At 29.8% G+C, this 501,934-nt stretch overlaps 5 protein-coding genes across 21 annotated transcripts; 4 read left to right on the top strand and 1 right to left on the bottom strand.

Annotated features, from left to right (window-relative positions):
* The first annotated feature begins 23,369 nt into the window (after positions 1–23,369).
* On the top strand, positions 23,370–26,036 carry LOC129956576 (uncharacterized). The gene has a single exon (XM_056068504.1). The coding sequence runs from the start codon at positions 23,370–23,372 to the stop codon at positions 26,034–26,036; it is 2,667 nt and encodes an 888-aa protein (XP_055924479.1).
* A 9,164-nt stretch (positions 26,037–35,200) lies between these two features.
* Positions 35,201–51,165, top strand: LOC129957263 (protein NATD1-like). 3 transcript variants are annotated; one of them, XR_008782750.1, is made up of 6 exons: positions 35,327–35,696; positions 39,758–39,895; positions 41,744–41,853; positions 47,049–47,166; positions 47,572–47,680; positions 50,865–51,165. XR_008782750.1 is itself a non-coding variant. In XM_056069517.1 (5 exons), the coding sequence occupies exons 1-4, from the start codon at positions 35,693–35,695 to the stop codon at positions 47,163–47,165; spliced, it is 369 nt and encodes a 122-aa protein (XP_055925492.1). In that variant the 5' UTR covers positions 35,327–35,692; the 3' UTR covers position 47,166; positions 47,572–47,777. The 3 variants fall into 3 exon arrangements, 2 of the variants coding, with proteins under 2 accessions (XP_055925493.1, XP_055925492.1); XM_056069517.1 differs by lacking the exon at positions 50,865–51,165 and having other exon boundaries at positions 47,572–47,777; XM_056069518.1 differs by lacking the exons at positions 35,327–35,696; positions 47,572–47,680; positions 50,865–51,165 and adding an exon at positions 35,201–35,268 and having other exon boundaries at positions 47,049–47,282.
* A 21,032-nt stretch (positions 51,166–72,197) lies between these two features.
* On the top strand, positions 72,198–276,554 carry LOC129956914 (feline leukemia virus subgroup C receptor-related protein 2-like). 8 transcript variants are annotated; one of them, XM_056068941.1, is made up of 11 exons: positions 72,198–72,527; positions 219,847–220,144; positions 241,512–241,690; positions 253,607–253,748; positions 253,838–253,975; positions 262,481–262,548; positions 263,095–263,198; positions 264,105–264,215; positions 269,503–269,608; positions 269,691–269,802; positions 271,772–276,554. In XM_056068941.1, exons 1-11 carry the CDS (start codon positions 72,237–72,239, stop codon positions 271,849–271,851), a joined length of 1,629 nt encoding a protein of 542 aa, XP_055924916.1. In that variant the 5' UTR covers positions 72,198–72,236; the 3' UTR covers positions 271,852–276,554. The 8 variants fall into 8 exon arrangements, with proteins under 8 accessions (XP_055924916.1, XP_055924921.1, XP_055924918.1 ...); XM_056068946.1 differs by lacking the exon at positions 72,198–72,527 and adding an exon at positions 118,759–118,911; XM_056068943.1 differs by lacking the exon at positions 72,198–72,527 and adding an exon at positions 138,049–138,177.
* Positions 276,555–281,714: 5,160 nt separating this feature from the next.
* On the top strand, positions 281,715–313,316 carry LOC129957050 (uncharacterized). 5 transcript variants are annotated; one of them, XR_008782725.1, is made up of 8 exons: positions 281,718–281,975; positions 284,721–284,803; positions 286,599–286,655; positions 288,119–288,178; positions 289,611–291,685; positions 295,141–298,106; positions 305,629–305,746; positions 313,179–313,316. XR_008782725.1 is itself a non-coding variant. In XM_056069178.1 (6 exons), exons 2-5 carry the CDS (start codon positions 284,768–284,770, stop codon positions 291,681–291,683), a joined length of 2,226 nt encoding a protein of 741 aa, XP_055925153.1. In that variant the 5' UTR covers positions 281,715–281,975; positions 284,721–284,767; the 3' UTR covers positions 291,684–291,701; positions 295,141–298,658. The 5 variants fall into 5 exon arrangements, 2 of the variants coding, with proteins under 2 accessions (XP_055925153.1, XP_055925152.1); XR_008782724.1 differs by lacking the exon at positions 313,179–313,316 and having other exon boundaries at positions 305,629–305,939; XR_008782723.1 differs by lacking the exons at positions 305,629–305,746; positions 313,179–313,316 and adding an exon at positions 304,925–305,598.
* On the bottom strand, positions 311,779–481,267 carry LOC129957049 (MDS1 and EVI1 complex locus protein EVI1-A-like). Of its 4 annotated transcripts, none has more exons than XM_056069173.1 (7): positions 481,180–481,267; positions 377,983–378,024; positions 319,269–322,329; positions 317,938–318,127; positions 315,657–315,808; positions 314,925–315,008; positions 311,779–313,579 (listed from the first exon to the last, which is right to left on the bottom strand). In XM_056069173.1, exons 3-7 carry the CDS (start codon positions 322,273–322,275, stop codon positions 313,167–313,169), a joined length of 3,846 nt encoding a protein of 1,281 aa, XP_055925148.1. In that variant the 5' UTR covers positions 322,276–322,329; positions 377,983–378,024; positions 481,180–481,267; the 3' UTR covers positions 311,779–313,166. The 4 variants fall into 4 exon arrangements, with proteins under 4 accessions (XP_055925148.1, XP_055925151.1, XP_055925150.1 ...); XM_056069176.1 differs by lacking the exons at positions 377,983–378,024; positions 481,180–481,267 and adding exons at positions 329,208–329,348; positions 330,574–330,631; XM_056069175.1 differs by lacking the exons at positions 377,983–378,024; positions 481,180–481,267 and adding an exon at positions 356,933–357,012.
* Between the last annotated feature and the right edge of the window lie 20,667 nt (positions 481,268–501,934).

Here is a 501,934-nt window from a genome sequence, read left to right as displayed (position 1 = left end):
ACTCGAAGATTTTCAGCACATTATGCCAAACAAAGTCATATTTTCTAAAATTGATCTTTTTAAGGCCTATTTTCATATTCCTGTTGCAGAGGAGGACAAGAAAAAAACAGCTATTATTACTCCGTTTGGACTTTACGAATTTAACAGAATGAGTTTTGGTTTGCGGAATGCTCCGGCAACATTCCAAAGATTTATTCACGAAGTATTTCGAAATTTAGACTTTGTGTTTCCTTATTTAGATGATGTATTGATTGCCTCTTCTAGTCCAGAAGAACATCGTTCACATCTCAAAATAGTTTTTCAACGCTTAAATGATTACGGGCTTCGCATAAATGTCAGCAAATCAGTTTTCGGAGTTGATTCACTAGAATTTTTGGGCTATAAAATTTCGGCTAAAGGATCAAGGCCTCTGGCTGAAAAAGTAAAGGCCATATTAGAGTATCCATTGCCAAACACCCTTCAAAAATTGCGTACATTTTTAGGTATGCTAAACTTCTATCGTCCATACATAAAAAATGCTGCGGCAACTCAAACCCCTCTTCATGAATTTTTAAAAGGTGCCAAAAAGAAAGATCAGAGAAAAGTGCCTTGGAGTGAGGCAACTGTAAAATTATTTGAAAAATGCAAAATGGATATAGCAGAAGTTGCAATGTTGACATATCCAAATTCCGATTATCCTCTGTCTCTTCACACAGACGCATCGGATTTGGCTATAGGAGCAGTTTTGCAACAACACGAACCTGATGGGTTGAAACCTATCGCATTTTTTTCAAAAAAGTTAAATGAGGCACAAACCAATTATTCGACGTACGATCGTGAACTTTTGGCAATTTATTTGTCCGTAAAACATTTTAAGCATTATTTGGAAGGTAGAGATTTCCAAATCTTCACTGATCATAAACCTTTAGTTTTTGCTTTTAAGCAAAAGAACGACAAAGCGTCGCCAAGACAGTTGAGACATTTACAGTATATTTCTCAATTTACCACAAATATATGTCATGTAAAGGGTCAGGAAAATATTGTCGCAGATACATTATCGAGAATTGCTAATGTTAACCTGCCAACTATAGACTGTGATCAAATTGCTGAAGCCCAAACTGATGATGACGAACTGAAACAACTGCGACTTTACAGTAAATCCTTGAAATTTAAGCAGTGTCAACTTCCATCCGGAAAATCTTTATGGTGCGACACATCTACATCAAAGTTTAGACCTTTTATTCCAAAGCCTTTCCGTATGCGGATGTTTCAACAAATCCATTGTTTATCTCACCCTGGAATTCGTACAACAGTTAAAGAAATGTCATCACGATTCATTTGGTCTTCACTGAAACAGGAAGTTCGTAACTGGACACGAGCATGTCTCCATTGCCAAAAAAATAAAATTTCGCGGCATACAAAATCCGAATTTGGAACTTTTAAACCGCCAGATGATCGTTTTAGTGTAATTCATATTGATTTGATTGGGCCGTATTCTCCATCGGATGGATACATCTATTGTTTGACATGCATCGATAGACACACATCTTGGATGGAAGTGGTTCCTTTACGACAGATCACTGCTGAAGTTGTTGCACAAGCTTTTTACGAATGCTGGATAACACGATTTGGAGTACCTTCTCTCGTGGTTACGGATCGAGGAACTCAGTTTACTTCAGAATTATTCAAAAAATTAGCAATCATTTGTGGTGTAAAATTACGGCATACGACGTCTTATCATCCCCAAAGCAATGGAAAGATAGAACGCCTACATCGCACGCTAAAAGCAGCCATTAGATGCCACAACTGTATTCGATGGACTGAGTCGTTGCCTACGGTTCTCATGGGTTTACGAGCTTCTCTTCGAGCTTCTCTAATTTTACAATAGCCGAAATGGTATTTGGTAAATCTATCAAATTACCTGGTGAGTTTTTTGAAGATTCGAAAACTGTGTCCATTACAGATTCTTTTGTTGATAATCTGCGAAAACAGATGCAGTTAGTAAAACCAAGAATACCCAAGCAAAAATGCAAACAACACATTTTTGTCCCACAAGATTTAAATACAGCTACTCACGTATTTCTTAGGATTGATCGCGTAAAAAAACCCTTAGAACCGCCATATGAAGGACCATTTTTAGTATTACAACGAACGCAAAAATTTTTCACGTTATTAATCAAAGGTGAACATGTAAATATTTCTATTGATCGAATTAAACCAGCCTATAAGTTAACACATTTTGACACTTCTGATGCTCCATTGCCATCAACTGTTAACAGTCCTGCATCTTGTGAACCCAAAAGAAGTGGCTCAACTGAAAGGATGCAACATAAGAATGCATTAAGTGATTCAATAAAGGACGAGAAACTGCCTGCTTTAACCACACAAACACGTTGTGGAAGGAAAATAAAACGACCTGTGCGTTTTACAGACGATGCATAAAATGTGGTTCTAGTGCATTCTATTCATATTAAATTTAAATGTCATTTTCAATTTTTTTTCTAATTAACGTAACTTCGTTACTGGCAAGGGAGTGATGTAGGAACAGGTTGTGAGTAACGCAACTCATCATCGCAAGTTATTGTGGTTCACACGTAACTAAATATTATAAATAATTATTAATGTTTTGTATTTGTTTAATTGTTATAATTGTTCATGTTTGTTTTTGAAGTAATTGCATCAAAAATATTTTATATATTATTTTTGTGTTAAATGAAACTATTTTTCTGCTGTTGCATCTGGCAACGAGATTTATATTGTAAAAAATAAATAGAACGAGTGAGATGCTCGCCGTTGCTTGGATTTGACGTAGTTTGTGTTTTTATTTTAATTTCTTTAAAATACTTTAAATCGTTGGTCGTAATATCCTAAAATAAGAAATGTTTATTTTATGTATCGAGCGTTTACAATCTGCACATTAAAACGCAGAGTCATACGCCGATAGTACTAAATACGAAAAAAAAAAAAAAATGCCGAGAATTTTAAAATTGCTCACTATTATTATAAATACAGATATATACAAGATTTGAAAATTCTATCACATCAAGTAAAAAAGTAAAAATGTATTTCAAGCTTCAATTTTCAAAACGTAAAAATCAATTAAAAATTATTTAAATAAAAATGGAACATTCATTTTCTTTCCCATATATTGCTTAAAGCATATATATTTTTTTATATACGTATATATATTTACTTCTGTAATTATTACAGATTTTACTTCTGTAATTTGCTTTCTCTTAGAGATTTTCTAAGGGTAAAAATCACATCGGAAACAAATTAAAGTTGTCTGGCATTGGGAAAACGAATATAGAGCTTCATCGTAAGAAAGAAAATTGACACTATTTGCACTATTCTTGTGTTTTTTCTCTGTTTGTCAAAATCAAATGAAAACTCTTCCAAGTTGACTTGTCAAGCATATATTGACAATTTATTTTTATATTAGTCGTTTTCACGTTCATGTATATGAAAAGAGATATTCTAATTATTTGTTGACTAAATATTAATCACTTCACAATCACGCATATATTTTTTTCCGTAAGCTAATTCTTACATTATGAGTTCTTTAAAACTGTATATAAAATTATTTTTGCTTGAATTTACAAGAGCTATTGTAGAAAAAAAGCTAACATGTATTGGAAAGAAGAATACAAACATTTAGATTTGCTTCAATAAGAATTTTTTGTGGATTAATCGGACCTAGAAGAAAGTTCATCGCAACTCTTCAAGATGGTAGTGATTGGATGCAGGGACCGACTTAGTCTAATTTGGGTCCGGGCTAAAAATTTCTTTTGCCCCCCCCCCCCTCTGCTTCACTACTTCAGTAATGAAGAACCGAACTTTATGGAGGTATTTAAACTTTTTACCTCATTATAGATATATAACAAGAAAATTGACTAGAACCTAAAATAGCTATAAAGTCCTCCCCCCTCGAATGGTCAGACGAAATATCGTTCTGTCCATTTTTTCTGATTCTCTGGCAATTCTATGTCCATTATTAAAAGGATATAGCACATCTAAGGAGCGAAAATTTGACAAAAATGCTATTTAAATTTATAATTAGGAAATGTAAAGACTTTTTTAGCAATTTGAATTAATTAACGAAAAATGCCATAGACAAGTCCTGGTGGATATATATTTATATTCAATTAATTATTGCATGCAAAACTTAAAGGAAAAGGTGGGAGGGGAATGCCCCTTACTTTTTATTTTTTCGTCTTTGAAAAGCAATGTTATTTTAACTAATTCATTGGTACATTTCCATTAAATGAATTAAAGATGCAGAAGAGATTTCTGATTCTTCTGCACGTGCAGGAAGGAATTTTAAGAGGCTCCCTGTAGGCTTTGTAGCTTGAAGCTCTCGAGCCTTTTTAAGTTGCCTTTTTTGGCTCCCAGACATGTAAAACCACTCCATTTATTTTATTTGTAGTTTTAATAAGAAACTAGTCAAAATAAATGAATCCCAATAAATTTTCCAATAATAATAAAACTGCTATGCGTACAACATGCAATAAATACCACGCGCAAGAGAAATAACAAAGGAACAGCAAACAGTTGAGATACAGGTTGCAGCCATCACTATGCGTTATCACTCGATATTTCTGGAAGGGATCCAGGTAGATTTTCACAATCTTGCAAATGAAATTAATTAATCAAAAGAATATTTGACATTTTGTGAGAATTTTGAGTTGACTATTGACTAAGTTCCGTTGATATTAAAATAATGTATTGTTATTATTAATTAAGAATTGAGCAAAATATAAAAAATTCTTAAGTTAAAATTTATTTCAAATTTCAGTCTTTTCAGAACCATTTTAAATAAAATTGTTTAAACATTCATATAATTCTTCATATGCTGCATCAAATATATGAAATGGATTGTTCACCGTGAAATAAAGGTAATTTAAATAACATATTTTTTCATAATTGTTAAAGTGGGAATTTTGAGTGGGGTTTATACAAAAATTACATCATTTGATCCTAATTAATTTTTTTTAGGTTCTGAATTACTCTTTTGTAGCTGCCTTGAGTTTCCAACTGCTAAAAGTTAAGAACGTTGGACATTTTCACCACAAATTTTATATGTAAATATAAAAATCTGAGTATATATGATTTTAATTATTAATAATAAAATACTACAGAATCAGACACATGGACTTCACAAAGGATTTCGCATTATAGAATATGTTTATTCATTTTCATTATTTTGTCAATAGCTGTTCAATAAAATTATTTGACATTTTATTATTATTATTATTATTATGATTTCAAGTGAGTGTTGGTATTATTTTGAGTACCAGCGTCTCAATCGCAACATTTATCTCTATGGGATAAACGAATCCATCATAAACAGCACTTTTCACAGGTAGGTACGTTTGAGTGAGAGGGGCACGAGAGATAAGTGTTGTCATTTAAATGTTGAGTTGCAGCTCAACACATTTCCCGGTTTAGTTCAATCATTTTTCGATGAGAACGAAGGAAAACGTTGTCATTGCTTTTGTATGTGAGTGCGGAAATCGTTTTTTTTTTTCCCCGTTAAAAATAGTTTTGTTATCTAGAGAGTGTGAATAATTACTCTTAAATTTCCCTTTAATTAATGTATTTTTAAATCGCCATTTCTTATCTTTGTAATTGATGTTTTTGAAGTTAACAAATTTGCTCTTCTTATGCATTTCATAAACAGATCATATAAAATCTTTAGAAATGTTTAAATGATACTGTGAATGAAGAGATCGTTTGATATTGATATTCATAATCGCATTATAAGATCTGATTACATCCATATATCTAATATGAAAATAAAACAAATTATTATCCATTCCATAGATGTTGCTTTTTATTTGGACATTATATTACTCTTATGCTTTATAATTTTAAGCAAATGCATGTTAAATTCTCCTAACTTATCATTTTAAAATAACTTAAGGGGATAAACTAACAGAAATTCATATCTGTTGTCATAATTAAATATTTTTTGAGTAGAAGACATAACTAAAACTTAATGATCTAAGTCATCTTTATTTTTAAAAAATGGAATAAAATGACAACATAAATTTAGAAAAATAATTTTTTTATGTGCTCACTGTAAAAACAACTTGATATCGCAATTCACTTCTCAGAGAAAGTATTTAGATCTTTTTCTCTCTTTATTTTCAACTAGCCGCCTTTGGCGACCAGCCGGTTCGCCAATCTTAATGTTCGTTAAAATTTTAATAATTAAATATTTTATGCAATTTATACTTTAATAGCTTCTTCATAAAAATATTTTAAAGCTTCAAATTTTGATTATCATATAATTCATTCATAATATTATAAAGGCCTTCAGTCATAACGTAATATGTATCTCTCTCATTTTCTGTTAGCACCCGTAGAATTTATGCTTTAAATTAAAGTGGAAAGAATTTATCTTCAATTAATATAATAATATTTTTTACTGAAACAAAGCATTTTTTTATAATCTGATTACTGAAAATAGAGTCACTTAGCGTTTAAACTTTATGGGCACTAAAAAATATCTTTTTAAATTTATGTAATATCTCAAGAGTTGGTCAACAAAATTTTCTTAGATTCATTATGAGCAGATCGATTAATTAACAATGTTTAAATTTAAATGCATCAAACACTAAGAAAATAAAACGAATCGTTTAAAATAAACGGTTGAAAACAGGTTTTAAAAAAACTACTTAAAAAACGAAGTACTTAAAACTATAAGCATATACAAAAAATATATAACTAACATAAATACAATTTACTTACAAAAGCATGCAACTAACCCAAAAATAATTTAAATCATCCATTGATAACGTTGTCATGGCATCAATCAGAACAGAATGCGCATGCGTGAATTTTCTTCTCCGGTTACGTAACGCAAATACGTGATTTTTTCTACGCCAGTTGGGGTAACGCTATGCGGATTAGAAATTTTTAATTTCCTTTATTCTGTTTTATTTTAATTCAAAAGTACTTCAGAATGAATCTGAAAGATTGATTCATTAACAATGTTTAATTTTAAATGCATCAAACATTAAGAAAATAAACATAACCGATTGAAATAATCCGCCGAAAATTTTTAACCCTAGCCTCATTACTGTTGGGAGAAAAAAAAACTGAAGCCTTTCTCGTTTGGCGCTGGGGATAATGGAAGATTTTTTTGGCGGGAAAGTTAGTTTTTAATTAATAATTAAAATTCTAATTAAAAATTCGAAAAAAGAAACCCCAGGTGCACATTCCCAACCTCCAAGGTATACATGTATCAAATTTGGTAGCTGTATGTCAAACGGTCTGGCCTGTAGAGCGCCAACACACACACACACACACACACACACACACACACACACACACACACACACACACACACACATTGAGCTTTATTATAAGTATAGATTATTCATTTATTTCTAACTTAATTCAAGCTGACTAAACAAAATACAAAAAGCAATAGCATTCATATAATAAGCATGACATGTTGAGTAAGTAAGTATATATTGTAATTTTCATTGTATATCAAGGCAAGTTTTTATCCAAGAATCAGTTTTTTATGCGTATTCAGATTTTATTAAGAGTATTTTGAATTTTTTTTTTTTTTTTAATTCCTTCAGAATGAATGTTTGATTGAGATTTAGCTTACTGTATTCCAATATAGGGTAATATATTATAAATTTCTAAAGTTTTTGAATAAATTTTTTGTTACTGCAAGTTATTCCCCACATCTAGACAAATAAAACAAACTGTTTTTTTTTTTAACTTAATATATAAATATCAGTAAATGAGCTATAAAAATAGGACGATTCTTTTTAATGCATGAAATAAAATTATATTTCAATTCATGTTTTATTGGTAATTTAAGTTTTTTGTGACAAATTAATCTTTTATAAATTATACCACAATTGTAAATATACTTAAAATTTTTCATTTGATAAAGTTATTTATCAGCCCAGTGAGTGTTATTTGAAAATAAGCTGCAACTGTTAATGATTTAAAGTTGCAAAGAATTCTATTTTATAGTTATTTTTTCCAAACATAGAACTATTTAAATCCAATTTTCTAGTGACAATTCATTCAAGGCCATATTCAGTTACACAAAATTATTTAAATGTAATTTCCTGCTAACGTATTTTAGGATATAAGTTTTTTTAATACTATTTTTCTAACTGTTAAGTCATATTATGAAGAGTTTCATGTCCATACTTGAAGCTTTCTCTGTATGTTTCCAAATGTAAAAAATATTACTACATTTTTCAATTAATAATTGGCAATAATTAAAATAAAATGTTAGAAGTTGAACTAATATATTATACAAATATAGAAAGCTTGACTGTTCAGCATGTTTATAATTTATATATATATATAGATAGATATAAGAACTGCCATTTTTCAATTGAATAATAGCCAAGCAAGATAGCTAAACATGACTGTTGAATCAATTAATTCTAAACAATTCATAGGAATCGATTAATAAAGCATAGATTGTTATGTCTGTTTATCGATAATTTATTGAAATACAGAAAGGCAATAAAGTAAATTTCTTCGTTTAGAGACAACTGCAAACTAATGAACAGAATGGAACTAAAGTGCATATATAGACTGTGGATGACACAGGGAATTAAATTTCACACACACACACACACACACAAAAAAAAAATGGTTAACAGTACAATATATTGTATAAATGAAAGAGTGCCATATTGAAAATGTTCCACATGAACCTTGGGATGCTAATGTTTTGGTTCCAGTAGCACCAATATGTCTCCATATGGTTTTTAATAAATTTTTTTGCCTTTAGAGAGTGTTAATGGAATTTGGCTTAATTCTATTTATTAGTTTTAGTTGTAAATGCCTCCAAATAGGCAATGTTATTTTATGGTTACCCTATAGTTTCATTATACAAATTTTTTGAAATGTCATGAAATGAAGTTGTAAGAGTTTATATAAGAAAAATAAAAATTGGAGCAAATAAACTATTGTTAGGGAAGAATTAATTTTACTTGCTAAATCATGCACCATTTATTTTTTTCATGTTAAGGAGAATGAATATAATACCCTGATAAGTCTATAATTAAATAACTGGATTTTGAATGAAGCAATAACATTTGGGGAAAATAGAAATGTAGTCAAATGTCGAGCACCAAATTCTTATTGGTTTGACAGTGTAATATAAATAATTAAACGAAGATTTATGCATTTTATAATTTATATTTCAACAATAGTGTAAATATAAGAATTAAAGTATCAACAATAGATAATGAATCAATGAATATTTATTCAGTTTTTAATTATGTTCTACTAAAAATTCTTGCATGATTAGTAAAAAAAAATGTTTAAAGACATCTGTGCATTAGCAATCACATAAAAAATTAAGTATAATTACTGAATAGATAATTTTAGTGAGTGAAAGAACTTTTCTTTCCAAATTAATGCATATTTCTCTTAATTTGGGCTCCAGTTAAATACAGAAATTGCTAAAAAATTATATGCAAGTAATATAATAAATGAGTTTTTTTATTGTCCTGTTTTATGGATTAGATAATGTAAACAAAGATATTTACATAAATACTACTGATGACTTACAACTCTACGCATTATATGGTTAAGAAACTATCAATCCATAAATAAACATTGTGCAAAAACACCTATATAAATTTTCTGAATCTATATAATAAAATATACATTGTAATTAGAGAGCGCTAATGCTGCTACAACTAAAACACAAATGAACTTAACCAAAATTAGAAATAAATAAATATTAAGTTAACAGCCAAAGAATCAAAAAGAAAGATTAAATGAATCCGGCCCGAAGACTTTCTCAAGGGTCACCCTCAGGCAAGGATTCAAACCAGGGATTTTTTCTGTGAGGGGTCTGACTTTCGTCCAACAAACTGACCCCTCGTGACCCGAAAATCCCAGAAAATTGAGGTTTTGGAGATAAATTAGTATCACAAGATTAAAACAAGTAAAAACATTTGCAAAAAAAACAATCCAAATAAAATCACAGCAAATCAAACCACAAAATACATGAAAATAGAACCAAAAAAGTATTATAAACAAAAGGCAAAATACTTACAAATTGAAAGTACAATTCTGAAGAAAACTACTTGAGGTTAAAACTTTCTATTGTAGATGCACTTCGTTAAGCTAAACTAAATTTTAAATTTTTCACGTTTAAAGCTATATCCGCCTACTACGTTTCGTCATAATGCATCGCCATCAAACTTGAAGCGCCATCTATTGAGTTAAAACTCAAAGCTAACAAACTGGAGGAAGTCAGAAATTAAACAGACCCTCTCTTATCGAAACTTCTATATTGCAAAAGTTTTTGGGAAATTCGTTAATAGTTAAATTTTTAATGAGATTGTTATTTGCTAAAATGCTACATACCATATTTTGGCTTATGTATTAAGACTATACCAAACAATCTAGTGAATCTGTAGAACTTCATCTTTCAAGAATTGCGAATTTGGTTAATCGCTCGATGTTAGTTAATAGATATTTTATAGAAATTTTTAATTTAATAAAATTTAATACTAATGATGTTCTATAAAATATCTATTGCAATCAACTTCATTTGTTATCATTATTGTATATAACATAAGAAATGAAATTCTTTTTAAACTTAATTTACACACAAATCTTAATTTTTTAGGGAAATTTTTTTTATTCGATAGCAATTTAATTTTACTATTAGTTTTATTGTATCTAATTATTAAAAAATTTAGCCTTGCAGCTTTATTAGAAACAAAGCATTTTGCAAAAGCATATAATATAGTTCAGAATTTCATAAATTTAATTTGTGTTATTTCACTTTTTGAGGCAAATAAAGATATGTAATAAAATGTATTAAAAGAATACAATGGAAATAGTTATTTCCATTTTTTATTAGTACTTATACAAAATTATGTTCTTTTGGGGATACTTACTTTACTGTGGATGGACGCCAAATGTTATCGCCAAGTAGTAAACAAAGCGGGCGATAGCTCAGCGACGTCAGTTACCCATTCGTTTCTTCCCTGTGAGTGTTATGATCCGTTGATCTGTTTGGTGTGAAGCGGTTCTTTTACATTCGCTTTGGCAAATAGATCCTAATTTTTTTTAATTTTTTTTCTGTTTGCCTTCGTTGAAATCCGTTTTGTATCCATTCATAATTCTCCCTAATAAAGTGCTTATGATGGTTTTAAAAAATTCAATTTTAATTTCAAAACCAAAGAGATTTTAGTTTAAACTATTTACAACGAATATGAATTTTCTCCGCATGTCATATTTAAGCAATTACATAGTATTTCTTTCACTCAGAATGATTTTTTTGTTTAATCATGCTTCTTTTCGATATTTATATATTGTATTTATATTATAAAATCATTATTTGGAATTTCTGTTTAAAAAAACGCATCCTCCTCAATTTTTTTCTTGTCTCTCTTCAATATTTAGTTAGTTCAGAATTTTCCGTCATCTAAAAAAAAAAAGTTGGGAAAGAATGTTGGGAACTTTTCATACATTAAATACAGTTAAAGAAATGAAGAATTATGCAATAAATGAACATGTAAGCCATTGCAAAAGCTTGAAAGAACCGGCAATAAGTTATGTTTATCCTACCACTAAAATAAATATCCGTAATTCTGGTCAAATAAAATAACCCATCTCGCTTAAATTTGTACTGAAAGCGTCAGGTGCTTGAAGTTCTGAATTTAGTCCGCATATATACTGCAATTGTATTAGACTATCCTCAGAGAGAAACCGGCAATCTTTAAACCAGAAGATGTACAGAATCGGTTTAATTTTCTGATAAACAGTAAAGCATCTACAGCACTTTAGAACATTTGATAACAACAGAAAATGTTAAAAAAAATAAAAATCTTGATTGGCATCTCACAAGTCTTCTATCTTCCGCTTTTTGTGTTCTGAAAGAAAGTTTGAAGTGGATGTCGTGATGAGTGTCAGAAAAATATTAACTCAAATGTCCGATGATCACATTTTATTCTTTACGCACTTTTATAATTAAAAATCTGCCAAAAGAGTCATAGCCCAGATGATGATATCTCAAATGCATTGCAAGATTGTCAACAATAGATAGTACCAGGACGGTTTTTTTCCCTCTATATACAATATTATGTAAATGCCTCTACAAAGAACAAAGCTTCTTTTTTACACGAATAAATGGTGCAATCAACACTATTCAGTAGATTGTTCAAAAGATAACAGCGTGGGATTTATTTCATGTAAGGAATTAATAAAAATATATTCTTTATGCATAATCATGAGGCGTAGTGTTGGAATTATACAAAGTATGCAGAATTCAGTTGCTACAAATTTTAGTATCAAAATTCCGGAACCCACGTCTTTTCTCGCTCCCTCTCCATTTCTTTATCCAAATTAAAATAGGAAGTTGAACTCCTTCGTAACTCCAATAGATGGCGCTGGTCGTTACAAATCTCTTCTGAGCAAATCAGCAGAATTCATGGTTTCTGTTTCTGGTATATACTGTTGCATATGTTATCTAGTAGATATGGAGTTATAATTTACCTTTCCAATTATTTATTTACTTAAATTATGTACATATTCAAAGTAATTTCATTTTGGGATAGGATACTCCGGCGCCTTCCATTTTTCTCCATTCGGTTGCTTGCCACACAAATAACATATTGAGATGTAAAGCGATACTCAACAGCGCCTTCTGGAGAAACACAAATATGTAACTTACGCCTCCAATCTTTGATAGCTGTCAATTGCTTTGCTTCCTTAGTTATGTTGTGTGTGTATATATATATATTTACTTCTGCAATAGGTGCCTGTAATGTAGCCTGTGAAGTCGAACCAAATGTTGCAATTAATCTTTTCCAATTGATCAACTTAATTTAATTGGTTCCATTTTTAACACCGAGAAATAAATAAAAAATGGTTAAAATTATAGACTTGTTTTTTTGAAGTTTTCTGTGCTCTTGCTATCAAGAAGAAACATTGGACGTTGAGGTATTTCTTTGCAATTTTCATTTGGAAATTCTTTCTACTTTAAATTATTGCTTTTCAGTTTCTCTCCTGTTTTTTTAATCTACTTTTTCTATACAGAGGCAGTCCTTTTAGAACTATTTAAGAATTATAAATAAATTCTTTAAATATATTTAATAAGTTTATAAATTAACTATTTAATCAACAATCAATAGTTATGAATCGTTGAAATTATTTGTTTGCATATGGATGTGAAATAACAACAAAATACATTTTCGATCAAAAAATTATACTAAAAGTGACGTAAAGTAATATTTAGACGCCTCAAGTTATTTTCATTTACAATAATAGACAATGTTAAAATAGTTACAATTACAGCAAATTAATTTTATGAAAATTAGGACTCGCTAGAAATTCCGGACATACAAAAATCAAAGAATAATAGAATAACTATTGAATTAAAAAATGGTTCTTGCCTTTTCAAAAAATATAACTTTTTTTTACATATTAATTATCAGTAGAAATAATTTCGAACAAAAAATTTGTAAAAATAAATGGTAAAAAGGTATTAAAAGGCTCTAAAAAGGTATTTATTTAGAAAGCCAGAAGAAATTCCCATTTCCCAGCAATTTCATATATCTTGTTAGTAATATATTATATGCCTGCGAGTAAACAATTCTAGCTTGCCGCAAAGCCAGACACCATTCGGTAGTTCTCTCTACCTTTTCACGTATCATAAACTTGGAATTGTCACTGATTCAGGCTTAAATTTAGAAGTAATAATATTTTTAAATTTTCAAACTCATCTTTAGCATTATTGATTGGCATTTTAAAAACCATATTTTAATAATAAATCTTTGTGCAAACGAATAGCAGATTCCCAAAACTAAAAACTATACGTATGTATGCACTCTTACTTTAATTTACTTTCTACTGCCTATATTTATCATGTGCAATGAGACGATTTTTTTTCTATTTATGACATATTTTGTTTAAATAAACCGGTTAAAAAAGTAATGAGGTTTGATTTCATATATTAAGATCTCCTCTGTAAGCGATGAAGCAAAATACCAAAAACGAAATACTGCAAATGTTTGACACTAATCGAAAATGACTCCACCATTTCTGCATTTTATTATCTACCACTATTATTAAAAAAATATATATATATAAATAGCAAATACCGCAGTAACCCATAAACAACTTGAAACTGAAATCCAAAAACTAATGTCCGACTTTACTGACGCGTATAATAACAGTTCAAGGCTTCTAAAGCTCCATGAGCAATTATATCTACCTCCCAGCATCAGGGAACTTAAAAAATTACGAAACCGAGCCAAAAAGAACTGGCAAAATAATAGGGATCCAGTCTTTAAAAATATATACAACAGGGCTCAAGAAAAATTTAGAACTGCCATAACCTTATACAATAGCAATATTTATCTGAAACAAAACAAAACTCTAAATGCACAGGACAATTCACTTTGGAGAGCAACGAAGAGGCTCAAACAAAAGCGGTCCCCAATCCCCCAGTTAATTGACCCAATATCTAAACTTCCCGCACATACTGATATCCAGAAGGCTGAGATAATTGCAGACCATTTTGAAGATCAATTCAAGCCAAACAAATGGAGAATATGGTTCAAAATACAATAGAAAACTATCTAAAACAGAGCCCTAATTACAACTACGATCAAGTAAAACCATCAGAAATTGTTGAATACATCAAGAAAACTAAAATAAACAAAACTCCTGGAATTGATGCTATAACTAACAAAATGATTAAAAAACTCCCAATCAAAATATTAATTAAAATTGCAAATCTAATGAACAAAATTTTCGAACACAGGCACTTCCCTGACTGCTGGAAAATAGCAAGAATTATACCCATACTCAAACCAGGTAAAGATCCCTCCCTTCCTGTAAGCTATAGACCTATATCTCTTTTCCCTACACTCAGCAAAATCTGTGAAAAATTAATTCTAAATAGATACCTTAATTACAGTAAAAGCACAGGCATTTCAATACCCCAACAATTTGGGTTCACCGAAAAATTATCAACAACCCACCAGCTGCTCAGAATGATTGAGTATATTCACGAGGGTAGAAAAGTTCAGAAACAAACGGTAGCAGTCTTCCATAGCCAAAGCCTTTGACAAGGTATGGATCCCTGGACTAATCTACAAACTAATAGCCTATAAATTCCCCAGAACAATAGTTGAACTCATTATATCATACCTATCCAATAGATACTTCACAGTCCTAGTCAAACAGCACGACTCCTCCAAAAGACAACTAAAAGTTGGCGTCCCACAAGGTGGCATTCTCGCCCCAGTAATATTCCTACTCTATTTAAATGATATTCCCCAACAAAAAGACATCATGATTAGTCTCTACGCGGATGACACTGCCATTCTTTCACAAGGGAGGAAACCAGCTGAAGCAATAGTACCTCTACAGAACTATCTAAACAATCTAGAAAAATGGCTAATTAATTGGAAAATTAAACTAAACATTGAAAAAACTGAAGCAATAATCTTCTTCAAAAATACAATGAATTGGACTAAAATTAAACTCTATAACAAGGAAATAAACTGGAAGAAGGAAGTAAAATACTTAGGCATCACCCTTGATAAGTTCTTAAACTATAGAACCCATATCGAAAAGACTAGGGAGAAATTGAATAAAGCCCTAAGAGCTCAATATCCCCTAATATGTAGAAACTCTGGCCTCACTCTTGATAGTAAACTACTAATTTATCTTGCATACCTCAGACCTATCCTAACATATGCTTGCCCGGTTTGGGCTGCCAACGCCAAAACAAACCTAAACAAAATCATAGTACTGGAAAACAAAACCATCAGAATGATTACTGCAGCCAGATGGTTCCATAGAAATGTTGACATTTCTCATGCAATAGGAATTCCCCCAATCAAAGAATTCATAGTGAAACTTGCCAAAAAATTTTACGATAACATACCTGAAATTGAAAACCTGACCCTACAAGAACTCCCAATATACAACACAGAGGACAAACAAAATAAGAAAAGGCCCCGCTGCTCTCTTAAAATCCTATAATAGCTACTACTACCTTAGTATGCTCCTTATCTTGCTATTTTACTCTATTTTATTTATTTACCGTATTTCCCTTTTTTTTTTTTTTTTTTTTCTTTCTCCCCACAAAACAATGAACATATACAAATCCCCCAATAATTAAATAAATGATGCACACATTAACCTAACAAGTTAGTTCCATTTGCGCTAAGTCTTAATATTACCAGATTTGCAGATGGTGGGGCCTGCTGCCCCAATGAGCTGCAACTCCCATACAACAATGTTGGTTTTTTGTCCTCACTAAGTTTTCATTAGTATCATGATAGCTTTTGAAAGAAAAAGCTAATTTCGAAAGAAAAGGAATGAATAATTTGTTGCTATGGGGATGGGGAACGAAATTACCGTCAACTTCGGTGAGATAAGAGGTAATAAAATAAATTTGAAGACGGCATCGAACACTCTCTGGGATTTTTAAGCGATCGCAGCGCCTCTGCCTTAGAAGGAATTATACACCAACATCAATTCCGGTATTGAACGGAGGGAAACTTACACCGACAGTGTTTAAGAATTCTCTAGTTGAAGTCGGGTACATGCTAAAAATATTAATTTCGATGAAAGAAATTTTCGAATAAGCTAATTTATAAAATGACTCATAATTCTGCACAGAAATTATATAGTTTTCTTTTGTGCGCAGAAAAATTGTGGTATTTTTATGGTAAATTATTATTACTTATTTTTAGTACTGTAATTTTTATCATAGGAATGGTACCTCTTGCATTGATTTTTTTTTAAATTTTTTTATAATCAAATCCCTCCGTTTAATAAATATAAAAATGAACTACTTTATCGCCAATCAATATTTATGAATCATTGAAATTGTTTTTTTTTTTTTCCCCTAAGGATAGGAAAAGATGCAAAATACATTTCCGATTGAAAAAAATTATACTAAATGTGACATATAGTAATGTTTTGATGGCTCAAATTATTTCTGTTTCTAATTATAACAATATTAAAATAGTCGCAATTACAACAGATTAATTTTATGAAAACTAGAACTCGCTAAAAATTCCGGATATACAAAAATCAAAGAATAATAAACATTAAATTAAAAAATGGCAATTGCCTTTTTAAAAAATATAACCTTTGTTATGTATTAAACATAAACAGAAAAATATAACCTTTGTTATGTATTAATCATAAACAGAAAAATATAACCTTTGTTATGTATTAATCATAAACAGAAATAATTTCGATCAGAAAGTTTGTAAAAATAAATGGATACAGTTCTAAAAAGTATTTATTTAGAAAGCCTGAAGAAATTCCCATTTCCCAGTAATTTATATTGTAAGTGACATATTATATGGCAGTCAGTAAAAAATTCTAGCTTGCCACAAAGCCAGGCAGTATTCGGCAAATTTAAAAGTCCGTCATTTACTACACCTTTTCATATCACAAGGTTCAAAATAATATTATCGAAGAATATTACTATTCAATATTGTATAATCGGAAGAAGAAATTCATGGTCAGTCATTTCAGAATGTCAAATAAAAATTTTAAATTTGTGAATGAACATATATGCATTATATTAGAAGCAATGTAACGAAAAAAATTATTCATGTAAGCCGTCATTTTTGTATGCTGAGCTTGAAATTGCCATTGTTTCATGCACAAGCTAAGATGTGATGATGTTTTAAAAATTTTAAACTCTTCTTTTGTAATATTTTATCGCGTGTAAAAAACCACATTTAATAATAAATATTTGTGCAAAACATATAGCTAATCCCTATATTTCCAAAACAAAACAAAAAAAAAATTAATGCATACACCCTCTAAATTTTATGTGATTTCTCTTGCCTGTATTTATCTTTTCCGATGATACGATTTTTTTTTTCCATTTAGCACATATTGTGTATAATTAACCTGTTTAAAAAGTAAAGAGGTTCTATCTCATATAGAAAGATCTATGTACGATCAACCAAAATAGAGAAAGCGAAGTGCTGCAAATAATTGATCAGTAATCTAAAATAATTCCTCCATTTCTACATTTCATTTCATTACCACTATTATTAAATACGATGGTTTTATATATAAAATGCCATACAGATATTTCTTTTGATACCTTCATTAATTCTTGAATATTATTAAAGCTTTTGTTTCAAAAGCTAAATTCAAAAGAAAGGTCTTGCTTCAGCCGTAAGTGTAGGAAAACGGAACTACAGCTTACATCAGTTATTAATGCTGATTCCGTTAAGAGAATGACCAATTTTCGGTATATGCATGAGAATATATGTGTACGATAAAATAAAAAAAATACTATGATTTGATGAATGATATTTCAATCAATGCAGTCTTAAGATCAGAACTAGAGATATACAATCAAAATTTCAATTGGTAGAAAGATAACACAGGACTTGGTAAAACACATTAACCGGGCAGAGCCGGCCTTCTCTATGAAGAATACCGGGTGTAAAAAATCATTAAGGGCCCTAAATTTTTTTCAAATAAAAAAAAAACATATTCCTATTGCATGTTTACTTAATGTTTTTTTTTTTTTGCTCTTAATTACTTCAGGAAAATGACAAATTTTTGCAATTTTTTTTCAATGCTTAGTATCGGAAAATGCATTTAAGCGTTATGCACACATGCTTGACCGAAGATGATTCTTTGTTAATTTTATTTTGCTGAAAGAGCGTCCTAATATGTTATAGGACGCTCTTTAAATTAGCAATGTAAGGAAGTTTTAACACCGTTAATACATTTAGAAATAAATCATTATAATTATTAATCAGTAGATATTGCAATATGTGCTGAGCATTATTGACATCCCTTTCATTCAAAAGCAACTTCAGTAGCGAAACAATAATTTGGATTAGGTTTTCATCTACATCGTTATTATAAAGCATTACAAAGTTTTTTGGAACATTTTTCTAATTCATGCTTTTCTAAAGTTTTTATGTCAATAATTAATTTGAAATATTTTCAAATCTATTTTCTATGTGTACAATAACAGTATCAGTCACTGAGTTAAAAAAATAACATCTAAATTCCACAAACCGGTGTGCTGTTTCGAAATATATTTTTTCTCTTCCGAATTCGTTTTTCAGGAAAATGTTCTGAAAAATTCAAATTCGTCTAAAAATGAGCTAAATTTTATTCTTAAATTTTGGCTTACAGTTTTAATTTTACTGACTAAATTAAAAAACCAATCGAGAACAATTTTTTTTCCTTGAAATAGTTTATTGGTAGTGCTGATTTTGGACAATACTCTAAGCCACTTTCTAGGCCATTACAAGTTTGTTCATATTGTATATACATTGCTTTATCAGTATTTATTTTGGCTCCCCAGCGAGCGCCGCATAATGGCTTAAGAGTAATGTTTAAATGCTTTTGTAGAATTTCCCATTTTTTGTAGACGCAGAAAATAAACAATATAAACTTTGCAATATCCGAAAAATAAATTACAATATATACTGCTTGAAGCGGCATCACAAATTAATAAATTAAAAAAAGTATTATATACAAGGCAGATAAATTGCATGAAGATTCAGAGCAATTGATCTAGATTGTATATCTTTATATTTTCCTTTCATGTTGCTACCGTTGTCGTATGCTTGCCCTCTACAATCCATAATATTTAAATCAAGCTCACTTAATATTTCCAATAGAGCTTTTGCTAATCCTTCTCCAGTTACTTCAATAAATCCTATAAATGATACATCAATACTTAACCTTTTCTCTTCAAAATTTACGTACCCAATAAAGATGGAAGTTTGTTTTTTATGGGAAATATCTGAAGTAGAATCCATTTAGATTCTGTAATACGTGGCTACTTTTGTAACGTCTTTGATTTTGTTAGGAATTTCATTTCCTAACGCAGGACTAATTTGTACTTGTGATGAATGCGCTAAGTAATGCCCAATTCTATTTTTGGAATAAGTATTTTTTACCTTTGTTCAGCTTTCAGAAAAGAAAAAAAAAAAAAAATGTTATTTCGAAAACTACTGAAAATGTAGACAGATAATACATATTTAAATATTGACACCAAAAGTAATATTACTATTTTTTTTTCAAATATAACATATTGTGGAAATATAATACATATTGCTAAAATAATATATATTGAAAGCTTATACATATTGTAGAAGTTTAAAACTTATTTGTTTACAAATAAATGCTGAAAGTCAAAGAGAAATTTGTAATATATGTTATAAATTCATACAAACAATTATATGGGATTGTCAGAAATATCACTGCTTTTAATTGCAATTAAAATATCCTTTGGAAATTTAAATGTTTTGCGTAAATGAAAATAATTTACTAATATGAAAGTCATAATACTTTGTAAGCAAGAATTTATACACTACATTTCCTCCGCCCTTTATTATATTAAAAATTCAGGATACTAATCCATTGCTCATTAAAATGCACTCTAACAAAATAAACTCTTTAAACAAAAATGTTATATGTAAACATTTTGTGAATTTCTTGCTAAAGGCAAGGGAGTTGCTTTGTTTTAACAATTTGTATGATTATAATTCATTAAAATATATATTAAAGAACATGGAAAGATAAAGAAAGAATAAGAACAAAGATCAATATTAGGATTTTCTGGTTATACCATTCAACTAATAAAATTTTGATGTTAACAAATCAAAAAATAAATAAATGCCATATTTTGTAAAAAAAATGCTGAAGTCTGAAAAAAAAAATCTACTAGGTTTCAAATTTTTCACTAGTTTATAATTGATAAATGAAGTAATGATTTTTTTTTTAACTTGTTCAAATATTTGTCACTTTTCTCAGAAATATAATTTACAGTTAATGATAATTTACTCGAAATTCAGATTTTGTTAAATTTATTGTTTAGAAGAAACTTTAGTGAACTCCTCACTTTCAAAATCAGTTTGCAGCAGTTTGTTATTTTTATTGTTTATGTATATATATTATTATTATATATAAAATATTTCCATATGTAAATGAACTCATTTTGGTTAATCTGCATTTCTTTTAGAAATTTAATTTTCAGATAGACATTTTGTAAAAGTTCAATTCATTGGACAACTATTCGAAACACAGCTAATATGCATATTCTCAATTCAAAAGACAGCAAATGCTCAAATGTTTAGTTACATAATACAGTGGAAATTTAAAATATGCTTGCTTAATAATGTAAATTCAGAGAAACAATTCCACGAAAAGCTTAATAATATCATGTAAACAAATCGATGAGATATCACTAGACAACATCCCATTGTTTTCTTGTTTGATCGTCCCACATTTCTTGTACACATCTCGGAAAGAAACAAAATAACTATAAAAACATGAAAAAGAGCCAACCATCAGTTGATAATCATGTGATATATCTGGACCAATGAAAATCCATTTCCGGGTGAAAAAAGTAGGAAAAGCTGCCTTGATGCTTAGTCGTAAAACTAACGTTCGTGCATACCAGTGATCATTGGTTGAATGATTCGTTGTTTAGCAACCGGTTTGTTGAATACGGCCATAAAACTATAAACGAAATTTCATCAATCAAGAAATTTTCGTTCCTGATTTATCGCGTTCAAATGCACATGCAATGACAGCCAGACTCCACTAAGGAGCATTATACCCAAAATCTCTATATATAAAATATTAACGTACGTGGCCCAAACTCTCTCTTATTATATACTAACTGCCTTTGGTCCTTTTATCCTGTAAACATTAAATTATGTTTGTTTTAAGTAAAATTGAAATAGTGAATTAATAATACAGATAACAATATATCACAGATAACTTTTTCCATTTTATTTTTCTGAAACTATCACATTTTTTTTTTTTTATTTCATACAGAAACGTACTGAAAATTACAGTTTTCTAAGTTTAGCTTACAATAAGGATTAATTTAAATATTTAATTTGAGCCTTTGTAAACGTAATGGCAACACGTTGATTAAAAACTAATTTTCCCATATACGGGTCAGATGTTCGTGCAGGTTAAATTTTATTTTTATTTTGCACTATATGAACTATTAGAAAATATAATCAATATTTCTTTTAAAAAAAATATTAAAAATAGTTATTTCATTTATATGTTGAATTATTATTCTTATTGAATAGATAATCTTTTCAACTTTAATTTGATGTAAAAATCATTTTTTTTTTGCTGTGATAATTTTGTAAGTTAAAACTAGAAAACGCCAAAAATTAGTTTAATTTTTAATTAATTAAAACTTTAATTAAAAATTAAAAAATTGCACCAAGATGCCCATTTTTCTCCAAAGTGTTAAATTAGCTACCTGTAAGTCAAACAATTTGGTCTATAGAGCACCAACACACACACACACACACACACACACACACACACACACACACACACACACACACACACACACACACACACACACACACACACAAACACACACATTCATTTTTATTATGAGTATAGATTTTCAAATAAAGAAATTACTGAATTTTTTTCACAGCTATGTTTTATCCAAAGCTTCGCTAATTAATGGAACTGCAAAATTTTATTAACAATATTTTAGATAGGATTCACCAAAATCTCTATTGATTCAGAGAAAAGAAATAAAAAAAATAGGCGTCAAATAGATTTATCGGAAGTGAAAATAGGCTTAACCATTGCGTTAACCATTAATCATTGTAATTCTGTTATTTGGAATTATTATTTTGTATAATTATTCGTATGCTAAATTGGTTAATCAGTGCTGTTAATAGATAGCGCTGCAAGTGCACTCTAAATTGTTCAGTTTGAGAGAGAGTGATGAGCATAGTGAGCACTTTTACTCACTTCCGTGTTTATTCTGAAGTATGCTGCGCAATCAGGCGCAGCTCGCTCTTTGTTAGCGACTATGTTGAATATGAAATGCTCCATGTTATCATAAATGTTATATGATTTTCCGTTTCTATTTTTTTTTTTGTGTGATGTCGAATTGCAAAAATAAATGAGCACAAAATACCAAGGAATTGTTCATTATATTAAATCCCACACAGTCTGTAGCGTGAATCCGCAATCTTCGACGAAGCGAGTAACAACTCAACTCCGGATTAAAACAACAACAACTTGGAATCAAACTTGAAAAACGGAACAGCGTTGTGATCAGCAGCTGAAAAGATTCTGAACTGTTTACTTTCGGAAATGCAGTCATTTTAACTTAATATGTATATAGAATAGCTTGTCTTGTCGTAGAAATAAATGTTATAGTTATTTTTTCAAGGAGAGTAGTTTTTTTCAATCACAGTAAAAGAACCCGTGTACCATAGGCGAGTACACGACATGGCGTCCGCGACAGGACTGTGATTTGAAATCAACGATTCGAAAGGCAAGTGAATTTTTTTGACGATAAATTATTTGTTATTAGAAATTTGTCGATACTTTGAAGAATAACTGTTTCAGAAAAAATTATGGAAGCTTTAAAGCTTAAACGAAAAACAGTTAGATCTGCATTTACTAGATTGTTTAATCATTTAGATGAGTCAGCGAAAACGGAAGTAAACATTGCAGATGATTTAGATTGTTTGGCAACTTTCCAGCTGCTTGGCGAGAAAAATAATGAACTTTTGCAATTAAATGAAGATATTTTGAATCGTTTGTTGATGTCTGAAGAAATAAATGAAGACGATATTGAAAAGGAATCTCGTTCAGCAGATGAGTATTCACTCAATTTTAAAAGAATGAGTTTATTAGTGGATCGAAAAACTAATCCCGCTGTTAACGCTGATACATCATCTTCAGTTGGCGGTGAAAAGCGGAAATTCAAGCTGCCTCGTTTGGAACTGAAGAAATTTGGCGGGGAAATTAAAGATTGGCTGCCGTTTTGGGGACAATTCAGAAAAATTGATGAAGACAACGATATCGATGAAACCGACAAGTTTCAATATTTAGTCCAAGCAACTATCCCGAATTCCAGAGCGAGGGAATTAGTTGAAAGTTTTCCCCCTACCTCCGGAAATTATTGCAAGGCGATTGATTGTCTGAAATCTAGATTCGGCAGAGATGATTTATTGGTTGAATATTACGTTAGAGAATTGTTAAAATTGACACTCGCATTTAATCTTAAAGAGAAACATGTTGAATTATCAACTGTTTATGATAGACTTGAAACCCAGCTGAGATCATTAGAAACTCTTGGCGTTACTACAGCAAAGTATGCGGCCATGTTGTTTCCCTTGGTTGAGTCTTGTTTAAGTGAAGAAGTTTTAAGAGCCTGGCGGAGAAATGATAGAGGATTGGATAGAAAAGATGACACAAAAGAATCTCGATTGGAAAGTTTGATGAAATTTTTGAAGAACGAAGTTGAGAATGAGGACAGGATAGCTCTCGCTATGGAAGGCTTCTCTTTGAAAGAAAATAACAAAAATATCAAGATTAAAAGAGACTTGCCAATAGCTGCGGGACTTTTTTCAGGAAACCAAAAATCTGTTTTGAAGTGTGTATTTTGTGACAAGAACAATCATGAATCCAAAGAATGTCATGTTGCTCGAAATTTGGATTTAAATGAGAAAATGAACCGATTGAAGAAAAGAGGTTGCTGTTTCAGATGTCTAAGTAACGGTCACGTGTCAAAGCTATGTAGGGTCCAAGTGAATTGTGGGAGCTGTGGTCAAAGACATCATGCTGTGATGTGCCCAGATAGAAAGACCGTTGAGTCTTCTAACTCTCAAGAAGCAACGGAGAGTTCAATCAATTTTGGACAGTTCAATACATTGACCAATCCCACATGTTCTACAAGTGTGTTTCTACAAACCCTGGTCGTGGTTCTTCGAGGAGAAACACAGGATTTTGCTGTGAGGGCCCTCATAGACACTGGAAGCCAGAAATCTTATATTACGAAAGAAGCTGCTAAGAAAATGAAGTATCCTGCATTAAAAGAAACAACTCTTATTCATACGTTGTTTGGAGGGATGCAAAATCCCCAGAAACATTCAGAATACAAGATTTTTGTAAGTGATTTTAACAAAAATTATCATTGCACTTTTAACGCATTTGATCAAGAGAAAATCTGTGCCGAAATTTGTCAGATACCAACCGGATTCTGGTCAAAGGAATTAGAGGATAATAAAATTCATCTAACAGATCAAGAATGTTTAGCATCTTGTTCTTCATCCACAATCCATTTGCTTATTGGTGCTGACATAGCAGGAAAATTGATGACTGGAAAAATCCTCAATTTAACTTGTGGATTAACTGCCACTGAGACTTTGCTTGGTTGGACACTTATGGGAAGAGCACCAAGCAGTTCAGACTCTATAAGCATGACAGTGACAAACTTACTTATAAAAGATTGTAATATAAGTGACTTATGTAAGTTCGAAGCCATTGGAATTACTGATCCTACTGAATCGAAAAAGAAGACTGAAATGCATCAAGGTACTTCAGATTATTTTCGAAACACTCTGACGATTGATGAGGAAGGGAGGTACGAAGTCGCCTTACCTTGGGTGTTAGAATCATCCCGGCTCCCTGACAACAGACAAATGGCCGAGAAACAACTTTCTTCTGTTTATAAAATACTTGTAGAATCCGAGAGAGTTGGAGTATATGCAGATATCTTTAAAAAATGGATTGCTGACGGTGTCATTGAAGAAATCGAAGATAAAAAGGAATTGAATGTATACTATCTCCCGCACAGGCCTGTATTTAAAGAGAGCAGCATTACTAAGAAAGTGAGGCCAGTTTTCGATGCATCCGCACTTATAAAGGGTACACCCTCACTGAATGCCTACTTAGAAAGCGGTCCTAATTTAATTGAACTTGTTCCTTCCCTACTGAATCGTCTCCGGAAATTTCCTGCTGGAATAGCATCAGACATTGAGAAGGCATTTCTTCAGATCGGAATCAGAGAGAGGTACAAGGATTATCTGCGATTTTTATGGAAAACCAAAGACAAGGGAATGAAAATCTACAGACATCGTAGAGTTGTGTTTGGTGTCACCTGCAGTCCATCCCTTTTAGCGGCAACTTTGAATTGCCATCTGGAGTTGAAGAGGAAAAAGAAGAGGCAGTACAACAGCAATATGTTGAACATCCTGAGCTACCAGAATCGGACGAAACGTCTCTGTCAAATCTAAATACCATGAAAACCCGTTTCAGCCGAAAGATTCAAGTTCTCAATCGGCTGGACCTGTGAACTGTTTGGACTAAAGAACATTTTGAGTTTTCTTGAAAAGAAAAACCCAAAAGGTGGGAGTGTAGCGTGAATCCGCAATCTTCGACGAAGCGAGTAACAACTCAACTCCGGATTAAAGCAACAACAACTTGGAATCAAACTTGAAAAACGGAACAGCGTTGTGATCAGCAGCTGAAAAGATTCTGAACTGTTTACTTTCGGAAATGCAGTCATTTAAACTTAATATGTATATAGAATAGCTTGTCTTGTCGTAGAAATAAATGTCATAGTTTATTTTTTGAAGGAGAGTAGTTTTTTTCAATCACAGTAAAAGAACCCGTGTACCATAGGCGAGTACACGACACAGTCAACTACACATAGACTGGTGGGTAATCCATATGGCTAACTTATGAAATCTGATGACCATACGTTCCAAAACTATTATTCCCCAAAAATGGGTTTCGCATTATTTTAAAACTGAAAAAAAAAAAATTACACTTTTAATGATATTATAGTTTTGTATATTTTTTATTTGTAATAAATTTTTAAAGTATAATACACAATTTCTAACAATTTTTAAAATTATCATGAAATTCAAACTCAATCATTCACTCAATCGCCAATGTTAAAATTAAGATTCAAAAATACTTTTCTTGGACATTGATTCCAAAATAAGATTTGGATTTCCATTTTTATATTGTAACATATATACTGTTTAAGTGTTTTCATTTATTCAGCTAAATTTACGTTTTTTCTTAGTTTTTATTATATAAGAAGCCAAAATATTTTTTTTTTTTTTTAAATATGCATTCCATGTTAACATTTAACTATCTATTATGTCAATAACTTGGGCGAAAGAGCTGGTCGCCAAAGGCAGCTAGTTTTTTTATTAGTTTATAGTTTTATCGGCAATTTCAGTGTTAAGATCACCTACAAAATTTCATCCTTCTACGTCAATGCATTTGCCTATTTTCAGATTTTGTCACCAATTAATTGCCGGAATTTTTCACACTTTTAAATGAATTAAATTTACAAAATTCATATTTCATTATGAATAACGTAAATAATTCGTTTACATACTTGTTAATATGCTGATATGTAATATACCAATTTTTTAAATCAGATATTTGAAAAAAAAAATATTTCTGATCAGCGTAATAATGATTAGTTTGCTTAATTATTCAATATTTTACATTTACGTATGAAAGTAAATGCCCTTATATGGAAGACAATGAAAAATTAAAAACCTTACCATGTAATTAATTATAATTAAGAAAGAAATTTACTAAAATTAAAACTGTATTAAAAAAATAATAATTCAACAACATTGAATCTATTTTTTTTTTCTAAACGTATTTCTAATATACATATAGAATTCGATTTATTTATATCAGCTGAAATACTTTAAGCACTTTATTTCATCTACTAATCATATTCAGACCTCTGAATAAGCTAAGAATCATTTGCGTAGCTCGCATTGTTTTCCAAAAAGGGCGGAATGGAGATTAGATTAGATTAATCTGCATTTTAAAGAAATATTTTTCTTTTTAATTAAATTTGTTTAATGTTTTTCCTGTTTATTTCTATAAATATTCTTCAGCGAATTGAGTTAAATGAGTTCATGAATGCAGTTAAATTTTTTTAAAGAGCTTTCTATTCTTTAACAGTTGGCTGAATTCTACATAGTGCTGGCAATATAATGCTAAGTGCAAGGCAGATGGCGCTGCAGTCGCAATCTTTGTGGAATTTCGGCAGTTGATAGCGCATTGCAAATTACTCATGATTTTTTTCCCCTTTTTATTTGGGGATTTGACATTGCTGTTAAATTTGATTCCAGTCAGAATCATATAAAAAAAGAATATATTAGTGAAAGTATTTTTTAAAAGACATAATGCCGAAATTTCACGTGCGAGTTCGGAAAAGGAATGAGCTGTCTAGCTAAATAATAACCATGTCTTCTCAAATTCCAATGCTTTATCGTCATAATTAAAGCAACTCTTAATTCTTCTGTTAGAATCAGAATACATTTGCTTTAAAATACATCAATGCATAAAATAGATACGGCATTGTATAGGACTGGAAGTTACATCCATTTTTAATATTTATAATAAGCTTTGGTTTCAAGATTTTACAGCAAAGGTGAAAAAAATTATACTAATAAAATTATACTCAGATCTTTTTCTCTTTCGTCCGACATGGATTTGTCACTTGGCAAAATTAGGATATAATACAGTTTTTAGAGTAAAACTTGCAGGGTGAAAGAAAAAAGAAAGAAACATAGAGCTCTTTTCATAGAGGCTGTGGATTATTTTTCTTATTCAATGAGCGGGTTGACGTCACTTTTTTTTCTTCTATTTTCGCATTAAAAATACTGCTACGCGTTCTATTTAAATTAGTGGTTCTCTTTTAGTAGAATGTAAGTTGACATTACAAACGGCAAACGCATTTTTTATTTAATAAGGATTAAATAATAGCATGTACAATTTGTTCATTTTTTTAATATATATTTCAAAACTGCAAGAACATTTTGATTATTTCAAGAGATATTGAAAATTTAACCTTCGCGTTGTAAAAGAGAACAGGTTTATTCAATAACCGCTATTCGTTAATTTTTACAATTTCTTTTTTTGTATTTTTCTTGTTTTCGGGTATAACCATCTATTATAATCCACATAAGCCTATTCAGCATGATTACCGCACATTTCTATGGCGGGTAAGAAGAATTGCCGAGATTTTACCTCGGTCAACACGCAGTTACAAATAAACCTATTCTCACTCAGATATATGGATTTAGAAAGCTTATATAATAGCACAAATACTTAATTTAAAAATAGTGGTACGCTAATAATTTCGTTCATAACAAGCAATACTTTTTTAATCGCTGGTATTAAAATTTGATTATAATTTTGAAATACTTTTCTTTTTTTAAAGTTATACATGCATTAGAAATCGAAAGTGTAATGTCTTTCAGTAAAATGCATAACGTTTTTGGGGATAACTGCATACAAGGGATAAAAAAACTTTAAAAAGAGAAAAAAATTAGAATACAGTGAGAATTTTCTAAATACTACCAGAAGCTTTCGATAAACGTATATTCTAGATCTAAATATCTAATTTTCAAACACAAATTTTCCGGGAAATTTGGGGAAGAATTTATAAAATTACCAATGTATTAGTATTATTATTTTACACAGATATTGGTTTCATTTGGTGCAAAAGATGGCGCCACAAAAAATGACAAACAACGATGCGCAAGCCAGTTGAAATAGGTACCATTATATTTTGATTAAGTTATTTGTGTTTGTATGTGTTTTACTAATTATTTACGGCGGATTAAACATGAATTATGACACACAATTTCCACAATTCTTCAACTAAACTACATTCGCTTGGTTTTAGTTATAGGTAATTTATTTGCTCCAATTTCTTAAATAAATTAAGCACTCATTCTGTATCCTCTGGTTTCTCTTCAAAATCGTGCTAATCACTCCTTCTGTATAGATGCACATTCGTGCTGATACTACTCATTAAGACATGTTAAATCTGTGGACATCTTAATTTACGCTCATGCTTGGGAATTTTGTCAATTAAAATTTTTTTTAAAGAGATTTCAGTGTACAATTCAGATGTTTAAGTATTTTGTTTTTCTAAAATGCTATATAATTTGCTGCAAAAAAAAATTATATTATATTAATAATCAATTTTAACAAAAAAAGATAGGTTTTTACTTTTTAAGGTTGTGAATTAAGTCACTAAAATGTTTATTTATGACGGATGTTTTGAACGGAGCTCACGCCTTAAGACACAAGACTATTGTAGTGATCGTAGCGACATCTATATTTCTTGTAAATCCATCAATCAAAAAGTGCAATCTTTATACTTTACATATTCTACTCTCTGCTGATACCCTGCCGGGGAAATTCCCGCCTTGATGTAATCGTACTAAAGAGCTTGCCTCAATGAACGGGAGAATATGATATTATGTGTTAATAAAAGATTTATTTCTCTAATGACTGTTTCTTCAATATTTATGCAAACTCCTCAAACAGCTATACTATCTCCGAGCCATGGCATAGCTTTGAGACCCTCGCGACGTAATTGTCTAGGACTGGCAGGGAGGATGAGTAGATGTTGGTTTATTCATCTGAGAGTGCAATATATATATATATATATAATTTGATGGACTACTTTTACAATATAAAATACTTAAAAACTAGCGTGAATGAGCTATAGTCTGTATGGATTGCCATTTTAAATGAGTTTTCTTTTGTGTCTATAAGAGTGATTCTCTATTCTTCTCTGGTCCGATTGCACTTAGAAACCTTTGTACTGAACATATTTTTTCTTTGTATCTACAAAAATTAACGTTATAAACCACTTTATTACCTTACAATATAAAAAACAGCCCTATCCAAAATTGATTTCTTAAAATCAAAATAATCTAAACATTTTATAAAGTCACTTATGAAAACCAAATGGTACGACGCGATCTGAGGTGATAAAAAAACTGAGTTATTGATGCAGGATAATTTTGATTATGCAGAAGCGACGATAGTACTGTCTATAATAGGAAATCTTATACAGGGTGTTCATTAATTATTGTCGGGGTTTCCGTACCTCATAACTTTCGAATAGAAAATATTACGCAAAAACCGATTACGTATTCGTAAATTACAACTCAAAGGATTTTATTAATGATATTAAAGTATAAAGCTTGCACAATTTGCACTTTGTAGGCATTCAGCTGAAGGCGATTATGTATTCGTAAATTACAACTCAAAGAATTTTTATTAATGATATTAAAAAGATTAATGAATTTGCACATGACTGCCCTTCGGGGCTCGTAACATATCTAGACGAAAGTCGATTTCCCTCCAAGTTTTCTCCAGCATTTGTGGGGTAACATTTTGGATCGCAGTAACAATTATGCGCTTCAGTTCATCAAGAGAGGGCACAGGGGTCTTGTACACAATTTTATTGACAAACCCCCATAGAAAGAAGTCCAGCGGTGTTATATCTGATGATCTGGGAGGCCATAGGATTGGTCCACCTCTTCCACACCATCTGTCGGGAAAGTTCTCGTCTAAAAAATCACGTACAATCATGCCCCGATGTGGGGGGTGCACCATCTTGTTGAAATATCACATCTGACTTATGTTGCTGCATCTGAGGAACCACATACATCTCCAGCATGTCAAGGCATGTCACGGAGTTTATTGTTGTTTCAGCAAAGAAGAAAGGTCCAATAACTTCAGTATGTGATAAAGCGCACCTAACATTCACCTTTGGGCTATCTCTTTCCAATTCTCGATAATCGTGCGGGTTCTCCGAGCCCCATATTCTACAGTTATGTTTATTCACTTTTTCTGATACATGAAAAGTGGATTCCTGACTAAAGAACCATTTCCGAGGGTAATTTTCATCAACCTCAATTCGAGTCAAAATTTGTTCAGCGAATTTACGAATACATAATCGCCTTCAGCTGAATGCCTACAAAGTGCAAATTGTGCAAACTTTACACTTTAATATCATTAATAAAATTCTTTGAGTTGTAATTTACGAATACGTAATCGGTTTTTGCGTAATATTTTTTATTCGAAAGTTATGAGGTAAGGAAACCCCGACAATAATTAATGAACACCCTGTATTAATCACTACAATATGATTATGAATGCATTATTTATAATTTTCAGTGTTTTTTTATATTATTTTTGAATCGCGTTCTATTCTTATTTTTACGAATAAAATAATTATGACATATTAATTCTTATCACAATTCACAATAAATAACACAATAATAATAATGACAATTAATATTTTGACAATAATAACTAAAGATATTAATATATCTGATATAAGTTAAAAGTAATCATAATCCTCAAAAATTTTGCTGTATATTATCACGTAATATTTTAAGCAAAAAAAAAAAAAAAAAAAAAAAAAAAAACAATACTGGATCACGGGAAGTAAGAATATGCATTAAAAATTGGGCATATTGTTTCAAAATTATTCCGTGTGCTAATCATTTTAAAATTAATTAAGAATTGCATAAAAATTAGAACGGAATTTCATTATTTCATTTAAAGAAAAGAAAATATATTTTATTCAATTAAATCATGTTGGATAAAATTTTGAAATTTCCTTTCCTAGCCAGAAGAATTTTAGTTAGCAGCAAATCATCAATCTTATTTTCGAAAGCATCAGATTTCACCCTAGTTTACAAATTTATTCTTTAACATCATTTTAGATTAAATAAATATATGTACCACATAATATGTCTAATATATATATTTCTTTATAAAATTAATATCCATTACGGCCTATCAAATGTATTTCGGTAAGATTACACTCGAAGTTGCGGTTTCGTAGTTAGTTCAAATTACTATGGTTGGGGTGCTACAATCAGTAAACAATAGCTTCCAATTTCGCTTTGGAGTTGGTGCATTAATTTCACAGTGACAGGAATCAAGCATTGGACATCATAAACACAGAGTGGCCGGATTTGCATAAAATTGTTCTGGTATATTCAATTGCAAATCAGGTATGCATAGGGATTTTAAAAGAATTCATACAATAAGTTATATTTAAAAAAAAAGTACATTTCAAAAATGTGGCTTGATCCTTGAAGGATTATCATAAAGTCTGATAAAGATATTCTTGGAAATATTTATAAATAAAAAATAAGCACCGAAACCTCCGAGTTAGAATGTAATAGATTAAGTGTTTAACCCAATAAAGAGTTTCTGAAATTCATTTTGGACATTTCATTAAATACTAAATATGCCGCCTCTGACAACAATTTTCTCTTCTTAACAAATCAATAGTGTATGATATACATGAGTAACAATAAAGTGTATGATATACATGAGTATTATACAGTCCCGTGTAACAGGCAAGGAAATTTGGAATATTGGTGGGAAATGCGATTTGGAGGTGATGTTGTCATCAAACTTGTGGTGAAAAGCATGAATTTCGCCGCTTATGCCCATCAAGTGTCACTTTATTGTGACCGAATTTTTGTAAATTTCTACTTTTACGAATATTCTGTGAAACGATTTTGGTTTATATATAGACTTTCGTATCTGTGCTTACGCACACTGACCAAACTTTTCCTCTATTGGATTACCTGACTGGACGTGTAATGGATAAAATAGCATCTGAAAGGGTAAGTGCCTCTGAAAACTTCTCTCCTTTTGAGTGTAGCTTAGAAGATATTTATAAATGCACCAACTACGATGAGTTAGACATTTTACAAAGTAAATGTGATAGGGCCCTTGACTACTTTGAAAATGTGCTTGATAGTACTCTCGATGTTATGTATAAAATTTATTAAAATTGATAAAATTGTCTTAAAAGTTGCACTTGGAAAAAAATCTATTTTTTATTGCTACGATTAAATTTCCAAATCCATTACAAATAATTCCTCTCGGCAAGCTCGAAGGGAAAAGTAGATTCCTTTTCGTCTAATTTACTATTTTCAAATTTCTTTTCACTCCTTATATTAAAACCAATGGGAATGGTCTTTCCTAAACATTCTTGTGTACTATGCAATTATTTTTCTCCCGTCTCTCCGCAATAAATTGTAGACCTTGGATAAGGACATGAATACCTTGCATGGCGTTGAACACCATGCAAAGTACTTACAAATTACAGATCTGGTTGCAGTTACAAAATAAATGGTCTTTGGCATGCAGATTTGGTCAGGAAGGCTCATGAATGACCTTTCCTTGAATATAGTTCTGACCAGGATAGCCTGGTTGGTAATGCGTTGGATTCGCGTCCCTTGGGATGCGAGTTCGATCCCCACCGGCCGAAGACTCTCTGTGTGGGCAAGGTGGCTGGCACACGTATAAATCTGTCGTGGTCACAAAGTCCACCATGTCGAGAGTAATACCACTGGGGGCACAGGATAAGGGGTGCTCGTTCCCTGAATCAGGTCTAAATTACGATCTGTGAATGAAATGCATGAATGAAATCCGTTCCGTAAAAAGGAATGTGACGTGTATGTAGCTAAGTCGTACTCTTGGTACTAGATGGCGCTACTGAAGAACAAGAGACGCACCCTTGGCTATAAATCACCGACTTCTAAAGTCAGTGGATTTGTCTATGACAAGTGCCATTAGAAATAACAACAACACAACAGAATACAGTTTTTCATCATTTTTACTGAATCTATATGGAGAATACATGTTTTGAATGCTTTTTGTGCAGACCGATTCATACTGAAATTTGACACGAAACTACAATTGTAGCGGCAAATAACACACCGAATTTCATTTATTTAAGTCATTGTGTTTATGAGTTATCGCGTTTACATGCGTGAGAATGTACGAAGCGAAAGATGGTCAAACGGTTGTCAGATTTGGTTCCAAAATTTGATACAAATCTATTTGTATACAAAACTTGTGTACCAAATTTCATTTCCATAGTTCTTGGCGGTTTATAATTATTGAGTCCTTTTGTGCTCAAACAGCCGGAAAATGCTTTTTTTTTTTTTTTTTTTTTTTTTTGTAGTGCATTTAAGAAAGGCACTCTGTCATTTTCTGTAGGGATAGTTTGCACATTATAAATGAATTATCATTCTTCGACATTGGCTCGTTCTCATATTTCGAAACTAATAAAAATCTCTGTACTATTTTGGGTTTTGTAATCTATCCTAAACAGCTTTCATGCGGGAAGGAGGGGGTGATATTAGGAATTATGAAGAACGTTTTGTGAAAATTCTCCCCTTGAGTACAGACAAGAAACGAAAATATCAAATTCCTTTGCAAAACAATGTCATCATCTTAATAAAGGGAATGATTTCTTTTTTTTTTTTTCATTCCACAACTTTCTTCGCTAAATTCTTTCATTTCAGTTGTTCAGTCAAAATTTTTGAAAATGTTAAAAAAATATATATATATTAACGATTGGATTGATAAATTTAATATTGTTGCTTAAGATACCACATTACTGCTGCTTTACCACAAATAATAGATGAAATGAAATATTTGTTCAGAAAGTTGACCGTGAATAAAATAGTGACAATCTAATTTATTTTGCTCATTGATTTTCTGATCACCATTTTAACGTCGCAATAATTTAAAATGCGATTGTAAAAATTCTTTAACCGTAACTTGACAATACATTTGTAAACATCTGCTATTGCATCACTTGCGAAGAGTTGGGTAGAAGGGTGACAATTTTGATACAATGTATGTCATAATATGCTGTCGTAGACCTATTCTTTTTTTATGTGAAATTTAATCTCTTTTTCCATTTATTGGTTTCTCCATTCAGGACTAAAATTTTCTTAACTCAATTTTGGAAATGACATTTAACACATCTCGGATTTTAAGATAAAGAAGAATCTTCTGTCTTGACACTTTATTTGTGATGCGAACGTTTATCTACGTATTATATGTATTTATTTATGAAAATAGTAGCATTAAATTAATAAAATTAGTTTTTTTAGAACTAATGTTGATAAGCTTAATTGTGGATTAAATTTTTTATTAGATAATTAAAAGAATTAAAGACATTAAAAGATAACGTGATTACACATGCTAGTTGACGCAGAAAATTTCTCCAAAATAAAATGAGTTTTATAGATATGAGAGGAATCGGGAAATTAATATAATGGGTAACATTCTTATATTATTTTTAAATTTGACTGACATTTATTTAAATGCATTCTGTTATCAATTATATATATATGTATATATGAGTTTTATTGATTAAATAAGTGGAATAAGAATATCTTTAAATTTTAATTTAATTTTGGACAGTGAAAACTACAAAAATTAGATCCTGAGAAGTATCAGAAAATTATGGGTTTAGGTTTGAATTTAAATCATTAATTTGTGGAATTATTTGAATATATATATAATCATGGTATCTCTAAATCTAAATTAAATCCTACTTAATTTCCAAAGTTTTGTCTAATTCAGCCCATATTAAATTCATTCTAAAATGTTCTCTTATTTCTTGATCCAATTCCACTTTTTTTATTTAATTAATTGAATATAAGCTCTTTTAAATTACTTAAATCAGCGATTCACACACTCCAAGTGAAGGATAAAAATTCGACCATCAAAACAAATTCTTTTAAAAGATACCTAGATTTCCCTATCCTAAATTGATACGTGTAAAGAAATCCCTATCAGGATCTTATGGTATATAAGGACTGAGGATAAATATTTTTGTCCTTTTCGTTCTTTTTATGTTTTTATGCTCTTTTATTGCTTGTGAATGGACACAAGTTTGTCCACACTTCCACATAAATTATGCCACGGATGGAATAAAGCAAAGTTTAAAAAGTCGAAGTGTCTCTTTTGTCTTCAGCCATGAAACTGTCCAAAAATATGTGTTTATATATATAATGTTTATAAGCTATAAAATTATGCAATTAAAATTGAATTAATTTCTTGGGATAAAGGATCACAGTAATGGCAAATTACATATTTAATCTGTGTTTTTTTTTATATTTAATGAAAATTTGTTTTTTGTTCATACAAAAAGAATATACTCTAATTAATTTGATTTTTTTTTTTTTTTCAATACTGGCTGATTTTATATGCAGTAGTTCGAAAATGAAATAACTTAGAAATATTGTAATTGAATTTTGTCTTTACACCAGAATTGTAGATTTCTTTCAAAATGAGGACTAAATCTGTCTATGGAGAGTTTATTAATAAATTCATATGCATATGGAGGTAACTCAAAGAAAAATATATTTTAGGAAATTATTTTATTTTCAAAATTCTGTATTTTTATTAAGATTTGGGTAAACAGACTGTTGATTTGCATATTCCCATATGTCTAAATATAACAATTCTAGTGACTTAAAAAAAGTAAAAACTATCATGTTGTTTTGTTATCTGAATTAGAAATATATGCCAAATTTTGGATCCATCCATCAAGGAGAGGATATTTAAAACTTAAAACACATGCTTTGTTTTCTTTACTATGCTTCGAACCATAAAACATATCATGTTGAATTCATTTATAAAAAGGCTAAAGTTAGAACAATCCATCTAGTTTTTAGTAAGGTAAAAGATTTGACATTGAAAAAAACAATCATGATCTTGTTATAAATTTTATCCTGGCTGAAGCATGATTTTAATTCTTATATTTATTCTGTAGGTAAGACTGATTCTGTATGAGGAAATTGAGTTTTTGTTCTTTTAAATTAACTTGATTTTCTCATTGTAATTATTGACATATATAAATTGTATAATCGATGAAATCATACTTTTTAATTAGCACAACTGTTGTGCGTTATAATCCCACAAATACAGCAATCTTATGCCAGAAAGTATATGAAAAACTTTACTTTTAGTTACTTAAAATTACTATAAGCAAATCTGGCTTGCATTTAATTGCTGTCATGCTAATGGGAAGAACTTTTTAATGATTTAAATAGTCGAGCAGTGAATTGTTGTCTTGTTTTTAATTTTTGAAGTTTTGGTTGTTTAACTAAAAAATTGTAAATGATATATTGAAAAATCTCTCTTTGTCATTATAATTAATTTTCATTGATAAGAATAAATAATGTTTTCAACATTGTTTTTTCTTATCTTTCATTATTTGTTATTATATTGTTGAAATCTAAGTAGTCAGTCTCTTCCCTTTTTTTAATCATAATGCACAGTTTTTTACAGTACAGTACAGGTATTTTAAAAATATTTCTCTGTATATCACATTCTATATGATTTATACATAATTGTAAAAAAAAAAAAAGGTTATAATTATCAATAATAAAAAAAAAGTCCTTATAGCAGGGCTTATTGACTACGAGGTCATAATTCTGGAACAGTTAAGAAAAATGTTTACACTCAACAGAGTAGCAATGAAAAGTGTCTTGTGAAAAATTAGTGACAAGAAGTATAGTACACATGCATAGAGAAATTCCAAGAACCTAAATCCTCAAAATAGGTGTTGTATGGAAAGGAATGTTTAACAACAATAGGGCCCTTACAAGTATTTTGTTGAAATGGCAAGCATGATCGAAAATTGCCCATAAATTCTTGGGTATCTTAAAGTGAAGTTTTGGGACTGAAAAAAACAAATGGAGTAGAAAGATGTGTTTGACCATTTCTGAGAATAAGTTATTGTAGTAGAATTAAATTTAATGACATTATTGTGTCATTTACATTATTGTGTATGAGGCATTGTTGGAACCAAAGGAAAGCAATAACTTAAACAGAGTGATGAATTATTGTAGTTTCATTGTAATTCAGAATATAAATTTGATGTATCATACATTCATACATATGTATGCTATTGTTTTCTTCCTACATACATTTCATGAAGAAGGCAAAAATTAAACATATTTATTGAAAAGTAATTTCTGTTGAAGTGCATAATTTTATCACTTTTTGGTTTCTCAGCATAAAAAAAGGATAAAAAAATATAAAAGAAAAATATAATTAACAATCCTTTTTTGCCTTACTTATGCCAACTAAATTTTAGGATAAAAAACTATTAATAATTTTATTAAGATATCTTGTTTGTTAATATTTTGCCAGAATTTCAGCAAAATATGGATTGCAATCACACTTGCATTTTTTATTTTGTCAAAAAATTAAAACAAATAAAAAGCATTTTTTTATCTGTTTTATGTATCTGCTACTAATGATAATTAAATTTTAATCAATAATTTTTGTTGTAATAAAAGTATTTGCTGATAAATGTATGGATAATCAATTCAAATATGAATATCTCAATATTTTGTGTAAATTGGGTGCAATTGCATTTTCTACCATTTAGATTGCAGGTTCTTGAAAACTCAATTATCCCTGCTGATAAAGAAATAGAAAAGTTTTTTGTCAAAAAATACATTTTTTCTTCCTTTTTTGAGTAGTTTGAAAACAATATCTATAGTTAACTTTCCATCACTGACCAAATTTTTATTCTTATCTTCCTCTATTAAGAGTCAATCTACTCATCATTCATTTGTAACTGGATAGACATTGAAATAATCAGACAGTTAAAAAGAAAAGAAATATATTAGTGAAATGGGGGAACTAAAAGTTTTGTATCTTACATGATTCTGCGGTTGCATTAACTGATAAATTTTGGTCCAAAATGTGTTGGTATTAGGAAATGTAGAGTTACTAATATTATCTGTAATATATTCACACAATGTGAATAATAGGAATTCTTTAAATCATAAATATAAATTAAAAGCTCATAAAAATGAGACATTTTACTTAATTCTTATATACGTAACAAATGTATAGGAGAATAAATTGTATTAAAAATATAAATAAGGTAAAGCAAAAACATATTCAATAATTACTTATACATAAATAATTTTCATACTGAAATAATAATTAAATATGTGACCAATTTATCAATATGTTTTCAAAAATAAATGTGTAATAAACATGACTGATCAACATTTTTTTTTTTTCTTACTGTGATCTAATATTTATAAAAAATAATTCTACTATTTGAAAACTTCTAACTCTGTACTTGTTGGTTTAATTAATATTGAAGATATTTGTCTTTATAATATGCAGCTTTTAATATTGTAACCATATGCCATGCAGTAGGCAGAAAAGTGTTCATTCCTCATTTTAAAATTGTTGTGCGATACACATTTTAACTGAAATGAAAAAAAAAACAACATATATTTAATGTATAGTATTTTCTTGTTACATTCCACCTTGTAAAAAATTAATTTATTACTTTTTTCAGAGTCTTTTGACACTTCTCTAAAAAAAATGCTGAGGAATTTAAGGAAGCTGGAAGGACCTCTACTGCGAATGTATTCTACACAATACAAAGTTGAACATGATCAGAACCTAAAAGAATTCTCTTTAGGAACTGGAACAGGTTTTCCCTCTCTCTCTCTGTCGCAAGATTTTTATTCATCTAAAATTAAAGATTTACCTTTAAGTTTTATGACAAGAAATGAAACTTCAAATGCTCTATACCCTAAAATATTACAATACTCTTCCGATTTTACATAAATATGAGAAACCTTTTAATCATTATGGTAGAAACTATAGGCCTGAACTTTTTGAAATAGTTTCCAAAGCCATCCAAAATCTCATATTTCTTTTGTTCTTTTTTATTGCTATGTGACATTACCCATTTAAAGAATAATTCCAGATTTTGAAAGAGGGGTGCACCTAGTATATATAAATGTATCTTCTGGTTAGTAATTTTAATTTCATACTTTCACAAAATGTTTAATTTTGTTAAATTAGCATTCTGTTTAGTAGCTTTCTCTTGAACTCTTGTGCACAAAGCATTTTAAATACATAAAAAGAGTCAATGGGCATTGGCAAATTGTAGCTCTTTATCATATGAATCTGAAATAAAACTACTTTTCTGTTTGAATTTTATTTTAAAAAATATGTATAAAATTTTGGCTATTATTTTTGTTTTTTATATCTTTTTCTAAAACCAATGCCTATTTTACTGCAATGTTTTTTTAACAGGTATTGCCGAAATGCATGAGTCAAGTTAAAGTACCACTTATTAAAATTATGATAAAACTATATGTTCAGTTTTTACTCGTGTTATTTTTGTGTATGCGTATTTAAGAAAATAATATTTTCTAGTGTACTTTCATTAAATGCTAAGCCATACGCCAAATTGCTGTTGCTAATTTTAACCCCTGAATTAAACTGAAAACAACAAATTTCAAACTACACATGCTTGTCACCATTCAAAATTACAGATATTAATCTGTGTATTTTTCCCCTATATCTTAATAAAATAATTCCATGCTTTTATTTGTTTTAATATTATTTTGAATTTTTCTTATTTATGAGAATACATTCATACTTTTAAAATAATTTTTTAATTGTAGTGAGAGACAGATCTGGTTGTTTTATCTTAAAAGTGTATTATTCTTTAGATTGTGAAGATAAGTCATTTTCTAAAGAACCTAATGTATATATGTTTTACTTTTGAGAATTTGGATAACAAAATCTCCTTTATAAAAATTAACTGATTTAATAGTTATTAAGAATATTAAAAAATTTGATTTGAATAAAATCTTGATAATCAAAATAAATAGCAATAAAGTACATAAATTATATGTTATAAAAATTTAAATTATCTGTAGATTTTATTCCAATTTTGGTTACAAATACTATGAGTCATTAAAAAGATTTTACTGTAAATTTAATGACAATTAATTAAAAACTTTTCTTATTAATCTATGAATGCAAAAAAGATAGATGGATTGTTTGAAGATATTAGGTCACTTCAAAGTAGAAAAATTGAAGTTTTCTTCAAAATCTATTAGTTTTTGCTGCAAGAATTTTTTTAAATAAAATAAAATGTTTTTTATAAAATATTTCCTTTTTTTGTTTTTTAAAAATTAATGTTAGAAATCTTACTTAGTATCATTTTCTTTCTAACTGAGCTTAGTGTAATTATAAATCAAAGTTAAATTTCTAAAAAATGAGCTGCATTGTCATCCCATGAAATTTTGACTAATTGCAAATAAAAATTGGTTAATTAATTAATTATGGATGTTTTCATCAATTAACAGACAAAGCATATTTCAAATTTTTGTCCACAAAAAAAAAAAAAAAAAATGTAGCATATATTTTGTAGAATGTATCTGATAGTTTTTGTTATCATCTGCTTTAATCTGCTTTGAAATTCTTTTCTATTAAAAATGCATATTATTTTATTGTACTGATAGTTCTGTAATTAATTCAGAGAAAGCTGTTCTTCAATATCGAGTATTGTCTCCTTCAAAAATTGAGTTGGAGCATACAATTGTACCTGAAAGCTTGCAAGGAAAAGGATTAGGAAAATTGCTTGCTGAGGTGTGTAAAACAAATTGTGTTTCATTTGATGATTTTTAAAAAAAGTGATTAAATTTTTAAAAATAATACTAAATAATAGTTCTGGCAATATTATATTTCAGTAACTTTTAATGTTCTTTACTTCCATATAATTCATGTTTTTTTTGTATTTATCAGCATTGATTCTGATACCCTAGCATTATTATGATCATGATAGGAACCACAAAAAAAGTTTTAAATAACTGGAAGAATATTACTTCTAATATTTTTTGATGTAATCATACTGAAATGTTTTGTAAGATAATTGTTAAGGTTTCATGGAATTTTTCATTTCAAAATTGTTATACATGTACATTATGCTTTAAAAATAGTTTGTGTTTAATAAATAATAAGTTATTATACAAATCTTCTATAATACTAAATTATTATATAAATGTTATGTTAAAAAAATAGGGAAAAATGTCATTTTATTTGTACACAAGAGAAGATTCTTTTATTATCGGTCTTGAAATTAATCATTATGCTACATGCCTTTTACAAATAGTTCTAATGTTTTTAGTTCAGGGAAATACAAGTGATAGAGAATATTATATCATGCTTGGCTTTCCCCCTCTCTATATATTTATAATATGCCAAATTTAAAGTAAGTAGATAATGAAAAAAAAAAATGTGTAAATTTACTTAAAAATATGAAAGCAATATGGAATTATTAGTGATAATTATCTCCATGAAAGAAGTAAAATTATTCTGTATATGAAAATATTTGTGATTAAATTAGGAAGAATTTATCAAACAAAAAGTGCATTTCTCAAATTAGTTTTAAAAATATTATTAATAATTCCAATAACTATTGTTAAATCCACAACCAGCTTTTAAATACTTAATAATAAAATTATTTGCCACTTGACTTTAAACAAATATCTAACCTCTGCAAAAGTAAAGATGATCTAATTTTGATTGACAAACAGGCAATTCTTAATATATGGAGTGAACATTTCGATGAAATACTCAGTAAACATGATCGACCCTGCATTTCTGAAATTGTTTTTCAAAACCAAAATAGTGAAGAAGCACCTCCACCTGAACTTGAGGAATTGAAACTGCTATAAAAAAATAAATAATAATTATAAAAAAATAAAAAAAACTAAGTAACTGGACATGACCACATTGCAGCTGAGCAGTTAAAATGTCATGGACCAGTACTTCTAAAGTTAATCTATAATCTTATTACTGATATCTGCAATGCTGAAATACTGCTTCTGATTGGAATGCAAGCATTATATGTCCAGTATATAAGAAAGGTGATACAATGGATTGTTCTAATTATAAAAACATCAGTTTGTTATGTACGACTTATAAAATTTTGTCTAACATCTTATACAAAAGACTTACACAATATATAGATCCTCAAATTGGAAGTTATCAATCTGGTTTTATCAAGGGAAAGTTTACAAAAGATAAGATTTTTGCACTTAAGCAAATTCTGGAAAAGACCAGAGAATTTGATGATATGTAGGTACTACTACACATCATCTTTTTATAGACTTCAAAGAAGCTTTTGATAGTATTAATAGAAATTTCTTGTATGAAGCTCCGGTTGAATTTCAAATACCACCTAAACTAATTAGACTTGTAGTTGCAAGTATGTCCAATACCACTTGCAGGGTCAAATTCTTAAGATCTTTATCAGAAGAAATTAGTATTACTAATGGAATTAGGCAGGGTGATTCTTTATCCTGTCTTCTTTTTAACGTTTAAAGTCATAAGAGATTCAAGTATTAATATCAAAGGCAATATATTCTAAAAATCAACACAAATTTTGGTCTATGCGTAGAATATTGACGTCATTTCAAGAACTGTTTCTGCATTAAAAGATGCTTTTCTTTCTTTAGAGCATGTTGCTAATAGCATGAGACTTATCATGAACAGTTAAAAGACCAAACATTTGCCTGCACTAAGTAATAGAACCTCCCATGAATTCCATCTATAAATTGGTACTCACAAATTTCAGGTTGTCCAAAGTTTTACTTATCTTGGTTCTATAGTTACTGATGACAATAGCATAGTCAAGGAGATTCAAGATCGTCTAATGAATGCAAATAAAGCCTTTTATGGATTAAAATGATTTTTTAAATCCTTCAAGAAATACTACTATCAAGAAATACAAAGTCTTTACTATATAAAACATTAATTAGACCAATACTTACCTATGGCTCAGAGACCTGAATCCTGACCAAAGCTGGAGAACATAAAATAGCCATTTTTGAAAGAAAAATTCTTTGATCCATTCTTGGTGGGATAGAAATTAACAATGTTTGAAGGAGAAGGTATAACTTTGAACTATATAAAATCTATAAAGAGCCAGATATTATAAAATTCATAAAAATAAATAGGATGAACTGGGCGGCTCATATATTTAGAATGGATGATGATTCTATATTAACAAAAAAATTCTTTTACATAAACCTCTAACAAGTAGGAGAAGGGGTAAACCCAAAATGAGATGGATGGAGTCATTGGAGACAGACTTCCTGGCTATCCAGGAAAGAAACTGGCTCACAAGTGTCAAAAATAGAATGCGGTGGAACATAATTCAGAGGAAGGCACTGGATCATCTTGTGCTGTCTAGCCGAATATGATGATGATGATGAAGCAGTCAACTCCAATTGCAGGTGTTTGATGCAATAACATTACTTTGGAAATTTATTAATTATAATTAAAGAAATTAAATGGCTTTTGAACTACTTGTAACATTTTAAAATCTATTAATCAAATTTCAAATATTGTATCTTGTAATAAGACTTCTGTCTAACCTATTTTTGTCAAAATTGAAAAATGGCACTTGCCATGGATTGAACATAGAATCTCACCAAATGATAATACGAGAATTGTGCTGACATGGGAAATGGAGGGAAAGAGAATCATATGGTGCCATATGATTATAATGAATTTTTATTTATTATTATTGCTATTATTATTATTTTGGATTGCCAAGCTGCTAGACATCATTAAATGAGGTTGAGTGGTGTGCAGCCATTGTGGTCTGAAGCATTAACTTGGTGTTAAGAGAAATGATAGTGATGATGACATTTTTGTATTGATATATCTTTTGTGTTTTGTAGAATATTTTGTATTGTATCTTGTATTTTTGTAATAAGTTGGTATTTTATCAACAAATGTGGAATATTTATAATATACTAAAAAAAGCTTTTAAAATAAATAATTCAGCTGTAAACTGAAATCCTAAATGCATTCCTCTAACTATTGTTCCTCTTACACTCCAGAGGGTAGTAGTGGACAGATAACCCAATTTTGGCTTTAGGATGAATTGTTAAAAACAAAACTCAGTTTTACCAAAAATCATCCATGTGCATGGGTCTAATTCATATTAAACTGACTAAATTCAAATGTCCTCTTATTGATATTTTATGCTTGTCTCTGATGTTTTGTCAATTGTCACCTTCAACCTCAGATGTCACCTTCAAATCCATTTACTGAGAAGAAGGGGTGTATGAAAGAAAGTGAAAGTGGCAGAGGAATAATAGAGTTATAATAAATGAAACTGTGATGAATTTTACATATTTCTCCCCTGTTTCTCATTATTGATATATTTTCAGTTGCATTTTGAAAGAAATACGTAAGTTAAACTTTGATTCATGTCTTTCTCCTATCTTACCAAAATAAAATTGTCTAATAATATTCAAACTTTATGTAATTAACTCCAGCTTGACTGAAATAGGCTATACTTAAATTTGGAGAGAAAAGCATTTGATGAAGGCATCTGACCATAGCAGCTTTAGCCATTTTATAGCTATAAACAGTGCAGTTTATTACGTTCTACTTTTAATAATGGTCATTTTATTTTCACATTTAATTCCCATTATTAATTGAATTGACATGGGTATTAGCTAATTAATTTTTAATTTTTTTATATTAATAACTTTGTGAAAATTTATTTATTCATTTTTGTAATATTTATGTATCACGGAAAAAATTATTAAGGTAATATAATTTTTAGAAAATTAAATACAATTATCAATTAATGATTTCCTTATTTTCAAATAAAACATTTGAATATTATAATAGATTATAAAAAAATAATAAACTGCAAATAAATATACCACTCAAGTGAAATATTATATAATAAATGTTCCGATATATTTTAAGTAAGTAATTAATTATGCCTTAATTTGCTTAATTCTGTTTAATATAATTCCCTATGAAAACATTTATTGTAATCAAAATATTGCATAATTTGTGGTAATTTTGTGAGTATTTTTTACTAAATTATTTATTTGATAATTAGGCTTATTTTCTTTATTAATTTATCCTTATCCTGCGCCCCCCCCTCCCTCCAACAATCCATTGGCCTTAATCAATTGCCTAATCTGATGAATTTTAAATCTGCACCTGTATCTGACCAAAGATCAAAATTACAAAATATTATGCTTGCATCAGGGTATATGGCTATGGCATAGTTGAAATTATATCAAAATTAGTATTAAGTCGCTTCCAAACCATGCCAATAATCAAACTAAATTAAATTCTGTGACAATTTTCAATTATTTTTTTATTATTATTAACCACTTTGATATTTGGTGCTCAGATTGTAGTGTTAATCATACAGTTTTACATATTTTAATTCAATATTCTAAATTTCATTCTCATCACATGCGGTTTTTTAATTCATTAACATTAGAGATGTGTGAATTGATGAGACAACACCCTCAGAGAAATATCTTTGAAGTTTAAGAGTTATAAATTTTGTATAAATATCATTTGGTTTTTAACAAGCATTTTCTTGGCATTTTTTTCAATAATTAGAGTCACAATTTTAAGATCTTGGTTTTTAAGCATATTTTACTTTGTTTTTACTAGTTTAAAACATTTTATGTATTATAACTTTAAAGGAAGTATTTTTTTAAAATAATAGGTCTTATATACATACCACTGGTATTGCCGCTGCATGGCCAATTTTGGCTCTTGCACCATAAAAGTTCAAATTCCAATTCCATTCCATTCTTCTAAATTTGGAACCTCTACAATAAGATATGTGTATACATAAACAAGCTTTTAAAGCATATTTTTTAATTTAATAAAACACAGATAAAAGAAATTCTAAAACGAGGATTGACAAATTACAAGAACTTTTGTTATAGAATTTTTAGAAAAATATATTATTGCTATAATTAAGTTAATTTTTTTCTTTCTTCTAGGCTGCATTAGAGTATGCTCTTGATAAGAAATTGACGGTAAAAGTGACTTGTGTTTTTGTCCAGAAGTATATAGAGAAAAACCCAAAACCTGAATTCAATGCTGTACTAGATCACTGAGGTAAGAGTTAGTGCCTTTCACCACTCCCAGTGCTTCCACCTGAACTACCATAAATTTAATCCTACTCTATCCCAACTGTCAAGGTTGTGTATAATATATATTGTATGTTTATAAATAATATAATCTAATAAGATAATAAATAATATATATCTGTAATATCTAATTTGTAAATAAAAAAATGTACAATTTGAAATTATTTTTGATATTCACTTTTAAAAACATTTGTACATAAAAAAAAATGTTTACTTAGGTGTTTAAATTTTGTTATGTTGACCTTCCTATGTATATCTCTCATTTATTAAAAAAAAAAAAAAAAAAAAAAAAAATTAAGAATTAATTTCTTATTTTTTTTATTGTTGTTGAACTTTAAATTTTCATGTAAATTAATAGTAAAAATTTTATTAGAACACTTCTACTCTTTCAAGAACGGATGTATAATTGTGTAAATGCGGGGGAAAAAAAGAAGAGTAAATTTTGTGAAATCACAAATGTAAAGATACTCAAGAAAACAAAGGTAAATATTTCAGAAATGTACATCAATAATATGGAAACTTTTGCTCTTATTTCTTATACTTACCTCAAATAAAATATGAATGCAATTTAATTGCCAACTCTATTCTGTCTTTGAACTTGTGCTAATTGCTTGGCTAAAGAAGTATTGTGTAATATGTAATTTTAATGTGTTTGTCTCATAGTACGGAAAAAGAATTTAAATGATTAATATGAGATGCATTTTTTAAAAATTCACCTTGTTATTTGATATAACTGAAAAACATGAATTCATTTAAATTAGTTTATTAAAAGTTAGTTGAATTAGTTTGGCAAAAACATGCAATTGAATGTTTTGATGGATGACTTTGACATCCATCATAATATTTAAAAACATTGTTATATATAGTGAATCAAATTGAATTAAAAATATTATTAAAATTAAGGGGTGAATTGTAGGAAATGAAACTGATATTATTAGAAAGAAAATTGTTGAGGCTTAATATGATAAAAAAATAAAAATTTGTAAGGTAATTGTTTTGAAAGATATAATTACATCAGTTTCCATAAACAAATCAGTGATTGCCCATCTGGCAATAGTTAAGCATTTTTTTGTTGTTGCATTGATTAAATTTTCTGTTTGAAACCTGTTTATTGATTTCTTTTATATCTCCCTTCTTCTGATGGAATAAACTTTTCATTCACAGAAAACACTATCCAAAACATTTTTAATCATATGAAACTTCATCCTCAATCATTTTTTCAGATTGTAAGAAAGATGGTAATTTGTCTATGCCACCTCTATGTAATAATTGGTCGTATGGCCTATTACAAAAGGTTACCACATCAATCTGTGAAAAAACAAACAAACAAATAAACATTGTAATTGCGGAAAGATAAATATGTTTTGAAAATCCAAAGTAAATTTTCTTTATTTCTCTGTGGATTGGAAATTTACACTTGAAAGAAAGATTAAGTAAAATATTTCTAAGTTTGAAACATGTTTCAATTTGTAATTTGATATATGTTATTGGCAACATCTAAATTCTAAGGGGTTTAATCTTTCGATTACTTTTGATTTACAATATTTTTCTTATGATACAACTTTGTGACTTTTAGATTCGATTTGTAGATTACTTAACAATGCTACTTTTCTTGAACTATTTAAATACTTTATTGATAATATCTAACCAATTCCTGAAAACTCTGACCTATGACAATCACAAAACTCAATAATTATTTCTGTTATCGAGATAACAAGAAAATGGTATGATCATCATGATCTTTCAATATCATGAAAATAATCGAATTCATCTGTTTGGCAAGGATGTTTTTGACCCATTCAAAACTTATTACAATCATGCAATGATCAATTGGATAATGCTAAATAACATTGATAAACTTGTTATCATATATGATGTGGCTAAATTGATTTTTAAAGTCAAATTTCAAATAATATCATGGAAAGGTTCAGTGTTATAAATTTCGTTCCCTTTAATAAGAATATATTTATTGATGATGAGTTTTCAGCTTCATCTGTAACTTACATGACAATGATTCATCCAGATGTATGCTTCAGCCATTGTAGGTTAATCAATGCAGGTTTTGATTCAAAGTTTTTTTCACTCAGAATATACCATTGATTCCCTCAGTAATATCTCTTTATAATATAATGCCCGTTTTAAAAGTTCAATGAAAAAATAAGAAAAAATAAAGAAAAACGATAAGTTAAATCAAAGATTATCACAGATTGTCCTGAAAAACTGACTTTGTCGGCATATAATGTTCCCCAAACTATAATAATAATAATAAACATTAAAAGGAACTAAAAAAAAAAACTGTGCTAATTTTACAAAAGTTTTATAAAAAAATCAAAGAATTGAAATTTTAAATATTATATCAAATTATAAAGTTTAGTTAAGATTTTTTTGCATTCTTTAAATAATAACATTATGAATACATGAACAGAATAATGAACATTTGAACAACTATAAACTGTTGTAAGTAACTTATTTTCATGTATAAAAATTTGGGATTTAATAAAAATAATTATCTTATCATTTTACGCGAAGGAAATACATTTTCTAGTTTTTATTATTTCTTTATAATAAATTCAGGTTAAAGACACAACACTCCATCCTATGTTCAAAATTGTTACAGCATTATATTCAATTTCTAATCACTGTGTAAGGCTTAAAAAATGTTTAAAAAGTTGGAAATTATTGTTTAAAAAAATATTTAACAAATGGAAAACTAAGTAGTGTTATGATCAGCATTTGCAACAGAATGTGAACTTAATATATGTAGCCAATAAAAAATTTATTAATGAAAATATGAAAGATACAATTACCTAATAACCATGCCATTTACAAAAAAAGGCAAATTCCACGCATAAAGATGCAATTACTTCTTGAAATATGTATAAGAAATTAATTTTTGTTTGCATTTCTTATTCTTTATGTCACCTACATATCTTTAAAAATCATAAAGATTATAGAAATTATTTTCTCAGTTCGCCATAAAAAAAAGCTATAATTTAATCAAAGCATTTCTGGTAGGTTATGATGGCATTTCACTTCGATTTTTTTTTTCTTGGTTGAATTGCCTAACATAGAGTAAATCATTGGAAGTATAACATTTATAAGCATGAACTTGATTATTTTAATGCATCATGAACATCTGAGGGACCAATAAAAATGTAACAAATGAAACATAAAAGTTGAATAATAAAATAAAAGTCAAATTATAAAGTAATTAAAAGTAGATAAATCAGAGCCATCATTAGAGAAAATGGAAAATAATTTATTACTTTTTAAATTCATCTCTCTACATAAAAGTTGAATAATAAAGTGAAAGCCAAATTATAATGTAATTAAAGTAAATAAATCAGTGTCATCATTAGAAAAAATGGAAAATAATTCATTACTTTTGAAATTCATCTCTCTGCTTTAAAACTAAATAACTTTGATGTTTTTATTTTACTGAAATATCAAACTGTAGTTACTTATATGCTAGAATTTATTATTAGCATCAACTAATTTAAACTCGCAATATTTTTACAATAACAGATATTAAAGATTTTTAAAAATATAGAAATTTTAATTTCTTTATTAATTGGTAGGTTGTTAATTTTGTTAGTTCTTAATTTAGTTTTGGTATTGAATTTTTTCACATTAAATTTTTTTTTTTTTTTTTTTTTACTTTTCTAGTATGAATCTGGAATGTTTTATTGTTCCTTTTGCATCTGCTTGGTTTCCTTTTCTTAATACAGCCATTTGTTGTTTTTATTGCTTTAATTTACCTTGCATGATTAAACTTGACATTGTTCTGTTTTTTTCCTTCAACTTTTCTTTGAAGCTATGTTTAAATCTTGTACATCCAACTAACGTTTCCTATTTTTACACACTGTTTAATGAAATATGCCTGAAAAAGTTGCATAAATTGTTGTTGTTTGGTCAATATTTAGTCCCCTCCCCCTTCAGTGATTATTGGACATTCAAGACAATTTTATTTTTTTATAGTAATCATATACTTCTTACTATAAAATTTATTTCTAAGTTTGTTTTAAATTGCTGTGTTTTTAATTTTAAAATATGTTAATAAAATGATTGCATCAGTAATTAAAAAATAACAATGATTGTTTTGGGAAGCTCCGGTGACAGTGCATTATTATTTTCTAGTTCCAATAAAGAATGTAAATAAAATATTTTGTTATATTTCATTAAAATCAAATGAAAACTATTTTAATTATATTTGTTCATCTTTTCATTGCGTTATATTATTATTGTTATAGTTCTCTTTATCTTATGAAACTGTATGTGAAATTTACGTCTGTATTGCATAACCCTTTATATATTACATCTATTGAATATGTCATCACACCTACTTCTATAATTTCATTACTGCACAGAAAGAACACAGTTATTAAATCTATTGTAAATATAATTCAATAAAATATCCATATACATTATATCATTAATAATGAAATAATTTAAAGCAATATATATAGTTGAGATAAAAAGGTTTGAAACAATAAAACGCTGTTCAACCAAAAGGCAAAATACAACATTCAGTATCAAATCTCAATACTAGCATACTACAAGATTAGTTTTAACACTGAAAAGTCTCTAAATACTCTAAACTTTTAGGTAAACAGAAAAAATTTCCATGAACTTGTCAGAATGTAGCTGTTTTGATTAAAAAAAAAAAAAACATTGCACAGTTTGAGTAACTATTGGATTAAAAGCACAAAACACTACATTTTTGTTTGCTTTAGATATCAGTATCCATGCTTTAATTGTTTATATGGTATAAAAAGACATGTATGGTGTTAGAAAATATGCTGTACATATTAAATGTTGTTCTGAAATATATTATTTTCTATCATGCAAACATTTTGTTGCATTTCAAAGTGATCAATATATTTTAAAATTTAAATGTCAGTTCTTAAGTATATATATGAATGAGAATAATTTATACTGTGTTCACCTTTTTAATCCTTTAAATCATTAAGATATAATTGTTGCAACTTTCATCTTATAAGATTGTACATAATATTCATTTCTATATTACATAACATTCAATGTATATCTATTGAACTTAACATTACATCTGTTTCTACAATCATATCTTCACACAGAGTGCAATTATCACATCTGTTGTAAACACAGCTCAATATAACATACATATACATACAATAATGTAGTAATTAAAAGTACTTTTAATTTAAGCAAAATTTTTTCAAATAACAAAAAAGGATTTACCAACTAAAGGCAAAATAAATTTTGAACATTAAAAAAAATAGATACCATTTAATTGTAACAGTAATTTCAGCACTGAAAAGCTCTAAGTGTATTTTAAGCAAATAAATAAAATTCAATGAACTTGGACAAAATCCAGCTGTATTGCTAAAATGTTACTATGGGATTAAAAGCAAAAACACCACATTATTGTTTTTGTCTTTAGTTCTCATTTTTTTATGCTCTATAATTGTTTTCTAAAAAAGAAAAGTTTTCAAAGTGATGGAGAAAACTACATATGTGTAAAGAAACATGTAAAAAAAGATATATCTATAACTACATGTAAACTCAGACATTATATACATGTGAAAAAAGAATCCATAAAGTTTTTTTCTAAAATGTATTATCAATATATCTTTTAATTTAAATGTCAGTACTTAAGTATAATTTCGTACCTCTTCCCAATATTTTAATGCAATATTGCTAAAGGGGAGGTAAATTTAGTTACAATGTATGTAATACTTCCATTACAAGTATTAATTTGAATTATTATTATTTTTAAAGAAAAGAAAATTTCATACATTTTTCATCAAAAATACTACTTTTTACAATAGGTCTTGACAAAATATTCAAAAATGCAAGTTTATGATTTTAATTCAAATGCATAAGAAATTTACTGGAAGATATTTGTGTTTCTCAGAATGAAAAGGAACTGTCAAACCTAATCGATATCATATTATGACACTATTATAATTTCTTGCTTTTTCACTCTTTTGATTCGGCCTTTACAGCAAACATATGAAGCTTAAAACAGTAAAATAAATAAAACTGAAATTTAAATGTACCAATACATATGCATCAAAATTATGAAAATACTCTTTATTCTGAAATAATTATGAAAAGAAATTATAGTTAGAGATGCCTCCTTCTCCCCAACATTTACTTTTTCTTTGCAATCATGTTTTAATATTTAAGGGGAGTTTTTTTTATTATTTCTTTTAAAAGTGTTAATGAGGCTAAACATTTATAAACTCTTTCAAACAAAGACAAATCTCATATTCAATCTTTCAAATTTTCCATACTGGCAAATAACTAAAAAATTCAGGGACTGAAATTTGCATTTATATTAGAATAATACAAGATCTCCATCATCACCAACTACATTTGATGAAATATTGAAAATATATTTGTTGTGAAAGAGGAAGAAAACAAAAATAATTTATTTCATATATTTTCCTGTAGATGATTTTTTAAAATCCGAATTTAATTAATAATTATACATACCTTGATATTTAAAAAATTAATTAAAGCAGTACAAATTTTAGTGTAAGTTACATTTTATACTGATGATCGCAGAAACTTTTAAAGCAGTTTACTAATTTTACATATTTGCATCTTGGTCACATTTAATTGAATTTGAAAAAAAAAAAAAAAAAAAAAATCATTTATTGGTGGATTTCTGACTAGGCAGTTCCCTATAGTCTCTAGCCTGTGAAGAGTTGCCGGCAGGTCATTTAAAAAATGTTATTAACCCATTTGCCAAATAAATAAGCATTTAAAAGATACGAATTCTATGAATTATAAAATTTTAAGACCATATAGTATGTTTATATTGGATTATTAAAATAATTATTAAATGTATTAAAGCATAACTGATTATTTATTAATGATATATTGGAATATTAATTATTCTTTTAATTACTTTTGTCATGTGCAATTCTTAGGTCTCATTAAATAATATTTTTTATTGTTATATTAATTGAAATTTATCACTTTCATATAATGCATTATGCTAATTAACTGCTTTTATTTTAGTCAAGCCTATTAATTAATAATTGTGATTAATTTTACAAAAAAATATCATTTTAGCCATTTCTTCCCATATTATGTATAGTTAAAAAATAAATTAAGAAAATATTTTTATAAAGTAAATAAAAAAAACCTAAAATAAATCATTGGCCTGTTTATAAAGTTAAAAATTTGTTGAAATTTAAAATTATATTTACCAGATATTTCAAATAGGTCATTTAATAGGCACTTCTTGGAGATGTAAAATGGTTAAATCTGTTACTGTTTGCACATATTAAAAATAACTGTGATGGGAAAGAAAAAAATACCTTGCAATTTTATTCAACATATATAAGTAAATTTTTAAATTAGCATATTTCTTGCCATAAGATTTATATCCGATTCCTAAATACTTTAAATTCTCAATAATCTAATAATTTATTAATCCAGCCTGCTCCAGTAGTTTTCAACAGGGCAAGTGGGAAATTTTAAAGGAAATGCAAGTCGCTAATATGTCATTATCAGTTAACATTGATTCAGAATAAACATTAGGCTGCTTTTCAGATTCTGAATTATATTTTACAATATACCTTTTAAATAGTTTGATTTTCTGTTTAATTTTGCATACTTTTTGCAATAAGCACAGATTTTGCAATTAAAATTGTTTTTTTTTTAAATTAATTTTTACAATTTGACAGTCTACTGATTTTATATGTCAGATTATCGAAAGTCTACAATGCATTCTTATTCTAAATAGACTAAAGAATGAACATTTTTATTTGTACAATTACTCTTTCTCCTATTTTATCACAACAATACATTTGCTATTTTTCTTTCTATTAAAATATATATATTATATTATTTATATATATGTGGTTAACAGATAATGATACTACCTTTTGCTGGTCAAAAAGTGATAGCAAAGCATGATACAAACTTGAAGAGACATTAAATATTATAATGATGGTACTTTTATTTTCTTATTTATAAACCCTTAAAATTTGAAACTGGTGAAAACTCTTAACTCTTACAACTTATAAATCTATTGTTTCAAATCAGAATATTAGTACACTGATAAAAACATTTGAAAAATCTTTTTTCTTCTTATAATCTGTGCACTTAACAAGTAAATTGATTGCTACTAACAAATGAATATTCAAGTTCCAAGTTCTATAATAACTGAGGTATTTAGAATTAAATATACAAAGGCACTATATATGTTACAAAAGCAACTTATAAATTTGTGAGAGAAATTTTTAATTCAAAATTAGCTTTTATGAATCTTTTTAGGAAATGATTATTTTATAAAATAGAATATTCATAAAAAATATTGCATTTTTATAAAGAATCTTCTAATATCACAACTGTTTAACTTTATTTCATTTAGAATATTTTGTAAATCTTATATAAGAAATAATCAAATAAAAACATTGCTTTTAATGTATGTTTTGATGTCTTCTGTTTGCCACAAATCTTCTGCAAAATTTCTGTACTGAAGCAATTTAATAACTTTTAAAGGAATCTGGTCTAAAATATTTATGGATTACTATTATTTTGTAAAATATTTGTTAAGGCCAACAATACATCAAAATTTTGTTAATCCAAAGAAGTTGAAACAAAACCATGATCAGAAACGTAAATTTGACAAATTTCATTTTTAAATGGTTGCCATAAATGACTATCACTTTCTATTGTATTCAACAAAATGAATAATTGTCTGTAAGTATTGCATCATTTTCTAAACAAATCCCATTATATAGCCTTATAGATATAATGATCGATTTTGTAACGGAAAATAATGTCAATGGTAAATTATTATATATGAAATAAACATGTAACATACATTTTATTCGATATATAATTGTTGATTTGGTTTCTATTTGAATTTTTGCCCACACTAACAGGATTCTGATGTAACTGAAAAATTGTTTTTAGCATAAACTTAAAAAAGAGTTCAAGATTAAGATTAAGATACAAGATAAGAAAATTAAGAGTCTTAACATTTAGAAAGAAGATTAAAAGACTTCTTTTAATCATTATTTAAAAAAATTATTACATTATATCAAATGTATCTTATCTTATGCATAAAAAATGGCTCCAAAGATTTTGGTCATTCTTTTAATATTAAAGATTAGGATTGAGCTTATACTCAGTTTAGCTGTATCAGGTACAGGTTAAGTAACCATAGGCCATCGAACACTCAAACAGGAAAAATAAGTGAAGTAAGCTAGATAAAATAAGTAAATAAAAACGAAAATACAACTTTTAAAAACAATTAATTCTGGGAGGGGAAAGGGAGTGCTGCCACAGCAACGAAGTGAACATCGCTCGCAAAATAAGATACATACTATCATTTGTGAGAAACAGTCAATGGTGTAATGGAATTAAGTAGCACCCAGGGTGGTATTATTTTTACGCTTTATCATTGCATTTGACTTTAAAATTTTGGGGCATAAACTCCCAAATGTTATATTTTCATGGCACTCGGGGCATAGGCTCTCTTCCTGGTCGCTATATTACGCAAAACAATCCAGAGCGGATACAAGGTGATATGCGACATTCATATTGGCCATATGAATTTCACCTGTCAACTTACATTCATATACACTATAGATGAGCAATTTGAACACCGAAAATAAAAATATTGTTACTTTTCCACAGCCCGCAAAATCTCGCTACAATCGACGAATCCACTGTAATGGGTATATGGTGACACAGTTAAAAAGACCAATAAGAAATCAGAACATTTATTAAACACGAAGACACAAATACGTACAGATGACAAATATATAGTAGTTCATAGAACAAACATTAGCTCACAAGTAGTATTCCTTAGTAAAAAACAACAATAGCACACAAAGCGGTGAGACAAAACTTATCAAGAAAGCTATACAAGTCTCTCCAAACGCGGGCTATTCTTCACTTATCCTCACATTAGCTGTACTCAGATGCCGCCTTAATACTATACGACTGGCTACTCCACACACGACTTAATGCTGCTTCAAAACTTGTCTCCAAGACTCGGCACATGGCTCAGTTCTCAATCAACTACCCGTTTGCGTTTCGCTTTACTAATCCATCTTTTTTTTTTTTTTTTTTTAATAATTCACCTTAAGCTAACTCCGGCTTGGTCTGGCCTTTTACATCTTCTGGAACAGACATAGAAGGTTCTCGAAGAATCAGCATAATTTGCCTCCTTCTTCTTGTGTACAGCCGCCCACCTTTCCAAATGATCGCCAAGTCCATGAATCATTGATCCGACAACCATTCCGCATCTAATTGAGCTCTATGTGTCGTATGTCGTACATCTTACGATGAAATATATTCGTAACAATATATTGTGATGAATTTTGTCTTTTTGATACGTAATTGACGTCGCAATTTTGGGCATCGCGATCAAACAGATGCGCGTTTTACATATTTTGTTCTATTATTTTGCTCAAGTTGTCTTTTCGTACTAAATCAAAGACGCTTGTCTCGTGTTTTCTCTAGTCTCGTATTATTTTCGAGAAAGGGTCGCTAATTCCATTATTTGCCGCTTGGAGTCGCTGTAATCGATATCGCCGTGTAGAATATAAAAGAGCATAGTCACTCTTTTATAGAAAAAACACCAAGTTTGTGGCAATAGTTGTCGCCATTCCCAAGTTAAAGTAGACATCTTGCATGTATTACTAGGAATGCATCTCCTGCAAGTATCAGATTTTATAGCTTCACTAATATTTCACTTCAATATTCTGTCAATTTTTCTCATGTTTCTCATTAGATCATTCATATAAGTGACATAATATTTTTATCTCAACAATTTTAAACTCATTGTTCTACTGAATTTATATTTGATATAAACGCATAAGTTTTTTTGTCTGTAACAATAGCGGTAACGGTGTATGGCAAATTATATGTAATAGAGGAATTCGTTCTATCAGGATTTCAGTGTATATTGCACAGTAGCTGAAATACATTTATGAAAATTCGGCCTAAATGCAAGCTACAGTAATGTTTTATATTTATTCAAAGTATTTTAAATAAATTTGAAATTTGTTTTAAAGTTCAATTTATTTTTTAATTTCCGGAATATATTTGTCCCAAAATTGACTTATCAACTTTTCGCCGTTGGATGACAGGAAAATGGTTATTGTGCATAGTTCAATATTCCCTGTATTTAATAGTGTATATTCATGGACAGTACAACTTGAATTCTTTGCTACAGATAATCTGTTCTCAGATATGGAAATCGTCTGCGCTTTTGCGCATGCGCCAGAAAACGTCGATTTCTACAAACCACAGATTAAATATGGGAAAAGGAGATGCTAACATTCCATTTAGCAATGCAAACTCTGATTTCGCAGGAATTCGCTTGGTAATCTCAAATTATCCAGAAAATTGATAGACCATATTAAAAAATAGCTATACAAGTTTCGAATTAAGATAAAATGGTGCTGTTCTAAATGGCAAGTGTGTGTGTGTGTAGGGGGAGGGGAGACTGAAAGAAAACACATAGAACGGGAGGAAGATCAGCACTTAGCTGCTTCGCATACAATTACGTGTTTTACACGCGCATCGAATTACCGAATATTTAGTTTTTAAATCTGCAATCAAGCGACAGAATTATAATGCAAAAATCATTAAGAAACGCTTTGATATCTAAAATGCTCCTTCTAGTATTATAAGAATCAAAATAACAATGAGTGTACAAAATAGAATGTGCCATCTAATTAGAAAGTTAAATAAATTCTTACGTCAAGGAGTAAACAAAAAAATTTGGAAATGACCTTATCTTATAGCGTGTCACCCCTTTTTGGGATAAAATCGCCCAAGTTTTTTATAAAATGGATGACAATAGTCAATGGATATGCTGTTATATTATATAGGACTGAGTTTGCGCTAAAGTCTGTGAATTTTCAATAGATATAAATATCAAGATTTAAAAGTCTATAGACAAAATTTTAAGATAGATCTAGCATACACATTTGAATAATTTTTACAATTGAATATAAAGTTGCAAGAGAAAGAAGCGACAACTATAAGGACTCTCCTACCAAATGAATTGGTTAATAATAATAATAATAGTAATAATAAAAGGAATTTTGAACCGATTAGTATTAGAATTCCAATATGAGGCCATAGTCTTCCCACGGATAGAGGGAAGCATAATCTGCCTGGCGAAAGACGCAATTTGTTGTACGGGGGGGGGACGAGTGTACTGATGACCCTTTTAACTTTTTCCCAGAACATTATTTAATTTCTTGTATAGCTTTTTGCATAAATGTGATATTTGTTGTTTAAATCTGATGAAAATTTGCAAAACATTTAAATATTCACGGACATATAATGCAGTTTCGCCACCATTTCCAGATTTAAAATGATGCATTTCACATTACTAAAACAAAGTATTTTTTCAGTTGTAATAAATAAGTAAGATATTACAAATTGGACATAACCACAAATGGGCAAACTTATGTTTTATTGGAAAATGCGATAAACCAGCTCAAAATGAGTACTAAGCTCCAATAGCATTAGTACAGTTAAACTTGGCTTTTTGGATATGTTTTATCAAGCATTCCTATTGTATGATGCAAATCTAATTTTCTTGACCTGCTGCTTCAAAGATCATGTCTTAAAGTCTGTTTTAAATCATGGTAATGTGGGCATAATTTTAGGTAGATTCCTTATTGAAGAGACTACTTTTATTGCAAGGACTTTGGGAAAATTTCTGCAGATCCTCACCGATCATAGCTCCCAGACCCCCCTCCCCCACATATATATATAATATGCGTATAACGCTTTTCCCATGTTATCTTGTGAACGAGATGCCTATCGTAATTTTATTTGGATTTTAACCGACTTGGAATATGTTGTTAGAAATGTAGAAACTTTAGATGTGTTCGTAGATGGGTCGTCTACGTAGTCCAAAGGGAGTGACAATGGTGGGGGTATTAACATTTTTATTTCGCTATAATTTTCATAATATTCAACATAGAAAAATAAACCAAAATAAGCAAAATTAGCGTCTCATTAAGAGCGTCTCATAGCGCCATAATTTTAACTATTTTTAACATCAACAATTTAATGTAGCCAGTTTTGAAAAAAAAAAGTGAAATAAAATATCAACTTATTTTTTTATTTTTATAATTTGAAATTGTTTAAATACATATGTGGTAAATATTATTTAATTAATTAAATTATCTATATTAATAAAATAAAAATAAGCAGAAAGATTTAATGGCAACATTAAGTAAAAACGATCAGCTTAAAAATTTCTGAAAGCATTTTTTTTATTTCATTATATATTTTTTTAAATGAACTTTGTAATTCTGGAGCTTTTGTTAATTCGACAGTATTTTGGTTTGATGTTTGTCGAATTATTGAGAGTATACTGTATTGAAATATATTGTAATTATAAAGGATAATCATCATGGCTTTAATTCATATATGGATTCTTTTATTAACCGCGTAATTGAGCCTAATTGACAAAAAAGATCGCCAAATATATCATAGTAATCTAGTGATTATGTTTGCTAAAGACATGCGATTTAACCTAAAGTTTACAATGGCATGCAATCAATACACAAATACCGAAGAATATTTTTAAAAGAATTTATGATAAATTTCCTTTCATTCCTATTAATAATTATAATTGAAACATTTAAATGCGCTAAAGATAACATCCAATATTAATTAAGAAAAACAGACGATTTTTTCCCCTCCAATATAAATGAAAAATTAAACGATGAATTTGTAATTTCTATCATGAAAAGTTATTTTTTGCATTTAATTGAAAGAAAAACATTTGCAAACGATATTGTTTAAATGGTATTGTTATTCAAATATGTTTAAATGCTGAGTTAAAATTCAAGTTCTTGCCGAATAATACAATCTTTTGGCATTTGTTAAAAAATTCAAAGCTTTTCAATAACATGACATTTGTAACAAGTCTAGATTTGTATATTATTTATATAATATTTATATTTTGATATTATTTATTTTTCAATAAATACTGAATTGTATGATAGTAATATAAGCGTAACCTAAAATTACTTCAATATGTAATATTTCATTTTTACTTTATCGTAAACGAAGCAAAATCTATTAAGAAATCTGTCTTTCTGGTTGTTTGAGTACAAATGGACTCAATAATTACAAAACGCAAAGAGCTATGTAAATATAATTTGGCGCCAGGTGTTAAATAGAGATTAAATTTTCAACCAAATCTGTCGAGTGGTTGATCATCTGTCTGTCTGTACTTTCTCAATCATGTAAATATGATCATTCATAAACGCAATGATTTAAATCAATGAAGTTCATTATATCGTCTTTTGATTACAATTGTAGTTAAATTTTATGTGAATCGGTTTGCAAAAAAAAAAAAAAAAAAAAAAAAAAAAAACATGTATTCTCAATATGGATTCAGTAAAAATGGAAGATTCTTGCCAAAGATCTGAACTTTGTAATTATCACTAGATTTGTAATTTGTAACTACTTTGCATGGCGTTAGTAAACATCATTCAAGATATTCGTGGCCTTCTTCAAGATTCACATTTTTAAGTTGGCGAGGAGGGATTAATCTGAAGGAAATGCGAGAAAGTTTTGGAAAGACCATACGCGTTTGATTTTGTCTAAGGATCGGAAGGGATTTGAAAATAATAACTTAGATGAAAAGGAATCTACCTTTGCCTTCCAGCTTGCCGAGAGGAATTCTGTAAAATGCTTCAGCCGTTTAAAAAATGTATTGTTGCAATTGTAATGACATTTTCGGTTTAGATGCATCTTTCAAACAAGCGGGAGTAGTCTCCTCAAACCTTTCTCGTATATTCTCTAATAAAAGTTGTTTTCTCAGTGAACGCATTGCATAGTATTGGCGCATTACCGAATCTGTCGTGCGATCTTTGGCGATTAATCCCTGATATGCGGTTAATAGTATCTGAAAATTGAATTTGTGCTTTAGACTCGTTTTTACCAATCGACTAAAACAAAATTTGAAACAAAACTACTTTTGTAGACAAAAATTCTCATATCAAATTTCATAAATTTAAGTTGTAATGTCTTGATCTAGACTGATCAAATAACGAAGCAGAATTTCCAGACAATTCTTTATTTTACAGTCCTATAAATACAAAAGAACAACTTGTTCTAATCTTGGTTAAATAAAAAGTTATTTATACCTGTAGTAGGAGATACAACGGTCGAAGGCTTTCGGCTTTCTTGAAATTCTGTTGGTTCTCGGACTCCGAACTCGTGGGCGTAGTCCAACAGTCTCCTGCAATTCGTTTCTTTTCTCCCCTCAAATAATAATAATAATAATAATAATAATAATAAAATCTCCCCACTTTATTTCGGCGACAATCTCCGACTCTTAATTTACATTGGTCATTTGAGCTCTCTTTCGGCCAATCGGGGTTCAGCAATATGCTCGCTCAGCTGCGCCAGTGGGTCGTGGGAAGGTCCTTTCACAAAGAGAAATATCTAGCATCCAGATATTTGGACACCCCTTTCTCTGAAGGTACTATCTATACCTCTTAGACGAGGAATTCCACATGTGGTCTTTCACTGTAGTCGCTAATAAACAGATGCGAGACCACCCAGGTGAAAAGATCCACCATCTGGCTATCTAGAGGAGTTTAGTAAGTAACAGCGACGGCACAACTGGCTGTAAATGTCTTATCAGTACTGGGAAACGGGGAATGTCACAAAGTAAATGTATTTTTGAGTTATTGCGTTTTCATGTTTCAAAAAGAATAAATTGACAGATGGTCAACCCCTCGCTGGATTGGCTCAAAATTTGATAGATGTCTACATTATAAATGTTGATTCCTTCTACGGAATTTTATTTTCATTTTGTAGTGATGGTGTTAATTTAGATTCTAAAAACTAGACAGAACGAATTTCTGTAAACTGTTTTGCTCAAAATTTGATACATATCTACAAATTTGGTGCAAAGACCGTATACCATATTTCAATCATCTAGCTCCAAGCATTTTTGAATTATCTTTATCACAGGCAGACGGATATTTTCCAAAAGTGTGTTTTTCGAACTCAGAAAGGTCTAAAACATCAAAATCTCGATTTGGAAGTTTATGACGATCACTATACTTTCTCTATACTACGTATACAAGAAAGTAAAAAAGTTGAACTGAAATATGATAGTTATATAACGTGATTTCTCGCAAGGACAAAAGCACTGAATATTTCATATTATTGCTGATTCATCATCGAAATGAAGTTGAAATATTTCTGATAACAATGCACATGATGGTTTGGGTTTTTCGAACGACGCGGTCTTGTTAATACTGCAATTTTTGACATCATCATGTTTCCTAATGTTTTATTAACATTGTAGTAGTATTTGATTTATTTTTGATGCTGTGGTGTATAGATTTCAAGAGAAAAGGAAACAGACCAAGGAATGATCTGGGATTGAAAACAAGCATTAAACCTAGGTATGTACGATCAGTTTCATTTTGACCTACATAGGTGACCCATATGGTGCATATCGTTTTGTAACACCATTTGCAGAACACTAGCTTTGTCTTACAATCTGAACTGTGTTCGTGGAACGATGATATTTTCGAAACTGTGCGTGTGCCACTGCCAGAGACATGGCGAGCATCTTATTTATAAAGTGATAGCAACACCAGATTAAGCCCTTGTGGGGCCCTTCGGTAAATTTCAAGACCTCCTTTACCTTCCTAACTTCCCAAGACAAATGTTTTGTTTTGAATTTTAATTTAATCTCTGTAAAAGGCAGTTTTATGCAGTAAATTTTGAGAATTTAAAATAAGGAAAAATTTAATTGTCTCTTATTTTCATGAGAGTTATAAATTTAATAAATAATTCCCAAATAAAGAATTCAAATTTAAAAGTTATTTTAAGCAAAACAGTGAAAAATTTACAATTTCTTTAAAAGAAAAGCTAAATACTATTTAATTATAGGATTGGAAATTTTATTTTTAAATAATAAAGCAGTATATTTTCTTAGAGCAATAAAAATATATAAAATTAATTAGAATGCTGTTAGAATAATGTTCTAGAATTTAAATAGGGCTCGGTAAAACCAGAGGGTTTCAGGTACGAGACCCGAATTCACCAAAGAACCGTCGTTTAAGCGAGTCTTGGTAACATTAAATCCACCCGGGACCAAATGTTCTCCCGCGGAAGTTCGGAGAGGTGGAGTGCCAGCTCAGGTGTCGTCCTCGTCATCTAACCGCGATTCAAAATTTCTCTAGTGTTGCTTAAAAACGGACGTTAATATAACTAATATAAACTAATTCTTTAATTTAAATAATATTTTATATAAATTTGAATGAATTCCAGTGCACAGCTTTTCTAGATTAAATGAAAGTACAAAAATTAAATTACTCTGAAAATACCTCCAAAATATGTCGGGACTCTCTAAAGCAGCTGGGCCTCCAGGCAGCTGCCTATTATTTGTATTTAACAATCCAATCCAGTTGGAGGGAGAGTCGCTATGAAATATAAAATGTGTTTGTGTAATATAAAACACTCTAATGCTAAATGTTACCGTCATAAAAGTCAAATGTTTCCATAGTGTTTACAAAGTTGTTATTAGTTACGAATTTATGAACAGTTGTTACAAAGATATGTCCATTCCTGGATTCGGAAACTTTCCACGCTTTTGCACACGTATCAAGAGGCGTTTATTTTGTCAAAAAAAAATTGTGAGAGAGAAAAAGAAAGGAGAAGTTTATATTTAGCAATAGAGTGCATCCAGATTAATTTTGGAATTAGGAGGCGTAATAACTGCTAATTTTTCTTCCTTTCACCCCTTAGCGAAGTACAATCGTCGAAAAGTGCTAGTTTGGAGATCATGGAAACGAATAGTGTATATAATTTCCGATTAACTTTATTTTGAATTAAAAATTGGAAGATTATTTTGAGAGCAAAATATTTTGTTATGCCACTTACTATCAAAGAGCATAGAAAATAATGGACAATGAGAATAAAGAAATAATTGAAATGAATTCAGATTATTTAATAATGTAAAACTAAAATAATTTAAAAATCGTAATAATCACAAATTCTATCAAAATACAATTTGTTTTTATAGAATAATAAATAATTTTTCTTTAAGACAAATTATGGCCCTCAAAACTTGCTTTAAAGAAAAATTACTCAATTACTGTCAATCCTCATGCAAGGACAATTCTTCGCGTCTGAGGTTTTGTGCATAAGACAAGAACCGTTTATTTTGTCAAAATAGGGGTGAGACGAGAGAAAATTACTTCTAAAGGGACGAAATTCAAGGCCTAACGAAGATCCGATCTTACTAAATATTGCCCTTTTGAGAAGTACGGAGTAATATTTAAGGGGATAAGGTACCCCCCCCCTGCCCCTATGAGTTTATGATCCTTTAGAGTCTCAGGGTTATGAAGAAGAATTTCTTTTTTCTTTTTTCCCCTTTCTTTCTTTCTTTTCTTTTTTTTTAGGATCATGTATTTTACAGAAATTCGATTGAGACCATTTATCTACAACGTTATGAATATCGAATCTAACGCAGTGTCTTCAAAGAAAAGTGCAACATTAACTAACCCATACGTTCATCACTTATATTCATTTGAATAAGGATGAAAAACAACTTCAATGCTCAAAATCTATTTTTCACAAGTTTCTAAAGACGAAGACAAATTTAGAAGGATTCAAGCGATTTTGAAAACTCAAAGTGGAAACATTTTGTAATTTAAACGACACTTTTGAATGATCCAAAATTTAAACACATCTTAGAAAATTTACAATCATTTTTAATTCTACATGTAAATGTTTTTATTCTTTAGAAACAAGTTTTTTATTGGATTGAATTCAGAAAATTTTCATAGTCGGTTTTTCCGATTGAATTGAATACTATTTTCTTTTTGTTAGGAATAAAGAGTTCAACACACTGAAGGCGTAGAATAATTTTTTTTTCGAATCATTGTAAATATTCTAACTAATCCATCCCTATTTTGCTGTCACATTTATATATGTATTTAATTTAAATACATTCAGTATACAGAGGTAATAAAGATTTTATGGGACTATCAAATGAAGAATGTTTTCATACAGCACGAAAAATTTTACGACTCTTTCTCAAATACAGTAAAGGTAAAAATAGATTTTCCAGATTAACATGCAATTTTTACGATTATGAAAATGTTTTTTTTAACTTTTAAGATAAGTATTTAAAAAAAATTAAATCTTATCCGAGAAGGTGGTAAATAATTTCTTTGCTAATGGCCAACAAAACTAAAGTGGAAGTTCGGAGCTCGGATCAAGAGTGGAGAAGTTTCTTTTGAGTATCAATATAATATAAATTCTTGATTTTATTGGGTTGAAAATCGTACCTAGTAAACAAGGTACTTAAAAAAATGTTTTATTTGCGTAAATTTGCTTGAAAATGTATGTAGTTAGTTAGTTAACTATACAGACAAGACAAAGCTGAGCTAACTGATTTTCTTTACAATCGGCATTTATATACATATTATTTGCATAAATTTGCTAGTTATGTTAGCTAGTTTGCTAAGATGTATTTAGTTAGTAGTAACTATATCAACATTATTTGCATAAATTTGCTTGAAAATGTAGTTTGTTAGTTAATTAGTTAACTATACACACAAAACACGTCTGAGCTAACTAATTTTATTTACAATCGGCATTTATATACACATTATTTGCATAAATTTACTTGAAAATGTAGTAAGTTAGTTAGTTAATTAGTTAACTATACAGACAAGACAAGTTTGAGCTAACTAATTTTATTTACAATCGGCATTTATATACACATTATTTGCATAAATTTGCTTGAAAATGTAGTTAGTTAGTTAGTTAATTAGTTAACTATACAGACAAGACAAGTCTGAGCTAACTAATTTTATTTACAATCGGCATTTATATACACATTATTTGCATAAATTTACTTGAAAATGTAGTAAGTTAGTTAGTTAATTAGTTAACTATACAGAAAAGACAAGTCTGAGCTAACTAATTTTATTTACAATCGGCATTTATATAAACACTAGCCGCCTTTGGCGACCAGCCGGTTCGCCAATCTTAATGTTCGTTAAAATTTTAATAATTAAATATTTTATGCAATTCCTACTTTAATAGCTTCGTCATCAAAATATTTTAAAACTTCAAATTTTGATAGTCATGTAATTCACTCATAATATTATAAAGGCCTTCAATCATAACGTAATCTGTATCTGTCTAATTTTCTGTTAGCTCCTGGAGAGTTTATGCTTTAAATTAAAGTGGAAATGATTAATCTGCAATTAATAATGATATTCTTTACTGAAACAAATCATTTTTTTTTAATAATATGGTTACTGAAAACACAGTCACTGAGCATTTAAACCTTATGGGCACTAAAGAATAACTTTCTTAATTTATGTAATATCTCAAGAATTTTCATTAAAATTTTCTCATATTCATCATGAGCAGATCGATTAATTAACAATGTTTAATTTTAAATGCATCAAACATTAAGAAAATAAACAGAATCGTTTAAAATAATCGGTCGAAAACAGGTTTAAAAAGAATACTTAAAAAAAAACTATAAGATTATACAAAAAAATATATAACTAACATGAATACAATTTAATTACAAAAAGCATACAACTAATCTTAAAATAATTTAAATCAAATCCGCATCCGTTGAAAATAGTTGTCAACAATCAGAACACAATGCGGATGCGTGAATTTTCAACGCCTGTTATGGTAATGCAAATGCGGGAATTTTTCTACTCCAGTTGGGGTAACGTTATGCAGACAAGAAATTTTTAATTTCCTTTATTCTGTTTTATTTTAATTCAAAAGTACTTCAGAATGAATCTGAAAGATCGATTAATTAGCAATGTTTAATTTTAAATGCATCAAACATTAAGAAAATAAACAGAATCGTTTGAAATAATGGGCCGAAAAATGTTAAGCCTAGCCTCATTAGCGAGGGGGAAAAAAAACTGAAGCCTTACTCATTTGGCGTTGGAGAAAATGAAGATTTTTTTGGCGGGAAAATTAGTTTTTAATTAATAATTAAAATTTTAATTAAAAATTAAAAAAAAGGGACCTTAGGTACACATTTTCGATCTCCAAGGTATGCATGTACCAAATTTGGTAGCTGTAAGTCAAACGGTCTGGCCTGTAGAGCGCCAACACATACACACACATTGAGCTTTATATAAGTATATATAGATTATTTACATAAATTTGCTTGAAAATGTAGTTAGTTAATTAGTTAACTATACAGAGAAGACAAATCTGAGCTAACTAATTTTATTTACAAACGGCATTTATATAAACATTATTTGCATAAATTTGCTTGAAAATGTAGTTTAGCTAGTTAGTTAGCTCAGACTGGTCTTGTCTGTATAGTTAACTAATTTTATGTAAAATGTAGTTAGTTAATTAGTTAACTATACAGAGAAGACAAATCTGAGCTAACTAATTTTATTTACAAACGGCATTTATATAAACATTATTTGCATAAATTTGCTTGAAAATGTAGTTTAGCTAGTTAGTTAGCTCAGACTGGTCTTGTCTGTATAGTTAACTAATTTTATTTACAAACGGCATTTATATAAACATTATTTGAATAAATTTGCTTGAAAATGTAGGTTAGTTAGTTAACTATACAGACAAGACAAGTTTGAGCTAAGTAACTTTATTTACAATAGGCATCTATATACACAACATAAATAATTAAAAATATTGGTAATACACAAAGTATAAAAAAATACGATTTTCTTATAAATAGTGGTAAGAATGATGCGAATTTAAAATAGTGGTCAGAATGTTGTGCAGCCACATGTAAAAAAATATCAACCATAACAGGAAAGCTCAGTTAAAAAATGCAGAAGTTTCTTTTGCTTTTTTTTTTTTTTTTCGATATCAATATATTGTTTGCCAACAAATTCTAAAACCCTCTACGCTTTTGCACATGCGTTAAGATGGGTTTATTTCGGCAAAATAGGGGTGAGAGAAAATATGAAAGGAGCAGATGTTTGATGTCGTGTCCGCGTTACGACGGAAAGGGGGTGCAGTAGCTTCTGAGGGTCATGACCCTTAAGCACCCGAGGGCAGAAGTCTGACTTCTAGCTCATATGAAGATGAAACTCACACATTCGCTTGCACAACCCCTTTTTACAAGGGAGCACATTCACACATCTCACAGATAGAACACAGATGAAGAACAACCATGCCCAGATCACGGGGTAGATGCGCTACCCCTATGCAAGGACGCCGGCGAACAGATGTTTAAATTTAGCAATAAAGTTAATTCCGGAAATGCGCCGAAAAGGCGTCGTGTCAAAGTATTGAAACGAACAGTTATATAAATATAATTCTAGAATTTATTGGGTTGAAAGCCATGCCTTCATTTCACATTTTAATTAAATTTTCCCGATTTTGAAAAAAAATGTTTTATTTGTATATATTTGAAATGCATTTTATTATTTAATCATTTTATTATTTAAATTTCAAATCTTATTTTTTATTCTTGTTATTTGTTGTGGCATAATTTTAAACTAAAATTCCGATTGGAAATGTTCCTACATTTTAAAAAAAGTTAATTAAAAAATATGCTTTTCAAAATAATTTTACGATTTTGTTTCACAGAAATTAATTCGATAAAGATGGAACTCGGACCAGTTACAAAATAATTACAAAATACACCAAAAAATTTTTGTTTCAGAAATATTGCAGAACAAGTATTGTAATATTCTGAAGTGTAGCAAACGTTGAATGTAGGAACAATATAATAAAATAACTGCCATAAGTATGCGACAGTTTTAATTTAACTGTTATACTGATTACGCTAACTCAAATTCCAAACTTAAAAGTTCATAAATGATAATAGGAAAATGTAAGATGAACTGAAAGAACTTTGAATTTTGACAGAAATTAGATTTCCAATTAATTAATTTTTATTCCCAACTTATCGTTTAAAAAACTTTTTACCATTTTTTGAACGAATTAACACTTTCTAGGGCCGTGGGAAGTATGCTTCCCACCAAATGTATCAATCTTTGTATGAAATTATGTAGGTTGGCATAAGTTCTGACAAATTTTTTTAGTAAGTCAGAAACTTGGATGCTTCAGTTCTTTATCTCAGACAAAATGATGTGTCTTGATTTGTTACTTAATTATTAATTAACCAAATTAATTAATGAATCAAATTAAATTTATCTAATAAGCTAAATGAAACCCTTTTCTTATTCTAATTTCAAGCTTAAAATTTTTTTAATATAATATGACTAGAAAAAAATGGCCCTTTAAAGGGTTAAATTATTTAAAAGTTCTCTTACGATCACTGCTTGCACAATGAACAAACATATTTAAATAATAAAAATTTTCGCAGATTGTAAAAAATGAATAAAGATTGTAGTTTACATATAGAATTAACTAAAAATATATTCGAATTACAGATAATGTAATAATATAATTTCAACAAAAAATTCAAGGGATCAGAGAAAAAAATTGAATTACTTACGAATTTAGATTAAAAATATTCAAATCAACCAAGTATTACAGTAAATTGAATCCTTTGAATAATTTCTAGGAATTGCCTAGACAGTTTTTAAGAATCTGAAGAAGTTAGTATCGACAGTAATTTAGTTTTCTGTCAAAAACACTAAATAAGCGTTTCTATTGCGTTTTTTTTTTTCTTTTTTTCCCCCAAAACTGTCGACCAAGGTACCAATAACAGAGACTCAATTTAAAGTACTGTACAAACATCTTCTGTTCTAGCATTACCAGTTTCATTGTATCGTACTGTGCACTTTTATTATTTCTTTTATCCTCCAAACAAAAATTTTATAACGAAAATTCGTGTCTTGTTCTTATTTTGATGCAAAGAGTTGTGCATATACAAAAAGTTGTTGTTTAAAGGCACTAAAAACGACTTTCGTTGCCGAAAATTTATATTTAATATATTTTAAAAATTATCGTCTGAAATTTTCAATCGACTTTTTTTTTCCTGCCAAAACTACGAATTTTCATGCATTTTGTTTTTTAATTAATTAATCGTCTGCAGCATTATCATCATTTGCTCATTTACGGCATTCATTAATGATCTGATAAAAGCCGATTCTAGAGAATCGATTGATACTTCAAACAATATTTATTTTTGTAATATAATTTATACAAAAATAAAGTTTTTTTTTATTTTTTATTTGTGAGTAACAAGTGGATTTTGGCGAATTTGAGTAATACATTCAAATAAATTTGAATCTATTTTCTCGGCACAGCAAACATAATATTGTCGCTTTCACAGATGCAACAAATTCGGTGCTTAAATTATTGCAACAAAATAACAGTGAATATTCCGAAAAAAAAAAACCGAATTGAAAATAACATTTTATTCAACACTGTATTCTTATTTATTCAAATGCAGTCTACGTGCAGAATAAAATATCACATTCCATTGTCCCTTCAAATATTGCAACAGTTAATCAGAATGCCGACTCGGCAAAAAATCTGTAGAGAAGGGGGGGGGAAGGGGTATGAATTTCCCTCTCCCTCACCCCCGTCCCATTGCATATCACTTGTTGCTTGTTAGTCTCGCGTATCACTTCTAAAGCTATTTTGTTCGTGACTTTCCTTTACGAACAACGCGCACGGAGGTTCTATCGAGGCGAGCGTATGCGCCTGCCGAGATGCGGGCACATAAAGAGCCCCTTTTGTCCTCATTTAATGAATTACCTAATTTAAAAGGTAATCGATGCGGCTTTCTTATTTTATTTATTTATTTTTTGATCAACTAACGTGTTAGTAACATGCGGGATTCAGCTGGATTCATTTTACCAAACAAGTAATTGTATCTCATTGTATGCGCTTGAATCTAACACAGTGCAGGAATAGTGCTTCAATTAACTGCAAAAATTCATTTGATATAATTAATTCGATTCCTTCTCCAGAGTCCGCATGGATAGCTCATGCCCAGAAGATCCTCCGTTTACGGAAAAGGAGTTAATTCCTCTCAATGACATCGAGGGAATTGGTGAAACTAATCCCTTTCAAGTATGTTGCGGAAAGGGTGATTCACAAGAAGTCCATTCGAATGATGTTTACATGAGGGATATCCAGAACGATTTACCAGCTATCCTGCCTGTTTCAGCACCCGAGGAATTAATTTTGAAGGAAACATTACGATGCCCCACCTCGGATCAAGTCACTAAGTCCTACTTGTGCGTGCCCAACATGCCCAAATCATCTGTTACAATCGATTGCAACTCCAGAAACATACCCACCATTAGCCAGGCCATCTGCTTGCGTGATACTGCGGTTGATGGGTCGACTGCCTCGAAGCAATATGCAGAAGCATCAAATGAATTCAGGCAAGGCACGAAGAAGAATGCTCAGGTAAGCAGGACTTTGAAAAAAAAAACCATATAAAGTTTAAGCCATTACCCTTTTAAGTTGCCCACTTCGGCTACGCAATTAGATTAAATTTATAATACGTTTATGCTGGATATAATTGTAAGCAGAAAACGGGTTAAAATTATCAAAACTGATAGTGTTAAAATTAGCGAAAACCTAGTTAGTAGAAAAAAAAGAAAAGAAAATTAATTCAGAGGTAAAACAGGTGAAAAGTTTAATGATGCTAAAATACAAGTAAACCAGAAAAGAGATTACTGTAAAAATAATTAATTAAATTAATAGAAATAATTCCAATGCTAGTCTTATTAAAAACCCGTTCACCCTATACGAGTGGTTAACGTCAAATTGACTCGCCACCATATAGGACATACTCACTATACGCATAAACATCTCTTTTTTAGCGAGGTGGCATCGAAGTGCCCTGCATGTCGTGTAGGTTTTACCATTAATCATATTTTTATCGAATATCCATCTTTTAATTTAGCTCGTTTTCACCTTTTTAAGTCATTGTCATTAACTTCACAGGACGTGGTTGATGAGAAATTCCACCCAAACCGTTTTTAATTTTTAAAAACCATTGGCTTTTATAGTTATATTTAGTAATTTTTCTCTTCTGTTCATGTTTGATCTTTTACATTGCTTCAACGTAACGCTTTTTACACATCTTTGCTTTATTTAAACTTCTTAATATTATACATTCTGGAACTGTCATTCTTTGCATTTTTATATTGATACCTTGCGCTTTTATATTTTAACACGTATGTTTTTATAGTTTGTTCTATGATTTTACGATCCGTTTGGCGCAGCATGGCCAAATATAGCTCTTGCGTAAAAAAAAAAAAATCAACCAACCTGCTAAAAAAAATGAATAAGGGAATTGTTTTAGATACTTTTAAAATTGCCTTTTTTTGCATTCTATTCACTAAGGGGAGCTAAAACATATGAGATTTTCTAAATTTATGCTTTTTTTTCCTTGTTAACTTATCCCAATTTTTTTAAATATTTGAAATGACTTTTATTTAATAACGTACAGAGATAATTACTTCATATAAGAATTTTTAAACTTAAAATAAAATTAAAAAATATATATTGTTTACAAGAACTTCTGTTATGAATCAATTTATTCAAATTAGAGAGAAAAATTTGTGTAATAACTTGTTGACATTATAGAACAAATGGCAATTTCTTTCATTATTAGTATAGATTTTTCTAGTAGTTTATTCATTGAAATTGGAAGAGTATTAGCTTCAATTTATACCTAAAAAAGTGCTTGTAATTTAAAGTAAAAGTATTTGTGCAAGAAAAATGTACATTTTTCATCAATGATTTATTTAAAAGTAATGTCATATTTAATAAAAATCAGTTACACAATATTTTATTTTTCTTTACAAATTACTAGCATACATTTTCTTCAGCAACATTAGTCCTGACAAAAGGTAATTTGCTATTTTTTGCGAAATGCTCAGTAAAAGGGATGAACTTCTTTGTTTCCTTTTTCAAGAATTGGCCATTTAACAGCACATGAGCTACTTCAATATAGACTGTTTTCTCGTCACTATCCGAAGCATGCACTTCATTCCTCCTTTTGTGAAAATTATTTCCAAAAAAATATAAAAAAATTGGAAAAAGGTGAATATTAATCTTTTGGAGAACGTCTGATAATAATGTGTGATGAGAAGTGATTCCCAACAGATTACGCGCCATGGGAACGAGGCCATGTTTCGAATTTCAGATAACTACAAATGTGAGGGGAAAGAGGGCAAAATGGGCCTGACACAAGGAGCACATGCGCCATGGGAACGGACTTAAGATGAATATCAGAAGCTATCACACCCTTTAAATATTCAAAAGGCTGAATTAAAAAATTTCATGCAGAAAGAAAAGTGATTTAATAATTATATTTAATAAATGACTCTCATATTAGTATCAGTGTGCAGCTATACATTTAATAAATAATGTATTTAATTACGCATATTACATTCCCTCTTTAGAATTTCCTCATTGATTATTTCAATCAGTATGAATATTTTTTTACTGATACATTAGCTGACTTTGGAGACCAGTTGGTTTGCCTTGATTAATTGTTGATAAGCATTTCATTAAGTTTTAAATATTTTTTGTAACTTGGTACTTATTAATAAAAACTGTTTAGCATAGTATACATCTCTCTAATTTCTATCTATATTTTTATACATTCGATTATATTACAGAAAAGAGTGATAATATTTAAAAATGGATGCATTTAAAGAATTTTCATCAGTGGTTGATTCTGAAGTTAACTTTAATTGTAGATACAATAATGCTTCAAAATTTTTATTAAAACGTCATTTTATAACGAAATCTATTTAACAATGAAAAGAAAACCAAATCGTTAAATATTGATAATCAAAAATAGAAAAAAAGTCAGGATAAAATACTACTGTGATCAAAAAGTCACCGAAATACTTTATTTGAAATATATCCATAGAAGATATCGTGTGCAAAATTTTATCAAACATTTTTGCGTCTTCAGTAAACGTATGACAACAATCAGAAGTTAATTTCCCTTTGTCGTCTCAAAATAAATTTATTTTTAACGAGAAAAGAATTTTCACAGTGTTCATTTTCTGAAATAAAGAGTGCTATTAAGTAAGGAACATGCATTCAATTTTATTTTTGTTACAAAAGCATTTGAAATGTTGCAAAAAATTTTCATAGATGACTGGGTAGAAACCATAGTATCTGATTGGTATAAAAACTTTAAAGATGGTAGAGAAAAGAATCCGTCGCAGATACTCCGGGATCTGGTTGGTCATCCACATTGATAATAATCAAGATGCTCATAAGGTCAGAGAATCGGTATTTGGTGGTCATTTTTTGACAATAAGATATATTATTGATAAAGTTATTATATTATTGTTTCATATCAAGCAATTTAAGGATTGCAATGCGTCGTTTCTCGAGTTGTTCCATGAGCTCTTAATTTCTTGCAAAACAACAACCGATTTTTCAAACCGATTCCTATTTAAAACTCATTGATGATGAAACTTGGATATGTGAATTTGATACAGAAAAAAACAACAACAACTCAAAATCATATTGTTACGAATCTGTGATGCGGCTTTCCAGCATAGTCGGTTCCATGGGAGGTCCCAGAGCTTGGCGACAGATTTGGCGACGAATTTGGCGACAGATTTGGCGCCAAAATAGATTATACCCGAAACATCGAGAATTTTCCCGACCCGTCCAGTAGGAACCGAGTTACGCCTCGAACGTTCCTGATTGGTTGAGAGGCTTCTAGCCCCTCCTCCTGATGCCTATAAAAGGAAGCAGTCCTGCCGCTGCCGAGAGTGTGAATCAGTGGTGAATTAAGTAGTTGGAAGCGACAGAGAAAAGTAGTGGTGGACCAGTGGAGTCGAAGAGCAGTCGGAACCGACGATAAAGAACTGGCCTTCCAGAGATAAGCGAAGCAGCGACGGAGTGAAGCTAGTGCTGAACTAAGCTGTGTGCTACTGTCTGCAATAGAGTCTGTTGTATGTTGCACGTCTCGGCTGAAGATAATCGTCTTCTGTGCTGTATATAGTTGTCGTCTTTGTGCTGTCCTGTGTGTCTTCGTGTAAATAAACGTCGTTATTTTATTTTCTACTGCCGCCTGGTGATTGAGCGTTCTTCACACCATATAACCCCCACTATCTAAACGAACCCCGGTAAAATTTTGTAACAATATTAATGGCACTTGAAAGATGCAGCAAGTCCAAATGAACCATGTCAAAGTCGCTCAGAAATCAAGGTAATGTTGATTATTTTTTGTGATTGTCGTGATATGAATAGATACCTGTCAAATGGCCAGATAGTGAATAAAGATTATTATTTAATATTTTGCATCGGTTTCATGAATGTCGAAAATGGCTTGAATATTGAATTGAACACTGAATTTTGCACCAAGGGTAATGAGTTTTATCATAGTCAATAATTATTAGTGACATTTTGACGAAACCGTAAAAAAAATGCGGTTTTTCAAGCTCCATATTCATCTGATACGACACCGCCAGACTTTTCTTATCTTCATGTTTGAAATTGTCACTTAATAGTCACCGTTTTGAATCCATTAATTTGATTAAAAAAAATCGCTGTAAACATTAAAGAAGTTTCACAAAAACAACTTCAAGGCATGTTTTGAAGATTGGAAAAAACATTCGCAGTGGAAGAAGGTTACTTTGTAGAAGAGGCAATAAATTTTGACCAATAATTTGATACCTTTGTATTTTCTGGTATATGTAGTATAGAGAAAGTATTGTGATTGTAAAAAAATTCGAACTCGAGATTTTGACGTATCTCTACGTTTCAGACCTCCTGAATGTGTTTTGAAACGTTTTTCAAAACACATTTTTTTAAAACGTTGGTCTATCTATTTGTCAAAAAGGTAATTAAAAAAGCTTTGAGCTAGGTAGATTAAATTTGGTACACAGTGTTTTCATTAAATTTGTAGTTTTTATAAAATTATGTGCAAACTCTACCAAAAGGAAGTCTGTCTGTCTCGCAGTTCGAATATAAGTTAACATCATAACTCCAAAACGAAAAGAGCTAGACAGATAAAATTCGGGACACAAATTTACCATTTATAGTGTAGACGTATATCAAATTTCGAGCCACATCTAACAAGAGAGGGACAATCTGTCTGTCTGTACTTTGAGAATACTCAAAAATGTAATGACTTAGATTCATCAGATTTGGTATATGAATTTTTGACTACAAGTGTGGTTTTCTATCATATTTTTGTTTTAATCTGTTGGGAAAAACGTATCAAAAACACAATTTCGATTTTCATATCCTATTAACCTCCCCCCCCCCATGTCAGGAATTAATCGCCAAAAAACTCGCCAAGGATCGCATGATAAGTTTAATAAAAATGCTAAATTCACGCCAAAGGCTAATATTTCTAACTATTGTACGTCAGTGCCTTGCAAGGGGTTTTCTGAGATACACGTTTATTATACACGTTTATTTTTGGGGAGGGAGTTCCCGGATGCCACTTATCCAGGTATTTTTTGATCAAAGTACTAATAGTATTAACAATGAAAACGATTTGAGTTTTGGTTCAGCAATGAATGTAATTAATAGCTCTAGTCTAACAAATGAATTCGTATGAAAAGCGCCAACAAGCATGAACACACGTACGAATACTCATCTTTATTATTAAGAGATTATGAAATCGATGGCTGACTAACTAAAGTCCTAATAATATTTTTCTATCATATTTAAAATCGGAAATAAATGTATTAATTTTGTTTATCAAATTCATTATTAAATATATTTAATTAAAATTGTAAAATTAAAGTAAAATCAGTAAGTAAATATTTAGGCACCTTTGGGTCCATGGTGATCCTGATTTACAAATCAATTAACCTAAGTGAATACTACATGAATTGATCATTGGGTTATTCAATTGGATGACGACATTCTATCCATAATCAGGATCATGGTGGCGTGGTGGTAAGGTCTCAGCTTCGGAACTGGAAGGTTTTACGTTCGAGACCTGATTACACCGAAGAATCATCGTGTAAGCGGGTCTGGTGCATGTTAAATACGTCGGGCCAAACGTCCTCCCGCTGGTGTGGGGCGGAAATTTGGAGATGGGGTTCTAGTTCAGGGGTCCCTCGTCATCTGACCGAGTTCAAAATTACGAGGTATGTCCTAAAATCCCATGGGAAATTTTCGTTCAAATTAGAATTTTTTCTTCTAATTTACCTGTTTTAAAAACTGGTTCCTGGCATAATTAAACTGTTTTAAGTTCAACGCTTCATTTTATTAGTCACTTTAAAATGCCTTTAATTCTCAAATTTAAATTATTCTTCTCGCATTAATAGATTCTTTTTTCTTTTCTTTTCATTTTTTTTTATTTTATTTAAGAGCCGAAAATTGACGTTTATTCCTTCCCAATCTTCTCTTTCCCTTGTCACGTCCGATTTTCGGGAGAATTTTTTTGTCTGTTTCTGAAGGCCAACCTAACATATAAAACAATAAAACTGCTCTTATGAATTTTTTCTGCATTTTGATTCTTTTTATTGCTAGTCGGCTGGACAGTAGGTACTTAATTTAAATGCGTGATCGTTCGAGACAATTCATTTCATAACTGAATGAAACTTTGAGAGGTTTATTACAAATGTTGTCTTGATTGAAATTTTTATTCCTTTAATTTATGCATACTATATGTACAGGATAATTAATTATAAGAAAACTATCCCGATATATAAGACCTTAACTATCATACCGTTCACTGGAATGGAATAAAACTCTGATGCAAGGTGTTTTGACGCATGCGCTCAAGAACCATATGAAAAACAACAGTTAAGCTCTAACAATTAAGGTTATAATGAAAAAATTCCAAAATTTTCAAATGGAAACACCAACTTTTTGTTATTGGAATGTATTCTCCATAACAAAAACTAATAAACAGCGTTGGAACGGTATCTATAGCAATGAAAATCACCAGCTCTAGAGAGATTAAGAAGAAAATAGAAAATAATTAATAACAGCAGAGAAGCAACAGAAGAAACATTTTATTATATTTCAAAAATTTTACTTTACCAATTTCAACCACAATGACACTTTGCCTGCGGCAGATGGTACCTAGAACCAAAGCACGTGTTATGCCGAAAGAAATCTGTTAAAATTCACGTCTCTATTAAGCATACTACAGTTGTTATCTCTTTTCTTCTTAGTCTGTCAAGCGCTGATGATTTTACTGCTATAAATACCGTTCCAACGCTGCTTATTGTTTTTTGCAGTGGATAACACATTCCAATAAAAAAAGTTGGTGTTGCAATTTGAAAAATTTGGAATTTTGTCACTGTAATTGTAACTGTTAGAGATTAACTGTTGTTTTTCATATGGTTCGTGAGCACATACCTCAAAATACCTTGAACCAAAATTTAATTCCGTTAATTCATTCCTGTGAACGGTATGATAATTACGGTTGTGGCAGTTGCATTACTCTACCTTCTCTTTTGGATAATAGATGGCGTTGCCTGATTATTTACGCATCCCATAGTGCATTGCGATTGGTATTATAATGAGATGAGATGCTGTTCTGTTAAGGTGTGCGCGCGTTAATGTTTTGTCTTGTCTTTCGTTTTTTTTTTTTTTTTTTTGCGTGAATTGTGATCATTAAAGACAGGTTTCCGAAAACATATGTCCTTTTGCTTCCACTTCAAGGATCATAATGATCTTCATTCCACCACATGGTCTCATATATCGCGATAGCATTTTTATAATCACCCTGCAATTAATAACAAAGAAAACACTATAATTTACAAGGAATGTGTATTAAAATTAAAAAGCATCGTATATCAAATAGGTCATAGTCGCATTTAATCTTGATCTAAATTCAACAAAAATATTAGAAACAAACCGCCTAATTGTTGCCAGACTGTTTAACAGATAAAAACAAAAGATAAAACATAAAGAAATAAATTTAAACAGGAAGCGAATAATACAATAAGAGTGGCAACACAGTTTTTTTATTTGTAATCTACTTGTAAGAAATCTATCAAACATGTGTCTTTTGTGAAGCGATAAGATACTAATAAATATCTTCATCAAGCGAAATAAAAATATGTAAGCGATAATGATATCGTTGTTATTGATTCTTACTTTTAAAAGGAAAAAAAAGCGGCATAGATTGTTGCAGATTATAGTGTAAAGGAATAATTTGAATGGAGAAAATAACAGTTGAGATAAGAATTGAATTTTAAAGAATTATTGCTGAATTTAGGAGAAATACAATACAAGCTGCTATCTTTAAAAAAACAAAAGGTATGTTTTATTGTAAGCAAAATAAAACAATGAAAAATGGGATTCCGCACCTTGAAACTAGATTTCAATAATTTCCTTTGAAATAAAGGTGAGAAATATTCAAACATTAAATTTGCACTTCCAAGTGATTCGAAAATCAGCCTATAAACAACTGCAAAAAGTTGACTCTTTCTAGAAATCATACCCTCCCACCCCTACTTTAGATTTATGGTAAGATTAGAAACCAAATTTGGAAAAACTCGGTTTAGATTGTTTATTATGTATGCTATAAGGTTAGCTTCCTCTGAATAGCCATGTTTTTTTTTTATTGAAAATGGCAGATTAGGTTGTTAAATTCGATTTTGTTTTTTGTGATATTTAGTCACATATTTTCTAATCAAGGCAAGAAATTATTTGTCTCGTTTTCTACTTCAAAAAAATTTGATTTGATTTTCTTGTTTCTCGATTGATTATATATATATATATATATATATATATATATATATATATATATATATATATATATATATATATATATATATAAAGACTTCGAATCCTGTCAACTAAATAATATGTAATATTTTTTGGAATCCTGTCGGCTAAATAATATGTAACATATTTTGGTTTAAGTAGAATGCAGGTTCGAAGCAGTGAAGAGACTTGGTATTTTTAATTTCGTTTTAATAAAGTTTAAACTAAGATAAAATCCTGGAAATTAACTTGGACTAAACCAAGAGTTTAAAACATCATTATATATATATATATATATATATATATATATATATATATATATATATATATATATATATATATATATACAAAAGTATTAGAATCAAGTTAATAGGAAAAACAAAAATCAAATAAAAATTAAACCAAAAAAAAATTATTAAAAAAATATTAAAAAAAGAATCCGGCCTGAAGACTTTTTCAAGGGTCATCCTCAGGCTGGGATTCAAATAAAGGGATTTTTTCTGTGAGGACATACAGACTTTGTCTAATAATGATTCCTCGTGACCCGAAAATCCCCTGAAATTATGCTCAAGAGATATACCATTTTAACAGAAAGGAAATACAAAATAACAAATTAGAAAAAAAGAACCACAACAAAGTAAAAATACAATAAAAACAATAACAAAAAAACAAAAACAGCATTAAAATTAAAATTAAAAACGAAAAAGCCAGAACATACCATCCAACAGTCAAGGAAGCTTTAAACAATCGATTGCGATTTCCTGTTTTTAAAAAAGGTAACGGTAAATTATGTAAACAGAGGTAGGCACCCAGCGCCATCTATTGAGTGATCCTATATATATATATATATATATATATATATATATATAATGTTGGACTAACGTAAACTTGTACTAAACTGCCTAATTGAAAAAAGAAAAGTAGGTTGCTGCATTCAGTTTCATTTTCTCATATTTCTTGAGATATATATTTTTTTAGATAGAGGTCCATGCATCTTATAATATCATACGTGATAAATTACTATTGTTCTATTTGTAGATGGCAAATTAGGTGGCTAAATTCGGCTTTGTTTTCTTTTTTCTCAACAGATAGTTTTTTTAGATATTTGATAACACATCCTTTAATCTAGAAATGAGTCAAACTCCCCCGTTTTCTACTTGAATAAAATTAGATTGCTAATTTTTATGCATTTTCTTGTTTCTCGACATATATGTGTAAAACATATATTTTTGAGCAGTTTCGTGGCTGAAGAGTGAAGACACTTTCGAATTGTTTATACTTCGCTTTATTCCATCCCGGAAGGCATAATTTATATGCAAGGAAGAAACGACGAAATGCGTCAATCTACAGTTCAACACAAAAGCGAAAAAAGAAAACAGCAAACGAAATATTTATCAGCATGATTATAAAATGTGAGATTCTGATAGGGATTTCTTTACACGTGTCGATTTAGGTAAGGGGAAAAATAGGTATATTTTAAAAGAATATACCTATTAGGTATATTTTAAAAGCGCAGCTTGATAGCTTTTTATCCCTTCACTCTGAGTATGGGAACTTGCCGATTTTATTATTTTAGAGCTCGTGTAGCATTAATTAAATAAAAGGAGGTGGAATTGGATCAGGAAATAAGGGCACATTTTAAAATTAAGTTAATTCAGGTTAAATCAAGATAAAACTTTGGAAATTAATTAGAATAATTAAAAATTGAATTTTGAAATATGATTGCATATACTCTATAGATTCAGTAAAAAAGCTAGATTCACGCCAAAAGTCAGTATTTCGTAACTATTGCTCGCCAATGCCATGAAAAGCATTTGCGACTTCACTCAAAGTTGGCAATCTGATGCGAGAGAAAGAGATAACACCCTTATTAGAGAATATACGAGAAAGTTTTGAGAACGCCGCTCCCGCTAATGAAACCTGTTGTCCCCGAAATTCTAGAAAATTACAATAGTTACAATAAAACGCCAGAAAACATGAAAAATGAAATATTTTTTACAACCTGAAAATCAATTTAGTTACGTTAGATGAAAGCTCAAAATACAATAACAAAATTTTTTCATGTTTCAGAGATCTGATGATGAAAAATCTCATCTGCAAAAGTGAAAGCTCTCTAAGATTATTTTGTCAGATTCTATGCGCGTGTAGGGGGAAGGGAGGATGATACATCTGACCATCAATTGATCTATTTAGGAAAGAGGAGATAATATTTCGAATAACTTCGGTAAATGGGTTTTCAGTCGGGATACAGCGTGCTTTAGCATCAAATTTAAAACACTTTTAGGGATAAGGTACACTTAGACTCACGAAAACACTTAAAAATTCTGGGTCGGAAATGACTGTAGTAGTGTATGCAGAAAACACAAGAATGGAAAGGACACCAAGTAAGTGAATATGCGACTTAATGTTCAATATGTACATCAACAAAAATAATATGATTAACACGTTAAGTGCTATATTAATCCCTTAACACAGCACTTTCCTTTCGGACCGCGTCAGTCAGGTGACAGTATACTTTTCGTTTAGGACACATTAGTCATTGTTGACTGGCAACATAATTATCGTTCAATTTTTTTTCGTTTGCGCTTCGTTATAATTGACTGAAGCGATCCGAATGGAAAGTTCTGTATTAAGTTATTAATATAGCACTTAACATATTAACCATACTATTTTTATTGATGTACATATTGAACATTAAGTCGCATATTCACTTACTTGGTGTCCTTTCCTTTCTTGTGTTTTCTGCATACACTACTACAATCAAATGTCAACATGCTGCTAATATTTTAACATATAAATTAAACATCTATTTTAATGAATTTTTTTAAAAGAATAATTTAATCAGATTTTTTAACAATATATTTCGCACAAAATAAAAATAAAATTCAAAATGCACGAGAAATTTACTCTAGCATGGGAGAAAATAGCTTTTATCAACGTGTTGCCATCGCATTGATAAAAGCTCAAATTAAAAAAATTAGTTAATTGTTACTGGAAATTACATCAAGAAAAAGTGTAATATTCAGCACGTGTCTGGATAAAAAAATAAATATAAAAATAAACTGGAGAAAAATTAAAATGAAATCTACGATCGCAAATTTCAAGTTATCATGTGAGAACATTATTATTTTTAAGTCATTATTTGTCTTAATTAATTTAAGTCATTAACCAGTTTAAGCCGGTTTGAAACAATCACGAGACTCTATCGGTCTCTATACCTCTATATGTAATGATAATTTTTTTAAACTTTCATTTTTAATTTTTCTACCCGGTAAACAAAGTTTTGGAGCTCGGCCGATTTTGAGATGAAATAACAGCTATGATATCATAGTTCTACGTCAATCTTTTAAAAACGCATCTGCTGTCAAAGAAGCATACGTAATAATAATAAAGCAATACGTAATATTTAAGCAGGTTAATCTTTTAAAAACGCGTCTGCTTTAAAAAAAAGCATGCATAATAATAATGCAATGCTGGTAAAAGCAAGTAAAAAAATGTATGCGATTGTCATTTATGCTTTGTTCATTGCCTAAGCGATTTCGAACTTCAAAACCCCCTAACCAAAACAGCATTATGTTCTCACATGATAATATCATATTTTCTAAAAAATAAATATGAAAAAAGATTTCTATGATCTTTTACGATATCTACATTATTAATTCAATAAATCAGCTTTATTTAAGGCAATCGTGGTTTAACACATTTCTTTTTAATTCAGGACCCAAAGGCTAATTTGTAAACCTTTAATAATAGAAATACATGCATTAAAATGGTCTAAATGAGGTAAATAATTATATTTTATGTAAATTGAGTCAGAAAATGCTCTAGTAAAATACGAATGTTTAGCTTTTATCTAAATCCTCTGCTCTGAGAATTATAATTAACAAAATCTTCTTGAGACACTAACATTTTAAGTAAAAAGTGTTGCATTCCAATCAACCAAATCAGTCAATAACACGGACTGATTTATGAAAATTGAATCTCAGTCTTCAATAAAAACGGGCTATTTTAGATCACTTCTTCGACCGTCTCAAAGATGATACCCCAATCAGGGCCCAGGGTTTCTCAAGATTATGAAAATGTTGTTCTAAACCATTCTATAAAAACTTCATAAATCTATCTGGTCTGATAGCAGAAGATAGAAAAATTAATAAATTCACATAATTCATATCCTTTTGAAAGTAAAACTAAAAAATGAATTTTATGATGAATCTGTAGAAAAGCTTGTGAAATTACATAAATTATGAAAATTATGTGTAGTGCATATAAAACTTAAATGCTGAACGACTCTGTTTTCATTAATCATATTTAAAAAAAAATGCTTGTTTATATTAATTGCAGTTTAATCATTTCCACTTTAATTTAAAGTAGAAATTTTACTGGAGCTAACAGGAAACTAGAGAGTTACATTACTTAGAGAGTATTATGGCTTAATACATAGTGCATTTATAATAGTATGAGTGAATTATATGACTATTAAAAATTGAAACTTAAAAATAATTTGATGAAGAAGCTATTAAAAGGTAAATAAAATATTTAATTTAAAGTTCTAATGAGCATTAAGATTGGCGAACCGGCTGGTCGCCAAAGGCAGCTAGTACATATAATAAAGCTCAATGTGTGTGGTTGTTGCGCTCTACAGGACAGACCGTTTGAAATACAACTACCAAACATTAATAAAATATTTAATTTAATGTTCTAATGGGCATTAAGATTGGCGAACCGGCTGGTCGCCAAAGGCAGCTAGTACATATAATAAAGCTCAATGTGTGTGGTTGTTGCGCTCTACAGGACAGACCGTTGGAAATGCAACTACCAAATTTGGCATGTGTATACCTTGGAGGTTGGAAATGTGCACCTCGGAGTGATTTTGGTGAACCTCGGATTGAAACAGGTGTTTATCAAAGTCTCGATATCGAATTTTTTGATGATTGTCATACTTTATCTTTGTATGCTTTATATAAGAAAAAATTATTTAAAAAAAAGAATCAACTCATTTTAACAAAATTTAAAAATTCATCTATGTCATAAGACGATTACATTCAGAAAATGTGCTCCGAAATCAGCTCATAATTCGCTCTACCGAAGTCCCGGAAGCGTTAATTGATAAACGTTTTAATCTTTGGCCTTCAATAAAATGTTTCTAGATTTGCATCTCTGCCAGTCAGTTGTTAATTCAGAACCGATGTGCGATTTTAACCATTGCGAATGTTTCCCTTTCGACTTCCTCATTTACGCACATAAACTGAAAAACTTCGTACGTTGCAATGAATCATCGAGAACCAAATGATTATTTTGGATTTCTCCCGGGGTCAAAAATTTGGTACTTATCTCCAGCTTTCGTATCAATATCAGATTTTCCAAATTCCGTTCATACTTATATCCATCTTTCGTATCAAGATCAGATACCAGATTCCATTCATACTTATCTCCAGCTTTCGTATCAAGATCAGATACCAAATTCCATCCATATTTATCTCCATCTTTCGTATCAAGATCAAATACCAGATTCCATTCATACTTATCTCCAGCTTTCGTATCAAGATTAGACACCAAATTCCATTCATATTTATCTCCAGCTTTCATATCAATATGAGATACCAAATTCCATTTATACTTATCTCCAGCTTTCGTATCGGATACCAAATTTCATTCATCTAAGTTGTTGTGTTTTATCGTGTTCACATTCACTGATATACTGACTGATAGTCGGCCATACCATTGACTGATTACATCCTAAATTTAATAGAAATTTTATAAATCAGTATGTATAATTGTCTATTGCCGTCTGTAATACTGGGGAGGGGACGGGGGTTAAACGTTTGGGATGGATTAAAAAAAACATCGTAAATAGTTATATTTTTTAATATTTGCATTAAAAAGGAATTGAAATGAATTGAATTATGCATGTGAATCTGCAATGATGGGAAAAGTGGTTGCAAACTTCCAAAGGTCATGACAAAGTATCTATTCCTTATGACCACCAACTTTAGCATATACCAAAGCTAACAAAGAAAATCATATATATATATGACTCCGGTCAGTAACGTCCGAAAATCGGATTTGTGCTTCAGACACGTTTTTCTCAATCAATTGAAACAAAAATTTAACACAAAACAGCGCTTGTAGTCCCAAAGTTTATATATTTAAGTCATTGCGTTTTTGAATTATCGCGTTGACATATTTCTGAAAATACAGATCGACAGACAATAAATTGTTTGTTAGATTTCTCTCAAAATTTGGCAGGTGCCTACACTAAAGATGTTAAATCGTTATACCGAATCTTATCTAGCTAGCTCTCTTCGTTGCTTAGTCTCGTGTTAATTTATATTCAAATAGCCGGACTTTCTCCAAACAAATTTACTCAAAATGTGACTGAAATCTGTACACTTGGTATAAAGACCGTGTACCAAATTTCATTCGTCCAGCTCAAAGTATTTATGAGTTATCTTTGTCACAGATAGACAGACGAGCGGATAATTTTCAAAAATATGTTTCTCGAACTCAGGAAGGCCTGAATCACGGAGATTCGTCAAAATCTCGCTTTCAGATTTTTCGACCATTACTATACTTTCTCTATACAGCGTATACGAGAAAGCAAAAATTGCTATTGCAGTACTTAATGTATGTAATATTACAAGGTGTCCCAAAAAGTGGTATAAGTGTTTATTTCCCAAAATATTGCATCCAGTCAAACAATTTCAGTTACAAAGTTTCATTAAGTAATGTCGGTACTTATATTAAAACTCTTTGAATTCTGTAGAAATTGATAACGAAAATGTTTTAATAAATAAATTTTTTTATATGCCCTCCGTAGAGCAAAATCGATAATTAATAAAATGTTTTCTCTTACATTCATCTACGAGCACACAAATTTACAATCATTTATTCATAAAAAATATATATAGATATGGTTATTTCTGTGTTTAGTTAGGTTTCTTTTAGACAGGCGTTTAAATGGAAATATTTGCTTTAGAAATTTAAATTTGTTCAATATATAAAAAAAAACTTTCGTGAATAAATATTTGCCTTTTAATGCCTCGCTCAATCATCGTGACTTGAAAGAACTTTGCGAATCACGCACAATGTTTGTTAATAAGGAAGAAAGAAACTTAAGAAATTGAACAAGAGAGAAGTACTGCAGCTCTAAACAAGACAAAAAGAATTCTTTGCTAGCAAATATGTTCGTGATATTCAGATTTCCTAAAAAAATGATGTAATTCAGTGTCGAGGAATATTTTGAAATTCTAATGATATTCTAATGATACATCGAAAGGCAGCTGCTTGTGCAAGTAAGCATTATTTGAATAATGCAACACTGAAGAGGTACTCGAATTCTATCAAAATTTTATGGGTATCAATTTAAACAGATAATCTAAATGTCTTATAAGCATTTTAAATGTATGTATTATTCAACTATTTTTTTAATTAATGAGAATTTATAATTGTATTATTATTTGCTGATTCTGTCTTTTTAATAATCTATTTTGAGATGTATATTATCACCGAAAGATACAACGAAAAACTCGTTCAACATCAGTCAGAAGTATAAACAAGTGAGAATAGTCTTCCAAAAATTTTCTCGTACATTCTCTCATAAAAGACCGCCTTACATGTCATTGGCTTACAATAGATAAAATATCAACTTTTGGCGTGAATTTAGCATTTGGACTGAAACTGAATCTTTCATGTCATCCTTGGCGAGATTTTTGGCAATGAATCCCTGCAACACTTTAATAGTATCCAAAAACCGAATTTTTGTTTCATACGCATTTTTTCAACAAATGAAACAAAAGTTTGAAGTAAAACTGCCCTTATGGAGACGAAATCCCGTACCAAATTTGGTATATTTAAATATTTGAATGATGGCGTTTGCATGTTTGAAATTACAGATTGACCGATGGTCAATTTCTTGGAGGATTTGGCTCAAAATTTATCGGGTGTCTATACTGCAGATGTTAAATCAGTTTACTGAATTTTATATTTCTTGTTCTCTTCGGTTTATAATTATCTTGTTAACTTATATTCGAACAGACGGATAAGCATTATAAGATCTAATCAGATTTTACTACTCAGATCAAGATCTAATCAGATTTTACTCAAAATTTGTAGGCCGCGGTGGCATGGTGGTAAGGCCTCGGCTCTTGAGCCATAGGGTTTCAGGTTCGAGACCCGATTCCACCGAAGAACCGTCGTGTAAAGGGGTCTGTTGCACGTTAAATCCGTCAAGGCGAAACGTCCTCCCGTTGGTGTGGCGTGGTGTGAAGAGAGGGGTGCCAGCTCAGTTGTCGTCCTCGTCATCTGACCACGGTTCAAAATGACGAGGTCCGTCCCAATATAGCCCTAGTGTTGCTTAAAAACGGGACGTTAATATAACTAATTAACTGACTAACTAACTTACTCAAAATTTGATAGAAATTTGAAAATTTGGTGTAAAGACCGTACATCGATTTTCAACAGTTTATCTCAAAGTGTTTCTGAGTTATATTTGTCACAGGCAGACAGACGAATGAGCGTTTTCTAAAATTGGGTTTTTCAAATTTAGATAGGTTTAAAACGTGGACGTGGACATTCGTGGAAATTTCGAGTTTTTTTTATGATTACTATGCTTTTTCTTTACTTACAGTTAACATCTGCTCGACCTACATTGGTGGGGAGAAATATGTGAAATTGACAGTTGCTCAACCCACAACGTGGGGAATGTTCGCTTTGTACATATCCATTATTAGTGAGTGGCTAACACCACCGCTCCGGCAGGAAGGCCTTTATAAACTGGGACAGTACGAAAAATTTGGCGAGCCGGAGGTGCTGGGCAGCGCTCGCCGGTTTCACGTCTAATGGAGACTAACCAACTTAAATACCGGCGAGCGCTACCCAGCACCTCCGGCTCGCCAAATTTTTCGTACTGTCCCAGTTTATAAAGGCCTTCCTGCCGGAGCGGTGGTGTTAGCCACTCACTAATAATGGATATGTACAAAGCGAACATTCCCCACGTTGTGGGTTGAGCAACTGTCAATTTCACATATTTCTCCTCACCAATCTGGGTCGAGCAGATGTTAACTATATATACATAATTCTCCCCACTAGCGTGGGATGAACAGCTGTAAATTTATATATTCCTCCCCACTGTTGTGGGTTGAGTTTTTGTTAACATATTTATTTCTCTCCATGAAATGGGTCGAGAGATGTCATATGTACTGCTGTAATTAAAAACTGTTGCTGCTGTTGCTGCCACTGTTCCAGCAACATTTGTAACCATAGAGACTTTAAATAAACCCGCACGGCAGGAGTGATAATGGGTCTGGGTCGCCCCTGGGTGTCCGGCATCGCTCGCTCGGTCGTTGATGGATTGCGTGTGCTGCCTTGCCTGTGCTGCCTCTCTGGAGGGTACACGAAAAAGTGGAGGTCTGGCTCCTTCCATCGATGACGGGACGTACTTCCTTAGGGAAGGGTTATACCGTGGCCGGCGAGGGCCCTTAGGACTCAGCCACAGTTCCTGCTAGTGTTGCTAAAGCAGCGGCACGGTCATTCAGTTTTTTTTTCCGTGTCACTTTGGGCGGGTCGGAGAGTCAGTGATATGACATATTACGTATGGAAGAAAGTAAAAATAATCTTAGTCAATAAATTTTCCTTTTGTTTCTGAAAATATTTTACAAAGAAGAGTGAAATTTTGTCTGGGCATAGATGAATATAATTAAAACGCAAGTGTTTGAAAGATTTAAGAAGAAAAATTATTTGGAGTATGTTGAAGAAATTTGGCATTTCTTATATTTACAGCATGGGGAAATAAATTAAGCAATAAGAAAATTAATTCAATTTTTTTATAGGTGGTGCATTATATTGACATTATTTTATACATTGAAATCGTAACATATTTATCTTTATTAAAAGATATGAAATGAATTATTACAGTATTTGTTCAATATATGAGTCTTCAAGTCCAATCAAATGCTGCAGATGCAAGACAGTGTGATTCACAGCAATACTTAATGTTTCCTGGACATGTCCAGTAATGCATCTTTTTAAATCAACAGAGTTAGGCCTGCTCTTATAGACGCAATCCTTTAAATATACCCACAGCCAGATGTCGAAAGGATTCAAATCAGGTGAACGAGGTGGCCGAGCATTTCGGAAACATCTGCTAACTATACAATCCTCACTAAAAGTTTGATAAACCAGTTGTTTAGCAGACTGATAAAGTAAAAGAAATTAATAACATATAAATATAATAAAGTAAAAGAAATAAATAACAGACTGATAAAGAAAAAAAATTAATAACATATAACGCCACCTATCGAAAAAAATTGAACTGAATTGAAATTTATTATATGATTCATTTCCCTAATCGTTAAATATAACTAATATCAAGTTTCTACAGCATATTTCAAATAGTTCTTCTTCCAGAGTCTTTCAAACATTTGCTCTAATTGTAAATACCCTGCATATATATTATTAATTGTCACTTTTACACATAATGGATGCCGCATAATTTTTTTAGAAAATTTTTTATTAATAGCTTTTCTAGAAATTAAAGAATATTGATGCAATATTTACTTTATTTAACCCTTGCATTGTGGAAAGTAATAAGAAGCATCAATATATTTATGTGAGTGTAAGGATTCCTTTAGGAAGCTTCAAAATATATAAATCATCAAAATTAATACGAAAGATTTCGGTATTATACAGTTTTTATAACAATCACTATTCAAATAAGAGTGCATAAAACATTTAATAGAAATTACTCGATATTCTGAAGTATGCATCATGATGGCGATGATGATGTCGTGACCACGTTACAGGGGGAGGGTGCAGTAGCTTCTGAGGGTAAAAACCCCTGAGCACCCGAGGGCAGAAGTCTGACTTCAAGCTCATATGAAGATGACACACAGATTCGCTTGCCCAACCCCTTTTTTACAGGGGAGTACTTTCACACACCTCACAGATAGAACACAGGGGAAAGAACAACCATGTCCCAACCAGGACTCGAACCCGGGACCCCAGAATGCAATTTGATCTTAGTAGCTTTTGAGCAAAAACAATTTTGGCCCAAATTTTGATTCGTATTAATTTAGAAGCCTTATACCGTTTTATTCATTGTACAATGCATTTCCTTAATTTTCTATCATCATCCCTTAAATTTGAACAATTTGAAAAAAAAAGTTATTTAACTTCAACTAACGAATGAGATTTTCACTGAATAAACAGCACCTACGACCCTATGTTTTCTGGTAATTTTTCATCTACTTAATACCTATTATCCTTGTTCTGAATTTGTCTTTCGAATTTGACAACGCTCTCTGCAAACATCGGTATTGATGTTGCAGCGATGTTTTCTGGTTCCCATTTTAGTTTTTCTTGAATATCTTAAAAACTCCCCAGTTCTCACACTAAACGCTTATATTAAATTACAGAATATAAAATTCCTTACATTTTCAAGCTTTTATTTTTCTTCAAGTTTTTAATATTTTTGTAAATATGGGTTCTATACTACTTTTTCGTTTCCAGTCATTTACGACCCCCTATATTATCAAATCCGCATGCTACCAACATAAAAAAAAACTTTTTTAAGAATGTGCATTCAAAAAAAATTCATAGTTGAAACACCATTTGTTATTTTTTTATTAATTTTTTACCGTTTCCAACAGTTCTCCGACTTTCTATATTTTTGCAATTTTCACCTACTAAACGTCGTTTGGGACCCCATGTTGTATGGTGATTCTTTATCCTCCTGATGCCTATTATTCCCTCTGAATTTGTCAGTCGAATTCGGCAACACCCTGTATCCAAGCCATGTTTGATTTTAAAAATTCAGAATGTTGAATCAATAATATAGATATTTTAAAAGTTACAGAATTTTTTTTTGCATTTTTTTTATTAAATATTATGTTTCATATTTATTTCATTTCATACAGACACGTGCTGAAAATTACATTTTTCTAGATTTAGTTTGCAGTGAGGATAAAATTAATTTTAGAATTTGAACTTTTGTCGGAGTAATGGCAACGCGTTGATAAAAGCTGTTTCTTTTCATGCTCGCTTAAGATGCTTGTGCAAGTTCAATTTTATTTTCTATGAAATATATCGTTCGATAATATAATTAAAATATTTTTTAAAAATTTGATTAAAAAAATTTAAGCGGCAGAATAATAGATATCATTTAAAAGATAATTTTTTGAATTTTAAGATGATCCATGAATTACATTTGCGCTGCTATACTTCAGGGGGTATGGCAAAGAACATCAAAATTTTATTTAATGTTTGTTAATTAAAATCTCAAAAAAATCGGTCCGAAGTGCACATTCCCACCTTCCAAAACATATATGTGTCAAAATTGGTAGCTCTAGATCAAATGGTCTCGTCTGTAGAACGTCAACACACATACATTCAACTTGATTATAAGTAAAGATTTAATCATCAGATAAAAAAAATATACTAGAAAGATTTTAATTCTAAAAGAGGTTTTTAAATTATGATTGGAATTCTTAATTCGGGCATCTTTCTAAATTGTTGGAATCGTTTTCGTATATTTACAAAGAAGTTTTTATTCCTATTAAAATGCACATCAGATTATAGATTAAATATTTTCTTATCAGATTGACGATTACATATTCAAGCATTACCATGGAAAGCAGTTCCATTTGAACTCCCTCTGTAAAATGGTTCAGCCTAGAAATTTCAAGGTCTTTTCTAGAACTTTCTTAGATTAGATGGAACAACCTTCGCTAATTAAGAAGAAATTTAGGATTCATTGAGTGAAGTGTGTCAAACGTTGTGCAATAATCTAACTGACGTATTGAACAGAAAATGATTAAACGGTGTCAAACTGGTGCCTTTTGCTTTCGTGTGGGTTGAAAACAAGTATCAGAAAAACAGCAACAAATTTTGCTTAACAAAAATAACTTCCACACTATGTAAATTTAAAAAAGTAACAAATTTTGTTTAGTTAAAATTATTTCCACACTATGTAAATATGAAGAATTAGCAAATTTTGTTTTAAAAAAATAACTTCCACACTATGTAAATATAAAGAAGTAACAAATTTTGTTTAACAAAAATAACTTCCATGCTATGCAAATGTAAAAAAGTAACAATTTTTGTTTAATTAAAATAATTTCCACACTATATAATATAGTTTAATTAAAATAACTTCCATACTATGTAAATATAGTTTAATTAAAATAACTTCCACACTATTTAAATATAGTTTAATTAAAATAACTTCCACACTATGTAAATATAGTTTAATTAAAATAACTTCCACACTATGTAAATATAGTTTAATTAAAATAACTTCCACACTATATAAATATATTTTAATTAAAGTAACTTCCAAAAATTATGTAAATATAAAGAAGTAACAAATTCTGTTTAATTAAAATAATTTCCACACTATGTAAACATGAAGAAGTAACAAATTTATTTAATTAAAATAACTTCCACTCTATGTAAATATAAAGAAGTTACAAATTTTGTTTAACAAAAATAGCTACTACCCTATTCAAATGTAAAAAAGTAACAATTTTTGTTTAATTAAAATTACTTCCATACTATGTAAATATAAAGAAGTAACAAATTTTGTTTAATTGACCCTTTCTAGAGCCGTGGGAAGTATGCTTCCAACCAAATTTATCAATCTTTGTATGAAATTATGTAGGTGGGCATAAGTTCTGACACATTTTTTTAGTAAGTCAGAAACTTAGATGCTTCAGTCCTTTATCTCAGACAAAATGATGTGTCTTGATTTCTTACTTAATTATTAATTAACCAAATTAATTCATTAATCAATTTAAATTTTTCTAATAAGCTAAATGAATTCCTTTTCTTATTCTAATTTCAAGCCTAAAAATATTTTAACATAATATGGCTAGAAAAAAATTGCCCTTTAAAGAGTTAAAATAATTTCCACACTATGTAAATATAGCTTAATTAAAATAACTTCCATACTGCGTAAATATAAAGAAGTAACAAATTTTGTTTATTTAAATAACTTTCACACTATGTAAGTATGAAGAAAGGGAAGATACAATGATGCATACGAGGCATTTAGACAGATACAATTTACTATAAGAATATTTACCTATGTAGATGATTTAATTTTTAAACTAGCAGGAATGGTCTCTTCGAAACTTTCCCGTATACTCTAACAAATGTATATGTGTATTATTAAAGGCATGTTGTTGGCGAACAATAGGTATGAAAAAGTCTATTAGCGTGTAATCTTTGACCACTAACCTCTTCATCGTCCGTAACGCGTCTATCGCGTTCAAATGAAACTTCTGCAGGGCGGCTGTAACGCGCTGCAAGCGTTCTTCTACATTTTAAAACTTTTAAATGTTTAAAACGCTTTGCAAATGTTTATTTGAGTGAGTTTTATTTTTATTTGTTCTAATGCGGCGAAAAACAGAGGAAAAACAGAAATTTTCATGGACATGAGAGGACGGCGAAGGGGTTAATCGCTGGAAGGTGCTTAATGCATAATAACGAGAATGACAATGTGTGTTTTTACGTCTTTTTCCAACCTAGTGAAACCAAAACTAGAAACAGAACTACAATTCTAGTCACAAAAACCACATACCTAATTTTATAAATTTAAGTAACTACATTTTTGAGTTATCACGTTTATATGCTTATGAAAGTACAGGCCGACAAACGATCAGTTTTTCAACGGATTTGATTCCAAATTTGATATGTGTATACATTTTGGGTAATAAATATTTGTCTAAATTTTATCAATCTAGTATTCTTCATTTGATAATTATATTGTTAACATATATTTGGATAACCGGACAGACATATTTGCTCTGAATGGATTTCCTACAAAATTCGACAGGAATCTACAAATTTGGTGTAAAAGCCGAATACCAAATTCCATTTGGGGATGCCTAAAACGTGGAGATACGTCAAAATCTCTAGTTCGATTTTTTTTAAAAATACTTTAGACTTCGTATTTGAGAGAGAAAAAAAAAGAATGATTGATGATTCGTTTTAGAGAAAGAAAATAGAGACGATCAATCACTCTCAAGATCTCACTTTTTCTTACTTCCATCCAAAAATTCCATACTGATAATTAGATTCTTCTTTATTCTCCAGTCAGAAAGAATTTTGCCATTTAGGAACTATGTATTTTGAGGCAGTGGTGATACTTTCATTCAGAAGCGAGCAATTCCACAAAAAAATACTTCAGAATGAAATATAATTAATATGTATTCTTCAAAAAGATTTGTTCTTATTTTTAAAAAGCCCAAAAAATTTGGTTTTTATTTTAAGAAGTTGTCGCTTTTTTTGTTTGTTTTTGATGAGTGATTTTTTAATAACAGAAAATGAAGTATATAAGTAGACGATTTTTCGATGCAGTAGCGTGAAAACGAAATCGGAACCAAATGACAGCTCACGAGAAAAAGCGACGAAAAATAAATCAACAGAACAAAGGCAAGCCTTGAATGGGACAGAGGTTGAACCAGAGGTCTCCCCCAAACTTTCTCGCATACATCTAATAAAGGTGTTATCCTAGAGAATACCTTGCAAAGCACTGGCATTCAATAATTTTGAAATATTAACATTTGGTGTGAATTTAGCATTTTTATTGAATCTACCAAGCCATCCTTGGCGAGTTTTTTTCGCAATTAATCCCTGGCATGTGTTAATAACATTCAAAATTCGAACTTGCGTTTTACGCACGTTTTTCTGAACCGATTGAAACAAAAATTTGACACAAAAATGAAACAGTAGTCACAAAATCCTATACCATATTTCATATATGTAAACCACTGCCTTTTTGAATTGCCGCTTTTACTTTGTGGCGATTTTGTATGAGCGAGGATAGAACGTGGGACCTTGTGGCTCGCAGCCCAGTAACATGACCACGATACAAAAGCAATTGCTTGGGTAGCGTAGCTGTTAACTGGCTTATAAGCTATTCATCACAAACTCTCCCTCCAATGAGTCGAACGATATGGCTGTTGAGTGGTGATGTATTAGCTGTTGATTCTAATGCGCCCGTACCCATCTGAGTAACTCCAATCGTTATAGCGAGCGTGTGTGGGTGAGTGGTTGCTGCGTCAAGTGAGTCTGACGACTTTAGTTGCGGGTAGATGGGGCCACAACGGCTGTACGAAGGTTCATCGTCCGAGGTCACCAATGTGGCGGATTATGATGATGCGAGGGTAGAACCTGGGACCTTGCGGTTCGCAGTCCAATAACATGACTACGATACAAAAGCAATTGCTCGTGTTGCGTAGCTTTTAACTGGCTTATAAGCTTTCACCACCACTTATTTCTGAAAGTACAAACTGATAGACAATAGTTGGATTTGGCACAAAATTTGACACGTGCCAACACAATACATGTTAAATTTGTGTGCCGAATTTTATCAATCTAGTTCCCTTTGTTTTGTAATTATAGTGTTCATTTAAATTCGAACAGCCTGAAAGACGGACTTCCTCTGAATATATTTTTCTCAAAATTTGACTGAAATCTGCAAATTCCGTAACATAACGCCATCCTGTGCTCCGGTGCCTATAACACTAAGTTATCTAACCAGTTGGATGAGACAAGATGGAAGGAAGAAGAAAAAAAAGAGAGAGAAAGAAAGAAAGAAAAGGGGAGGGGGGAATAAATAAATGAAAATATAGAATAATAATAGCCCGTCTGGGTCCTGAGTTTTGATTTCCTTCGTGAGAACTACACTTTTGAATGAATAATTTAGTTGATTTTGACAAGAGGTATTTTGGTCTGGTTATTGTGTAGTCTTGAAGAGGTCTTGGTATTTATGAATATGATTTACTATGGAGTGGATCTTGCCGCGTGAAAGGCAAGACAATGAATCTGCAAATACGTCTAGCTCAAAATGTATTTGAGTTATCTTTGTCACATGCAAACATACGGACATTTTCAAAAATGCGTTTTTCGAAAACAGGGATTTCTATACTCTAGAGATAAATCAAGATCTCGAGTTAGAATTGTTTGACAATTGCTGTACTTTCTGTATACTATGTATACGAGAAAGTAAAAAGAAAAAAAATGGCTAAAAGAAAAACCATTTGGCTGCATGCCAAGTCTGGTTTGCTCCTGAAGCAGCTCATCCATTGTTAAACTAAATGAGAGGAATAATTGGTTTTTATCTTCAGATATTACACACCTATTGTGATTTGAGCGAATTTTGATGCCTTCTGGAATTGGCCTACGTTCTGTATCGATTTGCACATCTTCTACTTATTAATTCATTTTCTTCCCTCCTTCTTTGTTATGATTACTTTTTTACTCATCGAATTCTTAACGATGAAAATAAATGCAGATAGATGTATCAGCACTTCACTCCTATGGACGACCAGTTGTTACTTTAATAACATAGTAGCAAACAATGCCGTATCAGTGGAGTGTAATTGGGGACTAAATAAGTACTTTGGATTCTAAATCAATTTAATTTTTATAAGGAAATGAATGGTATTACGATGAGAGCTTTATTTTGGTTTGATATACAGGGTGATTCAAAACTTATCGTTCAAATTTCGTAGTCAGGTAAAGAATATCTCAGGAAATCGATTTCACACAGAAATATATGTCTGCATGGACAAAAGGGACAAGTGAAGTGAACACAAGAAAACAGTAAAGTGGTAACGAGTGTTACCTTTATTCCAACAAAATAAAATACATTCGTTACTATTAGGTGCTTCACAGTAGGTGCTTCAAAATTGCGGCCATTTACACGAACACGGGACTCACAGCGTCATTGTATCGATCACCGAACATTTTCAAAAACGCCTGGCATATCACGGACAATGCTTGCCGCGTATCCACCGAGGTATGTGGTATCAACATGACGGAGCTCAAGACCATAGCACAGTTGTTGCGCGTGATTACCTGAACCGAACATTCGAAGATCGATGGATGGGCAAAGGTAGACCGATATCTTGGCCACTCAGTTCACCTGGATTTCTTTTCACCCATGGATATCTTTTTGTGCTGGGTCATGAAAGACCATGTGTACGACACCCCCGTCGATAGTGAAATGGACCTTGTTGCACGAATAGGAGCCGCAGCAGGTCAATCCAATGGCGCTGTGAATCTTGTAAATCCTGTTATTCGTGTAAATGGTTTCAATTTTGATCACCTGCTGTGAACTTGTACTTTACCTTGTTGGAATAAAAGTCACATTAGTTACCACTTAATTGTACGGTTTCCTTGAATTCACTTTACTTGTCCTTGAAGATGATGTTTGTGGACATACTTTCCTATGTGAAATCGGTTTCCTGCTGTATTCCCTACGAAATTTGAACGATAAGTTTTGAATCACCCTTTATATCCTATTTGGAAATTGTTCTGCTCAGAAACACTTCATTTTATGAAAAAACTGAATGTAATAAACCGTAACCGAGAGGCAGTTGGTAAACTAGGTGATGCAATTCGAATAAAGATTGAATATTTTTGTTTAAATGCATTCTTGCCAATGATAGTGGGGAAATGAATAAAATAGCCCATATTTCCTGAATGAAAATAACTCCATTCGATAAAGATTAAATATTTGATTCTTTATTGAAGAAGAACTATACGAGAAGTTTAATTCAATACTGAATTATACTTCTTGCCAGTAACTTTGGATAAAATTTTCCTATATCACCCGAATAAAATTGTTCCATTCAAGAAAAATTGATTAATTTAAAATATGTTCTTGCCAAAATACAATGAGGCCTTAGTTAAAATAACTCTACGTTTGAAAAAAAAATATAGTTACTTTCGGTAGAGATTAAACATTTTTGTTTCAATGTGTATTTGTCAATGGTAATGAAGCCCAGAATAAAATATTTCTACATAGCACTAGAGGCGACAAGGCATTAAAAGCTACGAAAAATTAAAAATCGGGAATACTAACCTTTTCTAATTCTCTTACTACTGCGTACTGACACTTTAATAAAATCAGATGCGCGAACAAAAAAGATTTATGCTAATAAATTTTAACATAGCATTAATTAACCCAATTTTTTCCTTAAAACGATATTTTTTCATTGATAATAATAATTTAAATTACATATAATTTCTAGCCAAAAAAAATATGCCCGCAAGTTGAAAGCAAAGGTATTTTTTTTTTAAAATATAAGGAATACCTTCTTCCCTTATTTCCTACTCTAATTCATATGGATTAGAGTTAGGAAGATGAAAGTGAGAGGATGAGGATACAAATGATGACAGCTTTTTCATCAAGACGAAATGCCAAAAGTAGGGGTGAATTTCTGACTAGACTAGTTTTTAGCAGCTGGGCTGAAATGAGAAGCATAGTAGGTCGATTAAAATGGATTATTAGAAAGTTGCAAGATAAATAAAGGCCTAAAAATATACAAATTCTACCTATTATAAAGTATTAGAGAAATACTAGCTCTTTTGCCAGTTGTAATTTATCAGGTTTCTATCTGCATCGTTAAATTCACTTAATGATTACAGTATTTGTAAATATTGAGCGTCTACATAAATAATGTTGTATATAAACGTGGATGCTGCACAGTTATAAATCATGGGTCAACAAATCCTGTCGATACTGCCACTTTCAGTGGTGGCGGGGTCGTCGGCTGTACGCAAGAAGTTATAAGTCATGCTAAATAAAAATTTATATAGTTTCACAAAGTTATAAAAAGAAAAAAATTAACTCAGCATAAATAAATAATATGCAGATTAACTTAAAAATATGCCAAAATATGAAACTGAATTTATTAGTTTATCGACTAGTGGGAGTAGTTTCACTAAAACTTTGTCGAGAAATAAGGTATGAAGGTAAATTTAATAGAGGTATTATTCCAGAGAAAACCATGCATGAAACTACTATTCAATGATCAGGAAATATTAATATTTGTAATTATAATTTAAGATGAATTAATATTAATCTTAATAATAATTTAAGATGAATTAATATTAATCTTAATAATAATTTAAGATGAATTAATATTAATCTTAAATTTAGCTACTGAATCTCTCGTGTGATCCTTTCCTCCCGCTGTGTGTCATGGCGTGGAGAGGGGGATGTCAGCTCAGGTGTCGTCCTCGTCATCTGACCGCGGTTCAAAAGTACGAGCTCCGTCCCTAAATAGCCCTAGTGTTGCTTTAAAACGGGGCGTTAATATAACTAAACTAAACTAAACTCGTGTGTTCCTTGGCTTACTTTTTGGGCGATTAATCAATGGCAGACGTTTAATAGTATCCAAAAATCGAATTTGTGATTTAGAGGCATATTCCCCAACCGATTGAAACAAAAATAAGATACCAAACAACATCTGTAGTCACAAAATCCTATACCAAATTGGATTTATTTATGCATTTGTGTTCTTGAATTATAACGTTTTTGAAATTATAGACTAACAGATGGTCAATCCCTCATTGGATTTGTCTCAAAAGTTGATAGGTCCTGATAGTATAAATGTTAAATACGTGTACCGAATCTTATCTATCTAGCTCTCTTCGTTTTGAAGTTATAGAGTTAACTTATATTTGAACAACTGTATAGACAAACTTCCTCTGAACGGATTTTGCACAAAAAAATGACAGAAATCTATAAATTTAGTGCTAAGACCGCATACCAAATTTCATCCTCGTAGCTGAAAGCGGTTTTTCTGTTATCTTTGTCACCGACTGACAGATATTTTCCAAACATGTAATTTTTGAACTCGAGGACGTCTAAAGTGTGTATATTCGTCAAATTCTCGATTTCTATTTTTTTTTTGACGATTACAATTCCTTCTCTATACTATGTATACGAAAAAGTAATTCATATCAGTGACTCTCCGACCCGCCCGAAGGCACACTGATAATAAATACTGAATGACCGGACAGCAACACTGGAGGGAGCTGTGGTTGAGTCTTAAGAACCATCACGGGCCACAGAACAACCCTTCCCTAAGGAAGTACGTCCCGTTATCGATGGGAGGTGTGAGACCCCCACCTTTTCGTGTACCGTTCAGAGTGGCGAGACCAACCACCATGCCGGAAACTTCTCATCCTCAATTCAAGGTGCCGCGGGGTGGGGTGGGGGTACGAAAAAGTAAAAAAGGGCCTCCCTGATGTCCTAGCCGTCCATAAGTTTATAATTATCCCCTAGGGGCGCTAAATAATCTGAATCCGACTCTGTCACAAATTTGGATTAAATGGTAATCCAGTTTGAGGAAGGACTTGAAATCACTATTAAATCTCTAATATTTGAACTATTTCAGCTCATGAAAAAGCTTTTAGTACAATATTTATTCACTATGAAGAGGCTGCAATTCGTTTAATTTTAAATATCTTTCTATCTTTAAACATTGGAAAGTATAGTAAAATAATTTCACATCCACTTCCTCATGCATTATTTCCCTCTAATGGCCTATTTAAGAATTTTATCGAATTATTTTATCAAGAATTATCTAAAACATATTTCTTGCCTGTTTAATTTCTAATCATGTTCAAAGGAAATTTACAGAAACGACCCCGAATTCGTGTCATGAAAAACCATTTCAACAAGTAGTATTCTTATTAGAATCTACAGGTTGGTTATAATTAAACTTCACCAATAAACAGCATCCTGCGACAGAAACGGGTGAACGGATAGCAAAGAAATTTGATGAATAGACTATACACGAAATGCAATCACGGAATTTCGAAAAAAAAAAAGTTCCAAAATGTCCACCAGAGGGCGCTTTCCCAGAAAAGGATTAAATTTAACACAATAAACGACCAAAACGGAATACAGAAACAGTATTAACAATACAGAACCAGAATTATGAGCAGTAAAATGTAAAATCGGGAAAAGTTGTCAGTTCTAGGGAACTTGTGTCGAGATTTGCATGCCTGCAAAGAAGAGTAAGCTTTATGCAAAACAGGTTAGGGTAAGAAACGTCTGCAGTCGCTGTCATGTTTTCTGTCGATGTTACCGGCTGTAATGATGACGGTATCTTGTTGCGACGTTAAATGACTTAAAGAACTCCACAACGCTTCATGTGCGAAACATCACAACTGATCGGTTACGATCTGCTGTTGAACACACTGTTCATCGACTTGAAATTTTGCAGGTGAATGAGGGTGGTCACATGGAGCACCTTTCCCAACATCGTCCTGCACGCGATTAACAACTGCTCCTCTTGTGCAATTTCCACTCTATAACCACTCTCTTGTGCCACTCTATAACGTGATGAATTATTCTAAAATTTTTTTTAAACTGAATTTTACAAGTTGTAGGCAAGTTCTCTATTTTCTTACGTCACAATTTGTTTTGAATTAATAAAGCTTTCTTACTATTAAATTTTATCCTACACATCTTTTTAACTTGACAACATAACAAAATGTAAACTAATTTCATAACTCCCACCCCCCTTTTCTCCCATGTTTGTAAGTTACTTTTTTTTAAACTGAAAGCAGACTTCCTGATTATTATCATGGAAAGAAAAATTAAAAACGTCCTTGAGCAATATATCATATCATAGCGATGAATTTCCGACTGAAAATATTTCAACGTTTTCCCTCGAGCAAAACGATAGCAACACCAGAGTTTTCGTAGCCTTTATTTACACAATTTATCAAAGAAATAAACTATAAATATAATTGGGAACGAATATGAAACAGATATAATTGAATATCGGTGGTACTAAATAATTTGAAAAGTGTTATGCAATCCCTTTATCTTAAGTGTTTTGATTTTAATCGAGTCAGCGCAAGTTACTAATATAATCAAATAACTTCAATTTGTTTCATATTTCTTCACTAACGATATGCACTCATGACCTTGAGTTAATGCATCCACGAGATCAGAAGTCACACGAAATTCTTTATCGCAGTTAAAATTCATAGGAGGCAGCTGTTTGGGGTTGCGTAATATAAACTGCTGCCAGGAGCATGCAATAAATTTGCATATTGAGGAGTAGCTTCATAATTCATTGCCACTTCGAGAAAGGAAAGCTGAAAAATCTGTTGCTTCCTATGAATGTTATCACCGATTGATGAACGCGAATTGGCAACGATATAACGCCGTTCCATTCAAAGTTGGCAGATTAGAGTAAACATGTAAAAGGAAGAAGTAAACTCATTTCACTAGGAAAAAATAGTATCTTTAAACGGAAATCAATAAAATAAATATCATTCCTGAACCTTTCTGTAGAGCAAAATAAACATATTGAGAATTCCCTCAATAGTGTATTGTTTTTCATTTCAATAAACGAACAAAATCTTCCATTGCTCCCTCTATATTTCAAAATCGGGTTGCTACTCCACCATATTTCAAATACTTTTATTTTAAAGTGATGTAAAAGGCAACTTTTGTGTGTTAACTGACGAAAACGTATAATCACTCCGTGTAATTCAAATTTCAGCTAAGCAGCTGAGCAATCGGCAATCTTTGGAAATCTTCCACGGATTCTTTCAACATTAAATCCGCCATCAAACGAAATCAACTAGTTAATCAGTTGGCGAGAAGTAATTAGAGTGGCAGATAATCGTCTGAAAAAATATTAGGGTCTATTTTTGTGTTATGCATGAGAATGATCTTTAAAAACTATTAAGTTGAAGCCATCAAAAGGAAAATATACTACTCAAAGGTATTTAAGATAAATTTTTTTATAATTTGTTATGTTTCACAATATAAATGCATGCTGCTAGGAGCTTGTAATAAAATTTGCATATTGAAGGACAGTTTCAAAAATTAAGATCGCTTCGAGAAATAAGTGCTAATAAAAGATTGTTTAAATAATAATTATAAGGCTGTTAATTATAATAAGGCTGTTTAAATGATAATTATAAGGCTGTTAATTATAATAAGGCTGTTTAAATGATAATTATAAGTCTGTTAATTATAATAAGGCTGTTTAAATAATAATAATAAGATTGTTTAAATAATAATAATAAGATTGTTTAAATAATAATAATAAGACTGTTTAAATAATAATTATAAGGTTATTTAAATAATAATAACAAGGCTGTTAAAATAATAATTATAAGGCTATTTAAATAATAATTATAAGGCTATTTAAATAATATTATAAGGTTGTTAATAATAATAAAGGTGGTTTAAATAATAATAATAAGGATGTTTAAATAATAATTATAAGGCTGGTTTAGTAATAATAAGGCTGTTTAAATAATAATTATAAGGTTGTTAATAATAATAAGGTTGTTTAAATAATAATAACCAGAAGAAGAAGGAGACTGTTTAAATAATAATTATAAGGTTATTTGAATAATAATAATAAGGCTGTTAAAATAATAATTATAAGGCTATTTAAATAATAATTATAAGGTTATTTGAATAATAATAATAAGGCTGTTAAAATAATAATTATAAGGCTATTTAAATAATAATTATAAAATTGTTAATAATAATAAAGGTTGTTTAAATAATAATAATAAGGCTGTTTAAATAATAATAATAAGAAGAAGGAGACTGTTTAAATAATAATTATAAGGTTATTTAAATAATAATAATAAGAAGAAGAAGGAGACTGTTTAAATAATAATTATAAGGTTATTTAAATAATAATAATAAGAAGAAGAAGGAGACTGTTTAAATAATAATTATAAGGTTATTTAAATAATAATAAGAAGAAGAAGAAGGAGACTGTTTAAATAATAATTATAAGGTTATTTAAATAATAATAATAAGAAGAAGAAGAAGGAGACTGTTTAAATAATAATTATAAGGTTATTTAAATAATAATAATAAGAAGAAGAAGGAGACTGTTTAAATAATAATTATAAGGTTATTTAAATAATAATAATAAGAAGAAGAAGGAGACTGTTTAAATAATAATTATAAGGTTATTTAAATAATAATAATAAGAAGAAGAAGGAGACTGTTTAAATAATAATTATAAGGTTATTTAAATAATAATAAGAAGAAGAAGAAGGAGACTGTTTAAATAATAATTATAAGGTTATTTAAATAATAATAATAAGAAGAAGGAGACTGTTTAAATAATAATTATAAGGTTATTTAAATAATAATAATAAGGCTGTTAAAATAATAATTATAAGGCGATTTAAATAATAATTATAAGGCTGTTAATGATAATAAAGGTTGTTTAAATAATAATAATAAGGCTGTTTAAATAATAATTATAAGACTGCTTAAATAATAATAAGGCTGTTTAAATAATAATAATAATAATAAGGTTGTTTAAATAATAATAATAATAAGGCTGTTAAAATAATAATTATAAGGCGATTTAAATAATAATTTTAAGACTGTTTAAATAATATTTATAAGGCTATTTAAATAATAAAACTATTTAAATAGCAGACTGTTTCTTCCATTATGCAGTGAATCCATGGTGCCAACAATTTATTAAAGGCATGATGCTCATTCATTAATCTCTTGTACTTGAATGATGTGCCAGACTTGTGTATCAAATTACTGTCTACCAGATATTTAAATCTTTACTTAAGCAGCGATTATTTTGAAAGATTTAAAAAAAAATCACTTCAACGTGCCTAATTGTTCATCGTGTATTTTGCAATGTTAAATGGAAGGAAATAGGAATAAATCGTTGAAATAAAGTGTGGCATCTTATTAGAAATCAGTGAGAGTGCTCTTGCAATATTTTCTTTCATACTCTCTAATAAACTTGTCGTCACCGAGAACGCCTTACATGGCACTGGTGTACAATAGTTACGAAATATTTAATTTGGCGTGAATTTAGCATTTTTCCTAAATCTGTCGTGCCATCCTTGGCGAGTTATTTGGCGATTAATCGCTAGCATGCATTAATAGCATCCGACAAATTGAACCTTAGCTTTGGTCACGTTTTCTTCAACCGACTGAAACTAAGATTTGACACAAAACTGTTTTTGTAATCACAAAGTCCCGTATCAAATTTGATACATTTAACTCATTGCTTTTCTGAGTTATCGCGTTTACATGTTTCTGAAAATGCAGACCGACAGACAGTCGACCCCATGTTGGATTTGGCTCACCATTTGTCATGTACCTCGCTATAGATATTAAATCTGTGTGCAGAATTTTATCTGTCAAGCTGTCTTCACTTTGTAATTATGGTGTTTACTTATATTTGAACAACCGGATAGACGAACTTCCTCCAAACAGGTTTTAATCAAAATATTACAGAAAACAGCGAATTTGGTGTAAAAATCGTATGCCAAATTTCAATTGCCCAGATTAAAGCGTTTTTGATTTATCTTTGTTACAGACACATGGAAGGGCATTTTCCAAAAATGGGCTTTTCGATTTCGGAAGGGTCTAAAACAGGGAGATTCGTCAATATCTCGAGTTCGAATGGTTTGATGATTACTATACTTTCTCTGTACTGCGTATATAAGAAAGAAAAGAGATACTTTTGATTTGGCGTCAGACAACAAGGAGAGTTTGTGAATGTGTGCGCCTAAAGTGATTGATTTATTGATATGTGAATAAAGAAAGGCAAGAAATAAAATTTAGTAATGGAATCGTAAATTTCACGTTTTATTTATATTATTTTATGCTGTATCAATGATCAATGAGTTGAGGTTTGCAGTTTTTATTATTTTATATTAATATTAATTCTACTTCACAATATTCTTTCCACGCGAACCGGCTGAAGCTAATATTAATATTCTTTCAACATTTTTAAAAATTTTGTATTTGGCATTGTATTTCTTTCCATTGTGTTTTTTCGTTCATAGAATTCCGGACCTTCATTGTTAACTTTTAATGTTATAATTTACATATGAAGTGTGCAATAAATTGTCATTTTCTTTTCTGTCTTTCACGTATGCGTAGTATAGAGAAAGTATAGTAATCGTCAAAAAATTCGAACTCGAGGTTTTGACGAGTCTCCACGTTTTGGACCTCGAGTTCGTGGGTTGACTGTCTGTCCGTCTATACTTTCGGAAATGTGATAATTCAAAACAGCAATGACTTAAATATATCAAATTAAATATGGGATTTTTCGACTACAAGTGGAGTTTTGTGTTGCATTTTTGTTCCAGTCAGTTAAGAAAAACATGTCTAAAACAAATTCGATTTTTGGATGCTATTAACGCATGGGAGGGATTAATCGGCAAGGATACATGATAGATTCAGAAAAAAAAAATCTCGGAATTCATACCAAAAGTTAATATTTCACCATTATTGTGCGCGGTAAGTCGTTATCCGGTATGACAAGTGAGAAATATAGAATATGAAGAATATGGAATATGTGAGAAATATAGAATATGAAGAATATGGAATATGTGAGAAATATAGAATATGAAGAATATGGAATATGTGAGAATTATAGAATATGAAGAATATGGAATATGTGAGAAATATAGAATATGAAGAATATGGAATATGTGAGAAATATAGAATATGAAGAATATGGAATATGTGAGAAATATAGAATATGAAGAATATGGAATATGTCATAACGTAATATGTATCCCTCTAATTTTCTGTTAGCTCCCGTAGAATTTATACTTTAAATTAAAGTGGAAAGGATTATTCTGCAATTAATGCAATAATATTTTTTGCTGAAACAAAGCATTTATTTTATGATATGATTACTGAAAACAGAGTCGCTGAGCGTTTATACCTTATGGGCATTAAAGGATGTCTATCTTAATTTATGTAATAAATATCTCAAGAAATTGTCAACAAATTTTCTCAGATTCATCATGAGCAAATAGATTAATTAACAATGTTTAATTTTAAATGTATCAAACACTAAGAAAATAAACAGAATCGTTTAAAATAATCGGTCGAAAACAGGTTAAAAAAAAACTACTTAAAAAACAATGTACTTAAAACTATAAGCATATACAAAAATACATAACTAACATAAATACAATTTAATTACAAAAGCATACAACTAACCTAAAAATAATTTAAATCACGTCCGCATCCGTTGATAATAGTTGTCAACAATCAGAAGACAATGTGCATGCGTGAATTTTCAACGCCAGTTGGTAACGCAAATGCGTGAATTTTTCTACGCCAGTTGGGGTAACGCTACGCAGATTAGACTTTTTTAATTTCCTTTATTCTGTTTTATTTTAATTTAAAAGTACTTCAGAATGAATCTGAAAGGTCGAATAATTAACAATGTTTAATTTTAAATGCATCAAACATTAAGAAAATAAACAGAATCGTTTGAAATTATCGACCGAAAAATTTTAAGTCTAGCCTCATTAGCGTGGGGAAAAAAACTGAAGCCTTACTCATTTGGCGTTGGGGAAAATGGAAAGAGTTTTTGGCGGGAAAGTTAGTTTTTAATTAATAATTAAAATTATAATTAAAAATTCAAAAAAAGGGACCCCAGGTGCACATTCCCGATTTCCAAGGTATACATGTACCAAATTTGGTAACTGTAGGTCAAACGGTTTGGCCTGTAGAGTGCCAACACACACACACACATTGAGCTTTATATAAGTACTAGCCGCCTGTGGCGACCAGACGGTTCGCCAATCTTAATGCTCGTTAAAATTTTAATAATTAACTATTTTATGTAATTCCTACTTTAATAGCTTCTTCATCAAATATTTTAAAGCTTCAAATTTTGATAGTCATGTAATTCACTCATAATGATATAAAGTCCTGCAGCCATAACATAATATGTATCTCTCTAATTTTCTGTTAATTCCGGTAGAATTTATGCTTAAAATTAAAATGGAAATGACTAAACTGCAATTAATATAATAATATTTTTTACTGAAACAAAGCATTTTTTTTAATAATATGATTACTGATAATAGAGTCACTGAGCGTTTAAACTTTATGGGCACTAAAGAATATCTTTCTTAAGTTATGTAATATCTCAAGAATTTGCCAACAAAATTTTCTCAGATTCATCATGAACAGATCGATTCATTAACAATGTTTCATTTTAAATGCATCAAACTTTAAGAAAATAAAATGAATCGTTTAAAATAATCGGTCGAAAACAGGTTTAAAAAACTACTTAAAAAACGATGTACTTAAAACTATAAGCATATACAAAAAAATATATAACTAACATAAATACAATTTAATTACAAAAGCATGCAACTAACCTAAAAATAATTTAAATAATTGAAAACATGTTAAAAAAATCTACTTAAAAAACGATGTACTTAAAACTATAAGCATATACAAAAAAATATAACTAACATAAATACAATTTACTTACAAAAGCATACAACTAACCTAAAAATAATTTAAATCATCCGTTGGTAACGGTTGTCATGGCAACAATCAGAATGCGCATGCGTGAATTTTCTTCGCCAGCTCCGGTAACGCAAATGCGTGAATTTTTCTACGCCAGTTGGGGTAACGCTATGCAGATTATACATTTTTAATTTCCTTTATTCTGTGTTATTTTAATTCAAAACTACTTCAGAATGAATCTGAAACATGGATTAATTAACAATGCCTGATTTTAAATGCATAAAACATTAAGAAAATAAACAGAATCGTTTGAAATAATCCGCCGAAAAATCTTAACCCTAGCCTCATTACTGCTGGGAAAAAAAAACATTGAAGCCTTACTCATTTGGCGGTGGGGAAAATGGAAGATTTTTTTCTCGGAAAAGTTGGCGGTGGGGAAAATGGAAGATTTTTTTGGCGGGAAAGTTAGTTTTTAATTAATAATTAAAATTCTAATTAAAATTTCAAAAAAAGGGACCCCAGGTGCACATTCCCGACCTCTAAGGTATACATGTACCAAATTTGATAGCTGTATGTCAAATGACCTGGCCTGTAGAGCGCCAACTCACACACACACACACACACATTGAGCTTTATTATAAGTATAGATAGATTTAATTTCACTTCCTGATTCTCCTCGTAAATTGCGTATATAAAGAACTATCTTAACAAAGGAAAAGTTTTTCTACTTCGGATTTCAATAATGAAAAAAAAAATCGCACGATCAAATGTTTGATGAAAGAATGGAAAAAGTTTGAATTTCTTCTCAGCATGGAAATCTATTGTTAAAAATTATGCAGAAAGATATTTTTATTAAAATGTCAAAATTCAGGTAAAATTGATCTCCAATAAAAATTTTTATCTTTAAAAAGGCATTTTTTTAAAGTTCAAAACGATATAAAAACTAGCTTTGTGCAGTTATATTTAGGGTAGTTACAACAGAAAAAGGCCAAAATCAGTATTAATTTTTAATTAATTAAAATTCTAATTAAAACTTCATACAAAAATCTATCCGATGTGCAAATTCTCATCCTCCAAAATATATTTGTACTAATTTCGATAACTCCAAATCAAACGGTTTGTTTGATGGAGCGCCAACACACATTTTTACGCATACATAATTCATCATTAATAATAGAGATGTATAAATGAATAATAATTACTTTTTATCATCCAAATTCCAGCTAGGGACTGGATGCTAGACTGGCTGCTGGAAAATACGCCTCTAGATGTTGCATAATTAGATTTATCATCAAATGAGATGAAGAATCGATAAATAAACAAATGAATATTTTTAACTAGAATAGAATATTGAACAGGTTACTCACTTTGCCCATTCGAAAATGGAATGAAAGTCCTTGAATGAAAAGGAAAACTGGAGGAATTTTATGCTGTGTTTCAAGCCAAATAGCTTGGACTGAAAAAAGTTATTATACGAGTTAGTGAAGAAAATGAGACGATTAAAGTCTGGGCAGACAGTCTCTCACGTTTGCTAGCAATACAAGATCTCCATTCTTTTCATCAACTTTGTCCGAGACATCCAGTCCCTACTCCTCCGAAATCCAAACATTCTCTTAAGATGGATCAAAGCACATGCTGGTTATTGAGGCAATGAAGAAGCTGATATTCTATCAAAAGCAGCCATTAACGAAGATGTTTCAGTTGAAGTTCCAAAACCCCGGTGCCATCTTAAACAGCGTCTCCAGTTAATATTTAAAAGAAAATGGCAAAATCTTTGGGATAGAGGAAACACTGGTCGTTCTGTTTATAAAGTCATCAAAACAGTGAAATTGTAACCACTCTCATGGACTCGTGAAAAAATCCTGTTTGTAAGAGGACATGGTCCATTCCCTTCTTTTTTTCACCGTTTCCTTTTATCAGAAGATGACTGTTGCTCTTGTGGAGAAGACGGCGATCCCATTCACTTTGCGACCTCCAGTCCTTTTACTCTTTCATGGCACCATGAAAACCCTCATCTTTGCTAGAAAGCCTTTGGTACAAAAGAGTCCTTAATCATTCATCTTCAACAACAAAAAAAAAAGAATCATAAACATGATTAGATTCCTAATTGGTTAAGGTGAATTGTTCCAATTAGATTAAACCTAACAATTTTAGGGCATTATTTAATACGCCTCGCATTCTATTCATAATATATCCTTAATCCCCCACAAGAAACAAATTTTTATAATACATTTATATTTTCACTTATACTGTACATCTTCATGTTCATTCACTCAGTTTTATTGTTCTCCAGATATTTTTCACTCTAGTGTTTATCATTTCTTGCTATATTATATGCATTCGTATTTTGTCATTTTTTCGTTTCTTTTCGATTGATTGCTGCGTAGTTTTTTAAAAATAAGTTCACCTACTTTTCTATTAAACTGGAAAGAGGCACTTGATTTCTAGAAACGGAGGTGTGGTGTGGTATTAAGTGTTAAGACTGCAATATTAACATCCGAAATCTGTCGAGGATTGTTGAAATTTGAATTGTTGGAAACTTGATAAACAATTGTCAAAAAAGGGGGGGGGCATCTCTGTCACTTTTTAAAAATTTATTGTCGCATCTTCACAAAACTGATATCGATGGAAATGTATTAATAGGACAGGTTTGTTGAGGTAGGCAAATTGATTATCCAAGTTCGTGAAAATTTTCCAATATGGAAATCAAGAATTTTTTAATATTTCGATTCAACAGGTCTTCTTACGTATGTGTATCAAATTTCGCTGTGAAATTCTACCTCCACAAATATATACTTCTTGAAATATACTTAATTTTGTTCTCGGAAAACTCCGCCCCAAAAGATCCTAACTACCGGGAACCGTATATTGCATTAATCTCCTCTTGTTAATAGTAAAATTAAGACTTTTTTGCATGTTTATTTCAGGAATTTCAGAGGAATAAGCAATACGAATTGATAATTCTGAAAAATTTTGTTCAATAAGTCTTGAGTGTATAACATAAATTATGAAAATTATTCTGTAGTGTAGTGTTCTGTTTTCGGTACGAAGATCTCATTTCATGGAAGCAAAACTTCTAATATTATTACATATTTATGTAAACATAATTTTTGAAGCAGAATCGTGGCCGAAGACAGAGAAGACACTTAGAATTTTAACTTCGTTTTATTCCATCCCGGGAGGCATAATTTATGTACAAGCAGAAGCGAGAGCACATTAACGCAGAACACAAGAGCGAAAAGAGGAACAGCTAATGAAAGATTCATCCCTGCGATTATATATTGTGAGATTTTGATAGGGGTTTCTTTACACGTGTCGATTTAGGCAAAGGAAATATAGGGATCTTTTAAAAGAATATCTTAGCTCGGCAATTTCTTTATCCCTTCACTCTGAGTGTGGGAGCTTGTCAATGTCTGAAATTTTACAGAGATTCTGTTGCATTAATTAAATAGAAAAAATGGAATGGGATCAGGAAATAAGAGAACATTTTAGAATGAAGTTAATAGGGGCTGAATTAAGATAAAACTTTGAAAATTAATTAGGATTAAATTAAATTTTAAAATATCATTACATTTTTACCTTAAAGTATATTATAAATAATATTTCCTTATTTCATTTCTGAAGCATTCTGCTAATATGCATCATATTTTCTACACAAAATTCCGTCAGTTAATATGTGACAATTAGATGTGAGATATTTTTAACAAAATAGCAATACTTTTTAGATGAGTAAATATTCTTGTAATTATATACTGATATAAGAATTTTCCTTTGATCAAAATAAATAAAATGTATCAATTTATCAAATAAATAAAATAAAATTTATCAATTAGATCAAATTTATAAAATAAAAATTAGAAAATAATCGAAGAATCAAATAAAAAACAAAACATATTTTAAAAATTCTTTGAAATAGTTTTTATCACTACTAAGCAGATTAGAATTGCATAAAGTTATAGAAAATCTTTTATGCATAAAGTATTAATAAAAAAGATTTAAAAAAAGCTGTTTGAACAAAGTACGATTGCATATATTAGTAAAAATATGAATGGATAAAATAGAATTAAAAAATTATTATTGAATTTAATGCTCGTTTAGATTTTATCACAGTGTCATCTTTAAAAATAAAATCGGGAAGTAAAGCTAATTAGACTTAATCTTCTATTTGTGATACATCTGCTAAAATGTGCCTTAATCAAAGTTCTATTTATAGTAATAAATTTTTAATAACTATTATTTTTAATAACTAAAATGACAGAAAAAATCTCGCTTTTTCTATTCATCGTTGATGAAAATTAAAAAAAAAAAAACTATATATTTTTATAACTTGACTCAGGCAGACAACATGAAGACTAATATTAGGCATAATTTCCAACTAAAATTGCGTGTCTGTATAAATTAGAATTTAAGATATCATGTTTCAAAAAATATGCTAATTAGCTCATTAAATATTATTTAATTAAGAATTAGTGTAATATGGTTTTTTCTCACTGAAATGAGTTCAAACATATATTAATGACCTACTGTGAAAAAACTGGATTTTTAAAGTTAAAATTAAAACAAAAATCTAGTGTGTACATACACCTTAATATAAATGTGGCATCAAAAACTTTTGCTGCTAATCTTAATTTTCTTTTAGTGAAACTTGAATCATGAAAATTATATTTCATAGAAAAAGAACCTTTTTAATAAATCGTCTGCCTATCATTTTTCAACTACTTAAAAAATAATTCTAAAGAAATATTTTTATTTCATATAAACTATTTAAGTTTTTCAGAATATTCGATTATTTTTAATCAAAATAAGATTTTAATCAAATTGTACGACGAATTACCATTCGTAATGAAATATTAAATCATCGGTCTTTTTAAATTTAGTTTTATTAATCGAAAATAAAGAAGGTGATTTTTAATTGATATATCCAAAATTTATTTACAGAGAGAAATATTGATATTTTTTGACATTTTCTAAAAAATTTCTTACCATGACAAAATATAAAAATTAAAATATGTCATTTTGGATTCATTTGTGATAATTTTTTTGCATATCTTTTTGAGAACTGCTGGAAACGCCATGGTTAAATTACAGGATAAATTACTGACTTTAAAAACTAGACGAATCATTTCTATGAATCATTATTTTCTATATTCCCATATATTGGGACAATTCTTAAGATCTTTCTTTCCTTTCGTTGTGTATTTTTTTAACTCAGTCAGCTTTACATCAAATCAGTAGGTTTTCAACGTGAGAAATCTAAGAAAACTGAGAGTTGCCGCAAAAAAATTTGACGATGATTTGAAAATAAATTTGTAGATAGCCCCTAATGCCAAAGTGATCTGCATGTGTATAATATAATTTCTGGTTAACCTTTTGAGCAGAAGTACGGCGTTTAGAGTATACCATTGACTATGTATTTTAAAGCCAAATAAACATCGTGTGAGGTAAAATGCCTACCAACTTCCTAACCTCTAATTAGTATCCTTTATTTTCTTTAGTACTTTTCCCCTTCGAACTTTGGGGCCGCGGTGGCCTGGTGGTAATGTCTCGGCTTCGGAACCGGAGGGTTTCAGGTTCGTGACCCGATTCCACCGAAGCGCCGTCGTGTAAGGGGGTCTGTTGCACGTTAAATCCGTCATGACCAAACGTCCTCCCGCTGGTGTGGTGTGGTGTGGTGTGGTGTGGAGAGGGGGGTGCCAGCTTAAGTGTAGTCCTCGTCATCTGACCGCGGTTCAAAATTACGAGGTCCGTCCCAAAATAGCCCTAGTGTTGCTTCAAACGGGACGTTAATATAACCAAACCAAACCCTTTGAACTTTGAACAGCCAATTCGATTAGTTACTCAGTTCGGTCTGTTGTCTTTCCCGACTTTTATGACACATTTGATAAAAAATCCCTCCTAAGAAATATGCCTCTACTTTGAAAAAAGTAAGCATTTAAAAGGCCATTATTTTCTAATAATAATGTATAAAAATATTTTTGGTATTGAGATTGATATAAGAAAAGTGAGCTTATAAAATTTAGCTTATTTCAATTTGTCATCGGTTATCAAGAAAAAAAAATCGTATGAATTTTAATTATCAATTTAAATAGTTTAGTAAGTTCTTATCAATTAAAATAGTTTAGTAAGTTCTTGTATTTTATCTTGTGATTTTTTTAGTAACCTATTTGATAATATTTTCATTCATTTATTTGATTTCCAATTTTGTAAAATTTGTAACTATGTAAATTTCTGTATTTTCTGAGTGCAATTTATTTTTTTCCGGAACTAAATAAGAGATTCAATAAACCTAGATTTCCTAATTTTTGCTGGAAAGTTAACTAAGGTTTAAGTTATGTATGCGTTTCTGCAAAGAAAAAAAAATCTACTGAGATTAATTTTTTTATATATCTTAGATGTTTAGTGAAACTTTAAGAAAAAGAAGAAGAATGGGAAAAAAAAAAAAAAGCTCACAGCAACAACAGCAGAATAGTCTTCCCAAAATTTTCTCGCATATTCTCTAATAAAGGTGTTATTCCACAAACCCCGCAATAAAATGTGGACGTTGGTCAATTGCCTCTTAGGGCATTGACGTACAATAATTATGAAATATTAATTTTTGGCATGAAATTAGTATTTTTATTGAATATATGTATAATTCTTGACATGCGGTTAATAGTGTCTGGAAACTGAATTTATGTTTTAGAACCGAAGCGCAATGCACATTATATTTTATATTGATTTTTGGACGGACATTATCGTGCTGATTTGGCGAAAATAGTAGTGTGCGAAGTGAAAAACTTCTGATACCTTTATCTGCTACTCTTAGGAAGGCACTTCGTAATGGAGGATGACAAGCTTTTGGCATGGTGGTGATTTTCGCCACTTTGGAGGGTACACGAAAAGGTTGGGGTCTGGCGCCTCCCATCTATGACGGGACGTACTTCCTTAAGCCGTGTTCCAACGACCCATGATTCTTCAGACGGGGCACGCATTTCCCCCCTTGACCCTTTCTTGCAGTTTCCTGGGGTTCTTTGATGCCTGTCCAGTTTACCGAGTTTGTCGGTAAATTGGATAAACATCAAAGCACCCCAGAAAACCGGAAGACGGGGAAATCAGGGGAAAGTGTGCTTCGTCTACAGGCGAATAGGTCGTAAGAACGCCGCTTTAGGGAAGAGTTGTACCGTGCCCGGTGATGGCCCTTAACAGTCAACCACAGTTCCCGCTAGGAATGTTGTAGTGGCAATCCGGTCGTTCAGTTTTTTTTTTTATTATTATTATTATTATTCGTGTGCCTTCGAGGCGGGTCGAAGAGTAAGTGGTATGATTTACCTTTACCTGCTAAATTAATTCTTCAGTATTCCCACAATTTTCTATTGACAAATCTACATGAAATTAATAACATATGGTGTCTATTTAATATGTTTAAAATGAAGCAAATTTGGTTTTGAAATTAAAACTATTAGGTTATTTATGGATAAAGCAACTTTTTTTAAAGACTGCTATCGCTTGATGAATAGATTTTGCAACATTGCGGATATTTAAGCAAATGAACCACCATTAACTCATTAATTGCCACGTTCTCCATTTGTGGATTTTGGAATTTTACGTACATTTCTCAGCACTAAAAATATATTTAATACGCCTGCCACTTTAATTGCATCCCACGTAAATATATCAATCAATACTGTGTGTGAAAGAAAGTGTGAAATCTGTGTTTCGTTTCTTCACAACAAACGAAGAAATGAAATGCGAAATTGGTCTATAAGTTGAACGGAACAGAATTGTCATAATTGAAGAATTATATTTTTGGTTTGGTTTTTATATTATAATGAAATACTGAACATAAATCTGTAATTTAGAGGATACTGTAGCGATTCTGTTACTTACAAGTCTTTTGTTTTTTATTGAAATGATTTTATTCATCATTTTATATCGATATCCTTTTTCAAAAGTATAAAATATTTATATATATATATATATATATATATATATATATATATATATATATATAATATAAATTATAAGACGAAAAATTACAAAAAAATGGCTGTTAATGGGTTAAATACGATTTAGGGTTGGATAGTTAAAGTTACAGAAATTAAAGCCTAAGAAGTGCAGTAAAGCCACAAATCCTACACAATTCAGAAATTAAGGTTGCTATAAATTTTAAATTCATATTGTTAAGAAATAAATAATTTAAAGAGTGCGGTTAATTTTATAATAATTGCATGCTTTTAAAATTGCAAATTAACCTTTTAAAGGGCCATTCTTTTCTTATCATGGCATATTAAAATATTTTTAGGAATGAGATTGACCTGAGAAAAGAAATTCATTTAGCTTATTAGATAAATTAAATTTGATTTATTAATTAATTTGATTAATTAATAACTAAATAATAAATGAAGACTTATTATTTTGTGTGAGATAAGAAACCGAAGTGTCTAAGTTTCTTTTATGCTGAAAAATTTGTGAGAACTTATTCCAGCCTACATCACTTCATATAAAGATTGATTAATTTGGTGGTAAGCATACTTCCTCCGCCTTTATTAAGGTTAATAAATATGACAATTTTTTTTTTTATTTTAGCATTTGTAGATTACTAGAAATACCAAGCGATCGAATACTTTTATGAATGGCCGTAGCTACTACATTCATTCCACTGATTTATAAAGGGATCTTCTGCATCAAGGTTTTCATCAATTAATCAGTGAAAAGAGGCGCAAAAGGAAGTCTCATCGGTAAACCACTCTTGGGAACCATGTTTTTTTCCTTTTCATTAACTAACAAACCGTAAAAAATAATTCCCTGATGAAATGTTTATAAAGATTTCCTTTCTGCTACTGATTTATAATCTTGCGACATTGAAATTATCTGCAATAGAGATAAATCCTCAACCCCAAGGACAAAGCCAGGGAAAACGGAAATAAATGGAGGTTGACAGGTGATTCCTAGGCTGTCCGAGTAATAGAAATATTGGTCACAAGAAACAAGTCTCTTTAACATCTCGTTCGATCTTCTCTAGAATGCAGTGGTGCACTTGACTTCCAGTTCTGAATAACATCAGCAGTGGGGAGAAGATCACAAGTATGTATTTTGATTTTTAAAGAATTTAGTAAGAATATGATTTGTGAGGTGTTTATTGGATCGTTTTTTTTTTCACAGTACTGTGTTAGTAACAGAATTTAATTGTTATAAAAAATTACAAAACTGTTTTGGATATGCATCGATTTATTTAAAAATCTGGCATTTTGCTTCCAGCGGATTCTAAAATTTCTCATGTAAAGTCTAGTTTTCCAAGAAACCAAGAGATTTAAACATTTTTTCGATACAACTGATATTCTCATTTTTCATTTTATCCACGGAAATTCATTTCCTAATGTTTTTAAATATCGTTTGGTAAAGTTTAGTGTTTCGAGAAGCTAGGAGATTTAAAAATCCTTTCGATACAGTTAATATTCTCATTCTTCCATTTATTCTCAGTTTACTTCCAGCAGTTTTTTTAAAAAAATGTTTGATGCAAATTGATTTTCCAAGATTCTAAGAGATTTAAAAATATTATGATACGATTCATAGTCTCATTTTTCATTTTTTCCTTGCCATTCATTTCCTGCTGTTTTTAAATATCATTTGGTAAAGTTTAGTGTTTTAAGAACTTAGAAGATTTAAAAATAATTTCGATACAGTTAATATTTTCATTCTTCTATTTACTCCCAGTTTATCCCCAGCAGTTTTTTTTAAAGCGTGTAAGGCAAACTGATTTTCCAAAGAAGCTAAAAGATTTAAAAATATCTTGATACAACGGATATTCTCATTTTTCATTTTATCCGCGGGCATTCATTTCCTTGCTGTTTTTAAATATCGTTTGGTAAAGTTTAGATTTTCTAGAAAATATGAGATTTAAAAATTATTTCGATATAGTTAATATTTTTATTCTTCCATTTACTCACAATTTACTTCCAGCAGTTTAAAAAAACGTTTGATGGAGACAAAGAAGACAGAAGATTTAAAAATATTTGGATAGAACTGATATTCCCATTTTATTTTTTATTTTTTCCCCGGCGTTCACTTCCTGCTGTTTTTAAAAAATCGTTTGGTAAAATCTAGCTTTTCGAGAAAATAGGAGATTTAAAAATCATTTTGATACAGTTAATATTTTCATTCTTCCATTTACTCTCAATTTACTTCCAGCAGTTAAAAAAAACGTTTAATGGAGACAAAGAAGATAGAAGATTTAAAAATATTTGGATAGAATTGATATTCCCATTTTTTTTAATTTTTTCCCCGGCGTTCACTTCCTGCTGTTTTTAAAAAATCGTTTGGTAAAATCTAGCTTTTCGAGAAAATAGGAAATTTAAAAATCATTTTGATACAGTTAATATTTTCATTCTTCCATTTACTCTCAATTTACTTCCAGCAATTTTTTTTAAATGTTTGATGCAAGCTGATTTTTCAAGAAGCTAGGAGATTTACAAATATTTCAATAGAATCGATATTTTCATTTTCATATTTTCTTCGGTGATTCTCTTTTTGCTATTTTTAAAAATCGTTTAATAAAGTTTAAGTTTTCGAGAAAATATCAGATTTAAAATCACTCGTTGCAGTTGATACTCTCATTTTAATTAATGATTTTGTATATCAGAACATTTATTCATTTAATATATATTCTCATAATATTTATTTTCTTTTTTTTTAAATGCTATGTATTTTGAAAATATTTCGTTCCGTTTTTTCGTATACTATGTTATATATTTTGAAAATAGTTCGGTTTGAAAATAACTGTCATTTTCCTGGCATATCTATAGATTGGATGCAATTACTGCCTCAGAATATTGAATTTAATTTTATCAAAGGACATAACATTCGGAAATAACTGAAGACCTTATTATCTTTAATAAGTTAGACAAATACAACAACCACATTTCTACTTTGAGTTGGAGGCATTGTTGTTATGATTCTGTCTGCGGTGGTGTAACAATTATATTGCTGCTATTTGTGTCCGCTTCGTAATGAAATGGATAGGAAACCAGTAGAACGGGTGACTCGCTAAATAATTGCTCCATGAATTCATATGCAAATATGATACTGAGAATTCCGCATGGACGAAATCACCTTGTATATGATAGCCCTTAAGCTAAAACATTGCCTAGAAAAATAATTTGTATCATTTGTATTCGTGTCAAAGACTGAAGAGATTATAAATATCTGCTAATTTTCTAGAGGTGGAAAAAAACAGCATTTGTCGCAGGATGAAATAATTTTAGAAAAGTCAGTCTTATTCTAAAAATCCATCTGTTAGGAAAAGATATAATAGAAAGAGAATTTGGAATCACACATTCTCTAGTTTTTGAGTTACAAATCATGAAATAAACCATATTTTATTTATTACATTATCCTTTTAAAACATTTAAAAAATACTTATTATGTTGCTTTTCCTCTTACCTACTAAATATATTTTTTTATAATTTTTAAGATATGCAATGTAATATACAGGGTGTGTCAAAAACCTTGACCGCGGCTTTTATTCCTTAAATATTGATCATAGACATAGACTTTAAATCATAAAGATGTGTAAAAAAAGGTGCAAAATGTTATGAAATCGATTAAAATTTTCAGGGGATTAAACTTTTAAAAATATTAAATTTAAATTTTTATACGGACCCGCACAAAAAAATTCCCCAATGAATAAAATGTGCCCCATACTTTAATAAGGTCATATACAAAATTTCAGAATTTTGTGATGAAACTCTCAAAGATAGTTAAAACAAAGTTGGTGAAGGGTCAATCACAAATTAAAATACAAATGTTTACAGCTTCAGTGCAGATGACGCAATGCAGGAAGACATCATAAGAAAATAAAATATGCTTCATATCTTTAGTTTTAAATACAAATTTTAAAATCTATGCTTCCTGAAAAATACTTTAAAATTTTATATCATGAATTACAGAATATAACTTAAAAATAGCACAGTCAATGAACTTGTAAAAAAACTTATGTAACCTTTTCTTTAAGTAATCTTTCCTTAAAGTTATTATTTTTACAAATTTGTAATACTTTGGAACCAATAAATAGCAAAAATATTATTTATTTATTCAATCAGCATTTTCTTTGTTCATTTGTGTACGACCCCCGAAACACGAACATCCGACATGATTTTTCCTCTTTCCGAACTCATATCCAGGCATCGAAAAGTCGCTTAAATCAACATTTATGTAGTTTCATATCTTTGAGACTTTTTGTGATAAATTGCTGAAATTTTGTACATGACCTTATTAGAGGATGGGGCACATTTTACTCTCTGGGAATTTTTTAAACGGGGTCCGTATAAAAATTAAAATTTCGTATATTTTGAAGTCTAATCCCCTGAAAATTTTAGTCGATTTCATAACATTTTGCACCTGTTTTTACGCAACTTTGTAATTTACAGTATATGTCTGTGATCAATATTTAAGGAATAAAAGCCGCGGTCAAGGGTTTTGAGACACCCTGTAAGTAAAATATTTTTATATAACATAATAATCAAAAGAAAAAAGAAATGTTCCGATTTGGGAATTCAGTATTTATAACTAAATCGAGAAAACGGAAAAATTCAATTGTTTTAAAAAATAAAATGCATTGCATTTTGATTTTATGCTTAGAAAGCTTTAAAATCATCAGTTAAAAAATTATGGTTGATCATACACGAAAAGAAAGTTCAGACTTTTCCATAAATTATTTAAATTAATTCTGTTCACTTAATGGCATATTATTTATGAGGAAGACCACACATGTGAGGCGCAAACGATCTTTTTGCTCATTACATCATCATGAAATTTAATTTTATAGCTGCTGTTTCAGCTGGTTGGAAATTAAAAAAATAACTTTATTCTAGTCTCAAAAACGGATAAAAATACCTGATTAATTGCAGGCTATGATATCTACGCCATCTTAGATCATAGCGTAACTTTTTATTGCGTATAATTTCCGCATTACGTGATTTTATTTTTGATGACAATTATTCCCGGTTCTTCTCATTCTTTAGAACTCTTTTTAAATGACCATTTCGCTTTCTCAGAGCATTTTTTGTTCTTTTTTGCTAACTAAAAATTGTTTAAGATAATGAAAATAAATGATATGATCTTTTATGACTTAATACTTATATCACGTCTGGCGCCGCGGTTTTTCCCGTTCTTCTTATAGTCCAAATAAAAAATGTAGGAAATTTATTTTTATTACGAATAAATCTCGAGCAATTCCGTATTTTATCGTGAGATATCTGGGTTTCTTTGAATCAAAAGATACTATTCAAACGTTCGTGATTCCAATTTCTGTCTGCGGTGTTCTGTTTTGCAGCTCAAGTGCTTTGAAAAACTGTTCTACTCTGATTTGCATACAATAGAATTACAAAAAAGATTTTAAAATGTATATTATATCTGGTTGTGCTGATGCCAGTTGTGTAATGCAGTTCCGAAAATCAAAAGACAAAATTATTATTTTTTATATATTTCCGGATTATTCTGACGTTCCGAAAATTTGGATTAATAAATGCGAAAGAAAAGACTTCTTTTTCATTGCAAATGCTCGAATTTACCATCTGCGCTTCAACGAAAATAATTATACACATGTTTTAAAATCAGAAATATTTATTTTGCCAAAGAAAAAAAAATTAAACCGTAAGTTGTTCAACATTAAATTTGTCATCAGATGAAATGAAGAACCAAGAAGTTGTTCAGTTACAGAAAAATTTTCTTAATTAAAGTGGATTATCATCTTCTGAAAAGATCTGAAGATTTATTTCTCGAAGTTCACGAAAATGAGCGTTGGAAACTCTGTTGATAGAAAACTATTCTAATTAAAGGTATTTAATATCAAGTTATATTATAATTTATTCTGCTTTAAGAATAAAAATAGCTAATTAAGAAACATTTATTATAAATTCAGCAATTATTTATTATTATTTTGCACAAAGTTTTTGATATTATATACTTTGTAATGTGAATGAAAATGCTATATATATGTTCATTATATATTTGCATTATTCTGATATGAATTATATGATGAAAGCAATTAAGTAAAAATAACATTTTTTTTTCATATTTGCTCAAAATTATAAATTAGTTTTAAATAATATCTGAAGAATATTTAATAATCTGTTATTCTAATTGGATAAAAAGGTAAAATCCTAGATGGGCCCACCTCTTGGCGACTTATTTGAAATCTCGCCAAGTTGACTACTAATTGAATATTTGTTATTATTATTATTATTTTTCAATTAAAAAACGATACTTGAAGGCCAGAAATAATAATAAATATAATAAATAAATAAATAATAATAAAATAAAATAAAATAATAAATAGTTGATAATAAAAATAAATCAATAAAATAAAATAAAATAAATAAAAAAATCCATCTAGGTTGATTATTTATTAATAAAATAAAATAATAAATAAATAATAATAAAATAAAATAATAAATAAGTAAAAATAAGAATAAAAAAATAAATAAGTAAAAATAAGAATAAAAAAATAAATAAAATAAAATAAATATATTATAAAATAAATAAATTAAAAATAAATTTTAAAAATCCGTCTAGGTTGCCACATTGAAAACGTTATCGCCACTCGTTTGGCCAGACTTCAAAAAGCTTGTGCTTGGATCCACCCGATAAAAATAAATGAAATGCTATTATTTAAATGATTGTGTATTTTATAATAGGAGAATAAAATTATTCTGAACTTTTCTGTTTCTTAAAAGTAAGTCCGTAGTATGTTTGATAAAATCTTATAACTTTAAATGAGCAATTCTTGTATGTATAAAAATTTACTTATAACGAAAGCGGCTCTAAAAATTTAGATCAAATTTTATATCGAGATAAGATTTTGCTTTTTAAATTTCTGTATATAGGTGTCTTTTCTGAAAATGCGCGATTTTACCCACAAAAACATTTTGTATAGCTAACTATTTGAATAAGTATATTCAACTTCCACTTCGAAGTGTGGCAGTGCAGTATAGTGGTCAGAACAAAATGAATGATGCTTGTATTGTGTTTCGAGTCGTGCTTTTTGATTTTACTTATTTTTTTTACTTTTTTACTTATGTATTTATCTTTAATATTTTTGTTTTTTAAGTTTCTCTATATAGGTATCTTTCCTGAATAAGCGCGATTTTACACACACAAACAAACAATATTTTTTATGACTAACTATTAGAACCTTTTTCTATTTGCTCTCATGCTGACAATGTCATACAGCGCCATCTCGGACCTGATTTTACACCATGTTAAAACTGAGTGTAAGTTCAAATACATAAGTAATGATAGATAAACTGTGAAATGAATAAGATAATGCAGCAGATGGTTTCGAATAACAGGTTAAACTAAATGCCTTTACGAATTTATTTATTTAAATGATCAGTTCTTATATAGGTAAGATTGAAAAATATTCATATATTATTCATGAAAAATATTCAGTATGTGATTCGTATCTAAATATTTTCTCCAGAAAAAAAAAAAAAAAACCCACGGTTTACCAAAAAAAAAAAAAAAAAAAAAAAAAAACTGCCGAGCAAAGCTTGATTTTCCAGATATTTATATTAATCCACTAACGGCTAGCTTTATAAATAACTGTTTATATGCAATGTTTACAAACTAGTAGAAATATTTTTTAAACTAGGCAAATTGTTATTTATATGCTATATTTCAATAGTATAATGTAATTCAATCTATAATATAAAAAAAATAAATACATTAATCAGCGAAAATCGCGGATAAAAAAATCTGTCCGTGATGATTTCCAACCCATGGAAATCTTAAGATAAATATTTGGAGAATTGAGATTTGAGTTTTAGAAGAATCTACTTTTTTTCATTCACAACTATATTAAAAAAATTTGATATTTATTAAAATAGTCCAAAATTTGGATTTTTTTCGTATCGTTTGTTTCTTTGTCTTCAAAATTCCATGTAATATTAGATCCAAGAAAGATGTTTTTGTTCCTGAAAGAGCTTTTAAATTTGATATTTATTGTGTTTAATGTTGGAAGAAAGCGACGAACGTCTAGCATTGACGTCATCAACGTATTCGAATCCTTGAGCCTAACTATTCTATTCTCAAATAACCTTGACGCTATCAGAGACTTGCGTTAAATAAAGCTCTGTTTTGCTTAATAAAATGCAGTTAAAGTAATAATAATAAATATATAAATAATAAACAATTTTAGCCCATTATCATTTCTTTGATAACTCAGAAATTCTTCTCAATCAATTTTGCTTTGAAAATAATAATGCTATTTTTTTAAATACTAATTACAAATTTTTTAATATCTTAAACATGAAAAGCAAAATAAATGTAAAGTTATGCATATCTAACTAAAAAAAATTTCACAGTTCGCAAACTTTATTGGATTTTGAACGTAAGCAAATTTTGCTCAATGAATATGAAAATGTTGTCTTACAATTAACATTGATTTGATTTTTAAGCAAAAAACAAAAAGTTTCTGAAGAAAGTTTCAATATTTTTTCTTAAGCCAGTATTGATAATTTATTTTCCTTTTAAATAATAAAAATGAAGGAATGAGGGGTTTTTTTTTTTTTTTTTGCTTCGTTTCTTTCTTTATTAACAATCACTTTTGACAGAAAAGAAGACCCACCAATCAAAATGAATTTATTTGTAACAAATTCTTAGCGTATTTCATATAGAGAGAAGTTTAATCCTAATATCTATATCTTTTTACAAAAAATTTGTTAAAAACCAACCTAAGCCTATTTTCTCCATGTTTTCATATTGCATCTTTAGATTTAAATAAAAGTCATTTTTATCGAATAAACTTCACGCTGTAGAAAAATAATGAAATGAATATCTCAATATAAACATATGTATCTAAAATATAAAAACCGAATTAGAACATTTTAAAATAAAACTTACCTACTTTTTATTTGGCATTTGGACAAAAAATATGTTACATGGATCTTACGGATGTGTATTTTTGCATTTCTTACACTATGTATCAGATTTATTATCATTGCTTGATGGACAGAACCTGCATTGGGCATATTTATTACTCAGTAGTAAATTAACAGGGGAAGTTGATGATAAATCATTTGGATTTTAGCCTTGTAATCTTTCGACTGTAAGATGCTATTTCGTTATTTTTGGAAACATGTTTCTTGCTTGAATAATGGAAATAATTTGCCTATTTATTCAAAAAATGGCATTCTTTTCATCAATTTATTTAGATCTGGGGGCACGGCAGTGCCCCCGCCAAGTCGAGCAAAAACAAGCGGCACGGCCGTACCATCCTTTTCTCGAAGCAGTTCCGGCCATTTTCGACTACCTATAACTTCGTTGTGGATAAAACTAGAAGCCTGAATTTTCAGTAACCAAGCAGGCATTATATAAACGCGGTATATTTCAAATTTCATTAAATTTGAACCAGCAGTTTAAGAATTATAACTAGTCAAAGTTTGTGAATTTTGTCACTGACTGACTGACCGATCATCAAAACTCTAAGGCACTTCTAGCAGACATAGAAGCTTCAAATTTAGAATACAATTAGTGTTTAGTGTATAAATCAAGGAAAAACTAAAATATGCGTGTAATAATGGATTGATCGATACATTTCTCGAAGTTTCGAGTATTATACATTTTGTCGGCAAATTCGTCGCCAAGTTTGTCACCAAGCTCTGGGATCACTGGCTCGGCTTCCGACAGCATCCAATACAGATCACTGTTAAACGGTCTTTCTTATGATGATACTATTTGCTCTGGGAAGCAAAATTACAGGTTTGTAACAATATCTAATTTGAAATAATTCAATTTGAAGCTGTGGAAGCTGCAAACGCAATGGGTGACTTTCAGAGAATCAATCTGGTAGAAGAAGAGCAAACTGATCTTCAAAGTATGATCGCAAAACTTAATGCAGATCAAAAAAGAGTCTTCGATATGATCACAAATAAAATGGACACAACAGATAATAACGCTGACGTTTTATGCTGTTTGTGAGTGGAACTGGTGGCACTGGAAAGAGCTTTTTAATAAAAACTCTGAAAGTTTGGGTTAAGATGTATTTAAATAAAAAATTGGCAGTTAGTGTTCCAATAGGAATAACCGCATTCAATATGAATGGATTGACTAAACATAGACTATTTGCAGCTGCCTGTAGAACACAAGAAAACACCGAAGTACAAGCCACTTTCTGATGAAGTGCTCCAAGTTCTGAGATCAGATTTAAAAGAAGTAGCGTTGTTTATAATAGACGAAGTGTCGATGATATCCAATGTTACTTTAACATATATTCATTTACGCTTATGTGAAATATTCGACACAAGCGAAGATCAGAATGGGTGGTTTGGAAAAAAACATCGTGTAGTTTTCGGAGATCTCTTACAGCTTCCGCTTGTAATAGAAAAGTCACCTTTTGAAAAACTATCAACTGCTTAAACTAACAAGTTGTTAGGTTCCCTCAGTATACCGAATCTGTGGATTGAACTATTCATATACGATGAACTTACAATTAACATGCGACAACTCAATGATTCTGACTTAGTTGAAATGCTAAATAGAGTAAGATTAAGTGTGACTCCACAAAGACCGCGACTTACTCTCGACTAGATTATTAACTCTCAAATCCAATTCAAATGAAAACATATTAATTGAAATAATTGAGCACCTCTCGAAACTTCCTGATGATACCGTTTGCTTATTACCTACAAAAAACATGTATGAACAATTAAATACTGCAATGCTTACATTTCTTCCACATCCCAAAATAAAACTTACAGCTGTAGATAGCATAATTGCCCCAGATACGTAACAAAAAGAGCTCGTGAATTCATAAAAAAACATGAAGGCGATGCTTCTATGACTGCAGGCCTGGAAGAGAACATAATTATAAAAATAGGAGCAAAAGTCATGTTAAGGCGAAATATTGACGTGAGTCTTGGTTTAGTTAATGGTTCTATCGGTATAGTGCAAAGAGTAAAGGTTGATCTGGAAAATACAAAAGTAATTAAGAAAATATACATTACATTTAATAAATAACATGTTTAATAGCTTAGTCCGATCAAAACTAAATTTGAAATTATTAATAGAGCTTATATTCATCGCGAACAGTTTCCCATATGTATAGCCTATGCTATAACTATACACAAAAGTCAGAGCCTAAGTCTAAATAATGCACTGATGGATATCGGTTTTGCAGTATTCACATCCGGTCAAGTTTATGTGGCACTTTCGAGAGTTACAAGTCTGGATGGCTTACATCTAATTAATATCGACTTTGGAAGTATTAAAGCGCAGGAATCCTCAATTTGTGAATACAACAGATTAAGAAGCATTTACCGTCCAGACTTGTCAAAAATTGTAACATCAAAGCTTACGAGAAAAACTCATAGAGACAGGGAGTGGGCTTTGAGAAAAACTGTAGCTGAAGCTCAACAAGTAGTACCGGAAAAGAAAAAGAGGAAGTCTACATACAAAAATAAGAAAAGGACTATCTATAAAAAGAAATGAGATGCCATCAAAAACATAACTTGTAAAAAAAACCAAGTCTCGCTACTCAGTTCTGTCATAAAAAGTTGTGAGATCCATGTAATACCAAGTCGGTTAATTTATTCAGTCCCTACTTAAGGGTCCTTCTGTCTTAAGTTATTACGTAATTAGCTAACCTAACAACATCTTATAGTAACCATATCAATATTAAAAATCTTTTATGGTTTAAATAAATAGATTGACTTGGCAATCGCACTAAACAATATAATTTAATATAATATGTTAATGCAATCTAATTTAATGTAAAGATACATTGTGGTTTCATGCGATGGTCAAGTCAATCTATTTATTTAAACCATAAAAGATTTTTAATATTGATATGGTAACTATAAGATGTTGTTAGGTTAGCTAATTACGTAATAACTTAAGACAGAAAGACCCTTAAGTAGGGACTGAATAAATTAACCGACTTGGTATTACATGGATCTCACAACTTTTTACGACAGAACTGAGTAGCGAGACTTGGGTTTTTTTACAAGTTATGTTTTTGATGGCATTCAATTTGATTATCATTGCTGTCCAGATAATAAATGCATCGTAAGCAGAATTACTATTATAAAATATACTCATAGATCAGATATTTATTTACCAAGATCTCACATTTGCTTATATTTTTGTCTTATCTTCTTTCAATTATATCGCATGACTACTTATGTTTGGAGGGATGTTTCCTTGCTTAAATGAAAATAATTTGTTTAATTCTTCTAAAAAAATCATTATATTCATCAAAATAAAAATATTATTTTCGTCATTTTATTTTGATTCAGTTTGATATCCATTGATGTCCAGATAATAAATGCATTGTAAGCAGAATTATCCAGTAGTACTATTATAAAATGTAATTACACGATTTGTTTCCCAAGCTCTCGCATTCACCTTGCATTCTTTCGATTTTATCACATTACTCTTTATTTTTTGGAGGAATGTTTTCTTGCTTGAGTATATGAAAATAATTTGTCTAATTCTTCTAAAAAATTTATCATTTTCGTCAATTTATTTTGATTCAGTTTGATATCCATTTATGTCCAGATAAAAATGCATTGTAAGCAGAATTATCCAGTAGTACTATTATAAAATGTAATCCTATGATTTGCTTCCCAAGTTGTCTCTTTTAAAAGTTGATCAAGATTATCTACAGTTAATTATGTTGGATTATATTGATATTTTTCCTGGTCTATTATTAATTGATATATCATGATGCATTACGCTCCAAAAGAATGACATTCTTCTGCTGTTTAGAATTCACAATGGTTGTAGCATCTATAAGATAAAATTTTGAATTAAGTATTTCTTTGTTTGTCATTTGATCATGAAGCTATGGTCTATATTTTCTGATAGTACCAAGGATATTAATAATTCAATTTAGAAGAAGTTGACTTAATTTATAAGGAATAAAGAAATTGTCAAATATAACATTAACTCCCCCAAGTTCGTTTGTTTGATCTTTTAGAACTCGCATGCCTTGACTCTTTTATGATTTTATTTTTGTTTCATTTTCATTATAAATCAGTGCCTTTAGAACAAATAAAATTTTATTATGAAATACATAATTTAATTCCATATTTAGAGGATTTATTTGCAAATTACTGTATAATAGGTTGACTGGTTGTGAGGTTTAGTGGCACAAGAGCCATTTTCGGCTAAACTGTGCAAGACATTTGGTCTCTTTAAGAGGATATCAGTCACAAAATAACTTTATCTGCTGTGACTTCTTCATGTGGATAAAATTGTAAGGTTGAATTTTCAGCCATTTTTTCCTGATATTTCCTGAACAACAGCAAGTTTATCTATGTATCTTTTTTTCATTGAAGAGCTGATTTATTATGAAAGCATATACTTCTCAACAATTTATTTTCATCATTTTTTTGTTGAATTATTAATATACTCTACAAGATCTTAAGTATAGTTAAAAGAAAGCAGTACTAGGTCATATTGACCAGAAAAATGCATCAATATATTTTGAAAAAAATTGCATATATATGTAACATTCTGAAAATAATATACATGTACATTCTGAAAACAATTTCCTAATTACTCGAAATCCGAATTCACTGTATCTTCTGAGTTGACAGACTAATATTTTCCCACTAAACCAAAACGCTGTGTCAGCAGATTTCTTTCTATAACTATATAAATTCAAAATATTTTCTCATGCTTTCTCTATCTCTGCTTTCTCATTCGGTTCTTTGTGTTGTACTCGTTATAGGTTTAATAAAGAAATCTTGACAAAAGATAAAAATTACATTATTCGAGAAATCAGGAAGAATAAAAATCGTTAGAGAACTTTAAAAAATGTTTTACAAATAATTCAAAGAAAATCCTGCACAGAAAAAAAAAAAAATAACGTCCTCATTAACCTAGTCATAAAATGTTTAATCAAATATTTCATTGCCGTTTATTTTTATAAGAAATTTGATAAAAAAAAAGAGTTTTATTAAATAGATCTGAACTAAAAACAAATTATTGAATGAACAAAAAAAAAAATTATGCAGCACTTTATAAGAATGAAAACAAAAAGAGTGCGCAGTATATGAACACGCAGAAAATTGATTAAATGATATATAATGGGGTGAAATGCAAAAAGTCTGAAACATCAAAATACAGTAAGACTGAAAATGCACAATCGAATGGCCATACACTACAAAGTATGGCTGTAAAATAACAGCATTACTTAAGCAATTCATTTACGATTACTCCATGACATGCCAACTGAATAATGAAACTTCCCGTTATTCCCTTTTGTCGAACAATCAATCACGATCATTCCATGCAAGCTTAGACCGTGAAAGCCTTACTAAATTAGCCCTTTCCTTGTCATGTGCCTCAAGTTTATTCCTTCACACCAGCATTCAATGAACATCCACCCTAAATGCCACAATATATTGTGATTGAAAGCACGCTAAGACAATTTGGGTGTTCAGTCATCCAGTCCACGCCATCTTAATTTTGAATGATCTTTCGCATTGCCGATAGATTTAGGAGTTCTTCCACTTCATTGGCGTGATATGTAGTGATTGTGAATTGATGGAATGATATAATATTATAGCAAAACTACGACAAATCAAGCACAAACAATACATGGCATACTATTTATCCCTTATTATACCATAAATTGGTAGAATTATTCTACCAATATATGAAATGAGGATGATAAGCTTCTGGCATGGTGGTTGGTTCTCACCACCCTGGAGGGTACACGAAAAGCTGGGGATCCGGCTCCTCCCATCAATGACGGGATGTACTTCTTTAGGGAAGGGTTGTACTGTGGTCGGTGATGACCTTTAGGACTCAACAACACTTCCCGTTGAGCGGAGGTCCTGTTTTTCAGTATTTTATCCGCGCGCAATCTGGCAGGTCGGAGAATCAGTGATATGACTTACCATCTACTGATTTAAAATCCTGATATAGAACTGATACGGAGTACTGCATTACCGATTGATTTGAGAGTGTTACCATTACCCTGGCATAGCATGGAATGATCGTGGATTTTCAGAAATCCATCCAGCAAATGATCAATAAATCAAGAACAAACTAGGCCAGACCGTATCATTTCTACCTTATCCAATGATGAATATCTGACACGCCTAGCACCAAACAAAAAGAATTCCGATTAGATATTAGAGCGGCATAGTGTTTATACTAGCAACCATACAATTAAGATGGATTATACCGGTTAGACACGAGGGCGGCATAGTGCAACCATACAATTAAGATAATCCCGATTAGACATGAGGGCGACATATTGTTTATACTGGAAACCATACAGTTAAGATGATCCCGATTAGATGTGAGGGCAGCATAGTGTTTACACTGGCAACCATACAATTAAGAATATCCCGATCTGATGTGAGGGCAGCATAATGTTTATACTGGCAACCATACAATTAAGATTGATACGACACTGGTATCAGCTTGAAGTGCTTATTGTTATTCGATGAAATTACCAACAACTTTGTATAAAACAAGTCTAGAGTAGTGAAAACTGTATAATACCGATAGCAGTAACAAATCTATTGGTACTTCGACTGGAACAATCTATTGTTTAAGAATCTTTGGAATAGTTAGTTTGATATCTAATTGTGACAGATTTTCATTATTCTCTGTTTAGCCAGTATAAACACTATGTCGCCCTCATGTCTAATCGGGATAATCTTAATTGTATGGTTACCAGTATAAACACTATGCCGCCCTCGTGTCTAATCAGGATAATCTATCTTAATTGTATGGTATTATAGCATTCAAATTTAAACCTTCTGGTAATAATTTGATTCACAGAAAGAATCTTTTTGATGGCGTTCGCTGCTGAGATTCTTTTACAGATAGATCTCTGATTCTGATCTGTACTGCTTCTGATATTCTACCATTTTCCACATTGATGAAAATAAGTTATATTTAATGCTGATGATTTTATCAAAGTTCTATAAAAATTTCGAGACATCACCAAAGCGGTACCAACTGTAATTAGATGATTGCCACAACTAAATTTCCAATTCTTCTAAAGTGATCATTTTATTGAAAGAACGACCTGGCAATGCCTACGCCTGTTAAATACCTAAACATGCCACCAGCACCTACATCATGAGATACTGTTTTCGACCTCAAAGAAAGTTTCCAAATGGATGAAGAAACAGTCCACGAATAATAATACATAAGTGACCTAATTACTCTACACACATGAGTAATGAAAAAAATAATCGTTTTATCAAAAAAATCTGAAGGTCAATGTAAAATCGTACGAGAGCGAGACACTGAAAACAATACAATAGGGAAATAGCGCACAATAAACATGATAAGAAAGACAACCCCAAAGAATATATTAGAAATTTAAAGTGTATACTGAAGATGATAACATTCTAATTTGCTCAGAATATCAGCTATTCACAGTTTTATGATATTGTTATTATCTTTATATTTTAAAAAATCAACTTTTCATAATCTTATAACTTTAAAAGAGCAATTCTTGTATATATATATATATATATATATATATATATATATATATATATATATATATATATATATATATATATATATATATATATATATAATTTATTTATTTTTTTCGTGTATCTCAGAAACACTATAACGATTTAGATGAAATTTTATATATAGATAAAGTTTTGCTTTTTAAGTTTATCTGTATGGGTGTCTTTCTCAAAAAAAAAAAAAAAAACAATTTTACGCAAAAAAAAAAAAAAAAAAAAATTACAACTAAATATTGATGTGTGACTAAAGATAACCTGTATAAGCGTGTCAGAGATGGTGTAGTGGCTAGGGCTTCGGACTCCCATGCATTTTTCTCATGTTCGTTTCCGCGTTTGCAATTAGATTTCGGTTATAATAGGTTAGGATAAGGTTTCATTTGCAATTAAACACACACACACAAAATTGCTGAGCGAAGCTCGGTTTCTCAGATATTTGTAAAAGTAATTAGTTTTTAAATCTTTTCGATCGAATCAAAAATAAGTAGGAGACATGCTAGGGATAAAATGTTGTTTTCGAACATATTTTTGCGAAACTGATTGTTAATGGAAAGCATCGAATTAGAGATAAAATGAATTTTTAAAATAATGATTCAAAAGTGATGCATAGCTTAAGAATTATGATTGATATATATAAATCTTGCAAAAGCTCAAAGTCCAAATACATTATCCTATATCACTTGGATGCTTTTGAGACGAGGAGGGCTAAAAGTTTCTTAATGTATTTTTTAAAAATTTTGAATAAAAAAATTAAATTAATGGTAATTTTATATTTGTTAAAAATAAAAATTAAATTAGGGGTTGTATCTAATTAGCCCTCTTTTATATAATATTAACTCGACTTTGACGGCCAGCTGATTCATCACGAATATTGATTATTATGTTTATTTTCATTTGAACCCATCACTCATGACTTGATGTTAATTATTCCCGCATCAAAAGTCATTATTGTGATAGGAATTAAAGTAATTTATTGTGATTATTAGTAAGTCATTTATTGTGGTAGGGATTAAAGAAATGTTATTTAATATCCTTACACCTGTTCTGTTTATTGTTTGAATGAATTATCATGATGAAGTCAAATTCCATGACTCATGATGCAACTAAAATTTGATTATCAAATTCATTCATCTTTTAAATTTTGCTTTACTGTCTTATTCCCATTCTAACTACACAGATATTAAGTAGAATTCATTTTCTTCTTAACTTTCAAAAATGGAAGAGGGGATGACCTGGTGGTAAAGTCTCGTCTTCTTGACCGGAAAATTTTAGGTTCGATTTCCAGAAAAACCCAATTCCACCGAAGAGCTATCATGTCAGCGGGTTTGATACATGTAAAATTCCTCAGGGCTAAATTTCCTCACACTGGTGTGTTGCGGAAGTTTGGAGAGTGCCAGTTCAGGTGTCGTCCTCATCATCTGACCGCGGATCAGAATTATGAAGTCCGTCCCAAAGCAACCCTAGTGCTGCTTTTAAACTATACTTTAACTAAACTAAATTAAGCTTCCAGAATGGATCAAAATACGGGATTAAATATTTTTTAAACATTGGAAATGGTTTGAATTTTATTGCAACAACTGACTATAATGTTGAAAATTAAGCAAAAGATATTTTTTTCTTCTTAAATTCATAAAATTCAAGAAACATTGATTAAATTAGCGTTATTAAAAACACAATAAAAATTCCATTGCATTAAATCAATTTTTTGCAATAACCTTGTCCGAGTTATCTTGGAAAAATTGTTAAAATCTCGCTTGAATTTTTTCATTAAAATTTCAAAAAAAAAAAAAAAAATATTTCGAGGTGCATATTTCCACTCTCCAAAGTATATCTATGCCGAATTGTAGCTCTAGAATAAACGATCTCTCCTGTAGAATGCCAACTCACTCCCTGACTGACTGACACACTCACGCATACACACACGCGCACATTCTCTTTTATTATTAGTTGTAATAACGATCCCATAAATATGTATTTCAGTTTGAAAATACATTTATATACAGCCAATATTTGAATATGTTTTTTATAAACCGTTCACATTTATCACTAGAGTTGGGTGATACTTTCTACCAGTTACGCAAAAGTATCAGGCATGTAAAACTCATGAAGACTAATAGTTTCAGGCCAGGGGCTCGGTGTCAGTTTTTGAACTAGATCGATATCGATCGGCATTCTCCTTGACCTCATTCGTGTTCAATCAATTGGTGTTATACCAATCTGATATAAAATATTATTTTGATATATATCAGTTTGCCGTCTGTACTCGACGAAGCTTCATTCAAGCTATTATTGTCTTTAACTTCATGTGAATCATGTACATACCAATGATGCATCCCTCGCTTCCTCTTATACTAACTAAATCAGCAAAACATTTCCTTTCCTCTTCTCATCCACCCGTCAATCACTGTCAAAAAGAAGGCTACTGACAAATATTCATGAATACTTTTACCGAAGAAGCGAAATCTGTTTCGGTATTTGTTTGCAAACTTAGCATATGTGCAAGAACTTATACACATTAAGTAATTAGTTTCATTCTGCAACAGAAGAATCAATTATCAGCTGTATAATATAAAAAATATGAGATGCGATCTAATATCAGTATCAACCTGATGCAGCAAAATCAGTAATTACCCTCCGGATCTTAAGGATCATGCATAAAATTAGAGATCGAGGACACTGGTTTGTAGAATCCTGTTTAGGAAAACAGCTGATTTGTAAAATCTTAAGGCTTTATTTTGATCAAAGACAACTTGAAAATATACTGCATTGAATTTCATTTTAATATTGAATAAAAAATGAATTTAATTGAATTTTTAAATATAAAAATATATTTAGAGCTTGTAACTAAATAATCGATTATCACAAATTGACTACTCCGAGTCGCTGTAAGGCACACGGATCGAACTGAATAACCGAACCACCGCGACAGCAACAATGATGGGAACTTTGAGTGAGTCTTAAGGACCAGCACCGGCCACGATACAACCTTTCCCGTGGGAAATACTTCCCGTCATTTTGATGGTAGATAGCAACCCCACCTTTTTATGTACCCATCAGTGTAGCGAGAACCAACAACCATAGTGGAAGTTTCTCATCCTTATTTTTGAGGTGCCTCCTTCAGAGAAAAACCCCAATTGATTATGTATTATTACATAAATATTTGTATTTGGTTCATACACAGTCAATTTGTCCATTTTTTTCCTTCTTGTTTGTATAATTGATAGAAGGCGAGCGCTGTTTGCAAAATTTCATTTTGAAAAGTTGCTGATCTGTAAATCATAGAGTTTTAATATAACAGCATTTGATTATTTTCTCTCCACCTAAATTTTAGTTTAATGAATTTGTATTTTCTGTGTAGCATAAGCATGTAAATTTCTAGTTATGAGTTTGATTTAGCGCCAAATGACACTATTGATTTGTCGCCAATTACACTATGGCGCTCTAATTTAATAAGACGGCGGCCCTGAAAAAGATACAAAGTTTATGAAACAATTATTTTAATATTTATTTATCCATTCTTTCAAAAAAAATTTCTAGAATAATAGAAATAATAGAAAAGATAATTGAAACGCGCTCGAGTTAGCTGATTCTGTTGATAAGAAAACAAGATAAGAATTCAAGTTTGAAATTATCATAAAATGCATATTATTCTGTTTTGGTAGAGAATTTTATTACATAGTGTTATCTCAAAACATGATATATACTGATAATTGCAGCGTATGTCTATCATAAAACATAATTGTCTATTTCAAAGCGTAACATATCTTTTGTCTGTTTCGTGCCGTATCGCCACTATATAGCAAGCAGCATGCATTGCGGAGTGAGGATATTGGAGATGAAACCTGTAAGTACCGTAATAAATACATATAGGAAACCGTACCGTATAGTACCTATTAGTACGTATTAGTACCGTAATAAATACATAAAGAGGAAATAATTCAATTTTTGATGTTTATTCTCATATTTGGTATTTTGTGATTTTTCGCCATATATATTAAGAAGTCCATCAATTAAAAAAGTGACTAGTTTAGTTTCAATTATATTTTTAATTGAATCAACATGTTACGGATTCATGTGGCATTCAATTTGGCAAACATATTTATATTTTACTTACTTATTTATTACGGCGCATGCCTGCTTCTTATTCACGTTTAAACAGAATATTACGTAAATAGACGTCTAGTGTTTGTAAATATCGTAACAACTAACTAAACGCAATGGAAAAGATAAGAAATTAACTAGATATACTAGAAAACTTGTTAATGATATCCTATTTCTTTTTATTTTTAATTTCTTTTATGGTAGTATTAATGGTATCCTAATTTTTCTGAAATTTTTTACAGTTGCATTTATTTGATAAATAAGCTTATAATATTTTATAGTCTATTTGCGCTGCGGTCCACTCAGTCTAGCAACCATAGACAGTGGACTAGCCAGAAATCCGCCATTGTCCTTTATTGTCCTTCTTCGAGATCTTTGTAGTATATTTGATGTTCTTCTTTAACCCTTTATTTAGTGACGGTACTTAAAAGTACCATTTAAATCTGGCTTATATCTTCGTAATATGACAATTTTTGCAGATGGTATTCTAAAGAACACGGGAATGTAACCTAAATAGCAAGAAGTTAATATAAGCCAAAAGTAGGAATTAAAAATATTTAATTAATAATTAAATTAATTAAGATATTTCTGTCAATTAAAATATTTTTTGGGTTCCCTGGGATTATTCTGCAAGACACCTTAACTACTAGTGCAAAAATGAAGTTGAAAAATTGATGGTAACATAATTCAGTCAATAAAGGGTTAAAATAAATTGGCGATGTTTTTGTATCCTTTGATTATTATAGTCTTCAGGGAATGTGGGAGTTAAAGATCACTATTACCTATCACTAATTCTGATCATCACGCGAATAATCGTAATTCGTTGGCTCAAAATTTGACAAATGTCTACACTATAGACGTTAAATCTATCGAATTCATCTATCTAGCTCTCTTTGTTTCGTAATTATCGCATTAACTTATGTTTGGACAGACGGACTTCCTCTGAACATATTTTATTCAAAATTTTATATAAATTTGGTATAAAAACCATATACTAAATTTCAATTGTCTAGCTCAAAGCAATTTTGAGCTATCTTTGTTATAGAGAGACATTTTCCAAAAACAGGTTTTTTGAATTCTGAGAAGTCTAAAACATGGAGATTCGTCAAAATCTCGAGTTCGAATTTTTTGACAATTATTATATTACGCATGCATATACATATATACGTATCTATATTATGTATACGCGAATGTAAAAAGGATTCATTCTGGTAAGGTTTTTGCATGATTCTTTTGGTTATTCTTCGAACATATGAGGTATAATATCGGAATAATCACAAATCCATCGGGAATTCAAGAAAGATTTTCTGATTTCGGTATTTTTTTTAAAAAAAGAAAAGCATTAGGCTTTCTTAATATTCTGTGTATCCGTTGCAACTGAGTCCTTTCAAGATTGGAAAACAGTTCTAAGAAAAAAAGATTTGTGTTGCAATGTTTTTGCAGGATATTTTTTGGTTATTCCGCTGACAAATGAGATATAAGGCCCTAGCAATCACAGACCCATCGAGAATTCAAGAAAGATTTCCTAATCTCAAAATGCGCGTAAGATTGGTATTAAGTTATCTGAATGTCTGACATATCCTTTGCAATCGAATTCCTCTAGAATGTTCAAAAATGTTTATTTCCAGAATGTTCAAATATTTTTCTGTCGGATTTCTCTGAATGTGTGGTAAAAAACAATTGCATTCTTTCAAATTTAAGTACAATAACGAACAATTATTTCTAATTTTTTTTTCTTTCTCATATATGTAGTATAGAGAAAGTATGAAAAAGATCGCCAAAAATTTCAAACTTGGGATTTTGGCGAATTAAATTACAGACCTCCCGAGTACGAAAAGCCCATTTTTGGAAAATATCCGTCTGTCTGTCTGTGACAAAGATAATTCAAAATTGCTTTGAATCAGACGGTTGAAGTTTGGTATACAGTCTTTACACCAAATTTGCAGCCCCAATTCTACCAAATTTGGAATAAAATCTACTCAGAGGAACTCTGTATCAGCGGCTGTTCGAATATAATTGATGATGATGTCGTGTCCGCGTTACCACGGAAAGAGGGGTGCAGTAGCTTCTGAGGGTAAAGATCCCTGAGCACCCGAGGGCAAAAGTCTGACTTCTAGCTCATATGAAGATGAAACTCACACATTCGCTTGCACAACCCCTTTTTACAGGGAGGCACATTCACACACCTCACAGAAATAATATAATATAATTTAACACGTAATACAGAATATAATTTAACACGTAATACAGAATATAATTTAACACGTAATACAGAATATAATTTAACACGTAATACGGAATATAATTTAACACGTAAATACAGAAAGGAAAGAACTACATAAATGAGATTCGATACACAAATCTATAATGACAAATTTTGAGCTAGAACTAACAAAGGGTTAACTGTCTGTCAGTCTGTGTTTTATGAAACTTGTAAACGCGATAATTGAAAAACAATGCCTTAATGATTTTATGACTATAAATGCAGTTTTGAGTCAAATCTGCTAAATTTACGCCAAAAAATATTTCGTAACTATTGTACGCCCATGCCATGCAAGGCGTTCTCTAACATGACACGTTTATTAGAGAGTATGCGAGAAAGTTTTGGGGAAACCACTTCCTCTGGATATTTACTGTACAGTTTGTAGCACATCATTGGCATTCAAGTTGTTTTCCAGTTTTTATTTGACTTAATACCCATCTGGATAACTGAGAATCTTTTTTAAAAAAATTCTTTTCAAATATAATTTGTTTCCAAGTGCCTCTTTTACACAAATTCTTTGAGTTTAATCTCAAAGAATTCGAAACAACATAAAAATATCTAATGGGACACATGCTATGGCTCTATGTAAGGAATCTGAAAGATTTCATTGTTCTTATCTTGCGGAGATTGCGAGCAAAAATAAAAGCTTCTCGCATATAATCTTTGCCTACTGGCTTACAAAGATAAGAATTTGTCAAGAATCAATTTTTTTCATTATTCTGTTGGTCGATGAAGTTAAAGATAATACGTATGAATCTTTTCTAATAATAAAAAATAATGTGTATCTGTATATTTAATGCCGCTGTGCACGCCAGATTGCTTTATGTAGAACAAATAAATTTAGTACATTTTTTTTTTTTTTTGGAAGGTGTGAATATATACCTCCAAGCGATTTTTTTCTAAATTTTAATTAATTAATGATTGAGCAAGATATTGATGTTTTTCTGTGGTAATTTCTGAAAATAGATTTGCGCATAAAATTACTTTCAGGTTCTTTTAACATTCAAATAAATTGACATTTTTAATGATATAAATTGAATTGCTATGGAATTTTTTTCTTTTAACTTTGAAAGCTTTAGAAAACATTTTTTTGCCTAATTTTCAACAATAGATATCATTATTTCAATAAAAAATTAGTTTCAGGTTCTTTTTAAATTTAAAGAAATTGAACTTTTTAATGATATCAATTGAATTGCTGTGGAATTTTTTCTTTGAACTTTGAAAGCATTAAATATTTTTGGCCTAATTTCCAACAACAGTTGTCATTATTTCAATAAACAAATTACTTTCAGATTCTTTTAAAATTTAAAGAAATTGAACTTTTTAATGATATTAATTGAATTGCTGTGGAATTTTTTCTTTTAACTTTGAAAGCATTAAAAAAATTCTATTTGCTTGAATTTCAACAATAGATATTATTGTTGCAAAGAAATTCAAACAATTTTCATTGTTTGAATCAAATATTTAATAGAGTATTTTTCTATTGCTTTTAAAAGCTAAAGAACAAAGGAATGAGAAAGCGAAAGAATTTTCTTCCGTTCAAAGCTGACAAACGGAAGAATAAGAATATGAAGATAGAATATCGCCAAGAGCAACGCACAGTTAGGAAGAGTACTTGGCTATTTACGTTTATCGTAGTACCATGACGTCATGGGACTTGAATGCGTTAAGAAATCCTTGTATACACAAAAAAAGAACAGGTGCAATATGCCTTTGCTTTATATTTTTTTTCTTTTAATATCTATCAAAATTTGATATTTAAAAATACTTCGTTTTCATACATGCCAAGCTAATCTGAAGACATTAGTTTGAAAAGAAATACAAACATAATACTTGGTGATCCAGCTAGTCGCTAAAGACGGCTAGTAATTTATGTAATAAAAAAATGAAAACAATAATTGTCAGCGGATCACTTCCAGACAAAGAAAGGGTTCTAATGAAATCTTTCCGAAAATTAGTAATCCTGTATATTAAATTAGAGATTCGAGGGGTCGAAACTCAGTTTCGATATAAAAAAAATGTCTCAAAATTAACACAAGATTTGAATTTCCTACCATTCGTGTAGTCACAAGTTCGTGGGTTCAAACCTTATTTAACCATGTAAGGGGATATTTTTTCTAATAATAAAGGGTGTTCCAAAATTAACACGAAATTTGAATTTACCACTATTCGTACAATAAAGTGTTGGCAACCCTATTAAAAAACCATTTGGCTGCTGATAGTTTAGGGTTAGTAAAAATAGAGCATCACACGATAGAACAACATGTTTTCATCGTTTAATAGTATTCCAAAAATAATAAAAGTCTAGCGGAAAGGAAAATTTGAGAATTGGCCCCCTAGATCGTGTGATTTAACACCTTTAGATTTCTTTTTATGATATTATCTGAAGTCAAAGGTCTATGCCGACTAGCCCGTAAGCACGCGTGCATTGAAGGAGGAAATTCAACGCTGCATCAACGAAATTCAGCCACATTTATGCAAAATTGTCATGAAAAATTTCGACAAAAGAGTGCGTATGTGCCAGCAAAACCGTGGAGACCATTTGCCCTATGTGTTATTCCATGCATAACTCTATTCTGTGTATTTTACGATCCAATAAAAATATAATGATTTAAAGGGAAAAAAACTTTTGTTTTTTATTTAATTCAAATCTTGCGTTAACACATCGTTACCATTTTTAGTAACCTAATTAGCGGCTGTCAAATGGTTTTCTAATTGGCACAAATGGTGGCAAATTCTTATCTTGCATTCATTTTGGGGCAAGCTTTATTTGGTATGTGTCACTTCTTTAGTAACACATTGAATCTAAAAATTTTTTTTAATAATTTCGGATTTTAAAATAATTTAAAATTAGGGACGTATATAAAAGAGTAAATATTTTCTATCCATTTTCTCACATACAGAGCACCTATACTTTTTAGAAAACTTTTTTCGAAACATCTTTGACTCTCTGTTTTTTTTTTTTTTTCTCAAGATGGCGTTAGTGTTAAAAACTTATAAAATAAATATTATGGGTAGAGAAAATAATGTTGCCAATAAAGATAAGATAACTTTTTTTTAAATCTTTCATCACATTTGGCTGATGTCTCTGGTTATGCAACAAAAATAGTATTTCTCCGAAAATTTGTGTGCAAACGATAAAATATCGAGTTTTTGCACGTTTCTGGAAAAAGTCGACAATTCATCAGGTTACAGTCAGTCAACATTAGGTCATTGACCCACTGATAGGATAAGTTCATTTTCCATGGTAGCAAGGGAATAAATGCAGCTTAGCTCGGAGCGAATCAATTTTGCTTTCACCTAAAGTTGTTAAAGTATTCCTAGCTTTTACAATTTTTCAAAATATGGAAGTTTCGCTGGAAGATTTAGATCTTTTGTATCATTTCTTTATAGAATAAATGACATGAAGCTGTTAATGAGTATTATATGATGGGAATTTCATAGCTTTCTAAGCTCACAATAGAGTCAAAAAAATTAATTTTCTTCATAGTTGTTTAGTTTCTCAAATTTACAGTGGATTTCTGTAGATCAGGTCACTTATGTAATGTAACACAGTGGTGAATTTACGGCCCTAGGCAAATGTATCCTTCTTTAATAAAATATGAATTATCAATGTCAGTTTAATTTCATATTTCAGCACATTTTTAATTTAATCAATATGTTCATAATTTATTTTAGTTTTGCTTCTTATTGTGATGGTATATATGTTTTTATGTATTCATTTATTATGTCTTATTAAATGGCGCAAGATCCGCATTTGCATACAATATTATTGAAGCAGATATACAGTTATATCTCTGCTTATAACTTACAAGCCAGGCTGTTTGACCTAGAGCTATTAAATTTGGCGCAGATATACTTAGAGGTTGAAAATGTATAGTTCAGATTGATCTTGTTTTGAAATTTTAATTAATTAAAAATTTAGCAAGATTTTAATTTTTTTATGCGATAACTTTTGAAAATAAGTCCGTGCAAAAATTATTTTTGCACGGTTTTAAAATTTAGATTTTAAGGTTTTGGTTTGAAATTTTAATTCGAATTTTAATTAATTAAAAATTAAACTAGATTTTAATGTTTTGCACGATAACTTTTTAAAACAATTCCACACAATAATTATTTTTTCACGGTTTTAAAAGCTAGATTTTAATGTTTTCGTCTTGAAATTTTAATTCGAACTTTAATGAATTAAAAATTAAACTACATTTTAATGTTTTGCACTATAACTTTTAAAAATAATTCTGCACAAAAATGATTTTCGCACGGTTTTAAAAGCTAGATTTTAATGTTTCTGTTTTGAAAATTTAATTCGAACTTTAATTAATTAAAAATTAAAATAGATTTTAATGTTTTTGCACGATAACTTTTGAAAACAATTCCGCAGAATAATTATTTTTATACGAGTTCAGAAGCTAGATTTTAATGTTTTTGCACGATAAAACAATTCCACGGAAAAATTGTTTTTGAACTGTTTTAAATAAAAATAAAAATCTTTTTCAATGGCGCCAATTTAGTTACTGTAAAATTCTTCAGTTTAGATTTCATTCGCTTTTAAGTATGTTTCACAACAATATTTTAATTATTGTGATGAACTCTACTGTTTCAGCCAATATTTAATTCCGTGATTTTCTTCAATTATTGAAAAAGGAAAAATTGGGATACTTTTTACTATTTGTGTAGTTTACGAATTGAATAAAATAATGAAGCTTCAACGGCGAAAAATTCAGAAAACTAATGAACTGTTCATTTTAGAAAAGAAAAAGACATTTAAAGTAACATAGTTTTAATCTCTGAGTTTGTCAGAATCATGTGCAAGAAGTTACTTCTAAAAATTTAATTGAAATTAATACTAATCACTCCGACGAACCAACAGGTCGCCAAAAGTGATTAATAATAAATAAATAAAGCATATACTATTATACAAGACATTTTTTTTTTAAATTTTCTCATATACGAAGTATGGAGGAAGTAAAATAATCGTCAAAAAATTCGAACTTCAGATTTTGACGGATCTCCACGTTTCAGACATCCCAAAGTTCGTCAGGCGGGTATTTTTAAAGAATGTCCGTCTGTCTGCTTGTAACAAAGATAAAGCAAAAAACGCTTTGAGCTAGACAGATGAAATTTGGTTTATCATCTTTACAAAGTATTTGTAGATTCATATCAAGTTTTGAGCAAAATCCGTTCAGAAGTCTGTCTGTCCTACTGTCCGAATATAAGTTAACAAGATAACTACAAACCGAAGAGAGTTAGATGGATAAAATTTGGTACATAGATTTAACATCTATAATATAGACAGCTATCAAAATATGGGCTAGTTTAAAAAATGGATTGAACGTCTGTCGGTCCATACTTTCAGAAACATGTAAACTGGATAATTCAAAAACGCAATGACAATAAATATATCAAATTTGATATGGGATTTTTTGACTATTTGTTTGAAATTTCTGTTTCAATTGATTGGGAAAAAAAATTTGTTATATTTAAGTTCGTTCACAAATTCGATTTTCGGATACTTATTAACTGCATACCAGAAAAATTACCAAGAATCACAGGATAGATTCAATGAAAATGCTAAATTCACATCAAAAGTTAGTATTTCATACTTATTGTACGCCAATACCAATGAAGGCGTTCATGCAAAGGATACCACCTTTATTAGAAAATATGCAAGAAAGTTTTGGGAAGACCACCGCAGCTGGTTTGGAAAAGAAATGGAATCCTTTATTTGATGCATGATCAGTATGAGACGCAGTTCGGCTTGGTAAGTAGAAAGACAGGAAAAAGAGACACTGGGAAAGTCTTCCAAACTTATACAGCTTTAGAAAGGAATAATTCAACTGTATTTTGGTCATTTGTGTTAGATTCAACGTAGAATAACAACACCCTTCAGAACATAGAAGTCAAGATTTAAGTGAAGCCTGATTCGAATGATTAGAAGATAATTATTTTTAAAATGCGTATAAATGTAAATTATCATATTATATACGTTATCAATATTATCAAAATAAAAGTAACATAAATCAAAATAAATAATGAAATAAATAAATAATCAAAATAAATAATAAAATAAATAAATAATCAATAAAATAATCAAAATAAAAGTATAATAACATGTTAAAGTATGTGAGTACTTTCAGGATAAACTTGTTCGAAACTACTTATATTTTTAAGTATTTATTTATAAAAGATTGAAAAAAAATCATCTATGAAACAAAAGTGGTAAATGTTTGTCAAAAATTGTAAAAAACAGCTGATTCTTTCCTTCTTCTTTTTCTTTTTTTGATCAAAAGAAATATAAAGCAAAAATCTTCTAGTTTAGAGGTTTATTAAATAGAGTTCTTAAGATATTGTATATTGCTTAAGAAATATATTATCTAGTTTCTGAGCTAAAAAAAGCTGTATTTTTGTCCATTCTTTAAATATTGGAGTTCGACTAATATATAACAAAATTTTCCATTTTTTTTTTCACATTGTGAATCATTAAAACAACTATAAAATATTTCTAAATAAATAGATTACCTATTTTTTAGTTCAAAATCTGCAGATCATATTGAAAAATTATTATACCAAATTTGAACAAAAAAATATGCATTAGAACTTCATTTATGACATTTTCCTCCAGGAAATGCTATCAAAAATTAGGATTTGTGAAAATAGCATTTGAAGATGTAAAATAGCCTTAAAACATACAGTGGTGGCCAAAAGTGTGGACATTTTTTGAAAGTTTCATGTTTTTCAACTTTGCGTGCTTGTAGAATATATTCATTTTCACTTAAATACAAATGTTTATGTATCAAATTGAAGGTAATTTAATGTAGAATTTAATAAAAAAAAAACAGTATTACAATATCTGTATTACAAAAAAAGTTACGCTCATTTTAGTAAGATCTATCTTAGATTTGCATTTTTTTAAAGTGATACTTACACAATCAATACTTAGTAGGATTACCCTTATTTTTTAAGACAGCTTCACAGCGTCTTTTCATCGAGTGAACGAGTATTTGGAGTTCATCTTTCGTAATCACATGGTGCCAAGAATCACTTATAGATTCAATAAGTTGTCTTTTATTGGATGGACGTTTTTTTTCGTATAAGAATTTTTAAACGTCGCCACATATTTTCAACTGGATTGAGATCAGGGCTGTTCCCTGGCCATGATAATACATCTATGCCTTTATTTTGAAACCATGCTTTGCATACTTTTGCTGTGTGGCATGGAGCTTAATCCTGCTGAAAAATAAATGGTGCTTTGTTCGGGAAGAAATCCCTGATGGAAGGTATCAATTTTGGTTCCAGGACAGTTTCGATGTATTTTTTGGCATTCAGGATGCCATCAATCACTTGGATTCGACCCACACCATCTGCAGACATACATTCCCAAATCATGGCATTTGTTGTTGTTTTTATAGTTGCTTCAATGCAATCAGGATGAAGCGCTTCACCTACTCTACGTCTCACGAATTTTCTACCATCACTACCAAAGAGCGATATTTTAATCTCGTCGCGCCAGATTACTTGCTTCCATTCATTTTCTGACCATTTAATGTGTTCTTTTAGACACTAAACTCGTTTCTCGCGTTGCTTTTGATTTAAATATGGTTTTTACCTTGGAATTCTAGATTGTTGTCCAAATCCTGATAACCTTCTTCTTATTGTTCTTGAACTTACTGCAATACCCGCTGCATTCATTTCACATCTAATAGGCATCTGATGAAATTTTTCGATCTTGAAGGCATAGCCGTTTAATTTTTCTATCGGCAATAGCACTTGCGCATTTTTTCCGGCCTGATTTGGCTTTATTTTCCACTGATTTCGTTTTTTCATAACGTAAACAGAACTTTCGTACACCAGAACAAGTCACAGAACCACCAATTTGTCTTGCAATTTCAGCATAAGAGAAGCCATTTTCTCTCAATATGACAATTCGGCTTCTTTTTGTAGATGTCCAATCAGTTCTTCTTGTTGGTGACATTGTTTAAAATTACTTTAATTAAAAAAAGGACTTAAAATATTCAAAAACAGCAATACTCTATTTAATTATACTAATATGCATCATTCCGCAAAATATTTTCACAACAATAACTCTTTTACCGTCCAAATAACCTAAACTATAGTTACAGACATTTGATGGGTACTCAGAACAGTGTTAGTGATTGGCTAGTACGCTTTTATAACAAAACACGCCATTATTCAAAACGATTTGTGTTTATTTGTTCTACTAAAATGAGCGTAACTTTTTTTTGTCATATAGATATTGTAATACTGTTTTTGTTATTAAATTCTACATTAAATTACCTTCAATTTGATACATAAACATTTGTATTTAAGTGAAAATTAATATATTCTACAAGCACGCAAAGTTGAAAAACATGAAACTTTCAAAAAATGTCCACACTTTTGGCCACCACTGTATATATATATAAATCAGTGTAACTTCCTTAAAAATAGAAATAGAAAAAAATTCTAAAGGTTTTATAGAAAAGCCTATTCAAATATTAAGAATATTAAATAAAAAAAATTTCATAATTTCGCAAAAAATTGACATTTTTATATAGTCAGTCACCTACCTTAATTAGGAAATAAATCAATCAGAAACTACAAAGAAAGCAAATTATAGAAATCTTAGCGATATTGTTCTAAAATTTAAAAAAATAAATTTAATTATAAATGAATTAAGATTGGTAATAATAAGGTTGGTTTGATTATAAATTTAAAATGAATTATAATTTGATTAAATTCGAATATATGGCTCCTATAAATCGAATGAAAGTAAGAAAATCAATCACCATGAAAAATTTTGAGTTAATTTTTATTTATTGAAAATCTGACTCATTTGCGAAAAAAAATGTGTTTTCAATAATTAAAATTTATAAAATGCCCAAACACAATAGATAAAATAGTTTCAAATTCAATGTCATTCCAATCGCCCATTATTATTCGTAACAATGTACACTGAAATGACAGAAAAACTGGTACACCAATTTAAAATCGTGTAGAGCCCTCACGAGCAAGTAGAAGTGCCATGACCCGGAGTGGCATAGATTCAACTAATTTGTCAAGATATTCTGTAGACAGATTACTGAAGGGCAATCCACAAAGCAAAGGGAGTGATCCTTAGTACAACATTTAGCAAAGCATCCCAGATATGCTCGACAATGTTCATGTCAGGGGAATTAGGTGACCAAGAAAGGGAACGAAATTCAGAATAGTGCTCCTTAAGCCACTACGTAGGTACTGTAGACCTGTGGGGTGGCGCGTTATCCTGTTGGAATTGCCCGCGTCCATCGAAATGTACACAAGACATAAATGGAAGCAGGTAGTCAGAAAGGATGGTAACGTACCGCTAACTTGTCATGGTCGAGTGTAGACGTATCAACGGTTCCATTTCACGTCAATTGCAAGCGCCCCATACCATCACAGCGCCTCCGCCAGCTTGAACAGTTCCTTGTAGGCATGAGGGATCCATGGGATTTTCTGCGCACGGCCTTCACGGCCATCCACCCAATACAATTGGAAACGCGAGTCGTCAGACCAGACAACGTTTTCCAATCATTAAGAGTCCAATGACGGTATTGGCGAGTCCAGGCGAGGCGCAGAGATTTGTGTCACTGAATCAACGAAGGTACACGAGGTGGCTTGAGGATGCGAAAAACCATATCAATTAGACTACGTTACACAGTGCGTTACTGACACTTGTTGATGGGCCTGCATTCAAATCCGCAGCAATTGGAGGAAGTGTTGAACGTTTATCTCGTGTAACCATTCTTTCCAGCTGTCGATGATCCACCTCTGTCAATGTCTTTTTCCGGCTACACCGCTTCTTCTTCTTGTGTACAGCCGACCACCCCGCCAACACTGAACGTAGCAGTATCGACAGGATTTGCTGTGGCCGAATGTTATCTTTAGCATTGTCCATCCTTGCTTTGACCGATTTGTCAAACTGATATTCTCTTCGAGGTAATTGGCCACAAAGTGGTCAATTACTGTCCTTCTTCCTTATCTATAAACTCTAAAATAGTTGGCAAAAAACTGACAATTTTTGACATCATGTTCTTCAGAGTTTTACGATTACCTGGTACCATCAGCACTGTACTTAAGTCATCATTTATAATTTTCAAATTTTTTCTTAACTCCGAGACCGGCTACACCGCTGTCGGAGATTTGAAATTTTACCAGAAAGAAACTAATATTCGTGGTGCAACCCTTGAAATAGTCGTGCGCGAAAATTCAAATTTCATCGTTTCTTCAGAAATTTTTGTGCCCCATCTCTCGGGCGCCGTCGATTAAGCCCCGTTGAAAATCACTTAAATCTTGATAACCTGCCATTGTAACAGCAAGAATCGATGTAATAGCCTCCTCAGACACCTATTGTCTTATATATGTAACGTCGACCGTTACGTTGATTGGTGAAAACCTCCATTATTTGCATAGGACCTATGCAAATAATAAAAACTTACCAGTTTTTCTGGCTCTTCAGTGTATGTTATAATAAAAAAAAATTAAAAGGGAAAATTAAAAGTGTTATACGAAAAGAAGGGAGAAGAAAAGAGGAGGGAAGGGGTGTACCCAGCTTCATTTTCACTGTGAAAAGCAAAATAGTTTTCAAGTTTCAAGTTTAGACAAAACAAAATTTTAAGTATTCCGCTTCTACAATCAATTTGCTAATCTAAAATTTAGATAAAACAGCCGAGAAATTGACCTTGGAATACATAGATAAGCTAGGAGACTTTTTAAAAGTTACCGTATGAAGGGCGTAGCGGTTTTTCTAGTGCTTTTTAGATACAGAGTGTTTTATGTAAATATAAGGATATGTATACAAATCCTATCCCCGCCAACAAGGTGGTAATTGTTAAACAGAGCTTAGCAATAGCGTGTTGAATCAATTCATAACAGAAATTCCACTCCGAGGCAAATACGGAACCGACCGCTGAAATGAAGGGAAGTCCTTATTAAGAGACATCAATTTGCTATACTTCCTTTTTCCTAAGCGATTTTTTATGCAACCGTTTTTCTTTCAATCAAGTCTTTTTTTTTGAGTGAGTTGTATATTGAATTCTGCAATATATGTTATCCTTCAGTACATCATAAAGTGTCCTTCATATTTCGAAGTGACTCCCAATTGGAAGGAGAAAAAAAACCCAGTTTATTCCGCATTAATGTATCTTTATTTTTTGCTGTTAATATCTGAAACAAGCGGTAATGGTTTCCCCAATACTTTCACATATACTCTCTAATCAATTTTTCAAATCAGAGAATGCCTTACATGGGAATAGTTACGAAATATTAACTTTTGGCGTGTAGTAAGCATTTTTACTGAATCTGTCGTTTGATACTTGGCAAGTTATTTGGCGTTAATAAGATATAAACATCGAATTTTTGTTTTAGACATGTGTTTCTCAACAGACTAGAACTAAAAATTTTGACACAAAATTGCACTTTTAATCACAAATTCTCATACCAAATTTGATATATTTAAGTCAATGTGTTTCTGAACTATCATGTCTACTTATTTTTGAAAATACAGATCGATTGAAAGTCAACCCGTAGTTGAACTTGACTCACAGGTGTCTACTATAAAGGTATTAAATCTGTGAACTGAATCTTATCTATCTAGCTCTCTTCGTTTTGTAGTTACCCTGTTAACTTATATTCAGACAGACGGACTTCTGAACAGATTTCACTCAAAATTTGATAGAAATCTTTAAATTTGGTACAAAGACCGTATGTATACCGTATAAAGAACGCCTTTTTTATATTAAAATTAGAAGTTATACAAGAATCGAACATGTATTATACGGTATAACAGCAATGCGTTATGCGACAGCACTATTACTATTTCTGTATAAAGTTCTTCAGAATAATACAGTTACTCTTAATTTAATTTAAATGGCTATGCCTAACACTAGGTGAAAAAAATGAAAAATTGTCAATGTTATCATTAATTATGTATTTAAATTTATAAACAGTTTAAACTTTTGTTTTTCATTTTCAAGTTTAGTTATAATAACGTCCCGTTTTAAAACAACGCTGGGACTATTTTGGAATGGACCTCGACATTTTGAACCACGGCTAGAACCACGACGACACATGAACTTGCACTCCCCTCTCTAAGATTCCACACCACGCCAACGTAAGGACGTTTGGCCCGGACGGATTTAACGTGCACCAGACTCGCTTACACGACAATTCTTCGGTGGAATAATAGCTCTCCGGTTTCGAAGCTGAGACCTTACCACCAGACCACCGTGGCCATATTTTAATTTTCATATTTACAATTCACAGAACACTTTTTAAAGAACTATAACAAGTGAAGTTAATTCACTCACTTTTTATTTTATTTTTTAATAAATCTATTTTCATTCAGATTTATTTTAGCTATTAATGATAATACAGCCATTCTTAATTTAAATGAAGAATGGATATGTCTGACAAAATATGAAAAAAAAATTTTAATTTTGATTGTTATCTTTATGTATCGTATTTGAGTTTTTTAAATGTTTTTAATTTTTGATTTTCACTTTCATATTTAAAATTCAGCAAAACACATTTTTAACGAAATAAAACAAATGAAGTTTTAATTAATTCACTTTTTATTATTTTTCTCAATAAATCGATTTTTATTGAATTTTATTTCAGTTAAGCGATGATGAAAAAAAAGCACTTCATTGTTTTTATAAATAGAAATTATTTATTTGTCTTTGAAATAATTCGAATGTACAAGAAATTAAACGTTTTTCAAAACAAACAAAAAAAATTAAAAAGCTGACAAATATTCAAGCTCTCAAAAGTTTTGAAATCATTGCAAAAAACATTTTAAATATTGTATAATAAATATTCAAATATAAGTTCTTGAATTTAAAAGGAATAATAACTTGATGGTTCTGCAGATACTAATGGCCTTATTTCTTTAAAATTAAGTTCATGAAATCCCTTGTGATTCAAGGAAGAACTATAAATATTTTGAAAAAAATTTATCACGTATTATTAAATTTTAAAAATCCTATCATATTCAGTAATAAATCATATTTTTTCTAATTAAATAATTACATGATAAAAGATAAGAGGTAAAAATAACTACCTCCCAAAAAAGTAAAAAAAAATCCCCATTTACATGAATTTTTTTTATTAATTCAGTTCAAAAAATTCCTATAGAATCTTATGTTATTTTTTCCAAGATAAATGAATATTCTTCTTCTGTTTTCGTTTTTGCCAGTTTTCTGAAATTTGTTTCCTGGTTTGCAATTTTGTAAATCATATAAGTAAATAATAATAAAGTAATTAATTCTCATTACAATTATTTTCTGTTTAATTTTTTTAATGAATCAAATTATTTCATATACCTTTGAGCAGCGAATCAAAATTATAACATGGCTAAACTGAAGTCGATTTTCTTCATAAGATTCAATCCTTTGTTCCAGAGAAAAATAATTATTGTGAAGGCATTTTAATTCATCCATTTATTTTGCTAGTGAATTAAAATTGTAACATAATTATACTGGAGTCAATTTTAATCATACTTTTATTCAAGAGAAAAGCAATCATTTTTCAATTTTTATCCCCTACTTCTTTCGCTTGCTTTCAACAATTCAGTTATTTTGGACTGTTTCAGTTATGTCTTTTCTTATGGCAGTTGCATCATGGTCGAACTGTTAAAAGTTGCATTTTGATATTTGAATAAAACTTTTAATGTATTCATCCATAAATAAACCATACTATATGTTAAAACAACGAACTTTTGCTTCTCTTTTTTTCTATAATATGCACATGACTATTAATAAACACGGAACGCGAATCCCCAGTATGAGACTGCAATTCTATTTTTTTCCTTTGACCTCATTATCGTTTGCTACATCCGTCTACAACGAATCTTGTCATATCATTGCCATGTGCTTCGATATATTAATAGAAATCGTTTAAAAATTACTTTTACTATTTATACAATGAAATATGGCTAATTCGAATCTTTTTTTATTCGAATTCTAGTCTGTCTTTGATTTCCTAAACTTTTTTTTATTTATGAAATGTTAAAATATCTCCATAATTCGAATTTCTTTAAATTAATTGAAATCAAAATAGAAAATTATTAAAAATATTTTTATTCTTGAATTATTTCTGTTGGTTAAATAATATATTATCGTTTGCTATATCCGTCTGCAGCGGATTGCTATGAGCTTCGATATCGTAATAGAAATAGCTTAAAAATGAATTTTACTATTTTTACAATGGAATGTGACTAATTCGAACTTTTTAATTCGAATTCTAGTTTGTCTTTGATTTCTTTTATCTTTTTTATTAACACCATATTAAAATACCGCTATAATTCGAATTTCTTTCAGTCAGTTTGAGATCAAAATTGAAAATCATTAAAATATTTTTCTTAAATTATTTTTGTTGTCGAATAAGTAGTCATTATCGTTTTCTATATCCGTCTACAGCAGATTGTTATGTACTTCGGTATCATAATAGAAATCGTTTAAAAATTGCTTTTTCTATGTATATAATGAAACGTGGCTAATCCGAATCTTTTTTTATTCGAATTCTAGCTTGTCTTTGATTTTTAAACTTTTTTATTAATATAATGCCAAAATATCGCCATAATTCGAATTTCTTTCAGTTAATTTGAGATCAAAATTGAAAATCATTAAAAAGATCTTTACTCTAGAATTATTTTTGTCGGTTAATTATGTTTTTCTACATTTATACAGAAATTTCATTATGCAATTGTATTGAAAAAAAACCATACATTATTTATTTAATTGTTATTCATTTGTTTGAATTATTAACTGTAAATTATATATTTCTTAATTATGATAATTATTAATTTATCTGGTAATTATACGTAAATCAAAAAACTGTGAAATATAAAAACAAAACTGTTCTATCATTTTTAACTAAAAAAAAATTGTCCTTTTCTTTTTGCAATATTCATTTACAGACATATGTTTTATTCTAATTTTTATTGTGGTATTTTCAGTTTCAAATTCTACAAATTTTACTGCATAAAAAAAAATCGTTTCTATTTGCCATAAATTCAGCGGCAGTGAAGTGAATCAAAAGATTATGTTAACCATAAAGCCAATGGTAATAAATAAAAAGGTTCTATTCTATTTTTCATAAATCTAGTTGTAGTGAATCTTAAAGTTTTGATCTAAATATTAACAGTAAATCCAATGGTAATGAATCTAAAGGCGATGATTAAAATTAAGTTAATAAAGTTTTCTACTTTCATTTCATTCCTGCATGATTTGTAAACACGTTTGATTTGTTAGAGATAATGCAGATAGCGGGGCTCCTCTCTTATCAAATGTAGGTGGCGTTTTCCCTTTCAGTGACGAATTTTTCTTCATTCACTTCGCGTCATTCTGAATAGGTTTAGGTCTTCGTCCTTCGACTGAATTTATGAACTTGAATGACTTGTAAGTTATGACATTTGCAATTATTTCTTGTCAAAAACGGAAACATATTTTCTTCAAGAAAGAATGCAGATTTCAGAAATCATATAAATTAATTAGTTTTGGCATTCTTTCTTTTTTATGTGCAGATAAGCTTGAAATAATATCAGGGAGAAAAATTAGAAATTCATAATTCGATGTTATCTATTCTATTTCCTTACAATGATAGGGCTCTTAAAAATATAATACTAATAAGCTCTAAAATATAATAATATAATAAATTATAAAAAACAATTTATAACTGTATAATAAACTTTAAAAACGTAAAATAAATTTTATCTATTTTCACGGATTTGACAATAGAATAGTACTTAAAAGTTTGTTTGACAAGTAAAATAATAAACTAATAGGCAAATGTTCATTTACATACAGATGCAAATCTCAATAATGTGGAATTTTATTGGTATGAATTTTTTTCAGCGAATGATAGGGAATTTCAAATATAATATTTTAATTCCACTTTAATCAACGGCTATGACTTTAAAAATAAACTATTATTATTCTTTGGGATAATTAATATGGATTTTCCATCATTTTTTAAAAATTTTGTTGTAATTGATTTTTAAATTATCCGTAGGTATACTTCGATAACATTTTTTCTTTGTTAAAATAAAGAATTCTGCTTATGAATTCTATGCAGTTTCGTTAGAAGTTTTCAGCTGCAAGTTATTTGCGCTAAATATTTAATGGACTTTACTTCCGTGATAGCGTATTAATACTTATTCTTTTTGAAATCTGCATAATAAATTTAAAAGTATCTATTGATTTACGAATGACAAATTTTATTAAACTGTGCTGGTAAATTTCAACTTAGTGAATGAAATCCTTTCTGACGGTTTGATTTGTTGCTGATGAATTTAATTTGTTAGCAATTTTATGTTAATTTGATAAATATTTAATGAACTCAGTTTATGGGGAAAAAGGTTTAATGAATTTTCTTATGAAATATGTGTGTTAAATTTAAAAGTTCTTTGATTTACAAATGACTCATTTTTCCTGTGTTTCCGTTATCATTGGCTTCGACATCATTTTAATGGATGAAACTCTAATTCTTTAATCTCCTACTGTTGGATTTTATTTACTAGTTGATGAAAGAAATTAAAATAATGATTAATGGAATATTTAATAAGCTCAGTTTATTTGAAAATGTATTAATTCCTTTCCTTACTGAACTCTGCTAAATTTTGAGTATCTGATGGTTTAGGGAAGGCTAATTTTGTTGAACTGTTGCTTCCGTGATGTGTATTCTTCGATTTAATTTTAATGAAGGGAAACTCTGTCTATTTCATCTAATTCTTCTGAATTTTAATTACTATTGATAAGGAAAATTATATATTAACAAAGCGAATATTTAATGAACTCATTTTTTTTTTCTTATTGGAACCTGTGCAATAAGTTTAGAAGATAGTTAGTGGATTTTTGAATGACTAATATTGGTGAATTGCATTATTTGATTTGCATTTGAAATCTTTGATTTGTTTCGTTTTAAATAATGAAATACTTATTAGTATCTTGAATTTGATTTACTTGTGGTGATAAGAATGTAATATTCATATATGCATTTGAGAAAAATGTATGTTTCCGTTTAATTAATTATATGTTTTTAATAAATATTTACTTATTAAATAGTAATTTCATTTCATTTTTAATCTTGAAACGAATTTTTTTAATGCCGAACACAAAACTTTTTTAAAGAACGAAGTATTTTATGACTAAAAAAAAAGAAGAAAACTGAATTTGATTTAATAATGGGACGAAAATTAATATTAATCTTATATGGGAACATTTTATGTTTTTGATTATCTAATTATTTTTTATTAATCGGTATTTTAGTAGAGAGTAGTTTCATTTATTTATTTATTTTATTCTTGAAGATGAAGAATATTTTTTCATTATTTTTACTGAACACAAAATTCACTCAACACTTATCACATAAATTTAACTAACGTAAGTTATTAAAGACAACAGTTCTTTACAAAAGGGTTTATTTGATTTCTATATTTTTCCTGTATTTCTCTTTTTTTCTTGTTTGATCATCCCTTTTATTTGACTTTTAATAAGGTGCCCATTTGCTCATAATGTCCGAAGTTAAATTCATCTGTGTCATTATGCAAAATTTAATTCATTTTTTCTCTATTAATCTCACGCAGACGATATATTTAAAATCTATTCAATTAAGTTAACAAAGAGTAGAGAGTTTTTTTTAATTTAGAAAAGAGAATGCAAAACAAAAGTATGAGTTTCATTTTCTTTTCAAGTTTAAAAACACATAAAAAAAATAAAACAAGAACAGAGAAGGCATTTTAGACTGAAGAGTTGAAGGACTGGTCAAAGAGGGGATCAAAAACTCGGTCCACCCATATGATGAATGCTCGTATATTCACGGCGATTATGTCGGAAAAATAATCATATTTGTTCATAACTTATGATGATAAATTCATTTTGTTCTCTACTTTTGTCTTTTTTTATAGTTCATTTGAACTTGAAAAATAGTCCTCAGGTTGAGAAAAATCACTCATTTTTATCAAGCCAAAATTCTTTTAATGTAAAAGTTCCATTTTTGTTAAAGCTTCATTTATTTTAAATTAATTATTTTCTTGGATAAGAAATGTTTTGAGATGGAGATATTTTCGTCCAAAAATTAAAAAGCTGTAACATAATAGCTAAAGCACCACGCAGATACAGCGTTATAATTATACATAATGCTAAAAGGCAGTAAGAATTCGCTAATCTTTACATCTAGAAGATACTCCATCAGACATTTTAATTTCCGGAGATCGGAAATAGGAATTAGATTATTATCAAGTTGTACTGCTATAATTTTTTCAGTTTTTAAACGCTGCTATTGCTGTAAATGTTGATTGGTATTGTTATTTTTTTTTATTTAGCTCTGTGTTCTCTTATTTAATTTTTAATATTTATATGTTAAAAGGGAATCATTAATCTTAGCATAAAGAGTAACAATTCTGATTGTTCTCAATGAGTAAAATGCATTTTAGACATACATTGTTGAAACATATTGCTCTGCTTTGTCTTCCACATACTGGATGGAATAGTCATATTAAGTTGAAAAGAGAATTGAAGGTTTATGATAAGGTACATTCGAAGACATATAAAACGCTTAAAATGCTCATAAAAATGCTTATATAAAATCCAAGAATGGATAAAATGCCTGTTAGATTCTTGATGAAAGTGTGTGCAAATGAATGGATATTCTGAAGAATAGGAGTGATATAAAAGATCAAGAAACAATTGAAGATATAATGCCATGGCAATTTTCAGTTGAGTTTCTATATTAAATACTCAAGCACTTTCTGTTTCTTAAAGAGGATTTCTTTCATTGGTAATATCTGTGTATTGGGCAAACAGAAGTTTTCCATTGGAGAAAAATTTAGATTTGGGGGATAAATATTCACATAGTACATTTTAGATCGCACCATACCTCCGTTTATGGAGCTCATGGGGCCCCTTTCCAGTTTGATACAGATGTAGGTGGTCTTTATTAAAACAATTACATTGAAATCAATCGGAAAAAAGCATACAAATGACAAAATACAAATACTTATAACATAACAAAAGATGATAAAGATTCGAATGAAAAATATTTGGAGTACTATAAAACTGTGTGAATGAAAAAAATAAAGCAGTTATAAATATTTGGAGTACTATAAAACCGAATGAATGAAAATGATAATATACAGTATGAATGAAAAAAATAAAGCAGTTATAAATATTTGGAGTACTATAAAACTGTATGAATGAACATGATAATATACAGTATGAATGAAAAAAATAAAGCAATTATAAATATTTGAAGTACTATAAAACTGTGTGAATGAAAAAAATAAAGCAGTTATAAATATTTGGAGTACTATAAAACCGAATGAATGAAAATGATAATATACAGTATGAATGAAAAAAATAAAGCAGTTATAAATATTTGGAGTACTATAAAACTGTATGAATGAACATGATAATATACAGTATGAATGAAAAAAATAAAGCAATTATAAATATTTGAAGTACTATAAAACTGGATGAATGAACATGATAATATACAGTATGAATGAAAAAAATAAAGCAGTTATAAATATTTGAAGTACTATAAAACTGAATGAATGAAAATGATAATATACAGTATGAATGAAAAAAATAAAGCAGTTATAAATATTTGGAGTACTATAAAACTGTATGAATGAACATGATAATATACAGTATGAATGAAAAAAATAAAGCAGTTATAAATATTTGAAGTACTATAAAACTGAATGAATGAAAATGATAATATACAGTATGAATGAAAAAAATAAAGCAGTTATAAATATTTGGAGTACTATAAAACTGGATGAATGAACATGATAATATACAGTATGAATGAAAAAAATAAAGCAGTTATAACTAGGTACTTGAGATGACTCTTGGATATATTAAGAATAAAATGCGAGCAGTATTAAAATATTGCACGCAAAAATTGTGAGGGTTAATCATATTGGAATCATTCTTCATGCTCAGTTAGGAATCTAATCATGTTTATGATTCTTTTTTTGGAAGATGAATTATTAAAGACTCTTTTGTATCAAAGGTTTTCTGGCGAAGACGAGGGTTTTCGGAGGTGTCGTGAAAGAATGAAAGGACATGAGGTTGCAAAGTGGATGGGATCGCTGACTTCTTCACAAAAGCAAAAGTCATCCTCTAATAAGTGAAAATGGCGAGGAAAAGAAGGAGCACATAATGTATAACCGTTCTTTTTGAGGGTCAGATCCTTTATATTCGTTCCAAAATTTAGTTAAAAGATTACAGCTTGAGTCTTAAAAGCAGAAAAGGATTGACCTTTTTCATAACTTTGGCAATTACAAACTTATATCCATTCCCCTGAGCAATCTTATTTCTAATAATTTTCTATCAGATTTTATGTCGAAATCGTTGATTACATTTTGTAGTTCCGAAAAAGTAATTGTCAATCTCATCATTATTTTCAATATGGGAAAAAGAAATTTTATCTATAGTCTGAACTCCAGATTCATCAAGAGGGCATTCTACTTTGTTCACGAATAATTTTGCGGGAAATTTAGCAAAACACTTATCCCAATATTTACCATTAAACGCAATCAAATCGAGTGCATTAAAAATTTGCTACCTCACAACCTTCATCCAGTTATCCTTTTCTTTTTATCTGTTATCTCCATCACATTATCTTTAAATGGGATTGTAAAAACCTTTTCGAATTTTTTTTCCGAACTCTTGCTTCTTTTTTCTTCTCCTGTACGACTTCGCCCCCAACCCTCCTCACGCATAAAAAAGAATAATTTTAAATCGAATTTGGGTGCTGATGTCGATTATTTTCTTATTTTTCTAGGATTGATTGATGCACTGTCTTCCTCGTCTCCGCGTTTTCTAATAAATGCGGCTACTCTTACACTGTGAACATTAGTCTTCCCGTCCACGTGAAGTTTTGATAAATGTATCCGTACTGATAAAAGTATCCCACCTATGCTTTTCTAACGCTGTAGACCTTTCTACTAAAGCATTTCCATAAATCGGACACTACCCATCCATTCTCGTATTCGAAAGAACATTCGAAAGAAAGAAAGAAAAGGGTTAGATAGACAGAGATGGACACACAGACCAAGTACGGTACGCACAACTTGGTAAGAACCAAACTTAAACTACTTTCCAACTACCCTTGTGTAACCCATCTCTTATTTTCGTTCCTTGAAAGCATCAAGATGAAGAGCTTGGTCCACTTAATTTCTGTGTGTGTGTGTTTTGAGAATTCTAATGGTCCTTTTTTGTTCCTGTTCGTGTTGTTTTCTAGTATTCGTGTATATATGTCATTCGGATGATGAAACAGTGCTTTATTCTCATTTAAATAGTGTCTTTTTTAATTCCTTTTAAAAGCTACACGAAGATTTCTTTGGAATGACTTCATAATTTTGAGGGGTGTTGAAATAAATGGGGTTCCAAACAGGCTGAAACTTTTCTTTCAAACTTACACATTTCTGTAGTGCTCTAATTTTTGTTGATATTTTAAATCTTAATTAATTTATTTTAATTTAGCCTAAATTAACTTCATTCTAAAATGTTCTCTCATTTCCTGAACCAATTCTCGTTTTTTATTTCATAATTTTTAACACTTGTTCCAGAAAATTGATGATTTATGTGTTTTCCCTCTCTCCGAGCGAAGGAATAAAAGTCCCTATCACTCACACATGCATTTCAAAAGATATCTTAGATATCATTTCAAAGATGCCTACGCCGGCATGTGGCAAACCAATCTCTAACAGAATCTCATAGTAAAATCACTGATGGGAAAAACTTTGCTATTTTATCGCGAAGTAAAGAGACATCATTTTATTATTGCTTCACTTCTTTCCTGTACAAATTATCACTAATTATGGTTAAATAAATCGAAATTAAAATTTCAAAAATTTCTTCTTTTTGGCCAAGCATTTGCAAAATTGTTTACATAAATTATTCCACGTAATAATATATTCCACGTAATGAATTACATATAAAAATATATGAATCCACGTAAATATATTTACATGGAATCTTTATTTAGGCATTTTATTTTATTATATCCTTTGTTTTCCTCCTGTAAAAAATATAAATATTGCTGGTATTCATTTTACACAATGCTTTATGCTTTAAATCTTCTGTGTTGTCATTTTTAGGACTGAATGTATCGTTTTCAAGTAATTTAGAAAAAAAAAATTTTCTCTCTCTGCCAAGTAGCCAAAGTTTTCTTAAACCAAAGGGAAAGGGAAAAACTTGGGACAACCATACTGGCCCCTTACTGATATGATTACAGTAATAAAACTTTAGCCATAATTTTTTCTTGATTTAAAATCACCGGTCACTAGTCTATGCCGAGATTGTTGGCGCAATTTTATTAACCCCCCAAAACGGGGAAACGCGCAGCAGAATACCAGTGAACTTTTGATATATCATTTAAAAAGACATAAATAATGTTACTGTGAAGAAAGAAAAAAAAAACTTTGGTTAAAATATTTCAGAACATTTTTTTTCCCTACTAAAGTTACTATTTGTGTTCTATCGTCTGACTATTTGTGTTCTATCGTCTGACAGTTTTCTCTATTTTGAATGGAGAAACATACGCATCGCCTCACCATCTGCACGTATAACAGGTGGTTTCAACGGTAAGTTATGCTGACAATAAATTCGCGTTGAATGACAAATGAAATAAAATTTCTATGTATACACATTAAATTATGCTTATGCCAATCAATTAACTCAATTGATTTGAATAACCACAAATTAAATATTTAATAATGTTTTTTAAAGTTTCATAATTAAAGTAAATTAATGCAAATGAAATATCCAATTACAAGATGTCAGATTCTGTGTTCTAGAAGAATTTGCATTTTTCTTTACTGCAATTCTAGGCTTTTTCTATTAATTTCTTAAAAGAAAACACGGATTTAAAATTTTTATTACATATTTTTTATCTAACTTCATATTACGTATTTAATATTATATATGTAATATATTATATAAGATAATATATTGTATTTTAATATCAGCATATTTTTATCTGTCTTTTTCGTGTTTGTAAGAATGAAATTTTATAATAAATTTTTTCTCTCTTCCTAGTGAGTTAATTTTATGGTTTTTTTATGCTTTTGTGCTTTCGATGATAATGAGTTATTTTAATATCATAAAGAAGTTCATTAAAAATTAATTCGAATAACTTGATTATAATTTTGTTTCATTAGAAAGAGATCATTTCTTAATTATAATTCACGCAATTAGAGGGTGAGTTTTAGAAAGAAATTCATTTCAAGACTTCAATATACATAATAATAAATTACAAATTTAAAAAAAAAAATTAGAAAAATAGCTGCCTTTGGAGACCAGTTGGATCAACAGAAAAATCGGATGCTAAAAAAATTACAGTTAAATATTTTATATAATTATATTTTAAGGGCTTCCACAGAAAAATATTTTTGAAATTCAAATTTTGATAGACGTGTAACTAATATTACTTGAGAAACTTATATCGTTCTGTTTAAAACATACCTTATATTGAAACTTATTTAGTATGAAACCAGTTGGTCTCCTTAAAACTTTCTCGCATCTACTGTCTAATAAGTGTCAGAGAAAGTCTTACATAGTCTTGGGGTACAAGTTATGAAATATTAACTTTTGGCGTGAAGTTAGCATTTTTACAGAATCTATCACGTGATCCTTGGCGAGTTTTCAGCGATTAATTCCTGGCATGCGGTTAATTGTATCCGAAAATCGGATTTGTGGTTTAGGCACATTTTTCTCAACCGACTGAGACAAAAATCTGAAATAAAACTTCAATTGTAGTCACAAATGGGGAGGTCTAAAATGCAGAGTTTCGTAAAAATCTCGAGTTCTGTTTTTTTTTTAATTATTATACTTATCTATATCATGTATATGAAAAAGTAAAAATAAGCCGAATTTTTAAATCTTGATTATAAAAGTGAGGAAAGGCCACGATGTAATATTAGAAGTAACAATGAAAACGATTTCAGATGCACTTCAACAATGAAATATATCGTTATAAAATATTTTTAAAAACTGAAAAAAGTATACAGCCAAAACTTAGTATAATTGGAAAGATAGTTTTTTTTAAAAATTAAAGCAAAATATTTTTATGCTGCAGTATTTTCAGTTATTTTAACATGAAAAAATGTCTACAGTCATGCTTACTTTTTATTAATTAAAATTTTAAAAATATCTCATTGGTGCTCAGTTATACCCTCCAAAATACATATGTACACTTGTTGTCTGCGCCAAGTGTGTGAGTCACACAATCTATCCTATAAAGAGCCAACACAAAGACACACACACACATCCATTTTTATTAGTAGTAAAAGTAAAGATAATTTATCATGATGGCAAAAATGTTAATATAATAAATAAATAATAGAAATTAAAATAATAATAATATTTTAATTCTAATGAACTAAAAAAATGCCTTTTTTTTAAAGCCAGTTTTTTTAATAAAATTTATTATAAAATGCTTTGGTGACTTAAAAGGATATTAGAGCGCAACTCTTTTTCGGGTGACAGCTGCAAAAAGGATTTCTATTTCACTGGAAGTTTCTTTTTTTCGGTCACACTGATTCTGAACAGGTGAAAGCAACCCTTGCGTTCTTGGCGAAAGGCAGAAGCGTGAAGCTATCGCTTGAAAACGAAAAGAGGTGCCATAAACGAATGTTATTGCTGATGAACGCAGCGATGAATGAAAATAGACTTCCGTCTTTTTATAGATGCCATAAATGCTATTTCCTCATTCAGGTGATAAAGTAAAAAGTTCCGAAAAGAGCACTTTTTATTAGTACATTATAAAGCAGATTTTTTTTTAAAAAAAAAAGGTATGGAGTCAAAACAAAAGCGTAAAAATGTGGAAGTGCTGATTTAAATGCTCGGCGTACGTTGGAACTTTTATCAAATCTCTTCCAAAAATAAAGAAAAATGTGTATATACACGTTGGTGTTCTATAAAATAGACTATATAGAGCTACCAAATTTAGCACTAGTATAATTTGAAGGAAGAAAATGTGCACATCGGATAGATTTTTTTGAAATTTTAGGTAAATAGGAATTAAGCGAAATGTTGGCATTTTTTGCGAGATAACTTCCGAAAATAATACAATGCCAAAGTGATTTTTACATCATATATATATATATATATATATATATATATATATATATATATATATATATATATATATATATATATATATATATATATATATATATATATATATATATATATGTATGTGTGCGCGTGCGCGTGCGTGTGTGTGTGTGTGTGTGTGTGTCTGTCTGTCTGTGTTATATGCCGATATAGGCTTGGTATAAATCATGTATTGGTATATATTACTTAACTCCGATTGGGGTCGAAGTATACAAATATTTCTTCGGCGTAATTTATATTTAAAACACAAAAGAAGATTCGACATTTGGGCTAAATTGAAGAACAGGGCGCAATACCCTAACTAAAAAATTTTTTTTAAAGCGATAAATGGTCGAATATATTAACCCAACTATAGCTTCTTAGTTAATATATGGTGATTTTTTTTTTAGAATTTGGCATGATTTTACGAAAAAATATGTAACGTGTTTTTAATTTTATCAAAAATTGAATATATCTGCGCACATTTTTTATTGAAAATTTACGGTGGATCGTAGTTAGTAAAAAACTTAAATGTGCTCTAAAATAATACGACAATAATACTCATATTTATTTATTTTGCAATGGTTTATATATTTGAAATTGTCCCTTCATTTATCGAAACATCGTCTGAATCAGCAAGGCTCGAACTTGGGATGTTTGGGGCGGATTTTTGGAATTCTCTCGTCTATGTTGTGTTCCGAAATTGTCCTGAGAACTCCATAGAAGGACATCTCTTCACTTCTGCACAACTTAGTTTCATCAGAGTTGAGAGTTTTTCATCATATTGAGGGAAATGTGTCTTCGTCGCATTGATTACACAGTAGCGTTTCGTTGCCGAAACACTGCTTGAAGGAAAAGAAAATAGTTCTCACCCGTCAGTTCCGGTGTTTTCGGTTAACTTCCCACTCTTTTTTCCTTTGTTGTATTCTGGGTCGCTGTGACCTGTTGGTAAGGTCTCAGCTTCGGAATCGGTTTCAGGTTCGAGACCCGATTCCACCAAAGAACCGTCGTGCAAGCTGGTCTGGTGCACGTTAAGTCCGTCGGAGGCAAACGTCCCCCCGCTGGTGTGGAAGTTAGGGGACGGGGATGCCAGCTCATATGCCGTCCTCGTCGTATGAAAACGGTTCAAAATTACGAACTCCGTCCCCAAATAGCCCTAGTGTTGCTTTAAAATGGGACTTTAACCCTCCTGGCGGCGGCTTTCAGATTGCTATCCTTACCGAAAGCGGCACGCCGGAATAACAGGTTCAACCTTAAAAATGTCGCGGTTTGGTCAAAAGGATTGCTTTCCCCTTTTGCGGTCAGTTCAGCGCTGCAGGTGGGAAGTGATTAGCAAATTTCATGCTGTGAGTAGCAGGTGTTTCTTATCGTAGTCTTTCGATTTCTAAGAGCATTTTTCTTTCAGTGCTTAGGAAGAGATTGACAATAACATCGATTGAAAATGCGAAAATGTGATTGGTTTTTTTGGAGGTTTTTCGATTATTTTATAAAACAATACATAAAATATATGTTAGGAATGAGTTATTATCATGTTTATTTTGATACTAGTCTAGTTTTTATAAATTGAAAGTCCTCATCTAATATTTTTTTTCATTGCAATATGTTTCGCAAATTATTTTATTCCGTAGTACTGTGAAATTATTTCTTGACATTACGTGCAAGTGATTTAATTTTTAAAAAAACCCTTTCAGCGCATTGCCAATTTATTTTAATATTTTAAAATGCGTGTTTAAGACATTAGTTGCGATAAGTAACACTACGTTGTAACTTTGTTTCTTCAGTATTCAAAAAAATAATTGTGTAATTAGGGAATTTCATGCGATTTTTCACTTTCAAATATATCGATTTTCAGTATTTATCTGCATGATTAAAATTTTATATTTAAATATACTTTACAATATTTAATTGGCAAAGCTAATTGTCCAGTTATTCAGTAATGCTGAAATAGCTGGTAGATGCGCCTTATGACTGTAACAAATAAAAATAATTGTCAACATTTTTCTTTGTAATATTCATGATACAAATTTGGCCTGGAAAAATGACTCAAATAATACAGATTATTTAGACTCATAATTAACCATTTGCAACTGGAATTTTTTGAATACCTTCAAATCAAGTTCCTACAGAATATTAAGTACTGTTTTAAAATAAATTACAATTTTTGAAAAATCTCAGTTTTAAGTTTTTCGGGTTAGAATCAAAGCTCTTGCTATTTTGCAATCGGATAACGACAAACCGTGGGGTAAACGAATCATTAAAAAGAAAAATCTGAATTTAAAAGCTTTGCAAATACAATTGCATTGATCTTTTTTACTTATTACTTTTACATTATTTACTGCTTTCGGTGATCAGCACATGTGTTACGTCGAGGTTACTAGCCAATATAAAATTTTTAATTAAATGTTTTCTTTAGCAAAACATCTTGAAATTTCAAATTTTGATAGTCATATAATTCATACTATTGCAGACTCATTGTAACATTCTGTATTGCAGATTTTTTGAATTTTCTGTCAGTTGCACGACAATAATTCCTTAATTTAAAACATGAGTGAATAAACTTCAATTAATGCAAAACCTGTTTTGTTGAAACCAATCAGGCTTATTAAATTTCTAAATGCAGGGAATAGAATCATTCAGCAATAAAGTTTTATGTATATACTGAATATTTCTTTTTAATTTTTGAAATGACTCAGATGATTTCTCATTTCTCTTATTCAGTAAAAAATTTCAAAAATTTCTTCTTATTCTGTAATAATTTTGAAAGTTATGATGGAATACACTTCAAAAACCTCATTTTATTTTTAATTCATAATTTTTAAAAATTTTCAGAAGTAAAAAAAAAAAAAAAAACATTTTACACATTTTCATTTTCTAAGATGCATATTCCACTAAGATATATATAGAAGATCTAATAGACGCCACGCACAAACATTCGTCTAAGTTAATAATAAAGATGGACAAGTGTGTGTGTCATTACTTGTCTGGTTGTATTGGTACTTTTCAGACCAGACAATTTGAAATAGAATTACCGAAATCTGCATCTACATACATTGGACAGTGGGAATCATTTCTTTAAAATTTTAATTAACCCTTTCAAGGGACAAGGGAAGTATGCTCATCACCAAATTCAACAATTTTTGAATAAAGTTATGTAAGTTGGCATAAATTCTTACGAATTTTTCAGTAAGGCTTCAATTGTAGGTTAGAGGTTTAAATTGTTTATCTCAAATAAAATGAAGTGTCTTGATTTATTTCTTAGTTATTAATGGGAAAAATTAATTAATAAATCAAATTAAACTGATCTAATAAGTTGAATGAATTACTTTTCCTAGGCCAATCTTAATTTTAAAAGCATTTTACTCCAACATGACTAGGAAAAAAAGGCCCTTTAAAGGGTTAATAAAAATCATTAAAATTTTAAAGTTCATTCGAAAATATCACAGTAGAAAAATAATTTGTACATTAATTGTGAATTCAAATTTTTCCCCCCACTTTTAATTAAATTAAAAATATTTTAGCATATTTTAAAAATATATTTTATTTTTGAATTGAAACTAAACGTTTTCATTGTTATCCTTATATTTCATTCCGGCTTTTTACCCATTGATGATGATTTAGTTAAAAGGTTAAAAAGATCTAAGCTAAAAGCAAAGGGGTAAAAATTTCTTTACTGAAATACAAATAAACCATGTGGCTGAAGAGAATGCTCCATAATTAGCATCTCAATAAATAAGACACTAAAAGTTCAAGATCTTATTTTTACCTCAAAGTAGGATTTTTCTTGGTGATACATTCAAATATATAAATGACACATTGTATAAATTATATTAGAATAATTTCGTATTTTATCGCTGATAAATGGTAAAATTTTAAATAATTTTTAATTAACAGAAGTTTTAATTAAAATTTTGAAAATTTCCTCTCGAGGTGAACGTTAACAGTTTTTTAATTATTTAATGGCGAAGTGCGTTCGCTCTAAGTCAAACAGTTTGATCTGGAGATCGCCAATACGAACATTCATATTCATTATAATTAGAGATATTCGCTACTTTAATAGAAATATTCGCAAGCGACCTTCATGTCTGACACCCTTGTTCAAAATAGTTCTGTTTTTAAAAAATGAAAATGTGAGGCTAAAGGTTATTAAGAATAAAGAATTTCAAATTACATGGAATTGGGAGTTTCCGAATTTTTTTTACCCTCGTGATCAAAAATAAAATAAAACAAAGATCATATCCCGTCTTGTTTGTTAAATTCACATCCAGTGAACTCGAACTGACCAAACAGGAGAAAATAGTTTAAATGCCAGTTGTACGCTTTAAAAAATTTTTAAATGCTAACATATGAGATAAAATTAGATCAAAGAGTTAAAATAATGGCAACAATTTTAAAATTATTTATTCTCACATTTAACTCACACATTTACTCACTTTCAAGTGGATTAAAATTCGTGGATTAAATTACTCAGCATTAAGAGTAAAAATGTCAATATAAACCACTTTCATATAAACAGAATCGTGCGATGTATATATAAGATTGTACAGTGAAATAAGATTAATATTTCGATACAAAAAATAGAACCTTTAAAAACTGCGCTTATATTAACTTTGAAAATATTATTAAAAACCAGAGGAAAAATATAAAAACAATGAAACTTATATCTCTACAATGCTTACATTTTTGTTCGAATTCGTCAAAGAGTGTGAAATTCTATAAGGTTTAAAGAAAGAAACAAATATTCAATTTTCATATATAGTTTATTACGTTATAAAAATAAGGATTTAATGTAACGAATACTAATCTTTCCGAAAAATCGCACTTTAATATATTGGTTCTATATATCTCCCCGTTTTGAAATACACTTATTAATGAACACTAAAAAAAATAATTCATTAAAAGTTAAAAAGTTTCGTTCGTTAAGTAAATTCTGTAAATAAGTTTAGTGTCGTATTTCCAAAAATAAGTTGCATAAGCAATGTCAATTCTAAAATCCTTAAATGAAAGCACGCTATAAAAAAGAAACTTGTCAAATTTTAATTATATATTTTTTATTTATTTTTTACATTAACTATTTTCTTATGCTAGAAAGCTTTAAAATCTTATGTTTCAAATTATTAATAATAATAAGTTTATGTATGTATTCATTCCAGGTATATATTTTCATACTTTCAATTTTATTCTCGTTATGTAAATTTCATTTTGGATACGTAATTATTATCAAAATCTCAAAAGTAACGCCTCAGAACGTAAGCGAGATTTTAAAATGCTTAAAAGGGCGCGAGCAGGAAGACATCAATCATATCGTCCACTGATAACGATTCACTTTTCCTTATCTCACATTCCCTTCTCATTATCTCACAGCTTGAAATGGGGGTAGGGAAAAACTGGAACCCGTAAAAATACGGGCAGTGACAGTTTTAAGGGGGTTTTAGTTTCCGTCTATAGACGGGTCCGCCGTTTTGAAGGGAGAAAAGATTCCGTCTTTTTCCGGGGTTGCCGCTTGGAGGGTTAATGTAACTAACTAACGATTCTGTTGTGTTCTATGGGAAAGCTAAATAAGCGAATTTTCAAATTTAGGATTAGGAATTTTATTCCCTGCAGGCTCTGTGCTACAGCACAAGTTGCACATCTCTGACACTGGCCAGACCCTAGTTAAAATTTTGATGTGATTAAAGATAACTAACGGGGTTAGTTAGTTATATTATATATAAAATGTGAAATGCTAAATCTATTGAATGGTATCAAATGCTTTATTTTTCATTTTAATTAACAATAGCAAGAAATTTATCAATCATATTGATCTATAAGAATTTTCTGAAAATGCAAAGTTCCTCATTGTATGTGAAAGAATGAAAAAAAAAATGCTGATTCTCTGTCTCAGAACTGGTTAAATTTAAACTAGCGGGAAAGCATTCTACCTTGAGGATTGGTATAGTCTAAGACATAATATCATTTTTCACACCTACGCATCATTGCTGGCTTAGTAACAGTATAAAATTGTAACGAAACTTGTTCTGTCTTGGCTCGGACTGAATGGCTCAGTGGTAGAATCCTATGAACTGAAAGCAACAGTTTGCAAGTTCGCATCTGTCTGCAGGCAAGTTGCCTAAAAATTGTTTTGTTATTGATTTACTTTGTTATTTCCGGTTTGTTCTAGAATGTTCTTATAATTTCTGTATCTTTCTAAATTGGGAAGATTCGAGCCATTTCGTCTTGTGGATAAAAACATATGCAAGATTAAGTTCCTTGAATAAAGTCTCGAGTTGAGATTAGCGAATGTTATCTTTGATTTTAGTTAACACACATTTTATCTACGCTAACTTCATCTATCATCTAAAACATCATATGATTCTTTCACATCCCTAAACATCATTCCTCACTTAGTAATAGTAAAATTTTGTCCAAGACATAATATGATTCTTTCCTTTCCTAGACATCATTATTGGCTTAGCAAGAAAAAGTTATCCTGGACTTGTTTTTAAAGTATATATATATATATATATTTACCCTTATCACATTATCTTATAAAATCGTAAATGCATTATAGTTTTGTCTCAATGACAGCTCATTAGAATTGCTTGATCATACTTTACCTGATCCTTTCCTTCCTTCTTTCATTTCTACATAATATTTTTTTTTTCTTTCTTTTCCGTCTTCAGCAAAAACAAATACATTTCTTGGCTGTCCGACTCACGAGCATCCAACATACAAATGGCTATATGAAAAACATGGATTTTCTAAGTTCAAAGCAATAAGTTGGCAAAGTTTTATCGCCATCGGATAAATGGTACGGCACCGCATAAAATACGAACAAACAAATATTCATTTCCATATCTTAGATATAGTAATTGTTCCATGCCTATAACCTTCGCGAAAGTGCAAGCAATAAGTTAAAGTTTTATCGCCATCGGATGAATGATATGGAAGCGCGTAAAATGCGAACCAACGAAAATTGATTTCTATATATTAGATTTTACTTTCATTATTTTTATAACTGTTTCTGAATATGAAAAAAGTAGTATTAAAATTTTCTCCGGGCGTGGTTTGAAAATCGGTGAAAGAAACAGTAATTATCCGTAGAGGTTCGGACTGCTCAGATAACTGGTTTGGTGAGCATGGTTCGGCAATGGTGTAATGACCACAAATTAGAGTTGTTTTGAATAATTTCTTCGAACTGTTTTTCCTTGATTTATTTCTGAAATGATGTTTGTTTGATGAGATATTTCAGAGAATCATGAAAGACAAATGCGTTATAAATTCATTCTCTTTATTACCGAATATCCTTTGTTTTTCAATCTATAAATAGCATCCCTTCCTATTATTTTAATTATTTCAATTGGCAAATAAAGATGGCGACACATTACTGAAAATAAAATAATGATGTTTGGAGATTATTGTTTTATTTTCAGTAATTTACAGCTATTTTTAGTTTTTCTGTGTTAGGAGAATTGATTGGATTTCTACAGTATTAAATGATGCTGCTTGTAAGTAATATGAATCTGATTTGTTCAAAATTCACATTTTGTTGTGATTTTTTTTTTCTCATTTGTAATAACAGTAGATTCGTAAATCTTAATAAAGAATCTAAAATCTATAGAAGAATTGTTTTGCCACTTGCTATTTTTCGTTTTCCTTGAATTTCAGATTGCGTCTTTTTTTTAATATAACTTAATTAATAAACATTCATTAATTCATAATAAATAAATATGTATAAATATTTATTTAAATAGAACTTATACTATTGCGCTTTCATCTTTTAAATTGGCATTAAATGTTAAAATATTTTCCTGAATTACTGAAAAGTTCAGTTTAGTAAATATTAATTAATATTAATAATTCCAAAGCATAATTTCAATCGAGTATTTTTACTGTTATTTTATTTATTTATCATTAATTTTATCACTATTAATAATTACGTAGAATGTATGTATGTATGCGTTGGCGCTCTCTTTACAAGTCGTTTGACCTAGAATTATTCAGTTTCCAATAAATATTCTTTTGAAAGTGGAAATGTGAACTTCAATGCAATTTTTTAAAATTAGAAACTTTATTGATTAGTTAGAAATTAAATTAGCGATTTAAATGAGATTTTGCCGTTGTCCTGTTGTAATTTCAAAAAATATTATTCTTAAAAAATAAATTTTATACATTTTTTAATATTAAAAAACTTTTTAATAATGTTCATTTAATTATGAAAATTTTTCACAAATTTTTTGCATAATTTTTATTAATATTTTTCGTTGAAAAATATAAAAATAAAATTCAAGCTGTTTTCATTGTTTTTCAAATATTAAATCGCATTATTAAACAAATCTTTGGCGGCGATGTATTTTTGGCCTTTGCAATGATAACTTTTCAATCAATAAAGATATAACTTTTTAATTAATTGCCACGAAATCGTCACCAAAACCTTCACAGAATATTAAAAAGATTTTAGCGAAAATAAAATGCGAAGAAAATCTTTTTCCGTAATTTGGAATTCTATAATAGAAAAAAAAATAATAATATTTAATTTTGTTCCTTTTTTTGGGGGGGGGGGGATTTATTTATGAATTAAAATAGCAAACGATAAAAATGAAAAGTTAGATTTTTAAAGTTAGTAAGCTTGTTTTGGCATTCGTAGCTGATAAACTTAAGATTGCAAAAATCTGTGAACCTTATCGTCTGCAATAATTTATTTCTCTCTCTTGAATGTTTTGTTGTCTATTTCAGTACAAATAAATTTTGCACCAACAAAAATCGATGGTATGCTTTAGATATTGAAAAAATTATAAAATTTAGCCATTTTCACAAATTTTGGAAAAAAAAGGATGAATTTCCTGTTGATCCTATCGGTTTTTACTACAGATAAAAAATATCGCTTAGAGCTACAGTGAACGCGTTTTTGAACGGAAATAATATTACAGGAAATGAATTTTTGCATTATTATTCAGCATTTTGTTTTAAAAATGCTGCATAATAATACAAAATTTGTGTCATCATCTTTCAAATTTGTGTCACCATCAAAATTTGTGGAATCATCTTTCTTTAATAATAAATATTATACATTTCTTCTTTATTTAAAATATCGTTTTCCTCGTGATCTTACTCTCATTTTTATAAGTCATTAAATTATTTTTTTTGTAGAATGTTTGTAGATTACTCTCTAACTTCTTGATGCTATAGAATATTAATAGTTTGAATACTTATATCGTCTCAATGACAATATGGTGGAATCAATTTTACATCATAAATTATCTTTTGAGTTTAAAAGTTTCTATTAGTTGTAATTTTTTTCTTATGTAAATTCTTGAAACCAATCGCTTTTACAAGAGCAAAAAATAAATTTATAAAGTCTCAGGTACACAGTTCCTCGTCTCATTGTGGAAAATAGGCGCTTTCTTATAAAATTTCGGATATAGTAAAGAAAAATAAATTTTTAGTATATGGGTTATTTTTTGTTACACTTAAATATTAGTGAGTATTTAATAATTATGGTTAATATTGAATAACTAATTTTATTATTTTAATAATTCAATGTAAACACACATTATAGTCCTAATATTTTATAGTTCGCAAAATTTTTATCTATTACAAATGCATTTTATGATCAACTGGGGTTTTTAAGTTTTTATATATCTCATATCAGGGTTTGATTAAAAGAGATTTAACCCCATTATATTTTAAGTTCTATGAGTTAAAAAAATGGGAATAGTTTTATGTAAGTTGCTTATTTAAATATATAGAATAGAAAATAAAGATATTTTTTTGTAGCGTAACCTTTAAAATTAATCAAATTTATGATTTTTTATTTTTTTATTAATAATGTTATAATTTTTATTCCTTTCCTTTTCTCACCTTTAATTCTTCTCTCTCTCTCTTTCTTTTTGCCCTCTTTCTATCATTTTTCTCTTTCCTTTTTTTCATAATTCCTTTTCTCTTTTTCTGCGCACGAATATATACTGTTCGTTTCAGTATGCTGAGACTAACATCTTCCGACGATTCTATCTCGCGGAAGGATGTTCGCACTTCCGGAATTCTTCGTCATTCTTTGGTCTTGATTCCCACCCCAATTCATACTTTTCCATTCAGTTTTTTTCCTCACTTGTATGCGAGTGTCGCGTTGTTTTCGACCGTACTGCTTTATTTTAACTCAAACTTCCGAATTGATTGCTTATAGGGATTGCAATACCGCACCAAAAATTCAATATCGGTATTCGGTATTTTTTAAATCTTAATACCGGGATACCGGTTTTAATACCGGTATTAGAAATTTTAGAAAAAGAAAGAAAACACAGGTGTTTCTTTGTTTTATTTGCCAGTTTTGTTAGAGAGTGTAAATATCACAAAAATTAATTTGTAACTTATAAATTATAGCAGTATATAATCACAAAAAAGTAAAGGAACATCTTATTTATTTAAATCACAAAAAAAGTGTAAATATCACTATTCAGTTTGTGGTACAATTACAAATTTTTAAAATGTGATCTAAAAAAGTATAATGCATCCATTGTACTGTCATTAAGCCTGAAAAGTAATTTTATGTAAAAATGACCAGCTGTCGAAAACGCTCTTTCGGCATCTAAGCTAGTTGGTGATACTGTTAGCAATGTGCGATATACTTTTTCCAAGTACTTACCTCTAAATCTCTCGTCTTCAAATAAATCGATTTCTCGTCGGATGCTTTTGGATATAGCTGATTTCTGCATTGTATTTTGGTTCGTTGAATTTTTTTGATTTATCGCTAATTCTAATTTTTGTTCAAGAGACAATTCCTTTTCACTATCGATTTGAATTGGTTATTTTTTCTTCTTTTCATTTTCATTTTTAAAATCATTAGAATTATGTAAATACCGTAAGACATTTTCTATTTCGGTATGCCTTTCTTCTGTGCGATTTTTCAATGTAATATATAATTCTTCAGATACTAATGTGTGCCGTTCTTTCAGTGACTGCAACATGAAATTTATTGTTGCATTAGCTGTTGATGAATTAGAATCTCTCCGACATAATGCCTCAGTAGTCAGTTTTATTGGAAGTAGAGCTGATATATTTCTGGATATTAAGTCGAATTCACTATCTGAAAAATTAATTTACAGGTTTAAGTCGATTATTGCTTTTTGGATTGGATTTCTCATTTTCAAAAATCGTTCCATCATTAGGAGTAAACTGTTCCAACGTGTTTTAGAATCTAATATTAACATATATTCTGTTTTATTTTCAGTTAGTATATATTTTAGTAATATATGCTTTTTATATGGGAATGTTTAAATATTTAAACAATTTTTCGAACTGTATAAATTATAGGAAGCAATTCTTGATAGGTTAATATTTCATTCTCATTAGCCATATCTTCTTCCACAATTACATTGTCATTATCTTTATTGTCAATGTCACTCTCACTCTTACTCTTTTCAAAGTTGGAATCCGAAGTTTCTATATCCACAGTATTTGGATTCTTCTGTTCTTTATATTTTTGGTATAATACATCTATTACTCCGAATTGAATTCCATGTGCATAGCACAATTGCTGATTTGCACCCATCAACTTTCCAACTTTTTCATAATTGTTGCTCCATCAGTCGTTATGGATACAATATTTTCTTTCAGGGATAATCCATGCTTCGCTCATTTAGATTTAAGCAATTAATTAAGCCATTCATTAGCTAATTAATTTCGCCCGTTAGGGAGACATAAAAACAAAAACGTATACTATATTAGTATGTTCGCGATACCTGAACATATAGTGGAGACAATTTTAAAAATTTCTATTAAATACCGAAAAACCGGTATTTAAACTTGTGAATACCGGTATTACAAAATTGTACAAATGGCTCAAAATACCGGTATTCGGTATCCCGGTATACCGGTATTGCAATCCCTAATTGCTTATATAGGCAATTCAAGCGGGGGAAAGAAACCTCAGGAATGGCATAAAAAGTATTTTACATACTATTATTAAATATGACTGTGATTATCCACCTTCGTTAAACTCAAAATGCTACCAAAGAAATTCAATAACAAATAAAAAATAATATTTTAACATAAAAAAAAATTATTATTTTGTAAAAAGAAGCGAATTATCAGATTTTAAGAGCATAAATTTTCCATTTATTTTAAATTAATGTATAAGCATCTTATAGTAAATAAAACTGGCTCTAAAGTATTTTATTGGGAATTAGTATCTTTTTCGGACAATATTTGGAGTTATTCGTAGTTTTTGCGCTTTCTAAGTTGGCGAATAATCAGAGTTCACTTTATTATTAGATGCAAACATCTCTTCCTCCCATCTCTCCTCTCACCTCTATTTTCACCAAATCAACGCCTTCTGTATTGTACCAGATTAATTTTTTGCCTGCAAAATTATAATTTTTATTTAAAGTTAAACGTTATCAAAAGTTAATCCATGAGCTTTTTACTGGTGTAACGTCGTTGTTGCTCATACTCTATATTCATCAGTCTTGCCAATCGTAGCGATCAAATGTTTGAAAGTGATTTGAAAATCTTTTTTTATCCGCTAGAGTGGTCTCCACCAAACTTTCTCGCATACTCTCTAATAAACTTGTCACATCAGAGAATGCCTTACATGGCATTGGCGTGCAATAGTTACGAAATATTAACTTTTGGGATGAATGTAGCATTTTAATTGAATCTATCGTGTCATCCTTGGCGAATTTTTTGGCGATTAATGATATCTGAAAAACGAATTTGCGCCTTAGACATGTTAGTCTCAGTAGATTGAAACAAGGATTTGACACAAAACTGCACTTGAAGTCATAAATTTTCATACATAATTTGATGATGATGATGTCGTGTCCACGTTGCCACGGAAAAGGGGTGCAGTAGCTTCTGAGGGTAAAGACCCCTGAGAACCCGAGGGCAGAAGTCTGACTTCTAGCTCATATAAAGATGACACACACATATTCGCTTCCACAACCCCTTTTTACAGAGGAGGGGGCGCATTCACACACCTCACAGATAGAACACAGATGAAGAACAACCATGCCCGAACCGGGATGCCTAGATTACGGGGAAGATGCGCTACCCCTATGCCAGGACGCCGGCTCATACATAATTTGATATATTTAATTCATTATGTTTTTGAGTTAGATCGATTACATGCTTCTGAAGGTTCACACTGACAGAGCTCAACCCCTTGTTGGATTTTTCTCAAGATTGATATGTATCTATACTAGAATGGTAAATCTGTGTTCCGAATCTTATCTATCCCGCTCCCTTCGTTTTTGTAGTTATCGTTCTAATTTATATGCGAACAACCGGACAGACAGACTTTCTCTGAGCGGACTTCAGTCAAAATTTGAAGAAATCTACAAATTTGATTTAAAGACCGTATACCAAATTTCATCCGTCTACTCAAAGCATTTTTGAGTTATCTTTGTCACAGACAGACAGATGTTCATTCTCCAAAAATGTGTTTTTCGAACTCAGGGTGGTCTGAAATGTGGAGATCCGTCAAAATCTCGAGTTCGAATTTTTTGACAATTACTACATTTTCTCTATATTACGTATACGAGAAAGATAAAAGGCATCGATTTGAAAAATTCTAAGATTTTAAATGGGGAACACGTGGTATTTTTTTTTCTCTTTAACTAATTTACTCTCAAGTTGATATTTTCAATGGTCGATAGGTGCTCAAATTCCTTGTTTAATTCTACTAGGGAATCAAATCATCCGAGTTCAAAGCGTACAAATTTATTTAGGTGACCTTGACTGCTGTTATCGAATGCAATTATTAGAGCTTGTTTGGTACGACAATCTGTTCCGATAATTAGTTCGGGTGCTAGACAGGCAATTAATTTTTAAACAACACAAGGTCAAATACTTTAAAGGTACGATGATACAAATACGTTTTTCATCTTATCATTGAAAAAATCTATCATCTCACAGCTCAATCTAAAACTTGTTAAACTTTGTATACATGCAAGAGAACTCTATTTTACGACGCACACGTTTTAATTGATTTATTTGACTTATCCTGTAGATATGCATAAAAAACGATTTGTTTGTTTACATATTGGATTAATCATCACTCGTTACAGCTGCCTGAGAGTGAGAGTTTTATCGAATTGTTATGAATATTTTGAGTGGAAATGAGTCAGCACGTGCAGTATTAGACTAAACAACATAACCTTTCGTGTTATATAAATATTTTATGCAAACTGTTTGCATTTTATTTATAAAATACTTTGTATATATTTAAATTGACTGATGTTAAGCAACATATTAATGAGATGATAATAATAGAAATTTTAATAACAACAACATTGAATATTAAAATCTTAATTGCTACTAATAAAAATACGTTTAATATTACAACAGGTCCGTTCGCTATACTAACACCAAAGTCGTATTTCCTAAATCATAAAATATAAATTTATAAGAGGTTAATTATTAAAGTTAAGTTGTAATTCGATAGAACTTGATGGACATGGGTTTTTTTAACTGATGACACTTCGTTCACTTCTTGTTTGTTGTCACGCGTTGTTGTTGTTGTTTTCCGCACTTTTAGTTTCAAAGGAAAATGGATTAGCTTCTTCATAATCTTCATTGTCGCTCATAAGGCCTCTGTGTCTGTTGGTAAGGTCTCGTTTTCGGAACTTTGGGGCTCCAGGTTCGAGACCCGACCATACCAGATGCATTTATTTCACACTTTGATTCCAAATCTTTACTTTGGGTATAAAAGAAAGAAAGAAAGAAAGAAAACTTAAGGGAAGGAAAAGTGGCTTATGATTATGAAACAAAATCAAAGGTAACGAATATAATTTTTGACTCCACGATAATATGCATTCTTAAAGGGCATGCATTTCCTTATAATATAATGAAAATAAAAAAAAATACCATATTTATAAAGATTAAATACAGGTTAGATTTTTTATGGAAGTGTGAAAAACCAATTTCAAATCTAATGTATGCTCAAATGGAAGAAAGTTACATTTCATGTCTAACATGTTGTTGACTTTACTGCACTGATCCCACTTCACTTCCTTATCGCACTGACCGACCTTTTGAAGAGGATGCCTCTCTTACTATCACACCAGCGCTTTTTCTTCAAACAACTATTGCTAATTTCAAAAAAAAAAAAAAAAGTTGCGACGTTAAGTTTTTTAAAGTGCGCTTCCTACTGCATCTGTTAACCATCTGTTTAAATTTATCGTTGATTTTAATGTTTCCGTATACAAAATTTATAAGAAGAAAACACTGTTATCTTCGAAAAATTCAAACTTTTGATGAATTTCTATGTTTTTAACAATCCTGATAGCGAAAAACATATTTTATAATTATATCTGTCTGTCAATCGCTCTGTCTACTTTTTCCGATACGATATACAATATAACTCTAAAACGCGTTGCACTAGACGGATGAAATCAAATTTGTAAACTTTTAACAAATTTTGAATGAAATTTGTATATAAGAAGTCTGTCTGTCCATCCTCATTTAAATAACTAAGAAACGTAGAGTTAGAGAGATAACATTTTATGTAAAATTTTATAATCAGAATTATAGCTCTCTGTTATATATAGAATCAAATTCATTAGCGAAGTGACCATTTGTCAGTTTGTTTATTCACATACGAACGCGATAAAAAATATAAGACTACGATAATTAAAATTCGGTGTGTGGTCTTGTAAACAAAATTATAGATCACTATCGAATTTTGGTTTCTATTGATCGAATATAAGATAAAATTATTATATTGCAAAGTTCGAAACGCGCCATATTGCGTAGGTATATGCTTAAGTCTCTTGGTGGCGGACTTTGTCCTGACCTTCAAGGCTTTGCTGCCCTCTTCCCTATCCTTTCACGATGCGTTTGGGGTTTGCAGACTTTTATAAGGACAGCCAAAAAGACAGTGCTTTACTGTCTGTGCATATGTGAAAGTTGAAAGGAAACACTGTCGTTGGCTTTCGTGTTAACAAGTCATCGCTTAGAGGTTGGTACTTTGTTTCTTATTTTGCTTATTATGAATGTGTTTGAGTTATAGTTTGGTTGGGTATAATTTCATTATTTTGCGAAATGTTTAAATAAGAAATGAAGAAAAGGATATTTAATTATTGGATAGAATGGCAATTTTTGTATTATTATTATTATTGAATCGAATAACGTCTCACTTTTCATTTGTATCGCTACATATATTACGTCTATTAAACTAACATTATGAAAAATAGATAGCTTGTTATTATATGCTTAAAAATATTAAATTTGGGGAAGAGGTTTGTGCTTATATTCAGTAAATATTTCTTCACATCTGACAGGCTGTGAGAATTTTTATAATTGCTTTATGATGTGATATTACCAATTATATCAAATTTATGCTGTATAATTAAAAAAATATATTTATTTTAAGTCCTGAAAATATTATATATTGTTTGATAATCCCTATAATTTAGCTTAAATTGTTTATTATAATATTACTACAAATATGTGCTTCGCTTGAATATTGAAAATTATTAGAAATTATATAATAATTATGATATTTTTATAAAAAATAAAGACAGCTATTTTTTCTTTTTATTAAATATTAATGTATAATATCTGGTAGTTTGATTGAAATATTTTCGATATCCTGTTCATTTTGATTGAAATATTATCGATATCCTGTTCATTTTGATTGAAATATTATCGATATACTGTTCATTTTGATGTTAACATATTTATGTTATAAAATTACTGAAAATGTTTATTTTAAATTCTGAAAACATTATTGATTATTTAATAATTGCCATGCTATAGTCCCGATGATATATTATATGTTACTCCTAAATATTGAGGATTATTCGAAACTTTGCAGTAACTACTGTATTTATATAATAAAAAAGTAAGGTAAACAACTGATGTATGCTTTTATTGAATATTATGTTCTTATAATTGGTAGCTTGACGGAAATATTATCATTTTTTTATTTTCTATAAATAAACTATAAAGCTCAAATTCATTTAACTTTCTATAAGGTTTATATGAACAAGAGGGTCCCGACGCGTACGTTGTCTTAGTCCCCCCTTCCCTTTTCAAATCTTGATTCGTTCCTGAGTTAAGCAATCTGTAGAAGACATTATCCCAAAAATAATTATATGCAAAATCTAGGGTATAAAATAATCAAAAATTTTACTTCAATTGATAATAATCAATAATTGATAGAATTATTTAAATAAATTTTATATTTCATCGATAATAAGCCTATTCTGGCATAATATAGTCCAGACTTGAATTGAACCAACACTAGGGAACATTCATCAAATAACATCATATACAAAATCTAACACATAAAATAATCAAAAATTTTACTTCAATTGATAATAATCAATAATTGATAGAATCTTTTGAATAAATTTTATATTGCATCGATAATAAATCTATTCTTGCATAATATAGTCTAGACTTGAGCTGAACGAACGCTAGGGAACATTCATCAAATAACAATCATATACAAAATCTAACACATAAAATTATCAAAAATTTGTTTCGTATGGTATATAAAACACGCTTAATTAAATCTTGTATGTACAACAACAGTGAGTTTTTCTTGAATAATATAGTCCCAACTTGAATTGAGCAGTCGTTGGATACATTATCTCAACGACTATCATATCCAAATCTATCATATAAAATGATCAAAACACTTGTTTCTTTGGTATTTTATATGCAATAATCTTGTGTATGCAGTAATGGTATGGTTATACTGCCATAAGTAATCTGAAATCGAGATGAACAATCGGTAGAAGAACATGATCCCAACAATAATCATATGCAAAAATCTATCATAAACCGGCGGAAGTGGTCTTTCCAAAACTTTCTCGCATACTTTATCTTAAAGGTGTCATTCCTGAGAATGCCTTACATACCATTGGCGTACAATAGTTACGAAATATTAATTTTTAGTGCAAATTTAAATTTTGACTGAATCTTTCGTGTCACCCTTGGCGAGTGTTTTGGCGATTAATCCCTGGCTTGTAGTGAATGGAATCTAAACACAAATTTGTGTTTTAGTCGTATTTTTCTCAAAACTATTGAATCTAAAATTTGACACAAAACTGCACTGGTAGATTCAAAATCTCATGCCAAATTTTATATATTTAATCCATTGGATTTTGAAGTTAATCGCGTTTACATGTTTCTGAAAGTAGAGACCGACAGACAGTCAATTCCAAAAGTGGATTTGGATCAAAATTTTATAAGTGTCTACATTATAGATATTGATTCTATAATGTAGTTCTATAATGTACCGAATTTTATCTATCTTGATCACTTTGTTTTATAATTATCGTGTTAACTTATATTTGAATAACCGGACAGACGGACTTCCTCTGAACAGATTCTACTCAAAATTTGATAGCAATCTGAGAATGTGGTGTAAAGACCATATACCGAATTTCAACCGTCTAGCTCAAAATTTTTTAAAATTATCTTTGTCGTAGACAAACAGACATTTTCTAATTTTTTTTTTTTCGAACTCAAAGAGGTCTAAATCGTAGAGATTCATCGAAACCTCAAGTTCGAATTTTTTGACGATTACTATACTTTCTTTACACTACATTACAGAGAAAGTAAAAATCATCAGAAACTTGGTTTCGTCTTGAATGATTTTAAATAAATCTTGTAAATACAGCATTAGAGAGATCTTGCATAATATGACAATAAAAGATAATAATGAACAAGGAAGGACATCTACGATAAAAAATACTTTTTTTCTCCTTCTCATTCAGCAGTTATCATGAAATAAAAAGAATTTTATTTCGTGTTATTTGAAACGCATATTTTTCCTCCTATATATTTTTACAATTCTTTGAGATACTACTACATAATGTTCAGTTCTCTATTTCTACAGTTATCGTAGCAAATTTGAGCTCCTTGAGCTAAAATAATTGGGCGTCCCGTCAGAATATTAACTATAAGTTTCAGTTATTATAGCCGTGCGATAATAGCTCTATAATAATAAATTAATAGGGAAATAAAAGAGGCCATTTTTTTCTTTAATGAAAGCTGCAGAATTTTGCAAATCGTCGATTTTCATCACCTTTGATCATTTATCTGATAATTTTGAACGTATTCATTGTAAAAAGTAGGTATTTTTTTTATTCTGTACTATAGATTTATATAATATAAAAACTATAGTAGATATTTAAGGCAATACAATAATATAAATATTTTATAAGCTCTACCTTTTATTTGCCATTTTTAAATTGTTTATTTGAATTATATAAAAATATACATCATAATTTTTAGCATAAGAAAAAAAAATATATTTAAGTAAACAAATGTTAGATTTTTAGACAATATAAAATGCAAATTTCTGTAAATCAGTAATGCATGCTTATATGTATATAAATATTTTACATTTTTAAGGTTATTTATTTAATTAATTAATATGAATAAGTTTATCTTATTTTTTTAAATATTTTGCGCAATTTATTTGTGGCAAACTTATCAGTAATTTTGATATCCTTTTATCTTCTAAAATATCATTTTCTGTGGTTAAAATACGTAAATTGTTTAGACCTAATGAATCCTAATCAATACTTTAACATATTCAATGTCGAAACCCCTATCAATGCCTAATTAAAAACTCCAACTTTTTAATATATTTAAAACTATAACTAAATAATTTTTTTTTAGAATTGGAATTAAATTAATGCAGTAAATCTTTAGAATTAGTGGAAGTTTTAGTTCAAAAGTACACCTAGGCGATATCTTATGGTAATTAGCCCACTCCAAAAGATCAATGTCAGCTTCAATAAAAGTGAAATTTGGGCAATCTTGAATTGTGAACGAAACTTAAAACAAAATTTTTACCACCAAATAATATTTATTGCATTTTACTGTTTATTGATTGATATAGGTGTGTATATTTCTTGAAGAATACATGAAAACTAAAAAAAAAATAGTTTTTATTTATATTTTAATCGCATGAATGATTGTTCAAACATCAAATTGCAAAAATATTTATTTCATAAAGTAAAACAAATTTAATATGTGAATTATTAGAATTAATTTGTAATATTTTATTACAAATTCATCGAAAATATCGTCACAATTTAGTTTCGACCATTGCGTAACCGACTAATAAAATATTAATGGAATTAAGTTACTTTTTACTTTTGTTAGATTTCAAACAATTTTTTATTATTTTCAACCTTGAGAAATATTTTTCAGCAGATGCCATGGGAATTGGTAATGTTTATATTATTTTCAGAATTATAACCAAATTTTGATTCACTTCAAAAGATATTTATAATATGTGATCTTGGAAGGTAAAGTTCCGAAAACTTATTCCGATTTTATTTAATTAATAAATATAATTAAAATATCGTTTTGAAAAAGTTTCATTTAAGTGTTTGAAAACATTCGGAAAAATCGTCTTCAATAAGTTTGAGATATTATTCGAATTACATAAAAATGTCGTTTTTAAAATTCGAATCTTTTTTTAAATGAAATAATACTACTTTCGAATATGAATAGATTAGTCGAATTATTTTTAATTAAATATTGGAATTTTGAAATCCTGGAAGACAGCCTTCAAAAAGCAAATTTTGATTCACTAAAATATCGTTTTGCAAAGCCAAGTTTCAGTGTTTGAAAACATTTTTAAAAATAATCTTTAGTCAGTTTGTGAATATTATTCAATTGATATTGATTTTAATGATAATTGATACTGATTTATTTTTAATTGAATAGATTGTACAGCAGTTCTTTTGAATGAAGAGTCTTCAATGAGTATTCTCTTATATTCAAAATACAGACATGTCAGCTACGTAAAACAATTCAGAAACGAAAACAGTTTTCAATTTTTTTTTAAATCTTGATTTAGAATACAAATAAATGCATATTATAGATTTAATTTAAAATGAACGATATCAAAATTTCAAGAGACTGAAAAAAATTTCGTATTACTGAAAAATTAGAGTGACAAAGTTCAAATATAACACTATTCACTTTATTAAATAAAATTTTAAATCAGTCTCTCTTAAATTCATAAAATTAAATTAATAAAAGGAAATTCATATCCTTTATTCATTTTTAAAGACCGTAATATGAAATAATGCGGAAAAATCGTCTGCAATGCTCCCGAAGAGTTAAAAACAGATAAGTCTCATCATTGGCGTAAGCAATGCAAATTATAAAACATATTTTTTAATAAATTGATTAGTTTTTTTTACATTTCAACAACACATTTTTAATATTATTAATATGCTAAAGATTTAATTTAGGTTAATTTTTAGTTCGGTATTTTTATGAGTACATTATTTATTTATTATGATCCTAAACTCTGCAGTTCCACGTTTGTACTTTATTTTGAAGAAAATATTATAATAATAAAATTAAAGTTATAAAACAGTTAAGAACTTGATCGTTTGCACTTGGCAAAATCTTAATATTTCACAAAATTAATATTTTTTAATAAATTTATTTGTTTGACCACCAGGGTAAAATAGCATATTTCTAATCTACCTGCCTGCATCCCCTTCAACCTAACCTGTTAATCTCTTAACTGTTTTGACCGAGTGCCATACGTGCATCGATTTATCGAATTTTGATAGTTGCAAGCAAAAAAATAAACCATTCATAACGATTATAATTCAATATTAAAATTGCTTCGAATATATAGATGTCAAGTATTCAATGGATTACCATTTGAATCAAAATAAGAAAATATTCCCAAAATAGAAGGTTTCATCTTATTAGATAGTGAAGAAAATAAAACAGTTAAGGAGTTCATATAAAATACCCAAACATTGCTGTAATATCTTCACAATATTTACCGGCATTTAGAATCTCGCAGAAGATCGTGAGGATATCGTAGAATATCTTATGTTTATAAGGCAGCTGTCTTAGGCTGTTACCTAATCGAAAAATCGCCGATTCAGTTAACCGATATTTGATTCTGTATCGTGCGTTTGTAATCATGCTTGTGTGCATGGGAAAATGCTCCCTCTGCGTATGCTTGATCCACCCGTAAAATTTTCCCCAGGACCTTTTATCTCACTTTAATTCACTATTGAATCTTAATGTTACCGAATCAGTTATCCCCGATTAACAGTGGCATCACTACCAAAATGGCTTAGTTTAATTTAGTTTGATTAACGTCCCATTTTAAAGCAACACTAGACTTATTTTTCGGATTTTACGTACTCCAGACCCGCTTACACGACGATTCTTCAGTGGAATTCAATCTCGAGCCTGAAACCCGCCAGTTCCGAAACCGAGACCTTACAACCAGCCCACCGCGTCCCTATCAAAATGGTAGTTTTTTAGTTGTTCCAAAGAATAATATGTAAATAAAAAATACCTTCTTTTGGAGTTGGTCCTAGACCGTTTCGAACCCAAAAATAACGATAATCTTCCATGATACACAACTAATCCAATCGAATCTCTTAGAAGCTTCAAATTTTGTGCTCGAATAAAGTTCATTATTCTTTGTAAAAGCAATAATTCTGATAACTCGATGGATCATTTCTGAATTATCAGTTCTTTCCAATGCTGCAAGTGGAGTGCTTTCAGTTGTGGAAAAATGGGATGTGACCAGGTTTTGGGGTGAAACCGAATACTTTGTTTGGGCATCATTAATTCTGCTCTCTAGTGAACGATTTCTGAATTACTATCTGCTTGTCAACAAGAAGATTCGGTAATATTTGACATGTTGTTGCTTTTAAATTAACTGGATCTGTGTAGATGAGTTTGCTTTATTATGTCATATCGTTAATATTCTTCCACTTTGAAATTATCCAAATTTAAATAATCCTTATTTAGCTTTAACAGGCTTTCGAGTCTTTAACGTGCGATATTTGCACACTTTTACTAATTATGGAAATAATTAAGAATTCTGGGCAGCTTAGCGATTGTTCTTGATCGTTATCATAGAATTGTTTTTAGAAAGAGAAACTTCAAAGATTGTTTAGAAAAAATTGGAATAAAATTTTATAATGATTCAATACAACGGCTTATGTAATGTTTTTTAACAGACAAATAGTTTTTAGCTAGACAAAAACATACCATGCATTATTGGCACTAAATTGGCAAGTTATTGGTACTAAGTTGGCAATTGCAATATTAAATAATAATTGGTAATAAGTTGGCATAAGCAATATTAAATTACTTATGATCCTTAGTTTCAACGCGGCTTTGAAATTATTAGGTTCCCACTGCTATATCAAAGTAATAAGATATTTTTTTAGTTTAAAAAATCCTGCCTGGTGTTATTTTAAGAAGCCGCTGGCATTGCATTCTCGATATTGAACTATAGAAATCAGTTTGTTTTTAAACTAAACATATGAAACGGAATAAATCATGCTTGATGTTAAACAGTAGAAGTTGGTTTGTTATTTTTGTTTTGATATATACAAATAACCACGCACGCGATATCTACGACATCTCAAACAGTCATCGAGGCAGAATTTTTAAACTTAATAAAAGAAATAAATTCTTACAGCTTTGCTAACAGCGGAAGAGGGAACTTTATAGCTTCGCTACCGTATTTAAAGTAAACATTTTGAAAGTAAGGCAAGAGTAATATTGTGGTTGTGGTAGAAATGCTGGAAATTGTAATTATCAAGCTGAATTGGCGATGAATCGCTCTAAGTAATTTCGCCAAAACAAAAAAAAGGTGACATGCGGCGAATGTGTGTAACGGAAAAGTACCTTCGAATTTGTACACCGTTTTATAGCCCTTTTTTCCCAAGAAGTAGATATTTCAAAAATAGTCGCTACCTTGCTGCCTATCGTCGTGTACCTTTTGCTAAATAAACTGATGCAGTTAAAGAATACATCGGCATGTTTGTATGATCTTTCTTCACTGCAATTTTGTTTAAATCGCGGAACTCAAAATGCAGGTGGATATGGAAATGGATATGGCTGGAGAAAAAATGTTGAACACTGTAAGTACATATATGAAATGTTTAATACGGTGTAAGGTACACGTATAACTGTGTAACGAGTAGTTTAATAATTATAAATATTATTTTGTCAATAGTTATTAATTTAGTTTGGCAACAGTGATATGTTATTGAATTTTTGAGTTTGTTTTTCAAAAGATACTAGAATTAGAATAAAAAGAATAAGTTGATATTAATTTGGTAATATTTATAAAGTAGTAAGAGTTCGTTTAATAATAAGTTTGTCTACATTCCATTTTTGTTGACACACGAACACAACAATACCAATATAAAGAAATGGGTGTAAGCGAAAATTAAATTGCAATTTTCTTTTTTTCTTTTTTTTTCTGTGGAATATGTTTTTCTAATATTCGAATATTTTTATTTCTGCTCCCCTTTTTGTAAAGATGTGCACTTTTTGATTATTTTCCTGGAATAAAAGTGTTTAGTTCTATATTATAAGATTCAATTTCAGGCTATTACCTGAATTAAATTTTGTCACTGTCGTGCTATCTCGCGTATACAATCATAGTAAACATTGGCGAATTTTCGTTTAAATGGGGTAGACCATAGTCAGGTCGATTCAAAAAAAAAATTTAACTTGGTTTCCAAATGCATTTATAAAATGTACAAATTCTTCGAATTTTAATGATAATATATATTCTGCATCAAGTATAAATTGGTCACTTTATTAAAAAAGTAATCATAACTGATCACTGAACATCTGGTTAAATAAGACTGGATACAAATGTAGATTCCATTGAATCGTAAGTCATATAAGTGAAAAAGCATATATTTACAAAGTTACTGAAATAAAAATTTAACATATAATAAATAGCATGTTGATGTAATTTAAAAATATGAAATGTGTGGAATTGTAAAATTAAATTGATCAAAAAAGGGGGCACATAATGCACACTGTGTAGGGTTGCAAAATACATAAAGCCGTCACTGATGTTAAACACAAAAAATCAAATCATCTAGGTTTATTTTGGAAACTCTCTTAAAAGACAAACCTTTAGAATGTTGTAACAAGTAGATAATATATCACGCAGCTGAGTTTGGAAATTAATCCTCTCTTCATGCACATGCTTAAGATTTTGCATTTTACAATACTTTCTTACTTTTTGCAATATTTCAATATACAAACAATTCTTGAGCTTAAATTAAATGAGCTAAGAAATTCTTATAGAATTGGAGAATGTCGTATTTCCTTTTAACCCTCTAGCTGCGTAATTCTTTAAAATCACTATTTAGATGCGATGTTTGCAAAAAAGTTCACATTTTTCAAAGAAAGTGAACTGATATGTTACACGATAGCAATATACCATAATAAAAATCTGTAGTCGCAAAAATAAACACTCTAAACTGCGAAAAACGCGGATGCAACAGAAAATGGACTGATTGCTTACCCGCGGATATCGCGGAATACGCATCTGGAGGGTTAAACATTACCTTTTATTTTAATGCAGAATGAAAGATACAAAACAATGTCTTTGAATTCATTTATTATTGCCTTATCTATAAAAATCCTTAATTATTATTGCTAATTTTTTTGATAATTAGTGATATTTTAAACATATTCAGTGAGTTATGAACATTCGGGAAGAACCAATTTGGATGCAGTTTTAATTTTTTAAACGTAATGCATCTATTCTTTTGGAAGTTCAGAAATGTTTTAAACGTGTATAGTGACTTATTAATATTGAGCAAAAACTAATCTCTGAACAGATTCTAAGAGTATAAATACATCTCTTGGCGAAAATTCATTGTGCTTTAAAAGTATGCAGTGAAACATAGCATTTAACTATGGGAAATGTATATTCTAATTTTGTAAATATAATGTATCGATAATTTTCGAGAATAGTAATTATTTAAATTTATAAATATGATCCGTCTAATTCTTTTAAGTAAATGAATGATTCTTCTATATATATATATATGTGTGTGTGTGTGTGTGTGTGTGTGTGTGTAAAATATGTAAGCATATAATTTTTCACGCAGTTCCTTGATCAAGGAGTGAGAATTGATTTGATTTTTTAACTTCGTTTTATTCCATCCCGGGAGGCATGATTTATGTACAATCAGAAGTGGCGAAACACGTTACACAGAACGACACAAGAGCGAAATGAGGAAAAGCTAATGAAATATTTTTCACGATGATTATATACTGTGAGATTTTGATAAGGATTTCTTTACATGTGTCGATTTTGGTAAGAGAATTATAGGGACCTTTTAAAAGAATATTTTAGCTCGCCAATTTTTGAGTGTGGGAACTTGTCGATGTCAGCAATTTTACAAAGCTTCCGTTGCATTAATTAAATTTTAAAAAAAGATGGAATTGGATCAGGAAATGAGAGAACATTTTAGAATGAAGTTAATATGGGCTAAGTTAAGATAAAAATTAAGAAATTAATCAGGATTTAATTGGATTTTAAAATATCATTACATAATATATATATTATATCGGAAACGGCTCTAACGATTTGGATCAAATTTTATATTTATACAAGGTTTTACTTTGTAAGTTTATCCATATGGGCATCTTTTCTGAAAAAACAACTTTATGCAGACAAAAAACATTTTTTTATAATTAGCAATTAGAATAAGTATATTCTCCGAAATGTGAGCAGTACAATATAGTGGTTAGAGCAATATGAATGAAGGGTGGGTTGCGGGTCCTCTGTTCGAGTCGCGCTTTTTGTTTGTTTTTTAATTTTTTTTTACTTAATATTTTTACTTTTAAAGTTTATCTACGTCTTTTCTGAAGAAACACGATTCTATACAACAACAACAAATATATATATATATATATATATATATATATATAATAGCTATTAAAAGTAGCTATATTTAATAGCTATTATTTCTAGCTGCTCTCAATATCATATAGCGCCATTTTGAACCCAATTTAACTATGTTAAAACTCAGTGTAAGTTCAAAAATAATAGTAATGATAGATAAACTGTAAAATGAATACTTTAATATAGTATATTGTTTCGAATAACATGTTAAACTAAGTGCATTCATGATTTTTTAAAAATGTAAATGTAGATAATGTATAAATGTAGATAATGTATGTTTAAATGTAATAAATGTTCATATGTAGATAAGATTGAAAAGTATTCATATTTAATCAGTATGCGATTTGTATCTAAATTTTTTCTCTGAAAAAAAATTACCGAGCGATTCTTGATTTTTCCAGATATTTCTCTTAATTTTTAAATGTAAAAAGATACTATCGTTTTCATAAGGGCAATCTGTAAATCTTAATTTCATTTAGTGTAAATTCATTTGGATGCAATGGTATAAATTGGACCTCAAAAGGAATTTTTTTTCTTTCAAAATCACATGCTGAAAGTTAAATTTATTAGCATTTAGGATATTGAATTACCACCAAGTCTTTCAAATTAATAATAAAATAGACTTCCTTTTTAAAGTTGGCTTCAACTTTGATCATCCGTTTTAAATACAGATGTTAAACTCATTTAGGTATTTTTCGGCTTAATGTGAACTGATTTATACTGTAAAATTAAATCTGTAGAGATTAAATTTTGCTCAAGGTTTTTCTTTCTCTCTCAATTTTTTCTATTAAGTGAAGAAACCTTGAGCTTATTCAATGTTAACTCGACATTAGATCAATTATTTTCAACATATTTCACAAGTCGTGTGTGTGCGCGATTGGATTTGGCGGACGCAAATTTCTAGATTCAAAATTAACGCAAGATTTGAATTGGCCACCAATCGTGAGGTAAAGTATTGACATCCCTTTAAAAAAACATTTGACAGTTGAAAATTTAGGGTTAGTGAAAATGGCGTGTTACATGATAAAACAACATATTAATGCAAAATTTGAATTAAATAAATTTTTATTGAATCGTAAAGTACACAAAATAGGGCTGTGTATGGAATAACACATAGGGCAAATAACTTCCATGGCTTTATTGGCACATACGCACTCTTTTGTCTGAGTTTTCCATGACCGTTTTGCATAAATGATGCTGGATTTCATTAATGAAACGTTGAATTTCCTCCTTTAATGTATGCATGGCGTAGACCTTTGACTTCAAATAACCCAATAAAAAGAAATATAATGGTGTTAAATCATACAATCTAGGAGGCGAATTTTCAAATTTTTGAAATGTGGTGGCCAGACTTTCATGACTTTTGAAATATTGTTCAACAATGAAGAGATGTTCTATCGTGTAACATTCCATTTTTACTTACCCTAAACTATTATCTGTGAAATAGTTTTTTTTAACTGGATTGCCAACACTTTAATTCACGAATGGTGGCAAATTCAAATCTTGCGTTAATTTTGGATGCCCTTTAGTATACTGATTTTTTCGGAGATTAAAATTGATTTAAGAAGTTCGTTTTGCTTATTAAAGCTTTGATTTATTAATATATTTTATTAACTATTAATTAACAAATCATGACACTTCATTATTGTCTGAGTTGAGAAAATAAAACAGATAGGTTTTTGTCATCGAAAAATTTGGTGAAGCCTTGCATTTACTTTTCAGCCTTCAGTTCTGGCCCACCACTACTTTAAGAATAATACTAATAAATTGATGATCAAATTGTTAACACTATATAAGTCAAAGTATTTATTAATAGTTTTTGTTGTTTCAGAATTTATTACGACATATAAGCCATCATCTAAAGTGATAAAATAGTATATCACGTGCCTTCAAAAATTTATGAATTTGGTTGTCAGTATTCTTACCACTGATTTAGAAATGATTAATAGAAGATACCTTTTGGTAGGTTTGGTTCTTGTTAAATCTGGCTTAGGTCTATCATTTTGACTTCGGCCTGTTAAGAGTCATATGGCTTTTATACCACTTAACTTAAGAGTCATATGGCTTTTATACCACTCTTAATAATTATCAAACTTTTGATCACTCCCATAATTCCAAATATCTTACGAATGGCATATTAATCCGATAAATAATGAAATGATTCCATACCATCCTTAGAATCCTGAGGAGTTTGTTTTTCCACTTGATGGAGAAGTATTGTGCAGCTGATAGGATAAATCCTTGAACATTTTACAAATGGTGCATTAATCCAACAAATCATGAAAGAATTCTATATTTTTTCCTTGATGGAAAGAGCTCTTGTTCAGCTGATGGGAGAAATCCGTGAATATTTTTACAACTGTTGCTTTAATCCAAGAAATCAAAAGAGGAATCTGGATTGTCGTTTTTTCATAGATAATAAAGAAAATTCGTGCTGATGATAGGTTGCCAATAAATTTATAAGTTTGTGGTGGTTTGAGATAAGCGGGGATAGAACCTGGGACTTTGTGGTTTGCAGTCCAGTAACATAACCAGGATACAAAAGCATATGCTCATGTAGTGTAGCTGTTAACTGGCTGATAAGCTATTCACCACAAGTTTATATTGGAATAGTTCATTTTATTGTCTGATTTTTCGTATTGGAATATTTTTTTCTGAAGTCTATATTATGATTTTGTAAATAATATATTTATTGAATCGATGCATGCGTACCTTTTTGTGAAGTGTTTCAGAAAATAGAACTTGCATAGTTTACCGCTGTTAATCTATCTTCGGTCATTCCTGATTTGTCATTTTACAATTATAATTTCATCGTATTTTACTGTTATTTCCTGTCATAATAACTACTGCACGAGATGAAATGTAACAAACAGTATAATCTTACAAATACATTATTGATAGTTGATTTTTAGAAAACACTTAACTAAAAGAATCTTAAATTGAAATAAGTTTGTGATTTAAAGTCAAATCATTATTAATGATGTATGCCCATATAAAATTGTTTAAAATTTTCTTGTACTATTCCATTCATTGTGCGATTGAACCATTGCAATTATCTTGTTTCACATTACCGGAAGCTCTACTTAGAAATATTATACTTTCTTATGTACTTACCCTTAACTCTTTAAGTAACATCTTTAGAAAAGAAATTCAATCCTTCAATAGTATTTTGTGGTATCAAAGTGGCTCCAGGCATGTAATGGACATTTATTTAATTTAAAAATGCAACACGTCCGTACCTTAATAAAAAAATTTATATTGTATGCAATATTTCTTTTGTAATTATTTTCATTTCATTGTATCTTTTTTTTATGAAACCTAGATATTTAGAACATAAGGAAATTTGGTGTGATTTGAAAACTCTAAATTGACTGCTTTATCTCAACGCAAGGAAAAAGTTGATTTTTCCATATTAAAATTATTATAAGCAAACAAGGCAAAAGAAAATGACTGAAACACAAATAGAAAATGATATTGCAATAAGCGTCGATTCTTTGACTATGTATAAACTTGCTGTAATCTTTACTTTCTAGAACCATAGTGGCAAAATGCTCGTTTTCTGATTTTGAAATAGGCAGATGTTTGGAGTTCTCATGCAAGATCAGTTATAAATTACATACCTTCAGATGTCGATGTTTTACATTCGGAGCATTTGAAAACATGTGGCTTTCTAAAGATTGACTTACGCTAAAGCTGCAAATGTAATTTATTGATCTGGAATTAAAAAAAACATTTGGAATTGGAAAAAAATCGTGTGGAAACATTTTAAATTTAGGAATATTCAAGAATTACAATCATATTTGTCATATATTTTGAATTTTGATAATGTTTAGGAATTTTTTATGGCACTTATCGTGGCTTAATTTCTTTATGGTATTACTTTCGATATCTTATGATTCAATTTTGATCCCATGTTTTGTATTAAAAAAGTTTATGAAAACATGCATTTACTAGTTTATGTAAAATACAGCATATTTCTTACTTTCTATTTTATGGATTATAATATTATTTAACTGTTCATATTTACACAATCTTGTATCATATTTTAATGAATGGCTTCTGAAATTCGCGAACACAACTCTTCCATCATAGAATTAAATTTTAATTGGAAATAATTGGATGAACTGAAGATAAAATTATTAAAATGTATTTTCTTCGGAATTACAAAATTGTACAGTATTTCAAAGTTCTAATGCAAACAGTAAATTATAAAATATTTTTATTTTCTATTTTTAATATTGCACAATCTATTTTAAATTTTACATTTGTGACGGATTCTCAATCTTCTTCAAACATTTTGCGATTCAAATGCTCTCATTTTTCATTCGCAGTTGTTTTAATATCTTTTTGCAACATTTCAAATATTTTTTCAGCAGATATTATATTCTATCAGGTTTTAATGCAATTTTTTTTTTTTTTTTTGAAAAATTACATTCGCCGTTTTGAAAAAACGATAAAGTAGAAATTTTTCTCATTAAAAACAAATTTATTCTCAAACGATAATTTTAAATCAAATATTTTGTGTGTCTAAATGTTTATACAAGCAGTGAAATTATTTAATAAAAATCTGCAAACGATTTCAAAAATATTAGTGTTTTAAATGAAGCAGTCCAATACGAATTAATCATAGGAGATAATTTCAAATTGGAAATCTAAATGACTAAAAGAAAAGGCAATAAACAATAGAAAATTGATAAACATAAATTGATATTTTGGGATTAAATTATAAAAATTCATAAATTGTTATTTTGGGATTGAGATAATTTATTACATTAATTGTTATTTTTACATAACACAATTAAATACATAAGTTGTTATTTTTAGATTTTTTGTTAACTTAGAATATTTTTTAGAAATAAATATATAAAATATATAAATAGTTTTAAAATATATAAACAGTTAAAGTATTTTTTAAATTTTCATTTTCATCTGAAAAATATATTGTTTTAGATGATGGCTATCACATTCCATTTTATGATTAAGCATGTTGTCCATAAAAGAACTTATAAAAGATAGAACATTCTATCTATGCTAGAAATCATGTTTCTTAAATTTCTGATAAATCAGATACAGGCATAGTTTTAAAAATATATCCATTTTATAGCAGTTTTATGTTTAAAAATATAATTAATAGGAGCTTATTGGGCAGTTTAAAGTATTTTTAGCTGAAATTATTTGCATAGAAATAATAAGGAAAAAAATAAGGAAAAAGTGTAATATTGACTTACAGTATAAGAATCAAATATTGACTCAGCTTCTCTAAGCCAGCCAAATAGGGGAAAAAAATATTGAAAAAGTCGTGACTTATAATAGAAACGTAAATCTCAAAAGCGTGATCATATTGGTCATAATTTTGTCAGTAGAATGTCATAGCAGTAATAATGACTTCAAGTATAACAGTTATTCCTTAACTTGCAAGAATAGAAGATGATTTTGTCAGCTACTTATTTTTCCATAAATTTTTTTAACATGTCTTTTATAGAGTGAATTTTATGAACTTGACATTCTTTTTTAAAATTAAATTCTTAAAGAATCTCTCGATTTGAACTTCTGAATGAAACATTATTCTTATGAGAAATTACCAGGGAGAGCTAGCACGCAAGTATGTATTTTTAATACTTTTTTTATTTAATACATTGAAATGAAAAATCAATTAAATAAAATTCTCTTTGCAAGGATATTTAATTGGAAACATTCTATTGGAGGAATTATTAAATTCAATTTTTGTCTTTTAAATAAACTATCAGTATTACCTTGATCATTGCATAGAATACGGAATGAGTTTTTCTTCGATGACTTTTGTATGATTTGGGCACCGGAGTGGCATAGTGATAAAGTTTCGACTGTGGGACTGAAGAGTTCTGGGTCCGAAACTAGATTTCACTAAAGATCTGACGCATATGTCGCATTAAAACCGGTATAAAGTGAAATGTAATATTCTAAAACCCTCCGCGCTTTTGCGCATGCGTTAGGATGGGTTTAATTCATCAAAATAGAGTGAGAGAGAAGGAAAAGAGGAAATGTTTACATTTAACAATAAAGCAAACTCGGATTACTCGAGGATTAATGAGACGTAAACAATGCAGATAATTAATAATAATGATGGAGAAATGTACTAAAGCACAGTAAAATATTTCAGAGCAATTTTTATTTAATGTAAGGGGCATAAATATTAAATTATGAAGAATAAATGAATAATTTCTGTTTTTAAAATTTGTTAATTACTTTTTTTACAAAATAATAATGATCTTTGTTATATTAAAATGCTTCTTTTTTATGTTATTGAATTTTTTTGCCAATATTTTAAGATTAACAGCAATGGATAATCGGGAGTTTATTCTATTTGAAACATTTTATTTTACATTTAAGGAATTGCTGTAAATACGGAAGATTTTAAAAATATTATAAATATTATTTTTAAAATATGATATTTTATATATTTTGATATTTAAAAAAACATTATTGTTAATGGTTTTTTAACTTAAGAATATTATTATTATTAAATATATTACATGAAATAATTAGCAAAATTTTCTTCGTACCACTCTTGAAAGCTTTTTTGCCACTTGGACTCGCCATATCAATACGCAATTTAGAGTTAAAATAAAATGGGGGCAGAAACGACGCAACACACACATACACGTGGGAAAAAAATTGAATGAAAAGATATCTAATGGGGGGGAGGGTGGATTTAAATGTCAAAGGTGAATTCTGGAAATACTCTCATCCTTCCTCGTCTCGCCTCTTAATGGGATGGAATCAGCGAAGAAAAGTGGTCGTCTCAGGATACTGAAACGAACTGTAACTAACCATTTGTTTGTGTATTATGTGGCTATAAAGCGCGAGTCATGTTGTTCCATTAATCAGATAAATATTAATTTTATGTCGCAGTTTTTGAATAAACATTTTGAAATAAAATTATCACCACTGCGGTAACAATTGCAAATTCTTTCGCTGTTAAGTGGCTGTCTTGTTAGTATATGAAAGATTAGTTAAGCTTGAACGAATGTATAAATATATCTAATTTTTACACTTGTGCTTTTATATATTCATTATCTTTAAAATTTTACTAAAAATATTAAACAAAAGAAGCTATATCTAAATGTCACTGAGCTGAGTTTTGAAGCGGATTCAGATTTGAAAGAAAATAATGTGCACTGCATATTGCCGCAAAATGTCCAAATACACCATTGGATCTCTTTTTAGTATGTCACCACAAAAAGTAGTTGTATTTGAACGAATGCACAACAATTATATTTCCATGCTTAAATTAAAATATTCGTAATGTATAAAATTTGATGTAAAATGAAACAAAAAAGTTGAATCTAAATGTCTTTATTCTGATGTAAAACGTATGGAAACGAATATACGGATTTAAATGAATGCATAAGGTTTTCTTCTATAATTTTATATTCAGTTTCCTATATTTGTAAGCTATAAAATTCGAAAGCAAAAATGAATAAAAGTAGTTGCATCTAAATTTTTTTAAGATGTGCATTATGGCCTTTTGTTAATAAGTGGGAAGAGAGGTTAAATATCAAAGATATTTTCATGTTTTATTTCTCATTTTTTTCTTCTTTATTCTCAATCTTAACAATTTTACATAAAAATTAAACAAAAGAATCTCTATCTAAACGTTCTTTATACTGAAATTTTATGTTCTTTGTTAGTAACTCGTAGAGAGTAGTTGTATTTGAACGAATGCATGATGATGATATTTTTCCTTCCTAAATTTACATTCGTGCATCTGAATTTATCTTAACTGTTTGATCAGCAGACTGAATGTGCACTCCGATGTCATAATTATTCATCTCGGTGCATGTTCAATGTTTCCGTATGTTATACATTTCCTTTTAGCAACTCTTTAGATCTGTGGATTTTTTTAATTCTTAATCTGCTGTGGAATGTTTTATAAATCTTTTAGCAATTCTTGTACATAAATGTCCATTCATTTCTTGTATCTCGGAAATAGCTCTAACGATTTGGATCAAATTTTATATTTAGCTAAGGTTTTGCTTTTAACGTTCATCTTTATAGGTTCCTTTCCTGAATAAAGACGATTTTACAGAAATTTTATAACCAACTATTAGAATAAGTATATTCAACTTACGCTCCGAAGTGTGAGCAGTGCAGTATAGTGGTCAGAACAACATAAATGGCGCGTGTGTTGCAGGAACTTGCTTCGAGAAGCGCTTTTTGCTTTGTAATTTTTACTTGCGTACTTATATTTAATATTTTTGCTTTTTAAGTTTATCTATATTGCTGTTTTTCCTGAAAAAAATGAGATTTTACATTTAAAAAATCTTGTTTTTATAACTAAATATTAGTCTTTTCTATCTGGTCTCGTGCTGACAATGTCACATAGTGCCATATCGGACGCGATTTCACCACTAAATCTGAGTGTAAGTTCAAAAATGTAAGTGATGATAGATAAACTATAAAAATGAATATGGCAAATTGTTTCGAATAACATGTTTAAATTAAGTGCATTCACGATATTTTTAAGATTTAAATGACTGGTTCATATGTACCTAAGATTGAAAAATATCTATATTTTATCAGTATGTGATTCGTATCTAAATATTTTCTCCGAAAAAAGTATTAAGAAAAACAACTACCGATTCTTTTTTGAATTTGGTTTCTAAGTCCGTTAATAAGATAATTCAAAAGGACATTGAGCTCGAGCGATGAAAAATGGTGTGCCTTAACACTAGATACATATCATTGTGTCTTAACACTGGATACGTATCATTATGCGTCTTAACACTGGATACGTATTATTGTGCGTCTTAACACTGGATACGTATTATTGTGCGTCTTAACACTGGATACGTATTATTGTGCGTCTTAACACTGGATACGTATTATTGTGCGTCTTAACACTGGATACGTATCATTATGCGTCTTAACACTGGATACGTATCATTGTGTGTCTTCTTAACACTGGATACGTATCATTGTGTGTCTTCTTAACACTGGATACGTATCATTGTGTGTCTTCTTAACACTGGATACGTATCATTGTGTGTCTTCTTAACACTGGATACGTATCATTGTGTGTCTTCTTAACACTGGATACGTATCATTGTGTGTCTTCTTAACACTGGATACGTATCATTGTGTGTCTTCTTAACACTGGATACTTATCATTGTGTGTCTTCTTAACACTGGATACATATCATTGTGTGTCTTCTTAACACTGGATACGTATCATTGTGTGTCTTCTTAACACTGGATACGTATCATTGTGTGTCTTCTTAACACTGGATACGTATCATTGTGTGTCTTCTTAACACTGGATACGTATCATTGTGTGTCTTCTTAACACTGGATACGTATCATTGTGTGTCTTCTTAACACTGGATACGTATCATTGTGTGTTTTAACACTGGATACGTATCATTGTGTGTTTTAACACTGGATACGTATCATTGTGTGTTTTAACACTGGATACGTATCATTGTGTGTCTTCTTAACACTGGATACGTATCATTGTGTGCGTCTTAACACTGGATACGTATCATTGTGTGCGTCTTAACACTGGATACGTATCATTGTGTGTCTTCTTAACACTGGATACTTATCATTGTGTGTCCTAACTCTAGACGCGTATCATTGTGTGTCCTAACTCTAGACGCGCATCATTGTGTGTCCTAACTCTAGACGCGCATCATTGTGTGTCCTAACTCTAGACGCGCATCATTGTGTGTCCTAACTCTAGACGCGCATCATTGTGTGTCCTAACTCTAGACGCGCATCATTGTGTGTCCTAACACTAGATGAAGGTGTGTCTTAAGTTTAGAGACGCATATCAGTATGTGTCTTAACACTTGATTGATTTATAGATTTGTATCAAAATTTGGTCGAGATTCGTCGAAAGAATGTCTGTCTGCCTATCCGCATGCATAAGATCTATCGAGAATGTTTTCCGAGAAACGTTCTAGTATATTTTCCAATAAAGATATTATACTCCTGCCTTGGCTAAGGCTTTTAATAACTTATATGGATTCATGATCGATAGCAAACGAAATATAGATATTTGGCGTGAACCTTACATTTTTATTGAATCTATTGTGAGAATATATATTTTTGACGCCATTTTTGTCGGCCAACTAGGACCAAAATCTAACACAGATCTGCAGTTGTAGCAACAAGATAACATGCCGAATTTCGTTAATTTAAGTTGTTGCGTTTGCGTGCATGCGGAAGTATAAAGGGACAGATGGTCAACTGCAGAACGGAAATGGTTCAAAATTTGATATCTATGTTTTGGGATCTAAACATTTGTACCAAATTTCATCTACCTAGTGCTTTGCGTTTCATAGTTATAAAGGTTACTTGTACTCAAATGTTTAGACAGACAGACAGACTGTGAATGATATTCATTAAAAATTTGATGGAAATCTGTGAATTTAGTCGTTAAGTCCATATACCAAATTTAATCCATCCAGCTCAAAACGCTTTTGATTTATCGCGTTGACATACAGACCGACGGATTAACTGATAAGCAGACAGACTTACCAAAAATATGTTTTTTAAACTCAGGGAAACTGAGATAGTTGAAATGTGGGGATATGTCAAAATCCCGAGTTTGAATGTTTTGACTATTACTGTATTTTTTCTATACTTCGTGGTTAAGTAAAAAGCGAGAAGTTATATAAGGGCATTAATATACAGATTTATCGTCAAAAGTATCGATGTTTATTAAAGTTTGAACAAAAAAATGGACACTGTTTGTTTGTCTATATCCGAGTATATTTGGTCACGTTAATTCCAAAATGGAATAAATAAGGTAAATAAATTTGATATGCAGTCTTGTAGCCTGTGTTGATATTTTGGAACCATTCTATGGGAAAGAAAATGCTCAAAATACATATTCAATTTTTTATTATTATATTACAACGTATAAAATGCTTCGTACTGCGTTAATACACGTGGATATGAAGGAGGGGAATCATACTTGCGGGTTAACAGTACTTTCGAGTGTTTGCTTTCTTTTCCACACAGTAGCATCCCCACTGTACATATAGAATGGAAGCAAAGGTGTAGAGATGTTAGATTGTCTTATTTTACAACTCGAAGGAAGATGAGTTTCGCTGTTTTTATTTTATTTTGAATTAATAGCATATATTGATTGGAATACATACAAATAGCTGATTGTAAAGTGTTTCAATATCATGCATAATGAGAGAAAATAGAAAGAGAAAGAGAGAGAAAGAGAAATAGAATAGAAGAAGAAATAGAATAAAGAAGATATAATAATATAATAGAAGAAATAGAATAGAAAAAGAAGAGAAATAGAAGAAATAGAATAGAAAGAAAAAGAAGAGAAATAGAAGAAATAGAATAGAAAGAAAAAGAAGAGAAATAGAAGAAATATAATAGAAAGAAAAAGAAGAGAAATAGAAGAAATAGAATAGAAAGAAAAAGAAGAGAAATAGAATAGAAAGAAAAAGAAGAGAAATAGAATAGAAAGAAAAAGAAGAGAAATAGAATAGAATAGAAAGAAAAAGAAGAGAAATAGAAGAAATAGAATAGAAAGAAAAAGAAGAGAAATAGAAGAAATAGAATAGAAAGAAAAAGAAGAGAAATAGAAGAAATAGAATAGAAAGAAAAAGAAGAGAAATAGAAGAAATAGAATAGAAAGAAAAAGAAGAGAAATAGAAGAAATAGAATAGAAAGAAAAAGAAGAGAAATAGAAGAAATAGAATAGAAAAAGAAGAGAAATAGAAGAAATAGAATAGAAAGAAAAAGAAGAGAAATAGAAGAAATAGAATAGAAAGAAAAAGAAGAGAAATAGAAGAAATAGAATAGAAAGAAAAAGAAGAGAAATAGAAGAAATAGAATAGAAAGAAAAAGAAGAGAAATAGAAGAAATAGAATAGAAAGAAAAAGAAGAGAAATAGAAGAAATAGAATAGAAAGAAAAAGAAGAGAAATAGAAGAAATAGAATAGAAAAAGAAAAGAAATAGAATGAGTCACTAGAAAGGCAGGCTCTGAGAGAAAATTGAGCCTTTCGAATTGGATTTTAGATTTTGTAAAATTTAGTTTTATTACGTAAATGCGTAAAAACTCTATCTCAATTACGTTCAAAGATTTCAACGCAATTTTTACAAATACTAGAATGCTGTTTCCTCTTTGTGTAAAGAAATGTTTAAAAAAAACATGTCCTGTTACTAAATCAAATACTAAATCAAGAACCTGAAGAGTTATCTCTGATTTATTAGTTTAATATAATAAAAAAAATTGTCTAAATAATTCATCTTGTCAAGAATAATTCCGAGATAAGAAGAAAGTTGTAAAGAAAAAGAAATTTCTTTTTGTTACTTGCGCAGATAACCTTGCAGAATAGATTAGCATAAAGTGTGAATGTAAATTTGGAATATTTTTCAAAGTCACTAGAAACGGCGGCGAGTAGCATAGTTATGCAAGGCAATTATATGAAATTCTTTACAAGAAAATTTACTATCGGGATGTTTTACTTTCAACACAAGATTCTTTCTTGCTGTCTTTTAGGTATGATAGATTCCGTACAGGAAGACACAAAATTTGAGGAAATTTCTGGAGCCGTCTTGATCTGGGATTAAAATCGTGATTTCAAGACTGGAGGTTTCCAGGATCGAGACTGGATCCCACCTTAGAATTGTCGTATAAGGAGGAGGGGGCTCTGGCGTATGGCCAAATGCTTCCCAGCTAGTATGGTGTGGAATAGGGTGCCAGCTAAGATGCTATCCTCGTTATTTGACCTAGGTTCAAAATTATGAAATGTGATTAAAATGTGGCGTTAATATGTAACGAAATTGGATAAAAAAAATTTCATAATTTCTCCATTTATAGCCTAGAATCCAAAACCATTCTTCGTTCTAATGTTATGCGCAATTTAGTTGCATTTTTATAAATCTTTTTTTTTATTTCAATTCAATCTTAAACAAAACTTTTAATTTAATTTCTGAATTGTGCTGGCTGTTGATTTTTTTTTCATTCCACTCTCTGTAGCTTTATTTGTCTAATATTTGTCTACCGTATCACATTAAAACAAAAAGTGCTGTATCAGTTTTTTTTTTAAGCAAATGTCCCGTCTTGAATGCATATAAGCTTGGTAGGCGTTATCAATGCTTTTTTCAGTCTTTAGCATATGTGCTGAGATTATGGTCATAGTTCTCAAATTTTGATTCGACTAAAAAAAATAATAACTTTGTCCTTACTCTGAAGATGAAATATAAAGATGTATTTTATGGAAATTTCTCACGAATCATTTCATTCGAATTTTACTGAATACTAGTCTCCTTTGGCGATCAGCTATTCCGCTGGAAATATTGTTTGGACCTGATACGATAATTATCATGATTCCCTTAACAAAGCATCATATTGTGATAGACATTAAAACTGTTTTAACAGCCTCACACCTGTTCTGTTTATTATGTTGATGATCCTTCCAAATGGAACGAGTCCCATGATGTCATAATACCATTAAAAACGTAACGGCCAACGTCAACTTCCCATTCTTATTCCTTATAAAAATTAAGCAGTCAATAAACAGAATCATTCTTTATTAGCGGGCCGCGGTGGCCTGGTGGTAAGGTCTCGGCTTCGGAACCGGAGGGTTTCAAGTTCGTGACCCGATTCCACCGAAGAACCGTCGTGTAAGAGGGTCTGTTGCGCGTTAAATCTGTCATGACCAAACGTCCTCCCGCTGGTGTGGTGTGGAGAGGGGGTGCCAGTTCATGTGTCGTCCTCGTCATCTGACCGCGGTTCAAAATGACGAGGTCCGTCCCAAAATAGCCCTAGTGTTGCTTCATACGGGACGTTAATATTACCAAACCAAACGTTCTTTGTTAGCATTCAATAATGGAAGAAAATTCCGTGATTAAATATATAATGCAACAATAAAAATTATTTAAATGACGCAATGATGAAATATTTCTGAAATAATGCATAAATTCTTTAAAAAGTTACGGATTTTTTTAAAAAAACATTTTGAATTATAGAAAAGAATTGCATGGTAATGAGATTAGTACCAATAAAATCATTTTTCCTCCTTTTAAAACCGCGTAAAAATTATCTTCGCATTATATTATCTTAGTAAATTACTGCAAAAAAACTCCAAAATTTAGCTTAATTTGTAATTAAAAATTTTTTTAAATATCCACTCCGAGGTACACATTTTCTATCTATAATTGTATCAGATTTGGTATCTATAGTCAGACGACCTGGTCTATAAAATGCCATCCCATACATACGTTCTCTTTTATTAAGTAAGAGATATTGTGAACTGCACATGGTAAACTCGCTTTTATCAAATAAATGTGTTTAAAACCAGAAAAATGAATAAAAGTTATCGATTCAGTTTTGAAAATATGTCGTTGCTATCTATGAAAGAGAAATTAATCTTTTCTTTATCGTCACGTTCCTTGCCATTTTGTATATATAAATGAGTTATAAATGAAAGAGTGAAAAGACGAAAATAATTAAATTTAAGAAATTTAATTTTTATCGCCCACTTATAAAAAAAAAGTGTTTGGAGGAAGTTCATTTCTAAATGGAAACTTCAGTGCCTAGAACCGATGCCCGATTCGCAAATCAATTTGTTCCTTATCATATATTCCCAAAGGGTTGAAAGAGGATATGACGTATACTGACAGACCGTTTAAACGGGAAGCGAATGCATTCTTTTCTCTTGTGTCGATCAGTTCAACAGATGTACATCTGAACAAGTAAGTTACATCATTCTCCAAAATGCATTATTTTAATGAGCATGCTTCGCATTATCTCCAGTCGATTTAGTCCCAATTTTCTTCAGTAAAAAAATAAAAATTAATATCGAATTAATTCGAGGTAATATCGAAATATGATAATTATTAAATTGTATTGAATTTGAAAATGAATATTTTGTCTCCAAAATTATGACCTTGTAATTTTTTCTAATTCGATAAAGGACAAATTTTTAGTTCATATTATTGAAAGGAGACTGATATATCAGGTTTTGCATGAAAAAATATTTCCATTTTTAATTTGGTATGGATTTTATTTTTGTAATTCGGATAGTATATATTATTTTAATATAAAACATATTGTTTTATGCATTGTTGTAATGCACAAAATTCTTTTACCGTCTGTGAAATTTTTAATAAAAAATGCGAATATAAATAGCACCAAACGATTTTTAAATCTTGTTGATTTCTCGAAAAATTAATTGCATAAAACGATTTTTAAATCTCGTTGACTTGTCAAAGAATTAAATGAACCAAACGATTTTTAAATCTCGTTGATTTCTCGAAAAATTAAATGAACCAAACGATTTTTAAATCTTGTTGATTTACGATTTTTAAATCTTGTTGATTTCTCGAAAAATTAAATGAACGAAACGATTTTTAAATCTTGTTGATTTGTCGAAAAATTAATTGCATCAAACAATTTTTAGATCTTGTTGATTTCTCGAAAAATTAATTGCGCCAAACGATTTTTAGATCTCGTTGACTTCTCAAAATATTAATTGCATCAAATGATTTCTAAAAACTGACGAAAGAATTTTTTTTATCTAAAAGACTAATATAAGATTTAATGAAACACTGCATATGGAAACTCAGAGGCAAAAATAATTTCAAATATCTATTTTCATTAAATTAAAATGGAAAAATTAAAGAAAAAATAATTTATGCTGTTTATGGGAACATAGTTTTTAATTAATAAAAAAATGACTATTTAATGTCAGAAATTTTTCGTATTGTTTTATAATATTTATTGGCAAATTGTGAAAAAATATGCTCAATAATTCGGATTTTTTTAGATTGGAAAAGGTTTAAGAATTTTCATTTTTATTTCTTTTGTTTAATATTTGAATTTTCTTATCAGACCAAAATTTTCACTTTTCATATTGTTCATATTATCATTATTATTATTAATGCATTGTTACAGAATAAAATTTATTTACTGTTAGTCGCCTATGACAACCAGCTAGTTCGGGGGAAATATTAGTTGTTTAATTTCAGCTAAACATTTCATCATGAACATCTTGGATTTATATGCTATCCTCAACAGAGTAATTTTCAGCTTCAAACTACAATAGACATTGAAAGTATGTTATTTTAATTACCTTATACTCATTTCATTTATTATTTACTGGAGCGTCCATAATGAAATCGAGTTCTCCGGTATCAAGATACTATTAAAAACTTAACATTCCATTTGGCTTCTTATTTACATTATTTCGCAGTATTTGAATTTTTCTGTTTTATTTTGCATGTGAACTCCTTAAATAATAAACTCAATCTATATTATTTAGCTTTAAAACGAATAATAGCTGATGAAACAATGAAAACGATTTTAGTTCCATTGCAAAGTTAAAATATTTTTTAAAATAAAAAAAGAAACAATATGCTTAAAAATTAAGGAAATTTAGAAAAAAGTTGCACATTAAACTGGTATTGTTAAAGAAAGTTTTAAAATTTTTAATTGATGTAATATTTATTTATGCAGGGTAATATTTTCAAAAATTATCTTTGAAAAATCCAAAAATGTCACTTTTATTAACTACAGTTTGCATTCAAATCTCTATGGGCTTTATTTTATAGCGAAACGAGAAAATCGTGTTTTTGAATATTAAATTTTAATAGGGTTGAAAAGTTACAAATAGGTTGAAAGTATCAAATGAACAGAAAATTATTGGAAAAAATTATACCCTTAACTTTCAATTCGGCCTTAAATTTGAAAATTGATAAGAAAAATGCCAAAATTTCTTTCCTTAAAATTAAATAATTACATTTTTTTGTTTCTTTAAATTAAATTTCTTCTAATTACTTCGTTCTTGTCTGGCAATAGATAATTTATTTCTGTAAACCATGTGCTGTATTTTTAGCTTGCATAAAAGGTCTAAAATTTTAGAATTTAGTCCTATAATCATTGTTTTAAAAATAGATACGTTGTCGTATTTCAAATAATAAAAGCACGTTTTTGTAAATGATTTATCTTATTAATTTTGCATATTCTTTTTCCAATAATAGTACATCATTTTGTAATTTTAAATCTTTTTTTATCGATATCAAATATACATTTTCCTGTCTGGATAGTACTGATATTATCTAGAAGGTTTTGTTTGCGTTTATTTCGTTTACCTCAATTGTTTCAATATTCACAAAGGAAAATTTTTCATAATAAAGGCAGTTATTTGCCAAATTTCCCACAAAATAACTTATCTGTTTTATTCTATCCGCAAAAACATTTGAATAAATTTCTCTTCTTGGTATTTTGCTGAAGTGAAGCCAGCAAATAATGAAATACGTATTGAATAATGAACTTGATTTCAGATAACATTTTTATTTCTCGTATACAAAATACACAATGAGAAAATATCGTTAATCTTCATAAAATTCGAATTCAAGATTTTAAGATAACTACGTTAAAAGGTTGATTTTTGCGAAATTATGAATTTTTTAATTTAAAATTTTTTAGTGCTTTTAACTGATTTCTTTAGAATTTCGTTAACAAGTCTATTTTTTGGTAAGTTACACTGATTTTTATATTTGCATTTATATAGTCTTGATGCTATTTTACATCTTTAGGTGCTATTTTCTCAAATTCTAAATTTTGATAGAATTTCCCCACAAAAAAAATGTCAAATAAAAATGTAATGCACATTTTTTTGTTCAAATTTGGTATAATAATTTTTAATGTGTTCTGCAGTTCCTAAATTAGCGAATAAGTAATCTATTCATTTAGAAATATTTTAGTGATTTTTAGTGCTTCACAATTCTACGGAAAGGTGAAAATTTCGTATTATTGTTCTATATGAACCCCACTCTTTAAAGAATGAATAGAAATTCAGCTTAATTTTTAATTCAGGAACTATATTATATATTAAGTTATCTGTAAAATTTTAAGCAAATCATTCCATAAACCTCTAAAATAGACGAGTTTTTGCTTTATATCTCTTTTTTTTCGATTTTTAAAATATTTTTGCCACTGAAATGGTGTATTTCGATTTCGTATATTTCCATTCTTTAACTGCAAATATTCAAAAATATAATTTTTTTTCGAGCGTTTTTCCAAAAAATTCATCCTGAACGTAGGCACATACCTTAACAAATCTCCAGTTTAGAAATCTCCAAATCCGAAAATTAGATTTTTAGAATTATGTCTATCTGTGAACAAAATAATTCAAATTTTTTGAACTAACGGTAAGAAATTTGATATATAATCTTTACACTAAATTTGTAGATTTCTTTCAAATTTTGAACGAAATCTATTTACAGGAAATTTATCTATATAATACGAAATTAAATGAAAAGAACTAGATGGATCAAATTTGATGCATAGATTTCGCATCTGAAATGTGTATCAGTATCAAAATTTGAACTAAGTTCTTCAAAGGATCGAACATCTGTCTGTCTGTAGTTTTTCATGTTTGTTAACTCGATAACTCAAAAATGCAGTGACTTAAATAAAGGTTGGTATGCTATCTTATGACTACAATTGGAAATTTGTGCTAAATTTTGATATCAATTTGTCGGAAAAGAATTTGGTTTTCTTGTGCTTGTGTATTAACCGCATTCAGTGATTGATCGGCGCAGATTGTGCGCAGAGACTCTTCTTAATTATTGCTGGCTTATTGATCAGAATGGATATGTTTAATTTCAATTAAATCTCTTATTCATCATTTGATGTTTACAATTCCCTCAATAAATTATTTTCATACCTCGTGACAGATATTAACACTTTGGGGCACACGATTTTAAAGAAAATAAAAACAGTAGTTCCATTGATTATTTTAACTATAAAAAAATAGAAAAATATTCGATTATTTAATATAAAACATTACTAAAAATAGGAACAAAATATTTCAATAATCCATTTTTTTTTACAGAAACATATATTGCATAATCCTATCACTTCACATCTTCAAAATTAATATAAAATATCAAATAACATATTTTTTTTTTACTATAAAATAATTTAGTCTTTCTTAATAAAACAATACATACCTGAACCTTAATCACAACAGCACATATAAATTACAGCTCCTTTTTTTATTTGTATAGACTTAATTTGACTTTCAATAGACGATCAATCACTTGTTGGATTTGAATCAAAATTTCAAAGGTGTCTAGACTATAGATGTTAATTCTATGTATCGAATTATATCTATCTAGCTCTATTCGATTTGTAGCTACCGTGTTAAATTATATTCGAACAGCCGTATAGATAGTTTTCCTCTGAGCTAATTTTGCTCAATTTGATAGAAATCTAGAAATTTGGTATAAAGATCGTATACCAAATTTCATCCGTCTAGATCAAAGTGTTTTTGAGTTATCTTAGTTACAGACAGACGGACATTTTCCAAAAATGTACTTTTCGAACTAGGAGTGGTCTGAAACGGGAAAATTCATCAAAATCTTGAGTTCGAATATTTTGTTGATTACTATACTTACTCTATATTACGTATACGAGGAAGTAAAAATTACGCGAATAAATATTGAATGAAACAACTGAAAACAAATTTCTATCAGCAAGGAATTATATTACTGAAAAGCGTGCACAAAAGTTTTTAATTTTCCAAAATAAAAAAACTTTAAAAACTTTCTAAAATAAAAATTAATTTAAAACTTTAATTTTCGAAAATAAAAAAATAAGACGTTTTAAGACTCCTAAATTGGCATCATCAAAGAAACAACTACTTAACTTTTTTTTAAATGTTATAAATATAAGTTTTGCATGAAAAAAGTTTTTGGACTTTATAGCGAAGAAATACCAAAATATCATTAAATTTTTAATTAAAATTTTAAAAACATTGATCCGAGATACAGATTTTCTCCCTCCAAAACATATTTGTGCTCTTAATTCATCTATCTTGTAAAGCACCAACACAGGAACAAGCAAAATTCTTTATTATTATTATTATTATTATTGTTATTAGAGATGATCCATGATTATATTTGATTTATTTAGTTAGCTACTTAATCATATAAGATTCGGAGAAAAGGAACATTGAACTTTTGTTAAGATTTTTGGAATTCTGATTCGACGATTTTTACTTACTTGACATAATACGAATCTCTTCATTAGATAAGTTACTTATCCTAACTCAGTGAATTATCCTGAATGTATATGTAAAAGTAAAGAATAATTGAAATGAATATAAAAGTTCAATATTCCTTTTCTCGGAATCTTATCACAATATATGTGATTTAGTTAAACTAACTAAATAAATTAATATTCAAATATAATCATGAATCATCTCTAATAATAATAATAATAATAATAATAAAGAATGGAGCGTGTTCGTGTGTTGGTGTTCAGAAGATTTCAGTTATTCCTTACTTTTATATTCATTCAGAACTTTTATATTCCTTATTAGATTAATCTTTTTCGATTCAAACACTTTCTACTGTGATAAGATGAGAAACTTATCTAATGAATAAATTTGTATCATGTCGAGTAAGAGTCGTCGAATCAGAATTCCAAAAATCTTAACGAGATAACACTTGTCCATTTTCCACTAATAAAATTTCGAATTATTTTTAGAGCTTTTCCTACAAATATCTGCTTGATCTTTTTTTTTAAAAAAAGGGCATAAATTTCAAATCGAAAGTTAATAGTTTTCGGCAATGAATTTTTCTCTTTTCGGTTTCTCATCTGAATGTTTCGTCAACGCAACTCGAATTTTCCCGCTAATAAACCGATTTTACTCGCCCGAGAGGGACAAACTTATGGCAGCTGTTTCACCCGATTTCGTGCAAGTTTCATTTTTCTGGAAATAATTCTTTCCTTTCGCTCAAATTTTTCCAGCAGCCAATAGAAAATGTTTAAATAGGTTTGAAAGAATGGGACCGTTGGATTTTTATATTAATCATTCTTAACTTTTCGAATTCTAAATTCATTATACTTGAAATTCCATGGTAAATTTTTTAGATTCTCTGATATTTAATCACTTTAGAAATCTGAATCTAAATATTCAATTTCGTATCTCAAACCATATCGAAATGCCTTGATTTGTTAAATAGTTATTAATTAATTGAATGAATTAAAAATTAAATTTTTACTCAAAATTTATATTAATTTTGTTCTTTATAGCAATTTCAAAAATATTTTAATTGTAAATGCCCTATAAAATGTTCTTTTTCCGATAAGAATGCGATGATAAGAGCCTCACTTTATGGCAGCGGTGGTATGGTGGTAAAGTCTCGGCTTCGGAACAGGAGAGCTTCAAGTTCGCGACCCAATTCCACCGAAGAACGTCATGTAAGCGGGTTTAGTGTGCGTTAAGTCTATGGGAGCCAAACTTCCTCCATCTGGTGTGGTGTGGAAGTTTGGAGAGGGGGTGCCACCTCAGGTGTCTTCCTCGTCATCTGAAAGCGGTTCAACATTACGAGGTCCATTCCAAAATAACCCTAGTGTTTGTTTAAACACGTGACGTTATAATAACTAAAGTAAAAAACTAAAAAGAGTCTCATCTTTATATTTAAAAGAAAAATAAGAGCCAGGCTTTTAATAACAACTACTAATCCGATTTCAAAGATTTTTATTTCCTATGGCAAGCCATGTCTTCATTTTATGCGTCATCAATGATTGTCTGCCGTCCACTCACCCATCACTTTCTTTTTGAGAAAATTCTAGAAAATGTCACTTCATTATACATTTTGCATGGGAAAAAGGCCCATTATAGCCTAATGATAATATCTCGACTTCAGAAGCGGAATGTTCTTGGTTAGAGATCCGATTTCGTTCAAAGAACAACGATGTAGGCAGGTCGGATGCTTTTTAAATCCATAGTTGCCAAATGTCTCTCTATAGGTGTTGCACGTAAACTTGGATAAAATGATACCGGTTCGATTGCCATCCTAATCGTCTGACCAATGTTCAAAGTTACAAGATCATACCATAACAACCCTAGTGTTTTGCCAAATTAGGACGTAACTGTAATTAAACCAAAATTCTATGGTTAAAACTGAAATATATAGTAACACACCCCCAGACATAGCCATTGAACCGATTTCACAAATTGTTAGGTCATATGAAAGTTAATTACCCTTAGATAAGTCCTCAATGATCGTTCAATCCTCTCCCACACCGAAGGATATATCACAAACCAAAATTTTGACTGAACCTCCAACTTCAACAACTGGACTGATTTCGCCAATTTTATTCCCTATCAGTCAGGATGTTCTATTTATTACGAAAGAATAATTTAAAATTGCACATTTATTTCCTGTGATAAAATTGTAATTTAACGTAGTTTGTTGGCATTAACAAATTAATGCTATTAATATAATTGGTGAATAATTGGTCTTCGAAAGCGTTTAATTGGTTCTTAAAAAGTAAATATAATAATTTTTTTTATGCGTTAGTCAGATAAGAACATCCATGAAACGTAGTATTGCTTAATTTGTGCTAATTAATATAATTGAAATCCACTTATTCAATTTTGTTTTCCTTTATTCGTGTGAATCTAACTATGTTTATGAGTTCAGTCACATTTTATTTTCTCGTGTGCTAAGAGAAAATAAAATATTAATGTAAAAATTCAAATTTGTGTTATTGGAGAATCTGCATGTTTGAGAGCTGTCTGAAACCGAGAAAATACTTTGTATACTTTAAATAAGAGAAAGTAAAAATTTCGAAAAATTTTTTGGGGATTATGACGTATTTCCGTGTCAGACGATTTTAAAACGGAAAAACACATTTTTGGAATTATGTATGTTTGTGAGCACAGTAATCCAGAAAAGTTTTGAGATGAATAAAAATTGTTATATAAACTTAATACAACATTTGAATGAAATCTCGAATTTCGACTAAAATATGCTTGGAGGAAGTCTGTCTGTCCAGTTACCCAAATAGGAAGTAACACAATAACTACCGACCGAAAAGAGCTTGATGAATCAAATTTGGTACATAGATTTATCATCTAAAGTGTATATATCAAATTTGGAACCAAGTCAATCAGGAGACTGAATGTCCGTTGGTCTGTATTTTCTTATACATGTAAATGCGAAAACACGAAAATAGAATGACTTAAATAATTGATATACGATCTTTTAACTGCAATTGGAGGTTTGTGCCAAATTTTAGTTCAATATTTCAACCCTTTCTAGGGCCGTGGGAAGTATGCTTCTCACCAAATTTATCAATCTTTGTATGAAATTATTTAGGTTGGCATAAGTTCTGACAAATTTTTATAGTAAGTCAGAAACTAACATACTTCAGTTCTTTATCTCACACAAAATGATGTGTCTTGATTTGTACTTAATTATTAATTAACCAAACTAATTAATGAATCAAATTAAATTTATCTAATAAATTAAATGAATCCCTTTCCTTATTCTAATTTCAAGCCTAAAAATATTTTAACATAATACGACTAGGAAAAAAATGGCCCTTTTAAACGGTTAAGGAAAAAGGTGCCCAAAATAAGCATTCAGTTTTCTGATACTTGTGTATCAACCGCTTGCCAGGGATTAATCGCCAAAGATTATATACTAGATCCACGCCAAACTTAAATACTTCGTTGCTATTGTTCGCCACTGCTATGCAAGACAATCGCAACCTTATCCAAGGTTAACAATTTTATGAAATGGGATAACTTTATTATAGAATATGTGATGAAGCTTGTTCAATTTATGAGGTAAGAAACGTTTAATTTTTGTGAAACTGATATCACAATACCTTGACCACTTTAATAATTAGGAGATTTCTTATCTTCTAACTATCCCTTTTATCCCGTTCTCTAATTATCACTGTTATTCCGTTTTATTCCGTTCCACTATCCGCGTCTACATAACGAAAGTTAACGAACGTTATGTAGTCGTTTGTTCACGTCTATAACGATAATGCCTATAGTTTGTTCTTCTTATGTTGAAAGAAATGTTTGATTTTTGTAAAACTAATATCACAAACTTTTGCACACTTTAATAATTAGAGAATCTCTTGTCTTCTAATTATCCCTTTTATTACGTTAACACAAATTAACTTTCACTATCCGCGTCAAGATAATGAAAGTTAACGAACGTTATGTGGTCTTCTGTTCACGTCGATAACGATCATGCCTATAGTTTTTCATCTTATGATATAAGAAATGTTTAATTTTTTAACTTATATGACAATACCTTGCGCACTTTTTATAATTTAATAATCAGGGAATCTCTACCTGTTCGCTAATTATACTTTTTATCCCGTTCGTTAATTTTACCTTTTATTCCTTTAAAGCATATTAGCTTTCACTGTCCGCGTCTACATAACGGAAGTTAACGTTATGTGGACGTCTATAACGATAATGCCTATAGTTTGTTCATCTTATCATTAAAAAATGTGAATTTTTTAAAAAAACTTATAAGACAATACCTAGCACACTTTTTAGAATTTAATAATTAGAGAATCTTTTGCAGTTCTTTAATTATCCCTTTTATCCCTCTTGTTCGTGAAAATTAACGAACATTATGTAGACATCTGTCCACGTCTATAATGAAAGTTAACGAATTATATCAGTTAAAAATATTTTAATCTGATATAATTCGTGCAAATATCTGATTAAAATATTTATACTAAAAAATAATTAAAATAAGTCGTATTCAAAATGATACATATGTTATCAAACGAATATTTAATATTAAAGTTTAATGAATTTTTTTGCACTGAAACTTCACTTTTGACTATCAAAATTATAGAGAACAATTTATTAACTTTTACATTTTTATTCAATTTGACTTATTCGTAAAAAATGTGTTAAAACTGGATTTTAACCCATTTGATTGAGATAGATTTTTGAAATTTTGTACTTTTGTGTATTACCGATAATGCATTATATTAATATTTTCTGAATTTTTTGTTATCACTTAATTCCGTTAGTTAGTAATTAAATTTTGATTCCACACGTATATTACCCCACGGTAGAGAATTCTAGAAAAAAAGGTGATATCGGCATTTCAAATTAATTTTCAATTGAAGATTAAACAACAACAAAATAATTTATGTAAAATTCAGCTTTCTAATAAAAGAGTAAAAATATTTTTTTAATTTTTATTAAATTTCCTTTTTTTCGCATTTGAATCTTTAGTGAAATCAAATCTGAGTTGATTTAATTAATAATCTGACTATTAAATTTGATTATCGTTTGACGAAATCTGATGATTTATTAAAGAAACGAACCATTCTATTTCTTCTTTTCTTAGGAGACTTCTAAAATGTAAAGTATATTCGAATCTGTGCATATCGAACTTGAAGATTCCTGGGGGGAAAATTCGATGTATAGAAATATGAATATGAGGAAATACATATCACATTTTTCATCGTTTTTCTTATTAGAAAAAGTTATATTTTTAGGGTTAAAGAAGACGTAAAAAAATTAAGCTATTCAGAAGAACATTATTTTTAAAAATGTACAAATATTATATAATATGGAAATTTGCTTACTATAAAATAAAAATTTCGATAAGTTCCATTTATTTGTATATTAATATACAAATAAATGAAATTTGTCTTTTTAATTAGTGTACATTTTTTCTCAGTTTAATGCTTTTAAGCTTTCTCTTTCGCACTTGAATATTTAGAAGCATTATAAGAAATTTAAAGCTGAAACTAAATTGAAATTAAAATTATCGCTTCAAGTTACGAAATGGAGTAATAGAAAATGCAAGCAAAGAATAGAATATAACTCAACAGCAAGTGACTGCTTTTTCGCAAATGACATCCGGTTTTCCGAGAATTTTTAATACAAAAAATTACGGTCCAATAATTTTTCCTTTATTATAATTTACAGCACTTTTTATAAAGAAAAATATCAGTGGTCGGTTTTGGCTACGGAGACTACACAAAATATTTTATGCAAAATTTTTATTAGTTGTATAGAAATTTTATTGGACAAACAGAAATGTTTTAAACTGAAAATCCAACATTCCAGAAAAAAAATGTTGATGTAATTAGATACAACTTTTATTAATATTTTTATTGAAAAATAAGTTAAATAAAAAAATTGCCATGCAATTCGCTAGAAATTTTACTCGAGTAACAAAAATTATTTTTTTATTGCAAATTCTAGAATTTTGGAAAAAAAAAAAACTCAGTACCATATGTTCAACTTTTATTTTATAAATAGAAGTAAATTGCATTTTACTTTATTCTTTAAAAATAGATAATATTTTATGAACAAATTTTATTATAAGATCGCTAAAGAAAAAAAAAACTTGTATCGATAGAAATTTGATATTTTTTTATTCTGTAAACAATATTTTTATTGAAAAAATAACATTAATAAATAAAATTGCCATGCAGTTAGAAATTTTATTCGATTAATAAAAATTACTTTTCTATTGGAAATTCTAAAATCTTAAAGAAAAAGCTCAATAAAAGTCGGTAGAAGATTCATTTTATAAATAAAAAGAAATTGTATTCTAATTGGTTCTTTACAATATATTTTATAAACAAATTTTATTTGATGTACAAAAACTATTATTCCATAGAAAAACAAAGATTCCTAAAAAAACAAAAAACAAGTATAATTAGATACAAATTTTATTCAATTAACAAATACCTTTTTCTTTTAAAAATCCAATATTCCTGAAGAGAAAAGTTAGGTGTAACTAGATAAAAATTTTATTAAATAAACAAATCTTTTTCGAATAAAAGATTTCCCTTTTTTATGTAAACAAAATTTTTATTGAAAAAAAAAGATCAATAAAAAATTGCCTTATAATTAGATAAAAATTTTATTCGATTAATAAAAATTGCTTTTCTGTTGGAAAAAAAACCCCCAAGAGTCTTGAAAAAAAGCTCACTAAAATACAGTAGAAATTTTATTTTATAAATTTGTATTCAGATTTATTCCTTAAATATTTTATAAACAGATTTCATTTGATATACAAAAATTGTTATTCTACAAAAAAATTCAAGATTCCTGAAGGAAAAGAAAAAAAGTTCGATACAGATACAAATTTTATTCGATAAACATATCGTTTTCTTTTGAAAATCCGATATTACTGGAAGAAAAAAAGAATTCGATAACAATTTTATTCGATATTTTTTGACTATTCATTAAAAATAAAACGATATTAATAATAAAAATTTCATTCCAATTTAATTAAATTTTTATTCGATAAAAAAATCTGTTTTTCTTTATAAAATCCAATATTCCTGAAAAAAAAAGTACATGACGTAGACTTCCACAAATCTGGAGTATGCTCGGCTTATGGTATTTCCACTGTAACTTTACCCTCATCGGTAGGCGGCACGCAATGACCAGTCATCCCTCTCACCCTTTTAAAACGTCGATATCAAGGGAGGATTTTCCATCCTCCCTGTCATTCAGGTACTGACCTTCACGCCACTGCCAACAACGCAACTCCTCATCCGATGTCTTTCTTTCGTTTGTTTCCAGGCAGCCAACGACGCCATGGAAACCAAAATGGAGGCGGAAACTCGGGTCTATCGATCCCGGTACTTCATGCTCTTCCTGTTCGTTACCTACTCCATGTCCAGCGCCTTCCAATGGATTGAATTCTCCATCATCGCCAACATAGTCAGCCGGTACTACGAAGTCAAGGAGTATGACATCAGCTGGACCGCGATGACCTACATGATCTTCTACATCCCCCTCATCGTCCCTGCCAACTGGATATTGGAGAAGAAAGGACTGAGATTCGCTGTGCTCCTCGGATCTTTTGGCACGTGTGCCGGTGAGTACGCTACATCCGGGCTATTAAAATCTTCTCTAGAGATAAAACGAAACTCATTCATTTCCTAGCAAGCATCTCCTTTCTCTTCCATGAGCGAAAGTTCAAAGGATTCGCTCCGTGATAAAATATCGTTTTCACGATTTAGATAAATAATTTTATTTATTTTTTATTTCACGTGGATAGATCTGTTGCATCTGACTCAATTTAGATTTATTTTCAGTTTTTGTGTTACTGTTATCATTTTTTTTTCATATTTTTTATTTTTTTTAAATTATTTGTGGTTGTTTCAAAATATGTTTTTTTTTTATTTTATCTATTCATATTGTTATTTCCTCAAACTTAATTCGTATTTTATTAAGCTTTATTATTTTAAAATATTTTTAATTTTATCTATTTTATTATTAATGAATATCTTTTAAGCTGGCATCGGATTAGGCCATATATTTGGCGTTGTATGTCCAAAAACAGTTCTTCAGCCAATAAACCCAACAAAAATGTAAAGCAAATAGAAACAGGTTAATAAATACCTAAATGAACAAGTTTCTAACACTTTTAGTGGCTAATTTGTTTTTTTTTTCTTTCTATTTTTGTTTTTAAGTTCAAAAATAGATTGTTCTTATAGAAACAGGTTAATAAATATCTAAATGGTCAAGTTTTTAACCCTTTTTGTGGCTAATTTGTGTGTGTTTTATTTTTCTATTTTTTTTATTCAATTCAAAAATAGATTTTTCTTATAGAAACAGGTTAATAAATACCTAAATTATCAAGTTTTTAACCCTTTTTGTGGCTAATTTGTGTTTTTTTTCTATTCTTCTTATTCAATTCAAAAATAGATTGTTCTTATAGAAACAGTTTAATAAAATCCTAAATGAATGAGGGTTTTTTTTAACTCTCTTAGTGGTTGATTTTTTTTTTTTTTTTTTCATTTTTCTTATTCAATTCAAAAATATATTGTTCTTGTTTATTTTTATATTAGCCGCATTTCGTGGTCAACTGGCTTATTGTTAATCTTTTGATTGCTGACTTTAATTACTATTTAAATGCAACGTTTGAAATCAAGTTCAAATATTTTTTAAAGAAGCGAACTGTTATCTCATGCTACCTAATAATAACATATAATTCAAGTTCTGTAATAGTTAAAAATAAACGTATCAGCTCGCAAAGATCATAGAATAAACAGTTGAAGGGTTAATTATTAATCTGAAATGTGATTATTTTAAAATTACGCCGGTTGTTTGATAAAACTGAAAAAATATGTATTTAATAGAATCGCTGTGCTAGAAATTACTGCGCGTGCAAATAAAGAAAAGTTATATATTACGAAATGAAAGTCGAAGTAAAATTAATATTTATTTAATATCTAAATGAAACAATTTTTTCGTACTTTTAACATTGGCAAAAGCATTGAATGATTTGATGGCACAATATAATTGATTTCAATTTCATCATAAATATATAAAAATATTTTTACAGATTGTATGTCAAAAATTAAGTAAATTATAATTTTTTAAAAAAAATAGTAAAAATTTACCAAAATGAACCATTATTATTGAAAAGAGAATTTTTTGAGTTTTAAGATAGAATCTCCCAAAAATAATTTTTACTCATTTTTGGAAACAATGGTTGAAAAACATCACACTTTCATAATTTTTAATTAACTTCTGAAATTTTAAAGACTGTCAGAGATATTTTCCTCGCTTGAAGAACTCGTATCTGAAATGTCATCGAAATCCACCAAATACCATAGATTTATATAAAAATACATATACAAAAATATTCCTTTTTATTTTTTTATAAATTTTCTTTGGATTTAATAATTGTCAGATTTCAAAATTTAGATTCCACATCAAAAAACATAATTTGGCTATGTTATGCATATTTATACGGGTTTAAATTTATTTAATCAAGGCAGCTGGTCACTTGGAGAGTTAAAAGAATTCAGTTTTCTTCGAATGGAAATAACAAATAATTCTTTTCTGTGTTTTAATATTTCTGAAATTTAAAAGAAATAAACATCCACATATTACGAATCTTTTTATACTGTATTAGATATTTTACAAAAAACACTACAAAACACGATAAACGAAGATTTGAAGAATTTATTTTGTGTTAAAACGCTGTTCATGCAAAAGCAAATACTTTTATCTGTTATTTACAGTTTAACTTAAAAATATTATATATGAAATAAATGAGTTCTTTTCAATTGGATAGAATTTATAATGTTTTGTCTCATCTGTTTTTGACAGTTAGACGTATAAATAAAAACTTCTAAACAATTTTTTTTTCAATAAAAATATTTTTTGTTTTATTTGTAAATAACATTTTAATGTGCAAATATAAACAACTAGGTAAATAAGTTTAATAGATTCGCACTATTTTTTTCATGCATTATCGACAGTTTAAAGGGTAAATATAAACCACTAAGTAAATGGAATTTTAAATAAACTTTATTATTTCATTTCTGATATTATTTATAGTTTTACATGTAACTATAAACCACTACATGAATTAGTTTTTTTATTTATATAGAATTCATACTGTTTCATTTCATGCTATTGACAGTTTAATATGCAAATATAAACCACAAAATGAGTAAGTTTCTAGTGAAAACTCTCATTTTTTTCCCTTCAAATCACCTTAATAAAAAAAATTCCGCGTATATTAAGCTCTGATTTCTGAGATAAAGAAACTGCAATATATCCATGTGTTATCAATCTCTTACTATTATGTATATAATATTAGATCAGTAATTAATCATCTTAATATTAGATCAATAATTATCAGATAGTAAAAGTAATAAAAATTTAAGTGAAACTTATTAACATTCATTTTATATTAAATACAAAATATCTTTAATTGCTTTAGCGCATACCAATGTGTATTCAAAATAAAGAATGTGATAAAAAAATTATATATCTTTAATTAAATAGCAATATAAATTTTTTAAAGTAAATAAATCATTCTAATTTATTCTTTCTACTGTCTTAAATCACATTTTTAAAAGAGCACGTATAAATGTATTTAAAAGCAAAATTTTATAAGAATCTCCTGTTTTTAAATTTTTAATTCATTATTATAAATATTGTGAAATCTCAAAATAAATTTTCTTGCAAATTTACGATAAGTGGATCTATTTTTATTGAACCAACAATTAATAAAATTAATTTACTAACTGAATGTTTTTTTTTTAAAAATTAAATCGGTTAAGTAATTGTAAATACATAAATGTACAAGATTTTAAAGAGTCATATCAGCAAATGAGCAAAGAATCGTTTTCAAATTCCTATGTTGACTAACTTGAATAATTATTAGAATTAAAAGAATGTAAAAGCAAACGATTTTTACTCAGAAATATTTTTAAAAATTTGATAGTTGCTTCGCCAAATGTAAAACGAAGAAATAAGAACCAAGTGCTGAACGAGATATTTTTTTTTCACGTCTAGAAATGTGTTTTAGTGGTCTATTCCTTCCGTTTTAATACGTTAATAAAACGGAGTTTGGTAGTTTGTGTGTGTGCGCGCCTTTGTCTGTGTTAGTTTATTTTTAGAACACTTGTTTGAATGATCCAAATATAGTTTATTATATTTATTTATCGGAATTTTATGATAGAAAGAGAAAACAAATATGTTTATTTTGTGTACTTTAAATGAAATTGGAGCAACTGGTTATTGCTTGTTTTTAGTACCAATGTTGCTTCTTATATTGGAATAATTACTTTTTTATTTTATTCGTAAGCGAATTATATACAAAATAAAACATTGTATTGTAATTATCAAAAAAATACGCCCTCAAGATGTTGATTTATATTCTTTTATTTTTATATTACTGAAATTTGAGTTAAAGCAGCTATAAAATGGTGAAAACAATGATTACTATCCCCTATATGAATGAAAGAAAGAAGAAATGTTTATCTTTCGTACTTCCTGCAGAAATGTGAATGACTAGTCAATATTTAATTTTAATATCCATAAAGCAAACATTATTGCTTCTTATATGGTACTGGTGACTTCATACTTCTCATGAACGAAAAAATAAGAAGAAAAATATTGTGTTAGTCAAGAAATTGGACCTCAGGATGTTGAAAAAACCTCCACATTTCTCTCCTAGATTCCTAAAGAAGAAGAAAACATTTTGAATTATATCTATCGGTGAACATAATAAATCAGAAACGGGACGAATTATTAGATTCAAATTTAATATAATTTAAATAAATGTTGTCTTAACACAAATTGTATATTTCCATCTTATTTTGGGCAAAATAAGTACACAAGAAGCCTGTCATTCCATCGATATGAAAGTGATTAATCGAAAAATCAAAAGAGCTAGAAGTAATGATGTAGTTTATTTTAATAACTAGGTGAAAATATTTTAATTTTTTAAAAAAATTGTATATTTTGAATCCATTTTTTGTGTGTTCTTTGCTCTTCTTTTTACTAAAATTTTAAAAAAAATTGTTAAATTTATAGGATTAATAGATATACGGTTGGCGAAATAAAAACTGGATATTCCAATTTCAATTCAGAAAACTATTGTTTATGACAGGAAAAGCACCCCAAACAAGGGGATTAACCCTTTCTAGGGTCATGGGAAGTATGCTTCCCACCAAATTTATCAATCTTTGTATGAAATTATGTAGGTTGGCATAAGTTCTGACACATTTTTTTAGTAAGTCAGAAACTAATTGTTCTGACTTACTGTTGTTAGTTCTTTATCTCGGACAAAATGTGTCTTGATTTGTTACTTAATTATTAATGAATCAAATTAAATTTATCTAATAAGCTAAATGAATCCCTTTTCTTATTCTAATTTCAAGCCTAAAAATGTTTTAACATAATTTGACTAGAAAAAAATGGCCCTTTAAAGGGTTAACTTGGGAAAAACTTCGCTTCGGAGAAATTAAGTACTAAAATTTAAAATTTCTATAGTAGAAGTAATTTTGTTTAAAATTCAGATTTTATGCCTTTTTATTTATACGTCGTTTTATGCTAGTCTTTTGAAAAAACATATAAATAATCTTTTATAGTATTTCTATCAATATTTTTTTTGGACCCAATCGATTAAAAAGACGTCTAAAATGTATCTCGAATTTTTTTTCACAGTACAATGAGTTTTGTTTAGTACTTTTGTACGACGTTGAGGAGCAACAGGCAATGCGAATATAAATAATGTACCAAATTAGTGTGAGAGTGTGTTAACGTTAGTGTTAATACAAAATTTTTCTTTATGAAAACAGCAATACTGGGTAAATTCCAAAACATTTTGGTCCTAAATTATCTCTATTAATTGTATAAGTGTGTACTGCTCGTTTCAATAGCCCCAGACTACCACTTTTTGACGATTCTACCTCGCTAAGGTGTGAGATGGAGGGAGGAGCGCATTTTCGGAATTCTTAATCATTCTTTGATATTGATTTCCGCCCGATTAGTTACTTTTTCGTTTAGCTTTTATTTTTTCACTTGTATTTGTTTAGTTTTTATTTTAACTCAAAATTAGGTATTGATTGCTTATATGACAAAAAAAGCGGTAACATATCATTAACAGTGACCAAAGAATATCAATCTTTATTATCCCAAAATATCAACAAAAAAATTCAAAAACAAGTAAAAAAGTGTTTTAATATTAAAAATTATTATTTTGTTTAAAAAAGTGAATTACCATATTTTAAGAAAAGAATTTTTAAATCGTTTTATTTATTCATCCTAATTTAATTTTTAGGTCCCTTACAAAAAACAAATTTTGCTCTGAAGTATTTTATTGTAAATTAGAATCCGTTTCCTACAATATTACGAGTTATCAGCAGTTTTTACGATTCCTGAATCTGCGTATAACGCGAGTTAACCTTATCGTTAAATGTAAATATCTCCTCCTTTCGTTTTTCCAGTCACCTCTATTTTAACTAAATAAAGAGGCCGCGGTGGCCTGGTGGTAAGGTCTCGGCTTGTGAGCCGTAGGGTTTCTGGTTCGAGACCCGATTCCACCGAAGAACCGTCGTGTAAGGAGGTCTGCTGCACGTTAAATCCGTCATGCCAAACGTCCTTCCGCTGGTGTGGTGTGGAGAGGGGGGTGCCAGCTCAGATGTCGTCCTCGTCATCTGACCGCGGTTCAAAATGACGAGGTCCGTCCCAAAATAGCCCTAGTGTTGCTTTATAACGGGACGTTAATATAACTAAACTAAACTAAACTTTGACTAAATAAATGCATCTTAACACATGCGCAAATCCGCGGAGAGTTTAAAAACTCAAAAACGAGCAGTATACGTATACAAATGTGTGCTTTCACTTTAAAGGACAGACCTCTTCGCCTAGAGCTAATAAATGTGGCGAAAATTGCTATAACTTTGAAAATTATATCAGCATAAAATTAATTTTTACCTCATCTACAGATTAAAGAATTTTTTTTCCAATTTAATTCCCACCCAGTATTTTTCATGCCAGTTTTAAAAATATATAAAAAGGTTTATAAAAAATTACAAAAATAAATCTTAATATTTCAGTGAAATTCAAATCGTTATCGTTTTAATATTACTTACCATTGATGAAGGCTAAAGGAAAAAAGATTGTTTATCTTCCCAGTTTTACATGAGAAATCGTAATGGAAATTTATCAAAAGCAAAAGATGATGGTATTTAAAATAGATTACCCTTGCGCTTAACTTTTTTAATGACATTTCGATATCAAGGGATTAGAAAAGATCGTCTGCGCGATAAACGAAATTTTATAAAGCAATTAAAATAACACGGCTTTATATCTGTCACTGTATAAAATTCAAAAATATTTTTGTTGGAGGAATAGTGAACATGATGCTATAACTTTGTATTAATTATTAATAGTATTAATTATGAAATTCGTAATGTTGTTATATAATCGCATATAAAATGTATTGCGCATATTATTTTTATTTCTTAAGGACTCTTTTAATGTGCACAAGCTATTCTACTACAACTTTCATTATCTATGACAATCTGATCTATTATTAACTGTATAGAGAAGATGTCTAGATGGACTGTTATCAGAGCCCGAATAAACATCTCTAGTTTATATAAATTTTGGTTGATACTATCATATTAAAACTCTTATATTTTATATTTCATTATATTTTGAAATATATATTATTTGTTATTAAATAATGTTTTATATTATCTATAAATTGTTTTAAACAATTTTCACTAACTTTAAAAATTGTTTTTTTTTTTTTTACATATTTTTGAAAGTTAATAAAAATGTTATAAAAAAATTCTGAATTTTAATATTTTTGAAAGATATTAATATAATTTCATAGTTTTTTTAATTTTTTAAACTGAGCGAAATCTGTACTTTAATTTGGGCGTTAACGAGCTAAAGTTATGATAATTTTTAAAAAATAAAGACACAACTGATTTTTTTTATATCTTTTGCCTTGAAATTTGAGCCTGTCTGGCAAAAATAGGAATAAAAAAAACATATAGATAAGTTTAATCACTTCCAATGATAAAGATAAAAATTCGCAATATTTTCTTCTATATTGTTAATATTTAGGAACTTTTAGAAACAAAAGGAGAAACTGCAGTGTCTTTTATGACCTGAATAGATATCGAATCATTGTTTTCCCATATAGAATTACAATATATCGAAATGATTACAAAATGATTACAATAAATCGAATTTAGTTTCATGATTATTCACTGTAATGTGATTCATATCTTTCATGTCATTGATATCAGTTTTAAAATATCAAATGTGTTTGATAATTTTGGAACAAAATCAAAGCAACCTGCGCGTGTAAAAGTTGAAAATAACAACATCTATTTCTAAAGACTAATTTGTATACAGTGTTGATAATATAAGGATGGGGTTTTTTTAATCACGTGAGAACATAAGGTTATTTTTGGAATGGGGTTTGTGATGTTGAAAAATATTGGTTGCATTTAAATATAAAAAATCGTGCACAGTTGAAGATTACCGACTAGAAGAGTTGAAATTGCAGAAAGCGTTAAGTATCAGAAAAATTCAACTTTCGAAACATTTAAATTTATATTCTGAATTACTATCTACTTTAAATTCTAATCACATTACTAAAAATACCTTTTTAAGGTCAATCTACTTTTTTCAAAATATCTCGGATGGATCGATTCATTAATGCATTTCTTGTGATAAACTATAATTTCAAAATTCAACTTGCGGCACGACATTTATATTGCAAAGTAAAAATGGATTGCATTGAAAATAGGACTGCAGATTTGAATTTTCTTTTTCTTTTGATTTCCAATGGACCATAAAAGAAGAATAAGATTAGAGAATAAAATAAATTAATAACCAAAATTCATATGCAAGTATGTTCATTCTTACACATAGTCGCCCTGAAGATTTGGTTATTTTTCATATTGGTGGACCAGATTTTCGATCCTCTCTTCAAAGAATGTTTCCGCTGGTGTTATGAGATGTTTGGAACACCTTGTTGGTCTCTAAACCGTTCTTCAATACAGGGACGAGAAGAAAATCATTCGGTTCTAAGTCATGTTCCTGATGGGAACTCGTTCATGAGAAAGAGCGCGAGTCTAGTCTATGGCAACAGATCTTCAACTAGTTGATGAAGTGATTATAAAGAAATGGAGAATGCTTGAATCCCAATCAACGAGCCGGCTGACCAGGACGCCAAAGTTGCGACTTCGGAAAATGAGTCTTTAGACATTTCTGCTCTATATTCTTTCCCTAAATCATACCTTCTAACAGCTACTGATATTGAACCCCGATTATACGGTTATTGTATTAGAAATCTTTAACCCATTTACCGGCAATTATCTAGCTCTCGAATAGCTTTAAAATGACGACGATTTAATGAATAAATTTCTACATCTCAACCGTTATTAGCAAAACTCAGTGGAAGCAATTTCTACGTTCTGGCCGGTTGAAGGGTTAATTTTCTCTTTCAAATCAAACTTCTTTTCTTTTTATTTAAAATATCTATCCTTTAACAAATTTGAAGCGACTCTTCTTACTCACTTCCTCTGGTCCACGGGGGGGGGGGGCATCTCGAAATGAGGATGAGATGCTTCCGGTATGGTGGTTGGATCTCGCCACCCTGGTGGGTACATAAATAGGTGGGGGATCTGGCTCCTCCCATTGATGACGGAACGTACTTTCTTCGGAAAGGGTTGTACTGTGGCCGGTGATGGCCCTTAGGACTCAACCACAGTTCCCGCTAACATTACTGTTGCGGCGGTCCGGTCATTCAGTATTCTTTTTCCGTGTGCCTTCGGGCGGGTCGGAGAGTCAGTGATAGGACTTACTCACTTCCTCTATTATGGAACGATGAGAATGTTTTCTATTGTTTATCCATTACAAAATAAAAACATTGTGCTTTTACAATGTGAGCATCTTTTAATTTCCTACCTATATTGCCAAAAATATAATGGTCATTCAAGTGAAACATGGTTAATGTCTGCAATTTGGCATGTGATCACGAGATGGCATTAGCGATGTGCGAAATTGTGCAGAATAGTGAATTTTTTTGAGTACAGTACAGATTGGGGTTATTCAATTTTTACTTTCTTGTTTACGAAAGATAGTAATCGTCAAAAAATTCGAATCTGGATTTTGACGAATCTTCAAGTTTTAGACCTTCCCAAATTCGAGAAACACCATTTTGAGAAATGTCTGTATGTCTGTGATAAAGATAACTCAAAAACGCTTTGATCTAGACGAATGAAATTTGGAATAGTTCTACAGATCAAATTTATAGATTTCTATCAAATTTTGAGCAAAATCCATTCAGAAGTCTGTCTGTCCGAATAAAAGTTAACACGGTAACGACAAAATGAAGATAGTTAGATAAATTTAAAATCTATAGTGTATCCATCTACCAAACTTTGAACCAAATACAACAATGAGTCGATTGTCTGTCGGTCTAAACTTTCAGAACCATGTAAACGCGATAACTTAAAAGCGCAATGAAAAAAAAAATGAAATTTGGTATCTGATTTTGTGACTACAAGTGTAGGTCAGTGTAAAATTTTTATTTCAGTCGGTTGAGAAAAATTTGTCTAAAACGCAGATTCGATTTTCGGATACTATAAATCGCATGCCAAGGATTGCCAAAAATACTCGCCATGAATCACGCGATAGATTCAGGAAAAATGCTAAATTAATGCCAAAACTTAATATTTCATAATTTTGTATGCCAATGATATAAGGCATTCTCTGGAATAACAACTTAGTTACATAGTATGCGAGAAAGTTTTGAGGTGACTACTCCTGCTGGTTCTGCCAATAAAGCAAGTAAAAATTGGCATCAAATACAAGTCTCAATACTTATTTAAAAAAAGTGGGATTATGAGGTGTGTCCAGTTATCCAACAATGTACGCCGGACCTTCTTTCTGTACAATAACCTGTACAATCATTCTGTAGAATAATTGAAAGTCGATGGCAAAATAATTTCTGATGTAGACTTATTGCTAGAAACGAATCGCCAAATAACATGCACATTATCCACTGCGACAATAATCATTATAAAAAAAAATCGTCTGGCACGATTTTCTATAATAATAGAGGATAAAATTCAGCAGATGTTAGCAGACGATAAATGCTTCGTCAAACTTTAAAGAATCGTATAAAATTCAGGAGTTTCCCTTTCTCTTATATTTAAGATAAAAAGAAATTAATTATTCGATAAGGATGTACGCAGAAAATTTGCAAAATACGGGAAAAAAAACCCTTTCCCAAATCTATTACATAAAATTAAATAAACTAATTCGAATTTTAAAACTATTTTTACGACGTTAGCTTCCATTTCTGCTGATTCATCATTGTACTAAATTCCTGATACGTTAAGCGATGTGGAAATACACAGAAACGATAAAAACGGACATAACATACAGACGAATCGGTTCTTTCATATATAGATTTGTTCAGTACCCAGTCATTAATGAAACGATTTTCTTCCAGCCTTTGTTTACTTAAAAGAAAACTAAATCTATCAGACGATATCTGAGTGTCGTCAACAGCTTCTAAAAATAGGTGGCAGATACGAACTTTCTGTCTCGTGTTTCTCAAAATAAAATGAATCAATGAATCAATATTTGTAAGCAGATGTTTAATAAAAATAGAACTTGAAATGGTTATCGAACAGCTGGACTGAAAGATCTAAATTGGAAGCAGCGAACCCTTTAATGTGCAATATTTCTTCTATGAGGCAGAATTTAAGCCTTTTTAGACTTTCTTTGTATATATATCAGTATCATAATGACGTCACTCTACTGTTACACTTCAGATATGGTGTTTAATACTCGTCAATATAAGTATAGAAATGAAATAATGTAGGGTCGTTTTTTCCCCTGTCGATGACGACAGACCTCCTATCGGGATGGTTATACCGCCGTCGGTAATTGACTTCAAAATTCCTAAGTTGAAAATTTTTCATGTGATTTCGGTTGGGATCAGAGTAGCCATATTTGGGTTATTGTTACATGTTCTTTATTGAAAGAACAGTGTAAAAGAAGAAAATGCATAAATTAAGTTTCTGTCAATTGTCGATTTAAAGAATAACTGCTTTTTCGATAAAATTTGATTTTTTTAAAAATTTTATTTAAAAGTTACAAATTTTTTTGTTAAAGGGAATTATCAAAACTTTTGATGAATATCCATGTTTTGAATTTCATTGAGACTTCGAAAAACATTTATTGAGATTTGAACTGTCTTTCGGACTGTTGGTATCCAGTTTTTGTGTGAACAAGATAAACACTATAAGTCAGATAGTTGAAATTCAATACGAGATATTTATAAAAAAATTATAATCTATGGGAAGACCATCTGTCCATCTTTTCTCATTTTTAAATACGATAACTCTGCATTGTAATTAAGATAGATTCATCAATGCCTCTTTTGATGAATGTCCATATTTTACATTTCATTGAGACTTGGAAAAAGTATGTTGAGATTTCAGTTGTTCCTCGGACTTTCTGAATGTAGTTGTTTAGATAAAAACAACAATTCAGACTACTAAAATTCGGTATGAAGTATTTGCACTAAAATTTTAATCTATTGGAAGTCCGTCTGTCCGTTCCTTCTCATTGGGATACGATAAAACTGAACAATACTATAACTCAAACTGACGAAATTTGCCTTCTGTCTTGAAAACACCAGAATCATAGACTTTAAAATCCATCAATGATTGACTGTTGATCTAATTTTTGTACAAGTGAACACTTAATTCAAAATGCAACTACTTTGATAAATAAGATTTTGCATATAGTCTTATTCCTAAAATTGTAGACCTGTTTCCACATTTCTTCGACATTAACTGAAAGAAAAAAAAAAGTCCAAAAGTCATTCTTGGTTTTCTATCATCCACAAAATAAAAGCTGCGCATTTTTGTGTAAATATAACAAGAACTTATGCAGCGGAATTTGTTGCCCGATTTTAGACACAATTATGCCTTTTTTAATCTTTCGGTGAGTTTTTTTTAAAGCCATCATGTTAAATTTTTAAAACCTTCTTTGAAATATCAAATTGATATTAAAAGCATTAATTGGCTGCAAATTAATCTTCAGGGGAGAAATCTTTTTTTTTCTTTCCATGTGTAAAGTTTTATCGTTTTTGGATTAACTTAGATAGCCTGTGACATGTATAGGTTTCCATAAAAATGAAATTATCAGTAGAGCTGCAAAGTGAATGCCGGTGAGATTCTATAATTCTTATCGAATTATAGATTTCGGTAAGAAATATTAAAACAACTTGAAGTGCGAAGTGAACTCGCAAAATCTTTTAACTTTCGAAAAGGAGAAGGGGGGAAAAGTCATAGATTCGCTAAAAACAAAAGGAATTCTTCGCTTTTGCTTTCACTCTACGCTTAAGAACGAAAACAAAGTCACAATGTGCAAATATAAAAGCGCATAAATTTCGATAGGAACGAAAACGCTCGCCAGCTTTAATCGTAAATATTTTTCTATTTCATATGAAGAATCGAGACCCTTAGATACGTCATCAATTCTCACCCTCCATCCATTTTCGAGAAAAATATAAAGAACACTGCTTCGCATTTTCTCTACGGGAAAATGACTTAACTAATTCCCTTACCTTGACTAATTTCCCTAGTATCAGCGATTTCGCCAATTTTTATTTTATATGAAAGGAAATACTCCAAGATATGTCTTTTATGATCCCTTTCCTAAACCATACCCCAATGTTTTTTTTAAAATCGCAAAATAAAAATCTTTCCAAAATCCCTTAGCAGCATTAACAATATTATTTTGATAGTAATGGTTTGCTTTATTGTATAACTAGCCGCCTTTGGCGACCAGCCGGTTCGCCGGTATTAATATTCGGCAAGATGTTCAATTAATACTTTATGCAACTTGTTCTCACAATATGTATTTCAGTAAAATCTTTTTAAGCTTCACATTTTGATAGTCATATTATTTACTTATACTATTATGTAGGTCTTAAGCAGTTCTATTCATTGTATTACGCATCTCTCTTTCTTTCTCTCTCTCTCTCCAATTTTCTATTAGAGCTCGTAAAATTCAATTTTAAATTAAAGTAGAAAATATGAAGCTGCAATAAATATAAAGGCGTATTTTAGTGAATCCAAGCGTGTCTTTTAAAAAGAAAATACGAGAACTGAAAGTAAAGTCGTTCGGCATAGAAGTCTTATGCGCACTAAAGAATAATTTTCATAATATATAATATCTCACAGAATTATTCAACAAAAATTTCACGGATTTGATAAAAAATTAGTTTTTAGTTTTATTATTAAAGGATATAAACGATGTCAATAATATTTTATTTTTTTCGGTTTTTAAATATATTTCAAAAAATTATTAAGTTTAAATTTTAGACAGCCTTTTGGTCCCGAGGAATCATATTCTACAAAATATTCTTGACACTCCAACTTTTAAATAAATAAATAAACGTTTCTATTTTCTGCGTTCAAATCGAAATGATTTAAGTTTTGAATATTGCAATATCAGAACAATTAACATTTTCATAATCTAGGCCAATCACTTCTGAGAAACTCTGGAAGATAATTGGCTTTTTGAGACGGTCGATGAAATGATCTAAAATCACCCGTTTTTATAGAATAGTGATATTGAAATTTTCATAAATCAGTCAGCTTGAGTGATTGATTTAGTTGTAGAGGAAGCCTTTTTATTTAAAATACCAGCGTTTTATGAATATTTTGTTAAAGATGACACAGAGCAGAGGATCTTTGTAAAAATTTATAATTCATAATTCATCAGAACATTTATTAACTAAAAATACATAAAATGCTATTATTTACTTCATTTAGAGCATTTTGTTAGCTATGCCTATTATTAAAGGTTTACAAAACAGCTGTTGGGTCCTAATTGGAGTATATATTCTGTATATACTAAATCATATTTGTCTTGTACACAACTGATTTATTCATTTAATAATATAGATATTGTAAAAAATGCTAGAAAAATATTTGTTGCATATTTTTTTTTTCTTGGAAAATACCAAATTTCACACTCATTTCATTTCTAACAGACGCAAAGCTGAAAATTACAATTTCCTAGATTTAATTTCCAGTATTAGTTAACGTATTTTTTTAAATTTAAGCTTTTATCAATGGATGGCAACACTTTGATAAAAGTTAATTTTTCATCTTTTACGTGAAACGTGCACGTGCAGCTTACATTTTATTTTTATTTTGCTAGATATAAATTGTTGAAAAGCATGGTTAAATTATTTTTTAAAAGTTTTATTAAAAGTAGAAATCTAATTTTCAGATTAAAACATCAGTATCATTGAAAAGATAATTTCTTGAACTTTAAATGGATGTAAAAAATGATTTTTGTGCAATATTTTCTAAAGTTATAATGGTAAAACGTCAAAATTTCGCTAATTTTTAATTAAAATTCAAAAAAATCGCTCCGAGATGCACATTTCCGACCTCCAAGGTACACACATGCTAAATTTGGGAGCCGTAAGTCGAACGGTCTGGCTTGTAGAGCGCCAACACACACACACACACACACATTGAGCTTTATTATAAGTATAGATATAGATTAACTATATTGGCCGAAACAATTTCTGCGCTTTCCGGGATTGTGGCCGCCCGCCTTTAGCGATCCCTTAATTCGCCCGTCTTATTAGTTATATAATTTAAATATTGTTTACTATAGTCATTATTTTTGTACTTCATACTAATAATTAAAAATTAAAGCTATCTGACGACATCATTTTAAATTGAGGTATCTAAACATAATGAATTTTGATTCTTTATGTTAATTTCATAATTTTTGAGCAAAGCTATAAATAAAATTGTACATTTTATCGCTTAAATGCGATTTATTTTAGCATAAGTCACATTTGAGGTGACAGAGTAAAAGAGTGAAGATATTCTATTCTTTTATTACGCAATTTAAAATACGCAATTTTAATGTCATTGGTTCTATTAGCAATATGAGGGCAACTTTACAATATCGATAATGTAGCAAATTAATTATTATGAATCGTTTCAAATTTGAATTAATGATGAGACGTTAGCTTTACTACTTCGATAATGTAACAAATCAATTATTCAATAATTCTGTATATTATCTTGTATAGCTATTAATAATGCGACTATTTTGTATAAAAATTTTCTCATATTTAATTTTTTTATATATATATGTTTAAAACAAAGGAGTGAATAACGAAATTATTAAATTTCAGAGATATGAACAAACATTAATTTAAAAAATTCTCACATTGAAACTTCAAAATGAAAATAATTTTATATTGTAGAATTTTAATATGGTATTCATACTTAAAAAAAATAAATACTAATTATATTAGTAGATAGTGGTGATTGAACTACAAATCTCAAAAAGAGTACTAAAATTATTTCCCGAATAATTCATCAACATAATGCCGATTTTCAGGTTTGATAAAGTCCACTAGAGGGCGGCATGAGCTTATTTTCTCTTAGTGTATCAACAAAATGTGAAGTAACCGATCTAAGAAAGTCTAAGAGAGGACAGCCAGAGCGAATTTTCCATAATGCGGAAATGATAGACCTAATAAAATCCGTCAAAAGACATCATAAGGGACAAGATATTATTACATGAAAGCAGTTTCATTATAAGCTAGTGCGAATGTTTCCCCGCATTAAGACTACTGGATGTGGCTTCTGATTCGTTCTACAAAGAATAAAACTGAAAAACATTTTGGATTGATGATATCATAATTTTTACACAAATCTCGAATATATTGTTAAGACGCATCAAATTTCATTTTTTTCTCACGTTCGTATACACATATTTCCAAGCCGTCTGATGATTAACTTGTTGACGGCTATCTTCAAAAATTTGGCTAAAATTTATAAAAACGAAGTTCCAAATTTTATCGATCCATCTTGTTAGGTTTTTGAGTTATCCAGTCAATGATTGGTCAGAGACAGGTAGATGAAGTTTTTTTTACTCATCGATGTCTAAAAAAAATGGTGATTCATCATAATGCTGAAGTGAAAATTTTTGACAATTCCAGAACTTTCTCTGTGTATAGTTTATATTAGGGAAAGTAAAACCTGCCAATTATTCTGTAATTTAATCACAGAAATGCTTTTTAAAAAATGCAATGTTATTTTCCTATTCAAATTTTTCATATTTTGTATTTTATTTGGATTTCTTCATTTCTGTTTTTATATGGTATATGAACATGCCAAAAATATTTAGAAGAAGAAAAAAAAAAGCGTTAAAAAGTAATTTGGAGATTGAAAGGTGAAAACTTTTATATTATGGTTCAATTACAAGTATTTGAAACAAAGACTAAATAAACTCTTAGAATACACGAAAATGCTATTAAAGCTTATAAAGTGAAATTACTTAATCCCTTAATTAATGTTATTCTAATTGACCAAAAGATGGCAGCACAAGCGAGAAGTTGCTTTTGCACTGCTGTAAGTAGCATGTAACTTAGTAAACTATCTACTTATTACAGCTTTCTTAGGACACAAACTCTATACACAGTATCAATTTCAGGTTTATATTTCACATTTACGGGTTCTGTAACTGCAATAAACAATTTGTCGTCTTCTTTTTTTGATTGTGTAGGTATATTTCGGTCACACAATAATAAAAATTTGTGAAGTTCAGATTGTTGAACATTAAAATGAAAAGATGTTATTCTAAATCGTAGAACCTAAGCTAGTGTGCGTTGAAAGATAGTTTTAAAGAAATATTGATTCTACTAACACATGAGCGAAGTATGATTCCTCGCTACTTGAATTGATGAAATGTTTTTTAATGTTAGCACCTTAAAAATGGAATGAATCGACTCTAAATTACTTCTATTTTAATTCTCATATGCTTCTTCTAAGAAATGCATTTTGTTCTTATTGTGATACTAGATTTTTTTTTTCAATTTAGCTCTCACTTCCTTGTGTACTAGTTTGGAAATTTTGTACTCGTATGTGAAATATAACCGATTATATCTTAAAATTCTAAAATAATCCAGTGTCTTGATTGAATTTCAATTCAGTTTGCAGGCTATGGAGATGAATATAAGAAAACAATTATTTTAAAGTTGCTTGATTTTTCTAAGAATTGAATTTTAAAATAAAAACTTTACCTCTTTTCTTAAGTGCCCCAAAATAGTCCTCATATCACTTAAGGCTAATAAAACTAAATCAGTTTTGGGAAATTTTTAATGACTTTCATGTACTTTTATCGAAAACTGTGAAATGATAAGCCACTTAGAATAAGATTAGTGAAAGCAGGTTTACAATGTTAATAAGATGTTAAATAGATTTAATTAGTAGTTTTCAAAAATATATTTTTATGAAAATATAATAAAACCTTTAAATATGTTCTACTTCGTAGTCTTTACTTTATAATTCTATATATTATATATATAACATAATTTTACAGATGCATGACCTAAAAGAAGAAAGTTTTGAGATTTTAACTTCAATTTATTTCACCACGGGAGCCGTAATTTGTGCAAAGAAAAAGCGAAGTGATGATAAAATTAACGTCTCTTTACATCACAATACAAGAGCAAAATGACAGAAATTTTTCTCTTCAGTGATTTTACAAGGAGAACTTGATAGAGATTTTTTTACACGTGTGGACTGCGTGTGAATGCTAGGGATTTTTATCTCGTTCTAGGTGTGGGATCCACGGATTCGGCAGTTGTATTAAGCGCGCGTTAGAATTAAAGAAGTGTGAATTGGATCAGGAAATAAGGGAACATTTTAGAATGAAGTTAATATAGGTTAAATTAAAATTTAAAAAATTTAGAAAATGAAGTTTTAAGTTTTATTTAAAAAATATAATTGGATATACATAATGAAATCTTAAATTTCAATTTTTTTCAAATTCACTACCAAATAATTCCACTCACAAGGAATTAATCGAAATTACATGATTTTCTTTACTTATAATGCAATTCTGAAAGTATGAAAGAAATATATTGTTACTGATTTCTCCGGGTTCGCCTTGTAGTGGGTGTATGGTGTGAAATCACAATCAGCAGGCCACAGTAGAAAATAGCGACGACGTTTATTTACACGAAGAACACAAGCACACAGACGACAAATATTTACAGCTGAGACGAACACAGCAGCACTCTACAGTAGACAGTAATCTACAGGTAGTAATCGTCCAAAGCACACGAAGTGGCCAGCAGGAGAGGGGATCCTCGGAGCTTCGCTCTACGGTTTCTCCAAACGGTTGAATTTCACACTGTCTCCTCGCCTTAGCTGCCGACTCATTACTTCTCACAACTGACTACTACACACGACACGACGCTGCTTCTACAGAAGACAACAGGACTCGGCACACAGCAATTCAGCACTCGCTCCACACTCCTGGCTACCCTCTCGAAGACTCGTTACTTATCTACGACTCCGACTCCTCTTCAATTCACCATACCTTTGCAGCTTGAGACTGCCGTCCTTTTATAGCTCCCGGGTGACGGGCCGAGTACCTTCTGAGCCAATCAGGAGTATATGGGCTTATCTGAGTTCCTATTGGATGGATTGTGAAAATATGCGATGTTTCCAGCATTATCCATTTAGTCGCCAAGTCGCTAATTTTCTCACCAAGCTTTAAGATTACTGACGCGGCACCCGATCAGCATCCACAGGGCTGATTGTAAAACGGTCTTTCTTACGATGACATTGTTCGTGCTGGGAAGCAAAATTAATAACAACGATTTTGTCATCGTAAATTTTCACAAGTGTATAAAGTCTGAAAATTCTCACACATAGGGAAATGAATTTTAAAAAAAATCTCCTCCCAAATTCCATCTCTACAAATATGAAACTGATAAAGTTAAACAAATAGTTTCATCACTTATAATAATAACGACGGGTCCTAGTCGACTACAAATTTCGAAATATGTGCTTTATCATATCTTGTGCAATGAATCTTTCGATTGTAAGGAGTACTATTTTAATGTACTCTTGAAATTTTCTTCGCCTCTATACCTACCCAAACAATAGAAATAATGTTGCTAGTAATCTTTTTGTGACTTGCTTCCATAGATGCTACGTCACTAATGCCTAAGAAACGATGCATTTTTGGCGATTTTTGGCGAAGTCTACTAATCTAGAATTTAACTAATTTCTCATACTGAAATAATCAAAAGAATTAGAATAGACTAACACTTTTATATCCCACTTTTTAAATTCGACCACAGTGTTTATACACATATTCTAAGTGGGCTTGTTCTCAAAATGAACTCTGTAGAGGCGTAACGATCAGGGGTTAGGTAGATAACAAATGGCCCTGGCAGTGGCAAATTTAGGCATTTTGCGGGCTTAGTTGAAGGTGCATTATGAGGCCTCTCTTTTAATAGACTCACTTTAGTTAAACATTTTAGCATGTTTTTAATTTAATCAAACATTAATAATTTATATTTACTTGAATTTTATTTCCGTAACTTTTTGAAAGTGTAAATTTATTTTATAAATTTAATTGTTATAAAACATGATTTTAACATAAAGAATTTATTACAGTATTATCTAAATTAATGCTCGGTATTTGAAAAATACTGTGTTAATAAAAATGCACAAATTGAAGCACGTAAAACTTAACTACATTTGACAAATTGTTAATATTATATTAATATTTATAATGCAAGGATTTTATCTTTTTACAAATTAATTAATTAGAAAACTGTATTAATAGCGTTTCTTTAATTGATCTGCTTGCGGCCTCCTTCAGCCTAGCAATCCTTTTCAGTTACCTGGGCTGCCTAGTCGGAAATATGCTACTGACCTCTGTTGATTCTGTTACGGGCCTCAGTGAACGCAAAATTTTAGTGCGTTTATGCCGGTTTTTTTAAGTCAAAAATTATGTCAAAAAAATAAATTTGTTTGGCATTAGCTCTTTTTAAGTCTCTAATGACGACTGATAGTAGAAAAAAATTTTGAACCAGACGCCATTTATACTTGCTACATCTCTGTATCAGTTTTTAGAAAAGAATTCTACGATGGCTTGGCATTAGTATAGTTTCAAAATCCGTTGATTAGTAATAAAAATATTAGCTTTGATTTGAAAACTTTTGTATTATTTTGAACTTTTCTATCCTAAGCCTTTGATAAGAATTGAATGTAAAAACACTATATTTTGCTCTCGGCAACATTTTCCTACGCCGGTAAAACTTCGCTGTTATTATCCCAAGCATCACAGCTGGTAAGAGATCTCTTTAATATCCTGCTATTAGTAAAGTTTTGAAATCCGCTAATTAGCATTAGAAATAGTTTTGATTTGACAACTTTTGAATGATTTTGAACTTTTGAATCCTAAGCCGTTAATCTCGACTGAGAGAAACAAACTGTTTTGTTCTGAACGCCATTTAAATTTGTTACGCTTCTGGAAATTTTCATTACTATTTCAAGCACTTCAACTGTTAAAGAGTTTGCAATATTTTGTCATTAGTCTAGTTTAGAAATCTACTTACAATGAACTGAGTTGGAAATTTGCGTACTAAGCCACTGATGACGATTTAGAATGAAAAAAATTATTTTACCCCTGCGGCATCATTTCCCTTTCTACGCCCCTGGAACTTTGCTTTTAGTATTCTAACTGACTCATTTGTTACTAAAACGTTCATTAATATGATTCTGATACCCGTTGATTTGTATTAGAATAACAGTTCTGAGTCGAAACTTTTGACTGATTTTGAACTTTTGAATGCTAAACCACTGATGACGATTGAGACCGAAACACACACACATACACACACACAATATTTTGACTTGGATAACCCATACTCTTTCTGTGCCACTAAGATTTTGCCATTATTATTCCTTGTACCTCATTTTGAAGAGAGATCTCTACGTTTACTTGTCATTAATAGAGTTTTGAAATCCGTTGATTTGTTTTAAAATAACACGTTTGATTTCCTAACTTTTGAATGATTTGTCTTGTTTTTCTAGGATCCTGGGTAAAATGCTGCAGTTTGTTTTCAAACAGTTTTGCTGTCGTGATGGTGGGTCAGAGCATAGTGGCAGCCTCTCAAGTCTTCATATTAGGCATTCCATCTCAACTAGCTGGAGTATGGTTCGGCGCGACGGAAGTATCACGAGCATGCGCAATAGGAGTCTTCGGAAACCAAGTAGGTTGACAATTGTTTCATAACTAGTTCATATGCTTAGCGTTATATGGAAAGAAACATTATATTTTTACTAAGGTGCAGTTAACTATCTATTTGAAATAATACGAAAGAAAAACCAGAGAACCAGTCCTCCAGCTGCAAACATTAGTCCGATTTCGTCAATTTTTATTTCACATGAAATCTTAAAGCATCGGGATTCGTCGTCAGTGATCATCTACGTGTCACCACCTTCTATTTTCGAAATAAATCTCAGAAATTGATGTATGTCTTCTTTAGAGAAAAACCAGGATAAAAATTCTTTAGTTGCAACTATTCTCTCAATTCTGAAAATTTTCTTTGACTTTTTTTGGCCCTTGGATATATCATTAACTGCCACTTCCCTTCTTCTGCTCTAAAGTTTCGAGTGATATCGCAAAATATAAATTTGATAGATCGACCAGTCTTAACAAATGAACTGATTTCGCCAATCCCAATCACTGTACCCGTGTTCACTTAATTTGAAAGCTGATGATCTCTAGATATGCCAGCATGCTCGTCTGACATCCTAAGGTTTCAAAAGGTACCACAAAATATTATTTTGGCAGAGCTGCCATCCTTAATAACTGGACTGATTTCGCCAATTTTATTCGTCATTCAGTTTCGCCGCTTTTCATGTGTATTTCAGATTTCTCAATCTTTATTGTGTAAGAAAACGTTCAAATAGTATTTTCATTTGGTGTGATAAGATATAGTTCATCTGAGTTCGGTGGCATGACAATTAATTCTATGAATTATGAAATATTAGGATAACTTTAATATTTTATAAAATAGAAATTATCGAGTTACTCTACGTTTCATTGTGTTTTGTTCACTTAGTAGAAAATTAATAAAAATAAATATCTGCTTCGATCATTTTGTAAACAAGCATGGATGCAGCGCAGTTGGGAAGCATAAGGGAAATATAAACAATTGCACATGAGTATTAAGAAAAAATATTAACAAAAATAATATTAAAGAGTGTTTAAATCTGAAACTAAATTGACCAGCTTTTAAAAAAAGAAACCTCATAATGTACACCATCTTAGGCCGTCAAGTAGCTAAATTCTTTACTGAATGACTTGAAGTATTTTATTTTTATTAATTAATTTTTTTTGTTCTTTTATTTAATAAATAGAATTGTTGAAAAAATTTATGAAATCTAAATGTTTATAAATTTATCCGATTTTATTTGGTAAAACATTTTTTGATCCTCTTAAACTAAAAATTTTCGTATCGTTTGAATCCAAAAAGTGGCCAAGTTATGAAAGTTAAAATATTAATATTTTACAGCATTTTACACCATTTTACTGGCTACCTTAAGAAAGATCCACCAATATTGCACGGGCAATTTTAGTCTGGAAGAATTTAATTGTTTTGAATATTTTAATAAAAATGATCGATAGAATGGCACACTTTTATAAAAATATAAAAAAATTTTTAGATTACTGAAAAATGTGTGTCAACAATTCATTTATTAATTCAAAGAGCGTAAAACATAATTCCTTGCGTCATTTAAAGTATTTGACCTTTTGGAAGTAGTATATGCCTGATTGTAACAATTTAAAAAATTACCACGAGGCCATAATTACAGCGGATACCTTTCTTATGTAATATTTTTGATATAGAATATTTTATATACATAAATGTTACAATTTGCAAAATTTTTATATCTTCTGACTTTATTTTAATTAAATTTTTAAAAAAATGCATTGCACAATGAGTTTTAACATCTAGTAGTTATTTGAAAAATTGCACTTTCCGAAACAATTTTCTAAAATCTTAAATGGCTAATATCTCCTCCTTAAGTTACTAATAATAGTTAAAGAGCGGTGGAATATTCAGTGAATCGTTGTTGAATATCAACATAAATGCATACAACTTGGAATGTGAAATCAAGTTTTCGAATCTATTTTTAAGTTGCTCCAAATCTAAAAATTAATTCAAGTTAAAATAAGCATTAATAGTATCGGTACGATAAAATAAATATTATTTAATCATACTTCTGTTGCCTATGTTTTTACGATTTCCCATCCAAATGTTGCTTACGATACTGCGCATACCCAAAAGAAATATTTTTCAATAAATAAAAAGAAATTAACAATTTAATTAACTGTTACTAATCATTTGCAGCTTTTCTTATGTTTCATATTATAGAAGGAAAAAACCTTGAAAAAAATCTATTCAGTAGGTTACATTTCTCTATATATCAGGTACAAAAAAAATAGGCTTTCCTGTATTATTTATATAACAGGGTGTCCTCTAAAACCTTTCTCCCCACATTAACTTAAAAATGGTAACAATACTGCCACAAATGTCGTGTCTAGATATAGTAAAGTGAACATGTACGACTAGATCGTGAAATCGGTCTCAGCGCCATCTGGCAGCAAACAACGGAGTTAGCATTTTTATCTTGAAAATGATAAAAGACAAGGGGAAAAGGCCTATTACAAAAGTGCAAGGCTTCTTCGATGCAATAGTGAAAAAACACTCTGGGCGCAATAACTAGTGCGCTAGTGATATAGGCTAAATTTAATTTCAACAAAATCTGTTATATATAGTTTGAGTGAAAATCTTCTTCCCAATTTAAAAATGCATACATTTAAATTTTTTATGTATCGTATTTCCTAATTTTGAAACGCCAACGTTTGACTAACTTTTGAAACATTTTTACTTTTTACTTTCTCGTATATGCAGTATAGAGAAGGTATAGTAACCATAAAAAAAATTCGAACTAGAAATTTTGACGAATTTCTACATTCTAGAGCACCCTGAGTTCGAAAAAACATTTTTGGAAAATGTCCGTCTGTCTATGAAAAAAATAACTGAAAACCGCTTTGGCTCAAAACCGTTAGTTGGTATACCATATAAGTTCAGTATACGGTCCTTGCACTAAATTTGTAAATTTTTATTAAATTTTGAGTAAAATCTCTACAGAGGAAATACGGCTATTCGAATAAAAGTTAACGATAAAACAAAGAGAAAAGATTCGGTACACAGATTTAATATTTATAGTGTAATCAAATTGTGAGCCAAATCCAAGAAGGGGAATGACTGTCTATCGGTCTGTTCTTTCCAAAGCATGTAAACGCGATCATTCAAAAACGCTATGACTTGAATATATCAAATTTGATATGTGAATTTGTGAAAACAAGTGCACTTTTGTGTCAAATTTGCTTCGGTCGATTGAGAAAAATGTGTCTGAAACGCAAATTCGATTTTTGGATATTATTAACGCATTCCAACATCATACGATAGATTCAGTAAAAAAAATGATGAATAAAATTCATGCCAAAAGTTAATGTTTCTTAACTATTATGCATCAATACTATGCATGGCGTTCTCTAGATAACACCTTTATTAGAGAACATGCGAGAAAGTTTTGTGAAGACCTCTCATGTTGGTTCGTATACGAAATGTGCAAAAAAATATTGAAATCTTCAAAATAATAATGCGACCTTGAAAAGCGACCACGTTCCAAACCTCCCCAAGTTGAAGTACGCAGTTTGTCCGTCTGTCTGTCAATACAACTCAAAAACGGTTTGGGTGAAAATTGTGGTGAGATCATGCCTGTGGTTTATGGATACATCACTCAGTGAAAATATAAACCTCAGTGCAATGTATATAAACTTCCGTGACCTTCAATATTTGGCCCGTTTTCATATTATTAGAGAAAAAAAAATCGCGCCTGTGAGTTATTTTTGGCTGAATGTAAATCAATTGAAACGCAACAACACGTACACGTGGTTGAGGGAGAAGGCCCTGACACGTGGACGTATACAAGCTGTCTACTATTTTTCGACATACGATGAAAAAGTAAGATAAAATAGCTGCCGCTTAAAGTAATTACTTCAAACTTAACTCTCTAATAAAGGTGTTATCTCAAAGAACGCCTGGCATAGCATTGACGTACAATAATTACGAAATATTAACTTTTTGGTGTGAATTTAGCATTTTGACTGCATCTGTCGTGAGATCCATGACGAGTTATTCGGTGATGAATCCCTGGTACCGATTACTAGTATCCGAAAATAAAACTTGTATTTTAAATGTGTTTTTCCAAACCGATTGAAACAAAAATTGGACACAAAACTAAATCCGCAATCGTAAAATCATATGTCAGATTTGATGTAGTTAAGTAATTGTGTTTTTGAATGATGCTGTTACATGTTTCTGAAAATACAGACCGTTAAACGGTCAAACCTTGGTTGAATTTGGCTTAAAATTTGACAGGTGTCTACTTTATAGATGCTAAATTCGTGTGCTGAATCTTATCTGTCTAGTTTTCTTTGTTTTGTAATTATTGTGTTAACTTATATTCGAACAGCCGGGCAGACAGACTTCCACTGAAAGGAGTTTGCTCAAAATTTCATTGTTATCTACAAATTTGGTGTGAAGATATACCTAATTTTATCCATCTAGTTCAAAGCGTTATCTTTGTCTGACAGACGGACCAACAGTAATGGTACAAAAAATGTTTTTCGAACTCGGGAAGTTTAAAAACATGGAGATGCGTCAAAATATAGTGTTCGAATTTTTTGACAATTACTATACTTTCTCTATAGTACGCATAACAGAAAGTAAAAGAGGCTTCCAAAATACATATTCGTGCTATAAATTCTGTTAAAATACTGGATTTTAGCCAAAGATGTTTATTTCGTAACTATCGTTCGCCAATATTAAGCAAGGAATTCGCTGACTTGCCGATTGTCCGCAATTTTATGCGGTGGAAGGGGGATCTTTATTGGAGAGTATACGAAAAAATTTCGGGGAGATCATATTAAAATGTTGAAGAATGCTGCTTGTCTAGTTTTAAAATATCATTTCGACGTTCGTTGATGAATTTTCTTCAACACATTTCCTCCCCATCCGAATCATCAAGTTTATTGTTTGATCTTGCTGACAAGGGGGAAAAAATGCACCATTTTTTTACTTGATTTTTTTAAAGTTATGCAAAGACGACAATGTGAAATTTTTAAACGGGCTGCAGCGTTTCGTTAACTCATTCTAAGTAAACCTTTATACTTGTTAAGAGTTTCAATTTTGTGTTCAATACTTCAATCAATACATCAAACTGGTTTATGGCTGTTATACAGATTTCAAGCCAGATCTGATAACGTAGAAGTTCCTTTATGTCAATCCAAACCACTTTAGTTCAGACAAAAAAAAAATGTAAAAATGTAAATGTATTGTTTGCCTCTGAATGCGATAACTTCATAGCGCTTTGAACCAGACGCAATTCCGTGCATTTTTGAAGAACCTCTGCTTTAAAAAAAATAGATCGAATTCATCAGTTTTATACGCCCATTAATTTCTTTGGTAGTATATCTGACCGTTCAGAATGTTCTGTTTATTGTATAAATACAATTTCAAATAGTACTTTTGTTGTTTTGGTAAGATATAGTTCATCAAAATTTAGAGTCTTAACTTAATACTGTTGATACGATAAGAGAACGTTTAATCGACGGAGGAAACTAGCATCATTTTAAAACAATTTGTTCAACAAAAATCAATTAAACAGTAAGATTAATCTCTTTTATTGTTTTCTTGAATACAAAGCAATCGTCAGAAACTTCGAACTGGAGATTTTGACGTACCTCTGCTTTTCAAAACAAACAAAATTCGAAAATCACATTTTAGAAATTGTGACTGCTGCCTACGAACGCAGTAACGCAATGCAAATCTTTTTGAGTTAGATGGATGGAATTTTATACACCAAATTTGACCAAAATTCATTTAGCAGGAGTCTGCCGGGCTGTTCGAGCACAAATGAACACGATAATTGCAAAACACAAAGAGCTGGATAAATAAAATTAGGTTTAACATATGAAATGTAGATATTCTTATAAAATTTGGTATCAAATTCATCAAGGTTATTGATTGTTATTTAATTTGTTCTTTTTCATGCATGCACGCACAATGCCTTGAATAAATTGAAATTTGCGATCGTATGGCTACAATTGTTTTAAAATTTTGGTTTCAATCGGGTGGGGGAAAAAGGCATCCAAAATACATACAATTTTTTTTTTTTTTGTATGTGTTAACCGCATATCAGCGATTATTTACTAAAAATATTGACGATCTGTAGCTAAATTCAGTAAAAATACTAGATTCGCTCCAGAGATCGATCTTTCATAACTCTTGTTCACTGCCGGCATATGGTTGATACTCAAGTTACAATTTTCTTTACTGTAGCTTTTTCAGTTGCTTTTACAGTACTTTTACAGAACTTTTTTCAGTTGGTTCATTCACAAATCAGAGGGAAGGCATTAAGGAAAACAAGATGGTTTCCCGTTGACATAAGCCGTCTGCAATTTGATGCAGACCTCTTCCTCTGCCTAATGTTGTTTATCCTTACTCTTTGCGTTTCTAAGTTATTATATCCTCAGTCACGCAGACAGACAAACAGACTTCTTGTGAACGAAATCCATCGAAAGCGATATTGTACAATTTGGGTGCAAGGACCATATACTGTTCGGTAAATATCATAATCTAAATCTGTTAATAGACATTTAGCAGACGATTCCTTTTCAGACATTTTATAACTGCTACTATTTTTATTTCCATTGAAATATTATTAAAAGATAAAAGCAAACGATTTTTTCTTTGATAAACATATTTTGTTAATATTATTTCGTTTATTCTTTTGTATAATAGCTGATGATCAGTTGGAAACCTTTTGGAATCTGGCAATGCTTGTACAAATACGCTGTTAAGTTGAAAGAATAAACAAGCCGATGGAATTCTAAATTGCTTGGAGTATTATTTTAGTTTTAAGAATTTAAAATGCTCGGCAAGCTATAGTTTGAAGCTTAAGAAAACGGGTAGTTTTCTAGAAAGCATGCAAAAATATACCAACCATGCGGGACTGCATATCGCGCATTTAGCTTATTGGAAATTTGAATTGTTCGCTTTCCCAGTTGTCACAGACATTATTCCAAAATTTTATTCTCGGACTCGAGAAGATCTAAAAGATGGAGGTGGAATTTTCAGAAAATATACGATACAATAATGTATCTCATACGTATCTATTATAATTATTCATTACTAGCTGATACCCGGCACGTTGCTGTCGCAGAAGAAATAATTTTGGAAATATCGTCTGAAATTTGAAATGGCTATCTTGTTTAATTAGGAATGAGAGAAAGAATATTTATTTTCTTGTTGACAATGAATGCTTTCAATGAAATTCGAATGATATATAAAGGAGAAGTATAAATAATATTTATTCTTTTTTTTATTTTATTATTCAAGTATACTTCAGGGTAGACAATATTTTTTTATTTTTCCGTCTTCAGCAAAATTTTTATCTGTCCCACTCTTGAGCACCCAACATATAAACTGACCATGTGAAAAACATGGATTTTCTAGGTTCAAAGCAATAAATTGGCGAAGTTTTATCGTCATTGGATGAACATAAAATAGGAACATTCATTCATTTTTATATATTAGCTATAATATTTGCACTATGCCTGTAACTTTCGCGCAAGTGGAAGCAATAAGTTGGCAAAGTTTTATCGCCATCGGATGAATGGTACGGTAACGCATAAAATATGAACAAACAAAAATTCCCTTTTATATATTAGTTAAGTAAATATTTCTAAATCTGTTCTCTCTTTCTGAATAACCCTTTGCTAATATTATACTATATACTATAAAGCACTGTTTTTACGTCTCTCAAAGGACGACATATAAAAACGATCTTTAAATGAAAAGATGTATAATAGAAATTTTAAAAATATCTTTCATTTTTGCAAATTTAATTCTAAATAAAAAAAATCATTTAAAAAGAGTAAATTTAAATTTTAAAGATAGAGTTATTACAATATAGCATTAGGAACAATAATTAAAATTGAAAAATTTATCATAAAGATGATAAAAAAAACCTTAACTTTAATACTTATTTTGAATAATAATTTATACTACTGATTTTTAACGGATTCAGTTAATTAAACGATTTTTCACTCGCCAATTCAAAAATTTTATCGATCTTCTATTGCTTCAGTCATGAGTTATTGAAAAATTCAAGAAAAATGTATACCTCTAAGTTCAATTAAGTAAAAAAAAAAAAAAAAAAAAAAAAAAAAAAAAATTAGGAATATCTATATAAATTTAACAATTTTTTAAAGAATAAAATATCGATTAATGTCTAAATTATTTAATTTAGTAACTTCCATTTATTTTGAATACAAAGAGTTTTTCAGCTATGCATTTTTTTAATTAGATCTACCACACCACTATTTTTTACAAATTTTTTAAAGAATTCCCAATGTCCTAATCTAGAAACTATCACATTTTCCTCTGTTCATTTACATTTAAAATAATATTAAAAACTTTCTACGTTCTTTCAGGCTTAGAAGCTTGATTTTTTATTTTTCTCAGAAAATTAAAATGCCTCAGGGTGTGACGAGAACAAATTCTGTTCGAGTCATACGCCCTTGCGAATGATTTGAAATAGCGAGTCATTCTTCGTAAAATTTTAACCAGTAATTTCCATGAACTGTTTCAAAACTATTGAGTGTAGTGTGAAATAACTTCTAAAATTAGATTGTGTTTCGAAGCATCCATTATTTGGCATCCACTAATTACGATCCTCGAAAAGAACGCGTTTGTGTTCCACGGCAGTGATTCGAAAACCGAAATAGCTCCTTTGAGAAAGTCCAACGCAGACTCCATAGTCTGGAAATAGCTCGGCCACCCTTTTTCGTTTCGTAATCGTTAACAATAGGGAGAAAAAGAAACGTCATCGTTCCGTCTACCTTTGTCTTTCGTCCGTTGCTCAGCCAGATGTTTTTGTAGATGCCAGATGTTTTCTGGAGTGATGTTTTTTTTTTTTTTCTACTGCCAAAACTGAAAAGAACAGAACTGTAGATGGAAGAAATAAAATGAAAACATTTCTTTAAAAAAGTGGAATTTTTATATTTTATTTTCTATTTTTATGTCTTTTAATTTGCTCACTTTTATATACAATATTTTTAATGAAAAAAACTAATTTTGTATAAATTATCATAATTCAAACAAACATTTTAATATACCACAGCACTTGATTGACTATCCTTGGAAAGGGACAGCTTGAAATCGTTGAAAATGAAAGATATATCAGTTCAGTTATTTTATGTGCCTTTTAATAACTACTTTAAACCAATAAAAAAAAAACTAAAGATAAGGAAAAGAATATCAGAAAATAGTACTAGAATTTGTCTGTTATTATATTTCAAAATTGTCTGCATTAAATTTTAAAAGAATTAAGGAAAATTGAAGGGAGGAAAAACTGCATTGGAAGGAATTTAGTGTCATTTAAAATGTAAATTTTTGAATTTTAAAGTATTAAATTACTTGTTTGTAAAATAATTCGTTCGAAGAAAAAAGTAGTTTTGCAATAGTGAGTCATTTTTTCGAAAATTTTAACCAGTAATTTCCATGAATTGTTTCAAAACTACGAAAACTGTGAGGAAAAAGAAAACAAAATTACAATTAATTTCTAACAACTGAACATTTAATTTTGTACTTTGGAAGGTTGTCTGCATTCTATTATATTTTACGTAATAAGTGTGATAAGTTGGATTAGAATTTTTCCCACTCTTTTAGAATATTATATATAACATACATGTATAGACACAATAATTTTATTATATTTTTAATGGTCTTAGTTTGTTATTACATGTATTGAAAACTGTAATTACATTTTAAAATTTAATATTTATCATAAAAATAAAGAGTTATACTTTTTTGATTATCTTGCGTACTAATTATACATTTTACATGATGTATGTCATATAAAATAATTACAAATCTTTAAATTTAATTTAATTAAAAAATCTTTAATCGTCGTCTGGCTGGCTGCTTGTCTATAACTGTTAAATATGGCATATGAAACTGGCTTTCTTCCTTGCTTCCTAGGAAAAGTTTCCCTTTTAATAAGAACGGAGACAATAATTGTGACAGGAAATTTTCGAATATTAGAAAGGAGGGACTTTGGATTAATCAAGACAGTGTAAAATAAGTATTAAAACTCTGCGCATTCTATAATTAACGTTACTGAAAATCGTAAGCTAAGAAAGTGTACAGCCAACAAGAAAAAAAAATGACAAAGGACAAATTAAACATGCCTATTTCAACTGCGATATTGAGAGATAATTACACGATGAAGATCGAGAAAAGCCACATTTCATTTAATAAAATCTAAAATATTAACTGTATAACAGCCCATCTGGAATAGGTACGTCTTTTCATTCTTTCATAATAAAAACAATTAATATTTGCCTTAAGTCGGCTGCATCTTTATAAAAGATAGCCACTTTTATGTCAAGAAAAAAATTATATAATTTAACATTAGTAAAATCTTCTAAAAAAATGTAGCAATAATCATATTCTTTCTCATATGCAAGCCGCATTCAGTGACCAGTTGCTCCCTCACAATATTAATAGTATTAATTCAATCATCTCAGCTTAGATGAACTGCATTTTACCACAATAAAAGAAAATACTATTTTAAATTATGTTTGCATGATGCATTCTTTAAAGGTTAGTTTTTCCAGCTTGGCGAAATCAAAACCAGCTGGGGACCTAATCAAAATTTTATTTTGCGATATCTCTCAAATATGATGACCAGATGACCAATAATCACGCATCTAGGGGATGGGGTCTTGAGTTTTCAAATTAAATAAAAATTGCTAAGATGTATGTTCTGGTTCTGGCTGCAGAATTCTATCACTGATTAACCCCTTAGGCAGTATGTACTGAAGGCGGAGAATTGTGGAGACTACTGTTGGAGAATGTCAGATGTGAGCGGGGTAGGTGACTATTGATGGCATATGTAGAGGTAATGAACCTCCACACGAAATAACCAGCTGGAGTGGTCTTCCAAAAACTTTCTTGTATACTCTCTAAGTTATCCCAGTGAATATCTTTCATGACATTGGCGGAAAATAGTTACCAAATATTAAACTTGGCTTGAATTTATCATTTTTACTGAATTTATCGTGTCTTCCTTGGCTAATGCTTTGGCGGTTAATCTCTGGAATGTGGTCAAAAGTATCCAAAAATCTATCAGACACGTTCTTCCCAACCGATTGGACCAAATATTTGACATAAAACTGCACTGAAAGTCACAAAATAAAGTACCAAATTTGATAGATTTAAACCATTGCGTTTTTGGGTTATCGCTTTGCATGGTTCTGAAAGTACAGATCAACAGGCGATCAATCCCTTGTTGGATTTCACTCAAAATATGGTGAACGTCTGTACTAAAGATGTTGAATCTGTATGCTGAATTTTATTTATCTAATTCTCTTCGTTTTGTAGTTATCATGCTAACTTATATTCCAATAACCAGACAGACAGACAGACAGACTTCCTCTGAAGGGATTTTGCTGAAAGTATGATAGAAATCTACAAATTTAGTTTCAAGTCTATATACGAAATTTCATCCATTTAGCTCAAAGCGTTTTTGAGTTATCTTTGTCACAGACATTGGACATTTTCCAAAAATGTGTTTTTCGAACTGAAGGAAGTCTAAATTCCGAGTTCGAATTTTTTGAAGATTGCTATATTTTCTCTATACTTGGTATACGAAGAAGTAAAAAATGGCGAAATCGGTGCTTTGGTTAGAAGACTCTTTCAGAGTTTTTTTCATCGAAGATTGCACAATGAAGCAAAGAGGGGGAGTATGATGTGAAACTGACGACCATTGATGCCATATCTAAGGATCATGAACTTTCACATAAGATAAAAACTGGGGAAATCAGTACAGTAGTTAGGTCTGAAGAGTGGTTCTTTAATTTTTCCATTTATTTTAAATTTATAAATTGGCTGTCTATACTATACTCTTGGCTATAAATTGGCTGTCTATTACTGTGTTTATTTAGCAATTTGGCTTTAACCTTTGATTTAATGTTTCAGTTAGGAATTGCTTTAGGATTTTTGCTCCCACCTCTAATTGTTCCGAATTCAAGCAATATGGATGACATAGAACATGGTCTCAGCATCCTTTTGTACGGTATCGCAGCTGTCACGAGTGCCATTTTCATCTCCATAGTTTTCTGTAAGTAAATTCTGGTTAATTGTTTTGAGTATCTATATTTCAGAAGCTGTGTAATTAAACATGTTATTTAATGAAATCGATTCTTTCAGTTTTTAAAGAGAAACCGCCTCTTCCTCCTAGTAGAGCTCAGGCTGCTATATTGAACGATGACTCCCGTGCCAGTTATTTTGCTTCCATCTGGAAAATGCTCAAAAATGTACACTATATGCTGTTACTGGTTACCTATGGTAAGTTCATTATTATTATGCCGAGTTTACACTCGGCCAGTAGGGCAACGCATGCGTAGAATGGGACTAATTTAGGTTTGCCACAGGTTAAGGTTCCTTAAGATAGAATTCAGGGATTCCATGCTTGGCTATAAGTTGTCGTTTAGGGGTTCTTGAATTTATTTTTCTCTGCGTATCGTATTAAAATGGTGAATACAGTGCCCGAAAAAATTATAAGGACACGCGAAAAATCTCCAAATCTAGAAGCCTTGTTTACAGAATCGTATGCAAATTTTTGCAGCAAAAATAGAAGTAAAACTAAAATATTTTATGCCTAAAGTAATTAAAATTTTCAATTTTAAATCTGCTAAAATTTAAATTTTGATTTTTAAACCTAAATGAAAACGGAAAAAAGCATAAGGACGTTGCTTTTTCTCCAGTAATTATTTAAAAATTTGCATATTTGAAAGCATAAAATGACAATTCCGAGTTCATTTGTGAAAAGAATTTCCCACTCGTCGACTTTCAGTGTGAATTTTTAAACGATGCTCAAAGGAACTCAACTTTCTGCCTCTGAAAAAGGAAAAATTGTTTCTTTTCGAGAATGTGGATTAAGTGGATGGGAAATTTCAAAAAGGATCAAGAGATCTAAAACGGTGGTTTATAATTTTCTAAAAAATTCTGGGATGTATGGTATGAAAAAGCGAACTGGGAGACCAGAAACTCTCACTCGTCGACAAAAAAGAATGATTGTAAGAAGAACTTGCGAGAAAAGAGAAACCACAAATGAAGTTAGACAAAATTTGAGTTTACCATGCTCAACAAGGACTGTTCAAAATGTTTTGAGTAAACATCCTCAAGTTTCTTATGGGAAATTAGTGTCACGCCCCCCTCTTACAAATCATCATAAGAAAAGTAGAGTTTACTTTGCCAAAAAATACATTTCTCTTGGTCAAAAGTGGGTTGATGTAATTTTTTCGGACGAAAAAAAGTTCAATCTTGATGGACCTGATGGTTTTCGTTATTTTTGGTATGATCTGTGAAAGACCAAGGAAGTGTTTTCCAGGCGTCAATATGGTGGCGGCTCGGTTATGGTATGGGGCGCTTTTGCGGCAAATGGAACCACTCCAATTGTATTTATCAACCATAAAATGAATTCGGACAGGTATGTTGATATGTTAGGAGAAAGTTTGTTACCTGAAGCGCCACTAATTACTTCAGGGGACTATATTTTTCAGCAGGATAATGCTTCGAAACACGTTTCTGCGAGTGCAAAACTCTGGTTTTTAGCTAATTCTGTAAATTTACTTGATTGGCCGGCGAGAATTCCCGATCTTAATCCAATCGAAAACTTATGGCGACTTCTAGCCCGAGAAGTTTATAAAAACGGCACACAGTATCAATGTACACAAGATCTTGTCGTCGCTATCAAAGACGCTTGGAAAAAAATATCTGTGGACATTTTAAAAGATCTTTCAGGATCTATGACCTCTCGGATTATTCAAGTGATTGAAAAGAAAGATAGTTTTCTTGATTATTGAAACATTTTTTAAGTATTTTACAACATGTCCTTATAATTTTTTCCGTATTTCCTTTAATGTTAAATTTTGTAAAATCAATATTTTGAAGCTAAATTATGTTTTTTATGTGGTATAAGTGTTATCACAAAGTTATGCAGCAGAAGTAAGAAATATAAAAAGTTCATTTAGGTGAAATGGAAATAAAGCATATTTTCATGCAATTACATGTTGTCCTTATACTTTTTTCGCGCACTGTATTTACACAAAGAAACAGTAAAATAAAAAAAAGTTAACATGCCTAAATTTGGAAAACTATTGAAAAGAAATGGCAAATAAAATGAAAAAAAAATCATAACCTCGCATCCGAAAGAATAAAGAGCAAAAAATATCGAAATTAATCCATGGTAAGAGATCAGTTTTTTCACACCAAATTTTACAAACGCATGCGCAATAAGGGAAAAAAAAATACAGCGGCATGTTGTTGTCCCGTCGGAACAATTACTTGCCATCGACCGAACAGCATTTTTCAGCCTTTCTACGCATGCGCTGCCTAGTGGCAGTCTTATTACTGGACGAGTGTAAACGCGGTATTAAATGGAGTTTTATGTAAACATTACATTTTATTCTCTTTGTGATTGGAAGGCACAACATTTGAGGTTTTTTTATGCCAGTATCAATTGAAGTATTTAATGAAAATTATCATTACGTCGTAGTAACTAGTTATATTGCACTTGACAGTGAAGTGGTGATAAAAAAAAAGTAAAGTTTTAATTAACAGCAAATGAGCTTAAAACAATATTATTTGTTAATTCAACTTTTACTCACCATTTGTGGCAACACTAATAAATAGCTTTCCAGTTTCTTTACCTTTTTCGAGTACCGGAAATGTTTAGCTTCTCGGCTAGCAAATATCTGAATATCTAAACAATACACGTGTTAACGTATAATAACGTGTTTTAATAGTAATGATCGTTTAGCAAAATAAGATGAAGAAACCAGTGAGAGTAGTCTCTCCAAAACTTTCTCGCATATTCTGTAATAAATTTGTTATGCCAGAGAACGCCTTACATGTGTGGTGAATCTTATAAGCCAATTAACAGCTACGATACACGGGCATTTGCTTTTGTCTTGTGGTCTTGTTACTCGGCTGCGAACCACAAGGCCCCAGGTTCTATCCTCTCATATACTAATTCGCTACATTGGTGATCTCGGACGATGAACCTAGAACCTTCCTACAGCTTTAGTGGCGCCATCTACCCACAGCAACCCACAGCGTTGTCAGACTGACTTGACGCAGCAACACAAAGCCGTCACATGCAATCACATGACGCATTAGCAACCACTCATCCACACACGCTCGCCAAAACTCTTGGCGCCACTCAAATGAGTACAGGCACATTAGACTCAACAGCTAATACATCACCACTCAACAGCCAAATCGTTCGTCTCACCTCCGACTCACTGGAGAGAGAGTACTGTGGTGAACCTCATAAGCCAATTAACAGCTACGATACATGGGCAATTGCTTTTGTCTTGTGGTCTTGTTACTCGGCTACGAACCACAAGGTCCCAGGCTCTATCCTCTCACATACCAATTCGCTACACATGGTGTTAACGTACAATAATTACAAATATTATCTTTTGGTGTGAATTTAGCATTTTTAGTGAACATATTGTGATCCTTGGCGAGTTATTTGGCGATTAATTCTTGGCGTGCGATTAATAGTATCCGAAAATTGACTTTGTCTTTTAAATGCATTTTCACCACCGATTGAGAAAATAAAATGATATTAAACTACACTTGTAGCCACAAAACTCCATATCTAATTTGATATATTCAAGTTTCTCTGTACTGCGTGTACGTGAAAGCAAATTGCAAAGAAAAAACCGAGCCAGAATTTGGCAATTTGGAAAGAAAAGCTGATCGTGAAGCTACTAAGTTGGCGGCAAAATGGGACAAATTTATTCATTGTTTAGATATTGGAGATATAAGAAAATAATGTTCTCACTTATGGGCTTTGCATTTTGAATCGGAAGTAGACCAATCGGAAAATATATGTTCTTATCATGGAAAGATTAAACTTCGAGCATTGAAAGAATGGCTAGCAGAGTTTAAAAACTTGCTACCTGGAACTGACGAACTTTAGTTACAGTATCGGACAACATCAGGATTGGCGAGCAGAGAAAAGTCCTTAGTTATTTATATAAATATACTTTGTTAATTTTTATTTTCTCATATACGTTGCAAAAGTATCATTGTCGCCAAAAAAATTCAAACGCAATGCCCAAAATTTAAACGTACTTTCAGACATCAAACCTTCTTCCCCTCCCCCTAAAAAGAACATTTTTGGAATTATGTCTAGGTGAATATAACTCAAAAACGTTTCGAACAGATGGAGAAAATTTATTGTGTTGCCTGACTCCCAAATTTGTAGATTTTTATCAAATTTTAAATGTAATGTTAAATCTGACTACCGAATTTCATCTATTTAGCTCTCTTTGTTTTCTAATTATCGTGTTAACTTATATACAGCCAGATGAACTTCCTCTGAACAAATTTGGTCCAAAATTTGATAGCAATCGCCAAATTTGGTATAAAGATCGCATATCAAATTTCAACCGTCTAGATCAAAGCGTTTTTGTGTTATCTTTGTCTCAGACAGACAGGCGGAAATTTTTCTTAATCGTGTTTTTCGCACTCATGGTGGTAGTCTAAAACATGAAGATTCGTGGTAAAAATCTCGAGTTCGAATTTTTTGACAATTATTATACTTTCTCTATGCTATGTATACGAAAAAGTAAAAAGAGCTGAAATATGAAACTAAACTGACCAATTTAACAAGTAATATACAAAAAAATTTTTAAGTCAATTCCTACTTGTTTTCTTATATTATTTATATATATCTTATATTATTTATGATCGGGTGTCGCGTCAATAATCTCAGAGCTTGGCTACAAACATGGCGACCATTTGGCGACTTTGGCGACCAAATAGAAATTACTGGGCTAGTTTGATTAATTAATATTTCAAAAAAAAAAACTGTATTAACATCAAGTGACATACACTACAAGTTTAAAAAAAATGTACTTGAACTTGAGTGGATGAATAAAAAGTATTTTATTAACGATTGAATATTTGAACAAGATATATATATATATAGAGAGTGGGCTAATAGTAGGAATTGTAAAACATGTTTCATAATGTGTACTGCTTTGTTCATAAAATATCTCAATCCGACGCCGTTTACGATTGTTACAAATAAATCAGGGCTGCGACGAAAAGACGTATAAATAAACATAAACGACGTATAAGTGGAGAGCGTGTAAACAGTACTTTACTGCATACGTTAAAAAGAGAACTTTGGGAAAATATTGCGACAGATTCATGGTCGCATTCGCAGAAGAACGAAAAAAGAAATCGGCACTTGAGGTTAGAAATGAGTACGCAAAGTTTATAACACTCCGACTTGTACTGTGCTGTTTCGTATTTTTAGATTGAGGAGGGAAACTCTCTGGTCCGTGGTAGAATTTCACGTCGACTTCGAATGTGTCACTGAACCCTGAGTGAAGCCAAATTTTATTGATAAGAACTCTTATCACAGAAAAGAAGTTCAGCGTTCTAAGTAAAAAATAGAGTTTTTGATATATTTAGAAATAGAAAATTAAATCAATTTTCCTCGCTTACTACTTATTGAAGCTGTAATCCTCATCCCCTGGCGTGAAATTTTGGGCTTTAGGCAAAGGCAATACAAATTTTTATATTCAAACTCCATGGCATGAACATTTTATGCTTCGTACTATATAGTGAAGAAAGTTTAGTAGGTATAGAGAAAGCATAGTTATCGTCAAAAAATTCGAACTCGAGATTTTCACCTCGAATCTCCAAGTTTTAGACCACCCTGAATTAGAAAAACACATTTTTGGAAAATGCCCGTCTGTCTGTGACCAAGATAATTCAAAAATACTTTAAACTAGACGGTTGAAATTTGGTATAAATTCTTTGCGCCAAATGTGCAGATTTCTGCCAAATTTTCAGCAAATTCCATGTATAGGAAGTCTGTCTGTCAGGTTCTCCGAATTTAACAAAAATAACTACAAAACGAAGAGATATAGATAGATAAAATTCGATACGCAGTTCGAAAATACATTTTTGGAAAATGTCTGTGTCAAAGATAAATCAAAAACACTTTGGACGGCTGGGATTTAATTACGGTCTTAATATACGGTAATTTGCAGATTTTTATCAAATTTTTTGCCAATTCCGTTCAGAGGTGATCTGTCTGCCCGGCTCTCCGAAGTTAGCACCTTAACTACAAAACGAAGCGATCTAAATAGATAAAATTCGGTGCATAGAATTAACATCTATATTCTAGACACCTATCGAATTTTGTGACAAATCCAACCAGTGGTTGATCGTCTGTCGGTCTGTACTTTCAGAAACATGTAAACGCGATCATTCAAAAACGCAGTGACTTAAATATATCAAATTAGGTATTGGATTTTGTGACTACAAGTTCAATTTTGGTACAAATTTATATCTCAATCAGGTAGGAAAAACGCATCTGAAATACAAATTCGATTTTCGGTTACTATTAACCGCACATTAGTCATTAATCGTCAAATAACTCGCCAAAAATGACGCGATAGATTTAGTAAAAATTCAAAAGGTTAATATTTCGTAACTATTGTACGCCACTGTTATGCAAGGCGTTCTCTGGGATAACACCTTTATTGCGAGAAAGTTTCGGGGAGACAAATGCCGCTGGTTTTATACCTTTTTAACGACCAAATAAAACCAAAATATCACATAAAACTACAATTCTATTGACAAGGTAACAGACCAAATTCATTTATCCAAATTTTAGTGTTTTTGAGTTATGGCGCTAAAATGCATGAGAATGTATAGACAGACAGACGATAAAACTTTGATTTGATTCAAAATTCAACAAACATTTGCTCTTTAGATTCTAAAATTATGCACCAAATTTCATTTATCTAAGTCTTTCAATTTTTGAGTTATCGAGTTTAAATACAAACGAAAGTGCTGACAGGAGGTCAAGCTTTTGCCATATTTGATTCAAAATAATAATAATAATTGATAAAGATCTATATTTTAAATTCCAAATTTGAAACACTTTAGATACCATTTTATTCTCTAAGTTTTGTAGCTATTGTATTCGAATGCTTTCGGACAATTCGACAAACGGACTGACAAACTTCTTCGAAATTGACATTCAAAATTTGGTGTGGAGATAACATACCAAATTTCATGAGTCTAGCTCAAAAAAAAATTAGTTATCGTATTCATAGACAAACGTAATTCTAATAATTTTTTTTTTTCATCCTGGGAGATCTGGAGTGTGAAGATTTTTGTCAAAATTTCGAATTCATATTTTCTGACGATTACAATACTTTGAACATTTCGTGTACAACAATTTCATAATGATGAATTTTTCATTCTATGTCCTTGAAATAGTCCATTCTTAACCTTCTTTCATCTCTCCTTTTTTCTACCTAATGTGTGGTTATGATGATACTGGAAAGTCGCTTCTTATTTCAACTCTCAATAATGTTCGATCAGTATTACAGATAATTTGCTAAAAAACACTTCCAGCTCTAACCACTGATCCGATTTTGCCAATTTTTATTTCATGTGAGCGCTCTTCGACCATAGGTATGTCATTAATGTTCGTTTGTCCTCGACACTTCCTATTTTCGAGCGAAATCTCAAACACCAATTCATTGAAATTCACTATGAGCGAAGAACAAGCAGAATCTCGCTATCTCGATTACTAAGGGATCGATTTTATAAATCATTATTTCATTTTAAAGAGCGTGATCTCTAAATTTATTTTCAGTGCTCACTTGTTTATCTTCGCTCTCCATTTTTAAGGGGGCCGCGGTGGCCTGATGGTAAGGTCTTGGCTTCGAAATCGGAGGGTTTTAGGCTCGAGACCCGATTCCACCGAAGAACCGTCGTGTAAGCGGGTCTTGTGCACTTTAAATCTGTCGGGGCCAAACGGTCTCCTTTTGTATGGTGTGGAAGTTTGGAGAGGTGGTTGCTAGCTCAGGTGTCGTCATCGTCATCTGACTGCAGCTCAGAATTACGAGGTCCTTCCCAAAATAGCCCCAGTGTTGCTTTAAAAGGGACGTTATTATAACTGAACTGGTCTCCCATTTTCAAGAAATATCTCTGAATAAATTCTTGACACAGCCTCCATTCTAAGCAAATGGATTGATTTTGCCAATTTTAATCGCAAATTATGCGTGCATAATTATATAGGCAAAATGCTATTGGTCTGTTGTGCGTGAATAATTTAAAGTGGAACCTTCATTTACTGTAATAAAAAATAGTTCATCAAAGTGGATGACATTTCTAAATGAATGCTTATTTACACTGTCATGAAAATCATTTCTCTGTCATCACTCGTTGGATGTGAATTGCAACGAACCAATTAGATCGAAAACTGTTGGCAACGCTTTATTCGATAAGAAAACACAAAACAATAGATAACCAAATAACCACCCGAAGTGTACAGAAAGATAGCACTTTCATCAACAAGACACAGGCATACAACAAATCGTTGTTAACCTACAGCATAATAGTTCTATCTAGTATAGCTAGAGAGCTCGCTCCGTGATCAACACTTCAAAGAGAGACTACACTTTAACTCTATCACTCTTTTAACTTTCGCGATTTTTTTTTCCCCTGCATGAATCTATGGATCTTGACTGTATAGAAATATTGTCATGAAGATTATTGTCATGTCTTGTTTTCTGGAACTTTTCATTTTTATAGCCAAATAGTTACTAAATACCAGACATTGACCTGGTATTCATTAATAATACTTGTAAATCTCTCTTTCTTACTGTGAAACTAAATGCGACAGAAAATAATTTTGCAGATTTGTAAAAATACGACGGACGGAGATGTATAATAGTATATTAACATTATATAATATAAAGGCTTTTATTCTTTCCCTCAAGATTTGTTTTTCCTTTGCAGGCATCAATGTTGGCGTGTTTTATGCAATTTCCACCTTTTTGAATCAAATGGTTCTCTTTTACAATAAGGTGAGTAAAACAGAATTTAAGAAACTGAAACAACTTGTAAATGCACTTGAGATTCAAAACAGTTACAACACCGAGTATATTAGGTTAAGAAATAAGTGCTATTTATTATTTAACTATTAACAATAAATACTACTAGTTATCGTTAGTTATACGATAACGATAAATACTACTAGTTATTAACGATAAATACTCATATCAACAAAAATTTACTTGAAATCACTTGTTTTCTTCCTCACGCAATTTTGAATTGTATATGAAAAATAAGTTCAGTTAGCATATTTTTGAAACTACCAATATTGTCATAATATTAGATTGTAAAAAATTATATTTTTAGCGAAAACATGCTATTTTGTAAAAAAATTGAATTATATTATAAATGTGATTAAAACTCTCATTTATTTGAAATATTTCTGTATGAATCTCACGCTTTTAAAATGTTGTTTTAACATCCTGATTTTTTTTTTTAATTGCTTTTTCCTTAGACTAAAAGCGGAGTTTAAATAAAAGTTGAAAGGCGATTTTGAAATCTTACACTTTTCTTTGCAGGGCGCCGAAGAAAGTGCGGGTCTCATGGGCCTTATCATCGTTCTATCCGGAATGGTTGGATCCGTGGTGTGTGGCGTCATTCTCGACAAAACTCATAAGTTCAAGTGAGTTCCGTTTTTTGCTGAGCTGGAATGGTGTGCCAGTATTCTTTAAAATTTAAAGATTTTCTTTGCTGTGCTAATATTTTCTTTCTTGTTCAAAGCTCTCTTTGTAATGCATACCTTTTGTTTGTAAAACATACCTAACACATATCATTTTAATGCATATATGCGTCCAACGTTTTCTTTCAAATGCAAATATATGATTGAAACTTTTCTTTGAAATGAAAATTTACGATTCAACGTTTCATTTGAAACGCAAATTTACGATTCAACATTTCATTTGAAACGCAAATTTACGATTCACAATTTTCATTGAAAAGAAAATTTACCTTCCACAATTTTTTTTTTTTTTTTTTTGAAACGCAAATTTACGGTTTACAATTTTTCATGAAATGTAAATCTTTTCTTTGTGATTCATAATTATCTTTGTAATAATGCATATCTTTTCTTTGTGATTCATAATTATCTTTGTAATGCAAATCTTTTCTTTGTGATTCATAATTATCTTTGTAATGCAAATCTTTTCTTTGTGATTCATAATTATCTTTGTAATGCAAATCTTTTCTTTGTGATTCATAATTATCTTTGTAATGCAAATCTTCTTTTTGTGATTCATAATTATCTTTATAATGCAAATCTTTTCTTTGTGATCCATAATTATCTTTGTAATGCAAATCTTTTCTTTGTGATTCATAATTATCTTTGTAATGCAAATCTTCTTTTTGTGATTCATAATTATCTTTATAATGCAAATCTTTTCTTTGTGATCCATAATTATCTTTGTAATGCAAATCTTTTCTTTGCGATTTATAATTGTCTTTGTAATGCAAATGTTTTCTTTGTGATTGTCTTTGTAATGCAAATTTTTTCTTTGTGATTGTCTTTGTAATGCAAATCTTTTCTTTTCAGGGAAACGACGCTCGTTGTTTATATACTCTCATTTTTAGGGATGGTTTCATTCGCTGTTGCATTGCCTTTTGGACTGCTACTGCCATTGTTCTTCGTTTCAGCTCTACTAGGGTAAATATTTCAATGTTTAAAAATCTTCTTCTTTTCCAGAGAGAAATTATTTGAATTAAGCTAGCAATGACTTGAAATCCACGCTTTGCAGTGAAATTTATTGCTCTCAATAATCGCCTGGAAACTGATGCATCGGTCTGCTTTAGAGTTCAAAAATTCGTTTAAGATTCCTTTTAAGATTCGTTTGCTAATGCGTTTGTTAATACGCAGAATTCGATACCATTTCTTCCGCTGTGTCAGTTTTCATGTTCATAATATGAGGTTGAACTGTTGGAAAATAAATAGAGCTCACCGCCGACTACGATATCGGTCAGTAATCAGATTCTAAATAGCAAAAAACATAAAAGCTGAGAATATTTATCACCAGATGTATAAAATTTATAATAACAACGCAATAAGTAATAATGAATATGATAACTGAAAATATGAAATAAATTATTCAAGGAAAATCGTGGAAACATCTGCATCGAATTGTGGGATGTCGGATCAAATTCAAAATCTGATGCAATCTAATAGTTGTACGGTATTCGATCTTCTACTATACAGTCCAAATCTTGAACTTATCAATTGCCCCTTATTCAGTCATTTGACTTTCCTGGGTGGTATGCGTTTAGAATACTGGCAAAGTTGTGAAAATGACTTGACCATTTGGCATGAAAACAGACAACAGAAATTCACGAACTCAAATCTCCTAATGATCAAAAACTCGTTGATCATTAGGAGAAATAACCTTAAAAAGTCGAAAATTGTAAGTAGTATTAGAAAATAAAAGGTTTATTTAATTATTTCTTTTTACTTGATTCATTTTTATTTAATCACTTAACTGCGGAATTTTTTTTTTTAAGTCCGTTAAGTCCTTCTTTTTAAAGCCAAGTGATGACGTATATACACTTTGAACGTAATACAAATGCTTGTATATTAAATTTTATAAAATATAATAAAAATAATTTTTTTTTTTTTTTTTTTTTTACTATACAAAAAATTTACACTTTAATTGTACCCAAAATTCTGGACTTTGGGCAAGGATTTTGCCTTCGAGAATGCTCAAATTTTTATATTCAGATTCTTCTTTTGTATTTTGTAGGGCATTTAGGAAAACCTGAGTTGTATTTCGAACGCTTCCTTGTCCGCCGAGATTGAAACTAAAATTCAAAATTGGATACAGAGGCTATTTTTTAAATTGTAACATGATTAAGTACCAAATTTCAATTTTATACGTAGTTTCATCTTTGAGTTTTGCTTTAATATGCATGCGAAAGTGCAGACAGAGAGATGGTTAGCCCTTCAATTTCAGATAAAAAATTTTAAATGATAAAATTCAGTATCAAATTTTATTTATAGTAGTTTTTATCGTTTTGTTGCTGTGTTCACTCGGACAACTAAATTTGAGAGAAATATACAAATTTGCTATTAAAACCTCATATCTAATTTCATTTGATGTAGGGTTTCATTCTTTGTCTCTGTCTCTCTCTCTCTGTCTCTGTCTCTCTCTCTCTGTCTCTGTCTGTCTCTCTCTCTGTGTCTCTCTCTGTCTCTCTCTCTCTCTGTCTCTGTCTCTCTCGCTCTTTGTCTCTCTCTCTCTCCATCTAGTATAAGCCCAGGAGAATGCTTCCCATGACGTTGAAAATTTCTTAACTTTTATGTCGTCATTTATCATCTCCATTCTTCTTATGAATTAATCGATATTTTGGTTTCACCAGGATTGAAATCAATTTTATTGTTGTTTTCTGTAAACTTGTAATTATTGTATGTTTATCATTAGTTTATTGATGGTGCATTAAAAGTAATAGCGGAATTATCTTCATAAAGTGTGCTCATTACATCAGATCTTTACTGTATTTGCTTGAGGTAGTGATGTCTTTGGAAGGAGCCTTATGAAGATTATTCCGCTATTACTTTTAGTGATGTCCTTCTGCTGGGTTCCTCCGGGGGGCACCTCGAAATGAGGATGAGATGCTTCCGGCATGGTGGTTGGATCTCGCCACCCTGGAGGGTACACTAATAGGTGGGGGATCTGGCTCCTCCCATCGATGACGGGACGTACTTCCTTCGGGGAGGGTTGTACCGTGGCCGGTGACGGCCCTTAGGACTCAACCACAGTTCCCGCCAATTGCTGTTGCGGCGGTCCGGTCATTCAGTTTTATGGTTTAAATCTGTGTGCCTTAGGGCGGGTCGGAGAGTTAGAAGGTTGACTTGTCCTTCTGCTGGTGTGGTGTGGAAGTTTGGAGGGGGGGTGCCAGCTCAAGTCCCAAAATAGGCCTAGTGTTGCTTTCGAACGGAACATTAATATAGTTAAAATTAATTTTAGGTAGTAATAGACTTCCTACTCTCAGACGAGACTGTTGTTCTATGACCGCCAATTAAAAAAATGTTACATGATTAGTTATCAAATTTATCAGAAATACAATTTTTTTTAAATTGCAAAATATTAGTTCTACATTATATGTACAAAACTGATTATTAAAATCATTAGGATATAAATATTTACTTTTTATGATATATTGGAATACCAACTATTAACTGGTTAAATTTTTTGAATGATTTTTATTACTTAAGTAAATTTTTGCATGAAAAATAATTTTTAAAAAAAGTCTTTTCACAAAATTTTAAAAATTAAATTATTTTTTAACACAATGATTAAATTAAATATCTGGAAATGTGGAACAAAATTGATTAGTTACTCAAAAAAAGAGTTTCGTTGTATATACTACCCGGGACTGTAAAATGCAGAAATCACGTCACCTTTTTCTTATGTGAAGTTTTTAAACACGTTCGTTTTCAAATGAAATCCGAAAATGCTTATAGTGAAAAATTTTCAGAAACTGAAAACTTTTCTAAACCTCCCCTACCTCCACACTTACCTTGAGAGTGTTGACTTGTTGTCTTTAGCTGGGAAAAAAAATTGCTCTTCCGTCTTCTCTAAAATCATTTTTTTTATTATTATTTTCTAAAAATAAAGAGGAGTTCCCTTCAAATATTTTTAGCAAATGACCGTGCTTTAACGCTGAAGGCCTTGACATGAGTAGTTTGGGAGAATTTTGTTCTCCCCAGGAAGTTGCAAAAGCCTGACGCTGATTCAAAGATTGGGAAATAACGAAGCGGCATCTGCGTTGGTGGAATTTGTGGGAAAAAGGAAAAAGTTCAAATATCTGTCTTTGAGGGTTTTCTTGTGTACTCGGGTGCCGTGATGAGAACTTTTTTCGAAACCGTGTTCAAATCCAAATGTTTTTGTTTTTTATCTTGAATGTTTTGGCTTGCTTCACCATTTATATTTGTTCCTTTTTGAAAGACGTGAAAACCAGCGCGTGTATTCTTCCTCATATGATATGATGCGTTTCATGCAACGCATAAAAATTAAGGGAACTGAATATGCATTTACGAAGTTTTAGATTAAACCGCATAGACTGTTTAACACATTTGCAATTTTAGACAATACTCGATTCTAAATTTCATTTATATAAGCAATTTTGTAAGTTTTGAGTTCAAAATATATATAATTCTAATGGGAAAACTCGCGTGAAAAATTTTATTTGTCTAACTGGCTGAGTTTTTGAGATATCGTGTCTATCGAAGGGCAGAAAGGCAATCCTCACAGGGAAATATTGGCAGCGGTGGCCTTGTGCTAAGGTCTCATCTTTGGAACCGGAGGGTTTCAGATTCAAGACTTGATTCCACGGAAGAACCGTCTTGTTAGCGGATCTTGTACGCGTTAAATCCGTCGCGGCCAAACGTCTTCTCGTTGGTGTGGTGTGGAAGTTTAGAGAGGGTGTACACGCTCGGATGTTATCCTCGTCATCTGACCGCGGTTCAAAATTGCGAGCTCCGTCCCAAAATATCCCTGGTGTTTCTTTAAAACGGGAATTTAATATAACTAAACTAAACTTCACAATGACGTATTTCCTCCAAAATTTGGTAGAAATAGACAACTTTGGTCTGATTAGATTTCATCTTCCTAATTTGTTTTTGAACTATCTTATTCAGGGACTCTTGTTTCTTGTTTCTGCTTTTGTCGGATTCATAGATTTCTAAAACAGCGAGATTCATTAAGATCCTAACTTTTTGGCAACTCGAAAATTGTCTCTTCCTATTCGAGAAAAGAAAGCTTAATAGGATTATATTATTTAACAAATCTTCATAAATGCTTTTAAATAAGGTTTGTTGAACAGAGTGGTTCAAAAATCTCCCGTGATTTCAAGAAATGATTTTTAAAAAAATTATTGTTTGGATCAAAATTCTGGCCAAATATCGCCAACATTTCGGCTCTCACATTAGACACTGCATTTGCGATCCTAATTCTGATTGCATCAATATTTTTAACTAAACCTACTGCTTAAATAGACTTCTGGTCCAATTTATATCTCAAATAACTTAGGGTCTCTTCAAATCTAAACCCGGAAATGTTCGCTCTGTATTAGTAAATATTATTCACTTACTGATATTATTATGTGGTTTATATTTAAATGCATTTACAGTAATTGACAAAATTAAGAAAATAATCCTCAGTCGCAACTGCTTGAGCCGATTTACAAGTTTTTATTTCATATGAAAGCTCCTGGCTCCTAGATGAGTCATTAATGATTGATTGCATCCTGTCTAACTCAATTTGGTATTTGTTTATTTTTATGGCCCCCGTGATAAGTCGCTAAAAAATGCAAACCGAATCTAATCTGATGTATGATGGGACTTCACTGTCTTGAAGCAATTTAAAAATCCCCAGATAAACCTGTTGGCCGCAAAAATAAACAAGTACCCTCTATATAAGAAAGATATCACAAAATACTGCTTTTTTATATGATGTATATATCCTATAGAGGTAGGGCCTTTATAAAGCTTCCTAACACTGTACCGCTCTCGCCAGTTTTTATTTCAAATGAAAACACATGACCCCTAGATACTTCATCAGTGATACAAACTTCGAATGTATCACCCCTAGATACATTCATTTAGTGTCGTCCCATCGAACTCCAAAATAAAACTTTGACAGGACCACCAGATCCAACAACTAGGGCAATTTAATCCTTATTAGTACAAGATATTGTAAGATATTTCCACAATATCGTTCAATATTTTGAATGCTGGCCAAAGTCGTAAAGATATCATAACAATATTGTTGGGGGAATTTGTGCCAATAAGAATTATATATGTAGCCAATCGGAATGCGCAGATAGTATTTACTTCAGTAAAAATTTTGTTCGTAGGTGCCTAAAAGCTGTTCCTCTTGCATTCTTCATTTAACTTAAGATAAGGCGTAAAAGACCATGAGTTTAACAAAAGATTTCCTTTTTAGGTTCTTTATGACAGGTTACTTGCCGTTAGGCTTCGAATTTGCAGCTGAAATCACCTATCCAGAAGCAGAATCTATATCGTCTGGTCTGCTAAACATGTCAGCTCAGGTAATCTTTCTCTGAAAATTGTTTTTCCTTTCTTCTGTTATTGTATGCAGCAAATAATTCTGATTGCTTAATTTTTTACCAGGTTTTTGGAATCGTTTTTACTGCAGGAAGTGGTGCTCTCTTAGATCAATATGGCGATAAAGCATCGAACATCAGTCTTTGCGTTTGTTTACTTATTGGCGCAATATTAACAGGTAATCATTTTTAAGGAAAAAAAATTCTACACTTTATAAAACCAATGTCTTTTCGTATAACTTATAATATTTTTATTTTGGTAAATGAAAATCAGATTTTTCCTTGGCTTATGAATTTACTTAACTTCCTAATTAGATGGCACATCATATTTTGGACATTTATTGCTATTTTGACTCTTACAATAATATAAGAGGCATTTGAGTGTTTCTAAGCGATTTTGCATTTTTAAATATTTAATACTTTCGCTTGATTACAGATTTAAAACTAAAAATTCATTAATTCTATACGTGAGACAGACACGTCATTCTATGCGAAGGGGTTAGGGAAGATTTTTATTTAAAATTAAGGTTAAACAGAATAATCAACACAGAATATGATTTCAGTTCTTTCCTAATAACTAAATTGATCCAATGTTTACTATGTGAATATAAAATATTTGAAAAAAAACCCGTTTACATTGTTAAGTCTTTACAAACGTTAAACGTAAAAAAAACATTATATTTTTATAATTATTTTAAAAATGAGAGACCTTATATTAATGCCAAATGTTATCCATAGATCCCCAAGTTTAAATTTCAGTAACTATCGTCGACCAACCGAATGCACGCATTCGCTTTAGTTATAGTCTTTCTGTTATCGAGCCAAGAATTTGGTTTGAACTGTTCGCTGCCCAATGATTAATCTTTTGCTATTCGGACATAAGATATTTTTTAAAGTATTTGCAAATATTTTTAAACAAATTATTTTTAAAATGTAAAGTTTACGATACCGGCAATTGTTGTCCAGTGATCACATATTTTAAACTTGGAATGCCTTGTTATTGTACCCCTGAATACATGCATCTGCTTCAGTTATTGGCTCCCCATTGTCAGGCCTAGAATTCCGCTTGAACTGTTCACTATCTAGAACTTGATCTTCACATTTTTAGAACATAAAGACAATCAAATTGATAAACCGTTTTAATCTCACGAATTCAATATGATTTACTTATATCAACTTGACATAAATTTCTTTTAATGGTAGCTTGATATGAAATTTCTTGGCAATAGTTTTTTAACAAATGATTCTGTTGAGTGAAAATTTTCAAATAAAGAATAAAGAAAATACAGAATAACGAATAAATAAATAAAAAAATAAAGAAAATAATCAAACGCAAATACTTTGATTTTACAGCGGTAAACGAATTTCAAGAACCAAAATCACTCACTCATTAAAAGTCACAAAGACGTTAAAATATGGCGTAGAAAAAAGTTGGTTTGTATGAATTAGATATGATTTGGGAGGGGGGGAGGGAGATCATTGTAATCCCGAAGTCATTATAAAAAATAACCAATGAAAAAACAAATAAAAAAAGCTTCAGAATCTATACTACTAATGACGAAGTGCTCCAACTAAGCATTCATACCTCTGATAATCAAGAATTCATACTACTAATTCCATAAAAGCAATTTCTTGCCATCATTGAACCCAAAACGATTCATACTACCAATGCTCAAAAGCGATTCGTACTACCAATGCGCAAAAGCGATTCGTACTACCAATGCTCAAAAGCGATTCGTACTACCAATGCTCAAAAGCGATTCGTACTACCAATGCTCAAAAGCGATTCGCACTGCCAATTGTTCAAAAGCGATACGTGCTGCCAGTTGTTCAAAAGCGATACTTGCTGCCAGTTGTTCAAAAGCGATTCATACTACCAATGTTCAAAAGCGATTCATGTTATCAATGTTCACAAGTGATTTTTACCATCGTTGAACCAAAGCCATTCATACCATCAATTATCTAAAATACTCGCATACTTGCATTGATCGAAAACCATTAATTAAAAGCACTCGTATCAAGTATTCATGAAACCAATAATTCAAACATTCAAACCAAAAATGATGTTTTTAAAAAAATTGTAAAACTCATAAAGGTAGACTTTTATTGTGATTCTTTCTCGTTAATTTTATTTTCTTTCTCTTTCAGCTTTTATAAAATCTGATCTTCGACGTTTAAAAGCATCTCAGATGCCGGACACTCATGAATCCATGTTAAACTCAATTTGAAGTCTTCCAAGAGAAACTTTTTGCGTTATGCAACACAGCTCATGAAGTTCTCATCGCAACGTTTTGTCTCCATTGCTTCGAGGAAATTCTTGGATTTAGCGAGAAGTGCCTTAAAAGTCGAACAATATCCTTTTTGCTGACTCCTTGAAATTTCTGTGCTATTTGTTGAAACTGATATTTTACAAATGTTTACATGTGCTCAGTTTATTTATGATCATTTCAGCGCAGAAGTGCTAAATGCTAGCCTATGTTCTTCCAATGGTTGTGTCATATAACTTGAATATCAAAATGTATTGTACTATGTTATTCCGTGAGAAATATCAGTAGGTTGTCAGAAAATTTAGAGTGTTACCCACTTTTAATTTTTTTTTAATCAACCTTTAAAATATTTGTTTTGTACATTAGAAATGCTCCATTCCCTGTGTTTTCATCATACTATAAGCTATAGCATCTTTCTTTCATCTTAAAAAAATATTTAGATTGTTTAAAATAATTACTATTTTGTTAAAATTACTTTTAAATTTAAATTTAGATTTTTTTTTATGAATTAGATACTGAAAACAATTTTCTTTAATCCTGGACTAATCCAAAATCAAATGTTTATTTTTACAATATATTGTAATGTTATTTCTAGAATTCAATGTTGGTCTTACAATTTTAAGGCAATGTTAAATGTTATTTCTACAACGTAATGTTAAATTTTTGTTTCTATTAGATTTATTGCTTAAAATTGCTTATATGAGGATGAAAATTAATTTTAAAAAATGTTTTGAAAGTTAAAAGAAAAAAGGGAAGTGCCGACCCTTACATTAGCTGGGCGCTCTTTGAAAGCTTAGTCACGGCAAATGTTTTTAAAATTAATATCTTCAAACCATTATTGTAGGGTCGTCTTAACAAATTACAGCAACCTAGTCTAGAATAATTTGGGGGTTTCAATGGAATAGTTCCTCGGAATTTAAGCACACGTGGCCCAAATTTTCTACTATTTTAAATTTTTTACTTTTAATAGATTTCTACTACTCTTAATTTTTTTATTATTAATAGAATATATAATTAAATATCAAATTACAATACATATAAAATCAATCTTATATTTCACATTCATGGGTTTTATATTTTATATATGAAGATGCATATATCAAAATAATTCCAAAATATGCACTCTTAACACAAAACTTTTAGCGTTTTCTTAAATAGACGGTAGATACACTCTAGAATCTATATAAACTCAATAAAGATGGCACGTTTCGAATAAGTTTTTAATCTGTGGCCTCAGATTATTAAAATCCTCTGCACATAAAAGGTATTATTGTTTTTAAAATAATATTCTACTGAACTTTGTAATACAACACATATTAAGTATTTTTTTAACATTTTGAGCGTCACCTTATCAAAAATTTTAGTCTTTTAAGCACAAATGGCGCTTAAAATTGTTAATATTTTCCTATATAATGTGATTAAAGAACTGAAGATCTATAGATGTAGCTACATCTATAGATGTAGCAACTTAAAGTTGCATATTTTATCAATTTTTATTACATACATAGTAAAAAATTTTATTACTCTTTGTCTTATATGAATATTTTTTGTACTGATATACATGTTTATATAGCATAGGAAGTGTAACAATAATCTATGACTTTCTAATTACGAGTCGTACTCATATATTTACTTTTACCACCCTTAAATACATAATTTCTTATTCCAAAAATAAAATAAAACCAGTTGAGCAAATGGGCACCTATGGACAAACAACCTCAAATAATCCATTGATGAATAAGACGACCCTGCATTATTGGATTCAGTAATTGTGTAATTAGCTTCCTTAATGTATATAAATGTTCACATGCCTTTGAAATCAGTTACTTGCAACAAAATCTCATGAGTGAAATTATTATTGTCTCGAATCTCGATGAAAAGTTTAAGTAAAGACTGTGATAAAAGTTGGATTGTATTTTGTCATATTAACTTGTATTTTGTTAACTTAAATGCATTTTTTAATTTCCTACTGATTTTTATAAAATCAATGATTAAAATATCCAGTTATGCCAATCGATGAAATTACAGAATCGCATACTTCGCGCGATTTTTCAAATACATTTATCGTCAACTTGACGTGTTCTCGTATCTTATTTCTCGCGGTTGCAACCTCTCCAGAAGATACTACACAAGAGTGAAATTGACTACAAAAAATGTGCCAAATAAGTGGACGATTCTGCAGTTTAACTATGAAATCCTTTGGATATAAAAAATCTATTGGAAACGTTCAATTTTCATCTTTTAATTGAGAAATAATTAGAAGATGTGTCCAGATGAAAAGGAAACAACGATTTTATTTGAAATTAAAAATTTGACAAATATTTTTTATTACAGTTTATGCGTTACATGATACCCACCCATAACTATTATTTAACATCAGCGCATTCTTTAATCCTGCTATTCATTTCCTCACAATTCCGTATTAGCACAAGATATTCTGCGACACCACCAAGATGTTTTTCGATATTCTGAACGCCGACTAATATTGTAAAGATATTGTAACAATATTGTTGGGCATTTTATGATAAGAGTTAGGAAAAGAATTGGAAGACTTAAGTATAAAAACTCCTTGGTTGCCGACGATGTCCTTACACTTTCTTGTTGCAGATAAACCATTTTCCTTTCAGTGATTTCTTTAAGATAATAAATCACATAGAAAGGATATTTAAATATTTCCCATCAAAATTTTATTAGTAGGAATATTTTTACAGTATAAGATTATTTTTACAACAGTTCTACCAAACATCTAAGACTACCATGGACACTGAACCATTTGCTGATCTTAAACATCTCTTCACAAGATAGGATTGGCTGCCTTAATTGCAATAATTCCTGGTTTACTGATAATGTCCTGACACTTCGTCGTCGGTGAACTGTTTACCTTTCAGTAATTTCTTTAAGAAGACTAAGATATGAAAGTCAGTCGGCAAGATACTTTGGCTATAGGATGGATGATTCGGAAATTATATGTGATCTAACATTTTCTTAAACCAACACAATACCTTTCCTGAATGCCTTCATTCTTGTGTTTGGTGGCTTGTTTACGCCTTGTTGCTACTCGCTTATTCTTTAATTGTTTATTACCCTCCAGTCAATCCGTAAATAGGTCTCCGTCATAAAAGAAACTGGCCTTCATTCCAGAGTAATATTTTTTTTTAATTTAAGAAGCCATAATGCCTCTTCTGTTTGCAAACAAGTGACCCTGATGTGATTTGACACAGCGAAAATTTCCTTTTCATCTGGACACACATTATAAATTCCCATTTAACAAGCAAGGCCACTTAATCAAATTTTTGAGTTTTACAAAAGGACTTAAAGCATGAATTTGTCACAACTATCCCCCTACCTCCCTTCCTCTTGTTGAACTTGAAAAATTGAAATAGGTAGCGCTGCTTGTTGTGTGAAAAAATATTTATTCCACTTAATCAAATTTTTGAGTTTTACAAAAGGACTTAAAGCATGAATTTGTCACAACTATCCCCCTACCTCCCTTCCTCTTGTTGAACTTGAAAAATTGAAATAGGTAGCGCTGCTTGTTGTGTGAAAAAATATTTATTTGTATTAGCAGATATATTTAAAAATTTACAATGAAGTTACATTTGTCTGTTAATTACTTTGAAACTTGTGTGATGATATATACTAAAAGTTTACTGTTAAATGAAATCCTATTAGCACAAGATATGGTACATTATATATACACGATATTATTCGATATTGGGAATACCGGCCAATATCGTGAAAATATCGCAACAACGTTGCTGGACATTTTGTGCTAATAGAGAAAAAAATCATACATTCACTTACTCTAGAAAATAAATCAAATAATGAAGAGCTGCTATTATGATAATAAAAAAAAAAATCGCTATTTTATCTGCATTATATAGATATATATTTGTGTGTGGTACAAATATTTTTGCTGGCACATTTTTGTTTATGAATGAAAACATTTAGATAGGTTTTCACTCAGCGAGTTATAAGATTCCAGTAAACCACGCATGCTCAGAAGGAAGGTTACACATACACTAAAATAACGGACAATAAATAAGTGCTTGCCTTGAAGGGACAAGTGCTTGAATTATATAATTGCTGCGTATGCGTGGTCTTACTGGATGGATTATAGATGGCTGAATATAAACCGTACTTTATGCTCTGTCTGTTTAAAGATTGGAATTTTAATAAAGATGTTGCCAAATTTGCTTGTTGTGCAGCTACCGTCCGAATGAAATGATGAAAAGTAAATAATCGTCTGAAAATATTTGCAAAAGTAGTAATTTTAAAAATCATTACATTTAATCTCATTTATTCCTTAAAGAATCTTTCGTTTATTGATGAAAATCTGATATTCCATTTTAATAAATATAATTTTTATAAGTATCTCAGATGTGCTCAATGTTTCTTTTTCTTTGAAACGAATTCTATTGTTAAAGACAAACTGAAGTGAATTCCATCGCATCAAATATTTTTATTACAAATCAATTTGATGTATTGTTGTCTGTTGGTTTTTTTGTAAATGTTTTTCAGTATACTTATTGATAGCAATTGAAAAAGTTGTTAAATGTTTTATAATTTCTGGCGTGATAAAATGTCTTCCATTTTATATAGAACTGAATTATAAATGTAATAATGTATGTTATCATTGAAATAAAATTTTACTGTAGATACAAGTTGTGTTTTTATTTTTAAAAGTAAAAATTGCCTCTTTCAGTTCGCTTCTATAGGTATACATAACTTTTCAATTCAAAGATTAGTCCTATTTGTTTGTTAATTTATCAATTCAAAAATTTCACTTGTCAAAATTATTCAATTTGTCTTTAGAGCATGAGAATAAGAAAATTTATTTCCTGGGAAAAATGCTTAATTACAACCTTAATAAACCTTGCAATCTTCCACAACCTAGCATCATCGATTAGAGACTAAAAAAAGGTTTCTTGAAATTTACTACTTTAGCAGAGTTTCCACGCCATCGGGAAAACCTGGAAAAATTCAGGGAATTTAAAAATCATTTTAAAAAACAGGGAAAATGCAGGGGAATTCATAAAAAACGGGAAAATACAAGAAAGTTTAAGTTTCTTAGGGTTTTTTTTTTCTATTTAAAAAATGCCGATCTATAAATATTGCTAAAATAAAATATGGTATTTATAGTTTCCAAAAACATAATACCATTAGCGATTGTATAATGCGGAAACTCACTCCTTTCTACTCTCTCTCCTTTTTTTTCCATATAGATAACTTAAGTTTCGATTTGCTAGACAGTTGTTCTTTTTCCATAAGATTCCTGAATTGCAGCTAATGAGCATCCGCAAGAAATCTGTAATTGCGTGAAAGAATCGAATATATTTATTTGGGGGAATAGCAGCATTCAACTGCGGGAGCAGCGCGGTGGTGTTAAGTCATTCACACGTGAATTTATTGAATGGTTTGTTTATTATTTATAAAACTGTGAGCTTATTCACAGTAGATTAGAAAAAATTTTCAAAACAATGAGAGGCTCAAAATCCATATTTAATGCTAACTGAAGGATAAAAATCAATCCTGATTTTTCTGAATAGGTTCGAGACGTTTCGCAAAATCCATTTTTTGAGTAGTGCTCGCTTTGTATGAAGATAATAAGCCTTAGTAATATGGGAAAACAGGTACTTAATTGGTAATGTCAAAAGAAGAAAACAACAAAATGCGTACCAGTTCATTTAAAGCTGAACTTTTATGGGCATTGAAACTGGTTGTCACATTCGTCCTTTAATGCGTTTTATGATATATCGGAAATATATTTAACATAACATATATATATTAACATATGTTCATTGAAGTTAAATAACGAAAAAGAAAAATGTACTTTAAGCTGTACAAAAATGTCTTGCCTTATTGTTACGGATTAGGCCTTTTTGCTCCTTGAAACTGATAGCTGAAACATCTGCAGAAATTGATGCCTAAATACATGAATTGTCAAAAATGAATAAATAAAAGAAAGTAATCTAGCTTTGTGCAATGCAAGCAGATTATGAAAATAGCAGCATGTCTTAAATAGCATTTTTACACAACGTCTGAATAAAAAGGATTAAACATGACAAATAAAAGATTTAAATACAGTACCGTGAAAATTAAAAGATAGATGAAATGCATAATTACTTTTTTAATAAAACTATGATATCATGAAACTGCTTTATTTATATCAGTTTCTTCTTGAAAGATTTATGTGCACATTGATCAGAGTATATATAATATTATCAAAATAACACGGCTTTATTGTCTGAAAATTAAATGCCTAAAAGTAGTTTGTTGAGCAAAACATTGCCTTTACGTCTAAGCGTTTTACTTAGAATTAACCCTATGCACTCGTATGTCTCCTCTCAGACACCATTCAAGACGGTGTATCATTTTGATTTTATTTATTCTATAATTTTGATAATTAAAAATACTTACCCTATTAGCACAAAATGTCCAACTATGTTATTACAATATTTTCACGATATTGGTCGACATTCCGAATGTCGTGCAGCATCGTGAAGATATCTTACAATATTTTGTGCTAACAGGGTACAAAATAAAAAAAAATGTAGATTAATTTTTTGGGGAAATGCAATATCAATTATATAAATTTAATTTTTGGAGCAATAAGCAAGTTCTTGTATTAGGTAATAATTATTCATTGAATTATTTTTCAGAGTGCAAAAGGTAAAATATGTCTATGTTTCCAAATTATTAGCAAAATTAATGTTTCATTAAAAATTTCAATTATCTTTTTTTGTGTAACTTAGTCTTAATGGTTTCCGAAGCAAAGTAATTTCAAACTTTCATATTTCTACTGAAACAAATTTTAATAGATATATAACAGATGTTATTTTATAAGCCTTACATCATTCTTTTTATTACACTATGCATTTCCCTAATTTCCTGTCAATATCTTTATGCATTTATTTATGTTGCAGGAATAAGAGGCGGTATCTGAAAAAATAGGCGCACTTTAATTTTTTTGACCACTGTCAGATTTTAAGGTTTAACTTTAAATCATACAAATTGTAAGCACAACAAAATTGCGTACCTTAATTACAAGTACAACAAAATGTCAAAAATTTTATTAAAAGTATATCTTGCATCGAAACTTCCTTAACATGAAAAAAATAAGCTGAATCTTTACACCCTAATTATCATAAATGGGGAAAATAGCCAAGAAGAAATGTTAGTGGCAATGATAAGAACAGCCTCAGTTTAACTTTAACACGGAATTATATTGTGAAATGCTCAAGAAATATTCTTCACAAATTAATTAAAATTAGACAAAATACATACAGCAGAAAAAGTAGCGTAGTTAGAAAGGCAATTTTTTGAATTTTGAGCTGATTTAAATATTATTTTTATGCTGTAATATTTTCAGAAATTCTCGTGCAATGCAAAATTTCGATTCATTTTTAATTAATTAAAATTTGAAATATATCAATTCCAGGTGCAGATTTATAGCTTCTAAAACATATAAGTGCTTAGTATGTTTCGTTTAGATCAAATAGTTCATCTTAGTTTATTATTTATAGAAAACAAAATAACAATATTTAATTGAGTATTGGCGAATAAGAAAGAGAAGTTACAATATATCTGAAATTAGGAGGATAAATCGGACAATTACGTGTTTAATATCACAAGTTATGAGACTTGGTTCATGGTTCGAATACACATTGACAAAACAAGCTAATAAGTATAATACTGTTAAGTTAACGTGGGTTTAATGTCACAATTTGATGCTTACAAATACTTATTTAAAGGAATCATGAACATGAATGCATATGAAATTTAATAGAAAGTAAACACAAAAATATTCCGCTAACCTGCTGGTACCAAAGGCGACTAGTTATAAATATTTCCAAAATTATCTATTAAGTACTAAAAATGTTTTTGTTTTTTTTCATACAGAAAATCTTGCTTATTTGTTATCCAGATTTGATGTTTTTCTCTTAATCTCTGTAATTTACCTTCAAATTCGAATTATGTGCCTTCATGCTAATTTATCCATTGAATAAGATTATCAGGCGAAATATGATATTTCATTTACTTCTTCATCTAATTTTGTACAGTCTTTATAATCAAATGATTTTTTTTACAATTTCAAATTAAAAATGTACTATTAAAGAATAATGATTTCCATTTTAAGATTTGCTATTGGAATAAATAGTATATGGCTAATTCAAAAGTAATATTACTTTTAAAAATATGAGAGATTAAAAAGATTATTTTTCCGAAACTAATTGTCAGTTTTTTTTCTCACAAACAATTTTAATTAATTTTAACACTACCCCTTTGCACTCCTATGCCCAGCCTGACTGCCATTGTGCAATATGCATTGTTTTCATGTTCTTGTTGGATAATGATTATAATAAAAAACGTATAATAACAAAAATCTTCGCATGAATTTTTAGGAATTATACTAACCTACAACTATTTTTGAGGTTTCTAAGCATTTAAAGGAAACTCACATAAGTATATACTTATACTCACATAAGTATATACTTATACTCACATAAGTATATACTTATACTCACATAAGTATAATAATGTATCTCATTACTTTTCGAAATACAAAGTTTTAGAGTTTTCTGTAAAACATGATTTGTCAGTCAAAGCTGTTGATAATTTGCTTAAACTGAATAATTTAAGTATGTTCTATTTACAGTAAAAGTTGAGATTGACAATTTCCCCAAAGCATTTTTTTAGTTTTCTTTTAAATTAGAAATAATTTATTTTATTTTAAATAAATAACAAAAAGACGGATCCTAAATATTTGATTAAAAACTAGATTTTTCGACAAAGTATCAAAGCCAGGACATGCACAAACGTCTTTACGTTGCATCAACAAAAGTACAAAAAAAAAAAAAGGGTAAACAAGGCTATCTATAAAAAAAAAAAAAAAATCACTAATACCAACGAGGAATGTTGCTGTTAGAGAAGTGGGAATCGTGGACTTTAGATCCACGAATTCATTCCACAAAAAGAACAGATTCTTTCCATCCAGTCCGGTTAATTTCGAGAGTGGACATCCATCGATGATCATAGAAATATAAAAACAAACCCCACAACTTTTATTATTTCACATAGCATTAAAAAAAAAAAAAAAAAAACTTTCAAACAGTCTCAAGACTACTGAATAACCATATAAAACAATACAGTCAGTTTTGCGGATTAGACGAAAAAGAAATATTCAATATTCATCTGCAAATTACAGAATGGTTGTGACAATTCGAAAGTACATATGAATTATAATTGACGTTATTCACTGTAAAGTTCTCGAAACGGCGAAATTTACAATAAGAGTTAGCGCTGGTGATTCTATATTTTTGAAATCTAACATTGCGTTCAAAAGCAGACTCTACTGTAGACGTCATTTGTTGATAATATGTACAACAAATACGTAAAACAACAAATGTATGAAAGTATCATCTAAAAGAAAAAAAAGGGATAATTAAAATTTATTCTAATTTTTTTTCAAACAACTTCACATACATTTAACTACACTTTTTAAAAATTAAAAGTATGATTAGATATATAAAGACAGTAGTTATATAAAGCAAATTTGAAAAGAACAATACCAAAATTATTTCTTATTTAAAGAAAAAAGGGAATACGCAACTTCATCACTCACTTCATGGATACGGCAGGCTGGATTCGGATACAAACATTCGTTCAGATTGTAAATCCGGATCCTCGTAGTCATGTCAGGAAGAACGCCATATTATTAGTTCAGAGAACTTAAAACCAAAACAACGTGTATCAAGTCATGCTTGTGACGTTAGTCTACTATTGAATAAACAATTGACTAATTCATGAGGATGCGTGTAGTCGCCGCGACTTTTGGATACTCTCATTTTCGTTCTACGTATCTCAGACTCAGGACTATATCTTTGATATGATGGAATTTTACCATTTATCCGTCTTAAAATATCGAACTTAGAAAAGCATCACGTTATATGTTAAATAATTGTATTGCTGATTTTCATTTTGTATGAAAATTAATTTAGAGCATTTTTTGGTGATATAATATTTTCTCTAGTAATATTTTTTTTTTTTTCTGTCGCAGAAGTTCTCTGATAATAATTATTCAGGTAAGTACATATTCTTTTTAGCAGCTTTTTTTATTCTTCATCAAAAAATTATATATTTACTGATCAATTTATTCTTTTCCACTTTTATACCAGTTTATTTTATTTTAGATATTTTGTGACAATTAAGTGGGAAAGAAACTAATTTTATTTAGTTTTTTTTTTTTTTTTTTTATCATTGCCTGCAGTTTTCATTTCATGTTTTCTTTAAATTCTTAACTTCTGTGGAATCGTATTTTATTTAGTAAGTTGTTGAATTCGTTAAAATTGCTTCACGAAAAAATTATATATATTTTTTTAATGAATAAATCCTAGAAGTTGGCATGCAACTTTAAATCTCTAGTATTTTTAATAACAGGAATGCGGTTTTTGATGAAAAATATTTTTAAGAGTTTTGAAATTAGATTAGTTATTTCAAATATAACTGCATAATTTATTCAAATTCCAACTATAATTCTTATGAAATTATTTTTCATCTATCCATTTGTATATAAATTGTATATTAATTTCTTTTAATATATTAATATATCTAAATTAATTGTATTTTGATTTCATAGAAAATTCATGTGAAAATAACATTTATTATTAATGTATGTTGCTGTTTAGATTTGATATAAAAACACAGAAATAAAAAATAATAAAATCCTTTTTTATTTAAAATTTCAGATTTTTTCAAGAGTAGATAAAAAATATCTGCAACTTCTTACAATTTTTTATAGATAGATTTAAGTTTTTAAAAATAACATTTCATTATTGTCTGTACTTTTGATGAATTTGCTATTAGGTATTTAATATTCTGGCATATAAGTTCAGGTTTCTGTTTTGAGTTATCTATTATGCAGCCTGATTTATTAGGAAATCTTCAAACCTGCTAAATGTACTATATCTTACCTCAAAGATTTCCTACATTTTATATAAAGCTACATTTATTTTTTATTAAAATTTATCTTTTTGCTCTACTAAAAGAATAAATTTAAGGGAACAGAAAATCAGTTTTTTTAAAACTAATTTTCTTATCTAATTTGATTAGCAAGCTCTGGCTTTTATATATATATAATTTGGGGTATACTGTAATATTTTCAATTAATTTTAAAAATAATTTCAATTTGAAACAGGTATGAAATTATAATTTGCAATTACAATTATGTTAATTAATTAATAAAGTTTATATTTTATTTCCATTGTTTAAAGTTTATATTTTATTCCTTATTATTTTGTCAAAAATGATTCATAAATGTGAATTTTTATTTTAAAATGAATGCTATCAAACTTATTATATAGTTGGCTATAAAATATATACAAGTGCAATTTTGTTAGAAACAATTTGTGTTGATTGTAATAGAAAAAGTTACACTATATATCTATACACCCAATCAAATGGTTTTTAATATAATAATTAGATATTTAAAACTATTCAATATGTTTTTGTGTAAAAGTGAGTTTTAAAAATAAATTATATGTGATAAAACTTTATTAAAATGAAAGTTGTACAAGTGTGTTGAATTCTTTCAATAGTTGATTAGATATTTAAAACTAATTAATATGTTTAGGTAAAAGTTACTTTCAAACAATAATAATTTATATGCTATAAAACTTTATTAAAATGAAAGTTGTATAAGTGTATTGAGTTCTTTCTATAGTTGTAAGACCTATTTAATGTGTATTATTGTATTTATCAGTAATGTGGGGGGAGGGGTATTTTAAGCTGCCATTTATTTTTCTGTTAATAAAAATATATTTGCTTAGTTATAAATTTTTTCCCTAGGAAAGTCAGATGGAATGAGAATAATTTTAGACAAAAACTTGGCATTTCAATTAATTCTTGTGAGCAAAATCTAAATATAAAAATATATAAGTTAATTTGGCAATTTCTTATTATTTTGTTTTTGTATGTATAAAATGGTAGAAATTGAAATAATTTATAAGAATATTAAATTATTAAGTTATTCATGTGTTTCTTTTTTATAAAATTGCTTTGCTGCACTTTAAAAATTATTTAATGTTTTAGTTCCAAATAGTTTGAATAATATGAATCCCTATATCGTGACCAATTTCCTAAATCTGCATGTTCTTTTTTGAGCCATATGTTTTGTTTTTGTTTATTTTCCCAATGTTTATGTAAAGCATGATTCAGGATTTTACTTGTTTCATAGATATTCAAATTGTCTAGCTCTAAATTTGAATTTATTAATGCATTTATATGGATATAATTCATTGCTATGCTATTAGAGCAATATAATCTTGCGGAATAAACTCTTTTATTATTACTTGTAATATTTGGTAATCATATGTTAATATTTTCTTAATGAAGATTACATACCATCTAATTAAAATAAAATTTCACAAAATAAAAAAATATCTGTTTTACTTGCATTTATAATAATAATATGAATATTTTAGTACTTATTTTTCTTAATATTGCATAAAAATAGTTAAAAAAAACTTTAATTTTTATTGAATTCTTTTCTGTAGAAAGGAAATATGCTGAATAGCTTTTGATTTAGAAAATTAATTAATTCTTGTGAAACTGCTTTTAATATATTATACTTTTGAAAGTAATAAATGTTGAATAGACACTCTTTTTTTTTTACACTCTTTTTTTTAAATACTTGAAAATTCTTTTATTTTATTTCATGATATATTTGTTAAATTTTTTGTAATATGAATTTAAATTCTTTTTAGCATTTAAGAGTTTAAATAGTTAAATTCTTTTCATCTTCATGTCAATAACTTCTTATATTTCTGTAGGGAAATTTTGCTGCAATTTGGAAATCAAATTTTAACTTTCCAAGGCTATGAGTTTTCCTGATAATAACAACTTTTCTTCTGAGGTTTGTAGAGCCTTGCAAATAATAATTTATTTCATTATTTTCAGTTTATTGCATGTGAAACAGTTCATATTAATCACTTTTTTGCATATGCAATTATAATATTTGAAACCAAAAATTATTATTAATTAAAAATTACTATTGTTTTTTAACCCTTTATCTACTGATGGTACTTATAAGTACCAATTACTTTAAAACTTTATAGAACAACAACCATTACTTATTATTATTCTGATAGTATGTTTTAGAAACAGTCTTTTAACTTTACTTTTTCATGATAGATGACAGTAGTTGTTCTAGGCTGATGAATTTTGTGAGGAAGAAAGCTATTTTCGAAGGGACATAGTGTTCTTTTGCTTCCATTTTGTACGGATTGTCGCTCTTATCTTTCTTTGTTATAAATATATAATATCAAACCAAATTTAAGGGTTGTATTTTTTTATTCATTCTGTATTGTCTTAGAATATTATTTGCCCAATCATTATAACATAACAGATTATGTAATGTGATTAACGGTCGAATTATTCAGTGGTACTTATAAGTACCGCCAGTACACTGGAGTGTTGGAGAAAAACTTGTTTTCATTTTGTCCATGTAATTATCTATAGTATTTATGTTTGATATAATGTAATTATGAAAGTGTAGTGTAGCAATATGTTTAAGTATTTTTTAAAGATTTCAATTATAGATTTTATTTAATTATTTATTTATTTACTTTTTACTAACACTGTCAAGAGCATTTGAAAATGTTAGCATTGAATGTGAATTTGCTTTTGCATTCCGAATAAAAAAATAAGCTAGATTTTACTTGCAAAGTCCAAAGGAGACTCAAAGATGGCACCAAAATTGACATTACCGCACCCATTGTTGTAAAAGACTACAATGGACACTGGGGGGAATTGATAAAGTATATATATTACTATTTATGATAGGGACAGGAAATCGAAAAAATGGTTTTACAGGCTTTTTGTTGCTATGCTAGAAATGGCATTTGTAAATTCATATATTGCATATGTGGAAGTGCGTCGTGAGAAAATATTGTCCCTCGAATATAAACGCTGCATTACCGAAGGATTACTAACAAAATCTAAACCACAACCAAAACGAAAACGGAGACCTAAATCTAATGGAGATGAACAAACTTTTTGTTCAAAAAAGAGAAGAAAAGGAAATTTGTCTGTTTCTAATGATGTTTGTTTAGAAAATAGAGGATACCATTGGCCAACATTCGTGTTGAATCGAGGACGTTGTGAATTCTGTACACTCAAAAATATTCAATCAAAACCACATTCAAAATGCTCAGCTTGTAATATATTTTTGTGCCTAAATGAAAAAAAAATTGTTTTTAAGATTATCATCAAATGTGAATTTCTACCTTTGTTATGTATAAAATAAAATTATGTCAATTTGATAATTTCTTAGTTTTCTTATGAGTGTTTTTTTTTTTTGGTTATTTAGCATTTTTAAGAGGTTAAATTTCATTAGAAATATCATCCGTAATTTTTTTCTATTATGAGGAAATTTATACATAGTGCTTTTAAGTACCACCTTAATTAGTTAGTTCTAACAAATTAAATTTCGCACCGGGGAGATTTTTTTTCTTGTATATTCTTTAATTATCAATATGGCAGCTAAAGAAAAATATATTTATGAAGAAGTTTTCAGTAGTTCATAATGCAGTAGATAAAGGGTTAAGTTATTACTATTATTATTTGGTACTAAGAACTATTAAATTGTGATAATTAATTATTTGCTGTATGATTCTACTAACTTACTAATTCAATTTAATTTGTTGTAGCTTAATGTTGATGACTCATATACTGGTGCTGTTTCAACTGGATTAGAAAACATGGATGTATGTTTGCATTTAATTTAAAGTATTTTAATGTATAATTGAATATAATGTTGTTATCTTGGTTATTTTAAATCATGCCATGTCAATTATATAGATAAAAACATAGCCTTTATAGCTTCAATATTCAGCCATTTATTGATATTATGTTTAAAGAGCAACTGTACTATAAAATGATCATAATCAGTTGCAGAATTGTTTATGGTAGTATAAAGTAATTATTAATCTTTTTAGAGGAGTAGTCTTGGTGCTTATTCACTAGTCACAAGCTTTTATTTCACATAGAATTGATTTCAAAAAACATTATCCTACTTAACATTTGATTTTTGTATGTAAATTAGTTAGGAAAAAGTATTTTTGGAGAATTTCATTTTCAGTACATGAATGAATTATCTATATATCATATTTCTTGCACAATAAATTTTATTAACCGCCATTACTTGGTTGATGATCTGTTTTGTCTTGATTCTTCTTGCAGGAACAATTTAAATTTTATTTTTAAGAGTTACCTTATATATAAATTACCGTGTTTAGTCTTTTTTTTTTTTAATTATTTGATATAATTTTTTTAAATAATTTCAGTACAAATAAACATTTAGTTTAAATAAAAATTAAATTATTTTTATTTAAATAGATAGATACTTATAATATTTTTATTCCAGATGAATCAACTGTAAATTTATATCTTATATTCTTTTCATTTCTTATTGCATTCAATAAGCACCATTTACTAATAACTTATAAATGTTTATTGTAAGTCCATTATATCAATCTATATATTTCATTCATGATTTGTTTACATTTTCCATATCTTATTAATTTATTGTGCTGTTTTTCCATTCGTATAGTTATGTCAATCAACAACAAAATTTGTTTAATTTTTTTTGTTAGGTAAAAGTATTAATTACTTGGAAAAGTACTAACAACAAAATGAAAATTACAACAAAAGCACATTAGTATTTGCATTAAATATTTCATGTAATCAAAGAAAGAAAATGTTCTGAATGTATGGCATCTAATCTTTCAGCTATTTATCGAAAAATAATGAATTAGTCCTATTTTTTTATATTCTTTACTCTTAAATTAGTTTCATATAAAATTAATTAATTCTTCAAATAAATATTGTTTTAAAATTTATTATTATTTAAGTTTTACCTTATAACAAATAAACCTCTTAACATTTTTCTTTCTTTCATAAGATTCTTATTTATTATTATTATTATTATTTGTAACAAATGTGTCTTTCATCTAAGGCATTCTCCTTCAGAATTATTTAATGATATAGTTTTTTAAAAATGCAGATATTAACTAATGCATATTTTGTTCTCTTATGCTTTTTAAATATTAATCTATAACCTGTAATATATCTAATAACCTTTTGAAAGTAATAAATATACTTAAAATGAGACAAAGCATTTTATAGCTGATAATTTCATGTTATAAACTTTTTTTATTATTATTTGCAGAAGTGTAAAATTTTAGAGGAAGATTTTTGTGATGCTGCTCGTATAGACGCTTTGAAGGAGGTAAATAGTTCTTTTTTGGGAATAGAATATTATTATGTTGATTTTTTTAAAAATATTTTGTTGCATTATTTTCTAAATTTCTTAAATAAGTACATATTTTAGGTGTGAAAGTATATTTGGTGCTTCTTTCATTGTGTGTGTGCTCTAAAAATAGAATAGCATTTTTTTCTTTTTAATTAAAGGCTTTTTTTTTTTCCCAAAAAGAAGTAAATAGATAAATAAATTAAAATTTTTTTAAAACAATTTAATAGTCATCACAGTTATCTAATTTAGATAATTTTATATCTGAAATCATATTATAAATTTTTTAAATGTGAGCCAGAAATAGACGCCTTTAATTAAAATTTTTGTCAATAAAAAAATTACTCAAAAACTCTCAATTGTGAATCAAAATTTTTTAAAGATTTATTTTACTTTTTATTAGAAGAAATATTTTAAATATCAATATTTTTTTATTTCCTTTTTGGTACTTGTAATTTAGTATACAAGTTGAATTATAAATTTATTGAAACTCTTCTATTTGATTTATCCTATTTATAAGTGTTTTGTACATACTGTAAATATTTTTAAACTTAAGATACTTAAATATCTGTTAAAAAAATTAAAGCTCTAATATCTGATTGAAAATTTTATTTTATTGTTTTTAATTAGCTATTTTAAAGTTTGCTCTGATGTATAGAGTGGTCATAAAGTTTTCTTCTGTTTATAGGAATATCGAATATAATGCTATATAATTTTTACTGTGGAATGGTATGTTCAAAAATTTTGTTAATCCCACAGATAGCACAGCTAATGCAAAAATAATGATTTTACCTTTGATTGCTATTAAAAGACATCATGGAAAAAAAAGTTAAATATGTTCTGTTGTTCCATAAATTTGTATTTGAATTACTTTTCAATATCAGGTTTGAGGTTATATAAAAGATAGAACAATGTTACAATGTTAGTTGAAAATACAGATACATTCAAAGTTAGGATCACAGATATTGTGACTAAAGTAACAGTCAAAATGCTGATCAATACTCAGAATTGAAATATTGTTTTGACATTCTTTGAGCTACGAAATTCATGATTACTTGCATTGAAATTTCTGACATAAATGAATTTATTAAAAACTTTATTAATATTGAATATATTTTTGAGATAGTAATAGCCCAAATTACAGTAGAATTTTTGCAATAATTTTTTTGTAATCAGAGAAATCCTTTCTCCTCCTTGTATATTAAGATTTCAAATTGCTTCATTTAGAAAAATATTTGTTTTGCACTGTTTGATAATCAGTTTTTTTCGAATTTGAAATGTGTTAGCTTCTCTCATTATTGAGTTCATGCCAGACAGAAAGTTTTTCATAAATCATAATAAATGTAATGTTATATTTTTTCAGTTTTATTTCTCAAAACAATTTATTTATTTATTTTTTTTTTTTTTTCAGATTTCAAAAAATACTGATATTTGCACAGATGAAAAAGATATGGATTCCAACTCCAAAGTGCTGAACAATAATTACTGTTGTGAAGAAAATTGTGTTAAAAGTGACAAGGATTATTTTAATGAACACAGTCTTAAGGATGTGCAAAACTTTGTCACCTTAAAAAATGTTTTCAATCTTTCACCTGATTTTCTTCTGGCTCCGAATGAATCAGTATTAATAGCTGATGAGTTTAATTCAAGTTCTATAAATAGTAATGATTGTTCAGATTTACATTTTTTGGAAAAGATGGATTGCCTTCTGAAAAGTGAAACTACTCCTTTTCATCCAGAAATTGCAAATTTCATTCAGGAGCTGCTTTTGGAAATGGAAGCTCTTTTAAACAGTTTAAAGAGTGGTGTGAATTCTGTAAGTGATCCTGTGGCTTTGTCATATATTACACGTTGCCAAACTATTAGAAAATATCTAGAAAAAATTCTCCTTTTGGAATTTAAAAAGCTAGAGGAGCGTAAAATAGAAAAGCAAAATTTTGAAGAATATACATTTTGCATGAAATCATCTGCTTTAAAACAAGATAAATTAATTCATTCTCTTTTAGAGCAAGTTAATTCATGTGTAAATGAGAACAAAAGCCTTCATGAGCGACTTTGTTTTTTAAAAGACAAATTGCAATCCTTTGGTCTATTAAAACCTGAAGGCAATGATGAGTTTAAAAGCTATTCTGAAATAGTGAACCAGATTTCAGATATTGATGAGATTTTTGAAGACAATATTAATTTGGATAATCATCACAACAATGATATACCAAATAATTATTTGGAATTTTTGCAAATTTTTAAAACTTCATCAGCCAATTTACAAACTCTGAGTATACAGGCTAGAAATTTACAACTATTGTCAGATTCCTCACATAAATTAAATGATAATTTAATATCTAGGGTTCAAGATCAAGAATTTCAAATGAAAGGTATAGCTAAACAATTAGAACAAGCTCACAATCTTCTGGCAGCTATGAAGAAACAGCACCAGAGACTGCAATCTGCAGAAAACATTGTCAAATATGATCTCCAAGAAAAGCGTCGATTTTTAAACAAACTAAAACAGCAGTTGGAGGCAACTCGAGAGAATTGTGATCTTGTTAGAATGAAGAATTCCAAGTCAGAAGCAGAATGGCAAGATTTAAGGAGAGAATTTGTGGAAAGGAATAAACAGACTAGTGAAGAAAGTGATTTTATTGATGACAGAGGTGAAGAAAGTTGTTTTATTGATGATATTGGTGAAGAAAATGTTTTGGTTGATGATAACATTGAAAATAATGGTCTTATTGATCAATGTATAACTGTTGAAAGCTGTGTTGTTGTTAATAATGTTAATGAAAGTGTTCCTAATAAGGAAGTTTCTGTTAGCAACAGTGATACTGAATCAAGATATGAACTGAAAAGGAATCGCCTTCAGCTTTTAGAAGAACAGTGCAAATTACTTTACACTAATTTAAAAAACAAGTCTAATAGAGGGAAAGAACTTGATACACGTCTAGAATCTTGGTGTAAAGCCATTGAAAATTCTCCTATTAAAGCCTCTAAAAAGAATAATTTGTCAGTGATCTTGAATGCTAACAAAGAATATAAAGATGACCCAGATCAAGTTGCAACTGAAAACATAAACATTGATTTTAATAGTGATGTTGATAGCCCATTATCATCACCTGAGATTGAGAGCTTTGACTCAGACAGTTGTTCGTGTATTCAGCATGATTCCAGTACAATTTCAAAAGAATTGTTTTCTTTAGAGTCTTTAAAAACAGATGAGTTGTTATCTTCTAAAATCAATGATTTGGATAGTAATAAGCTTTCTTTTGAACGTGAAGAACAACAGAGTGTTGCTTCTGACCCATTGTCAGTAGAACTTTATGGTAATTGTGACTCCAAAACTGTAGACTGTGTTCAGGACAGTGCTTATTTTGAATCTGTGGACTCACTTGAAAAAAATGAGAAATGCCAATTGGAAAACTGTGATTCTGAAGAGATGTTAACTCAAACAAAAGATAATGGACATATTAGTTCTACTGAAAATTAAAGGTTATATTTTTTTTAAGTATGTATGTATGATTAAGATGTTTTATTTGCTTGATTTTGTACTTTTTTAACGAATAGTTAAAGTTTCTTTTTTCTTTAATAAAAAGTATGACAGCTTTATTAATTTAGATATCTATAAAACACTTTACCATAAAATATTAACTCTTCACCTGAGAAGTTGTTTGCAATTTTCTATATAAATATGTATACATATATGTGAAGATACTTTTTTTATTACATTCAATTTATTATTAGTTATTGATTAAAGCAAACATTAGATGTATTGCTAATAATTATTATCTAAAATACATAAATTTTCAGGGCTGATCAATTGAGATTATTTTCAATTTTTGTCCCTTGTAAATGTATTCATGCATATTTCAATACTTAAAATTTGAAACGATGAATTTCAATTTCAAGAAGTTGATATTTTTTTCTGGTGGTTAAATCTTCTAATGTGTTCGTATAAATTAATTTACAGAAATGTAAGTAGCAAAATTGAAATAAATACCAAAAAGTAGGAGGCATAGGTTTATTTAACTTTTATGAAATGTTTGAAGATTGAAAAGGTGGGAAAACTTTGTAAGCCTTATGGTTTAAGGATATACATTTTGGCTTATATATAGCTCCCAAATTCCTTCCCCATTTATAATAATATCATGAAGGTGATGTTATTTACTGGATTACTAGGTTCAAGAACAAAATCTCGTACCAATAGTGGCTAAATTAACCCAAAAAATGGTAAAATTAATATGTTCTTGTTGTTTTAAATGCATCTCTGCAAAAGAAAAACTATATGCTTATAGATATATCAGCAGTATAAATTATACACATTGGTTTATATAGTTTTTACTGTTACAGAGATGTTTTGATAAGAATAAGTATACTTGTTTTTCTTAGTTTGGTTATCTTCAGTGGTATACTGAGAATATATACTATGTATGTTGGCCTGATGTGGTGTTTTAAATCTATTGTCAGAGATGGAAAGTTTTTTCTTTAAGAAATATAGGAGTGTGATCTTGATTAAATTGTACATTTAGTCATTTTGTCGATCATTCTCTAGATAGATCTGTTCAAAGTTGGAAACTTTGGGAGTTCTGAGATTTAAAAGAGAGGATACTGATACAGAAAATCAGTCTATCATTCCCTAAAAAATCTTATTATATTGAAGGCAGCTGAATTGTATGATGATTAAATTAAAATCTTTTTGTGTAGCATTCAAAATTTTTGAAAGAGAGAGAAAGAAAGAGAAACTTAATTTTTTACTCAAAACTTAGCTGAATGCATTCTTGTATTTATTGAGTGGTATACTGAGTTTTCATAGTTATTTTTATATATAGTTATCACAAATATATAGTTTTATATATAGTTCTACAAAATTTGTAACATCAATTGGCCAGAATTTTATCATAATTTCCTTGCTAATCTAAAGCAATTGATTCTGTTTTAATGTGGAATAGTTTTAATTTCATTTGGAGCACTAATGTAAAATTCCATATTCTTCAATAAACCCAAATTTTGGACATGAAAACTGTCAAATCCAGCCTCCTTATTGTCACTATATTTCATGTCATATCCAATTTGTTTGGTGTAACTTGCTTCTATTTCTATTTGATAGTAAGATTCCAAATGCTTATTTTATTTGAAATTGAGAACAGTTTTTGGAACACTCATATATATAATTAAAAAAAGAAAAGAAAAATTGGACATTTCATATGTAACTACAATGTAAAATCATCTTATTATTCATACAATAGTTCTTGTCTGTTCAAAAATCTGTAATGCTGTGAAAAAATAATACAAAAAAATGTTTTTACGTTTTTCTGCTTATATTTTAATTAAGCTTTCGATAATCCATTTAGGTTTTTTTATTTTGCATGTTTTTTTACTAGTTTATTCTTTTGTTTGGCCTATTCTCAAAGGAGAAGAACCTGTAGGTTTCTATTTATTTTTAAAATTAACAAATCATTGGATATTTTCTCTTCAGATAAGAAGACAAAAATTTTATTTTAATGTTGTTGTCAATAAACAAATAAAACAACTTTAAATATATAATACTACTTGCCATTTCAGCAATATGTAATGAAATTAATTTTTTTAAACAGTTCTAATTTTCCCTCAATATTTGTTTATTTTGAATTTTTAGTGTTTTTAAATTAATTGATCTCTATGCAACTTTTTAGGGTATAAGAAAATGGTTGTTTAATTTGTTGAAAGTGTGATTTTGTTATTTTAAAATTCCTAAAGAAAAGCTGTTATGTATTTTATTTAATTAGTATCAGTCTTGATTTATAAATGTAATAACATTATAATAGCTTTTTTAATATAGAAAATTGCTTTATATACTTTTCTTATTTCCATGTTGAGTTAATATGATTTATTACAAAATTCGATGAAGATTAAAAAATTTTTGAAAAAACATTCTTAATGTGATGCATGGAACTGTGACTGCATTTCTAAAAACTCTTCATAATCTATCTCCATGTGTCTCTATGCTGTTATTTAAAATTATTATAGCATAATCAAACTTGATTATTATGAACTAGAATATGCATATACATGAGTAGTAAATAGATACAAATTATATTTTTGAATGAGAAAATTTTAATTTGAGTAATTCCCATTGCTGAGGTTTTTTTGCCAGCTTGATTTACATCTTGAAGCTAACTTATTCTTTAGTTTCTGAGAAGAGAACTGTAGATGGTTTATGCAATCTTTGTATTTCATCAGATCACATAGAAAAAAAAATTGGATTATTTTCTATAGCCATATTTTATCAATTACAAAAATTCTATGTGGAAATAGGTTCTTTTACAATAAGATTGGGCATTTTATGTGTCAAGGAGTGATTGAACTCTCATTATATTATTCTTCTTGTGGCTGATTCGTTTCTCTCACCTTTCTCCCATAGAAAAACCTGTAGAAAATTATTTAATATTTCATTTTTATTTTGAAAAATGTCAAGTTTTGATAAATTAAAGTGATTTAATTGTTTTGAAAAGGATCCACAAAAATTAGTTGATAATGTGCAATTAGAACTGATGATACGATAAAAAAAATATATTAAAGATTGATTAGTCAAGTGGAAAATTTTTTTCTGCTTTATTATGAATTATAATACTCAAATTTAATGCTTTCTAAATATTTCCTTTGGACTTTATAATGTATATGTGTAAGACATAAATTCTGGATTGTATAAGTTTTTATTTCATAAATTTTTATATTTGTGAAGTTTGTCTTACAGCTGTCATAACTTGTAAATTATTAAAATTTAGTTGACCGTTGATTACAACCTTAAAATTGTAAAAGAAAAAAAAAAAAAAAAAAAACCAGCTTGCATTGCAAAATTGCTGTATTCCTGTATTTTGCAAAATACTATAACATTTTTAATGCATAAATATATATTTTTTTCTTAACTTTCCAATCTATAGAAAACTAATTTAATATTTCTTTTTCAGAGATTTTTAACATCATTCAAATACAGTGCCGAAGGCTTTGAAGAATCTAGAAAAACCTTTACTTTGAATCTTTACTACTTGGAACAAAGTTGAGATAAGAATCTCAAAGAATTCTGTGTGGCGAATGGAGTTATTTTCCCTCCTCTCTTCTCATTCCTTTATTTATGTGAATTCAAATATCTGTGTTTAAGTTGAGCTAATAAGAAATGCAACTACAAGTGCCTTAAACTTAAAAAGATCAAAAAATATTATTGATTTTTTTTATGACAATGAAAATCTTTAGCTACTATTTCCCATACTTTGTTGAAGCACTTTCTAATACCATTGAAATTTTTTTAATTCTCTAACTTAATAAATCAGCATTTTAAAGGTAACCATAAACTCACTTAATAGTCAACAACTATCATGTTCTATTTTTGCAAACTGTTTGTCTTAATTTTATTAAATTAGCATTCTATTTTAAAACTTCACCATGAATCCTCATGCACAAATGGTATTAAGTTCATGACCATTATACTTTAATTTGTGTATTTCATTCTAATTTTTGTTCCATTTGAAATAATTTGAATCCTCTCCAAAACACTTTAAAGTTGATAAACTTTAGTTTGCACAACTTTGTATAAAAATTGAATATAACAAAGATTGATAAAATATCTTAAATAATACGAAGGATTCAATAAAATTAAAAATGAATTGCTTTATTTTTAATTTCAAATTCCTTTTAAAATTGTATACATAAAATTTTTAAAGAATTTTATTAAAGTTGCATCTATTGCATTTGTTTTATAAATTATGCTCAGTTTCCAGGTGCATTTAATTAATTGGCATTGTTCAAATGCATCATTTTTGAGTGAAGACACATCATGTTAAAAATAATTCCTCCCTCTCTCTATTCTCATGTTTGAAAACTTGAATGATCACTTTATGTACTTGCTATCTTTGTGTATGCATATTTAAGTGAGTAATATTTTCTCACATAATTCTATTAAATATATGATCATGAGACATGTTGCTGATGCTCATTTAGAATCCTGATTTAAATTGAAAACACAAGTTACTAAACAGTTATGTTCAATGGTACTCATAAGAGTAACTCTACAATTCAATTAGAGTAATTCTTACCTCAATTTGTCCTTATTTTAATAAAAATATAATAAATATTATTATTTGTTTTAATATTTACTTTGGACTTGCAATATTTAGGAAAATACATTTATAACCAGAATAATTTTTTATCTGTGAAGAAAAACAAATTGTTTGTTTTTTGATCCCATAAATTCATTAACACTTGGACTGTGAGAATAATTAGTATTTTGTAGAATAATAAAGTTTTAGTGGAGAAAGGTCTTAATTCAGAGATTTACATATGTTTCTAGATTTTATTGAAAAAATTCTCATTTGGAAAAAATGAATTAATTTGATATTTCTCAATGAATATTAAAAACATTAATTTGAATGAGATCTTGACAATCTATACAGATAAAAATGAAATACCTAAATAAATATAATGAACAGTTTATATACATTGAAATTCCAATTTACGCAATAAATTTTATACAAATTTTGCTCTCAAATACTGGATATATAAGAAAGTTTTTAGGGAAGATCTCTTAACAATTAATTACAGTGTATTTTTTTTATAATTAAAGACTATAACAGATATAATATTTTACCATATCATTGGTAACACTGGTTTCCTTTTCTATGAAGAAATATTTACTCTGATAATAGATCACTCTGAAGTGGAAAGTTGCATATGATAAAATAATTTTTTATATTATAATAGTTTATATAAATGTATTTTTTACATTATATTTTTAAATGAATTTATTTATATGTGCATAAGCATTCTATTGAATGCTAATTATTTAATCTATTTTTATTTTCTTCATGTGACTTTCATACTATGTAACTATCAATATCTGGTATCATAATTGTGAACTTTAAATGTATTCATTAGGTTATTATTATTGAAATTTTAATAATAATATAGACAGTTTTAATAAGAGCTTCATAACTTTTAATTAAGTGGTTAGCAATTTCCTTCATAAAAGACATAAAAATATTTTCAAATCAAATGGCATGGAACATATTTACTATTTATAAAAATCATGATTCAAATTCTGAACAATCTTTTCTTTATTTTTTTTCTTATACGATACATATGATGAATAATTTAAATACTTTTTTCCCTTTAATAATGAAATCGATGAACTTTGTAATTTGAATGGAATAGCAGGGAGTAGCTATGAATTTTATATCCAAAAAGTTTGAAATCACATGGCATAAAAATAGATTCAATAATGTTTAAATATTTTATTGTTGTTGTCTTTTTTCACTTTTTACTTTCTCTTGCTCCTTGCAAAACCTCTCTTCTTTCTAAAAACGCTTTTTTTCTTACCTACAGTTCATTTCATCAATATTTTATCCTATTTGTCAATTATACTTAGCAACTCATTTGGAGATTCTGTGATTGTTTGATGTAGATATTTAAAATGTGCCGTAAAATGTAGTGAGAATAATTTTTCAAATGACTATTTGTTTTTATTAAAAACAAAAATATTATTTGATGAATTATTTTCTTTATCCATAATTATAAATCTAAAATAAATTTCTAAAAATTGAACTATTCTGTTTATCTGTCATGCAATTTTTACCACTAATTATGTATCTTTATCATCTATTAATAGATCTAAAAAGTTTACTATTTTGTTAAATAAACTTTTGAGGTGTATGATAGTTTTGTTAAAATTACCAGGTACTATTTATTATCATTTGCTATTAATCTGCATTGTAATACTGTTCAATTAGGCACATATATTATTTTGCAGTGCTGATAATTCTATAATTAATTTAGAGAAAGCTATTCTTCAACATCAAGAATTGTCATCCTCAAAAGGTGAGCTTGGTTATACAGTAGTACCTAAAAGTTTGCAGTGGAAAGGATTTGGAAATTGCAGTCTGAGGTGTGTAAAAAATTATATTAAATTTATGAAAATAATAATAATAAACAATAATATTGAAAATATTATATTTTATTTAATGTTCTTAACTTTCACATAGTTCTTGTTTTATCAAATTTTAAAAAAAAGATATCAGCCATAATGTTATGGCTGACTTTGTATTTTATACTTTGTTATTTTACCACTGCAGCAATTAGAGAGTTACAAACATATGTTTCATATACCTGGAGGGGGGAATATTATTTCTAATGCTTTTTAATGGAATCAGATCAAATTTTTTGTTATATTATCTTTTAAGGTTTAATAAAACTTATATTATTTTTCTTGAAACTTTTATATATTAAAGATTGTCTGTGTTTGAAGCTATATTTGTGTACTCAAAATCTATATGCATTTGAATGAAAGTTCATATTTTATATTTAAACTTGTTGTCTTAGAGTCATTAGAAGAATTTGTATGCTGTTTTCATCATTCTGTAGAGATTTTTATGGAAGGTTAAACAAACATCTTGTAAAAATATAATTTGAATGAAATATATTTATTCTCTTTTGTGTATTCTAGACTCTTCTTTCTGTAGTGTAGCTTATCACTAAAAATTGCCTATAAATGCAAGTCATTATTTTTTTTTATTTATACTTTTCAAGTATATTCTTTTTAATTATCATTTTTTAATCTAAATAAAAATACAAATTCATCATATTTTTCTTAAAATATTGCAAAAAAAGCTAACGCTATTATCCCAAAAAATTTAAATTAACAAGTGTTCCGAACACATGAAATTTTTTTATATGTTGTTTTACATCTAAATCATTGATAAAAATATCTTTCTTTATTCAAATTGTATTTGACTTCCAAACCATGATTATTCTTGAGATTCTGAAAATTCTTTTACACTAAAGATACTATCTATGCCAATATCATTTCATTTTAAAAATTTGAATTTGCTCACACAAAATTTTCCTGCAGTTGTATTTCTTTAATGGAATCCTGTTACAAATAATAAAAATATGATAAAATGCAAGATCGAATTTTGCTAAAACATTGAAAAAAACAACAACCCAAATGCTATATTTTTTTTCATGGGAAAAAAATGTTATAAATGCAGACTGATTACAGAAGAATTCCCCAATTGTGAAAAACTATATTTATAAAATAAAAACTTACAATCATGATTAACATTGACTTACAATCATAATAATTGCTTCAAAAATAATATTGTAAATACCATATAAGTTATATGAGAATAATGTAGCTTTTTATATTTCAAAATAAAATTAAGATAATCATTATTATTAAGTTTTAAAAAAAAAACTTTAAAAAAGAAAATGCTATTTATTATGCTATTAATCATTTTTAAATTTTTAAAAATTTTTGTTTTGAGTTCAAAGTTTCACTAAACATCCTTTTTTTTTTTTTTAAAGTTATATATCCAGTGAAAGTAAGTCAGTGCATTTTCCCATTTTCTTAATCAGTTTCTCTTCTGTAGGATTTTATATGAATTAATTTGAAATAAAAAAACATTGATTAAAAATAATATTATTTATTTTTATAATGAAAATTTATTTTTCATCTGAAATAATTCAAATGTCAAAATAATGGACATCAAATTATCTAGAATTTTCCAAAATGCTGTCAAAAATTCAATCAGAAAATTTGAAGACATCATTAATAATACATGAGAGTAGACAAAATCATGATTTAAGAAAGGAAAAAAAGTTTTTGAATTTGAAAGATAATATATCATGCAAATATTTCAGTGGTTGTTATCTAATTTGTGTGCAGCTAGATTTATGAAATCTATTGTAATTTTTATAGTAGTATTTATATCTTTGTTTAAAAAAATTATCACTTACTTTTGAAGAGTATTAAAAATCTTAACAAGTTTTCAAAGCAATAAATAAACAGATAAATACTGAACTTATAAGATGGAAATATTGAGAGCCATTCTAAAAGATGCAAAGTATTAAATTAGGAATTTAATCTAATTGATATGAATTTTCAACATTTTCCTTCTTTGTGATGATGATTACTGTAAGTCATAGATTTCAAATATTTAAAAATTTGTACCACAAAATTAAGATATATATCATAAAAGAATCAAAGTAGTTTATATATTCAAGGAATAAAATATTTAAAATTTATGTTAATTAATTATATTAAATGTAATTTCTGTATTATACTGAATTATGAATAAACCATATTTTATAGTAAATAATGGATAATAATGCACAATAGCAAATATTAAAATTTATTATAATTTAATGTGAAAAATAAGCATATTTTATTTTAATCATTTTTGATATCTCTAGCTTTAACTTCAGATTATAATTGCAGCTGTCCTTAAATTTATTTCAAATTAAAAGCAAGGTTGATTTTATTGAAATAATATAACATTTTGAAAGAAATTATTTTTAAATGTTTTAAGTATGGATGACAATAGAAAAAATATATATGTATCTGAATAATAAAGATTAAAATAAAATGAAAAAAATGTGTTTTAAAACAAGAATGAATATTTATTTAAATCGTTTATTTAAAATTTTTACTTCCAAAAATATTGTAGTTTGCCATTAGTGGTGCAAGTATAATAATTTGGAACTATGCTCTAGCAACATTTGTTTTATTATTTAAATGATGCTTTAGAATGTTCCTTCACCATGGTTTATTAAATGACATACTGAGCTGTTTGTTTGCAGAAATTTAGCCTTTCAAATTTGGAGTTTTTTTTTTTTTTTTTTTTTTTTTTTTTTTTTTGTATATGGAGTAATAACACAACATGTTCCCCCCCCCCCATTAGTTAGACTTATTACTTATAAATACATCATCCTTTTCAATACGATTCCCTTGGTAAACATTTTGCTAACAGCTTTCTTGCATTCAGAGCCTTTCCTCTCCTTTCCCACTCATATTCAACAAATGGGAACATTCTAAAGTAATTCATTGTAAGGGCAACATTCTAAAGTATCATACTCATTTTAAGGGATTTGATTAAGCAGGATATATATCCTGTTTAATTAAATAAAAATAGGAAAGAGGAAGAAATTAGGATGGATTGGGTATTGAGTCTTCCTACTTCATGTCCTACCAATTTTGACTTTTTTTTCTTTTTTTCATTGATGATAAATTTTGGAATGCCTTCATTCTATTGGTGTGTTGCAGAATGATTTTGAATATCCAGCATAATGAGCTCTAAACCAGTACCATCTCTAGGGCAAATTTGCTGCATTATGGAGCCCTGTCTGAGATATCTTATTCATAGATCAGAAATTGTTAAAATGTTGTGATATCTAACCAAATATATTGTGTCTATTCCCAAATCCTTCTCTCCCACACACAAAATGTTATAAAAGACATTTGTGTGTAAATAACATATATTAAAAAAATTATAAATTATTATAACAAAGCTCAGTATGGAGAGTTATGTATTATTTATTTAATCAGTAATTTAAAAAAAGAAAACACTCTTTTGTTTATGCAAAAGAAGATTCTGCAGTTAACATTTCTGAAATTAACCCTTTCTAGGGCTGTGGGAAGTATGCTTCCCACCAAATTGATCAATCTTTGTATGAAATTATGTAGGTTGGCATAAGTTCTGACAAATTTTTTTAGAAAGACAGAAACTTAGATGCTTCACTTCTTTATCTCAAACAAAATGATGCACCTTGATTTGTTACTTAATTATTAATTAACCAAATTAATTAATTAATCAAATTAAATTTATCTATATTATTATAAAATAAGTTAAATGAATCTCTTTTCTTATTCTAATTTCAAGCCTAAAAATATTTTAACATAATATAACTAGAAAAAAGTGCCCTTTTAAAGGGTTAATTTGTAAAAGTTTTTTTTTTTTTACAAATAATTACAGGCGAGTTTCAAATAATTACAGAAACATTATAATTTATTTGTGCTGCCTATAGTAGCAGATTTATATTTACTCTCAGCTCAGTTTGGTCGATATAAATGAAGGGAAAAGTGGTTAGGCAATGATGTGTGTTCTGAGTGCCTTTACTAGACAATTCAAAATTCTGTTTCAGATTTTTAAACTAATTTTTTTTTCCCTCACTTGCAAAGGAAAAGTCATATAAATGTCAAAAAATTCAACTTCAATATTTTCATGAATATTTACATGTTAGATCACCTAGAGTCCAAAAAACTATTAATAGTATAATGATCTATTAACTTGATAATTCAAATGTACTGTGTGCTACACAGATGAAATTTGGTTTGTGATCATATCATCAAAATTGTAGATTTCAGGCAAGAACAGGAAGAATTAAATTTAGCATGATTTTATCATCAGGCTTATTGCATAATATTTTAAACAAAGTCTTTCAAAGAGTTGACTGTTGAAAGTCTTGTCTCTTTATAGATATTTTAATATTATAACAGAGTATTGCAATAAATAAATGAAATTTTATCTGTAAATCGAGTCACCAAAACTGTAGATGTTTATCAAATGTTGGTTCCAAATACAAGTGAAGTAGTCCAAACTGCATTATCAGTTGCCTCCTTTTGGCATTATAAACATGCCATATCATATCAGAATAATTCTACTTAATTTTTTTTTCTCTGTTTTAAATGCTTAGATTTCTAAAACTGGGGAAGGGCTAAAATCGTTTCCAGTTGGGCTATCCTTCTAAGTTTAGCTTTGTATACAGAATATCCATTCTTATTGTAGACCAATAGTTAATTTCTAGAGCATTAAAGACAGATATATAGTTCCAAATCAAAATATGCTTTAAATAGTAAAAAGAATTGCGTTTTGTATTTTTTTTTTTTTTTTGAGGCAATAATGCATTTCTCAAAAATTTACAAAATTGAAATTTTTATGCAATTTTCAGGATTTATCAGTCATATTTAGTAAAATATTTTCGGCACTATAACATTAAAAAAAATTCTGTGGCTATAACTGATCGAGTTATGAAATGAGGAAAACTACTATGACGAATTTTACAGCTAAATACGTGGTCTCGGGAGAGATTTTAAGAAATCGTTTGCAAATTGAAATAATGCTTTTTTTTAACTATACTTTAAAATAAACTTTATATAGAACACTTTTAGCTTTAAATATTATATCTCAGTCAATTTATTCATTAAACAATAAGATTTTTTATTGTGTATTTTAAAGTGTCAATATATATATATATATATATATATATATATATATATATATATATATATATATATATATATATATATATATATATATATATATATATATATATATATGATTGTTAGGATTGCAAGACCATAAAAAAAGTAAAAATTCTTAAAATTTCAGATATATATTCATGGATGTAAACAACATAAAATATAATTCTTTCCGCCATTTAAAATATTTTTTCCAACCAGAATTAATTACATATTTGTAATGGTTTCCAAATTAGCTATTGGATCATAAGAATGGACACTGTATACTATACCAAATACTACATGAAAATAGGAAAATACGAAATTTTTATGGATTTGTATCTAACTCTAAAATATGATAGCAGTATGAAGGCAATAACAGAAATAATCTTTTTAAAAAATAAGAATGTTCCATAAAATATTCTGTTGGATCATATGTGATTGGTTTTCAATCAGAGGGATTAAAAAGTAATTAAACTTAAGGATAATCTTAACATTGTTATTAATAATTCTGATCTGATTTTCCCTTTAATTAATTTTTAAGATTTTGATTTATTTGAATTTGAAATAATCATTATTTTATAATATCCGATTATATGAAAAAAATCTTTCAATATATATATCTATATAAAAAAAAGACCTTGTGTAAGAAGTAAGACTTTGTGTGTAAAAGATTTTTAAAATGATCTTTTTTACTAATATTTTCATTAATTTTTTTTCTAAAAAAGTCAAAATTTTTAATTTACTAGTATTGTTCTTAGCACAGTTTAAAAGAAAATTGTTGAAATCTCTGCTTTAAATGCAATTGGTTGTGAATGGATTAAAAGAATTAAAAAAAAAAAAATTAGGATCTGCATTGACAAAGAAATGTTCTTCAATCTTGCACTGCTTTCCATAAAATGCAAACAAAGAAGTTTAAATTTAAATGAGATTATTAATATATTTGCTGAAAAGAAAAAAAAAATTGTTATATTAATTTTGTTTTTCTTCTATATTTTTATTATTATATTTTAAATTATGTATGTTATTATTGTTAAAGATACATTTTTACACATGTTCCTTTCTTATATTAAAAATTGAAAATTTTATTTACTATGGTCACCTAACCCATATTGGTTAGGTGACCACAGTAAATTAAATTTACTATGCACTAGGTTATTTCTTTTATTCATTAACGTACTTTATTTACAGATTTTCAAATATAGTAATTTTCTATGTAGAAATTTTTATGATAAAAAAGGGGCTAATGGAATTGTGAAATATTTTTGATATGAAAATGAAAAAACTTTTCCTTTCATTTTTTTATTCCAAAATTTACAATGCTTTTGTACATATATAGAAATAACAATTTTGAGCAGTCTCTTTTCGTCAATAATTTTCACTGAGCTGTTTCTTATTTTGAAACAATTTTATGTGTTGTGCTTCAAAATAAGAAGAAAAAAAAAAAAGTTTTGATTCCATCATAATTTAATAATAAACTTCTCAAGATATGAAAATATAATTTCGTTAATCTTTTTTCTGTTAGCATGAAAATGTAATTTCTTCCAAAATTTTTGTAGTAGGGTATGTTTAGTAGTATATGTGGAATACTTTAAATATCTTAAAGATATATTAGAATATATGTAATTCAGCTATAGATCTGAAATTCTAAATATATTCTTCTAACTATTATCCCTTGTATACTACAGAGAGCTACAGTGGACAGATGGCATAGTCTTAGGATATGGATAGGATAGTCGTAGATTTGAAACTCAAACTACCAAAGATCCATCATTTGCATTGGTCTGATTCATTTTAAACTAAACAAATTCAAACGTCCCCTTGCTGGTATGCATGACTCTGACAGATTGCTGATCTTCAACTTCATGTTTATTGACAAGTACATTTATGAGAGAAGGGAAAGTATGAAATAATGAGTTGGCCACAAGGAAATATAATAATTGTAAAAAAATAGAATTATGTTGAATTTGACATTTTTTTACTGCTTAATATTGATACATTTTCTATAGATAGAAGTATAATGTCTCAAAGTATCTAATCGCCACTAAAAATTACTAAAAGCCTTGTTAGCTTCAGAGCATTTGACCATGGTACAAATGGAGCTATATCAAAATAAATCCTCTGTAGTTCAAAACAGTCTCAATAATCTTAACTAATCTAAACTTTCAGTCTCTCTCTATATATTTTTCAATGGTCACTTTGCTGATATTGGTACCTTCCCAGCAAAGCATGAAAAATTATAACCAGGTTTTTTAAGTAGTCATATTTTTACTTGAATGTGATATGAAAGAAATTCTGAATCAAGAATTGTCATATTACTAATATTTTTGTGACCAGATTTCTTTTTAATGCATGACTACTATAATTAAAATAACTTTTTTTATTGCTGTAGACTGCATGAGAATTTGCTTTTGATAAGAAACTAACAACTATAGTGGCATTTGGTTTTCTGCAGAAGTACTTTTAGAAAAATCCAAAGCCTGAATTCAAAACTGTGCTAAATTATTGAGGTAAGATTTAATGTCTTTCACCACTTCCAGCAAATTCACGAAACTACATGAATTTTCATTTTACTCCATCTCTACTGTCAAAATTATATTGTATGTTTGTAAATGACATATTCTTTTGCTTTATAAATTGCAAATAAATAAAAATTTGAATAATTTTTAATATTTAATTTGAAAAACATTTAATACTTAAAAAAATATACTAATTTGGGCATTTACATTTTATTTTGTCATAAAACATGGATCACATTCTTATATTTTATGAAAATATTCCTATGTTTAGCCTTTTTTTTTTTTTTTTTCTTTGCTTTATAAGTTGTAGGAATGATGCCTTATTCTTTCCTTTCAGTGCAGTTAAAATAATAAATTCCTTTTTATATTGATAATTTTGTAAATATAGATAAGTTATTGTTTTTAAAATTAAATATCTCTGATGTTTTATTTTGCTGAAATTTTAAAAGTTATTTGTGTGATACAGTTCATTCTTTGTCTGATAGAATTTATTAACAACGCTAAATAATTTAAAATTTGTACTTCAAGCTACAAGCAAACAAAATAGTTAGTCAAGTATTTAAAACTATTCCAAAAGGCATAAAAGAATTTTAACAAAATAAAAATTTAATTTCACTTTCTTCATTGACCGGTAAAAAAAATTGTTGGTTTTTGATTTAAATATTATATTCTATATAAATATTTAAATATTTTTCTTGCATCAAAATATTTTCTCAATGCTTTGTTTCTTTTTATCAATAATGAATTTTTAATTATCGTTATTGTATAATTGTTCTTTTGTCATCTGCTGTGCTGCCTTTTCACAACGCAGCAACCTACTGTATTTTTTATTTCATAAAATATATCTGAAGTAAATGATATTGTATTTTGGTAATTGTTGAGTTCCTCCGCCTTTTCTTTTCTAATTGGTCACAAAATTGAATAAAATTAAATAGAATTCAATACTTTTTAAAATATTTAACTACATTATGAAACCCTTGTTATTTCTGATATAAAGTAACTATTCATAAATTTATTTCAAAATATAGTGTTCTAATAAAATATATGCATTAAAAAATAAAAATATTTCTGATTACTATGAGAAGCTCCAAAGGCAGTATACCACACAATTCTGATTAAAAATGAAGTTAGAAATTCAGACTTTTATTAACCCTCTCTCCAGAAATCTAAGATTTAAATAAAATCAAGTTTCATAAAAGAATGTAAAATTGACATTATAGTTGATTTTCAGGATATGAAAGTTTGTAGAATATTTAATTTAAAATGTTCCTTTATAATTCAAAAAAATTCTGGAAAAACAAAAACTTTTAATTTCATTTTTAAGCACTTGAATGGTGAGCAGAATCCATGCAATTTGATAAAACCATGTCATTGCAATTGTGTCTGAAAATTTCATATTGTTAAATGAACAAATTTTTTTTAGAATATTTCTAAAGAATTAACAGAAAATTGTTAAAGAAACAGGAAAAATTGTTAATATTCGTGAATCCTTTTATAAGAAGTCTGATAATTAATAAAGGACCTTGTTAAATTTTAAATATTTAGTACTTTTTGCATAATTAATTTATAATTTGAGCTAAGCAACTGTTGAAATTCTCATTGATAGGGAAAAATTTCATCTTGATTATACAAGACATTCAGGTTTCTGATCAATTCGATAATCAATATCAAGTATAAATAAAGTATTTTTATTATTAAAAAATAAATGTTTTTGTGGTATTTCAATGAAATGAAATGAAATGAAAATAATTTAAACCATGTTCATCTTTTTATTGCTTTAAATCATTGAGGTATAGTTGTAGTTCTCTTCGTCTTATAAAATTGTACATAAAATTCATTTCTACATTACATAACACTCAACAAATTACATCTATTGAATATATCATCACACCTACTGCTATAATCACATTGCAGCACAGAACACAGTTATCACATCTATTGTAAACACAACTCAATACAACATACATATACATTATATACACAATAATGCAATAATTTAAAGCACTATGTATAATTGAGGTAAAAAAGGTTTCAAATAATAAAACAAGGATTTCACAACCAATGGCAAAATAAGACTTTGAGCATAAAAAGTAGATACCAGCATACTACAACACTAATTTTAACATTGAAAAGCTCTAAGTATACTTTAAGCAAATAAAAAAAGTCAATGAACTTGGACAGAATGCAACTGTTGTGCTAAAAAGTTGCACAGTTTGAATAGCCATTGAATTAAAAGCACAGAGCACCAAGATACAGTTCTTCACTTCAGATGTCAGCATCTATGCTTTAATTGCTTCCTAAAAAAATGCAACACTTTAACAAAAAAGAAATGCTTTTAAATATGATTGGGAAAAGAAAATGTATGTTGTGTAAAAAAAAAAAAAAAGATAAAAATCGGGAAGCTAGAGGAATTAAATGTTTAGCTGGAATGTACTATTTAATGTCATGCAAACATTTTATATTATTTCAAAAAGCATCAATATATTTTTAAACAATCCTTCGATTTATATGTGAAACACACTTACGGATTGTCTTCCAAAAATCTTATCCAACATAAATAAAAGGATAAATAAATTAAACAATAATGGCATATATTTCAATGCTTCCATTACAAATATTAATCGGAAATGCTACATTGAAGAAAGAGGGGAGGGGGGAGGAAAAAAGCTTCATATATTTCAACAAAATTCAATTTTTTGCAATTAGTCCTCAAAATGAAATATTCAAAATTTGCCAGAATATAATTTTTATTCAAATTCATTAGCAATATATTGATAACTGTTTATATTCTCCTGATATATGCAGAATTATAAGGACTAATTAAAATTATTTTGTGAATAAAACAATACATATTTATTGATTTTACCATGAATATTATTGTATAAGAAGCATGTAAAATTTAAAAACATTTTAATAAATAATAGCACTAAAAAAGGATCTTTATTGATTCAAAATGATTGCAATTTAAAAACAAGATTTGCTTAAAACACAAATTATCTCAAGATTTATATTGGCTACTAAAATATGTTCTTACACAAAATAGACTCAAGATGGGATAAGACTAATCTCTCATCTCCTCAATTTTACTATGTATCTCATATTCACTTCTTCCTTTTGAAGTTTATTTCTTGGATAATGAACATCACATGATAATGGTAGATATAATAGTTTTACAGTATTCTATATTCATTCTATACTCATCAAAAAATATTAAGAAAAAATAGATGGTGAAAGTTATGATAATTTTTTAAATTCCTTTTCAAAATTTGTAAATATAGTAAAGCATCATTAATACATTTCTCATTTATACCTCGTTCCATCAAAATCTTGATTCATTCATAACCATTGTAATAATTAAGTGCTTTGAGACAAAGCTCCATTTAGATGATTGGAATTGCGTGAAAGCAAAGAGCATTTTTGTGGCACATGCAGGAGTCTGATTCTGGTACAATGACTTCAAAATTATTCATAATTAAGTAATTAATAGAAGAAAATTTTGTTCAAGTGAAAATTTCTACAGTAATGAAGAATGTAAGTAAGTTATTTTACCTTTCTTTAAAGACATAATGAATTCTATTCTACATTTTGCATTGAAGTGCAATAAAGGCATAATTTTGCTCATTTTCATTATAAATTTTGAACTTTAAAATTTAATTATTGTTTTCAGTATTATATAGTAATATATTAGAACTATGCCTGAAACTTTTTCAATTATTAATTCAAAAAATATTAAGGATAATTAAATTTTTGATAGTCAAAGTTGGTTATTAAAATTTCAGTTATGTATTTTTTTTTTTTTTTTTTTTCATGCCATGCTTTGCCCCAGTCTCATTAAAGATGTAAAAACAGTGCTTTACTATAAAATCAAAAACTTAACAAATATGGATTATGAATATTATATTTAAAATAAAAATATTAATTATTTACAAAAATATTTGAGAAATCATTTTTATGTATATTTTTAAAAAATATTTCATCAATAAGGACTAATTGCATACATTTTTTAAGGGAAAAAAATCCAAAAACTTTTTATAACTATATTGAAATATTTTTTCAATAATATTTCCAGCATTCTAGATTTTACACAAACTTTTCTAAAAACAATATATTTATAAGTACATATCCATACTTCCATGGAAGTAAAAACCAGTTGTATACATAATATAAATAGCACATACATTAGGACACACAAAGACCACATTTCATTCTATTAAAATATATCCCGCTTGGGAAAAAAATTTCTTTTTAGTATATGTGCATTTTCTAAGCTTAGTTTGTTTTGACATCAGTTGAATTTAATTTTCAATTAATTAAAAAGGCAATTTAATATTTTTAATATATATGTTAATTATAAGCATCTACTGAATGTAAAATTCTTATAACATATTAAAATAATTGGAAAAATTTATGTATATAACAATATGAGGTATGTTTAATCTTTCTCAGTAAATTTTCAAATGGAAAATATGCAGCAGTTGCATTAGAGGTAGGTTTAAAGATTAATCGATATAATTTAATACAATAAAAATGAAAATAAATTATTTAATATATTTTGAGTAAATTATCAAGCTTAATATAAGGAGTTTTTAATTATCATTAAAAACTCCTTAAAAACTCCATGAACATAACAATAAATTTTTTTAAAAAAACTTTCATCAGGAGAAAATATAAAAATGTTGATATTAAATTATGTGAAAAAATATTGCAAGTTATTATAATGGAATTTTGATTTTTCATTAAAACAAACTAACAAAAATATTTTATAGAAAATAGCACATGTAATGAGATATTTATGAAAGAATGTTTTCTTTGAGGTATAATATGCAACTGCTGCCACAGTGTAATAAATTGAACTTTAAAATGATTGCTAGAAACAGATGAATATTCAAATTTCGAGTTTTAAAATATTAGGAAAACTGAGGTACTTAGCTTATAAGCAATTTCTTAACTTCTATTCAAAATTTATATTAAAATTAATTTGCACATATCTTCTTATTCAAGTAATTATGGAATTCACTATTGATGAAAAAAATATTGCATAGTAAGATAGAATTTACTGATATCATGTATTTATAACTTTAATAATTTTATGTTAAATGTTTTTTAAAGTTTTAAGAAATAATTAAATTAAACAATGCATTCTTTTTACAAGTCTTTTATGAAATCTTCTGCATTTTTTTTTTTTTTTTGCAAGTTTTTAAAATTAATTTTTATTTTTGTCTAAAATGTTTCATTATATTGAAAAGAGAATTATTTTAAGATATATTTGTTAAAAATAATACTGCATCAGAATCTTGTTATTTCAATCCTAACTGAAACAAATTCAGATTATGTAGATTAGAATTTGACAAATTTTGCATGTAAATGACTACCTTAAATGACAGGAGCTATTTTAATGTATTCAGTAAATCAATTAACTATCTTACTCTCTGTGAGAACTTAGTGTGCTTACAAAAAATATTTTCAGTTCACATTAATAGGAGTCTGTTGCAAATTGTTTTTAGCGTAAACTTAAAAAGAAATTTTATCCATTAAATTATATTATGAATTTTTTATACCTAAAAGAAATTAGAACAGTTAACTCAAAAAATTTTGAATTATATTATATATATATAATATGCAAACTGCTTTTATAAATGTGACATTAAGAAAAAGAGTACAGGAGTACAATGAAATATTTTCTTTAAATAAAATATTAACACTATAACTGTATTTGCATGAGTAATACTTATTTCTAAACAATAATTCTGCAAGATTATATTGTACTAGAAATGAGAATTTTGCAATATTTCAGGACACAAGTCAAAAACAGTTAAAAGGTAAATAAGAATTGTACAAAAAAGAAAGAAAAAAATTGTAAATGAAATAATAACAATAGAATATAACATCGATTTATTCCAGATTACTAGATCATGGAAAATGTTTTTTAATAAAAATTTTAATTTTAATGAATCTATGGCTGAAGAATATTTTTTTTTTCATTTAATAATAAATATTCTTTAAATTTTGGTACCAGAAAACTTGATTTGTATTAGATAATAAATTTAAAATATCCAAAAGTTTCTGTATTCTATACATTAAAAAATATTTATCACTTTTCTTACTATTTTTCCTTTTAAAATATAATAAGTACCATATTTTAAACTTTATTACCATTACAGAAATGAAAAAAAGGTTTAACGTTACTAATATAAAGTCCATGCATACATATAGTTTTTTTTCAATCCTTATTCAATAGAAGTATATACAGGGCTCATGCTTGTATTAAAAAATAAAATTCTATGGCAACTTTTCAGTAACTAAAAATCTCAATAAATTCAAAATTTTCATTTCATTTGAGAATAATTGTTTTTAGAGTAAATTTAAATGCAATTTAAAGCAATACGATTTTTTAAAAAATGTTGCCTGGACAGAATTTTCTAATATTATATATCATGCCGAAATACATTATTAGCAACTTATAAAACTGAACATAAGAAATTCAGCAAATTTCTATAATGCCTATATTTATCATATTAAAAATTGCAACTTTCCCTGACTTTTTATATCAGAACATGATTCATAACTAATTTCGCATTATTATTTGACTGAGAACCCTGTATATTATAATTTAAAAATTATTGAAGAAAAATCATAGGAGATTTTGTTTTTATGCTACATACATAATAAAAATTCTGTGAAGAAATATGAACCAATTTTCATAAGAGTAGTCATATAAACAATAGTTTTTATCAAATCTAAGTCCAATAATTTTTGAATTCATACTTTAAATCATCCTTTAGAAAAACTTACTTTTATGATTTTTTATGTTTGTTGCACATATACTTTCCGTTCTTGTCTCACTTAACAGTTTTAAAATACCCTGAGTATCTTTTATTGAGACAGATTGTTCTAATAATAGATCATGCAACATCAAGATATCCACTGTATAATGACAAACACAGTTCTCTCATTTATGTGAGAAATATAAAAGTGCTTGAGTGGTTCCGGAATGATTTTTTAAACAATATAACAATAAAAAAAAGAGAACAACATGAGACAACAATGAGCTGATACACCTACTTTACGTATTTTCTGTGTGGACGGCCATTGATTGCTGCCATCAATAACAAAGTGATTTTTCTCATATCAGCTGATGTCTTTTAATTACAAAAAGATGTATCACTTTTTCAAGGAACTTGGTAATTTTTTTTTCAGTAAATGTATATATATAAGTACTAAAAACAAAACTTGACTATAACAAGTCAATAACAATAAAAACAAAAATAATCTCTTCAATAAATACTTTTTCAAGGGAAAAAAAATCATTTTGTGAAACAGTTCAAGCACTCCATGAGTATAATGAATTAAGCATTTTTCTTTATATATATATAATGTATGTATGTATAAGAGGCTGGAATGTTGTGCGTTTTTATTTCTCAAGATTTACCGCAGCTGCAGGGTTCTGTTGTAGAAAGTCACCTAGTGTCAGACCCATATTATTGAGATCACACAGCTTCTGGTAAAACTCGCTTTTGATTTTATCATCTGGTGTTCTGAATTGCTTCAGACGAGTCACCCGATTCCTGTTATTGGACGTTGAAATCTTGTTGGCTAGTTCTGACTGGTTCTTTGAGTTCTGATCTTGGTTGTTTCCTGAATTTGCTGACAAGTGGCAGCTTTTGTAATGCTCATCAGAGAGGCTTCTGGTGTGGAAACCAGTTCCACAGCATGCACATACGTTACGAGATCGCAGTAGATGGGTTCTTGTTTTCAAGTGCCTGTTAAGATCAGATTGAGTGACTCCATTGTAGTTGCAAATTTGACACATGTAGTGTTTTATACCTGAAAAGAAATTATAGATATTTGAATCTGTTACACAGAAGTGTTTTTTAACCTCTTGTGCTATACATTGATAGAAGTGCATATAACTACATAAACACATCATTTTATCACAAGAGATTACTTTTTTAATAGAAGACACAAACAACAACAAAAATAAGAACAAAACTTATCTATATATACTTAATTAATAATTATATATTACTTAATTAAGTATATATATCTATATATACTTAATTGACAATTTCATGAACAACAAACATGAAAAAGAAATGAAGGAAAAAAATTATAAGCTGTATATTATATATGTATGTATAAAAGATTTTTACAAAGTATATTTAATAAATATTAATTTCAAAATTAAATGGTAAGAATAGCTTGAATGGAAGTGAAATTAAATTAAAGATTAATATGGAAAAAAGGTAATTTTTTTCTTTTATTTTTCTTATAATAATAAACTCTGCTTGCAATGTTATTAGAATGTTGCTGTATTTAATTATTAATGCTATTTTAATTTTTACAGAATTTATTATAGATTTATAAGTGTGGAATATTAATAACTTCCCATTTTTTTTTATCAGTAGTGTCCTTAAAGTTATTCAAAGGAGATAAGCCCAAGAGCTAGTAGGAACTTATAATTGTGCTTTCATATATAAAAAACAGAAATTGTTATTTCTAACATTCTCTGTCCTTCTTCCCTTCATACCCACAAAACCACAGAAAGAGAACAAATTATAAGTTGCAGTTATTGTATAAAAAATAAATGTTAACTTATTTTAACAACAAGTACAATCATGGAAAATTATGTACTGTATATTTAAATCTCTCATTACTAACCTGGCTCAACCTTAACATGCAAGTTTTATACTGGTGGACCAATTTCTGTTTCAAATGAACGGTACAGGATGTAAAATGAGGACATCCTTGGTAATAACTCACTTTGAATCCTGTACTGTTCATTTAAAATAGAAACTAGCCCACTGGTACAAAATGTAAATAATAAGGTTAGTTGTAAAAGATTAATTATTCTTAATCAGTGCCTAGAAAATAATGATATGTCAAAATTATGGATAATACTATTCAAAATAGATTATAGATAGATTGTTAAATTTTAGATAATTCAGTTCAAAAATTTAAAAATAATAATTAAAAAATTGTTTCAAGGAATAATAATGTTTAATACATTGATATGAATTTTAAGAGCTCTTAAAATTTACATTATTTTCCCCTAATAAAAATGAATCAATCAAATAAATGTAATGCAACTTAAAATAATGTGATTAACTATTTACATAGTGTAAATTTATCCGAAATGCTAGTATTTGGAGTAATGTACTTTGTAACATACCTTCATGTCTCATCATGTGCACTTTTAACTGACTGTTTGTTCTGCTACAGTAGCTGCAATATGGACATTTGAATGGTCTTATATCTACAGATAAAATAAACAAATGAAATTAATATACAGTACAGTTTGTGAGAAAATTATTCAAACTTTGTTTATAACATAAGAATCAAACTGCAAGTAAAGTCAAAAAATTTCTAATGACTATAAATGATGATCCATTTGAAATATTTTTTGTTTGTTTTCTTAAACCCCTTTTTCCATTTCATATAAAATTCAGGTGTCATTCTAGCTATAAAATTTACACTAGCATTCTTTTTATTGCAGTTTTTATTTTCAGATAAAAATTCCTTTTTTATTGACTAAAGCAATGTGAAAATATGCAGCAAAACATATTCAATTTGTGTTATTAATATTTTGCTAAATCTAAATATATCAAGCCAATGGCACAATTTTTATTAAATTCGAATAAATCAAATCCAAATGTGTTTTTATGATAGGAAATTTATAATTATTTATCAAATACAGTGTATTTAGAATTTATGAAACAAACACAAATATAAAACTCAAGTTTCATATCAGAATTCTATTATTTGCAGTTGTTTTTCTGCTTTTAATGTTTATATGTATAATTTACTGAAATAAAAAAAAAATCTTAATCTAAATTTCAAATAATTTCGTCATTATAGTCTATTAAATATAATTTTTTTATTGAAAAAACTAATTATATCTTACCTGCATGAAAGCTCATGTGCCTATTTATGTCAGTGATAGAATTGAAGGTTTTATGGCAATAACTGCAAGGAAACAAGCACCTTGATTCAAAAGATTCAGGTAGCTTCAAACCTGCTGCATTTGGTGTTGAGTCGGGGAAAACTGCATTGAGCCTGTAATTGAAAAATACAAATATTTATTATGATAATTGCACATAGATATTCATGTTTCTATGGTTTTCATTTGTACTTTTAAATGTCATCCAATTTTTTTGGAAACTGTAAAGAATTTCATTACAATTAAAACTCCTATGCCATCATAATTAATTGCTATTATCTCCACCATAAAAAATTGAAACTATATATGATTGCTAAACTAGACATGAGGAAGAGAATATTTGTTTTTAACTAGACACTACAGAAATTAAGGAGAATGAATAATTGATCTTCAGTATAAATTGGGATCTCAAACTAGATATTTAGAAACCTCTGATTTGGAAATCGTTTTTAAGTTATGTTTAAGCGTGGTAAGTTTATAGTTGATTCCCAGTTAATACCAAATTTTGATTTGTTGCAGTATTCATAATTTTATTATTATTATTTTTTTTTTTTTAACTTTTATATAGAGCAGTAGAATAACTGAGGTGGAGCAGATGGGGCAAGTATCCTGGGCCCATTACCAAGGAGGGCTAATTTCAAACATCTATTAATGATATTTAGACGAGAAAAATGTTTAAAAATTCTTATTATTTAGATTTATTTAAAATCTAATAATTCTTTTTTACAAACTGGGAACCATTTCAAGTTATGTTTCTTAAAACAAAACAGCTAACAGTTTCATGTTTCTGAGATCTAATTATTATAATCTCATTTATGAATGGGAAAACTTGTTAAGGTCCTTTTAAAACATTTGTCTCAATGGGGTAAGAAGATATATGTGAACCATCCTAAATCTTTTTTAAAAAAGAGAAGGTAATATCAATTAATTCTGAAGGATGCCTTAAGATTCTTCTTGATATATATGTAGATGTAATTTTGTGGCCACCAAACTTTGATTGGGTGGATATCTTATCATTGGGTAGTAATTAAATAATTAGGGATATAATGTTATTCTTAAAGAGCAGAGAAAAGCAAGAAATATTTCAGTGTATTTGAGAATGGATAAAGGAAGCCCATTCCAAATTACCAGTATTTAGTATTTTAAAGGATAAGAAGTATTGCATATAATTTTTTTAATATTATTTTATTTGTGAAGTGTTTCCAATGAATTTAGTACAACAAAATAACTTTAACAATAAAACTACAGAAAAAAATGTTGTCGAGTTATATTACAAATAGTAGGGCCAGAAGAATACCTAATGTATAAATATAATTCAATACCCATTTACTGCTAATTCTTTGTGCAGTATATTGAAAAATACACATACATACATATTATATATATATACAAACAAACATATATTTTAATGAATAAGAAGTATTGACTTTGTTTGTGAGAGAATATTCAAATGTAAAATGAATATTTGAAATGCAAAGAGCTTTATTTACACAGAAAAAATATGAATGAAATTTTATTTTCACTATGAAACCAGAATTCATAGATAGCCCATTTTATAATTTAAACCACCAGATGGTTCAGCAGTTGTTGGAGCTTACATTATGAAGAATGAGCCTTTGGTAGAAGTGTTGATCAATGCATCATCTTAACAAACATTCAATTTATTGTTTTCCCACTCTAGAGCTCAATTGCCAGATGATGAACCTTTGTTTTTGACAGCATGGCAGAATGTGAACAGTGAAATAGTGCTTACTGCTATAAAAAATAATGCTGTAATAATTCCAACAAATGCAGAACTATCAGGTTGTAAAAATTGAAAACTACATTATCAACCAATTATAGTTTCATGACAAAATAAAAATTAAATTTTCATCTGTGTTAATTCATTTGTAAATTATTGATCTCTGAATTCCCTAGATATAACATACATTAAAAGATATATAATGATCAACTGCTTGTAATTAGTTATTTCAATAGTCTTTCGCTTAAAATGATAACACATGTTGGCTCATTCAGCCCACAAGATTACCATTATTACTTAAAGCATTTCTAAAATTATGACCTTCGTGGTTTGTTATGCTGCTCAAAACAATAAAACTTTTAATTTGAAAGATTTTAGAATCAGTTCTAAAACAATTTAATATAGAAAAATATCTAGAATTTTGACAGAAAAAAAAATGGAATCCATACACTTGTAATTAAATCACAAAATTACTTTTATAAATCAAATAATTAATACATTTACCCAAGATTATCTGTTGGAAATACGCTATTCCTTTCTTGAATCTCATTATTTTCTAATTCTTTTTTCGGAGTTACTTCTGATTTTTCTTTGGCAGAGGGATTTCTCATATCGATTGGTTCATTTGGAGATTGCTCCATGTTGTAGTAGTTACTAAGTTGAGGAAATGCTACTTCTGGTTTCAAACAGCCATCTAAAATATACAATTAAATTAGCTCTAAATATATAATGAATTTCTTTTATGTAACAGGAATTAAGAGAAAAAAAATTACTGTATTAAAGAAATATAACTAATTTTTTTATACCAAAAAATGCAACCATACAATAAAATACTTTATATGTTAATTATGATTAAATAAATTTACAAAATTGAAGGTTTGTTTTATGATAAGAAATGTATATCAATAACTTAACAGACAATTTCATAAATATATATGCACATGTGTGTGATAAATTAGATTAATCCACATTTTCACAATTAATTTTTTTTTCGTTTAAATTCAAAGATAAAAATATTTTTTATTTTAACTTTTGTGTCATGCAGGCTTTTGGTTTTTTTTCCATTCTTTTTATTATTTAGTTATAATTTTAATTATCAAACATTGATCTGACCGTATGAATAACTTTACAAATGTCCATAAAGTAGTAGCTTTGCCTTTTAACCCTTTCTAGGGCTGTGGGAAGTATGCTTCCCACCAAATTTATCAATCTTTGTATGAAATTATGTAGGTTGGCATAAGTTCTGACACATTTTTTTAGTAAGTCAGAAACTTAGATGCTTCAGTTTTTTATCTCAGACAAAATGATGTGTCTTGATTTGTTACTTAATTATTAATTAACCAAATTAATTAATTAATCAAATTAAATTTATCTAATAAGCTAAATGAATCCCTTCTCTTATTCTAATTTCAAGCCTAAGAATATTTTAACATAATATGACTAGAAAAAAATGGCCCTTTATGAGTACATAAAACATGTAAGCAAGTTTCTTTTCTTTTTTTTTTTTTCGTCTGGTTTCTAAATATTACAATGTACTTTGGTTAATGATCATCTATCATTTATATACCTTGCAAATTTCTAACAAATTGAAACAAGAACAATAAATGTTGTTGTTCAAATGAAAATTCTCCTCTGTCAATATTTGATTTTAAACATAACACACATATATATATAACTAGGATAAATATAATGTAATCGATATTTGATCAGCAGAAAATAAAAGCAATAGAGCAATGAGTTCCAGATCTGGCAAATGATCTTTAATTGGTTACCTTGTATAAAAAAATGAAATTCATATGATACTATTAATTTTAAAGAATAGAAAATAATCATACTCAGAATTTCTGTAGCTTGTAATAGACTGTTTTCAGAAAATGCCTCAACATGCTTTTCCAAAAAGTTGGTTTCAGTTAGTGGGAAAAGGATGTCATCACTGCCAAAATTCAGAGACTGAGACGACATTGTGGATAGTTTAAATGGCCTTCCTTTTCGCCTATTTCCTAGTAGAGAACGTTTTGGATCTTGTAGCACTTCAACAGCACCATTATTACCCGTTTCAACTTTATCTACAGTGGCCATTTCTTTCATATCATCTGCAACACCAGGAGAAAGTTTTGGTGGAGGAACTTCATTTAAGTCCTGAGAAGGAGAAAGTCGAGTTACTTGAGAGGTAGCATCAAATAATGTGGGCATTGTATTAAGTGTGTTTTGTTCTTGCAAACAGTCTACTGTATTGGTTGGAACAGTGTTAGCAAAATTCTGTACATCATTTCTCTCAAGCTCTTGTGAGGTTTCTGTTGCTTGTATCTTTCCAGAGTTGCTATCATTCTCTTCAGGAGTAGTAGATGACTCAGATTTACTTTGGCCCATTGAATTTAAGATTCTAACAGCAGTCTTCTTCAAAAATGAAACCAACTTTTGTGAGCTGCTTACATTGCGCATTCTATTGGGTCTTCTTCGATATGGCAGTGGTTCCTTCTGGGCAGATTCTGCATGGAAGCGTATAATATGGTGTCGCAAGTTTCTTAACTCGCTGAAACCTCTTCCACATATTTTACAGAAACATGCCTTTACACCACTATGAATCCGCTCATGTCTTTGTAATGAAAAGATTCGATCAAAGGTTTTCGGACAAAGTTTGCATTGAAAATTACAGCCTTGGACTAAATTTTTATCCTCAAAATTTTCTGCAGGTGGACTGCTTTCTGGAGGGGAATGGGATACACTGCTCCGAGCTGTATCTTCATGATTATTAGCTGCACTCTGCATTTGAGGTTGCAGAGCTGCAGCAGCAAAGAAAGGAAAGAATCCAGGCTGCATCAATTGAGGTATTTGTTGTGGCATTGGAAAAAAAGGGTATGGCAGAAGACGTGTTGTAGACATAACACTTTGCTCACTGGGAGTGACAACTGGAATGGGAAAAGGATTGACATAGTAACTTGGGAGGAATGGAGATGTGGGCATAAACTTTCTGTCTGATGCTTGATGGCATTCTAAATGAGAATCCAGCTCAGTTTTCCATTTAAAAGAAGCTCCACATTTTTCACAGTCTTTCTCTTTGCTTGTATCATTGTGAAGAGCCAAGTGCCCACAAATGACTCTTAAACTGGCAAAGGCTTTGCCACATAGTCCACATTTATATAGAACATATTTTTGCTGAGTACCAGGATGAACTGCTTCCAATTTAGATATCAGCACACTTTCAGATGTAACTTGTAGACTTTCCCATGAGATTGGTTTCTCATTCATCAAACCTTCTTCTGCAGCTGGAGTACTAGGAAAGAATATGTGAGGTGGGAGAACAAAAGGATTTGATGTCCCTGTGTTAGAACTATTATTCAATGTGAAAGCAGTACTTGTAGCATTCGCTGTAGTATTTGGAAGGGAATTAGCAAAATAAGACATCTGTTTTACTTCATTTTCATTAAGACCAGCAATATCTCTTAGATTTCTTTCTGCCTTATCATTAACTGTAGTAGAAACATTATTATTAATGTCATCTTCATAAGAATCAATTTTCTCTTTCTTTATTTCAAGTGAAAAATCTTTGTTGACATGCAAGTCTATGGCATCATTTATTTTATCTTGAGTTTGAAAATTTTCTGGAACATCTGGAAAATTTTCTGAAATCTGAGAAAAGAACTTCTGTTCTATTTTTTCATTTGGATAAGTGGGCAAGAAAGAGTATGCTTTCTCTTTCTGACAATTAGCTTTCTGCTTGTGACTAAGCGAGCTGCTGGTTCCTATTTTAGACTTTTGTAAACGCACATGTGGTGGTATCCACCTTCTTTTCTTCAAACGACTTTCTAACGCTGGACTTAAATAAACTTTTTCATCATGCATTGATCTGAGATGATACCTAAGAGTGTAAATAGATCTGAATTGTCTCTTGCAATGAGTACATTTATGAGTTTTGATGCGCAAAATGGGCACTTTTCTTGAGTGATCTTTTTTCTTTTTCTTTGGCTTAAACAAAGAAATATTATCATTAACTTCAGTTTCATTGGCATTATGTTTCTGATCTAAATAAGTGCAAATTTCTTCTTTAATATTTGGAGGCTCTTGCACTTCTTTAGCAGCATCTTCATAATGCTGGTTATCTTCCTTAATCTGGGCATTATTTTCTTTTTGAGTTTTGAACAAACCAACAAAACTTGTTGGAACATCACCACTCATGCTAGAAATCTCTTCTCCAGCCATGATTTCAGTATCTTCATCTTGATCAACAACAACAGGAACAGGCTGTGGTTCCATTTGTTGCTTCATGTATGAATTGTGCATGATTTTGTCAATTATAGTTGGCACCTGATTGCAGAAATTGCTCTTTAGCTTATTTGTGTTTCTTTTGACTTTGCGGTGATCAAGGACATCAAGACGATGTTCTGATAAGCCGTCTTTAATACCATGACTGAGGTACTGATGAGTGAGTTGACTTCTTTTACATTTAAATGTCTTATTGCAAGCAACACATGGGAAAGGTCTCTCTCCAGTGTGCACTCTCATATGCCGCAGTAAATCGGATGGGGTTCTGGCATGCTTCCCACAAACTTGGCATTTTTTATTCTTCTCAGGTTTGTATGTACAGTGAGGAGTTTGTAATAAAAATGGTTGTGGAATGTCATCAGAAATCTGTCCATTTTTAGCACGTGTTCTAGTAGTGGGTCCATCATCATGTGAACCATAAAATTTCTGTCTCCCATCTTTGTCATAGGAACTTAAGGACTGGATGATACTTGGCATTTCTCTGATAGAAGATGGTATTTCCAAGGAGTCTTGATAACCTCTAGCTTGCACTGGTGCTTCATCTCTGCTGTCGGAAGGATCAAAGTCATATTGTTCCATGATTATTTAGGAGAGATCAACAGCATCTTAGAATGTTCTACTTTTTGTCCATCTCTGGAAAAATAAAGGAGGAGCAATTTAGTTTTGCATTAAAAAAATTCAGGGACATTTTTATTTGGTGGAAATCCCATTTATGGATATAAATGCATTTATATTTAAAAACCTTTAAACAATAATCATACTAAGATGAAATGAAAAAAATATCAATAATTTTTTGCATGTTACTTAGACATTTCTATTACAAAATTTCGCCATTCAATTCACTGAATGAAAACTTCAATTTCAAAATTCTTGCAGTTTTGAAAATATTTAGAATAAAAAAAAAAGAGATTTATGGAAATAAAAAAAATAAAAAATAACTTATGCATTATCGTGCAGTAGGAAACGAAAAAAAAAAAAAAAAAATTACAAAATGAAAATACACAATTGGAAAATTAATCATCATCCTTTATTGACCATTCGCAAGAATATAATATTTCCAAAATTTCCTTTCAAAACTAATTTTTTTGTATTAAAGCATCTATCATTAGCAGGTTAAAATCCGCTATCGATTTTGAAAAACAAAAACGAAATTATTTTCTCACGTACAGGGAGGAAAGAGTGATTCACCAATGTTCGGCAGCTAATGGAACACGTTAAGATTAAGCAGGGGCAACCGTAACTCGTCCATCGCACGGTGGCGGGAAAAATGAGACAAAGTAAAGAAGAAAAACTGCGTGCACGTCGTGATAGGTTCGAACGCGCGTTTCGCGTGACATTCTTTGCAGGAAATCCAGTTTTGGACGAAGCCAGATAGGTGACGCCGATGTCAAGGCCAGCTGCATTTACACGCAACGCGCGCACAGGGTGTTTTTTAGGTTTTTATTATTTATTTTTGGTCTTCTGCTCTTCCCCCACACTAGCAAAGTCATGGGACGAAGGGGGGATGGCTTATCGTCAACGCGTGATCGGCGCCTCTGGGATAGCCTTCTTGGAAACGGTAACTTGTTAAAACTGGGCCTCAACTAGGCGAGCAACCTCACCGTAAAACCAAAACAGAAAAACAAGATTCTAGTCTGCGTTCTTGACAACGAACGAAAAAAGAAAAGAAAAATCAGATTACGAACAGCAATAACACTTTCACAATTCTCAGCTTTTCTACACGACGAATGAATCTTCTGGGTAATCATTCTAGCGAAAACAGAGAACAAATTTTCCTTTTTAGGAAACTTGTTATTTTTTAAAAAATATCTTTTTACGTAGCTCCTATTTTTTTTTAAGTGTATGATTCTACAGTTCCACTTTCATGAAATATTTTAAAACGGAGAAAAAAGAATTGAAAAAAAAAAAAAAAAAAGATAAAAAAAAAGTTTAGTACTGATTTTTTGGGAGAGAAGGGCAGTGTTGAGGGAATTATTCATCAACAAATTCTCAGAATTATAATTCTGGAATATTCTTGAAATAATATAAAATTTCATTATTCTTAAGAATTGAGAAACGAACGTTTCCAAGATTAATAATTGATGCAACTTAAAGGCTGCATTTAAAGAATAGATTAATGAAATATGGAAATATTTGTATGACAAAAGTTTGTCCGTAAAAAAAATGTATTCATTCCATGTTTCAAATCAAGACTAATATATTAACCATTTTAAAATGAAATTTCAAAGATATAATCGTTTATATACAAGAGCGTATTTATTTATATTTTCATGCGTAATTTTCGGAACTTTTATTAATCCAATTTATCAACATTTTATAATCAATAGATTCATTATTATCATCTGTCCCAACAAATTACGGATATGAATGGTTTAAACTAGACTTCCGTAATGTATGTCCATTTTTCTAAGGTTGAGCTGAATTAGTTCACTTCACTACTAATAATTTACAGCAGATAATTCCAGCTTTAAATAATTTTCTCACTCTCACATCTTTGTACACAGAGTTGTACATATAATGCGAAATTCAAAATTATCAAATGAAAATTGATGATAAAAGAGCAGTTTTGAATTTAATGCGATATTCAAATTCGAACATCGACGTGGATGTGTATTCTTAATTTCTAGGAAAAAAGCTAAAATGAGAATTCCCGTCCCTCCCCCTCTTTTTTGCGATACTGAATCAGCAGCCGAAATTTATTCCATATTTATTAAGCAGCCATCGCGAATAGTGTTTTTTTTTTTTTCTGCCTCTCCCATATACTTACTCATTGTGATGCAACTGGATATTATAAGCTTGATAGCAAGCCCGGATTATCAAATGGTGCCTGCGTATTTGATAATTCGGACCTATTTTCAGGACATTAAATTTTACACTATTATTTTGTTTTACAAAAGCCAGGAACTTGAACTTACTCGCATCAAAATATCAATTAAATAAAAAAAAAATCAAAAGAATAATATTTTTAAAATGTTTAAAGATTAGTGCGACAAAATGCTCTTTTTGCAGGGTATAGGGAGGCAAAATTCGTATTATAGCGTTTGGATTGAATTTCAAAAAAATGCGTTTGTCATTTCGTTCAAAATCACGTTTAATTTTATTTTATTTTTAATTCGCAAATTAATAAAACTAATTTTTATGATAACTGATCCGCATTTAAATATTTCATTACTTCAATTCATTACACCATTTGTTACTTAAAAGCTGCTAAAATAAGATTTCAATTAAAATATCTGGTTTTGAAAATTGGTGAAGAAAAAGAGGGCCCTTAAATTCTTATTACTAAAGAGTTTAAATCGGCCCTAATTGCTTGAAAAAATTAAGGGAAAAAAGAGCATGCAATTTGGACTTTCACCACTACAATCCAGTTAATACAGATTTTTAGTTGCTATGTCAAGATCACGTTTATTTGATTTATCTTAAATTATCACATTAATTTATGCACAAGTAAATAAACAATCAACGCATCGACAGAGTTTCGGTCAAAATTTGATAATGAGATACAAATTTGGTTTAAAGTCTGCACACTTACTCGGTTTTTAATTATATTTACAAAACAAAATTAGCAGGAGTGGTCGTTCCAAAACTTTCTCGTATACTATCTAATGAAGGTGTTATCCCAGAGAATGCCTTGCATAGCACTAGCGAACTATAGCTACGAAATATTAAGCTTTGACATGAATTTAGTATTTTTTTTATTGAATCCGTCATGCCATCCTTGGCACGCAGTTAATAGTGTCCGAAAACCGAATTTGTGTTTTAAACACCTTTTTTCCAACATAAAAATTTGACACAAAATCGCATATAAAATGTGATATATTTTAAGTCATTGCAACTGTGAGTTATAGCGTTTACGTGTTTTTAAAAACACAGACCGACAGATGGTCAATAGATGAATTTGGCTCAAAATTTGATAGGTGTTTAAACTACAGATGTTAATTCTGTGTATCCAAATTTTATCTGTCCAGCTCTCCTTGTTTTGCAATTATCGTGTTAACTAATATTTGAACAGTGGGACAGACAGACTTCCCATGAGCGAACTTTACTCAAAATTTGATAGAAATCAACACATTTGGCACAAAGACTGTATACCAAATTTCATTCGTCTAAGTCAAAGTATTTTTGAATTATCTTTGCCACCGAAAGACAGACGGACGGACATTTTCCAAAAATGATTTTTTTTTTTTTTTTTTTTTTTGAACACAAGGAAGTCTAAAACATGGAGATTCATCGAATTTTTTTTGACGATTATTGCGCTTTCTCTATGCTACGTATACGAGAAAGTAAAAAAATCAAACATAATTCCAAGAATGGTATTTTTGAACTCAAAGATGTTTAAAACAAGAGGATACAAAGTTTTTTTTTTCCCCCTTAAGATCGCAACATTTTCTCTTTGTATACTCCATATGTAAAAGAGAATTTAAAAAAATGTGGAAATTCATCATAATTTAAATATTTCAATTAAAAATCAATTGATTATTACCTCAAGGTATTAAATTATTTACCTTGAATTATTACTTCATTAGTGCATTTTACTTCCCTCTTTTCACAGAAATTTTAATCAAAGACCAGGTCAGAAAGTCCTGCCAAAATTATTGTCAGGTGCTTAAGCAAGCAGATCCAATAATGATCGAGATCAGCAAGTAGGGGAGGGGAAGGTAAGATAACACACACAAAAAGTTTAGAAAAGCCTATTATCGCGAGGAAAGACAACGACAAAGAACCTTGAAGAGTAGCTTCCACTTCTGACAGGAGGGGAGAGAAGAGAAAATGCAGAACCTTGAAAGCGGGCTCATAGCCCGCGGTCCCTTTGCTAACCCTAAGAACAACGCACGACCTGTGTGTGCAAGAAGGAAAGTGGATGCAAGAAACACGCACACGCTCATACACTGACGCACACAAGCGAGAAAGAAAAAAATTCTTCTAACACGCACGCATGAACGTAACGATCGTTCTCACGGTCAGCAGAAGTAAGACGAAGGAAAGGAAAAAAAAAAAAAATAGCAGACGACTTTTTTTTTTAATCCTCTTCGGGTTCTAGAGAAACGGAATACAAATGATATGCACCCCTCTCGGAGGATTAGGTTTTGGGGGAGTGACCCCACATTGAAAAAAAAATGCTGTCAAAATCAGAATGATGAAGGGAAGAGAAAGGAGGCAGCAGTTTTTCTATCCTTAATTTTCATATTTAATTCCCCGCGCCATCAAAAAATAAATCGATATTTGATTCTGCGTTTTGTGGCCTCAGTTTACGGTTTGCGAATTTTTATATCCATTGGGGGAAATGGCTGAAATTACTTTTAGAACCGGAATGACGTGGACGTGTTGAGTTAGGGAAATCGAATGATTGCAGAGAGGACGAAAACAAACGGAAATTTATGTAGCTATTTGGATTCACTTAACAGACCATGCAATAGAAACTAGATTGCAAGTGCCTGTATCAAACAAGGCCTCAATTACCCAAGCCGGTACCAGGAACACGAATCGTTTCAGGAAAAATTGTCAAAGTTGGCACTGGAGAGGTTTTTAAAATACAAAATGTTGGTGGAAGATTGGTCTTGGTCTGCCCCACGACAACCCGCCTACCCGAAAGGGTGTAAGACCTTGAAGATCGCCTGAGAGAGAACCACTATTTATTTATTCAAATGCTTAGTCATCACCAGGATATGGGCGGTAAATAAGGGTATACATTATAGTTCATTTGACTAAAATAAACTATTTAAATTAAATAGTTAGCAAACCAATTCTGGGTTCAGGAGATTCAGTTGAAAAGTACAAATAGAAAGCAGTAACACACATAGGGATAAAAAATTATCACAATGTCCTAAGGATGGAAGACATAGTAGACATAGACATATAGCAATATCGAACAATGTACCAATATATCACATTATATAAAGTTAAAAATAGATGAATGACACAAATACAAGGTGAAAATACAAGATCTAGAATGACAAACACATAAAAAAAGCATTACTAGAAGATAAATCTAGAATATGAGCAGAAGCGTAAAGTTTTTAATAGATATAATCCTACATAAAAAACAAACAACTAGAAGCTGTGCCAGAATAATTACATAAATAAAGAATCAATTAAAACAAGACTGTAAACAACCCAAGACACAGATCCGTCATCCTAGCCTCTTCTGAATTTCCTCATAAATATCTTTTGAGACTTCACTTCATTATTGAAAAGTGATCGATCTTTGCAGCCCAAGAAACTTTGTTTAAGGGGAAAAAAAAAAAAAAAAAATCTGTTCTTAATCATCTGAATAGCGATGTGGGCCAATCAAAAATAAAACTGAATTATGTCCTATTAGAATATACAAACATTACAAATTCAGTCTCAATTCTCAAATTTCAAGTAGGAAATTTTATAACAAACTGAAAGCATATAATTGCGGATCAAATTCAAGAGTGTTATTGTCAGTATCTCGCGTGTTAAAAAAATTAATTTAAATTTAAAACTTATTTTCAATAAAATAATTTTAAAAAATGCAGCAGTTTTGCTATCTGATACAAAATTTGTCACAGCTGTTACGATATATAACTACGTTCGGGATGAATTTTTTTGAAAAACATTCGAAAACAGTTATATTTTTTAATATTTGCACAAAAAAAGATTGAAAAAAAATCTAGGAAACCAAAATATACCATTTATTTACTGGAATATTTTCAAATGGTATTAGTGACTTTACTTTGGTATATTGCTGGCTTTTATTTGGAGGAGGACTTAAAAACAGGTTATAAATCAAAAATTTTCTAGTTTAGAGATTTATCATATGGTTTGCAGTTAGTTTGAGAAATATCTAGTTCCTGAACTAAAAAATAAGCTATATTTCTATCCATTCTTTAAATATCAGGATTCGGCAGGTAAATAATACGATTTTTTTTTTTTTTTTTTCACATTGGGAAGCTCTAAAATAAATATAAAATATTTCTAAATCAACAGATTACTTATTCTCTAGTTCAGGAACTGCAGAATATATTGAGAAATTATTATACCAAATCTGAATAAAAAATATGCATTAGATTTTAATTTATAATGTTTTTCGTGTAAAAAAAAAATCTATCGTATTCTATGAGAAAATAGCATCTAAAGATGCAAAACAGCATTAAAACATATATATAAATGTAAATATAAAAATCAGTGCAACTTCCCAAAAATAGTCTTAAAAACAAAATTCTTACAGTTTTATAAAGTAACTTGCTTAAACATAAATATTTGATTAAAAAATTCATAACTTCGCAAATAACTGGATTCTTAACATTGTCACCTACCTTAATTAATAAATAAATAAATCAGAAACTGTAAAAACAAAAAAAGTAAATTTTGGAAATCTAATAGATAATGTTCTGGAATTTCAAAAATAGTTATAATTTGGTTGTAAATGAATTAAGGTTGGTAATAATAAGGCTGGTTTGATTATAAATTTAATGTTGGTTATAATTTGAGTAAATTCGAGTATACGGCAATTGTAAATCCAATGAAAATAAAAAAATTTCAATTACCTTCAAAATAATACGAAAGAAAAGAATTCTCGAGATTTGCTTTATCCCTTTTGACGTTAAGTGGTCTTTAAACAGCTGCGCTTGATAATCAGGTTGTAATCAAAAGAGTAAGGATGTGGATTTTATTGAAAACAAATGGCACTGTAAATATGTCGTAAAGTAGAGATTAAACGAGGGTTAATATTCTTTTAAGAACATTCTTACATAATTATTATGAAAATACAAAGAAAACAGCGAAAATCCGTTACATTCGCAAATCCTCTTATCAAAACTAAATAAGGTATCAAAAAATACATGTAAGAAGTTTTATAATAAAAAATTTTTTTTACTATGAAATAGTTTTTGTGGACTTATTTTTAAAAATCCAAATGAACTAGTTCGAAAAATCTTGTTGAAATAAAAGATTTAAAAACAAATCACGATTTAAAATTTAGTCTCTCCTAACAGATTTTTCGTTTACCATGATTATTATGGTCCCATTCAGCTTATAAAATCAAGATTTTCCTGCGCGTGATTTAGATAAAAATGGAAAAAGTATAATAATGATAAATTGAAATTTAACATTATTTAATCAATATTCCAAGAAGAATGAAAATCATAAAACTTGTGATATTCAAATATATCGTTTGTAATTATTATGGTTTTTGATACCGAGTTTAAAACTCGGTATCAAGAAAGTATTTACAACTCATAGTATTATAACCATAGTATTTAACAAAGCGATTAAGTATTCTGGATTAGTAGATGCAATACCCGTTTTTTTTTTTTTTTTTTTTTTTCCCCTTTTTTACTCTTAATATCTATAATTTTCTTTATTACCAAAATTTTGAAATAAACTTAAAAGACTATATTTAATTTTTTTTAAAAAAAGTTTCATTAAAACCTTTTTTTAAGGCTTAATTACACATAATAAACATATAGTCCTTAATATGATAAAATGAGTCTAAAAAAATCTGAAAAAAAAAATCATTTTAAAGCTACTCATTAAATATATATCATCATCTTCTCCTATTCAATTAACTTCTTCGAAAAATTGTATGTAGGGGATTTTATTTCCCCCTATTGACCATTTCTCAATACCTAGAGAATCCCTGATAAATTTCAAAATATCTGCTTTTTTAGTTTTAACGAAAACCAATTCCCAGCCCTCTTTCGCATATTTTGTAAATATATATTTTCCTCGGGTAGATGTACAAAAAAATCTATTATCCAAAATGAAACATTTTGTATAATCCTTTAATTAATATAATTTAACATTTATAAATTAACAATAAATAATTGCAAATAAAATAATAATTTATGAATATAAAAAATTGTTTTCTTCTAATATATTTAAATGCTAAATAACAAAGAGTTGCAAATTTACCTTACGAGGAATTGTTTCGAAGTCAAAATCTTATTCCAGGAATTAAAAGGAAAAATAATCAGAAATTCCACTAAACACTTTATCCCATAATTAACTTAAATATAAACTATCTTGTTGATGTTAAGAAAATTCAATCTCGGCATGCATTAACCTCTAATGTCAGACACTTTGTATATAAAGAGCTAAAATTCGAATATTTATTTAAAAATTAAAGAGCTTAGAATTAAGATAATTCAATTCGATCAGACGATAGTAAAGCAAACGAAAGATAAATGGTCTATGCAGTGACAGCTTTATTTTTATCGGAAAACAAATCGTCTGCAAAACGGACATCACTTTATTATTCGCTGAAATGAATTGCGATTCACTTCACGGTTTCACGTCCTCATGTGACGGCATGGTGCATGCAGGAGATAAAACTCCATTTCTCAGAAAACAAGATTTACGAATAATAGATTTTGCACCTCTTTATTGCTTGATGGTAAACAGTTTATTACTTCAATTTTCGCGTGCATATTTCCTTATTCTTTTGAAGTAAACTAAGTGTACATATTGTTTTAAAACCGAATAGCAAATAAATATATAGATTATTTCAGTGATTATTTATTATAAATGACCACAGAAGGAAGCGATAGAATTTTTCTCCTGGAAACTGTGTTAATAAGATATTTTAATATAGAATTGTCTTTTTTACATGCAGTGGAATTTAAGTTTGTCAAAATAAAGTTTTGAAAAAATATAAAACTGCATAATTAATGAGACATTAACTGAACTCTGAAAAAAATTATTATGGTGTATAAAGAGCTAATTTGACTCTAAAAATAAATAATTGCCGGTTGAAGTTGTTACTTTCGGCATAACCATATTTTAGAAATTAAAAACATTTCATACTTTGATTTTTGGTTATTAATATAAAAATGTTTTGGTCCGACTGAACCAAAGATCTTAAGCAGCGAAAATAAACTCAGACTCTTGTAAGTGAAAAATATTTCGAACTCAAAATATTTGAAAATAACAAATCTGAATTTTACTAGCTTGATTTAATTTTAAATAAATTAAATAATTAAGTTTTTTTAAACATATTTATAACATTTTTCAATTTAATCGATCTCTATTTTTTAATCTTTATAATTTACAATAAAAAATATTATGAAATTTTGTTTTTCTACAATTCAGTCATACATAACACTCCTTGTACGTAATGAAAATTTAATTAATTCTTTTTTAATGCAGTAAAATACAGCACTACCATCTCAAACACAAAAAATTTCAAAACGACTCAAAATAGTAAATCAGAAAGTTGGTAAAAAACCGATTGCGAAGTTCTCTTTTTATAAACATGAAAGAATTGAAGTTAAATAAAAGTGTATAAAATGCACAAAATAATTTGTTATATTTTGGTAATATTATCATGTTTTGTGTCTTTAGTTCATCGAACACGATAGCGCTCAGTTATATTTAAAATATGTCAAACAAAAGAAGGTATACCTACTATATCTTATTATTATTATTTTAATTTTTTTTTTATTGTTTTGTATATTCATGGTTTTAGAATTTTTTTCTTGAAATTTTGCTTTTTAATGTTATTTTTTTAATTCTTTTTAAATAAGAGATCTAAAATATGAAACCGTTTATTCGAATTTTATTTAATTAGAAATTCCATTCAAAATTTCTTTGACCAGTCAGTGAATTCTCAGTGAAAGTCAGTTTCATTATGATATCATTTAAAATTGTTTGATTTTGATAAATATAAAAAAAATTCCTTATCAATAAATTAAAATGATGTATCACTTTTAAATGTATACTAGCAATCTTATTATCAGCTAAAAAACATTTTTTCTTTTATTAATTTTATTATTAAGAAATTTTAAAGAGAAACTTTTAGTTTTATGAGAAAATAGTTGTATTAAATTTTTTCCATTTACTGTCTCATATACGAATTATAGAGAGAGTATTGTAATAATCAAAAAATTCGAATTCGAGATTTTGATGAATTTTCATGCTTCAAGTTTTCTGAGTTTCAAAAACAAATTTTTGGAATTATGTCTATTTGTCTATGACAAAGATAACTCAAAAACGCTTTGAGTTAGATTAATGAAATTTGGTGCATGATCTTTGGACCAATTTGTAGTTTTTTTTTATGAAATTTTGAACGAAATTCGTTCAAAAGACTGTCTGCCGGCCGTTCGAATAAAAGTTAACACAATAATTAGATAACGAAGAAAACTAGATAGATAAAATTTGGTACACAGATTTAATAGCTAAAGTGGAGACATATATCAAATTTGGAACCAAATCCAGCAAAGAATTGACTGTCAGTCGATCTGTATTTTCAGAAACATGTAAACGCAATGACTTAAATATATGAAATTAGTTATGCGATTTTGTGACAATTGTAGCTAAGTAGCAAATTTTGATAGCAATTGGTTGGAAGTAGTGTATCTAAAACAAAAATTCGCCTTTCGGATATCTATTGATAAAGGCCCGGTATTAATCGCCAAAAAAATCGCCAAGGATTGCTGGATATTTCAGTAAAACTCTTTAATTCACACCAAAGATAAATATTTTTTAACTAATGCCGGCCATGCCATTTAAGGCATTCGCACCTTACATAGGATCCATAATTTTATACTGGGGCAGATGGATAACGCATTTATTAGAGAGTATGCGCGAAAGTTTCAGAGTGGCCATTATTTCTCTTAAAAGAGAAAATTAAGCTGTTATGTCAATTTTAAAACATTTTTGAGAATCAAGAATTCCCCGAAAACAAGGAAAAAGAAAGAAAAAAGAAAAGTGCGGCTGCAATTAAATATACTTTTAAACTTTTCGAAAACTAGGTAGGGCGCATTTCAAGAATTCCGTAAAGAATTTTTATTTTATCATAAACATTTTTTTATCACGTGACTTTTTAAAGACATTAAATGTGAAAAATGGACATTAAGACAAACGAGAAAATAATAATTTTTTGAAGCAGATTTGTAAAAAAAAAAGGGGGGGGGGAGGTATGCTACCTTCAGAAACATTATACAGAATCCAGATATTATATTTCCAGAATTCTTTAACGCTAAGGTAAAACGTAACTTTTTTTTATGTTTCAACAAAATTGCTAGGAATGTTGCGACAAAAACATATTTTAGATTAAGTTTTAACTTGAGAGCTGTTTAAATTATAACATCATTTTTTAGGGACATTTTAAATGTTTTGATTTTTTTTTCACATAATTTTTGGCTTCATTCTTTGAAGAGATATCAAAATGTACTTCTGGTTACAATGGCTAAAAAAATACCTGTTTTTAACTATTCCGAGCAGATTTTTGCATGATTAAATCTTATTTAAAAATTGTTCTTTCTTTGATGACCAACGTAAAAGTATGTTTTATTTACGCGATGGAGAATAAAGTCTGATATCTGGGACTTATATGCCAATTAGGTCCGAAAAGATTAAATAAAACATACTTTACTCGCTCAAAATTGTCAAAACATTTTTTTTGCGTTTGCTTTCACTAAGTATATAAAGAGAAAGTAGAGTAATAATCGATAAATACACACTCGAGAATCTGTCCGATCTCCACGTTCCCCGCTTTGCCAAGTCCCTGTTCATGAGCAAATATAAGTTAAAAATTCTTTCTGCTAACTGGATGAAATTTGGCATGTGGTCTTTACATTAAATGTGTAGATTTCTATCAAATTTTGAAAGAAATTCATACCGAGACCAAATAATATGATAGTTACAAAACTAGATAAGCTAGATAGATAAAATTTAGTACAAAGTTTAAACATCTAAAATGCAGATCCATATGAAAATTTGAACTAAATCTGTCGGTACATTCGAATGCATGAAAATAGAGTAACTCAAAAATCCAACGATTTTAAATAAATGAAATTTTACATGGTGCCGTCACTAACATTATAGTTCTGTGTAGAAACTGGTTTTAAATGTTAGAGAAAAAGGCGCCCAAAATGAATTCCCGGTTTTCTTCCCGCACAAACGTTATCTGAAAATAAAAATCTGAGCACTCAAGTCCACACTGAGCTCAAAGTCCACAATTTGTGCGAGTAAAACATTTAAGTATGTGAGAAAATTTAAAGCAGACTACTTTCCATTAGTTTATGAGATCGCAACTAAGGTTAGATTCAAATTCCTTTGGATTCTATTCACGTGATATCACAGTTTCATGACTAATGTAACTGAGCGTGCCATTTATTATCTAAATGCAAATTGTGATGAGATTTTTCCTTCTGATATATCCCCAATGGGTTCCAAAAATTAAATTAGCATTATGCATTTAACGGTATCACGTGGACATAAATTGACTCCATTAAATAACGATATTTATAATTTCGATTACTGAATTCAACGGTCCCGTAAATATTTAAATTTCTAATTAAAATAATAATGAAATTTTCTTTGAATAGATTTTCAGAAACAAAAGAACTAATCGTTTTAGAAAATCACTTTGTCACTTTAATGTATAACTAATCACCATTGGCAAAGTTCGCTTGGAATACTGATTGTATTTAATTTTTATTAAAACACTTATGCATAATTTGTTCATTTTTTTCCCAACAAAGTATAATATTAAGTATTTTCCCAACTGCCATAACATTAAAATTGCGATATTTTAAACACATCACATCTGTTCAATTTATTATATATATATGAACCATCCTAATGGTATCGAATCCATTATAAAGCCATTAAAAATTTAAGTGCTTTGATAATTTATTTCAAATGGCAGATAATCTTTAATATCTGAGATAATATAATTTCACTTCCTGGTTCAACATGTAAATTAAGCAGAGAATTAACAATCATTCTCTTTGGCTTTCAACAAAGGGAAAAAAAAAAAAAAAAAAAAAAAAAAAATCCGGCGATTATTGTTTGTTTCAGAATCCCAAGGCGAGCATTTTTCGACGATTCTATCCCACTAAAGGGTGAGACGCGGAAGGATGTGCATATTTCCGGAATTTACTTCAATATTAAATGTAAATATCTCTTCTTTTCATCTTTCATCTCACCCCTATTTTGTCGAATTAAAACATCCTAACGCATGCGCAAAAGGGTGGCGGGTTTTAGAATCCGTTGGCAAACAATAAATATTTGAAGGGGGAAAAAAAGGAAAATGGTTTGAATTTCATTGCAAGATTGAAATTTATTTGTTAAAAATGATACAAAAAAATATTTTTTAAAAAATTATCAAAATTTAAAAAAAAAACTTGTAGAATAACAACTTTTGAATTCGAAAAAGTTGTAAAAATCAATTTATGCAATAATATTTCTAAGAGTTGCCGGGGAAAAATGCCAGAATTTCTCTTAAATTTTAAATAATTAAAACTTAAAAAGAAAAAAAAAAAAAAACGCTTCGACCTGGGGAAACCAACATTCCTTTACAATTAGTGCGGTATCAAAATATAAAATTTATTTAAAAATTAACTTTGAATTACCTTTGTTTTTAATTCTTTGATGAAAAATAAATACTTCTTGATTTTAAAAAAATGATAAATACATGTTCAAGACATGAACATGATTGATTGATGATGAAACAAAACAAAGCAAAAACTAGAGTAAACCATTTTCTTCATAGCAGCACGAACTAAACTTTTCAGCAGATTTCACAAAACCATCCATCTTTCGAGAACAGAAAAATAAGGAATTTCAATATAAATATATTAAGACATTTATTCCTCCTGAATTTGTACTCCGACAGTTAGTTATATATATATGACTAACTTTTAATTATATATATATGACTAACTTTTAATTATATATATATATGACTTTTCTAAGAAAAATGAAAACTATGCACTCAAGAAAAATCGCGTTGTTTTTTTTACATAATAATCGTATTACTCAACAAAGAAAGAAAAATATCATTGTTTTTATTTATTTTACTGGTAATATTTCTAATCCAATAAATTTGACAGAAGAGAGTTAAATTCTTTCATGTTTATATTTAGAAAAAAGGGTTTATATTATATATATATACAATTAAGATTTAATTTGTCTTGTTTCATGTTTGGTTAAAATAAAATTTCTTTATCTTTTCCATTCTTTCTTATCGATTTGCTAAAATTTTATACATTTTTGATAATGATACACTATTTTAATATTTACAGAATTTAATTATAATTTAATCGATTCATAACATTTTCTAAAACATTTTCATTCCATACGCATGTGGTCACCTGGTAGTGAATTCATGGGGAAAATTTATTGCAAGATTCTATAATTTAAAAAAAAATAAATTGAAAAGAATTAAATTTTTAGTAGCCAAACAAAAGTATCATTTAAAATTTTTTTCATTAAACTAATTATTTTAATGTAAATCAATGAAAATAAAAGGTGCTATGAGTATCTTACAATCTAATAAAAAAAGAAATACATAAACTGAGTAGTCGCCTTCGATGACCAGTTATTCGCCAAGTTTTTAATAGCATTAATTTAATAACGTCACCCAACCTTGATGAACAATATCTTGGCACCTCAAATGAAAGAACAATTTTAAATTATATTTACATAATAAACACAGGGTATTCTGGTTTGTCAACTATGCATGTTAAGAGACGACATTAATTGACGAAATCGGTCCGGTTGTGGAGTTTGAGGGTTTTATCAAAGTTTTATTTTTGCAATATCACTTCCAAGTACAATAGAAGTTTTAGAAAAGCATATAAACTCTAATGACATATCTATAGGCTTCCATATGATATAAAAACAGGAGAAATCGGAACAATATTTGGGGATGATGCGTGGGGGATGATGATTTTGTTTTCTTTTTTACACTAAATATGTATATTCTCTTATCGTAATTCGTTTTTCTAACTATCAATAATTAATTTAAAATATGATAATGTAAATTCGTAATATCAAAAATTATGAATCTAATCAATTTCAAGATAAACAAATTTATTTCTTTATTTAGAGTTTCATAAAATTATCGCTAGCTATGAGAATGTAAATATTGAAAATTCATGCTCGATTATATAGTTCTAAACGTCAAATAAAGGGCCAATTCATACTTTTGTGAGATCCATCAAATGTAATGTCAAATAATTTTGGAGCATCTTGTGAGAGAAAAGACATCCTATAATGTAGTGTTAGATGATAAATGACACGTGAAGATAACTTTATCATGTGACTTGAACGACATAGAATTCATCTGCTAGCTGGAGATACACAGTATAGTTCTTCTTTTGATATAAAATAGTAATCAACAGCAACTGACTTATCAAACATCTCAATAAGATAAAACTATGAAAAATATGGTTTAATTATTTTATTGAACTTATTAATAAGTGTAACTATTTATCAAACTTATGTTTCCCTAAAAGTTAATTCAGAATTACCAGAAAAAATCGTTAAGTTAAATGCAATTTAAAGGTAACGGGCAACAAAGCCTAATTTACGATGTACTTTTATTCAATAAAAACATTTCATCATTACATCAAATAGCATTTAATTTTACTTAAGGGAAAAAAAACCGAAAGAAATGTAATTTTAATACGAGAGACAGTTTCTCGTAAAGAAGAGGTTAGTAAAAATAAAATAAAGAATCCATGCCACGGTACCAAAAAGAAAGCCTTCTTTTATTTGCGAGAAAATTTAATGAACTATTGATAATAACAAGTTCATATAAATGATCGTGACGCAGACAACAAATTTTACTTTATAATTATTATCACAATTTAATACGCTATAGTTATAACTATTATGCAGTTTAATTCTTTACAATGAATTTAAAACGACATTATAGTTGAAACTAACTTTCCACAATTTAAAAGAATGTTGCGAAGCACATTAAAAAAATCATTTAGTATTTCTTAGCTTGTGAAAATTTGATAGATAAAACAGCAAACGATTAAGACTTGCTTGCTTATTATTATTTTTTCCCCTTGCATTGAGGTATCTAGTAAAATAAACAATTATTTCGTAACTTGTGAAATTTTTGGCAAACGATATTGAATCGTTTGCTCAGTTTTAATTTTTACGAACAATTTATTTATTTATTTTTTTCTAGCGATTGGATTTTTAATGAGATTATTAATTATTTCGTTCATCGTTCTTTTCCTTAATTAACTGATCTTTAATAAATTATTCAATTTTATAAATTTTCTGTCGTTTAATATGTTTGATCTACGAACTTTAAATTTCAATGAAGAATTTCTAAAATATTAATTTTACACAAATGATACGTCTTCCCTATTTTCCATACTAATTCATTCAGTTATCGTATTCTTAATTGCAGTGCAATTATATTTTTTTCATGTGCATCAGTGCGATGTTGTAACCATACATCAACAGAAAAGCTATCTCAAAAAAAAAAAAAAAAAAAAAAAAAAAAAAAAAAATGCTAAAAGCTTTCTCCTTTCTTAAATTGATGATTTGTTGCAGTTAAATATTTTCGAACGGAAATGAAAAGTTAAAACGAAAATCATTCATTTTATTTTCGTCTTACTACCCACACAAAACATTCGAAAACAAGAACAGTTAAAAACGTAATTGCTTTTTAAATAAGTCTTTAATATTCATTTTCAATAGGAAGAGACAAAAATAAAAAAATATAAAAAAGGGGGGAAAGAATTCGAAGCAACGAGCAACCACAATTATCCTTTACGCGGATAAGAATCAGAAGAATGTGTACGAAGAATTCCATTCCAAGCTTTCTCATTCCTTTTTCCTTTATTTTGTTCGTATTGAAACACTTCCCGTCCATTTTATCCCCCTCCCCTTAATAAAAAAAGTGAAGAAAATCTGTTTTTTACTTCATTGAAATCGGACATTCTTTTTTTAATTTTTTTTTTTTTTTTTTTTTTTTATCCTTTTTACACCGCCTACACATAACTTCTCGAAAAGAAAAGAATTGTCAAAGCGCTTTAGCCTTAAACGAAAAATAAGAACTGAAATGCTTTAAAAACCTTTATTCCAAACGATAACTTCAAAAAGAGAGAAGGAAAAAAAAAAAAAAATAGTGTATTAAAATTGAAAAGTTAAATGAGGATGCAAAAAAAAAAAAAAAATGCAATTAGCTCCTAAAAAATTCCAGTCGGTGTCACGTCTGATTTGAGTGTTTTTTTTTTATTTTATTTCCAGTCATTGAATTTCTACTACATATAAAACAGTAAGCCACTTACAATCACGACTTTCTGATAACACATTACAAAAATCTGCGACAATATCGGATTTGAGATCCAACAATCGCAAATTCAATATTGTTTGACAACGGATTCTAGAACACTCCGTGCTTTTGCGCATGCGTTAGGATGGGTTTAATTCGTCAAAATAAGGGTGAGAGGAAAGATGAAAGAAGGAGATGTTTGCATTTAACAATAATACAGTCAGAAACGACACTATATTTACATACTCATGAAAAAAAAAAAATGAACAAAAAAAGTATCAAATAGGGCGAAAATCCAGGTCAAAGAATGACGAAGAATTCGGGAAATGCTCTCATCCATGTGCGCCTCTCCCCTTAATGAGATAGAATCGTCGAAAAGTGGTCGTCTCAGAATACTGAAACGATCAGTACACGTTTTGATTTTAACAAATATACGAGTTTAAAGTAGATCTGATGCACGTTAATTTTAATGTCTTTTCATTTGTGTGGTGTAAAAGTTTGAACAGAAGATGCCAGTTCTATTTTGTCCTTCATCTGATCACAAAAAGTACACGAGGTTCGCTTCCAAGGAACTTCAAAATAAGACAATAAACCGACAAACGTCAAATAAATTGGAAATTATATTTAAAATAATCAGTAAAATGAAAGAACTAGTTCCTCAATTTTAGTCAATTACTTCAATTTTTAATTTATATGGACACTCGTGATTCCTACATGTGTCATCAATGGACGCCTGGTCACCAACACTCTTAATTTCCGAGAGTGCCGTCCACAACCACCGAACGATTTCGCCAATTTTTACCTTCAAGCACACGAAATATACAAAGTATTGCAATGGCCAAAATATTCAAACAGGAGATTTTAACTAATCTCCACGTCTCAAACCTTCCAGGGTCCAAAAACTATATTTTTGGAATGATGTCTGTTTATCCGCCTGCCGATCTGTGAACATAACTCAAACGCACGTTCAGCTAGACATATGAAATTTGGTATAAGGTTTTTACACCAAATTTGTAGATTTCTATAAAATTTTGAGGAAAATCCGTTCTTTCGAGGAAGTCTGTTTGTTGTTCGAGTATAATTGAATACGATAACTACAAAATGGGGAGGTAAATTTCCACAATTTGAAATTACAGTCCAAAAACACAACAAAATTGCTTTGAAAGATTAACAGGTCGAAGGTTTTCTGATGTATCCTCTAAAGTTTCCTGAATATACAACATCACGATTGTTTTGTAAGAAATAGTTTATCATTAGAAAATATTATTTTGTCAGCAATTACTGGCATCTTTGTACCTTTTTAATATTCGTGTGGCAATAAAGGCCGAAAACCTCAGTCTCCATTTATGATAACATACATATTCTACAACTTACATTGTATGCATTACATATTCTCTGTAGCCATTTAATTTGTAAAATGCTATGAATTAGTTCGGCTTTTTTTACAAGTAATTTTGCCGTGGACTTCTGTATGAATTGAGTTCAGACGATGATACCTGGATTTGCCTCAAAATTTACTATAAATAGAGTCCATGGATTCCTTTATAATTCTATAAACATACATCCTATTAAAACCAAGATATTCTATTTGTTTAAAGTTTTTAATCTGCTGAATATCTGTGATTAAAAAAACAAATACCTCTTTGACCACTATTTTTTTGGCTGACATCTTTAAAACAATTCTTAATTTTGTGCGTTCTGCAAGAAGAAAAAAAACAACAAAAAATATCCATATTTTCAAAAACGTGACAAACTTCTACAAACTTTTTTTATAGAAATAGAGAAAAAATTAATTTTACTAAAAAACAAAAACCAATTCTTATTTTCTGAAACGTAACAGTATTTACAGAAACCACCCAGAAGAATCCAGATATTTGATTATAATTTCCTAAATAAATATATCGAGTTTTCTTTCTCTTTGTTTTCATTAATACTATGGTTAAAACTATAATAAATTAAATTATTAATCATAATTTAACTTAAAATTATGCTTTCATAAGTTTAAGTGGTTCCGCGAAATTTTTTCCTTCTCCGTATGGTTAAATCAGATTCTTTTTTTTTTTTTTTTTTTCCCGCTAAAAGAACCAACGAGAGTGGTTTGTTCTAAACTTTCTCGCATGTTCTTCAATAATGGCCTTATTTCTATTCCTCGCATTAAATTGGTGACTTTAGGTAAGGCCGCAAATACATTCCATAGCATTGGTGAACAATAGTCATAGATCTTCGGTGTGAATTTAGCGCTTTTACTGAATCTATCACGCGAAAACGTATTTTGAATGATTTTTTTGACCGCCAATTGACACCAAAACTGCAGTTGAAGTCATAAGATAACATACCGAATTTCATCAATTTAAGTCATTATATTTATGAAATATTGCACTTACGTGCATGCGAAAATATGGACCGATAGACGGTCAAACATTTGACGAATCTGGATCAAAATTTGATAAACATATCTATATTTTTGTTGCGAAATCTGTGTAGCAAATTTTATTTACCTAGCATTTCGCATTTTGTAATTATAGAGTTCACTTATAATCGAATAGCCAGACAGACCAACTTCCTGCAAATGGATTTCGTTCAAAATCTGATAGAAATCTATAAATTTGGTCATGACTTCATACACTAAATTTCAGCTGTCTAGCTCAAAGCGTTTTTTAATTATCATGTTCACAAACAGTCAGACAGACAGACAGACATAACGCTATAAAATGTGTTTTTCAGAATCAGGCAGTAGATCCAGATCTCAAATTCGAATTTTTCCCCAATTACAATAATTCCTCAATTCTTTTTGAACAAGAAAATAAAACAAGTAGTAGTCAGAAAGAGTTTAAAAAAAATAATCGCAATTGAGGTCGCTGCTTATAAACTTAGTTTTAACAGCAAGTCTTTTTTGGTTGAAAAAAAAAATTTTCGTTCACTCAAATGCTTGCCTATTTCTGAAAACTTTCGAAAGAGAAACTTCGTTGCAAAAACTTTCAACTTAACTTTCACTGTCTTAGTTCGATCGCCTGTCACTAGTGGACTACTCGGAGCTGAATCAGATATTTTGCCATCCAAACTTATTACTGCATATTTCCCTTTCAATGTTCCAGGTAAAAGATGGTCAAATTATCTTTATCCATTTCATGGATTGATTTAGATACTTTGCAGCCTTAGGTAGTGTGTATTATGAGGATTTAGTTTAGTTTAGTTTAGTTATATTAACGTCCCGTTTTAAAGCAACACTAGGGTTCATTTAGAACGGATCTTGTAATTTTCAACCGCGATCAGATGACGAGGACGACACCTGAGCTGGCATCACCTCTCAACACTTCCACACCACACCAGCGGGAGGTCATTTGGCCTCGACGGATTTAACGTGCAACAGACCCGCTTACGCGACGGTTCTTCGCTGGAATCGGGACTTGAACCTGAAACTCTCCGGTTCCGAAGCCGAGACCTTACCACCATGCCACCGCGGCCTGCATATTAAGAGGAATCTCTTTTAATAAATGATCAACATGGTTTAATTCAATTTTTAATATGTTAATGATTTATCTCATTAAATTCGTGAAAATGGTTTTATTTATCTGCTAATCACTCCAGGTAGTTCGTCGGGAAAATTGATAATATTTAGTTTCAGATTTCTTGTCTATAATTCTGGCATTAAAGCCGCGTTGTTTCAATTTTTTTACTTAAGTTTTATTTATAAATATAGATACATTAATTATAGCGTTATTATAAACGTATATGCCAGGTTAATTTATCTTTTAAATTTCGCAATATTGTAATCAGACTTTTTTTTTTAACTTTCTTTTATACGTAGCATAGAAAAAGTATTGTAAACGTTAAAAAATTTGAATTCGAAATTTTGACGAATCTTCAAGTTTTAGATCAACCTGATAATAATAAATAATTTCGATAAACACATCTTTGGAAAATATCCATCTGTGTGCCTGTGACAAAGATAACTCAAAAATGCTTCGAGCTAAACGGTTGAAATTTGGTATACGATCTTTACACCTAATTTGCAGATTTCTATTAAATTTTTAGCAAAATCCGTTCAGAGGAAGTCTGTCTGTTCGAATATAAGTTCACACGATTATTACAAATCGAAGAGAGCTGGATAGATGAAATTCGGTATGCAGATTTAACATCTATATTGTAGACATTTGTCAAATCTTGAGCCGAATTCAACAATAGTTGTACTGTCTGTCGGTCGGTTTGTACCTTCAGAAACATGTAAACGCGATAACTCAAAAACGCAATGACTTAAATATATCAAATTTAATATGGGATTTTGTGACTACAAGTGCAGCTTTATTTCAAATTTTTGTTTTAATCGGTTGAGAAAAACATGTATAAAACATAAATTCGAACTTTGGATACTATTAATGCATGTCAGAGATTAATCGTCAAAAAACTCGCCAAGGATCACAGGATACGTTCAGTAAAAATGCTTAATACACGCCAAAATTAATATTTCGTAGCTAATGTACGCCAATGTCGTGTAAAATTAGGCAAAATAAATAAATAATATAAAAATTACAAAACTCGGAAATATTCGCACGAATATTAAATTATTATAATTAAAAGATGGTTTTAATATATTTTGTAAAATTCCTTTTTGTACAATAATATTTTTGAAAGCTGTTGCGGAAAAGTGCCAAAATTCAGCTTAATTTTTAATGAATTAAAATTTCAAAAAGAAAAAAAAAATCGCACAGTGTACGTTCCCACTTTTCAAGGTATATATGAACCAAATTTTTCATCTGTAGGTCAAACAGTCTGGTCTATAGAGCGCCAACACACGCACGCACATTTATATTTAATTAGTAATACAGATTGTAGTTCCCAAGTGTTTGACATGCCGGTCCATTGGTGCACAATATTATTAAAGCAAATATTCAGTTTTCTAACTATCCTAATAATGAAGTGTATGTAATGAAATAGATATGAACTTGACAAATTATGCTTAAGTTATCCAATTAGTTTGAAAACATAATTTTAGATGAAAAATTGCAATTTTTTATTTCAAAAAATAGGTACGTTTCTGTTTCTAGCGATACCTTTATTTTGTCTCTATGCCAATTAGAAGACAAGTTGCAGCAAATTATTGATATTTAAGTAATGCTTATTTATAAGCATTTAAAATCTTTAAATGCAGAACGTCTTTTTTCATAATTTCACTGTACGAGCATCGTCATATCTTAAAAAATAACCCAATTAATAATTAGGGCTCGTTATTGTTATGAAGAATGCAATGAACAATGGATTTGATGTCGAATGCTCAAATGAAGAAGTGGAAATGAAAATGAAATCTAGAAGTGGATTTATAATTGTTTAATATCAATATTGTTAGCAAAAAATCCAAAATTTCATAGATGTATCCTATTATTAAAACTATATAAATATGAAATTTAAAATTTCGAGACAAGCTTTGCAACTGTATCAACCTTTAAAAAAAATCTTTTTTTTTTTTCCCCCCCTTTCCAATTTTAGAGTATCATGTAACCTTAAATGAACAACAACAACAAAAAATCAACATAATTATATCTGAAAAATGAATGCTATAACTAGGTAATTACACGGATTAAATAATTAGATAAATGACAAATTACAGGTAACTAAATAAAAAGGTACCATTAAGCTAGATTTACGAAATAGTTATAGAAGATCCACAGGCGCTTCTTATAATTTCATTTAAATCCTCACATTTTCCCCAAATCACGTGGATATTTCTTTAAGATTTTTCTCAAAACAACTCATTTATAAGTATGTTTCAGTATTCATCTTCAATATTATTTATTCCATACCTTGGCATTTAACATTTATAGCAATCACTCACAATATGATTGTTATTAGTGGCATAAATCGGTACTTTTCCGTTAGCAAGGCGCAAGCAAAAAATCTCCAAATAATGTAGAATTCCGCTAAATTCCTTACACCAAATTCGCGTTTGTTCACAATTGGCGACATTTGCGCCCGGCTAACGGAAAAGTACCCATAAATCATATTTTGACATTTATACACCTAGTTCAAACCTTTATCCACACTAGGATTGCTACGAGTGGCATATTTATTACCTTGATTTTTATATACCTAATTACAGTATTTTCCCATAATATGATTCTTTCTAATTCATACCTTGCCATATAATACTTATTTATAGCAATCCCTCACAATATGATTGTTACTACTGACATATTTTATACTTTAACATTTGTATACCTAGTTCAAAACATTAATGCATGATAGGATGATTTTTACTAATGGCACATTTTTTTTTACTTTGGTATTTATTTACATAGTACAGCATTCACCCACAATATGATTGTTACCAAAGGCATATGTCATGCCTCGGCATTTAATACTTATTTCTAGCAATTACCCGCAATATGATTGATGGTAATAGGATATTTCATACTTTGACATTCATATACAAAATTAAAACATTTATAAGTATAATTGTTATTAAAGGTACATTTTTTCTTATATTGGTATTTATATACTTAGTATAACATTCACCCACAATGTGATATGATAGCATATTTCGTATCTTGGTATTTATATATCTAGTTACATCTAGCCCATAATTTGATTGTTACTAATAGCATATTTTATATCTTAATCTTGATATTTATATACCTAGTTAAAACATTTACCCGTAGTTTGGTTGTTACTAATGGCATATTTCATGCCTTGGTATTTGAAACATTTTTTCCCCCTTGCCGTAAATAAGTTGGAATGTTTAAAAAGTGTATGGATTAAAAATAAGTATAATTTACTAAATATCTTAATATCGGCCTTTTCATCCCATTATGCATACGAAAACCCCTTTCTATATGAACTAAACATGTATATTAAGAATTATAATTTTCTATTTGGAGTGAAACTGTAATAAGTGGAAACTAGATTTCACTGAGGATTTCTACCTACTTACTAAAATCAACTCGACGAAATTACAATCCCCAGAAGAGGTTTTTAACTAACTATATTTCCAATTTCCTTCGAAAAACACGAATGTTGACATTTTAAATTTTCTGGCCTGTGCGTCAGAAGCAAAGTATCGTTAAATAACAATTTTAACATTTTTACAGAAGAACCAAAAGAATTTAGTGAGCGTAATGTGTCGCGTACTATGTTTTGAGAGCGGTTCTTGCTTATTTTTTCGATCCCCACCAAAAATATGGCCAGATAATACAAATATGATAAAAAATATTAAAATTGTACTTAACGATAGTTAACCTCTGAAGTACAGATTTAGAGCGACGTTTTATCTATCCCTGCTACAAATAACAATGAATGTGTGTTAGTGTGTATGAATAGGTCTCTACAAGCAAGACCATTTGACCTGCAACTACTCTACAATAGATTTGTGTTTCCACAACATCCTTACGACTACTTTTAATGCAAATATTCTTACCACTATTTTGTGACGAAATCGTATTGTTTATATTTTGTCTTATACTTACCACTATTTTTAAATATTTATGTTGTATTAATAAATATCGATAAGTTAGTTAACTCAGACTTGTTTTGTTTGTATGGTAACCAGTTACTGTTCGTTTCAGTATTCTGAGACGACCACTTTTCGACGATTCTATCTCATGAAGGGGAGAGACGCTGAAGCATGAGCGTATTTCCGGAATTCTTCGTCATTCTTTGACCCTGATTTTCGCGATATTAGATACTTTTTTGTTCAGTTTTCTTTCCACACGTGTATGTGAGTATCGTGTCGTTTCTGGCTGCATTATTTTAAATCAGTCTGCGAGTAATCCGAGTTTGTTTTATTGTTAGATGTAAACATCCCCTCCTTTCCTTTTCCCTCTCACCCCTATTTTGACGAATTAAATCTATCCTAACACATGCGCAAAAGCGCGCAGGGTTTTAGAATCCGTTGTCAAACAAAACATACATATTATATTGTTGCACTGAAATTCAAACTATTTTCAATGTTTCATTAAGATTTAATTGCATAATTTTATCCCATTATTGTAAGCTAAAGAAGAAAGATTCTGCTTAACCTTTTCATTACTGACCCGGCCCAACTAGCCATGCAAGTTCTATGTTAGCAAAATAGTTTATGTTTCAATCGAGGGATGCAGGATGTAAAATGAGTTATTACCAAAGATGTCCTCACTTTACACCCGATACTCTTCGTGTGAAACAGGAACCGACCCACCAGGGTTGAATTTCAATGGCCGGTTGGGCCGTAACAATTATGAAAGGGTTAATCTCTCCCTAATTTCAAAGACGAATTTTTAAAAAAAAGTGAATTTACATTACCTTGAAAATTTAAAAGATAGATGAATAGCACATTTACATTTTTAATAGCGCTGGATGTTCTAGAACTGTCCTCTATTAGAAAGGCTTTTGTACATAATGAACAGAGCATATGTTAAAATAACACGACTTTAATATCTGAAAATTTGATAGAATCGTGGATTTGAAGTTACATCTAATGATTAAACTTAAATTAAATCCAATTAACCTCCCTGCCGAACCAGCTGATCGCCAATGGCAGGTAGATTGACTTCGAGTTACCAAATTCGTTCCGATATCCTTTAGAAGGTAAAAAAGTGTTCATTGGAGTGATTTTTTTTTTTTTTTTTGAAATTTTCGTTAGAGTTTCAATTAATTAAAATTAAGAAAAACGTTATCGTTTTTCCGCTATAACACTAGAAAATGTTATTGCACAAAATTAAGTTTTACATCATTTTAAAATTGTAAAAGAATTATTATTTAATGATACTAAATTTATTGCCGTTCAATTTTTTTTCTAAACTTTGGCAATTTTTAGGAAAATACTTTATTGAATTTTCAACAATAGATTTCATTGTTTCTTGAAATATTTAATCGTATTCATTTCTTATATTGTTGAAAACTAAAGAAGAATTATTCAATTTAATTTCTTTGAAATTTACATGAGAAATTTTCTAATTCTTTTATCTAAACGACACATGTGAAGATATAGATCCGCGAGATTTAGAAGATAAATTTTTATTAACGCTATTATGTCATGGAATTTGACCTAATGGGATAGTTCATGCACACTATGTAACAACAAGTGTAAGACTTATTAAATGGCACGGCTTTAATATCTGTCACAATTTGATGTTTAAAATTTTTTCAGAAGAAAATCATGAGATCGAGTTATGCAAAAGTGATCTATTTGAAAGTAAACACGATCATTATTCTTAAGGAACCCGCTGATCGCCATAGGTGACTAGCAAGAAATATAATAAGTCTCTCTGCAGGTTTCTACCCACTTACTATGTTCAGTTCACCTAGATTACAATTCTCGGTAAACTTTTTTTAAACAATCTTTATTTCCATTCGTCGACCCTGTACGCTGGGGTCAGACTTTGCCGTCGATGAAATATAGCTTCAGAACCGCCCATCCCTCTCGCTGCTGACCTTTATGGTCAGTAGCAAAGGCGGCGGCACAGAGGAAGATGGCTCGCCGCGGGCACCGAAAAACAATGAATGCAATCCCTCTTCTGGTGCGTATTGCAGTTCCAGAAGCAAGTGTGACGCAATCCGACAGATGTGACAAGACTGCCGTGCATCTCATGGAAGGATTTTAGACGGTGGAAAAAAAAAAGATGGAAAGGCGTGATTAAGGGCAAGCAGCGCCAACAAAAGGAACAGGGAAAATGTTTTGAAAAGCGCAGGTCTTTTTTTTTTTTCCCCACCCTGTCTCTCTTGAGGTAGTTGCAAGAGGAATGCCAAAAGCGAGCGTTTTCACTAGTAGTTGCTACGCACATCTTCTGTCTCATGTGTTGTTGAACAGAGAATACTATGGGCAGTAGTGGATTTCCAACTAAGCAGCTGCCTAAGGCTGTGGCCGAGGCAGTTAGCCACAAGCAAATTTATTTTAAAAATATATTTTCTTAATTGTCAAATAAATAAGTTCGAGAAAAATAAAAATTTTATGAATGATTTATATTAGGATACCTTTTGACACTTCATTAAGGTATCCGACAACGTTCGGAGGGGATTAAAAAATGTTTTTATGTTTATACGATGTTTTTATATTAATATAAGGATAAAATAATAAATAAAAATGACATTATTTGAATATATATGTAGCTTTTGAAGGAAAAAGCATATTTTGACGCACATTTTTTGCATTTAATTACAAAAACTAGGATTGCTCTAAAGAAGAAAAAAAAATTGTTGCGGTTTTTTTTATTTTTCTTTGTGACATTACATGTGTTACATATCTTAGAGTGTGACTAATTGCCGGCGTCCTGGCATAGGGGTAGCGCATCTTCCCCGTGATCTGGGAGTCCCGGGTTCGAATAACTGTTCGGGCATGGTTGTTCTTCTGTGTTCTATCTGTGAGGTGTGTGAATATGCGCCCCTGTAAAAAGGGGTTGTGCAAGCGAAAGTGTGTGTATCATCTTCATATGAGCTAGAAGTCCGACTTCTGCCCTCGGGTGCTCAGGGGTCTTTACCCTCAGAAGTTACTGCATCTCCTTTTCCGTGGTAACGCGGACACGACATCATCATCATCAGTGTGACTAATAATTATCTGAAAATTATATTCAAAAATAAAAATTTTTGTGTGATATTTCATAGATGTATGAAAAACGTTTTTGAAAAAGGATATTGTGTTGCCAAAATATTATTATTAATAATAATAATTTTCACCAATCTCAGAACTATTCAATTTAGCATAACAGTGGAAAATTTACCTTCTTTTATGATGGTAACTCGTTATCATAAGAACCGATAGTCAAATTTCCTATAAAAAAACTGTCAACGAAATTTTACAAACAAAAATTTAACTAATTGAAGCTAACAAATTTTTACTGCACTTTGGAACACAAGCCGATGATGTAATCGGATATTGTGTAACTAAAATGGATGGGATAAATTATAGTAAACTAAAAAAAAAATTATTTAAATTTTCCTTATATTTTTTTATAATAATAGTTAGTTAGACGAGTAATAGTTAGAGAGCGGTTAATACAAAAATTCAAGAAAAAATGAATGTGTATTTTGGATGCCTTCTTTCCTGACCAATTAAAAAAAAAATTTGACTGTTCGATTTCAAATTTTTTGACGATTACAATATTTTCTCTTAGTACTCTTCGTATATGAAAAAGTAATAGAAATAAAGAAAAAATCCTTTGAGGTATCCGACTAGATTCGGAGGGCATTTTTCAAAATAATAATACTTTATGATGTTTTTTATTAATATAAGGATAAAATGATGAATAAAAGTGAAATTATTTAAATATATGTGTAGTGTTTGAAGAAAAAAGCATATTTTGATGTAAATGTTTGCATTTATTTACAAAGACTAGGTTTGTTCTAGAAAAAAAAATTGTTGCAGTTTTTTTATTTTTCTTTATAACATTATATATGTAACGTATCTTAAAGTGTAACTGACTGTTATCTAAGAATTATATTCGAAAATAAAATTTTGGCATGTAATATAAGAAATTATCTATGAAATTTTGGAATTTTTTCCAACAACATTTGATACATTAAACAATCACAAATCGACTTGCAAAGCATTCAACATCAAATCCATAGTTCATTACATTCGGCATAATGCAACGAGTATTAATTACATATTTCCTTAAGATATCTTGATTATTTTTTTTAAAATATGGCGATATTCATATAGTAGAATTCTGAAAAAACTCGGTTTTCAGAAAATGCATTTAAAGTTTTTAAATGCTTATAAATAAGCATCACTTACAAGTCAATAGTTTTCTATAACATGGCTTTTAATTGAAATAGGAACAAAATAAAGATATCACTAGAAAAAAAAACGTACCTATTTTTTAAAACTGAAAAAAAAAAAAAAAAAATGCGAACTTTTATCCTAATTCATGTTTTTAATCTACTTGGATACCTTAAGTCAACATAAAGAGATCACTTTATGTGTAAAATCATTTTCTTAAGTAATAACAAGCATTATACGATAATTAAGTATAATGGCAGTTGACAATGAATCTTTTATCGAATTAATTCCTTTACGTAATTTTTAAATACCTCTTTTAATAAATAATTAAAAACATTTTATATTCTTATTTTCAAAATCTTCTCATAAAACCGTTGAAAATTTATTCCACTGGTGTAATGCGTGTTACTCATTAAACCATTTTGTGCGCTTTCTCCCCTTTTGGCACACCCTGCACACCCTAAACAACAAAACTGCATAACTAATGAGCTGTTAAAAATGCTTTATGATTCGATTTGCATATAAATGTTTTGACTATTGTATTTTAATAAGGGGAAAAAAAACAGAAATCTGTTAGAAAAGGTTTTGATTTGCGTATGTGTTTATGTAATAAACAAACGTGCTAAAAAGGGGAAATAAGGATAAAAGGTGGAACTTTTTTTTTTTTTTCAATCCTAAAAATGTTTTTTTTTCATTAGATATTCAAAAATGATTGAAAATATTTTTTTAAATAATTTCCGGTGTTACATTTAAAATACAGAAAGTCTAAGGGGAAAAAAAAAAAAAAAAAAATGGGAACATTTTCAATCAACAGTTGATGCATTTTAGTTTTCAACAAAATATTTAAATCCTTTTTTATTTTACTTATTTATTTATTTATTTTTTTGAGAATATACTGAAACATGTTTTTTCTTCTCCTAGAAATGAATAACGATTCTTAACGTGAAAATTGTAATATTCCTTTAAAAAAACAGATAATTATAACTTTTGAATTTTTAAAAAGAATAGTAATTTTTAGTTGATCAATTAATATATTAATTCATATTAGTTGATTAATTAATTTAATAAACAATTTCAATGAAAGATTAAAAATTATTTTCTTGGATAAATTGAGATAAATATCAAATTAATAAGATCAAAATTATAAAGATAAAATCAGATTCAACAAAGTCGGGAGGGATTTAGGATGATGAAAAGATTCTCTCAAACTTCAAGACTGGATTAACTTTATCAAAACAACTCAATTCTACTCAGGAATCACAGATAGATTTCCGACAAGGCAGCTACTTAAGTTCAACCGACATAGAGAAACTAGATGCCGATCAATTAAAAAATATTATTAATCAAATTGATGAATTAAATTTGTAAGAAATAACAAGTTTTATGAATTACAAAGTACTAGGAATATAAAGTATGTTTACATTGAAGTATTAAAACTATTACTATTAATAATAAAGATGAATGTCTGAGTATGTAAGTTGGCACTCTACGGGCCAAATAGTTTGAACCACAGCTGGAGAATTTGACAAGCAGAAATGTGCACCACTGACCGATTTTTTTTTTTCAATTTGTAATAAGAATTGAATTAATCAAAGATCAAAAAGTTTTTTTCACATAATTTCTGTAAATATTACAGCACAAAAATTACACCATAGCAAAATTCGAATAATTATCTTTTCAAGGACACTAATTTAATAAAGTCATGCAAATTTTTCCTGAACCATAGCAATTTTTTAATATACGTATACGGCATAATTTTCAACAATAGATTTCAATCATAAACTAAAATTCATGTCATTTCCAGTATTCTGCTAAATATTTAATTACGTCATTTTCTTTCAATGTGGAAAGCTAAGGAAAAAAGATTCTATTTAATACCTGTGTAATTTATAAGAATAAAAAAAGTGAAGTTACAATACTAGGAAAATAGATTAATCTAACAGTTACAATTTTAACAGCACTTTGATATCATAGAATTTAACTCTATTAATGTTTGGTTCATATACATGATGAGCATAAAGCCTCATTCCGACAGACCGTGCACGTCTTGAGACAGGCACATTTTGCCCTCTTTCCCCTATCTCCCATTTTGCCCTATTGTGTTTTCCGGGGTTCTTTCTTGCCTGTTCATTTTACCGACAATTTGCAGGAAGCTCCCGATCGACGTCCACAGGCGGATGTGGTCATACAATAGGTCAGATGGCAGATTTACGGCTGTAAAGGCAACAGGCCGTCGGAATAGGGTTTAATAGATATAAGAGTACTAAAACAATGTGGCCTTAATATCTGTCATAATATGATACTCAAAGTAAAGTAAAAAATTTGAGGGGAACTTGAAAACATCAAGTTCAGGCATAACAGATTTAAGTGGAAGTAAACACTGCTAATATTCCAGGCAAACCAACTGTCGCCAAAAGCGGCAAGCAGGATTATATAAATGAATGCGTCACGCGCATCTTCTGCAAGATAATGCGTGGCCTAAAATGAATTGGACAAAATGAGTCCTGATTATTTGAATCAAAGATATAGCGAAAGTAGGCTAATGCTATACAACACTGTGATATAACAGACATGCCTTTATTGTATAAATTGGCTAGCAACATTTGTATCGTGAAAAATTAGGTTACTGTTGTAGAATATTTAAGGATCAATAAGATAATAAAAAAAGAATTAATTAAATCTAAAAAACATGATAAATTATGAATGCGATATTTTTTAAAAGAACTCCTCATGTCCATAGGGGACCCTTGCGCTCGCTCGTTACTATTTACTTTAAATCTAACCTTTGACTGAGAAGAAAATTTTAAATCCAATCAAATATCAATAAGATTTAAATTCATTATTCATTCAGACACAATGAAATTTATAAAACTTTAATATAAAAGTCAGGGAAAATCAATCGAATTTTATATTAAAGTTAATAATAATACTTTATAAATTAATTTAAAATAATATAAATTTATTTAAAATTTGAAATTTATAATCCTTTTTAAATCAAGAATTTTTTCAAGAAACAAAATTTTTAAAGTTAAATTTTTTGTTAAAGTTTAAAAGTTTGTGATCCTATATGGTATTTTAAAATTAAAAATGATAAAAAAAAAAAGAGAGAGAAGTGAAATTACAAATTTTATAATACCGAAATTTAAAAAAGCAAAAAAAAAAAAAAAAAAAAGAGAGAGAGAGAGAGAGAGAGAGAAAGAAAGAAAGAAAAAGAAAAAAAAAAAAGAAAAAAAGAAAGAAAGACAGAGGAAATAAGGGGGGACAGAATTCTGACTATATCTAGATCTAAATTTTCTAATCTTAGTACCCAGCAGATCGTATAACAGAAATAAGAAAAATTTGCAGCCCATCTACATAATATATAAAAATTTAAAATAAGTTTTATGCTATAGAAATCAAACAAATAAAGATAGCCTTCAGATTTTGCTCACAAATGCTTTAAAGCACAACGAAGATTTTGGTAATTATTAATTAAATAGTAATTTTCATAATTAAAATCTGGCAATATAAATTTGGATTTTAATTAAAAAGAAATTAATCAATTAAAATTCGAAAAGCCCCTCTTTTGTTAGTATAATCTTTTCTATATGGAAATATAATGTTTCGATTTGGAAAAGATTATATTATTTTACCGGTTTCAAGAAATATTTATCATATTGAATCAGAATATAATATTAAATGCAGCTAATATTATTTTTTCAATTGCAGAAGATAAAAAGAACTGATGTTTTATTTAAAAGTTTATGGTATAAGAGATTATTTTCCATTCGAGTATAACGAGTAAGATATTTTAAAGAAAAAAGACATTTTTAAGGTATTAAAATAAACACAGGTAAAAACTACACAATTTAATGTTTGATTTCGACACGAAACCAGACAGTTGTATATATTCGCAGTGCAACCTCATTATTTTTAGCTGCATTTTCTATAGACTCAATTTTAGTCAACAACCAACTATTTTTTTGGTGTTGAGGAAGTGGTTGCCATGGTAACAAGACTCCCAAGAGTAGAACCCCACGTGGGCTAAGAAATATAACTCTAAGAACGTCTCTTTCAGTTGCGTAACATTTTAATTGTCCATTTGTAAGGCATTTCTTCAGATATCCATTAAAGAAATGGACGCATTTGCATTGTAAAAATATGAAAACGAATGAGAAACAGCATCCCATAAGAAACCATCACTGAAATATAATAAAAGGGGTAAAGATATATATATTTTTTTTCATCGTTTCGATGCATTAACTTATAAATTATCTCAAGCAAAGCGTCTTATAGGAAAAAACATAGTAATATAAAGAATTTACCGGGGGAAAAAAATATTAAGTACAGATAACAAGAACTGTCTGTTATCAAGGGGTTTGAAGTGGGAATAAAATAATTAGAACTTAGAAAGCAGCAAAACTAAGAAATTTATGGTACAGAGTTATATTATAAAAAAAAAAATGTATCATATATTTGATGAAAATATCCCTTTTTTCTTCCTCTGGTCATAAAAATAAAATATTTATTTGGTTTTAAGAAAAAGACAGGGAAAAAAATTAATAATTGTTCAACTTTCTTTAGAATTGCATAACATATTTTTTATAGTGTGCAATGCCTCTTATAATTGAAGTCTTATAATATATCATAAATAATTAAACTTTATTATAAAATTGTTAATTTTAATCAATTTAACAACAAAGGTTTATTGCGCTTTCTCTTTCCTATCTTAATGCGATTAATTTGACGTCAGAATCACGTAGTGAAAACTACCAAGCATGACGTCATACCGTCAGTCCTATAACTTTTACCCTCTGCAAACAGTGCGGATATCTGACTAAGCAATCTAGTCAGGGGCCGCAAACAGATCTCTTAAGGGAAAAAAAAAATCCTTTTAGCCTGATTGGAAATTAAACTTTTTTTAAATACAAAATCAATAAACTATGAAATGTTACGACTTTTTATTATTTCCTTATAATCTATCATAATAATTAAACGCTTTCATTTGTAAGTAGAGAAATCATTAACTAATAATTACGGTTAATTTTTAGTTAATGTTTTAATTTAGATATCCATATTAACAAAATGAATGAATAAAAACATATCTTTTCTCCCAGTTGATAAAATAAAAAATCAACTTAATATAAATCGTTTTCATGTTGATTAAATTAGATATGTGTTAAAAATTGAATCTAAATTGAAGCAAATGTGAAAATAAAAGTAATTAAAAAAGGGATCTCATAACATGCACCGGTTGCATCAACAGCCATTGTCTGTAAAGTGATTGAAATATTCTGAAATTTAATTGGTGCGAAGCACTTGACGCATATCACGTGACCACGAACTGACCATTTACTGATATCGAAAACTCAATATAGGCCAAATTTTTGAAGTCAAATATTTTTAACAGACAAAAATGCATATAGATTTCTTCACAAAAATTATTTAAAAAAATAATTTTAAAAAAATTTCACAAAATTTTTAAAACATGCTTTTTGATATAAAAAAATATTACGTTTATATAACATTATCGGAAATAAACTGCAAAATAAGAGTATACAAAATAAAAGCACTTATACCAGAATGCAAAAACTACCGCAGCGGCGTTTATAATCACAGCGGCTATGTTCACTTTCCTGTAAACACTTTCTCAAAACAGAGCTGTCTACCAAAGAAATGATCCTCCTTTCTTCAGAAAAAAAAAAAAAAAAAATAAGAAAGTAGCAAAAAAATAGGTTCATAATCGGGTCCATCTGTAACCGTAACCGGCGATCGTCACAGTGGTTTGCCTTGGTCTTGAGATAGCGCGCCGACTTGTCATTCGAGCCTTAACAAACGCACCAAAGCAACGCAGAGCATAAATTCACAAGTGGTCGGTCGGGTTTTTTTGTAACATCTCGTGCACCTCCTCCTTTTCTAACCCCAAAGCTTGAAACGCCGACATTTAACCAAAAAAATACGAGAAAAAAAAACACTCTTCCTTTTATTTTCCCCCCCACAATTTTCTTCAACGTTCCATAATACTCAGAAAACTGTTTTCATAGTACCATTGCAAATTTATTTGAAATATTATACAATAGGTAAAAAAAAAAAAAAAAAAAAAAAAATGTCTTTATAATTCAGGCACTGAACAAAGCCTATGATTTCATTATGTTACAGAGTGTATGTGATCGGAAAATAAGTATTACTATGATATTAAAATATACATACCTTTTAATAGCATACATTTGTCATTATTACATAAAATATAACATCTTATTAATAGATTTTCATTTCCTTTCATATGTCTTCACGCATGATTTCCGGCATTATTAATGTGTTTTGTATTTATAACTGGCCGCTTTTGGTGACTTGTTGGTTTTCCGGAAACATTTAATTAATTTCAGTTCATTGTTTGTTGTTGTGGCACTTGTCTTAGACAAACCTGCTGACGAAATCGGCGATTTTAAGCCAAAAGAGCGTCGCTTGTTTCAGAGCGCCATCTAGGGCCAAGAGAGCGTCTTAGCTACTCATGTGTCACAACCCTTTTTATGAGGCGGACTTCATTCATGCATTTCATTCAGTTATCCACAGATCGTAATTCAGACCTGAATCAGAGAACGATCACCTCTGAACCAGTACCCCCAGTGGTATTGTCTCGACATGGAGGACTTTGTAGCCACGACAGATTTATAAGTGCACCAGCCACCACATACACGGGGAATCTGGTTCATTATTTAATTTCAATTAAAACTCTTAAGCATAAATTGATGCTCATAATTTCGTCAATAAAGTATTTTAAATGTCAAATTGTGACATACATTAAAGTTGTGTTCTGTTGTTTAAAACTGCTCTGTTAATTGTTCTTTTAATTGTCACATGATGTCGAGTCCCATGATATCACTGAACCATTAAAATCTTAAATGTTTGGATAATCTATTTAAAACTGCACGTTAACTTTTGCGGTATTGTAATTTCACCTTTTGATTACTTCATGCAAATTAGGCAAATATTTAACTGAAATCTTTCAATCTCAGTATTCAATAACAGAAGTAAATAACTCGATTAAATATTTTGATGAAACAATGAATAACGATGAATATTGATGGAAATATGCAACAACATTTTTTTAAAAAATTGTTAGACTTCACGAATGATTTGAACAGCTAAATTGGTATGAAAAAATAATTTTTTTAAATTTTGAAATGGTGTCAAAAATCAATTTTTTGCAATATTTCCTGGAATTATTTCGGAAAAACACCTAAACGGCGCTTAATCTTTTAATAAATACAAGTTCTATCAAAAAATTTTATAAATCGCTTTGGGATGAACATTCGTATCATCAAATATATACCTGTGCTAAATTAGGTAACTCTGCATCCAATGATCTGGCCTGTAGACCAGAAAGACATGTAGATTTGGCCAAAAGACAAACACACACATTATCATTTATTATTAATAAAGATCACTTTTAATCATTTTCTTAAAGAAAGACCATTACCACTGAAGCTGTGAATACAGAACTGCATTCACATCTTGCAGCAGCTGAATGTAAATTCACTTCTTACCACAGCTGAATGTGAATTTTGATTAAAATAATGATTGAAGATGAAATATGACTCCAGCTTAGGTTTTGACATCACTCCAGTTTAGGTTTGTTTTGTTAGATAAAAAATCTCGACTTGAAATGAGAGCAATTTTGGGTCGGACTCTCTTGTTTTTGAGCCATGGTCAGAGGATGAGAACAATTTTTGCGCCGGTACCTCCACCCTTTCCGAAATTCTACGCCAATCCATTAAGAGGATGTTTGTCCTTCGACAAATTCAATGTGCAAAACCCATACATTATTCATTAATAAACATGGAAATATAGCCTCTTTTGCGCATGCACTACGAGATATTCACTTCATCAAAATACGAGGGATATAAAAGAAGGAGAAAGTGATGTTTACATTTTGTTTAGCAATATTATAAATTCGAATAATTAATAGATTTAGGAGGCACTGCAATCGCGGATACCTTGCAAAATTAAACAATCCATATAAACAATAACTTGTCAAGTTTCGATTTAAAATAAAATGATACGGTTCAAAACGATTAGTACGGAAAGGAGATCCATCTAATGCTGAAAAGTCAAGGTCTAGCAAAAAACTACAGAAATAGAACATCCTACTTAACGCATATCATCACTATGAGGAGTAAAATCGACTAAAAGTAATAGTCACGAATTCCTGAAACGAACGTGAATTATCCGGACCAATTGGTTCCGAACAAATGCTCTGCTAAAAAGGCCAACGCAATCTCTGTACCTCTCGAGATTCCACAGAGAAGTCGATTGAATAACAACGTGAAATTCACGACCAAGATTTCAATATTAAAAAATAAAATAGTTTAATTTAAAACGATGAAACCACTAGGAATAAAACCAAGTACTCGTTAGATATTAGTTCTCAAAATTGCGCTGAGACTGGTAGCCGATACTGATACGAATATAATTCCAACCTGGAATTTCGCTTCTTTGGATGACGATTTGCAGGTGCCTTTGAATTTGACGGTGACTGACGGGTGGATGCGAAGAGTAAAGAAACGGCTTTGTTCCTTTATTAACATAGGAGAAAGCGGGGTCTTTTTTTGTGGTATGAGCACCACCATTACATTGTTAAAGAGCAGTAATGGATAAGAATAATATATATAGTTAAAAAAAACACCCCACATACTCATATGTTGCCGAGGAAGGATGGTTAATTAAACTATATCGATCTAATACTTGTATAAGATTGATATAGCAACATCCGACTATCGAAGGATTACCGAAGGCGAAGAATTATATTTAAACAAAGGATTATGTAGGATTAAATAGGACAAGGAAAAAACTTATACTAAGTGCCTCATAGTCTTAATTTGTATCAGTTTTAGGTACTTAATACTTTTGCGTATATGATATAAAGTATTAGATTGATACAGTATCATCCAATCCTACAGCATTGTGATATTACGATAAAACACTATGCCCCTACAATTAGTTTTATTGGTGAGCTTTGATGATGGAACGTAAATATAAATTTAGATGATGAAAAGCTTATAGCTTCTTATTGATAAGAAAATCATGTACAAAAGTATTTTATGCCCCATCAATTAATGATAAAAATTATTTTTTAAAGTTATATATGATTTATTTACAATAAAAGAATACGTGACTATGTATAACACTTGGTTGGCAGAAAACTTATGCAGTGGAAATGGGAACAAGCTTCACAAATTCTGATAAAGTATACTTTTTTTTATCAAGTGAGATCATGATGGTGTTTTGGGAATATGGTTTGTGTTGTTGAAAAAAACTGACCAGATATGAGTATTACAACATTAAAAAAAAAATAAACTTCTACGCTTACTTCCTTATTTTGAAAATGATAAAATGCACTTGGACAAAAATTTAACATTTAGAAGAAAACTAGTTAAATAAATAAATAAAACAACGAAATCATTAATTGCCAACATTATGTAAGACTGACCAGCTTCATGCCGGGTTTACACTCGGCCAGTTATAAGACGGCCAACATGCAGCGCATGCGTAAAAAGGCTAAAAAAACGCTCTTCGGTCGATAGCAAATAATTGTTCCGACAGGGCAACAGCATGCCGCTGTATTGTATTCTTTTTCTTACTGCGCACGCGTTTACAGAATTTTGCGTGGAAAAATCATAGATCATAGATTAATTTCGACATTTTTCACTCTTTGTTCTTTTGGATGCGAGTTTTTTTTTTTTTTTTTTTTTTTTCATTTTATTTGCCAATTATTTTTTTATAGTTTTCCAAATTTAAATATTTTTGTCTTTTTATTTTTTATTTTACCATGTTTCTTAGTGTAAATATTCATCATTTTAATGCGATACGCAATGAAAAAGAAAAATTCAGGGATGCCAAAACGGCAATTTATGATCAGAATGGAATGCCTGAATCTATCTTATAAAATGGTGGCAAACATAAATCAGTTCCTTTCTGCGCATGCTCTGCCTACTGGCCGTCTTGTAACTGGTCGAGTGTAAGCCTGGCATTAGAAAATGCCAGTAGCAGCACGTGCTTTAGTTTTTTTTTTTTTTAACTGTATTATTTTTATCTTTGAAATTAGATTATGATCGCTTTTATTTATTTTTATTTTACCTTTTAAAATAAACAGAATTATTTTCTTATTCAATTTTCTTTATGCAATATAAAAACCACGAATTGTAAACAGTTATCAACTGAAGAAACGCGAAAGCGAAGACAAGAAGCAGAACGAAAATACAAAGCTAACAAATTTAAAATTTCGGTTTTTATGAAAGCGCATTTAGTTCCCATTTGCCACTACATGTTCCTATACCTTGATGAAAATTCTTACAGCGATTCCATCAGAAGATAATAAATCAAGATTAAAATATAGTCCAGACATTACATAGCGCTGGAAATATAGTATTAAAAAAGAATGATAAAATCTCTCTAAAAAGAAAAACAGTTAGAGATATTTACAGAAGGGATGTTTGTATATAAGCATATCTACAGCATACAGACTTTCCAATAAAAAAACATTCGAGAGTGATCCCTCCAAAACATTCTCACATACTTTCTATTAAAAGTGCTATTTCTCCGCCTGATCTCCTAAAATTATGGACATTAATTAAGGACTTGACTGACTATCTTTGGCCCAGTACTGAAAAGAGGATGTTGCCGAACTAGATTCAATTTTGAACTATACAAACTCTATAAGCAACCACAGATAACACTGGTTATCTGGAGCAACAGTTAAGATGGTTCGGCCATATCTGGAGAAGCCCTGAAAACAGCGCCCTCAAAATAATCACTTTTAAAAATCCTATGGGATCCAGGGACAGAGGAAGACCTCTAACTATATGGCAGATTACCATCTGAGACCTGAGTGTTCTGAGGATAAAGAACTGGAAGGGAGTTGCGGGGGACAGAAAGAGCTGGAAAGTGCCCGTGGTTGAGGCAGCCAATATTTGCAAGGGGCTGTTGTGCTCATGAAGAAGAAGAAATAAGGACTTGAATGCTCCGATTTTGATGACAAACCTACAAATGAGAGTTATTTTATTCGTTGTATACTAAAGAAAATCGATATTTGTGTATTAATTACATGAGACCGGCGAACAATATAGATCTTTGTCGGGAATCTAACGTGCGATCTTTGACGATTAATCACCAGCATGCGGATAATACTCATTCCCCCCCCCCCTCCCAAAAAATCGAATATGTATTTTAGACGTCTTTTTCAGATTGCTTAAAATCAAAATTTGGCATAGAACTAACTACAATTGCCACAAAATTATATACCAAATTTCATTTATTTAAATTCTAACGTTTGCAAGCATGAGCGTATATATGCATGCAGAAGTACAGATCGGCAGGCCAAGCCCTTGCAGGATTTAATTTTAAATTTGATACCAAATTTTATCCATTTAACTCCTTATAATTTTTTATTTAACGCGTTCATTTGAACAGCTAGACATATAGACATCTTCTGAATGGATTTTGTTTAAATTTGGATAGAAATCTAACAGACAAATTTTGTGTATAATCCAAAATAAATTAATAATTAAACAAATAAATTAATAATTAATATAATTTTACATAGTAATAATTAATATATACATCGTATTATTATTATTATAGTAATTATAATAATAATAATTAAACAATAATAAATAATTAAAATAACTAAAAAATAAAATAATTAAAATAAATAAATGTAAGGCATTTTTGAGTGAAAAAAGTTTTGAAAGACAAAAATAGGTATTTCAGACTCGGTAATGTCTGAAATGATAAGACACGCCAAAATCTCCAATTCAATTTTTTTTAAACAATTGCAATACTTTGTATACGATAAAGTAAATAAATAAAAGTAACTGAAATTGCTGATGGGATATTTCAACTTTTTCTATTAATTCTCTCGACTTTTATTTTTTTAATGGAAAGATCAGCACATTAAGTCTAAAAAGGTTAAACCCCGCTGATAGCGGCTCTTAATAGGAAATAAAAGATTTCAGAAAAGTGATCATCAATTAAGGAAGTGAAGATATTTAATTAGCATCTCTTCTCAACACAATTCATTTATCTAAACATCGGAACAGAAATAAAAAAGAAAACGCATTCACTGCTTAATACTTGTCACTATACGATCCGCTAAGCGAAAAGGCTAATGATTCTTTACACGTTACATATTTGATGTTTATTGTCCAACAATCCATTACATACTTCATGACGTAATTATCGTTTTGAGCTCATTCGGTATCGGGAATGAGACATTAAATAATTGATTGGGAGGGGAGATAATTCGTTAATGCCCCCCTCCCCCTTCTTTCCGCCGAAGCTCGCCCAGGTTGGGGAAGATTGAGATTAAAAACGATTGGATTTGGCGATGGAAATTAAGCTGGTGAAGATGGGAGTTTCCGCCTCAGCACTGATCATTGAATAGACATTGAGAATTATCCAATATGAGGGGGAAAAACAAACAAACTTAAATATTAAGCTTGGTATCGATTTAAATATAATATTTTTTATACAGCATTTTTTTTATGTTTTGTTAAAAAAAAATCTTTTAATTTTTGATGTTTTTTAGTACTGGCCAAAAACAATCTATAATTACAAAAGAAAGCAATTATGTGTATGCGACGGCATTCTGCAGAACAGACCATTAGAAATAGAATTACCAAAATCGACATTCATATATTTTAGAAAGCACATACGTTTACCTTGGAATGTTTTTTTAAAAAAATTCATTAATTAAAACATCAAGTGAAATATTGGCATTTTTCTGAGATAGCACCCGAAAATATTACAGCACTAATTCGATTTTTACAACATTTTAAAATTTAAAAATTGTCTTTTGAATTATATCATCTTAATTGGCATGCATTTTTTATCTGAATTTTTACAATTAAAAAAAATCAATATTTTTCAACAATAGAGTTGTAAGGTGATACAAAACCTTCCGTTTTCTCACCAAATATTTTATTGCGTGATTTTCTTCTACTGTTATAAGTAAACAACAGAAAATTATTCTTTTTACGACCGCAATTTAAGTGAGCAATCAGACTGCAAACAATAACATGCATTCTGAAATACATTAACTACTAGATACTTAAGTTTTTAATGCCACTATGCCATCGTGGGTCTCGATCTAATAGAAATTTCATGTATATAACAAACAGAACATTTAGAAAAGAATAAAATAAAACAACTTTAATACTTTCTCCGTCCTCTCATTCAGCGAAAATTTCTATTTTTCCTCTGTTTTCCGCTGCATTGGAAAAAACAAAAACTCAAACAAGTAAACATTTACGAAGCGTTTTAAACGTTTAAAAGTTTTAAAATGTAGAAAAACGCTTGAAACGCATTACGGCCGCCCTGCAGAAGTTTCACTTGAATGCGCTAGACGCGTTGCGGACAACGAAGAGGTTAATATCTACCGCAATTTGATGCTTATAAATATTTTTTGAGGGAATAATAGACATCAAGTTATGCATAAGAGATTTGATTGAAATTAAACACAGCCATTATTTCCGGTAAAATATCTGATCGCCGAAGGCATCTAGTATATAATGTATTATAATAAATACTTGATGATAATAGATAATAGCATATATTAAATATTATTGATGAGAACAAATGCAACGAATCAGATTCAACTTCATTCAATTTTCATTGCAGCCAATTACAATTTAACAGTTCTACATATTAATTTATTTAAAGAGTAAATCAGGTTTCAAGTTGCAGCCGTCTACTGTATTTTTTTTCTGTTAATAGCATGGCATCTAATTCAAAAACTAATAAAAATTACAGCTTTTCTGAAACATTTTCATATCTTGATTTTAATCGAAACTTGTGCAAATTATATACGACAAGTTTGGAGGCTGCCAAACTGGTCATATATATTTTAAAGACATCAAAGGTCTAATTAAAAAACATCAATAACGAAACAAACGTATCTGAATGATAAAGAATAACACAAATTTTTTAAAGAAGTAACATTCTGCATTTATTAAAATTTTTTATGTAAAAATTGCACCACTGAAAATATTGTTTCGTACCACGAGTGATACAAGCATTTTTGGCTGGAAGCTACAAAATGGAAAATGGTAAAATTTAAAGATAATGCATGATTTCTCGCCAAGAATGCTAAAATCATGCCAAACTTCCAAAAACTCAGCGAAGTCAACTAACTTGAATGAACATAGCATGTCAGGATTATAAAGGTTTAGTCAGAATTAACTCCAAAATTAACGCAAAATTTGAATTTGCCATCATTAGTGCAGTAAAGTGTTGGCAATCCTATTAAAAAAAAAAAAAAAAACATTTGACAGCTGATAATTTAGGGTTAGTAAAAATGGAGCGTTGCACGATGGAACAAAGTGTTTCATTCTTGAACAATATTTCAAAAATAATGTGAGTCAGGCGACCACAATCCAAAAATTTGTGAATTGACCCCCTAGATCGTGTGATTTAACACTACTGAATTTCCTTTTATGAGGTTATTTGAAATCAAAGGTCTATGCCAACAAACCCACAAGCACGCGTACATTGAAGAAGGAAATTCAAAGCTGCATCAACGAAATTCAGCCGCATTTATGCAAAATGGGCATGGAAAATTTCGACAAAAGAGTCTACATGTGCCAGTAAAGCATTGGAGGCCATTTGCCCTATGTGTTATTCCGTACATATTCTGCGTACTTTACGATTCAATAAAAATATAACAATTTTGAGAAAAAAACTGTGCTTTTTATTTAATTAAAATCTTGCGTTAACACGTTGATCTATCGCGTAAGCTCCATTTTTACTAACCATAAACTATCAGCTTTCAAATGTTTTTTTAATAGGGTTTACTGCATAATTAGTGACAAATTCAAATCTTGGCTTAATTTTGTGACAACTTTTGTTTGGTGAAAAAATTGTGAAAAAAAAAATTGGCGATCGATTTTATTTTTATACTCTGAAACCGCAAGCTTTTATTAACACATGATGAATTAGCTGCTAATACAAGAATATGAAAAGGGAAAATTTCGCACACATTGCTAATTTTAAAAAAGTCTGATACTTACCTAATCGGGTTGAAATAAAACAAAATAATCAAAGAAAAAAAAAAGGGGGGGGGACATTTCCACTTTTATTTTATTTATTTTTATCTCAAAAATAAAATGCACATAAAGGCAAACGACACTTCCACCGACGTATCAAAAACCAAATCCATTTTCCTTCCTTTTCCAACGAGCGAGACGACCAGACGAAATTTGAAAATGAAGTGAAGCGTTTTGAAGAAAAGTCTCCGCTTTCAAATTTGAAAAATCGCCTCGCGTGCGCATCTGGGTACTGAATGAATTACCATTGGTTAAGGAAGAAGAAAGCATTATATCAAGGCCTTTTAAAGTATGATTCGACATCTCAAATGAGATCGCGAAAAGTTTGATTATTTTCGCTTTGGAAAAGGAAGAATCTCAATGAGGTTATTTAGAAACTCGTCATGATTCGAAACTTTTTATTAACAACATTTGCTTTACTTTGTTAAATTATATTCATGCGCCATTTTTACTTTCTCGTATACGTAGTATAGAGTAAGTACAGTAACCGTCAAAAAATTCGAACTCCAGACTTTGACGAATCTCCATATTTTACACCCTGAGCACAAAAAAACACATTTTTAGAAAATGTCCGTCTGTCTGTGATAAAGATAACTGGAAAACGCATTGAGCTAGAAGGCTGAAATTTGGTGTACGAACTTTACGCCAAATTTGCAGGTTTTTTAAAAAAACATTTTTTTAATTGAAATTTTGAATAAAATCTGTTTAGAGGAAGTCTGTCTGTCCGAATATAAGTTAACACGACAATTACAAAACAAAGAGAGTTAGATAAATAAAATTCAGTTCACAGATTTAATATCTATAATCTAGACACTAGGGATTGCAATACCGGACCAAAATATCAATACCGGTATTCGGTATTTTTTAAATCTTAATACCGGGATACCGGTTTTAATACCCGTATTAGAAATTTTAGAAAAAGAAAGAAAACACAGGTGTTTCTTTGTTTTATTTGCCAGTTTTATTAGAAAGGGTGAATATCCCAAAAATAATTTGTAACTTATAAATTATAACAGTACATAATCACAAAAAAGTAAAGAAACATCTTATTTATTTAAATCACAAAAAAAGTGTAAATATCACTATTCAGTCTGTGGTACCATTACAAATTTTTGAAATGTGATCTTAAAAAACATAATGCATCAATTGTAGTGTCATTAAGCCTGAAAAAGTAATTTTGTGTAAAAATTACCAGCTGTCGAAAACGCTCTTTCAGCATCTACGGTAGTTGGTGGTACTACTAGCAATGCGCGATATACTTTTTCCAAGTATTTACCTCTAAATTCCTCATCTTCAAATAAATCGATTTCCCGTCGGATGGTTTTGGATATAACTGATTTCTGTATTGTATTTTTGGTTCGTTGAAATTTTATTTATCGCTAATTCTAATTATTGTTTGAGAGACAATTCCTTTTCACTATCGACAGTAGTGACATCATAATCTTCGATAATTGAACCGAATTCTTCCGAATGTGGATAGGTTTGTGGGTAAACAATTTTAAGAAAATTTACTCTAAACTTAATCAGATTTGAATTGGTTCTTTTCTTTTCTTCTTTTTCATTTTCCTTTTTAAAATCATTATAATTATGTAAATACCATAAGACATTTTCTATTTCGGTATGCCTTTCTTCTGTGAGATTTTTCAATGTAATATATAATTCTTCAGATAGTGATGTGTACTGTTCTTTCAGTGACTACAACATGAAATTTATTGTTGCATTAGCTGTAAATAAATTAGAATCTCTCAGACATAATGCCTCAATAGTCAGTTTTATTGGAAGTAGAGCTAATATAGTTCTGGATATTAAGTCGAATTCACTAACTGAAAAATTAATTTACAGGTTTAAGTCGATTATTGGATATTTGGATTGGATTTCTCAGTTTCAAAAATCGTTCCATCATTAGGAGTAAACTGTTCCAACGTGTTTTAGAATCTAATATTAACATATATTCTGTTTTATTTTCAGTTAGTATATATTTTAGTAATATATCTTTTTTATAGGGGAACGTTTAAATATCTTAACAATTTTTCGAACTTTATAAATTATAGGAAGCATTTCTTGATAGATTAATATTTCATCCTCATTAGCAATATCTTCTTCAACAATTACATTGTCATTATCTTCATTGTCAATATCACTCTCACTCTTACTCTTTTCAAAGTTGGAATCCGAAATTTCTATATCCACAGTATTTGGATTCTTCTGTTCTTTATTTTTTTGATATAATACATCTATTACTCCTAAACTTTTTTCATAATTGTTGCCCCATCAGTCGTTATGGTTACAATATTTTCTTTCAGGGATAATCAATGTTTCACTAATTTAGATTTAAGCAATTAATTAAGCCATTAATTAGCTAATTAATTTCGCCCGTTAGGGAGACATAAAAACAAAAACGTATACTATTTTGCTATGTTTCGCGATACCTGAACATATAGTGGAGACAATTTTAAAAATTTCTAGTAAATACCGAAAAACCGGTATTTAAACTTGTGAATACCGGTATCACGAAATTGTACAAATGGCTCGAAATACCTGTACTCGGTATCCCGGTATACCGGTATTGCAATCCCTACTAGACACCTATCAAATTTTGAGCTAAATCCAACTACAGATTGACTGTGTTGATCTGCTCTTTCAGAAACATGTAAAACGTGATAATAATTCAAAAATACAATGACTTAATATGTTGATGGATAGTATAACCTTGGTGGCAGTGCCAGCTGAGACGCTACTAAATTTCATACATTGCTTATAGGCGTAGCGTCACGATTATAAAATTATGTGATATGACTGAACGGATTAAGCCGTTTACGTCGTAAAGCGTTCTGTTGTATCATTTTCATGACCTTGACGCCTGACGGCGTATTATCCATCAATGTGTTAAATATATTAAATTTTTTGTGGGACTTTGTGACTACAAGTGCAGTTTTGTGTCAAATTTTTCTTGCAATTGGTCGAGAAAAATAAGTCTAAAACAGAAATTCGATTTTTGGATACTATAAAAGCATGCCGGAGATTAATCGCCAAATAACTCGTCAAGGATGAGATGGATTCAGTAAAAATGTTAAATTCACGCCATTAGTTAATATTTCGCACCTGTTGTACGCCAATGGTTATGTGAGGCATTCTCTGGAATGACAACTTTATGCGAGAAAGTTTAGGGGTGACACTCCAGCTGATTTCGTATCTGAAGTTAAAGTGTTGCGATTGCCAAAAAAAAAAAAAAAAAAGTAAAATCGAGATGTGTTGAATTTTTAATTTTTAAATTTCTTTATAATCGGAAACTACAGAGTGACCGTGAGTATCAACTTACACTTTTTGAAGGTTTGTTTTTGGTTTTGTGGCGTTTTTTGGCGTAAAAGTCATATCTGGCCATACGGCGCCAAACACTTTTTGAAGAAAAATGCAGCTAAAATTGATGAACAGAATAAAAATCTTTGACAATTTACAGGTTTGAAAATCTTGTACTTGGTAATCCTTATGTTGATAAATAAAGTATTGCTTTATAAGAATTTCCTATTATATAGGCCTTTTTATCTGGTCCAGTATCTTTTTACTTTTGCCTTATATTTAAAAAAATACTTTTACTAAATGGACGAATTCATTATATATGGTAATAACATGTTACGATTTACTTTCAATATTTTGATATCGTTCAATATCAGTCAGCACTTTGTTATAATTGCTTAGTATTTAAAAAATATCTTATTAAATGGAACGGATTAAAATAACAGGAATGCAAATCACATTTCTTATGTTTCTCAAAAATTAACATATCATCACAAGGTAATGCAATTATTTGGGAACAAAAATCTAATATTATTATTTAACCCTTTCTAGGGCCGTGGGAAGTATGCTTCCCACCAAATTTATCAATCTTTGTATGAAATTATGTAGGTTGGCATAAGTTCTGACAAATTTTTTTAGAAAGACAGAAACTTAAATGTTTCAGTTCTTTATCTCACACAAAAAGATGTGTCTTGATTTGTTACTTAATTATTAATTAACCAAATTAATTAATTAATCAAATTAAATTTACCTAATAAGCTAAATAAATCAATTTTCTTATTCTAATTTCAAGCCTAAAATTATTTTAACATAATATGACTAGAAAAAAATGGCCCTTTAAAGAGTTAAGGGAACCCTGGAAACCGTTTTTTTTTTTTTTTTTTTTTTGACTTAAGTGATACCACTGTAATTTTAACCCATCAAAATAATTCTATAAAAAAAGTAACAAAACAAAGCTAGCTTTTATTTGAAAATTTTAAACATTTCCTGTCTACAACTCTCTCTCGGATAATTTTTACCTGATCGAAATTCTTTAATACCCAGAAATCTCAGTTTCCTAGAAACTAAAGGATTTATGAAAGTAACAGCATTATCGAAATTTTCGTCCGGGTCTGAAGTGGAGCGCTAATGGATTCCTTATTAGAATTGAAGACCATAATGGGATGACCTGTTTCCGAGTTTTGTTTTTGTTTTTTCTGCTTTTCATATGCGTTCTTGTCAACATCAATACGTTATAAATTAAAGTGCTTAATCCATATATCGGATTCCACAGTTTTTTTTTTATAATAGTTTGCAAAAATGTCCAACTTATAATTTCTTTAAGTCCCATTTCGGCTTAAGTCCCATTTTCGATCAAAATAATAATTATACCGGAATTAGTTTAACCGGAAAATATTTTTCCTGGATTTCAAAAAGTGATACGAGAAATTTCTTTAGAGTTTGTATTTTAATTTGTAAATTTCAGAGATTTTTCAAAACATTTTCTTCACATATATAAGCATTCGTCGATGAAAAAAACAATACGATACTAAATTTGTTATTTATTAGGGGGGGGGGTGAATTATTAGTTATCAATCAATAAAAATTAACAGAAAGCAATTATTTGTCAAATATTAATGAAATGCTTAAATAAAGATGGTTTTAATAATAACTAGCCGTCTTTGACGACCAGTTGGTTAAACGGGAATATGGGTTATGTTTAATTTCAATTAAATCTCTTATGTATAACTTAATGCTAATGATTCTCTCAAAAAGTATTTTTTCAACATAAACTGTGATTGACAATAAAGTTGTGTTAATTTAATTTTTTTGACACCTGTTCTATTTATTTACTATATGAATCTTCCGAATGGAATTGAGTCCCATGACACCCTAATACCATAATAAAAAGTCAAGTGGTTGGATAATCTACTTCAAATTACATGTTGTATTTTGCAATAATGTAACTTCACATTCTGATTCCTCATTTAAAATGTTCTAGCAATAAGCAGAATTCTTTTTGCCCTTAACTTTTTACAATGGAATAAATAATATGAAATTTATAAATAATGTTTTCTTGAATTGACTACCAAATGGCGCCACTAGTATGGAATCAAAATTTAATTAAAATAACAGATTAACTGATAATTTATCCCTAAAACTATTAAAATAACGCATTTTCATCGAGAGCACAAAAGTGTAAACAATTTCAAATCTCTTTACAAGTATTTTGTGCTTGCGAAGATGGATTTTTGATTATTTTCCCTCTTCAAAAGTGTAAAAGTAAAGTCAAATGAAAAGTCATAGACACATATTCAATGCATTGTCGTAGAGCTCCATATTTTTTTTTATCTCTTCACCCCCCCCGCCCTTTTTGCCATAATAAATTCTCATTTTGTCAAATTCGCCGAAAAATTCTTAAAACTAAATACTTGAAGATGGAAACATGATTTTAGTTAAAGATTATGCTCTCTTCAATGTGGAACATCATTTTTAGCAACAAAAATTTTTAGGTAAAGATAAGTTCGGAGCATAATTTTCATCCAAAAAAACTAGTATAGCTTTCGTTTTGAAAAATGGCAGTATCTTCTTTCTCGCTAAAAATCGCCACAAAATCTTCGAATATGAGGAAAGCCTAATACCTTCAACTTTCGTCATAAAAACCGAAAACACTTTGACTGACGATGACAAACTGCACGGCTCCATTCCAAAACAAAATGTTGACTATTCATCTTTTCTTCTTCTTTTTTTTTTTTTTTTTTTTTTGTCACTGTTGTTGATTGTTTTGAAAGATGGTGTTGGAACGTACAGGAGTTGACTCTCGAAGTGTAAGCTAGCTCACCCACCGTTGCATGTAGGTCGGCAACCAAACAGTGGCTTTCGATTGGATCGCGTCATCCCCCCCTCCGTTTTCCTCCCTGTTTCATCCGTCCCTCGACCACCCCTTCTCCCCACCCCCACCCCTTCCCTCGCAATCCCCATCACCATCACTACCAACGTCCAACTTTTTCTTCCTGCCGCTCCATGCTACGACGGCGCGTCCAAATTATTCCACGAACTCGCCAACCCCCCACCTACCTCTTTCCATCCTCCCCCCCTTTGCGGGCAGAAAAGGAAGGTCGAGAAGACGTTATCACGTGATGTCCCTTCTGGCGCGTTCGCAGACCCTCTCAGCCACCCCCCCTTGCTGGCGCCCGTCCACCGTTCAATAAGCCTTCCTTTTCCCCCTAACGACCCTCCCTTCCCCCGGGTAGACCTAGACCATCGAACGTTCGAATTCTGTTGGCAACGAGGAACGCGCGACGCGTTCGATGTCTTTCGGCTTTCCGTCTCGACAGCCCCCTGCTGGATTCAACCCTCCCCCTCCTCTTCTCACAGGGAGAGTAGAAAAGTTTCGACACGCGGATAAATTGCAAGACGCGTTTTCTCTTCCACCCCATACCATCCCCCCCACCGCATCTCCAAATTTCTTATTTATTTTTCCTTCCGCGCGAGATTATTTTCTTCCCTTCGAATGGATTCGAAAAATATCGTCTGCGACTTTCAACATACTACATACACTCACCTCTACGTCCTTTTGCTCTGCCCACGCGCGTCGGAATTTACCGACTCTCCTTTCCTCCCTCCCCGCCTACTTCGCTCGACCCCCTCGGAATCAGCAATTGGGGACGGAAATTAGCGAGAGGAGAGGGATCCGATGGCAGCAGCTTCATTATTTTGGGGCAGCAGAGCTTTGGGAAAAGAGGAATTTCTTAGTACTAGATCGCCGTGTTTAAACCAGAGATTGCATACTGATCAATCCTTGATAATCTAATCTTTAGAAAGTGTAATTTATAAAGCGTTTGGAATAATCTCATTTTTGTAAAGTTCGAAGTCGCTTTGAAAATGAAATGAAATCAAAGGAAGTTTTAAACAAAGAGATATCTATTTGAATCTTTGAGCCAAATATCTATTTGAACTCTCTTAAGTGAGAAAAAAGATTCAATCAAGTTCAAATTTTAAAGCGGCAAAACGAAAAAGAAAGAAAAAAAAAACATCTGTCGCATGAATAAAACAAAAGATACAGAATGTATTTCATTTATCAAGTCAGTATTTATCATGCTGAATAATCAATTAATTTATTTTCGTTTATCTTCACCGAACAAAATAAATTTTATCAACAACTTTTCGAATGCATACTTTTTTTCATTAGAAGTAGAAAAAATAATTAAAACTTTTATTTCCTTTTTTTATTGAGAATTATCTTCCGTTAATCTTGCGTTACAAATGATTCAATTTTATATAACAACAAACTCCTTATGAATAAATTGTTCAATAAATATTATTTAGCTATCACCTTTAACTATCAACTGATGTGTCTGGAATATTGACTTTCCTGACTGACTGTTAAATTATTAATATATCATGTATGTGTCTAAAATTACAATTTATAATCTAATAGGATGAAAAAATTTGAATTCAATGGAATCGATCAACTACAAATTACTGCGTGTGTAAATTAAAAAGTGTATACATTATAATATAAAAATGAAAGAAAAAAAAAACAGATTTTGGAATTATCGCCCAAAGAAGGCAAACAGACAATAAAAAAAACAAAAAAAACATTAATTTTAGCATTGACAAAAAAAAAAAAAAAAATGTGATTGAATGTTTTACTGGAACAATGAATTTAGTTTGAATATTATCATAGCAATAAAAACATTGCTTTTTACACACAAACAAACAAAAAAAACATATATATATAAAAATTGGAGAAAAAAATTTACGGAAATATAATTAGTATCGCTGCATTGCTAGTATGAAAATTTTTAATCAATATTTTTAAAATTTCATTAAATGTAATTTACATATAAGCAGCTTTCATTCAACAAATATTATGAGTAACTGAAATAATGAAACACTTTAGGATTCACCGAAAGGATACTTTTAAACGAAATGATAAAATATTTTACTTTTATTATATTTTTTCTTTACGTTAATTAAACATTCTCTTACAAAGTTTACCAGATTTTTTTTATTTGGCAGTGACCGATATATATATAGTATATGGTTCATACAAATTTGTTGATTTCTTTCGAATTTTGAAAGAAATCCATTCAGAAGAATTCTGCATGTATGCATGTGCGACAAATTTTTAATTTTTGTTTCATTCGATAGGGAGAGGGGACCGCCCAAATGCATGCTCGGTTTTTCAATTTATATTGTGAACGTTCATGTGTGAGACTATGAAAATAAAACTGTGTAAAATCGTGAACACCACGAGTCCTCAAAGTCCAAAGTTTTCTGTGTAGGGGATGCGGAGGAAATTACACTTTTATTAGAGGTATGGGTAAAAGGGCCAAGAAGACCCCTCCCCCCCCACACACAATTTTTAATTTTTAGTTTCAATTTCAATTATTCATTTTCTTCTAAAGATATTTTAATTGCCTTAATCCTCAAATCTTAGCTCTTACTAAAAAAACTGTACATAGTGAAGATTCAGGAACTGTAATGCTATTTACCTGAGAATTAAATTTATAATTGGAATTGAAGAAACTGCGAATTTGCATTTCAAGCATTTAAAATCCTGCGCATCTTCATTCCAAATTTAAAAATAGAAAAGAAAAAAAATTGAAAAATAAAAAGACATAAAATATCGAAATATAGATGCTACATTTAACAAACACGTGAAATGTTGATAGTAAATTTCAGAAAACTCTATTTCCAAATTCTCCGTTCCTTGGATTGATATTTTTATTATAGCAAAAAGCTATTTTGCAGGAGGGGGGGGGAATTAAATAGCCTCTTAGGAAACTATCGTTGAGACCAAATGGGTGAAAAAGATTTTATTTTGTCACATAAAATTTGAAAATGGACTACGCGCTTTCGGAACTTAAATGTTGGCTTATGCATTTTTAATAGGGACCAAATTGAAAAATAGTCAAGCAAAGAAATGTGAAGCAAACGATAAAAAGAAGATAATAATCCAACCTGAAATACCCCAACCTAAAAAATCCAATCTGACAGCCCGAACATCCGATGAAGAATTTCTTGTTTCAAATTCATCATCATTTGTAAGCATAACTCACAAAGAAAATGAGCTCGATGTAAAAGATTACGCTTAATCTTGTTAAATAACCATTTCAAAACAAAATACTTTTTAATCATCATTATGATATATCATTTTCTTATTTACTTCTTCAACATCTTGGCTGCGATAAAATCTTTCTGATGGGCGATCACGATTTTCATGATCGTTTCTCACTTGAAAATGAGTCGTTATTAATCTCCGAGAAACTTCTTGCTTCAAGTTTGTAAGGTAAACCGTTTAATAAAATCAAATAGTCTTAGAAGATTGCGTTTAATCTTGCTAATTTGCCATTTTTAAAACAGAAATTATTTTACTCTTTATTAACTGATGTAGTATTACTTTGTTCAATTTTTTAATATCAAGATCTAATGAAATTTTTCTGATAGACGATCACGTGAAAATGAATCACTAATTCTCCGAGCAACTTCTTTTCCCAAGTTCCTTAGCATTTGTGAATTAACACACAAAGGAAATGAACTCTCCTTTAAATAAAATTCTTTTAATTATCATTAACTAATGCATTAGTTCCTTACCTACTTTTTTAACATTATGATTGCGATAAAATCTTTCTGGTAGATGATCACGATTTTCATGATCATTTGAAAATGAGTCGTCATTAATCTCCGAGGAACTTTTTGTTTCAAGTTTATAAAATTAATCATTTAATAAAAATCAACTAGGCTCCAAAGACTTCGTTAAATATTGCTAAATAACCATTTTTTAAACAGAAATTATTTTAATTATTATTAATTGATGCAGAATTTCCTAGTCCGATCTTTTAACAACAAGATTATATAAAAAAATCTTTTCAATGGGCGATCACAATTTTCATGTTCATGTGAAAATGAATCACTAATTCTCTGAGGAAATTCTTTTTCCAAGTTCCTTAACATTTGAGAATATAACATACAAAGAAAATCAACTCTCCTTTAAATAAAATTCCTTTTAGTTATCATTAACTAATATTTCAGTTCCTTACTTAATTTTTCAACATCATGTTTGCGATAAAATCTTTCTGATGGACGATCACGATTTTCATGGTTACGTTAAAATGACTCAAAAATTTTCCGAGGAAATTCTTTTTCCAAGTTCATTAACATTTGTGAAAATAACACACACACACACACAAAAAAAAAAAAAACAGTTCGACAAAAAATAAAATTTCTTTTAGTTATTATTAACTAATATATTAGTTCCTTACCTACTTTTTTAACATTTTGATTGCGATAAAATCTTTCTGATAGATGAACACGATTTTCATGATCGTTTCTCACTTGAAAATGAGTTGTTAGTATTCATCGATGAACTTTTTGCTTAAAGTTTGTAAAGTTAATCATTTAATAAAAATCAACTAGGCTTAAAATATTTCGTTTAATCTGGCTAAATAACCATTTAAAAAAAAAAAAAAAAACAGGAATTCTTTTAGTCTTTATTAATTGATGTAATATGTCCTTGTTCAATTTTTTAACAACAAGATTGTATTGAAATCTTTCTGATGGGCGATCACGATTTTCATGGTCACGTGTAAATGAGTCATTAGTTTTCCGAGGGACTTCTTTTTTAAAGTTCAACAACATTTGAGAATATAACACACAAAGAAAATCAACTCGACTTAAAATATTTCATTTAATATTACGAGATAGTCATTTTTAAAATAAAATTCCTTTTAGTTGCCATTAACTAATGTATTAGTCCATTACCTATTTTTTTATGATTGCGATAAAATCGTTCTGAAAGATGATCACGATTTTCTTGTTTGAAAATGAGTCGTTAGTATTCTTCGAGGAACTTCTTATTTCAAATTCAACAGCATTTAAACAGCAGCGACGTAAAATACTTCGCCTAATCTTGCGAAATGATTATTTTTGAAACGAACTTCTGTTTCTATCCTTATCATTAATTGATTTATCATTTCTTTATACTTTCTAACAACCTGATTGCGACAAAATTTAGGACGATGGCGATTATTTCCAGCTTGAAAAGATATCTTTAATGGAAAAATCTTTAAGAAGGCCGATGTAGAATACATTTTTGAGATAATACTATCAATATGCATTTGATAATATAACAATAACTGTATAAACTGTTAGCAGAATACTGAAAATTGTCTTTTTTTAAAAAAATTTCAAATCATATCAGGTATCTACTGAATAACATTTGTAAATCATAGAAAATATGAACTTACCGTAGACGGTTTTAATATCAAGTCCATTTCCTAACACCCTACCTATGGAAGGAAAGAAAAAAAAATTATATTTGAAATGAATAATTATTAATATATAATTAACAAAATATATTAATCAGTGCGACAGCGATACTATTTGTATTAAACAATATTATGACAACAGATTTTAAAGCCATAAAATTTTAAATAGAATGACGCCTTTAAAAAATTATTTAATCTTTTTTCTTATATTGAACGTTAATAGCATATGTTAAAATCATAATAATGTCACCAGGTTAAAAAGCTTAAGCAAAATATTCCAGACAACTTCTAAAACAATTCTGATGTGTGATTACTGTTGCCATGGCAATGATGCTGAAATGCCGAAAACAATTATTGTTCTCAAAAGAAATAAGATAAATTAAATTTTTAAAGCCATTTTAATTTCTTTAAAAACGATAAATAAATATTGAAGCAAACCATCAGTAGTTTTTTTTTTTTTTCTATGTTCGGAAATTGTTTTTAGCAAAATAAAATGAAAAATATGATTGACAGAAATAAATATTAAATTTTGAAAAATCGGAGGTATGTTTCCTATACTTTATCGTGTACTTCTACAAAATTTCAGTTAACACAAGCGCTCAAAAGTGATTATAATTATATTTTAATGCAACCAAACATTCTTGATTGAGGTCAATAAAAATAATCCAATAAGTATTAAAAATTAATCTTTCCCACTCAGTCTTGTCACTTTTAATTTTTATTTATTTTTTATTTGATGTTTATCGGTTGTAACTTTGGAAAAAATAGGGGAAAGTCACTACACCATTTTAAATTTTTTAAAAAAAAAAATTTCTTAATAACATTAATTGGATTGCACAGAAATATTTTCCCAATAATTCATTTTTAATTGTGATAACAACGTACACACAAATTAGCATATTCTTTTTTTTTTTTAACAGGATGAAGTACTAGGTAAATGTATGTAATATTTAAATATTTATATAATATCAACAAAAAAGTGGCAACAAGTATGCTAAATTAAAAAAAATTGTAAAACATTTCGATTCATAGCATGATAAAAAGAATCCAGCTTTTTTTAAAAAGTAATAATGTGTATTTTTTAAAAAGGAATTTTAACAATTTTTATGCACGAATTGAAAAAATTGCGCTGTATATAATGAAAAATTGCTCAAAACTCTCTACAGAATAAGTCTTCGAATCTATAGCTACTAAATTTAGCTTATAATTATTTCTTGGATAAGAAAACCTCATTAAGAAAGTTTTTCAAAATTTTAATTAGGATTTAATGAAAAGTCAGTAAAAAATTAACAATTTGCTCAACAATATTACAGCATTGTATTGCTTCTCCTCCCGAAAAAAAAATTTATTAAATTAAGAAGAAGGGAAGCCCTTTCAGTGATGCCAATTTTATTTATATACAATTGGTAATTTTAATACCTTTTTTTAATTAAATACATTTTATAACACTTTTCACTGTATTTACAATAGCTCGTTAAATATTAAATATATTTTTTATATGCACTTAATCGCAATTTTGTAATTAACAGCAAATTCTGAAAATTAAATAAGGATAGACGAACCAAGCCTACAACTTTATGAAGTTACGATATTTTGAATTAGAAGTTCGAATTTCCATTAAATTGTCCCCTCCAGAATGCTCAACTTTAAAATAAATATCACAAGCCAAATTTCAATTATCTGTGCCCTTTTCCTTTTGTGTTAGCGGGTTCAGATAAATAAATACAGATACGATTTCAAAACTAGTTTTATCACTTTTAGGGGGCTTAAAATTTCGAAATTCCTGAACCTTTGATAAAAGGATAATCTCTTACGTTCAGTGGGGGAGGGTTGGTGAGACAGTTATTCAGACTTCTAACGGATAACATGATTATATTTCAAACTTGATTAAAAACTTTTAAAATTTACTCTTAATTATATAGCAGCGATAGTGTATACAGAAGACAATGTATTTAATATCGTCGCAACACAATTATAAATTTAGTAATTAAAACAATGAAAAGTGTTGTTGTAGAATATACTAAAAAAGTTTTCTAAAAGTTCATTAAAATTAGAGGTTTTGGGGGGAAATTAGAGAAAAAATAGTTTTGGGAACTTATATGTTCCAAAATTATAGTGGTAAAAGATTCAATTTTCAATAAAAATAAAGTCAAATTTTTCAAAAACTTTTTTAATGATAGTTTAAAACCAAAGAAATAACTGCATGCCAAGCTTAGATGTTCTAGATCCAAAAACCTGTTTAAATGTTTTTTTCATGATGTAATCAATTACTATAAATTTATTTTTATTTGTAATTTACGAATAGAATGATAATATATAAACATTACTACCCTATTCTTTTGCTTTACTATCTTTTTTTTTTTTTTTGTCACTGAACAGTTATACTTTTGCTGTCATATCAAAATACCGTATATTAAGAAACAACATGCCATAAAACATAGGAATTTTTTATGTAGCTGCTGTCGACGTACATCATTTTGTGGTTACATATAACAATCACATACAGTTATAGACTGTATGTAACTGCCTTATACAAATGTTGCTGCGGACATATGGCATTTTTTGCCTATATATAACAATCACATACAATTGTAGACCATATATAACAGCCCTTATACAAATGTTGCTGTCGACTTGTGGCATTTTTTTTTGTCTATATATAACAATTACATACAATTATAGACCATATGTAACTACCTTATACAAATGTTGCTATCGAAATATGGCATTTTTTACCAACATATAATACTAACATATAATTATAGACCATATGTAACTGCTATATACAAAAGTTGCTGTCGGCATGTATCATTTTTCGCCAACATATAGGAATCACATACTATTGTAGACCATATGTAACTGCCTCGTATAAATGTTGCTGTCGACATGGTATTTTTTGCCTACATATAAGAATCACATACAGCTACAGACCATATGTAACTGCCCTATACAAATATTACTGTCGACATATGGTCTTTTTTGCCCATATATAACAATCATATATAATAATAGACCATATATAACAGCCCTTATACAAATGTTGCTGTCGACATGTGGCATTTTTTGCCTACATATAGCAATCACATACAGTTATAGATCACATATAGCTAGCAGCCTTAGACAAGTGTTGTTGTCGATATAAAACATTTTACTGCTACATGAATCAATAATACATCATATACAATTATAGGCCATAAGTAATTATCTTACACAAATGTTTTGCCCTCATAAAAACTTTTGGCAATTTTGCACACGATATTTTGACCCCGGAGTGTCGAGATAACGGATTCTCCGTCTCCTCAAGATTTATGCACGACCCCTTGAAACGCGCCGTCATCAAAGACTCTTTTCATTAATATCAATAAACTGAGAAGTAAATAACACTGCATCTGTGCATCTCGCCAAAGCTAATGGTAACATGAAACGTGTAATTATCGAAAAGCAGTCCGCAATGAATCATAAAATGATGACATCCCTTAACGCAAAGCGAAGAGATCTAAATTAAAACAGCAAAGAGCAATTCCACAGTTTAAACTTTTAAATCTAAATACTTCATTTGGGCCCTTTGAAGATGAACCAAAAATGGATAAAACGAATTTAAGAGGTTTAACCTTTCATACGGGCAATGAAACCACTCGTTATTTTTTAAAAAGGATGTTATTATCAATTAAGATATACATCACGGGTTGTTGGGATACAACGGCCAATAATGATTAAGCCGAGGAAATGAATTAAAAACGATTCACGCAATGTTACGAGGTGATCAATTCAGTTTAAGCCGATCATTATCTGCGCCGTGGAGAGTTAATTGATTAACTGTTTTAGACAAATTTAAAATTAATGGGAAGTAAAAACGACCTCTTAAAAGTTAATAATTATTAACTAAATGTTTACGTAGACAAGTTGCGGAAATGAAACAAGCTGAAATATTTATCGAAGTTTGTGATAATGATTGTAAGAATGGGGATATTTTTTTAGTTGGATAGATTTTATTTCTTGAGTAGAAGTAAAGATTAATTAATGGTGCTGTAGGCTTGTGCCAGGAATTCCGAAAAATGTATACTTTGTATACTTTTTTTTTAAAGTTTTATATCTATATAACATAATATGAAATTAAATCCCTTTTGTACTTGTATTATTTATTATGATTATTACATAGAAAATTAATTATATATTCAGTAATGGCAGGAAGTTTAATAGTAATAATAATTAATAACATTTATTTAATAGTAACTGTTTAACAATAATTAGCATATAAAATAATTATAATGAGTAAGAATCAATTATACTTCTTTTTCACATAACGTATCTTTAAATTATCTTTCTTTCTTGTATGTTAATATAAGAAAGAGCGTGACGAAATTAATGACATATTCTTCAAGAAATGAAACATTTCTAAACGAAATTAATAACATGATCTAGAATATATTCTTAAGATTTTATATATATATAAAATACAATAAAATGTCCGAACCCCCCCCCCCCAAAAAAAATGAAAATTTCAGATTTTTCATAATTACCGCAAATAAGGATTCTTTGTAAAAATTAACCAATAAACTTTAATTTTTAAATGTTTTATTTATTATTTATGTTTTTTCCCACAGTTTAAGTGCGTTACCATGGCAACCCTTTTTCTGTTTTCCACATGTTCAAACATATTATTTATTTAATGTTTATTAAAAAGATATAAGATTACCTTTTAGTTAACATTCATAAACAATAAATTTTATATCATAAAAATTATTTATATAATTAGTTGGATAAAAAACATTTCTGTTTCATTGAACAAGTTGTAAAGAAATAATATCATATAATCACAAATTAACACATTCTAATCTCTTTGCACCGAATTTAATTTTGTAATTCACTGCTTTTATGACGAAAGCGGATGTGACGTCACAGCACAAGATAAGAAATCTCTGTAATGGCGGTGAACTCTTGAAATTGGCAACTTGTGGACGTAAAAATAATAAAAGAGATTTGAAGCTCTAGTCAGACTCGTAGCATGATTTACCTTATTTTTGAAATTTATGCTGAATTATATCGCAATGAATCATATATAAATTAAAAAAAAAAAAAAAAAAAAAAACTAATTTAATATCGTCGCATGACTTGTGTGTATAAACCCAAAAACTAAAATAAAGAAAAGTATTATTGTAAAATAGATTTAAATTATTCTTAATATTTTTTTAAGATGAGAGAAGAATTTATTCGGAAATGAACTTTATATTCGATTTCGATATTCGAAAATGACTAGATACGGAGATGATTTTTTTAAATTGACATAAAAAAAATTTCTTATACGACCAAATAACTGAGAGAGAATTAAAGGGTCTCAATTAGAAAAGAAAAAATGTATATTACAATTAATTTATAAAAAAAATAATGGATTCATTAATCCGATTTTAACAATATTTTTCAAGTTAATAAAATAACACAAATAAAAAAGATAAGAATATTTAATTATTGTTTCATATGTATATTTCTAGAACTGCTTAAAAGATAATAGAATACAATATAAAAATTATATTTATAAATGAATATTTAAATTTATTATTCTTGATTTTTTCCCCTCAAAATCTCATGATATTTTGAACTGAAAGTGTCTATAAAATATGACTAAATGAAACTATCTTAAAATCTTTAGTCTATTATACGCTCAAAGGCTTTTGATACATACATGTCGAATTTCATCAAATTTTAATGAATTACTTTTGAAATGTCGCCTTTCTCGTAAAACAATTAAAGTGAAATATTCATTTTTCAGAAAATGCATTTAAAAATGTATTTGCACATTAGTTTATCTGAATACAATAGAAACAAGCGTTCGAAGATTTTTATCAGAAATTTTACTGTATAAGAAATTTATTTACTGTAATAAGAAATAGATAGAGAGGTAATAGAAACTTTCCGAACATTATTTTTAGAGAACTTTTTGATAAAAATGAAATAATTCATTGCAGATTGAAAAATATTGCTTTTTCTGATTTCATTTTTTATCTAAGGAATATTATTGAAATTACTATCACTCGTACAGGCTTAAAAAATACTGTTTTAGGATCTACACTTTTGGACTTTATATTTAAATCTTAATTTTTTGGCGAAAAGCACCGTTATAATTTAGTGAAAGTTATAAATATTATTTTTGAAATTTAGTGCTTCGAAATTGTTCGTGACAAATGTTAATATTTAAATTATTTTTCAATATAAAATTTTTAAAATCCGTTTCTTAGTGGGCATCTACTACTTAAGATGTAACTACGAACCAAATTGGTAGTTCAGGTACGAAAATTTACTCTGTAGCGCGTTTTGAACGATTTTTTCCCGTTGTGCACATCGCATTTCACAGATAACAACTCAGTCTATATATTATCATGTTCAAATGAAGCGACGAATGTTCAGAAATAAAATTTATGACATAAAACCGCGGGTATGGGCTTCCAAAACCTTCTCATAAACTCACTGACAAATATGTTATCCGCCTTCTACCCCTCGCTTAAAATTGTGGGTGAATGCTCAGATTTTTATTTTTAGAGTCTCACACTTGAGAATTAAGAGTTTCGCTGTATAGTAAAGAAACCCAGTATTTGTATATTTACTGCATGACATTTACGAATAATAATAGGAAAAATCGATCGTTGGCGTAAATCTTGACCCTTTCTTCTTACCAAATCTAGGGTGCGATTATAAGCGAATTTTGGCGATTGATCGCTGGCATGTGGTTGAACACAAATGCTAGTAAATCGAATAAGTATTTTGGAAGCCTCCCTTTTGACGGACTGAAATAAAAATTTGATATAGAACTACAGTTGTAATTACACGATCACATACCAATTTTTATTTTCATAAGTCATTACTTTTTAAAAAAAATTATCGCGTTTATATCTATGTACAAATACTACTGATTAAAACACAGTCAATCCTTAATCAGATTATGCTCCAAATTTGATACAGATCAATATTTGCATGCTTAACTTATGTACCAAATTGTAGTTATCATGGTCCCTTGCACTCAGGTACCTAAACAGACAGACTTCTTTTGAATGAATTTCACTTACAATTTGACAGAAGTCTGCAAATTTGGTGTTAAGGTCTCATACTAAATTTCATTTTTCTAGCTTCAAGCGTTTTTGAGTTCCCGTGTTCACAGACGAACAGACAGTCAAATAAATTTCAAATATATATATATATATATTATATTTGAAATATATATATTATATATATCCAAAACTTCCTCGCTTACTCTTTAATACACTTGTCATATCGGAGAACGCCATGCATGGCATTGGCGCACAATAATTACGAAATATTAACTTAGCATTTTTACTGACTCGATCATATCATCTTTGGCGATTAAGCGCTGGCATGCAATTAATAGTATCCGAAAATCGAATTTGTGCTTTAGATACATTTTTCTCAATCGATTGATACAAAAAGTTGAAATTATAATCACAAAATCCCATACTTCATTTGACGTATTTAAGTCATTGCATTTATCTGTTTCTGAAAATACAGACATACAGTCAACCTTGTTTGTTTTGGATCAAACTTTGATAGGCATCGACACAATAGATGTTAAATCTGTGTACCGAATCTTATTTATCTAGCTCGCTTCGTTTTGTAGTTATTGTTTTGATTTCAAACAGCTAAACTTCCTCAAAACAGATTTTACTCAAAATTTGAAAGAAATCTGCAAATTTGGTGTAAAGACCATATATCTGAATTTCAACAGTCTAGCTAAAAGCGTTTTTTAGTTATTTTTGTCACAGACAGACAGACGGACATTTTCCTAAGATACATTTTTCGAACATAGGGAGGTCTTCAAATTCCTCAAAATCTCGAAAAGAAATTTTTTTATAGATTACTATATTTTTTCTAAACGAAAAAGTAAAAAAAGTTACTTTACCCATGTGTAACTCAATTTTTGAAATTTCAAAACCAAATTTTATTTATTTATTTATTTCACTATTTTTTGGTTTTGGCTATTTTACGGTTTTTGGATATTATTCACCGCATGCCATGGATTAATAGCTAAAAATCTCGCCAAGGATAATTTCAGAAAAAAATACTGAGGGAAAAAAACGCACACCAAAGGTCAATATTTTGTAATTATTGTATGCTAATACCATGCTAGTTGCTCTTTAGAATAACATTTTTATTTGAAGGTTTGCGAAAAAGTTTTGAGACGACCACTCTATTGGTTAAGGCTTATAAAATAACATAATATAAATGAATTTCACTAAGAGTTGCAGAAATTTACAAATTTGGTATTAAGTTTCCATACCAAATTTCATTCTTCTAGCTTCAAGCATTTTTAAGTTCAGACGGGCAGACAGACAAATTCCAAAAATATATTTTTCGAATTCAAAAGGTCTGAAAAAGAAGAAATTCTTCAAAAATCCCGAATTCAAATTATTTGACGTTTACAATTCCTTTTTGCACAGTTCGTATGGAAAAAAAGAAAGAAAGAAAAAAAAAAAAAAAAAAAACGTAAAGAGCGTTAATGTGAGATAGCAACTATCTTTCAATTCATTTTCTCCGAAAATGTTAATCTCGATTTAAAATTTCAAGCTATTTCTTTAAAAAAAGACGATAAACATAGCAATATATTGTTAGCATTTATTTTATTTTCTCCGAAGTTTCATTAATTCAATTGTTCATGATCATTGCAATTGAATCACCCATTCTCGCAACTTCGGAAGAATACGAAATAAACTGATTACCTTTTCTTGAGGTAATTTGAAAAGAATGGTATAAAAGCACGCTTTTCAATATGTAATTATGTATATACATCTATTGCATTACACTTATTCAGCTTTTATTATTGAATTTACACTCATTCCTTTTCTTTTAAACATTAAAAATGCTTCTAGGTGTGGCTTATTTTTTTAAAAAAAAGGCAAAAAACAAACATAATAGCTTTATAGTTAAGGCGAAATTTCCATAGAAATGATATTCTTTATGGAAATTTTCTTCTTGTTATTGCCATTCGAATAAAATAATTTTGCCATTATTACTTTTACTCGTTATATTTTCATTTAAAAATATGAGCAAACGATTCCCTTGATATTATTACTTTAAATAAAAAAGAATAGGAATTTTTGGTTTTGATTGCTGAAAGCTTCATTGATGTAAATTATTTGATTTTAATAATTTTTTTTATCATCTCTAAAATGTCTAAAATATTGAGTCTGCAAATCAAAGTATTAATCCAATTTTTATCCAGTAAATGGCGAGTTTATACACTCTATTTTTCATCGACTTTATACATCAGAGCACATTTTTAACTTTAAATGAACTAAGGTGGTTCTATCTTCAAAAAATGAAATTTTCAATTTTAGTCTCATACATGCCGAAACCTTATAAATTGACTTTTAAAAGGTAATTAACAGAAACCTTATAAAACAGTTTTTGGCCCTTTTCACAAACATTTTTTTTTTTTTTTTTCATTATGTGCAAATATGATTTTTGCTTTGGGAGTATTCAGAAAAGAAAAATGTCCAGACCTGAATACTGCCATATTAAAGTCTTGTCTTCTAATTATTTTAAAAGGTAATTAACAGAAACCTTATAAAACAGTCTTTGGCCCTTTTCACAAACATTTTTTTTTTTTCATTATGTGAGAATATGATTTTTGCTTTGGGAATATTCAAAAAAGAAAAATATCCAGACTTGAATACTGCCATATTAAAGTAATAATAATAATAAAGCTTCTACGCTTATTTACTTATTTTCAAAATGACTGAATGCACACGGACCAAACGAAAATAAATAAAAGAGCAGAAATATTTATAAGAAATATTACGAAAACATGATCAGTTCTAGAAAATTCCAGAAACTGCACATTGCTGTAGGGCTTTTGGCTGTGTAATTTTTTTAATCTTTATTTTTGAATCGTGATAGTGAGCATTTTTTTTTGTTCTTATTTTACCTTTCAGAATAAACCAAATTATTTTCTGAAATTATATATAAGAGTTAAAAAAACACGGGATCGTAAGTTGTCAACTGAAGAAGCGGAAAAACGCAGATGATAAGGTGTTCGAAGGCGCAGACAAAAGTCGGACGATAAAGAAAAACAGCGAGTAGAAGAATGAAAATATAAAACGAAAAATATTAGAATCCTTTGAGACTGTTGATAAATACCAAATCAAATTATTAGAATAAAAAAAGAGAAAGACATTGAAGCAGAAATCTGATTGGCCCGAATCAAATAGATGCATGAATTGACTTCTTTAAACGACAACGTAAGAAATGAGAAAGTAAAGAAAAGATTATGATTTCAGAATTTATACGTTTGACTTTTAAACCAGAAACTTCAACTTCTACATCTTAAAAAATTAATAAATACCTTCCAACAGAAAAAAAATTATGGGACGAAGCTCAATTTTTTAAAAAAAATAAGTGGTTTTGCTAGTGGTTACCTTCATCGATGCATATGTTGTGATCGATTATGATTTAAAAAATTTGTATCTTATCAAAGATTGCAATAAAAACAACATTATCCCATACACTCTAATAAAGGCGTTATCACAGAGAACGCCTTGCATAGCACTAGCGTATAATAGTTACAAAATATTAACCTTTGAAGTGAATTTAGCATTTTTACTGAACCTATCGTGTGATCCTTGGCGAGTTTTTTGGCGATTAATAAAATCCGAAAATCGAATTTGTGCTTTATACACGTTTTTCTCAACCGATTGAAACAAAAATTTGTCACAAAATTCCGTACCAAATTTGATATATTTCAGTCATTGCATCTTTGAAGTATCACGTTTAGATGTTTCTGAAAGTACAAACCGACAGACAGTAAATCCTTTGTTAGATTTCGCTCAACATTTGTAAGGTGTCTAGAATATAGATATTAATTTATCTACCGAATTTTATCTATCTGGCTGTTGTCATGTTAACTTGTATTCGAATAACCGAACAGACGAACTTCCTGAGAAAAGATTTTACTCAAAATTTGACATTCATTTGTGAATTCGGTAGAAAGACCGTATACCACATTTCAATCGCCTAGCTTAAAGTGATTTTGAGTTATCTTTATCATAAACAGACGGAAGGACATCTTCTAAAATTGCGTTTTTCGAACTTGAGAAGGTTTAAAACGAGGAGATTCGCCAAAATCTCGTGTTCCATTTTTTTTAAACGATTACTATACTACGAATACGAGAAAGTAAAATTTGTCTTGATAGTCAAAGATCGAATTATAAAACAAAGTATTGATAGATACGCGAGAACTTTTTTTTTTTTAATGGAATTTGAAGTCGAAAAAATTGGCTACATATGAATATAAAAAACTAGGTCGCTGAAACGGTTAAAACGTTTGGAGGAACAGAAAGCACTGAGTATCAGGGGGAAAAATGTTTAATTCAAATAATTGGAATTTAGATTCTGAACTACGACAGCTTACTTTAAACGCTAATGCATTATTGAAAATATTCCTGCTGAAAAATTGTAGTGTGAAGATCAATTTGCTTTTTTCAATTTTTTTCAGATAGAACGATTCGGCAATGCAGTTCATATGACTAACTCTATGGTTTAAAAATCAAACTCTCAGCAATTAAATCTTAAATTGCAAATTGAAAATGTTCTCACATGGTAATTTGAAATCTATGATAGCAGATTTCATTTTTTTCTTTCAAATTTTGGTACGTTTTTATAAAATTCCTTTTAGTGTAATCTTCTGAAATGTTATGTCTACTTATAATAACGATAAATGTGTGTGTGTCTTTACAGGCCAAGCTATTTAACTTAGAGCTACCAAATTCGATACTTTGGCGGATGGAAATAAACACCTAGTAGTGATTAACAAACTTAATAAGAACTTTAATTAATTAAAGCAAAACGAAATTTTGGCCTTTTACCGCTACAAAAATAGCATCAAAAAGATTTTTATACAATCTTAAAATTTAAAAAATTATCATCTAAATGATACTTATTATTTAGCTGCATACATTTTTCTTATTTTCTTTAAATATAAACAGATTTTCTAAGAATATATCTCAAATGAAATAAAATTTAAATTTAACCTGCACGAACATACTACTTCATGAGAAATACTTGATTTTATTAGCATGTTGCCATAACATTGACAGCAGTTTAAATAAAAAGATTAAATTAACTCTCACGACGAATTAAACATACAAAGTAAAAGATTACGTTAGTTCTAACAGAAAACTAAATCTAGAAAAGTGTAATTTTCAATACAAGTTTGTATGAAGTGAAATAAATTTGAAGTATAACACTTTTTGGAAAAATAAATGCAAGAAAAACTTTTTTATAACCTTTTAAAATATCTATATTACTGATTCAATAATTCAGAAATATTTAAGACAAATACGGTTTAATATATATACAGAATATCTAATTATGGAAATCATATGTATATCATTCCTATGTAAAATAAACGATGCCTGAAAATGTCACTCTGTCTTTACAGAGTCAATTTTAATACGGAATCCACCGCAAAAATTGAAGGAATAAAAATGACGATTCCCTGCCAGAACATAAAACAGCGTGTTGATAGAAGTTAGACGACATACGATACGTCATCCAACATCCAATAGCATGCTCGTAATGCTCTTATGTTTTTTTTAAGTGCAGAGATGTTACAGGAATTGTTTTTATTCAATGAAATTCATATTTATGTCTTATTTTCTATCCAGTAAAACAATTCTACGGGGGGGAAGCTCCTCAGATATCGGTGAAAAGTTTCCCAGAACACTAAGTAGGTTCTCGCTTCCTCAAAGGATACAATAATGGTGGTATTCCATTCCGGACTCATCGCCGATGGCTAAAAAAATCTGCACCGTATCCATCTCTGACACGTGAGACACTCGTAATAAGGCTGTTTTGCGTCGTACAAAAAGTCCGATATCATTTAACACGGGGACACGTTACTCAAATAATTTCGGTTAGCCGGTATAGTAAAGCCGCAACCATAACACTCAATATTAAATAAGTAAATAAACAAGCCGCCATTGCCAACCAGTTGTTCGTCTGCCATATTGATAGCAAAATTTAATAATGTCAAACCACTTTGACGAGAACATATCATAACGAAATGAAAGCACTGTTTTGAATTATTCCAGTACTAGCCGCCTTTGGCGACCAGGCGGTTCGCCAATCTTAATGCTCCTTAAAATTTTAATAATTAAATATTTTATGTAATTCCTACTTTAATAGCTTCTTCTTCATCAAATATTTTAAAGCTTCAAATTTTGATAGTCATGTAATTCACTCATAATAATAATATAAAGTCCTTCAGCCATAACATAATATGTATCTCTCTCATTTTCTGTTAGTTCCGGTAGAATTTATGCTTAAAATTAAAATGGAATTGACTAAACTGCAATTAATACAATAATATTTTTTACTGAAACAAAGCATTTTTTTAATAATATGATTACTGATAATAGAGTCACTGAGCGTTTAAACTTTATGGGCACTAAAGAATATCTTTCTTAAGTTATGTAATATCTCAAGAATTTGTCAACAAAATTTTCTCAGATTCATCATGAACAGATCGATTAATTAACAAAATTTGATTTTAAATGCATCAAACTTTAAGAAAATAAAATGAATCGTTTAAAATAATCGGTCGAAAACAGGTTTAAAAAACTACTTAAAAAACGATGTACTTAAAACTATAAGCATATACAAAAAATATATAACTAACATAAATACAATTTACTTACAAAAGCATGCAACTAACCTAAAAATAATTTAAATCATCCTTTGGTTGTCATGTCAACAATCAGAACGCAATGCGCATGCGTGAATTTTCTTCGCCAGTTACGTTAAAGCAAATGCGTGAATTTTTCTACGCCAGTTGTGGTAACGCTAGGCAGATTATACATTTTTAATTTCCTTTATTCTGTGTTATTTTAATTCAAAAGTACTTCAGAATGAATCTGAAACATGGATTCATTAACAATGTTTCATTTTAAATGCATAAAACATTAAGAAAATAAACAGAATCGTTTGAAATAATCCGCCGAAAAATGTTAACCCCTAATCCGCCGAAAATGTTATTACTGTTGGGAGAAAAAAAAATTGAAGCCTTACTCATTTGGCGGTGGGGAAAATGGAAGATTTTTTTGGCGGGAAAGTTAGTTTTTAATTAATAATTAAAATTCTAATTAAAATTTCAAAAAAAGGGACCCCAGGTGCACATTCTCGACCTCTAAGGTATACATGTATCAAATTTGATAGCTGTATGTCAAATGACCTGGCCTGTAGAGCGCCAACACACACACACACACATTGAGCTTTATTATAAGTATAGATATAGATAATAAATCTGAAGTATTCGATTAGTTCGCCATACACGCAAAATGGTAGAATTAAATGAATTTCCGATAAAATTAAGGAAATTGACCCCTTTGATGTGCTTCAGAACTAAGTCAATGTTTTAGTTTGCTACGTTTCTCAACATATCAAAGGGGCGTGAGATTTTATGAAATAAAAATTGACGAAGTGATACAATGCTATTTATAACTGGGGATTCTCATAGTGATTTCTTTCCTTTGCTTTCTTTCCCTCCCCCCTTTCCATAGGCAATATTCAATGTTTTTTTTTTTTTTTTTTTTTTTTTTTAGATTTCTCTCGAAAATAGAAAGTGTTAAAGGATTAAAAAAAAAAACATTCACGACATATTTAGAAGTCATACATTTTCAAATGAAATAAAAATTGGGACAACTGGACCAATGGTGGAGCTATGAGACTGGTTCTTAGGATTTCCTCATTATTTTTGAATACATAGATTGCCATAGAAAATTGAAGAAAAAAGTGTACAAAAATAATCCAGCAGGTCTTAACTATTGAAAATTTAAAAAATAATAATAATAAAGGCTTTTGTCTTCTTGAGATAAAACTAAAAACAAACAGAAAAAAAGAAAAAAAAGAAGTAGAGATCAAGGAGGCAAAAACCAGGAAGATATTTGCACACCGTGGGAATTTTCTGAGTTGAGTGGATCCATGCTGTAAAACTGTTTTTTCGGTTACGCAACTCTTTCTGCTGGAAAACAAGCGTGTATGGAAGCTGTAAATCAAATACACAGAAGCTATTTTTATTATTTATTTCAAAAAATGAATCGTGTCTCTTTTTACTTTCTACTTTAGTATGGAGAAAGTATAGTAACAGTCAAAGGTTTCAAAATCAAGATTTTGACGAATCACCATGTTTTAGACCTTCCTCTTTTGGGAAAATGTCAATCTGTCTGTCTGTCTGTGACAAAGACAACTCAAAAAACGCTTTGATCTAGACAGACGAAATTTGCAGATTTTTGTCAAATTTTGACCAAAATTCGTTCAGAGGAAGTCTGTCTGTCCAACAGTTCGAATATATTTTAACACGATAACTACAAAATGAAGAGAACTACATGGAATTCGATACACAGAATTAACATCTAAAGTATAAACACTTATCAAATTTTGTGCCAAATCCAACGACGGATTGACCATCTCTCAGTCTATTTTAAGAAACATGTAAATGCGATGCCGGCGTCCTGGCGGTAGAGCATCTTCCCCGTGATCTGGGCGTCCCGGGTTCGAATCCCGGTTCGGGCATGGTTGTTCTTCATCTGTGTTCTATCTGTGAGGTGTGTGAATGTGCACCCCTGTAAAAAGGGTTATGCAAGCGAATGTGTGTGTGTGTCATCTTCATATGAGCTAGAAGTCAGACTTCTGCCCTCGGGTGCTCAGGGGTCTTTACCCTCAGAAGCTACTGCACCTCCTTTCCGTGGTAACGCGGACATGACATCATCATCCTGTAAATGCGATAACTCAAAGTTTCAATGATTTAAATTTACCAAATTTGGTACATGATTTTGTGTTTACAAGTGCAGTTTTGTGTGAAATTTTTATTTTAATCGATTAAAAAAAATGTGACTAAATCAAAAATTTGATTTTCCGGTACAATTAATAGTATGCAAGAGATTGATCGCCAAGGATAGCACGATAGTCTCGGTAAAAATTAGGGTTAATATTTTGTGAGGTGGTTAGGTTAATATTTCATGAATATTGAAAATTAATGCGTAGAATCTATACGAGAAAATTTTGGGGAGACAATTTCCGACGGTTTAAAAAATAAATCTGAAAATACATGCGTACATAATTTTCTTTCATATTATTCTAAAAATTCGAAACAAATAATGCAAAAAAAGTCTACTTAAAGAAAATATTTTAAATATGTCTTCATTTCAGGAAAAAGTAAAAAAATAAGGAAGCATTTAAAAAATTCTGAAAAATAAAAACGTTTTTCTTCATATTTTAAATAACTGTTTTTGAAAATAAACGAAGGGCTTTAATGTAGATTCGTAGCTTTACATTCCAATTACAGATTTCAAAACATATGAGGGGGTGGGGGAATCGATTCGTCTAATGACAAATATTTTTAAACGGTATTCTGTTTTTGGAGATTCTTGTTTTTCGATATGTTTTTGTAAACAACTCAAGATGTATTGATCAAGATTTATATATTTTTTTATAGTTTTGAATCGATCGTTCCCATCTTAGAGATTTTCAAAAATAAGCTCACTGATAAAAAAGAAGGAGGAAAAAGTAACAATTTTTTCTCTTTATTTTATACATAAAAAAAAAACTTCTTTTGAATATGAAATATAATATTTTGAAATAAAGACGGTTAATTCATTACTTTCAAATATTTTTTCTAATTATATCCTTCATATATTGATAATTTATGGTATATGCGAAGATATTTAAAGTTGGACTCTTTGTTGGAATCAGGTCTCGAACATATAACTTTTCTATCTTAAGCCCAAACATTTATTTTGCAACAATTATAAAATAAAGCAAAAAATATATGCATTAAGCTTTGTTTCTTTATTAAAAGAATTCTTTCAAAATGGTGAACAATAGTCACAAAAAATATGCACTAGTCATTCTAGTGTGTGTTTGCTATTTTCCATTTACAAAATTAATTAGTTTTAAGATATTTAATTAAATAATCAAATTGAGTTAAATCGTTTCTTTTTGCTCAGTTTTTTGCCAATAACTTTCGAAATAATTTTCGAACGAAAATTTAAAAACCATCTCAAAGAGCAAATAATTACCTTTTTTTAATTAATTTCACTAAATTTTTGATAATGTAATTTTGTTTGTTGTAATTAAATTTGAAAATTAAGTGTTTTATTTGTCGTAATTAAATTAAACCTATTAACCAATTTGTTTCATCAATTCCTTTTTTCCACGTACTTATTTTTTAATCTGTCTGTACAGCAATCAAATGATTTACGTTTAATTAATCTCGTTGGATGAAGTTTGGGCTAATTTTTGCTCATTATTTAATGGTCCTAACGAATATGTATTTTAGTTTTAGTTTAGTTTAGTTAGATTAACGCCCCGTTTTTAAAGCAACACTAGAGTTATTTTGGGACGGACCTTGTAATTTTGAACCGTGGTCAGATGACAAGGATGATACCTGAGCTGGCACCCCCCGGTCCAAGCTTCCACACCACACCAGCGGGAGAACGTTTGGCCCCGATGGATTTACCGTGCATCCGACCCGCTTGCAAACGGTTCTTCGGTGTAATTGGGTCTCGAACCTGAAACCCTCCGGTATTGAAGCTGAGACCTTGCCACCAGGCGACCGTGGCCCTAACGAATATTTAGGATAATGAATATATAATATAAATAAATATTCTCTCAGAATTACCTAGTCTCATTTCTACCAAAAGTTAAGGGCACAAGGGGGGGGGGAGGAAAGCAATGTGATATTTTGCGATCAGGCGCAAGAAAACCAAAAAGTAGAGAAAGGATTTCAGGTCATGAAAATAACTTTAATATAAAGGAGTTTTTGCTGTCGCCATAGAATGACAGAGAATTGGGATTGTTAGACTTCAATCAAGTAGTTCAAAGAACGGACGGACGGACGAATACACACACACACACGCGCGCACACACAATGGAGCTTAGCTGCTAACTGAAGGATCAAATGACATGGAAGAGATCGAAAGAAAATAAACGACTTAAACTGCATCGTAAAACTATTTTCTTTAGTTTAAAATACTATAAATGCATGAGACTTTAAATATTTGTATTACAAGCAACGTCAGGAATGCCAAATTATTATCAACTAAATACTGAAAAGTTTAATGAAAAATATTTAAAATACATTTTTATATTTATGTGGGATGTTTTAGTGGAGAAGGTTGCAAATTGGGATAGTTAAGTTACATCCACACATAAAGAATGAGCGACGACTTTTTTTATATAAAAATAAACATCTTTTAATTTTTAACGCTAACACATCGACAGACAACAGATTTTGTGAAAGACCGGAAATTGATCTTTTTAATTCGCACAGCTTGCGCGCTTGATCGTAGATAACTGCTTCGTACTTCCGGTGCGCAGTTAGGAAAATAGTTTTTCGAATACAGTCATTTTGATGGAAGCAGGATCGCCACAGTACTCCCCCCTCTAGTAGTGCAGCAGGCACTGAAGTTAGAGGTAACGAGTGTTGAAGCGAACTCGTCGGCCAGATCTGGTCACATAAGGTACTGGAGTAGAATTTGTAGGTGACACAGGACTCGATGGAGACAGTTCAGGTACTGGTTTTGGTGAAGTCGGAACTGCAACTGGTGGTGATATTGCTGGTGCAGAGGACTGGTGAGAGTTCTCGAAGAACGCAGGCTTTAAGCGATCAATGTTGATCGTGGACTGTTTGCCGTTCTTTTCAATTGTGAACATTTTATCAGTTCGTTTGAGTACGAGGTATGGTCCATCGTATGGCGCTTGTAAAGGTTTTTTAACAGCATCGTGGCGCACGAACACATGTGAGCAAGTGTCCAGAGCTGGATGAACGAATACTTTCTTGGTGTCATGAGGTGCAGTAGCAACAGGTTTAAGTTGATCCATCAAGGTCCGTAAATTTATTAGGAACTCATGAGGCTCGACGTTAATTGAAGGGGATTCAAAAAATTCTGATGGTAGTTTAAGGGTTGAGCCATAAACTAGTTCGGCAGATGTGCACTGTAGATCTTCTTTTAATGCGGTTCGGAGTCCGAGCAAAACCAAAGGAATTGATTCGGTCCATTTCGTAGATGCATGACATCGGAGGCTTTGTTTAAGAGATCGATGGAATCGCTCGACTATTCCATTGCTTTTTGGGTGGTATGGGGTCGTTCGGATCTTTTGGACACCCAAGAGTTTGCTGAGCAAAGAAAACAAGTTGCTTTGGAATTGTCGTCCTTGATCTGTCGTGATTATTGAAGGCAAACCGAAGCGTGAGATCCAATGAGTTATGAATGCACGCGCAACAGTTTCAGCAGAAATATCAGGAATGGGAATTGCCTCAGGCCATCGTGTGAAACGATCTATGCAGGTAAGTAGGTATTCGCAATTGTTTGAAGGTGGAAGAGGTCCTACGAGATCTAGATGAACATGATCGAATCTGGCTGCAGGTAATTGAAAAGATTTAAGAGGACTATTGGTGTGTCTAGCTATTTTAGATTTTTGGCAATCTAGACATGAACGGGTGAAATTTGAAATGTCCTTTTGCATGGACGGCCAAAAGAATCTCTCTGAAATCAAATGTTTAGTGGCACGGATACCTGGGTGGGAAATATTGTGCAAAGATAGAAAAACTTTCTTTCGGAAAATTTCTGGGACGTAAGGTCTAATTTTGTTTTGCTTGACATCACAGTAAAGTTTAGATGAATTGGGGTCGGTTGAGAGAGGTTTTAAACAAAGTGACAGTTCATTCTTTGCCAAAATAGTCTGAAGTTCTTCATCAGATGCTTGTGCTTCCGCCATGGCAGAAAAGTCTATTTTTGGTAACTGTATTTCATTAACACGAGATAAGGTATCAGCTACAACGTTTTTTGAGCCCGATACGTGCCTGATGTCGGTGCTGAATTGTGCAATGAAATCAAGGTATCTTAGTTGTCTTGGAGAAGAAGAGTCAGATTTTTTGGTGAAAGCAAAAGTAAGAGGTCGATGATCTGTAAATATTATGAAATTTTGACCTTCCAACAAGTGTCGAAAATGTTTGATAGTTGCATATATCGCCAAAAGTTCCCTATCATACGTACTGTATTTACGTTCTGAGGGCGTAAGTTTTCGGGAATAAAATGCTAGAGGTTGTTGACCATTAGACGTAGTTGTATGGAGGACAGATCCGATGGCTGAGTCTGAAGCATCAACCATGATAGATAATTGCTGGTTAGGTGAATGGAAGTTCAAAGTAGCTGCATTTGCAATATCAGATTTGCATTTTTCGAAAGCTTCTGTAGTGAGGTCAGTCCAAGGAACAAGTCGCTTATCATTCTTTTTAGAGTTTTTTAAAAGTTCGTGTAGGCTAGCTTGAGTCTGAGCGGCATGAGGCAAAAATCGACGGTAAAAATTGAGCATGGCCAAGAAACGCTTTAGCTCAGATATATTTTGAGGTTTGGGAAAATCAGAAATGGCTTGAACTTTTTCCGGTAAAGGTTTCACGCCTTCAGATGTAATTAGACAACCTAGAAACTTTACCGATTGCTTCCCAAGGACGCATTTTGAAGGGTTTAGTTTCAATCCGTGCTGAGATAATCGTTCAAATACTGTTTTTAAATGTTGTTTGTGCTGTTCTACATTATTTGATGCAATCAGTATGTCATCAAAATAAGGAATGCAGAAATCTAAATTTGACAAAACTTGATGTATATAACGTTGAAAGGTTTGTCCCGCGTTTCTTAAACCAAAGGGCATATAAACATATTCAAAAAGACCAAATGGGGTTGTGATTGCTGTTTTTGGAATGTCCGCTGGGTTAATCGGAATTTGATGATAAGCTCGGATCAAATCCAGGGTGGAGAAAATGGTTTTATTGAAAAACATTTGAGTGCAATCTTGAATATGAGGAACTGGGTATCTATCAGGAACGGTAATTGAATTTAAACGACGGTAGTCGCCACACGGTCTCCATTCTCCATTAGACTTTTTCACCATGTTTAGAGGACTTGCCCATGGGCTACTAGAAGGACGGATAATACCTTGAGACATTAAAAATTCAAATTCCTGACGTGCAATTTTTAGCAACTCGGGAGATAAGCGACGAGGTCTCGAAAATACTGGTTGACCAGTTGTTTCAATAAAGTGATGTATTTTAGTTGATACTTTGCTTTTTGTTGGTTGAGATGGATTAGTGAGGTCTTGGAATTGCGATAAAATGTCATAGAATTCTGAATCACCAAGCAAAATGGATATACCAGAAGTTAATGAATCTGTGTTTGTATATTTGCCTTGAGTGGTTAATTTAGTTATGCCATCAATCAAACAACCACTTTTAACATCAACCAAAAGATTATAGTGTTTTAAGAAATCAACACCTATAATTGGTTGGTTCACATTTGCAATTATGAAAGACCAAGTAAAATTTCGCCGTAAATTTAAGTCTAGCGTAAGGCGTTTTTTACCAAAAGTAGCTATTTTTGTGCCATTAGCAGCTAAGAGGAGTAATTCATTAGAGGAATCAGCTTTAGGAGCATAATTGTTTGGTAAAACAGATACGTCTGCGCCTGTATCCACTAAAAATTTCCATTTACTAACTTTATCGGCCAGCATAATTCTATTAATTTTGCGATCGTGGCCAAGGCCAGTGGACGACCGCCGATTTAGTTTCCCGAATTCTTGAAAGAGCAAGGCAAACTACATTTTTTTGCTTTTGTGCCAAAATTTGTATGATAAAAGCAAATGCCATCAGCAGGTTCTTTATATTTTTTTAAGCGATCACGAGAGCAACTACGACTGTTTTTAAAAGGTCGATTTCTATTTCTGCTTTGAGAGCGTGATTGGCGCATTGTTGTAGTAAGCTCGCCAACTAAAGTCGTCAAATGGGCGACTTGTTTTTCAAGTTGGGCTATTTGATTATTCGAAGATTGAGGAGTAACGGAATTAATGTTTGAATGGCCAGCCAAATCATTTATTTTATCTGCAACTGATGCTAAACCAGCTAAATCTTCATTCAAAGCAGTTAAAATAGTTTGTGTGCTGTTTGGCAGTCTTCCGAGCCAAAGAGATTTTAAGAGAGGCTCGCCAACAGTATCGCCCGCCAATGTTTTCATACGAGCTAATAACTGAGATGGTCGTTGGTCGCCAAGTTCTAGGCCTTGTAGCAGCGTACGTATTTTCGAAGCTTCACTTTCAGAATGCAACTCAATTAAACGTTTTTTTAATGTTGGATATTTATCAGTATCAGGAGGTTTCAATATTATATCGCTTACACAATTCAAAATATCAGAATCAACTGCAGAAACAACATGATTAAATTTTGTATCGTCAGCAGTAATTCCCGCCAAGGCGAATTGCGCCTCAAGTTGAACAAACCATAATGCAGGGTTAGCTTTCCAGAAAGGCGGAAGTTTGACGCCAACACGAGAAACTGTTGCGTCGTTGTTGGCGGAATTTGGAGTATCTCCTGGCATGTTTTATTCAAGAAATCAAAGGCACGTTATAAATATAATTTCACAAAACTGCTTTGAAATACGAAAATACAAATAATATACTGATAATAAGAGTAAATAATATGAAAATGCTAATCCAAATTATATAACAGAAGTTCCGATGGAAATTATTTAGGCTGTGAAAATAGAAACAATATTCAACGATACGCTTACCGCCATTAGGAAGAAATGCGCTATGGCGCCATTTAATGCATAAAGAAAACTGGGAAAGTTATCCTTTCACTTTTCGGGTCACCAAATGTGGGATGTTTTAGTGGAGAAGGTTGCAAATTGGGATAGTTAAGTTACATCCACACATAAAGAATGAGCGACGACTTTTTTTATATAAAAATAAACATCTTTTAATTTTTAACGCTAACACATCGACAGACAACAGATTTTGTGAAAGACCGGAAATTGATCTTTTTAATTCGCACAGCTTGCGCGCTTGATCGTAGATAACTGCTTCGTACTTCCGGTGCGCAGTTAGGAAAATAGTTTTTCGAATACAGTCATTTTGATGGAAGCAGGATCGCCACATTTATATTGTAAATCTTACACCTATGTTCACCAATTAAAAAAGAATTTCATTTCGAAATCGCTACTCCTTTTTGTTCCATTTTATGCCGTCTTAACCAATGTTTCATTTTGCACGAAATGGAATAAGATTTCAAATGAAAAATAAATTTGTAATAAAAATTAAGTGGAATTCACAGGTATCAAATTATAATAATCATAGTTTATAAGAAACTAAAAAAAAATAAACTTAATATCGCAGATTGTGAAATATTAATAATAAAAGGATTGAACTGGAAATCATGAAATATGAACAAAGTCAAAAACAAAAATTTTGTTATATGACTGCACATATATGTAAGACAGAAGCAATAATAATAATAATAAAACCTAGAATCATTATTTTCAATTGAATCCAAACCAAATCGAGAAAAAAACACATTATTTCAAGTTTTAAGAAATATCATATTACTTACATAAGTCTATCTGAAAATCGCTTATTAAATTTTGCAGATCAATTTTTAAATTCAAAGCAATTCTTTCGTAAAAATTAAATCAAAAGTATAGGATCACCAAAAAACAACTGCTTTTCTTATTTCAGAAGGAAATGAATTTAAATATTTCTAATATCCAAAACAAGTTTTGTTTTCCAGAATAAAGAGGGGGGAAAAATGCAAACGATTTAGTTGCAGCAAATTGTTGCCATAGCAACCGCACATTTTCATTTTCATTAGAGTAGGTTTACATGATTAAAAGTTATTTTCTGTTGAAATATCGCAATTAAAAGATGCATAGTGAATAAAGAATGAATAACCAAAAAATTTTAAGGAAATTCCAACCGCCATTCCGATATCTTAGCATAGTAATGTTTTAAACTTGATTCATCTTTCTCTACTTAAAAAATTATTATTAATAATAATAATTATACAGTGCACAAATATGTTTTTAATATCATCTCAACATGCTACCTATGAGTGCAGTAACTAAAAACAATGAATTATAGAAAAATACGATTAAAAACATTTTTAAGTTTTTGAAATAATATGATATTTTGTGCGATAATATACTATGAAATGTTCAAATAATTTTATCAAAAACTTATTAAAATTTCGAAAAATATCTTTTTAGTGAGCATCCTTTACTCAAGAAATAATTATATGCCAAACCTACAAACCTATTACTAGCATATTGGGGAATTTTGTAATATAAAATATATTTTTTATGTTCATATTATCGTTGCTATATAATTAAAAGAAAAATTTTAAAAATAAATAAAGTTAAATTAATAAATTATCAAGCTATGATGTTTCCCACTTTGGGTTCAGTTTCCTTAAAATTTTTCATCTTATAAATTCCTTAAGTCAATGCTTTATTAATTAATTGACTTACTTAAGGTCTCCTTGAAACTTTCTAGCATAATCTCTAAAAAAGAAAATAGAAAATAATTAAGTAGTTTTTTTTTCTTGTAACAGATTTCAGAGATCCTAGTAAATCATTTAACTACTTAAAAATTTTAATTTTTAATAAAGTTATTAATCGATTTACTTTAATTTAAATTGACTAAGTTAACGAGTTTGATCTTCAACCTTTGAAAACTATTATTCTCCGTGTCTTAAATTCTTACTTAGCGAATACTGACTGACTTCGCAAACGTGTACAAAATCCTAATGCAAAAACGTGCAATTGATTAAATATATTTCCAGAGAAAAGATAAACGAGTTTTTATTTGTCACGATAGATGGAATAACTAACAAAATCAATGCCCATTTCTACCATGATGTTGCCAAAGCAGATTGTTAAAGCTATAAAAAAATTTAATTCTTCAGCAGAATCATTACCGCTCAGGCGATACATAAAAAAATTACCCGGGAAAATTGAAATTAGAATATAATATTATTTTATTTTATTAAAAATAATTTTTACAGCAAAATTTTAATAAAGTTATTTGGGTTTTGAATAGATCTTTAACTTTGCCTAATTAATTAAATATTTCTGTTTATATTAGAATATAATAAAATGAGCTAAAAGCGTGTAAAATAAACATTCATTTAAAAATAAAGAGAAAAATTATTAGCTGATCGTTAATTTCCATCGAACATCATTTGACGTTTTATTTATTTATTTAAAATTTTATTGTTAAAAATTAATACACAATTGTAAGAAGATGTAGATTACTATACTTTATACCACATATACCAGAAAGCAAAAACCACTTACAACCGTATTTTAAGTGTATTTAAAACTGGTATTTATCCACTTAATTAAAATATTATGCCTATATATTATATATAATTATAAATATTATGCCTATATATTATATATAATTATAAATATTATGCCTATATATTATATATAATTATAAATATTATGCCTATATATTATATATAATTATAATTATTATGCCTATATATTATATATAATTATAAATATTATGCCAATATATTATATATAATTATAATTATTATGCCTATAATATATAATTATAAATATTATGCCTCTATAAATATTTTTATGCTGAAAAAAAAATATTTGTCAGATAGATTTTCTCTATACACAAACGAATTACAAGTATCTAACTTTCAAAGTACGACACATCAAATATCATTTCTTCAGGAAGGGAATAAATATAAAACGATTCAAAATCGCTTTACATTTCGCGAAAAACTCTCCAACTCCACTCGTTTCGTGCTTCGGTTTCAAACAAAGAATTCCATGTCACTGAATTTCCCCATTGCCCGACACAATTTGATGATCACTTGTTACTTCATGATAACTGTTGTTGCGTGACCGCTGAATATGGATGATTCACACTCCTTTATGAATGATTTATTTTTTTTATCTGCTTTACATGTGGCGAAACAAAAAATATGTATTTTATTTTTCGGGTGTTTTTTATCTTCCTTGTTTTTTTTTTCCCTTCATCAAATATCGGTCAAAATAAGTGCATATTAAAATTGTTTCCAGCCTAAAAGTTTGGATTAAAAGAAAGGTAGTATTTACGAAAGGGAAAGTACTTTTCCTATAGGTTCTCATGACAAGACTTCGGGAAAATTTCTTCAGTTCTTTACTGATCATGGTCCCTAGAAACCAAATCCATCCTTCGTGTATATATATATATATATATATATATATATATATATATATATATATATACTTATAATAAAGCTCAATGTGTGTGTGTGTGTGTGTGTGTGTGTTGGCGCTCTACAGGCCAGACCGTTTGGCATACAGCTACCAAATTTGGTACATGTATACCTTGGAGGTTGGGAATGTGCACCTGGGGTTTCGTTTTTCGAATTTTTAATTAGAATTTTAATTATTAATTAAAAACTAACTTTGCCGCCAAAAAAATCATCCATTTTCCCCACCGCCAACTTTTCCGCCAAAAAAATCTTCCATTATCTCCAGCGCCAAACGAGAAAGGCTTCAGTTTTTTTTTTCTCCCAACAGTAATGAGGCTAGGGTTAAAATTTTTCGGCGGATTATTTCAATCGGTTCTGTTTATTTTCTTAATGTTTGATGCATTTAAAATTAAACATTGTTAATGAATCAATCTTTCAGATTCATTCTGAAGTACTTTTGAATTAAAATAAAACAGAATAAAGGAAATTAAAAATTTCTAATCCGCATAGCGTTACCCCAACTGGCGTAGAAAAAATCACGTATTTGCGTTACGTAACCGGCGAAGAAAATTCACGCATGCGCATTCTGTTCTGATTGTTGCCATGACAACGTTGGATGATTTAAATTATTTTTGGGTTAGTTGCATGCTTTTGTAAGTAAATTGTATTTATGTTAGTTATATATTTTTTGTATATGCTTATAGTTTTAAGTACATCGTTTCTTAAGTAGTTTTTTTAAAACCTGTTTTCAACCGTTTATTTTAAACGATTCGTTTTATTTTCTTAGTGTTTGATGCATTTAAATTTAAACATTGTTAATTAATCGATCTGCTCATAATGAATCTAAGAAAATTTTGTTGACCAACTCTTGAGATATTACATAAATTTAAAAAGATATTCTTTAGTGCCCATAAAGTTATAACGCTGAGTGACTCTATTTTCAGTAATCAGATTATAAAAAAATGCTTTGTTTCAGTAAAAAATATTATTATATTAATTGAAGATAAATTCTTTCCACTTTTAATTTAAAGCATAAATTCTACCGTTTTCAACCGTTTATTTTAAACGATTCGTTTTATTTTCTTATTGTTTGATGCATTTAAATTTAAACATTGTTAATTAATCGATCTGCTCATAATGAATCTAAGAAAATTTTGTTGACCAACTCTTGAGATATTACATAAATTTAAAAAGATATTCTTTAGTGCCCATAAAGTTTAAACGCTGAGTGACTCTATTTTCAGTAATCAGATTATAAAAAAATGCTTTGTTTCAGTAAAAAATATTATTATATTATTGAAGATAAATTCTTTCCACTTTAATTTAAAGCATAAATTCTACGCGTGCTAACAAGAAATGAGAGAGATACATATTACGTTATGACTGAAGGCCTTTATAATATTATGAATGAATTATATGATAATCAAAATTTGAAGTTTTAAAATATTTTGATGAAGAAGCTATTAAAGTAGAAATTGAATAAAATATTTAATTATTAAAATTTTAACGAACATTAAGATTGGCGAACTGGCTGGTCGCCAAAGGCGGCTAGTATATATATATATACATGAGTATAACGCTTTGCCCATGCTATCTTGTGTTCAGGAAAACTAGAGTACTTTTGTTTGGATTTTAACTGGCTTAAAATATGTTGTTAGAAATGTAAAAATCTCGGACGAGTTCGTAAATGGTCCATCTAGCTCAAAAGAAAATGTGAGGAGGGGGGTGGGGTGAAATTTTCATTTCGCTATTACTTTTTTTAATATTGAAGATAGAAAAATCAATCCAATTAGTCAAGTTAGAGCCTCATTAAGACGAATAACTTTTGTATTTAAACTTTCTCCATAACTGTAATATCTTAGAAGTTAGGGATTGAAAAGTAATTTTCAAATCTTAATATTAACTGTTACATCAGCTCTGCGTTACTCTAACATCAACAATTTATGTAATAATTTAGATCCAAAGGAATGTTAATAGATGTTAACATCTTAATTTAGATGCATCTAACATCAGATGCTTAGATGTTACTTCATAACTTAGATGTAAAGGAATCTCCTTTGTCTTCCAGCTTCCAGAGAGGATTTTTTCATAGTTTTTGTATAAATATAATAATAAATTATAATATGAAAATATCCATAGGCTGACACAGCATCTGTAAATTACTCATGTGAGATGCATCATGGAAAATCGTTAATAACCCTTTACAGGGCAGATCGTTGGACTTAGAAACATTATATTTGGTACACAATTTCTGGTTAGTATGTTCTCATTAAAACAGGTTTATTTTAAAATTTAAATTAAAAATTAATAAACTTCTTGTAAAATAATTTTATTTAAATTAATAAAAAATTTTATTGTTTATTCTGAATAAATTCAGAATTTCGGAATACTATCGCACAAAAGCTATTTATATAATGTTTTAAAAATTAACTATTCAGTTATATCAATTTTATTTATTATCAATCAATTATCCATACAATCCTTTCTCTTATTAAAATATTTTTTTAAAATTTATTTAAAGTATATTTTACAACAGTTCTTTTTTATCATTTTTAATACATGCTTTTAATCCATAAGCCCGCTTGCAAAAGTTTTAAATACATTTTTTTCATGTGTGTATGCTATTATTGTTATAATTTTAAAAAAAATTAAATAATCAATCTTGATATATTATGCTACAATGTTTTAGATTAATGGCAGATTAGAGGCTCGAATCTCATTAAATTTTCTTTTTATTTAGAAACTAGTTTAGTTTATTTAAATTAACAATCCGTTTTGAAGGTAGGTATATGACAGCTGTTTTGGGACGGGCTACTGAATAATGGTTAAATGACGAGAACTGCACCTGAGCCGGTATGTACTTCGCTTTCTCAGTTATAACAGCACGGCCGTGTAGTAACAGGGCGTTTGACTCAACTGATATAAGCTTATAATCGTCGTGCTCGTGCATCAAATAGGCATCGAACTATTGTTTTTCAGATATATAAACTGAAATTAAGGTAAGGTTAAGGTCTTTATATTGGTAAATAATTATATATAATCTGAAAATATTACAAGTATTCTATAGCTTTTAATTAATTCAGTAAGAACTGAGCAAAACAGTTCAAAAGTTAAAATGCATCAAACTTGTTGAATACGATAGATCTACCTGAATTAGGTCTTGAACTATGACATTCATGATGCGGCCGTTAATTAGTTTTTGAAAGGTTTTAATGGTGAAGTTTCAATTAATTTTATTAATGCAAACGACTTTTTGCTTAATTGAATAAAAAAAAATTATTTATTTTCTTTAACAGCCGATTCCTTATATGCAGTCTCATGGAAATCGTTTGATTAATTAATAATCCAGACAAATAAAATTTCTTAATTAAAGTAAATAAATTTTTAGAAGTAAGTACTGCCTATCCGCTCGGTTTTCCGCGCAATTATCTATTTTATGAGAACTTTTTAAATGTTTTATCTCATTAAATGGCACCTTCAATTCCAAGAATGTGGTATTCTGCTAATCCAATTTAGAATAACAAATTAAGTATACAATTGGATTAAGCATATATTTGTTATTTAAACGTGGGTTACTTGTATCGAATTATAGTATCTTTGAATCACTTAATTTCAGATCATAAGTCTGAGAAGCGATAATTCGATGACCGTTTGATGCATGGACACGATGGTTAAGGATTTAGTTTGTAAATCTCGATCCAGCTGTAATCGATTAGAAAAATACAGGGATTACAAAGCTTCTAACATCTTCTTTTTGATGCTTTAAATCATATTGAATGGGAAGATTCTATTAAAATGCACTAAAAAATAATGTTAAATTGGGTATCTTTTCAACTGCTATGAACTGGGCATTATGTAACCAGGAACCAACTACCGTTTTATGGATTTTAAGTGCATTTCTGAAAATTTTATTCAAGTGCATACAATTTGATATCAAAATAACCAACTACAATTTAATACCCAACAATTATATGTAAAGCATTAATTAATTTAAAGAATATGATATATCGATTCTTTTTTTTTCTTTCTACATTGTTATCCGAATACAGCTTAATCACAAAGCGATATTTTAGAGTTAATTCTTTCATTGCATAACATTATCTATACTTCATTTTTTTTTTAATTTTAAGATGGAGGGAAAAATTTCTAAAGATTAAATTGAGATCACGAAAATTTTTACGACCCCCCCCCCAAAAAAAAAACAGCAATCCGATTTTTCCTCCATTTTAAATTAAGGAAAGTTATGCTAAATTTAATTTTTTCCTTTCCTTTAAATGTATATTAACTAAAGTAAAGTATTGCTAATATGTCCTTCATAGCACTGATAAAAAACGACGTATAAAAAAATGAAATATATAAAAAAAATTTTAATAAATAAATTTGATTATAACAAATTTAAATGTTACCAATGGAAATTTATTTAAAAGTTATTAATTTAAAGTATTAATAATAATATTGAAATTTGGAAATTAAACATTTATCATAAAAGCGAGAAAAATCATACCTTTTTTGCATATCTTGAGTACTAATTATACATTTCTTTTTATCTTTATACGATCTAATTTGCAAGCAGATCGGCATTCAATTAAAATCTTCAATTACTATACCTGATTTGCAACTATAAAGTACAGCATTTAATTTAAGTACATTAAGTACGCTCGTATTTTGACAAACAAAACGAGTTCGAAGTTTTTCAATAAAACCCATTGCATCTTTAAGGAAAGATGGTTTTATTTCTTCATCACTTAAAATAGCACCACGTAATTTATCTCCAATTAATTCATCAATTGTCAACAATTTCGTAGCCATGATATTGGGGTAGTATCAAAGTTCAAATTCGTCAAAATTTATCTCAACTCTCATGAGATTCTAGTCTTCTTCCAACATCAAAAATCATATATAAACATATTTTTGGTCTTTTGCATCGTATAAATGAAGAACTTTTTCATCATAAGGGTTACATAAAGGAAATTACAGTGATAAACACAGAAAGAAATGGTCTCCACAAGACGTTCTCGCATGCTTTCCACAGAAAGTTGGCTTATAGTTATTATTTCATAGCTTCTGGCGTGAATTTAGCATTTTTACAGGATCGACCGTGTCATACTTGGCGAGTTATTTGGCGATGAATCCCTGGCATGCGGTTAAAAATGTCCTAAAAGCGAATTTGTGCTTCAGACACGTTTTTCGTAATCGATTAAACAAAGATATGACACAAAATTGCATTTGTAATCTCAAAATCTCATGCCTAATTTGATGTATTTAAGTCATTATGTCTTGGAATTATGACATTTACATGTTTCAGAAAGCACAGACCGACACATAATCAACCCCCTCATTCTATTTAGCCCAAACTTTAACATATGTCGACAATATAGATGTTAAATCTGTGCACCGAATCTTATCTATCTAGTTCTCTTCATTTTGAAATTCTTACGTTACAGCCGGAACAGATTTTATTCAAAATTTGATAGAATTATGCAAATTTAGTTTAAAGACCCTATACCTAGTTTCAACTGTCGAGCTCAAAGCTTTTTGAGCTATCTTTGTCACAGATGGACATTTTCCAAGAATATGATTTTCGAGTTCAGTGAGGTCTAAAACGTGGGGGATTCGCCAAAATCTCGAATTCAACGATTACTGTACTTTCTCTATACTATTTGTACGAGAAAGGAAAAACATATAAATGAAGACCATGTAAACTATATGTTGCTGCATTTTATAACATGCTAATTGTAAATGTCATGATAAAATATCTCCTCCAACCGTTTTCATTTGAAACATTTCTCCATTATTTAAATATATGGTACATTTAGAAGACAGAACAAGTACATAGCACGTATAAAACTAAATACAATTTTCAACAACTCATGCATTCGAAGGTCTTTAATGTTGTAACCATCCTAATAGTTATGGCTAAAAATTTATTGAACTGAAATTATACGTAAGTTACAAAGAAAAAGCAAGTGGTTGTCTTCCCAAAACTTTCTCGCATAATCTCTAATAACGATGTTAACTCAGTGAATACTTTGTATGGCACTGGCGTACAGTAGTTACAAAATATTAATCTCTGGTGTGAATTTAGCATTTTTGTGGAATCTATCATGTGATCTTTGGAGAGTGTTCTGTCGATTGATCCCTGGCATTCGATCAAAAGTGCACCAAACCCTCGAGTTGCAGACCCTAAGTTGAGTTTTTCCCAATCGATTGTAATAAAAATGAAGCATAAAATTGCACTTAAATTCGCAAAATCGTGTGCCAGATTTATATATTTAAGTCACTGATCGCGTTTACATATTTCAGAAAGTACAGACCGACAGACGATCGCCCCCCTGTTGGATTTTCTTCATAATTTGATAGGTGTCTACACTAAAAATGTCAAACCTATGCACCAAATTTCATCTATCTAGCTATCTTCATTTTGTAGTTACCGTGCTAATTTATATTTGAACAGCCAGACAGACAGATTTCCTCTGAACATATTTTGCTCAAAGTTCGATAGAAATCAATAAATTTGATTTTGATCTTGTGTACCAAATCTCAACCTTCTAGCTCAAATAATTCTTGAGTTATCTTTGCCACAAACAGACAGACAGTCATTTTGCAAAAATGTCTGTCATGTCCATCTCGAACTCAGAGGGGTCTAAAACGTGGAGATTCGTCAAAATTTCGATTCGAATTTTCTGATGACTACTATACTTGCTCTGTACTTCACATACGAGAAAGTAAAAATGGACTTTATAATCTTTAAAGATGCTTCAAAGAAACGAATATGTATTGCATTAACATATGTACCTTGTCTTTCGTCAATTCGCAGTCCGTATTTGATAATCGTGAGACGTAACTAAGTTAAAATTTTAACAACTCTGCATTAAAGATTAGAGCAAATATCGAACATTCTCTAGAAATAGAGATTTTGATTGAAATTGTTTTAGTGTCTTGGTAAAGATTTGGAAATTATGATCTTCTATAACCTTCGAGTTTTAGTCTAATTGCATTGAATTCTTTTTTCTTTTAAAAAAATACAAAGAAGATACAATTTTATTGGCTTAAGTTACTAAGTTTCCCAAAAACAAATCTCTCAGTTTGCACTCGGATATGTTATCGGAGTAAGAGAGTGGTTTAGGGAGGAAGGGAAGCAATTTAACGTCGGTTTTCCGCTTTTAAATAAAAAAGCTAGTAACCTAAGAAGAAAGCTTTAAATGAAGAAGTTTTAATGATCAATAAAACGAGTTATAAAGCAAACTGATAGCTTAAAAAGATCAAGAGTAAATTTTATTTAAAAAAAGAGCTAAAAATTAAATTTAAAAAAAAATCTTTTTTTTTTCCCATTATTTTTCCTCGAAAAGAATGAAAAGAATAATATTCAAGGTCATCGGCAAATAAATTTAGGCAAAATCTTAACTTGAAATTTAATTTTCATCTCTTTTTATCCCCCCCTTTTTTTTAATTGACTATTATACAAAATTTGAAGCCGTAAAATAGCACTTTTATAATTCAAGATTATTTCGGTTCGCAAATTCTGACTTATAGAAAAATGTTATAGGTATTTTTCGAAGACCCTGTCTTTTTTCAGCAAAGTCTAATGTTTCAAAAAACTAATGCAAATGATCTGCAAGTTTTATTAGTTATTCTCTTCTGTATTTCACGTACTTAAGAGGACGGGACGGTGGATTCTATGAGGCGTTTTTGTGAATTTTTCACTCAGAGTTATGAAATTTTTTATTCATATGTATTACAATATAAGTACGTCAGATTTCTTTTTTTAAATTTTTACAGTGAAACATTATTTTAGAAAAATTAAAAGGTGTATACTTTTTTAAAATTTCAAAATATTCTAGGCGACACAATTTAAATTTATTTGGAATAAAACTGCGTAAGATTTTGTAATTTCGATTAAATGTCAATTTTTTAAAAAATATTTTTATAACGCTTACTGAATTTTCTTAAAAATTTTATGTTTTTTGGAACTAAAACTTGACTTTTAACTATCCAAAAAAAAAACTCGAAATACAAAACGTATACCCTATTTTCATTTCATTTTATTGAAATCTTTATTATCAATGCTATTTAATTTATTAAAAAATTAAGACACCTGGAACATTTCAAACATATTTAAATCTAATGGCAATATCATTTTGAGGAAAGTAATTAAAACGTGCTCTTTTTCTGCTCTAAATCTTTGAAACATTCTTTTTATTGAACAATATAATCTTATAACACTATTTTAGTTCAATATAAACATATATTTGGTGAGGTAACGATAAAAATAAAATTTCTCATGCTTCTATCCATCTTTTCTTCTGCATTTTTCCACTGTCTCCTTAACCCTTTCTAGGGCCGTGGGAAGTATGCTTCCCACCAAATTTATCAATCTTCGTATGAATTTATGTAGGTTGGCATACGTTCTGACAAAAATTTTTAGAAAGACAGAAACTTAGATGCTTCAGTTCTTTATTTTACACAAAATGATGTGTCTTCATTTGTTACTTAATTATTAATTAACTAAATTCCTTAATTAACCAAATTAAATTTACCTAATAAGTTAAAGGAATCCCTTTCCTTATTCTAATTTCAAGCCTAAAAATATTTTAACATAATATGACTAGAAAAAAAATGGCCCTTTAAAGGGTTAAATGGAATTTTAAACATTTTGCCCATATTAAATAATATTAAAAAAAAAATATTTTTCCGAATTTTCACCTTTTAAAATTTACTCCTATCGAATTAAGCTATTATAACATTCTATAGGTCTTTTTAATACCTTGTTTTAAAATTTAAAGACTTATAGCTTCAGTCTAACAATATTCAGTTTAAATAAACGCGCAAAACAGCGCTAAAACTTCCATCAAGACTGTTCACTCTCTTATTTGGTAATATACTCGGACGCAAAATCAAAAGCCTGTTTTGGATAGCCAATTCAATAGCTTCAACCAATAAAATTGCTGTAACTTATTTTTCCCCCTCATTTTGCTATTTTAACCCCCTTTCAGTAAAATGACGAGTATAGCTCATCATTGAATTTTCATGCTATGCAGCACGATGACGAGCTACACTCATCATGCGACTAAAGTTATGGTTGAATAGTATAATAAATTTGGTTTAAAATTTCTTGTGTACTGAATCTGGCAGCACTTTTTTATTACTTATGTTGATATAATAGATGACTATTACTTATTGTATACCGTTAGAATTTCTTGATATAAATCACAACCAAATTGTTGTTAGTCAGTGGGATTTAATCCTTATGAACATTCAGATTGAACATCGGTTCGGTCAATATATATTTTTACTAAAGGGAAAACGTGTTGTGAAATAAACACTGTAATAGATAAGAGTAGTGCAGGCTTTGAAGATCAAAGTGATTAGAGAGATTCTGAAAACTCAGAAGAAATAAACATATGTTTACCCGACACCGATATTGAAATTCATGATAGTGAAATATTATCAAGAAAGCAAAGATACACTAGGAGAACTAAAAAGTGATCTTAGTGAATGCTCTGGAATCGTAGACACACCATCAGAAGTATGGAAGAAAATAAATAATGAGCCAGAAATAAAGAAAATTACGGGTGTGCCTGGGATAAACGCTCCGGTTTCGGGAAACTAAGCGCTAATCCGAAGTCATTAGAAGTTTTTGAAGAAATGTTGAATATGAACTTAAGAACTGCAATATCTATATCAATAATATAGTTTTAATTAACACTATGTAAGAATTATAAAATGAAACAAGTTTTTATAAGTAAAAATTGAATGGGGATTTCATATACGAATTTTCATTATTAAATCTTACCGGAAGGGGTTAATAAAAATTCGACTGAAATGTCACAATTCTTGATTTTCATCATTAGCAGTTATTCTATTCATCTCAAATAGAATAACTGAATAAAGCAGCTTTTACATTGCGATAATTGCTGGGCGCAATAAGAAGTCACGTGATTCTATTGAGATTACATCACCGTCATCCGACCAATCAAATGCAAGAATGGCGGTTATTCAGTAATGATTCTAATCTAAATTTGACGTGACAAAACCGAGATAATTTTGGATGAACAATATTCTGAACATACTAGAACACGAGATGGTTTTTACCATTTATTTCAACAACAACAAAAAAAATGTTTTTTTACTGAAAATGCAGATTTTCTCGCCGTAATGCCGGGTTTACACTCAGTCTGTAGGCAGTGCATAAGCAGAAAGGGACAGATTTATGTTTGCCACAAATTCACGGGATAGATTCAGGCATTCCATGCTTGGCTATAAATTGCAGTTTTGACGTCCCTGAATTTTTCTTTTTCACTTCATATCGTGTTGAAGTGATGGATATCTATTAAAAGAAACGACGTAAAAAAAAATGTCAACATATCTAAATTTGGAAAACTATAGAAAAAAAATGGCAAATAAAATGAAAACACACACACAACTTCGCATCAGAAAGAACGAAGAGTAAAAAATGTCGGAATTAATCTATAATAAATGATAAATTTTTTCACGCCAATAAAAATCGCCAAATTCTACAAACGCATGCGCAGTAAGAAAAAAAATACAATACAGCGGCATGTTGCTGTCCCGTTGGGACAATTACTTTCCATGAACCGAACAGCACTTTTCAGCCTTTCTAAGCATACGCTGCCTATTGGCTGTCTTATAACTGACCGAGTGTAAACCCGGCATAAGTGTAAAACCATTAAAAACATCATCTATGTATTTTTTATTAAGGTTCTAAATGTTTTCATTTCTGGCAGAACAGTGTATTGTATAGGTAAAATTTAATAGTTTGAATTAAATTATTTCAAAAGATATCATTGATATAAAGAGTATGCTTTTTGGTTTGATACGATAGATTGCTTAGAATATAGCAGCAGAGTAATTTTTTGTTTTAAATTATCTTGTCTGAAATTGTGCATATCAGTATATGAGCTGTATAAAATATACATCGATATACAAGAGCTTTTACTTTCTTGTATATCAAAAATACATAGGAGAAAGTATTATTATAATCGTCAAAAAAATTCGACCTCGTGACTTTGACTAATTTTAATGTTACCGAAATTCTAAAGTTCGAAAAACCACGTCTGGAATGATATCTATCTGTCTGACTGTCTCTCTGTTTATAAATATCAAAATTCACAAGCGCTTTGAACTGGACGAATGAAATTTGGCATGTGACATTTATGCGAATGTTGTCGATTTCTGTCAAACTTTAAACAAAATCTTTTCTCAGAAATTTGGTCTGTCTGGCCGACTGCAAATGACACGATAACTAAAAAAAAAGTAAAGAAATGGATGCAATTTGGTACATAGCTTTTGTATTTAAATATTAGATTAGTATCTAGTTTTGAACCAAATCCATCACCGAACTGATTATCTGCCGATCTGTATATTCGCAAGCATATAAACATGATAACTAAAAAAAATACAACGATTCAGAAAAGTGAAATTTGATATGCGATCTTGTTATAAATTATCAAATCATGATTTTAACATTAAAAAAAAAAGTCATCCAAAATGCATATATTGTCTTTTTCACTATAATATGAAGCGTAAAACGATTACATGGGCAATTGAAAATAAAAATCTGAGCATTTTTGGCATTCACTGCCTTGTAGGAATTCCATGTGGCAAGAAGAAAGAAAACATCTTTATTAGGAGCATGCCAAAAAGTTATGGAAAAAATCACGCCTTCTTTTTTTATTTTCTTGTATACATAATATAGAGAAAGATCAATAAATTGATCATTTATTGTAATCATCAATAAATTCGAACTTGAGATTTTGATGAATTTCCATGTTTTAGAACTCTCTGAGCTCGAAAAACCCATTTTTGGGAAATGTCCATTTGTCTGTGACAAAAATAACTCAAAAACACTTTCAGCTAGAGGGATGAAATGTGGTATACGGTCTTTACAGCAAATTTTCAGATTTCTAACAAATTTTGAGCAAAATCTATAAAGAGGATATCCGTTTTTTCGAATATATATTAACTTAATAACTACAAAACAAAACAAAAATTCGGTGCATATATTTAATATCTACAGTAAGGACGCATATTAAACTTCGAGAAAAAAAATATAATGAGGAGTTGACCGTTTGTCAACCCGTACTTTCAGAAATATATAAACTCAAAAACTAACTCGAAAATGCGATGTGTTAAATATATTAAATTTGGTTTGAGATTTTTCAACTACAAGTATAGCTTTTTAACAAATTTTTGCTTCAATCGATTGGGAAAAAAAGCATCTAAAACAAAGATTCGATTTTCGGTTGTTTTTAACCGCATGCAAGGGATTAATCGCCAAAAACATCACCAAGGATGACACGATAGATTCAGTAAAATTGCTAAATTCAAGCCAAAGCTTAATATTTCGCAATTATTGTACGCCAACGCCATGAAAGGCATTCTCCGGTATAGCACCAACATTATTTTCTTGCAACGATTTCTTCGTCAACATATATTTCACGGAATTAAAACTCCTAGTCCTACTCGAAATTCTGCACTTAAAGCTAGTTTTAACCACATCCTATACGCGGAAATCAAGAGCCTCGCTACATCCCCCACCCCCCTCCTCTAAATCCAGAGTAACAATTCCATTAAAACTTTTTACTCCAAACTCAATTCCGGGAAACAAGCGTCACTCCTGCTCCCCGGAATTCGTGGGGGTTACTGGGTAACCGAAACCATGGCAACGGGAGGAAGACACAAGTGTCCAGATGCAATAATAACTTCAATATCCCATTATTATTTGATGGGAATAGGGTTTTCAAAATTTTCCCTAATTGTCGAATTGCTTAACGCTCGTTATACCTAGCTGTTAATTTATTGTAGTTCTTATGTATAGGAGAATCAAATGCAAATGGTATAGCTATATTTGTGCAGATGTTTTTCGCCTATTTTGAAAACGATTTTGATTTTAAACTGAAAAAAAAAAGTAATAAGACAAACACTGATTTTTTTTTTTTTTTTTTTTTTTTGGCAGCGTTTGATTATTTGGAAATTATAAAATCGTTTGCTTGTAAGAGATGATTGTGATGCATTTCAAAAATCCGTAGCGTGGTATAAAAATAAACAACTTAATTTCAAATAATACAGAATATTAAAGCGAGCTATATATAAATACAATTTCTTTTGGAAGCCTCAATGAGTACTGTTTTTTAAAATCTGCTAGCCATTTTCGTTGATCAGCTAATTGTTCACCATTGTAATGGCATTAATTAAGTAATATTCCATTTTGATAAATGACATCTTATCACAACAAAAAAAAAGTTCCATTATTTTTATTTATTTAGTTTAATTTTTAAACGTATAGACAAGCCAATAAATTATATTTCAAAACAACACTTTGCAGACTTATATACCTTTCAACATGTTTAATATTTTAAAGAAGTTGCGGAAATGTTTTCGTCATTCGTATGCTTCTTAATATGGAATGTTTTGTATTTAGATTCATCATATATTGAGCAGAATTGAGTTACATTTTTTAAAATTATTGTTTGTATCCTTTTTCCCTGCACGGTGACAGACAAACAAATACAGTTCACTCGTTCATGGATTTAACCAAAATTAGAATTGATCTATAATGTTGGAATGTAGATTAAATCTCATACCAGATTTCATTCGTCTAGATTTAACCATTTTTGAATTAACCAAAATTCATAAGCATTTTTCCTCTCTGAAAATATTTTGCGAAGGAAAAAAAAAAAAACTAAAAAAAATATTCCCATAAGCTAATAGCAGAAAAAAAAAGTTTTTTTTTTTCCTTTTTATTTATGTTACAATTTAAAAATTAAGAGAACTTTTCCTTCTTGAAAATATTAAATATTTTATAAGTGGAAAAATATTTAAAAAAAAAAAAAACGTTTCCACTTTCCAGTGGCGCAACAATGGAAGGAAAGGAGAGGTAGATTTTTTTTTATTCATGCTTCAACTTAAATATCACGATCATACTTTCTTTTCTAAAAACATTTTGATAGTGAAAAATCTTAAAAAGAAAACAGAAAAAATGTTTTCATTTATCAATGGAGTACGAAACGGGAGGTGGATTATATAGATGCCCCATGGTAACCATGAACAAAAAATGTTAAGTGTCTGTACGTGGTAATTATTTTTTTAAATGACAAATAAGTTCAAAAGATGAAAAAAATAATAAAATACCTAAGGCGCTATTTATTTCTGAGCTACTGATTAACCCTCCCTTTAGAGTGTTTACGATAACAGATTTTTATTATATCATATTATTCTCGTGTAACATATAATATCAGTCCACTTTCTTTGAAAAATATTTGAACTTATTAGCAAACAACGCATCTAAATGGTGATTTTAAAAAATTACGCAGTCAGAGGGTTAAACCTAATAGAGAAAAATTCGTATTATGTTCTTGACGCCACTGCTCCTCGAAGACTCTTTTTCTGGTAGGGAATAAAAAAACTTCCACAATCTCAAAACAAATTACTAACATGAAACACTAACTGACGATAAATAAAAATATCTCTAATCAGAAATAGTTACTAAATCTTTCTGATTTTTTTTATTTCAAAAAGATTTTAAAGAAAAACTTTTAAATAAAGATAATTAATAGCTTTAGCTTAAAAGTATCGAAGTATCTAAAAGATATTATTGTGAGAAATATCTCTTAGATACGTATCCAAGAGGGATTACCATTTGGTAATCCGTCCTTCAAGGTTGATCATAACACGGCCTTGGTCGAAAATTTAGAAAGCCCTACATGAAAGTGCAAAAAAAAAAAAAAAAAAAAAAAACTATGTTTTTAAAAAAAAATTAAATTATGAATTCTTTCATATAATTTATTGCAGCCAATGATGTAGTGAGACACTAAAAGTTTATGAAAGAGTCGAAAAACAAGATACAGTGGAACTTAGGTAAATTTGAAACTGTCTAGACCATAATAAATATGATTTATCCAAAAATTCAAGTATTCAGAAAATTACTCAGAAACAGAAAAAAAAAAAAAATTTAGTTTTTAATTCGAATTAACAGAAAGAAATTCTAATTATACCTGATAATTTAACATGTAAGGAATTCCAAGAGCCAGAAGAAAATTTGAATTACCAAGAATTTGAACTCGGTAATCCGGTAGAAATCAGATCAGAGGACTTAGAGATCAAATTAACGAGAACAGCAATGATCTGATAGACGTCTTGTGTTTCGGAGCAGTGGGTTATAAATCCAAAACTCGATTTTTTAAAATTATTTTTTTCAGAGACTTTATCGAGGCCGAATGTTTTTCCGACAATTGCGATAAAGATATTTAAGTAAGATTATTTGTATTAAAATCACATTTCGAAGCAAACAAGGTTATTTTGAAACGAATAGCAAGTTTGAGCTGCAGTCAGATGACGAGGTCGATACCTGAGCTATCATTTGGTTTTCCAATCTTCTGCGTCGCACCATCAGGAAAATGTCTAGTCTACATCTTCAGATTTAATGTTCACCAAAAACAGACATGCATGACTGATCGTTAGCGGAATTGTTCTTCGAACCTAGACACCTCTTGTTTAAAGCCAGACCTTACCATTAAGCCAGCACGTCCTCATCATCTGATAGCGGTTCAAAATTATTAAATCCGTCTTAAAATAACTTCCGTGTTGTTTCCATATTGCACGTAAACTAAAACCAAGACGAATGAACGAAAGAATCGAATTACAGAAGCTCTTTAAAAACACATTTTAATAGAAAAACATGTTTATTGCAAAAAAAATATACAAATTTATACTGCATAGTTTTTATAATATAAATAAAATATCAATCAGTTATAGTTCAAATTCTAATCAGTAGCTTATTATTAATGTCACGCCAAAATTTCTGGCATATGCATGCAATAATTTTTGTCGCCAATCTGAAAACGTCCGATAATTGGAAAGTTCGAATTGGCGAAGTACCCTGATAATATAGAGACCACTTCATTACTTTTTTCCCCTCATCTTTTTAAGGCCAAATATAATCAGAGGCGAAAAATCAATGCTGCGCCCCCGGGGCATATACCTTCGCCACGCCACTACATCAGCAATAAATGAAAATCAAAAGCACACCGTAAAAGATATAAATGCTGTTAACATTTATATCTTTTATATCTAAACATGCATATATAAAGTAATAAAAAAAGAAAATTTATAGATGTAGATAAAAGACGAAGATATTGCGGGTAAAGCACAAGATTGAAGCATGTATAAAGAAATTGCGGGTTAAACTATTGAAAAAAAAAGTGGTTTTATAGTCGATGGTTTTAAGTATTTCAGGCACACACCAGAGTAATGTGAACAAGAAACAGTACAAGTCGCGATAATAGAAACACGTAGCCTCTCTGTTATGAAGGTGAAACACGGCGCCAGACAATGTCATTTGATTCTTTTTACGGAGAAAATGTTTTTGCAAGCTACCGGTTCGACGAGACAGAGAATTTTTTCGGACCTCCCGTCTGGTATCGGATGCTGACAAATCATTGCCTTACTATTTAGCTTAACTAGTCTTTTTTTTTTTTTTTTTTTTTGCTATTGCTGTCGTTGGTCACGAGAGACGTTAATAAGAAATTCGCAATAAAAAAAAATTAACGCACTCAAGTAATTTAGGTTTGTGTTTTAACACTGACCATAATTTGTTTTTTATGTTTGTGCATTGATCCAAATGGAAGAAAGCAAAATAATAATAATAAAAAGATAAGAAAGAGTAGGATGGCGGGGTAATGAAGTATTGCACGTCTTAGGCAAAGGAGAAGGACTCTTGGAAGATAAAATGTTTTGTTTTTATATATGGAAAAGAACATAGGAAAAAATATGTACTGAAGGCAAATTTTACCCCACCATGTTGCTGCATAAGACTGACTGATGGTAATCTTAATTCTTAAGATATACTAGTACAGGTAAGATTATTGAGAGTTATTGAATGGAGAGTTTAAAAACACAGAATTCAGTAAATTTTTAGGTGAAGTAAAATTAAACAATTTTTTAAAAGAAAAATCGTTTAAAAAAACACTTTATGGATACATATGAAAAAAAAAACTTTTGCATCAAAAAAAATAGAGATTACTTTCGAAAATCTACAATTACCTGGAAATAGGACAATTACCTAGGAGCTCCACAATTTTAGAATGTTTCGGACCTTAGTGTTTTTTGTATTTTTTTGTGATATTTTGGAAATAATATAATTATGCATTCACTCAATTCTAAAAGCTGTGCAATCAAACTTATCCAAAATAATGTGAAATTAAATAATTTTGGAACAACATTCTAGAAGCATTCCAAATTAATTACTATTTGCGAGTTTTATATTATTTTATTTTATTATTCTAAAAAAAATGCAGTGCTTTACAATTTAAAAAATGCCCAAATCTATTGGTAAATATTATTTAGATTACGGTAAGAAAAATTCTACCATTAAAAATTCATCAATTTCTTATATAAATACTATTGAATTATTTCAAAATAATTAAGAAACGCAATGCTTTAAGCTAGTACTATTTCTGCTCACAAATAACAAAGCATTTGAAAAACACACATATATATATATATATATACTAGCCGCCTTTGGCGACCAGCCGGTTCGCCAATCTTAATGTTCGTTTAAATTTTAATAATTAAATAGGTTTAACCGGAGTTTAACCCCCTTCTTCGCCAAGTTGCGATAACGCACCAAAGCTGGCAATCTTTATTATGCACTATAATTGAACATCTGCTTCTTTGCTTTTGAACATTTCGCAAGGCCGTTGTTTGCGATTTTTAAAAATTTCGCCAAGCAGGGGATAAAACTCCGGTCGTACCATTAAACATTTTACGCAATTCCAACTTTAATAGATTCTTCAGCAAAATATTTTAAAACTTCAAATTTTGATAGTCATATAATTCACTCATAATATTATAAAGGCCTTCAGTTATAGCGTGATATATATCTCTCTAATTTTCTGTTACCCCTCGTAGAAATTATGCTTTAAATTACAGTGTAAATGATTAATCTGCAATTAATATAATATTTTTTACTGAAACAAAGCATTTTTTTTTAATAATATGATTACTGATAATAGAGTCACTGAGCGTTTAAACTTTATGGTCACTAAAGAATATCTTTCTTAATTTATGTAATATCTCAAGAATTTGTCAACAAAAATTTCTCAGATTCATCATGAACAGATCGATTCATTAACAATGTTTAATTTTAAATGCATCAAACACTAAGAAAATAAAATGAATCGTTTAAAATAATCGGTCGAAAACAGGTTTAAAAAAATCTACTTAAAAAACGATGTACTTAAAACTATAAGCATATACAAAAAATATATAACTAACATAAATACATTTTACTTACAAAAGCATGCAACTAACCTAAAAATAATTTAAATCGTCCGTTGGTTGTCATGCCAACAATCAGAACAATGCGCATGCGTGGATTTTCTTCGCCAGTTGCGTCAACGCAAATGCGTAAATTTTTCTACGCCAGTTGGGGTAACGCTATGCAGATTAGACATTTTTAATTTCCTTTATTCTGTGTTATTTTAATTCAAAAGTACTTCAGAATGAATGTGAAACATGGATTAATTAACAATGTTTAATTTTAAATGCATAAAACATTAAGAAAATAAACAGAATCGTTTGAAATAATCCGTCGAAAAATGTTAACCCTAGCCTAATTACTGTTGGGAGAAAAAAACAACTGATGCCTTACTTATTTGGCGATGGGGAAAATGGAAGATTTTTTTGGCGGAAAAGTTGGCGTTGGGAAAAATGGAAGATTTTTTTGGCGGGAAAGTTAGTTTTTAATTAATAATTGACTACCCCTAACATTTAGGGGGATGAAAAATAGATGTTGGCCGATTCTCATAGATACCGGATATGCACAAAAAATTTCATCAAAATCGGTCAAGCCGTTTCGGAGGAGTATGGCAACGAAAACTGTGACACGAGAATTTTATATATTAGATATATTTTTTTTGAATAACAATATAAAAAACATCATACAAATAATAAAATAATTCTAGTTTTGATACTTCATTCAAAAATTCATTAATTTGTTGAATTTGAAATATAACAATGTAAGTTGCAGACAAGACACAAGCTTGGAAAAAAAAGCCGAATATAATAAAATAAAATAATTGTATCAAACATTAACATCAAGAAGTAAAATAAGTACGATTAATTAAGCAAAAAAATTAATAAAATTATACAAAAAAATGCTTGAAATATTAAAAATATCGCAGAATTATTACATAAAAGAAAAATAATCAATCTCAAAATTGATAAAATTCGATTGCGAAAACGCTTTAAATCAGCGTTTTAGCGGAAATTTGTCTTGTCTGTAGTAGAAATTAAAAGAATTTATTTTATTAATCTGAAATTTCAGGAGAAAAAAAAACCTTATTGTTCAGAAGTAGAAATAACGTTTTAACAACTCAAAGACAATGTGATATTAGTTTTTTGGCTTTAAAAAATGGCATAAACATACAAATTGCCACCAGGACACTCCCTACTACTGGTGGGCGGGGCATCTATGCATTACTTGCTCCTCGATCGCTACACCGCTGGACAATATACACTTACCAGTTATACATTTAGGTTTATGTTTTTTTTTATACCACTTCTTCTAATATCTTTAATAATTACAATACCTGAATAAGGATAAATAGGGACGTTAGTGCTATAGTAATGTGGATGTTTAGACATCTGGGCACTAGGCTATTAATATAGATTCGTAAATAACAAGAGATTATATATATTTTTTTAAATTTATTTTCAAAGTATTGTATAAAATCTCATCCTGAACCAATGCAAAAATATTTGGCGTTCCTAAGCATGAACAAGTGCACACAAACGCAAACACACACATACAAAATCACGCTCCTAAGCAATGAAAAATATATACGCCTTTTGCCAACACATACTTTCAGTTTCAAATGTATAGCCAAATATAACAAAGCTGAATATAAATTTGTTTGAAATAAAAATGTATCTCTTATAAAATATTTAAATTGCGGAAAAAGATAAACCATTTTCAGTCATATTCCTTAGCCATACCGTGACTCTCCGACCTGCCCGAAGGCACACAGATAAATAAATACTGAAAGACCGACGGGAATTGTTGTTGAATCCTAAGGACCATCACCGGCCACGGTACAACCCTTCCCTAAGGAAGTGCGTCCCGTCATCGATGGGAGGAGACAGACCCCCCCCCTACCTTTTCGTGTGCCCTCCAGGGGGCAGAGAACCAACCACCATACCGGAAGCATCTCATCCTCATTTCGAGGTGCCTCTCTGTGAGGACAATCAGTCGTATTGGTAAACACGCATTTATCATTAATTTCATTAAAATGCCTAATAATATATTTACAGTTATAATTAAATCTTATGTTGCAGAATCAGTGTAAGAATAACTGGCGCTCTTAAAAAAAGTGTAGAAAAATTATATACACCATGTTAAATTGAATAAATAAAACATCCGAAAATCGAATTTGGGATTTAGATGTGTGTTTCTCAACCAACTGAAACCAGAACTTGACAAAAAAACTACACTTGCAGTTAGAAAATCCCATACCAAATTTAATATATTTAACTTACTGCGTTTTTGAGCGATAGGATTTATTTGTTTCTGGAAGTGCAGACCGACAGATGGTTAAACCCTCTTTGGATTTGGTTCAAAATTAGATGGGCGTCTACACTGTTGACGTTAAATCTGTACACCAGGAATTATAAACCTAGCTCTCTTCGTTTTGTAGTTATCCTGTTAACTTATGTTCGAAAAGGTGGACAGACAGACTTCCTTTGAATGGATTTTGCTCAAAATTTAATGGAAATGTACAAATATGGCGTGAAGATCGCATGCCAAATTTTATTCTTCTAGCTAAAGCATTTTTAAAGGTCTTTTTTTTTTTTTTTTTTTTTTTTTTGTCACAGACAGACGGACATTTTCTAAAAAGAATTTTTCGAACTCAGGAAGGTCGAATTTTTCGACGATTATGATACTTTCTCTAGACTTTGTATACAAAAAAGTAAAAAAAAAAAAAAAAAACGAATGCAGCCACGTACTTTAACAGGTTTAAATCGCATACAAAAGCACAAAAATGGAATAAAAAGTGTATTTAAGTAAGTGAAACCATTACATAAAGCTTTATAGTTCCTAAGTTACAACAATTTTTATTTAGATGGGTGGTAGAGATTTTTCCTCGTATCCTTCATTGTGGTCGGGGTTGGTGACCTCGGCTGGACCTCAGTGGATTTGTGGAAGCTGCAACTCATGCAATTCTCGGCATCAGCATTCTCAGAATGCATCACCAAGACGGAGTCGATGAAAGGGACGCCTCATTTTGCGGCCGGTGATGTGCAAACTCCCACCTCCCTTCCCTTCCCTTTTCAACGAAAACCAACGTCGTGACCCAAATACATTTCTTCAAGCGCTCTTAAACAATTCACGAGACTAACGGAAGTACCCCTCTCTTAATTTTCTCTCTTCTTAATTCCATAAAACAACGCGTTTCGAACTTAGTTTTATCATATAAATGACTCTCCCCGAACGCCAAGGTTATGCAATTAATACTTTGCTCGTTCAACGAAATCACGTTCCGAATACTTAATTTTCTAAGGAAACAAGCGGCAGTTTCTTCCCTCGACTTCAACAAGACAGGTTTGTTAAATAAGAAAAGCAGTCAGTTTCTCGGGGTTCAAGTATTTTGAAAGTTTGTGCTTTTACTTAATCTTTCAACAGTGCAATCGAACTTGTTCTAATTAAAATCAAATATTATTTGAATTAATCTCGGTACTTTATTCCAAAAACATTCCTAATTCCATTTTTGAGCTTTATATAAGTCTGAACCAGCAGAAGTAGTCCCCCAAAACTTCTCGCCTACCCTCTATTAAAGGGTTTTAGCCCCAAAAAGCGCCTTAAAGGGTATTGGTGTGTAATAGTTACGAAATACTAACCTAAGAAATAATTTTAACATTTTTAAATTTAACGTGCCATCCTTGGCGAGTTCTTTGGTGCCCTGGCATGTGGTTAATAGTATCTGAAAATCTAATTTGTGTTTCAAACGCGATCGAAACAAAAAATTCGACACAGAAGTTTACTTGTAGTCACAATATCCCATACCTACGTAGTTTCATATATTTAAGTCATCGCGTTTTTGAATGATCGCATTTACATGTTTCAGAAAACACAGACCGATAGACAGTCAACCCGTTGTTGGATATAGCTCAAAATTTGATAGGTGTCTAGATCATAGATGTTAATTCTGTGTATAGAATCTTATCTATTTAGCTCTCTTCATTTTGTAGTTATTGCTGTAGTTTTGTAGTTAAATTATATTCGAACAGCTGGAGGGACAGATTTCTTTTGAAAAGAAATTTTCGCAAAATTTAATTTGAAATCTACAAATTTGTTACAAAAACCGTATACCAAATCCTCTTAGATCAAAGCATTTTAGAGTCATCCTTGTCACCGACAGACAGATGTTCATTTTCCAAAAATGAGTTTTTCGAACTGACGGATATCTAAAACGTGGAGATTCGTTAATTCTCAAGTTCGCATTTTTGACAAAAATTCGAATTTCTGATTCTGAAAAACTGCCAATGTGAAATCCCAATTTTTGTTTCGGGGTCTAGTGTTTACAAAGATTTTATTTTATGTTTGCCAATAAAACTAAGCACGAATAATAATATTAATTATATTATTGTATACTTCATATTTGCTTTTTTTATGCTGGATTGTGCTAAGGGTTAATGAGTTGAAGTCTGCAATTTTCATTACATCTTCACTTCATGGTGCAGTCAGAAGTTATTTCGTTCCTTTTTTTTTACATTTGTCAATGCAGATTTTTTGTTAATAGATCACTATTTGTTTCAATCCGATTTTAATGATTTTATTTAAGTTTCCGTGAATATTATGTACAGAGAAACAGTCAATGCAAAGAAACAGATGCAAGAAACAAAGGTTTACAAAGGGAAAAATTGCATGTTGGAAGGCGAAGCAAAGCCAAAACAATAGATTATGAGATCTCTTTCACATTTTATTTACTGGGTTTTAGCAAAGTTTAATGAGCTGAGGTCTGTTTATTCATAAAATTTTCACTTAGGTAAATAGTTATTCCTAACAATATTTTCTTTCAGCATTATTTTTATTCTCTTTTCTCCAGTGCATTCTTTCTCCCTTCCCCCTTCTTTTAGTGGAACATTATTTGTTTCAAACCGATCACAGTAATTAGTTTTGATCTGATATTTGGGAACATTATGGATACTGAAGATCATACTGTAAAGAAACAAAACTTTTAAAATAACTTTATATTTACACCTAAAGAATGCTGCAAAAGAAAAACAAAATCTTAAGCTCTCTACTAATGTGCATGATATTTTCTATTATAATTTTCGTTCGTTAATCTGTGACAAGCATATCAGAGATATTATTAACAAGATGTCAACCCATTTAGACGGATACATTTTCTAGCTAATTAAAAAGATAGACTAAAGCATATCCTGTGAAAAACAATGAAAATGTTTCGAATTCTTTCGGTATGTAAAAAAATTCCCGTACGGAACACCAAACGCATAACAACCATCCTTAGTTCAAAAAACATTCTTTAATCTAACTTGTTCCGGACAAATACATGAACCCTGAAAATCCTTCTCAAAACGAAGTTTGCGCGAAGACCCCTTGAATTTCGATTTAATAAATCTGGCAATCCCAGTTGTGACTGCAAATAAGATTTAAAAGAACCACAGAACTTTGAAAATTAAAGACTAGGGCGAATTCAAAATCGTCTGCTCATTTTGCATTTAAAAAAAAGGTCAATTTCGAATTAAAGTCCCCCTTCTTCGATCCATTTCGGTTTTTCCAAGCGCTACAAGCAGCAGACGATTACGCGTTCTTTTACGCTTCGCTCAAGATTCGAGTTGAGTTGCAGTAAGGAACACTCACGGGTCTTAAAAACTGCACAGATAAAACCCGGAGGAATAATGACGTAGAAATTCTGCCGACACACGAAAATAAAAATAAATAAAAAAAATGGATGAAGAAAAGAAAGAATTAGATTTCTGCGCAGAAGGTAAAAAAAAATAAATAAGGAAAGAAAAATAATAAAAGACAGTCCTCGATATTCGAACTCCGCTATCTTTGAGTAAGAAAAAGGTAATACGTCTTTTCGGGTAAGGTCCGAAAAAACCGCGCAACTAAACACAAAACATTGGAAGGATAGGAAAAGGAGGGGGGAGGAAGCAAAGGGAAAGGGGGGGAAGTAACCTCGAAGGAATGAAGGTAGAAAAAAAAATACCCTACAAATTAAAACGGAGTAGGGGGGGACGCGCGCAGAAGGCGAATTCTCTCTCAACTCTCTAGAAAAGAAGCGAGAGGGGAGGGGGGTGCTAAGAGAGAAGAAGGGTGACAAAGAAAAAAAGGGACGAAACAAAAACTAAAACTAAAAAAAAAAACGCAAAAAGCGATCAGCAAAAAAACCAATTTGGCTGCGTCTCAGAATTACGTTCGTTCCCAGGGATCACCAACGGGAGACCGTTCCAAGCTTGCCGTTCCTCCACCTCTCCCCCCCCCTCACGTCTTATCCTCCCAAACGCTTCAGGGCTGCTTCCAGAACGCTTACCCCCCCCCCCTTCGGATTTCGCGAAAACACGTGCGCGCGCGTCTCTTTGCGAAAGGCAGTTTCTCTCGCGCCGAACGGATATCGGCTCGTCTGATGCCTGCCTTCCCTTCCCCCTCATCCTTTTGCTTTCCTCCCTCCCTGGGCTACACCCCCCTCCCTCCTCCCACTTCAGCGAACGACGAGAGCTGCATGCGAAAGAAACAAAGGCCGTCCAATTGTCTAGAAAGCTTATTTATAGGTCAGATTTTCTTCGGTCGGGGAGAGTCGGTATTGATGGCACGACAGGGACGCATAAATGGGTGGTTGATGCACCCTATTTGGAAAGTCACGTCCCGCCGGCTCATCTACCGAGCCCTTCGTTGGTATTGCTGAAACGCGATTTCAGTATAATACAAAACGATTTCGACTGATTCATCAAATTAAACTGACACAATAGGCTTATTCAGGACCAGATCAAGTTCTGCAAGGGACCGCCCTGAAGCAATGAAGTTTCGAGGTTCCTTTATTCCTTCCAAGTTTCCAAAACCAGATAATGTTTTATTAATTTTAATTTGATATTCGCTCGCTTGTTTATTTGAATTTTATACAATTTCACAACAATTATACAATTTATTAATATTGTAAATACAAATTATTAGAATTTTAATTTTTCATGCTGAGAAAGAACATTTATTGCATCTTAAATAATTCCATGCTCGTACTCTTAATAGTTTAGAATTTTAATTTTTCATATTGAGAAAGAACAGTTATTGCATCTTGGGTATTTCCATTCTCGTACTCTTAGAGTAAACCATGACGTCATCTGTTGGAGGAGTAGTGCAGGTGAAAATAATGATAATCTTTACAGAGATATGATAATCATGGTAATCTTCATAGACAAATAGAGGACATAAGGTGTATGAGATGCAAACAGACTAAAAAACTCTACATTGGATTATGCATTTCGGAAGGAAGCAGTAATTGTATTTTCTATCTGTGATAAATATATGTTAATATTGTAAATACAAATTAATAGAATTTTAATTTTTCATGTAGAGAAAAAACATTTATTGCATCTTAGGTAATTCATGTATTTTCTTAAAGGTAACCATGACGATATCTGTTAGAGGAGTCATGCAGCTGAAAATAATGACTATCTTTACAGACAAATAAAGAACATAAGGAATATGAGATGCACATACAACTCTACATTGGATTACGCATTTCGGAACGAAGTAGTAATCGTATTTTCTCCCTGTAATAAATGTGTGTTAGTATTGTAAATCCAAGTCATTAAAATGTTAATTTTTTCATGCTGGGAAAGAACATTCAGGCTTCTTAGGTAATTCCATACGTACTCTTAAAGATCATAAATTTAAAGGAATATAGAGAGGAATATTTTAAATCGATTAGGCAGATGAGCAAAGGCAGTATAGAATTAGCAGGTAATTAATTTGTTTTGATAATTACTAGAAGCAAGTTTTAGGAATACGAATGCAATCTACGCACAAAGCTCGTTTGTTTGTTTTAATTTTATATAATTGCACGCTCTGAACGAAATTTGGCACTGATGTTCCATAGCACTTGGAAAGATTAAGTGAGGTATTAAAAAGTTTCTATAATTCACTAAAGGGAGTGAAATGGGCATTGAAAGATTACATTTTTTTCCGCTGTAACTTCTAAATAAATCACCACATAAAAAATACTATTCTTCTATCTTAAAATATTATGAAAATTAGTTTTATATAAGGACATTACAGTTATACTTTTCTCCGATTTTTAGTTATTTTTCATAATTAATTTTTTTCATAACATTTTTTATCTCTCCCTTTTCTCTTTCCTTTCTCATATACGTAGTATAGATTGTACGTATCCTAGTATCACAGTATTGAATTATTTGGCGAATATAGTAGTACAATAATCGCCAAATAATTCAATTACGAGATTTTGGCGAATCTCGACGGTTTTGATCTACCTGAGTTCCAAAAACACATTTTTGGCAAATACATTTATTGCATTTATTAGAGAACATATGAGGAAGTTTCGAGAAAACCATTTCCACCGGTTTCCCCTTCACTTTGCTAAATAAGGCTTCCTATCAGTAAAGATTAAAAAAATTTAAGAATTCGAAGAATTTATTTTTTCACCTTTATCTTGGTTTTGCCGTGTCATCAGTACAATTAACAGTAATTTACTTATAATCATCATATTCTTACTTTCTCTATATACTAATCGTCAAAAACTTCGAACTCGAGATTTTGACGAATCTCCACGTTCTAGAAATCCCTCAGCTCCGAAAATCCATTACTGTTAAATGTCCGTCCGTCTGTATGTCTGTGACAAAGATAATTCATAATCGCGTAGACCTAGATGGACAAAATTTTGTGAACGGTCTTTGCACCAAATTTGCAGATTTCCATCAAATTTTGAGTAAACTCTGCTCAGAGGAAGTCCGTCTGTCCGGCTGTTCGAATATAAGTTAATAGGATAATTAAAAAAACGAAGAGAGCTAGATAGATAAAATTCGGTATACAGATTTAGCATCTATAGTGTAGACATCTTTCGAATTTTGAGCCAAATCGGACAAAGGGTTGACCGTCTGTCAGTTTATATTTACAATTAATAATTAAAAAATGTAGAGAATTAAATATATCAAATTTGGTATGTAATTTTCTGACTACATGAGTAGTTTCATATCAAGTTTTTGCATCAGTCGGTTGGAAAAAGCACATCTAAATCACAAATTGGATTTTCGGATGTTATTAATCGCCAACTAACTCGCCAAAGTTGGCACGATATATTCAATGAAAATGCTAAATTCACGCCAGAAAATATTTCGTAACTATTGTACGCAAGTGTCCTGTAAGGTATTCTTTGTCATGACAAGTTTATTAAAGTGCAGAGAGAAAGTTTTATGGAGACCACTACCGCTAGTATAAGTTCATTTTTAAATAACAAATGTTATAACAGTGAAATAATAAAATTTCAATCGGCTCACTTTACCACCTTGTTTTAAAAAATCTTTAAAACTTGAATTTAAGTCATTTTAAATAAAAATCATAAAAAAGTTATAAAGAACTTTTTTTAACCCTTAGTTAACTGGGAGGATCTTTTTAACACATTTTGAACTTTATTTAGAAAGGTACGGGAAAATTTTAGATTTTCCTTTATCCATATTTACTGGCCAATTTATTCAATGAGGCCAATGCATAATGCTTCTGACTTCTTCAAAGCCTTTTGATCTATGCGGAATCTGTCCCTACCAATGTAGGTCAATTTAATGCATTAAGAAATAAGTATTAACTTCAGGGAGAGGTCCTTTTTATGCGCTACGTATTTCTGTTGGAAGACCCTAATGCAGAAATGAGATATTGCAAAAGGGACAAAACCAACAAAACTTGTATAGAATGTGAAAACTGTTTACAAAAAAAGAAAAGAAAAAAGGAATAAGCGTAATTTAAATTACGTCGTTTCTTTCTTTCTTTTTTCTTTTTTGAAAGAAACTATGAGATTTCTTTTATGGGTCAAATTGATTCACGTGGGTCAATACGCACACAAGAAGTGTCGATAAATTTAGAGTTAATGTATACTAAACACACAGAAAGTTTTCTAGTGCTTTTGACTTATCAATCAGTCTGCAAAAAGTTAAAAAACACGAACTTGAAAACATAATTGAAAATCTTATGATTAATGTTCGGAAATTTAAAGGGCACTTAATTCTATTTTGGATAGGTTCGAGTCCATGGCACTCGAAAATCAAACGGGAATTCAAAATTAAATTGCTTTAAAATGACCACAAAAAGGTGAAATTTAAAATGACCACAAACGGGGTCTAGGAATTGTTAGAAGTTATAGGGCCTATAGGCAGTTGTCTATTTTGCTATTTGATAACCCGGCTAAGGGCTTATTGATAGATCACAAAACTGGGTTTTAACTTCATTATAGTCCCTTTGAAATTTTAGCTATGCAATACATTCTACCACGCTTTGACTTTCCATTTTTAACGTTTTTCTGTCATTCACAATATTTTTTGTTAATCCTTAGACTTCCTATTGTTACAATGTTTTGAAATCCGTAATTTTGGCTTTATAAAACTTGAAGCTTTCTATCTGTTTACAACAACAACAAAAAAAGTCAATTGAAGCAAGAGAAAGCAAGATAGTGCAGTAATCAACCAAAAACGTTTCGGGTAACCCCGACGTCTTCTGTAGGAGGAGGAGTGCAGGTGAAAATAATTATAATCATTATAGACAAATAGAGGACATAAGGAGCATGAGATGCAAACAGAAATCTACATTGGATTACGCATTTCGGAAAGAAGTAGCAATTGTATTTTCTCCCTGTAATGAATATACATTAATATTGTGATTGCAAATTATTAGAATTTTAATTTTCCATACTGAGAATGAACATTTATTGCATCTAAGGTAATTCCATATGTACCCTAAAGGTCACAAATTTAAAGAAATATACATAGGAACATTTTAACTAGTCTTCTAATCGTTGAATAAGCAGTAGTGCAAGGACAGTATAATACTAGTAGGTAATTAAAAAATTTCTATGATTCTATAAAAGGGATGAAACTGGCATTGAAAGATTATATTTTTTCTATCATAAATTCCGAAGAAACCATCGAGCAAAAAATGCTTTTATTCTATCTTAAAACTGTAAGAAAATTAGCTTTACAGGGACATTAATATCATTGTCGTTCTAATTTTCACCAATCTTTTATCATTTTTCAAAACTAATTTTAATATAAATTTATTCTTTTCCATTTTTTTTGTAGGAATATTAAACCCATTTAACAGTTTAATCGCATATATCATTCACTTGTTTCTTCTACCAAAGTTAATATTAAACTGTTTTCTAAAGACATTTTCATTTTCACTTTTCAAAATGTAATGTGAAACCAAAATTTTTAGTATGCGCGTGCAATCAGTAAATATTGTCTTGTAAAATTATTGCAATTTCTTTACTATTTGATTTAACTTTATAGCCTGTTTCAGCACCTTAAAAAATTTTAATGCATCCAGTTGGAGTATCACCTGTTTTTTTTAATTGTTTTTTAATTTGAGTTTCTTGAATAAGATTTTTTTTAACTGATAAGTATCTCCGTATTTATTGCATTATTACGTGCCAAATATCGGAAATACAAATGCCGTTTTCACAAACCTTTAGAATAATTATTAATTAGAGATAAGAGTCTCAAGAATTCCTAAGGAACTGAATATAAGAATTCAGATTTTTTTTTTTTTTGACATATAAAAATGGTATTTTTACAAGCAATAGAACAAATAATCGCGGAACCACATGCACTGCGATTAGTGTTCGATAATATTAATAATGTACAGTTGTGAAAGGTTTACTTTTTTATTTTCTCGTATATATGGTATAGAGAAAGTATAGTAATCGTGAAAAAATTCAAATTCAAGATTTTGACGAATCTCCACGTTTTAGATCACCCTGAATTCGAAAAACACGTTTTTGGAAAATGTCCATTGGTCTGTTTTCACTTCATCATCATTTCAATTCATCTATTATAGAACCAAATTCGTCATACAGAGTAAACAATTTGGCAACTAAATTGCCTAAATGCAACTATTATGGTTAGTAGGCAGCGCAAGAAAGGTCGAAAAATGCTGTTCAGTCGATGGCAAGTAATTGTTCAGACGGGACAACATGCCGCTGTATTGTATTGTTTTTTTTTAATGTTTTCTTTTCTTACTGCTCATGTGTTTGTAGAATTTAGCGTTATTTTTGGTGTGAAAAAATTGATCACTTATCATAAATTAATTCATTTTTTGCTCTTTGTTATTTCTGATGCAAGGTTGTACTTTTTTAAATTTTATTTGCCATTTTTTTTATGGTTTTCCAAATTTAGGTATCTTTTTTTTTTTTCATGTTTCTTTGTGTAAATATCCATCATTTTAATACAATACACAGTGAAAAAGAAAATTTCAGGGATGCCAAAACGGCAATTTATGGCCAAGCATAGAATACCTGAAGCTATCTTATGAAATTGTAGCAACTATAAATACAACCCCTTTCTACGATGGGCTGCCTATTGGCCGTCTTACAACTGGTAGAGTGTAAATCCGGCATAAATGTCGACATACACATAGAATTTGTTTTGAATGATCTAACAGCGACTTCAAGTACACTGATGACAACTGGACATTGCACATAATCTTTCCACCTTGAAAAATGTTGTGCAAGTTACTTGAAGAGATTTTCCTCAGGAATCGGTAGAAAATGGGAATAGATCCAAAAATATGTGTGTGCTAGCTAGTTCTCCTCAAAGATCGGTAGAAAATGGGAATGGATCCTAAGATATGTGTGTTCTACCTATCATCCGGGGCACAAATCGGATGTGTACTGGGCCTTAGCTACGCTAAATGTTGAAAAAACAATTGACGGATTGAAGAGCATTGATAGCACTTAGGTGGCATACATATACATACAGGTATAGGATAAAATAATAGGAACACCTGTAGAAAAATGAAAATTTTTAATTAGTAAGGGGTTGGGCCACCTTTGGCCTGAATGACAGTTTGTATTCGACGTGGGATTGACAAATAAAGGTCTTGAACCAAGTTCATCGGAATTCGCCCCCATTCCTTGTGCAGGGCCGTCTCGAGTTCAGATTGTGTGCGTGGAGGAGGAAATAGAGCACGAACTTTGTTCTCTAAAAAAAATCCCACAAAGGCCCAATGATATTGAGATCAGAGGACTGAGGAAACGAGCTTAGATGTTCCATTTCATCATCATGTTCATGTAACAATGTTTGAACGCAGTGAGCCTTGTGAACAAGGGCGTTGTTATCTTGAAACACAGGACATTCATCCGGAAAGAGAATCTGAAGCATAGGGTGAAGATGATCTGTGAGAAAGCTTTGATAATGGTCGCCTGTGATCATCCCCTTCAAGACACCAAGAGGCCCCAATCTATGAGAAGATAATGCGCCCCACACCATCACAGAACCTCCTCTATGTCTCACGGTTGGAACTAGGCAGACAACATGAAATGCTTCTGCCGGTGTTCGCCAGACCAACACCAGTAGTCTGGAATGATATAAATGAGGATTCATCAGACCAGAAGACTTGTTCCCATTGTAGTCGTGTCCAGTTTAGGTGGTCCCGGCACCACTGTAGTCTCTTCATAGCATTCCGCGCCGAAACTAACGGTTTTGGAATAGCTACTCTGCTATGAATATTCGCAGCATGCAACCCTCGTTGAATAATTTTCATGAATACGTGGTTCTGAGGGTGAGTATTAATCTCGGACGATATCTGCGGCAGTGCAGTCTTGCGATTTCCGGCGACTATCCTCTTCAACACCCGTCTATCACGGTCTTTCAATTTCTACTTCCCCCCTCTGTTGTGCTTCGCAGAAGACACCTTACCCAGGTTTGTGCAGGCTGTCATAACCCTTGACACAGTGGTCCTTGAAACACCCACAGAGTTGACTGTTCTGGATACGAATGCACCAATGAGGCGACCTGCCTTTTTTCACGCCTTATCATGCCTTTTTTCACGTCGGAGAGGTTGGACATAATCACGCTTTGCTAGGTACAGAATTTTCTCATGCAACCCCCACATTGCTAATTGCTTGACTGATGCCTTTCCTTTCGCACACTGTTGGACGGTCAAAGGACGACTCATTTTTAAATGGGTGTACCTATTATTTCGTCCTATACCTGTATATGCGATTCTACTCCAGTTTTTCTTCTACTTTTGGGGATAGGTCATAACAAAAATTTAACAAATAATGTGTGACACTTTTTGACGTGGAAAATACCCAACTGCTATCAATGCTTCTCCAGTTGCTAATGATTTCTTTGACACAAATCAGAGGCATCCAGCGAGTCTTAGATTTGAAGAATTGATGGTATTTGTAGAATTGTATGGGTTCTATCCTCTGACCTACTCTTAACGAGCTTTATTCTAACCGTTGGTGAGATAAAAGAATTGATCTTTGTGGCAAGCTTAGCGGATAGAGCGTTCCCGATGTTTCCAAATCAAAATCAGCTATTTCCACTATAATTCCTAAAGGAACGTAATCTTGAAGCTATTCCATATATTGGAGTTAAATCATATTTCTTCCTAAACATTTTATAGTCGCTTTATCAATAGAAAATGCCGCCTTTCCCATTTTATGAAGAGTCCTTGGATCCTATACTTGGCCAAATATATTGTTATAAATAGAATAAGAGAATAACGTCAGATTAATAGAATAAGAGAATAATGTCAGATTAAGATTTAGGATTATGCAGGGTGATTTAAAATAACAGCATCGATTAATCCTTTCAAAAGTTATTTTTTTCTAGTCAAGGTATATTAAAATATTTTTAGGCCTAAAATTGGCTTAAGAAAAGTGATTCATTTGGCTTATTAGATAAACTTCATTTGATTTAATTAATTTGGTTAATTAATCATTCAGCAGCAAATCAACATATACCATTTTGCGTGAAATAAGGAACTGGAGCATCTAAGTTTCTATCTTATTGAAAACTGAACTTATGCCAAACCACATAGCTTCATACAAAGGCAGATGAATTCGGAGGCAAATATATTTCCTAATGCCCTAGAAAAGGTTAAATAGCTATACCTTCCTTATAATTTTAAGAAAAATACATTTTAACACAAAATAGAAAAGGTATATAATTTGGTTTAACAATTTCCTTTGGTCACATATGCACAATCTATGTTGCATATCATTTCCATAGTACAATAGTAAAAATGCTGCTATGTAAGTCATCTGAAATTATTTTTTATGTCTTCATTGGAATAGTTTGGAAATACCGCCTTAGCGTGTCTTTTGTGTGCAACCTGAAGGTACACATAAAAAATGATTCACATGATAATAAAATAGTCTACCACATGGATGTTGTCTGTGTGACAAGGGGCAATTATTCCGTGCACAAACAACTTTAAACTTCCTTTTGGCTTGAGTTCAAACTTTTTCCTTCCTATTGTTGTTTACAAGGAACTTCTTCCCATTACAGTTAACAAGGAAATACATAAACAAGCAGTAAAGCAGACTTATGGTTCTTTATTTTAGTATTTATTAAACCTATGAGATATCTATTAGAATACATCCAGTAACATTCCATAACATTATCCAGTTTTAGAATACATCCAGTAACATTCCATAACATTATCCAGTTTTAGAATACATCCAGTAAGTTTATATTAACTGTACATTGGAAACATGGATTCATTAAACCTCTGCTTTAAAACCGCTTAAATGAAAGGGAAATCCTTAACCTTCCACCAGCACTCTCCCACTTAGACACTAAACACCACCACTAAACATCCAAAGAGCCCGGCATCGTTTTCGTTGCACGATCTTTGGCGATTTTTTGCCAAAATGGTCAATCCGCCGAATTTAGTTTCGTCTCTCGAATTGGTCAAATATCAGGGTCTCCTAGCTGCGTCCTTTGGATTTGGTGGGCCAAGGATCTGCAGCGGTCTTCGTAAAAATTTTCAAGGAAATAATCAATTTTTATTCCAAATTTTTCACGGCATTCGAGCTGCTAAATATTTGTAGTTCTCAGTGTAGGACTTTTAAAGGTCCCCCCCCCCCTCCAAAATTGTGATTTTTTTTTTTTTTTTTAATTTCATATTCTTAATGTTTGAATGAGTTTCTTCATAAAATCATTAGAATTCTGTTTCTAAGTCCATTTTTTGGGAAGTTACACCGAATTTCATATTTGCATTTAGATGTAGTAGATATTTTTAGATGCTATCTAGATATAAGATAGTTTCTTACGAAATTTTTTTACGAAAAACCTCATCATTAAAATCTAATGTGTATTTTTTGTTCATATCTGGTCTAATAATTTCTCAATGTACTCTGCAGTTCCTGAACCAAAGAATAAGTAATCTATTGATTTAGAAATATATTTTATAATTGTTTTACTGCTTCACAATGTGAAAACAAGAACCTGAAAATTTTGTGTTATTTATTAGTCGAATTCCAATATTAAAAGAGTGGATAGAAATACAGTTTATTTTTTAATTCATGAGAACTAGATAATATATTTCCTAAGTTATCTTCAAAATTTTAAGCAAATCATTTCATAAACTCTAAACTAGAAGATTTTTGCTATATATCTCATTTTTAGTCAAAAAAAGGGCCCTTTTTTCCAATTTAAAAAAACTTTTGCTACTTAATTGGTGTATTTTGGTTTGATATTTCATTTTCATCCATTTCCTCTTTTTCTACATCTTTTTGATGCTAATATTCAAAAATATAACTATTTTCGGAGGTTTTTCAAAAAATTGAACGTAGTCACATGCCTTTAGTATCCATAGGAAGTTCCTTACGATTACAATTTTTCTCATGAAAGTACCGTATTCTTCTTCCGGTCTACGATAAAGGTAAATTTTTGAAGAAAATCCAAGCCGAGAATACAGAGATCGATAATATATCAGTAAGGTAGAATACGTATTGGAATTTTGATTTAAAATATATTCTGTTGAATCATGGACTCAGAAGTATGTTTGCTTAACTCTAATGAATTCATAGTTTGAACAGTTTTAGTTTTTACTTTTTCATATACATAATATAAAAAAAGTATAATAATTGTCAAAAAATTTGGAATCAAAATTCTGACGAATCTCCACGTTTTAGATTTCCCTGAATTCGAAAAACTAGTTTTGTAAAATGTTCGCCCGTCTGTTTGTGACCAAGACAACTCAAAAATACTTTGAGCTAGACGGTTGAAATTTGGTATAAGTTCTTAACACCATATTTGCAAATGTCTATCAAATGTTGAGCTGTTCTGTCCTCTGCTCGAATATAAGTTAGCATGATAACTGCATAAAGAAGAGAGCTAGATGGATAAAATTTGGCACGCACATTTAACATCTATAGTGTAGACACCTGACAAACTTTGAGCCAAATCCAATTGATTGTCTGTCGGTCTGTATTTTCAGAAACATATAAACGCGATAACTCAAAAACGCAGAGTCAAATATATGAAATTTAGTATTGGATTTTGTGATTACAGATATAGCTTTTCAACAGTTTTTAGTTTCAATAGATTGGGGAAAACGCATCTAAAATACAGATTCTATTTTTGGATGTTATTAACAGAACGCCAGGGCTTAATCGCAAAATAACTCGCCAAGGATGACATGATAGATTCGGTAAAAATGATAGCCAAGATTGATATTTATACCAATGTCATGCATGACGTTCTCTAGTATGACACCTTTACTATAGAATATGCGAGAAAGTCTTGTGGAGACTCCGGCTGGTTAAAAGAGTAAAACATTAGTTAAATTTAGCAGATATTTTGGTGAAATCTTGAAATGCTTTAACATTTTGGCTAACGCAAAGACACAATTTTATTGAAACAATCTTGAATTTTCCAATTTGCTTTTATCAGTAAAATCTGCCAACAAAAGATTTAACTCTCGAGACCAAAGAAATTGTCGGAAATGTGCCACTAACGGCAAAAAATCTCCGATATGAAGGATCTAATTTTAAACAGCGATGAGTATAAAAGTGATCCAGATTTCGTTAGAGGAATTTTGGAGAACGCTGTAACAAACTGAAAATAACAAGCGATTGAAGAAAAAGAGCTTGAACAGATCAAGTTGAAACAAAAACAAGAACTTGAATTGGAAGGGATCAAGCAACAGCAAGAATTTGAATTAAAATTTGAAAATTAAAAGTGAATTGACATTGAAGTAAATTCAAACACATAATCTAAACCAAGATATGATTTATCAAAAAATACCCGAAACTGTCAATGTTAAGAAAAAATTCACACTTCCTAAGCTATAATTCCGACAATTCGGCGATGATTTTGGAATACTGATTACATTTTTAGAGCTAATTTGAGCACATAAAGATGATGTTATTGTTCCAAAAAATTTATTCCAATATTTGGCGCAAGAAAATGTCATTGGCTTAAGAACAATAGTTAGTTATAGAAACTTAATCACCAACAGGCGAAAATCATGCTAAGGCTGTTGATAACTTAACCCAATAGCTGCCACGATTTCCATTTGGGGTTTTTGAATTTTATGTTCACCACTCGGCGCCAATAATATATTTGGGCGCCTGGCAACTTAGTAACTATATCAGTCAATATTGTGTGTAGTAGAAAATGTGTATTTCGTACTTCGTTTCTTTACAACAAGCGAACAAATTTGAAATTTGTCTGTAAGTTGAAAGGAACAGAATTATCAAAATAGAATCATTATATTTTGGTATTGTTCTTACATTATAATGAAATACCGTATATAAATATGTAGTTTAGAACTTATTGAAATGATCTGTTACTTACCGAGTCTTTGGTTTTTTATTGAAGTAATTTTATTGATCATTCTATAACAATACCCTTTTACAAAAATATCAAATATTGTCAAATAAAACATAATTTGAATATAATTATAGTGCTACACATTTTTTGTGCATATATATATATAACTTATCCGCCTAAAAATTAAAAAAAAAATAGCAATTAATAGGTTAAAGGATATTTTTAGAACAATAGACTTTCTTTTGGTGAAGTTTATGAGTTAAATTAATAATTTCTGTGCTTCTAACCAAAAATTACCGGCAAAATTCTTCTTTTTAAAATTCCTTTATTCTAACATTCCTTTCGATATCGCCAGCATTCTTTTTTTTAAAATTCCTTTGTCCTAACATTTCTTTCGATATCGCCAACATTCCTCAAATTAAAATTCCTTTATCCCAACATTCCTTTCGATATCGAAAACATTCCTTTATCCCAACATTTCTTTCGATATCAACAACGTTTCTTTATTTAAAGTTCTTTTATCCTAACATTCCTTTCGATATCGCCAAAATTTCTTTAATTAAAATTCCTTTATGATAAACTGGAATCGCATTTGCGAGAACTTGAAAGCCTGGAAGTTATAATACATAAATGCACATCTATTTTCTATCCAATGATCGAATCATGTTTTGGTTCGATTGGAACATCCAGCTTCCCATGTATCTTTTCTTTTTCATCAATAGCAGTCTTTATTTACACGGCTCCTTACATTTTCTTAAAGTTCTTCAATTTCAGGACTAAATCTACTCTTAAAAGAGTCTCATTTGTATTTGTATCCTTTAAAATCAACACTAACTGTCAGCAACACTAAAATCAACAACTTGCAAGTAGAGTCCATTTTTCCCACTGCTAACTGGGGAAAATGTAAGTCCTTCTTCGGGGGTTTTATTCGGAACAGACAGCCTTCGTCTCGCAAGACGACCGTAAATTGATTTTCCCGTAATCACGTCGCAGGCTCTCTGTACAGACCTCCTTTCATTGCAATTCCTATGCTGCTATTTAGTCTTGAAGATCAGGCGCCGTCTTTATAAGGACGGTCATCTCCTATTTAGCAGGACTTTCGAATCCTGCAGTTCGGATTGAACTCATGTATGATTGAAATTAAAACTTATGCAAAAGCTGAAGGTTGGGAGGGTCCTCTACAATTTTTTTTTTTTTTTTGCTGTGTTTAACAAATTAGTAGTCATTCCTTTCTATTTTTTATTTTTTTCTATAAGAAGTTATACAAACTGGAAATATCACAATAATCAGAAAATACCACCACGATGTTAGGATGAATCTTCAATTTTTAGACCTACCTGAATCCGTAAATTGCATTTGGGGAATTATGTCTTTCTGTCTTCTGAAACTAACATAACAAATTATGTCTGTCTGAACATAAAAACTACATAAATGCAATCAATTACAAGCATAAAATTTTGCCATTTGAACGAATTGCAGATTTTTATCAAATTTTGAACGAAATCTGTCTATAGGAAACCAACGTGTCCTTTATATCCAGAACAAGAACAAACCGAAAATTTAAGTAGCGAAATGAATGAAATTAAGGATATATGTGCATTAAGGATATGCATGTATGTAAGGTCCAGGTCCTCTGCACCCAACGACAAAGGTTCAAATTAGCCACGAGGGGGAAAATTATGCGATATCCGAGGGGAGGAAACGAAGAGAGAGACACGGAAACGAAGGTGGACACACAGACAAGAACGGGAAGAAGAGAGCGAAGATCGCGTGAACCGCAATGTATTGGGCTAGAAACATTATTTTATTTTCATGTACCTAGCCTAATCAAGCAAATCTTGATTAAGATGTGCTTGTTGAGTATATTTCAACAAAATTATCATGGACACATCATGATTGAACCGGAAAATTTAACTAAAGCGACCGCTCAGGCCTAGGAGGAAAAAAGACGCCAGCTATTTTGGAGTACTAGCCTAAGGGAAAAAAAAACGTGTGAAGGGAATCTTAGTGTGTATCATTAAAGTTATAGATATGTATCAAATTTCTATTCCAATCCATCAAAAAAATCGATCGCCTGTCATTCTATATTCTTACGGATATGCGAACGCGATAAAGTCGAAGATTCAGTCATTTAAACAAATAAATTTTTTTATGTGGTCTTCTCAACAACATTGTAGATCTGTGCTCATTTTGAATCCATTTCCTGGAAAGGAAGGCACACAAAATCTATATTCAGTTTTCTTCATTCGCCTACAAAATGCAAAATATGTTATTTTATGTAGGGAAGAACAATTAATTTATGAACATTATTTAATTTCAAGAGAAGCAGGCATAGATTTCTTCAACAATTTTTATTTTTCATGTTTTAAGAAAATAGGCCGATTTTCATTTGTTATCAAAATTTCTTACTAAATGCCATGACTATGAAAGCAGAAAGAAACGAACGTAGGAAAGTATTCTGAACTTATACAATTTTAAAAAAGGAATTTGCTGATGCGCATTTTCATCACTGTGGGAACATAAAAGTCTATGCAACACTTAAGTTAAAGGAAAATAAAGCCGGACCTTGAGTGATTAAGAAATTATTTCTAGCACGCAGATAATTAGAAATTGTTTATACAAGGCGAATATTAGTTTGCATGTCTTTAATACAAATCTTCAATTGTTGTTCAACCTAGAAGAAATTTAGCACACTTGCACTTCAAGACAACAAGAAGATCATTATCAACTTTCCAAAGTCCATAAGTTAATTAAAAATTAAGCAAGGGGTATTTCTTCCTTGGGTATATATTTTAGGGAAAATTATTGTCTTAAAGATAGTTGTTACAGTGTCTTAAAACAAAAAGCAGCGGCACTGGTCTCCACAAAACTTTCTCGCACACTCTCTAATAAACTTGTCATGTTAGAGACCACCTTACATGGCACTGGCGTAGAATAGTTACTGAATATAACCTTTTGGCGTGAATTTGGATTTTTTTTATTGAATCTAACGTGTTATTCTTAGCGAGTTATTTGGCGATTCATCCCTGGCATGCGTTAATAGTATCCAAAAATCAAATGGGTTTTAGATACGTTTTTGCTAACCAATTGAAACCAAAAAATTGACACAAAATTGCATTTGTAATCACAAATGACCATATCAAAATTCATATATTTATATTTTTGAGTTTTTTTAACTATCGTGTATACTTATTTCAGAAAATATAGACCGATAGACAGATAACCCAGGTGTGACAGGTGTGTCTACATTATATATTTTAAATCTATATTCTTCATTTTATCTATCTAATTTTCTTGGCTTTGTAATCATCGTGTTAACTTATATTCAAGCAGCCAGACAGACGGACTTCCTCCGATCAGATTTTACTGAAAACTGGATAGAAATCTGCAAATTTGGTGTGAACATATACCAAATTTTAATCGCCTAGCTCAAATCTTTGTCACAGACAGACAGGCAGATGAACATTTTCCAAAAAAATGTGTTTTTCGAACTCAGGGTGGTCTAAAACGTGGAGATTCGTCAAAATCTCGATTTCGAATTTTTTTGGCGATTAGTATAATTTCTGTATACTACGTATACGAGAAAGTAAAAAATAATTTATATGATAAAAATTTTTCTTAAATAACAAATCATTCTTGCTTAGTTCATAAAATACAAAAATACTCTATTCTCAACATGAACTAATCTTAGACCAGGAGTCAGAACTAACTCCCTATTTCCATCGGATGCTGACAGCAATCACGTTTCCCTTTCAGGGTAAATAAAACCAATAAGCCACAAGAATTTCGAGACATATATCGCTATGCACCGGAATCACCAATGAAATGCTACATCCAGGTTCGCTGCAGTTACCACTGTCCATTCCCATACGTGTACGAGCAGCAGACATTTTAATTAACGGATAGTGCTCTGGTGTCTCATAGAATTAGACTATTTTGATGCATCTCATAACCAGAGGCGGAACTGCGGTGAATTTTACCTGCCAGGAAAATAACTGGTGTGCAGGAAATGGTGGAACTACAGCAAAGTATTCGGATATTTCACTAGAATGAAATGGGACTTTCTAGGATCATTCTCCAACGCTTGTAAATCTTTGATTGTGTAATTAGAATAGAAAGTAATTTTAAATTAAATTATGTTTTTTATAATATTTCTTTAAATAAGAGACACGTAGATGTAATTTTTTAACACTGATCGTGTTTATAGATTAAACTTTATTTACAGCTCCTCTTCTAAAATATGGCATACATTTTTAGAAAAACGGATAAAACTAATTTAGTAATCCAGCAGTTTCGTTTGAATCTGGCAGCAGCTGTCAAACAAACATTTGAATTAGATTGAATCTTAATCTTAATCGCCAATGAATTTCATCTATCACAGTTTTGGACCAAAAACTATTTTTAACAAGCTCAATCGGGATTTTTTTTTCTACTCACGAAGTTTTTTGACTATTAAAGGGCCGCGGTGGTCTGGTGATAAGGTCTCGGCTTCGGAACCAGAAGGTTTCAGGCTTGAAACCCGATTCAGCCGAAGAACCGTCATGTTTAAGCGGATCTGATGCAAGTTAAATCCATCGGGACCAAACTCCTCTCGCTGGTAAGGTGTGGAAGTTCGGAGAGGGGGTGACAGATCAGGTGTCGTCCTCAACATCTGAACACGGTTCAAAATTGTGAGGTCCGTCCCAAAATAGCCCTAGTGTTGCTTCAATACAAGACGTTAATAAAACTAAACTAAACTAAACTAAAACTGATCTATTAAATGTGACGTCTTTGTATTAGCGGATAACTGCTTTAAAAAAGTTATTTAAATGAAAAAAAAATTATTTTGTATAAAATAAAATTATATCTGCTTTACTTATAAAATGGGCAGTTAATATGAAAACAGTATTGTATCTCAAAAACGTTATTAAATCGAAGCTGCAACTAAAATTCCTATAATTATTTTTTAACATTTTAGTAATCCAAACCTCGCCGTAAAGGAGAGTACGGCGTGTTTAATAAGTTATCAAAAAATCTTATAATTTCAATTGCCTATTTTAACGAAATTAGTTCATAATTTAAAATACGCTACAACTTATTATCGGTAAATCTACTCTCTTTATACAATAATGCAGGTACTTGCATAATTGTATAAAGAGAATACTATTTATTGACTGTTATTTAATAATATTTCGAACAGAGAGAGTTATTAATTATTTTCTACTTTTATAGCAATTTTTCATGAGGGAAAAAAAGTCAAAAACAGAAGACAGTTAACTAAATCTTGAACATCAAATTAGGACTCAAGAAGAATGTGAAGCCGCCAACGTTGATTTATTTGGCAATTTCTGGCCAAATATGGTACTTCTAACAAATTTCATTGTAACCTTAAAACGCATTTACAACTAATTCTTGTAGCCACCGACGGTGGCGAATGTTTGGCAAATTTCAGCTTAGTGACAAGATTTTTTTTTTTTTCTCTGGCAAGAAAACGAACCCTATTCTTAAGTCTTACCGAGATCATTGTCCACGAAATTCAAATCTTTTTACTGGCCAGATAATTTTAATAAAAAAAAAATCTAAATACACTGAAAATATCAATAAATATTAAACCTAAATTTCTATATTAATATACATAAATTACACGCCATAATAATTTTTAATTAAAAAAATTATATGGAACAAATTCAGCTTAAATCAAAAGAACTATTCGAATTCGAGAAGAGCAAAAATATATTACATCGAATGAAACTTGGCATAAAACAGTCCACTGCCGCTGCTAAACGTTTAGTCCAGAGGTTCCCAAACTTTTTTTTCTCGTGGACCACTTTCAAAGTTTTACTATTTTCGGAAGGTTCCCCCTGCTGCTACATTTCTACTGTATTCCCAAAACTCCTAAAAAAATATCACCCTAAATTGGGGCTGTTAAGAAGAAAAAAAAGTAGCACATTTTCTTGTGTCCTATTTATTAAAATAATACTTGTGGCTATGCAAAATTATAAACATTTATTATTACAAACAATCAACAATTGACAAAAAAATCAACAATGAACTCTGAAATGTAAATCAACAATAAAAAATAGTCATACTTTTATTGAGACAGATGTACTTGATGAATTGACAGCAAATTATCAATATTTGGCTTCAGTTTTGTAAGAAGTAATTTCAAATCGCCCCGTTCTGTTATGTTCAATCTGCTCTTTTTTTTTTTGTTAACAGGTTGGTAACGGCACTAAAACTTCTTTTGACAAGTTATGACGAGGGAAACGCTATCAAAAATTTCCTCGCAATTTCCCACTATTCCCCACTTGTACTATTATCTATTGTTCTATTCAATTCTGTGTTTGAACTGAGTCTCGAATATTTTTGAGTACCTACCTAGTGAATGATACTACCTGTCTACGTTGATAGGTAAATCCAAGCCAAAAGTTTTGATCTTTATTATGAAAATCAGAAAAATTTTCGTGGACCCCTGGGGGTCCACCTGGACCACTTTGGGAACCTATGGTTTAGTCGCCTGGGAAAAAAAAGAATCTACGGCTTCGTGTAAACAATTGTGTAAGAAAATAACCCCCTTCCCAAAACCGATAATATGAATTAATTATATATTACTTGAATATATTATCTTCATGTGTTAAACTCCAGCGGAACTTTTTTTTTTTTTTTTTTTGATCCCGTTAAATCTTTTCGATGACTAATATTCTAAATATTATATTAAGGTTCTGTAAAAAAAAATCAAGCAATCGGAGAAAGTGATTTAAAATTTGATGCATAAATTTTGAATAAAAAATAAACTAAATACCCCTCCCACTCTCTAAAAAACCATGAATGAAAAGCCTTTTATATTTCATTACCTCAGGATTCACAATTCCACACCAGAACGTTAGGTTATCTTCATTTTGATTAAAGAAACGAAATCTGAAAATAATATGGATTTCAATTTATATAAGGAAATGAATATTATATATATATATGTATAATACTGTGATCAAATCAAACACAATGCAACCAAAGAACTTTTTTTTCCTACTCTCACATAAAAAAGTTTCCGGTCATTGAATTCGTGATGGGCAGTTAGTATACGAATTGGAAAAGCGCCGTGCTCGTTGCTAAAGCAACTACAGGTGCAGCACTCTTTTTTGCTTTCCTCTAACATTTTTTTCCCTCTCCGTCCAGAGAAAATAGAATCTCAATAATGGCAGACGATCTTTGATAGTTGCCATTCAGTGGGTGGTGAAGTCGGTGTTATTTTATTTTATTTTATTTAAATGAACAGCGCTTTGATATAGACGAATAGAAAGTACGTTATTTTTAGTTTATATTTTAATTACCAGATTGTGACTTTCATAATAAATATACAAAACAGACGCTTTATTTTTCTAACGATAAATTCTTTTTATTCATTTGTTTTTAAATGGCTATTGTAAAATAAATAACCTAAGAGAAACATAAAGAAAGTCATCTTAACATATCATCGGAATTATTCAATTAAATAAATTAAACAATTAAATTAAATATCAGCTACTTATGTTTAATCTTCAGAAAACTTTAGGCGATCTTTAGAAGCAAGAGTCCATCGAATTCCTACAAATAATTACTCTAATATTAAAATAGAAGAATGCATAAGTATTGTGTGTGATAGCGCTCTTCAAAACCAAACCTGATGACCAAGAACTACCTGTTTGGCAAAGATATACTTTAAAGAGAGGGAATATGCACTTCAAAGCATTTTTATTTTTTGAAACGTTTATTAAATGAAAACTAAGAGATATTTTGACATTTTCCCATAATAATTGCCAAAAATATTATAGCAAAAAGCTTATTTTTACACAGTTCTAAAATTTTTTAAAAATTTTTCATTGTAATGACACCAGTTGAGTTATTGTGCAAATTGTTTCAAAATTTTGACAATGTTTAAAAAAATATTTATTTGCATCATTTTTAACAATGCATTTCATTATTGCAGTGAAATTTAAACTGCTCTTACTGTTCCACCAAATGTGTGCTTTTCTTCCATCATTGAAAGCTTCCATCAAGAAAGAGAGATTGTCTTAATTATCTGCATGAGAAATCAGAAAGTGAAATTGTAATACATATATCGCTAAAGACAACATGCAATTTGAAATAGATTGTCCAGGAACTTAAGATTTTAATGGCATTATGATGTCATGGGATTCATCTTCATTAGAAATGTCCATATACACAATAGATGTAGTTTATTGAAATAACACGATTTGAATGTTTGCCACAATTTTACGTTTGATATTGGAATTGAATCACGGACATCGAGTTGTGCATCACAGCAAAGCCGATAAAGAACCAAACACAATCAATATTCCGAGGTGACCAGGTGGACGCCAAAGGCGGTTAACAATAATAATAATAATAAATATTCAAGTCATTCTCTTAACAGTTCGCCAATCTTTACAAATAGAAGCATGGTTAATATTTTTTTTCCAAACAAAAATTTCACCATTTTGCAACAACACCTGCTGTTTAAGTTTGAAGATTTGATTTGCCTAAAGAACCGAATTTCAGTTCTCTTGCAATTAAGATGTTTGTATTGTAATTTCACAGAAAATACCTTAAATACAGCTTAAGATCGATTTTGGCAAACACATCCAAAGACGGCATTGGATAAATATCTATACCTCGTACGAGATTTTAATTCAGCCACATTAGCGTAGCCAACAGTTTACCCGGAAAATAATTCATATTTCCTCATACATACGTAGAGTTATGCAACTTTAGTACAGAACGCAAAAAAATAGGAGGAGACGTAGAAAAAAATCGAGATTATCTTAAATAATTACGTCATCTTTCATGCCGATAGCTTGAACTATTACACATAATGGATATTTTTACTAATAACACAGAAGAACCTGTGTCTGTGTGTTGTTGGTTCTCAATAGGACAAACCGTTTGACTACGTGCTACCAAATCTGGTACATCTATACTTTTAAGCCTAGACTTATTACTTCATTTTTCAGGCCGATAACAGAACTTTACACATAATGGATATTTTTACTAATAACACAGAAGAACCAAATTTATGTACCAGATTTGTACATAAATTTATTTTATGTACCAGAACCTAATTATGTGTGTAACAAATTTGGTACATATATACTTTAAGGAGCGTGATTGCGATTTGTTTAAAAAGTTTTAATTAAAAATTAATAGACTTTTTCTACGTTTTTTCCGCAATAACTCCCGAAAATATTATTGAAACCAGCTGGAATTTTCTCCCTAAAACTTTCTCGTAATAAAAATGTTATTCCGAGAATACCTTGCGTAGCATTGGCGTACAATAGTTACGAAATATGAAACTTTGACCTGAGTTTAGTCTTTTTATTGAATCCATCATGTTATCCTTGGCGAGTTATTTGGCGATAAATCCCTGACTTGCTTTAATAGTATCCGAAAATCGAATTTGTGTTTTAGATGCGTTTTTCTCGCCCAATTGAAACAAAAATTTGAGCCAAAACTACAATTCTAATCATAAAAATCTCATACCAAGTTTGACGCAATCAAACAATTCTGTTCTTGAGTTATAGAGGTTACATGTTTCTAAAAGTACAGACTGACAGACAATCAATCCCTTATTGGATTTTGCTCAAAATTCGATAGGTATCCAGACAACAAATGTTAATTCTGCGTACCGAATTTTATCGATCTAGATCTCTTCATTTTGTAATTATCATGTTAACTTATATTCGAACAGCCGGAGAGACAGACTTCATCTGAACAAATTTTGTCCAAAATGTCGCCCAAATTCGGTAGGAAGACAGTATACCAAATTTCATTCGTCTAGCTCAAAGCTTTTTTGAGTTATTTTTTTCAGAGACAGACAGACTTTTTCCAAAAATATGCTTTTCGAACTCGGAGACATCTACAACGTGGAGGTTCGTCAAAATCTCGAGTTGAAGTGAATTTTTTTAACGATTACTATACATTATTATACACTTTCGCTATACATTTTTTATTGATTTTTCAGAATTACTTATCTAAAATTAACAGCCATTTAAAATAAAATAAAAACTATTTTTAATGATATTAATTTATTAGTTAAGTGTGCAAATTTCTCCTGAATCTTGGGAATTTTTTAGAACTATTTTTCTGCATAATTTTCAACAATAGATTTCACATTTCAATAAAATTAAAACTACTTGTATTGTTTCAACAATTATTCGATTGCGTGATTTTTCTTTCATTGTTGAAAGTTAAGGAAGGTGGATTCTGTTTAAAATATGCGTAATTTCTAGAAGGAATAAAAAAAGTGAAGTTATAGCAGATAGATGAAACAGGATCCGGTGGGTAATTCACATAATGACCGGAAAAGAACATAATGAATAGGTAGAATTTAAATCTTACAAATTTGTTATTTTATTTCATTTTTTTACAGGAAAAAAAATGGTTGTTTGGTTTATGTAAGTGTACAGGTGCTTGCGCGTGTAAACACTTCTTCTTCTTTTTTTTTTTTTTTTTTTTTGTTATTAAAAGTTTTTGAATTAAGAGCTGTCAAAAATTCGAAAACAGAACTATTCAACCATGAATATAAAACATCTGTTTCATTAAATGATTGACTACAAAATGTTTACATAATACATACCTACAAACTGAGTCAATTGAAACGACACTTCTTAAACATATCATTCAATGTCAATTGTTTTCGTTATCTTCATTGCTTTGTTTCTCGGAACGGATCGTGTTTGCCTATTCTTTTCCTTCGAATCGATTAGGATAATTGGCTTTATGGATAATTGGAGTTCGGATAATACAAGTTCTACTGAAAATATTATTCTAACGATACGATTTGTTTTCGCTATAGTACTCACTAAATCCAAGTCATCCTTTTCACCATTTGTTGCCCTGAATTCAGCAAAAGGATAGAAAGAACTAATATTTGCATATTCTTTTAAAAAGAACTTAAAAGGAAAAAATTCGTTTATTTCTGAATAATTCTTCACAATGTACGAAAATCTGATTTTTTCCATTTTAGGAGAGAAAAAAAAAAAAAAAGAGTTCATTCTTCAAAAGGACAGCTCAACAAAACGGTTTGAAAAATGACATCACACATCTCGCAGACAAAAGTGTCCGCTTTCTTCTTAACAAAGTAAATGGTGGCTTCAAATGAAATCAGACTGTCGCAATTTTTAGTTTTAACTTCATTAATACACCGTTTCGAACTCAGCCATTGCGACGGTAAGGGCATCCGGTTCATAATATATATATATTTCTTTTCGCTTCTAATCGTTACAAATGGCATTAGTCAAAGCAAATGGAATACGGGCTACGGTGTTTTTACTTTTTCGTATAAAATATATTAATCGTGAAAAATTTCGAACTCGAGACGAATCTCCACGTTTTAGACTTCAAAAAACATATTTTTAGAAAATGTCCATCTGTCTATAACAAAGATAACTCAAATCTAGAGCCAGACGGATGGAATTTGGTATGCAGTCTTTACATCAAATTTGCAGATTTCTATTAAATTTTGAGTAAAATCTATTCAGAGGAAGTCAGTCTGTCCAAATAAAAGTTAACATGATAATTACAAAACAACAAGAGCTAGATAGATAAGATTCGGTACATATATTTAACATCTATAGTGTAGACATCTGTCAAATTTTGAGCCAAATTCAAGCACAGATTGACTGTCTGTCCGTCTGTAATTTCAGATACATGTAAGCGCGATAACTCAATGACTTAAATATATCAAATTTGGTATGGGATTTTGCGACTACAAGTGCAGTTAAGTGTCAAGTTTTGGTTTCAATCGGCGAGTGTCTAAAACAGAAATTCAACTTTTGGGTACTATTAATGCATGCCAGAAATTTTTCGCCAAATAACTCGCCAAGGATGGCATGATAAATCTGGAAAAAATGCTAAATTCGCGCCAAAAGTTAATATTTTATAACTACAAAGTTTATTAGAGCAGAGAGTATGCGAAAAAGTTTTGGAGAAACAACTCCTGTTTTCTTTTTTTTTTTTTTTTTTGTTATTATATTAATATACTATCTGCTTTTGGCGAACATTTGATTCGCCGAGATTAATGGCTGTTTAAAATTCCATTTCAGTATTTTGTGTAACTATGCTTTAATGCCTTCTTCAGCAAAACATTTCTGAATTGATATCAGGGCGAACAAATGGTCACCGAAGACGGCTATTTGGTTTTAAAAAATGTAATAAACGTACTAACTTTTTACTTCTCCATGACACTCTTTTGCGTCATCGGGATATCTATACTCTGTTGGCCCCCATTATTAGCTACAGGATTTGAAGTTGCTCTGCTGTTAATTTCTTAATAGCAGTCAAATGATGAGAATGGCATTTGAGCTAGTAACCACAAACTTTCTCAGTGCAAAAAAAAAAAAAAAAAAAAAATGGGGGGACCAGGTTGTTTCAGACACATTAGTAAATCGGTTCAAACCCTTTCCATGACAGTTTATAATGCTAATCGATGATTAGCAAATTTGTTACTTCCATATTCTAAATAATTTAGCCGAAAATAACTGTTTATACAAAATATAAAAATTAAATTTTAATTGTTGAATTGAGAAATAAATCGCGAATGATCTTCGTTTCCTTTCCTAAATTCAAAGTTTTATAAAATTTCCTCTGATGATCTGACGAGGACTTTGATGATGAAGTTGGTTCGATGACTCCATTTCTTAAATTTATTTATATTCATATTTTTCTGTATGTTATTCAATTTTTTTAGTTTATATTAATTATTTTTTAGTCATTCCCACATTTTTACTCATTTATCGAAATGAGAAAATCACTGATGGGTGGTGCTTTTGAGCCTTTGGTTTTTTACCCACACTAATACATATCTCAGGATTAACTCTGGTGATTTTATCACCTAGATCAAAGAATTAAAACCAGCGGGAGTGGTTTTTTTCTTGTATACTTTTTGATAAACTTGTGATGCCAGAAACCTGGCACTGACGTACAATAGTTACAAAATATTAACTTTTGAAGGGAATTTACCATTTTTACTGAATCTATTGTGTCATCCTTGGCGAGTTATTTAGCGATTTTAACACTGGCATGTTGTTAATAGTATTCGAAAATCGAATTTGTGCTTCAGAAGTGTTTTATTTAAAGATTCCAACAAAGATTTGACACAAAACTGCACTTATACCGACAAATTCTCTTACCAAATTTGATATATTTAAGTTTTGGATTATTGGGTTTAAATGTTTATGCAAGCACAGACAAACAATCAACTTGTTGTTTTATTTGGTTGAAAATTTGGCAGTTGTCTACATTAAATTTTAAATATGTGTATCGAATCTTATTCACTTTAGCACTTTTCGCTTCGTAATTATCGTGATAAATTATATTCGAATATCCGGTCAGACGGATTTCCTTTGAGAGGATTTTACTCAAAATTTGATAGAAATCTGCAAATGTGTAATAAAGACTGTATACCAAATTTCAACCATCTAACTCAAGTTATCTTTGCCATAGATAGACAGATGGACATTTTTATAGCTATGGGAAGTTTAAAACGTGGAGATTCGTCAAAATCTGGAATTCGAATTTTAGTGACGATTGTTATAATTTTATTCTACGACGTATACAATAAAGTTTAAAAAAATGAATACATTTATTTAAAAAGTGTTTTGTACTATGTATAAGAGAAAGTAAAAAAGTGCAAACGCTCTGTTTTTATCCACTTGATATTCCATTTTAATAACCTGAAAATATATCTAAAGCAATAAATCTTTATAAAATCAAAATGCATTATCTTAAAGAGTACCAAATTCTGTTCCAAATAATAGAAAAGAGTTAGCTAATACTATTTATTACTGCTGGCCTTTTTAAATTTATCAAAAAAAAAGTATAATGTTAAAGAAACGTATGTAGTATAAAGTAAAAAGTAGTGTATGTACTAAAAGGATAATTATTCCTTCATCGAATGATGGAGAAATAATTATGACATTTAATTATGACAATAATTATGACATTGTGATGTTATTAATTGCATGATACAGACATGTTCCTTCTTTACTCTTGCAATAACATGGAACTGATTGGCAAAGATAATTAAAATGATAATAATAATAAATATTTTTTTTTTCAATAGATCATGGACACTGTGTAATCTATCTGTATTCACAAAGCTTCAAAAAAAAAAAGTTCAGTCTCTCGCTTCCCCTTCCTTCAAATAAAAGAATTCCAATTCCAAAAAACCAACATTTTAGAAAACGACATTAGATGAAAATCTGGATTCAGCTTCTATCGCTTTTCCCCACAAACTGATCTTTTCTTCCCCGCACAATATCACGATTTCCCCTCAACTGACAACTATTTCCCCATCCCGGGGACAGGACTCTCGCGCGCGCGTTCATTTTCCAAACGATTTTGCATCGTCTTGCGGCCACCCAATTATTCCGACAAAGCTAAAAATCTTTTGGCAAAGGATAATCGGCGCGCTCTTCGGTATCTAATTAAACGCAGGTATCTCTTCGAACCGACGGGGGTGGGCTAGAGGGATGGAAAAGAAAAAGATGATAGAACCAAAAGAGGCAAAGGAAGAAAGAAAGAAAAAAAAAATTCTTCTTCTTAAAAAAAAAAGTAAAATAAATTAAAAGATGATCCTTTCCTTAAATGAAACTAAGTAAAGAACTGTATCGATTGCAACTGGGGATCTTGCCTTTTTTTCCCGCGTTCTTCGTTGGAACTTTTTTTCTTTTCTTTCTTTTTCTGCCCCTTCTTTTTGCCCGAGATTCGCTCGCTGGAATTTTTTTTCTCTCCCTCTTCCTTTTTCGCCGGCCGACTGAAGGAAGGAAACGACGGAAAAAAGTTTTTCTCGCGCTCTGTCCACCCCCTCCCTGTTTCTTCTTCTCTATTCGCCCCCCCACCCGCGTTCGACCTCCCCCGCTGACACCCCCACAGGAGGGTTGGCCGCGATCGATCGTTTGCACTGGATGAGATCATCGGCGCGTCGGGTTTTGGACGTCGATTGTTCTGTTGTGCAGGGCGCTCGGACCTTTTAGCCTTCAAGCCGAAATCCAACATCACATCTTCTATAATCTGAGACCCACTTTCTCAAAGGGGAAAAAAACACATCTGAAAATATTCAAATTACCATGATGATAATTATTGAAATATTTGAAGGAAATACATAACCTGAAACTAATTTATCTTGAAATATCGCTGAATCACCCGTGATTTATATTTCATCAATAAAAAAATTATGAAAACATTCAATCACCATTTTAATAATTATTAAAATACTCGGTTAAACAAAATATATGTCGCTAGAAGTTTTAATTTATTAACTAAGGTCACTGATTGAATAATTGAAATTCAACATTATATCTTCGATTATATGAATCTCAATTTACTGAAAATAACAACAAAAAAATATCTGAAAATATTTATTACTACATTATTAAATGCTTAACAGAACATAAATGTGTCAATACAAGTTTTAGTTTATCAACAACACCGTATTTTTAATGTCTCTTAATTAAACGTCCCGTCTTCTATTATCCGAGTCTTATTATCCAGGAAGCTAAAAGCGTTTGAAAATATTCAAAAAGCCACAAAGAGAGTTATTAAAGTATTTGACGAAATGTAGAAATGGCACTTCAAGTTCCAATTTATCGTGAGAAGTTATTGAATTTCTAATATTTCAAATTTTAGCATCACATTTTTTATTATCCGCAGTTGCTCGAAATCGCGTAGGCAATGAATAAAGCATAAATGGCCATTTTCATCATCATCTTTGAATCGCATATATTTTTTGTCCTGCTTTTACCAGTATTGCATTATTATTATGTATGCTTCTTTGAAAGCAGATGCATTTTTAAAAGGTTGACGTAGAACTATGACATCATAGCTGTTATTTCATCTGAAAATCGGTCGAGCTCCAAAACTCTGTTTGCCAGCTAGAAAAACTGAAAATGAAAGTTTAAAAAATTGACATTATATCATATACAGTGTTTCACAAAAGTGGTGGGACACTTGTGCTTTACAAAAGGAAACTGCAATAAAATAAATTAAAAAAACATGTACAAATATTTTGTGGGTGTGTTTCATACTTAAATTTAGTAACAATTATTACATAACATACATTTTGTCAAAATATTAAAATATTAATTTAATAAAAATACAATTGTTTAGAACGGAGCAAAAAATAGCTCACATAAGAGATGGGACACCATTAGATATGCAACAAAAATCGTCTGAAATAAGCAATAAAAATATTTTGGGTGTTTTTATTTTTACTCAAAAGCAATTGGCAATAATTTATAAAATCGTCTGCAGTATTTCTCTCCAGTTTGTGTTTTTTAGCTCTGTGCAGCCATGAATGCTAAACGAAAAGAAACTTCGCCTGAAATTCGAAAATTAGTTATTAATTTGCATATTGAACGTGGAAAATCTATTAGAAAAACTGCTGAAACAGTTAACTTGAGTCATTCAACAGTTTTCAATATCATTAAACGATATAAAAAGAATCATATTATTCAGGATAAAAGAAGACCTGGCCGGCCATCAAAGCTATCCAATGGAATAAAGCGAATTATCGTTCGAAATATTAAAAAAAAAATCCAATAAAGAGTGCTCCTAAAGTTGCTGCTGATTTCCAAGCATTATATGGAATAATTGTTAATCCTGAGACTATTAGAAGGGTAATTCGGTCTGCTGGATATCACGGTAGAGTAGCCAGGAAAAAATTCTTCGTAAGTGAAAAGAATAGAAAACTCAGACTAGCTTTCGCAAAATCCACCATAAATAAGAATTCTGATTACTGGAATAAAGTTATATTTGCTGATGGGAGTAAATTTAATATATTTGGTTCTGACGGTAGAATCTTGGTGTGGAGAAAACCCAGGGAAGAATTTCGCAAACAGAACTTGGTGCCAACAGTAAAACATGGTGGAGGAGGAGTTATGGTATGGGGGTGTATGTCGTCCGCTGGAGTTGGTAATCTTCTTTTAATTGACAGTATAATGGATCAGTACAAATATATTGACATTTTAAAGCAAAATTTGAAATATTTAGCACGAAAATTGAACCTTCATAACGATTTTAAATTCTACCAGGACAATGACCCCAAGCACACTGCTTTGAACGTTAGACTCTGGCTGCTGTATAACTGTCCTGAAATAATAAAAACACCACCACAATCTCCAGACTTAAATCCCATAGAGAATATTTGGCAAGAATTGGAATCAAGAATTCGCAAACACACCATTTCTTCAAAACAACAATTAAAATCGATGCTTCAAGAAGAATGGGGTAAAATCACTCCCGAAATCACAAAAAAATGAGTCGAATCCATCCCAAGAAGATTAAATCATGTTTTAAAAGTAAAAGGAAATCCAACAAAATATTAAAACCTTTTAAAAAGTAAAATTTTTGGATAAATATTTGATGGAAAAGTAAGTGTCCCATCACTTATGTGAGCCATTTTTTGCTCCGTTCTAAGCAATTGTATTTTTATTAAATTAATATTTTAATATTTTGACAAAATGTATGTTATTTAATAATTGTTACTAACTTTAAATATGAAACACGCCCAAAATTTTTTTTACATATTTATTTATTTTATTACAGTTTCCTTTTGTAAAGCACAAGTGTCCCATCACTTTTGTGAGACACTGTATATAGACCAATAGAGAAGTCTCGTGATTGTTTCAAACCGGTTTAAACTGGTTAATGACTTAAATTAATTAAGACAAACAATGACAAAAAATAATAATGTTCTCACATGATAACTTGAAATTTGCGATCGTAAATTTCATTTTAATTTTCTTAATTTATAATTTTTCTAGAAAACTAAGTAAAGTGGATGTCACATAATTTAATTTACTCCTATCAATACTGAGCAAAACAGACTAGCTTTTATTATTATTATTTTTTATTAAAGTACATGAAACATTAAAAAAATCACACATTTTAATTTTTTCCAGTATTGATACTATAATAATAATAATCCTATTTGTTCACAAAGAAATATCGAAGTCATCATGTTTTTTTTTATTATTAAAGTACTTGACAAAGCACACAAAATATAGCTAATTTTAATTTCTACCAGTATTGATACGATAATAATAATCCTATTTAGTCACAAAGAAACTTCGAAATCATCACGTTGTTTTCTTATTAAAGTACTTGATAAAACATAAAAAAACATCACAAATTTTAATTTTTCGACCAGCAATTACTACATTTTTTTTTTTTTTAATCCCTTGAACTTCAACTTACATCTATTATCCGATGATGCTTTATTTTCTAAGAAAAAAAAATTGCGATAGAAATTCTTACATTATTTGGACATAAATAAATAAATATGTCACCACAAGTTTTAATTTATCATCATTAAGGACTGAATTCTTAATGTTTCGAAATATAGCATCGCGTCTTCTACAATGTGATGGTAAGTAGTCTATTTGCTTAAAAAAAATATCAAAATTACCTCGTTGATAGTTATTAAAGTATTTGTCCAAATATAAAAATATCACAACATGTTTTAGTTTCCTGTCAGCAGTTGCTGTTTTTTATTTATCCTTTGAAGATTAGAATCACATGTTTTATTGTAATTTATTTTGTTAAATTAATACAAATTATCATGATGATAATGATTAAATATTTAAAAATAATTGTGGATTAGCTAAAAAAAATTTTTTTAAAGCATCGTAAAAGAAAATAAATAACATGAATCAGTAAAAAAAAAGAAAAGAAAAGAAAGAAAACAGTTTGCGTAGTTGAAAGAAAAATTATAGTTTGCTTTTATTAGAATCTTTTTTTATTTTCATTATTTTTAACATCGCTTGGGAAAGTAAGTAATTAAAAAAATTAACAAATCAAACCAGAAACGGTTTTAGAACGAATTCTGACAAGATATTTCTATGGTTACAACTTGTAAAGGTCGCAAGGATTTCTAAGAAAAAAAGTAGAAGTCTTAATATCAAAGTTAAAAAAAAAAAGTTTCAGTACTTTCTTTATTTACCAGTTAAATAAAAAAGATATAAAGCAATAATATGAAATGATGTAAAAAAAAAGTAAGCAAAGTTGATTATGAAACAGATTGAATTTTTCTGAAATCAAACAGTGGCATAGTAGTGGGAGGAGAGGAGAAGAACAAATGCTTCGTAAAGACTGTCGCAAAGACCAAATATCTGTATAACTACATACACAAAGAGAAGGTCTCCTCAAAATTTTCTAGCATACTCCTTAATAAAGTGATAACTTTATTGAGGAGATAGATGTCAAAGAACACTTTCCATGGCACTGGCGTACAATAGTTATAAATATTAAACTTTGGCGTGAATTTAGCATTTTTAATAAATCTATCATCTCATCCTTGGCGAGTATTTTTGGCGACTAATCCCTGGCATGCAGTTAATAGTAACCGAAAATTGAATTACTGCTTCAGGCAAGTTCAGAATTGATTAAAACAAAGATTTCACACAAAACTGCAGTTATAGTCACAAAATCCCTTAAAATTTGATATATTTTAATATATCAAGTACATCATATCAATATTAACTGCTTTTTTGAATTATAGCGTTTACCTGTTTCTGAAAGTACAGACGGACAGCCAGTCAATCCATTGTTGGTTCTGGCTCAAAATTTGGCAAGTGTCCGCACTTTAGATGTTAAATATATGTATCGTATCTTAGCTATCATCTTTTCTTTTATTTGTAGTTTTCCTGCTAACTTATATTCGTACAGCCAGACAGACAGACTTCCTCTGAACAGACAGATTTTACTCAAAATTTGATAGAAATCTGAAAATTTGGTGTAATGACCATATATCAAAATTCAACCTCCTAACTCAAAGTGTTTTTGAGTTATCTTTTTCACAGACAGACAGACGGACAGACATTTTCTAAAAATGTGATTTTTCGAACTAAGGGGTGTAAAACGTGAAGATTCATGAAAATTTTGAGTTCGAATTTTTTAACGATTACTATACTTTTTTTATACTACTTATGTAAGAAAGTAAAAAGACTATGTCTTTTGCGCCACTTATCCTACTAACGCCACTGCATTGAATAATCGTTATAATTCAGTTTATAGGTAAATTAAACACTCTTAAACATGTTAGCATTACTTAACTAAAATACTGGTTAAATTGCTAAAATAATATTAGCTAACTTAAACTAAATCCACAGTTGATCATAATTATTAAATTAAAATTACAACTTATTCATATCATATATACGTTGGAGACATAAAATTGCAGAAACTGTAAATAATTACGGTAAATTCGGATATATAGTAAATAATTTCCGAGTAAACTTTGTAAAGTTCGACAAAAAAAATAATAAAAGAAAGTTACTTTTTTATTCAGAAAATGTATGTGTTATATAACACTCAGTGGCGCAACTTGAATGAAAGGGGAGGAGGGAGCTATAGTCTTGAAGGTCACTGAGAATGCGCTATTTTTTTAGTCAATAAAAAAAATATTTAGCCAATATTTTTTTACGCCGACGAATGAAGCCAGAAAGGGCGAAATGTAAATACTATACTAAATATGAGTACTAAAATTAATCGTTATTATGCAACTGATAACACAGGCAGGGTTCTTTCTCCTCCCCCCCCCCCGTCATTTAGTTTTAACTTCCGCCACTAAGCGTCAGCTTGATTCATACTTACACGATTCATTTCAGAAAAATTTAAGACAAAAAAAAATCATTTTTTTAATCCATAATGCCATTGCTATTCTGCTCCTATTATAACAAAATTATATTATATTATATTATATACATTTATAAACAAGAGATTATTTAAGACAGTACAGAAAATTTTTAAGACAGGGCTCGAAAACGATTACAAAAACATTTTTAATATAAATATTTAATTTAAACTGTCCTCTTCAAATGCCTGATACTCAGATCTTACACTTAAACAAGCTTCAAAGAGTTTCACAGCTAAAATAGTAAGCATAAGAGAAATATATGTTACAATTTAAAAAAAAAAAAAAGTCACTTCATCTACTAAATTGGGGACTCCGCGATCTTTTCATCAAAGTCTATTTTTTTCCACGATCTAAAGTATGCATAAAGGCATAAAAATAAAACACAGAACAACAACAATTATCCAAATTCTATTTATCTAGATTGCCAATTATTCACATCGCTTTGAAAAGGAAGGGGGGGAGGGAAAGAAAGGAGAAGGTTGGGAAAATCTGCAATTTTTTAAAAATAAAAGTGAATAAAGAAGGCAAAATAATTGTCTTTGACTGATATGTTTAAGCTAAATGTAAGCAACATTGTTTCTGCTATTATTTAATTAATACAACTTTTTTAACAAATAAGTTTCCTCTCCCAATTACTTAATTATCCAGATTGGGCTTGGTCGCTATTGATCCGGATAATTTGAATCTTATTGTAGTCCAATGTAGCAATTAATATAGATAAACAAAATGATAAGTTAATAATCTAGATGTTAAGTTAATACAAAAAACATATGCTAATACTTTAACATAAACTTAAAACTTTAATAGAATACGTCTACTAATAATAAAGATGAATATGCATGTGTATGTGTCGCAAAAACAGGAGATGGTGCAGGATAACTGACAAAATTAATATACAACAAAAATTGATATTTTTGATTAATTAAAAATTATCTCTATCTCTACTAATAGTAAGATAAGTATGTATATGTTTGTGTGTTTTTAAATTACCTCTATTTTTACTAATAATAAGATGAGTGTGCGTATATTTGTGTGTTTTTAAATTCTCTTTATTTCTACAAATAATAAGATAAATGCGTGTTATTTTGTGTGTTTTTAAATTACCTCTATTTCTACAAACAATAAGATAAATGTGTGTATATTTGTGTGTTTTTAAATTACCTCTATTTCTACAAATAATAAGATAAATGTGTGTATATTTATGTTTTTAAATTACCTCTATTTATACTAATAATAAGATAAGTCTGTGCATATTGGCATGTTTTGAAATTATCACTATTTCTACTAATAATAAGATAAATGCGTCTATATTTGCATGTTTTAAAATTATCTCTATTTCTACTAATAATGAGATAAATGCGCGTATATTTGCATGTTTTTAAATTATCTCTATTTCTACTAATAATAAGATAAATGCGCGTATATTTGCATGTTTTTAAATTATCTCTATTGCTACTAATAATAAGATAAGTGTGCGTATATTTGCATGTTTTTAAATTATCTCTATTTTTACTAATAATAAGATAAATGCGTGTATATTTGCATGTTTTAAAATTATCTGTATTTCGACTAATAATAAGATAAATGCGTTTATATTTGCATGTTTTAAAATTATCTCTATTTCTACTAATAATAAGAAAAGTGTGTGTATATTTGTGTGTTTTTAAATTATCTCTATTACTACTACCACTAATAATAAAAATATGTGTGTCTGTTTTGTCGGTTTGCAAGAAGTATCGTTAGATCTAAAGCAACAAAATTTAGCACAAATATATTTTGGAGGATGAAAATCTGCACCTACGTTGGAGTAATGTTTAGAATTTTTTAATTAATTAAAAAAAAGCAAGCGAATTTTTATAAATATTGTACTTGATTCAGCCGGTAACCAATTTTTTCTTATCGTTATAAAACTGGGTGGTTGAACTTGAGGGGTATTGATTCTCGCACTTGCCCTGAGACTTACAGTTGATATACTGATACGAATATAATTCTAATTTGCAGTTTCTTCAGAAGAGGTATTGAAGAAACGAGGGTGAGAAGATTCCAGTAGGATGATTGATTCTCACCTCCTTGGTGGATGAAGTAATTGTGTGGAAATTTGCTACCTCCATACTGATGAGTGGAGGAGCTGTATTGTTGCCGGTGATATTCATTAGGACTTAAAGCAAAGTTCGTGTCAGAATGCTGTCGCGATGACGAAGCTCATTCAGTTTGCCCCGGATGCTACAGCAGGGCGAAGATAGTTTTTCTGCTTCAATTTCATGTTTTCTCAATTATGTAGCCACATGGCATCATCTATGAGTACATGGTAAAGAATGGAAACATAGACGATAAAATAATAAAGAATGATTATAAAGTAGAGAATGGAAATACGTAGTAGTACTGATTTAACTAAAATTCCATATAACGATTAAAAGATAATTTGTCATTCTTTTACTGATTTAAAATTCTATGAAATGTTTAATCATAAATTTCAATACGTTAATTTGATGCATGATTTAAACTCGACGAACACAGTGAAAATGTTATAATTACAGTTGTTTTTTTTTACCTAATTTTTTTACCTTTTTTTAAACCTAATTACAGTTTTTTTACCTACAAAAATTATATTTATTTTCATATTTTTCTGGGAATATGATATTTACCTGTCGTTAAGATGAAAAAAATATTACAACCGTTACAAATTTTCACGTAGTAAATTCGTGACTCAGTAATAGGTGGAACGGCAACCTCGGGTAAGAGAATTCCGAAGATAATCTACTAAAAATGATCGAAATATGACACATATTAATAGGAAAATTATTTTGAACGCATTTTTATTTGTAATGGAGGACCCACACATGCAATTATGACGTAATAAACAATAAATTTCTGTACTTTTGTACATTTGTTGCTTTCTTATTTTTTTTTTTTAAAAACCGGTCAGCTGCTTTGTTATTTGTTTTAAAACATTTCTCTTTTTTTTTTTAACTTGTAATTAAACTTTTTATAACGCTTTAACATTAACTACCGCAGATAATCGAGAGTAACCTAAAGTCTAAAACATATCTTTCTGGCTTTGGATCATGTAGAATTTGAGAACTTTGTCTTCTTATAAATGAATTCCTAGAATTATGGCAGATACGAAGGAACATATTTTTTTTTTTTTTCTTCTTGACTCTGACTGAAATGAATTCCTAGAATTATGGCAGATACGAAGGAACATATCTTTTTCTTCTTAATTAACTGAAATGAATTCCTAGAATTATGGCAGATACGAAGGAACATATTTTTTTTTTCTTCTTGACTCTGACTGAAATGGATTCCTTGAATTATGGCAGATACGAAGGAACATATCTTTTTCTTCTTAATTAACTGAAATGAATTCCTAGAATTATGGCAGATACGAAGGAACATATTTTTTTTTTTCTTCTTGACTCTGACTGAAATGGATTCCTTGAATTATGGAAGGTACGAAGGACAAGTCTTTTTCTTCTTAATTAACTGAAATGAATTCCTAGAATTATGGCAGATACGAAGGAACATATTTTTTTTTTTCTTCTTGACTCTGACTGAAATGGATTCCTTGAATTATGGAAGGTACGAAGGACAAGTCTTTTTCTTCTTAATTAACTGAAATGAATTCCTAGAATTATGGCAGATACGAAGGAACATATTTTTTTTTTCTTCTTGACTCTGACTGAAATGAATTCCTAGAATTATGGCAGATACGAAGGAACATATCTTTTTCTTCTTAATTAACTGAAATGAATTCCTAGAATTATGGCAGATACGAAGGAACATATCTTTTTCTTCTTAATTAACTGAAATGAATTCCTAGAATTATGGCAGATACGAAGGAACATATTTTTTTTTTCTTCTTGACTCTGACTGAAATGAATTCCTAGAATTATGGCAGATACGAAGGAACATATTTTTTTCTTCTTCTTGACTCTGACTGAAATGGATTCCTTGAATTATGGAAGGTATGAAGGACAAGTCTTTTTCACTTTCTCATATGCGAAATATACAAAAAGAAAATACTGCAATCTTCAAAAATTTACAAACCACACTGAGTCCGAAAAATACTTATTTAGAATTATGTAACATTTATTATAACTGAAAAACGCTTTGAACTAGAAGGATGAAATTTGGTATATAGTAGAATAGAGAAAATATAGTAATCGTCAAAAAAAAAAATGCGAATGCGAGATTTTGATGAATTTTCACGTTTTAGACCTCTCTAAGTTTGAAAATAATTTAGAAAATGTCCGTCTGTCTGTGACAAGCATAACTCAAAAAGTACTTTGAGCTAGGCAGTTCATATCTGGTATATGGTCTTTACACCAAATTTACAGATTTCCATTAAATATTGAGTAAAATTCGTACATTGGAAGTCTGTCTGTCCGGATGTTCGAATATACGTTAACACGATAACTACAAAGCGAAGAGAATTAGATACATAGGATTTGGTATACAGAATTAACATCTATAGTCTAGACACCAAACAAATGTTAAGAAAAATTCAACAGTGGTTTGATCATCTGTCGGTCTGTACTTTAAGAAATATGTATATAGGATAACTTATAGAAGCAATAATTTAAATACATCAAATCTAGTATGTGATTCCCCCCCCCCCTAAAAGTGTAGTTTTATCAGTCAAATTTTTGTTTCAGACGGTTGGTAAAAACGCCTCTAAAGCACAAATTCGATTTTCGGATACTATTAATCGTGCATCAAGGATTAATCGCCAAATAACTCGCCAAGTATGGCACGATAGGTTCAGTAAAAATGCTAAATTCACACCAAAGGTTAATATTTCGTAATTATTGTACGACAATGCTATACAAGACGTTTTCTGGGATAACAGCTTTATTACAGTGTATGCGAGAAAGTTTTGTGGAGACAACTCACAATTTTTTAAAGTATTATACACCGTTTAAATATAAAATTAATCCTTTGTTGAACTGGCAGGCGAATATCGTCTAACTTTTTGACTGCACACCCTTCTCTTCCAGGAAATTGTGTACATATAAGAGGATTCCAAAATTAAATTGGCTCACTGGATTCGATGAATAGCATGTTACTATGAATGGACTTTCAAACAAATACTAGTGATCAATCTCTGATGTTTTAATGTGAATTCTCGAGACGCAAATAATTCTGAAATTGGCGGAAAAATAAGTTTTTCGGTATAAAATCGTAGAGCAAGAACTAGAAGTTGTGAAAACAGTGCCGAACGGCAAACGTGACTTAATCAATCAAGTTTACTCTACTGAGTCTCAATTGGATGGAAAACGATTTTTAACATTCTTTGCAAACGATACACCCTCAGAAGTCTCTCCCACACCAAAAAGTCGTCAATACTTCCTTCTAAAAGAGGGTTAAACCTCCAGATCTGAGAGCAAAAGGGGGACGAAACGTCATTCTGATAGATAGATCACTAAAACTCTCCCCGAATCTTCAACGGCGCTGCGCCCCAATGAACATGCCACCATGCCCTTTCCACCTCCCCCTCCTCCCAGCAGGACCCGCGTCCCTCCCCAGCGCAGTCCAGTTCAGTGATTTACCTCCCTCCCAACCCATGGTCTCACTGGAGACACGTACTACTGCTTCAGGCAAAAGGGGGGGGGCGGTCTCTGCAAGGAGTGTCCTTGCCCGGCAGACGATGCTGCCACTTCTTCCCCTGGAGGATTCACCTGACCACTCCCATCCCCCCAGTACCGTGTGGGGGGTTGCTCACAAATCCTGACACTCCGAGATAACAGAGATCGTCCTGATGAGTTCCTGTGGTGGCTGGTCCCAGTGAACTGGAACCTGGTTGATATGAAGCTGATAATGAAATGATTAATTACCTGGTAAATAACGGTCTGTGTAGACCTATATTTGGATCAGCGGGAGTTCTGATTTCGCAGAGAGAGGGACACTGTTTCCAATGTTTTTAATTGACCTTATTACTCGGGTTCTTCTCAACTTTATACTTTGCACGTATTTCCAGTAAATGGAAAGGCAAATGGCATAATTTCTTTCTTCTTTTTTTTTCTTGCAATTGCAAAAGTGCAATGAAGAAAGAGATTAGATATTTAGCTATCGCACCTACTGGAATGGCGCCAATAGATAGACGAATGCTGTTCTGTGGACACAAATAGGGCCAGCTTTAAGAAAACCAGCGTCGTATTACTAACAATTTTATTTTATTATTTTCATGTCAGCTTTACATCTTTTCGGTAAACCAGGTCAATGTGGAAAATAATATATACATTATTTGTATGGTTTTTTTTATTTATATTCTTTTAATGTTAATATTCCTACTTCATATTCCTATACAAATCCTAAATTTATATTCCTATACATATCGTCAGGATTATTAATTATATTTAAATTCAGTTAAATCGCTTAGACATAACTTCATGTCTATGATTCATGACATTGTCAGATTTGCCGTGATGTTTTAATTGTTTTATATACGTCCTGTTCATTGTCTGCATACACATTTCTAATGGAGACCAGTCCCATGACGTCATACTGCTATTGAAAACGTAAATGCGCGGATCATCTATCTCCTAAATTTCACAGTATTGCTACCTTTGCTTTTTTATTCATCTTCGATTACTTATTCATTATTATTTAGATATTAAATAGAATCCTTCCTCTTTCGTTTCAACAGTAGAAGAAAATCACGCAATCAAATATTTTATGAAACACTAAAAGCGATTTTAACTTCAGGGAAACAGCTCTTGGCTTCTATTATTGGAAATTAGGGGAGGAATCTGCACAACTGTTAAAATTGATATCATTAAACATTTTTTTTTTTTTTTTTTTTTGAATTTTAAGATAACGTAAAAATAGATTTTGTGCGATAATATTTTTGGAAGTTATCGCAAAAAGATGAAAAAATTAAAACTAAAATTTTAATTTATTTAAATTTCAAAAAAAAAAATAGCTCTAAGGTGCACATTTCTATCGTATTTAATAAGTGTCAAATTTGGTAACTACAAATCAAAGGGTTTTGCTGTAGAACGCCAACGTTCATACTCAGATAAAGTGAGAAACGTACACATATTCATTTTAGTACAGATACACTTTCATTTTTTTCCTGATATTTTCAACCCATAAACTCGTGCCAGCTTTACACCCTTAGGTTAAATTGGGCCTACGTAGGAAATAATTAGAATTATAAAATATTCAACAATTTATTTTATCTTCTTCTCTATTTTTTTTAATTTTTAAGAATTAAAGAAATAAGAGATAATCGCCCAATTTACACTACTTGAACATTTTTTTTAAATTTACATTAATGGAAAGTAATTTAATAAAAACAAAGTAATAAAATGCTTTGTGGTTTTTTTTTTTTTTTTTTTTTTCAAAACAACACATTTAAGTTTTTTTAAAGAAATACATACCACTTTAAAGAAAGAAAAAAAATAGCATACAAATTATAGGATCTCTCCAATTAAAGAAACTGGTTTTCCACTTTGAGTTATAAAATTTATTAAGCACAACCATCATGCTGACTAACCAACATTGCCAAGAAATTTCTCCATTCAAATTTTATGCCGGGAGGTTAAGAACCTTGAGTTCAACTACTCCTCACCCTTCCGCAAATCGGCAAGCAAAGTTACTTTTCTTTTTTTAATTACCAAACCAAATTACCAAACGATGCATGAAATTTCATGTATGCGATTAATTTCTTTTCCTATCTTTATTTTCTTATGTATGCTACGAAACCATCTAAAATAATTATTTTTTATGTTCTTTAAACCAACATTTAATACCTTTAATGCCCTTATAGCTTTCTTTACAATCCTTTAGCGCGTTTTATTATTTTCTCACATACGTAGTAAAGAGGAAGCATAGTAATCGCCAAAAAAAAATTCGAAATCGAGATTCGGACCAACCTCCACGTTTTAGACCTCCTTGAATTAGGAGGAATCCGTTTGTCCGCTCAGAGAAAGTCTGTCTGTTCGGCTGTTCGAATATAACACGATAATGTTAACACGATAATTACAAAACGAAGAGAGCTGGATAGGTAAAATTCGGTATACAGATTTGCCATCTATAGTGTAGACAAATGTCAAAGTGTGAGCCAAATCCAACTGAGGACTGACTGTCTGTCGGTCTTTCAGAAACAAATAAACGCTATTATTCAAAAATGCAGTGATTTATAAAGGATCATTATCATATCAAGTTTGGCATGAGATTTTTGAGACAAGTTCAGTTTTGTATCAAATTTTTGTTTCAATCCGTTGAGAAAAACGTGTCTAAAACACAAATTCGATTTTTGGATACTATTAACGCATGCCTGGGATTAATCGCCAAATAACTCGCCAAGAGATAACGCGATATATTCAATAAAAATACTAAATTCACACCAAAAGTTAATATTTCGTATCTATTGCAAGCAAATACCATGTAAGGCGTTCTCTGGCATGACAAGTTTATTAAAGAGACCGTGAATGCTACGGATTTTTATCCCTTGGGTTGCGAGTTCGAACCCCGCGGGGCCGAAGACTCTCCGTGTGTGTGGTGACTGGCGCACGCATAAATCTGTTGTGGTCACAAAGTCCTACATGTCGAGAGTAATACCATTGGGAGTACTGGATCAGGATAGATCGTTCTCTGATACAGGTATAAATTACTATCTGTGGATGAGTGAAAAAAAAAATGAATGAATGAAGTCCGTCTCATAAAAAGGGTTGTGACGTATGTGTAGCTAAGTCGTACTCTTGGCCCTAGATGGCACTACTGAAAAACAAGAGAAGCACCCTTGGCTTAAAACCACTGCCTTTTAAAGTCAGTGGGCTTGTCTGCGCCATTAGAAACAACCATTAGAATGAATGACCAAATTTCATCTACCTATCTCTTTACGTTTTGTAGTTATCGAGATCAGCTGCACTTGAACAGACTAAACAGATAAACTTCTCATGAATGGATTTCATTCAAAATTTGATAAAAATATACACATTTTTATGGAAATCCATATACCAAATTTCATCTGTCTAGATCAAAACGTGTTTGAGTTATCATGTCCATAGATCGACATAATGCCAAAAAATGTTCTTTACAAACTCAGGGAGGAATAAGATGTTGAAATTCGTGAAAATCTCGAATTCGAATTGTTGGACGATACAATATTCTCTTTGTATAACTTCATATACAAGAAAGTAATGAAAAGTAAAAGAAGCTATTTTTTTTTTGTAGTTGTTATTGTCGCTCTTTATTGAATTTTATCGCAATATAATTCACTTATAATAAGTAGACCCTTATGGCGTCAGTTTTAACGGCGGTGCATTGTCGTTATAGTGAAGTTCTACTGCATTTAAACGAAAGAATAGCATTAGCTATAACGACGCCTTCTTCCAGAAATTAACCAAATTTATCAAACCTCCTTTGCGTACATAAAAGTTAATTTAGAAGCGCAGGACTTAATTGGTTCTAATCTAATCGATTAAATTGACTTAAGTTGGTCTTCACAAACTCCTGAAGATTTCGTTATAGGATTATTTTCAGAAGAATTACCGAGAAATTCGTTCCACTTGAAAAGGCTTCTTAATACAGAAATATTCAAGATTATTGTTTAGCAGCCACATCCAGCAACAAATTGTATGGTTGGAAATAGCGGTGATGTCTAATTTCAATTTAATTCTTAAGAATAGCCGATTTCCTCAAGAAAATATTTTGAAGTAATATTTTGAATAGCATTATTTTACCTGTCGATTTCTCTTTGTAGTACGAATTTTCTTAATAGAGTCGAATTCAAAGGTCAAAATCGTAACTCTTAGCTGTAACTAACACCATTAAGGATATGTTAATTTAATAATCTTACATATGTTCTTTTATTGTGTACATGAACTTCCCTGAAATCGAATGGCGTCACATTTGCAATGATGGCACTACACAATAACTAATCTCTAAACAGTTAAAGATCAGCATATACATCCATCCAATCAGAAAAAGTACTTTACAATCCTGTGAAGCATATCTATATATAAAAAAAATTAACGTACGTTGCACTGAAATCGCTATTATTACTTATTGCTAAATGGCAACAATCAAAAATAAACAAATCTCAATGCGAACTCTTAATCAGTTTCACTAAAAATGTTTACATCCGCATTTCATTTAAAGCTTTACTAATTAATATAGCCGCAAAATTATTAGAAATGCTCTGGAGAAGGCTCGCCGAAAACTCCATTCATTCAAAAGAAACGAAATGTAAAAGAAATAGACGTAAAATAGAAAGTTTAATCAAGTGCGAAAATAGGCTTGACACCGTCAAATAGGTAATCGCGAATACCTAACTATGAATTTGATGACCATATCTCCCAAAACTGTTATCTTTCAAAAATAAAATTTATATTCTTTCAAAACTCAAAGAATTACTTTTTTAATAATATCAATTTTCAAAGAATTCGTTTTTTTTTAATTTAATTTTTTTTATTTTCAATAAATTTTTTATTTGGTTTTGAATCTGTAAACATTTTTTATTTAAGATGAAATTCAAACTCATTTCATTCTCCCATCAAAACATACAATTACATGTTTTTGCCAATGTTTATTTTCAGATAAGAATAATTGCTTTGTTTGGGCAATCACTTCGAAATAATCTTTTCACTTAGGACGTCCATTTCAGAGTACGTACACCTTTTAATTTGCACCTACAGTAATTTGCAACAAAATAGTTCAATTCAATTAATGTTTTTCAGTTGTGTAAATAACAAGATGAAATTTTTTTTAAAAAAATACATTCAATATTAATCGTTGACGACTTAAATATTCAATAATCTGAACGAATCAACTGGTCCCCAAAGGCAGCTAGTTTAGTAAAGCGTTATTGATATATTAACATTTTAACCTAAAGCAGTATAGATTAAATCTGCGATCCCATTAGCATATTATTTTAAGCAGAAAAATTGATTAATCGTTACTAGTTCATTTTGCTGCTCCTTGTTTTACTTTCTTCTGTTTTCTTACGATAACCATGAATTTGCGATCAAGACATTGTGGTGCCTGATCATAAGATCAACAGAAAGGAGCAACATTTCTACCAATATATAAAATGGCAACACATAAAGACTTTGGCATTCTCAGACAAGCAATTAACTCTGAATAGCCTATTTGCTATTGATATTTTCTTAAAAGTTGAAAAGTATTTTAAACTTTTATATTCGCAATGAAAACATTGGTTTCAAGTTTATATAAGGAAATATGTGCATAACGATACTGTTTATGATGACAAGCCTGCTGTTACGAATCTGTATTCTCGTTTTCCTGCAGTGCAAGTCTCATCGTGGAAAACAAGGATTTACAAGCATTCTTGATGGACCTTGAATAAAAGCTAAGTCAATGACCTCCAAACTAGGTGCCAAAAATGAAATTTGTAGAAAACACAGGAATTTCGGTAATATCTCTAATAGGACTCAAGATCTAGAGATTCATTGACAAAGTATACCCAGTCAAAAACTTGCATAAACGCGAGAGAATTAAAGCAAGTGAGTATAGTGAATTCTCTTTCTTAAGGTTAATCGCAGAGCGAGCTCTCTACCAATACTCTGACAGTTATTACTGTTTTTCCTGAGGTGCGAGTTTTTATAAGTGCTATTTTTTGTGCGCGCATTAGCTATGCTTTGCTATCTATACTTCGTGTTTTTCTTCTGGAATAGAGTGTCGTTTCTCATTCTCCGATCACACGTTGAATTTCATTTTTCGCACATTCATCGGACGATTTCCGTAAAACTGCCTATAACTATATTTTCTTTGATTCCGAAAGAATTTCTATTTGTTTTAACGTATTTCCTTTTAGATGCATTTTCTTTTAAATCTCAAGCAACTTTTTAATTTGGCCTTTTTAAAATATGTGACTATGCTCGGTTTTTTTTTTTTTTTTTTTTTTTGAAAAACATTTGAAAATAGCTATTTTTGAATGTTTACATAAAACAAATTGAAAAATTAGTTATGAAAGTGAAACATATCAGTTAAGTAGTGAAAGTTGCCTAAAAATTAGAAGAAAAAAAAAAACTTGGGGAGTGGATTAAAAAGAGGTATAAAGCAAAAATCTCCTAGTTTAGAGGTTTATCAAACGATTTGCTTAAAATGTTGCAAATAGCTTAAGAAATATATTACCTAGCTCCTGAATTTAAAAAATAAGCTATATTTCTATTTATTCTTTAAACATTGAGGTTCGATTGATAAATAACATGAAATTATTACCTTTTTTCCCCTCACAATGTGAAGCACTAAAACAACTATAAAATATTTCTAAATGAATAGATTACTTATTCTATCGTCCAAGAATGCAAAAGTCATTGGGAAATTATATTAAATTTGACAAAAAAAATAAAATAATAAGCATTGGATTTTTAGTTTATGAGGTTTTTCGTAAGAAAATTCAATCAAAGATTAGAATTTGAGAAAATAGTATCTAAAGATACAAAATAGCATTAAAACGCGCGTAAATGCAAGTATAAAAGTCAGTATAACTTCCTAAAACATAAGACTTAGAAACAAAATTCTAACAGTTTTATAAAAAAGTCTATTCAAACATTACATTTTTTTAAAAATTCAAAATTTTGCAAAAAAAAAAAAAAAAAAAAAAAATCGGCTTTCTAATGTACATTAAAAAGCTACTACAGAACAAACCTGAAACGTTTAATACATTCCTTATAAGAAGACTACTTATTGAAATGATTCGCATCATATGACTTCGTGTGTGTGTGTCCTGATTGGATTTTATCGCCCCCCCCCAGGGATACATTGCAAGAAGAGTAAAATCTTACATACGATCATAGATAGATCATTTAGCTGAAAGAGTATGAAAATGATTGTGATAGTGAAATCCTCATTTTCCCATATTTTTTTTCAGATTTCAGATAGAATAGGAAATGAAATTAGGTGAATTGACGTCCTTGAATAACTATTGTACTAAAAAAATTTCAACAGCTGCAATAGCTTAGAAGTTAGGAGCTGAAAAGTGACTTTCACCCCTCTAAATTTCGACTATTTTTACCATGGTCTGCATTGCCAAATTTAAATGAATAATTCTTTTTAAAAAAAGTTTTATGCTTAGTTTGAAGTTGTTTAAATGCACGTAGATTAAAGTTTAATAACTTGAACTAAATTAATTAAATAAAAGTGAAGATATGGAGATATTTATTGGCAATATCATGTAATAATGGTTAGCATTAAAAAATTTTAGAAACTACATTTGCCTTAGCTCTTTTGAATATATTTCATTATAATTATTCACTTGTTTCTTTAAATGTGATGATATAGATCACGTTAAATATTTATTTAGCATTCAATATTGAATTATGTGATGTCAATACAGTCATTAACTATGGTCACTTTAATATGGATTATTTTATTTATTCATTTATTTGTCTAAGAATCGAAAGAAATTTGAAAATATTAACTTAGATTATAAGGAAACTACTTTAGGCATGCAATTTGACGAAAAGAATTATTTTCTTGGAAATTGGCACGAATGCGAGATGAAAGTATTGAATTTACGCTGGCGAGGTGTAAAACATTGAAGAAAAGCTACAGATGTTTTCGAAAATTCATTACTAAAATAAACTGATGTTGCTAAGAAGTATGGAATTTCTCAGTCAACGGAAGTAACTATTTTGTGAAAAACTAATAATAATAACAAATTGAAAATGTTATGGAAAAAAAATGAAGTGAACAGCAAACGAAAACGATTCAAAGACGTCTTTAATGACATTGTTGACAAAACTACCATAAGCTGATTCTAAAAGATGAGCGCGCAAACTTTCCCATTAATGGACCAATGATATCCACAAAAGCAACAAAATTTCCGTCTTTGTTATACAACAATGATTTAAAAGCTAGCAGAGAATATCTTTTTTTTTTCCATGAATGGATGGCTTTTGTCTTTTGGTCTGCTTCTTATGTAAACCTTTATTGTTAATAAAAATTGTAACAAAATTTCTTTCTTTAAATTCTTTCCTCCACAAAAAAAACTAAATAAATAATCTTTGTCTCTACTAAGATTCTGTCTAAATCTGTACTAATATTCTACAAGCCAGGCCGTTCCTGCTAGAATTGCCAGATTTGGCACATATATACTTTGGAAAATGAAAATGTGCACAATTCTGAGCAATTTTTTGTAATTTTAATTAATTAAAAATGAGTCAAATTGCCAATATTTTTTTCATCATAATTTCCTAAAATATAACACATAAAATAATATTTTCGTCATTTAAAAATTCAAAAATTATCTTTTTACTATCACATTCGATGCCGTATTATTTTTTTTCTATTTTTAATTAATTTTTAAAAATATATTAAGCATATTTTGCAACAACATATTTTAGTGTTGAAATGAAACTCCAATGGTTTGCACTGTTGCTGATAATATTTCTCCTGGCTTTTATTTATTTATTTATTTCATTGTTGATTATCAGGATATGAAGGCTCACTTTCCCACGTTGAAAAGGTTTCAATATAAAGGAATGTTTCCAATATATATATATATATATATATATATATATATATAATTTGAGGAAAATACAATTAAGATTGAACTTTATAATGAAACAATCGTGAAATTTTTTTTAACTGCATCCATTTCTTTTCATATGATATCATTATGTGTATAAAAATGAAAATAGAAAATTAAGGATATAGCACATCCAAAAGAACGGCGCGATTCTTTTAAAATAATATAAGCTATATGTCTATCAAAATTTCTTAAAATATTTTGTTTAAAAATATTTTGTTAAGGGAACCATTAAAATCAAATTGCGTAAAATGTTTAATTAAAAATTTTAAATCTTGGCGGACGAAATACTCGCCAAAGTGGCTAGCTTAAAATATAAAACAAAATTTCATATTAGCATCTGTATATAGAATGAATCAACAAAAATGATAAAATTAGTATATTATATATATATATAAGTACAAAATTTATAAACATTTAGATAAGCAAATATTTAAAACGTCTATAAAGATAAATCTAGAAAAATATTTTCTCCGATCTTTATAATATCGTTATAAACAGGTTTTATTGTTTGTAATACGAAATAAACAGTATTCGTTTTATATAATACGAGCCAGTTTTATTGTATATATATATATGCATAAATACAGAAATTTGCGGCACCTCGTTATCTCTTCAGCAGCAATTAATCACTAAAAAAGGATTTGGCAAAATTTCAGTTAGATTTTCAATTTAAAATTAATCAAAACTTAACCTCAATACCTTCGAAGAATATTATTAATCAAAAACTATTTTTATACTATTTTAAAATTCTACACGTTGAATCATATCAGTTTTGTCTCCGAATAAAAAATGTATACGAGAGATATACAATTTCGTATACATAGTAAATATACATAGTACTGTATATTTACTATTTATACGAAAGAATACAAATTTAATTTTTATTAAATTTGTATTCTTTCGTATACATAGTAAAGAGAAAGTATTGCAATCGTCAAAAAATTTGAACTCGATATTTTGACGAATTTTCACGCTTTAGACCTTTTTGAGTTCGAAGAACACATTTTTGGAAAATGTTCGTTTGTCTGTCTGAGATAAAAATAACTCAAAAACGCTTTTAGCTAGACAGACGAAATGTGTCAAGCAGTTTTTATACCAAATTGGTATATTTCTATCAAATTTTGAGAGGAAGTCTGTCTGTCCGGTTGTTTTAATATAAATCAACACTATAATTATAAAACGAAGAGTTCGATACATAAAATTCGATACACAGAATTAACATGTATAGTCTAGACAGTTATCAAATTTTGAGCCAAAACCAAAAAGGGGTTGACCGGTCTCTACTTTCAGAAACATAAACGCATAACTCAAAGACGCAGTGAATTAAATATATCAAATTCGGTATGCGATTTTGTGACTACAAGTGTAGTTTTGTGTCAATTTTTTTTTCTCCAATCAATTGGGAAAAACGTATCAAAAACACAAATTAGATTTACAAACACAAATTCCGCATACCATTAATTATCATTATTACAATTTTGCGGCGATGATTTAAAAAATATTATTGCACGAAAATGAATTTGACGTCGTTTCAAAATTTATAAAGTTTTCTTTTTAATGATACCAATTTAATAATCGTGAGAATTTTTCCTAAATTTTATTTTTAAAAAATATTTATTTATCAAATTTCCAATAATAAATTATATTGCTGCTCTGAAATTTAAATCGTTTGCACAATTTCATCGCATATTTAATTGCATTATTTTTTTTCCATTGTTGAAAGTTAAAAAGAAAATTTCTGCTTAATTCGTGTAGTTTGCATGACAAATCAAAAAAGGGAAATTACAATATCGCGAAATTCAAAAGATTGTTGAATCAGATATTTATGTTTTCTATAGCAGCTTGGCACTGTCTATGTTAGAAAGGTTCATGTGTACAATAAACAGATCTTAATTAAGATTATTAAAATACCGTGGCTTTAGTGTCAGACAGTTTGAAAGAATTATGAACATGAAATTGTATCTGAATGATATATCTAAAATCAAATATTTTAATACAGTTGGTAGCCTAAGGCGGCTAGTGTTTACTAAATGTGTGAATGAATTCTTTTTAATGAATATCATCGCAATACGCGTGAATAAATAATGTAAGAAATACAGTAATTAAAAATATATATAAGATATTGTTGTAAAATATATTTTAAAATATTTTTTCATTTATTAAAATCAGGTAAGTGGTGATAAAATTGAAATTACTAAAAAGCTAATGAATGAATTTTTAGTACTATAAAAATAGTTTTTCTTCGCTAACATCCTCAAAGAAAGAAAAAATTGGAAATTTTGATTAATTTCACTCTATTTTGTGTACCACATGCTACCACTCAAGAAACTACGTCCAAACTTGGTCCCCTAGAATCAACGGCTTGCCCTGTAGTGTGTTGCGTTTGATCGACTTGCAATTTATAGACAGCTGCCAACCTGCACCATAACCACGCAAAAATAAATAAATAAATAAGTAATAAAATATTACACAAATTATTAGTTTCAAAAATGTGATAAGAAAAAATATTTAGATAGGTGAAAAGAGTTCCAAAGTAAATTAGACTTTTATGAAAATTTGGATGGTTCTTTTATAATTGTTTATAACAATTTCTGCTTTTCTATTTCCTAAACACCCTGTTCTGAAAAAAATAAAACAGGTAGATGAAAAAATTTCTTCAAACATTTCTTTAAACATAATAACTGACAAAATATAATTATAATATAAAAAGTTTACAAAAAACATAATAATGAAAAAAAAAAAAAAAAAAGATGCAAAATGGAGGGAAAAAATGATGCAAAAAAAAACCCCACAATAATACAAAAGGTTCAGAAGGTTTAGAGAAAATAAAATCATACAAAAAAATGATGCAAAAAATAATGCAAAAAGCAATAATAATACAAAAAGTTTAGAAGAAACATAATGATGCAAAAAATAATAATAAATAAATAAATAATGCAAATTGCAAAAAAAAAAAAAAGATGCAAAAAATAATAAAGGTTTAGAAAAATTACAATATAACGATACCTCGCTATAACCAAACGATAATAATTTTTTTTGTCACTTAGGAAAATAAATATTATGATTTTGGGCTTTCATAATGGAATCAATTTATGCTCTCGTGATGTGCCGCGCCTATTTCATTTCGGAATCCAATACGTACTCTGCAGGAGAAATAACGGCATGCTGTCATGTAAATATATAAAACAAAGTGAAATTCGATGTTAGATGATATATGCCATTCATTTGATTCACATGATTATGATGTAAATTAATTTTTCTTAGTCTCAATTAGCTACTGATTACCATTCACACAGCAAAGATGATTAATTGTGACCAAATAAAACGCAGAACTTTAGATTAAAAAAAAAACATTAATTATTTACAAAATTTTCTAACCACAAATTATAGATACTTCATGCTATTATGAGAAACTTAAATGAATTAATGAAACTAATTACCACTTAATTCTTAACACATAAATATAATAACAAATGGATATCTTATTTAATGTTCCATACATTGAAAAAAAAAAAACCAGACTGCTGTTGAAAGACATACAAAAGCAAACGCAGTAAGTGAAAGCATAACATGTACAAGCATAAAAAGGATATAAAAAAAAGTAACAATACTCCTGCACGAACGAACAGTAAGCGTTGTCATGCTTAAGAGGTAAAAGGGAAAGACCAAACATACGTTAGACGTCATGTAGTCACGCAAGATAAAGTAGAAGTTTCAGCACTGAATTTATCTCATTGGTGTTGGCAACATTTTTGGAAATTCCATATTATTTAGAAATTTACTATAATCACTCACATATATGAAAAAAAAAAAAAAAAAAAAAAAAAAAAGTTACTATATTTGAAAGTTAAATTTTTCAACAAAGTATTTGAAAGTCAACAGTATTCTTTCTTATAAAAACGTTCTTAAAGAAATTTCGGAACAAGAAATACATAAAATCAAGTTTAAGAAGCACAATAAAATTCAAAACAAAATATAATTTATCAAAAGATTATGATATTGTGACAAAATTAGAAATTAAACATCCTAATGAAATTGCGAGACAAATGTAGATTTGTTTAAAGCTTTAAAAACGTGAAGATGATTAAAAATATTTCACTGAAAATTGAAGGATTTTTTTTCTTTTTCATTTAATAAATGTGAAAGATACAATTTTTTATATTAACCATAAATTTAAACCATTCTTTTTTAAATAACTTTTTAATGCCATAATTCACTTAAAAATCAGAAGTTCACTTTTGAAACACTATATAAAAAATTTATATAATACTTTCAATAACTTCTTCGAATTCTTAAAATTAATAATAATAATAAAAAAAAACCAATTAGCTACGTATTCTCAAAACATTTCAATATTTGAAAATTGATTATGAAAGGCAATTTTGATATAAAAACTATAGGAGAAAGATTTTGGCATTGCTTCATTTCATTTACATTTAGCATCATATTTATTAATAATTTTGAAATTCGTAATACATTCCAAAAGGAATATTTATTTTAAAATAATATAATAGTAATAAACAAAAATATGACATAAAAAACTATTATTGATAATCATATAAATAGAATAATAAAATACATTATCAATCTTTCGCCAAACGCTTGGTTGTTCAAAATATTATAAAAACATCTTTGAATTCATTCCAACAAAATTTTTAATTGATAGGAAATGTGAACTAAAATTAATAACTCATTAAATCCAAAAATCGGATGAAAATAATCGGTCCCTTTTATATCTTTAATATATTATTCCGAAGCATACATAATATTAAACAAAAACGAAACTAAAGAAAATTCAATTCAAAACAATTTTTACAATAATCCGAAATGGCATCACGCAAGTTTTGAAACTTGTGCCGACCCCCCTCTCGGCGGGCCGAAAAAGAAAAACAAACTTTGCGATGTTGCCGTAAATGAATTATCACACCCCTTCCTTCTCCTTTAATACCGAGCGTTTTAAGCATCACCGCTTAATGCGCAAAATGTCAGCGCTAGCTCTACTCCAAAGACCCTAACAAAATTTAAGAAAAACACTCTGCAACTTAGCAGACGAAGCGCCAACCACGATACACATTTCCCGCCAAATGTTATGATAAGAGAACTCACCCTTCTCCTTATGATGCTTCTCCTATGCAAAGATAAAAAGGCAGATATGTAAGCCGTCGCATATGATCAAGGTTACAGCTGAACGCAGACGCCGATATGGTAAACAGTGAGCAGCGGTTCGGGTGATGAACTTTTTGCCGATGGATGGCGCACCTGACAGTCGAGTTCGCTGCCAGGTTTACTCTCTTTCCTCCGGAGCCGGCCGAATGGCAATATGACTAGTGATAAAGATATGGACTTTTTAAACAAAACTCAAACGCACTTTGTAAGATTTATTTTGCTTCAATATTTCGTTTAAAGATTTAATCCATTTTTAAATTATGGTTTATTGTATATCGAATAAATTATGGAAAACGTTTAATGTTAACAGAAAAAACACAATTCATGGACAAATAAAATTTCATTTTGTTCATTAAAGACTTTCTTTGTAAAGGTGATAAAAGTGCCAAATTAATTTGAATGGTGAAATAATGAGCTCTTTAGGTTCATTGTCATTATTATAGCAGTCTTCCGACAAACAGAATAGGGATCTATTAAAATAGAATACATTCAGGTATTTGAAACCATCGTATTCATTCGAATCATCAATTTGAAATTAAAATTTTGTCTTACGCTACAAGTATTAAAAGCAATTGAGTTTTAAATAAAAATTTCATGTACCATAGAATTAAAGAAAAAGAAAAGAGCACAAAAGTAATTCTTAAAGACTTCTTTTTTAATTAAGAAAATTAAATACAATCTAAATGCATCCGATATAAATTTTGGTAAAACTATAACTAATGTTTAATACCTAAGTGGATTGTTTTTTCAGAAACAAAGTTTTATGCATTTCAACCGAGGAAAAGCTATATCATTTGTCGGTCTATTTGAATTGCTATCTACGGAAAAAAATGAGCCATATCTCCTTATTTACTCATCAAAAATCGAATAAAAATCCAAAATGAAAAAGTGGGTATATAAACATGCCGTAAATAAGTAACCATTTGTTTACAAAAAGATGTTTGTTACAAAAATTAAAGATTGACTTATCAAAATATTTCTTCTTGGAAACTACAACGTTTCATTTTTTCCCCCATCTTTCGGGCCCACCAAGCGAATTCTGCGAAGAAAAAAGTCTCGTTATTTAGATGCAATCCAATTATCAAGCCAATTTTTAGTATCTGAATGGAAATTGAACCTCTCTCCTGAAAGGGTATTCTGTTTGGAACGAAACAAATATTAAAATGAAGAAACAACATCTTGTGAATACGGCAAATTGAAGAACACATCCCAACGAAGAGATTCGAAAGCGTCCTCCATTGATCTGGTAGCTAGTGGGCAAGAATTGGCAACTGAAAAGCAACATTTTCGTACCGTTTATTCTGAAAGCCGCTATTATTCGTCGCTATATTCTGAAAGTTGATCCTTTAAAGCTTCATACAAATCGATCAACTGTTGCTTGTATCGGTCATCATAGATAATTTGATTGGGTGGCAATAGCTAATAACAAACTTCTTGCTCTTTGTCAAGTGTATAAATATGTGTGTGTGTGTGTAATGATATTTTAAAATCTAATTTAAACTTAATTAATTTAAAAAGTTTTGTCAAGTTTAGCTAATATTAACTTCATTCTAAAATATTCTCTTATTTCCTGATCCCATTCCACTTTTTCTCTTTACTAAATGCAACAAAAGCTCTGTGAAAATGCTTTAGTCAGCGGTTCCTATACTCCGAGTGAAGGGATGAAATACTGCGCAAATAAGCACATTCTTTTAAAAGATCCCTATGATTCTCTTACTTGTGACTAACACGTGTTAGAAATCTCTATCAGAATCCCAGGGATAATCAATTTCTTCCTCTTTTCCCTTGTTCTGCTTTTATGCCGCGCTGTGAGCGGACGTGCCCTGTCCACGCCTCTTGTAAATTAAACATGCCACCCGGGATGGATTAAACCTACGTGTGAGTGTGTGTGTTTATATATATATATATATATATAGTAACCAATCTAAAGTAAGAAATATTTTGAAAACGAAACTAAAACGAAAAACGAAACGAAATAGTTTCGGAATCGCAACTAAAAGTTATTTCTTATTCAAACTAAAATCAAAAAAGGAATAGGAAAAACACCATATTATTTAGAGAGTGCAAATGCAGCTACTTCTAAAACACAGATGAATTTACACAAAAGTAATAAAAACCAAGTTAATAGAAAAATCAAATTAAACCAAATAAAAAAAGAATCCGGCCTGAAGACTTTTTCAAGGGTCACCCTTACCCCTGAATCCCTGCCTGAGGATGATCCTTGAAAATATCTTCAGGCCGGATTCCTTTATATATATACTAGCCGCCTTTGGCGACCAGCCGGTTCGCCAATCTTAATGTTCGTTTAAATTTTAATAATTAAATATTTTACGTAATTCCTACTTTAATAGATTCTTCAACAAAATATTTTAAAACATCAAATTTTGATAGTCATATAATTCACTCATAATATTATAAAGGCCTTCAGTCATAACGTAATATTATCTCTCTGATTTTCTGTTAGCTCTCGTAGAATTTATGCTTTAAATTAAAGTGGAAAGAATTAATCTGCAATTAATATCATAATAATTTTTACTGAAACAAAGCATTTTTTTATAATATGATTACTGATAACAGAGTCACTGAGCGTTTAAACTTTATGGGCACTAAAGAATATCTTTCTTCATTTATGTAATATCTCAAAAATTTGTCAACAAAATTTTCTGAAATTCATCATGAACAGATCGATTCATTAACAATGTTTAATTTTAAATGCATCAAACACTAAGAAAATAAAGCGAATCGTTTAAAATAATCGGTCGAACACAGGTTTAAAAAAGGTACTTAAAAAACGATGTACTTAAAACTATAAGCATATACAAAAAATATATAACTAACATAAATACAATTTACTTACAAACGCATGCAACTAACCTAAAAATAATTTAAATCATCCGTTGGTCGTCATGTCAACAATCAGAACGCAATGCGCATGCGTGAATTTTCTTCGCCAGTTACGTTAAAGCAAATGCGTGAATTTTTCTACGTCAGTTGGGGTAACTTTAGGCAGATTATACATTTTTAATTTCCTTTATTCTGTGTTATTTTAATTCAAAAGTACTTCAGAAGGAATCTGAAACATGGATTAATTAACAATGTTTCATTTTAAATGCATCAAACATTAAGAAAATAAACAGAATCGTTTGAAATAATCCGCCGAAAAATGTTAACCCTAGCCTCATTACTGTTGGGAGGAAAAAAAAAACTGAAGCCTTACTCATTTGGCGGTGGGGAAAATGGAAGATTTTTTTGGCGGAAAAGTTGGCGGTATGGAAAATGGAAGATTTTTTGGCGGGAAAGTTAGTTTTTACTTAATAATTAAAATTCTAATTAAAATTTCAAAAAAAGGGACCCCGGGTGCACATTTCCGACCTCTAAGGTATACATGTACCAAATTATATATATATATATAACTTCATTCCACATACTAATTTTTAAAGATTGCTTTTCAAATACAAGTTCCCTTCAACTTAATAATGCAGACAAATAACATTATTAACATATCTATTAAAATCGGAGGAGTCACAATACTATTTGAGTTTCTTAACAGTAATGAAACATATTGATGAAAAATAAACTTAAAAACATTTTTTAAATTAAAAATAAACGAAAACTTTACAATAATTAAATAAGTATCATTAAAAAGATTTGAATTTATTCTTTAAATGATTTAAAATCCTTTTTGTACTGTAATAATTTCGACAGTTATGAAATAAAAATATTAAAATTTAGTTTAATTTTTAATCAATCAAAATTCAATTCAAAGTTTCTAAGAAATCGCTTCCATGTGACATATTCCGAAGTACATCTACACCAAATTTAATCATTTTAATTTATACTTCTACATCCTACAACTTGATTCCTAACGATCTGTCTAGAAGATCTCAGATACTTACATTCTTTTTTATTACTATCATTAGTGGAAATTAGATTTAAAATTTAGTCTTTTTATTAGAAGACTTTCTAATTATTCAAAGTGAATTATAGTGGTATTCAATTCGGATAATCAGGAATTCTGCCAGAATACTACAAAATTATGTTCCAGTTAAAAAAAAAAAATAAATAAATCCAATCAAGAATTAATTGCAGTGAATTTTAAGAACAGGATTTTAATTAGATTAGTGATAATAATGTAAATTAAAAAAAAGTTAAAATTGAAATCTGTAAAATTTTTCACTATAAACATGTGTTTAGTACCCAAACTTTATAACAGCAAAATATGTTGATATTTTTTCATGGCATCTTGTTTCTTATCTTAGTTGAGGAAAAAGCCTAAACAAATTTTTATTTCTCCCAAAAAATTCATAGATTATTTTTATGTTGATATTTTTATGATTATGATTATTTTTGTTATTATTAAAATATGTTTATATTTTTTCATGGCATCTTGTTTCTTATCTTAGTTAAGTAGTTAAAGTATAGACGCATTTTTATTTCTATTAGACAGTTCATAGATTATTTTTATGTCTATGATTATTTTTATTATTATTAAAATATGTTGATATTTTTCATGGCATCTTGTTTTTGATCTTAGTTAAAGATAAAGCCTAAACAAATTTTTTTTTCTGCCAGAAAATTCATAGATTATTTTTATGTTGATATTTTTATGATTATGATTATTTTTGTTATTACTAAAATATGTTTATATTTTTTCATGGCATCTTGTTTCTTATCTTAGTTAAGTAGTTAAAGTATAGACGCATTTTTATTTCTATTAGACAGTTCATAGATTATTTTTATGTCTATGATTATTTTTATTATTATTAAAATATGTTGATATTTTTCATGGCATCTTGTTTTTGATCTTAGTTAAAGATAAAGCCTAAACAAATTTTTTTTCTGCCAGAAAGTTCATAGATTATTTTTATGTTGATATTTTTATGATTATGATTATTTTTGTTATTATTAAAATTTGTTTATATTTTTTCATGGCATCTTGTTTCTTATCTTAGTTAAGTAGTTAAAGTATAGACGCATTTTTATTTCTATTAGACAGTTCATAGATTATTTTTATATCTATGATTATTTTTATTATTATTAAAATATGTTGATATTTTTCATGGCATCTTGTTTTTGATCTTAGTTAAAGATAAAGCCTAAACAAATTTTTTTTCTCCCAGAAAATTCATAGATTATTTTTATGTTGATATTTTTATGATTATGATTATTTTTGTTATTATTAAAATATGTTTATATTTTTTCATGGCATCTTGTTTCTTATCTTAGTTAAGTAGTTAAAGTATAGACGCATTTTTATTTCTATTAGACAGTTCATAGATTATTTTTATGTCTATGATTATTTTTATTATTATTAAAATATGTTGATATTTTTCATGGCATCTTGTTTTTGATCTTAGTTAAAGATAAAGCCTAAACAAATTTTTTTTCTGCCAGAAAATTCATAGATTATTTTTATGTTGATATTTTTATGATTATGATTATTTTTGTTATTATTAAAATATGTTGATATTTTTATGATTATGATTATTTTTGTTATTATTAAAATATGTTGATATTTTTATGATTATGATTATTTTTGTTATTATTAAAATATGTTGATATTTTTTCATGGCATCTTGTTTCTTATTTTAGTTAAGTAGTTAAAGTATAAAATTAGTTAAAATATAAATATATTTTTATTTTTACCAGAAAACTCATGGATTATTTTTATTTTTTATTTCAAGCATCAAAAATTATTTTTTTGATAACTTAGGACTTAGTCTTCTATTGACCCTTGGATTTGCAAATCTCGGGTCTCTTTCTCCTGGCATTCGAAACTTTCAAAAACAAATATTTATATAAGCAGTTTTAAAAAGCAAATTTTAACAAACTGTCATAGTAAAACTCTTAACTGCAGATCGCGTATTAAAAATTGCATAACTGAGATAGAAAAGTTATTTTAAACAAAATTGCGAGCAAATAAATTAATAAAATTTTCTTCTTCTTTCTAAATTATATTTAACAACAGAATAGGCTAAATATTAAAAACATGAAGCACCAGAATTTTTTTTAGAATTATAAAATAAGATTTTATTAAACTTGCAAATAGTTATCAATTAAAAATGTTGCTAGAATAATATTACAAAAATAATTTAAAAAACAGTTGATTTTAATTTTAATTAGTTCGATTTTAAAGCCTTCATAATTAAAAGAAAGCACAATATCAAATAACTTTCAAAATTTTGGAGGAAAAAAAAAGCGTCAGTAGTTTTTCTCAAAATTCACTCGCATACTCTAATAAATTTGTCATGCAACATGACGCCATACATGGCATTGGCGTACAATAATTATATTTGGCGTGAATTTGGCATTTTTACTGAATCTATCGTGTCATCTTGGATGAGTTATTCTGCAATTAATCCCTGGCATGCGATAAATAGAATCCGAAAAACGAATTTATGTTTTAGACACGCTTTTCTCGATCGACTAAAACAAAAATTTGTACAAGACTGCACTAGTAGTCACAAAATCTCGTACCAAATTTGTTATATTTAAACCAATGTGCTTTTGAATTATCGCGTTTACAAGTTTCTGAAAGTACAGACCGACAGACAGTTACAGTTAGTTGGATTTGGCTCTAAACTTGATATGTATCTACACTATAGATGTTAAACATGTGTACCGAATTTTACTATGTAGTTCTCTTCGTTTTGTAATTATCGTGTAAACTGATATTCAAACAACTGGACAGACTGACTTCATCAGAATCTGAAAAAGGAAAATCTGCAAATTTGGTGTAAAGACCATATACCAAATTTCAACCCTCTAGCTTAAAGCGTTTTTGAGTTATCTTTGTCACAGACAGACAGCCATACGGACATTTTCCGAAAATATGTTTTTGACACTCAAGGTGGTTTAAAACGTGGAGATTGGTCGAAATCTCGAGTTCGAATTTTTTGACGATTGTTCTACTTTCTGAGTATGCGAAAAAGTTTTAAAAAATGAAAAAAATTATTAACGCAATTTTAAATAATATTTAATAATAGAATAGACTAATTTTTAAAAACATAAAGCGTCAGATTTTTTTTTAGAATTATAAAATAATATATTAATTAACTTACAATTGCTTATGAATTAGAAACGTTGCTTGAATTATATTCCAAAATTAATATAAACAACGAAGTTAAATGAAAGCACAACATTAAATAACTCTCAACCTTTTGCAAAAAAAAAAAAAAAAAAAAAGTGAGCGCTTGTCTCTTTTACACTATTAATTGCCTTTTTAAAAATTCGTCTTTGACGGTCTCTAAAAACATTTGTTTTTTGTATATAAAAATAGTAATATACAATTTTTTGATTCAAATTCTCGAGATTTTATTCGATGAATTTTGAATGAAACTTTGTTATTCCAAAATAGCAAATGACAAATTATAAGCTGTTGGAATTCTTATCTTTTAACGATGAAATTATTCTGCATTCTCATATACGAAATATATGAAATAATGAATACGAAATATACGAAATAATTATCTCATATATGAAAAAAAGATTGGTAATCATCAAAAAATTCGAACTAAAGATTTTGACGAATCTCATACTCCTCTGAATGCGAAAAACATATTTATGGAATTATGTCCATCTGTGAATACGATATCTCAAAAATGCTCTAAGCTAGTAGGAGAGTGAAATTTGGTTTTAAGTCTTTACAAGAAATTTACAAGTATCAGACAAATTTTGAACGGAATTCCTTCATACGAAGCATGCATGACTGCCTCTGCATGCAAGTGAACATAATAATTACAAAATGTAAAGGGATGCATGGATGAATTTTGAACCCCTCTGGGTTTGATTCTATCAACAGTTTGACTATCTGTACATTTTCATTCATGTAAAAGCGTTAACTCAAGAATGTAACCACTTAAATAAATGAAACTTAATTTTTCATTTTGGTATTAAAATTGAAATTCTGAATCAAATTTTGATTTCAATCGATCGATCAAAAAGGGTCGAAAAAACAGCATGTTTGGTTTTCTTCACTGCGCTACGAAGCAAAAAATGCTCATATGCGAGATTCTGAAAATAAAAATCTGAAAAATGGTGACTGCATTCACGTTCACGTTCACGTTCACATGACATTCCCGCTCACGTTCACGTTCACATGACATTAACGTTCACGTTCATATAACATTCTTGCCCAGTGTTCCTAATTTTTATACAAGTTGCCAAAGTTTTTAGCAGGGAGGTTTATTAACAATGATGAAAAAGATAGCTGCATGCTGATACATAATATCATTACAGAACATTGGATAAGGAATAAAATAAAAGGAATATTTCTGAATCAATAAAATAAATTTAAAAATGTTAATTAAAATACGAGGTATTTACAAATATTTTATAATACGAATATATAAATGTTATTGCATTATTTTTATTAAATAAATATATAGAAGAAAAAGAAATAATAATTTGTTTAATAATATACTCGTTAAAATTAATCATATAGGGGAACCAAAGGCAAGGTGACAATGTTAGCTTTTGATCATCTTTACTAATAATAAAGATGAATGTGTGTTTTTAATGTCGGTCTGTGTATTTGTGTGTTATTACTCGACATGTCAGACAGTTTGACGCATAGTTACTGAATTTGGCAGACAAATATCTTGAGGATGGGAATTTGTACCTCAGAAGGATTTCTTCGAAATTTTAATTACAGTTTTAATAAATTAAAAATTAAGCTGAAATTCGGCGTTTTTTATAGACAGTTTCTGAAAATAATATCGGACAAAAATGAATTTTATGCCATTTCAAAATTTAAAAAGTTGTCTTTTTAATGATTTTAATAATCGGGTAAATATTTTTGGAATTTCGGATATTTTTAAAAAAATATTTACTCCTTTATTTTCAACAATAAATTATATCGTTGAGCAACAATTAAAATTATCTTCTTCGTTTCATTAAAAATTGGTTAGTGATTCCGTGATTTCCTTACATTGTTGGAAGTAGGGATTGCAATACCGGGATACCGAACACCGGTATTTTGAGCCATTTGTACAATTTTGTGATACCGGTATTCTCAAGTTTAAATACCGGTTTTTCGGTATTTACTAGAAATTTTTAAAATTGTCTCCACTATATGTTCAGGGATCACCAACATGACAAAATAGCATACGTTTTAGTTTTTATGTCTCCCTAGCGGACGAAATTAATTGCTTAAATCTAAATTAGCGAAACATGGATTATCCCTGAAAGAAGAAATTGTATCCATAATGACTGATGGAGCAACAGTTATGAAAAAAAATTGGAAAGTTGATTGGTGCAAATCAGCAATTGTGCTATGCTCATAGAATTGAGTTAGGAGAAATAGATGTATTATACCAAAAAAATAAATAAATAAATAAAGAACAGAAGAATCCAAATACTGTGGATATAGAAACTTCGGATTCCGACATTGAAGAGAGTAAGAGTGAGAGTGATATTGACAATGAAGATAATGACAATGCAATTGTTGAAGAAGATATTGCTAATGAGGATGAAATATTAACCCATCAACAATTGCTTCCTATAATTTATAAATTTCGAAAAATTGTTAAGATGTTTAAACGTTCCCCTATAAAAGATGACATATAACTAAAATACATACTAACTGAAAATAAAACAGAATATATGTTAATAATAGATTTTAAAACACGTTGGAAATGTTTACTCCTAACAGCACACGTCACACTAGAACAGCACACGTCACACTAGAACAGCACACATCACTATCTGAAAATTATATATTACATTGAAAAATCGCACAGAAGAAAGGCATATCGAAATAGAAAATGTCTTACGGTATTTACATAATTATAATGATTTTAAAAATGAAAATGAAAAAGAAGAAAAGAAAAGAACCAATTCAAATCTGATTAAGTTTATAGTAAATTTTCTTAACCTTTTTTACCCACAAACCTATCCACATTCGAAAGAATTCGGTTCAGTTATCGAAGATTATGATGACACTAATGTCGATAGTGAAAAGGAATTGTCTCTTGAACAAAAATTAGAATTAGCGATAAATAAAAAAAATTTCATCGAACCAAAATAACAATACACAAATCAGCTATATCCAAAACCATCCGATAAGAAATCGATTTATTTGAAGAGGAGGGATTTAGAGGTAAATACTTGGAAAAAGTATATCGCGCATTGCTAACTGTACCACTAACCATCGTAGTTGCCGAAAGAGCGTTTTCGACAGCTAGTAATTTTTACGCAAAATTACTTTTCAGGCTTAATGACAGTGCAATGGATGCATTATGTTTTTTAAGATCACATTTCAAATTTTGTATTAGTACCACAGACTGAATAGTGATATTTACAATTTTTTGTGATTTAAATAAATAAATTGTTCCTTTACTTTTTTTGTGATTCTTTATATACGGTTATAACTTATATGTTACAAATTATTTTTTGTGATATTTACCCTTTCTAATAAAACTGGCAAATAAAACAAAGAAACAACTGTGTTTTCTTTCTTTTTCTAAAATTTCTAATACCGGTATTAAAACCGGTATCCCGGTATTAAGATTTAAAAAATACCGAATACCGGTATTGAAATTTTGGTCCGGTATTGCAATCCCTAGTTGAAAGTTAAAAAAAAAAAAATTCTATCTAGGCAGTTTACAAAATGGATTAAAAAAAAGATAAGTTACAATATCGCCTAACTGATATTTGCGATTTTAATAACTCTATGACATCGTAGGACTGGTCATCGTTAGAAAGGTTCAGATGTTCAATGAACAAAAAGGTAGGAAAATTAAAATAGCACTGCTTTATTGGTTGATAATTTGTCGGAATCATGGACATGAAGTTATATGTAAATGAAACAATCTAAATGAAATAAAATAAAGCTAATATCTCAGCAGGTTGATAGTTTTTAATAAATTCAAGATACAATTGTTTGTTTTGTTTGTATATTATTAGAATGGTAATTTGTTTTGTATGTGTTATTATAATGGCCACTTTTGCATTTTCAATTGCTGTATAAATTTTTATTTGTATGAAATCAATATTATTTTGTTATTTTAAAAAATATAATTAAAAAAATGTCATCTTACTCCGGTACTGGTGAAGATGATTTTGACTTGGAGACAAGACAACAATCCTGATAAAAGCGGAATGCATCTTTATTCTTAGAAGATACAAAACAGTACAGTAATTAATTAGCATAGTTTATAATACTGGAATAGTTTGTAAGGAAAGGGTTATTGTATTTAAAATTCAAGCTCATAGTCACTTAGTATAACTGAAAATGGGTTTATTTCTTATCAAAAACAAAACACAAATATTTCTAAAAACTTTGAATGCGTTAAAATTCCTCACCTAATTTGAGCCTTATGCAGCCACGTGTAGTTCTTGCAACATTTTACGCGAATTTCCTGGTAGGGGACCAAAAATAGATCTCACAGCATGCAAGAACTGAATTGCAGTTTCTTAATAAGTTTCAGCTTGTTTTATGAGTCCCAGAAAAAAAAACTTTAAATCCTTAAAAACAACCTTTTTTTTTTTTTTTATTGTTTTAAAAGTTCTTGTTACGCCTTATGTTTGTTTTTTTTTCTTTCTGAATTTACATATCTTCCAAAGGTGAGAGTGTTAAAATATTACTTGTTTCTAATAGAATAACTTGAAGTAGTTCCTGGATCATGTTGATAAAAAAAAATCACTCAAAATAAGTAGTAAATGCCTATAAATGCCGAATAGAAAACTGTAAGAAACATTTGCAATTCATTGCAATTAGGCAAAGGTATAAAAAAAATTTATATATTTTAAAAATTTTTGTCAAATATTCCTTTGAGAGCCAAAAAGTTCTCACCTCGGTGTGGCGGGGGGACGCCTTCCCCCATAATCCCTGATCAAAAATTCGATAATGTCAAGTCGTAAAACCGTTATATCCTTCATAAAAAAATAAGGTGATATCCATGATTTTTCTAAATATAGCTAAGCAATTATTCTACATATTATTGCATTAAATTAAAACATATATCTGGCATAGTTTTCCTGTAATAATATATTTTATATAAAAAACCCAGTAAGATAGGAAATTTTCTCTACTAAAATTCTTTTTATTTAAGTGCGCCAAATAAAAATTGAATTGAATTGTGGAACTTGAAATTTAAAAATATAAATACTATTTCATTGCATATTCCAAACACTGTATTGTTTTATATTTTCTTTTGTCAATGATGTACTTAAAAGCTTTTGCGACCTAGTTTACTTTCTTTTTCTTTTTTCCCCTTTTTTTTCTCCCCCCCCTTTCTTTCTTTTTTCTTTTTTGAATTTATTTTCTCGTATGCATAGTATAGAGAAGGTATACCATACCAGTCATCAAGAAATTTGAACACGAGATTTCCATGAATCTTCACTTTTAGATCTCCCTGAGTCGAAAAACACATTTTTGGAAAAAGTCCGCCTGTCTGCGACAAAGATAACTCAAAAACGCTTTGAGCTGGACGGATGAAATTTAGTATACGTTCTTTACAACCCTGTATTAATTCCCAGCTTTCTTTCAAATTTTGAGTAAAATCCATCTATTTAAATATAAATTTACATGATAATTACAAAATAAGGAGAGCTAGATAGATAAGATTCGGTACACAGATTTAACAACCATAGCATAGATGTCTGCCAAATTTTGAGTTAAAAATAACTACGCGTTGACTGTCTATCGGTCTGTATTTTCAGAAACATATAAATGCGACAATTCATAAACACAATGACTTAAAATCTATCAAATATGGTATGAAAATGTGTCACTACAAGTGGAGTTTCGTGCCAAATTTTTGTTTCAGCTGAGAAAAACGTGTCTAAAACATAAATTCGATTTTTGATACTATTAATAGATGTCAGGGATTAAGCACTAAGAAACTCGCCAAGGACTCGCCAAAATATCACACGACAGATTCAATGAAAATGTTGAATTAACATCAAAGGTTAATATTTCGTAACTATTATACGCCAATGCCATATAAGGCGTTCTCTGGCACAACAAGTTTATTAGATAGTATGCGAGAAAGTTTTTGGGGGACCACTATTTTTAATCTGTGCATCTTATGTATTTCGGAAGAGAAATTATATAATAAAGTTTAAAATCACAACTTCTGAACTCTAAGCAAAGCAGAATCTTCTGCGAATGTAAAATACGGAACATAGTCTTTTACATTAAGAATATATTACTATCGTAATTGTAAAAAGACGTTTACACTGAGTATCAATATAGTTTTTATTTAAAAATACTATAATCATGATTTTTTTTTATTTATTTAGATAATGTAAATGTTCTGACATAACTCTATAATATCATTATCTTCTTCCTCGGCGACGCATATTGCAACGGTTTAGAGATTACAGTTTTAACCATGGCAATTCTTGCACTTAATATTGCAACACAGATTGCGCAATCAAGAGCTCAAGGAAGTTAATTTGCGCAAGGATCAGTGAAAATGAAATGTTTTTAAATGCCACCATTTGGGAGGCTTTCAACTGCCGACCTTAGATTGATCGGCGTTATAATGAAGAAAAGTGGAAGTTCTGAGCTATGAAAAATTGCATAGCTACATTACTAAGATGTATTTCAGTAATAATAAAAGATAAAATGGACATTTAAAATGCAGATTCTTCTTCTTCTCTGCATTTTTGGTGTCAATCCACCATTTTTGATTTTATGTAAAATCAGCTGGAGTGGTCACCCCACTCTCTAATGAAGATGCCACACCTTTCATGGCATTGGCATACAATAGTTACGAAATAATAGCTTTTGCGTGATATTTTGATTTTTACTGAATTTATCGTGTCATCTTTGGCGAGTTATTTGGCGATGAATCCCTGGAATGCGGTTAATAGTAATCGAAAATCGAATTTGTGTTTTAGGCATGTTTTTCTCAACCGATGGACACAAAAATTTGACGCAAAACTTCATTTGTAGTCACAAATTTTCATACCAAATTTGATATTTTTAAGTCATCGCGTTTATATATTTCTGAAAGTACAGACCGACAGACAGTCAACTCCTTTTTGGATGAGGCTCAAAATTTGAGATTGTCTATACTATAGATGTTAAATATGTGTACCGAAATTTTGTCTATTTAGCTCTCTTTGTTTTTTAATTATCGTGTTAACTTATATTCGGACTGTCAGACTTCCTCTGAATAAATTTTACTAAAATTTTTACAGAAAACTGCAAATTTGATGCAACGATCGTATGCCAAATTTCACCCACCTAGCTCAAAATATTTTTGAGTTATCTTTGTCACAGACAGACAGATGAAGGGACATTTTCTAAAAACATGTTTTTCGAACTCAGTTAAGTCTAAAATGTGGAGATTCGTCAAAATCTGGAGTTTAAATTTTTTGACAATTATTATACTTTCTCTATACTACGTATAAGAGAAGGTAAAAATATCAAATCGTTACAAAGATAGAAAAACATTTTTCTTATAAAGTAGATTCAATCAACTAAGGAAAATATCTTAACCATTTCTACATTACTTTGAATCAGTAAGTTTAACATTATTTTTTTTTTATTGAAGCACTCGTTAGAGAAATGCTTTCTTACAATAGGATATTTATTTCCTTTACAATAAGTGTTGTCAATTATTATTCCAATTTACAGGAATACTTGAAATTGTGAATTACAATTTGCCGCTTCTTCACAATTTGCCGTTTAAGAATGAAAAGGTGCGATTTAGCGCTTACATGAAAAACGCCATGATTGATGAAATGCTAATGAAAAAAAACCTTAAATGTATTGCAGGTGTTATTATAAGGGAGAGGTTTCTATGTTAGCTTCCTGAATAAGTTGTTTTGTTGCCCATGTCCAAATTCAACTACATTCTCTTAACAACCGTGCTGAATTAAAAAGAACTTGCAACTTAGTCAAATATAATACAAGAAATTTAAAGAAATATTATCATACTGCTCGCCTTTATCGATATGTCAGATTTATCCTCTTATCAGACTTAGCGCCATAAGATTTACAAAGCTGCATCTGTAGAAATTTTTCATAAAATCTTAATTAAGGCATATGTTTACCTACGGAGACAAATTTATGAAAAATCCCTCTAATGATGTAATTCAGTTCATTTTCATCATTAATGTGATTGCAAATAATGAAAAATATTGATCAGGAAATTCTGTACCAATTGAGATTCTGTAAAATGTGTCGATTTGGGTAAAAAATAGTGAAAACTGCAAAAAGCAATACACTCTACAAAAAATTCTATTGCACGTATTCCAATTATTTTTATACACAACATACTTACAGCTATGGTGAACTAGAATGAACTAGAATCTAAGAAATATGTGCATTTTTAAAAAAGTTACTGCTAATCGAGTATTTCTGTATCGAAAATTTCACGAAATTCGTAATTGAAAATTACATTAGGCACCTCTAATAGGAAAATTACTCATTTCAAAGTTATATTCCTAGTTCATTGCCTTTGGCACACTTAAGGTAACATATATGCAAAATTTCAAGGTAATATATTAATAAGTTTTAAGATATCATGTTTTAAGTATGAAATTTTTTACGAAATCATAGTTTTTCATAAAATTCATTCATTTGTCTTGTACTAAAAATGCTTTGTAAACACAAATAATGTTCAAAAGCAGATGTATTTGTCGATCCTTTCGGCATGAAAACTACACAAAACGTATTCCTATACACGTAACTTGCCGATAGAACATATTATAAAATAAATTATAATTCCGGGAGGCATGTATTTGATAAAATGTTGGAAAACATTCAACTACTTCCGTTTTCGTTTTCAGCTACAGTGATTTATAAAGCTTCACATATCTTTGTTTCTATTTATCATTGAATTAAGACAAACACAGATTTGGAATCCCAAATAAATGGGTTTTAAAATAAAACAATAAAAAAATTGTGAATTTTCACCAAAAACTGCCTTTTAAATGTAAACAGATACCTTAATACTATAAAATTTGCCTTTCTCCAGCTAAAAGGAGTTGGTACAGCTAAGACTATCTTTCTCACTCAGTACGGTGCAACGCGGTTTCTCTAGAGAATAACTGTCTATCCATCTACCTGCAGTTTATAACAATTTGCTAGCCAGGTCTTACTAGTAACAGAATTCATGACTTTATTTAAGAGAAACGGCATTATGAGAAAGACAAAGAAAAAAAAACTTTTTTTAATGTTTTGTGCGAAGTTTCAGAACTATCAGTAGGTAGCATTGACAACCTATACAGTACACTCCCGATTATCCGCGGAATTGGGTGGCGCGGCCGCAGCGGATAACAAAAATCGCGGATAATCCGAAAAAAGCTAAAAACGGGTATAGCAAAAGAGAAAACAGTCATTCCAACTTTGAAAAATCGTTTTATGTACATTAAAACGTAAAATAAACAGCAGGAAATGTTTAACTAACGCTTCATATTTTAGTATGTCACTCAAAACTAACCTAAAATGCATTTTGTTAATGAAAATAGAAAAGTGCTTTGTACTTACGAGAGGCGTCAAGGATACACAGAAAAATTAATACATATGTACTATTTTAATACTATAATGTATTATGTAATTACAAAAGCATAACTGTAAAACTACACCTTTTTGAAGAAATCAGTCATTTGTGTTTGCTTCTTGCTTTGGAAGCATTTTCTCTTTGCTTGGAAGCAAAAAAAAAAAAAAAAAAAAAAAAAAAAAAAAAAAACACTTAGTGTGGCAGGCGCGGATAATCCGCCCGCGGATAATCGGGAGTCTACTGTATTTTGCTAGGGCTGAAGATGCATTCATTCATCCAGTAGTATAACCAAAGCAAGACACCAAAGATCACGTTGACACCATTTACATGTATATATATATCTTACATCAAGAATCATTACGGCGATGAAGAGCAATTGTTTTTTGACGACTGCATCGTGCAGTACCTACCTAAGCAGTAAAATTGGGAAACAGCAGAGTATAGTATATTTCTAGAGAAACACATTTTAATATTTTCTCTCTTTCGTTGATTCATAAGAAATTTTCAAGTAATTTTGCCAATAAAGAGTTTTTCATTTTGCAGCCTGCCAGATGTCTGGTTATCATATGCATAGAGTAACAGAAAACGCTGATGTACATATTATCCGTTTGGAATAGAAAATAGAGAAAAATAAGAAGCAGGTGGAAGTTGACAAAAATAAAGTTTGCTGTTGCTCCGGATGATGTATTCTCATGTACAAACGAGCGGCAATGGTCACCCCAAAACTTTCTCGCATAATCTCTAATAAAGATCATCCCAAAGAACGTCTTGCAATGGCGTACAATAGTAACGAAATATTAAACCTTGGTGTGAATTTGGCATTTTTAATGAAGCTATGGTGTGAGCCTTGGCGATTTTTTTGGCGATTCATCCCTGGCATGCCATTAATAGTACCCGAAAATTGAATTTGTGTTTTAGACGCGTTTTCCTCACCCAATTGAAACGAAAATTTGACTCAAAGCTATACTTGTAGTCACAAAATCCCGTAACAAATTTTTTTTATTTAAGTTATCGCGTTTTTTAATTATCGTGTATACATGTTACTGAAAATACAGACCTACAGGCGGTTAACGTCTGGTTGAATTTCGCTGCAACTTTTATAGGTATCTATACATTTGGTCAAAAATATAACAAGTGTCTAAACTGTAAATGTTAATTCTGTGTATCGAATTTTAACCATCTAACTCTCTTAGTTTTGTAGTAGTAGTGTTAAGTTATATTCGAGGAGCCGGACAGACAGACTTCCTCCGTATATTTTACTGGAAATTTGATAAGAATCTACAAATTTGGTATAAAAATCATATACCGAATGTTATCGTTCTAGCTCAAAGCGTTTTAAAGTTATCTCTATCACAGTTAGACAGACAGGTATTTTCCAAAAATGTATTTTTTGAACTCAGGAAGATCTAAAACGTGGAGATTTGTCGAAATCTTGAGTTCGAAGTTTTGAACGATTACTATTAGGGTTTGATGGTTTTTCAAACCCGGTTTTAAAAAAACTGGGTTTTTTAAGTAAATTTGTCACATTTGAAAACTGATTTTTAAAGTAAGAAAACCGGTTTTCCCGAACGTCTGGATATTGCAATTCTTAGAAGAAAAAAATATTGGTTGGAACCGATTCGTCTAGCAGCTGTGGGCTTAAGGCGACGAGATGCGAATTTGTTAACAAGTGAAGGTATATTTGAATTTTAGTTAAATGAACTAAAAAATTTGAACACTGAAATAAGTTTGAAATTATTATATGCTTTAGAAGAACGAATTCAAAAAAGAAGACAAGTAGAATTACAACTCGTTTGCTACATTTGCAAAATCCACAAAACATTTTTAGTTCAGCGAAGAAATCTAGTGTACTTTCTTTAGCTTCAAACACCGCAATTTTTAAGTTATCTGGAAAGATATTGTCTAGAATATTGCCAAATTCTTAAGTGGAAACGATTCTGATGAAGAGAAAATCGAAGAAACTACTCATTAGAGTAATGCTTTTTTTTAAAGAAGCCACGGAAAAATCAATTCATAAGTTTCTTGAAGACACTGAAGAAAAACTTGCAAATCCAAAGCCACTGAAAGCTGAATTTTCATTATTTGAGGCAACGAATAAAAGAACAAAGAACCTAGATTTGTTATTTGATGCCATGAAAACTATAAAACAAGCTCAGCAGCTAGTGAACGAGTATTTTCAATTTCAGGCAATATTGTATCCAAAATAAGAACAAGACTTAGCCACCGTTCAGTCGATATTTTATGTTTTTTTAAATCCAATTTTCTTAGGAGAAATTGAAATTAGTGAAAACAATATAAATATTATTCCAAATTTTTGTTTTAAGTTTTCGTTGTTTTGTGTAAGTAATATGTATATGTAATCCTTAATTATATATATATATATATATATATATATATATATATATATATATATATATATATATATATATATATATATATATATATATATTGACTTTGATATTGATTTCGTTTTTTTGTTATTTTATATAACTTAGAGAAAGTATTTTTCCCTATTCTATTTTTTTTGTCAAAAATTCGAAAGCCGGCTAAAACCGGTTTTTTGGAAATATAGAATTCGAAAACCGGTTTTTCAAAAAGTCGGCTTTCGTATAAACCCTAATTACTATACTTTCTTTATACTACGTACATGAGAAAGCAAAAAGGTTACATTTCCATCGATGTTGATTTTTACGACTTTGAAGGTCGACAGAATTCAAGACGGCAGTAATTAGTTTTTGTGAAGCAATTTTTCGAATTTTAAGGGAAGGGAGAATTGTATTCAGCTCATTTGTTCAGTCAGAATCCAGAATATTTGCAAGGTATCAATGAGATCTCCAAAAGCCAATATTCAATATAAAATGACATCGAACGAGAAAAAGAGGCTTAGCATTCATCACATAGTACTACACTACGAAACGAAAATTTGAATAAGAATGTTGAATGTAACAAATATAACTGTTTTAATAAATTAGAAAATCAAGAGAATGCTGTTATTATCCTTATCAAAATACATAGACACTTCCGTTGTACAATCTATCAGGCGCAATCCTTGTAGGACATATTTTGAATCCATCGGCCTGGAAATGGAAGTTAATATACAAATCATTGACGCTCAGATACTCTACAAAAAGACCCAAAAACAGCCAAATTAGAATCTCTAATATCTTATCGATACAATAAATTTTGTGGAACAAATGCATGTGTGTCAAAGGTAACATGCATTTTATTAGTATCTGAGAAAACTAAGGAGATTGTGGCAGATTGGTGAGGATAGAACCTGGGACCTTGTGGTTCGCAGTCCAGTAACATGACCACAATACAAAAGCAATTGCTCGCTTAACGTAGCTGTTAACTGGCTTATAAGTTTTCACTACAAGATCAAAACTGCCCTGTTATTGAATCAATATACATTATCAGAAATGATAATAATAATGATATTATATAATCAGAATAATAACAACAGAAATTATCTAGACAGAAAAAAATTAATTACTACAGTAATTTTAAATAAAAAAAATATATCGAAATATAATATAAACCTTTTTCACATTTACAATAATTATGAATTTCTAATTTAAAAGTCTATTCTCCAAATTTTAAGTTTACGTAAGATTCTTCATTTGTATTTAGAAAGATTTTATTTCAAATTCTTACATATTTTCTCTTCCAAAATAAAGGGCACACACACATACATGCGTGCGCACCCGATCAGGGGGGGGGGAATCGAATTCTTTTAAAGCACTATTGATAAAATAAAACATAAAAAATTTTGAATATTTAAAATAAATAGATTTTTTTTCTTTTTTACTTTTTAGGTTTCACCGTTTAATAAAATCTTTAACTGACGAACATAAATAAATAAAACAAATTATCATAGAAAAAAATTTAATATTTAATTGTTTTTTTTTATTTCAAATGTACTATTACAGGAAAACTATGCCAACTATAAGTTTTATTTAATTTAATAATGCGTAAAATAATTCGTTACCTATATTTATGAAAAAACATAGATGTAACTTGTTTTGTATGCAAGATAGAACCGTTCGACTTTTTCGAATTTTCAGGAGGAAAGTAAAAGAGAAACCACTCTCCTCAGAAATGGGAACTTTTCGATTCTCATTTCCTGAAGTAAAAACCAAACTGCAAAATTTAAAATTCGAACAGAGTTAGAAAAAAAAATCTATACATTTTTTTTTTACTTTTGTTTATTATTGAAAAGGAATATTGAGGCAAGA

The sequence above is a fragment of the Argiope bruennichi genome, chromosome 11 (assembly GCF_947563725.1).
Source record: "Argiope bruennichi chromosome 11, qqArgBrue1.1, whole genome shotgun sequence".
In the NCBI taxonomy this organism is placed as follows: domain Eukaryota; kingdom Metazoa; phylum Arthropoda; class Arachnida; order Araneae; family Araneidae; genus Argiope; species Argiope bruennichi.
This window is presented reverse-complemented; position numbering and strand designations above follow the sequence as displayed.

What these genes read in the sequence shown, in the direction of transcription:
- LOC129956576 (XM_056068504.1), top strand. Translation starts at nt 23,370, where the DNA reads ATGGAAGCTTTAAAGCTTAAACGAAAAACAGTTAGATCTGCATTTACT.
- LOC129957263 (XM_056069517.1), top strand. An exon ending in CTCTTTAGGAACTGGAACAG is followed by an intron (nt 39,896 to 41,743) that starts GTTTTCCCTCTC and finishes TAATTAATTCAG; the next exon opens with AGAAAGCTGTTCTTCAATAT. An exon ending in TAGGAAAATTGCTTGCTGAG is followed by an intron (nt 41,854 to 47,048) that starts GTGTGTAAAACA and finishes TCTTTCTTCTAG; the next exon opens with GCTGCATTAGAGTATGCTCT.
- LOC129956914 (XM_056068941.1), top strand. Translation starts at nt 72,237, where the DNA reads ATGAGGGATATCCAGAACGATTTACCAGCTATCCTGCCTGTTTCAGCA. An exon ending in TTCGTTTCAGCTCTACTAGG is followed by an intron (nt 264,216 to 269,502) that starts GTAAATATTTCA and finishes TTTCCTTTTTAG; the next exon opens with GTTCTTTATGACAGGTTACT. An exon ending in TATTGGCGCAATATTAACAG is followed by an intron (nt 269,803 to 271,771) that starts GTAATCATTTTT and finishes TTTCTCTTTCAG; the next exon opens with CTTTTATAAAATCTGATCTT.
- LOC129957050 (XM_056069178.1), top strand. Translation starts at nt 284,768, where the DNA reads ATGAGTTTTCCTGATAATAACAACTTTTCTTCTGAG. An exon ending in ATAACAACTTTTCTTCTGAG is followed by an intron (nt 284,804 to 286,598) that starts GTTTGTAGAGCC and finishes AATTTGTTGTAG; the next exon opens with CTTAATGTTGATGACTCATA. An exon ending in CTGGATTAGAAAACATGGAT is followed by an intron (nt 286,656 to 288,118) that starts GTATGTTTGCAT and finishes TATTATTTGCAG; the next exon opens with AAGTGTAAAATTTTAGAGGA.
- LOC129957049 (XM_056069173.1), bottom strand. Translation starts at nt 322,275, where the DNA reads ATGGAACAATATGACTTTGATCCTTCCGACAGCAGAGATGAAGCACCA. An exon ending in ACAAGCTACAGAAATTCTGA is followed by an intron (nt 318,128 to 319,268) that starts GTATGATTATTT and finishes TGTATATTTTAG; the next exon opens with ATGGCTGTTTGAAACCAGAA. An exon ending in GCACATGATGAGACATGAAG is followed by an intron (nt 313,580 to 314,924) that starts GTATGTTACAAA and finishes ATTTCTTTTCAG; the next exon opens with GTATAAAACACTACATGTGT.